Here is a 550127-nt window from a genome sequence, read left to right on the forward strand (position 1 = left end):
ATCAGACATTATGTAAATTTTCTCAACTACATCCCTTCCAAGCTAATATCAATTTTTTTTTTCTTGGAGGATACATGTATCTCACTTTGAGAAGGTCTGTTCTAGATATATCCTTCCTTCCTCAAAATGTCACATGTATGAATCAACTGTATGGTTTGTAGGCGAGGGCAGATAGTTACTTAAAATACCTTTAAAGTGGAGTTGCGTTTAATTCAGTGCACATCACATTCACCCACAGATCGCCTTATGCTTACTTGACACATTTTTGTATTCCAGGATGTCTAGTTATCGATACTTGGAAAAAAAGAAAAAAAAAACAGGATTGCATAAGTAATAGGGTAATTAACTAATGTTTTAAAATAGACGTCACTCGCTAACGATCAACTAGAAATGTCAAATTTTTTTCCACGCCACGAGATTCTACGTGACTTCCTTTAGGCAAATTAACAATCCGGAAACCGAGTTTGTATGCTATCGTATTACTAATAGTGTCAAAATGACTGCAGATGATATATACATGTCACATTTCTTTTAACACATACTACGTCATGTCCTTTACTAGACATTTCTCGTAATGTGGTTACTTTGATTTAAATCAAGACTTTGCCATATTTTATTATTATTTTCTCTACTTCAACATGAACAAATATACTTTATTCGTGGTCGGGAAAGAAAAAAAAAGGTGGCAATGAATTCGAACTGATCTTCGTCTGCACTTAGATTACACAAAATTCGCAGAATAAATATATCCAATAAAAATATCAATACGTTAGGCCTCCTTTGAAATTTAATGTTTGGTTGGTACTAGTTACGGCATGATGATATCTAGCCTTAACACATAACCGGATATTCGTTATCGGGCAAAGAAAAGAAAAGAAAAGCAGAGTATCCCTATTAGGAAACATAAACGCAAAGGAATTTCGACCAGGAGCCAGCTTATACATTAAGATCATACTACGTTTTTCATGCAAATTTATATTTAATAAATTTATTTAAGAATTATTCAGATAGGGCTCGTTTATGTTATGAAATGTAAGAGAAAAAGTTTTTTCTTCTTTTTATTTTTGTTTCGTAAAAAATATTTCTCACATTTATTTCTTCTAAGCAATGAAAACAAGAATAATCTATTCTACAAATTATATATATATATAGTACGTAGCAAATCAGTGCCGTGTGCGGGCAATTTTTTATTTTATTTCTTATAATAAAAGTGCACTATTAGACAAATACTGCTTTACTGCTCATTGATTGGAACTTATTTGAACTCCACCATATTAACTGGAGCGTAATTTATCGTTACATTTCACGTCTACAGATCCTGAAAATTCCTACATCTGTCTGATAGAATAGATATTAAAGCTTGGGTTAAAGATTGGTCAACAGATATTCTATTTCTAGTCTAAAACAATGTACGCAACACCGAACAAAAACTGAAATACGGTAAAGAAAAATCAAAACATGTTTATTTATCAGCTTATATTTACTTTATATTTACTATATTTAGTTACTTATATTTTTCAACTTTTCATTCATTCACTTTTATACTGGCCATAATACAGGGTTTTGTTTTTCCTCTGTCTATATCTGGTATACCGGAGATGGCGGTATAGGTCTTTGTTATTCATGAAATGACAAAGGCGTACACATAGTGTCAGATGGGATCAGTGTCTGTCTATATAGGTTTGGTATGGGAAAGTTTTGATTCTATAATTAGATGAATATGTATGAAGTGGTGTTTGGATATGCACTATCATGCGATATATTGTTCGTCATCAGAATTGTTTATTCTGTTCACAAACAACATATCAATTATTTAGTTATTTTTTATTTTATTTTAACTGTTTTTGTTGGCTACAGAGCGCTCAATGACGTCACTTCCTGTGAAGCAGAGCACAATTTATTACGTAGCTTTGTTGACAACACAATCGCCTGACAGATGCCGACTGTTTACTCGTACCCAACTTTCAAATTTGGAGGAGAGGATTTTCTTACGATGCTTAAATTGACCTGATAATTGAAGCCTACGGAAGTGGGTTGTATGCGATCATTACAGATCGAATAGTTTAGCCACCTGATTTATTATTATTATTTAATGAGTGATATTGTCTAATTTCTTCTAACATATGACATTTAAAAATTATCCATCCACGCGATTAACATTTTTAAAGGCTTACTTTCTAACAAAATACGATAAAATGATATTTAAAATCAAATATAAGAATGATTTTGATAAAACTTCGCAAGAAAGCGGATATAAAATACTAACTGCCCTGCAATACTGGAAATTCCTAGGAAATTCCTAGTTACTGATTTATTTATTTTTCTTAATGCTGTAATGATGGCAAGGTGCACCGAACACCAATTAATATTCAACTCTACCTGAACTTGTCATCATGTAGAGATAAACAGTGCACGCATAAAAAGAAAATAAAACCTGTTTATTTTCTGCGATATGAATCAGGATATAAAATTCTACTGGTGATTTCTTATTTTCTAAAAAACAGATCCTAATGTGAGGGGGGAACACCAATAGGTAGCATATCACTTAATAAACATATCAGGTAAGAAATTTCTGAATTTTCTTACCTGATATGTTTTTAAATAATAAGAAACGAATATTACAATTTCTGGGCGATTTTTCCTGTTTTGTTGAACACAAAACTTTCCGTGCCGCTGCAGAGCAGATGTTTTTGTAGTGTTACGGAAAACTTTTGTGTGCAACAAAAAAGGAAAAATCCTCCAGAAATTATAATATTCGTTCCTTATTATTTAATAAACATATCAGGTAAGATGGGCAGCCTGCTGAGGGGATGGTGCAGAACATCAGTAGAGTGGAAGTGAAGGAGGCCATGAAGAGGATGAAGAATGGAAAATCGGTGGGCCCAGACAGGATTCCAGTGGAGGCATGGAAGGCACTAGGAGAAGAGGAATTCACCTGCTGTGGGACCTGTTCATGAAAGTTTGCCAACAGGAAAATATACCCGAGGAATGGAGGGAAAGTACTCTTGTCCCCATCTACAAGGGTAAAGGCGGACCACAAGACTGTAAGAATTACAGAGGAATAAAGTTGATGTCCCACACAATGAAAATCCTAGAAACGGTTCTTGATGGAAGATTGAGGAAAGAGGTGGAGATTGCAAAGGAACAATTGGGCTTCATGGCTGGTAGATCAACGACAGATGCTATCTTTGGGTTACGGCAGATGATGGAAAAGTTTCGCGAGAAACAACGGGAGCTATATCTGGTGTGTATTGATCTGGAGAAAGCATACGATAGAGTGCCAAGGCAAGAAGTCTGGAGGTGTCTGAGGGAGAAGAAGGTACAAGAAAAATATATCAGGTTGGTGCATACAGAAATGTGAAGACAAGAGTTCGGACCTGTCTGGGACAGACAGAAAGTTTTCAAATAACAGTTGGTTTGCATCATGGGTCAGCATTAAGTCTGTTTCTGTTTAATATTGTGATGGAGGTCGTGACGGAGGAGGTGAGAGAAGACGCGCCTTGGACAATGTTGTATGCAGATGACATCTTGTTGTGTGCAGATTCAAGAGAAGAAGTGGCAGCTAAACTGGAAAGATGGAGGAAAGTACTGGAAGAGAGGGGTATGAGACTGAGCAGAAGTAAGACAGAGTATATGTGTTGCAAAGTGGACGGCGGCCAGGAGACAGATCTGGAGATGGAAAGAAATGTCATCAGGAAGATGAGGGACTTTAGATACTTAGGTTCAACAGTAGAAGAAGGTGGAGGGGCTGAGAAGGAAGTGGGATGCAGGATACAAGCGGGTTGGAGGAACTGGAGAGAAATGGCTGGAGTGTTATGCGATAAGAGGGTGCCGATCAATCTGAAAGGCAAAATCTATAGGACAGTAGTGAGGCCAACTATGCCGTATGCTATGGAAATTGTGGCCCTGAGGAAAAATAACATCAGCAGGATGGAGGTAGCATAGATGAGAATGCTTAGGTGGATGTGCGGTGTGACCAGAAAGGATCGTCTGAGAAATGATTATGTGAGGGGAACAGTGAAAGTTACGAACTTAGGAGCGAAGATACAGGTGGCAAGGTTGAGATGGTTTGGTCACGTGATGAGGAGGGAGGACGAATATGCGGGAAGAAAGGTCATGCAGATGGATGTGCAAGGAAGGAGGAAGCGTGGCGGCCAAAGAAGAGATGGAGGGAGCTGGTAGAAGAGGACTTGAGGATGAAGAACTTGGATGTGGTGACAGCCCAAGACAGGAGGATGTGAAGGAGACTAATCATTAACAGCGACCCCACTTAAGTGGGACAAGTTGCAGAAGAAGAAGATCAGGTAAGATGTTCTCAGGGCTATTACTAGAGGCGGTACGAAAAAGTAATGCCTCCTTTTTTTTTCCCTGGTTGGAGCGGTAGAAGACTTTCACGTCACTCAGTGGGTGGTAGTCTTCAGTTCCACAGTGAGCGGCGTTGCTATCAATCACATGAGAGTAGTACACAATTAGTTCAAAGCAGTCGCTGTTGCACGTATGAACCAGAGACTGGTGAATGAATTCATTACTGAGGAAGATGTAACACCGACAGAAATCCATACTCGTGCGAAATATGTGTACGGACACGATACTGTTGATGTGATCACAGTTGGACGCTGGGTCTGAAACCGAGGTCAAGCTTCGAAGCGGCTGGCCGGCAACGGCAGTGACGATGTACTATATGGAACTTGATGCGCTGATCAAGGGAAATCGTCGCATCATAACTCGCAAATTGTACAACGCAGTCGGTATCAAAATACCAGGGATGATGAACATTAATAAAGACCTCAGCTACAACAGGGTTTGACATGGTGGGTCCCGAAAATGCTGCTCGGGAAAAATAAAATAAAATAAAATGAAAAATAAAATGACTCTCCGTAAAGAAAGTCATCTGTACCGAGCTTCTCCAGCGTCATGATAATGAGAGGAGGACTTTCCTGCCAGGAATATCACAAATGCGCGGTGAACCCCTGATAAAACATGGATTCACTATGTTTTATTCTGCTGACGATCCCGAAATGAAGAGACAGCGGATAGTGGTATCATCTCAATTCACCATGTAAGAAGAAATTGAAAGCACAGCCTTCAATTGGCAACGTCATGGGTGATAGTCTTTGATAGAAACAAAGATAGAAATCTTTGTACCAGATGTCCCAAGACATCTGGGACAAACATGTCTTCGTCTTGTTTATGGTCCTTCTGGAGCGAGCCACTGCAATCAATTCAGAACGGTTCGTGGAGACGATGGAGAAATTGAAAAAAAAAAAAAATCGCATCTGTACAGTGTGGGCCACCAGAAATATGAATAAATGAGATCTTCCTTACCCATGACAACGCTCGACCTAACATTAGTTGACACACAAGGGATGCAAGTGCAATAGTTGGCTGGAATGATCCTGCCCTTTTCATTCACTGCCCGAATCTAGCGTCCTCTGACTGCCACCTGTTTGGGTTTTTGAAGGATGCACTCCAAGGATGCCATTTGTGGAAATAAGCTGGTCGTGAAGAGCTGTGACGTCAGAGTAAAAGACTTATGAGGTCGGTATACGGTGTCCCACTCAGCGATAGCAAAAGCGTATAAAAATGCTAGAGATTTTGTTGAAAACTGACAGATTAACTGAGAAATGTGGAGGATTACTCTATGTAAAAGGCATAAAGCCATTATCAAATAAATTATATTTTCTAAGAATAAAAAAAAAAGGCGGCATTATTTTCATACTGCCTGTAGCAATCTTTTGACCTAGGATATGTGGATAACACAGGCGGTCGTTCATGGAGTATTTGTGCACAGCTAGGAAACAGTATTAGCTATAAATGCTACATAAATCTTAATATGTGATTTTATCTAATAGAAATGCTCATCAGAATTGTAAGGGAATAACAGATCCTCGCAACATCGGTGATCTTATTTGTTCAACAAAACAAATGTTGCTCCTAACAAAAATGTCCAACGATACAAAGTATTATAGTAGAAGGCGAAGAACGCTAACCTAACAGGATTCTAAAACTACAATCAATCGTTTCCAAAAGATTCAACTTCAAAATCGAAGAAGTGAATGACCGGAAAATTCAGTTCAGAATCAGTTTATTAACAGCCGTAGTATGAAAGCAAATCTTGCAAAGAATGAAGTAAGATTAAGAAGTTTTTCGCATCCTAGACGAGATTAAAACCACATGTTTTTGTGATCTCTAAGCTTGCATGATTTTTCTTTAAGCGTTGCAAGTAAAAGTGAGTTAATCTGTCTCATGCTAATATGGCGGGGGAGGGGGGGGGGATAGAGTCTCCCGGAAACTCTGAGGTTATTATTTTTTTCTATTTTCAGCCCGAAATTAGCAAACCTCCAAAAAACAATTAATTAATAGGCAAAGCAAAGGCAATTATATTAATTACAAGTAACAAAAAATACTCCCCCCCCCCCCTCCACCCTTGTCATCCCCAGCTACTTCGCGTGAAAAAAAGATATTAACTCAATTTTTTTTAAGACAATCCCAGCGGTAAGAACCTGTAGCGTAGTAGATATGCCGGCTAAGAGTTCGATGATCCAGGAGCGCTGCTTTCGAGCCAGCACAGAATATTTTTCACTCCACTTCGGGCCTCTGATAGAACAGGGGTCTCACACCGGGCGGCGATATACCATCTAAAAGCGTTAACAAACATTGGTACCTAAATGAGTTAGGGATCGGAAAACGGAGCCAAACAGTTCGTCGGCAACTACATTGTAAACATCTACTGTTATTTTATAAACAGATTATATTATGCTATATCTTAAACTGACATAATACGAATGTAAAGTTATTTCTATATGTAGTAATTTGAATAAACTAGAGATGCATTCTTATATTTATTTGTAGCAAGCACAGTGCAGTATTAAGCAAAATCAACCAGCTTCTCGTTAACAAACTCGACTTATGCGCATCAATGAGGGTGATGACAATTGACAATTGACTTTTATGTCTTTAGGGATGAAGCAAGATGCTTTTCATATTCCCCGCTAACTGTTGCGGCTACATTGAGGGTAAAATTTATGAGCAGTTTGCTCGCCCTGAATGGGCATGGAGATTATGCATCGTTATAGGAGGTTAATATAGCTTTTGGTATTCTTTGAATATCTCCATTGCCTCGTATGCTGCAGCTTGCTGAACCAAATCGTTAAGGTGCATGGACGTCTTTAGGAAGAACTTAGATGCTAAGGATTGTAGGAAAGAGAAAATATAGGGAACATTTGTATCTCTATGAAGTTGATTGTTTCTAACATACCATGGGGCGTTCAGAATCATTCTCAAGCACCTGTTCTATACTCGTATTTTGATAATGTTAGTACTAGAGGTGTGGCTCCAGGCCGGAGAGGCATAGGTGATTATAGGACGAATCGTCATCTGGTATAGCTGCAATTTGATTCTGTTGCTGAGCTTGCTAGTTCTATTAATTAGCGGATAGATCTGTGCGATGGCTTTAGATGCCTTTGCGCACGTAAACTTGATGTGTTGGTTGAAAGATAGCTTTTTGTCGAGAATTATACCCAGGTATTTTGTTTCTGTCTGCCAGGGAATTTTAGTATTGAATAGTAACTCATCTCCTGCAGGAGATACCGGCCTTTTCGAGAAAAGAATGGCTGGCTGAGCTTTTTTGGGGATTGACTTCCAGTCTCCATTTGGAGAACCAACCCTCCAGATTTAGAAGGTTCTTAAAGCTTTCTGGTAATGAAATGGGGTCGGAGAGATCTGGTTAGTATTGCTGTATCGTCCGCATACAGGGCCAAAATGGAAGACATCGGATTATGCGGGATGTCCGACATGTATATAGAAAACAGCAATGGAGCTAGTAGGAAATCCCTACGGCACTCCAGCAAAGATATGGCGCTGGGATGAGGTAGAACCGTTGATTTTGACTTGTATTGATCTATTCTGAAGATATGAATGGATTAGATGAACCATTTTTAGTGAGATACCGGCTAAGATAAGTTTGTGTAGGAGTCCGAAATGCCAGATTTTGTCAAATGCTTTGGATAGGTCTAGGAAAACAGCTCCTGTGCACTGGCGCCAGTTATAGCTGGTGGTGATGTATTCTACAATTCTGTGGATTTGCTGGGTAGTACTATTATGTTGCCGAAATCCAAACTGTTCTTTAGGGAGGATGTTTAGGTCATTTACTGAGGTTTGCAGTCGTGAGAGGATGACATTCTCCGCAACCTTACCCTGATTGGACGATAATTTTGCGGTAGGTGTGGGTCCTTGCCTGCCTTATGTATAGGGATTACATCAGCCAGTTTCCAGGTGGAAGGAAAATTGTGAAGTCGTAAGATTGCATCAATTATAATGGTCAGGTGCACTACAGCTTTTCGAGGCTTGATCACCCTATTCGAAATGCTGTCTGGTCCAGGAGCGTTATTGTTCTTTAGTTTTTTAATAATATCATATAATTCAACAGGTGATGTGGGTGCAGTATGGTCAGCACTGGGATCTGGGAGTTTTAATACGTGTCTGACCTGTCTGTGGAATTTGTATAAGTGATTGAAATCTAAGTTGTTATATGAAGGTTTGCACTGCACCTCTAGATTCTTTACTATGGCTTCTGCCTTATCTACATCTGTGTGAACTAGGCCCTGGTTAGAGATTATGGGGGGCGGGATCTGTTTTTATTTTTGATGTTTCTCAATAAATAACCCCCAGATCTCTAGAGTGATCAATAGGTGAGATAGAGGCTAACTTTTCATCCCAAACTTGGTTTCTATGAGTTTTAAGTGCATCTCTCACTGCCCCGTTTAATCTATTAAGAACTGATTTGTCCCGAGAAGCGCGAGTGTTACGAAATCTCTTCCTAGCTCTGTTCTTCTCTCTGATCAGGCCCATAATATCCTCGGGCAAACTACCAGGCTTGGGAACAGGTTTGTGGAAAGTTGCAACCGTTATAGCGGACTTAATCTGTTGGGTGAGGCTAGTCACTGCGGATTCCAGATCTTCTTCTGTGCATATTCACATATGCACAGAATCATGGATCTGTCCCATGATATGCATGAGTGAGAGGGAGGAGAGAGGTATTCTTGTTCTCCCAGTTGTGGTAGAATTGGGTTGTGATCCAATGACAGCTCGTTTAGTGATTTAAGGCTGTACTGAAGTTTAATGTCATGCAGGATAGCTATCCAGGATGTCAGCAGTGCCAAACGTACTGAGATGAGTTGGTTCGGTAGGTCCAGCCACAACAGCAGCATAGTTTGATCCTATGTAGTTGGAAAGGATGCAGCCATTCTTGTTGGTGGTTCTACTATTTCAGGCAGGGTGCTTGGAGTTTAAATCAGCCATAATGATAGGTACTCTAACTCCTAAAATGGCATTTAGATCAGTGTGCAGCAGAGTTTTTAAGGGTGGATTGTAAGGTGAATAGATTTTCAATCTGCCGGCAGAGCTGGTGAAAACTTCCACGCCTGTAATTTCAAGGTTAGTGGTTGGTGGGTTGTTCACAGAATGGTGCTTAATGTAATTTTTAATGAAGATGGCAGTGCCACCACTTCTGTAGTTGAATCTGTCATTTCTGTACAGAGATAACCCCGTATTTTGGGACTGTCAGAGGGTCTAAGGTGTATTTCACTGATTAGTATAATATCAGGTTGGTATCTGTAAGTGAAATCTTGTAGCCCCAAAATTTTGTCCTTAAGCCGTTCGCATTCCATGCAATGATCTGAAGAGAGGCAGGAATGAGTTTGTTTTTATTCATTTATGATTGCTGTGAGGATGGCCTGTGTTTCCTGTAGGAATCTTTTAGTAGTGGTTGCTGAAGGGTTAGACAGGCTGAAATATTGTAGCATGTTAGCTAAAGAGGCTGTAATAACTGCTGTCAGATTAGTAGGTGCTACTGGCTGATTTTATTCTGATATTGGTTTGTTAGTACGGGCCACATCAGCATAACTTCTTGTTTGCCTTTAGCTTCCACTGTCTTTGAAGGTCACCGACTGTTGCTGCCGAGTCTCAGGCTGTGGAGCAGGGACCTCAGGTTTTCTTTTATTAGAGGAAGAGGGCGGTTTAGCTGTCTCTATCCCTCTGTTTTTTGGGTGCTGAGTACATCCCTTGTAGTTTGCTGGATGAGGGCCACCACAGTTGGCACATTTAGCCGAGGTGGTTTTTGGCTCGGTGCAGGTGTTAGTGGGGCGGTTCTTAGCACATTTCAGGCATTTATACTCTGCTTTGCAGAGTCTTTGAGCATGGCCAAACTTCTGGCATCTATGGCATTGACCAGTAGATGCCCTTTTACGGAGTGGCTCTGGGGTGATCCGGAGTCCACAAACAGATGTTAAATCATAGATGTTCTTATAGGCTTTGTGGATCTCCACCAAGACCAGAGACATAGGGGATTTGTCCGCTCTAGTCATTCTGCTGATCTTAATAGGTGGCAGGTCCTGTGGTGGAGGTCAGCCTCAATTTCATCTGTAGTTATATCCTCCGTGACACCCTGCAGTACTACCTTCAGATTTTTCTCCGAACTAAGAGAAAAGGTGTGGTATTGATATTGCTGGAGTCTAACACTTTGGTCAGGTTCCTGTAATCAGTCACAGTAGCCGACTGAATTTTAATACCATCATCAGTGTTCTTGGCTGAGAGATACTGTATCTGTGAGTTTATCATGGTGAACCTTAATTGTGTCCATCTTTTCTTTACCCGGAGGACTATCGGTGGAACCCTCTCTTTCGTGGCGGTCGAGGGACTGGAACCGGGAGTATCCTCTTCCATATCAAAATCTATGGGAGGTTCTGTGTCAGTGGTTTTGCGCACACGAACTTCTTCAAAGTTTGGGGAAGACTGCAACTGAGTAATGAGCTCCTCACTTGTATCAGTCACAGAAGATAACTCGGACTGCAGAGGGTGAGAATGAGTCAAAAAGCTTAACTTTTCCCGGCCAACTATCACTCAGAAGTTTTCCTAATCTGAGGAATTCATTATATATCTCCTCGAAAATGGTCTCATTCAGAGGTTTTGCCATAGCAAATTCCGTAGACACAATCTGGTGTTTTCCAGCAGTACGATATATAATTTAGTATGCCCTGTGATTAGGCTTAGAAGATGGTTTCCCACTGAACTAAAAATTGAAATTAAAGAATTTACTCACCTGTAACTTACAAAACCCTTTCGTAATCAAAAAGCTTGATCAATACATGAACACAATACTCGACACGAAAGCATAAATCGCTAAAAAACATATCAATCAAATTCGCAATTCACCATCAATAATACATACACGAAAAAACACTAACAAGCGAGCCGCCATCTGAGGGTGATGATTTCGCTATTGGTTGCTCTTAATCACATGCGTATGATGTCATCTCATGTCATCATTTTTAAATATTTCAAATTTCCAAACCGCAGAGCAGTCGATAACAATGACGTTTGGTTGTAAAGAAATAGGTTCGGGTGTCCTTAGTAATACACGATGTTTACAAAGAGAAAACTGCTATTATCCCAGTGGCGCACCCAGGGAGGGGGCCAAGGGGCCCTTCCCCCCATCTCCCCCCCCAAAGTTAAAAAACACTAGAAAATTTTCCAAAATACTTTTCCTAATTAAAATTCATTTTTTATTTATGTTGTGTCATGTCTTCTATTTCAAAAATGCTTATGAATTAGGGGTTACATAAGGTGAGAGAACCCTATAGCATGTTTCTCAACCTATGGTCCGCGACGATGGGACTGGTGGTCCACAGGCTTAAATTAGCCAAATAAATCTATATATTTTAATTATCCAAACAAAATAAATTAAAACTGAATAAGTAAGTAAAAATTATTAAAATAAAATGAATACTTAAAAAACAAAACAACAACAAAAAAAAATGGCGGCAGAACTGCCACTATTTTAATTTGTAGCGGCAGAATGACGAGTAATAAAAGAGGGGTGAAGTGAAAAACAATATGGTTTTATTGCTTCCGCCTTCCCTTGCTGTTTTGTCAGATTTGAAGTGAACATGTGTTATCCACATGACCACATTTCAACCAATTGCTTGGTGTTTATTGATTTTTATTGTTGAAGGTTTTCCTCCTTCAACCAAGGCTCAATATATCTTCAGAAGTGCTAAGTAATACTTAGACAAAATGTGTTGTGAGTTAACTCCAGTATTTATATATTTTTCGGAAATCGCGCGAAAAGCAAGCTGACAATTGAGTTGAAATGCTAACTCTCTTCAACCGAATTCCAATAATATGTGAAACTGCCATAACAGCATTCGCTATATATATATCTTAGTTTTAACACATTTACGAATTTTAACGCTTTCGGTTGAATTTTATTGCTGCCGAGCGAACTCACACAATCTAATTAATAACAATAGTTTTTAGTTAGATACTGTGTTTGCAGGTGCAACATTTTGCTTGAGTCTATATATACAGTGTAGTTTCTGTATGAGGGGACATGTGATTTATTAATTAGTGTCGTTTTTATCCCAGTTGTCTCTAATTGCACTATTTGTTGAGAAATATATTACACAGACTGCTTATACCTTATTCACTGACATAATAAAATTACTTGTTTTTCTTGCCTCTGCAATATAATGGCTATTGTGGGAGGGCGTGTTGTTTACTGCAGGAGCAAGTTACTTTCGTCCTGCTCTGAACGTGTTTCAGCTGTTTTTCATTTGCGAGGTATATGTGAAACTTTTTAATTTCTTTTTTCGAAAAGTAAAATCAGGGGTGAGAGTTATATGCGAGTAAATACGGTATTTCTATTATGGATAAGTACATTGGTACCTTCTTTAAAGGGAAAAATATCTCGGATGACAGTGATAATACAAAACGAGTTTGTAATGACAGTTTGTGTGTAGTTTCTAAAGAGAAAGAGGTCTGTAACGAATCCACAGAAACACAGAATTCCCATCAGTTGCAATGCGATAATATTAATACGCTTAACGAAAGGAAAGATTTGCTGATTTGCTGGACACTCGAAGAGTGGATCGCATTCAAAGGTAAATACAATTGTTTAGTTTGTAGGAACATTTTTATGTTTTGTGACTTTTCTCCCTTTACGGTAATCATGCCTACATTATTGTGTTATTATTCAACAATTGTTTACAGTTTTGAATGTGTATATAAAGTCAATATCAACAGCAGCCTGATTACGAACGCTTGATGAAAGGGACGGGGAGGTTTGGAGCTTCCCCAGATAGTATTCAAAAGGTAAATACAATTGGTTATTTTGTATAGGGCCCGAAACTTATTAGTTTAGAATTTAACCACTGGGAAAGAGTTTGTGTCCACCTCAAAACTCTGAAACAGAATTTGGAAACATTTTCCGAATAACTTTTTATAAGAAATTTCTGTGATTTCACGATTCATTACAGGTTTGCAGTCACGAGAACGACCTTTCGTTATCGAAAAAAGAACAGCTAATTGAGCTTTCAAGTGAAAGTGGGCTTAAAATGCAATTCCGTGATCGTGGTTTGGCTCGATTCTGGATCCTGCCTTTAGTGAGAAGTGAATTTCCCGAATTATTTGAAGAAGTCGAAAATCGTCATGCAGTTTTCTACAACCTATCTTTGCGAGAAACGATTTTCATCGCTTCTTCAAATAAAAACAAAATACAGAATTCGTCTTAGTGTGTGTGTGCCGATCTTCGACTGAAGTTGACCAATATTGAGCCAGATATCCAGGAAATCTGCAAGGTAGAGAAGCGCATCCATCTCATTAGAAGTAAATAGTAACATAATTATATCGTTTTATTTATTTGTTTAATAAAAAATAAAACTGTTTTAATTTTTATCCACAAAATTTAATTTTTTATCTATATATCCGGCCTGGTTGGCCGACTCTCCAGCCAAAAGGCTGTGGTGCGGGATTCGAATACCGCGCCGTGGGCATGGATGTTTGTGATTGTCTGTGAAAATACTAGTGGTAGTGGTAGGCGGCAGACAGCGTTGGTGTAGACTGTAGATGATGATGATGATGATTGTAGTTGTGGTTGGTGAAGACGGAGAGTTGTAGAGTAGGTGTCCTTCTTCGATGTCTTTGGACTACCTGGAGGTGTTATGTAATAATAATATCGACAAGCTTTATATGTTCATTGTGCATCACATAGTTTGAATTTGGCACTTGGAAATGCTATATCTGTGACAAATAAGAAATTGCATTTTCATAATTGAAAAGGTACACGATTTCTTCAATACCCCTAAAAGACAGGACGTCCTTGTTGTTTATAATATTATAATATTAATATCTTTTAAGATTTATAATATCTTTATTTGGCTGGCAAAAAATATTTGCGTGCACCTTACCATTGTCTAACATAATGCAAAAATCTGACAGTGACCTCTTAATCGCCCTAAATTTTGTTGATGATGTTGTGGCTCAATTAAATACCGTTCGTGAAACACCAGATTCTTCATTTAAAGATATTTACGATGAAGCATGTATAAAAGCCAATAATTTTAATATTGACATTAAAAAGCCAAGGACTTCATCAAAACAAACACTAAGTCCAATGTTCCAGCCGATTCTGTAGAAGAGTATTTCAGGAAAACTATTTCATTCCATTTATTGACCAAATATTGACTAAACTTCATGAACGTTTCATTCGGCACCGCAACATTGAAATGAAATATATTTTTTTCTCTTCTACCAAATGGAAACGATGCTCCAACAGCAAGTGCAATGGAAGATTTTCGTCAATTGTGTGAATTTTATGCCGGTGATTTGCCTTATACAAATCCAGCAATGTTGAATACCGAATTCAAGTTGTGGTATAAGAAATTTGAAAAACCGCTTGCAACAGCTCCATGCAAAAATGCCGTTGATGCAGTTTCAAAGTGTGACAAAATGATATACCCTAACATCTATAACTTATTAAAAAGATTTGCAACGCTTCCGGTAACAACGTGCGTCAGTGAAAGGTCATTTTCTAACTTACCTTTTAAAAACCTATTTAAGATCTACCATGACACAATCACGATTGAACGGACTGGTTTTATATACACACAGAGAGAGATTAATGTAACCACGACTGAAATAATTCAAGAGCTTTGTAAAAAGAAAAGAAAACTGGATTTTATTCTTTAAATAAATTTTTATAATCATCTAATGAATTTTATTGAAAGAATGAAATTTAACGAATTTTAATTGAACGGATAAAAATATTTTTAATGCAAATTCATTGTATTAAAAATATATTTATCCGTTCAACTCGCCCCCCCCCCCCACACACACACCCAGATTAAATCCTGGGTGCGCCACTGATTCTTCCCACTCTATTGAGGGAAGAAGGACCACTAACTACCAGCCCGAAGCACTAGTCAAAAAAAATACTGCACGATATGCAACCACACGCACAACGGCAATATCAGGAGATTATATGATTTTACATAGTTATTGTCTCTCCTAATTATATAACAAGCACCTATCACGGAAATTTGCACAGGCCACCAGAACTAAGAATGATTTATATGGGTCATAATGGGTCATCAAAATACATCTGTTTTCAAAAGTGACACTAAAAGCGTCTTTTTTCAGATTTTATACGCATACTTAAAAACAAAGCTCTAATTCCCACAATAAAACGATTCCTTATCCTTAATCAGTTCTGTAAATTAAAATGAAAGACAATTTACGACGATTTCTGGGTGCTATTAAAAGCATCGTTTGAGAATTGACACCTATCGCTAACTTAAAAAAAAAAAGAAAAGAAAGAAAAGAAAAAAATTAAAGAGGTCGGAGTAATTGTAATGTGGGAAACTTCACACTAAGCGAGTAATCCGGTAAAGGAACGAGCGCTTCGCATTTGAACTGTGCTATTTTTCGAAATGAATGCTTCATTATCATTTCAAATAAATAAGCTAACTAACTGACATTTATGGGAAAATTAAACTACTAACATGAAATGATTTCAAACACACTACTACTACTAAAAAAAAAAATACTCTCAAAATTATTCTCTTTCCATGGACAGCATATTACCTTACTGCTACCGCTAAATTTAGGTTTATTTGTGTATAGCATTCTTAAGAGTTATGTTAACTATAAAGCAACAAAAGATTTTAATACAAGTCCATTAAAATTACCTGATGATAATACTGGAAGTTTTGCAGTATTATAAACTACAGTGTTATTACACATTACATTTTCTAGAGCACAAATTCATGTCATATTTACGAAAATCAAGTTTCTACTAAAGAAGGAAATATTTACGTCGCTAGGTGGTAAAATTAAACAACCACCAAAATAATTAATAATGTTTTGGAAACTATGTTACTATCTCCTAAAACGGAATGATATTATTAATTTACCTATTAATCTCAGTATTTCAAGATTATTATTATAACCAAGAAAATTCTTTTGATTTAAATATTACTTACAAAAAAAAAATAATTTGAAAAATAAATTAAAAAAAAACTTATTCAAAATGCTTTGAATAAATGGCGAAGGTTGTATTTACGGTAGTTGTATTTCTTCAGAGCCTGTATGTTTCTTTCTTCTTCTTCTTCGTTTTTTTTTTTTTTTTCATTATATATGTTACATGATGACTAGAAGTATCTTAAGTGGCTAGTAAATCCAATAATCTGATGATAATCTGTCTTCAGTTTAAAGTATTGGTAAAGTTAATTAAATAGGTGTTGCGATATGAGCTATCATCCAATTTAATGTTGAACGGTCATCCTTCCATAGTTATTCCTTCTTTTACTTGCTACATAGCGAAAGAACTTAGGATTTCTTTTGTACTCATCAGCTAATTCCTCTCATAATTAGCTTTGGCCTTCCTTACCATACAGTTCACGCTCCTTGCCTGTACCTTGTACTGCTCATGGGAATGCTAATCAACATTTTCTTTATACTTCCTCCACAACCTTTTCTTTATCTGCATCTCCTGCTTAATAATACTATTCATGCATCTTACTACTACTTGGTTTCTCCTCCTATACAGTTTGATATTGCTTTCCTTAAACACCCTTTGACAATCTCCCACGCACCATCAACATCTCTCCCCTTCAAATTCTCATGCAATAGCACTGCTGAAAGCTGCCTTTTCAGCTTGTCATAATCATGGCCTTATAGTTTTACATATACCCCTTCTTAACAGAAAAATCAGCACTTCTTACAGTCTCTAAGGTCAAGACCATTTGATCGCTTCCCCCAAGTAAGAACAGTGTGACTAAATTGGTTGTTGATATATTCTCCGATGCTATGACCAGATCCAACATTCTCGAACCTCTCCTGCCATGAGATGCCGTCTCGGGTCATTATCTCTTAACAACTGTATAAACTGTTTTTCCCTCCTTTCTTGTGACCATTCCTTCTCCTAATCTATGTCCCCCACAGTTAAAATCCCTAATAATAATTACTCATGCAAATTTGCCAATGCATACCATCTGCTTTTGCCTTCATATTCTATGGATTATAGAAGCAACCTAGTATGCATTTCATCATGTTGATCTCTATCTCACACCAAATTGCCTCAAATGAATTGTCCACTGCATACCTGTCCTCTCGATGCACTTTTGCTCTTTTTGGCGTCAACTCTTCGTCCATCATTAGCAAAACTCCTCACCCATCTCAGGAATAATTTCCATCTGTACAGGGATTGGTGACTTTGGAAGGGTTGCAGGTTATGGAAGACACATAATTAGATACGAAGCAATCTGGAACTATCATGGAATATTGACACAGATATTGTGTCAATATTCCATGATAGTTCATTACACTGCCCTACGTTCACTTTAGCCACCGATCAGATTCTCATTCCTAGGTGAGATTGAGTGTTAAAAAATTCGACACTTAATCTCACCTCAAAATCAGGTCCTCTGGAGACGGGAAAGCATTACCTGTATACTGTCCCAGTCATTCATATTTTGTTATATCACAACAGATATTGTGTCAATATTCCATGATAGTTCATTACACTGCCCTACGTTCACTTTAGTCACCGATCAGATTCTCATTCCTAGGTGAGATTGAGTGTTAAAAAAGTCGACACTCAATCTCACCTCAACATCAGGTCCTCTGGAGACAGGCAAGCATTACCTGTATACCGTCCGAGCCATTCATATTTTGTTATATCACTCAGATCCCAACACACAATATCAAATCAGATGTCTTGAACACCTGTAATGCCTATTATCCATATGGTTCAAGTAATTGTAAGCTAAATAAGCAACAATTAAAAGCCGTTTGGAAGGAGCCAGATACTTGTGAAGTGAAAGAAGAGAAGTCAGCCTAAAGCTTGTGGAAGGAAGACTAGAAGATCCATTCCATTCATTCAATGTTGATGGTACAAATTCTGAAACGTTTGTTGCAGATCTCAAGAGAAATATAAAGACAATCAGACTGTGGGTATGGTGACTGAGTCGAGGATGGTGAATGCTGAGATTAGGAGACCCATGATAAGATTAGCTAATGCAAGAAGATGAAAAGTGGAAGTGAAAGAGTGGAAAGAATGAGAGAGAGAGAGAGAGAGAAAGAAAGAAACGACAATCTTACCAAGAGAGTTAGAGTAAGGGAAAGAGACCTAACATGAAGATGGAAGGAGTATGAAAGATGAGAGAGAGAGAGAGAGAGAGAGAAAGAGAATGAAGCTAAAGGGAAGATAATCATGGAGATGCAATGAAATGATGGCTGATAGAAATAATCTGAAGGGAAGATTAAGCAATAACCTTGTGTGTAGCGAAAGATAAGATATCGGTATTTGAGAATGTACAGCAAAAACGTCGGGGAAGAGTGGTTGTACTACCTCCGTCCGTATGACATTGTAGAGTTGCGGAGAAGCCTGATAATGAATACATGATCAAAAGAATGAGTCGGAAGAGTGGTGTCTGGAATACCGGAAGAACTGTTTGCATTTGATGGCAGAAGAGATATGTGTGTAATTTGAACACGGTAGGGGATTTCTGAAAAATAACTTCTCCCAACGCATGCCTTTGAAGAAGTTATTGTTCTCTGAGCAAGTGGGAGTAATGGAACAGGGAAACGGGAACTGATAGTGTGGAGGGTAGCAAGGATAGCCTTGTGTAAAAGAAAATGGTTAGTAGATGGTACACGTTGAGACCAGAAAAGAAAATAATAGACTTCTGGCCACTAGGAGTGCAGTACCAGAAAGGGAATAATCTTTTGGCATTGATTGACTCCGTCTGTCCTAAGATTATTGGTATTAATGAAACACGGCTGACTGAAGACGATGTCCATACAGAAATAGAAGTGGAAGGGTTAAAATAAGAGGGAGAAATGAGATGGTGAAATGTTACTTATAATAACTGTCATGTTCTGTCCTTTCAGGGCAGACATTCAAGAAGGAAATGACAATGATGATTTGAAAGTAGATGAATTGAGATAAAGGTGGACAGGATCGGATATTCAGTAGGATATTGCTACAGGCCAAGGAACGCAAAAGGTGATGAACAGGAACGTTTAAATCAAATGGTATGTAGAAATCGGATGATAATTATGGGAGATTTCAACTATGATGTACACTGAATAGAGGAAGTAGTATATAATATGATTACTATAATAGCTAGTAGAATTGTACGGGAATTCATATTTGGTATTCCTCAGTTTTGAATTTGGCAATCACGTCCAAGATGCGATTACCATTGTCATGTTTTTCTTGCTTCCAGTGGTGAGAGTAATTATATAATGTCATTTAAGGATTACACAACCGTGCAGAAGTCTTAAAGAGAAAAGAACTGGTGGATTATAAAGCAATTGATTTTAATAGTCTTAAAAAGATTGAGGCAGGCAGTTCTTATTGATTGAGGAATTTAGAGGTACACGAAAGTTAGTTAAGAAAACATTTATTAAAAGTAGTGGCCAAAGTAAAATGTAGGGTAAAATAAATGCAATATGAATAAAATGAAATATAGGGTTAAATGATTAAGAAATCATTTAACCCTATATTTTGAAATTTTGAAAATTTTGTAAAGTGAGAAATGGAATTCCTTGACCAAATCAATTTAAAATTCAAGTTAGGAAGGTGACTAGTATAATAAGGAAAGAAAATTTAGAATATTGACAGAAACTAGTGCACAATCCAGGATTAGACCAATGATTTTTTCCATTATGTGAAAAAAATCATGACCTGGCTCAATGTGACTGGTGGTCGCCTGACCAGTACTGATGACATATCGAGTTATTTAATGAATACTTTATTAGGGCATTTCAGGCAGAGCAGGTTTTATCATAGCTTTACGGGAAGGGTTCATGAAGTGGATGTATTTAGAATACCAAGTACTTTAGCAAGGTGTGGAACTGGGTAAGATTTCGCCATTTGTTTTGAGGGAATTGGCTACGGAACTATGAGTGCCACTGCCACTGACCTGGCTGTTTAATGAAAGCCTTGCAACTAGAAATGTGGAGGGTAAAATACCCTGAAAAGTGGAGGGTAAAATAGTAAAGTTAATATAGAACGACGACATCAAACTAAACACAGATATTAGCGCAATATCTGTGTAGGTCACTGCGCATATGTTAATGTTTTTAAAAAATCCGTTTGCAAAAACATTTGAATGAAATAACGAGATTCAGTTGAAACGTATGCGTTTGGATATCACGTTAGGGAGTGATTGACAATTGGCTGTCTGACAATTATCAAAGTTGTGGGGGGAAAGCGATATCAGGGAGAAGGAAGGATGCTAGCGGTTCAGTATTTGGACCATTACTGTTTAATATTTATATCAATCATAATGTCACGAATGCACAGAGATATTCAGCTGCTTGAAAATAATGTGTGAAGATAGGGAGAATTGATAGTTGTACTAGCTCTTCAGGATGAAAGGCAGGAAAATGAATAAAAATACTACTTAAAGTCACTAACCCTGCTGGTTCTGTGCCTTACTTTGTTTTCCCTTTTGCCTATGATATCACTGGTAGTCTTAGGTAGAGAACCTTTTTATGTGCACGTGCCAAAAGTTTACAAATCAAGTTGCTGACGTGCCAAGGAGTTTTTAGTAGGGAAAAATTTAATAGAAAATTAATTAATTAATTTATAATATTATATAATATTTTATAAATAATTATATTTTTATAAATAATGTTTTATTTTATTTGTATTATTTATATATAAATTTATAATATTATTCAGTGTAAAATTTATTATTATTGTATTATTAAATTGATTTTAATGATGTTGGTTCGAAAAAAAGAAAACAGTAGTGAGAAAAATATTTATGCATTGTAACTCACCATAGAAGTCAGCTGAGCAGGAGAAGCAGCAGAAGGATGTCAACTTGTCGGCGAAATGCTTACCGTATTTACTCGAATATAACATGCCTTCGCGTATAACTCCCACCCCTGATTTTACTTTACGAAAAAAGACATCAAAAAGTTTTCTATATTACCTCGCACACGAAAAATGTTTAAACATGTTCACGTTAAGGTGATAGTAACTCGCTCCCCCATGGTAACAACATGCCCTCCGCAACAGCCATTATACTGTAGATGCAAGAAAAACAAGTGTAGTTTCATCGTATCTCTGAATAAGGTGTACAGAGGCTTTTGCATTCTGTGTAATATATTTCTCAACAAATAGTGTGAGTCATTAGTTAGAGCAATTTTTATTCCAGCTGTCTCTAATTGCACTATTAAAACTATGCTGTATAGACTCAAACAAAACCATATGGTGCACTTAAACACAGTATCTAACTAAAATCTATTATCCAATTTTTCAATTACATGAAATAAGTGTTTGTTTTATTGCATTTGAAATTCTCGATGTCATTATGACAGATCACAAAGGCTAACTTCAAATAAAATTCTACCACGAATTGAAATACGCCATATAATTACGGTGACCATACAGTCTTCAATTAAGAGGACAGTCCTTTATTTCACTGCTCTGTCCATCAGATTTATTTTTATTTTTTTCTAAAATGGCCATTTTGTCCTTTATTCTGTGAATTGAAATAGTAAATTGAATATTGATGCCAACATATTTAAAAATGCAATTCATAAATTTTACAAAACCTGCATTGATTATTTAAATAACTGGGACAGCTGTTTCTTGGAAACTGAAGTATTTGAATGGGTCCTACTACGAGAAATCCCTCTGCGGGCGAAGATCGAGGAAAGTGTTTGTTCACTTCCAGCTACTGGAACTTAAACATAAATGACGACGAAAACTATTTGATGAAATTTCGTCGTCATTTATGTGATCGAAGAATGGTGACAAAATGACGAGTCCTGCCGACGTAGGTGAGTTGAAATTTTTAAATATTTCGCAGATAAACATGTATCTTTTAAACACATTTTAAAAATCGTTGAATTTTGCTTATATCTCCCTGGATCTAATGTCCCCACTGAACGAGTATTTTCATTAGTGAACAATATGTGGACCAGTGGGAAAAAAAAAACAATTAAAAATCGAAACATTGAAAGCATGCATTTATACTAAATGGAACTTTGACATGAATTGTATACAGTTTTATGAATTTTTAAAACACGAACCTGATTTATTAAAAAAAAAGTTCATTCTTGTGAAAAGCATCAAAATTAAAAATTTTTAAGTAATAATATGAAAATATAAGCATATACATAAAATGTTGTGTATATGCTTATATTTTACAATAAACGTTATAAAGCTTTTTAGTTTTAGTGAAATAAATAAACGCAACCTGTTTTTTTTTTTAATTTATTATGAAACAATTTCTGATTTGTCTTTTATTTTCTCCAAAAAAATATGGTCACTATACATATAATGCGTGCGTGAATTCGCCTGCAGCTCAAAAGCAAACAAGCAGGAATGAAATTCAACCAAGGGTTGAAACTTTGTGAATTGAGCCTTCTGGTAATGGGAAGTTCCGTCGGAACGATAAACGACACCCCGTCATGAATGTGTTAAAACTAAGAAATATATAGTGAATGTTGTTATGATAGTTGTATATGTTATGGAATTCGGTTCAAGAGAATTAGCATTTCAACTCAACACTTGTCGGTTGCCTTTGTCTTTGGGTCGCGTGATCTTTTGTTAATACCGCAAATATCATATGCACGTCTTCATAGCTGCTCTCTCGTGTAAAACAAAATTTAACTTCTACGTATTGTAATAATTTAAAAAAAAGTTGAATTTATAAGCGTATAAAAGGATATCACCTGTAAATCGTTGACGTGCCAGCAAAATTCTCGGACGTGCCACCTCTGGCACGCGTGCCATAGGTTCGCCATCTGTCAGTGAAAACTAAGAGTGAAAGTTGGCTGCCCATCAATCTTCAAAAATTTAATTGGGACTAAAACGACCCCGCCTACTACCTTTGGTGAATAAAAAACGTTACAGGATATTTTTCCAGATTGCATGCACAGACATGCACTACCAAATGTGAACGCATTTTTCTTATATGATAGCAAATGCAAGGATGTTAATTATCTTCAGAATATAAATATTCGCAGAAATAATAGATGCAGTATATTAAAGATGAAAATCTGAAGTTTTATTTTAAGCCTATACAGCTAATAAAATCTAGAGTTTCAAGTTAATTAATATTGCTTCAGGCATCCCATAAAAACATTCTAGATGTGCATGTACCACGGGGAAGGGATAGAATCTATTTGATATTGATTGATGAGTCCTCATCTCTTTTCTCATATCTTTATCAGGTTCAAAGACATCTTGTTACGTGAATTTAAATCGAATAACTTAGTTTTTACCCAATATCTAAGGAGCCGTCCACCCTTCTCCAACAATTATTATATTATTTATGAAATGAAGATTTGAACTATTTTGGTAATTTGTCAAACATCGCTGCAAACAGGCCTACGTTAGTATAATATTGAAACATGACAATGTATGAGCTTACATAATCATTAGGATGGAACTGCCATTGTTTTATTGCTTCCGATGAAAGAACTACATCTTCACTCACCAGAACAAAGACGTTTTAACCGACCTGATTACTAATGGGAAAAGCTCAATGAGTTAATAGGGAAATAAATGGTGCATCTAGACGATAAGCCTCGTTACCTGTTTAGCAAAGCACTTATTTTCCTAAATTCATTATGGGTAATTTTCGTTCTCATCTTGGGCAGGTGCATAGCGGAAAAATTCAACCTATCGGTCTCCCTCCAGACTTAGATATACGGTTGAAGAAAATATACGATTTTTATGTTATTCACCAAGTAAACAGAAGTGTATCTGCTTAGTCTTGTGATAACTTCCATAATACTAGATTGGTAGAAGAAAGTTATAGCTTTGATTCTTGTCACTGACTTCTCTCTCTCTCTCTCTCTCTATGAAAAATGTCCATGTTTGGTCTATCCGAAGCATAAAAATTTTCAAGCTACTTCAGGCTAGAATAAATTCGGCCAAACTCACCCACGAGGCGACGAAGTTTATGCGTTATCTAAAGACATTTACATTTCATCCAAGTTACAGTGGGATTCGAATGAAGAACAATGTTGGTGTATAGTCGAAACATAATCCACTACGCCTAACTAACCAGCAATGTCCTTAACCTCTATTATTTATTTGCATTTACTCCTGTGTATTCTGCAGTCGACTTTGTTCAGTTGTGGGATAAAATCTGGAGTTTAATCGAAGAAAAAAAAAATACTGTCGTTCAGTCTTTGGAAATCAGGGATTTCCAATTATTTTCGAGTGTCTTTGAGTATTTTTTTTTTAATCGCTGACCAAAAATATATAATAATTAATTATAACATAATTAAAAGGTCATGATATACAAAGTGGCGATACATATGCTATTATACCTTTATTTGTAACCTAGATTTGTTTACTTTCATGGTATGATAGATATGAAAACTACGCACTTAGTGGTTAGCATATCCATTCTCCAATCTGAAGGCTATGCTTCGAGAAAAAAGAGAAATGACATAATTTCATTCAGTTTGTGGAACTGATCATATGATAATGGTTCTCTAACGGCTTTAAGACGTCATTTCATTTTTTTTGTTGTTTCAAATTATAATGGCGACATAAAGTAATTTTTGAATGAAAAGAAGGCATATAACATTTTATTATTATTATTATTATTATTATTATTATTATTATTATTATTATTATTATTATTATTATTATTATTATTATTATTAGAAGAAGAAGAAGAAGAAGAAGAAGAAGAAGAAGATGTTGTAAATACGTAATATAAAGGCAAAAAAAGTATTATTAAAAATTTTAATTGAAATCCAATGTAGGAATTGCAGCACTTAGTGCTGAACTCTGTAAAATTATAAGATGCAATGTCACACAAGATGTTCATTGTATATATAAATATTTTAGCAATAAAAAAAAATATTATTATTAGAATACAAAAAACGGAAAAATTTGTATGAAATTCACTGTAAAAAATATATATGTAATTCACTGTAAAAAATATATATGTAATTCACTGTAAAAAATATATATGTAATATGTAAATATATGTAAATATGTAAATACTCTGCAAGATGATAAATAAAATTATTATTATTATTTTGACACCTCCAGGGAGTCCAAAGACTCATCGAGGGAGAGTGTGCCGACAGCATCGAACGATTGGTCCCCTTCCAACTACTAACCGCGCTCAAAATTACTTAACGGAGCCATTAGTAGCAGAGGTTCTACCAATCGACCAACCTTCGCCTTTTTTTCAAACATTCATGAATGCTGTGACATTAGCGGAGACGCTATCCTCTCGGCTATTCAGACCAGTTATTAAATATAATGGTCGGCTAATATTAATTGACATAGTGAAGCCTATTTGCATACATCTTACGTACTATTTTTATCGGTTTTCTTTTGTTTTGCTATATGATTATAGCGCCACCTAACTTTTTAGATATAGTTTGAATTTATTTTGGAAGTCTCTTTATTCTAGACATAAGGATATTGTATTTCATTAATAATAATAATAATAATAATAATAATAATAATAATAATAATAATAATAATAATAATAATAATAATAATAATAATAATAATTTATAGGTAAACAAGTTTGTTTTAGAGGCCTTTGCCCTTATTCGTTGTACAGCGCATGCACTTGTCATCTAGGTTGTTTACAAATTCTTGTTCTCTAACTGACATGTTGTTCTGATCGTAGGTAATGTGTAGACAAATAATAAAATGGTGATTTCACTTGATATTAGACATATCTTCAAATATCCTATGGAACTAGTTGTATGGACACATTTGAATGAGAAAGAGAAAAAATATTTTTGCAGTAACAACAGTTGAACAACTTGTAGATAAGAATGGAGGGAAATACTTGAAAAGGATAGCCTGCTGTACAAATATTTTACCTTTTGCTTTGTTGCCTAGACAGTCTTCGACGTACTTTCCTTGTCCGATCCAGAAATTTTAACTTTGCAAAAATATGCATCCATTCTGGAGACGTCAACTTTTATGCCATCAAAGGAAAATCCTAATTGCACCTATTTTGAACAGCATGGATCTGTATCAGTTTTCAGTCTTGGTCATGTTGGATACGTGATAGAAAAATTTGATGAAGGTTTCTTCCGAAGGGGTATAAAAAAGAGCATTCTAATTAGGAAGATTTACTACAAGAAAGAACTATATGTCATGAAGGAAAACAAGGAAGCATTTTGTAAAATTTACTCTATGTGCCTTAAAGAACAGTGAATATGAATGGATGCCACTTGGGTCACATGGCATTTTATCCAGTTTATGTGCCAAATATGACAACATACAAAAACTAATTTCCATAATCTGATTTGAGTCAGCCAGATTATTTTGCCCTATATTTAGCTGGTTACATTCTAACACAATAGCAAAAGTGGTTGAATGAACACAATTTAAAATTTTTAAAAGTATTGAGTAACTTAAAATTTAGATACTGCATAATCTGCTTGATTAACATGCATTATGGTCAGGTGATGATTCAAGTTATCATTAACTGTTGAAACTTCCAAAGTAATTTTTGAACTATTTCATATTTTATCTAGGATAATTAATTCTTTACCATGCAATATGCCTGTTTATGACGATATAAGGATTGTCAAAGAGTTTATTTTTATGTTTTATATTATGATCTTGCCATGGAGTAAAATTTATGATAATATAATGTATATATTTCATTTAATACTATCATTAGATTGTATTAGTTTAGCATTTTAGGATTTATTTTTAGCGTCCTATATACGGTGTCCTGTACTGCAGGACTCTATACAGACTGTTATTGTTGATATTCACTACCGAGCACTTTTACTTCATGTTGATCTCATCATATACATAAATGGAATTAACAAAGTGAATAATGACATCTGTACTCTTTCTGCATGGGACGCATTGTAGAAAAGACAATCTGCAGATCTTATGGACATTAAACAATGTTGATTAAATGAGAAAAAAAAATATTATTAAGAAAAATGATATTTGAAAAGAAAACCGATTGTCCAGACAGCAAAAAAACAATCTCAATTTTCTTTTTGCAATTTCCTACTGTACAATAAGACATTTTTTCATGTGTAGCTATCAATGTAACTAACATCAAATTGCAAGAATCGTATTTAATATAACTGTAGTTATTATTCTAATAATTTTGATTTAGATATAGTGATGCAGTTCTATAAAGATATATTATCAGAACACTCTGCTTGTCATAATCACTTTTAAAAACGGTAGGATTTGCAAATATTTCCACTTTTGTGAATTCAACGAAGTATATGCCATAAGTTTTGCAAGTAGAAATGATAATTCTTTTATGACAACTAAAATATTTTATATACCATATATAGTTCATTAAAAAGATGGCAATTTTCTAGTTGGATTTCTCAATTAGGTTCTTATTTTCTTTGGACTTTTGATTAAAATTCAATCAATCATGTCCTCAGTTTGGAATGTACATTCCCGAAATGAGGTTTGCCTTATATGCCCTTTGAATTGTTTTTCTTGTTGTATGGTAGGTCTGACAATGAAACAAAACATTAAAATCCGTTAAAATACTCACGAAAAACAAGCAAATTACATTATGGGGGGAAAAGGGGAGAAGAAACATCAAAGAACGGTTGTCGCTTTAGCAGGGCGGTAATTTTGATTAAATTACTGAACTCGGAATTGCCAAGGATTAATTTTTCATACAGTTGTTTTCTTTTTATTTATTTTCTGAACGAGTCAGGAAACAGAAAATATTAAGAAATGAGGTTGGATCCGGTTCGAGACCTTTCCATTAATAGAAAATTGACATTTAGAAAAAAAAAAAAAATTAAATGGGCAGGAGTCGACACACATTGTTAGGAGGGTATGAAATAGTTATTTAATGTGTGATTAATATGTAATATTATATAACTTATGTAATATATGACCTTAAATTGGACTTATGGAAGCGTTAAGCGTTAAGAAAAAATATTCAAACTCTTGATATGGAAAGGAACGGTCTGAAGATAAATGGAAGATATTTAAGCCATTTACGCTTTGCAGATGACATAGTTATCTTTACTTCAACTGCGCATGAATAATAATAATAAACTTAGGACAACAGATATCAATGGAACAAAATATCATGGTCGAAATTAAAACACGCGCGATGAATATAAACACACGATGCTTGAGTGGAAAGCATTTGGAAGATTACATTCGATATTCAAAAGCCAACTACCATTATGCCTGAAAAGAAAAGTTTTTAACTAATGTATTCTTCCTATATTGACATATGGCTGTGAAATATGGACACTAAATGCAAAGGAAATTCAAATATTAAGAACACCACAATTTAGTATGGAAAGAAGTATGCTTGGTATCGCAAGACTGGATCATAAAAGGAATACTTGGATAAGAAGTCAAACCAAAGTGTCTGATATCATAGGAAGAGTGAAACATCTGAAGTGGCAATGGGCTGGGCATATTGCTCGAAGACAAGATCAACGATGGACACAAGAAGTACTGGATTGGATTCCACGAGAGGAAAAACGACCACGACGTCGACCTAACTCACAGTGGATTGTTGATATCATCAGATTTGCAGGAGTGGCATGGGAAAGGAGAGCCATGGACAGACATTTTTGGAGTAATCTTGGAAAGGCCTTCATCCAGCAGTTGATCGACAATGGCTGATGATCATTATATAACTGTTGAATAATATGTTGAGACGAAAAAAGTAACACGTGTTTGTTGTTTTATTCATTTCTGCAAAATAACTTTTACAATGGTTGAACACTCACATATTCCTTATTCTATACTTATGTCAAAGAAAAGTATGTGCATATTATCATTATTAAATAAAACCTATATTAAGTCGTTTCATAAATGTTAATGATGAGAAAAAATAGACATGTTTATCTAAGAAAAAAAACGTGTTTTTAGATCTCCTTAGTTCAACTGTCATTGAAAAATGACCAGAGAAATCTTTATCCGGGCATTTTTTTTTCTTTCAAGTTGAACGTGAGTAAACCTGTAGTTTATGTAATACATAGTTGTAATCGATTTCAAATTTGTAGAATAACTATGACTTTATTTTGATGTTCTTCAGAGACATTGATGCTCTGAAGAACATCATGCACCACAGGAAACATAAAGCATTTTCATTTCTAATACATTTTCTTGAGAAAATGGCTACCCTCTTATTTTTGAATATAGGCGCTACAAGGTTTTGACATTAAAATGAAAATATGATTCTGTGCACAAAAACCTCACTAAAATACATCTCCACTCTTCAGTACTTTCACATTCTCCCTTCTTATACAGTCTATTAGAGATGAAAATCTTTTATACTTCCTAAAACGTTCTCTTATCAGTTAATTCATGGTGTCAGAAAACACGTTTCCGGTTAGTGGTTATCTGTAGCAGGAAATTAACTAAGTAACTATAAATCACATTTTGGAAACAGATGGTCAAGGTTGAAGCACTTAGATGTGCACGTGAAATCATTTTAATTTTCATGACTTAAAAACGATGTGTCCAAAAATATGAACTCTATTTAGTCTTAAATTATCATAATCATAAATAATCAATTGGACTTATGGAAATGTCCTTTGTCAAAGTTATTCTGCACTTAAACAGCTAAGTAGATTTAACACAACAATGGCAAGCTGCCTATTTATTAGGTACTGTATATTCACAATATTTAAAGTTCATGCAAATAACTGGTGCGTTACTATGCTCCCAATAATTGGGAGTAAAAGACTTCTCTAAAACTAAGACTTCTCTAAAATCCTAATGTTTATTACAAAAATCATATACTTCATCATCATCATAACGATAATTACGGATATAGACCATATTGGTCTGTTCTGGTTATCCATTATTCATCCAATATTCCTTTTTTTGAGGTCTATCCTGCCTTCTTTTTCCTGGCTTATAGTTTAGTATTTGTTTAGGACAAGGTTTCTCAAACTTTTTTTTTTTCCGTGGTCCGGTTATTTTAATACTTCATCTTCGTGACCCACTAAACATTTCATGGTCAATAGGTAAAATAAAACAGATTTGAGTGTTCATAGAGTTTTCATTGATTATTATTTTAATGAAGAAGCATTTACTCTTACAAAAATATAAAGAAAGTAAACTAAATCCAAGTAATTTATTAATGAGAAGTGTGATGCTGTTGTTTGTTAACTAGAAACTTCAGGTTTGGAGGAGATGATAACTTTATTGTTGAATCCAGTTCGACTTCCAATCGGTTTCTATATTTATTTTTTAGAAAAAAAAAACAGTGTTGAAAGTCTGTTTCACACTTCTAGGTTGTGACAAAAGGCATTGGAAATTATATCGCTTTTTCTGCTAAAACTGGGTACTCCTGGTGGCAAGACAGTCAAAAATCCATCAGTGGTATTGTGTTGACGATGTCTTTGAGTGCCGTATCACGCGACAATTCAATTATAGATTCAATATCTGAATCCGGCAATTCTGTCTCAGATTCTGCGTTCACTGTAAAAGGGTTCCTTATCCATGCTTTGTTGCTGTTGATTGGGGCAAAAATATTCCTTCAGACTTGCCTGAAGTCCTAGCATATGTTCCTTGATAACAGCTGAAATCTCATCCGGCACGAAACTCATATTATACTCTCTTGTCATTAGCACCCTTGATGAAACCGAATTGTATGTAATCCTCAGCATACTGTCGGGTCCAGCACATCTTCTTTTTTGTAAGAGTAGTAGACAACACATCATGCGGCCGTTTGTTAGTGCTGTTCTGAGAACTCTCGCCTGGCTGCACGTCACTCGATTGTTCATTGGTGCTAATCGAAGAGTTTGTAACCGGCACATTGTTTGTTTGTTTGTTGTTTTATTACCCATTTATCCTTCGTTAAATGGGTAATGGCAAGCGAGATGAAGAAAGAATGAAATAAATTATTTAGAAACAATTGTAATAATTACGGTTGTTCAGCCGAACCCACCGGACACGGTACACGTAATCAGTAAATACAAAAAAATACGCTGTCTCTCGAAGCTTAACTCAAACTGAACAAGCAGAGTGAGTACGTGGGGGGACTAGTAAAACAAACGCCAGACCGCCCAAACGATTCGGCTGGTGCGCGATTGCCGCTGCGCAGCCTCGCCATTAGTTGAGTTATTTTACCGCAAACAAAGAGACTGTGAAATGCCGACGTTTTTAATTAAATAAATCATTTATTCATTAGTCCCGATTAAACGCTATTTACTTACATTTTAGAGTTTCGTGAAAAAAAGAAAACCCAAAAACGAAACACGTAGGTTTTTCGAGAGTTTTTTTTAGGCAACCCGGCATTTAGCTTTCGTGACCCACCATTTGGGAAACGTGGTTTAGGATATCGGATGTTGGCCATTCGGTTTACATGTTCTATCCATTTTTGTTTATAATTGTTTAGTTTTTTCTTCTATTGATTTTGTTTTTAGTTCTTTTAAAATGTCTTCTTTTCTTTTTTTGATCTAATAATGTGTATTTTGCAGTTCTTCTCATAAATCTCATTTCACTTGTTTTTATTCTTTGTTTATCTTGTTTGATAAACAAGATAAACAAATATCTTGTTTGATAAACAAGATAAACAAATATCTTGTTTGATAAACAGCACCCACATATAATAATGTGGGTACTGCCAAAGTATTGTATATTTTCAAGCGTGTTTCTTTTTGTGCTATATTTGAATTGGGTGTTCTATTTATCAGGCCTATATTCTGTAAACATTTATTGAAGTTTTTAATTTTATATCTTTTTCTCCTTCATATGATATTTCACATCCAAGATAACTGAAAGTATCTGTTCTATTATTTTATTATTAATAACTATTTTGCTTCTAACTGGAGTTTGTCCATAAAATGCCATTGTTTTAGTTTTATCTATGGAAATTTCTACTATAACGTTTAAATATTGCTCTTTGTAAATTGTCTTCCTTATCTGATATTATTACCTGATCATCTGCAAATAATAGCGTATTTATTTTGTTATTCCGGAAATTTCTATACCTTGATTGTTTAAGGTGTTCCGCTGTATTAATATTTCATTAATGTAAATATTGAAAAGTGTTGGAGACAGAGGGCATCCATGTCTCACTCATTGGTTTATAGATTGTTTTTCAGACATTTTTCATTTATTTTTATTTTTATTTCATTATTTTTGTATATATTCAATATTTCATGTATTAAAATATTAGGTATATTTATTCTTTGTAATATATCAAACCGTATATATCTTTTAACTTTTTTCAAATTATTTTTATATTTTTATATTTTTTATAATTTATAAATAAAAGACGAATTTTTAAACTAAATTCTCTTCTTTTTTCTATAAGTAGTTTAAAACAAAAAGCTGATCCATTGTAGAGCGTCCTCTTCTAAATCTATTTTGACATTCTAGTAATATTTTTTCGCTGTATATTTTCAGTTTTTCATTAAGTAATCTACTATATATTTTGTGGCATGTATTCAATAAACTAATACCTCTGTAATTAACAGGTTTTTGTTTTATCATTTTTTTTAAATATAGGTATTTCCATTCTATTGGTATTTGTCCATTTGTTTACATTTTATTTAAAATTTTTAATAATAATCTTTGATGAAATTTTTTTTCCAGCAAATTTATACAGTTCAGAGTTTATCTCATCTTCTCCTGATGATTTGCCATTTTTTATTTTATTTAGGTTGTCCTGTAATTCTTTAATTGCTATTATATCATTTAAAGTATTTTGTAAACTTCTAGTGTAATCATTTTTAATGCCAGTATTATCGGTCCAAAGATCTGTAAAGTAATCCAGGAATTCAATCTTTTCAACATGAGTCTCTCTCACTGGGTCAAGTTCCAAAAGAGTGAAAAGAGGGTAAAATTTTTCCAATTCATAAGGGAGGTGATAAGAGTAAGGCTTTGAATTATAGACCAGTATGTGTGTGTCTGGAGTTGTGGTTAAGATATTAGAGAAGTTAGTTAGGACTAAGATTCAGAATTGGGTTGACAACAGAAAAATACTCTCTGGCGGTCAGCATGGATTTACTAAAGGAAGATCGTGCTTCAGCAATCTGCTTACTTTTTATAATAAAGTGACAAATGCGTTGGATAAGGGTTGCGTAGCAAGCATAGCAAGCATGAAGAATTCGCCCCTGGAGCGGATGCTGTAGCTATGCAAGAGGACTTGAATACACTGGCTGAAGGTAAATGAGTGGGGATGTCAATTCAATGTTTCAAAGTGTAAGGTTTTGAAATTTGGGAAGCAGAGATAGGATGTAAAGTACACAATCGGTGGAAATATCTTGGAAGAGGTAGAAGAGATGAGAGATCTGGGAGTGATTATAGACAAGGACCTAAAATTTCCGGGACATGTTACTAAAATTGTGAAGACAACAGCGGATAATGGGAATGATGCGGAGGACACTGACTTGTAGAAGTAAGGATGTTATGGTTTCTTTGTATAGGGGTTTGATCAGGCCACATATGGATTATGTGGCTTGATTTTCAAAACACAGAAACTGGCTTTCAAAACCAGGTGAGAGATCTGGTCGCCTGGTTGTCAATAAGATAAAGATGCGTTGGAAAAAGTTCAGAGGCGATTGACTAAGGTGGTTTCTGGTCTCTGGAATGTAGAGTATGAAGACAGATTGACAAAATGCAATCTGAAGAAATAGGTGGATAGAAGGAGGAGGAGGGATATGATCGATACATATAAGCTGTTAAGAGATTATTACCAGATTAATGTCGGGGAGGTTTTGCACAGAATAGGTGAAGATAGGAAGAGAACAAGATGTCATTCATGGAAGCTGTATAAGGAGAATGTGAGTCAGGGGGTGAGCAGCAGGCTTTTTGCATGGAGAGTGGTGAGTGACTGGAATGCATTGACCGAGAGTGTGGTGAGAGCAGAGACAATGAACATATTTAAAGCGCGGTATGATAAACTGTGTGTGTGTGATAGCGGGACCTCCCACTTTGACTCCGTGGAAGTTTTTATAATAATAATAATAATAATAATAAATTAAATAACATTGTTTTTTAAATGATATTAAATAATATAATTTAAACATTTAAATGATATTATAAAGAAAATATTGTTTTATGTAAGACACATATTTTCTAGAATTTGCAATAGCGGAGAATCGGTTCTAATACTGAACTTTTTTTTTGTTTTTATTTCCACATATAGAATGAATATAAATCCAATCTGGAGTAGTACAATCTACATCATTCCAATGTATATATATATTTCTATATCATGTGTTTATGCTTAAGTATTCCACTACTTTTGAAATAGTATATATGTAAGACATGTAATATTCTGGGATGATGGGCACAAAGAAAAATTATCAACGAAGTGTCAAAGTCTTGTTAAGGGATAAACAGACTAGTAGTTATACCACTACTGAGAACACGTGCAATTGAGACACAAACACATCACCGCGTCAGAAGTGCATTTTGTTTTTATGAACGACTTGGCATTAACTTTGAAAGGCTATCATCATCGATCTTGCAGGGAAGTGTTTACATCTTTGTAACTAGCCACCAATAAACATACTCCAATAAAAGATTAAACCAAAAAAAAAAAAAAAAAAATGATGGATTAACAATAATGTGACAACTGCCAAAAAAGAAAAGACGAAATAAGGAATATAAATAGATTATTAAGGAATCTATATAATAAATATAAAACATTTCTAATGATATAACTGTACTGATTATAACTAATTAATCATAATCAGTACAGTCACATCATTAGAAATGACATGACAGATTATAAGAGGAGACTTGGTAAATATTGAAAACTTTTTTTGAATAGTGTGTTTTGATCCATTTGCAAACTGCCACCTGCTAGGTTTGCTCCCATTAATAGGAATAAGAATGGAAATATTGATTCAGGAGGTAATACAGAACATTTGGATGGAAATAACATTTCAATATATTTCTTGTATGGGTTTGTTAAATGAAGACCTTGCTATTTTGACATCGTCATCAAAGAGTTAAATGAAAAATCTCTTAAAGCGCCCTTGTAGGCAGTGGCGTAGCTAGAGCTTTTGCCGCCTGTGGCGGTCCCTGAGTTTGCCGCCCCTCTCAGTACACACCAAAAATACTATAAAAAGTCAAAACGACGTATAAGAAAATAAATTAAAACACTATGTTTATTTTTGAAGTAAAATTTTAATTCCAACATTCTAAAATATTATTTTTCTTTGCTTTTCCGTTAGCAAAATCGTCGAGGACATTGTCGAAGTCTATTTCATCACTCAGTTGCTGTTCTATAGACAGCATGGCAAGATTTCTTAAATGCAAAGTGCCGCCCGGGGCGGACCTTCCCCACGCCCCGCCAGTCACGCTACTGCTTGTAGGTATTTTTAAATATTTGATACAGTGGCCCCAACATTGATAATAAATCAATGTTGGGACCACTAAAATTTAAACCTTGAAGAATACAGGAATATATGTAACTCTGAGTAAAGGTTGAGAGTAATATTGACTGTCGTACCTTAGAATAGCCTAAAATAACGAAGAATGGTTTTTAGGTGTTTAGGACTATTACTCCTTAGTTTTCATTAATATGGTATCCATGTTGATGTTATGTTTGTTATCGACATTTGTAGATGACGTTGAAATTGAAACAAAGTTGTTCTTCGCTCGTGATATATAGAAAATAAGTTGCATATGATTCCACGTGTAAACATTAGTTGATATAACTGAAATTATTAATGTAGAATAGTCAGAGACCAACGTCATCAATAAATCATCGTTCCAAGAGTTCTCCAAAGTCATATTTCGATGATTGTCGAGTAGTTAAATTTGCTGAAAACATAAAAATTTTTCATGACTATAATTTGAAGCCATTTCAGATGAAGCAGTGTTTGCTCTTTTTGTTATTGTTTTAGTGAGAAGCTGCTGTTGCATGGTCTTTTGCGCTTTTCCAAGAGATGGAAAGTGGGTTGATGGAAATGGTTATGCCTCATTAAATACGTAATTATTGGTATAAGATCATTACCCGTTACAAAGAAAAGAGATCCTAGGTGGTTTTCAAGTTCATCATTATCCTGTATGTGCATACCACAGCTATAAGAGGAGCTATTAAAAGCTGACAACAACAACAACAACAACAACAAACAACAGCAAAATGAAACATAGTATTGTAACAAAGGCAGAAGCACAAAGCTGTTCTGTTGTTACAAGGAGATTTAAAGCGTGATGAGACATAGAATCTTTGAAAATTTCCGTTTCCACATTGTTATTAGCAATTTCAGTATGACCATAAAATTTGCTTATTGGTTTCGGTCAATGGAAAGTTCCTGAAGCATGCAAAAAGCTATTCACGATCCATAATACTTCCTTACTTATTAAATACTTCAACAAAACTGAGAGGATATAAAGCCAATAAATGTCTGTGCGACTTTTCAATTCAATAGAATAAAAAACACATCAGATTTTCTCGCCTGATATTGGATAGAAGCCATCTTAATTAAGGATAATTGGCCCATTTCTTTAATTTAGTGAATTACTACTTGTTACAAAAACCAGTGAACGCATTTAACTGCCTTGCACTTGAGAAATCTCCGTTTTAATATGCCTCTGTCATTGATGTTGTTTATAGGTCCTTATGATCCATGTTTCGGTAATCATAATTTTAATAGAACAAGGTAGTTGCTTTTATGCCTAAAAAATTCTTCGCGTATAAAGATTCTTGTTTGATTCGAACCTATGTTTTTATACCAAAGAACGTCATGGATACCTACGGAGGTTCTAGATGGGATTCTCTTTCCTAAGAATTCTAATCTGTGGTCCAGTCTTGGATCGACTGTTTTATTTCTAGACCAATTCTCAGAACTGCGTGTTGAAATTGGTTTGAACCTTTCTTATTTAGAACTAACGTGATGTTTTTCTGATTTCTCTTTCATCCCATATATAAATCTACTTACACTTCTGAGAATATAGTCTCTATCTCCATATAGTTTTAGTTTTGTTCATTTTTTTACATAATTTGCCAAATCAGTTATTTAATTTGATTAAAAGTCCATGAATATCTCATATCATCTGCACAGAGTAAAGAACTAAGCTTAATATCTTCTACTTGAATGTCAAGTCCAATGCCACTTTCCTTAATAAGTATATAGGTCAATCATGAACAGCAGCAGAAATAATGTACAACCTTGCTCTATATATTTCTGTATATCATTTAATTCTTAAGTTGATTTACAACTTAAACATAAGATACATATTGGCCTGCATAGCATAAGGACATCAATACAGATTTTATGTTCTTAGCAACCTCTTTCAATAGTATATGATATGCTTTTTGAGATCAATATAATTTAAATAGAGACCTTTTTATATTCCCGTGATTTTACCGTCAAATAAAAATCTACTCTTAGGAATCCCTCTTCGACTCAAAACTTTGGTAAGTTTGGTCGTCACCAATTTTCCCCTTCAGTGATTTTCTTAGTTTCTTCCCGCAAGTATGATTGCGTAAGTCTTTCCTAAAACAGAAGAATTTTCACCGAGACAATTCAGCCGCAATTATAACATAAAAAAATAGGTTGCATTGACACTTCTTCAGTAATTTGAGATTCTGAATTATGTAGTGCAGGCACTGTAGAACTCCGTCTTTAAGCATTTCAGGTCAAATGACATCCATTTCCTGGTATGAGATGATATTCGATCTTTACCTAAACCACGCGGCATCTTAGAATCGGGATAATAGCTTCCTCTATCGATTTGTACTGCAAAAAGTATCGAAGGAAAGATATGTCAGACAGACTCAAAGGAATCGAAGACGAACTGGAAACGAAAAAGTAAAAAATAAATAAAATAAAAGTTCAAATATTTATATTTGAAGAAACGAAAAAAAAAAAAATAGAAGCAAACTTACTAAACAGATTGAGAATCGTAATGTCATATAGTGGGCAAATAAAGAGCAGTCTAGTAGCGCGTGGTGTTGGTATATTTATCGAAAATGAACATACGCATGATAAATCTAGAACAAAACTATCGTTAAGTTCTAAAATAAAGACGTAAACAGATAAATAATAATTTCACAGTTCTTTGAAAGAGAGAGGGCAAGTTATGTAAAATAGAAAAAAAAAATAATGAATTAGAATAAATTCACAATGGAAGATTTAGAGCTTTGTACATGTAAACGAATTGAGAAATAGAATAACAATCATGAGATGTTAACAGCAAGCCTTAGATTATGACTTTATAAACATAAGAAAACGATCATGGATAAGAAAAGATAAGTTCAAAACTGAAAATATTAAACTAAATTAATACAAACACAAACTAAAAACAGCAGACTAAATGAGAAAGATTAATAAATGATTAATATTAAAGGAAATGTTCAATAGCAAACTGTTGAAACAAGAGCTCGGAAACCTTAAGGAAAATTATTATTGGTAAAAAAAAACTAAAATAAAACGAATTAACATCAGAATAAAATGTAGTGTTGGTTAGTCTAGAATAAATGCTCGTTGCTGTTGACTGAGATAACTTTCCAGGCAACTAATGCTATGAAAGAAATGAGAATATTACTTGTATGTCAGCAAGTGCGTTTGTCTCCTAGGAGATCGGCTGCTTTTGGAGATGAAAACTCCGAATTTCCTGTGGGCGGGAACTTTGGGTTTCATCATCGTATGAGATTGCCTAACTCACCTTTATTTGGATAGTCAAAATGGATAACAGATTAGGGAAAAAAATAGAGGAAAAAAAGGTATGAGTATGGAGAAGAGTTCTAGGAAGACTAAAGAAAAGGCTCTCCACGAGTACACTCTGTATCAAAAGAAGAAGAAGAAGAAGAAGAATCATACTCTACATTGTAGTCCTTTTAGAGTATATTCGCTAGAAGTTTTTCTTTGAAAAAATTTTTGGGAGAACAATTCATTCACCTTCATCAAAGATGACTATTTCGGATTTGAAAAGGCCTAGAAATATTTTGCTCATTCTTCATAGATTTCACTCCGTCTTTCAAGCCAAAGAGCATGGATAGTTCTTAGAACTGTGTCACAGTCTGTCATTGCAATTCAGTTCATTCTTGGTTACAAAGTGAAAAAGTTACCTGGACTTATTTTGACATAAGCAAAAAATACATGCCTTAGGTTACAAATGTTTCCTCTAGTGATTTCTAAAATTGGACAAACTGCATGATTTTTTCTTTTTCAAAAGAAGAAGAAGAACTGAAAGATTATCCATTTAAGTTGAATAATAAAAGATATTATTTGCTATACTGAGGGAATATCTTTCAAACCTTGTCTTCTTTAGCCGTACAAAAGTGGAAAGCGTCCAGTTTTATTTTTTTGGAACGATATTCAGACTAATTTACTGAATTCTGAGGAGAGAGAGAGAGAAAAAAAAAGAATTTTTCTTCACTAACCACCATATTATAAGGATAAATAATAATTCCGTAAAGAAGTTTGTAAATGAACAAAACAGAACGCTTCCAAAATGGGACATTGCCTAATGATAATAAAACATGTTTCCTCAATTAGAAGGCCTCTCAGAAGTCATCCTAGCTGCGTGAAGAGACATAACTCTGTCGACTAACAGCTTTTTATGTCATCATACTATGAATATGGAAGTTTAATTCTACCCTCCAGTGTCCCAGATGATCACGCTAACCGACTATACATAATAATAAAAAAACTTTACACAGTAAAAAGTTCTTCGTTCCATATTTATGTACAAACATATCAAGTACTCTTATACAGGGTATATAAGCAGTTGCATTATTAGCTGACCATTTTAAAGACAACAGCTCCATATCACCCCAATATGGAGATTTTGGAGATTACATTTTGGAGTTACATTTTGGAGATTAGTATGATAAGTATACCTGAGGAGTTCTAGAGTAGTCACGAAGGGAATAAGATAACATGTCCCAACCAACCCATAATGAAGGTTAACGATATGAATCCAGATGTACCTCATCGAGGGGAATTTAAAAATCGAGCAATGCTTCTTCTGATGTAGATTTTGTTGTTATTACGAACCACCCTTGCATCGAGTTGGTGGAAATATTTTTTTTTTTCTCGGAGGGAGTCGGATAAAGTAATACTTAATATTCTATTATTGAGTCCGATATCCCATCTCTGTTTTAAAGAGTAACACTATTACTTCATACGAACAGTCCGAAAGTTAAATTCTTTTATTTCGTTTTGCTGCTATATTTTAAATAAAATGTAGTAGCAAAAAAAACATATTTTCTACTACATTTGAATTCTGAATGATATATTTAAGTATCACCCGGGTTTAATATAGCACTAAAGCAACACTGTATATTGCATGCAAGAAGCAAATTAAAATCTTTTGGGGTTGTAAAACTTCAAAAATTAATGAACAAAAATAAAAATAAACATAAACAAAAATAAAATAAATAAATTCAATATTTACTATTTCTTTGTCTAAATAGCAATAAATAAATGTTTTAATATCATTATACGAATTCTTATTTTAATTAATATTTTATTGTTGTTTTTTTCCTAAATAAGAATTCGATTTGCAGCATCTTTTCATAGTTAAACAGAAAATTGCGATATAACAAAATTAAAATGTATGTATAATTTGCTATTTTTTGTTTATTCGAAAATATTTGAATTGTTTTTCATTTGATTCGTCTGCTTATTGTTTTTATACGTATTTAGATCACGAGAGGGAGCAGCATGCATCAGTTGATACAAGCAAGAAACAGAACAGAGAAGTGCCGTTTATCTCAAATTTCAGTGACGGAAACAGTTAAATTCGTTTATTAATGTGCGTTTACGTGTCATTAAGGTATGCTTTTGATATTTTTGAACTAAATATTACTAGCAATAATAATAATAAACGAGACATTTGAAACGAGTGCATACATTACTGATTTTATTATATGATTAAAATTTCAACCAGACGATATGTTTAGCAGTCAGTACGTGAGCATGCACTTATTTAAAGTCAGACATTTGATTAATAATTTTTAAAATATTAAGGGCGACGGCACAAATTATATTTAATATTAAAATGTGATATTGTACAGTGGTCAAACGCAGGATTTCTGTTGTGCCAGCCCGTCAGCTATTGCAGCGATTTTCAACCGGTGTGCCGCGAGATTTATGAAAACAAATTAATTGAAAGAAATGATGTCGTAATTTGCGCATTTATTTATTATTGTCTGGTCTTCCATCTTCTTGTGTGTGTGTGTGTAAATCAATCAAAATTATGCCCATTTTTTGCCAGATCATCAAAAAAATTAAAAGACTATATTTTTAGTGTGCCGCAGAATTTTAATAATTAAAATTCTAGGTGTGCCGTGTTATGAAAAAGGTTGAAAATCACTGAGCTATTGTGATAATAAAAATATCGTGATTTTCTCTCAATGTTCCGCCAGTCCCTGGCGATGGGATAAGTAAAATGCCACTTGTAATACCGTCAAGTGATATATAAAACACATAGCAGTTGCATTAACAGTGAAGAATGCTTATGAATTTTGTTAGCATGGACAAACTGACTGAAACTTAAATGCAACCTTCAAGGAAAAATTAAGTAGAAGCACAAAGATCATCTAGGTAAGTAAATGTAGCTTCAAAAGTATACTTGTTATACTCCGGAAACTTTTTATTTAAAATAATGTGTTATTTTCAGGAAATAAATTATAAATTTTATCGTTTAAAATAATACTTTTTAAAAACTCATGGAGGCCTATTCTGTTTTTAGCGAAATTCAGTATTTACAATCCATACATTAAAACAATAATAATAATTTGGCTATCTCAGTTTTGTGTTTAATCTGATAATTTATATGGAAAAATTTTGACAAAACAGTTTCGAAACTAAACAAAATAACTGACCGTATGGAAATAGACTAAATTTGGTGCTTAAGATAATTGCTTCTCTCTCTCTCTCTCTCTCTCTCTCTCTCCTACAATCTGACCATTTTTATTTGCAAATTTTAGCAAAACTATTTGAAATTATAGTAATAATTCTGCTCTGGTTGGATGGAATTTAATTTCATTAAATATTAATGAAATCTTGATATTTCACAATTAGATAGGGTAAACGACCCCGCCTACTCCCTATACGGGAACAACATAGGCGTTAGCTGATTTTTTTTTTTTTTTTTTTGATATTTCACATCTCTGGGTCACTGAATATTTGTCGAGTAATTTCGTTTAGATTGTAATCAGATTATTTTTAGTAGCAAAATTAGACGAATTAAAAGTATACCATTACAGTACATAAACGGAAATTCAGTTTCTTGATTCAGTTGTGATAAAGAACGATATCGTTATGTAATAAAAGCTATGACGAAACAAAATTTTTTACGATTATCTCTGATCAGTTTCTTTACTTGTTAAATTGATATTACTATGCTGTGATTTAATTACTATTTAGAAAACTTTTATTACAAATTTTAGCAGTTCATTGTACTCCTCAATTAATGAATATTAAATAATTTTAAAAAAATATTATCTAGTATTATTACGGAGATTCTTGACATATTCTTGATTTACTTAAGGCATTCACACATGCCAAGTCTTAACGGACTGATTGTACGGATAGCTGCTAATACCAACACTCCAGGCGTTACTGGCTTCACAGCATTAGTCAAGCGATGTTACTTAGCAAGAAGGGGAGGCGCTAGGGTTAGCTGCGTGTCATTGGCAGAACAACGAATTCACGTGAGTTCTCAGCTGGAACTTAAAATAATGCAACCTCCAAGGAAAAAGAAAGAGAAAAAAAACAATAACGATGAAACCCGTATTTTTAAACAGAGATGATGTGACGTCATCTTCACCACTTTATAACCGTACGAGTTCAGTGAGGAAGTGCCAGTTTAGGTCAGGGCAGGTAGCGTTGCGCGTTAGCAAACAGAGCAGTGTTTCTATGCTTTGACTTTGCCGCCGTAGAAGCCCGTTAGGAGTATCTACATGTCAGTGACGGAAGGAAGACTTCCAAGTTCTTCCAAGTTTTTCTCGGTTTATGAACGAGCGGATGTTTGGGAATGTTGTGAGATCAAGCAGGTGAGTTTACAGGGAACGATCTTTTTATTTGTTCATTAAGTTTTGCGTTCTCCGTAACTTAATTTCGCCTAAAACTGTTCGTTTTTTTTTTTTTTCTTTTCTCCATTGGTTCTGTAGTAAATTCTAGGAACTGGACATAGTGAGTAGAAAAACGAAACGGAGTGCTTTATCCACTATTTTAAATTGGAGAAACTGTAATAGTTTACCACTCTTATAATAATAATTCTTATTGTTACGTGATTTGGACTCCAAGGACTCATCTCGGTAGGGTATACTCATCACAGCATACTACAATCCATCGTCTACACTACGCTGACAGAAAAGATGCTAGCATATTATGGGTTGTTTCGCAACCACGACTATAGTTAGTTTTGTAATATTCAGTGAAACTAATTACTCATAGTTAATTAAACATCAACATTTTCAACCTATTCTAGCTATTTTTACAAAATCACAGCATATTTTGAAAAGAATTCTGTTTAGAAGAGTGAGGTTACAGTTTTTCTTTTTTTAACGAACAGAATTTTGTAACTATATATAATTGCAATTTCTTTATGATTGTAGATTGAAGTTATGTCAGATGTATTAAGCCGATGAGATCAGAAACGATAGTTTTACAAAACCGTACACAGCCGAAAACGCTTCGGATAGCACCCATAAAGATAGTGAAGCTCAAACCTGGTAATCGAGGAATTGCAGAGGGATAGTGATGAAATAGTTGAGCAAGTATTTGTTTTTCTTATAATGTCTGTTCTTAGAGAGAGAGAGAGAGAGAGAGAGAGAGAGAGAGAGAGAGATGATAATGATGATGATGATGAGATAATTACCTAGATTTCAATGAAAGGAAACCTTACAAAAGAAAACATTGCACACTTTTTTTTTTCCAGTTCACATATATTAATATTAACTGCACTACTATCTCTTAATAAACTGATATGTGTTTGGATTTGGTTCTGATTGTTTATCCGATTCAGTTATTAACACATCTAATTTCCGGGTTTTTCTCCTAAGAACTCAGCTTTAGGTTTTAATCCCATAAAGCAGAAACCAACTGCAGCATATCATCGTTTCATCCAAAGTATCTGATTTGATCGCTTCATGCACTTTAGAGGGCCAAAAACCTCGTGAGAAAATGAAATGAACACTTATCCATAATATAAGTTTTTGATTTACACACGCAATATTTCTGTTTTTACTTTTATTATATATTCATAAATCTTTTTCAGAGTTTGAAAGATTTCATTAATAGTCAGGACGCTCTTTTTTTTTTTTTTTTTTAGAGATTTTCTGTGTTGAATTGTTTGGGAATAGTAACCTTTCGATGCAAGCATAATGATAGCAGCCAAAAAACGCTTTCCGCCCTTTTCATACATGCGCGCTCTCGTGTGTGTGTGTGTGTGTGTGTGTGTGTTGACTTTTTTTAAAGAATGGTTCATTGAGTGTTCAAATGAGTCAGTAGGGCATAAAACAATCCCTCTCTCACTCAATGGAAGGCTCACTTACGAGGATGTTCCCTCGTTTGTCCTTCGGTTGGAGTTGGCAGGGTTTTCATCCATCAAAACAGATGAACTGGCCAGAAGGTCAACGTAATTAATTAGCATGATTGTATGCTGGTCTCACGGCTTTGGTTGCTTTGGCCGTAATTCCAATATTCATCTAATAATAATTGAAGTTGGTAATGTCTTTGTGTGTGTGTGTGTGTGTGTGTGTGTGTGTGTGTGTGTGTGTGTGTGTGTGTGGACAATGCATGATCAGAGTTACTGCTAGCTGTGAAATTGGGGTTTTTAATCCTTCAAAAGAAACCAGCCACACACACACACACACACACACACACACACACACACACACACACACACACACACACACACACACACACACACACAGTTAACAGATATAATACAATAGCCTCTTAACTTCAAATAGCCCACCACTGCTAGCTATTAATTAGTAAAGTTCAAGAACAGTATATAAGGGGCGTGATTATTTTTTCAGTGCACCGAACAGTAAGCAATAAATCTGATACAAATGTCACGTGACCGTAAAAATCATTGCGTTGATTCATTCATTATTTGAGCATATCTATTTAATCCGACTTGCTACTCGTATTTCGTTGGCGATAAAAATCCCCCCCCCCCCCAAAAAAAAGAAAGAAAGAAAAAAGAAATTAACTAATGGATAGCAACGGATTTAAAGGCTAGATATCTGTAGCCATTGTGTGAGAATAAATGCATTATCAGAAGCAGGAAGGAGAGGCAAAACTTCTTACCGAGCTAGGACTACTAACGCCACGTGCGGAGTGCCACATTAATATTTCCATTTCGAAATTATCTCAGTTTGTCTTCGGCAACAGCAAAAAAATAAAACCTTCTTTGATTATCTTTCTGCCGTTGGCTACAGATATCACAACTGCGCCGGAATAAATAAAGAATTTTCATAACACGCTACCATTAAGGTTATTCTTTATTAAGAAAAGTAATCATTTTTACATGAGATAAACTCATTCTAGTACAACGGTAGATTAGATAGTGCCATATGCAGTAACTCGTCACGCATTGCTAATCGCTTAATAATTAATCACATTATAATTTGATTAAGTGAAATACTCTTAGAGACGACATTTGGGAGGAGGAGTGGGGGATGTAGTGAGCAATAAATCTATCATTAGACCTCCCAGACGTGTACCTTTTTACTGACAAGGGCGGATAATTTCAGTTCACAACTTATATTATAATAATAGAATTAGACTGGAATAAAATCTGCCCTGAAAGGAATCCGAGGGGGGAATCTGTAGGATAGGGTAGGGTAAGAAAGTTTTTCATCACTCGCACATCGCTGGTTTTATATACATACAGTATATGTTAGTTTTACGTCACTTTAATAGCCGGAATACGTTTTTTGAATATCAGTCTTTCTCTAATGACAGGGGAAAGCTCTTGGCTCATTAAAATTTAAGTTCGAGGAATATCAGCTACGTGCAAGGTCACTGGGGTAGGTGAAGGAACTGGTTTGATGCAGGCTGCATAGCATAGTACGCTTTGATTCACTTCGAAATTCTAGGTGATTTAGAAAGAGTGATACTATTAAAAAGTATCCGGAAAATTCACAGAAAACAATTCATCGAACGACAGTTAATCGAAAACAGTTTATATGAAGGCAAGTTGTCGAAACCCAATTCATCGAATGAACAGCTCACCGAAAAATGAATTATAAGGCATGTGGAGTGCTGTGTATTTATTAAAAAAAAACAACCTTTTTATCCAACCACAGTACAGCACTGTTAATAATTTTGAGAAAATTATTGACTTATTATTTAATGTCGTTAAAAGATGAGGTGGGGGAAATCTATTGATCTATATATATAAAATTCTTGGAAACATTATTATTATTAGACCACATGGAATCAAAAGACTCATCGCGAGAGGTCCCGCTATCTCACACACACAGTTCATCATACCGTGCCTTAAATATATTCACAATCTCCGCATTCACCACACTCTCAGGCAATGCATTCTAATCACCCACCACTTTCCATCCAAAAAAAATCTGCTCCTCATCCCTTGGGTTACACTCTCCTTATACAGCTTCTGGGGATGACTTTTTGTTTTTCCCCATTTTATGTAAAACCTCATCTCCATTAATCTGGTAATAACCTTAATAACTTGTGTCGATCATATCCCCCACTCTTCCTCCTCCTCCTATCTATCACTCTCTCTGCACTTTGCATTTCATCAATTTTTTTTTCTCCCAAAAGGTTGTGAACCTATTGCATATTAGTACTGTCGGTGGATTAATGGTTAGAGCGTTCGGACACTACTGTAGAGACGAAGCCTGATAACTGATACTCACATGGTCGCAGCCAAGTTTTCCCTAACTGATAATTTCCGACCTGTAAACATGAAAAGAAATTCAAGAGGACTTGGATACCAGTCATCATTATGCCAGTGACCTGCGAAATTTGAATGCAGGTCACTGGTAGTCCGAGAGAACAGGGACTTGACAGGCGGGGAAGGGAATTGTTCAAACCAGGATCTCAGTTTGGAGAATGAGAAAAATATTGGGAATCTGGATTTAGGGTGAAAAATATCGGAATCCTAAACAGCAAGGCGCTGGGGCAGCGAACCTTTAAATGGGGACAACCTCAGGGCTCCACATTAGGACACTTCTCTGTGCATCATCCAACAAACCAAAGTTTACTCTGACCATTTACATTTCACAGCTTTGCTAACTACATTTCATTGGAACAGATTGAAGTAGTGATCGAACTCTTTGAGAAGCCATTTTTACATCAACCCTACACACGAGAAATCATCAAACCTGGAACACAAGAGTATCGTATATGGACAAGTAGACCCACTGACGTGCTTCTTGAACACGTGAAGTTTATGGTCCTTGGTGCGAACGGTGTGGGGAAGATAGTTCCAAAGACCAGAAGTAGGTGGAATGAAAGAGCCAGATAAGTTGGTAAGAAAGTGAGTTATGTATAGATGTTGACCAGCGGCTTGTGTTTTTCTATGCTTAGAAGAAGGACGATTGATAATGTGGTTGCCACTTCGTTGGAATAGCATTCATGGTAATGGCTGTAGAAAGACATATGACAGAAATACAACGTCCATAATAAATTGAGTGAGTCTGACAGAAAAAGATGGAGGAATCGCCTGTTAAACGGTCTGCCCTCTTTGGCCAATTCAGGATTTATGTAGTGCCATAGGCTGTATCTCTGTCATCTTGTTGCGTTTCTAATTCCATAATGCTCGACACTCAGAAGACAGACCTAGGTGGATTCCAGTGGCTGACTGAAGGACCTTTTCTCATGGTCTTCAACTGGTTGTTGAGTTGGCCGAAATTTGGCTTATCCAAGTAGGAATTTCTCTCCCCGAAATCTCTGGTCTTTAATCTCTCAACCTAGAAACCATTTATTGTTTAGGGTCACGAGATAGCAGTTGTGTGCCATATAAAATCCTAAATCGTTGATCCATACCTTTCCCACCCATATCTTGACCTCAAGTTTGGTATATTGCTAAAGGTGAACACCAGCTGTCCACCGATTTCCTAAAGTTTAGGACAAAAGAGTTCTACTTACTCCCTTCGAAAAGTAGAAGGCATTAGATGTAGGATACATTTACTAATTTGATATAGTGTCATGAGAATCGGGAGTACAGCAAAACTATGGATAGGATTTAAAGTTAGTGAGAGAAGGTCTTTGATATCTAGGAGAAGGGGCGTGAACAAAAGTCCTGAAGAATTTCGGCATTAGTGAAAATTATGAAGAGAGAGAGAGAGAGAAAAAAACATCCATTACTACATTTAATTTATTTATTCGTATGGAATTTCCTCCCTTTTTCTCCCCCGTCCCTATTGGGGCGAGTTGATCCCCCTCATGGGGGGTTAAGTATTTATGGCTGTAGATCCGTGTGTGTTCACGGGGCCGGTTTGCCTGCTTGTGGGGTGAAAAACGCTAGATAAACTGGCGGAAAAAACCCTACTTCCCGCACCCAAGACCGGCTAACTTGGCTATGGCTGAAGAAGATCCTCAAATTCTTCACGTCTTCGACGGGAATCGAACTTGGGACGACACTCCTTCCCCAGTCATATGGTTGCACACAGCCACGACACTTAATAAACAACCATAAATGAAATTAGTGACTCAGTTGCAAAGAGTGGAAGATTTGATAAAGTTATTATGAAAAAAAGGTATTTAGCTAATAATATGCTATTTTTTACGTTCGTATTGTGTGTAACGTTAAATGAACTTTTGCCTTCTTAAGAAACGCTAACAATGAATATTAAGTTCTAAAACGGAAACTCATTTCAGGTCTCCCGCAAATCATAGGGTTTTGCCTGTTGGGCTTGATGATATACAGTATATATAATAAAAAAAAAAAAATATATATATATATATTTTTTTTTTTTGTTTATTTCAAGGCCTCTATCGGACTAATGAAGTTTTTCACGGTGCACCGCAGCGAGTTTTTTTTTTAATTTTTTTTTTTTTTTAAACGAATTATCTGCGAAAGATGAGAAAGAACAATTCAATCCTCTGACAATGGTTGGGGAGGAGCGATTGTTCTTGGGTCAATTCAAGAACAAGAATTAAACAGTACTAATCAGTTAACAAAGCCATTATTATTGTTTTTGATTTTGTACTGCAGTCACTTAGTCACGTGATTTAACTATACAGCATTAACCTCTGAAACTATATCCGCATATTAGAAACACCCCGTAACTAAACATATGTTACTGAAGAAAGCATGGATAATAATACGGTTCCAGTTCATTGTGGATGTGCAGGAGGGATAAACGCCTCTAGCGATTAACGATCATTAAAAAAGCGATAGAGAATATAAATGATACAGACTTGAATTACACACACTATGGATAGGAAATGAGGTTAGAGAGAGAGAGAGAGAGAGACTTCATTAATGTCAACTTCGCACTGAACGCCAGGGAATACTTATCAGAAAATTATGATACTGTAGCTTTTATTATGTAGGAATAAGGAACAAGAAAGGAAATGTTGTTCATTATTCCTTATTCAATAAAAAAAGAATGGAGAAACAGTATGAATCACTTTTCGGTGATTCATGTTTTTCTCTGAGTATGTTTCAGCAGTCGTTTATACGGCGTGTAGTATTTTTAACCTTGTTGATAGAGTGGATAGCGTATCCGTCCCTAACAACTGGTTGTTTGCTTTAATCTCGCCCTAGACAAGGATGCCTGTGATTTACGTGTCTCCGAACTATTGTTTTATGGTTACTCTGTAAAGGTAGGTATCTAGATTATCTAGTCTTTAACCAATTAAATATATTACTGGTTTACAACCTTTGTTGGACGGGATTAACAAAAAAAAAAAAAAAAAAAAACCTTGGCTAAGGTGCTTTTTTATTTTGCTACTTGTGCGCGTATCAACTCTTAGAGATTTACAACCTTTCGTGCGGAGATTGACATAATAATCCAATTATATTTGTTTTGTCCGTACATGCGCATATAACAACTCTACTAACGGATTTTTTTAAGATTTGATATTTGCAATCTTTATTAAGATTTGGTATCATTTTGCCACTTAAAAGGGACAGAAGGATTCCAAATGAATGGTGGAAAAATATTGTCATAAACAACAATAAATCAAGCGTAGTCAGTAATGACAATGCCCTTTGGTGGGAAAACCTTGGGTTTGAATCGCTTCTAGGACGCAACTGGCTTTTATTGGTCTTTTCAAGTGAATGGTTTAGGCCAATGGTGGCGAACCTTTTTATGTCTGCGTGCCAAAAGTTTACAAATCGAGTTGCTGACGTGCTGGCGCGTGCTAAAAATTTACAAATCAACTAACTAATACAACACTAATTAATCAATTAAAATTAATTTTGTATTAATTAAATTTAATTAATACAAAATTAATTTACGAATTTTATTGAGACAAGTTTAAAAATTAACATAGAATTTCATAAAAATGAACTCGTAATTTGACATACACATTGTCGTATACAAATCAATATCAACCTATTATCGATTTATTAATTTATCAATATCAATATATCAATTTATTAATGAGATTTTTGCTGTTGTACATTAGATGCCAAATGCTTTATATCAGGTTCATATTTTGTCACTGTTAGTAATACACACGCAGAACTAGATTCATCAGTCATTCTATTTCTTAAACTGTCTTTTATAAAATTCATTTCGAAAAATAATGACTCACAAGCATATGTAGAGGAGAAAATTGATAATATAGCCATCGCTAGTTTTTTAAAACAACAAAAGGTTTCAGGAATGGCATTCCAAGTTCTCAATAAATTTCCTCTTCTGCATTTTTTTAATTGCGCCCAATAATCGAACATTTTCCATTATTTTCAAGTCATTTCTCAAATCGACAAACTTTTCTTTCCATGTAGAACTAGATTGAAAATCGATTAATTGCATTTCTATATCTTCCAACTTCAGCCACTCGAAAATCTCCAAATTGAGTTTATCTGTTGATGTTGTGTCCGGATGCAAAATAAAATTTGATGGCTCTGCAAATTGCCTGAACTGCTAAATCTTGAAGAAAATTCGTTGATTATCGACTGAATAACTGTAGAAAACTTTTTTTTTTGTCAATTTAACTTGATCTGTTTTTTCATGGGATTCTAGATCTGCAAAGAATTTTTTTTTGTATTTGGAAAATATCGGAGGGTATTAGAAATAACGTCACGATTAAAAATTGGTAATTTAGCTTCGAATGCTTTTATTAAATCAAACATGACAATAATTGTCTTGTTAACACCTTGCAGTTTAACATTTAATTCATTTAAATGTAAACACAAATCAGTAAAAGACATTAATTTCGAAAGCCAATTGACGTTCATTAATTGATTGTATTTTTCAATGATTTTCTCATTATGTAAAAAAAGTCTACCCCCCCCCCCCCCCACCCCCCCCCCCCCCCACCCCCCCCCCCCCCCACCCCCCCCCCCCCCCACCCCCCCCCCCCCCCACCCCCCCCCCCCCCCACCCCCCCCCCCCCCCACCCCCCCCCCCCCCCACCCCCCCCCCCCCCCACCCCCCCCCCCCCCCACCCCCCCCCCCCCCCACCCCCCCCCCCCCCCACCCCCCCCCCCCCCCACCCCCCCCCCCCCCCACCCCCCCCCCCCCCCACCCCCCCCCCCCCCCACCCCCCCCCCCCCCCACCCCCCCCCCCCCCCACCCCCCCCCCCCCCCACCCCCCCCCCCCCCCACCCCCCCCCCCCCCCACCCCCCCCCCCCCCCACCCCCCCCCCCCCCCACCCCCCCCCCCCCCCACCCCCCCCCCCCCCCACCCCCCCCCCCCCCCACCCCCCCCCCCCCCCACCCCCCCCCCCCCCCACCCCCCCCCCCCCCCACCCCCCCCCCCCCCCACCCCCCCCCCCCCCCACCAAATCTCTTTGTTGTTCTCTTGAATCATTCCCCTTACTTGATTTATTTTATTTTATTTTATTTTTTATGTAATTTCCGAGGGTAAATCGAACAGGCAGGCTTTTAACAACATTCTTGTTATTACGATATATTAGTGGCGGCCGGTGAAAATTTTAAGTGCGGGTGCTGCATATACAAAATAAGAAAAATAATTCATTTTTTTCCTAATCAGTAACCAATTTATTAATAAGTAAATGTACATATTAAAATTGCTTTATTAAAAATATTTCACCCTCACCACGAACACGCACCAATAATAAAAGTTTCGTATCTCACAGAAATAACGCGCGCAAGCATACAATTTATCTGTAGCGACACTGCTCATTGAGCAATGTCGGATTCACTTGTTACGTGCAATGACAAATGCAAACGAATATCAGCGAGTCTAGCCGTAACTGACCGAACGTGATAATTCCGCATTGCGTTAAGATCGCAGTGCATTTGTTTCGTAATTTGAACCGCTAATCGAACAATTCCAATTATTAACTATTCACTCAACCTTTAACACGTTATATTGCATTTATATAATGTTGTAAGCATTGCTATTATTTATAAACACAAACAAAATTTAATTTTTTCGTTTTCTCTTTGGGGGTGTTGCAGTGGCGTAGTGCTTATGTACAAGCCGCCACTGTAGTATATCAAATAGTAGGTGGGGGATTAATTTTGTCTTCCTGTGCGAGACCAGGAAGACAGAATTAATGGAGGCGATCTCGGAAGCCACTTACTTGAAGTGGCTTGTAAAAGTTGCATGTTTAGTCTCTAGAGCAGGGTTTAAGGACTAGGTAAAATATAAGTAAAAATAGAAAAATTAATAAACTAAAACAAAATCCCTGGCCACCCAGGTAAGAATGTCTATAGGTTCACAAAATAATCTTTGGTGGCGGAATATATATATATATACAGGGTGTTCGGGATAAATTTGACATATTTATAATTAATTATATTTTTCCGTAAGTTACATGTATTAACACACACTTCTCTTCATTTAAAAGTTTGGACCCTTCTTCATTCATATACAAGATGTCAGAAAGGATGGATAGCTGGAACGCACCTGAATCATGGAAGAGAATAACTTGTATCATGATGATTCGTGCCCGCCATCAAATTAAGGATATTACGACTGCTGCCCAATGCTCCCTGAATACAGTAAAAACAATCAGGCATGAACTAGAGACTTGCAATGGTGACTACGAGGATGTAGCAAGAAGAAAGATCCCTAGCAGACGATCTGATTGCGTTCGTACAGCAGAATTCCTCGCAAATCTGCAGGAACAGGTGTTGAAGAACCCTGGCATTGGAATTCGGGCTTTGTTCGTGGAGTTGCTAACTGTAGTCAAGCCCTGGATAACAAGGGTAGCCAATGGTAGGCCGTATGTATGGCAGCAGGATTCGGCCCTTTGCCACACCTCTGGGAAAAGTCAAAAATGGTTGTCTGAAAATTTCTACGACTTCACCAGTCCAAATGTTTGGCCTCCAAACTCCCCAGACCTTAACCCCATGGATTATTTTGTATGGGGCGCAGTTGAAAAAGACACCAATCGCACTTCCAGTAATACAAAAGCCCAGTTAATGGATAAAATTAAAACAGTTTTTGCGGCCCTTCCCAGGGAGACTGTAGCATCAGCTTGTTCGAGGTTCCGAAGCAGAATTGAAGCTGTGATCGATGCTAATGGTGGTTATTTTGAGTAAATCTTGTTGATAGTATTGTAATTAACTCTGCCTGTAATGTTTTTTTGTCTATTCATTAAATTTAATAGATACAAAGAAGATTTTCTTTTTCCTTACGAAACTGTCAAATTTATCCCGAACACCCTGTATATATATATATATTATATTTAGCATTTCTCGTGTTCCTGTCCTGTCTGGAGGAACAACGAAGTATTGTTTAATTGTTTTCCCAGACACACTCAATGATTTTTATCCGCAAACAGCTCCCGTATAAGGAGATCGGACGAATCAATCTTCGAGTCATTTTATTGCAGCAAATACGGACATGCAAATATAAACGTTTTTCTGTGTGTGATAGCACTAAGTTGTAGGCAAGAAATTGTACAAGGATATTCTTTTCATGTCTCAAAAAGCATCATCACCTTGCAATCTCAACCTCGCATACAGAGACTTCCTTCCTCTGACACGGCCATTGACAGCATAAACTGTTTAGAATATCATACGGCCAGTGCAGTAGTGCTGGAAAAATTTAGGAAACACTTTAAGGATAAATCTTTTTTGTTTTGTATACGTTCAAAACGCCACTCTTAGGAAATACTTTATTTTTGCATTAATCTTCGTTTTTTTTTTTATTTATTTTATTTATTTTTTTTTTTTTTATGCTGAACGTTATCAGAACAGTAAAGCGAAGTTTCCGTATACCATTCAATGAGGTTATTATTACACTGCGGAGATTCAATGATGCATTTCGGGAAATGAATGTGTGAATAGCATAACTGTCGGTTTAGCACATAAATGTTTCACGGCAACAAGCTCTCTCTTGATAAAGAGTGTTGGGATGTTCGCAAAACATCTCTAAGTTTCATTACCCTTCATGGTAATGGACTTGGAAACGCCTTGGAAGTGTAAGGGTTTTACCAGCTATTATCAGGTTAGCCTGTAATTATAATGACATCGTTAATTATGAATTCCCTATAATCAGTCTCTGCCCGGTAAAGGTCAGCTAGGTAAAGGGGTCATCGTAATCAGAGTAAGATATTTTTATAACAATTTATAGTTTATGGCATATGGTTTCTGCGTGTTGATTAATTCATATTTTCTTAGGAGGTAAATTTTAGTTGCGGAATGACCTGAATATAGTCAAATTACGGATCTAGATTGAAACTTGTAAAAATAAAATGTTATTATCATAAACGTTCACTTTAATGCTTTATGTAATCTTGTCTTGATCATAATAGCGCTGACGCTTAATTGGCTCTAAATTAAGTCTTCTAATCATTCAGTAATTTTTGGATTTCGCGATTAATCACATTCCCCCCCCCCCATTTTTTTTTGTAATAACATGACTCCCACCCACCCAGTGGCGCACCCAGGGACCCCAAGGGCACTCCCCCCTAAGAGAAAAAGGGAAAAAACACTAGAAATTTTTCCTAATTAAAATTCATTTTTTTATTTATGTTGTGTCCTGTTTTCTATTTCTATACTACTTATGAATTAGCGGTCACATAAGGCTAATAATACCCTATAGCTCTCGGGAATCACGGCCGCTGTGAACGCAAGGCGAACGAAGTAGTGCTCGGGGGGGCCGAGCGCTACTTCGTTTGCCCGAGCCGGGCCAGTAAATAAAAATAAAATAAATTTTATTTTTATTTATTTTTATATAGTGCTAAAACTCTGCTGTGAGGGACAAAAATATGGAACTTTTTTCCAAGCCACTTCACGCATCCAGTAATTGAGTCTGACACTGACCGATGAAATTCATCTCCCACCTAAAGACTTTCACAAACAACGGATCAGAGATGCTAGTTATTTGCCCAACCATCACCTTATCAATATAAGTAGTCATTTGCAGCAATATTTACACCTTATTAATATTTACACCCTTACTAATATATTTGCAAATAGCAAATATAACACCTTTTACCATTCCTTCAATAATTTCCTTAAAAAATCCCTTAAGAGATAAATACGAGATCACACCGATATCATGCAATAATATTGCATGATCTTGAAATTATTATTAAAGTACATGATAAGTTTTACAAATAAATCTTAACAATAACAAGAAAAAAAAAGAACATTGAAAGAAGCAACATATAAATAGCATTCAAATATCACGCTAAAATGCTTTTGGAAGAAATTTTTATAAACAGTATTTTCTTTATAAGATTAGCTAAATTCGATGCTCTTATTATTCAAAATAACCCGGAGAATACAACACGGGATCTTCTTGAAGTAAACATTTTCGTTTCCAGTTAAACCGGAACATAATGTTGTTGGTAGGAGATTATTTAGAAAAATTGATTTATTTACTTTTATTTTTATTTTTTTTTTTGGATTGTGACTTCTATGAATGTATGCATTTAATCTAAAGAAATTTTAGTTGTGTGTGAGTGTGAATAGCGCTCATTCAAACAAATTTACAGTACATATAGTATTTACAGTAGCGTACTCAGGATTTAATCTTGGGGGGGGGGGGGCGAGTTGAGTAGACGATTTGAGAATACCCACTACGCATCGCATACGACCTATGACTGAGCATCTGCAATGATCGCTAAGTCATAACTAGTATAGAAATAGAAGAAACGACACAACATAAATAATAAATAAATTTCAAAAAAAAAAGAATTTTAATTAGGAAAAGATTTTTGGAAATTTTTCTAGTGTTTTTTTTTTCCCTTTTTCTGGGCCCCTTTTGTTTATCTGGGTGCGCCACTGTGCATTTATGTAAACATAAATAGCAGACACGTGATAGATTTGATATTTTAAATGTGCCAGGAGTATAGCATTTGTAACACCAAATATTGATTAGGATGTTGTTGCACATTTATACAATCTTTGTTAGTATGGCATTAAATAGCCTTTATTCACTGCAACATAAAGTTGGTCTACAATAACAAAACTGGCTCGGTTTTGAGATCCCCTCTTCCAAACAAACTGGTCTATCCTGAAAATATTCAGGGGAAGAGCATTGCTTTCTGAAGAGTATCTAATTGAACCTTACTGGTTGATCTATGACCTGTTCCTGGAAGATTCGAAAGAGGAGGAGGGATAGTGCGGATAAAATATTGGGTAAAAGTTGCTCTTATTTTCTTAGACATTTATATTTCTGACAAGACTGGCGGAGTGGTTCTAAGAGGCCATTTAATGAATTGTCATGCTTGAGTGTAGGTTCCAGGTAGAAGATTTAAAATCGCATCTTGAGTTAATTTTGTGGCTAATTTCTATGCGCAGATCTTAACAATTATAAATGAGATTTCGATTCTCGATTGTAACAAATAAAAGCATTCATAATCCATCGGAAAATAAAGGCCAGAGCTTCAAGCTCTTGCCGTTATTTTCTGACATGAAAGTGCAGAGACAATTATAATCAGGGCCCACAAATGAGATTGCACACTTTTTTAACTTAAACACAAACGCAACAACACCACTGATCAGTTTAATGAACTCCTACTGATTATTGAGAGATATTAAAAAAGATGGGGTCTTAGGCGAGTAGTATTTTGAATAAATGTAGAGTCCAGATTATAAGTAAGAAGGGGAAATTATCCTATGAGATTATATAATTTTAAAGAGTTTCCTTGGTAATTTTTAAAATGTTTTGTGCATATGCTGTGTTCTTCAAATGGTTTGTGCGGACTGTCTTTGGACCATTAACAGATATACAATGGGGATATATTCACACATTTCCATAATTCCACACACATAATGAATTTGATATGAAGTATGATAAATATTGAACTCATTCAGCATTGTTGTACTGAATCACCCATTTCTGTGAGTCATTCCACTTAATTATCACTCTGCAATCAAAGAATCTTTCCATCCCTCTGGATCTAACTTCAAGGAATGACCTTTTGTTTTCTCCTATCTATTACCGTGCAAAGTAAGAGTATTTCCAGCAATTCTTTGATGAAGTTCTTTGGCCAACTCATGTCGCAATCCCACTTCCAATCTATTTCATATCCAATTTCACAGTAATGATGTAATTTTAGTAAATTGTCTTTTGTACCATTCGCATATATCCTTGGTGGATTGCGACATAAGTTAGTGAGAGGACCTCATCAGATAGTTGCCGGAAATATTTTAAGGATAAGTAGTAGAAGAAAACTAGTCATTCCTCGAAGTTAAAGTTCAGAGGAGCAAAAAAAAAAAAGTCTTTGCTTGTAGATCGGTGAGTTAGTGGAATGCGTCATAGCAGTGGATAGTCAATACAAACAATTATTGGAGGCTGAAGTGGCTTCACAAAATTCCATGTTTGGTATATCTGGAGCAAGGTTTCCGAATTGTGTAAGAATAAAAAAATAAAAAAAAAATATGCCAATCAATAGAAACAGAGAAAAAATCCTTAACTTACCCACGGTACCAATGTACAATAGGTTTACAAAATAAACCTTTCGTGGGTATATTAAAAAACAAAACAAAACTGTTGAATGAGTTAGGTATGGGGTATGATAAGTATTGCTATAGTCCTTAATATAGCTGATTAAAAGTTCCAGACGTCTTATTAGTGTTTTCATGAATTTATTGTAAACACATTTACCACTTTTCTAACTTAGATTATTGTAGAAGTTTCTGTCGATTTAAATGTATAAAGCTAGGAGTTGCAGAATTTGGCAGCAGCTTCAAATTTATTCCGAGAGTTGCAGTGCCAAAGATAATCAAAATCGGGTTACATGTTAGTATTTTTTTTAGGTCTCTGATACATTTCTCATTTAATTTATCTTTTGAAACTCTGATTATTCCTTTTTAAATTTTTTGTGTATCGGCAGTTTTGACTCTGGTAATACTTCTATCTGCTAGCAATTAATAAAATCATCTAGCAAAAAAAAACACATTAAAATTATCTCCGTTTCATTTTTTCTGTGTATATTTACCATCTTCCAGTTAGCATGTTTTGTTCAGTGGTCTGTCACGTCTAGGTAATGTGACTGCATATAAAGCTAATTAATGTTGTAAGCCAGTTAATCCAGTCTGCATAGTTCTGCTATGTCTGTAGCAGAAAATTCTACCACCGCTATATAAGAATGGAAAGTCATACTTCATATAAGTAATGGAATGGGTGTGGATACGGAGATTCCAGAAATGTTGAGAGCCAGAGATTGTCGAACTTGCTATGTGAAGAGCAAGGTATTTGCAGAGTAAACATTTAGATATAAACGTAGACATAAGAGACGCAAGATTTTTTTTTTTTTTTTTTTTTTTTTTTTTTTGCTTTTTAAAGCAAGGCCGGTGTTTGTGTAATACCTACAGATTCTGTTATGAATACACAAATAGTGTGGTAAGACCAGAACAGTTTTATACTGATTACATTAGGAAATGGATAGGAATAGATCACAATACGAGTATGAGAAGATTTGAGTATTTCAGAATCTGTTCTCCAGTAGTACGCACAAAAGTGAATGGGAAATCACCAGGTAGCAAACTTTTGTCTTAGAGAATTCTAAGAGGGGGGTTTGTGAGTCACATATAAAAAAATCTTAAGTCATGGATAAATTTAACTTGAAATTTTAAATTTAAAAATTCGATAAGTGTGATGTAAATTTGTGTGTGTGTGTTGGAGGAGTATATGTTAATACAGTTGAAAATCATTGGATTACTATTGGAATTCGTTTTAATCAATACTGAAACAAGAAAAAGAAGCTTGGTTAAACTGAGGATTTTCTGACTTTTATGAATACTGAATATCTTTTATCAAATATTTTCTCATCACCATCATTTAGTGATATATATATATATATATAATATAATATATATATATATATATATATATATATATATATATATATATATATATATATATATATATATATATATATATATATATATATATATATATATATATAATATATAAACTAAAATGATGTACAGGATTCGACGATATAATAAATTTTCTACGTCTTTAGCTTCTATTCATCAATATTTTTTCTTCAAAATCAATCTGATTTGGTATTGTCAGATCTTACGTCTTCTGCTGATTGTGTTTTTTTACAGTTTTGTTAATCTTTCATCTCCAATATTACTCTTAGATTAGCTCTACTCTCACATTCTTGAATGATAATAATGACAATTTTCTTTCTAATATTTTCAATCATAACATGAGTCTGTAATTGATGTTATCTGAATCTCCCACTTTCCTTCAGAACTGTCATATTTTTAGCAATCACTTTCATTGAAATAATTATCAAAATCATTAATTTTCGTCATCCGTGTTGAGAACTGGATTGCGTATCTATGCTTGTTTAACTTTCATATCCATAATTACAAGATACTTGATATCAGATCAAAAAACATGAATTGATGTCTTCCTCTATAAAAGTGTAAAGGGGGGGGTAGGGGAATTTTTCCAGGAAAACATTAATTTGGTATTTGGCTATATCTACGTTCCTTATTAGTCAAATCTCTCTTAACAGGAAGAGGTTTCTAAATATGCAAATAAAAAATAAATGAATCAATGATACCATCTCGTGATCCTAAACCCTAATAGGTATGTATTATATATATTAAGTCTGAAATAGTGCGAGTTCTATGGTCGATTCATAGAAAATGATGCGGAACATTGTTTTCTCTTTCTACATATAAGTTTATTACAGAAACAAAATTTAAGTTCTTCATGACAACAAAAGTCATCTCGCATCATTTCTGTGAGATGCTATAATAGACAATTTTGGGCGAATGCAAAATTGAACCGATGTCACTAAGCCTTGCTTTCATCAGTAAAATAATAAACACCGTGCACTATTCATGGGCTTTGGAAAATATTAAACACAAGTAGAAGTTGTAATCGCAACATATTGCTAATGTGATATGTTTGCAAATTTGATTTCACATTTGCGAAATCAAAGCAAAATCCTTTTTTGACTTCATTTCAAATTTCGTTTTACCGAGGTAAGTGTAGAACAGTAAGGAAATCCACACAGAGGACTTACGTCTTTGTTGATGTCTTTTTTTTTTTTTTTTTTTAAATTGAGAAATATGTCAGAGAAACAGGAAGTTCTTATTTCATTGTTATACAGTAAATTTATGAAGCTGTTATCTTTGTCTTGAGAATGTATTACCCTAAAATATAATATCATATGACTAAAATCATAAGTCATCTGTGTGGATTTTGGAAGCATCCTTCCTGTCATAAAAACAGATCAGAATTTACTCATGCACTTCGAAACTGTAGCGTTACATTCAACTCGGTCACGTCGTGTCCCGTGCTAAAATTAGCATCCAAATGGCGAATGTATTTTTCGGGGTTAAATGTAACAATTCTGGTTAATGACGTGTGTTTGCGGAAGATGATGTATTGCTTCTCAAAACGTATTATTCCTTTTTAAAGTTGTTTTCGCTGGTTAGAATTCTGCAAAAGCAGCTGATGACCACTGATGTTTTGTCTTCGTGTGTGTCTAGCGAAAAATTCTCTCATCTCTGTGTGAGACCCACTAACTCAGTCAGTTAAAAAGGTCCTACAACCTTATCCATAAATATAGTGCTTCCAGTTACGCGGCTCATCTCTGAAAGCCAAAATTTCTACATAAGTGCGTGTAATTGTGAAAGCCAGTATTCACACATGCTTACCTTTTTTGCAGAAAGAATAACCTTGTCATCATCACTACTGCTGTATGAGACTGGGTATCGAACTCGGGCGTCACTTCACTGCGTGATCAATATTTAGTTAAATTAGTCATCTTTTGTTAATTTAGAAACTGAGAACGTTAACTCCTTATGACAATATGTATATATTATTATTTTAATTTTCCTCATAAACTTCCAGCTACTTGACAGCCGAACTGTGAACTTATAATGATGAATAGCAGAATAAATGTCATCAAAAATTAGAGCAAAGACACCGTGTGCAGTCAATGCTATAATCTTGTGTGCTGTTAGTGCAGCACGGAATCTAGGATGCAACTATTACATTTGTGTATCACACATACTTGATATTCTATGTTCAGATTAAGTATCTTCAAGTTTTCAGCTGTGGTGACCTTGATTCAGCCATTGAGATATTAGCGTAATTAATAAATAATAAAGTAATATATAAAACAAAAATAGATCTCAATTTTTGTAAGAAATTTAGTTAGAATTCTATAATGTCGAGATTCTTTATATTTAGGAAGGTTAAAAAAAAAGATTATGCTGTTAGTTGCATTTGGGGGATGCGGGGGCTGTTAAAGATGATCTTTCACAAAATAAGACCGAGACCGACCATCATGCATATAACACACACACACACACACACACACACACACACACACACACACACACACACACACACACACACACACACACGCACGCACGCACGCAACTAGACATTCAGCCTGTAAAATTTATATGATAATGACACTATGCATATATTACCGGGTAGTACATTCCTGAAAAAATTCGTACAAACAACAAAACGAGACTGCATTATAGTTAAAACAGAATTTTTCTACAGAATTTTGAAATCGAAGAATAACTGACGTTGGAGATAATAACTAGTGATGTTTAGAAATATATTGAGAAAAGGAAATAACACAATGTCATATTCGTCATGACGATTGAATGCCAACTAGTGCACCGAGTCATGGGAAGCATGGCAAGTTATATCTTTTCCAGATTCCAAACTGACTGACGAACATTAGATATTCCACTTACGTAGATAGGATAATCTTGAAGGTAACCAATTGAATTAACCAAACCAATATTTTTTAACACAGCTCTAGTAAAAACTACTGTGGCATGATGCGTAGCAAAATAAGATTTCGGCACAGTCTGCGCACTGCTTCCCATTGACTGATAAAGTAAAGTTTCAACCTTAATAATAACCTGTTCTTTTCTTTTCTTTAACAAGCACCACCGCCAAAGTGAGAAATTCCGTGGTTCAGCAAGCGTTTATTATGCACGCCTAGCTTTGGAAATGACCTCAAAAAGAGCAAGTTTTAACGCGTATTGGTAGATAATCAGCCATTTGATTTTACACTTCAAAAATGGTTCTGTAGGCTAATATGGGTATGAGGTGGGGATCAGATCACAGTGGAAAAAATCCTTTCGCAATGTTAAGAGCAACGCAGGAATATCATCATAGATATAGTTCTCTCTCTAGATGTGAATATATTTCACTCGCAAAACATTGTTTTGCTTCCTTGAGATAAGGATTAAAACCAAGTATATAATTTCTTGGTATCTTTAACATGTGATAAACCCAAGCTAAAAACTTTCTACATATCTCTCTCTCTCTGTGCGTGCACTCTCCTTCATCTCATCAGATCAATGCAAAACATGCTGTAGTTTCATCTTAAGCCGGTACTACCACAGTTCCTTATAAATAATAGGAAGGTGCTGTTGCTTTATAATCTGTGATGTGACAGATGTTACACCTAAGTTACCCATACCTGCGCTCTCTTAAAATACAGCATTCTAAATACAGGATTATATAATCCTTAGCCTATCCATGGGAGTAATGTAGGATAAGTTCTTAACTTTGGTAAATGAGATGCACATAAAATATGAAAAAAAAAGTTGACAAGAATGACCAAGTTTTTTCTAGGTACGAAAGATAATCTAAATAAATTCCAAACGTATATAAGATATAACATAGAATAATATGCACCCCATAATTACACTCCATTGAAATTTTGTTTTGGAAAATAAAACAATCTTTTTAGCTTTCTAATCTAATCTAATCCTGTGGCCTCCTCTTTAAGAGGGTTGCAGCTGATGAACAGTCCGCGTCTATGCCTTTCTATCTCTTGCTTCTGTAAGATTCTTGCCCGTCCAATCTTTGATGTTGTCTTTCCATTGCAGTCGGAGTCTTCCTCTCATTCCCTCCACCATCCCCTGCAATACAATTCTGGGAAGCTCTCTCCAGAAGAACCCTCCCCCCCCCCTCATCAAATGTCCTGCAAACGCTATTTTTCTTCTTTGGATACTAGCCATATAGTCTCTTTTCATTTGAATCTTTTAAGAACCTCTTCATTGCTCACTCTTTCAGTCCAGCTGATACGATCCATTTTTCTCAAGCACCACGTTTCAAATGCATTCAATTCGTCACTCATCTCCTTATTGATCGTCCAGGACTCACATCCACACGTCCCCACGCTCCAGATCATTGTCTTGAGGATTCTTACTTTTAACTGTTTGTTCAGATTTCTGTTTCCTAATATGTGGTATATTTGGAAAAATGCTGCTTTTGCTTTTTTAATTCTGTGCTTAATTTCATAATTAGATCTACTATCTTCTGTTATCCAACCCTCAAGTTATTCAAATTCTATTCTTTGTCCGTTCAAAGTGATTTCCATCCCATCATTTCCTTTCCTTGAAATCTTCATCACTTTTGTCTTCTGAATGTTTATTTTCATTTTATATCTCTCATTTCCAACCCTGTTCAGTCTGTTCAAAATTCTTTGCACGCCTTCCTCTGTTTCGCTTATAAGTACAATGTCATCTGCATATCTTATATTATTTATCAGGTGTCCGTTTATATTTATTCCATCATTTAGATCTTTCAAGGCCTCCCTCATCATCCATTTGCTGTAGACATTAAAACGGAGTGGGGACATCCCACACCCTTGTCTCACACCCTTTCTTATGGAGGATCCATTCAGTATCCTCTCCTTCAAATCTAACCCTGGCTTCTTGAGTTTTGTATATTCTGAACAAAATTCTCATAATATTTTTATCTATTCCTATTTTATGCAAATATTTTTTGCTTTATCTTGATTAATTTAACGAAATCTTTAATGGCTCGATGCCTACTATATCTGCATTTCATTTGTTTGAATGCTTTCTCTCTCTCTTTCTATTCGACTGCAGTTGAAACACCGAGTAGAACTCATAACAATTTTAATGCGAATTAGACGAAGAGCGATTGATTTAATTGAAAAAAAAATAAACAACTGGAATTTGCATTACCAAAATGATAACACCGAGGTTATGTATTTTGTATATATGTCTTTTTGCATTTCCTTGACTTCAGCTAAAAGTTTATATTATTATTTGTATCACAATTAATCAATTTTATATCTTTTGTGTTATATGACAAAAAGCAAAAAAAAAAGTAAAGAAATTATCTCAAATGAGAAAGTACACTTCACGATATCATTCTTGCCGCGTATATGATGTTATTCATGTTTACAACAGTTGTACCTATTTGTAAGTTCAGTTGTTATGCTCGTTTGGTTTGGCTATTTGGAATTATAGCCAAAACAACTGAGGTTATGAGTTCAATATGTGTGTGTGTGTGTGTGTGTGTGTGTGTGTGTGTGAGAGAGAGAGAGAGAGAGAGAGAGAGAGAGAGAGAGAGAGAGAGAGGGAAAGAGATTAACAACTCGGGTTTCCGGCAGGAGAAACCTTCCACCTCCGATTGAAATCGACTAATTCACGTGATTTCAGTTGAAATGTGAATGATGAAATATAAGCACTGAGTTGTTTGGGGGGAAATGTCAAAATTTAGGGTTTAGTATGCACACAAATATGTCCGTGTGATTTAGGTTAGCTTAGCAATTTCAGAAATTTCCTTCCTCTTAATTTACAATTTAAGAATTAGGTTGTTTCGAAGCTTCGCCAAAACCTTCATATTTGGGCAATTAGGGATTATTCTCTATTATAGATTATTATTATAGAACACTATTCTGCAATAAAGACCTAAACATGGAAGTCAGATGCCGAATGCTGAAATGTTACGTGTGGTCTATTCTGCTCTATGGAGTTGAAACATGGACATTGAAGGCGACAACCATCAAGAAAATCGAAGCCTTTGAGATGTGGCTATGCAGAAGAATGCTAATGATATCATGGACAGAAAAAATTACCAATTAAGAGGTCTTAAAATCCATTGGCAAAGCTAAACATCTTGTACAAATAATCAAGAAACGAAAAACATCATATCTTGGCCACATCATGAGAAACAGCAAATACCAACTTCTACAAACTATTTTGGTAGGAAGAATTGATGGCAAAGAAACTAGAGGAAGAAAAAGCATATCATGGTTTGACAACATCAAGACGTGGACAGGAAAGAGCAGTGCACAACTGCTCAGATTAGCACAAGACCGCAGTTTGTTCGCCAAGATGGTCGCTGACCTTCGATAGAAGATAGCACAATAATAATAAGAAGAAGATTATTCTCCTGGAAAACACGGGTTTTTAATCCCCACTTCTCAAAAACATCGATCGTAGAGCTATTTCAGACAATATACTAGTGTTGGGATTTAGGATCACGAGATGGCAATAGTCGGCCGTACTTTCCTATTCCCCGATGCCTTAATCATCAAATAGACGTGTAAGCTCAGCTATTAAGGAAAGAGACCGGCTGCCCACTATTTTCCAAAAGTTGGTTATGACTAAAAGTCCCGCCTATTCACTTTGAGAAATTAATAAGCTTCGGACTATTTGTATATTAATTTGATTTTATGAATAATTCAGCAATTTCACATCCAAGTCTTTATATAACCGCAATTCTTAACTATACGATGCTTTAATGACGTCGTTCATTTGATATATAAGCAGGACTGATAAGTTTAACTGATTTAAAATCATAATTAAAAACTTTCATTCCGATTCCTCGTTGGAAAACAAAGATATACAGATATCGTCACCTAAAAGGATACCGGAAGCATACGAACGGCGCACGAGTCTGAAGGACGCACGCGACAATAACGTGATGTTGTTCTTCCAGCTTATATCTAGTTCATCCCCAGTCAGATGTCGCCTTGAATTGAAATGTACATTTCAAGATTTCGAAGAGATGTTCCCTTCAAAATTAATTATTTTGTGCATGCACGATTCTTTGTTTTTAGCAGCCTTGAGCCAGGTAATTAAGTAAATGAGTGATGAGTTGTTAAACTTGGTGGAATATAAGTCTCTGTAACCTTTAATTCCTTGAATCTCATGACATGCAATATGCAATGCAATATCGGATAATTGGAAAAGGATACTTTTTTTTAAAATATACATAATGGATTTTTGATAGGTGAAACAGGTGATGATTTACGTGATCCTCCTGGACGCGATCAGCTTAAAATAGATCTCAGAGGTAAAAAAAAAAAAAAAGTCTTCTAAAACACGTCAAATAAATAAACCCGAATTAAGACTGAGAAAGTAGGAGATTGCCTACAATTTAAATATGTCTATTTGGCTAACATCATTTTCGTTTCAAGTACCAGTCTGGTTTGATGAGGGCTCTAGTCCATTTTGGCATTCATGATTGTGAATATCTTTAGGTGAATGGCAGATGATAGAATTTCATCACTCGGTTTGAGATCACTCCATCTTTCTTAAAAGTACCATGTCTGGTTTCTACAATATTCTTATATTATCTAAACATTATGCACTCACAACAGTGAAGTTCTTTGTGAATGAATGGGATTCACTTAAACAATAAATCGCTTCTAAATTGCAGTTAGTCTCCTACTTTTGTTGGAAGTATTACTTATGTTTTTTTTTTTTTTTGTTAGATAAAGTAAGGTAATGATTTATTGAACGATGAGGCCTGTAGAGGTATTTGCGGACTAGAAGAAAATTAAAAATAAAAGGATTCATTCATCGTTTTGTTTTTTAAAATGTACCAAAACATATTTTTTTAAAATGCTCTAGTTTTTAAAAATTTCTGATGATTAATATTCAGTTACAGCAGGTCGAATCTGGACCATAACGATTCTTGTAATAAAAGGAGTCAGTGATTCCTCGTTACACAGCTTGGAGTCACAGCCGTGACCTTGGTGTGGGATTGACATTAAAAAAAAAAAAAGTTTGGATCCGGCAACTGAAGTTCGTAATATCTGAAATATTTGCGTTGTAAGCTCAACATTTTACTAAATAGCTCGGTATTATTGCACTAATAATGATGAAATTTTAATATTAATGGAAGATATCCCGACACTTCTTCACAGAAGTCTCAGCACCTCTTATAAGGATATAAAGGATACCGACGATGCCCTTTAGTTTCTAGCACACAAAAAACTTTATAGGGGCTTTTCAAATCAGAAGGTGATTTTGTCTGTCTCGGAGGTGGCAGTGTTTTTTTCTTTCCGGAAACAGCAAAGCAGAACGCACGCAATTAATAGACATAATATACTGGCCACATAGGTGCTTCGGTCGGTAATCACAAATAACAATAAGGATGTTATGGATGCTAATACTTAGTAATCCCTTCGCTTCTTTTAATGTCCGACAAAATATATTTCTGAATATCCATATGCCTTTTCAAAAACTACTCGCACATTATGATATATTCTTATTGTTATAATAGCGCTTGCCACAGTCCGAAAACAAAAAGCCAAGTTTTAAAAAGAATTAAATATATTCTCACATAAATGCTGTGAAAACGAGAAACGGTTAGAGCACCAAGGACGAATTGAAAACTGAAAGCGGAATGAAATCAAGAAGGATCCATTTTACACTACCTCTGAGTTTATAATTGCAGTGGTTCGACAATTTTTGATAATCAGAACGTATCAAGTTTCATTAACACCCATCTAGCCAGGTTCGGATTTGTTTTATGCGTATGAATCAGAGGGATAGCTTTCAAATTGGTGGATGAACTGATTTTTAAACAGATAAAAACATAGCTACATTTGCGTAGGTTTGTAATTTTCCTTTTCCCAGAAAAGGAATCACTTAAATTTTAAGTTGTGCATTAAATTAAGTTTCTACGTGAAATCAAGATGCTTCTCTGCAATAGATGCTTCTTTTCCTTCGTTCTACCAGTATCTTGCGCTTCCACATATAAATACTCGTTTCTGTTTGCTTTCATTTTTCATTTCGAATGAGTATTTTTGTTTTATTTTGGAGTGGAGTGGACAAATCGAAATCAGAAAAATATTATGAATCATTTATTCAAAGATTAAGCAGTTGATACGATAAATTCACAATTTTTCGTTAATCATCCATATGCTTATGTGTACACTTTTCCATGATTTTCCATATTATTTATATCCTTCTTGTTCACACGAATACAATTTGTATGAATGTTTGGAGAGAGAGAGAGAGAGAGAGAGAGAGAGAGAGAGAGAGAGAGAGAGAGAGAGACTACGTATAAAATATCGATACCCTTTTAAAATTTTCAACCTCTCGGACCATAGAACTGGTTGATCATACATGCTAGGCTAACAAACAGTTAATGAGGGTTTTTTATATATCTTTTTTTTTTCTTTTACGCACATATATACTGCATCCGGGACTCTTTTGAATTGATTTTTTTAAGAATTCAATGAATAAATAAAAAAATACCAGGCAGTCACGTCTACTATTTCGAATATCTTGATTTTATAGCTGCTAGCTATAAAATCAAGATACCCGTGTCATCTTGGTCGACATCCAAAAATTACTCGAAGGCATAAGGCCATAGTGGTCAGGAATACTAATTATTACTAATAATATTAACTTATATAGTTGTTACTAATAATAATGTAATAATAATATTAACTTGTTACTAATATAATGATATCGATATTAATATAATGTCCCGAATATTCTGGTTATTAAAAAGTTGTTACTGCTCATGGACTGAGCAGTAACGATATTTATATCGTTTTACATACATAAAGTATGTGTGATTTTGGTCTTTATTATTTTTTTAAAATTGGAATTAAGATCTAAATTTTACTTCTAAACTGTAAAGTTTAGTTACATTTTTTAAAATTATATTTAGCGCATACGACATATCTTTAAATCACAAAAAAAAAAAAAAAATCGGACAGTTATTTCAAATATGCGTTAATAAATTCTACTTCAACATTGCACTATTAGTGGAATGTTGCGGTGGCCGAAATGTGTGTGTGTGTGTGTGTGTGTGTGTGTGTGTGTGTGTGTGTGTGTGTGTGTGTGTGTGTGTGTGTGTGTGTGTGTGTGTGTGTGTGTGTGTGTGTGTGTGTGTGTGTGTGAGATAGAGAGAGAGGGTAGCTCAAAAATTTGAAAAACATGTGACAGAAAATAGATTGTACAAATGTCTTTGCAATAAATTTGTTACCTTGCTATATTTTGTATATCTCACAACTTTACATTCCATGTAAAGAACAGATCTAGTAACAAATAAAGGAACTGTTGATCCTTTCGGTTGTTTAACAGTCATTCATTGGGTTACCGTATAAATTTGAAGAACGCGGATGTATGTCATATGAATCCTTGCAGCATTGCTCGAGACAGACGACATGTGTCAAGACTACGCTGTTCGTCTGTCTCGGTCAAAGACGCCTTCCGTCTTCCTCATTTACTCCATTTCCTCTGACATTGATGAAGGGGTAAGTGTTTTGAGGAGCAATGCTTGGATGACTATTTCATTTTCGCCTACGGTAGTGCGAAGTTTTAGGAGTGTCACTTTATTTGAACGAAACAATACAGATATTGAACGTCATATAGAAATTCTAAGCTTGAAAAATCGCCTTAAAAAATCTCAGAGAATCTGTGATTCAAAGTAGATTACAAAATTATTGATAACGGTTCCTCCCATCCGCGACGTGAGGAACCGTTATCAAATCTTTTAAATGAAGTGGTGAGTTATCCAGTCTCATAGTTATCCGCGAATTCAGGTTTTACATCCCTCGAAAGGCGAACTGGTTTCGTGAATACAGTTCTACAGGCAGAAATACTTGCCCTTAGGGGATGCAGTAGAGGAGTTGCGTGCCAACTGCATTAATTCGCCGTAACTCCTAATCAAGGGAATCTACTCGTCCTGGGGGACGGATGGGATGGAGAAGGGGCATTGTCTCGGCCCTCAGAAAGACACAAACTGAAATGAACTAACATGAATCACATGATTGATTCTGAATGTGACTCTTGCGCTCTTTGTAGCGATGTTATGTAATTGCTATGTTTTAGCTGAATGGAAGTTAAGACAGCGTGCTAAAATGTATTCAAAAATAATTGATCACTTCTCCGTTGTGTGAATTTGGCTTCTAACAAATCCCTATTCACAACAAAACAAAAAATGTTCCTCAGTCCCTTAAAGGCCCAGCAGATAAATTAGACTGTTTGAAATAAGAACCGTCTACAAGCTAGATATAAAGTTTTCACCTAAGATAGCTGCAAGACCCCAATACATCATTTTATGTCAGTATGAAACCCAGTATTTTGAACAGACGGGACTGATTACTGTGGTTAAAAGGAAAGTACGTAAATATTATATGAGAAGGAGAACCGAATAGTAGGGCGCTTAGTGTGCCCCATAAAGCAGGTTTTTATTTTTGTTTAGGAAAAAAAAAATCTTCCCGGAAGAGACTCAAGTCCAGAAATCCTTTTAATTTACAGCTTGACTCGTTCACATAACGAGTGGGGAAAGGTTTTGTGGTATAATTTATATAATTCTACCATGAGAAGGCGGGTTTATCATTTTTATTGTTTTTAGCATAATAGTGTGGATACTGATTATTTACTAAAGTTTATTATTTATAAGTTAACGGGTTTCTTTAAAAAAGTCAATTATAGTTTTTCTTTTTCAACCCGTCGCTTTCATTTTTTGAAACCGTGTAATTCTGAAATTTTGTCAGCTTGCTACAATGCTTAACTTCATTTTTGGATATCTGGGCTTAGATAAAATATTTTATTTTATCTAAATATTTTAAAGTTTATAAACTTTAAAATATTAAGGACAATTTTTTTTGTCACATTAATTATAATTATAGAACTAAAAGTTCTATAATTATAATATAAAAGTTCTATAATGAAATTTACATATAATTCTCCAACTTGTTCTCTTAAACGTTAAATTCAAAAAAAAAAAAAAAAGCTAGTTAACATGAACAGCTCTTTTTAAAACACACACTCTCTCTCTCTCTCTCTCTCTCTCTCTCTCTCTCTCTCTCTCTCTCTCTCGGAATCCAAGAATCCAATGGGGGTGGGGGTATCAAAAGACGTTCATTTTCATGCAACTCAAATAACGCATACATAATAATCGAACCGTTTTAATTTTCTTTGAAGAGAAAAAAAAAGGAAAGAAACGTTCAAAATTATTCAAAAAAAGCTCAGGCAGAGTTATAAGAATAAGCAGATCTGTGTGAAAAAAAAAAAAATTAATACTCAAAAATTCACCTGTGTATTGTACAGTTATCGCTTAATAACAAATTTTCTGTGCGTAAGAAAAAAGGGAACAAATTTTTTCCCTTGGATGTGATTAAAAATGTAAACTATGTATTTACTTTTTGCATTAAAAAAAAACAGGTAAAACATAACACAATTTAATGGCTGCTAAATTGTGTTTGGGCTGCCTAAAAACAGGTCGCAAAATCGGCATGCCTTTTTAATTTCCAAATAAAGGTTACATATACAACGATACAGTTCTTTCGAATTGAACTACTGTACTTTCACCGGCAAGGGAATAATAACATATTCGCTCACACAATAACTTATAAATCCTAAATTGAAATTTGATATTTGTTAAAATATGTCTATGCACATGCAGTTATATAAACTGGAGACAAAATACGAGATGCTCTTGCCAGGACAAATGTAACACACGGGCTGATTTTCTGCCCGTGTATCAAAAATTCAGTTATTATTCCGGCTCTTGAAGGTCAAAAGCAACTATTCATCCTGCAATAGTTATTAACCTGTAGTTATTCTCAATGAAACGTAAGTGCCACAAATATTCCATGTTTTAAGTCATCCGAGTTGCTTAAAGGTTAAAAGACGCACACGTCAGCTAAGCACTGATTCTAAAATATTTAATGCGAGGAGATTTGAGTATTTATTCCTCTCCGTAACAGGTAATTTTATCGATCACATACCGTAGAAGAAAATCATAAATCTATCTCAAATGCTGTCACGAGAATTTATACTAATTTTATGCTTTTCTGAACAATAAAATTGGTGGTTAAGCGTTTTCTTTATTTTTACTTTATTTTTTTATTTATTTATGACTATTTTTATATGCCATATTGCAATTTTGAATATCTTAAAATGTAGTGAAATTTACTATTTTTAGTTGCAGTTTTTTGTTGAATGTGAAATTTGATACATGTTTTTTTTTTATTTTTATATCTATCTATCTATATTTTTAGGATGAACATTTTTGCGAAATGCAGTTTATAGCTGCAAAAACGATCAAGCATCTATAAAATCGTTTTGGTTCGGTCATTCGTCTGTAAGTATAATATACATAACGTCGACTAGGATTTCATGAAATTTGATATTTGTTAAAAGTTGTCTGTCAGTTTCATTAATGGGTTACGTAATTTAAACAAATCGGGAACTTGTACTTTTTCTACTTTTGAGATAAAAGCGAACTGCTGCGTCATTGTGAAAAAACCGTGGAATGGAAAAAAATTCCACTACCTTCTGGGGAAAAACTGGAGGCTTTCTCTAAAGCAGGCCCATTCATAGCGCAATCAACAGTACAACAGGTGCCCTTTGTTTACAGAGACCCACATTTGAATCGCATCCAGCACTCAGAAAATTTAATTAGGCGGTTTCATATACAGAGAACTGAATCGGATTGGTTGGAATTACGACCGAAGCAATGAAGGCAATGATGCATTTTCCTTCCAGTTTACTTGGTCTGCGGGATGAAAAACTCGTGTTTCCAAGCTATAGGAAGGTGACAGGGATTTTTCTTCCAGAAACTAGTTTCTCACACCGCAAAATCGGCCAACTGTTAGAGAGCACACGCAGTTGACGGACGTTACATTTATTTCATGGTCTTAGCTGTCTCCATAATTCCAAACATCGACCGATAAAATAATTGCATATTATACTTAATATTATATTCTTTATAATATTAAGTATAATATACAATAATTAATAAAGCAATATAAGCAAGGAACCTTTATCGGAGCGTTTCAGCTGAAGATGAGTTATCCTGTCTCATACTGGATAACTCACCTTCAACTTTCGCCTTCAACTAGGATGAAAATCCTGGAAACTCAGGATTTTCATCCTATAACCAGTCTGGAAAACACAATGATAAAGACTATATTCTTATTTTATCCTTTTTGTAAGCAAATAAAGAAATGTTGAGCGTAGACCGTCATCTTTCCAATGAAAGATGATGATCTACGCTTATACATTATTTATTTAAATAATGTATAAGATTTATTTAATTGAGACCTTAAATAAAATTTATTTAAGTCTCAATAAAGGTCAAAAGAGGTCTTTTGACCTTTATTGAGACTTATCGTCAGGTACTTCAGGAAATTCTGTGAATTAATTTTATAGTAGAAGTCATTCTTTCATATAAACCGGAATCACATAACCACCTGTGGTGTTGCTGAGAGATCTAAGGCCCCCCGCAATTAGCATATCGGAATCCCCTACAAATATGTTAAGGCTTCTTCCTCAACCATATGTCACTCTAGACATATGGTTAAGGAAGATATGTTTCTTTTTATAGCTTTAAGTAAATAAAAAATAAGATAATACTTTTATTTATATTTTAAAAAATATCAGTACATTATAATGTATTGTTATTTTTGCACTTACTATCGCTATTTTGAGTATCGTCAGCCGACTTGGGTAGTCGAGTGAATAGTTTACCTGCATCCCAACCAACAGGCTATGGATTCGAAGATGGGAGAATCTAGCCCTGTTTTACGACACCGTAAAATATTTTATTCAAATATCTGAAATACATGTATATAAAAAATGAAAAAATTGCGCCTGAAATCATTGATAGTCTCGAGCCCAGCTATCACGGATAGCTAGGGTTGGAGAATGACTGCCTACCTTCCAAAAGTTAGGGCTAAAAGAGCTCTGGCTTCCGTTTGGTCCTTTTTTTTTTTAAATTTTTAAATTAAAAATAATTAAAAAAGCTTAGCCGCCAATGGTATTAAAGCGGTGTGGGTTCGCAACATTTCGGGTGGAAGTTAGATTAAAATAATCATATTGGTTGTAGCAAGTTTTATTTTCATTTGGGTGGTTGTATATTATGTGAATAAAATTTATGGATTTTATGCAAAATATCGATAAAAAGAAGAATATAATTTTGTATCGAAGTAAAGTGTTACATTTGACAGTGTTACAGTAGGAAATAATTATGGTTTTGTATTTTTAAATGTTATTTCAGATTTCCGAGATATTTATTATGGAAAAAGGGGAGAAAGACGCTGGGAAATGACCGGTTTTTAGAAAATTTATCAGAAACGATATCTTTTTGCAAAGAAGTCAAAGTATTTTTTTAAGAAAACTACTGGACTTAGAAAAATTTCTAATCTTCAGATTAGAAATGCAACATCTTAGCATACCTTGACAGGCATTGAAATTCATTTTAAAAAATTGCCAAAATCATAAGAACAAAATCCAGTTATCGATTTGTTATATAATTTAAAACTATTATGGAAATTCCACTCACAAAATATTTGAAACATGTGTGTGCGCGCGCACACACATATATCAGTATGTGGGTTGGTAAAGTGTAAATAAGCCAAGAACTCGGATAACAAACATGACCTATTTCATCCCACTTCGAGCCTACAGTATGAAAAATGGTCTCACACCAGGCGATCCTTTGCTATCTGAAGCGTTTGTGTTCAGTCCCACAGAAAATCCCACACAATGAAATTTGGCGCACAACCTGTTATTGCAAAATGAAGACGTTATCCTCTCGACCATTCTGTAATATCTGAATATATGTTGACAAAATATTTTACTGTATATTGGTAATAAGGAATTTTATTTCCGCATAATTGGTGCGCCAATTATGAACACGATAGTCAAAAAAAAATTCACGGAAAATATTACCTGTTACTCATTTTAAAACAATGTCGTTTCAATGCGATAATGTTTTTATTTTGAATCGCACTTTATACTCATATTTAAAGACTATAGGCTCATAGTATAGTTGTAAAAAAAAATAACAATAAAATAAAAGATGAGAAAAGCATATCTGTTGAAATCTAAATTCATTATTACATATTTTTTCCCTCTTATTGTGAACTATTTTATGTTCTCCCTGCAAAAAGCCTCAGTTACACATCATGACCGAATATGGTCGTTCCTTGATAGATCAACGCAGTGGTTTTTCTTTCAACTGTCCACAAACGCATACACAATTCATAAAGTAGCTCTCCTCTACTTCTCAGTGATCCAGTTCCTTGGGTTCTTCTCCATGGTACTGCCAACTTTGCTAAATCATTGGACAATAATTTGAGAAACTGTCATTACGGTTTTCTTCTAAATCCTTTCTTCTGATGTTATGTTATCAGAAACTTTTTTTATTATTAATGTTACGAAATTAGGAATTAAGTTATTGGTAAATTTAAGAGTAAAATTTGATGTATTTAGATATTTTCTTTTTACACAGGGAAGGGTAGATAAAAAAAATAATAATAATAAAAAACGAAAAAAAGTATGCCATCGTGATGTTTGTGTATTTATTTGTGATGTTTGCTCATAGTTATGTAAGCAAACACTCACAGGATTAAAAATTGCGTGTTATCTGTCATACTAAGTCTGCGTAAGCCAGTGTTTCCTAACATGGGGCGTACGCCCCCCAGGGGGGCAATTTGAATATTTTGGGGGCAATTAGAAAATGGCGTTGTATTCGTCACCTCATCAATGATATACTCAAAAAACTCACCGTTGTCGGCGATAAATTGTCGATGTTGCAACCCTGACTTTCCGAGAAAAAAAGCTGACATCACTAGTACAGCAGTCAACATAAATACAGTATCAAGAACTCTCAGAAAAGCAAAATGATGAGTCTATTAAAATTTTATTCAACATAAAAGGAACAATGGCTTGGCTTTCTGACTAGACAGAAACAAAATATTGAAATTCAACTACTTTTGCAAAAAAAAAAAAAAAAAAATATGTTGCCATTCCCGTCGTCATATTTAGTTGAATGTGGCTTTAGTGCTGTAAATGACTTGCTACTGAAAAAAAAAAAAAATCATCTGGATATCACAAATCATGGGGATTTGAGATTGAAAATGACTAAATCAGCACCTCAAATAAAAACTCTTTGCAGCAGACATCAAGCTGAAGGATCACATTAACTTGGATTTGATTTTCCCGAGTTCAGTTCGATTTATGTTTTATAATATACAAAGTGTAATATAAAATTTATATTCATCACCTATGTTCCTTTTTTATTTAAAGTACATATTTATATTATAGTTTTTCAGAACTTCGCTGACTATTATGCTGGGGGGGGGACATCAAAATCTTTGAGGCGTTGAGGTGGGGCATGATCCAAAAAACGTTGGGAAACATTGCGTTAGCCTACTGCATGGATTTTTAGGGATTGAGTGATTTTATAATGTTAAGTCGGAATAATAAAGAAGTTACTACCACGGTTTTAGTGCAAAGCACGTTATTAATTTATTACCATTCAGCTTAGATCTTAAACTTCATATTTTTTATTTAAAAAAATCATTTTTATTAAAAATATGAAACTGAATATTGTGTCAACTCTCTCTTCAGTATTACTTTATACTCATCATGTGAAGTAGAGGTGGGATCACCAGAATTTCTGTAATGCAAGAAATATTAATTAAATAAGTAATAAATAATTTACATGAAGCCGTTTTATTAATAATTAATTAAGTAAATAACACTCTTTTAGCCCTAAATTATTGGATCAGTGGATGGCAGGACCTCATCTTTCGCCATCGTCGAAAGATGCAGTCCCTCCACGATTTTTTACTGAGTTAAAAACTGTGTTTGTTCCGGTGAAGGAAAGAGGCTTATTCTCCTCAAAGACTGTCTTAAGTTGGAACAGGCTCCAGTCTAATCGTGTGGCCTCCTCTTTTAAGAGAGTTGCAGCTGATGGACAGTCCTCTTCCATTCCTCTCTATGTCTTGCTTCTGTAAAACTCTTGCCGGTCCAGCCTTTGATGTTGTCTTTCCATTGCAGTCAGGGGTCTTCCTCATTCCCTCCACCATCCCCTGAAATACTATTCTAGGAAGCTCTCCAGAAGAACCCCTCATCAAATGTCCTGCAAACGCTATTTTTCTTCTTTGGATACTAGCCATATAGTTTCTTTTCATTTTGAATCTTTTAAGAGCCTCTTCATGGCTCACTCTTTCAGTCCAGTTGATACGATCCATTTTTCTCAAGCACCACATTTCAAACGCATTCAATCGGTCACTCATCTCCTTATTGATCGTCCAGGACTCTATATGTCACATCCATACGTCCCCACGCTCCAGATCATTGTCTTGAGGATTCTTATTTTTAACTGTTCGTTCAGATTTCTGTTTCCTGATATGTGGTATATTTGGAAAAATGCTGCTTTTACTTTTTTTAATTCTGTTCTTAATTTCATAATTAGATCTATATTCATTTATATTCTCCATTCTTTATCCGTTCAAAGTGATTTCCATCCCATCATTTCCTTTCCTTGAAATCTTCACTTTTGTATTTTGTTTTTCATTTTATATCTCATTTCCAACCCTGTTCAGTCTATTCAAAATTCTTTGCAAACCTTCCTCTGTTTCGCTCATAAGTACAATATCATCTGCATATCTTATATTATTTATCAGATGTCCATTTATCTTTATTCCATCCTTCAGATCTTCCAAGGCCTCCCTCGTCATCCATTCACTATAGACATTAAAAAGAAGTGGGGACATCCCACACCCTTGCCTCACACCCTTTCTTATGGGGGTCCATTCAGTATCCTCTCCTTCAAATCTAACCCTGGCTTCTTGAGTTTTAGCTATTCTGAAGAACAGTCTGATAATTTTTTTTCATCTATTCCTATTTTAGGCAAAATATCAAATAAAACAGACTGATTAACATTATTGAAATCTTTATCGTAATCCACAAAGCATAGATATAAATCTTTATTGCACTCGATCGTTCTTTTTCCCAAATATGCGCAGTGTTGTAATAGTTTCCCTGTTTCTACTGAAACCAAATTGTGCTTCATTTCTCTCTATCATCTGTTCCATTCTTCTATATATTATGTTGACTAGGACTTTTGCAACGTGGCTAATCAAGCTGATAGTTCTGCGTTTATTGCAATCCATCGTTCCTGTAGTCTTGGGAATAGGAATAAATAGATCTTACGAAGTCTTTAGGTATTCTATCCTCCTTCAGACTTCTATTAATGATGATGGATAGAAGTTTTATTCCTTCCTTTCCCAATGCCTTCAGCTCTCCTTGAATATCATCCACTCCCGGAACTTTTCTAACCTTTATTCTTTTAATGGCTGCTTCGGTTTCCCATTCCTTAATTTCTGGGTTTATTATTATAATAATATTATGAGAACCTGTTATGAGATATAAATGTTATAATAATAATATTAATATTATAATACTAGTTATGAAGAGACATTAAGGAATATTATATGCTTAAGTAAAAAATAAAATTGTGCTGTTTCAACTTTTTTATGTTAAAATGAAAAGCCAAATTTTCTTTTTTTTTATTTATGAAAAAAAAAAACATTCAATCAATTTAATTTATTCGTGAGAAAATAATTCAGTAATGTGTGTTCCACAGGCATCACGGTTTCATGTCAACTTTTAAATTTCCACCTAGCCTATATATCAGCATACGTTTTTTTTAAGTATTATCTTAGGCATATGTATAAAAAGTCAAGTTTAACCGTGCATTTCAGCTTGTAGATATCAACTTGTAATGAAATTAATTTTATTGCAATAAGATTTTTTATCTTGTGAAAACTTTTCCTTTTGATCTACTTTAATAACACCTGCTCTGCAGTCGAAATGACAAATTGGTGATGTCGAATGTCTCCAAGTCTGATAAATGAACTCTTTAGCAGATTTGCTTGGATGCTCTCATTAATCTTAACAAGTTCTGAGGAACAGAATGATTTATAATGACTTCTGACAAATGCCGACAACCTTGTTTACAATTTTAAAGTTCAGCAACCATAGCAGGTCAGAAATTTTAACATCACATGACAAATTCTACACACTGATTCATATCCTAATACTTTAGAGACCAAGTAGACCGAGGTTTATTTTTAAGTACCAGGATACAAACCGTGTTTATGTCGTGATATCCAGTAGTTATGTCCTGGTGCCCATGCTGATACTATTAAACGAAGGGGGTGGGGGGTTCGAAGGCATTTCCTTGGCGTATTCTGAAGAAAGCAGGTGCCCTTTGGTGGAAAAGACTTATAAAGTTTTATCATCACTGAGGCGAGAAATATTTTATAAGGCTTTTCACCTGAACTTGAAGTTATCCGGTCAGACGGAAGTGGGTAGGCTTTCCTCTCTCCTTCTATCTTGGCTTTATCTGCGTGAGTTGTACACAACTTAGCTCAGCTACAGATGAAAGAAGACGGAACTCATACGGAGTTTCATTCTCGTTCATTAAAATACTGTCTTTGTTTTTATTAAATCTTTGTTAGTATTTTAGTGAAATACATAAAATAAAATCTTTCATTAAAATAATTGGCAGAATTAAACAGTTAGTGAAATAATTAGTCGGTATTGAATACAGAAAAGGTTCTATGATTCGTGAAAGAATCACGTGAAGATGATTTGCACGCTACAAACTGCTCGAGCCATTCTTGTTATTTCTTTTATTAACAAAGCAGAGCTTAATAAGGGATGATGATACGAGTGTTCCATAGATAGAAAAGGATGGCACCGTCGCTGCAACGCATTAGGGGTTTCTTATAAGTAAAACTGACTTCTTTTCGAGGACATCCGGACATCTTATCACCGAAGTAAATCAGTTATACTGAAAGCTTTAACTTTCTCATTTCTATCCCAAATATTGTTTTTAATTTTTTTTCTTCATCTGTGTTTTTAATTCATTATTATCCCACTCATTTTTTTTTTTAAATTTATGATTATCCAACATGATTAGAAAACATTTCTAAATCGCAAATAGATTCACGGTTCAATATATTATTATTAATACCTTTTGAACTACCATTTCCCAATTAACAGGTATTTATTCCCAATTTGGAAAGTCCGATTATAATTTTAGTTTATTTATAATCAATGATATTAGTATATCACAGAGGTGGGCAAACTGCGGCTCGCGAGCCGCATGCGGCTCCCAAAGCTACTCTGTGCGCTCCCGAGACAATATTAGTTTTCATTGCCATTTTTTCTAAACTTTTATATTAATAATCTATAGTAGTATAGTATGTACCAACATTAGAATATTTTATTTCGTAAATGCTTTAAAGGTAAGTAAAAAATAGATATTTTGAAACTTTACATTTTAGCTTTTAAATGGTATCGGCCAAAAGGGTTCTTAATGTGGAGTTTATTATCGTATTTGGTTAGTAAAACGTGTTTATACATATTATGGCCTGTGTTGCTCCCGCGAAAATTAGTTCCGAAAGTGACTACTATGATCACTGCGTTACCCACCGCCTCTGTTGTCATTCTTCATGCAGTACACGCAAGTTACGCGCTTGTGGTGGTAGCGGAACATAACTAGTGAATTTTAGTGTGTAGATAAGTACTTTTCTGATTAATAATGTGAAGAATTTAGAAAGTTTTTTACCTTGGATATATATTATGTTAAAGATACCAAGCAATTTTATAAGCTAGGTTTTTAATCCTTTTTCCCAAGTAAGCAAACAGACAGGTAAAATTGCTTGGTATCTTTAACATAATATATACCCAAAGTAAAAAACTTTCTACATCTTACTCTCTTCCTGAGATTTTTATTTAATGAGGTCAAAGCACCTTGTGGCAACTTGTTTGGGTAAAATATTTATGAGCTCTGTATTACTTCACCCTTGGCATTTTTTAGGTCTGACTCCCACTGACGAGACCTCAATAAAGGTCGAAACCGGTCTGGGTAGTGACAATTACCTTAATGCATAGCATCGTATATCTCCACAAGGAAATGTGCTTTGCATTAGGGGAAAATTCTAAGGAAAGTGATCAGATCTTACTCTACCTTTACAACGAGTTGCCTAGTGTTGCACTACGTGCAGCCGCAAACTTGACTTGTCTGTTTGCTTACTTGAGAAAAAGGATTAAAAACCTAGCTTATAAAATGGCTTGGTATCTTTAACAATGCGAAGGATTGTTTCGGCAAACTTAGAAACACTTTATAATGATTTTGAGAATAGGTTTGAGAAACTAAAAAAAGTTAAAGCCATGTTTTGAATTTCTTGTGAATCCTTATGTGATTGATGTCATCAACGATGGATGTCCTGTTGTTGCACCTTTTACCGCGGATGTTGCTTCAATAGAGACAGAGCTTATTGAGCTGCAGAAAGATGTGGTTTTGAAGCTAGTACATAAAAGCTCATCTGTAACTGACTTTGGGAAACAAATCCCAGAAGCAAAGTATCTCAATCTTCAAAAAACTGGCTTCCGACTAATCTCTGTTTTTGGAACAACTTACTGCTGTGAATCGCTCTTCTCTGTAATGAAATTTTTCAAGTCAAAACATCGGGCCATCCTCATTAACAGCACCTCACCGAGCTTCTTAGAACAGCTTTGACATCCTACCAGCCAGATTTTAAACTATTAACTGCAGAAATGAAGAATCAATCAAAGCCTTCAACGAATAGAGATTAAACATATTCTTCTTTGGTGAGTAGGACTACTATATAGTTCTATTTTTTATTATTTATAAATACAATTTTAAAATAATATTTTCTGCGAACTCTTGAACATTCAAAAATGTATTATATGCGGCTCTTATTACAAAATCGTTTCATATTACAAATCATATTACAAAAGCATTATGCTAAGTACTATAAATTGATTGAAAGTTGGGAAGAAAGAGGGAAGTTATAATGTAGAATTTCTGCTCTTTATAAAGTAGAGTACGTATAGAATATAACTTCTGAAGAGTGTAATTTTCAGTGAAGAATGTGCGAGAACAAAATACGAAGAAAAATTAGTCCAATGAGTTTTTAATTGAACAGAGGGGGGTCGCATTGAAGAGTTATACGAGATTATTAATTATTCGTTACTGCGAAGTGTAAACTTTTTTTTTTTTTTTTTTTTTTGCTAAGCAAGCGAGAGAAATCCGCTGGGCATATTAGAATTCTTAATAAAGTTCTCTGTAATTAAAATTACAGAGAACTTTTTCTTGCTATTTTAGAAAGAGTTGATATAGTGACAGAACGATCCGATTGGATGGTATGATTTTATTCCCTGCTTTTGCTCCTCTAATCTCGAGTTGCCAAGCATCAGAAAATGCCAAAAAGAATTATTACTAAGCTGTAATCTGTGATGTTAGAGGATATCAGATCAGAGGAGAGTGGTCGGGTTAAGTTGCAGTTATGGTACATAACTTGAACTTAACCCGACTGGCTACAGTCGTTTTTGATGATGCAATTTTCTTGGAAAAATGTGGGTCGATATCAGACTGACTTAGCCAGTCTCATACTGAGGTGGCAAAGTTTTTCCTTCCTGGAAATTCGAGTTTTTCATCCTGCAAATCCACTATTCAGAAGTACATAAGCAGTTAACAGATATGATACACTGATCTCATCGCCATAGTTTCTTCCGTCTTAATAAAAAAAAATGACAAGCACGTAACAATTTATGTTATCTTGTTTAAAATAGTATAAGTAACTTTAACAAAGCCGGTATAATTGGAAGAGAGAAATTGATTGAGAGATTAGGAAATCGTCTAGAAAAATCACTTTGATGGAAGTAATGTTTACGGAAAAGAAATCGAAAAAATGTGGTGATTTGTGAAGCAAGAAAAGAACAACAGCTATTTTTGCACAACGACATGAAATATTTAAGCTATGAAATGAAAAATATCGAAAGAAATGCACTTTGAAAACAACTACCCTATTTGAAACTATGGGTATCGAGAAGTCTATAGTGCCTACTCGGCGTTTTTCGAGCCTTTTAAATTTTAACAAAACGCTAATAAATGAAAACCCCCCAGAAAACAATATATATTATCAAATCAAACAAATCCATGATCCTAAGTTTGGGAAGTGTACAAATGCTCTCCGGAGCAAAATCTCAATCTATTTGGGGATGAGATAGTATAGCGAATGCTTCTGATAGGATTGCGTTGTTTTTGTGGAGCACAATGGTAGAAATAAGTTGGTATATGAATATTTTCATGGCATGGCAATTGAACGTTGGTTTAACTGATGGTACCATAACTGAAGCATCATGTCATGACTTCTCAGATAAAGCAGCATCCTTCAATGATGCAGTTCTGTGGTATGGCAGTAGAAGTCATTTGTGAAGTCAGTTTAGTTATCGAAAGAGTGATAAAGCTCCACTCTTGATCATTTGAGGGAGTTTGAGAATTATGAGAAATCAATACCTTTACAGCTGCATTGAAAATGTTAATCATGTCCTCGTTTCATACTACAGTAGACTAACAATACATCATATCGCCACATTACAAATGCGAATGTTGTCGCGTATTTGAAGTTTTCCTTGTGTCTCTCAATACTTATGGAAAAAACAATGGATATATTGTGTATAACAATTGCTGGCCTCTTCCACACAAACGTAGGTTGGAAAAACCGCAATTTATAATTTAAGGAACCTTTTAATATGAAGGCTTCGCGTTTTAATATGTGCTGATATGAAGTATGACGATGACATTGATCACCTGTTCTTTTCCATATTCAGTCAGAATAGATCACTCTGGCTTGTTAAAAGAGTCAAATATGCTTATACTGTATCTCCAATCAAATGACAATTAATACATACTTAGTTTAGGTATGTATGTATTAATACAAATTACAGGTATCAGCTAGCAGAAATCAACCAACTCGTGAACATGCATTATATTTTATTCTACATCTAGTGGATTGTTCAGAAAAATTATATTTATTCATCGACTTTTTTTTAATTGAAAAGATTTCAATGAATACATTAGCAAGGTCTTTTAATTAGTTTTCCATTATTTTCCTGCCGTTTATCAAAAGCAGGATTTATTATTGAGACGCTGCTTACATTTTGAACAATTGCTTGAGAAGTAGCCTATTTAATTTCCCTCAATTGACAGTTTTGATAGCTTTTGTGAAGCGTCATCGGTATAAGGCAAAGCCATGAGAAGGGTGGAGCTCGTCAGATGTCTTATAGAAGTCTACATACAATGAGGAAGCACATTAATCTTTATTCCTTGTTCACACACACACAAAGAAAAAGCGTTCCAAAAAAACTTTATTCATTGGAAATGGTATGGTGAAGAACATTGTATGTCCCCAAGGTACAGAAATCTCAAATTATTAATGTCATACATCAATGGATATATTAAGCCTACGGGTTTATTTATAAACATAAACCGCAAGAGAAATAGCTTTATATTTCCTTATAAACGTTTTGTGTATACTGTTATTTATTTTTATTTTTTGCCCTAGTTATTTTTGCAACAAATTTCATGGAGTCACAAAATACGTATGGGAAGCTAACTAAGAAAAAATACCACTACTACGTTATTTCTTCCCCTTTACCTTATTGCAAAACAAAACAGGTAAATTACAATTATGACATGCAGTTAATAGACACAATACAACTGGATTCACATCCTTAGTTGTTTCTGTCGTAATCGCAAACGACCGAACTGCACGAGAGTATCACTCATTCCACTACTGATGCTGAACTCATCACATCAAACCTTAAATTCATTCATAGATTTTACATTCTCATGTATATATATTTTTTCCAGGAACAACTACACGTATTTTCTTTTCCGCTGTACTCTCTAGTTAATCACCTAAAATCAATTTAGTGATTAAGTTGGCAAAAGTGCCTTTTTCCAACTGATGTGAATGGAATATGAGATGAGATGAGATTGTATTTGAATGAGCATTAAAAGAAATAGTTATTCATTTGCAGACCAGATTAATTAAATAGTCATTATTCATCAGTTAACAATTCTTGGTGTATTTTCAGTCTGATGGGACACGAACATTGGACTTAGCATAATCAGAACAGATAATCTCATTTTCTTTCTTTTGGCTGCCAAAGGATTAACATCAATTTTCACTGGCAAAAAATGACAAAAGAATTTTAATTAATGTGAAAGACAAAAAGTAGTCGTTGCACTTACTTCATGAATAATGTAATTGATTCAATACCTTGTTTATCATAATCGGCGTAATATTGCTAATGAAGTTTGTATAAAAACAATGAACTCATTTGTTTGAAAAAAAAATCAGCTCTAGATTTGATATCAACATTATTTTTTATTATTTGATGAGTAATTTGTAATTATAGATAACAGGAAAGAACACTCAGCCAAACTAATTATTCAGAAATTATTTATTAAAATACGTTTAATTGAATTGTGTGGTATATGTAATATGCTATATTGGTAAGCACACTATTTTTCTTAACTACATTCCTCCTGCCCTTTATTAAAACCTTTTATTCTTTATTTCCAGTGCCTGCAAGCAATGAAATATACCAAAATACTGATTCTAGCGTTGTTGATATCGGATATTTTAATTATTCATTCGCCTCAAGGTTTTTTTCTCGTCATAGTTCCTCTTAAATTATCTTTCCCTATTGGCGGATTAATTGGCCTTGGGGCATTAAGAACACAAGTGAGTAATACCTCTGTTTCTTATTAATCTCATAATTTTTGATAATTTTAACCATTATTTGTTTATTTATTTTAGAGATTAAGCTTCAGAATTAAGAGTCATTGAATACAAAAACAGCTTCAATTTTTACGACGCTTGAAAAAACAGTTCAGCCATTCGTGGACCTAGTTCAGTCACACAACTGCTGTGATTTCTCCTCCATGAGGATAATTATGTTTTAAAGCACATAGTTTAGCACCACTTAAAAGCACATAAATATACGAATGTCATGCAATTATCACCCGCTTAATTAAAGGCGAACTAGAAATAAAACACTGGAATGCCAAGTGGCATCATTATTATATTTTAGTTGGGTGTTGTCGTAACGCTCCAGGATTCATTGCGAAGATTCGCACTAGCCCACACACTTTTAAAATGCATTCCTTGTGATTTTGTTGCAGCTAACGTTTAACGGAATAATATATGATAAAAGAGGATAAAATTTTATTAAACAGTGATGTAACCTAAAGATGATGTAACAAAGGACTGATGTAAGAAAATTTTAAGAATAATCACGTCAGATCAAGAACACTGCATATATTATACCAGAGTGAAGCGACCTTCTCTTTCTCTCTAAAAAAAAAAAATTACAGCAATCCCTCGATTAATGCGCCTAATGCGTTCTTTAAAACACGCGCATTAATCGAAAACGCACTAATCGAATATAATAACCTACGGAAAAATGTACAATTCGTTCCTGAAATTTCTTTTTTGACCGTTAATTTTTTTTTTTTAAATAAAAGAATTGGGGTATATCTCAGGGCCTAGTTAAAAAAAACCATACAGCTGAAAGACAATAAAACATATTCAGAATATAAATTTATTATTCTACTTCTTAACAAAGATTTGTGTTAATGTAGTTTGGCAGGCATTCTGTTTTTTTTTTTTAATACAAAGGTATGAAAAAAAGGATTACTCATTTTTATTAATTATTAAAAATTAATAAATTAATAAATTAATAATTAAAATTATAATTATATATAATTATTTATATATACAGTAATTATATTTATTTATAATATATTTTATAATTATAATTATATAATTATAATAATTAAAATTAATTAATAATTAACATTTTATCATTTTTATTTTTATTAATAATTATTAATAATGAATAGTAATAATAATAAAGGTATGACCCTATTGCCTCTTCTACTCTTCTGCAAATTTTACTGCTCTCTTCATCAGGGTCAGTCTCTAAGCATTGCTACTTAAAAACTTTGATTGTACAAAAAATATTTTCAAATTGCTTCAGTGAAATCTCTTTGGGTTGTCAGTGATTAAATTTTCTTAATATTCTTCAGGATCTTCCCGCTGTCCATCTAAACTTAGCAGGCCGGAATGTCTCAATTTATCAGAATGGGATTTAATTAACTTAAATTCATTTGAAAAGGCTCTAAAATCATTTGCACAACGTGGAAGAATGCGCTTCCTAAAGGCTCGCATATGCTAGCAGTAATTTCATTCGACTTTGCGACTTTATAACCAGGCTGAGATTTCTCTGATTTGGCTAGAAAAGTCTTGGAAGGCATTGGCTTCCAAAAAAAAAAGGCCGGTTTCATCGACATTAAATATTTTTTGGTCACAATAGCCCCCTTCCTTCCATAATTTTCTTCAAATTTTCTGGATAATTTGCGGCCACCTCCTTATCTGCACTTGCAGCTTCGCCTGTGATTAGAACATTATGTAGGCGATTTCTCTTTTTGATAAACACTCAAAACCATCCAGCACTTGCGTGGAATTCTTTGCCATCATTGACAGCCCTTTCTTTCAAGATTGCAAAGAGACTTAATGCTTTTGATTTAATAAGATCAGTGCTGCTAGCAGGATCCGTTTTTGGTTACAATATTCGATCCATGTAGAAAGAAGTCTCTCTAATTCAATCATTATAGTACTTTGATTTCGAGTGCATGCATGATGAACTTGAAGCAGCCTTACCTTTCTCTTTTATTCAGCAGCTCTGCTTAAAATTGTTCTTATAGTTGATCCACCCATTTTTGCGTTCGTGTCCTATCTTTGCTCTGGACTCGCCTTGTTCATTTTTCTTTATTTCAAGTTATTCTTCCACTGAGATTACTTCACGAATCATTTTCACACTTCCGCTTTTTTGCTCACTAATTCTTTTACTCATGATGAAAGGTTGGGAAAATACTTAAAAATAAAAAAAAAGTAAGGAAAACAATTGCAAGGGAGGCACGAGATATGATCATCAAAATGCTATGTAATTAGCAGACGACAAATTTTGGCGGTAAATTTGGAACATAGTGTACATGGAAATAGTGTAGTATCCATCCATCTTCAAGGCCCACCTTTCCTAATGGGGTTGTGGGGGAAGCAGCTGCAACAGGGACTTCCAATGGCCATGATTTTCCGTCACCAAACTCAGGTGTTCTGGTGGGACTCCCAGACGTGTCCACCCAAGGTTTTGGATATAGTTTATCCAGCGAGTCCTTGGCCTTCTGCGTGGCCTCCCACCCTCTGGCTTGGCAAAGAGGGTGGGAGGCAAAGATTAAATCAGGTGCCCGTACCATCGTAACTGTGATCTCTCAACACGGAGAAGCAGCGGTTGAGTATTGAGGGTTTCCCGAATTGCAGAGCTTCTGACCCAATAGTCTTGTCAGCCCCGCAACCCCTTGAATGAACCTCATTTCAGCCGCTTTGATTGGTATCCGCATTCTTTTGGTCATTACCCAGTCCTCATGACCATAGGTGAGGATGGGGACATAGACTGTGTTTAAGACAACCAGCTTTTCCTTCTGGGTTTACTCCCACTTCAATACTACCGAACGGTCATGCTCCCGCAATATTGCGCTTGCTGATCCAATTCGAGTATCTAGCTTTACGTCCCACTTTCCATCACTCGTGAATATGGACCCAAGGTATTTAAACTTCTCCACCTGCCTCAGTGGCACTCCACTCACATATGGAGTGCATTGGGATGGTTGTCTTGAGACCACATATGTTTCCGTTTTGACCACACTAATCTTCATCCCGGCCTCTGCACAAACAGCTACAAACCTCTCTGGGGTCCCCTGGAGGTCATCTGTGGTAGAGCTAAGCAGAACTAGGTCATCTGCAAAAAGCAGCCGCCCAATGCTACATCTTCCAATTCTGACACACTCACTGCCTCGGCTGTGCCTATCAATCCAGTCCATAAATATTATGAAAAGGAGTGGTGACAGAACACACCCTTGGCGGAGACCAACGGAGACTGTTAAAGGTTCAGATTTTGTGCTGTTACCCTGACACAAAACTCCGGGCATTCATACAGGGACTTGATGGCAGCTAATAGTTGGCCATCCACTCCATACTCCTGTACTACTTTCCAAAGCTTATTCCGAGGAACCCGGTCATATGCCTTCTCCAGGTCCACAAAACATGTGTAGACATTCTTGGCATATTCCTTAAATCGAAACAATTTCTCAAAGACTTGCCTTAAAGTGAAGATTTGGTCAGTTGTGCTTCTACCAGGACGAAACCCACATTGTTCTTCTTGGAACTTTGACTCAACTATGCTCCTGCACCTTCTTTCCAAGCACCTAGCATATACTTTCCCAGGCAGGCTGAGCAGAAAGAGAGAAATGCCAGATAGTTGCTGCAATCTCTCTGGTCTCCTTTCTTTAAGACTGGTATTATTATGCCTGTCTGCTACTGCTTTGGTGCTCGCCCAGATATCCACACAGCCGGACACACTCGAGTCAGCCAGAGAACACCGTTTCGATTTAAGGCTTTTAACATTTCGGGCCGAATTTCATCATCACCAGCAGCCCTGCCCGATTTTAGCGATTTTATTGCTAAATGGATCTCTGCCATTAAAATAATTTTATAAAATGTTTTAAATCGGTAACTAAATTATTTCAATTAGATAGAAAAATTTTAAAATCTATAGTATTTATTTTTAAGATGTATATAGGTGCACTAATCGAATTTGGGTATAGAAAAAAATTGACGCACTGATTGGAGGCGCATTAATCGAGGGATTGCTGTATAGCTTTACGAGAGAGAGAGAGAGAGAGAGAGAGAGAGAGAGAGAGAGAGAGAGAGAGAGAGTCTCTTTATATTTCCAGCATATATACTTTGTGTGTGTGTGTGTGTATGTGCGCGATGAAAGGTTTAAAGTTATCGTACATTGATACTCTGAGTGGGCTAAAATTAGAAAATTTGGAAACTTTGCTTTAGAAACCAAACATGGAATTTTTTCAAGCTTCTCGTTGGCAAGGTAAGTGGTCTCAATACTAGATGATGAAATTCATCTACAGGCTAAAAACATGTACAGACCTCCAGACTCGTGGTGAGATATATTTGATTTGCTCTAATGAATTTAAAATTTTAATTTCATGTTTTAGTCCGTTACGTTATGGTAATAATATTATCGCAACACGTAAGCTTAAAATCTAAATTCAGTGTGATTATACTCACTAGTTACTCTTCCTCTATATGTTCCAAATCACTCACTATTCGCGTGGAGAAAAAAAAAAATCTGCTTCTCTTTCTCCTCTTAAATCTACTGCAACATCTCCCTATGTCTTTTCTATATGATCCAGTATAATTACCAAACTCTGGTGCCAGTGTGGCCCTATGGAAATGGAATTTTCTTCTTATAGCGCTAGACTGCCTAAACCTTATAAAGTCTCTTTGTAGACTTTATTCGAAACGTTTCATGTAGTTCGCTTGACGGAACAAACTTTAAGGCTAATGCAGCGTATTCTGACGTTAATTTCGTGTTTTCCCTGATCGGTTTGCAGATTATGCTGGACAAAAAAAAAAAAAAATGAGATTCTCGGAGAGAGGAAGTCTTCCGCAGTCGTATGAAACTAGTTATCACATCCTCAGTTGAAATGTTCTAATCAGCGTTCCTAGTCGCTATTGGACAAAATGCTTGATTACCACAGGGGCATCGTTGCGATTACATCAACTCATTAACTATTATTGCTAAGACAGCATTAAGGAATTCGTATGCATGCCTTGTCATTTGAACCTTTATTATCACAATAGATTGTTATATTTTAAACATATTTATTATTAAAGCATAGTTTATGCTTTACATGAAAATGCATGTAAATACATAAAAATCCACCATTTTAGAACATTAAAGCATGCAAAAGTAGGATGAAGAGAATCAAACAGTTTTGCTCGAAAAATGCAAAATTTCCTGCTAGTGAATCAGCTACAACCTGGTCAGCCGAGTGGACAGCTGTTAGCTGGCATCCTAGTGTGGGCATTTGTGAATATCTTTAAGGGAAGGATGAGTTCGTGCTTATTGGTTTTAAAATTTAGCATTCAATGTTGTGTAGATCTGGGTTATCTATCCCTTAGTCCAATGGTGGCGAACCTTTTTATGTCCGCGTGCCAAAAGTTTACAAATCGAGTTGCTGACGTGCCGGCACGCGCTAAAAATTTACAAATCAACTAATTAATACAACACTAGTTAATTAATTAACATTAATTAATACAAAATTAATTGCCGAATTTTATTGAGATAAGTTTAAAAATTAACATAGAATTTCATAAAAATGAACTCGTAATTTGACATACACATTGTCGTATACAAATCAATATCAACCTATTATCAATTTATTAATTTATCAATATCAATATATCAATTTATTAATGAGATTTTTGCTGTTGTACATTAGATGCCAAATGCTTTATATCAGGTTCATATTTTGTCACTCTTAGTAATACACACGCGGAACTAGATTCATCAGTCATTCTATTTCTTAAACTGTCTTTTATAAAATTCATTTCGAAAAATAATGACTCACAAGCATATGTAGAGGAGAAAATTGATAATATAGCCATCGCTAGTTTTTTAAAACAACAAAAGGTTTCAGGAATGGCATTCCAAGTTCTCAATAAATTTCCTCTTCTGCATTCTTTTTAATTGCGCCCAATAATCGATCATTTTCCATTATTTTCAAGTCATTTCTCAAATCGACAAACTTTTGTTTCCATGCAGAACTAGATTGAAAATCGATTAATTGCATTTCTATATCTTCCAACTTCAGCCACTCGAAAATCTCCAAATTGAGTTTATCTGTTGATGTTGTGTCCGGATGCAAAATAAAATTTGATGTCTCTGCAAATTGCCTGAACTGCTAAATCTTGAAGAAAATTCGTTGATTATCGATTGAATAACTGTAGAAAACTTTTTTTTTGTCAATTTAACTTGATCTGTTTTTTCATGGGATTCTAGATCTGCAAAGAATTTTTTTTTTTGTATTTGGAAAATATCGGAGGGTATTGGAAATAACGTCACGATTAAAAATTGGTAATTTAGCTTCGAATGCTTTGATTTAATCAAAGCATTCGAAGATTAAATCAAACATGACAATAATTGTCTTGTTAACACCTTGCAGTTTAACATTTAATTCATTTAAATGTAAACACAAATCAGTAAAAAACATTAATTTCGAAAGCCAATTGACGTTCATTAATTGATTGTATTTTTAAATGATTTTCTCATTATGTAAAAAAAGTCTGACTTCAAACTCACTTAATAATTCTATAAATTTTCGTTTATTTAAAGCGCGTGCTGATATAAAATTGACCAATTTTGTTACAATGCGCATAATATTTTCCAGTGGCTTGAAACTAGCCTTTGCGCATAAAACCTGCTGATGTATAATACAATGAAAACCCAGAATTGATTGTCCAATACGTTTGGTAAATAAATTGACGAACTCATTTTCCTCTCCAATCATACTGCGAGCACCATCAGTAGTTACTGATACAATTTTGGAGGTGATCTATATCTCTTACAGCAAGTGCGTTTACAACTGCGTTGCAAATATCTATTCCTTTTTTGTTGTTGTTGTTGCTAATGATGTTAAACTTATCAATTCTTCTTTGATGTTATTCCCAACACCATAACGAATAAAAATTGCTAAACGAGCTGATCCAGTTATGTCAGTACTCTCATCAAGACAAAAAGAAATTAAACCACAAGATTTTATATCTGTTTTTTGCTGATGAGGTATATTTTTAGCCATTTCTATGATTCTATCTTTCACCGTGTTTCTAGCCAAAGGCATAGCTTTTATTCTTTGAATAGTTTTTTCCTTGTTTTCAAAATCTTCAAAAGAGAACTGGTGCGACATTTTAACCATGCTTCTTTTATATATTTCCCATCACTAAAAGGTTTCCCGTGTTTGGCAATTACATTTGAGGCAAAAAAAAAAAAAAAACTAGAAGTAGTTATATTTGAACGACTGCCGATAAATTTCATTAGGGTTATTGACTGGATATTCCTATTTTTAATTGCCCGAGCATTGAATTCTTTCTGTTCGTCCTTGCTTTTCTCAATGAGCGATTTATGGGTTGTCTCATAATGCCGTTTTACGGACGACCTTCTGCACACAACTGTCCCTGAACATAAAATGCATATTACTTTATTGTCTTTATTAATCATGCCATACTCTTCAGTCCACTAGCTTTGGAACTCTCTGCTGCTTGACTTTGATAATTTTCGTTTTCGCCAGCCGTGTTCAGTAGAACTTTAACAAAATAATTCACAACTTAAATCAAATGCATTTTTTATAGTTTCAAAAAAATGAACATTTTATTATATGCCTAAATTAAATTATCTTTATAATTCCCATTTACAGTAGCAAAAACAAAACAGTGCACATACGCAACAATAATGCACTTGCCGCTGCTTATTTCTGCCTACTGGCGGATGCGCGGTGCGAAATGCATAATGAACGCACGTGTGATTAGAAAAGAGAAAAGCCGGGGAATCCTAAGGATCAGTCGTTCTCAATTCTTTTTCTATAAGACTGTATTTTTATTTATTCTTATTGTATTAGAGTGCTCAGTCCCAACAAACTTACTCGTAAATACCGTTCCCATTTTTTTAAAGTTCATACATTAAACTAACATAAGTATTAATATTATATAAATTAAGTGGATATTAAATTCAACATTATTTCAAAGCCGACTACAGTAACTCTAGAATTTTCGTGGGAAATTTGACCAGCGAACGGGAATACACTCGCCCCCATACTACCAGTTGCTCTAGCCCAGGGGTCGGCAACCTTTTTGGATCGAAGAGCCATTTTTAAGATTATATCTGTTAAAAAAAAAATTAGGGAGCCGCACGCAGTGATGAGCAACCAGTGGTCCGCGGGTTGCATGCGGCCTTCGCTGGTTTTTTGTGCGGTCCACGGTGTTCGTTTTGTACGGCAGAATTAGTATATTTCAATTAAAATTCTATTTTATGAATGTTGATTTTTACATCTGAATTTATTTGTGCAGGTTAAAAAAATTAAGATTTAGCTAAATAATGGAAAATAAATTAATACTTTCCTATCAAAGAAAAAGAAAATATTCTTTATGCGGATCGAACCGAGTATTTGATTTACTATTTAATTGCTCATCACTGCTTTAAATTTAGAAACTACATTGAAAAATATTATAATTAAATTATTTATTCAGTTTTTATTTTTTTATTTTTTTTATAGTAACACGTTATCATACTTGTAAAACACAGGGGTGGCATGTTACACGAAATTATATGATATTTTTAAATATTAAATAATAAAACAATGATTTCCTCCTCCTCCTTACAGAAACATGTGTATAAAATCCAATAACATACCTATTTCTTTAATTTTTTTTTTTTTAATTTAAAATATCTTCTTAGTGCGATTTTTACTGTTGAACTTCTTGGGATAGTTTCTCAGTATGCAGCGAATACGCCGTAATTTTCATTTACAAATATTACGAAAGACTCACTTTGTTTAATAGGTTTCTCAGCTTACTTTTAATAAAATTCATATTAGAAAATATTTGCTCACACAAATATATCCATCCGAAAATCGAGAGAAGTCCAAATGCGTATGTTTGAAATCACCGAATGTAAGTGTCCGGTAAACAATTCCACGTGTTAAATACAATCTGATCTTGCTTTTTAAGATCTTCTATTTCAGACAATTTTTTTGTATTGCAAAGATAGATTTTATCTTTTCAACTCCTCCAGGTCAGATTTAAGATTTCTAAATTTTGAATTCCACAAATCCTGGGTTTTTCAGGTCCTCTTAACTGAAGTTGAAATGCAGCCTCATCAATTTCAGCAGAATGTGAAAAATTTAATTCGGTAGGATTAATTTCAAGTGGTCGCAATAAAAATAACATAGTTGTCTTGTTCTTTCTAAACTCCTGAAATCTCCCATTAAATTCAGATTGCATATTTACCACAATTTCTTTGAAAAAGGTTAAATTTATGGAATTATTATCAGCTTGTTCTTGTTGATATTTCTTCAACGTAGGAAAATGTAATAATGTGCCTTTCTCTAAGTCTGTCGCAAACAAATATAATTTTTGTTCAAACGAAATCACTTCTAAAAGCAAAACTGCTGTATTTCCCTTTCGCTGTAGTTTTTTATTTAGTGCATTTAAATGGGAAGTCATATGCACCATAAAGTAGAATTTTTGTAAAATGTAAATAGAATGTAAAGAAGGATTATCGCGTATGATTTCAAAGAGTTCAAACATGGAAGTATTAATTTTTTCAGTATCGCATGTACTATTTTCGATCGTAAAATATCCTTGACTTAATGCAAAATGTCCTTAATTTATTGCAAATGCTAAATTTAGGGTTTTTAGTTTCTAATTTAATAAATAACATTAATTTTGCATTATTCAAAAATAGATTGTTTAATAACGAAAAGAACCGCAATTATTCGTTCAAAAAGCCGCATGCGGCCTTCTGAGCCGCAGGTTGCCGACCCCTGCTCTAGCCGCTAGGGCAACCCGTAGTATGGCTGCGAGTGTATTCCGGTAAGATCTCTGGTCAAATTTCGCAAGAAACGTCTATCGTTTCTGTAGTCGGCTTTGAGATAATGTTGGATTTAATATCCACTTAATTTATATAATTTTGTATCGTCGATGTGAAGCCATTTGGCTATTTATTTTAGTAAATAAGTATTAATAATTAATTATGGCATAATCATAAAGAGTATTATACACTTAATGTATACGGTGTAGCATGTTGACAAATACAAAAGTACGCATTTAAATTGGTTATCAATCATAGGACTAATGCTACAATATTGTAGTTTCCTCAGGCCAACATCATTAAATTAACTTCTGGTAAGTTTCATTAACATATCCCATTCTGATCACCAAAAGTTTATAATATTATTCAGTATAAATTTGATTATTGTATTATTAAATTGATTTCGATGATGTCGGTTTGGGAAAAAAAAAAAAAAAAACGGTAGTGAGAAAAATATTTATGCATTGTAACTCAACCATAGAAGTCAGGGGAGCAGGGGAAGCAGCAGAAGGATGTCGACTTGTCGGCGAACCCTTACCTTCGGATATAACTTGCACCCCTGATTTCACTTTACGAAAAAAGACATTAAAAGGTTTTGCATATATACCTCCCACACAAAATACAGCACGTCCTCCCCAACAGCCATTATATACTGTAAATTCAAGAAAAAAAAAAAAAATTATTGTATCCCTGAATAAGGTACAGAGGCTTTTGCAGTCTGTATAATATATTTCTCAACAAATAGTGCAATTAGAGATAGCTGGAATGAAAACTGCGCTAACTAATTAATCACATGTACCCACTCACAGAAACTACCCTGTATTGGCAAGCGAAACCATATGTTGCACCGTAAACACAGTATTATCTAACTAAAACTATTGTCCAATTTTTCAATTACATGAAATAAGTGTTGGTTTGATTGCATTTGAAATCTCGATGTCATTATAACAAATCACAAAGGCTAACTTCAAATAAAATTCTACCACGAATTGAAACATGTCATATAATGCTTGTGTGAGTTCCCCTTCCAGCTCAAATGCAAACAAGCAGCAATAAAAATCAACCAAGGGTTGAAACTTTGTGTGAGTTGAGTCTGCTGGTAATGAGTTCTGTAGGAACGATCAACGACACCCCGTCGTGAATGTCTTAAAACTAAGAAATATATAGTGAATGTGTTGTTATGACAGTTGTATATGTTATGGAATTCGGTTGAAGAGAATTAGCATTTCAACTCAAAAATTGTCGGTTCCATTTGTCTTTAAAGGGTCGCGTGATCTTTTGTTAATACCGTACCAATCAACTTAATGTCTTCATAGCTTCTCTCTGGTGTAAAACAAAATTTAACTTGTACGTATTGTAACAATTAAAAAAAAAAGGTGGAATAATTTATAAGCGTATTAAAGGATATCATATGTAAATCGTTGACGTGCCAGCAAAATTCTCTGGCGTGCCATAGGTTCGCCACCACTGCTTTAGTCTATCCACGGCAGGTACTAATGTACGCTAGGGTTACGATTATAATCTTACGCGCATGGGATTCACGTTTTAAAAAAATATTACCCGGGTAGAACGAAGACGGTTTCGACTTCCTTCAAGAAGAATGTTTCAGTTGTTGTTGACTTCAGCCTGATTCAAAGAACCATTAAGCATTTATTGAATCAAATTATATATACACAAAACGGACTTAAAATCTGAAAGCTGTATAAAAACTATAGTTTCCCTTGAGTGTTTCTTGAAATTTAAGAAATTTAATGCCTAGAACGTCCTTACAATTTATTTACAATTACATTAAAATTAATTACATTTTTTGCCAATTACATTAAAAGCAATCATTTATTTATGTATTGCCTGTATCAACTGACATACAATTAAATATTGCTGCAATCTGCTTCAGAATTTATCATTTCATAATGATCTGCCACAATGTATGATGAATTGTTCTAATTCATCTAATTTTCGGTTTTTTATTTATTTATTTGCTATGAAGAAACTGCGGCTTTAATCATTTCTAGTGTTACCGATTAAAGAAGAGGAAGGAGGGATAGAGAGAAAGAAAGAAAACGGGTGTTTTAAAGATTAATGAGCAGCAGTCCTCGATGAAAGACACTCAAAGTAAAAAAGAAATAAAGAAGAAGATAAATGATCAGTAAAGGAGATGGCCACTCCTTCATCCCATATGCAGTAATTAATATGAAATTATACATCTAAAGTAGTCCACAAGCTAGAGATCAATAGGCCACACCTGTTATTTCTTTGTCCAGATTTTTTTATGAAATATACTGCAATGTTTATAATCAAGCTGAAAGTCAACAATCTAAATTTACTGTTTTGTTTATTTGTAGTTTGCACTTCATAAAATTTTAATCTCTTTCATATATTGGGGCTGTTCTTGATAATCTCTCATTTTGGATGCAAGAACTTTTTTTTTTTTTTTAAATACTGGAACCTGAAATGTTTAAATAGTATGCATAAGCATGCTTTCATCTTATATGCAACTGGTCTAAGACACTACCTTGCTTATCACAAATCAGTCCTCAGGCATCGGAATCTGCCTGGTTATGAAATGTCATTATTCAGGTTTTATTCGTATGAATCTGAGGTTGTCAACCTCTTCTTTAATATGCCGAAAAAGAAATAACATCGTAGAACACCAGGTGAGCCACTATATGACCGTCAAACTGTACTAATTACACTGGCCAACAAAAAAAAATTTTTTTCTGTTGATTATGATCTGACACTTGTTTTTTTACTAATTTGGGTGCGCTGATTTCAAATATCAAACCCATTTTTCTCTATCACGTCAGGTTTTTCCTCTATGGCATTTTCTTTTTGCTAATTTGTAAGTTTTTGATAGTTTTAAGGAGGCAGTACTATTTAGATGATCAAAAAAATCGATTTTTTAATATTATTTTCTGAAAGTATATACTTTTAAAAATCTGTTGCTAACTTTTTATTAAGAAATTCGAAAAATTCCCGAAGATATAGCCTATTATTCAAAGCGGTGCGCAGATCAGAATCGGAGCGCTCACCGCTCTCGCTTGTTAGTAAACGAATAAACGCGTAAGAACCTGCAACTGTACGTACTGGCGCTTTGAATGCGAGAGAGGCCGATAACCGACCTAATACATTTAGGTGATGAAAAGTAGGCGATGACAACTGCCTAAAACAAATGAATGCTATATGCGTCATAGCGAACAAAGAACGATCGAAATCAGTCAATCGTTAATCGATCGTGAAAGTATGATGATAGGTTTTTTTTGTCTTGTTAATTGCATGTTAGTCGGCAGTGAAGAAAATACATCATGTCTACTACTCGAAATTGTGTCAATAGTGCAGATTCCTTCTGCTAAATTTGTGGCATCTTTACTGTTCCCAGTCAAAGGACAACTATCACTGATTTCGTTAAGAAAGTGTACTTTGCATATTTTGACGTAAAAATTGCAGATCAGGACAAGTCATGGGCTCCAAATAAAGTGTGTAAGTCATGTGTGAACCGTGAACCGAAAAATCATGTAGATGATTGCTATTTTTATTTAGTTCAGACTTCTAGTTATAATAAGAAGAATAAGAAAAAAAATTGTGTATCCAAATCTCGACTCAGCAATTTGGCCAGTTGCTCATTCCAACGAAATCCTTGCCAATTTATAAAGAACTTCCTTTACTTGAGAATGAGCATGATCGGGATATGCCAGATGTTCTTGAGGAGCAAGACCCAGATGTTGATTTAGATAATGAAAATTTAATTTCTAGTTCTGGACCGCAACGTTTTACGCAAGCGGAATTGAATGACTTAGTAAGAGATTTGGGCCTATCAAAGGAATCATCGGAATTTTTAGCTTCAAGATTAAATGAAAAAAACTTAATGGAGCAAGATACGAAGATAACTTTTTATCGTGGCAAGGAAAGTAATCTTGTACAATATTTTAAACACGAGTGTGGGTTTGTTTACTGTAACAATGTATCAGGTTTACTAACTGAAATGAGTGTTGTACAATATCATCCAAATGAGTGGCGTTTATTTATCGATATTTCAATCAGAAGTCTCAAGTGTGTCTTACTACACAATGGGAATGTATATAGCAAATAGGGCTCAATCCCTATTGGCTATTCAGTCCACTTAAAGGAAACATATGAGGACATTAAAAAGGTTCTGAAGTTATTAAAATATACAGACCATAACTGGATCATCTGTGTGGATCTTAAAATGGTGAACTTTTTACTTGGCTTTCAAAATGGATCTACAAAGTTTCCGTGTTTTCTATGCTTCTGGGATAGTCGAGCTAGAAACCAACACTGGAGTCAGAAACATTGGCCTCTTAGAATATCCTTAAATGTTGGAGAACAGAATGTTATAAATCAACCTTTAATCGACAGAGAAAAAATCATTTTTCCACCTCTACACATCAAACTAGGTCTTATGAAGCAGTATGTTAAAGCTTTAGATTTACAAGGTGATTTACTGTTTCCAATACATATGTGAAAAATTTCCACGACTTAGTTATGAAAAAATTAAAGCCGGTGTATTTGATGGACCGCAAATTAGAACTTTAATGAGAGACCCAAATTTCATCAACTCTATGAACGAAATTGAGAAAGAGGCCTGGACTTCATTTACGATGGTTGCAAATAATTTTCTTGGAAACAAAAAAGCGTGCAATTACAAAGATATAGTGGAAACAATGCTTGAAAATTTCCAGGGCCTAGGTTGCAACATGAGCATAAAGCTTCATTTCCTATACAGTCATCTTAATAGATTTCCCGAGAATTTAGGTGCTGTAAGCGATGAACAAGGCGAAAGATTTCATCAAGACTTAAAAACAATGGAAGATCGGTACCAAGAAAGATGGGATTCTCACATGATGGCCGACTACTGTTGGAGTATTCAAAGGGATTGCCAAAACAGAACACACAGCAGAAATTGCTACACACAAAAATTTATTCCCTGAAACTCATGTGTAAGTAAAATTGTTATTTTTTTTATAAATATTCTTGTAATTTTTAATGAATATTGTTAAGTAGTTATGTATCTAATTATCGGTCTCTCTCGCATTCAAAGCGCCAGTATGTACCGTTGCAGGTTTTTACGCATTTATTCGTTTACTAACAAGCGAGAGCGGTGAGCGCTCCGATTCTGATCTGCGCACCGCTTTGAATATTATATATCTTCGGGAATTTTTTGAATTTCTTGATAAAAAGTTAGGAACAGATTTTTAAAAGTACATACTTTCAGAAAATAATATTAAAAAATCGATTTTTTTGATCCTCTAAATAGTACTGCCTCCTTAAAACAATCAAAAACTTACAAATTAGCAAAAAGAAAATGCCATAGAGGAAAAACCTGACGTGATAGAGAAAAATGGGTTTGATATTTGAAATCAGCGCACCCAAATTAGTAAAAAACAAGTCTCATATAAAAGTCAGCAAAAATCGTGTTGGACTGTGTTATTAGTAGGTTTATATTGACAGTCAGTTAATTTAGTTGACTACAATAAAGAATAAAAGTATCGTACAGAAAAAAAAATGGATATTGCAAGCAATACAAACCATAACAAGAAGGAAAAGCTCATTCCATAATGGAATATACATGTTTTCAAAGATGTTCTTTATTGTTGGATTCATGTTAACTTTTAAACTTTTATCAAATTATTTAATCCTAACTTCGAGAAGAACGTAGTTCCTGATAATCTCGTTAGGTTATGCAGTAATTAATGAGACCATTAAAGGCTAAATTATGGATTATATTAGTCATTGATTAAACAGCCAAAAATCTGGTTCCAGAGAATCGAAGTAGCGAAATGAACGAAGAGGAAAGTTCGGAATTCAACTTGAAAATAAGCAATGACACAAAGTGACAGAGAGATGACGCGATTTTTTTTTCCCAGCCTGGGCATTAATCTTGCAAGAAATTAATTAGTAACGGAGGATTATTTGCAAAATAAAATATTAATATATCTAGGGTTACCATATTCTAAAATGCCAAAATGCTGACACCCTATCACCTGTCCAACTCGTTCCGGACACAAGCATCTAACACAAAAATAAATACACGTGTTTGAAATCTTTACCTTTGTAAGCTTTTCATTAATTAGATGTGATGAGTAGAACTAGGTTAGAACACAAAAATATGAGATTTTAAGTGTCATCATAAGTCTTATGAAACAAGAGTAGGCCTACATGAAAAAGAATTAGACTTATCACACTACATACATTACTTTGCAGCCCATGCATATTTTTTCACTAGATCTAATTTTCTTTAGTAGTTCTTTGTTTCGGCACAAATAGTCGAACATATTTTTACATGTAAAATGTCTGTAATTAAATTTAACTATAGCAAGTCCTTTCACAGATTCTATGGTAAGTCTATTTCTTTTCTTGGTCCTCTGAGCTTGTATTAATGAAAAGTGCTCTTCAACACTGGCATTGTGACAACACTGGCAGATATTTTCATTATCAAAATGCAGACATGTCCGCATAAATGCTGACGTATCGTAACCCTAAATATACCGATTCACAAAATAGTTCATTAAAATATGCTTTTTTTAAAGCCATTTGCAAATATTTAATTTAAAAAGCTCTTCTCAGTTTTATTTTGCTCAAATTTCTTACTTCCTGTTCTGGTTAGTTATTACTATTGTAGAATTACGCCACAGCATTTAAGTCAACGGCTCCCGTCTGTTAATTGAGTGGGTTCTTTGGCTACTTTATTTGCTTTTTATGACAAGACTAATCACCTTCCATTGAAAAACCGTCAAATGTTTCTCGTGTGATAAGATGAGATTCGACACAGGTTTGTTTTTTTTTTTTCCAACAAAAACACAGCGATGTGACAAATTTTGCCGTACAGTATATTTTTAAATACTATATATAGGCCTACTCCTACAATTATTATGCTATTCTTAGGCTTAAAATATATACATTTGAATAAATCCAGTATTTACTGCGGTATATTAAGGTACTGTATTTAATATAAAGATAGGAAGATTCGCAATTGAAATATATCTACTCTCCCTATATAAAAAGATAAGCTGAAATTTGAAACGTTTTTATGTCACGTTTTTTGTCTTACTAGCTTATCGGCTTACCAGCCCGGAACTCGGAGGGGGGGGGATATCTCTCTCTCTCTCTCTCTCTCTTTATAATATATATATAAAGATAAGCCGAAATTGAAACATTTTTATGTCACGTTTTTATGTCTAAAGGCTCTTATATATATATATATATATATATATATATGTAAAGTTTTTTACCTTGGGTATAATATATGTTAAAGATACCAAGGCTATTTTAAATATAAACCTGTTTTTTTACTCCATTTCCCCAAGTAAACAAACAACAAGTCAGTCAATGTTTGCGCCTGCAAGTGTTGCAAGTCTAGCTGACCCTGCACGTAGTGCAAGTCAAGCAACTCGTGGTAAAGGAAGTATAAGCTCTGATCACTATTCTTAATATTTACCCTTAATGCAAAGCACATCTCCTGGAGGAGATGTTCTTTGCTTACTTGAGAAATGGAGTAAAAAATCAGGTTTATACTTAAAATAGCTTGGTATCTTTAACATATATTTATATATATATATATATATATATATATATATGAAATCGGATATACCCACTAGCCTGGTTGGCCTAGTGAGTATCCTCTCTCTTCCACGACCAAGCTCTGCGGATTCGAATCCTGACTTGGGCATGAATGTTTGCGATTGCCTTTAGGTGGGGGATGGATTTCATCGCTCGGTTTTATACCAACGCCTTTGTTACTTGAAGCCCCGAAATGGCTTGAAAAAGTTCCATGTTTGGTCTTAGAGCAAGGTTCCCGGATTATATAAAAAATAATAAAAAATCCTTAGCCTATCCATGGTACTAATGAACTATAGGTTTGCATTTTGTGATTGGGAGAACACATAATAATAATAATACAGCTCTGGACTGTATGCGAAATTTAGTGTGTTAATTGGCAGCCGCCAAACGAAGATTTAAATCAGTGTTTTTCAAACTGTGGATCGCGATCCGTTAGTGGATCGTGAAATCAGTTTAATGGGTCAGTTTTTTTTTTTTTTTTTTAAATGAATCTCGCAGATTTCGTAGTTTTAACACGTGAACGCCGGACTTGACGGTATATTATGCTCCTTCCACGTCGAGTGGGTTCATTTTTACAGTTTTAAATACGTACAGCATGCCGGCTTGAATGTTTTAGAGTAAATTTTATTTGTAAAATTAGTATTGGTGAACTGTTTTGATATAGAAAATGTCAAGTCCAATTCTGATGTTAAGTTGGTTTCTGCACCCAACGACTGCATTATGAACAAATGCCACCACGTGTTATCTGCAACTGGAAATTTGAAATAGGTTGTTAATGCATTTATTTAGATACTGTGTTTGCTCTCTAATAAAACTTTGTTTTTATAATGTCTGTAGAAATGGAGTTGCTTTTCATTATAAAAAGTCTTTTTCTTTCCAGTTGGAGACAATTGGGAAAAAAAACGACAATTTAAACGAATTTTCGCTATAATAAAGCTATTTGTTTTGCTTGCATCTGCAGTGTAGTTTGTTTGTTGGGGGGGGGGGGGATGTTGATTCTATTTTCATTCCGGTCTTTCGAAATAAAGCGCAAAAAATCTGTTCATTTTTGTGAATATAAATAAACCTTTCTGTATTTTATGGCAAGCATATCCGTTGCATTAAATAATATATTTCCTATTTCTGTTTTTGTATTGTTTCAGTTTTTTTTTATGTTGTATTTAAATATTAATAAAATCATGTTTGATATTAACTTTTGCTACGTTTTTGTTTTTACTTTATTTGCAGAAAGGACAGGTATTGTTTTTGTGAGCACTTTAGTTTTAATTTCATTAATATGCAAGGAATCAGAAGAGTAATTACTTTAACACCTTCGTAATGTTTTGTCTAAATTTTCCTCTGCCAATTTATAACAACCTGAAATAACTCCACAAATCATTTCAGGTTCGTACAATGCATAAAAAAAGGTTGTTATGCTGCCATAATATGTACACATGAGCAGAAACAAAGCTAGCTGACGTATTTTATTTTTAGAAATGAAGATTTTTTTTGTCTTTCTTTTTCAGATGTAGTTGTGTCCTCTTAGTGTCTTCCTTCCAATACGAAGGGACTCGACCACACCTTCGAAATTACCAAAAAACTAGAAATATCTTAATACTTCTAATGACATTAATTTTCACATCTTGAACATTAAATTCACATTCATTGGAAAGTATATTAATAGTATCAAGATTGGAAAACCTTCGCGCGTAAAAAATAATAAATAAGTGCTTTCTCACTACGAAGACAAATGATACGTTGCAGTTGAGGTTCACGCAATCAACGATTGTGTTAAGTTTAGTTTAACACCGCAAGAACAGTAGCCACTGCCATCACTTCTTTCATATTCTGTTTGCAAATCAAACCTGTCCATTATGCTTGACAAAAACCAGTCTAAGAAAACAGGTTTTTATTTTTGTTTTGTTTTCGTCAAGTTTCTGGACGAAGACCTTGAATGAATGAAGTAATTTATCAGACGGCAAACTTGCTCTTCGCCAATTTGCTGTTGCATAATTTCTTTTAAGTTTCCATAAGTGTATCACTGACCATACCTGACAGTAGTGGATTTATGCTTTCTGATTTATACTTCATTTGCTATTCTCGTGATATGAGCGATGACAGATGATTTATGAATAGACCATGGATATGAATGACTTGTTTCCTTTGTAGTCAAAGTTCCAAATTAAGGATCGCAGAACTCATGTTTAAAATTTAGTGTTAGAAAACAAAATAGGAAACAGCTGTTTTGGAAATCAGGCACTGCATATCCACTGGATTTCTTATAAATTAAGAATGATTAGAACTCTTACTAAATTTCACTTCTATATATTTAAAACAATGTTCCACTTAAAATAGACATAGATCGCTTATTTGAAACTAGTACGAGATGATTCTCGAAAGTTCTGTGAAGAAAATAGATTCTCATATATGGCCATGGTGCAAAATATTCTAGTGGGCTCTTATATATAGTATAAAAATACCAAATGATCAATGGTGTGTGTGTGTGTGTGTGTGTGTGTGTGTGTGTGTGTGTGTGTGTGTGTGTGTGTGTGTGTGTGTGTAGTGACTAATCTTCAGAGAGTTGAAGCTTCCAGAAAAGCATACAACAGGACCACGTGGCGAGGACTGGTGTGGCACATCACCGAGCATCGGAGTGACCATACGGCATCTGTGGATGCCCAGTGAACAGATGGAATGGAATGGAATCATCATTCCAGTTAATTACTTGAGTCTTAATGCGCGAAGTATATTGAAATTATGATTATGGTTCTCCCGAGGTAAAATAGGCTAGGCTAAGTATATCGATAGCAGGATAGTAAAACGTTTAGGTTAAAAAATAAACTAATATGAGGGAAGTCTGGAAAGTTCTAATAAACACAATCAAATGATTTTTTTTCTATTCCATCATCATTAGTACAATTTAGTGAAACATGTTTTTTTTTTAAGATGTATATTTTTTCTTTTATCAGTTGCTTTAATATAATTTTTGTTCTAGGTGTTTATCAGAACTTTCCAATCACCCCCCTCGTATAGTATAATTTATAACTCATTATAAACACCATGATTTCAATACAGTAATTTAGATCATCTGCATAAATTTTTTAATTGAGCTTGGCATCAGGATCCTTATGGTTAGGAGAGTGGGCAGGTGGATCCCCCCCCCCCGCTCTCCTAACAGATGGAGTTATTACATATGGTTGGTATACAAGAAACATGTGCTTTGGCAAATACTTTACCTCATTTTTAAAAATAAATAAATAAACAAAACCTCCGATTTGGGAAGGGAAAGTTAGAGTAGTTTTCCCTTTATAAGATGTGTCGATCAAGTAGAAAAGTCACCTTGCTAGTATCAAGCACATTTTATGTGGAATGATATCCATTTTTATGTATTATTATGATTACCTCGTTTAAGAAGTTTTTCATCTCCGTACTTTTGTCTCGTCGATCTGGCGGACCGAGTTGATAGCGTTTTTTACATTCATTTTTCACAGATTGAGAGTTTGAAATCCGTTGTGTAGTGATATCTTAAATAGCAGACGATTTTCATTGCCCAGTGTGAAACTGTTTCTGCTCATTGGAAATCCTGCATCATTTAACTGTATTTTTATAATGGTATTTCATCTCATCATTCACGATAGGCTTACAACCTTTCGTGGGTGGGATGTACATAAAAATATACAGTTAGAATATTTATAAACTTTCTTTCTAGAATAAATTATATAAATATCGGGTTATTTTTTATTTCAACTGCCATTCCGCCCCCCTCTTTTTTTTTTTTTTTAATTTGAATCCATTTGCAATAGGTGGTAAATGTATATTATTTAGCACCACGGACTTTTTTAAGCTCCAGTAAGCAGGATGATGGTCTGGCACCTGATAATCTACCACCTAAAAACGTCCATGAACATCAATACTCGCTGTGGGATCCGAGCACCAAAGCTTGTTATTTGTTGAAGAGCAGATACGTTGCCATTCTCGAATCACAGCATCAGTCAGGTCGGTGAATGTACCTTTTATTTTTCACCAGGATAATAACTTAATAACGTTTATCAGAATCAAACTCTTACTGGCAGAAGATTTTCATATCAAAGCTTGCGAAGCCAGGTACATTAATATAGCGCATATGTCAGTTATACTCGATAATTTTTCACATATATTGTGAAATGCGCGCGCGCGCGCACACACACACACACACACACACGCACACGCACACACAGAGAGAGAGCAATTCATCTGTAACTGAAACCTTAGCAAATTCCTCGAACGCAGTTTTATAATTTAATTTTTAAATTATGATTTCGACATGTCTGTTTTGCATGTAACCAGAAACAATGATAATATTGCGCATGGTACACCTTTAACCCCTCTGACTATTGAATTAGTTTCATTTTGCAGATCTCTGTTTTACCAGTGTTCAGTTTCAAACCCATTACAATAACTGTAATTCTTGTAAATGGGCATTTTTGATCTTTACGTAGTCAGGCCGTCTTTAAGAATAAGGTCGGTCCAACGTAATTTAGGACTTCCTTGTGCACGACACTACACTACACTAAAAACCTGAAAATATTCTTTGTAGTAATAAATTTTAAAAGATATTTTCAGTTTTTGCATTCGAACCCGATTGGCAACATGGCGAGACTACCGCGTGCGTAATTCAAATTCACTTCATGTCTGTAGCTTATGCAGAGTTAACACAGAGATTTGCTTAAAGTACAGACAACGTTACGTACTGTCTGTATTTTTCACCGTTGCCACTGATTATATCGAAAATTATTGGTCCTTGAGGAAAACGGTGATATAGCATGAAGGTATTGGATCTCAGGATGGTATGATCTTTAGGAAACTTGTGGCATATTTATATTCTTTCTGTTTTCTATCATGAGATTGTAGTTTTCTATAAAGAAACGTGCATAGGCACATCCCAGTTCATCACTGCGGGATTGATTTGAGATGCGGAAGGGTGGCCTACTTTGATGTTATCTTGAAGTTTTTTTTTTTTTTTCATTTCTTTAAAATGCTTAAACAGTCTACATCATACCAGTTCGTGTATAATTGCGGGGTCTTGCGTGATATTTCCGTGTGCTTTCATCATTTTCTAATATTCCACTGGAGAGTTTTCGATTTTAACACTGTTTTCCCGTTGTGTTGACGCTGTTAGAAATTTAAGCAGACCAAGGAAAGAAAGGGGCGAAAATGTTTCTTTCTTGGTGTTTCCTAGATGAAAAAAAAAAAAAAAAGAAAGAAAAGAAAACAGGGGTGGAGAGAGGAAACTAAAGAACAAGAAGGGGAAATTCACGTTCTTTGCAGTCACAGCTTTAAATCATTTCATTAGTAGAGATCGAACAAATACTTCATCGTTCTTCCTTTTCTTCTAAGACTGTAATAACAAGAGCGGCCGTCAGTCAACATCTATTTACTATCCAATTCCAAAATTACCGAACCGACTTCTCTTCCTTCTCTTTCATGGAACTCTGCTCTTTGGAACAGCCCCGCACCAATGTCCTATGGGTATTGTCGCCTTTCGTGTATGAGCCTGGAAAAAAAAAAATGCCGTGACAATGAATAACACTTTACAACACATATGGGCAATCCGCGGGCCGGATCCGGTCCTCTACTTCTTTTGATCCAGCCCTAATCTATTTCAGCGAAGTTTGTCTGATTCATGGTAGGAGAAAACATGGTGTGTTCTACTAACTCACATTAAACTGAAGTCATATAATTTGTGCAAAACACACTATGTTTTCTCCAACCAAGGTCTCTTTCTCACTTTGACTAGCGGCGTGTGTGAACGTGTTACAACGTGTCAGTTCGGTACTTGGGTTGGTGTTGTGCTTTGTTCAGTGCCTGCATTGACGTTCGGTGCCTACGGTGTAGAAGACAGTTTTGTTTGACAGTTCTGAATATCGCTTATAAATTTGGGACAATGTCAAGGATTGCAAAAAAAAGAAAAAAAGAAAAGTAGATGCAGAGAATCGTCAATTTCAAGACAACTGGAAGGAGGATTATTATTTTATTCTGAATAAAGGTTTGCTGTGCAACGAATCCGTATCAGTCAACAAAGAATACCTGAAGAGACACTTTACTTCGAGACATGCGGATCACCCAAAAATTGATAGACAACTACGAAAAGATGAAATACAGAAGTTGAAGAAGAACTTGGATACCCAGCAGCAAATGTTCAACAAGCAAACAACCCAACACCACAGCATTGTCAAAGCCATCTTTGTGGTAAGCGAAAAAATCGCTAAGCATTCTAAATCATTTGGTGAAGGAGAATTTATCAAAGAATGTCAGCTGGATGTTGCAAGTATAATATGTCCTGAAAAGAAAAAAGACTTCGAGAATATTCATTTGTCGAGACGTACTATTGTCCGACGGATAGAAATTATGGCTGATGATATCAAAAAAAGTTTAAAAAAGAGAATATTGCTATATTGGAAGCATTTTCAATTGCTTTGGATGACAGCACCGATGCCTCCGATACAGCACAACTAGCAATATTTATTCGAGGAGTTGATGAGGATTTCAACATCACAGAAGAATTATTGGCGCTTCGGCCGTTAAAAGGAACAACTACCGGTGAAGATATATTTGAAACAGTCAACACAGTCTTCGAGAGATTTGGGCTTAAATGGAGTTCACTATCTGGCATATGCACTGATGGATCCCCTGCAATGGTTGGTGGACAGAAGGGATTTATTGGAATAGTTCATGAAAGAGCAATAGAACTACAGATCCATCCGGAAAATTTAACAAATTTTCACTGCATTATCCACCAACAAAATCTGTGTGCAAAATCGATTACATTCACAAATGTTATGGAAGTTGTAGTAACCAGTATTAACTTTATTAAGTCACGTGCACTTAATCACCGCCAATTTAAGGAGTATTTGGCAGACCTATTTTCGGATTATGAAGATGTGTCTTATTATTGTGAAGTGAGGTGGAGTAAAGGTAAAATGTTAAAACGATTTTATGATCTGAGACAAGACATTGCAGATTTTATGGACATAAAAGGAAACACAATTAACTAAGTAAAAGATGATGAGTGGGTGTGTGATTTAGCATTCTTTGTAGATGTCACCGGATACCTAAACGAACTGAATCTTAAATTGCAAAAACAAGGACAATTGGTTCATGAACTGCATGGACATGTCAAAGCTTTCTGTAATAAACTAAGACTGTTGGAAAGTCAGATAAGAGCTAAAAATTGTTATCATTTTCCTACTCTAGCAACTCATAAAAATATCCCTTATAATTGTTATGGAGATGAACTGAAGGCACTAATAGAGCAATTTGATACAAGGTTTGCCAATTTCAAAAACAAACACTCCACATTCGCTATATTTGCTTGTCCGATGGATGCTGATGTAAATAATGTACCAGAAAACTTACAGATGGAACTTATTGAGTTTCAGGCGGATTTAGTGCTAAAATCACAAATTAACAACATTGCTTTGACGGATTTTTATAAATTTTATTTGGTAGAAGAAAAATATACAAATTTACGCGCCTTTTCAAGAAAAATCATTTGTCTTTTCGGCAGCACATATGTGTGAACAGTTTTTATCGAGGATAAAATACAATAAATCAAAAATTCGGACAAGAACGGACCCTCGAAAATTCTATGCGATTATCCTTAAGTAATATTAACGTCAATATTAATAGTCTCGTAGTTGAAGTACAAGGCCAATCTTCACATTAAAAAATTGTTATGTCGTTCATTATATTATAAAATTTATTTAGAGCTTTATACCAAAGCATTATATTATAAATAATGAAATATGAAGTAGCAACTTGTTTTAATTCATTTAATATTAATTTATTTTATTTAATAATTTGGTCCGGCCCTTTACTCGGAGACAGATTGATAATTTGGTTCCCGAACTAGGAAAGGTTGCCCATGCCTGCTTTACAAGAATGCCATTACGAAATGCATATCCCCCCCCCCCCAATTTCTATGATTATATGCGATCAATTGTTGGCGTATGTACTATAACCATTTCACATTGCTATTAGTAACAAAAAAAAAAAAAAATCAGCTAACGCCTTTTTGTTCCCATATAGGGAGTAGGCGAGGCTTTTTTTAAGCCCTATCTAACTTTTGGAGACTGAGTGGACAGTTCAATTTTCACTGGTAGCCAATTAGAGATAGATGGCCCAAGGTTATCACAAATTAATCGGCACGCAGTGAAGAAGGTAACATAATTTTGCATTTCAAATCGTATCAACCAAAATTGAAATAACTTGTCAAATTTTGGTTGACATCCTTCTCAAAATTAATTACACGGATGGACAAAGCGAACAGTGGTTTATTATCCCCCCCCTTTTTTTTTTTGTAAGAAGCACCTAAAATCGAGCTAGTTCATTTTTTCTCTATACTTTTATTTATATTTTTTTTTTCTCACGGAATGTTGACTGATCATTTGACATATGCTGATGTTTATTGCTATCCTAACCTCTGCCACACGATATAGCTAGGCATTATCGCAACACGATAATAAATGAATACCGTTTTGTTTCTTTCATTTTTTTTTGTTTATTTGTTTTTAATAATTCCTGCAATTGGAGTGAATGCAGTTAAATTTTTCTTACAATTTGAACGGATGAAATTCAAATAATAAAAACACATATTTATCACGGTAATCCACTTCATTAAATGTTTGACATATTAGCAAGTATAGATGATCTTGTTTACGGTAACAAATGGCTGACGTGGATCACTCGGCTGCAGAACTTGAATAAATCATTAAGGTAAGAGAACACTAGTTAAATAGTGCACATTCGGAACATTAAAAAATGAAACTTCATGAGAATGAATTTGTCACTGTAGTTCAAACGCGCTCTTTAATTTCTTGTATTTATATATCGTCCGCAGGGAGAGGTATTACCTCAGTGTAATTATTCTGAACCTGCAATATAAACGCCTTTTCTTACTGGTCCATCTCAAGAAAAATGATGTCACCTTGCACCTGGGATGTCCCTGGAAAATATGCGGGAAAAGATGGAAGCACTTACAAAAACCTTTTCAATAGGCGCTCCACAGATTTTCAGTTAAATAAAAAATAAAACATCTGTATGACACCTAAATCCACTAGTTCTCGAACCAGGACTTTAACCGTGCTTGAAAGAGGTTATATTGTATTCAAGACGTACTCTTCATGACTCCAGGTGAAATATCACAGTGGATAATACACCACTTCGACTTAATTTCCTTGGTTATTGTATTTGGGGGGGATGCTCCTGAATAGTCCTCTTGTTGCCCCTGGCTAGACTTCGGCACTTTACTATTTTATATTTCTATTCACGGCCTTTAATCCAAATTCCTATCCCCCCCCCCCCTCTTTTTCTTCCTAGTTAGGTTTCCGACATTCTTTCCTCTGATTTAAGTCCTGCTTATCCAAATCCTTTCGCAGTGTCGGCAAGAAGTTCTGTGTTATTCCCTTCCGATACTCTGCATGTAGGATCACTTATTAGCTGGCTCATTATACTCCCCAATGTTTGTGTGATTTCATTCTGTCTATTTACGAAATGTTATTCGGGAACTGAAGCTCTGACACTTCCGGATGAGGCTGGATAATGCAGTTTCAGTTGAAAAAATGTGCCGTAAGCGACAAGACTCGAACCAAGGTCTCTTTCAACTAGGAGTTGATGTTTAGTCATCTGACAGAATAATATTCAATGTTTAATGAAAATATAAACAGTATTATGTCCCCTCAAAGAATATGGAAATATGACGTGGTCGTGGGGGGGGGGGGAGGATATGACACGCCATTCATCTTCCTTCTTTACCATCATCACACTCTCATTCAGTGTCAGATAGCGCTAAGTCTTCTGACATTCCACGCGAAACACACGAGCAGTGATAACGGGTACTGACTGACCCCGATTACCTCTGCTTCCTCAAGGACATTCCAATAAAGAATAACCGGCGCCTCGTTTAACTTGTTATTCCGACATTAATCAAAAGGCAATGAAGCACGTCTTTACAGCAATTTAGTAGGTTTACATGGCGGCTATTCAGCCTCTCTTCAAATGGTAATGAGAGCTCTCCTTTCCCTCCATATTTATCAAAGGGAAAAACGAGAGGGGAGACCAGATAATTTTATTGTTTTTCTTCTTCAAAATGCTGATACCAGTGTGACTTTTATGAGTTCATTGCTGCACAGAGGGGAATAAAATAAAAGGAATCTAGTAATAATAGAGTATATTTAACTCATGGATAATTGTGCGTCAACTAAAAAAGTAAATTATTGTTAATTTTTATAACGTCTTATGCTGGAGAATTATGGTAAGATTTACCACCAGACGGTTCCTAGTCGAGGAGAGAAAAAAAAAAAAAAATAGTGGAAGCTTCAGGAAGGGTTACAATTGTTTATAGGGGAAAAAAAGAATGAAAGTGGTCTGCGATAATCGTTTTGATATCCTTGGCGTCATTTAATGGTTGAGTGCATAATCCCTAACACAAAATCATACAAAGAGTCCTCAAAAAAAAAAAAAAGAGTCGACTTTTTTCTCCAACTTAAGCGAAAAAATGCATCTCCCTTTTCTTTCTCTTCCCTCCCCCCGCTCCTCCTTTAGTTGAATGTTTTTGGTAATACGAAAGGAAGGATCACGTGATTTTCAGACGTGATAAAGGTGTTTGGGTGGATCTCACTCCGGTCTATGCAACTGTGTACAGGTAGTTTTCACCATTTTAAACGAGACCAGGTCTCCCGTAGGAGAGCTATGTAGAGCTTGCCGCCACGTGTAGCAAGGATCCCCCCCTTGCTATGCATGTTACATCGGTCAAAGCTGCAACTACAATGTGTTCAAACACATAAGGAGAAAGAGCCGCTGATGAAATCCACGTTCAGCGTACAAATCTGTGCATGAGTGTTTTCGGTTCGTGTAGAACAAAGCCCGCCATCAGAGGAGGTACGGTGAACAGATCAGAATACCAAGTCAAAGCAAGAATGGTAAGCGAAGATTTTCTTATATTAATGTAGGATTAAAGTATCCGTGGAGTAAAGAAACAGAAGTTAAGAACACACGCTATTTACGTGTTGTGCCACAAGAACAGTCTGCAATTTGGACACTTGTGTCTACTGTTAAGAAGAAAACATATTAGGCTCCAGCCGAACAGGAGGCCGAGCTCCGAACTGTTTAAGTGATTTAAGAAAAGTAATGTCATATGATCAGAAAGTAGTTAAGTGTTAACAGATATTTTGGGGGAGAGAATTAAGTAGAAATAAGTACTATTGTCCTAGAGAATTACATGTCAGATTTATTGAATTGTCTAGTGTTTATATGTAATGTTTCATGTATGATATTATCAGGTAACTTAATTGTGAGTCCGAGGATAGGTATATGTACAGAAGTGAGGAATTTATGCCCAGTAAGAGATCATAGTGCAGAAGTTTAAATGTGTTTAAGTAAGGGGAACCCAGACTCTTTTAAGGTTAAGAATTTAAATAACATGTATACTTGTCTTTGTGAAATAAATATGTTTCCTTTTACATAATCAATTGAGTTTGTCACATCTTCTGCGGATTTGAATTACCGGTTGGAAAATTTCGTACCTTGCATTTAAAGGGGAGACCAATAGCGATACGTGAATAGGGACCACGACTGCATACTTCTTGATCCCTACCTTTTCTTTTAGTATTATTGGATAATGTATCAGAATTTAGTTGCCGGCTGGCGCAGCAGTCTTTAATCTATACAAATTTGTCGGCAACCGAATATCTGAGAATAAGAGATACAAAGTTTAATGTTAACTGTAAAGTAAAGTTAAAGACAATCAAAGATTAAAAACAAGAAAACGGGGATATAACAGCTGACTTTCAGTGGTGGTCTGCGTATTTATTTATTTATTCGTCGCTATTGGGGCGAGTTGAGCCCACCCTCATGGGGGGTTAAGTATTTATGACTGTAGTCCATGTATGTTCAAGGGGCTGGTTTGCCTGCTTGTGGGATGAAAACTCCAGATAAACTGGGAGGAAAAACCCTGCTGTCCACGCCCAAGACCGGCTAACTTGGCTATGGGCTGAGGATGATCCTTAAGCTCCTCACGTCGGCGACGGGAATCGAACCCAGGACTGCTTCCCCAGGCATATGGTTGCGAAGCGCAAAGCCACTAGGCTAACCGCGCGGACGCCTGCGTATTGAAGTGTACTGTTCGACCACAGATGAGAGAACTCTCGACACTTCTGCGCGTGGCAGAAGTAGAATCCATTCCGATAATAGTGTAATCAATACGTTTCATGGGATGAGTTTATTATTACACGTCAGAAAATTAGCTTTTCTTTTATGAAAATTCTAGTTTTTCAAGTGGTAACTAATTTTACTTGAATAATAGTTGGAAAATTTTACGTATAGTATTAAAAAAAAATGTAAGCAAGGTATATAAGAAATATTGTAAACGAAGTTTTTTTAAGAAAGTTTTGTATAAAAATATTTTATTAGCAATAGTGACTGCCTGTTGCAAATCGATCTTGGCTTTTAGCGTGCCACCACTAAAATCAAATTCATTCTCAGGCACTGATTTATCAAATGGTTTTAGAGAAAATGTGGAGTATATTAATTACAAAAAGTTCGTGATTTGTTAGATATTCAGGCAAATGTTAATTCTTAACTTCTCTTCCCCAATCTCAAAAATAGAAATGGCATAAGTTTCGATTTCACCAAGTTTTCTATCGGCAGAGTACCCAAAAATAATTCGAAACCGAACCTTCTCTTTGGAATGCTCTCTGAAATTTTAAAATGGACAAGAGGAGGAAGGTATACTTTTATGAGCTGTCTTGTTCTACCTGAACTTCCAAAGCTTTATTGATGAGTTATGCTCAGAGAGGTACTTTTTGCCTGTGAAGAAATGGATATCGGATTTATCCTTTGTTTTCCTAATGAGCCTTTTCAGTAGACAACATTTCATTCTGTCATTTGTGTTTCGCATTATTCCTCCTTGTGTATTGTGTTTCAGCTGAAATGGAAATCAGTTCGTGGATCTCGTCTTCCAATGGCGTTGGTACGCATGCATCCCATCTGTGATAGAATGTCAATATGGCATTGAATTTAGTTTCTGCTTGAATCAAGCAGAAAGATTTGAAACTATGCAAAAGCATAAAAAAAAAAATTTTTTTTTTTTTTAAATGTCCCCTCAAAGAAACTGGAAATGTGACGTGGTTAGGGGAGGATATGCCATGCCATTCAAACTTTCTTATATCTTAATCTTTCTTCCTTCTTTGCCATCATAATATTCTCATTCAATGTAAGATAACGCTGTCTTATGCTTATGCAAAATTATAAATGACAAACCTTATGTGTGTAATACATATTAGGTTTAGTTGCTAACTTGCTGCAATAAATGATGACTACAAGACTCGTATTACAAGAGACTACGATATTTCCCCCCCCCCCTTTTTTTATTTTGGATGCAATGAAACCCGAATGGTTGACGCACTCTGTGATTGATTGTGCGTAGTATACCTACACAGCCAAGAAATAGTTTTAATATGCGTTTCCTCCTGTCACCCCATTCCGTATACAGCATTCATATTTTGATCAGTGTTATCGATCAGTAGCTAATTTTTTCTATTCTTGGTACGTACGTACGTTTCTTTCTTTTTTTTCTCTCTCTCTCCCTCCTTCGGAAAAATAGTGTCCAATAGCTTTAATTTCAGTGCAGTCTTCAATTAAATTAATAAATTCAATTCCTTCCACTCTCCCAAATTTCATGTCTGAGACTTGACAGTATTTGAACTATCCTGTTCGCTCGTAATAATCTTGACCAGAGTCGTCCAATGAATCTGAATAGTTGGGAAAGAGAACTAATATACCTACAGATATAATTAAAAACTAATCTGGAAGCACAAAATTATTTTAAAAAATGTCAGATAAATTTGTTCCCCCCCCCCCCCGGCTTACCCATGCACAAATCTTTATAAGAAAGAGCCTTTCCCATTACAACGGATTTTTGCTGATTTGACATTTCATTTCCTAGTAAGCTTTCGGTTGAAGCAGACCAATCGGTTACGGAACGTTATCATTTTCCCTGGAGTGATTGTAAAAGAATGGGTCGTAAGTTCAGAAAATCAACCGAAACCATTTGAGCTGGAATTTTAAATTGCATTAAATCGGTCTGTTATTACAGGAACTGCATCCGCAAATTTCACGTTCCTTTTCGATGCATTTCAATTGAAGGTTGGTTTATTATTATTATTATTTATTCGAAAGTATTCGTATAATTTAGTCCTACTGTATCCCAAAATTTCGTTATAAATGTTTAATAAGATATACTTTGTATCACTTTGTTCCCAATTTCAACTGTTTTCATATTACGCTATAGAAATGTTATGCCATAAACACTGAACTTTTATTCTAAGTCACGAAACTGAAATAAATTTTCATGTAGTAGTACTATACCTCCGAATCAATAAATTAGAATAATCAAAGAAAATGTGTTGGATGATTTGCAATTTTAATTAAGTGCATAGAAAATTATTACTAAATATGAACTAGCATCATCTAAATCTACGTACTTCGTAGATTATATAACTACGTAAACACAAAAATGTAATATAAATTATAAGAAAACTGTTATTTGAAAACATTCACGAAATTAGAATAATTTTTAACGTGATTCAAAGTATTAGAATAATGTGAAAATAAATGCACAAAAATTACAGTCAAAGGGAAAAACACGGTAATTAGTACTGTACTTTGTTGCATCCCCTTAAACTTTTATGACCGTTCGTAAACATTTGGGCATTTCATTTACTAGCGGTTCCGTTTTTTTTTTTTTTCGTCAAAACATGTCCATATAGTCTGCAGACTAGAAACAAATTCATTTTGGGGGCAACTTCTTGAAGACGTTTCTTCATAATTTCCCACAAATTCTCAATGAGGTTTAAATCTGGTTAGTTTGCCGGCCAAGGAATTACATCGATTTGCTTTTCTTTGAGCCATCTAGTAGTGGTCTTGGAAGTGTGACAAGAAGCCGAATCTTGCTGAAAAAAGGAAATCACCATCACATAAATCTTCCGATGCTGGTAAAGTGCTGAAGAAGGTCTTGGTACACTTTGGAATTGACTCTTTCACAATACACGGCCTGCCTGGACCCTCTGCGATCATGCAAACCCATATGAATACCATGACAAAGGTTGCAAATTTTACGGAACGTTTCATGCATTCTTTATCATATGCTTCTTTCTTAAGATGCTAAACGCGTATCCCTTTGATGGGACACACAAAACATACTTTCATCCCTAAAAAGTACCTTTTTCGAGTCCTCTTGACCCCACAGCAGTTTTTGCATACACCATCGCGCTCTAGCTGCTTTTTGCTTGGAAGTCAGAAGCGGCTTCGTCTTAGGCACACGTGATTTAAAACACAATTTGTAAAGTCATCTCAACGTCGTAGATTTAGACACTTTCATACCTAGTTCTTTCCATCTCCTGTGAAAATACTTTACACTTCGGAAGTGGTTTTTCTTCACGATATTCTTCAATCTCTTGATGTAGTTATTACCTTTCGACCGCTATTGCAGCGATTACTTTGAAAAAAATTCAGTTATTAGAATATTGTCTCAATACTCTCCTCACGCTTTCAATTTCTTAGCTACAAACTGTTTAGTTTGGCCTTCTTTGTGTAGAGACACCATAAGAAACTCCTTAGCCTCAGATATGTCACTCGTTCTACCCATGTTTAGCAAATGATTACATAGATTAAATTATATTATTAAATTAATTATATTAAAGACCTAAAGTAGTTTAAATACGAGGGTGGTCTGAAAAGTTCTCGACCATAGATGGCAACATTATCGGCAAGATTTTTGTTTCTATGTGTTTACATGATTATATAATCTACAAGACGTGAGGAGCTTTAAGGATCTTCTTCAGCCATAGCCAAGTTAGCCGGTCTTGGACGTGGGCAGCAGGTTTTTTTCCCCTAGTTTATCTGGGGGTTTTCATCCCGCAAACCGGTCCCGTTAACACACGAATAACAGTCAAGAATACCGCCCTTACGGGATGCAGCAGAGGAGTGGCGAGCCGGCTGCATTAATACGCCAGTAAACCCCTCATTAGGAAGGGACTCAACCCGTCCTTGGACGGACGAGTAAATGGATGGATAATCTACAAAATACGTAGATTTAGATTATGTGAATTCATATTTGGTAATAATTATTTTCTGTGCAATAAATGAGATTTGCAAATCATTCAACATATTTTCTTTAATTTCTAATTTTTTTTTTAATTCAGAGGTGTATAATTGTATCGTGAATACTCCAAGAAAGTGCGTTATATAACTGATTGAAACAAAAAATTAGAATGAATAATATAAAAACGATACAACCAACTAAGAAAATGATGCCAATCCCAAGCTAGTACTTAGAATACCTATATTTTTAAAAAATACATTAACTCAGTTCATTTCTTTTTAAAAAATAATAAATGGATTCGCCTGCGGTATCGTATAGTTCGCCCACCATTTCTAGATCCCTTCTTGGCTTGGTACCAAGAATAGTCGATTCATGCTGAAGGGTAGAAAGAAATGAAGGATGTACGAATTGGTCGCCAACATGCGAAATCACGTGCTTTCTTGTCTGTCGCTGTACTAGTACTAGCTTGATTTTTGTTGTTCTCTTTTTGCATTATTTTTTTATTAATTTGTATGATGGATCCAGTATAGTCCACAAGTTCTATTGTTACACGTTTCAGTAGCTCTTGCAAAAGAATGTTGAATAATGTGCTGACATTCTGCGAAAAAGAATCGTCAGAAGGCCGTCTTCTTGTTCCCCTTTCTCAAGTCATAAAGCGTGCAAGTGCGGGTGTATCGGGGTCCACTGTTAAAAGAATTCGTAGGGAATCAAAAGGTGAAGGTAAGCCAAAATTTAAATCTCCTTAAAAAAAAAAAAAAAAAAAAAAAAAAAAAAAAAAATCATCGAAACCGTAGCTTTGAATGATTTTGATGTAGACGTTATAAGAACTATTCACGAATTTTATGTGGTCGAGAAAAGAGTACAAACTGTTCCGAAATTGATTACTGTGCTTAAAGAAAAAATTAATTTTCCTCGGAAAAGAGAAACTTTAAGGAAAATACTTCATGAAATCGGATTTTGTTTTAAAAAGTCCCAGAATCAAAGGAAACTTATCATGGAGCGAAGTGACATTGTTTTATGTAGAACGCAGTATTTGCACGTATTAACACTCTACGTACATTTTTCCAACTGTTATACAATCAAAATAGTTACACTTTAAAAACAGCAATGTTCGTAAAAGAAAAGCTAAATTTTCCGACCTGTAATAATAAACAAACTCAGTTTGTTTATTATTACATCCCAGAAGACAGACTGATTACCCTATTATCGGAATGGATTCTCCTTTTTCTGACATGCGCAGAAGTGTCGAGGGACCTCAAATCGGTGGGCGAACTATAGTTTCTCTACGTATTGTATTTGTCCTTTCGATAACTAGTTTGTTGAGCAAAATAAATTTCTTTAAATAAAACAGGAGGTGTTTGTAAAAATAAAAGTTTACCACAAATTACTTGAAATTAATGTCTTAATGAGTAATATGATGTTTTAAACATCACATAACACTCAGAACTGTAATTGTATAAATGTCACAGTAATTATAATAAGAAATATAATTTTTCATTAAAAAGCATTTTTCAAATAAAATAATTGACTTTTTGACCCAAATTCATCGAAGTTAAGTGATTTATAATTGTTTAGTGGTTGATACTGAAAGTGAGTCTTATTAATGCAGCAAGTGCTTGCTGTGCCTTTTTTGTCACGAGTTACTCAGAAATCTGATGGTGACCTGTTTCCTTCAACAGCATTGTTAGCCTTAAAAGCATTCGCAAGAAAGAAACAGGTTGCTGTCTTATACTTACCTTGATTGGTAAGTCTGTCAGACAACAGTTTCTAGAAAACAGTAGCAAAAAGCTAGGATAATGGGGATGAAGGGAAATGATATGTAGCTAAACCAGAGAAGTTGCACCGAGAATGGAATGCTCAGAAGAATTTGAGATTAGCAGAGTTGGATATGCAGTTCAGATGAACACTTTAGAAGTGCCTGAAATGATTCAGCGATTCGAAGGGTCATTCATCACTATTGCTGTTGAATATTCTAGAATTAAGAGGGATGGTGAGGAACCTCCCTAAAAAATGGACCTGGAGGTTGAAGATTTGCAGTTGCTAAATAGTGCGTGGAGAGAAAGTTGTCTTTTTGGATGCCGGGGCAGAAAAGATATTTATGCCACGAGACAGCTTGAAGATTTGGTAGATGGTATTAAAAGTATGATGTACATTTTTTTTGGGGGGGGGGGAGAAAACGAGACGTTAAGATTTGGATTGATTGACAGTGAACAGTTGCCGCTCTCCAACGAAGAGGTTGCGAGCTGGAATCCCATTCGTAAACGTCTTTAGGTACTAGATGATTTTCGTCACCCGCTGTGCTCTTACTATAAGATTAAATTATATTATTAAATTAATTATATTAAAGGGCTAAAGTAGTTTAAATACGAGGGTGGTCTGAAAAGTTCTCGACCATACACGGCAACACTATCGGCAAGATTTTTGTTTCTAAGTCTGTACATGGATGCTTATGACAGATGTACAGACTTAGAAACAAAAATCTTGCCGATAGTGTTGCCATGTATGGTCGAGGCCGAGAACTTTTCAGACCACCCTCGTATTTAAACTACTTTAGGCCTTTAATATAATTAATTTAATAATATAATTAAATTAATTATTAAATAAATAATATAAGCATCCATGTGAAATTGCAAGTCATTCTATCAAGGAGTTTGTTTTATGTATGAAACAAAACTGTTGTCTGTATCCCTTGAAATAGATAAAATTGAGTATCGTGCAGTTATAAAATTCTTTGTAAAAGAAGGTTTAACGCCATAAGAAATTCATTCGAAGTTCATAAAAGTTTATGGGCACTCTTCTCCTTCGTTTTCGACAATTAAGAAATGGGCTGCCAAGTTTAAACGCGGCCGTACCAGCCTTGAAGATTATCCATGTGAAGGACGTCCAAAAAGTGTAACAACACCAGAAATCATTGATCAAGTGCACGATATGGTATTGGATGACCTGCAAGTCAAAGAGCGTGAAATTGCTGAGACTATAGGCATTTCAAAAGGACGTGTAGGGTATATTTTGCATGAAGAATTGCAAACGATAAAGCTTTGCGCATGATGGGTGCCGCGCTTGTCACAGATCAAAAACGCACTTGCATGAAAACTTTGAACAGTGCTTGAAGCGTTTTAACAAGAATAAAAGTAACTGATTTTGTGCGTCGATTTATTACTATGGATTAGACTTGGATTCACCATTATACACCAGAATCCAAACGGCATTCAAAACAGTGGACAGGAGCCGGTTGTTCAGTGCCAAAGAAGACAAAGTCAGTTCCAGCGGCAGGAAAGGTCATGGCATCGGTGTTTTGGGGATGCTAAAGGATTTTGTTAATTATCTTGAAAAGGATAAAACAATAACCTGGGAATATTATTCCGATCTTGCAACCAGACTAGACGAAAAAATTCGTGAGAAAAGACCCGGTTTGCAGAAGAAAAAAATCATCTTTCAGCAGGACAATGCCAAAACACCTGCCCACAAAGGCGTTTTGGCAGTGGGAAAATTAAGGGATCTGCACTATGAATTGTTGAAACATCCACCCTATTCCCCAGATTTGGCTCCCTCTGACTTCTATCTCTTCCCAAAACTAAACCTCTTCCTCGCTGGTCAGCGTTTTTCTTCGAATCAAGAGGTGATTGCAGCTGTAGAGGGGTATTTTGCAGATCTTATTGAGAATCACTACAGGGACGGGATAATGGCGCTGGAGCATCGCTGGAATTAATATTAGTCTTTAGGGAGATAGTTGAAAAATAAAGATAATTTTGAAATTATTAATTCGTTTTTTCACTTTTAGGCCGAGAACCTTTCAGATCACCCCTGTTATATACGTACATCCAGTACTTTCAATTAGGAGTAACTATATAACAATCTTGAAAATCAGGCGCAAATTTTGGCTTGTTGATTTTGCTTATGAACAAACAGAACTAGATGCATAGAAAATAAAATAGTCCACCCGGTGATTATTCAGAGAAATCTGCCCTTCCGTGAATAATGAACTTGAATAGATCAAAAATAATACCATCACAATGTATCAGAGTAATATCTTAATTAGGACTAGGAACACGAGATGGCGGGAGTTGATCTCAATTTTATGTTGCTTTCGTTTATACATGCAAGAAAATTACTTATTTTCTGGTGTTGAAGATGGCAGAGACTAGCCGACAACGAATTTCTTTCCCAAAATGCCAGTGCTGAAGAGTTGCTTACTTAACTTACTCCATTTTAGGAAAGATGGATTTTTTTAATTTAATTTACTAAAATTATATCATATCCTTTAAAAACTGCTAAACTACTAAGCCTAGACATAATTTTTTTATATTTTTCTAGATATTTAAATTGTCTACATATTTAATATCTAGACAATTTTTGAAGGATAAAATTATCCATACGTTATAGCCTAATAATAAACTAATGTTTGCACTACGAAGCTTCAGAAGACGTTTTGAAAATCATTTGATAATAATCCGCAGTGCTTCAGGTTGCTTAAGGTTCACAACGTGTCTAGATTGGCTTTCGTAACCATAATTTTAGGACAAAGCGATTAGTTCTATTCCTAAATATATTTTCTTGTGTGTAAATTGCATGTGGTAACCCTGACGGTCTGCCTGGTTGCAGGATAAGAAAACCAGAGTTTCATCCCCACCCCAGGCAGACTGGCAGTTTCATGGCAAACTCGTTTTTCTATCTGAATAATAGGATACCAATACTTTAATTCTTAGTGATAATTGTTAATCGTTTTGTGAATTAACACAGTTCTACACATAGTTTCTATATAATTTGATTTTTAAAAATAACGAAAACGCTTCTCTGTTAGTGTTGTTGTTTTTAATCAATTGAACTTATTTTTCTTTTAGTTCCGTTTAGCACGATCAGTGTTCAAGTTCATGAGGGCGTTTGCACTGAGACGGTTTGATGAGCACATCTCTGAAGAACCCCAGTTTTTACAAAAGGTGATCGAGAAGGGATTTAAAGCAGTGGCGTCGAGAGATGTTAATCGTTGCCTTTTGAGGCTGGTTTGCGAACTTGAAGCATTAAGTCATACTCGTCATATGAGAACGGCGGAAAAGCTAATTCTAAGCCTTTTTGGGTGAGTACATGAGAAATGTTTTATAGTGAAATCCTTATGATATTTTCTAATTGACTGAATTGATTCTGGTGCACGCTAATGCAGCATTGGGATTTTTTTATTTCATCAAAAGTGAAACTGTTCCAAGGAGGTCAACATCATTATTCTTTCCAGAGTCGGTACGTGCTGCAAACTGTTGTACAGCCGAAATTATATGCGCCATTTTTTTTTAAAGTATTTGTTTCTCAACATGTATGGAAACGAACAAAAAAGCTTCCATTTTTTTCACATTAAAAAAAAAAAACTATATTAAGTTAATGATGAAACCTAAATATAATTTAGAAATTGTTTAATGTACAGGGTGGCCGTAATTGAAGAGATGTTCAGAGCCCAGTAGCGAAAATTGCATTATACGAAATTCAGCCAAACTTGGTATAAATAGACTCTGGAACATGGGGTTTTGATTTACAGAAGATAAAAAAAATAGTACAAAATTCTGCCACCAGACCACATTAGCGCTTGGTTTGAGATTAATTAAACAGTAATAACTAGAACAGAAACAAGAAATCAATTTTCATGCTCATATAGCTTAGATGTGGTTCAATATGTCCTCTTTTCAATTGTTCGAAGAACTGCACAGGGGCGAATGCTGGTCTTGAAATTCACGCTTGCTCTTGTTCAGGGAATGAGCAGTGTGATTGAAGTCTGATTAGCGAATAATGAATTACTGACCATTTAAAACTATGTACAGGTAATCCTCGTATAACGCGGATGTTAGGTTCTGCAGAAATGCCGTGTTATATAAATCGCGTTATGCGGGTCTCAGATCACAAAAAAAAAGTAAGGTTATGTTCCGAAATCGTTTTTTTTTTTTTAAATTATATAAATAGCAATGACATATCCAACAAAAAATATATTTTTATTTAATTCATGTAAGTTAAGAAAAACTATGAAACAAATAGTATAAAAATTACAAATTGTACTTAAACTTCATTGCACATAATGCATAAACGTTTTAGGCAAAATAAAATGGTGCATATTTTAATCTTTCATAGCACGAGGATTTGAAGATTGGTTAATAAACACTGGTTTTGTTATGTAATCACCTGATGAATTGCTACAAAACAGTAGAGTAATTCTGTCTTTAGAAACTTTGAATCCAGGAGCTGATCTTTCATTTTTCGAAATATAGGTGAATTTTTGCATCCCCCCCCCCAGTATGACCCGGAGTCATCCGCATTGAACACCTGGTCTGCACTATAAATGTTTATAAACTTTGAGAGTTTTTTGCTTAATAAGATTTCCATCCAAAGGAATTTTCTTTTGAGGTGCAATCTTCTATCGAAATCATTAGACTTCTCCATTTTTTCCGTTAGAATATCGCGTACACGAGCAACGCGCTTTCCACTTATCGTTGACCCAGCAATAAACACTTTCTCGGATTTTATGTTCATTTTGTTTTGATTGTTCGAATTGTCGATTTATTTAAATTCAAAGTCCATGCAAAAACTCCTCGTTTTTCAACCGATCCAAGATTTCGAATATTTTCTTCGAGAGAAATTAATTTGGTTTTCAATGTTGGTTTTTTCCTTTCGTTCCTTTCTTTGTGGCCATTACTATAAAAATAATTTTTTACACAAAAAAGCAAGCATTACATATTGTATGTAACTCACCAGAAAATAAAGTGCTCAGCTTGAGATGAACACACTTATGATTTTTAATACATTTTCTGGCAGAAACGAGGACAATTTTCAACAATAAACGTTTTATACGGTAAACAATTGAGGTACATGCGTGCTAAAGGGTATTTCCCCTAATATAAATTCGCTACTTATAATTACATGCCGGATACAGGCAGACACAAATTTAACGAAGATAAAATTTGATTTTTAAGTCGCGCGGTGAAAAACATATGAAAAGATAAAGTGTTGCTACAATTTGTAGACTGTGTTTTTATGGGAACCGTGTTGTATAAGTACCGCGTTATATCGAAATCGCGTTGTATAATTACCGACTTATACGAGGGTTACCTGTATTTAGAAATTTATGTACATTTAATCATACAAATATAACATTTATTTTACAAATGATATGCTATCTTTTTCAATTTAGCTACTTGAATACAAATTCTACCCTACAGTTCTTTATGAACTGGTCAATAACATCGTCATAAGAAGTTGGTTTAACTTAATTTTCCCAAGCAACACGCACACCTGTAAAGGCTGACTGAAGCTCACTGGCTAGAGCTACTTTGACTGCGTATGGCCCGTGTTTAAGCAACCGGGTGAAATGACGTGGAGGGAGCGGAAATGGCTATGCGCGCGCATGAAATCAGTGCTGAAGCGAGGACTTAGATGCTCCCACAACGGAGCAAGCCAGACTAGCTTGACTAGCGTCGGCCTTCGATACACAACGCAAAGCTCAATTATTGCCACGCAAGCATAAAACGTCTTCTGTCTAAAAAAAAAATAAAAGGCTAAATGGAATGCTTATAAATGCATGCATTTATTAACAAATAAATATTACTTTCTCAATTAATGAGCTTACATAGCAAGCATGGAGAATTCGCCACTGGAAATGCATTCTGTGAATGACATTTTCTACGGCAGAACGCAACAGATCTGAATTAATTTTCTCACATGCTGCGTTCTGTTTTTCAAGGTTGCTAAATCAGGAACATGTCCTTCATACACCACGTGTTTCCGATGGCTCCCTCAACCAAAAGTCGCAGGGGTTGATATCAGGCGAACAACATGTGGGAAATGCACGACTAATCACTTTGTGTTCTATGAAGTGTTTTCATAACATTCACTGTGCCAGCAATCCAATGTGAGGTGGTGCTCCATCCTGCATGAATACCATAGAGTCAAGGCATCTTCGCTGCTGCAGTTTCATAACAAAGTTTCACAGCATCTCTCGATATCAAACAACAGAGATGGTACAAGTCAATGGTCCTGTTGGGCGAAGTTCTTCGAAAAATTACGGGCCGACAATAAACGATGCCGTGAAACCACACCTCACCGTGACTTTCGATTAGTGTAAAGGGGGGGGGGGGGAGTATTCGAAGCCCAAATGCGCCAATTGTGAGTTCACAGTACTGTTAATAAAAATGTGCCTCGTTTCTCCACAAGGTCTTCCATCATCTAACACCGTTCAAGCTAAGAACATCAGGGCAAACTGCAGTCGAGTTTCCGCATCACCATGAAGCAAAGATTGAGAATGAGGAATCTCGTAGGGGAAAAACTTCAGCATTTGACGCAGGATTTTCCACACAGTTAAGTATGGCATGTCCAGTTGCCTTGATGTTGCCCGAGCACCATTCATTCCGTTCTCCACGACGGCAGTTGCAACTTCGTCAACTTGTTGAGGAATAATCCACTTGCGCCCTCGTTCTGGCCTCACTGCTAAAGATCCGCTATTTTCAAATCGTAAAATCATTTTTCTAAGATTTCTTATTGTCATTGGACCATTTCTCCTATCCTTCAAACGCCAGAATTCTCGAAGCTCGGCATCAGCGTTACCGCGTTGTTTGATAGTAAATCTTGACTAGCAACGCACCTTCCGGTAAGGTGAGATCCATAGCACTTCAGTCTTATCAGAAAGACGCGTTTCGGTCTTCCTTATATCCACCAACTCATCAGTAGAAACAGTGAGATTGTGCAAATATCACACGATTCTAGCGCCAGTTGTCTGCCTGGTGGCAGAATTTTTTCCTTTTTTCTAAAAATAAAAACCCCTTGTTCCAGAGTGTGCTTAAATCAAGTTTGGTTGAATTTCGTGTCCAATACATTTTCACTACAGGACTCTGAACATCTCCCTCTTTAATTATGGCCACCCCGTATTTTACTAAAGAATGTGATATTTAATAAACTTCATTATTAAATTAATAATTGATTTTATTTTAAAATCATTCAGTATTTGTGGGTCATAACAATCGTATCCTTTTTGTGATTGTTCGTAGCATTGATAATAGCGTACTGACAGCCACAGAGGATGGCATGAAGAACGCAAGCTTTGCATCCCTTTTCTAGTCTCTTTCTTACTTGGTGTTCTGCAGATGGCGGATACAATTCAAGTTTAAGGGAGAAAATAATGTTATCTCCGTATGATATCTAATTCACCTTTTAGTTGAAAAGCCGTAACGGCTTTTCAACTAAAAGGTGAATTAGGTTCGGGATCGGATTGAAAAACTAATCTTTTAAGCTATTGAAAAACTAAACTAAAAGGTTAACGCAACATGAGGATCTCATGTTGCGTTAACCTTTTGACTCTATATCACTATGCCTGTGTTACGGATTAGAACCACTAGGAGCTTCATGCCGCAGAATAACTGAATATAGTCATGTAGAATATAATGAATTTAAAAGTCTCCTCCAGACAGATAACAACACGTTTTTTTACCTGCTCTAAACTCGGATTTTCTCTTGTAAAATAAGACGAACCAGTCTGAAAAGTACAGTGGATAAGGTATCATGAAATCACTTCATAATTGCTTTGTTTATATAATTATATAAAACTAGCTGCGCAGTGCAATAAATATTGTCTTAATTTCTAAATAAATAATAAATCCATTAAACCTTTTTTTATTCTTCAAAGAGAAACTCATCGGCTCTAACTGTTTGGCGACCAGCCTGCACCATCCTATTCAGCAAATTAGTTTTGATCTGCATTTGCACGTGATGCAAGAATGAATCGTGACGAATATTTTTACCGTTCGGTTATGGGTGGGTTATGTCACTTTCTTTTAACAGCACAACTTTAGCGAAGCATCTACATCGCATCCGTCCACGCTAAACAAAGAAACTACAGGAAAACCTCGCTTAACGCGAATTCGATATGAGCAATAATCAGTTAGCGCGATTGAGGGAAATGATATATTTCTCACTTTAAGCGAGTGATTAATCAGTTAACGTGTTTTTTTTTACGTTATGCGAAATTTTTTGTCGCCAATCTGCAGCGAGCGGAAAAGTAATGATTGCGCGAGACCTGGGATACAGCGAGTCTACAGTTCGGACTATATTAAATAAGAGCAAAGAATAAGGGAAAAGTTGCTACTGCCTCTTTAAGCAGGCAAATCACATGAAATAGGAGCCATTTAATGATCGAGATGGAGCGTCTTCCATCACTTTGGATTGAGGATTATAACAAAAAATGAATACCTCTTAGTACAGGGAATATTCGGGCAAAAGCGCTCAATACTTTTACCTCATTGAAAGGAACCAAATTCCAAGAGGAATGTGAAAGCTTCAATGCGAGTTTAGGATGTTTTGACCGTTTTAAAAATCGAACAGGACTGCATAACGTAAGAGTAACTGAGGAATCTGCTCGTGCTAATAAAGATTCTGCGGCCAAGTTTCCTGAAGAATTGCAAAGGATAATTCAGAAGGGTGATTATGACGATCGGCAAATATTCAACGTCGACGAAATTGGTCTCTTTTGGAAGCGTATGCCAACAAAATCTTTCCTAGCTAAAACCATCTCAACCAGGATACAAAGTATCCTAAAGGATCGTCTTAAGCTTTTATTAGCAGGCAATGCAGAAGGCGACTTTAAACTCAAGTCTATATTAGTTTAACGTGCGCAATATCCAAGATCTAACATTATTGAAGAAATCAGCACAATTGGAAAAGAACTTGGATTTAATGAACTGGATAATGAAGATGTGAGAAACTTGCTCGAGTCTCATTCAGAACAGCTATGCAAGAATGACCTCCTTCAATTAGATGAAGAGCGTGCATATGAAGAAGATAAGGAGTGCGAACAAGAAGAGAATCTTACGACTAAGAAGATAACTGCAAAAGAACTTGAGCTAGATTTCAATCACATTGGCTATGGTAAGGAAATTTTGTTTGATGCTGATCCTGATATGGAACGAAGCTTCGAAGTCCGCCGAAATCTCGATAAAGCGATCGCCAGCTATCTCAAATTGCATGACAAAATGAAAAAGTCGAGCACTATTCAAACATCTTTATTTAATTTTTTTTTTGTAAAAAATCAAATGTTTAAACAGACATTAAATAAAAATTTAAGCAATTGATTTTTATTAAGTTTGATTTTATCCTCTAATATAGCCTATACTGTAATTTTTTTCCCTGATTTACGCCAACTTATGGAGGAATTATAATTATAATTCCTATTGTTTATTGTATTCGCTTAACGCGACTTCGCTTAGCTCGCATTAATTGATGCATTAATTAATCGCATTAAGCGAGGTTTTTCCTGCATATCATAATATAGATACAAGATAGCGTGCGTACAATTGGCATAAATAGAATTATGTGATTCATCACACTATAATGCTAGCTACTCGTATAAAAAAGCCTGTCAAAAAAAAAAAAAAAAGTTAATGGCAATTACTCTCAAAGCTTTGAGACCGGCATGCAATCTAAGCAATGAAGATTCAGCCGATGTCAATGACAGACTCACCTCCGTTTCTATGTAGTCCTAAAGTTGGACTACATAGAAATGCCTATTAACGTAGTCTTAATGAAAATTTAAAATATTCAATATAATAACAAATCAGGATATTTAAACCGTAAGAAAAATGCTGTCACATCTTTCTCAGACCTTCCTACACAGGACAAACTATAGATATAAAAGTGATTTAAACAAGATGCTGAGACTAATATCTAACTTGAGATTCACGTCCTGACAAAGACTGTATTAAAGTGGAGGCGTGACTGTCGTTTTGACTCTTTCCAGAACAAGGTTTTGATATCTTGGGAATTTATTGGGTACCCGCGGTGCTTTCTTCGATTTACTTAGGATCTTAAATCGCTCCTTATAGAATTTAGCGATAGTAGTCAGGTTTCTTGTTAGAGCTATTTATTGAAATAGTTTCTTGCAAAAATAATTAAGACTGGTTACGTCCGCTATAGGTATTTAAAAAAAAAATCTTGAGTTTCTGAGAAAGAAATAAAGAAAACCATGCCATGAAATTTTTTTTCTGTTCTTTCAACCAGCTTATTTTTAATTTTATTTTTCAACCAGATCTTGATTATTACTAAGATAATCCTCCAGTTTTGGCTGTATCCTTTGGTCGTCTTGTAATGTAAATTTTATGTGTGTTGTCCACCTGTTCATTGGATAATAGTGTCTTTTCAACTTGCTTTCTAATTTTATGCAATTTCTAGGAAATTGTACTAAGTCTAGCTTCTGTATCCTTATTACCCAGCTTAAGTCTTGAACTGTCCGCAACTATTACCAGTTTCATTACAGTTCTATAATAATAAACAATTTTCGAAGGAATATGGCCCAATATGTTTTAATTAATAATTAAAAATGACCATTAACCAATCCAACTACTAGCAATACTTTTATATGTATAGTACTGTATGCGGTTTTGTGATTTATTATTTTGGTTGCAGAAATTTATGATTTGTGCTAAAGTTATGCGTTGCAATTATTCAATTGTCAATCACACAAATCGATACAATTTGATAATTGTAAATCGGCAACTGCATGAAGCTTCAGCTAGTAAATTGCATTCGACTTTGTATGTGCAGAGGGGGGGGGGAAATAGACGAACAAAACTCTGCCTGGGATCCAGTACAATAAACATAGCCTCGTAATTGCGAATTAAAAAAAAACGTCCTGGCTTAAACATTTGCTTTGCGTTTTTCTATGCGATGTATCATATTTAATTATAATAATTTATTTGGTAATTTTAATATTCATTGCCCTACACTTATCGGGAGAAAAAATAAAAGTGGTTTCAACAGAGCCCGACATCTTATTTGTCTGGGAAATTCTGTTTTCTTTAACTTAATCCTAGTCAAATAAGACAGTCTGGTGGATTATACAGGTTAGCGAGCTCTCTACTTAGAAAACATAAGCAGATAATTTCACGCAGTAGAGTATGGTATTTTCCTTACAATCAGTTAACTGGTTATTTTTAATCTACTTTCTGCCCAGGTCATATTACACATTGTAGATCAATTGCTGCAGCCTGTTTAAGTCTAGAAATCTAAGGTCACCCTCGAGCAAAACAGAGGTGTGTCCGGGAATGTTCGAATGCCCCTTGAATGCAACACAACTTAATGATTGTAGCATAGCAGGAACTGTCAGACGAGGAAATTGGCTGGTTATAACTGGATGGATGGGGAGAGAGAGGGGGGGGCACGCGGATTCTAGTTTCATTGTAATTACCTCAGTAGCCTAATGAACGAAAGCAACTCATCTTAAGTTACTGGAATTCGTCGGTCTCAGATTAAGAGGGTTATAATTACGAGAATTTCTCCGGTTTCTCCCTGTAGATTATGAAGAGCTTATAGTTAGTCCAAAAGTAAAAATAAGCTAATTTGACCGATAAAAATATCTAGTTCTTAATTCATCTTATGACATCTTAATTCATTTATCTGTTCTATTTTTTTTTAATTTAATTTTCACCCCATTCACGATGCTAATGTATTATTATGTTCCATTTTTTGTGTATGGAACTTACCATAAAACTGACAAATGAAATGACCGTTATTTAAACGCTGCCACGATACACCGAAAGAAACAAACTAAAAATACAAATTGAGAACTATTAACCGTTACATTCTGAGAGTTCTTCCTGGAAGGTAATATTAATTATTCTAGAAAGATTAATCATTACGAATTTGTTTTATAAAAATATAGTAACCTTTTGCATCGCAGCTTTCATCTCTAGAGCTTCCATGTTCGTGCTTTCCACTGCGTAATTATTTGGCTAGAGAGCCAGTACCTCCAGTCTAGTGTACAGCAGTAAAACGCTTTCAGCAAGCTGGTCGCCAGGACCATACCTATGGTAACTCTTCGGGAGGTTCCCCGCTCAACTGCCGAATAATCCTCTGCTTTCTTTGACAGGCTGTGTCTGGAGGAAGTTCTCGTATAGTAGCTTCCAGGAACAACTTTCCGAGGCCTTACTTTGGAATTTGAGTCTGGGAACTCCCTCTGTGGGAGTGGATGACCACTGAGTCCTTCATCCTCACTGCTCTTTAAATTTTCCTATTATATTACTAGCAACCGTGATATACAAAATAACAAATTTCATATCACTGCGGTTAACAAAACAAATCTACCACAAAGAAATATCGACAATTTCCAAATAAAAAAATATCCCCCAAAATTCAATAAAATATCGATTATATACAATATATACTCGTATATGTAAACATATACAGTGCGACCACAGATGCGAGACCCATCGACACTTCTGCGCATGGCAGAAGGCGAATCTATTCTAATAAGGTAATCGATGTGTTTCGCGAGATGAGTATTTATCATTATACGTCGGAAAATTAGCTTTTTTATGAAAATTCCAGTTTTTAAAGTGGTAGCTATTTTGCTTGTACAACAGTTGGAAATTTTTACATATAATCACGTGATTTCGCGTGTTTTGTAACTAATTCATACATCGCCTTATTTCTTTCTCCCTTTCAACATGAATTGACTCTTCTTGGTATTGTGCCAGCTGAGATTCTCGTATCTGTGGTCGGACAGTGTGTGTGTATATATAATTTTTTTTTTCAGATCGACTTTATTCTAATATCAATGATGCACCTACAGACTTCAAAACTCTGTTATTCATCATTGCACCTCAATTGATATCCGCTTCAATAAATCGCACCTCAAATTTCCTCGTATCTTCCATGATGCACTTCGTAAGAAGGGTGGGACTGGCTTATTTATCAGGTCTGATATTCCATGCCAAAGATTATCGGACCTGGACTCACCTTTATATGATCTGCTCTGGCTTGTTGCCTTCATTTGCTGCTTTTACTTTCTCCTAACCATGATGAGTTCACCGACTTATTTGAATATTTATCACTATTTGAAAGTTGATCACACATAGTCTAATTACCGTTATAGTGATATCATCTTCCTAGATGATTTCAACGTCCACAATCCTTACCTCTTCTCCAACTTTGCAGACCTTTTTGCTATCAGTAATGATTTAACAGAAACTGTTCACCAACATACCAGAATTCCAGATAATCCTCATCATTCTCCCAAATCCAGACCTTTTCTTAACCAACTCTCCAATACACCATAGATAATAACTGTCCTCTGGACAAGTCTACAACCTTGTCCATATCTCCTTTCCTACAGATTGTCCTTCTCCCAGCGATTCTCAACCTAGTGTCCTATGGCACTACAACGACATGGGATCCTTCAAGACTTCTATGCTTTGTTTTCCATGGTCTGATTACTTCTCTGATCTAAAAACAGAAATTATTCTTGCTGGGACGAGTGCTTTTATTCCCCACTCCACTCAAACCCTCTATTCTTATTTAAATCATGTTGTCTAACAATTGCTAAAATAGTCGAAGCCAAAAAATCAGCATGTGCCAAAACCTTTAGGCTCAAGTCAAAAACTCCAGCCTTTTACTTAGCTTGCGCTACAGCTCTTCACAACTACAAAAACAAGCAACAAAAAATCAACAAATCCAAAGCACACCTTGTAAGTGCCAAATGCACAATGCTTGTCTCCTGTCCAAATGGCAGTTGAGCCTTCTAGCCACTTGCCAATACTGTGAGGCACAACTTCTTCTGTTCTTCCATGTTTCCACCTCTCTGACATCCAGATGATACAATGATGATATTTCATAAACATAAGGCCGACCTCTTGGCATCCGAATAAATCTCCTAGCCTTGAGTTTTATTACTCTTTTTTGGGAACAGGCTGGATAAGAAATGCTTCCAAGCAGCTGAATAGATGCCAAATGAGTGACATCTCTCGAATCTATTCAGCAGCTTGAAAACATTTCTTATCCAGCCTGTTCCCAAAAAGAGTAGTAAAACTCAAGCCATTTTACTATCGTCCTATTGCTCTGACCTCGGTATCCTCATAAATAATGGACAAGATTGTCAACAGCGAATTGCTTCACTAATTGGAAACATCAGTTACTTAATGATCACGAATTTGGATTTCTGTCATTCTCGTTCTACAACATATTCCCTAACCAGTCTCACCTATTTGGAAAGAGACTATGGAAAAGTTCGGAGAAACTCAAGTGGTCGCTTGATATTTCCAAGACATTTGATCGAGTCTAGCATCATGGCCTTCTTACAAAGTTTCAATCTTATGATTTTTTTCCTCCTTCCCTCTGTGAATGGATTGCAGCTTGCTCTTTAGTCGCACACTGCGGTCATGGTAGATGGTTCCTTTCATTAGATTTTTCAATCAATGCTGGTGTACCCAAGTACTCTGTACACTTATACTTTTCCCTCCTAATAAGCTCTCTCATCCAATCTTATTCATAGCCTTGCTGATTACAGTACTCTACAGAAAAACCCCGCTTAACACGAATTCAATATGCGCGATTGAGTGAAATGATACCATTTCCCGCTTTAATCGAGTGATTAATCAGTTAACGCCATTTTCAAGTAAGTTGAGGATAACCTGATGACTTTTAAAGCCATCGAAATGCAATGTTTTATTTTCGGGAAGAAAGACCATGCTTCACTCTCACTTTATAACAATATTATGCTGAACAACCAAGGTTAGTTTTCTCTTCTTGGGTTCACTTTCCTCTCTAACCTATCCTGGCATAAGCATATCAGGTCCCTGACTTCTTCAGCCTCCAAAAAAAGCTCATCATCAAATTCCTGACATGTACCCTCAAGGGGTGTACAGGATATGATAGTACTACATGAAAAAAATTACATCATTACTAACTTCCTATCTACAATTTTCCTCCAAATCAGTCTGTTACTTTTCAAGACTCCAACATTATCAGATCTTATATTTCTATCGTCTAAGGCACTTTGAACCGTATCAATCCACCTATATCTTGGTCTTTCTCTGGGTCGTTTTCCTGCCAACCTGGGAGAGAACACTTGTTTTGCTAATCTTTCCTTGCCCATTCTATTTAAGTGACCATACCACATGAGATTAGCTCTGCTAACGCATTCCTGGATGCTGACAATGTAAAGTTCTTTCTTAATATCCTCGTTTTTTAATATGATATTGTCATTGCTGCCATCTGTTCACGCCTCTGATCTTTCTCAGTACTCTCATATCTGCAGTCTCTAGTCTTTGGTCAAGTGTTTTACTTCTGACCCAGCTCTCAGATCCATAAGTTAAAACTGGTTTGAACACTGTCTTGTATACAGCTAATTTAGTGTTCTGACTAATTTCTCTCTTATTCCATATGAATTTATTCAATTGACTTCCCACCATACCAGCTTTGCTGATTCTGTTGTCTATTTCTATATTTAATTTACCATTTTCAGTAAAAATCGTGCCTAATAGTTGAAATGTTTTACTTGTTCCACATGTTCCCTGTTCACAACACAGTTGACATTTTCAACAATTCTATCTATTTTCATTGTCTTTGTCTTTTTAATGCTGACCTTCATACCATACTATTACAACAGTTATTCAATTTAGTCAGGAAATCTTGCAAACTTGTAGAGGATTTATTTAGAAGTATAACATCTTCCGCATAAAGCAAAGAGCTGACATTGACATCTCCAATTCTGATATCATGTTTAATACTACTTTCCTTCATAATATGATCCATATAGATAACGAATAACAGAGGGGATAATATACATCCTTGTCTCACACCAGATTTAACATTAAACCATCTTCCTGTACTTACTTCAATTCTAACTGCTGACTTACAACTCAAATAAAGACTAAGTATTGCTTGATATAATGCCCCATTGACACCATCATAACTGTAGTGGATTGAATAGCTTCTCTCTTGGCACCTTGTCATATGCCTTTTCCAAATCGACAAAACTTAAATACAGATCTCTGTTATATTCCCATGCTTTCTCAACTATTTGTCGTAAAGTAAAGATCTGATCCTGACGGCCTCTATTTGCCCTGAATCCAGTTTGTTCTTCACCAAGCTTTTCTTCCACAATTCTTCTCAACCGTTTCTCAAGTATACTTGCATAGATCTTGCCAGGAACACTCAGTAGGGAAATATCTCTGTAATCTCGCATTCAGTTTTATTTCGCTTTTTATGTATGGGTACTATTAGAGCTCTACTCCAATCATCGGGAATTTGTCCCTCTGTCCAGGCTTTCTGAACTATGCAGTGCAGCCACTGTAAGACTCTTATACCACCATACTTCAGCATTTCTGGTCGAATATCACCTACTCCTGCTGCATTTCCACATTTCAAGCTTTTGATGGCTTTTTCTACTTCAAGCACGGATATGTATTCTTGACTGCATGCCTGGTCAGTGTTTTTTTATCACTGTGCTGTCATCACTGCTTGTTTCATTTAGCAATTTTTCAAAGTAATTACTCCATACTTCAAGGATATCTTTTTTCTCCTGTTTTGATGTCACCTTTATCATCTCTAACTCCTTTCACAGCACTCTTTCCTCCATTTCTAAGCTTCTTCAACAACGTCCAGAATATCTTACCACTTTCTTGATATTTATTTTCTATGTTCTTGCCAAAGTCCTCCCTTGACGTTTGTTTAGCTAGTTTTACAGAGTGTTTCGCTTTCTTACATTTGTCTCTGTATTCTCTAAGAGCAAAAGCTGACTTATTTGCCAGGAACTGTTGGTATGCTTTCTTCTTTTCCTTCACTGCCTCTTTAACTTCCTGTGTCCACCATGGAGTCTTGATTTTTCTATCCTTGCAGACAACCTCACCACATTCCTCTCTGACTGAGTCAATCAGGATTTTCTTCAAGGCTTGCCACTGAATTTCCAAAGTTTGGTTCCTTTTCTCAAACTGTTTCGTTTTTTCTTCAATAAGCTTTTCGTATTTTAGTCTACAGTTCACATCTGAGAGCTGCTCAACTTTTATTCGCTTTAAAACTTTGTTATGTTATTCTTTTCAGTATGAAATTCAATTTTATCCTGCTCAAGACTAAATAGTGATCACTTCCAATTTCAAATCCTCTGTGCACTCTAGTGTCCTGCAGCACAGAGAACACATCACTATCAACAATAACATAGTCAATGAGACTTTTCTTATTCCTTGCCTCTTCTCTCCATGTGAATTTGTGCATATTTTTATGTTGGAACATGGTGTTAGTAATAACCAGTCCATGTCCTGAGCAGAAATCCAACAGGTATTTGCCATTATTATTAGCTTTGTTCTTTTCTCCAAATTTTCCCAAAATATTTTTGTATGTCTGACAATCATTTCCTACTCTGCTATTTAGATCCCCAACAAGGACCAACTTTTCCTTTTTCATTGTCAGTTGCTTTTTCTAAAGCATCAAAAAATTCCTCCGCTTCTACCTTAGTAGAACCTTCTGTGGGACCATAGGCACAAATAAGTCTCATTGTCGAATTCCCCATTGTGATATTAGCCCACATCACTCTACTTGATATTGCCTGCCATTCAAGAAGGTTAGCCTCGTATTTTGTGTTGAATACTATGGCTACTCCTTTTCATTGATTATCATTTCTTGAATATAACATTTTGTATTTATTGCTCAGAAAGATCTCGCCAGTTTGTCTTTTTTTGTTTCAGTGACCTTTATTATGTCGATCTAGTACTTATCTAATTCCTCAGCTAGCTCCATTTCTTGATCATTCAGGCTTTTTATGTTGATAGTACCGATCTTTAACTCTGATGTTGAGTTGGGGTGTGCTTTCAGATTTGTTCCAGTAGCTGACTTTTCGCTGTTCGCCCTGGTTCCCTGGCGAAAACAACGGGGGCCTTGTTTAACCGGGAGACGCTCCAGCCGGCATGAAATGTTGTCATGATGTACCATCATTTTGTATATTGGTTTAAGCCAATAAGAAATACAACTTGGTCGGCTAAATCCCAAATTGCCAGCCCATCCTTGTTCGTTTAGTATCCAGGTAGTGCACCACGAGAAGGTCAGGATTGGACATTAGGTCAAAAGCCCTGGTCGGTTCTCCGCATTCCTTTTAAAGGCTATGTGGAGGTCTCCTAAAGCTTTGCAGTCTTTTTCATTCCAAAGAGTACACTCTCCTGCTCAACTTCTGACACTTTACGAAGCTCAAATCCGTCCGACACCTTAGAATACCGTTCTCACATTTCGAAGTCTTAGTGTACCTAAGGCTTCCCAATGAATGTTTCATTGTATTCATAAGCGATCAGTTCGCTTAATTGATGACTTCCGCCTCGTTGACTCCCTCCAGTCGCTTTTCCATTGACATTCTGTTGCTGTACTATATCTTTGTCATTTTATAGGTATTTTCATGGGTGCTGCTCCACTGAACTGAATTCTATCATCCTTCCACTTTCCTCCAATCATGTACAAAAAGAGCAGCTGCTAGTTAACACCTTTTTTACAGTTCAACTCCGAACTCGTTGACTTAACTTCTCATCCTTCGCTTTCATTTCCTATACTTCTGCTCTTTGGAACAGCTTTCATCATACTGTTTTCGCTCAATTATTATTATTATATACGGTCTCCATGGAGTCCGGAGACCCAAAGTAACTATTATAGATACAAAACCTATCTTACCTCTCCTTAAACTCATTCACTGTTGCTTTTACTATACATTCACTGTCAGGGAACTCGTAACTAATTCTGGCAATCCATCCATTTATTCACCACTCCCCATGCAAAAAATGTGGTCCGCACATTCCTACTAACCACACTCTTACAAAACCTCCACGGATGGCCCCCTAGTTCTGATTACTTTTCATATATAGAAAAAAAAAGTGCATCAATTTTATAAATCCCCTTTAATACCTTAAGTTTTTATCATGGCCCCTCTTTTCTGCCTGTCTTCCTTACTTTGTAACCCATGGAGCTGTCACTAGCTTAGTCACTGGTCTCTGAATCTTCTCTACCGCCTCGTCCGTAAGAAACCCAGGCGACAAATATGTGCACAGTAGTCAAGCTGTACCGAATCATAGCAGCATTTATAGACAAGTATAATAACTCCTTGTTTATAAACTTGTTGGAATGTTTTTCAACACCCAAGTAATCCTTTGAGCCATTTTACCAACTTTTGCACTTTGCTCTCTGAACTTCAATTCTCTGTCGACTATTATTTCCACGTCCTTAGGCTCATAAATTTACTGCAATCCAGTACTATCAATATGATACACCGTATACCAGTGGCGTAGCTAGAGCTTTTGCCGCCCCCTCTCAACACCAAAAATACTACAAAAAGGCAAAACGACGTATAGGGAAATAAATTTAAAAAAAATGTTTATTTTTGAAGTAAAACTTTAACTTCAACATTTTAAAATGTTATTTTTCTTGCTTTTCTGTTAGCAAAATGTCGATGACATTGACGAAGTCTATTTCATAGTAACCTAGGTAATTCTTAATCAATTTTATTTAGAAAAACTCCTCTCACACCTAGCAACACTTACAGCAATTGTGAGGAAAATTCGCAGTAGTATTACAATATTTTGAAATGAGTTCTCGAGACTGTATTTTAGAATTAACTGCAAAAGTTTAAAGTGCCGCCCGGGCGGACTTCCTTCCCTCCGCGCCCCTTAGCTACGCCACTACCGTATACAACCTTTTCGTCCGCGCGGTTAGCCTAGTGGCTGTGCGCTTCGCAATCATATGCCTGGGGAAGGAGTGGCCTAGGTTCGATTCTCGTCGGTGACGTGAGGAGCTCAAGGGTCTTCCTCAGCCATAGTCAAGTTAGCTGGTCTTGGGCGCGGGCAGTAGGGTTTTTCCCCAGTTTAGCTGGGGTTTTTTCATCGCGCAAGCAGGTAAACTGGTGTACACACCGGTGAACAGGCCCAGTGAACACACGCGGACTGCAGTCATGAATATCTCCAATAGGGATGTAGCAGAGGAGTAGCGTGCCGGCTGCATTGTTTTGCCGTGACTCCTCATTAGGAGGAGACCCGACCCGTCTGAATCAGATGGAAGGGAGAGATAGATACAACCTTTTCAATCCGAAGTGCATTTATTATCCTTTGCCCACAATGTCAATTTATTTAAATCATCCTGCAATATATCTATATCGTCTTTATCTACTATTGCCCTCCCTAGTTTTGCATCATTAGCAAACACCTGAATATCCCCTCTTAAACCTTTCCCTATATCATTGATATACAAATTAAAGAATGGCCCTAGTACAGAACCTTGAGGTGCTCCACTGGTCACCCTCGTTCTTCTAGATTCCGCTCCATCATATACTGCTCTTTGGTGTCTGTCAGCCACCCCTATCCGTACTACTAGCTTCATATCCATTCCCATTTGCTCCAGTTTTTGTAATATGTAATAGTCATTTTAATTTTGTAATTGTAATTTTTGCAATTATAATCCACAGTTCTTAAAGAAATGCATTAGCAAATTATTTTCTTCTTTTTAGTCACTTGCCCACCCACGGCACTACCGTGTTTTGGGACCTTGCGTGTGTGAGGATATATATATATATATAAAAACAGAGAAAGAACTGCCTGATTATTATTAACCAGTTTTTTTATTCTATTGTTATTCGAAGTACGTTACTTATTAGGGTATGTTGCTGATCCTCGCGGAGGAAATGCTTCATTATCTGTGCTTATCTACTGGCTGTCAGGAGTGTAAGCGGAAATATCCACAGCGTATTGACCCCATCCATTATCTCCGGAGAGGTCAATATGCTAAATGTTTCACTTGTTCACTATGCTGCCGGCGCTGTGCCAGCGTGTGGCGATATTAATGAAACAGTGAAATACAAGGGTTGCCATTCGGCAAATGAAGCCTTTTTTTTTTTTCCCGGTCCTGAACTTGAGCTGTTAATCAATGATGTGATAAGAAAAATCGTTTAACCTTAGCTAAACTACAGCTGTGTGTAATTTATCGTGTTTATTAAATCAATATCAAATTAAAGGGGACTGAACGTCTTTTATGATAAATTCAACCTTCATTAGTACTCAATAATAATTTCAATCCATGAAACAAAAGAAATTTTGCGATTAACTGTAAATAATATGAAAATAATCTTATTTTCCTGTTTGTAACAGGAACAAATATAAATTGTTTTTTTTATGACTTTTCTTTTTTTTATCTGCACAAAAGGGAGGAAAAATGCAAATATGTTTTATATTGTTAATTGAAGGGTTATATAAAATACGTTTTCGTGATCTTAAGTATTTTATTTATTTAATTTTTTACAGCAGTCTCATATGGGAAAATGCTAAAATTAGAAATGGAGTCAGAGATCGAGGAGAGAGAACAATTAGATGACTGGAGTTTTTAGTTTGCTGTTTCTCGTATTTTTAAGGGTTTAAACAAAAATAATGAGGCACAACTACTATGCCACAGGACACTGTTGCATCATCGTGATGACACTCAAGTAGTTCATTTTCACAAAAACCCACAACCCGATAATCGCCTAGAATGTCAATATAGCGTTCGGTTTTCATCGGACCAGGAGAAGTATCTCTCCGCTGTAACACCTGTAGCAACCCTCCACACTACTAAATAACTCGGAGCTGCTGCCATATTCAATTCAAATATATCCACCTGATCTTAAGTGTGCGTGTGTATGTGTTGCAGTTCGTCATTCCATATTACAACTATTTTCCAGTCTACTGTCCAATCACGGCGTGTCCTGCGCTGCACATCGTTAAACACTACTATTTTTTTTTATTTTTTATATTATTAAAAGTGAAAAGATGTAAAAAAAAAAAATCTATTAGCGGCACATTTCAAAAATGCGTAATTAGAAAAATACAAAATAAATGCCATACGGTAGCGCTCTCTTTGAAATGCTGTTGTGAAAAGTAAATTTTGGAACAATTATTTCATTGGCACTATTTGTTACAAACGTAATGTTACGATTTTCTGGGGGAAAAAAAAGCAACATTACACGCTGGGGGGAAAAAAAATTGATTCTAGGGGGAAAAAACTGACAGGATTTCTTAACGCTGACCTCCAGAGCATATTTTATCAAACCTGATTCTCAGCAGTGTGATGCACTAAGAAAAACGACCTTGGATCTCATCGCGTAGTTCTATCTCTGCAGCGCTCTCATCTGTTAGTAAAAATTTTACGCTTGCAGTAGTTTGAATCCCTACGTTACATTCCAGGAATTGAGGCGAAAGCGAATTAGTTTGGTCAAAATTTCGAAATTTTCATAGCTACTACATATATTTGGCTTTGAAATAATGCTGGGTCTTCAATATCCACTATTTTTATATAATTTACATCACTGAAATGAAGCCTTGAGACTCTATCGATTCATGTCACTTTTTTTTTAACATTAATCCCAGCCATGAAATGCTATAAGGCTATTGTACATTTGGTACTGTGGGCGAGCTAAGGGATAGATAACCCAGTTCCCTGCTCTAGAGACCAAAAAATACTTTTTGTTTTTTTACCTTCAATAAGCAGGCAGGGGACTCATGAAAATTGTTGACCACTGTTAATTTTTGCTCTTCCTTAATATATTTTATTTACCTTATGTATTTAACTTCTCCACTTTAACTACAAGACTTACAAAATTTCCTTGACTCTAACATCTGTGTCACTTCTTACGTGTTCATTCTATAAGGAAAGCAAATTCTATATATCTGGCCGATTCCTAATTTTACTCACGTGCTTACCCTGACTGTTAAAGGTTATTCCTTTCTATAAAAAACGAATCCTCTAATTTCTGTCCGGGGCCGTCTCCTCTTCAGATATTGACAAATTTATTTTTTAATGCTGCGCCAGCCAATATCTTAGAACAGAGGGACTCTTATTCAGGGAGACTTTTCCAGACCTTTGGTGCACATAGGAGAATAAATTTAGTGCTTATACTCATAAATCGAATGCTCTACTATGGCTAAGTAAATTCTGGTTTGCAGTCGTAACCTCTATATAACAACATGTTATACCTTTCTTTCAATTCCCCCCCCCCTATGGTTCAGATTAATGAGTGGTAGTTTTGGTTCATATCACAGGCTTGAGAAAGGGGTGCAAACCCTTTTTATTCTCCCTTCCTCTCCCCCCCCCCCTCTTATTAACTGCGATAGCGCCCTCTTACTACTTTCCGCGATCTTTTCCCGCTCGCTCCTTTCATCGACCACGGCAACTTCGGTACATCGCGAGATCATAGCAGCGTCTTCCGGGAACCGAATGTGCGTCGCTTTCCTAGATTGCCAATGCCTCAGGCCCGCCCGTGACCTTTGGACTATTGTTTACATTTGACTCACCCATTCATCATTGTATACGTGATGCATTTCATATAATACTAATTTATACACGAAGTTCTTTACATGGTATTACAATTCTATTAAAGGAAGGTAATTCTATTTCCATTTACAGTTAGTACTTTATTTCTTCTGCTCGAGTACAAGTTTTTTCTCTCAGCTGATTTTTCTGACTTGTTAAATCCTGAATGAATTGTTTCTTTAATAAAATGCTTCATTCAGGATGTAACACCACGTAAAGATAAGCATGGTGTTATAGGCATGATACAATAAAATTGACATAACTGATGGCCAGTAGTGCATGCTGTGTCAAATCTGGTTAGTTGAATGACCTGATATGTTTTGATAATCTAACGGTGTATGCTGATTACGAGACAGAAATACTTATTTTAGCAGAATAAATTAGCGCCATAACAGCTTCAAGTCACACGCACATGCACTTAATTGTACTCAATAATGGATTAGTTTTCCAGTCGTTTACCAGGGCCCCATTGTTCAATTATCAAGTTGGCTACCTATACTCAGTTTCAAGCAGATCATATTGGAGCTTATCATAACCATCGCGCGCGCGCGGAGGAGGAGGAGGAGGGGGGTGAAAAGATGAACCAGATTCTTTCAAGAATCTGGTTGAACAGACGAAGAGTATACTTTTTTCATTAATGAAAACTTGCATCACGTAAATGCCTTCTATTTTCGGCTTCATAAAAAAAGGCCCTTTCTATGGCATGTTCCATGACAGCTGTTAGTGTTTCTGGCCGCAGTGCCCTAATTTCTACATGAATGTTCTCCTTCAGCTGTTGGATTCTCTGGAGCCTATTCACAGACACCTTTTCCTTCAGATAGTTCCATGGGAAGAAGTCGGGAGCCGTCGGATCTGGAGAACGTGATGGTCAATTAATTACATATCTTTGCAAATATTCTCGGGGGGGGGGGGGGGAAATGCACGATCTTGGTTCGTTGTTGGGTTGTGAACTTTTCCATGATTAATTTCCGAAATGTACCTTAGATACATTAAAAAAAAGTGAAACGAAAAAATTAATAATTCAAAAAGTGACTGACATTTTAAACCCCTTCGTGATCTATGGGCCACCCTGTATTATAAACAAATAAACGATGTTATAAAAATGTAAAGAATTTTTGACTATTAGTAAAAATCGTTTTTTTTTTTTTTTAGAAAACCACGTGATCACTAAATAACGACATATCGTGACGTAAATTTCTGCCTCTATGTATTCTAACATTTCATGCTGGAAAGCCGTTATTTAAATTAGAAATGTACACAACATAGCAGTCATATCCGATATTAAGATATGTTAATCTTAAACATTATTACTTCATAATCAAGACAAGATTAGGGCGAGCATAAGTTCAGAGAATGCGTTTAAATCACCAGTGGTCGAAAGTAATTTCACTGCGTGCATCACTGACAGAGCGAAAACTATTTTGGTCTACATGTCAAGTTGTAGTTATTGTCTGATTAGAAAAAAAATAAATAAACTTGCTCGAGGCTGACGGATGGGAGGACAGACAAGACGAAGTTAATAGGCACAGTTTACTTGCGAAGGTGCTTAAAAACTAAGAATTATCAAAAAAATCTGCAGTAATATTTGGAGCAAACCAAAATACGAGTCGCGCGCGTTAAGACAGGAGTTTAGCGTGGGACACCCCCCCCCCCTAATAAAGAAGCATTAAAAAGCTCAAAACAAAAAAAAAGAACTAAAACTGTTATTACAATCATATAGCTTATCAAAAATGAAGAGAACTTGCTGCTTAAAAATGAAATAAATGATCGATTAAATAATTTGTTTAGCTTTTGAAATATCATTAAGGCGGTTTATTCTGTTTTTAGTTTTGATTGATGAATGAGCTTCAGAGTTTTCTTATAATCTTTCAGCAGAAAATAGTTTTTGTGTAAAGATTGCTAGTGCTTTCTTTCATTAGACTGTATCTGGAAGAAGTAGTACAATAAGTAAGACCAGATTACTCCTAGCCGGGTATTTTATGAAAGTGTGTGTGTGTGTATATATGTGTGTGTGTGTGTCCCAAAAGTTCTTGTACAGTTTTAAACTTTAAGTTACGATACAAGAATCTTATAAACTTGCAGTAAAAATCATGCGAAAGCTTATGCATTAGTTTTGTGACTTCGGACTAAAAAAATCTATTTTATTTTATGGTTGTGCCCTCAGGAAGCCTTGCATTTTCGGAATTTTCTTTTCTGAAGAGTCAACAGAATGGCAAAGAACTACCTTATAGTGCTGCAGACATTCTTCATTCCTGGTTAAATCTTTTAAATAGCCCATCTTTCAGCAAGATGGGGTATGTATTCTGCCATTATGGACACCCTATCACTTTACGTGTAGAGCTGTTTCTGACTGACACTTTCTCAGGCAGGTGGATCGACAGAGAAGGGCTGCTTTCTTGACCAGCTCGGTTCCCCGCCATTGGACCTTTTTTTGTAGGGTTAGGATTGCAAATGTAATCCATTCAGTCACTGTTGTAGCAGTTGATCGTATTCACATATTTCGAAAATCGGCTTCAACAGTATATCACGCGTGATGGCGGTATGTCCAACTTTGAAAATAAACCTACACTGCATTAAAAAAAAAAAACTTCAATAATTAAGCTTTCGAATGGTGTTTACCGTAAGTTTGTAACATCTTAAGGTATTAAAGTTTTTAAAAGTGCCCAAGGAGTTTTGGGATACTCTGTAGTATGCTATGAAATTTATGTTTTTACATTCATACACGTACAACAGCGAATGAATTAATCCGATCAAGCCGAATTTTCATCAAGGTTTTGGTTTAGTTTTGGGTTCAATTTACTATTTTCGGTTTTGGTTCACTATTTTCGTTGTTTTAACTATCTCTATGACGTTTATTAACAGTGTAAATTTGTAGTGGTTTATTCATTTTGTGTAAGCTATAAAACAGATAAATCTCCAAAACATGTACTCTTTCTCAGCACACATTAAAACAAATTGCTAACGATTGTGGTGTCGGTTTGGGTCCTGTTAATGCGATTTTAAAGAGGTTTAGGGAAAAGGGTACTTTTTTTTTCTCCTGACAGAAAAGGAAAATAAATGTGGACAAAAAGGAAAACGACACTTGTTACCCCAGATCGTTTACTAGTTATGAAAAGCAAAAACACCCCGTAGCAGATTTATTTAGAAGTCTAACATCATCTGCATTAAACAAAGAGCTGACATTAACATCTCCAATTTTGATATCAGGTTTAATACCACTTGACTTCAATTTAATGTGATCCATATAGATAATAAATAACCAAGGGGATAAAGTGCATCCTTGTCTGATTTAACATTACACCATCTTCCTGTACTTCAAGATTGTCTGCTGTAGACTTAATCCCACTAGCTGCCAAGTCTCTATTTAATGTTTCTGACATGACAAGTCTCGAAGATTGTTGGAAACAGAGAGGATTGCCCACAAACCCAAAAAAGAAACAACTGTTGACGAAGGCTATACAGAAAAAGAGGCTCCAGTAGGCAAAGATTGGATTGTTGAGAAGTGGAAGGAGGTCATTCTCAGATGAGAGCCATTTCTTTGTCCAAGGAGAGCGAGTACCGTATGTTCGGAAATCGGTAGCTGAGAAGACTTCTCCCTGCCACCTTCAACAAGCTCCTAAACACCCAGCTAAAAAAAAAAAAAAAAAAAAAATGTTCTGGGGCTGTTTTTTACAGATGATGGTCCAGGATCACTTGTACCTGTTGACGGTATGATGAAAAGTGACCAATACATTAAAATATTGGAGAAAAGAGTAGTCTGACGGATCCAGAAAGACAAGCGCATCTTCCAACGGGATCGCGCTCCATGCCACACTTCAAAAATAAAAGTAAGAGTTCCTCAAAAATCACAATATTCAATTGCTTCAGTGGCCAGGTGACTCTCCTAACATTAACCCAATAGAAAATGTGTGGGCCATAGTGAAAAAGAGACTTTGAAAATTAAATTGTGAAACAAAGGATAACTTAATACAACCCAGAATAAAAGTATGGTTTCGAGATGCAGGAATATAAGAAAAGCGTGTTCTACGTTGGTGGAGTCCATGCACTTATTCAAGTTTCTAACAGGTTCATTAATTTGCTTAAGCGAATTAATGAACTCGTTAGAAACAGAGGAGCACACCTAAATTATTAAGTAAAGTTAGAGTTTAATTTTTGTACTCATTTTCTTGTGAAATTAAATTTTTTCTTTAAATTCTGAGTGTTTGGATTAATTTGTGTCACCAAATAAAAATGAGGAGTTAGCTGGCGTGAAGGCGATTAAAACCTCGAAACGCTCCAGCGCTTTTATTTATTTATTTTATAGCGGCATAAGTATCTTGAGCTGACTCGGAAACGATTCTGTAAACAGCATGGTAAAAACAAGGAGACAAGACTGCTGATGGGTCGGAGCAAAAGGAGCGTGTTGGTCGGGTAATTGCTAAGTTTTTTCGCCTCACGTAGTTTGTTTATCAGAAGATATCTGCAGCACGTAATGCGCGATGACCCTGGATAGACCGAGTAATTCCGCTTTGGCAACACAAGTAGCGATGACTTGACTTGTGCTCCTGGCATTTCTTATAGACACAGTGTGGGGGGGGGGGGAGAAAAGGAAAAAAAAAAACTTCATGGTTAAGTCATTTATTTAAAAGATTTATAAAGAAAGCAATGTTAGCTTCAATTCATCAGCCAAAGCTAAATTAGAATAACTGCCTTAAACTATTCTAGTTTTGGAACGAATTCTTTTTAGACACGCCTCCTCAAATGTTTTATATCATAATTATATATGAATAAAACCTCGAAACGTTCCTGCGCGTTTATTTATTTGTTTTAATTAGCATTACACTGCTATTTATAACGGCATAAATACGAGGGTGATTCCATAAGTTTCCGGCCCGATTAACTTTTAGAGGCGATAGAAAGAAAACTGTCACTTTTCAACATGATTTTCCCTTTACTTCAACACACTTTTCACATCTTTGAATTAACATTTCTATACCCTTTGAAAAAAATCTGTACTTTTGTCTGCAAAATGGCCTAAAACTGCATCTTTCATCTCATTGTCATCTGCAAATTTTCTCCCTCGAACATCATTCTTCAGTTTCGAAAAGAGGTGGTAGTAGTCACTGGGTGCTAGATCTGGGCTGTAGGGTGGATGTTCAATCTCCCAGAAGCCATAGTCTTTCCCTGTAGCCTTCGTAACAATAGCTGTATGGACTGGAGCATTGTCGTGAAGGCAAACACTATTACTCGGCATACCTCGTCTTTCTCCTTTATGGCGTTGTGCAGGAGTGAAGCATAATATTCTTCGTTCATGGTATTCCTTTCCTGGAAGTCAACCAAGAGAATTCTCCGGCAATCCCAAAAAATTGTTGCCATGATTTTCTTGGTGGACTGAGTCATCTTGGCTTTTCTTGGCAGTGCTTTGGTTTGCCCAACTCCATAGATTCCCTTTTGGAAAGAGGATCATAATAAAGGACCATGGTTTCATCCCTGGTGACAATGGATTCCAGCAATTCTCTCTGATTCGATTCCATTGGCAAAGTCTAAAAACTTGCGGGAACAGGTCACACGATGCTCCTGAATTGAAGAGAGAAGTTGGGACACCCTCCTTGCGCCGACCTTCGTCATGTGAAGCTTCTCGTGAATAATGCCAAAGATGGTTGTTATAGAAAGCCCCAACCTTGCTGAGATTTTTTATTTTTTGAGCTCTAACCGTCTGTCATTGAGCAGTTCCTCGTCAACAAGTGACATTTTCCTCAGTCATCACTTTCACAGGCAGACCATCGCGAGGATCATTTTCGATGCTCTTTTCTTACCCAAAACTGTTTAGCCCATTCCTTCGCGGTGGAATATGAAGGAGAAGCTTCCCCATAAACAACATCCGATCGCTGTTTGATAGCACTTGGAGAAAGCTCTTCTATCGTGAGGTTTATCACATCGCGGTACTCAATTTTTAACATTACAGCCACGTGTTAGTCAAACGAGTGCCTCCAATTGAAATGACGAGAGTTGAAACTGGTACACTAACCTCCCCATAGATGGTGCTATCTGTCACGCACGGTGTTTTAAAATGACGCGTATGTTGTATATCAGGGCGGAAACTTTTGGAACCTCGTATCTTAATATATATAAGTAAAAGTTTATAAGGTAGAAAACCGGAATAAGATATTAACAATTACTTCAATTAAAACACAGCGTTTCATCCTAATTACATTCAGGTGTGAACACGAAAACTAATAGACAAATTGCAAATACTAACAAAGGTGAAAACCACTATATAGTTATAAGTTGATTTTAAAAAAATTCCTAATCAAGCGTTGCATTGTTGAACACGTTGTGCGTGTGTACGCATTCACGTACACAATACATCCTACCCATAGCTAGGATGTATTCTGACAAGTTGATACCAGAGTTTATACTTAGATGTTTGGATCCAAAGCCATTTCTATAAGGATTCCCACATTTTTCTCTGTTATATTATAGCAACGCTGTAATAGTTCAGATAAGTTTTATTATCCTGCAACACTTGATGTCTCACTGCCGAGGCGTCTTGCGGATCAGACGAAGAGAGTACGTGTGATGACAAAGCTGGGGCCTCCCTTCTTTAGTATTCAATATCTCTGACGTGGTTTTCTTCAGCGTGTTGCTATCTAGATTTCCCCCCTCTGTCCATAATAAGATAACGTGTATTCGCACCATAGTCGGTAAACACCTGGATATTTTAGCGAGCCATGGCAATTTTACGGATCGGAGTAGTGATCTCATCTTAATTTGGGGATGATGAGTACTGTTTTGATATTATGTTCTTTAAATATTTTTGTAAGTATTATGGAAATAGTGCTAATATATGGGAGAGTGATATCCAACATAATACCGATTTTTTCCCTCCCTGTGAAAATGTAATAAAGACGAATGCACAGAGAATTTACAAATAAAAATACGGTCACTGTTCTTAATTTTTTTTTCTTGTGTGTCGTATTTGAAGCCTTGCAATCCCCCCCCCCCTGGCTTCCAAAGTTCTGTGCAAATGTAAAACATGTTTTACATTTGGAGGTGAAGGAATTAATCCCTGCATGTAGCCGCTAGCCAACAAAATGCTAATGGCCTCCCACGTTGCAGTAAAAACTATTAACGATAAAAGCACAACATGATGAATGAAAGAAATGTAACCTTTTTATGGTCATAGTGTGAGAATACTGATATATCTGCGGATTTCACAGCTGTCGAAGAATATGCACTTCCTAGTGGAATTAAGATAACGAGCACTACGTACAACTGTAAACAACTAGAAAAATAAAGTGAGAAGATCATGCGATTGTCTCTGGAACATAAACCACACTAAAGAGCCCAGTAAATGACAGAAGAAAATAAACTTCCGCTATTTCCGAAGCTCTGCTGACAAGAAAGGCCTACCATGCCGAAACCCAGAAATATGGGGAGGGGTAAGTGGCCTGTCGGTATCTGCATACACACATTATGCCATTGACGCTGTTTTCCCGACTGTAATTGAATTATATATTTTTTCTCGATGTTTGTATGAGAAAGGGCTTCCATCGTTGTTCACAGGAAACGGAAACTAATTGCATGTTATCGACGTATGTATTAAGCTGTGCGCTAAATGGCTTACAACGACCAACCCATCTTGGTGGTGTTTGTATAATTATTGTAGTTAATTCATAATGTGTTATTAATTACGTGGTTTATATTAATTATATATATTCTTCATACGTATTTAGTTTTAACTGGACAAAAAGATTCGAAATGCACAAGACTTTTTTTTTTTAAACTTGATTCTTGTAGTAATCTGCTACTGTTATAGATGCTGCTGTAACACAACTCATAGCGAGAAAAAGCAAAACTGTGTATCGTAACTCTTTCTTTTTTAAACATGGAAATTATTATTTTTAACTATTATTATCAATTATTAACCATTCCGTTAATTGCAACGAAATAGTGTTGGCTCATTGCTATAATGACCTCGACTAAAGCCAACTCTTACGCCTGGTATAAACTTAACTAATCCCGGAACTTGTTATTCTAGCATGAAAAAAGATGTTTACGTTGCACGATGTTAACTTCGGACAAAATAAAATCACGCTGTTAGTCTAATACTAGACTCATCTCCGCGTTTTCCAAACTGTTGGAAAACACGGGATGGGGGGGGGGGGGTCCAAGATACGTAAATTACCTGACCTACAATGGATGGCTATGGCTCGGAACACGCGCGCACAGGAGCAAAGTATTATAGACAATTTTGGGTGACTGGAAATCTCTATAAATCAAAAATAGAGAAGAAAAAAAAAGCTTCATATTGATTTCAATTAACGAATTTTTGGGTAAGATAGTTGATCTTATGGCTAACATATGTCCCCTTGTGTATTTGCCGTGATCTGACTGGTTTGTCGTGCGAAATAGCCGTTTCCGAGAGGAAAGCCCTTCCATCTGTTATGTGAGTGGCTACCTCACCTTCAGTTGAAAATCTCTGATAAAGGTTCGTATTCTAGACGGGATTTAAAGATAAGGGATTCGTTGAAACCGACAAATCTACGGATTTTCTGGATGATTGAAATGAACAAATGTTTTGAGGTTAATATTGATAGTCAAGTCCTTTAAAGTGGCAATAAATATACCTGCTTACATTTCCTATAATCGAGATGTCAGTAATTGCTTGTGGGTACCAGAAATGCTTATGAGTATAAAGAATAAAAAGATAGTGCTGATGTAGAGTTTACACAGCAATTTTATGGCGCTCTCAAGGATGTCAAAAACAGGATGTGGGATCGTGTTTGAGATGGCTTTTCATATTACAGATTGTGGTACATACTTTCTTGTTTTTCTGCATTGTTAGAAGTTACCTTATGTTGATTTTACTGGCTGCTGATCAACAATCGACAGCCACCTCGAGGCACAATAGGATGGCATACTAACGATTATTGCTTTTGGAACAATAGATTGCATGTGCAGATTTTGTTGCTCGGTGAGTCATGTTTGAATTTGCTTGAGGGGGGAAGGTCGTAGTGGTGTGCATTTTTTACTGTTAATGTATGTTTCATTGGTTTTTAATGAATTCAGTTTTTGATGCTATTATATTTTTTTATGTATAGTTATTTTATTTTGCCATGTTTGGTACTTTAGGCGTAGTAATAAAGTTATTTTTATAAACCCCCTTGTTATGCTCATGGATTGAAATTTAAATTCCCAAGAAATACCGAGAATAGCGAAGTTTGCCATCGGGAGTTACATCCCAAAGCATGAATTTAAAGAGGGGAAAGAGCAACCTAAATTTGTGTCTATTTACAATTTTTTTTTTTTTTTTAAATCAAATGTGATATTATTTGAATTATCAAACGGTACGAACCCGAAATTAATTAACTAAGCAATTCCGGTTTGCTAGTTTTTTTTTTTTTAAACTTATTTGCGAATTCCTATTATTATAAAGCTCAAGCAAATGATCGAGTTCGCTTTTAAACTGGTTGCACCTCTCCATATTCTTTTCTACTTCAAACACTTCATCAAAAAGTTTTCCGGGTAATACGAAAAGTTTATTTAACTAGCATGTCAAGCGACGTCAATCTTCCAGATCTTTGGTTCTAATTCGACCTTGTTCGCACTACCCTTCTATAGTGAGCTCGTCAGCGTGCGACCCAATGTGTCCTTGAATGTATCGTATTTACTTGAATATAACTCGCACTTTCTTTTTCTCAAAATTAAAGCTAAAAAATCGTGGTGCAAGATTTATGTGGAAATTTTCGGAAACTAAAGTTTTCAGGAAAAAAATGAAAATGGCATAATTTTCTTTCCCATTATTTCAAGTAAAAATTGCCAGTAATTTTCAAGACTCGAGATACGTAATGAACAATCCTTCACGAATGACTAATGAGAAGTGAAAGCAGACAGTAATGTTAGGCCAGTAGAGATAGAACAGCTATGAAGACGTACATATGATTGGTGCAGTATTAACAAAAGATCGCGCGACCCAACGACAAAGGCAAACCGACAATTGTTGAGTTGAAATATTAGTTCTCTTCAACTCAATTCCATAACATTTCAAACTGCATTCACTATATATTTCTTAGTTTTAACAGGTTCACGACGGGATGGTGTTTTGCCCGTTTATCATTCCGATGGAACTTTAACTTCTCATTACCGTTTGTGTACCTCTTCTTCGTCACGCTGGCGGGCTTAATTCACACAAAGTTTCAACCCAAATTTTATTGCTGCTTGTTTGCGTGCTGGTCCAGCTGGCAGGGGGGGGGGGGATCACGCACACGTTATATGGCATGTTTCAATTCGCGATAGAATTTTATTCGAAGTTAGCCTTTGTGATCTGTCTTAATGGCATCGAAAATTTAAAATGCAATAAAACAGACCTGTGTAGCTCAGTGGAAGTGGCGCTTGCGTCCTCTGTGCTTGGTCGCTTGAAATGAGAGACTTAGGTTCAAGTCTAGTCGCCGACTGGAGGAACTTTTTCCTATTTTCGACCGATTCCCGAGTTAGTCGATCTCTGGCACAGGCAAGCAGGTTTTTCCTCCTGGAAACTCGGGTTTTTCTTCCTGTAAGCTCAAGAAAATCGACCGCAGTACCCACATTATTTCAGACAGTAACATATCCTTAGGTACCAAGAGATGGCAGCACTTGTTTGTTTGCCAGCCTCTTCATCGATGGCTGCTTGTGATTAGTGATAGACATGGGCCAGCTATTTCTGATTGGCTACCAGTGGAGATTGAACTGCCCACTCAGTCTCCAAAAAGCTAGATAGGGTATAAAGGCCTCGCCTACTCCCTATAAGGGAATAAAAGGCATTAGCTGATTTTTTTAAAACAAACACTTATTTCATGTAATTGAAAAATTACCAATAGTTTTTACTTAAATACTGTGTTTGCTGGTGCAACATATGGTTTTGTCTGAGTCCATACAGCATAGTTTTGTGGGGTGGAGGACATGTGATTCATTAGTAAGTGCTGTGTTTATCTCAGTTGTCTCTAATTGCAGTATTTGTGGAAAAATATAGTACACAGACTGCAAATGTCTCTGCATCTTATTCAGTGATACAATAAAACTACTTGTTTTTCTTGTGTCTACAGGATAGTGGCTGTCGGGAGGGTGTTAAGGGAAGAACGAGTTACTATCGCCTCGACGTGAACATGTTTCAACTTTTTTTTTTTCGTGTGCGAGGTATATGCGAAACTTTTTAATTTATTTTTTTCATAAAGTAAAATCAGGGGTGTGAGTTGTACGCAAGGGCGAGTTATATTCGAGTAAATACGGTATGCCGTGTCTGTTTTCAAAGTCTTCTCCCCCTATTCTCTTCGCGGTTGTTACCATCCCAGCTACTGTATCATTCATAACTGTTTTTATCACAATTTCTGCCAATACGCGGTAATAGTAAATTGTTTTTCTTATTCAGCCGACTTCCTTATGTTGATAGGAAATTGTCAGTGTTATAGCTGTTCCAACTCTTGCTTACAGTTAATGCAATAGATTAAGAGCAGCAATAATTACACCTTTTGGCTAGCGGTTGTAAAAGTGATGTTGTATTTGATGGAAAGAATAAAATGTTTTTAGATTTTCTATATGTTCAGGGACATTATCAGTTAAAGAAAGAACTTTGAATGGTAAAGATTAAGTAAAGTTTTATTTCATGCATAAAGCAGCTATAGAACCACTCTGTAAAATAGTGAAGCTGTTACCTTTTTTGTTGTAATGATAATAACCGGGAGTTATTTTTATGCGCGTGGATTTGTATACGTCCGTCGATTTGATTTGTGGTTTACTTTACACAGTGAGCTTATCTTTGACAGCCTTAAATAAAGAGCATATTTTTCATTTTTTTTACTTGATAAGTTCTGGCAGGCAAGAAATCTTACAATGAAGATTCATCCACGAGCTTCAATATTATGGAAGTTTAAAACGTTTTTTGATACGTTTCGAATTAGCCTTTTGCTGGTTAAAAAAAAAAAAAAAAACTGTGCCCCCATTGCTTTCATGAGTCGTTGAAGTGAGATTTTCTTTTCTTTGCTTTTTCTCATATGATAAGGAAGTCAGCCGATTTTTTTTACGTCTGTTTTTCGAACCGACATTCAACAACTTTTTTTTTTTTTTTCAATTATGCGTCACTTGTTTACAGAACATGCCGCGAATAAAAATCGGCGAATAGCTAGGGAGTAATATATTATTAATAATGTTGTGTGTGTGTGTGTGTGTTATCATTGTATTAATTGCATTATTTCTTAAATTTGATTAAATTAGGTAGTTTTAAGAAGCTGTATACAATTATTTGAAGCAGATGTATAAATATTCAACAAGAATATTTATACAATACATAGTGCCTATCCTATGCATAGTGTTTTATTATTTTTACTCCTATTTTTGATAGTTTGTTTCCTGACTCTCTCTATTGTTTGTATGGTGTGCAGTTTCATCTTCTGTATTTAAAATCTAGTTTATGATTTAATATTATTTTGGTTTGTTGTCTTTTAAGCCTTTCAACAATCTGAGATCATTGTTGTTCCTACTGAAATCCTCTGTTCGATGATTTTTAGGCAGTTTTGCTCCTTTTTCTTTCTTTCTTTCTCCCCTTCCGTTATTGAATTCGTTGGTTTGACTTTTTGAAGTTATTTTTGTAGACATTTTTTGTAAGATATTAACTTACTTCACTACCGACTTTGAATTGCTTAATATTTTGTCACTAATATTAGCATTGCTTGCTTATTTTTGTGAGCCTTTTTTTTTTTGTGTGTGTGTGTTTCATGTAATTCGCACTGAATTTTTTTTTATTATTTCTGGTTGCTGTTTACAATTGTTTGATGTTTTAAATTTATTTTTGTATTGAATAGTGCTCGAGGACTCCACTTTTAGTGATGTTAATCATGTGATCTGTTATGTAGTCGCTTTGTTTTGTTGCGCTATTAGCGAGAATTAGCTTATCTGCATTGACATCGCGTAAACTTTCTTAGCTTCCCAGACTTTGGAATCGCCCGCTTTCGCTACATCCCAAACTAAGACCATGTTCATGCATGATCTTAGTTTGGAATGAACAATGAACTCCAGAAAAGGTGAGTTTTCTGGAGGAAAAATCCTATCTTCGTACGAGACTGGCTGATTTACCTTAAGTTGAACAGTTCATCCTAGACGGGACTTGAATTCAGGACAACCGAAGGGCATCGGCGATACCGACTGAACCAGAGAGGTTCTGGTAATTCGGAGTCCCCACAAGATATAGGGACGATAGATGCTGTTAATAAATTCAGGAGATAATTGCTCTTTATATTTGAAAAATATCAATACATTATATCAATATTAAAAATATCAATACGTCACATAAGTGTGGAAATTGTTTCACAGCAGATAAAACTTGGGAAAGAGATACAGTGGTTCATTTGATTTTAGTAAAAACAAAGCCACAAATAGGTTAGATAATACTAGTCACAATTCGGGTAAAATAACTGGCTTTAATAAATGGATTATATTTTAATAAGCAGGATCCCTTGCTTGACTGTACGTTGAATACAGATTCCTATATTTTAAGTGCTGGCATCAAGAAAAGACAGGCCATGTAGATTAACGACATGCAACATATAGCTGTTTGCATGATGCAAAGATAGGTAGTTAATCAGGAGTGCGGCTGATATGCAGTATTTGCAGAATGATTTGATAAGCTGGAATATTATGGGCATATGAAAATTGATGTCAGCTCAACGCCAATCACTTTGGTGTGATTAGATATCCAATGTCTTATTATATTATATTGATAGGATTATGCTTGAAGAAACTGATCAGGCTAGGAATCTTGGAGTGTTAGCAGAAAACTGAAGATCAGGGGCCATGTGGCAAAGATTGCAAATACAATTCAAAAGATAATTGCGATGCTGAAACGAACGTTCACATGTAAAGATAAAGATGTCATTTTGCCTCTTTACAAGGCCTTGATAAGACGTCATTGGGACTATTGTGTACACGTCTGCTCTCCGCTGTGATTCTGATATGTTAGAGAGAGCGTACAAAGGAGAGTGTTAAAAATTATATCAGGATTGTGGAGTACTGATTATGAAGAAAGATTGAGAATTTGTAGACTGCAGACACTAGCAAACAGGAGAAATAGGGGCGATATGATTGAGACTTACAAACTTCTGATTTCTAGGAATTCGGTAGATAGGATTTCTCATTTTATGGAGGATGGAGAAAGAACGAGAGGGCATCCTTAGAAGTTGAGAATGAATGCCGACAAGAAGAGAATGAGAAAGCGACGTTTTTCTCTCGTAGAGTGGTGCATTTTTGAAATGATGTTGTGTGTGCAAGTAGTGTGAATAAATTCAAAAACAGGTATGACAGCTAGTGAGGGTAGTATGTGACTTCCCTCGATGAATTCCTAACCTCTCTGGAGGTCTCTCATTATAATAATATTGTATGTAGATTGGAGTAATAAGAATGTTACTTTATTTTTGCCTGGAGTTAATAGGTGATCTGAATAAAGTTGTAGGAAAATAAGAAATTCTGAGGTATTTATTTTATGTTGGTGGAAATAAACGATTTAAACCTGGAGTTACGATGACAGGAGGACTTTTTGACACTTATGTGATCGGTTACATCAAGAGTTAATTTTGTTAATATAATGCCAAGATTTGATAGGCACCCAGGGTCAGAGCAGTGAGGGTTAATTGGATTCTAAGTAGGCTATGCGCTGTAGTTTCAATATTTCAGATCAGTTTGCTAATAATTGGAATAGTTGGGTCAATTGGTACCCATGCACTGAGTAAGGTATAAAAACAGCAATATTTTCAAAAGATGTAGGATAACAGTTAACTAAATATAGGGGGTGAAGACGATTCTGTATATTACTAGAAATTCTTACTTTGAATGGTATCACATCATTGTATACTTGTGGACGAAACTTAAAGAATGAGCTGTTCTTTAAGCTGAGTCTTGGTTTAACTATGATGTTCATGGTATCGAAGTGTATAATGGTAATTATCACGTCGTTGGGAGAGAATGAAGATTTAGACTGTGAAATTGATACGTGAAATTCCTGTTTGGAACGGGAGTTCGAGAGAGGGAATAAAGCACGTTACAGTTGAGGATGGGAACGTGTTAATGTAGTGGAGGAAGTAGTGATGATAATCATGGTCGTGTTACTTAGAGGCAAGGAAATACAAAGCGTAATTAATGGAGGAGAATTTTATATGAAGGATACTGACTGGGAGCATGAAAGAACTAAAAATGCAATGGGTAGTAAATTTTTAGGACAAGTTCGGCATGTTACTTTAGGTAACTATCATGTGCATGAACTTACTCTCCGATGTTATTACCTTTTTGGATTTGGTAATAACATCGGAGAGATTAGTGATAGACTATATTAAATACTCGAAAGTCCTCTGTGGTATATGATAATTTGACTTTGGAAAGGATAATTAAGACTAAAGGGAAAAATAAAGTATCCATGGGTAAATTTTTTTTTTACCCCTGGATTATCCCAAACTAATTTTGAGCTTGGGATAACAGAATTCAGAAGTATTAACTGAGGGCATTATTTAATGTCAGTGACACCAATGCGAATTGTAATACTGAGAGAAGTTTTCTATAATTTCATGTCCATGTAGCATTGAAGAGAAATTTGAATTACAGCCATCGTCGAATGTTAAGATTGATCCAAAAACATTTTAATAATAAATAAATAAATAATAAAAAAAGCAAAGATAATAGAAACGAATTAAGCATAAACCAGCTACTCTGGAACAATTTAAGAGGAGACCAGTTATAAGTGTGCATACTCTTTATGATGAAATTAAGAGGGAAATTGACCAAGGTAATGGCTATGATGTGATTTGGAATTCAGCAATTTTTTTTTTTATAATGACAGGCCTCGAAACACTGTTTAGAGGGCAGTTTTCAGTCTAGTATTTAGAAGCGAGTACTCCAGGATTTGGTGTTAGGGCTCTTGTTTAATACATTCATAAATGATTTAGGTTGATATTTAGAGTAAAATTTCTCTTTTCTGGTGTGAAGCTGATTCGAGAAGTTCATTGTTTGGATGGAGTGAATTCTTCGATCATCTTAAAAGATTGGAAAGTGGACAGTCGAGTGTAAAATTTAATGTGAATAAAGGGAAGCATATGCGTTTGGTAGAAGGTAGTATTAGATGGCTGGAATGGACTTGAGAAAAAGTTAAATACAAGAATTTGGCTTTTTAAGGTGTAGGGAATTTAAGTTTAGAACGCATATCGGTAAAGCACACTAGAAAGTTAATTCAAAGATGGTTCACTTGTCGGAGGTAAATTATGATGCCGTTTCACAAGTCTCACAACTTTACTCACCAAGATTTTCAATGGATGTCAGAAAAATCGAGGGTATTTAGAGTGGTCAATGTTGGAAGGATTGTAATATGATTGGTTGGTTACTTGTAATCATTTGATAAATTTATCTAACCTTAAGGTGACGGCGAGTTAATTTAATTGAAGTTCAGGACATACATAGAAAGAATTGCCTGATCTAGGGATAATAAAAATACAGTGAAGAAAATTAGAACAAATATTTGACATTCATTTTTGTTAATACTAATAGAAAATACGTGGAATGGCCTTCTGCACCGGGTTATAAAAGCCGTGAACTTATGTAACGTTAAGAATTATATAGTTTAGCTGGAAAGTTGGTTATTTTGAATTTGCATAATGTTTATTGTTATGTGTTTTTATGTGTGTTTATATATATATATATATATAATATTTTGTGTGTGTGTAAAATTTCGTATTGAAATTTTATTTTTATTAATATTAACAAAATTAACTCTTGATGTAACCGATCACATAAGTGTCAAAAAGTCCTCCTGTCATCGTAACTCCAGGTTTAAATCGTTTAAATGTATGCATATATATATATATATATTGTGTGTGTGTATATGTGTGTGTGTGTGTGTGTGTATATATATATACACACACACACAAAATAATGAGAACTTAAAACAGGATGTGAGAGGATGAAAGAGAGTAAGGCCATAATCTGTGAGCGGTACATATACAGCCAATCATTCATCATGAGTGATGAATTTCGTTTGAACATAGCGATTAGTCAGCGTATGGTTTTTTTTTCTCCAGCATGTAGCTAGACACTCTTGAAATTTCCTCAAATGCTCCGTACACATAAATATGAATTTTGGGTAATTTCGAGAGATCATGCCGTTGCCACCCTAGATAGACTTAGGCCTCCTGGCGGAAGTTCCGTAGTAATATTTTTTTTGGAATAATGTACAAATAAGTTATCTTTTAATTGCGATTTCATTTATTTTTGAATTTTATATTATATACCAAATTGTATATTTAATACAATTTTTATTTAGATAATTATTATATACCTCTCCCAAACCCCCTGTCCGGCATTCCATTAAACTTGTTCTGCAAACTGTTTCATTGTGTGAGAAAAACTTGCTCTTGCTCCTTTCTTAACTGCGAACAAACTTGACTTCCAGGGATTCTCTACCCACCTTCCGTATAATAATGAAAAAGTTCATCAGACGATATTCTCCAACACCATAAGTTTGCAGACCTCTGTTAGCCAGAATGTGTAGTCCACACACTCGCAATCTGTCCTGATAATTCTATCTTTGTAACTCTTCTCACCTTTACCACAGCTTCTTTATCCTCATGGAACCCGGCAGACCAAATCTGCGTAAGTAATCCAGGTGCGATTTTATCAAGGTCTTGTAAAAGATGCAAAAACATCGCAATTATCCTCGAAGTTCTACTTGCAGTTTCTTGAAATAATCTTATTTCATAATGGATTCGTTTCGTAATATTCTGTTTATATTAATTTTGAGAGCTTTGGAATATTAATTAAAGAAAAATATTCAACGTATAGTTGACCCCCCCCCAAAGTACAAGAAACTTACTTTTTTTCCCGCTTTAATTTTTTTGTTGGAATGCGAAGACGGGAATACAGTAATGGAGAAAAATTTATCAAAGTGCGTATTTGCCAACTATTCCCTTCAGATTTTGATATTCCTCTATTTCGCGCTCTTCCGTCATGCCACTGACTTTAAGATCAATTATTATTATTGCACTGGCACCTCCATGCTATCCTAAGATTTATTGTGGGAGACCTAAACTATCAACACAATATGTATTACTTCTATTTGAAACCATTAACCAAAGCACTCAACTGACTCAGGCAAACCATTCCATTCATTCACCACTCTACCTTTTACGGCAGGGGTTCCCAACCTTTTTGTTTCCTAGAGCACATTCTAAAATATCGATAGGGCGACGGGCACTATCTATTTTTTCAAGCAAATTTTTTGAATTCGGTATCCATATATATATGGATGGATACGATTGGATGTTAGTGCGAGGTCGCTGATGCGCAGGGGAAAGATCCAGGGTGTACTCCAACCTTCCTGAAAAATCTGGAAGAGGAAGCTGAAATACGTTCAAAGGAGCAGGGGGAGACCATAAGATAATAGCTTGAAACCATGATGTAGAAGCGTGTATTTACGGGGTCCGTTTGCCTGTTCTGGGGGACAAAAAACTCGTTTGCAGCTGAGAGAGAAGAAAAAAATACTACTTCCATACGAGACCTTTGAACTCACCTTTCGTCGCAAGAGACCATATATAGGTTCCTCACATGGCTGACGAGAATTGAACCCAGGTCTTTCTGATCAAAGGGCTTAGTCTATAACGACAGGAACTATGGAGGCTCTCATTCACCACTCTCCAAGTGAAAAATCGAGAGGTGTCTGGAGTATGCAAATACTTTCTACCGTTTCTACGGAACTGACCATTGTCTCTTTTAGCAAGACAATGCACCATGAAATAAGGGCTGCTGCAACTGCATGGTTTGTGGACATGAGCGTCACCATTCTTCACTGGCTTCCACAGAGCTCTAATCTCAACCCTATTGGATGAGCATCGGGTTAGGTCAAGGGACGTCTTTCATAAAACAGTTCAGGACCTTGTTACATGCTTACAGGAAGAATGGATCAAAATTCGCATTGATCGCTATTGTACACTTGTGGAAAGTATGTCCTGTAGGGTTACTGAGGCATCACAGCAAAAGCAGGACCTATATCTTATTAAGGTGGGCGCCATGGCTTTTTTTGTTCCTCACACTCGTTGACTTCTTTCCAAACATTGTATGTCCCTATAAGTCAACAGGAGTTTCATAAAGTGAGTAGTGGTGCTGCATCTGTATTCTTAAATTTAAAAAAAAAAATTGTCCAGTCTGCAGTTACTTGTGAGTGAGGATATTTGTCGAGCCCTATATATATATATATAAATAAAAAATAGAGCTGGAGTAGCAGTACACCATCAGCAAAACCATGAATACGAATGATCTTAGTGAAAGAGCATAAGCAGAACAAGAGATCTAGGATACTCCAACCTTCCTGAAAAATCTGGAAGAGGAAGCTGAAATCGGTTCGCAAAGGGCAGGAGGGAGACCATAAGATAATAGCTTGAAACAATGTTGCCAGACTCCTTTTCTTGACTATCTCTAGCGAGATAGTATAGTACGCCCACCGTTTGTAGATATCTGCTTGGCGTTTTGCCAAGAATAGTCCATTCATGCTGAAGGGGAGAAAGAAATGATGTACGAATTGGTGGCCAACATGCGAAATCACGTGCTTGTCTGTCGCTGTACTAGTAGTAGCTTGATTTTTGTTGCTTTTTTGCATTATTTTTTTTATTAATTTGTATGATGGATCCAGTATAGTCCACAAGTTCTATTGTTACACGTTTCAGTAGCTCTTGCAAAAGAATGTTGAATAATGTGCTGACATTCTGCGACAAAGAATTAAAAGGCAGTCTCCTTGTTCTCCTTTCTCAAGTCATAAAACGTACAATGCAATTGCGGGCGTATCGGGGTCTACTGTTAAAAGAATTCGTAGGGAATCAAAAGGTGAAGGTAAGCCAAAATTTAAATCTCCTAAAAAAAAAAAAAAAAAAAGCGCCAGAGAAAGAAAACCATTGAATGATTTTGATGTAGACGTTATAAGAATTATTCACGAATTTTACGTGGTCGAGAAAAGAGTGCCAACTGTTCCGAAATTGATTCCTGTGCTTAAAAGAAAAAATTAATTTTCCTCGGAAAAGAGAAACTTTAAGGAAAATACTTCATGAAATCGGATTTCGTTTTAATGCTATTGAGTATGTCTGGGTAGAAGTGAAAAGTTTCATTCGCCATCGCAACGTAACTGGGGATATTGACATGTCGAAACTTTTTAAGCTTTCAGAACAGGCGAATGAAAGTATTACAGTTCAAAACTGGGGAAAATATTGCTTTCATGTCACCTCATTGGAAAATATGTAGTGGGACAGAGACGGAATTATCGACAAATTATGCCAGCCTTTGGTGATCAGTTTAAGTGAAAGTAATGGCGATTCGGACACCGATTCAGATGAGTATGAAGATTAAAAGGATTTGATAATGGTATTTTTTTCCAACCTTTTTTTTTTTTTGCATGGGTTTGTTAAAAGAGTCACAAGCCATAAATAATTGATCGGTTTAGGACATTAAAGTGTCTCAGTTCTCTCAACTGTAAGTTTAGAATATCTAAGTTCATTTGAAAAATTTTTTTGTTTTTCTGTATAATTATTTTTATTTTATAGAAAACTTTCTTAAAAATAAATTTCGTTAAATTTTTGTTTTATGCTATACCTTTTTTAATTTTGTTAATACTCTACGTACATTTTCTCAACTGTTATGCAAGCAAAATAGTTACACTTTAAAAACTACAATGTTTGTAAAAGAAAAGCTAAATTTTCCGACCTGTAATAATAAACAAACTCATACCAGAAGACGGCTTGATTACCCTATTATCGGAATGGATTCTCCTTTTTGGGACATGCGCAGAAGTGTCTCTAATCTGAATCATTTCTTTACTATAAAGGGTAAAGAAATGGAACTAGGGAAGCGAACTGTTGAGTTTCAACTCAGAATCTTCTGTATGGTTTCGAAGATTGCTTTGGACATGATGTGTTAGAACTGAGAGAACCTAGTTCCATCCATTTCAAAGATTTTTTCTTCTTCTTTCTCTCTCCACCAGAAATCTTTTCTCTTTTTTGGTTTATATATTTTCTCTTTTTTTAATATGTGTATATATATATACACACACATCAACTAGATACAGGAGAGGACACAACTGACAGTCCAGGTCAACTTTTCAAACATTTTTTAGTGTAGTTTTAAAACTAGAAAAAACAAAACAATCAGATTGTTGAAGTTAGAAACTTGTTTCGTTATTTTATCCAAAATAGTAAAAGAACAATACAGTATATACTTTTCTAGAACATTACTGTTGGTATTCTGTGTAGCACTGTGGAAATGGTATTTGCATCCACACCTCTAAAGCCGTCCAAAGAAAGACGTTCTGCATCGAAATTGGATTACTGCCAAAAGGAACTTATTCTAGCTTTGAAATTCTGGTTCGTGAGTTAATCGATCTCTGGCAAGAGGGTATTTTTCTTCCAGAAACCGGATTTTTTGTCCCTTAAATTCAAAAATCAAATGTAGAACTACTCTTTCAGACAATGTTAAGGTGCCATTTTCTGCCTCTCTTCACTGGATGCTGTTTATTAGTGATAGCTTTGGGCGAGCTATCCCTGATTGACCACAGGTGAAGATTGAACTTCCCTCTCAGTGCATAAAAGATGTTAACAGATTTATTTTTATGTTGGTAGTTGCCAATGTACACAGGCTGACCACGTGTATTCTGCACCGACTGGCTAAAGACTGTTACCGATGATGTGATAATGGCCGCTCATGGGAAGAATCGCCGATTGAAGAAACAGCGCTAAACCGGGAAGCACATCACTACAATAGAAACTTTCATGACTGGTCTCATATGGTCAATGCCGCGCTGTGGGTAGGAGGCGCCCTTGTGCAAAACGTTTTTCAGCGCCTCCATAAAATAAGTTTCCATGAAAAATTTTACTTTGTTAAAAGTACAAAAGTTTATATGCAATACATAAAAATGAATGTTATTTAACAGTAGTAGAACATTGTAATCATTGAACTTCATTAATAAGGAATTTTTAATAATCAAAATTTTCAAAAATGTTTATTCCTTGATATATAAATACAACAGAATATATATGTATATATATGTAAAGTATTTTACCTTGGGTATAATAAATGTTAAAGATACCAAGCTATTTTAAACCTGGTTTTACTCCATTTCCCAAGTAAGCAAACATTATTATTCAATCGATATAATTGATAAATCCGTTAGACTCTCTCCAGGCATTGTTGACCGCAACTAATTTTTTATTAGTTTCAGTTTTGAAAAACTTCTTTCCCCTGATGCTACGGATATTGGTAATGTTAAATAAATACGCATCACAATCGCAGTATTCGGAAACGTGTCGGTTAATTTATTTTCGTATATATAATTTAAAACATCCTGAGGAGCCGACTCTTTTTAAACAAAACATTGCAAAGTTTTTAATTCCTCAAATAAAGTCATACCATCAATATCGCGATTGTCGGAATCTTGATTGTCGCTCAGTTTTAAGTGCAAATCTTTTCAATGGTTCATTAAATCTTCATCGCTCCAATCTTTTAATTTGCTAATGTCTCTTATAACTTTAAAGTCATCGCTATGTTGTTTTAAGAGTATGAATCTTTCCGTGACTGAAGTTATTGTCGTGTCTAAAATTGCGAAGAAAAAAATTATTTTAAACTTTTGTTTAGGATCATGCGTTGTTTCATCTGATGCTTCGTAACCAAACGTTTTTGTTCTTTTGCGAATGTCTTGAAAAATAGGATCAATATTAAGATCGTTTGCTACTTCTTTTGCAATTTTAATATTTTCAAAATATTGGTCAGTTCGGCGAATATTTAATTCTTGTATAACATAATCAAGATTTTCTGTAATTTTTCCTATATCAAATGTCGGATTCTGCATTATTTTGCTTGCAACATTTACGAGACTTAAGATTTATCAAACAAATTTATTTAAACGAATAAATCTTTGAAATTAAGTTGTCTGCCTAAACTATAGAATCGATATCTTTACTTTCATCTTCCGTAATATCAAAAAGAGCCTGGTAAATTTCCTTGATATTATTTTTAAGTGATTTATTGCTTCTACTCTACTTTCCCACCTAGTAGTGGGAAAACTTTCCCAACTAGTAGCAGAAAGCGTTGGCCTATATTATATTAAAAAAAAAACATATTCGAATATAGGCCAACGCTTCAGATATTGAAAAATAATTATAATTCCTGTATTATCCCAAAAAAATTTAGTTTCACAGGATACCTTAGCTGCATCATTAACTACCAAATTTAATGCATGAGCAGCACACGGAATAAAAAAAAAAGCCCTTGAATTTATTTCAAGGATTTTTTTCTGCAGTCCATTATGCTTGCCTCACATATTTGAACCGTTATCATAAGTTTGGCCGCGTAAATCCGAAATGTTAATATTCAATAATTTTAAATAATTTTTTATAAATTGAAATAGTCCTTACCCAGTGGTATCTTCTACAGATTGAAAACCCAAAAAATGTTCATGAATTTCTGCTATATTTGTATCTTTTATTTTGATTAACAAATCTAATAACAATAGATAATTGTTGTGTGTGGCTTATATCCGGAGTAGTGTCAAGAATTAATGAATAATATTTCGCCTCTTTAACCATTTCTAAAATGTTTTGTTTTATAGCTTCAGAAATTATACGGATGATTTCATTTTGTATTTAAAAATTTGCTGTTATCATTTTCAAAAAGTTTTTGTGAAGAACCTCTAAAAGCTATACACTGTCTTGATAAATATTGTATTATGTAGATTAACCGTTCTATAACAGATTGCCAATATTTTTTCTCAGTTTCGTATAATCTTTGTGTGCAATCAATAATGCATTTTTTAATCAACGACATTTTAAAAACTGTTCAAAAATACAGCGAACTTAATGTGCGCGGAATTTGTCTGGTGTATTTTTAGTATATGACTCAAATGTTGCCAATAGTTACAACCGTATTCGTTAGTAAGTTGGGAATTTTGACTACCAAATATTTTGCAATAACAACAGAAAACCGAATTTCGCGATTCTGAATAAACTAATTAGCTTCGTAAAAGTTTTCTCCATTTGCTAAAGTTCGATAATAGTATGAATCGGAAAACTTGCAGCCAGATTCATCTTGGAGAAATTATTAACTACTTGACGCGGGCAATGCTCAACTAAACAATCTCTAACTTTGGTAGTTATGATTCGGCCAAGTACCTGGATCATTAACAGTAAAATTTGAAGTTTCGTCGAATCGGAATCCAATATTTCTTCTGCTGCAACTTCTGTAGACAGTCCAGTTTCATTTTCGCATAACATTTGTTTCTTCATAGTTATCTTGTGTCCTCTCTTTTTCTGTAGAGCTAAACGGAGTACTTGCTTCGTCAGAACTTTCTGTTTTTCGTTTTTTATGTGGTCCCGAAGTTAAAAATTTATTCGACAATCCAGCCAATTTATGTTACAGTTGTACTCGTTGCAATTGTCTTTTCCTTTTGTGCACCAGATAACTTCTTTGACTTTTTTTCCGACATCTTTTTGGTTAGACTTTAAAATAATAAGAGCGTTAAAAGTTGTCCACCAAAATAAATACTTTCTGAAATTTTCCCTTAAACTTATTTTTTAACCCCTTAGCCAACTATTATTTTTAAGGTGAATGGCCCAAGACTATTTTTTTTTATTACAGAATTTGATTTTTCAGATGTTTTGCATAATAAATATGCTTATATTTTAGGTATTTTTTAAAAATTAACATGTAGAGATGTTAGCCACTGATTGATTTCTCAGTGATATTCAATATTTTTTTACATTCTGGTAATTGTTTAATAATTAAGAAATTTGTAGAATATTAAAATTATTTATTTTAAAAAAATAGTAAAAGGACCCCAATCCCAATATCTTTCAACCAGAACAAGATATAAATCTCTCACTGAAAATTATTTTCTAGACGTCTACTCAACATAAGATAAAAATCTTATTTTCAAAATAAGATAACTAAAATGAAACAATTTAACTGATTTTCAAACTTAGCAAAAATATAATAGATGTACTTACTTTACGTGAATAATAATCCAAATTCACAAAAAATTTACTAAACAACAATAAATATATTTTAGAAAACAAAAGGCAACTGCACAATAACACTGTTACTGTAACTCACAAAATGAAATTATGCAAAAATACACCAAAAAAAGTATCAGAAAAGGGCCAATTGCAGTATGTGTAAAAGATCTAAAGCGTTTTATAGCTCATAAATAACCTATGTTTATTAATTTAATTCGAGTTGCGTCAGCCTGACGCGACCATAGTCTATCCCGCATATATACGGGATTTTTAGCTATGGTCCCTCAGCTGATTAATGTTTATAATTTATAAACTATTATCTTTAAAATTTTTGTCTATCAAAAATTAGTACACAATTAAAATCAAAGTCAAATTGTCCAAAGTCACTTAAACACAGAATGCACAATATGTATGCTCAATGTTTCATTCAAAATTGAAATGACGCTCAAAAAAAATGTAAGAAGTGCGTATTTGGATAGACGCTATCCAAATTCGAAGCAGAATTTAAGAAAACGAACATCGCAATGTACACTTACGTGTTTCAGACTAAATATTTTTGGATAGATCAGTGTTTCTGAAACTTCAGATATCCGTGTACCCCTTCTTCAGATGTTAAGAAGGGGTGCACTTCGCACATTTTCATTATGACCAAGTACCTTTTCAAAATAATAAATCAAAATATTTCATTGTAAATGTGTTTTATTTGTTAATGTACATTTAAACGGAAAAAAAAATATAAATTTTGTTCTATTAAAAATCAAAGATACTATACATTTTTTTACTTAATATAAATAATTTATCATTGAGAGGAGTGAAATTGTTTACTTCTATATCTGCTATATTGCTCTTTTGTGCGTTTTATAAATCCAGTCTTTAACCAATGATCCATACTTAAGAATTTGAAAGCTAAAAAAATTACCTTATTTACTCGAATATAACTCGCACTTTTTTCCCAAAATTAAAGTTAAAAAATCGTGCTGCGAGATATATGTGGGGATTTTCGGAAACTAAAGTTTTCAGAAAAAAAAAACCGAAAATGGGTATGACTTACAGAAGCTTCTGTTCTCAAGAGCGGTTTCCTTGTGTGCAATCAAAGTTATCTACCCAAATATGTCATCTTCTTTTCCATTATATCAATCAAGTAAAAATTACCAGTAATTTAAGACTTGAGATACGTAATGAACAATCCTAGAAAATTACTAATGAGAAGTGAAAGATGTGCACGATTGTAGGCCAGTATAATAGAGAAAAAGCCACTATTAAGAAGTGCATATGATTGGTGCGGTATTAACAAAAGATCGCGCTACCCAAACAAAACAAGCTGGCAATTGAATTGAAATGCTAATTCTCTTAAACCGATTTCCATAACATCTGAAATGCATTCACTATATATTTCTTAGTTTTAACACGTTCATGATGGGGCAGTGTCAAGCAAAACCATGTTGCACTATATATATATATATATATATATATATATATAGTAGTTTCTGTTGGAGGGAAGATGTGATTCATTAGTTAGTGTTTATATTCCCAGTTGTCTGTAATTGCACTATTTGTGGAGAAATATATTACACAGTCTGCAAATGATGTCTGTGAACCTTATCCAGTGACATAATAAAACTAATTGGTTTTCATGTTTCTGCAGTATAATGGCTGTTGGGGATGTTTACTGCAGGGAGCGAGTTATTGCTCAAATGTGAAATTCGGAGCGACGGACTCGCAATTTGAGTGGGAGAATTCATGCATAATATAATTTAATATATATATATATATAGACTATATAACAGTTTATGAAATTCAAATTGTATACTTTATGGATTGTTTCCTTCAGTATCTAATAAGCAGGTTCTAAAATGTTTAGTTTTAGTATGACTATAATTTTTTAATAAATATAAGCACATATTTAACTGTCAATGGGTTGGCACCTTTTTTATTTGGTAAACTATATGCCGTATTTTTGTAAAATATCTTGTTGCCGTAATATGGCTGAATGAGCGTCCTTGTTAAGCATAGAGGCAGCGCCGTGAGGCAGGCTGCCTCTATGCTACATCGTGTCAACGGTACTGGGCAAAGCACAGCGTAAGAATGAATTCACGGTCTGTCTTAAACTAACAATTTCCACTAAAAATATAATAAACAATCGAGAATATTTATACAATTTTCGTTGAGTCGATGCTAACTCTGAAATAAAATCTGTGGTAATATTGATAAGGTTTCACTCCAAACAATATAATTCAAGAATAAGAAAATTTATATATTTTTTTATTATTTCCCGTGGTGAAATGATGCCCCTATCTTCAGGCATCTTTGTGCGGTGCACAATCGCAGACCTGCATATGGTGGTTGAAGGTTTTATCTCATACTACAGAATAGACAAATGAACTGGATCACAGACAAGCATGTCAGATCAGGATAGAATGGAATATGAAGCGATCTCCTACAATAATATCGAAGAATATGGAAATCCTCGCTAAGCAAGCAACTGCATAATCTTATACTTAATTGATTGCATACATTATGCTAATATTCACATGAAGTACTGGAACATCAGTGTTTTTGTTCTAAAACAAGGCATTTTATAAGGCAAACGAAAATATCATTTAAACAAATTCTCTGAGTGAATTTTCAAAAATTACACTTGACACTCCAAGCAAGCTACAGCAGTTTGAAATCCCCTGTATGACATGATCCTTTATCAGGTGTTTTCCATCAAATCGCCAGTTATCAGGTCTCATAGAAGGTTTCCATTCAGAGACGCTCTACTTGGCGTTTTTTTTTTTTTTTTTTTTGCTTTTTTTTTTTTTGCTCACAACTTATGTACGGATACGGAATTGATTCGCTTCCTCTGTGTAGCTCCATTTATTTATTCTTTAATAAAAGAAAATAAAAAATTGGCAAATCTATTTACACCTTTTATGTGGCACATTACTCTAGTCTGCAATATACTGAAAAGATGCTTTTAACTACACAATGTGTTAAGTTTGCATCCAATTTACTTCATATGCCGACTGTGCTTTTAAAACGAAATAATTGAGATTTTTAGGGTTCTGAGAGCAGCCCTAGTTAAAGATCACTGGCAGGTGTAATTAAGTTTCTGAATAGTTGGTTCACCCCCCCCCCCCCAATCCAATCCAAATAAAAGGAATAGGAACTCTCTCGAAATGTCCCCTATTCTATTAGTCAATTATGCTGATGCTCAAAAGTGGAACAATCCGATTTTAATAGGCACATTGTGTTAATTAAAATTTTCAATTTTAATGTATGTAAATGAAAAGTGACTGACAATATTGAAAACACTTCTCATAAAAGTGAAGTGTTTTGAGTCAGTCGCGTCACATGATGTTAAAGAAATTGACAATTATTTTCCCCTTTTTCAGGATGGAACCACATCTTCCAACACAAGAAACCATTCACCTTCCAAGCCATAGTTTTCAAAAAGCTGCTTTCCTTGGTTTTTCCAGCCGTAGCCCATTCAGATGCAGCCGTACTTTTGCAAGTTGTCCATATAGTGCTCAACAGTTAATGGATGCTTACAGAGGATATAGCAAACTGTCATAAATGCATTAGAGAGGCAAGTAAATCATTGAGACAGACAAGTCCTAACAGTGAACAGATCTAGTGTTGTAGTGTAGTGTGCTGCTGTCTTAAATAATATAACAGCAGTCTAAGTACACTGAGGAAGGTAACAATGAACTGTTGATACAGAAGATTTATGCTTATCATAATCAACTTCCACTGCAATCACTACAGTTATTTATTTTTGTTTTAAATTTTTTTTTTCCTGTACAGACAGCAGTTTTGCTTGAATCATTTTTAGATGTAACATTACATGAACAATATTAAAACATGTAAAATTTAACACTCATTTCTATTCAATGTTTATCAATAAATATTGTTCCAAAAATATAGTGATTATTTTTAGTCTAGACTTCATATTTTTTTGCATTAATAAAAAGGCAAACAAATACTTGTACTTCTGAGATTCGTTTTTTTTTTTTTTTTTTTTACCAGGGATTGTAAGGATCTCTACTGAAATTCTTAAGCTTAACTGTTTGGGTTTTTCTGCTTATTTTTGTTTCAAAACACATAAGTAGATGGAGTGATGAAAGAGGTCAACAAGTTAGTTCGGTATTTTCGAAGCAGGGATGGTGACCAGCAAATGCTCATATGCTAAGACTCGAGGGAAAATGGAGAACAGCAGGCAATTCAAAACCAGGGTCTATGAAAATATCTATTTCTGAGGAAGAGTAGGTCTGGTAGCAAGCTCTCAGATTATGATTTAAATAAATTGCACTGTTTTGAATAACATCAAGGAATATTTTAGAGAATTTTGGTATGGTACCACATATGTGAAAGCTAAGTCCGATGGAATAAGGTGGGTTAATTCTTATTCTATATATTTTGTGTGTTGTTCTGGCCGGTTTGAGGGGAGAAATTTTCCTGGAGAAAAACAGTGTACTTTCATTATGAGACTGGCTGACTTACCATTCATTTGATTAAAAATGGTAGAGATTCGATATTACAGACAGGATTCGAATCAACAACCAAAGGGTTCATCTAAACTGACTGAGCTATTGGACGCTCACAAAAGGATTTTTGAGGATAAAGAATGAAACACAATGTGGAAGTTTCTCCAAGAGAAATGATTTTGTCTGGTCTGAGTATTATAAGTAGTATGGTCTTTGTGCTACATAAAAAGGGACTGTTTTGATAGCATTGAAGTTGCTTACAGAAGATTTTGCACTTCGAGATATTTGATCAACATGGTTTTCAAATGGAATGTACTGTCATTAGCAAAACTATGATTTGAAAGGTCATTCCAAAATGATCTCTCACTAATCTCAAATTTGAAGGAAGCGATCCACAATGGCACCCTTGTCTCATGGTGGATACAATGTTCTTAGGCGGAGATGAATTTCAAGACATTTCAGGTCTGAAATGGCGTTAAAAAAAGTTTTATGTTTTGTATCGTATCCAGAACAGGATTTCTGGATTATATATCCTTCAGCCAACCCTTTGTACTAATATTAATGTACTATAGGGCTTTTTTTTTTTTTTTTTTTTTTTTGGAGTGATGGAATTCACATAAAAAAATGTTCTGCATGTTTTTCAATTCAGCTATTTCAAAATATTAATACTGAAAGTACTAGAATACACTTGTGAGATTGCTACCTGAATTACACTTCTCAATAATCAGTCCTTTGCCCAAGAACACATTTTCCACTCTTCTAATCATTTTTGCCTTTTGTGATGACAAGAGCCAATACCCTTCAAATGGCCATCAGTTTATAATTTTAGATAGTAATCTGCCTCACTCACCTGAAGCTCCAATTCATCACCAAAGTGTTCTATTAACATTACTACTCTATGCATAAGTTTTTTTTTTTTGATTTTCACCCATGAAAGGTTATAAGCCTATAGTGCATTAGTGTTGTGGGTGTGACAATTTTTATTTAATCCAGGAAACACAGCTCTAGAGATCAAGCCTCCAGCAAGTGGGGCAAAGGTTCAGCAGCCAGCATGCAATGAAAGTTACTTCCAGACATAGGCAGCAAGCTGCAGGTTAGAACTGCATGGGCAGGGATTCAAATCTGCAACATGCTGGTTGAAGAGCTGACATTAGCCAACTGCTTAATATAATTATAGATTAATCACTGGGAACACAGCTGATGTTTTTCATATTTATACCTATCGTATTTACTGATTTTCATACCAAATTTAAAACAGCAGTTATTTAGTTCTGGTGGTCCTTAAAACTAATACAGAAGGATAGTGGTACTTTCCTTTAATGAATAATAATACAGTATGCAAGCTTGCTTTATACAAAATTTTCCAGTAAACCATCTTCCTGCATACCCATAATTTCCACTTATTTGTATAAGCTGTGCATCACCTTGTGCAGTATCCTAATTGCATCATGTAGAATTTTGAGCAGCTTCTCAGATGCCTTTTCTAGATCTTTAAAAACTGGTCCTATCTTTGACTATTTAAAGCTAATAACTTCTAGCTTGAACTTCAAATGAACTGGGATCTACTGCATATAACTGCAATATAGTTTGTGTCTATGACAGCAGGAAGAATAATCACACAGGAAGTTTTTGTGGCCAGTTTGTCTTTGAAAGGCATCAAGCTTTTGCAACTTTGTTACAAGTCAGGGTGAATAAATGTGTTATAACTAAAAACAAAACATTATACAAGAGGCCAATCCAAAATTATTTATTGTACATACATATTGTAGAGTACTATCAGCTGTTCATTATGTACATAATTCATATATAATAATCTTTATACAGTGGTAATAATTATGCTAGGCATGACATGTCAGATTATCATTACAAAGCAAGTTATTCATAATAATGTACAAATACTGTTACAAAAACAAAAAAATCAATAGTTCAAATGAGGCAATACCTCTTCCCTACCACATCCATGATCAAGTCCTAATAGTCACCATATAAGCTTAGATTACTATGCTCACACATTGTTAAATGCTAACAATATCTGAATTACTTTCTAAAATCTTCATTTTAAATTATTTCACTTTAGGGATAGGTTCAATCTCCAACACAACTACTTCCTACTCAAATATATATATATTGCACCTTAGCACTGCGATTGGACTAAGGATTTCCTCCCCCCCCCTCGGCTAACACCTTTTATTCCTGGATGGCTGAGTGGTTAGCACATTCACGGTCGCACTAATAGGATACAGGTTCAAATTGCATCGTGGGCATGAACGTTTTGTGATTGTCTTTAGGTGGGAGAAGAATTTCTATGCCTGGTGTGAGATACTCACAACCCACTTATTTGAGACCTGGAGCATCTTAAAAAATTTTCATGTCTCTTGAAAGAAAGAGATGTTTCTGGATTTCACATACATATAAAATAATAAAAACGGAAAAGTCAGCATAGACCTGTGTTTGCCTTCATAGCACTAAGCTGGCTGAAGAAAGGCAGTTTTAAGTTCAATTTGCCAAGCACAGGAACATTTTCTAACTTTTCTTTGACCACTTCCTGAGATTAGCTCTTATTAACAAACTTTCAAAAAGCCAAATATCCTTGCCCACTTCTTTTAGGAAATAAAACGCATTAGCAGATTTATAAAAATAGGAAAAATTTCAATCGACTCATGGTATTATAGGTTGTACAATAGGTTTACAAACTTAAAAATGAGTTGGAGTTAAAAAGGTAATATCTCATCCAGTCCCACAGTTTTAACATCAAGCTTAAATTTCTGAACACTCCACATTCTGTCCTCTGTTCCTCCTGCCCCATTGTATTTAACATTACTCCCAAAATCCCCAGCACAAAATACAATAAGAAAATACTCATTACTATCCACTATATCTTCTACCGATGCAATCAGTTCCATATTCACCTTTTTTGCAGTTGCATTATCTGGGATATTTTCCCCACCCACGAAAGGCCACAAATCTATGGGCATCAAAACTAGTGTAGGAAGGGTATGGAATTTATATTGGTCTTGACAGCAAACTTATTTCATGTGCCCTGTATACTATAGTTCATCATTTGCTATGTATGACCAAAGGACTGCCAGATAAGGGAAAGCATTTGCTCCCCTGAGAATTGGAGAGCTGTCCCCAGCAAGAGAGGAAATCATCACAGGGCCTCTCAGGCCATCATCTAGCCAAATAGAAAATTTAAAGATGGAAATGAGACGACTGAATATTGACATTCTTAGAGTTAGTGAGTTAATGATCTACTCAGATTCACCAAATGACATGGCAGATATTAAATACCTCGTAAATAAGAAATTAGGACATAAGATTAAAAACATTTGGGGATATAATGAAAGAATAATCCTTGTTAAGATTGAAGCAGAACCAAGAGACCTAGCCCTTATACAAGATACCACGATGGAAATGAAAGAAGCATATGAACAGATTGAAGAAGTACTGATGAGAGCTGCATTCCAATCTCCCATCAAGAGCAAGAAAACTTGCTCTTGATGGGAGATTGGAATGCAGCTATTGAAGAGATTATTGGCACATTTGGACTATGCCAACAGAATGGCAGAGGAGAAAGACTCAATGAATTCTGTAAGTCAAAACCTTAAGTTCAAAAGAAGAAGATACACATGGATTGCACCAGGCAACACAGATCAATATCAATTAAACTACATAATATATATATATATAATAATAAAAAAATCATAACCAGGTTACAACTGAAAAAATCATGTATAAAGAAACCATACAAAAAACGAAACAGAGCTAAAATAAAAAATGATATAAATGCCCACCAAGACTTCAAAGAAGAAACAGACATTAATAAATTCCCAGAAGCCACATGGGAATCTCTAATGAGAGAAATAAATAAAGGTGCAGAAAAACACTTTGGAAAAGAAGAAAAATGCAATATAAGCCATGGATCACAGGAGAGATATTAGAACTAACGATACAAAGAAACACACAAGAAAATTTTCAATACACAAGTAGTAACAGGTCACACTCCTCCTGGAAGGGATGTAAGAGTGGGGAATGAGGGGAATAGATTACCAGAGGTAGTTGTGTTATAATAGTGAATCAGTTTAAGGAGAGGTATGATAGGTATTATGTGAATGATGCCGCGCATGATGAGTATTGACTCCGCAGAGATATCCATGTATAATAATAATTAACTGAACAGCACATGTAGATACCTTCAGAGCCATGTAGCACACCACTCATCACTTGCCTTCTTGATTCAACTGTGACACATCAGAGAAGAATCCAGTCACCCTCTTATATTAAGGAGCAAGATATTGAATAATGATCATGTAAATGAAGTAGAATATAAATGAATGTTACATCCCTCATAACACAAGCCGCCTAGGACCATGTTTTTTCAGTTTTCCAGTTGCAAAATTCAAAAATATAATATATGCAATTGGAAAACAGAAAAAAGTAAGACAGCAGTTTTCACATGTACAAATGATTAACTAGCAATAAACATAATATGACAGAGGATATGAAAGAACTGCTAGATGAAATGAGTGCAGATTATTAAGCCTGTAATCAAAATACGATAGCACTGAATGAAGAAGGGAAGAAGAGTGGATAATATACACCATTATTAACTTCCTACGAAGAATTCTTTCCAAATTAATCTATAATCTGCCAGGACTCCAATATCATCATATCTTATATTTATTCATAATGCATCAATCCACCTAGATCTTGGTTTTCCTCTGAGGTCTTTTTCCTGCTATTCTGGCAAAAAAACACTTCTGAGCTTGGCTCTGCTCAAACATCCCCTGAATGTTGTCATGGTCCTTCTTAATATCCACAAAATTTTATTATGATTCTTACAACGATACCAATTCACAGCCGTAATCTTTCTCAGAACCACTCCAATCTTATATCAAGTGTTTTATTTCTTACCCAGCTCTCCGATCCATAAGTTCCAATTGGTTTGAAAAGTCTAGCATACAGATAGTATTTAGTGTTGTTGCCTAAACAGCTAAAGTGTTTTACTTGGTTCAATAGGTTTGCCATCCAGGATGCAGTTGTTTTCAATGTTCCTACCTATTTTTATAGGCGGTCTTTTTATTGTTGATTTCAAACTAAATTCGTCGTTTAAACTAAAGTAGTCATTTAGTTAGTGAATCCTGCAGACAGATTTAGGGTATAACATCTGCATAAAACATTTTGAATAGCTTTTCTTTTGGCACCTTGTTATATGCCTTTTTCAGATCAACAAAACTTATGAAGTTATATTACCATGATTTCTCAACTGTCATAAAGTGGAAATCTAATACAGACAACTTCCACTTGGTCTGAGTGGCATGTTCTCCTCTAAGTTTCCCTTCCATAATAATTCTTAACATCTTACCAAGAATACTCAGTAGGTAAATCTCTCTGTAATTCTCAAATTGTCTTATTTCCCTCTTTATAGATTATGCACTATAAGAGCTATACTCCAGTCATCTGGAATGCCATCTACTTCAGCTACCTTTTCAGATTTTTGATGGCTTTTCTTCCACCTCAAGTATCGATAATTGCTCATTACTCCAGATTTCTCTCGGAAAGTTCACCTCCATGCAGTTGTTGCTTGTTTCACTTAACAATTTTTCAAAGTAATTACTCGAGACATCTAGAATATCTTCAGCTTTTTGCATCACCTTTATATAGTGCATTTGGTTAATGGTGGCCAGCTTTGTCAGGCTACAAATTACCCCCCCCCTCCACTTCTCAAAGGTGGCAATTAATCCTGGACACCACAGGACTCCATTCTTTCACCTAATCTCTTTGTATTTCAAGGATATTCTTCAGCTGACTGGAAACCTACAGTTTGCTGATAAGAGTACATTGTACTCCATATCCTCTTTGTAAATGCACCACCCAAATCATTAAAATTTTAGAATATCTACTTCTACCATCTTACATTCATCAAATTCCTGACATGTACCCTCAAGGGGTGTACAGGATATGATAGTCCTACATGAAAAATTTACATAATTACTAACTTCCTATCTACAATTTTCCTCCAAATCAGTCTGTTACTTGTCAAAACTTCAACATTGTCAGATCTTATATTTCTATCGTCCAAGGCACTTTGTACCGTATCAATCCACCAATATCTTGGTCTTCCTCTGGGTCGTATTCCTCCCAACCTGGCAGAGAACACTTGTTTTGCTAATCTTTCCTCGCCCATTCTGTTTAAGTGACCATACCACCTAAGATTAGCTCTGCTAATGCATTCCTAGATGCTTTCCCAATATCCTCGTTTTTAATATGATATTGCCATCGATGCCATCTGTTCACGACTCTAATCTTTCTCAGGACTCTCATATCTGCAGTCTCTAGTCTTTGGTCAAGTGTTTTACTTCTTACCCAGCTCTCAGATCCATAAGTGAAAACTGGTTTGAACACTGTCTTGTATACAGGTAATTTACTGTTTGGACTAATTTCTCTCTTATTCCATATGAATTTATTCAATTGACTTCCTACCATACCAGCTTTCTTGATTCTGTTGTCTATTTCCATATTTAATTACCATCCTCACTAATCTTACATTCTGATTCCCTAAATCACTTTTTGAAGCTTTAGCCATGTTACCTATAATGCTTGCAAAACTCAATCATGTCATGTTCCTCAATAATCAACTTTCCTTTCTAGTCTTATGAGAAGGCATGTTTTCTGATAATAAAAAAATAAATAAATAAAATAAAAAACCCAAGCTACAATTAAAATTTGAAACATGTTGTGGGTGGTAGTAGCATTAGTAGAAGCAGCAGCTAACGAAGTCACGGAAAATTTAAGTTCCAAGTTATTCACCTTGAAGTGTTCAATTTCAACAAAACTAGTTGCTTCTGAAAACCAAAAGAACATACCTAATGAAAGATGAATAGAAGCTGCTAACACATATCAAAAGATTGTCAAAATTATGTTGTGACCAGATGAAGCACTGATTATGCCATCTTTGAAAGAAGGCAAAGAATTTATCTGCACAATTAGGCTTCCAAAATTTTTATGGTCACAGAGCAAAAACATTAGGAAAGCAGAAAAGTCTTTTGGCTGTCTTGCTCCAAAAATAAGTAGTGCAAACTGACAGAAGAACGTTAATTGTGTGATTTTGTTTTTTAAGCTATATGTAATTCGAGTTGTGAACATTTGGAGAATTTAACTGAAAAAAAAAAAAAAAATTATTCACTTACTGTGAAATTCCCTTGCCACTTTTTTTTTGGTTCCAATTAATAATGGCAGATAGACACTATATATCTGAGAATATTACAATACAGCTTTGTTCTTTTACCATATCATTTTTACTCATCAACTTAAAATGTCTGTTGAACTTGCTTGTACAAATTTTATTTATAACACAGAATTAGTTTTTATGTTATGATGATGTGACAACAGAGCCATCCTTTCAGGTTAAGGTTTCTCAATGGTGGTATTTTGCCAATAAAATAACTTTATTCAGTATGTGTGTGTACAAGCACACATACTCCATGAATGTACCAGACCCACACAATTTTTTTTTGGTCATTTCCATTAAAATGTGTTCAAACATTATTCAATGAAAGTAATATTGAAAATATTAACTGATTTAATTGTCTGAAGTAATTTATAACATAACACACTTAATACAATGCATAATGAATGTAATTATCGATCCAAGGTGTAGTATATAGCTCTGCTATAATAAAATGGAATGATTTCACAACATCCGGGCAAAATCTCTCTACTCTTCATGTGCACTTTTATAATACAAAGATATGGCCCCATTCATACTAGGATGCCAGTGTTTTCCAGTAGTGATATTAGTGGCCTTTTAACTGAATATATGGAGCACAAAATAGGCTATAAAAATAATTAAAAAAAGTGTTTAACAGCAGATAAAAGTGAGCAATAAAATTATCTTGAGCAAAATATTATACACATGGGAATGGATGGTAGTGTTCCCTAATATACAGGGTGTCCACATTGGACCTACCTAGTTTCAATGTGTTACTACTACTTAATTATATGGACAATGGTGTCAAAAATTGTATAAATGGGAAGGAACACTCACCAAGTTTTTGTAAAAAATAAATTAATTAAAAAAAAATTCTGGATGAAACTTTAAAACAACCCAAACCTTACATATTTCCACATTTCAATTTTTTACCGTTCCTTGAAACTAAGGAGGTCCAATGTGGATGGACACCCTGCATATCTGATACCCAAGCTGAGTATGCTCAGATTAACATGCTCTATGCTCTTTCTGTTAAGATACATTGATCCATGCTTAACAGACATGAGCACAGAAATAGCAAGTTAATCCTTCTAATGTCATAGCCAATGTGAAAAAATTCAGGAATAGTTTTGAATAAATAAAATCAGTTCTATAAAACTTAAGATTAACAAAATCTAATACTTTTTTTATAGCTTCTTGAATCAATAATGACAAGAAAATTAAATAAACTGGTAGATATTAAATATTAAGTTACATTCTGATTTTATTCAATAGCATAAACATCTTTCACAAAAGTGTCAACACATAAAATCTTTCGCTCAAATCAACCCACTAAAAATGAATAGTATCCAAGTATTATATATAAATGCTATATAACTGCAATATGAAAAAACATAACAATGATTCAAACTAAGGATAGAAAAGTCACATTAACCACATACCATAAAAAAATCCGATGAAAACCATGAAAGACTATACATTTAATATCACGGATTTCTGGATTTTTTAGTGCTATGGGAGACCAAATGATGCTTTCAAGGCCCTTGGAATAAGCAGGATGATAGTACATTCACTACATTGCAGTACCATTTTACCACAGTGTCTTTACTGTATATTTTTAAAAATTCTAGATTATTGTTAGCAAAATGAATTTTCCTGCATTTTTAATATTCTTTATTTTCTAGAGTTTTTGACACTAAAAAATAGAGAATAACTAGAATGCAACTAAAATGTAACTATAAAATAATCATAATAATCATCAGGTTTCCAGTGGTGAGAGAATCTTTACATTTTCAATTTCAGTTGGAGGTGCAATGCCATCATTGTAACAATTAGGATTTTTTGCATCAATTTTCTGATATGCACAGCATACTATGAAGTACAGTATGGCACAAGAAAAAAGTACTACATTGATATATGTTATGGAGTAAACAAGCGTCGAAGTTCAGTATTTTTTTATTTAATTACTTTTTTGTGCCATACTGAACCACACATTTTATATTTTTACTTCTGTCAACAATTTCCCTCAATATTAGTCTATTACTGGTCAGCATCCAATGTCAAATCTTATATATTTCTTTGTTCTAAGGCACTTCTGACTGCATCAATTCACATAGATCCCAATTTTATTCTCTGTTTTCCTGCCATCTTTGCACCAAATCACTGTTTTGCTAACCTTTCCTCTCTGACTCTGTAACTGACCACACCATCTTAAAAGAATAGCTCTGCTTATACATTCTAGAATTTTAACAAAGTTAGTTTGATGTACCTGATTCTGGTATCAGGGTGATTGCAGCTTTCCTTCACAATGTGATCTACAGATCATGCAAATAGAGAGAGAAAATTCACTTACAAGCCACATACCTTCCTGTACTTCAATTTTAAGTGTTAACTGTAGCAGTCTGAACTGCTTTTCTCTTGGCATGTTGTCATATGCCTTTTCCAATCTACAAAACAAATGCAGATCCTTGTTATCTTCCCAGGATCATCAATTATTTGTCTTAAAGTGAAAAGATGGTCTTTTTCCTAGTTTCTCTTCCACAATTCTTCTTAGCACCTTCTCAAATATGTTCATATGCATCTTACCAGGACTACTCAGCAGACAAATACCACCTTCTTGTTTTTTTTTTAGTACTGTAAATATTCCAGTACTCAGAATACAGAGTTATTAACACTTTGTCTACAATGAAAGTGTTTAAAATTGTTTTTCTATGACACCTATAGTTAAAGATTAATTTAATCATGGACAGTCCTATCCAAAACCTTGGACAAAAATAATATTTAGAACCATCCTCAAGTGCATATGCATTTTTAACATAAGGGATAATCCAAAAACTATTTTCAGATAATCTGATTATCTCTGCAATATATTGAACTGTATATCAATATGTTGAATATCTATTGAAACAGATAATGAAAAGAGCATCTAGTTGAAAACAAAGATTTAAGTACAACGTCCATCATTCAGGAGGTAGTCTCCTAGAGATATTAATGATTACTGTTCAGACAGTGATGAGAATCTAATGAAAAGTTGCCACAAGAACTATCAAAACGCCAAATGTCATTTCAAGGGGCAATCATCAGGTCACAGGCTTTTTTTTTTTTTTTTTTTTAAATATCAGTCACACATGAAGGCTGCAAGCAAAGACCTCTTCACACATAAGCAGCCATGTGCAGAACAATGGTAGATGACACTGTATCACACAATAAAATATGGGAAAGTATGAATAATGTATACAAATGTAAAAATAATTGTTTTTTTCATGATATGCACACAAAAAGTTAGGCAAAAAAATACCCCATTATTTTAAATCTTCCAGAATTGCAAAGCATCTCTCTCTCTCTCTCTTTCCCTCTCACACAGTAGACTAACATGAGCTAAGATATAAACAACTTACTTAAAATACAAAAATTAGTTTTATTTATAAGCTTCTGAAATTTTAAAATAGCAAAGTATTCAAATCTCACCACACTCTTTAAATATAGATGTAAATATTGATATGTAAGCAGCCAACAATGGTAAAATTGTTTAACATTTGTTGGATTTTTCAACTAGATTTCCTAATCATTGTCAGTACACCTTTCTTTACCTCCTAAGCCATCTATCTGGTACAGATATAATAATGATGTTTTTTTGTTATATAGAACTCTTCCTTGTCTAAACTTCATGAATTTCTTGAGAAAATTAATTCAATAAACCCAAGAATTAAATTTACAACTGAAGATTTTGCATCAACCTAATGGCAGTCTACAGTTCTCAATATACAGGATATCAACTCATACTGATAAATATATTACTACAGCTTCACATCAGAAATATGGTGTGATTAAAGCTTTATGTGTACATATGCTATGTTGTACTGATTCTCTTTCAAGTAAGAGTATTTTTCATCCCAGCTAATTTATCTCTCATGGTTATAATACAAAAATAATCAATAAAATTATGATTTTCATCCTAATCCTCCTCAAGAGAAGCTTTTATAACTGCATTTTCATATGTTCAAATGACTGTCAGAGAAAATTATGACACTTCTTTGCCACATTGATCTACAAGTATCATTCTGTCCAACTCAAAAACTAAATTCTTTCCTAACCTTCCCAAAAGACAATATCCTTCTTTCTCTTATCCTGGTGTTTACAGGATCCCTTGGTAATGCACCCTTTGTTATTATGGGCAGATGGATGATTCAGCTAAGATTTGTCCAGAAACACATCAAGAGTATATTTTACTTCAATAGTCAGTCTGCAGACAGACATGCCTTATCCACTATGTATAAAATTCACTGGAAAAAACTGAAGCCCTACACAGAAGTTATTTTCTTCTTGAAAGAGCTTGTATGAGAGCACCTGTAACTTGATCACTAACTTTCTTTTAATTTTTAATTTTAGCATTGTAAAAATAACAGGAATTGTGGAAAATGTGAAATTTACGTTGATGTTTAATGCTTAATATCCAAGTTTTGTCATTTTATTGGTATAATCAGGTCAAAAGAAAAAAAAAAAAAAAAATCAGAAGAGAAATATTTTGACCATGTTGCTGTGTTCAGTCTTGTTTTCTCCATGACTACAACAAAGATGCCAACTTTCTCTATCCTGAACCAAACTCCATTTTTCTCCTAACTAATATCTGACTTTTTTGAAATTGCATTTGGTGATCATGATGATGCACTCATCATCAAATTCCTGACAGGTACCCTCAAGGGATGTACAGGATATGATAGTATTACATGAAACTTACATCATTATTCACTTCCTATCTACAATTTTCATCCAAAACAATCTATTACCTGTCAAGACTCAAAAATTATTAGATCTTATATTTCTATCTTCTAAGGCACTTTTTACTGTATCTTGGTCTCAATCTGAATCTTTTTTCCTGCTAGCCTGGCAGAAAACACTCTTTGCTAATCTTTCCTCTTCCATTCTGTTTAAGTGACCATACCACCTGAGATTGGCTCTGCTAACACATTCCTGGATGCTAATAATGTCAAGTTCTTTCCTACTATCCTCATTTTTAATATGATATTGCCATTGATACCATCTGTTCATGTCCCTAATCTTTCTCGGGACTCATATCTGCAGTCTCTAGTCTTTGGTTGGTCAATTGTTTTATTTCTAACCCAGCTCTCAGATCCATCAGTTAAAATTATGTATACTAGTTTAGTGTTTTGACTAATTTCTCTCTTATTCCATATAAATGTGTTCACTTGACTTCCTACCATACCAGCTTCGTTGATTCTGTCTATTTCCATATTTAATTTACCATCTGCATTAAAAATTGTGCCTAAGTAGCTGAAATGTTTTACTTGTTCTATATGTTTTCCATTCACGATGCAGTTGATATTATCAATGCTTCTGCCTATGTTCATTGTCTTGCTATTGCTGACTTTCATACAATATCATTACAACAGTTATTCAATTTAGTCAGGAAATCTTACAAGCGGATTTATTTGGAAGCATCACATGATCTGCATAAAGCAAAGAGCTGAGATTAACACCTCCAATTTTGATATCAGGTTTAACACCACTTTCCTTCATAATGTGATCCATGTAGATAATGAATAACAGAGGGGAGAATGTATATCCTTGTCTGAAACCAGATTTAACATTAAACCATCTTCCTGCACTTCAATTCCAACTGTTGACTTACAACTTAAAAAAAAAACCAAAAAAAAAACCCAAGTATTGCTTGATATAATGTCCCATTGACACCATACAATTGTAGTGTTTTTGAATAGCTTTTCTATTGGAACCTTGTCATATACCTTTTCCAGATCTATAGAAACTTAAATACAGATTTTTGTTATATTCCCATGATTTCTCAACTATTTGTCGTAAAGTGAAAGTATGATTCTGCCAGTCTCTATTTGGTCTGAATCCAGCTTGTTCTTCATCAAGCTTCTTCCACAATCAGTTTCTCTACTGAGTGTTCCTGGTAAGATTTATGCAAGTATAACCAGGAACACTCAGTAGAGAAATACCTCCGTAATTCTCGCAATCAGTTTTATTTCCAATTTTTATATATGGGTGCTATGAGAGCTCTACTCCAATCATTTGGAATTCGTCCCTCTGTCCAGGCCTTCTGAACTATGCAGCGCAGCCACTATAAAACTTTTACACCTCTATACATGTGCATTTCTGGTGGAATTATCATCTACTCCCACTGGCTTTCCACATTTCAGGCTTTTGATGTTTTTTTCTAATTCAAGTATGGACATGTATTCCTGATTGCATGTCTGTTCAGTGTTTACCACACATCACTGCTTCTATCATTTAGCAATTTTTCAAAGTAATTATTCCATACCCCAAGGATATCTTTTGTCCAGTTTTCATGTCACCTTTATCATCTCTAATTCCTTTTACAGCACCGTTTCCTCCATTTCTGAGCGCTTCTTCAACAACCTCCAGAATATTTTGCCACCTTCTTGATATTTATTTTCTATGTTCTTACCAAAGTCTTCCCATGACTTTTGTTTAGCTAGTTTTACAATGTTTAGCTGTCTTACATTTGTCATTGTATTCTCTAAGCGCATAAGTCGAATTATTTGCCAGGAACTTTTACTATGCTTTCTTCTTTTCCTTCAGTGCCCCTTTAACTTCCTGTATTCACCATGGAGTTCTGATTTTTCTATCCTTGCAGACAACACCACATGCCTCTCTGGCTGAATCAATCAATGTTTTCTTCAGAGTTTGCCACTGAAGCTCCTAGATTTGGTTCCTGTTCTCAAACTCTCATTTTTTCTTGAATAATTTTTGTGTATTTTAGTGTACAGTTCACACCTGAGAGATGCTCAACTCTTATTCGATTTAAGACTTTCTTACATGTTCTTTTCAATATGAAATTCAATTTTATCCTGCTCAAGACTAAATGATGTTCACTTCCAATTTAAAATCCTCTGTACACTCTAGTGTCCTGCATCAGGGAGAAAACATCACTATCAACAGAACAGACTTTTTTTCATTTCTTGGCTCTTCTCTCCATGTGAATTTTTGCACATTTTTATGTTGAAACATTGTATTAGTAAAAACCAGTCCATGTCTTGAAGAAATCCAAGATGTATTTGCCTACACTCTATAGTGCAAATTATTTCATTCAACATTCCTATCAGATTATTGATATCAGCAAAACAGAAATATTTTAAGATTCTATCCATCTATATTTAGATCTCCATCCAGTGTTTTCGAGAGCATTTTCTAGAATTTTATTAAAAAGAATGAACTGGCTTTTGCTGTCTCTATATTAGGATTTGATCTTTTAGTACTGGGAAAACTGCATTGTGTTGTAATGTGTCAAATGCTTTTTAGAAACTGATTTATTTTTGTTTCATATGATGATTCAACAGCCAAAAGTCCCTCTTACAGGGAGGTATACAGCACGATCTCAATCCCCTCTATTTTTATCCGTGCTCGGAACTGGCATAGCTGATGAATCAGACCTATGGCTGGAGAAAACGAGTTAAGTAATCCTAACTGTAATCCGTGTGTTTTCACAAGGTGGTTTGCCTGCTCTGCAGAACGAAAAACATGAGGTGCTGGGTGAAAAAACTCCCTTACCACCATGAGACTGGCTAAGTCACATTTCGTCGAAAGAGACCAGATAAAGGTTCCTCATGTCACGGATGGGAATCTAACCCAGTCTTTCCAACCAAAGGGCTTCGAATATACCAACTGAGCTACAGAGGCTCTTTAGAAATTGATAAACAAAGTGAAAGAAATTCTTTGCATTTTTTCAGTTAGTTCTTTTATTGTATATGATCTGCTGTGAACAATGCTTTCTTAAATCCTGCTTGTTCTTTGCTATTTTCATGGTTTTTGATGTTATTTAGTATAGTTCTTGCAAATATTTTAGAGTGGGGTGGGGATAGGAAACATATTGGTCTATAGTTGTCAATATATTCTTTTCTCTCTCCCTCTTTTTTTAAATGGATGAGGATCACTTTAGATAATTTCCATTCCTTAGTATTCTACCTTCATTTAGGTAGCAAGTGAGCTCTCCTTGTAAGAGCTTTATAAAAAAAAAAATATTTCCTGCTGACAGATTAAATTAGAATAGAAGATGTCATGCTCTATCTTCATCTGACTGTTCTATGACTTCTGGCAGTATTTTTGATATTTCTTTATACTCAGTTAACTTTATTGGAGTGGTGTTTTGTGTAGATGAGTAGAGCTTACTGTAGTAATTTTGGGCAATTTTCCCCTGATTTGCTCTGTTTGTCTAGGAGAGCTGGTTTTGTTTCATCCCTAATTTCATTTTTCTACCCCCCTTTCCCTCACTGCTTCTTGCAGTTTATTCTAAATTTGGTGTAATCTTTATTCACAGTAACTTGTACTCATTATATATTCTTGATGATCATCTTCATATAGCAGTTCAAGGGTTTTAACTGAGATGCCCTCTCTCTCCAGAATTCTTTTCCATCACAAAGTTTTCTTCCTTAAACAATGCTTTGTTGTTCAAATTTTGGTAGCTACTTCTTCCAGGTCCCAATCAATCTGCTTTACTAATTTGTAAAACTATCCCTGTCAATACATTGGTTGTTTATGGTTTGAGTTGCTCATTATTATTTCCTCCTGTCTTATGTGAAGAATGGCTCTAAATGGTCTGCGATCCAAGTAAATGCCAGCCACAGTACACTTTTTTCAACTGCTCCAATATATTTTTTCAATTATTTTGCAATCTGTTATAATGTAGTCAATTTCATTTGAAGACCAAAGTTGAAGGTCAAAGATTTCTGTGGTTGCCTACTAACCTCCTCGAGATTCTTTGCACCCCCCCCACACACACACACTCTAAAAGAACTGCCACTTTGGATTGCTACAAGAGCTGCCCAGGACCTGCACTCAACGCTTCTGAGAAGTCACCATCTGTCAATCACATTTCTGATAAGATATGAAATGTGGAGATGTTGACCAAAAATTGGTTCATCTGCTGCCATATGCTAATATGCATCTAGCTAGCCAGGACCTCTTTCAGCACAGCACTAGAATATCACTCTTAACCAGCCCCCCCCCCCCCCCCCCCCCCCCAATACTCATTTACTTACCAACCCAACTTCCTACTGTTAAATTGTGAATGAAGATATTTGAGAAATATAATACTTCATTCAACATTTAACATAATCTGCCATAACTTAAGCAATATCATTTGATGTTAATCTTTTACTCGTAAATTATTATTCATATAATTACTTTGAGTTTGTTTATTATTGTTTGATTATTTAATCTAGAATTAGTATTGAAATGTATTAGTATTGAAAGGACTCTGTATTAAAATGTCATTCAATTTATTTTATTTATTCCTGTATTAATATTGTAAGAAGCTGTGCATATATATTATAAGAATTTGTATTTATCATATTTAAATGTATTTTATATGAATTACGGATTATTTCTTTATTTGTTATTTCTAAAAGAGAATGTAAATATGTGGAATTCTGCTGATATGATTTTATGTAATTCTTCTGATTGAATTTGATTGGTTAGTAAAGGAGAAACGGAGTTGCTTTTAGTTAGCGCATACTTAGAACGTGAACGGCTATGATATGGAGAGAGAGGCCTGTAGATCTAAGCTGAACTGGCTAGAACCGGATTTTGGCGGGAAGAATAAATGCAGTTAATTGGAAAACGAAAGTAAAGAGGAGGAGAAAGCTTAGGGACAGCGAAGTGACTGGTCATGTGTAACGAAAAGCGGGTGGAGATATGCGGAAAAATCGACAAGGAAAGGACCGGGAATAAATAGGTATTAAAGACTACCTCTTTGGAATTCTGATATTACGATAGATTCCTAATGATTAGAGGGAAGAAAGCTGCAGAGCTGAAGTCAATACATAGTGGAAGATAAGGAATTAGTACATGACGTAAATCTAATGTGTCAAGAGTTATGTAGCTCTGTGTTTAATATTTCAGTTAACACAGTGAAGATTTCTTTGAATTGTGTTTCCTCACGATAATTAGTTAACAGGAATTTTAAAATGTGCCTAAGTGAATTCAATGCGCAGAAGTTGTAACCTGGTAAGACTTATCCTTTTTACATCCAGTGTGAAGCAAATGAAAGTTAATTCCGCCTAATATATCTATACCCTAGCTGAGGTGTTTAACTTTAAATAGTCGAAGGAATGAAGCACTAAAGTATTTCTCCCTTAAATTGATAACTGCCTTGTAATTCAATTAAGTGTTTATAGACTAGAAGTGAATTAGAGAACCGCAACTATAAAAATATTTATTGGAATTCTGGAACTTTGAATTGTGAGAACTATTTTCTATTAATTGGCAGAATATAGAGAACTGAGAGTTGAAAGATTGATACCTAATGCATTGTATCTATTCTAAGCACTAGAACTAAATCGATGTGTAGATGTTATGATTAGTCTCATAGAATAGAGACTAGTTGTGAGAGAAGTACTTATGTCTTGAATAATAAGTTCTAAGATTTGTAACCTTAATCTTAAGACCTAACTGAATAGCTACCTGTATCTCAGAGATATTTTGGATTTGTTCAACTGCATTATCTTGTTTAGAAAGTTACACTAGATGTACATGTTATATAACCCTGCATTAAATGTTTTGTTTTATTGATTTCCTTTCATTGCACCGTTCATAAAAATTTATCGGACCTAGCAGAAGCTTTAGATGATAATATTAACCTCGGCCTGTAGAAAACTGAGATTGTAAACGTTAGTTGATGATTGATTCCTCTATATTATATAGACTAATCTGAATATAAGGTGGCGCAGGATAATATAAATTTCTTTATATTCGGATCAGTATTAATCAACATCTAACAAATAAAAAACAGAATTTAAAGAAGTAAGGATAAGTTCAACTAACCATCATAAATGGATCAGACTGCAAGATAGGACGACACAACACTACTGAGGTCTGAGCCAACCTTTCATTAGCTTAATCAGTTAACAGGGTTAACTGATTCAGCTTGTAAGAATCTATAAGATTACTGAAATTGCTAATCTGCTTACTAGAAGATACTAAACCATAACTTACTCTAACTGAAAACTGGGGAGAGTTACTACCCCCCCCCCCCACCAAACAGTATGGCATAATACTATTATTTTTTATGCACTTTTTAGAATATTGCAATTACTAAGTTGATCATTAAAGCACACATTACCTCTTCAGATGGCAATGCTACAAACTTCTCGTTGAAGCGCGCTGGAATTAATTTTTTTCACCTCAGATACCTGTAAGAAAAAAGGCAGTTACTTCCATGTCTTTTAGAATGCAATCTTTACCCAAGAACAATGATTGGATGTAAATATTACAGTCATGTGACCCATTTGATACTTGCACATTACCTTCAAACAGCATCTTTTGCCTATGCTGAACATTTCCATCCTCCCACCTTTACAAAGAAATCAAAATTACAAACAATTGCTATCATTAAGTTCATATCTTTCAGCCATTTCCAAGTAACTAAATAAATTATTTCTTCCAGCCTGCTTAATTAAAAAAGAAAAACCATCTAGAAATTCCATGGTGAATATATGCATGGAATGTTAAAGTAAACAAGTATGAATTTAGGTAAATTTATGGAGTTCATACATGGCTTTCTTAGGCAAACTTTATAACCCAAAATGCCAAGTCAAATTAACAGATGATTTGCAATATTGCTGTTGCCTACTTAGGAAGACATAAATCTCCTAGCAGAAGGATGATTGTAACAAATATTTTGAAGCATGGTTCTATGTGGAGTTTTTAAAACATCTAAATGCTAGAGCGAACCTATGGCACCCTTGAGAATTTTGCTGGCGCATCAACAATTTATAGGTGATATCCTTTTATATGCTTATAAATTATCCAACTTTTTTTTAAAAATTGTTACAATACGTACAAGTTAAAATTTTTTTTACACGAAAGAGCAGCTATGAAGATGTGCATATGATTGGTACAGTATTAAAAAAAAAGATCATGCGACCCAAAGACAAAGGCAAGTGACAATTGTGGAGTTGAAATGCTAATTCTCTTCAACTGAATTCCATAACATCTGAAACTATCATAACATTCACTATATATTTCTTAGTTTTAACACATTCATGATAGGGTTTCATTTATCGTTCCAACAGAACTTCTCATTACCAGTGGGCTCACTCAAACAAAGTTTCACCCCATGGTTGAAACTTTTGAGTTGAGCCCATCAGTCATGTAATTGAAAAATCGAACAATAGCTTTTAGTTAGATACCATGTTTCCAGTGCGACATATGGTTTTGCTCGAGTCTATACAGCATAGTTTCTGTGAGAGGAGACATGTGATTCATTAGTTAGCACCGTTTTTATTCCAGCTGTCTGTAATTGCACTAATTGTTGAGAAATATATTACACAGACTGCAAAAGGCTCTGTACCTTATTCAGGGATAAGGTTTATTCAGTTTTTCTTGCACCTGCAGTAAAATGGCTGTTGGGGGAGGCCGTGTTGTTAACTGCAGGGAGCAAGTTACTATAGCCTCGATGTGAACATGTTTAAACATTTTTCGTGTGCAAAACTTTTTAATGTCTTTTTTCATAAAATAAAACAGGGGTGCAAGTTATATTCGAGTAAATACGGTAAGCATTTTGCCGACAAGTTGACACCTTTTGCTGCTTCCCCTGCTCAGCTGACTTCTATGGTGAGTTACAATGCATAAATATTTTTCTCACTAACATTTTTTTTTTTTTCAAACCATCATTAAGATCAATTTAATAATACAATAATCAATTTTACACTGAATATTATAAATAAATTAAGTTAGATTAATTTTCTACTATTTCCCCCCCCATATTAAAAACTGCCCAACACACCAACAACTTAGTTGGTAAATTTTTGGCATGTGCACATAAAAAGGTTCACCACCACTGGTCTAAATCATAAATCAGACTCTAAAATGATAAGGTGGTGGGTGTGCAGAACAAAGGAATGGAAAAAAAAAAACAATTCAAACTTTTTTTTTTTTTTTTTTTTTACATTAAACACAATACCAGTTCTTTCCTTTAATATTCTCACAGATTGCTTTACTGATCTGAAGTTAGATCTATGATTTGAGAAATTTTAAAAACTCCACCAGAAAACTTAAGCACAGAAATTTTATTTGCGTCACCCTTCTAGGAGATTTACATCCACCTAGGGTAGCAATGGCATAAACACTGTAAATTACCCACATTTATACTTTTACAGTACAGAAACTCCAAATGTAATGTTACAATAGTGCAACCAAAGGTTACAATATATGACACAGTGAATAATAACCATTCTGCATAGGTTTGGTTTCTGTACATTCGCATTCACAGTTTAACTTCTCCCTCCCTTCTTAAAATTTCTTGTAGAATTTAAAATGAACATTATTTTCTCCTTCAGTATGCCAAAACATTCAGTAAAATCATTAGATTAACTGCTTACTTCACCGTTTCCTAATATGTATCTCTCAAGGTGTATAACTGTACTATGATAGTATTAAATATTGGCAACTCACTTTAATAGTAAACACTATAATAGCTAACCAAACTGTTGAAAATGTTCTGACTAAAACATTATATATAGAATGCTATGCCAAGCTAAAAAAAAATTCGCTATAGTCCTTAAGAGTTTAACAGTGTATTCAACTGTAATTAAGTTTACATTATTACTAACGTATCAACAATTTTCTTCTAAATTCATCTGTTATTGGTTAGGTAACCAATGTCAGACCTTGCATTTTGATCTTCAAAGATCAACTACATGCATCAGCCCACCTATATTGTGGTCTTCCTTCAAGTCTTTTATCTGACATCTGAAACCACTTCTACTAACTTTTCCTCCTGCCTTCATTTTCAATGACCACACACAACTTTAGATTACTTCTGCTCACACATTTTTGACTGCTACTAATGTCAAGTTATATTCTAATTTCATGATTCTGTAATGGCAACTATCACAGCATCATGTACAACTCTCAGAAGTACATAACAGTAATTTGATGATCAATATATTTTACCAATGATTCACTCCAAGAAATTTCTCAGAACATGTGTTTTCCAGTCTTTGATGAATGGCTTTATTAACAGCCAAACATTCAGATCCATATGTTAATATTGGTTTACCCTTTTATGCTAGTCTACTGTTTTGGTTAATGTTTTATTCCATTTAAATTGTACTTAATAGTTTAAATTTTTGGTTGTTCATTAGGTTCTCTAAAACAACCTTTGATATTTTTCATGTTCCTACATCATGTCTCTTTCTTGCTATATTTATTACAGCAGTTATTCAATTAGAGTATTAAAGATTAGTACTGGATTTTTTTAGGAGTATAACATGATCTGCCTAAAGAAAAGAGCTAAGTTTACTGATTCAGATATGAAGTCAAATGTTCTCTTTTTTATACCATGATCCCCAATGATGATGAATAACTGTGAATACAGCATGCACCATTTCTTTACATCTGATAAACAATTTTTCCTGACCCTTTCTCAAGTATTAATTGCATGATTCTTTTTTGAACTCTCCAAGGAGGAATGTCAACAGAACTCTGATATCTGGTTTAATCTGCCATTATATAATTATTTTTAGATATGAAAACTTTACTCCAATCATTTCCAAGTAAATTGTATAGACGACTATACAAACATTATTGAAGAAAATTTGAAGCAGTCTGAAAACAAGAATAAATTAAGATAAAATTAAAATCAAGACACTCTGCCAGAATGAGTCAATGCTACATTTGAACTTTCAACAAACATCTCTGGAAAGGAAACTCTTCTTTGAAGATAGATATTCAAGTTTATGACTTCAGTTGTTATTTTTCTATAATAGCAATTTCTCTAAAAAATATATAAATGTTAACGGTGAAATGTCATTACTGTCAAAAGCCCTTCCCCAGCCTTTTGCTTTTGTGAATCATATGCATGAAAGGCTGAAACTCTATAGTACACTAGTTGCTACCACTTGAAGATGTTAAACATTAATTCACAAACAGTGGGTGCTCTCTCTCACACAGAGAGAGAGAGAAAGAAAGAGAGATTATCCACTTGGACAAAAAGGCTAGCACATTATCTTAAACAGTTGTCTTTTCTGTCCACTCATTGATGCCTCGCAAGGAAGAGACAAATTTCAAAAATAATAATAATATTCCTACCCGAAATCTTAAGCTGATTCCTTGGAAACATGATAAACAAAGTTGATACATCCACAATAAAAGATGTTACATTCTTCAAAAAATAACTTCAAATCCAAAATACTGTCTTCTAAAATGTCATTTTTATCCCAGAATTATATATTCGCACATGGTTAACACACATACCCCAACACAACATCACCAGAGTTCAAGATTGGTAATAGCAACATAAGAAGCCTGAATGGTAGAGAAATGGAGCTAGCTGAAGAATTGGAGAAGTACCAGATTGACATAATAGGGATGACAAACAAAAACAAAAAACAAAAATGTGAGATCTTTCTAAGAAATAAATACAAAATGTTATATTCAGGCAATGACAATCAATGAAAAGAAGGAGCGGCAATTGTATTCAACACTAAATACGAGGCTCATCTTCTTGAATGGCAGGCAATATCAAGTAGAGTGATGTGGGCTAATATCACAATGGGGAATTGGACAATGAGACTTATTTGTGCCGATTGGTCCCACAGAAGGTTCTACTAAGGTAGAAGCGGAGGAATTTTTTGAGGCTTTAGAGAAAGCAGCTGACACAATGAAAAAGGAAAAGTTGGTCCTTGTTGGGGATCTAAATAGCAGAGTAGGAAATGATTGTCAGACATACAAAAATATTTTGAGAAAATAGCAAAGCTAATAATAATGGCAAATACCTGTCGCATTTCTGCTCAGGATATGGACTGGTTATTACTAACACAATGTTCCAACATAAAAATGTGCACAAATTCACATGAAGAGAAGAGGCAAGGAATAAGAAAAGTCTCATTGACTATATTATTGTTGATAGTGATGTTTTCTCCCTGGTGCAGGACACTAGATTGTACAGAGGATTTGAAATTGGAAGTGATTGCCATTTAGCATTGGGCAAGATAAAATTGAATTTCATATTGAAAAGAAGAACATGTAAGAAAGTTTTAAAGTGAATAAAATATATTGGAAGTTTATTTTCCACTTGGTTAGACTATAATACATTTGGTTTAATTCTTTACCCAAGTGTAGACAAACAAAGTTTGCACCTGAAGTAGTTCAGGACTGAGGCAATTCGTAGCAAAGGTGAACCAAACACTCATCACTCCTTCTCTGTATTTCCCATAATGCAAAGCACATCTCCTTGCAGACATGTACAGGGTGTTCGGGATAAATTTGACATTTATAATTAATTATATTTTTCCGTAAGTTACATGTATTAACACACACTTCTCTTCATTTAAAAGTTTGGACCCTTCTTCATTCATATACAAGATGTCAGAAAGGATGGATAGCTGGAACCCACCTGAATCATGGAAGAGAATAACTTGTATCATGATGATTCGTGCCCGCCATCAAAATAAGGATATTACGACTGCTGCCCAATGCTCCCTGAATACAGTAAAAACAATCAGGCATGAACTAGAGACTTGCAATGGTGACTACGAGGATGTAGCAAGAAGAAAGATCCCTAGCAGACGATCTGATTGCGTTCGTACAGCAGAATTCCTCGCAAATCTGCAGGAACAGGTGTTGAAGAACCCTGGCATTGGAATTCGGGCTTTGTTCGTGGAGTTGCTAACTGTAGTCAAGCCCTGGATAACAAGGGTAGCCAATGGTAGGCCGTATGTATGGCAGCAGGATTCGGCCCCTTGCCACACCTCTGGGAAAAGTCAAAAATGGTTGTCTGAAAATTTCTACGACTTCACCAGTCCAAATGTTTGGCCTCCAAACTCCCCAGACCTTAACCCCATGGATTATTTTGTATGGGGCGCAGTTGAAAAAGACACCAATCGCACTTCCAGTAATACAAAAGCCCAGTTAATGGATAAAATTAAAACAGTTTTTGCGGCCCTTCCCAGGGAGACTGTAGCATCAGCTTGTTCGAGGTTCCGAAGCAGAATTGAAGCTGTGATCGATGCTAATGGTGGTTATTTTGAGTAAATCTTGTTGATAGTATTGTAATTAACTCTGCCTGTAATGTTTTTTTGTCAATTCATTAAATTTAATAGATACAAAGAAGATTTTCTTTTTCCTTACGAAACTGTCAAATTTATCCCGAACACCCTGTATAATGCTATGCATTAAGGGAAGGGCCACTATCCAGACTGGTTTCGACCTTGTCAGTGGGAGGCAGACCCAGAAGTGGTGATACTAAGGCAGAAGCAATGGAGAGGTCATATTTACTTATACGAGTTGCCAAAAGGTGTACCACCTTATTAATTTACTCTGGATTTAAAGAAAGATATAGGAAGTTTATTTTCCACTTGGTTAGACTTGGTCCTGGACTACTTCAGGCACAAGCTTTGTTTGCCTACACTTAGGTAAAGGATTAAACCAAATTTATTATAGTCTAACCAAGTGGAAAGCTGTTCACATCCCTAATCTTTCTCAGGACTCTCATATCTGTGGTCTTTAGTCTTTGGTCAAGTGTTTTATTTCTAACCCAGCTCTCAGATCCATAAGTTAAAATTGGTTTGAACACTGTCTAGTACACACCTAATTTAGTGTTTTGACTAATTTCTCTCGTATACCATATAAATATATTCAGTTGACTTTCCACCATACCGGCTTTATTGATTCTGTTGTCTATTATTTCCATATTTAATTTACTGTCTTCGCAAAAAATTGTGCCATCAATGGCGATATATTAAAAATGAGGATATTAGGAAAGAACTTGACATTGTTAGCATCCAGGAATGCATTAGCAGAGCTAATCTCAGGTAGCATGGTCACTTAAACAGAATGGGAGAGGAAAGATTAGCAAAGCAAGTGTTTTCTGCCAGAATGACAGGAAAAAGACCCAGAGGAAGACCAAGATATAGGTGGATTGATATAGTAAAAAGTGCCTTAGAAGACAGGAATATAAGATCTGATAATGTTGGAATTCTGAAGGATAACATTGATTTGGAGGAAAATTATTGATAGGAAGTTAGAAATAATGTAAGTTCTTCATGTAATACTATCATAATATCCTGTACACCCCTTAAGGGTACATGTCAGGAATTTGATGATGTTTTGAGGGAAAAAAACATACATGTAAAAATTTTCATTTTTTTAATGAGTCCCACATCTTTTTTAACGAGTCCCACATTTCAAAACATTCATTTATAAAAGTTAATTCAGTATGCTTCAGCCACATTGCAGAATGAAGAAACACTGAAAAATGTGAACACTTCATCTAACCATTCTGTATTTCATAATAGAATATATAAACTAGGGCCTCCATAACTCAGTCTGTATAGATTAAGCGCTTTGGTTGGAAACACCCGAGTTCGATTCCAATCCAAGAGACATGATTAACCTTTATCTGGTCTCTTTCAACTAAAGATGAATTAGCCAGTTTCAACCAGAAACTCGTTTTTTTTTTTGTCTCCCAGAACAGGCAAACCGGCCCCATGAATAGATATGGATTACATGAATACTTTAGAGCCAACCATATTGAAGTAATGATTTGTCAGCTCTATTTTTTTATTTTTTTTGGGGGGGGGGGGGGGGGATAATGGTGAACTACCCTAAAAATCTCACCAGAAACACTTTGTGACAAGAATACTTGCTTACAAAGTTATCAAGAGTCGGTCAGAAACGATTGACATGTTAAAAAATCATCCTATATAAACTTAAAAGATTCAAACAGCTTATGAGAATACAATCCTTGGTATCAGTTGCCTCGACTTATACTATTTAACATGAGTGCACCTAGGCACTCATATATTCACCTTTCATTAGTGCAATTTTTGCTGGCCTAACAAACTGTTCCAAACTATTGGTTTTCATCAGAGATCAGATCAAAACTTTAAGAGGACAAAAACTTCCAATATCAATGCACTCCCGTGGAGGAATTATCACAAAAGAGCCAAAAATTCCTTTTCTGCACATTGTAAAATAAACAGATCAATCCATATTTCATATCCGAACACCCCCCCCCCCCCCCACAGGGGCGTTGCTCGGTTAAACAAGGCTCATGCTGTTTCCGTCAGGGAATCAGGTTGAACGGTGAAAAGTCAGCTACCGGAACAAGCTCCAACTGAACATCTAGAAGAATAAACCCAACATAAGAAGGGAAGATATGAACCATCAATATAAGGAACATTAATGGAAACAATCGAACTTGTAGAAGAGGATAAGTACCACTTGGATATAATTGGTATTACTGAAAAAAGGAGACAAAAACAGGGGAGATCTTACTAAAATAATAACTAACTATAGGAGATTATTTTCAAGCAATAATGATCAAAGAAAAGAAAGAGTGGTGATAGCATTCAACACCAAACATGGAGATAAAATTCTTGAAGGTAGTTTGAAGTAGTTATGTGGGCAAACTTTAAAATGGGGAGATAGGCACAAATAAGTTTCATTGTCCATCGTTCCACAAGGTTCTAAGGAAGACGTGGAAGCATTTTTTTGAGTCATTAGAACAAGTAGCTAACAATGAAAAATGGAAAACATGGTCCTTGTTGGAATCTAAACAACAGGATAGGAAATGAATCGCAATAGGCATATAGGAAGGCTGTGGGAAAATGTGGTGAAAAGAGCAAAGCTAATAATATGGTAAGCATTTGCTGGATTTCTGCTAGGACAGACTAGTCATTACTAACACTATGTTCTGACATAAAGATGCATACACATTCACGTGGAGAAAAGACACAAGAAATAGAACAGCACCGTCTCACACCAGATTTAACTAAACCATCTTCTTGTACCTCCTTCAATCCTAACTGCTGATTTACAACTGAAATAAAGACTAAGTATTGCTTGATATAATGCCCCATTGATACCATATAAATGCAGCGTACTGAATAGCTTCTCTTGGCACCTTGTCGTATGCCTTTTCCAGATCGACAAAACTTAAATACAGATCTTTGTTATATTCCCATGATTTCTCGACTATTTGTCGTAAAGTTAAGATCTGATCTTGACAGCTTCTATTTGGCTGGAATCCAGCCTGTTCTTCACCAAGCTTTTCCTCCACAACTCTTCTCAGCCGTTTCTCAAGTATACTAGCATAAATCTTACCAGGAACACCAAGTAGGGAAATACTTCTGTAATTCTCACATTCAGTTTTATTTCCCTTTTTATATATAGGTACTATGAGAGCTCTACTCCAATCATCGGGAATTCGTCCCTCTGTCCACGCCTTTTGAACTATGCAGTGCAGCCACTGTAAGACTTTTATACCACCATACTTAAGGATTTCTGGTCGAATATCATCTATTTCTGCTGCCTTTCCACATTTCAAGCCTTTGATGGCTTTTTCTACTTCAAGTATGGATATGTATTCCTGACTGTATGCCTGGTCAGTGTTTTTTTTTTTACCACTGTGCTGTCATTACTGCTTGTTTCATTTAGCAATTTTTTGAAGTAATTACCCCATACTTCAAGGATATCTTTTTCTCCTGTTTTCATGTCACCTTTATCATCTCTAATTCCTTCATGATAAGAACATATCTTCAATAACTAACTTCAGAAAGAACACATGTTCTTCTTGTGGTTATATCAGTTGCTTTAATATCATTTTTGTTCTAGATGATTATCAGAACTGCTCAGTCCTCCTTGTATAAGCATGTACAAAGAATTTGAAATTGGAAGTGACCATTACTTAGTGCTAAGTAGGATAAAAATGGATATCATACCGAGAAGAACAGTGTGTAAGAAAGAATTAAAAAATTAAAGTTGACCAGCTTTACAAGTAAATTGTAGACTCTACTATACAAACATTATTGAAGAAAATTTAAAGCAGTCTGAAAACAAGAATAAAACTACAGAGTCTCAAGTGACAAACTCTGAAGAATACACTGACTGATTCAGCTAGGGAGATGTGATGAAGTTGTCTGTAAGGATAGAAAAATAAGAACCCCCATGGTGGACACAAGAAGTTAAAGAAGGTTTTGGAAAAGAAAGCATACCAAAAGTTCCAAGCAAATAAGTCAGCAGATGCCCTAAAAGAATGCAGAAAGAAATGTAAGAGCTAAATTATGTGTAAAAGTAGCAGGAAGACTTTGGTAAGAAATGTCTGAAGTAATTACTTTAAAAACTGTGAAACAAACCAAGCAGTGGCATACTAGAACATTTTCAAGAGGAACACACAGATACCTGAAGCAGAAATAGGCATCAAAAACTTAAAATGCAGCTGGAGTAGATGATATTTGACCCAAAATGCTTAAGTATGTAAATATAAAAGTTTGTATTGGCTATACTGCATAATTCAGAGAGCTAGGTAAGAAGGTTGAATTCCAGATGATTAGAGTAGAGCTCTAATACTTCCCATCTATATAAAAAAAAGGAAAAAGTTTTGTAGATCTGGAAAAGGTAAATGACAAGGTGCCCAGAGAAAAGCTTTTCAAAACACCACTATATGGGATAAACTGAACATTATATAGAGCATTCTTTTTCAGTATTTTAACATTTTAATACTTCATAATTAAACAACTTTTAAGATTGCATAATATATAAACTGAAATAAAACACCAAAGAAAATACCTATAGTAAAAGCAACAAAGCCCTTGCAGGTAATTGTGGAAGACAAGGGGGAGGCCTTTCCCCAATTTGTTATACCTGTAACAGGAAGTTTTCTGCTTTGGCAAGTTGAGTACTGAATTTTTCTACTAATTCGGCAGAAGCCAAACCAAATATTCGGTGCATCCCTAATGGTCAACAAGTAAATACACAATTTTTATAGACTATTTTATATCAACTAATATTCATAAACCAAAAAAAGACCATGCAGACTGCTAAAGTGATATTTCACTGTGAAATTCTTTATTTTAACTGTATATTTAAACCTTTAATTTATATTAGCAATTTTTTTCATTATTCAAATTAAGTGGATATTGAATCCAACATTATTTCAAAACCGAATAGAGAAACTACAAGAGTTTCGTGCTGAATATAGAGACTATAAAAGTTACGGCGGATCCAAGCGTAAGCAAACCTTTTGTGAGAGGGGCAACTCGCAGTAAAGGTGGAGTAAGCTCTGACCACTATCCTTAGTATTTCCCATAATGTAAAACATCTCCTAGCAGACATGTATTATGTTATACATTATGGGGTGGGGTGGGGGGTCACTACCCTGACTGGTTTCGACCTTTGTTGAGGTCTTGTCAGTGGGAGCCAGATCCAGATGTAAATACTCAGGTTGAAGGAATGCAGAACTTATATACTTTACTATACGAGTTGCCAAAAAAGGTGTCACATCATACCAGTAATTCTTGGTGCATTTTGTGATGCGACACCTTTTTTAGCAACTCGTTTGGTAAAGTATAAATTCTGCATCCCTTCAACCTGAGTATTTATATCTAGGTCTGGCACCCACTAACAAGATATCAACAAAGGTCGAAACCGGTGTGGAGAGGAGGGGGGGGATCTAGGTAGTGACTCCCATAATGTATACCATCATACATGTCTGCTAGGAGATGTGTTTTACATTATGGGAATTAATTAGAAGAAACACACGTATAAACCACAGTGAAAATTATTTAATTGTAAATATTTCATCCTAAGTATCTTAGGACATCATCAGTACAGTATTTAAACAAAAATTAGGAATAACATACAGTTAGGGCGCATGATTACAATAGAATCTCATGAAAACGTGCTCAAGTAGTAAAAAAAAAAAAAAAAAAAAAAAGAAACGTTAATTATTTAACACAGTTTTGTATGATAATTTCCCATACTTTAGGAATAGTAAGAACATCGTTGCGGTTTAGGTTTGGTCTGTGTAGTAGGGCTTCAGAACTTTCTTTGTATAAACGTTCATGTTTAAATAAAGATCTATGTAAAAGTTTAGCCTTTTCCCAATGGATCCTATGGTTTGAATTTTCAATTCCATGTTGAGAGAGGCCAGATTTCTGCGGTTTAAGAAGACGAATGTGGTCTTGATGTTCTGAGATGCGTTTCTGAACAGACCTACCTGTCTGTCCAAAGTAAGATAATTTGAATGAGCATGGAATCTCATAAACACTAGGTAACATCAAGGGTGAGAATTTGTCCTTAGGAGAAGGTAATAAGTTGTAAATTTGGTTGAAAGGTTTGTAAGTAGTGGCAAAATTGTATTTCTTCATAATTTTAGAAAGACGTTCTGAGATGCCTTTAACGTAAGGTATGGGAATCCTATGCACTTCTTCCTGTCTGGTTTGATGTATGCAGAAATGACTGATGATTTTTTGGGTTGTTTTGGGATTATATCCATTTAGGATGGCTGTATTTTTGATAACTTCTAATTCCTGGTTTAAAGATTCTTCAGAGGAGCAGAATTTGTGTGCTCTGGAAACTAGTGATTTAATAATGCCAGATTTCTGAGATGGATGATGAGCAGAAGAATTGTGAATGTAGCGACCTGAGAATGTAGGCTTGCGAAAGACGGAAGTGGCAATGGAACCGTCTTCTTTTCTTTTGATGTGTAAATCCAAAAAAGAGATACCCTGTGGAGATTCTTTTTCTAACGTAAAGTTGATGCGCATTATTAAATCACTAGTTTCCAGAGCACACAAATTCTGCTCCTCTGAAGAATCTTTAAACCAGGAATTAGAAGTTATCAAAAATACAGCCATCCTAAATGGATATAATCCCAAAACAACTCAAAAAATCATCAGTCACTTCTGCATACATCAAACCAGACAGGAAGAAGTGTATAGGATTCCCATACCTTACGTTAAAGGCATCTCAGAACGTCTTTCTAAAATTATGAAGAAATACAATTTTGCCGCTACTTACAAACCTATCAAACAAATTTACAACTTATTACCTTCTCCTAAGGACAAATTCTCACCCTTGATGTTACCTGGTGTTTATGAGATTCCATGCTCATGCAAATTATCTTACTTTGGACAGACAGGTAGGTCTGTTCAGAAACGCATCTCGGAACATCAAGACCATATTCGTCTTCTTAAACCGCAGAAATCTGGCCTCTCTCAACACGGAAATGAAAATCCCAACCATAGGATCCATTGGGAAAAGGCTAAACTTTTACATAGATCTTTATTTAAACATGAATGTTTATACAAAGAAAGTTCTGAAGCCCTACTACACAGACCAAACCTAAACCACAACGACGTTCTTACTATTCCTAAAGTATGGGAAATTATCATACAAAACTGTGTTAAATAATTAACGTTTTTTTCTTTTTTGTACTACTTTAGCACGTTATGCACATTTTCATGAGATTTATTGTAATCATGCGCCCTAACTGTATGTTATTCCTAATTTTTGTTTAAATACTGTAATGATGATGTCCTAAGATACTTAGGATGAAATATTTACAATTAAATAATTTTCACTGTGGTTTATACGTGTGTTTCTTCTAATTATGAACGCACCAAAGGTTTCGTTATTTAAAAAAAAAATTATGGGAATTAGTAAGGATAATAATCAGAGCTTACTCCACCTTTACTACGAGTTTCCCCATCATGAAAGATTTGCTTACGCTTGGATCTGCTGGAACTTTTATAGTTTCTCTATTCAGCTTTGAAATAATGTTGGATTCAATATCCACTTAATTTGAATAATTTTACATCGCTAAAGTGAAGCCTTTTGCCTCTCTTTTTTCAGTAATTCTGTATTTTATTTTAAAAAAAAAATGTAGTGCCATTTTTAAAGAGGCCAGCAAAAATGAATCAAAATTATTAAGTGCAGGCTACTTAAAAAAAAAAAAAACTATTCTGCAGAAATTCACAAGTCACTGAGGCAATGACACTTTGTAACCCAACTCCACAAACCAATTACATGAAAGGGAAAAACCATCCACCACAACATGCAATGAACAATCAGAGAAGCCAGCAATCCACTCATGAAAGTATGAGGAGACCATTAAATGGTAGCTTGGTTCTTAAGATGCCTCCAAAAAAATTCCTCTACACTTTTTTGTAGCCTGTGAAAAAGATAGATAATTAACTTATTAATAGCTAATCCAGGAATGCATTAGCAGAGCTAATTCAGGTGGTATGGCCACTTAAACAGAATGGGCAAAGAAAGATTAGCAAAACAAGTGTTCTCTGCCAGGTTGGCAGCAAAACAACCCGGAGGAAGACCAAGATATAGGTGGATTGATACGGTACAAAGTGCCTTAGACGATAGAAATATAAGATCTGATAATGTTGGAGTCTTGACAAGTAACAGACTGATTTGGAGGAAAATTGTAGATAGGAAGTTATGTAGTGATGTAATTTTTTTCATGTAGTACTATCATATCCTGTACACCTCTTGAGGGTACATGGCAGGAATTTGATGATGATAGCTAATTAACTGATTGGTCTCTAGATAGTGAAGAAGCAGGTTGTTGATGATCATTATTTTTGAGAACTGTGGTAAAGACAATAGTTTGATGGCTGGCTTCTATCTTTTATCAATAGGCTGACATGACTGACAGCCTATAAAGCCAATATAAGATGGTTGATTGATTGATTTGGGGTTTTATGGCACAAGGAGAGGAAATGTCATATGGGTTGTAGCAGTGCACAGGATGTTGATAGGTAAATAAATATATAATTAAATAGCAAACATGATAAATTTGTGAATAATATAAAATATATATACAAGATTTATTTACACACACACACACACACACACACACACACACACACACACACACACACACACACACACACACAGGTATCCCTCAATTAACGTGGTTAATTAATCCCTCAATGTTACCATGTATAACAAAACCGCATTAAGCAAATCTAATAATCAATGGAAAAATTACAATTCGTCCATGATCGATTACTGTATTAATAATTTGTTTTATGTGGTACTCATTTAGGAAAGATAAAAAATGAATGCAAAGTAAATATTTAATAAATGCTTGAACCTAGATTATTTACTGCAATTTTTTTTATCAAAAGAAGTTATCAAGAGTTGTTTGAGCAGTTTTAGTTTTTTTTTTCTTATCGGCATAAATTCTACAATAACAAGAAAATTACTTCATACTTCAGCGAACAAGCAATAAAACAAAGAAAAAAACACTGCATATATAATACATGATGGTACAAATTAAGTGGATATTGAATCCAACAATATTTCAAAGCCGAATAGAGAAACTACTAGAATTTCGTGCCGAATATATAGAAACTAAAAGTTTCGGCAGATGCAAGCATAAATAACCTTATGGGCAACTCGTAGTAAAGGTGGAGTAAGCTCCAGATCACTTTCCTTAGTATTTTCCATAAATGTAAAGCACATCTCCTAGAGGACATGTTATGATAAATAAGTCTTTGGCTCTCTATTATAATGATGATGGTTTATTTATTTTCAGTTACAATCTAGAAATTATTGAACAAAGAATAATAATAATAATTAAAAAAAAAAAAAAAAAAAAAAAAAAAAAAAAAAAAAAAAAAAACTATACTGACATCTGAGGTCGCAGTATCTCTCAGATACAGTTTACTGTAAAATATCACAAACCTTTACATAACGTGTTAAACCAAACTGACAGCAAAAAAACAGTGGGGAATATCACTCGTAACATGTAAATACACAGCTACTCATGACCAAGCCATACAATGAATTGTGTAAGAATATTTATATTAAACATTTTGCTTGTATCTGTCAGATCAGCTGCGAGCTCCTTAGGGTTAAAGATGTGTTAATCAAAACTCTTGCCACGTATATCAAGGGATTGCTGCAATAATCAAATCCGCACTAAGCAAGGGATACCTGTGTGTGTGTGTGTGTGTGTGTGTGTGTGTGTGTGTATACACACACACACACACACATATATATATACACACATATATATTAGTATCTACATATAAACAAAATTTATAATCATATGTCTTTGAATAAATAAATGTTTCGCAAAAATTTTAAAAAAATCATAAAATTTGTGTTGCATTTCTCATATATAGGTGAGTCATCAGCCCTCAGTAAATAAGAATGTGTGAAATGACTGTGACCTATGCAAAGCCTGGCAAGAACAACTTCTCTTCTGTTCCTACATTGACTAGACTGCCAGTGCTTCCTGCCAGGAGTGTTTCTGTCATTGGACAATTGACTCTTGATTTTATAATCTGTTTGTAGTCAAGTATAAGTGACCGTTGAACAGTATGTTGAGAAAGTATGAGCTGATCTAGCAGCCACATCTGTGATATCATTTCCCTTAATTCCAATGTGGCTGGGAATCCAACACAACTGAACATCAAAATTACGAGTCTGTATTTTGTACAGGAGTTGAAGCACTTGAAGCCCTTGGATGTGGATTATACACCAGAGAGGAGAGAGCCTGTAAAGAACTTAAGAGTCTGTATAAATTATACACTTCTGGTAGGAGTTTTCTGATATGCACAAGTGCAAGCTGAATGGCATGCAAGTCTGCTGTAAAGTTACTGCAATCGTGTAGGATCTAGTACAGATTGTAATGCTAGGGAGCACGGCCGACAGGGATCTCTGATCTTGAATCATCAGTATAGATGAGCAAGAAATCATGGTGAGAATGGGCTGCTATGCATGCATTGAATAATTGAAGGTAGACAGATGAGGGGGGTGTATGACTTTTGTAGCTGACAAAGTGAGAGGTTACAGGATGGAATGCAAGCCTATCATGGAAGAATGCTGTTTTGTTTGGTGTAGGTAACATTCATGCCCAACAGCTTCCATAGCCTCTTTAACGTGCATACCAAAAGGATGGATGGCAGTCTGATACGTAATACAGGACTTCCCAATGCAGAGAAGCAGAGAAAAGAGATGTCAATGTAGGATGATCTGGAAGGGAATTTATTTTCAGGGCATAATTAAAAGAAACATTTTCATATAAGTGATAAAGGGGATTCATGTGATTCAACTTAAAGACTTTGAACAGATGATGTGTTAAAAGCATCAGTAGCTAATTGGATACCCTAATGATAAATTGGGTCCAACCATTGGAGTATGCTCTCTCTTGCAGAACTGTAAACCTGGACCCATAATAAAGCTTTGAATGTACAAGTGCACGATAAATGCAGAGCAAGGAACATCAATCAGCACCCTATTCAGTAGAAGAAATTTCAGAGGATGTTCAATGAGGTTTCTATCAAATATGAGACCCAGAAACTTAGCCTCTGGAATATGGGGATACCATCTTGCCCATTCTTAAATCAGGATGGAGAGTGCATTTCTGACAGAAAACCTGAACCCATGACAAGACACGATTGATTGAAGTTGTCTTTCAACAATTCTCATGCAATACAGGATGGATCCTAGCTCTCAAACAAGCTTTTAGGTTTAGGGCCAGGGGGATATATTAGAATCAAAGCTACTTAGTATTATTTTCAATGTCCTCCTTGTGAAACAGTGGAAGTAGTTTGTCTTGGTCATCTAAACAAGATTTGAAGACTGATGCCAAAGAGGTGTCTTCTGTAGATGTTACCACTATACTACTCTTTTAGGTTTGATGATCTTTACTGTGGGGGTTAATGAAAGCCGAGTAAAGAGATGGAATTCTGAACTTGAGCTATGAACATATGCTGCATTTAGCTTGGAATGCTTTGGCACAATTGTTGGAAAACCAAGGCTAGATAATGTTAAGAGGTTATAATTCCATTTAATCATGTTGGAAGTTTTCTCCCACTTGGTTATATTATAAATTAAAGATGCCAAGAAATTACATTTTTGGTTTAATCCTTTATCCAAGTGTAAGCAAACAAAGTTCGCACCTGAAGTATTTTCAAGACTGGACAACTCATATATAGAAGCTAATGACTTCACATCACTTACCTTATAAAGGTCGAAACCGGTCTGGGTAGTGACCCTTCTCATAATGCATTATACATGTCCATAAGGATATGTGCTTTGCATTATGGAATACTAAGGCAAGTGATTGCTTCTATATACGAGTTACCCAGTCCTGAAATTACTTCAGGTGCAAATTTTGTCTGGATAAAGAATTAAATCAAGAATATAATTTCTTGGCATCTCTAATTTCCAGTTAATTATATTTTAGCACTGTTATCAATGTTTAAAGGGATATATATAAAAATAAGTTATCAAAAGCATAATCACTTTGAAAGTACCTTTCTGATGCAACTCCAAGTTAGCTAGCAAAATCATGTCATTTATGCCCATGTGGTGCTGAATTGCTATTTAAAAAGAAAAAAGGAAAAAAAAAAGTCACATATACAGTGCAGATATTTTCTAGAAATGTCAAGTATAAATAAGAAATATTTTGAGAAAATAAACTAAAGCTTATTTCTTCATAGAGCATTAAAATGCTATTTCCTATAAATTCAGAAAACTGAATTTATAGGAAAACTCTGAACATAAACGCATAAAATAAAAATCATAAACTAACAAACTTTTTTTTTTTTTTTTTTTTTTTTTTTAATAAGAAAAAATAAAATCACTGATTTTTTATCTTCATACTGTCTGGAATGAAAGTAAATTTCAAAACCGTTTTTTCTTTTCATAACTAAATTTTGATATTTAAAAAAAAAAAAAAATACTGTAGTAGGTCATGCTCTTATTCTGTTAATGCAATTACTTCACCTCTAAAAGTGAAATCACTATACTGTGGTACAAATGACTGATACTATCATGTCATGACAGCAAACATCACTTGTCTGGTACTTGCTGTCAAAAAAAAAAAAATAATAATAAAATAATAAATAATAAAAACAATTATCATTTATGGAAGAATCTTACATGCCAATGAAACTGGTATTACAGGACTAATTACAATGACAATTTAGCTCATATCCTTCAAGCAAGGCTGACAATTTTAATGCAAATATAACTGAATTATGCATTGAACATTTTATACCTTATTAAACCTGACATGCATGTTTAATTTTTACAATATTTATCTAAAAGCATTATGGGTATTTGGGTAAGGGTAGATCCAGACTTCAATTTTAATACTGTGATTAATATATATTTTAAATATTACTAGTGTTCTCTCAATTACCTGACATTCCAAATAATCCAACACTCGTTTTAACCAATTCAGTTCTTAGAACAGTACTGCGACTATACATTGTACCCTAAGTTATCCAATCATGAAATTTCCAAAAATAAATGGATATTTTAATGATTACTATAATTTACTCAAACTTTTCACTTGTAACATTTATAATTGAATTTTATATATATAGAGGGAAAGACACTCATTGTCAACTTTTGCTAGTTCTCTTCATAAAACATCTTACCTATCACTATTTTCATGGTTTGTCATTTTATTACCAAATTAGTGAGAGTAAGTATATAATTTGTAAACTTCAGATTTCAAAAAATGTCATATGCACAGAATAGAGCAGCTTAATATCACTGTAAATATCAGGTTTAAAACTACTCTCAATGTTCTATACCAGGTTCCCAAACTGTGCGCCATGAAATATCCCAATATTTTCAGTGTGTTCAGAGTGTGCCTCAACACAATGTTGAGAGGATGTGCACTAATTACAATTTATTTATTCAATGATTTGATTGTTCAAAATATGTACTTATTTAAAACTTGTTACATAAATTGTTTTTTTTTTTTTGAAATATGCGTTTCATTTATTTATTTATTTTTAACTTAACCAACCTAACCACACCAACTGCAACTGTTAGGTAAGCCTATGTTCTGACTTAGTGCTGTGAACCAAAAAAGTTTGGGAACCACTGTTCTATACAGATTATAAATAATGGGAGATAGCATAGTCTATTTATCTACGCCTGATTTATCCATTTTCACAAGTTGGTAAGAAGAGATCTAATGCAATCATATGGGATCAGACCTTGTGGTCAACTTTCTGGATTAAGGGCAGCTAGTACAAGATTTTATACCACTATATCTGCATTTTATAATACTGTAGATGGGCTAAAGGTTAGATAAGTCAATAGCATTACTCTAAAGACAAGAAATACTGAAGTAATGCAATTTTTAGAACTTGTTTCATCACTTCAATAAGCAAGATGAATTGACAACGAGTAACAAAAAACTATCAAATATATTCAAAAACATTTATGCCCTGTGAATTTCAAACCCACAGCATATTGCCTGGAGAGCAAAGCCAATCCACTTGGCCAACTAGGCTAGTAATTACGATTCCTTTGTGGTAATCTTTCCTTAATTTTTAAGCTTTTTTTGTAGCCTGAAGAACATTTTTGCCTCCCTCCATAAACATAGTAATAAAGGTGTTCAGCCATTTTTATGCTTTCCATGTTTTCTGTAACAGCACATACTGACTTATTAGACAGGAACTTTGCACCCACCTCTCACACTGCCCCCTTAACAAAATAACTGCATCAAAGTTATTTCTTTTAGTTTGATTCTTGTTTTCAAATTCCTTCACTTTTCCTTCCATAATTTGTATATCTGATCTGTGGTTCACACCTGAGAGTTGCTAAACCTGAATCTTTTCCCAAGTTTAGTAATACCAAGTTCTTTTTTTTTTTCAGTGGATCACCCATCATACTGAATGTCAGATGGAGGTTGCTATATATACAATTCTCTGCATTAAATAATTTATCAGGAATAACAATTTATAACACCCACATGAAAAAAAAAAAAAAATCTCTTGGCTTCATACCTTGCCTCCAATACATGCTCCTGCCACAACCATTCCAGATGTCCAATATGCAAGGTCCCCTATATCCTTTTGCCAGATAGAGATCAGAAAAATATTGTCCAAATTATGGTGGAATTCCTCCAATTGTTTGTGCACCAGAATGGACTCCTATCCTGTATATACTTCCTTACTCCACTAGTATCTATCACACAGCCTGGAAATTGGCCTATATTCAACCTATTCCCAAGAAAGGTGACAAATCACTATAATCAAACTACTGTCCTATCACACTCACCTCAGTCTTGTCTAGAGTAATGGAGAGAACCATTAATTCCAAAGTTCTACACTACCTTGAAGGCATCCAAGCTAATAATGACCACTAGTATGGATTCCATTGATGCCAATTAACAGATCTACTCTCATATATCACCTATCTATGGACAAATGCCAGGGAGAAATTTGGTGAATCTTAAGTTGTTGCACTTGATATCTCCAAAGGTTCTGGCACAAAGAGTTACTAAACACACTTCCATCATTTGGTCTGTCCCAAGACTTCTGCAGTCAGATTGCCAGTTTTCTGTCTAGATGCACGCAATGTGTGATAGTGGATAGTTCCTTGTCTTCTCACCATCCAACTAATGTTGGGGGTTCCACATGGTTCTGTTCTCTCACCAACTCTCTTCCTTCTATATAACAATGACCTCAAACCCAACACATAGTTTTGCAGAATAGAGTACATTGCACTCCTCCCTTTCATTTGATAAACCTTACTCTACACATATCGCCTCAACTTACAGAACATCAACCACCATTGCCCTCAATTCTGATCTCTAAGCTATCCTCTAATGGGCTTCAGATAACCATGTCAATTTCAATGCCAACAAAATCCAGTTCTGCCTTATTTCTCACAAAAAAGAACCATTTTCTCCTGGAATTATCTTTGACAACACTCAAATTTCCAGACAAGATAAGATTCCTCTTCTTGGAATCACTCTGACATTCAAGCCTCTATTAGCATAAACACACCACAACCATTACCTCCTCAGCTTCTAAAAAACTAGAATTTCTCTTTCGCTCAAGACATCACTTCTGAACAGCTGTTAACCTTATACAAATACACCTGCCTACTGAATAGTGCTCTTACATTTTGGGTGAGGCCCCCCCTAAAGAACTCCCTTGAAATGCTCGACTCAATACAGAGGAAGGCAATTAGATTGATTAATAACCCTTAATCTCTTTAATTAATTAATCTCTTACCAACTCACTCTTCCCACTTTTGCACAACTTTTGGTTTCTACAATATGGTAATTCTATAAATATTTCCATGGCAAATGTTCATATGAAATAGCATCAATAATTCCCCCACTCAGCACTAAGTCCATTTGAACACGTGTGGCTACCACCCAATGTTCATAGTACACCTTGAAACCCACAGAACAATTTTCCTCCTCCTCCTCCATCCCTGCTACTGCTCTATTGCAGAACAGTTCTCTCCCCCCTCCCCCATGTGTTTCCCAAGGAATAAAATATACAGGTTTTTAAATCAAATGTAAACGAATTTCTCCTTTTCAAACCCACTTATCCATACATGGTACTAAAGCACTATAGGTTGATTAACCAACCTCTTCTGTATGGGCTCAACATAAAAAATAAAAAATTAAAATTAAATTAAAAAATTCCCTACTGTTTACACCTTCAACAAAAATCAGTTTTATTTTAGCAAAACAGTTGCTCTCTCTCTCTCTCTAATCACACTAGATTCATTGGACCATATGAATAAATAATTTGCCTGTATCACTACTAAAAATTATTGAAGTTGAACGATTTCATCTTCATGTTTACTGTTGAATACTACTTTGCAAATATAATGTAATCAGATGTTGATACAAAACAGACATTTTGCATGGAATATTTCTTTAAATGGGAAAAATCAATCCAAACACCTAACTTTGTATATTTATACAAATATCATGAAATATACAGATAAAAATTATATAATTCTCAAAAGAAACTCAGAATCTGAGTAATTAATAATTGTATGAGGATCACTGTTCATTTTAATTATGGAGACAACTACCATGTTATAATAATAGCTTCAGTTCAATATAAACCAAAATAATCATCCCCTGTCTTGACCTTCACATCATGGTCATCGCACCTGGATATGAAAATCAAGACAGTGGACGATTATTTTGGTTTATATTATTATTATTATTACGTGACACCTACAGGGAGGCCAAAGACTCATCGAGGGAGGGCACCTATTCTACAACTCTTCATCTCCACCACTCAAACCACTAACTCCAACGAACTGCAAGTACCACTAGCATTTTCACATATAATCACAAGCATCCATGCCCATGGCGGGATTCGAACCCGCAACCTTCTGGCTGGAGAGCGGATACGCTAACCACTTGGCCAACCAGGCCGCAATATTAATATTAAATTAAATAAATTTTATTTATTAAAAAATTAAATATATTAAACTGAAGCTATTACTATGACATGGCAATTGTTTTCATAATTAAAGTGAATGCTGATTACTATTAACTATGAAAGAAGAGGATCACATTGTGATTTGGGAAAGGAAAATTTCTTCAAATCAACCAGCAGTTTAGGTTTCGATGAGATAGAGCCCAATATATAGAGATGAAATAATTTGAAATGACAGATAAGCAATCATTTTGAATTCAATTCAATTTGTGAATGATTTCACCTTTATCAAAAATCATAGGAAAAACTTAACAATGGCAATTCAGATGAACTCAAAAGGAATCGAAATTAGGTAGTTGCAAATTATTTGGCCACAGTGCTATTTGAGAAAACTTATACTACTTCTAAGCTCTTTTTTTTTATAACCATTTGTGGTGATAGGTCACCCCACCCCCAATTTGTTTTCATCTTTCTCTGTTGAAGGCTTCTTGATGCAAGCATTCTCTTGCTACCTTCACTAGGTTGTCTGTCCATCTCTCTGGTCGACCCAGAATTTGTCTTCCTTTATATGGATGCCACTGGATGAATGTGTTTTTCCATCTGTGCAATATGACCTGCCCATCTCCACTGTTTTAAAATCTCTTCACCTATATCCAAACATGTTTCTTTTCTTATATCTTCATTCTGTCTTGCAGTCTGATGTTTAGCATGGCTCTGTCCATTCTATGCTCAGTTTTCTTCATTCTATCCAATATTTGTTTAGGTCATAACTGGGATGATACACTGGATGAAAAGTTTGGATCTATTTTCTAGTTTTATTTTACTGGACAAGAATCTTTTCAGTTTGCCAAATGCCACCCCCAACCTTTCTCGATTTCTTCATGAATGCTCCTTTTCCAACTCTATTTTGTTACTGTCTATTATTATTTATCTTATCTGGTTTCCTTTGATATTTGTAATTTATTTATTTTTTAAAAAAGTGGTATCAAATGAATAAATTGCATTATATTATACAACAAACTTTTATGTTCTTAGCTATAAGCTAACAGAACTGAAATATACACGAGACCAACTAAAATAAACCAAGTAGACCTTACAATATGTTAAAGAAAAAAATACGTAACTATAGTTGTTTGACAATTTTTTTGTTAATAATGAAATGCATGCTTGAAATCTACATACAAAAATTTACTTTTTAATCACCTATACTAATTTACCTTCAATTGAAAAGCAGTTATGAAATATTTGAAACCCAGGCCTTTCCAAGTGAAGAACTCAATAGAACTTAAGGATTGTTAGTTACAATATATCTACTGTTAATAATGATGCTAGCAAAGAACCTTTGCTTTCTAATCAACATAACTTTTGCTTTCAGTTAACACAATTATTTGAATGCAGTCAAATAGTTACTATCTGGCAGTACAAGTTTTCACTTCATCCATCACAAAAAAATTTTGCTAAAAAATCTATGCAAGACAATTTCTCAATTATCCGAATATCGAATAACTAAACTCTCGGTTAACTCCTGAATGGGTTAGCATGTCAAATGACTCCAGATACAACAACATGGAACTGTATTCTCGATTATCTAACTAGCAGATTGATTTACAAATGTGCTACATAAACAACAAAAGTTAGAGGGTGATCCTGGCAGTTCATATGTTTTAGAATACAAGTGATATCATCACAGTTTATCTGCATGCATGGATTCTGGATATTTTATTAACTACTGAGCTGTTTCAATTTTAATTTATAAACTGTGTGACCTGCTATAAAATTGTTTTCATTCATTGCCTTGAGTAAATGCTATTTCGGATAGTAACTTGACAGATATTAACACTTCAGATATGTCACAAACCATATTTTTGGGTACAGTGACCAATATGAAGCACATGTTACTGAAAGTCAACGGTAAGGCCTAACTGCTTGGCAAAATTTCCATATACAATGCAACTATTACTGTAGATGAAAGATCGATAATGAAGTCTGAAAAATAACTATGTAAGAGTTCAATACAGTAAGAGCTCAATGGAATGAGGAGTAGCACATAACTTTTTTGTATGAATGTTCAATATAATAACATTAAATACAAGAATTATCTTCAGTCAATAAGAATACTAATTCATAATAAAAAGCACTAATTTTCCAGTTGTGTAAATAAATAATAGTAGTGTAACTGACAGATTATTCAGCAACAATTATCAATAAAACAATGCACCAATTCACACTGGAAATTTCCCTTCAATGAACACCGACAACAACTATTCATGTTCAGTAATTTGTAGCATATTTAACCTCTCACTCATGATCTGCATTTGTTCATCCATATATTTAATGTTCAACATGCATTATAATATATACAACTTCTTCTGAGACCTCATGATGTAAGATGCATGTTAATATGACACGTGTAAGCCAGGATTATCTTTTTTATGCCACCGATCCAATTTCATTAGCTTTTGTATACATGTTTATAAACACACCATGACATAAAAGGCATGTTGTTTTTGGTTAAACTGTACATAAGAGGTATCACAAGAAGGTTTTTTTTAATTTTCTGTTTTGGTATAAAATAAGTTGTGTTATATTTCTTGCAAATTAAAATTAAACTAGTGTCTCTTGAAATGAAACGCTTCAGGAAAATAAACAGAACCTAAGACTAATGCACAAATGTCACAAGATTTGAATATATCTAATTCAAAACTCTCAGTTAAAAAGCATCAACTCCACTGGTTTGGCCATATTGTGCAAATGGAATCAGACCTAAGGGTTCGACCAAAAACTGGCATAAAGCCCTTAGAACTCCAAAGAGCTTTTAAAGCTGTTGGCATATGAAATATTGCTTTGAACAGAGAAGGGTGGAAGGATTTATCCATGAATTCAACCCATCTTGAGAATTGAAGATAAAAAAAAAAAAAAATCTCAGAAAATTTTATATTAAGATATTTGAAACAGCATTTGAGATATCACTTGAAGGCTTCCTTTACTATAGTTATTTAATAAGTTATAACAAGCAATCATTTTAAAACATTTTTTCCTGAACATTGCAAATTGGATAATATAACAGATTACTTACTAATTCTAAATACTATACATGTTTTTTTTTTTTTTTTTTTTTTAATTACGGGATACCTTCAAGGAGTCGAAAGTCTCACCGTGAAAGGGCTTTCTACTCCACTCTACTAATATATAAGATTCATTAAGGAAATACCATGAGTAGACATATTACTAACTATTATAATAACTGAATTAACTCACGTAAATTATTCTTGATTCGTAGAATTTTCACCTGAGTATCACAGGCATCATCAGTACTGGTACAAGGCTAATTAAACAATAACTGTTATATTCACAAAGCACCTAAGTAGCTAAGGTTAAATTTCCTAAATTTATTTAATTATTTTTTCTTAAATTATTTAAATTTAATTATTTACTTAAATATAAATAACTAAATAATTAAATTTAAAAATAAATAAATTTAGGAAATTTAACCTTAGCTACTTAGGTGGTTTGTGAATATAACAGTTATTGTTTAATTAGCCTTGTACCGGTACTGATGATGCCTGTGATACTCAGGTGAAAATTCTACGAATAAAGAATAATTTATGTGAGTTAATTCCGTTATTATAATAGTTAGTAATCTATTAATATACAGCTACCATCAACACAGTATTTTTTGTTTGTAAATTGCATGTGTTCTGACAGCTGGTTTGCTTGTATGCTGGATGAAAAATCCGAGTTCCCAGGAGAAAAGTCCCATATAAAGATGCATCTCGTTACAATGAGAAGCGAACTTAGGCCATTTCAATTGAAGAGCGCTAAGTACAGTCATTCTTACAATTGCACTATGGAGACAAATAAGTATTTCATTGAATATGTAACTGAGTACCATTAATGGCAACATGGCAGAAAAACTTCCCATTTGAGTTTGCTGCATAATTAAATAAGATGGACCACCCAAGCTGCAGTTATAAACACTGCCAAAGTGAAAAGCACTAAAAAGGTGACACAAATTACAAATTATTAATGAAGTTTTCTTTCCATTTTCTGTGTTATGCAGATGTCTCACTGGAACAGCAAATTTAACCTAACTAACCTAATTTCTCACAGAGTGCTTAGGTCACTGATAGCAACAATCTATCTTGCAAGTAATTCCAAAAATTTTGTAAGCAGGATTCATACTTTATTCTTGATGTAACCCATAAGAAAAAAATTATTTCCAATTAAATATGCCAATGATCTATATTGGTATTTTCAGCATGATACACGGCCAACATAAGAATTCATTTTCCATCCCAAAAACTTTATCCCCCCCCCGTCCTCTCTGGGCTCTTCTACTGTTGTATAATTTTTTGCACTTCTAGTTATGTTTGAGATCAGCCCTATATTCCAAGACATAATAATAATCTAACTTAATATTAACAATAAATATTTTAACTTAATCTGTAGTTTATATAAAATAACATTAAGTATCATCATATTACATTATATATATATATATATATATATATATATATATAAAATAAATATGTCTAACACTAGTGAAGAAATTTTTTGTAACAACTCCGATCATGCATAAATATAACAAAATACCAGAGCTCCCATTTCTTATTGAAAACATATTTTCTTCTTTCTGGGTTTAGATGTTTTCAAATTACATCTTGCATGAAACATCAAGACATAACAATTGTGAATGTAGTGGCCAGTTGTCTGCATTCCCAAAAGAATGTGGACAGTATTCACAAGTTGCTGCAGCAAAACACTTTATGCTGAAGCAAGAATCTACACTCTACTTCAGTTGATAAGTCATTGTTTATTTACAGCAAAACAAGTTGCAAGTTCAATTCTTGAACGAGACACTGACATTTATAAAAGCCTTCTTTGGATGAACTTGTATAGCTCCTGGGAATTCAAAAGCTGTCTTAAAAATGCAACACACTCACTTGTATTAATAACTTAACAAGTAACTACTAGTTTTAAATGTAATTATTTGTGATAGCCTCATGAACTACATGCTAGATAGACAATAATCTGAAGTAAACATAGGAGAAAAGGTTATTTAAAATACAAGGATATCTTACTTGCATTGATGTAATCTTAATTGCTACTTCTATTTTGCAATTTTCCAAAAATTTGTGGTATCCTAATGGATATAAGCTTTCTATTTGGTGCCAATTTTCTTTGCAAATAAGTGTCATTTTAAGTGGTTATTAATATCTGCTAGGACTAAATCTTCACACATTGCACAAAATTTTTTTAAAGGATAATATTCTCGTCATCATCACAGATAAAAACATGGATGATAATCTTTTTTGTACAGGACAGGCGGCAAAAAGCAATTCCGTTATAATGAGCAGAAGTTTACTTATTTGTACAATTAACTAATAAGAAACTAGAAAATCGATATTTATTTATCAAGTTAGATTTTTAAGAAAGCTACTTAAGTTCTTTTCCTTTGAAGCTCAAGCCTTTATCCTCTGAAAGTGTGTTTGTAGCTGAGTACACAAAATGTGCAAAAGATGCAGATTGTTTTCCATATGATCCCTTTGTGAAGTTTTGATAAGAAAGTTGTCGAACTAAGAGGACTGACAACATTGATGGTCAGTAAGTTTTTAGAAGATACAATATTTTTATTCACAAACAATAATTCAACTTCACCTTATTCGAATGGCAGGCATGATCACAAATTTCATTTCACACAAATTCAACATGTAAAAGTTATGTAATGTTACAATTCAGTCCCATTATTTAAGCTTAATGTACTGTCACTAGCAGCATATTTCATTAGAAATTACACCTGTACAAAAGCTAATGTGCATAAAATAATCCCTACTTATCTGTAATAAAATAAGCAAGTATTAATAAAATCACTGGGCCTTCAAACTTACCTTGATACTGAAGTAATTTAAAAATTCCAATTCTGTACTTGCAGATCTTCCTCCTGACAATTAAATAATCACTGCTAATTTTAAATGTCTTTTGGCCAAACAGTTGGAAATGCCTCAGTTATTAGTGAATGAAGGATATCTTGAGGAGCAGCATAAGCTCAGTTTGTTACTATACTAACTCCAACAGCTGTTTAAAAACACCTAAGAACTGCATGCAAACTATATACAATTGAACAGGGCTTAATGAGGAAATGCCTATAATCCAATTCATTTAGTTAATATGTACCGTATTTGCTGCCATATAAGACTCGCTTTTTTTCTTGAAAATAGGTCTGAAAAACAGGGTGCGTCTTATATGCCGATACTCAGTTTTTTTATTACTTTCATTTCTGGAAATTTTCTCTGTTCCGAGTTAAGAGATTTCTCTTGCTTCCTTGCGATGTGTGTGAGAGCATCCCAGTTACGTAGAGTTCGGTGGATGCGCATGTTGTCACGGTTGCTGTGAACGGTGATAAATTTCTGCCGTTCAATTTTCTCTAAATTTCTTGGAAAATTATGACTGAAAAACATCGGCATTGCTACAATATTGCATACAAGCTACATGATTATGTATGCTAAAGAACATGGAAACAGGGCTGCAGAGAGGCAATTCGGGCCACCCCCAACTGAAAAAATGATAAGAACTTGGCGGAATCAGGAAGAGGATCTAAAAAAAGCAACTCACAGTAAACATAACCTATGAAGTGGAACTACAAAATGGCCAGAACTTGAGGCAGAACTGAATACTTGGATTTTTGACCACAGAAAATTGGGACTTTGTGTCTACAAAATTGATTATTCATCAAGCGAAAGCCACTAAGAGAGGGATCGCCAACTTTACTGGATCAGCATCATGGTGTTCAAGATTCATGTATGCAGACTGAAACAAAAATATCACAAAAGATGCCAGCTGAATATGAAGAAAAAAATATTGAATTTCATCGATTCATCATTAACGCAAGGAAACAAGAAAATTTTGACTTGTGCAAATAGGAAACATGGACGAGGTGCTGCTGACTTTTGATGTGCCCTCAAATAAAACTGTAGATTCCAAGGGCACAAAAGGTGTTACTGTTAAAACTTTGGGGCACAAAAAAACTCAATACACGGTTGTTTATCCTGCTGTGCTGATTGGACAAAATTGCCACCACTATTGATTTTTAAAAGGAAGACGCTACCCAAAGAAAAACTGCTTAAAGGAGTGTTTGTACATGTTTGTGCAAAAGGCTGGATTGATGGAGGAGGAATGAAGTTATGTAGAGATAAAATTTGGTCTAAGTGCCCTGTTCAAGAAGCCTGCCCTGCTAGTATGGAATCAGTTTCATTCTCACAGAACAGATGTTAAAAATAAACTCAAGGAATTGAAAATTCAGTTAGCTGTAATTCCAGGAGGTCTAACTAGTTAGTTTCAGCCTTTACATGTCTGTATTAATAAATCATTTAAGGGATTTATGAAGGAGAAGTGGAACAGCTGAATGCAGTCTTCAGATTGAGGTTACGCCATCAGGAAGAGGCCTGGCATTTTGCAAGTTTGTGAGTGGGTCAAAGCTTCATGGGATGCTGTGAAACTGAGACAGTGGTTGAATCATTTAAGAAGTGTGGCATTAGTAATGCACTGGATGGTACAGAGGAAAATTTGTTGCACGAGCACTTAGATTCTGATTTAGAAGAGGTTTGAAGTGTCTCTTCATTTAGCTCTGGAGATGAATTTCTGGGTTTTGACGAAGAAGATTAAAAGGTGGGTACTCTTTCCTAGTTAATTAGGTATTTGTTGAAAGTAGACCTACTTATTACCTTATATTTGAAATACTGTAAATTCATTATTATATTCGGCGATAAATTTTCCCTAAAAAATGTGTACAAAAAAGGGGGTGCGTCTTATATGCCGGCAAATACGGTAATTAGCCAAGAGATTACAGTTTTCCTGTGACTGCATATGCTAAGCAAATGAATGAGCTAAATAATAATGTTCCTTTTGTTCCTTTAATGGCATTAGATTTTTAAAATTCTATATAGTTAAAGTAGCTATGTATACGTTCCATTGCAATTGTCACCGATGCCAATAACTTGTTATAAAGAGAAAATCATAAGGAGGAGAGAGAAGGAAAAAAAACACTTATTCGTGCATTTATATGTTTCATCTACAATTTTATAAATATACTGACAAAAAAAGCAGAAACAAACTCAAGTGTTTTCCAGGAAAATAGTAAATAGGTGGCAGCATAACTCAATACACGATGCAATTTAGATACATAACCCTATTTCAAAGACATTTCTAATTGTATCACCAGTATTCTATTCAACTTTTGAATTGCACCTTGCCATGCCATGGTTTGAGTATACATAAAATACAATTCCAAACAAAAAATATTGGCACTGTAATTACAATATTTTGAAATAGGATTATGGGACTAGTTGAATTATGTATGTTATGTTGTAACCTGTTACCTTCCAGGAAGACGAATTTTGTCACTGCTTTTGTTTGAGTGTACTGCTCACATTACAACAACAGCTAGACAGGGAAATCTTCATTAAATTTTAGGTTTGTGTTGAAGCACATTTAAAAAATGAATCAAGAGACTGTCCAAGATAATAAAAAACCATGAAGTCTATACAGAGACTAAATGTGTGGTTTTATTTTTATTTTTTTTAAGTATATAATAGTAATTGCATGGTAGAAATAGCAGCAATTATCCTTTTTTTTTCCCCTTTAAGTGGCTCCCCCATCCACCCACTAAAGGGTTTTGTAAACCTTTAGTATATTTATACTATGGGAGGCTAAGGTGTTTAAAAAAAAAAAAAAAAAAAACTGCCCATATAGGTTTGTATCCTGTAAACTGCTGTAATCCGTTTTTGTTGACAAGGATATTTATGAATGGTAATTTACATGCAAACTCTTCCCATCACCTTCAACAAAGTTTAGGTATTATAGACTTATACTCAAGAATGATCAAATTAAAAACCTATTTGGTCAGTTCCTACAAAATGGATACTCAAAGAAGCTATATTAAAAAACATTTTCCGATAACCCTCCCACATTAATCCAGAAATTAACGACAAAGCCATGGTCATCTTTGGCGACACAGCAAGAAAAATACCCAATTATTAAAAATTATTCAACATCCAAACAGCCTTCAAACCAGTTAACATCTTACAAAGTTTATGTTCCCCTAAAGAGAACATTCCATTCTACAAACATCCTGGAACAGTAGTGCACACGGGATTTAATCTTGGGGGATTGAGTAGCGATTTGAGAATACACACTACGCACGCCCTACGACTGAGCATCTGCAATGATCACCAATCATACCCGTGATCTCTTCTAGCCTGGCATGGGCAAATGAAGTAGCGCTTGGTCTGCCCGATCACTACTTCGTTCACTTTGTGTTCACAGCAGCCGTGATTCCCGAGAGCTATAGGGTATTTCCACCTTATGTGACCACTAATTCATAAGTAGTATAGAAATAGAAGACATGACACAACATAAATAAAAAAATTAATTTTAATTAGGACAAGATTTTTAGAAAATTTTCTGGAGTTTTTCTCTTGTGGGGAGGGGCCCCTTGCCTTCCCTCAGGGATGCCCTGTCCTGGAATATACAAGGTTCTTCTTTGTTCATGTAAAAGTGTGTATCTGTGGGCCAAACTGGACAAAGTTTCGAAATCCATAAAGAACCTGTAGGTGATGTTCAAACAAGAGATAGAGAAAGAAGAAGCATTCATAAAACACATCCTCACAGAATGTTCAATGGAGTCTTCGCTCACACTAAATAGAAACCAAGGACTATACTTCATGACATCAGAAGTCATTAATTATTGTATGTAACATTCGTGACTTTTCTTATTCAAGCAATCACAGAGTTTACACAATAACGTATAGACTGCAAATAATACATGTGATTAAACTATCAATCCAGTATTTTTCAATTAATAGAAATAATGGCTGATGGCAACATTTTGTGTTAAATATCTTCTTGATTATTTTAAGCCAATATGTCTGAGTAATATTCTATTTTAATGAATAAAGTCTACAAGTCGAACCTGGTTAACCATTAAAGATTGATATAAACTACTCATAGTGAACTAGTTAAAATTTATTTATCTTTACTTAAAAAAAAAAAAAAATCAATTTAAAATAAAGCATTTTAAGGATTAAAATATTTTGGATAACCACCTCCCAAATATAAAACAACGACATGGAATCGATCACTTTCAGATTACGTTTGGTGCAGAAAGTCACACCTTCTTGCATAATCTTACACATTTAAAAGTAACTGCCGTGAAGTGCAATTTTTTTGATATGGTAGAATAGTTTGTCCATGAACACAGAATGTCAAGATATGTAATCTGGACATTTTATGTTCTGAGAAGCAAATGCAATCTGCCTTTACTGCATCTTCCTGAAGCAAATAAATGCTAAATAAGACCAGGGATGCACTATCATTAGTAGATTGGAAAAAGAAAGCAATTTTGTGAACAAGAGAGAAGAGTGGGAAAAATATTACTTTTCATAGAATATGAAAGATTATTCCTGAAAAATCTTTGAGACAAGGAGTTATCTTTTATTCTCAAAAGAGAATTGCTTAAGCAAACAGATATTTGGTATCTCATTAATAATGGATATATCATAGTTACATACAGAAAGTGTCAATTGGTAAATGATCACATTCAGCTGTGAAATCATTTAGAGGAAACTGCTCTAACTGACTGATATTATCAATAGAAACACTCTAATAACATCAAATTGATGGCTAGATAGATTGAGCTACATTGATATATTTTCTGGGATTTTGTATAAAAAGATACATCAGGAAGAATAAGAAGCTGCTGTTTTCTATTATTTCAGCAACAAATTTTATATGCTGATTGATACTACTGATCTTGTTAAAGAAATTACGAAGTAAACCAATTCCATGTTGGGAGATAGTTATCCAAAAGATGGACATTTATTATTCTAAACTTACTGTGATTAACCAATTACATACCTACCCAGAAAATATGTGAAAAACATGGCACACATACCAGCCTCTGAATTAGAAACCTTCATGCAGATGTATATAAATGTCACTTATGCAGCATATATGCAAAATTCTTGATTATGTGGGTCACCATATGTTCCAGCAAAATATTTAAGAATGCTGCTGCTGGTCAGTAATCATCAATTGTGTTGATCACAATATGGGAAAAAGAAAGGAATTTTTGGAGTTCAATAAAGGGCAGATTGTGAGTGCCCATCTGGCTGGAGCCACGAATTTGAAAACAACAGAGTTGACTGATGTCACAAAAGTTGAAATATCCTGGGTGTTTAATTAGTGGGAAAATAACCCACTTTCTTGTCTAAGAGATGTAGCTGTGGTCCTACGATTGTCAGGAATGAGATTGCCGTCACCTGAGAAGGCTTATCAAGAAACAGAATTTCCCGTGTGCAGCAATTTGACAGAAGCATTTAATGAAGACTATTCTTGACCCATATCTCACTGAACCATGCACAGAGAATTGAAGAGAATCAGTACTGGCAATCACATGCCATCAATTTTGTCAAAGAACTATAAAGTTCATCTGCAGTGGTATCAGGAGTCATGGTACACTTGTTCTGTACTGATAGTAGACAGTTTGGCGGGAACCCATCATACCTTGAAAACACAACTTAGGTTGAATGGGAATGTTCTACTGGTACAGAATGGACCCTCTGATATCTGGAAGATCAGGTGTCCCCTGAAGGAATATTTGAACTTTGTTGCTGATCAAGTCTATCCTGCAATGTTGATTTTTATCCAGCAGGTGACAGTTGTTTTATGGAGGTCAATGCCATATATTATGCAAGAAGTGTCAGTAGTGGTTCAGAGAGTATGACAGCAACTTCCACCACAAATCCCAGATGTGAACCACATTGAGAATGTATGAGACATGTTAGAAAAACAGATCCAGGAACAAAGTCCTCTTCCGTGAAATCTGAGGCACTTAAAGGACTGTGATGAATGCCTGATATGTTATAGATGTGGATGCAATCCAATACCTTGTGGAATCGATGCCATGCATGTTATAATTAGGGCTAAAGGAGGTCCAACACAGTATCAAATGTGGCCGGTATGTGTACAACCAAATACAAAAATACCACTTTTATCTTCTTTCCACCAAGAAAGCATGGTTAACAGAGATTGCACTATGGCACAAGAACAGGATCATAGTGATAAATTAAAGATGCCAAGAAATTATTATCTTGGTTTAATCCTTTATCCAAGTGTAATCAAATAAAGTTTGCACTTGAGGTATTTTCAGGACAGGGCAACTCGTATATTGAAGCTAATGACTTCACATCACTTGTTTTAGTATCCCATAATGCAAAATACATATCCGTAAGGATATGTCATTAGTTTTATATACACGAGTTGCCCTGTCCTAAAAATCTTTAATTTATAGTATAACCAAGTGGAAAAAAACAACAGGATCATAGTGAGTGGGTCTCAAACGAGAAGAGACAATTCTGATTAACACAACTTGAAGAATATGCAGTATTTAGAATTTTTTAGAAATATTAGACAAATTGGTTTATTACTAACTGCAGAGAAAAGCATATGGCAGTCTTTAAATTAAATCTGAGTGAAGTAACAACTACTAACAGAGAATCTTCATAAGCCAAGATTAGAAAAACTTGAGGTAGTTTTTATTAAAATTATTACTAAGTATGGCTATTTCAGGACCAATAACCATTGCCAAAGAAGAGGTTTTAAAGAAAAAATGGAACTAAATATGAAATATATGTTTATCTGATGGATGGTTCAGTAAATTTAAGAATCATAGAATTAGGAAATGGATATTCCTGGTAAACAAATGTCTGCTGACATGGAGGCTGGAAAGAATGTTCATTTATTAAGGACATCATGTAAATTATGTTAAATTCTTCCATTGTGCTGTTTTAACTCAATTAAAACCTGGAAATGAGCTTCACCCAGAACACTTAAACCTAAATACATGATGGCTCATACTATATATTCCTAAATATTATTTCATCAGGTGAAAGTAGTTTGTGCTTGTTTTAGAGAATTTTTGGGATGGTTCCTAATGACAGTTCCTTTATATGTACACATTCAGCTCTCTTTCTGCCCATTTATAAATGAACCACTGAAAGTAAAGCTAAATCAAAATTTTGAAAGACTAGTTTTTCATATTTTCATCTGGGAGGATCTACACTGTTATCAGTCTTTTAGAACCACCACCTTCTTGTTTTGTTTTTACTGCTACTGCATTGTGTTTCAGACACTCAGATACTTCAATCTGGTATAAATAAGATTATCCTTTTAACTGCTAAGCTAAAGTATATTCTAGCACACTTTTATATTAAAAAAAATTCTGCCCAAACAACTTTTAAACAAGTTTGAATTTCTCAGGCATGTAGAGACATCTATTATGAATAATTCAGTTGAAGCTCTCCTCTGTCATCTCCACCCAGGAGGTTGGCTATTACAGATCTCTACCTAATATCCATCATGTGCAATAGAAAGATAAGGTGATGAGGCTCTAATCTCTTCCATCTCACAGTTGGTATTCTATATCTGTTTATGGGGCTGGTTTGTCCATTTTGAGAAAAGAAAAACCCAAGCTTCTGGTACAACAAAAAAAAGGGACGAAAGTGAAAAAGGCTTAAAGTATCTGGAAATGATGGTTTAGGAAATTTAGGGATATTTAAAGATACTTATCTCAAAAGTAAGAGGTCATCTGTTTACTGCTTGTAATATAAACTTCAGAGGGGAAATTTGTTGAAATGAGAACCATGTCAGCCAAGTAGTTCATTCTAAATTGCACCTAACTTCTTGCTTCCTTAATAATTTGCTTCACTTTTTCTTATAATACAAGAATTTTCATAAGAAATTATTTATATTCTTTGAATGAACATACTTTTATATGCTTCAAAGCAGATGTTAATGATCTACTGGTCTGTACAAATTACGCTACATTGCAAGCACAAGAAACTTTATTCTCTAAGATATAGATGAAGCTGATCTGTAGAGAAGATGAAGGTTGTAAGCTAGACATATGATTTGAAGTATAGTTCGCCCACCGTTTCCAGCTCCCTGCTTCGCGTCTTTCCAAGAATAGTCGATTCATGCTGAAGGGGAGAAAAAAAATGAAGGACGTCCGAATTGGTCGCCAACACGCGAAATCACGTGCTTTATAGGTAAAATTTTCCAACTGTTATACAAGCAACATAGTTAACTACAATAATCATAAAAGAGAAGTTAATTTTCCGACCGGTAATAATAAGCAACTCATCCCACTATACGGACTGATTACCCTATTATCGGAATGGATTCTTCTTTTTCTGAGATGCGCAGAAGTGTCGAGGGACCTCAAATCGGTGGGCGAACTATAGAAGGTAGTTAAGTCTTAAAATTTTAGCTATCTTTTCAGATGCATCCCAGATATAAGAGATGGGACCAAGTTGCTGGCCTGGTTGGCTGAGTGGCTAGCACACCTGCTCTCCAACCAACAAACAGGTTGCGAGTTTGATTTCTGCCAAAAGTATGGATGCTTGTGATTGTCTAGGTGGGAGATGAATCTTCACCTGGTGTGAGACCACCTTCCAGCTTATTGGAAGCCTGAAGTGGTTTGAAAAAGTTCATTTAGACTCTAGAGAAGATTTCCAAACTATGTAAAAAATAATTTTAAAAAATACAAAAAATATATAAAATTGATAAAAATAGAAAAAAATCCTTAGCCTACCCATGGTACAAAATGTACTACAGGTTTGCAAATAACCTTTCTTGAGTGTGAACAACAAAAATGTATTTATTTTATAAAGAGTGTAGCCATTGGTTGTGTCGAGTTCTTGGATCAGAATTTTTATTTTAAATTGTGCACGGTGAAGGCGTTAGGGGCATTTACATGGAATTATGCAGTATGTAAAGATCAGAACTAGCCTTGATGACACGAGAGTGTTATTAGTAGTTTTCTTCAATCACACTGTTTTTTTTTTGTTTTTTTTTATATAACTATAACCTTTTCACTTTTCCAATGTCAAAAAGAAGCAACAGTGCAAAACCAGAAAATGAGCAAAAGAAACAAGGAAAAGCAATTATGTTAGAGAAAAAAATAAGAAATTATTATCAGCAATCAAGCGGGTAGCACTGTTAAAAGCTCTTTCTGAGAAATTTTCTCTTGCTGCTTCTACAGTTTTCACCATTTTAATGGATATAGAAAGATATTTGAAAGAAGTAAAAAATGCACAATCTATGTAGTCTACATGGTTGCATAATAAAGGAACAGGCAGTATAATTCCACATATGGAAAAACTGTTAACTGCTTGGATAAGCGACGAAACTCAACGATTAAACATGCCTATTACCTATGCAATAATTTGTACTAAAGCACTAGCCATTTTTAAAATGCTGCAAGACTAAAAAAGGGGATGACTGCGAAGAGACTTTTGCTGCAAGTAGTGGGTAGTTTGACCACTATAAAAAGCGAACTGGTTGGCATAACATTAAAGTACAAGGTGAAGCTGTAAGCTCTGAGTGCAAAATCTTATCCAGAAGAAATAATTAAAGAAGGAAATTATTCACAATTGCAGATTTTTAACGTCGATGAGAACTTACTGGCAATTGCAAACTAAAATCCTTATTTGTGCATCAATCAGAAAATCCAAGAAGCTTAAAGGGAATTAATAAAGATACTCTCCTAGTAATATGGAAGGCAAATAAGAAGGCTTGGCTCACGGGTTCCCTATTTAAAGACTGGCTTATGCATCACTTTGTTCCTAAAGTGAAGTGAAACTTTACTATGAGAAAACACAAATCCCAATTAAAGTGCTTCCACCCACTACAATGCACCTAGCCATCCCTCATCAGTAACTTACATTTGCCCTAATGTAAAAATAGCCTTTTTACCTCCAAATACAACTTCTCTTTCACAACCAATGGATCAGAGAGTGGTTATAACATTTAAAGCACATTATCTCAAAGAGACTTTTGAAATGTTAATAGAAACAAGTGATAAAGATGGAAAACTTTTCTATCAAAGAGTTTTGCTAAGCCAGTTGCAAATGGAAATTTTGGAAGGTGATGTTAATGAGCTGCTTTAATCTCACACTATGGAACTCACCCAATGATCTCCTTCAATTAGAGGAACAAACAAGATTTTGAATATGAAGATCCAACTTGGTTTTTCACTTTAAAAGGTCTAGAAGAAGCATTTAAACTTCTCAAAAAAAAAAAGCTCACAATCACCGAATCACAAGATTCAACTTACTCCCACTTTACCAATAGTCGCCAGAACCAATTTATTCGTAAAGGGGGGAATTACCTGTATTTCACTTTATAAGGCTTTAATATGATGACATCTCACTTACTGTACACAGATGTAGTCACCTGGATTTCTTGGGGAGGAAGAAGTAGTGGAAAAAGAAGTAATAACCAATATTGCGACAAGTGGAGTGAAGATTGAAGGTTTGTGGATTACAAATTTTAGTTGATAGCTAGCTAGTAATAATACAGAAAAAAGTTAAGGTGGTTTTAGAGAGCAAATGCAAAAGAAATATTCAACAGAATAGGAGAACAAGCTGTCATCACCAAAAGCATAGAAATCAGAGTCCATCCTATTTGACAATTATGCCAAACAATACAAGAGTATGTGAGCAATAAATGATGTGAATTGTTCATAGTACAAACATCAGTACTCAGAAAAATAATGCCAAACTGTATTAATGGAATTATTGGTCAAAGTAAGCAAGCTATGGGATTAGTATATTGTATGTTTTTTTGTGAGAGTAATATCTGAATTTTGGGAGGGAAAAACTTCTGAAGCTCTAGGAGGCCTGCTAATTCATCTTCAATGAAAAAGACGTTTCCTCATAACAAACCTTTCCAACAAAATTGCATTATATTGGTAGCATGAAAACTGTTGCTCATGGTGGTGGCTCCTGTGGTCGAACTGAAAAATTTATAAATTGTAAAATTATTTGTGAAGTGCTATATTATGATTTACTTAGCATTGGACAACTGTTTGTGCAGAAGAGATTTTAGGCTTAGCTCATTTTCATTTAGGTTACTAATTCATTCAATCTGAATGTGAGAAATGTTTTGGCAATTCTTTACATACAGAATCCAGCAACAAATTTGGGATAGCACTCTTTGTTCTGTTATTGGAATTATAAGATAATTATCACATCACGGTTTCAATTACAGAAATTTTCTTCGTAAATCTATCCATGATTGGTGTAAAGCTTAAAGTGAAATCAACATTAAATAGATAAAGGATTGGAATTTTAATTCAGATAGAAGATTAAATTTCATTATCAATAAACAGTATCTACATGTGTTTACACAGTTCTTTGTAGCAACTATAATCTACTACTCATATACAACCAGATAGAATTCAATGGTTAAAGGAGGAAAAAAAAAGACAGGGTTAGTAAGCATTATTTTCATTTTATATTTCTACCGATATCATTTACTATCAGGAATGTCATCACCTGATGCCATGGATAACCCAAAAGACAATGTAAAATATCCTCATTATGTAATGCTTGTAAAACTGCATTTCAATCACCTACCACTTTACAAGCCTGCTCTTCACATTTTCCATATCTAACTTTAAGAGATGGATATCTTATTTGACTACCTTTTTTCCAATTAGAAAATAATTTTTCTACATTAATGTTGTACAAATTCCCTTACCAAATGTCTCAAACATAATCCCCACCTCTTACTATCCACTATGTTCTGTAGATGGAGAACTCTCGATATCCTCATACTCAGGATTCCAGATGTGACCTACATCACTCTTCTCTGGAGTCCATGCTCAATATTCACAGTCAATGATGCAATTTGCAAAAATGCAAGTCATAAATTGTCATTTTGCATTAGCCCTTTCAGCAAGGACATATCCAGTAGTCATGTTTTACGTGTTTCTCGAATGCACCTGCAAACAAAGGGTTGCACAAATTAAGACCAATTATCCAATAGAAATATATTAACATCTGGGGAGATGCATTCTGTAAATATACAAGTACTCAAGAATAGAAATTGTTTAGTTTGTGTGCTTCCTGACTAAGCAATTGTGGTACAATTCTCAATTATTTGTGAAATAAACATTAATTTCTAAGCAGCTTCACGTTTTCTCAACTTTCATTTCAAAATTTAGAACTATTCTTGCTCTCAAAGGAGGATTATTCGCACTACTCGGTCAAACAGAAGTCATATGAAAAACATTTTTCATAGTTTTATAAATAATATAACAATAATTGCTATAATGAAAATTTCAGTCATATTGACAGCTCACAGAACTGAGCACTCATTTTTTATTGGCTAGTGTATTTGGCATTTTTCATTGGGGAAGGAGATCAATGCGATGTTTTGACCTGACTTAGCATTCAATTCCCCACCCACTCTCATGTGTTCATTCTACTTTCACAGGGAAATTAATTTATGCATGTAAGATTAACAATCATTTTCTTAGAAAGACCTATTTCAAAATAATACAAAATATGAATGCACCATATACATCCACAAAGGAGAAAGATTTAGCTGCCCGATGTTATCTGGTGTAGGCTATAGAATCATTCTTTTAAAGTAATCAGTCAAAACCAGACAATTTATTTAAATATTGTCACTTCATTCTACTTTCCACAGTTTTTATTATAAAATTAGAAATATTATTTGGTCTATAAAATGAAATTATTGCATACAAGCTATAAGTAAAAGAAGTTGTTGCAAATTTCACTGATCACATTCTTGAAGCAATCATCTTTATTTCATCATTTTAAGGAAAAACCTGGGAGGTATGAGTAGACTAAGAATCCCCCACCCCAACAAGCAATCCAGTACATACACTTTTTGTGACATAAGTTCAAATAACTCTTGTCCTGTATAAAGCAGTCTGAAAATTGAAAAAAATCTTAAAGTTGCATTCAATTTTTTAAAATATATTTATTAGTATTTTTAATTACCATTTATTAGTAGTTGCACTATTACATTGTTGGCTTATTGCCAAACTAATCACATTCATATATTATATTAATACAAAATGGATGTTTAAAATTCAGAACATCTTGGACGACTAGTTAATGACGAATCATTCTTTAATAATATTGAATTATCTAATCTTAATAGCAAAATTTATTTATCACAAGCAGTTATTAAATGAAGTATGAAAAGAAATGTACATTATGTAACAGCTATGAAAAACAAAATATAGTAATACCTCAAGTTATGGAAGTAAGGCATTCCTTGATAAAGTCATTAACATAATCATCTTTAAACAAAAAAAAATTGATTTCATAAAAGATCTGACTCAAAGATCCTAAAAAGGGATTTTGTCATTTGTATTATATATTATGAAAATTTAATAGCAGAAAGAAAAGAAATCTGACTGATATTCCCCAATTCTTTATCTTTGCTTCAGATTGTTAACTATTCAAAGAATGGCTCAAGTTCTTGTTAATGAAGAAGATATGTCACATTTTTTCTGTGGGGCACAGTATCTCTATAAATTTCATGTTTGGATCCATCATCCTTAAAGTTTTTGTACTACTGTCTTCAATGGAAGACAATGTTTGGTCAGCCAGGCATGAGTTTACGATATACAGTAATCCCTCGACTTACGTCCGGGTTCCATTCCATCCAGCAGGAGGAAAGTCGATACATTAAATCAATAGTGTTATAGGGGTTAGGGAACTTAACCGTAATAAGTATATTATCATTTTAATATTTAAACCTTATTATAAAACTGTGCTGTGTGTTACTACCACTATTCCAATGTGCTTTGTTTATTCCTCTTCTTCTTTTCATCATAAATTTGTTCATAGCAATCGAACGCATCATGTACTTTCGTTTCTGCTTTTTTGAGAACATCGCTAACTGCAAAGAACATTTCTGCAACACCCTTCACTGTAAATTGTTTAATTACTTCTTCCTGTTTCTCTTTTCCCTCTTCTGCTACAGTTGTTCCTCCACTTCAACCAATTCTTCGTTGGTCAGCTCTTCAGGGGAACTTCCTATGAGTTGAATTATGTCGTCATCATTCACTTCGAGATTCAGGTTGTTTGCTAGGCCCACTATTACAAACTTCCAAAATCATGCAAAAACCTTTTTAATGTCTTTTTCTATATGCCACTCATACATTCATGGGTCACTTCATCCCAAGCCATAGTAATATTTTTAATAGCATGATAAATATTAAATGTTTTCAGAATTGCATGAGAGGCTGGTCATTTCCTTCAGTGGCAGAAATGGCTTGTGAAAGTTGTCCGTAGATAATAAGCCTTAAACACTTCAAGAACTCCTTGATCCATCGGTTGGATCAATGAAGTAGTGTTTGCAGGGAGAAACATGACCTTGAACTTGGTGAAGATCCATGCAAGACGGAGGACCTGGAGCATTATCTAGAATTAATAAAATTTTAAATTCTACATTTTATTTCACTGGCATATTGAAATAAAATTTTTGAGTCATCCACTACTACTTATTGCTGCGATAATGAACTGGGAGTATGCTTCCTAATGTTTTTGAAGATTCATGGATTCTCACTGTGCCATATCACAAATGGTTTCAGTTTATATTCAGCCACATTACCCATAACAGAATCATAATATGGGCATTAAAGCTTTGAAACTAGATAAAGATTTTAGTTTTTTGTGGATGACTGTCCACTCTGGCATTTTTTTTTTTTTTTTCTGAAACAAGGACGTCTCATCCATATTAAATATTTGCTGTGGCCAATTTTTCCACAAGCTCCTGGCAGCCTTCTTAGCACTTGCAGATTCCCATACATTTTCACATTATGCAGCGCAAAACGCTGCTTGAATCTCATGAACTAACTGAAAGAGGCGTTGAATTAGTAGTAATAATCGGGTTCTACTTTCTCCTTCAACATGCTGAAGAGACTTAGTGCCTTAACAGTTATAGTCACAGTGCTAAGGGATGTGAGCTTTTGGTTTGTCCTCTATATATATATATATATAGCTGAAAATGTTATTTATTCCCTTATGGGATTACGGACGCATCTTCGAGAGGATATAACTCGAGCGATGAGTGTACATCCGTTTCATTTTAATTAAACACCTGCATAGGTCATAATTTTAGTCATCAGAACAACCTTCAACATGGCTGTGAAAAATTTCTGTGGCAACTTCAGCCACTGATTTTAAATTGCACAAGCCACAATGATCTTTGAATTTCTGGAACCATCTGGCACTAGGCATTAATGAAAGTTTTTAAGATATGTTTTGGACTTTTCTTTGAATTATTTAAGAAAAACAGGAATGCTTTGTGATATTTAATCCATGAAATTAGAATCTTTATTGTGTACTATAATCCAGTTAGTAATTTTATATCATTCATATTTTCTTCTCTCTCATACCTTTTCACAATAGTAAGATTTGCTAAAGGCTTTGATATAATGTATGTATATATTCCAGCCTTTCCTTTCTTTAAAGATTTATTAGAACGCTTATTGCAGGGTAATGAACTCTACAATATGAATTTCATAAATTTTCAGACGGGGATAGGGATAAATTAAAATCTAAAGCAGAGTAAAAACAGTTCAGACCACAGCTGAACTGAAGCTAAATTTAAAATGTAAGGATTTCCACACAAATAAACTTCTGAGTTCACAACTATCACATATCTAAATAGCATTTCATAAACATATCAGTAAGTCAAAATGCATAATTTGAGGTATACTGTAATAATGATCATCAAAAATAATCAAGAGGTGTAGAAATACATATTACCATATCTACAGATGTTTATAATTCTACTGCTTGTCTGTTGGAGGTTATTTGAAAATTTAGATAACATCCATGCATGATATTCATGTATTTTTTTGGCCAACCATGTATGCCAGATGACTCTTTCTACATAAAGCAGATAACTTGAGAAAAGCCTTAGTATTGCAAATTAAATCGTTCAGGATTAGCAACAAATACTGCATATCTTCAAAAACTAGTTCACCTGTTTTCAAAACAACTGTTGTATTGCAGTCCAAAATTCTGTAATATTTTAACCTATACTGCAAAAATACAAAATGGGTGCAACTGGAAATCTGTCTGGCATCAGTTACACATTACCACTCCTTTGGTACTCTTAAAGGTTTTGAACAAAATCTTTCACCATCATTAAATAACCAAAATTAACTCCATTACATCCTCTGGTCACACTGCCATCACCTTTTCAGAATCGTATTTTCCTTTGCTTGTCACAAAAAATGCTCTTGAATTTTCTTTGCCCTGAGTGACAAACTTTCCCCATCTGATATACTGTGCTTTTTCTTCCGTTGCCATGTCTATTATACTCGTCACATATAGTGTAAAAAATTGTTCAAATTGTTTATTCATTTTTATATTTCAATCCAGTAGGCATGCAAATAGAAAATATTTAGTTATTTGCTGATGATGTAGAGATGTTGCAGGAGTTATGCATTTTTTCAGAAAAAGATTACCAGCTGTGTACTTCAAGACATTTTGAAACTAAGGATTTTGGGATGTTGGTATATAGCTCACAGGATTACCTAGTTATTGAAGAACATCCTGTTTTGGAAAAGCCTGTAGCCAGCTTTTCAGATTTATGGGCAACTGGCTAAACACCACTAAGTTTATACTATGATCTAATATGGAAACTGAACACGCAATTTCAAAAGAAAGTTGAAAACTAGATATGAAAATTAACACGAAAAGACAAAGTTAAAAAAATCTTGACTCAATTACCCGACCAATTTTTAAAACATTAAGTGGAATCTGGGAAGGCTACCTATGAAGATTCTTTGATTTTTTTAAAAACTTAATTTAAAGTCAGTTACAGATCAATTATCCAACCTTCAAATAATAAATGCTTCAATGGATTAGAAAAACTAAGTAAAGTACCACATAACTACCTTCAGTAAACTGCATTCGCAATTATCTGACATATTAACAAACAAGTTAGTTTCTGATGAATGGATTGTTGTATTTAACTCAGTGGTTTAATTGTGCTAGTAACTATTAAGTAATCAAAAAAAGTTAATGCAGTTTGTTAAAATTTGTCGCAATGACTTATTTTATTTTTTGTAGTGGTTTGCAGGGTGCAATTTTTATGTGCACCATAAGGCACAGATATGCCTCAGTCAATCGGTGCACTCTAACTTGGTGTGTACTCTTTCTTCCGACTTTGAACCCCTCCCTTTAAAATGTCAGTTGAACCTGGTATAATTTGGGCTTGTTTGCTTTATGAAACTCAGTTTGAAGTCTTCAAAAGCATCCCATAAGATATGTGCAGCATTCGAAAAAGATGCGGTAGGAGAACGTACTGTGCAGAAATGGTTTAAAAAATGTTTCTGGTGATGAATCACTTGAAGATGCACCACGTTCAGGAAGACCCTTCATTACCGATAATAAAGAATGCGCTGCTGTTGAAAATAATTCCACATTAACATGAGTGGTGAAACAGTTTGTTGTTTACACTTGCAGGAACTGGAAAAATCATAGAAGCTAAGCAAACGGGTCCCACATGCATTGTCAGATAACAATACACTTCAAAGGCTATCAATTTGTTCTTCACTTCTTTCATGTCATAAAAACAAGATTTTTTTGATTACTTGCTCACTTGTGATGAAAAATGGATTTTGTACTCAAACAGAAAGTGAACTTATCATTGTCACCAAATGATCCAATACTGCATGTTGCAACGGCATCGCTTTATCCACAGAAGACTATGTTTTGTGTCTGATGAACTGGAGCCAGTATTGTCCACTACGAGTTTCTCACTGCAGGACAAACAATTACGGCTGAGATCTACTCGACGCAACTCTAACATGTGCAGGATGAGTTACATCAGAAACAGCCAGGACTATTTAATCATAAGAATGTGCTATTCTTACAGGACAATGCAAAACTTACCATTATGAAGATTTGTGCTTTAGGATGGGAGACACTCCGTCATCCACCATATTCTTGACCATATGACATTTCTCCAAGTGATTATCACCCTTTTTTTTTTTTTTTTTGGTGTTAGACAATCACAAATGAAATAAACAGTTCACAATAAAAAAAACAGATTGTTAGGTTTATTACTTCTAAAGACAAAACATTTTATAAAATGTGGAATTTACACACTTGTCTCTAATTCAGAAAGAAATGGAGATTGTGAAGGATCTTATTTTAATGAATAAAAATAAGATCCATTATGAAAATTTTTGCAGTTGTTTAATTTTTATTATGAAACACGACATGAACTTTGTTGGTTACCTGATATATTCATATATATATATATTTTTTCAACCTTCACTTGGGATTGTACATTTATGAGCCTTCGGCATGGTGGCTTTTTTCCCACCCTCCAAAGTTCCATATTAGATTGTAATATAAAGTTACCAGTAGTCTTAAAATCTACCCTGCAAGTTAAAAAAATTACAAACTCGAGACTGCAAAGCAAAAGCAGTTCATTGTTTTTTCCACTGCTACCAGACAGGTTAATCCTTCCCAGAGTGGAAATATTAACTTTTAATAACTATGCTGCAAAAATTCAGTATACTAGCAACTGTTTTCAATTAAAGCATTTGGAAGGAATCAAGAAAGAATGAAAACTGTAAACTACATGTTTGCAATATGTTCTGCACATATTCTCACATTTCTTTCTAAAAATAGGCACTTCACATCAAAGAATGAACAATCTTAATCAGTGAAAGATGGTTAAGTTAGCTATGATAAATGTTGTTCAGAGGACAAAAAGGATCTTTGAAGTTCTTTAAGTGCAGAGGAAAAAATGTGTGCCACAGAAATATGTTCATCAGTCTATGAAGTTTTTTTTTTTTTTTTTTTAAATAGATTTTCATTATAAAACATGTCACTATATTTATTCCATAAAAAGAAGAAAAAAAAAAAAAACCTAAAAGAAAAGAGTTTCAGAAATTTAGTGGTGCTGCAAATATTTTCAATATATGAGCAGTATTCCAACAGCTGAAAGTGGTTACTAAGTTTATAAGCTGTAAGTAGCTATATAGCTTCATTTCGGCAAACTTACATAGGAAAAGTGGATATTAAATATCCAACATTATTTCAAAGTCAAATGGTTGTAGAAACTATGAAAGTTTTGTAAATTGCATCAAGATTGCCTTAGCCTGCTCTACTTAAAAGAACATGACTGCTGCCCAAGCATCCATATGTTCACCTTTTATTGGTACATTTTCATAAAGGTTTCACTAGCCTGACAAGTATCAAGTGAAACCTTTATAAAATGCACTAATAAAATGTAAACATACAAATGCTTAGATAGCGATTGTGTTCTTTTAAGTAGTGAAGCTAAGGTAATTCTGATGCTGAGGATTATATTCTCAGAAGCTCCCAGGTCAAATTTATATAACTTTCATAGTTTCTAAAAACATTCTGCTTTGAAATAATGTTGGAAATAATCTTTGTTATCTAATTTTTGTATGTAAGCTAGAAGGATTCCCCCCCACCCCTTAATAAGAAAAGAAAGACCACAAATAACATAATTACCTACCTGATCATTCTCTCAATAATAGTATAACAATGGCCAATATGCAAACTATTAGATTTCAATTACTTGGATTTTCTTTCACTGCCTCTTTTGTAGCCTATTTCTGAATGCAATACCACATATTTTCAAACAAAGAGAAAGAACATTGTTAAAAAAAAAACACTAATTTTTGTTGAAAAACCCCACCCAATGCTCATGAAGAGCTGGTCAATAAGTTGATATTCATTAGTGGAAGCCTTAAAATTAAGTTTCAAGGAAAAGCATGCCTATTTAAATGCTGCAATTAAGGACTTTTTCTATTTAATTCTACAGATAGTGTGCAGGATACAGTGATTAGCAATTTAATTAGAGGATAATATGAAAGTCAATCATATAAAGATAGGACCTCTAGCATTAGCTGATCAAATGAGTAATACTCTGAAATACTGTGTAGATTGTAATGTAAGTAACGTCTTTTTTTGTGTATACTTGAATGAATAATTATGGTATATTATGGTATACACACAGACTCCTGAATGGGTTAGTGTGTCAAATGGCTTCTAGCACAACATCACTTAATTGTACCTTCAGTTATCTAACTGAGACGCTGCTCTCCCACTGTGATTGGTTAACTGAAGGATTACTGTACATGTGTGTGAACTCCCAAATACCCTTCATATCCTTCACCTCCTTTCAGGGATTTCCCATTCAGTATATTCAATTCACTTCTTTCAGGATTCTTCTAATTTGCCTAAAAATAGAGTATTTCTAGTTCTTTAACACAGGATATAGTACTGTCCATAATTCACTTCCACACCGTAGTGTGCCTTGCCACACCTTGATAAACTCTTATTTTGGTATACTTTTAAACACTGTTAGATTCAAAATATTACTATCATCCTTATCTTTAGGAAGTTTGAAATTTTGATAATATTCTTTTGTATACTATACAACAAATCAAAAGGTTATATTTGAAGTAGTTATAGAATTTGTTATATATATATATATATATATATAAGGGAAGAGATAGAAAGTAAGCTTGCTATTGCTTTATATTTATGATGAGATTCAAATGTTGATAATAGACAGTCATTCCAATTTAAGTATAAGCAGAATGGTGGCACCAGCAGCATTCTAAATAACCACTCAAACCTAAAATGGCACCAATGTAAAAATCAAGTATTGGACTAGAGAATACTGCAGTCAGTGCCCACTCCATACTGAGAAAGGCTAAATTCTTGCAAGTTTATTGTTGTTAATATAAAATTGTTGTTCTTGTAGTCATTTTTTGATCAAACATCCTGTTTACCCAAATTATGAGAGGAGACAATCACAGTGAACCTAGTAAATGCTAGGGAGAGAGAGAGATGGAGGATGTTTATCTTTTGTGGATGTAAACAGGAAGAGATTTTGTTCATAGACTAATCCCTACATTCTTGCCTATCTTTATAAATTCTTTGAAGATGCCAAATGCCCACAATGTATGGGATGGGGCCTTGCCATACTGGTTCAGAGCTAGACTTGTGTCCAGGACATGTTTAAATTTCCTCAAGGTGAAGACATTCTATAGTATGTTGCATTCGATGGTACTCAGTTCTTGGTGTTCATCCTTGGTATTGTTGGTGCAGATAATGTTCTTTTGAGCAAAGGTTTGACGATGCCTATTTTTTTTTTTTTTTAGGTGGATGATGGGCTGAATCTTGTTGTGCATAGCTTGCTTATAAAGGTATGTTTACAGTAAACAGAAGTATTCCAGATTGAGTATGGGAAAGGAAAATGTCCAAGAAGGCTAATTTTCCATCTTTTACCACAGCAAAGTTGATTTTGGTTAAGAAAGTAGAGATGCTTCTGAATTTTGCCAGATAGTGAACACATCATCCACATAGCGTAATGCTCACCAGGAGATCACTCAGAACACTACCAATAGCTAAATCAAGGACTGATTTCTCTAGTCAAAGTGATCAGCTGAAATAAAGACCATCAAAAATGCTAAAAACCCATTTTGGAAGAATCCCATCCATTGATAGCCTATCAAAAATCGACAAAGAAGGAGTCCCACTTAGATCCAGTTGACTGTACAGATGCTTCCATTTACCACCTAGCTAAATTCTAGTTTATCTTTTATGCATCCAGAAAAACAGTCTACAGACATCATGGTCTATTCCTTATCACTACACTCAGATTGAAACTCTTCAACTGTAATCATAGGAGTTTCCTTCAGACAGTTAAATGATTCAACTATGTCATGCACTCAAGCCACTTCACTCATCGAAGGAACTGCTATGGGAAGCCCTTCGTCACCTGGCCTTGCCAATTTCTATGATGGCCATGATTAAAGAGGAGGGTTTCATAGTCCTGCAGCAAAAATGGGACAAAATTCAACCAAACTTGGTGTAAGTACACTCTGAAACATGGGGTTTTGATTTATAGAAGATAAAAAAACAGTACAAGATTCTGCCACCAGGGCACATTTGGCACTATAAGTGCATGGTTTGGGATTAAACAGTAATGGCTAGAAGAGACAACAATATCAATTTGTGTTTCTATAACTTACAGGTATGATTCAATATGCCCTCCTTTCAGATGTTCTAAGAAATGCATTCTGTGAATGACATTTTCTACAGTGGAATGCAACAGATCTGCATTGATTTTGGAAGTTTTTTCCCACTTGGTTAGACTATAATAAATTTAGTTTAATCCTTTATCCAAGTGTAAGCAAACAAAGTTTGCACCTGTAGTATCTTCAGGACTGCAGCAACTCGTGATAAAGGTGGACCAAGCTCTCATCACTTCTTTCACTCCGCGTTATTCCCGCTTCCTATGCAGGACCCGCGTGTTACTTAAATGCGACTTCTTGTTAGTACCACTCCGAACCGACCTGTCATCTAGTCTGCTACAGGAGGGGTATATTTTTGGCTGTAGAAGCATATGTTCACGGGGCCGGTTTGCCTGCTTGCGGGATGAAAAATGCCAGATAAACTGGCGGAAAAAACCCTACCGCCCACGCCCAAGACCGGCTAACTCGGCTCTGCCTGAGGAAGATCCTCAAGTTCCTCGTGTGTTCAACAGGAATCGAACCTAGATCACTCCTTCCCCAGGCATAAGGTTGTGAAGCACAAAGCCACTAGGCTAACCGTGTGGACACCAAGCTCTCATCACTACTTGTGTTAATATCTCCCATAATGTAAAGCACATCTTCTTGCAGACATGTATAATGCTATCCATTAAGGGAAGGGCCACTACCCAGAGTGGTTTTGACCTTTATTGTGGTCTCTTCAGTGGGAGCCAGACACAGAGGTGGTGATACTAAGGTGGAAGAGCTTGGTCCAAAAAAAAAAAAAAAAAAAAAAAAAAAAAAAAAAAAAAAAAAAAAAAAAAAAAACGTCGAAACAGGTTGGAAGCTTGGGTGATGAATGGCAATAGCTGCAGCCATGAAATTTTAACTGAGGCTTGGCTGTTGTTGTCACCCAGGTCCTGGTGGTGGTGGTGGTGGTAATGAATGGCAATGGTGTAGCACATGAAGTTAACTGAGGCATGGTTGTTGCTATTACTCCTCAGATGACATGTGCAAATGAGAGGTTCTGCTCAGTGGTGGGGTGAGCATGTTACTGAGGGAAACAATGCTGAGTTTTTGGAGTTTGACCTGTACTTGAACATTCAATAAAGGTCGAAACCAGTCTGGGTAGTGGCCCTTCCCTTAATGCATGTCCGCATTAAGGGAAGGGCCACTACCCAGATTGGTTTCGACATTGTTGCGGACATTATACATGTCCGCAACAAGATGTGCTTTGCATTATGGGAGATACTAAGACAAGTAGAGATGAGAGCTTGGTTCACCTTTACCACGAGTTATCTGCATTGTTTTGACTCACATGCTGCGATACTGTCTTTCAAGTTTACTAAATTTCCTTCATTTCAGATGACCCCACCACTCAAAGTCACAGGAATTGATATCAGGTGAACGAGGCAGCCATGGTGTGTGAAATGAATGACTAATCACATGGTTTTCTGTGAAATGTTTTCATAACATTTGCTGTACTGGCAATTCAATGTGAGGTGATGCATAAGAACATTCAAGTCTACATCTGTTTTTAAACCTGATGAAACTTGCATCTTCATCTAATGAAGATTTTCTTGTGACAGGCGAAATAGTTGATATTCACCTGACACACACACATTATCGATATTTGGATAGAACCATGGGCATCTGCAGAATGACGAAATATAGATTTCTGAAGTAATAGAAAAATTTCTGCTTTCTTGTTTATGTTAATACAAAATGTAAGGTGGCATGCACATTCTCTTTGCAACATTGCAAAAACACAACTACAATAAATAAATAATCCATGAATCTGCATAAATGCTATGTCACCAGACGTTCCTCCCATGGGATGTACTTGTGAGGAAAAAAAAAAGTAATTAAATAAAAATTTATTGATGCATCTGTCTTCAAGAGCGTGCTTACACCAAGTTTGGTTGAATTTCATCCAATCTATTTTTTGCTACAGGGATCTGAACACCTCTTTAATTATGGCAACCGTATACACAAATACAGCACAGTAATAAAGAAGGGCAGAGTGGAAAATAAGTGGTAATGAGCCCATCAACATGCCTTTAAGGTTTATATTAAAAAAAAAAAACTTAATTTATCAACTAAGTGTAGTAACATAAGTTAATGAACTTTTGAACATTAGCTTTAATTATGGGAGAATCCAACTCCACAATTAAAGTTAATGTGATTTAAACAGATTTAATTCAAACTCATTAACAGACCAGAATTATTTAGTTCTAATTTTTCAGTTAACATCTGAAATGGAATGAATTTTTTAATATACAGTGTGAAGCACATCCTAAGCAGGGAATTAATCCTTTTGTTTTTCTCTATGTTGCTGAACTGTATGTAGGGCTACATCTATTATTGACTATGGACTGGTGTATCTATCATCATCCAACAAAATCTACAAAAAGGTGTTTCTTTGCACACAGCAGGTATACACAGCGTAAATACCTGAATATGTTTTTGAAATTTTTGTTCTTACATAATTATCTAAGAACAAAAGAACTTTAGACAATAAAGGCTTTTTGCATTTGTTATTAAACCCTGGAAATGCTTCTTAATGTAGTGATATATTAGAGTAATTATTTTAATCCAAAAGAAGTTAACAGAGCATGGAAATGATCAGGAAGCATGTAATTCCAGTAACACAAATATGCATACCAAAAATTATGAGAATAAATAGAGTAGAAAGAAATAGACGACTTGTGAAATGATTGTAGTCAGATAACATAATATAGGATAAATGACAAGTATGGTAAAGAAAGAAATGCAATACAGAGAAATGATTAAAATCCAAGTTTATTGGATTCTATATTTCATCTCTGGCAGAGAAACATAGTCAAAGATATAATCTTAAAATTGTAAATGCAGACACAAAAATACTCAAAACAATAAGTAGAAAATTAGCACAAAAAGCTTAAAATCCTCTATAATGTTGGCTAACGTAAGCTGCTATGCAGGAGAGCCAAGAATTAAAGTTTAGCCAACTCTTTGGCTAGCTTATGGGGGGGGAGGATCATGGTCACTAGCATATGCTATAGGATAGGACAAAGGGTTATTGGGTTTATGAATTTTAAACAATCTGTATATTGTGTGTGTGGGTGGGAGTTTCCAGTGTCATTGGCACTAGTGATTATGTTATTGTTGTAGCATAATTTACATAGTGCATATTATCGAATCAATTTCTTTTATACAACAATGCTAGAATGAAATTTTGTCTTCCATTGCACTGAATTAAAAAGAATTGTGAAATATTTTGCAGTAAGACAAATTTTTACATTTTGATATGGCATTTTTGGCACAGAATTTTAAGCTTTATTAAGCAGTACTCCAAAGAACACAAGAAATACATCCACAGCCATAAGTCTAGCTAACTATGCTTTCGATACCTTGCAGAGAATATCAAATAGAAAAAATTATGCTTCACTGCAACAAATTCTTTAAGCCACCCTAATCTTAATAATTAAGGTGTTAACCTGGTAGATAGTATAGTAACCATGAAAACAGATGTAGTGAAGTTATTTAATGAGTATTTCATTGGCATACATCATACCAGCATGAAGGATGTAGTGCAACATCTAGAAGGGAGTCGAGTAAGAATTAGACTGGGTATTAGGTGTTAATTAGGGTTGTAGCTTTAATATTAATAAATACTGGAACTATGATTCAGGAAGCAGATGATTCCAGATCTAGGGTGGTCATGGCAGTGGACTGAAATTTTGAAGTGACAATGCACGCACTGAAAACAGCACATTGTACTGCTATTATAAGAAGTACACTGAGAAAAAATGTGATGGATGTCACTGTATAAGGATTGGGCACACACACAGACTATTGTGCTCATATTTGGTGACTTAGTTTTCATTGTGATGTGAAAATACATCAGTACTCTGGAATGATGGTTATGTAGATATTGAATGTCAATTGCAAAGTTTCGAAGATAGCAGGAAGAATTGATATAGGCATTTAAAGTCAGGGGATTTTATTATTTAACACAGAATTATAAAAGAATTAGGGATGAGAAAGGGAGAACGAGAAGTCATTCCTGGAAAGAATGATTTCTCATTCTCCTTTTGTGAGCAGTAAATTTTTTCCATGGATAGTGATGGTGAGTAGGACACTGCCAAGATATCCTTAAAATGTTGAGTGTGTCAATGAGTTCATGGATGAATAGCATACTCATGTTACTGTAATAATACTAAATAAATAAAACTTAACCAATAGCACTTTAAAGAACTTTATGAAATGGTTTTCATGAAAAAAAAAAAACAAAAAAAAAACACACAGATGGCATAGTATTTAATTTTTAAGACAAACACAAACAACTATTGCTCAATGTTTGGCATTAACACAGTGTGTTATTACAATACATTTAGCAATAGCCATACATTTTTATGGCTAACTATTTTAAAAAATCACTCTCCAGAATGAAATAATTTAGTTACCGATTTAAAACATTCTACAAAGTTATTTTTAAGGAGGCCTCTGTAGCTCAGTGGAAGTGGTGCATGCATCCTCTGCGCTTGGTCGCTCGAAGTCAGACTTAAGTTCAAGTCTAGTCGCCGACTGGAGGAACTTTTTTCTAAGCCTTTCTTCGACCAATTCCCCAGTTAGTCGATCTCTGGCACGGGCAAGCGTGCCAGAGATCGACTAACTGGGGAATCGGTACAGAGATGGCAGCACTTGTTTGCCAGCCTCTTCATTGGTGGCTGCTATAATTAGTGATAGACATGGGCCAGCTATCTCTGATTGGCTACTGGTGGAGACTGAACTGCCCACTCAGTCTCCAAAAGCTAGATAGGGTATAAGGGCCTAGCCTACTCTCTATAAGGGAACAAAAGGTGTTAGCTGATTTATTTTATTTTTAATGGCATACTACACTACTTCCATGTACACTATGTACTAAATTTTTACTGCCAAAATTTGTCGTCTGCTATAGTACGCGCACAGATTCGAGACCCTTTGACACTTCTGCCCATGTCACAAAAAGGAGAATCCATTCCAATAATAGGGTAATCAATCAGTCTTCTGGGATGAGTTGTTTATTATTACACGTCGGAAAATTAACTTTGCCTGCCAAACTACCTTAGCTCAATTCTTTGTTAAGCAGAATAATAAAATTAATATTCTGAATATGTTTTGTCTTTCAGCTTCATGGTTTTCCTTTAACTAGGCCCTGAGACATACCTTAATTCTTTTATAAAAAAATTAAGGCTCACAAAAAAAGAAATTTGAGGAACGAATTATACTTTTTCCCATGGGTTATTATATTCGATTAATGAGTCTGTTTTTAAGAAAGCATTAGGCGCACTAATCGAGGGAATGCTGTAGATGGCTATGATTATGAGCGTATAGCTATGGCATGCTTCTTTCAAAGGCAATTGGCAATTTTATTAATTGCCAGTTGCAATTCTGTGCATAAAATTTCTACTGGCTAATGAGTAATATATTTGGCCAGTACAAAAACAAATTTATGCCCATCTGTTAGAAAAACTGGCTGAATTTTTTTTGTGGTTCCCATCAACTAGAAACTTTTTTTGTAAACCTATAGTACATTGATACTGTGGGTGGGCTAAGGATTATTTTTTCCCTTTTTTATTAATTATATATATTTTTGTAATTATTTATTTTTACACAGTTCCAGAAATCTTGCTCTTAGAGACCAAACATGGAACATTTTCATGCCACTGAAGGCCTCTAATAACTAGTGTGGTAGTCAAACACTGGTTGACGAAGTTCATCTCCCACCTAAAGACAATGGCAAACATCGCGTTTCATGGGATTTGAACCCGACACATTGTGGTTGGAGATGGATATGTTAACCATTCAGCCAACAATACCATAATTCTGCACTGACAAGTTAATAACAGTATGTTGATTTCCGTCCCATGTAATGTGATAATTTGTAATTTGTAAGATTCATACCAATATAATTTATATTATTGAGATACAAATGAAAACAGCCTAAGTTTCATTACAAGTCACCTGGGGAAAGGGAATCCAATTTTTTTTGCAAGACATGAAAAAGTTGCTAATGCATGCAGAAAAGAAATGTGGAAAGTAAAACTTATGAGTCTGATCTGATACCACAGTATGAGAGGCGAGCCAAAACAGAGAGCTATGATCGCAAATGAATCAGAGCACGGATTGTGCAGGAGGAATGGTGTTGAGTTTGTGGACTCGTGGAGCAAGATTGATGGAAAGAAGAATTTATATAAGGTGGATGGCTTGTATTTAAATGGATTTGGAGTCGGGCATTTTGAGAAAGTGTTGTTCAGTGAAATTTCAGAATCACAAAGTCAGGGGAATAGAATTGGTGGGAGGAGATACAGATGAACATGGTTCCACCATACAGATTAATAAGTAGGAAAATGATCACATGGTACAAAATGTAATAAACACCCAAGGTGAACTTTAGTCTGCTAAATAACACAAGGTGTAAGGAAGGTTGCGAGATGAGGGGGGGGGGATTGCAGTTTATGTATACTGCAATATATACTGACATAAAGTGGAGATTTTTAGCATTGGTTAGCACAACTTGACCAAAAGTTACAGGCATCACTAAGGATAATATGGTCACAGGAATGGAGGGAAAGGGTTTCATTAATGAAAGCAGAGGAATTTTTGTAAACCTATAGTACATTCATACTGTGGGTGGGCTAAGGATTATTTTTTCCCTTTTTTATTAATTATATATATTTTTGTAATTATTTATTTTTACACAGTTTCAGAAATAATGGATTTCTGGAACTGTGTAGGAGTGCATTACAGGAACAGGGATTCATTTGAAGCTACATTGTGTGAAATAGACTGACAGGACGAAATATGTAATTAGTTGCTGCTATAACCCAGGATGTATAAGGAAGAATGTAGATGACCTGAATTTGGATATCAGCATGCTGAGTAAAGGTCAAGTAATTATTATGGGAGATTTTAACTATCTTGAGCAGGATAAAATTGAATTTCATATTGAAAAGAATAACATGTAAGAAAGTTTTAAAGCAAATAAAAGTTGAGCAGCTCTCAGATGTGAACTGGAGACTAAAATACAGAAAGATTATTGAAAAGAAAATGAGAGTTTGAGAACAGGAATCAAACCTTGGAGATTCAGTGGCAAACTCTGAAGAAAACATTGATTGATTCTGCCAGAGAGGCATGTGGTGAGGTTGTGTGCAAGGATAAAAAAATCAGAACTCCCTGGTGGACACAGGAAGTTAAAAAGGCAGTGAAGGAAAAGAAGAAAGCATATCAAAAGTTTCTGGCAAATAAGTCAGCTTTTACTCTTACAGAATACAGAGACAAATGTAAGAAAGCTAAACAGTGTGTAAAACTAGCTAAACAAAAGTCATGGAAGGACTTTGGCAAGAATATAGAAAATAAATATCAAGAAGGTGGCAAAATATTCTGGAGGTTGTTGAAGAAGCTACGGAATGGAGGAAAGAGTGCTGTAAAAGGAATTAGAGATGATAAAGGTGACATGAAAACAGGAGAAAAAGTTATCCTTGAAGTACGGAGTAATTACTTTGAAAAACTGCTAAATGAAACAAGCAGCGATGACAGCACAGTGATAAAAAACACTGACCAGGCATGCAGTCAGGAATAAATATCCATACTTGAAGTAGAAAAAGCCATCAAAGGCTTGAAATGTGGAAAGGCAGCAGGAGTAGGTGATATTCGACCAGAAATGCTGAAGTATGGTGGTATAAAAGTCTTACAGTGACTGCACTGCATAGTTCAGAAAGCCTGGACAGAGGGGATGAATTCCCGATGATTGGAGTAGAGCTCTCATAGTACCCATATATAAAAAGGGAAATAAAACTGAATGTGAGAATTACAGAGGTATTTCCCTACTGAGTGTTCCTAGCAAGATCTATGCAAGTATGGTTGAGAAGAATTGTGGAAGAAAAGCTTGGTGAAGAACAAGCTGGATTCAGGCCAAAATAGAGGCTGTCAGGATCAGATCTTCACTTTACGACAAATAGTCAAGAAAGCATGGGAATATAACAAAGATCTGTATTTAAGTTTTGTCGATTTGGAAAAGGCATATGACAAAGTGCCAAGAGAGAAGCTATTCAATACGCTGCAGTTATATGGTGTCAATGGGGCATTATATCAAGCAATACTTAGTCTTTATTTGAGTTGTAAGTCAGCAGTTAGAATTGAAGGAAGTACAGGAAGATGGTTTAATGTTAAATCTGGTGTGAGACAAGGATGTACATTATCCCCTCTGTTATTCATTATCTATATGGATCACATTATGAAGGAAAGTGGTATTAAACCTGATATCAAAATTGGAGATGTTAATGTCAGCTCTTCGCTTTATGCGGATGATGTTATACTTCTAAATAAATCCGCTACAAGTCTGCAAGATTCTCTGACTAAATTGAATAGCTGTTGTAATAGATATGGTATGAAGGTCAGCAATAAAAAGACAAAGACAATGAAAATAGGCAGAATCATTGAAAATGTCAACTGTGTTGTGAATGGAGAACCTGTGGAACAAGTAAAACGTTTCAGCTACTTAGGCACAATTTTTACTGAAGATGGTAAATTAAATATAGAAATAGACAACAGAATCAGCAAAGCTGGTATGGTGGGAAGTCAATTGAATAAATTCATATGGAATAAGAAAGAAATTAGTCAGAACACTAAATTAGCTGTATACAAGACAGTGTTCAAACCAGTTTTAACTTATGGATCTGAGAGCTGGGTCAGAAGTAAAACACTTGACCAAAGACTAGAGACCGCAGATATGAGAGTCCTGAGAAAGATTAGAGGCGTGAACAGATGGCATCAATGGCAATATCATATTAAAAATGAGGATATTAGGAAAGAACTTGACGTTGTCAGCATCCAGGAATGCATTAGCAGTGCTAATCTTAGGTGGTATGGTCACTTAAATAGAATGGGAGAGGAAAGATTAGCAAAACAAGTGTTCTCTGCCAGGTTGGCAGCAAAATGACCCAGAGGAAGACCAAGATATAGGTGGATTGATATGGTACAAAGTGCCTTAGACGATAGAAATATAAGATCTGATAATGTTGGAGTCTTGACAAGTAACAGACTGATTTGGAGGAGAATTGTAGATAGGAAGTTAGTAATGATGTAATTTTTTCATGTAGTACTGTCATATCCTGTACACCCCTTGAGGGTACATGGCAGGAATTTGATGATGATGATTTTAACTATGGAGACAGACAGAGGAGGAATGATCACAGGCAGAGAAGGAACCAATGCCTCAGGGGTGATAGTTAAGGTATTTGAGAAATATGTGAAAGACAGAGAAGGCAAGTGACCACTGGTGTACCATAGGTCTCAGTACTTGGTCTGCTGGCATCAAATCATTTTTTATATCGAATGATACAAGAAATGATTTGATAGGAAATATTCAGTTTTACTGACATGGGTAAACTGAAAATAGCAATGGTAAATGAAGGTGATGCAGAGATCCTGCAGGAAGACTTAAACAGGCTAGTAGTATGGGCAAAGGTAAATGGCTGGCAGTGTAATGTGGCGAAGTGTAAGGTGATGCACTTTGGGAAGAGATATCGATGAAACTGAACTACAGGAAATGAGGCAAGGGACTTGGGTGCGATTGCACACAAGGAAATGAAGTTTAGAAGACATATTGCAAAGGTAATCAAAACAGCACAATTAAATTACGTAGATGTTGAATACTCTAACAAGCAGGAATAGAAAGATCATTGTTCTCTTATAATGCCACATCTAGACTCCCAGATTCAAAAAATTAGCTGAGAGGTGAAAAAGAGGGGACATGATAGAAGTGCTGAAGTTAATAAAAGGGTTTTACAGGATTTTCAGCACATGACAAGAAGAGTGAACAAGGGGTAACCAGTGGAAGTTATGCAGGAATGTGGTTAGCAAGGGTGTTAGGACTAGGTTTTTTGTTTGGAGGGTAGTGAATGAGTTTAAGAAGTATGACAGGTGTCACGTGAATGATGAATCTCCCATGACAAGTCTTCTTACTTTCATGGAGATACCTGTATAATAATGAAAGTCCCATAAATGAAGCTAGTACATTGTAAGACGTACCAACAGTACGTTATAGTATTATTATTACGGGCAACTCAGGGAGTCCTTCGACTCATCAAGGGAGGCCCCAAATCATGTTCATCACAACTATCATACCTCGCCTTAAACTCTATCACCGTCACAGCATCCACCACGGACTCTGGCAGCCCATTCCAACTCATTCACCACTCTAAAAGTAAAGAACCCAGCACTAACACCCTTACTAACCACACTTTTGCCGAGTTTCCATGGATGTCCCCTAGTCCTCGCACAACCAGATCCTTTCCTATATCATTTATGAACAAATTAAACAGCAGTGGTCCAAGAACAGATCCTTGTGGTACACCACTAGTCACAGGCCATCTTGTGGACTCTACTCCTGAATAAACCACTCTCTGATATCTCTCCGTCAACCACCCTCCGATCCATCTCACCAACCCTATATCCATCCCCATATGCTGCAATTTAGTGATTAGAATTCCATGTGATATCCTGTCAAAGGCCTTAGCAAGGTCCAGTAGAATCACTGAACCCATTACCCTTATCCAGTTCAGCCGTCACTGTGTTATAATATGTGAGCAAGTTACTGAGGCATGACCTACCCTTCACAAAACCATGCTGTCCCCAATACAGTATCCCATTTTCTTCTATCCAATCTTGTATTTTCCTCTTGACTATTTTCTCCAAGACCTTGATAACGATTTCTGTTATGCTGATTGGCTGGTAATTTTCAACAGCAGCCTTGGAACCACCTTTATGCAGCAGAACTATTTTCCCCTCTTTCCACCCGACTAGGACTGACCCAGACCCGAGGCTCAAATTAAACAAAATGGTCAAGGGCACTGACAATTCTTCAGCTGCTTCACGTACGACACGAGCTGGTATACCATCCAATCCCACAGATATATTGACTATTCTGTAATAGACTATTTATGTCTACTTCATTCATCTCAATTCCAGTATAAGCTGTTGGTTCTTCCATTCCTGCAATGTCACCACCTGGATGATATACTCTTGCAAAGTGCTCGCTCAGTAATTCCACTATATCGATTGATTCGGTTACCTCCCTACCCTCAGCATTTTTTAAAATCATTCTGCCATGAACATTTTCCCTTTTCTTGCAACATATCGAAAAAACTGTTTGGGATTCTCTTTAGCCTGCATGGCCAATTTTCTTTCGCTTTTGCTTTTCTTACCACCCTTGTTACCATCCTGGCCTGAGCTTTATACTGTTCCTGCACTTGCTGGTCACCTTTCTTCTTAAATTCCCTCCACAATTGTTTCTTTTTTTGCAGCTCAAGATTAATAGTGTTATTCATCCATTTAACCCCTACTTGATTTATTATTCGGACTTTTGGTATACAGTCAACCATTGCCTCCCACAAACACTTCGTAACCACCTCCCATGCACTATTAACATCCAGCCCTTGCAGTTTTACATGCCATGGCACTGAACCAATCAAACTCCTAAGCTTGTCAATACTTACCGGCCTGATAATTCCACATGTACCCTGTCTTAATTGTAAATTCCACTCCTTTAGCAACCTCCCAAGTCATGACCTTATGATCACTCTCACCAATTGGCGGCAACATGATCATGTTCGTTACAGCCACATTCTCAGATGCAATTACTAGGTCAAGCACTCTCTGCCCCCTAGTATTTTCCACTACATGCTGTCACAGATAGTTGTCCCTTAATAACCACATAAAATCCAATGTTACCATAAGTGAAATCACCCATAATAATTACCCTCCTTCCACTCATTTCTTCTATTTGCCTATGCATACTATCCCCATCATCTATTCCATGACCTGGTCTATAGCAGCACCTAATTGTATATTTTGTTCTGCTAGACTATCTCACACCAAATAGCCTCAAATGTGCCATTTTCTCTATCCTGCAGTTCAACTTCTACATTCCTTGGCTTGCAACTCATCAGCTATCATCAATAACACTCCTCCCCCTTTTTATTCTCCCTGTCACTCCTGAACACGCTATACCCGTCGCATTCAATCCCACTAGCTTTATCATCTTCCATCAGCCATGTTTCACTAATACCAACAACCTATGGCCTGGAAGTGCCAACCAAGGCCAAAAACTCTTCCTTCTTGTTCCTAATACTCCTAGCATTAGTGTACATGAATTGCAGAAGCCCATTAGTCCCATCCCTACTTTGATGCCTTATACTAACCATCCCATTCTGATCTGTTGTTCTTCGTACTCGCTCGGGCATATTATACCCTTTCATACACTCAACTGCCTCCCTAAAGTCTGCATATCTACTCCCCCCCCCTAATAAATCTAGTTTCTCTGAGTCTGTACATCCACTTCCACTTCATTCATCAACACTTTGTCAAGCCTCCGTACACCAAATCCATTCAAATGTAACCCATCCATCTTATATAAATCCTTTCGCTCATCGAACTCACTCCAAACATCCACAAATTCCACACCACTCTCCATGCATAACCCACGCATAAAGTCATTGGCAATTATGGCCCTCCTTCTAAACACTTCACTGTCATACCGCGGCAAAATACTCACCATCCCAACTCTCTCTCTCCTCTTTTGCTACCTCAACTAATTCCCTCACATCCTCTTTCATTCCCATTTTGTCTTCTTTCAAATCATTTGTTCCTGCCACGATTATCATCTCTTTCACCCTCTGTTTTTGCACTTGAATAGATTCTCTGACATCCTTTATGTTCGCACCTGGCTGGTACGATTTCGTCAAACAACTATCACACCTCTTAATAGCGAATCTCCATACAGCACTCGCTCCTTCATTTTATTTATGTTTACGAACATTCTATTATTTTTCGTAACAGACTTTCGCCGTTTATTAGTCGGTGTGTTCAGCACACATTTTTCCCCATACGTTCCAGTTGCCACTTTGCTCTGTGTATTGCTCCGCTCAACCGAGCGATTTCACTACTTGCATCTATCTCACCATTTTCATTATCAATTAAATCATCCATTTGTTCTATATTTCTACCTTCATTTACACTTTCAACGACACTCTCACACCCATCTGGTACTACCTCGCAATTCCTTATCACATCGCTAATTTCTATATTCTGACTATCTTTAACGATATCACTCTCGCCACCCAAAACACACTTGAGATATGAATAGTATGAATCAGATAAACGATGGAAATCTTCTGGCCAAACTCATTCACTTTTGAATAAAAGAGATTGAAAGGTTTGAAAACTTGTGATCACATCTATGGTTCTCCAGCTATGTCCTCTGATAATCAGTTTCCTTGCAGTCATTTGTTGTCAAGTTGAATGATTTACTCTCTTCAGAAATTTGAAGAGAGGAAATATTAAGTATCCAGGGCTATTTCTTTTATCCACTCTTCTTTCTACACATCAATTACTTTTTAAGACTAACTTCATCACTTGCCTATAGTTTGGTTTTGCCAAAGACCTTTGAGAAATCTGAATGTTTCTTGGCCGATATCTTACTGATCTTGTCATTTCATCAGAAAGCTGAGGATAATTTAGTTAACTTTAATGCTACCAAAGCAGTCCTGATTTATTTCATTGTTAAAAGGATCTTATTTCACCTCCCATTCCAATATTCTGATTTCCAGTTAAAATCATAAACAGTATATATCCTACTGTTAAGTTTTTTCGCTTGGTTATGAATTAAATTAAAAATCTCAAGGAATTATATTCTTGTTGAATCCTTGATCAAAGTGTAAGCAAACAAAGTTTGGTTTGCATGTGAAATATCATCTCAAATAGGTTACTTGTGTATAGAGGCTGACTTCACATTAATTGCCTTAGTATCCCATAATGCAAAGCACACATTCTTTTGGGTGTGTATAATGCTATGCATTATGAGGATGACCACTACCTATATTATACATTTTATATTTACATATACAGATTTAAAATTTGCAAAATGTGAAATATGCAAAACAATATCTGGGTGATAAAAAAAAACAAAAAAAAAAAACACAAGCAAGTAATCAATTTGTAAAACAATGAAACTGAAATATCAAATCACAAAACCTAAAAAGGAATAATCAATTTAGATGACAAATAGGCAAAATCTTTGCATTCGTTTATGAATGACAGCATTGAACAAACCATATGCAACTGTTAGTAATGGATTTCCAAGACTATGTTTAAACTTATTACACGGGACAATTTCTCAGGGAAAAATTTTTGGAACTAACTACCAGTGTATTCATCATAAGAAGTTTTTTAGGAGCTGGAAATATTTATGAAGAAACCAGATAGACTATTCCAAAAAAACACTGAAAAAGTCCTTTATCTATATCATATTTTATCATGAATCTATTTTGATCATTAAATCCATAATTATCCTTTATATTTCATAATTTAAAATAAAAGTTACATTAATATTTTATTTTGTTACTTGAGAAAATTAGGGTAATATAGAGAAAAAGAATGAAGCTTTGGGCTCTTTATTTTATTAAATGCAATATTTTTATTATGCATATTTTAATAAATCATCCATATAAAATAAACAGTTTTATTATATTGAAATTGAGTATTATAGATCCATCTGTATTTTCTAGCCAAATGTAGAAAGAAACTTAGTTTCAGAAAATTGACCATAGAGTTTATGAGAATATAACCTTCAGAATCGAAGCTGCTTTGTATTGTACTATTTAAAACTATATGAACACTACCAAGAAACCAAAATATTCATCTATATTAGTGTACTGACTAAATTTCACATGCCTGGAGCTGTAGGTTCTCAAAGACCAGGCTTTAAATAGCCAAAGTTGAAAGGAATACAAAAACTACAGGGCAAGGATTTCAAGAAAGTTAAATTAATGACAAGTATAAAGAGAAAAGATCATGTGGTTACAGAGGGTACAGATGTTTGTGATTGATAATCTGGTGAGAGTCAATCACAAACATCCATGCCTATCACCGGATTTGTTTCTTGCTGGAGAGCAGATACATTAACGTAAAACCCAGTGAGGTATGGATGCAACCATACAGCATCTACAAACAACAAATGTGAAGTATTATTACACTTTTTTTTTTAATCTTTATTCATTCTGCAATTTGGACGAAGCACCAAATATTTGGTACTTCGTCCAAGCATTCTAAATTCAATTCTTTAAACAATTTAAAAAAATCACACTCATAAAACTTTTTATCACTTTAATGAGTATTTTCTGTCTAAAACGTTTGTTTATAAAGTTCAGTATGCTTCAGCCAAATAATGGTTAGTGCATCGCTACCAACAACCTCCCTTAGAACCTGGTGCTACCTAGGTAAGGACAATATCTGCCATGATGATCAGATGATCCATCACTCAATGATTCCACCCAATCACTTTATTTTCATGGGTATTTTCAAGTTCCCAATTGGTAATTCCCATCCCTTCACTCTCTTCCAAAATGTATAACTATGAGCAGCTGTTAATCAGGATTTGCACACAGTTAGCTTGAAACTATAGAACGAATTTCTCCTCCTTCCTTTTAACTTTGTTTTTTGATGCAGCCTTCTCCAGTGTTGTCAAAGACTGACTTCACCTGTTAAAAACAAAACAGATTCCTTCTTTCTTCCCAAGTATCTGCCTACACCTTTTGTTATAAGTTCATTATTTGGCCTGCAGAGCAGGGTTTTAAGATTATGTAATATCAATCTCTTATATTTACATTACTTTGGAAACCTCATTGAATAGACAAAATGAACTTTTTTTTTTCAGCTCTCCACTAAATAAAATGGTCATCTTATTTAGTGGAGACCTGAAGACATTTAGAAGCATCCACATCCATAGTGGGATTTGGAGCCAGTCAATTAATTAGAAAGCTGTGATGCCATCACTCTCAGAAAATCAAGTTAGTAAGTGCTATAATCTTCTAATACTTAAATTATATCGAATTTGCAGCGTATATCTTACAAAGATTTTTTTTTTTTTAAACAAATAAGAAGAGTGTAACATCTCTTCACCACATTGAGAAGAGATTAAATTAAAGGAAGCGAAAGGTACTGTGATCAATGGCTAGTTATATATCCACATCTAGAAGACACCATACTAAGATGCCAATTTTATTTCTGCTACAAATGAATTCCATCCAGAATTACTTGATTGTAGTATTGCTGGGGTTCCAAGAATGCTGTTTTAAAACCTAAGCACATTTAGGCTTAGGTAATAGTTAACTTATAATTAAATATAATAGACTGAATAGAGCACCAAAAAAATAACTGCAAAATAAAAATAAAGTTTAATGGTTCCTATATATTTCATTTGTCAGAGACATCTGGGATACATTATTAAAACTGCAATAATGGACAAAACAATGCATACTAGAAGTATGCATTGTTTTGTCCATTATTGGTCACTAGTCTGCAAACAATGCAGACTAGAAGCCCAAAGCAGGGTGCATATGGGTGCTGCTGGGCAGGCCTAAGGATAAGTTATAATGAATAATGAACTAAAGACTAGTCAACACGTGGAACAGAGAGGGGAAAGAATTGATCCTTAGGAGAGTGCAGCCAGCTTCAGATGAGATTTGAAAGCAGTTCAGAGTTTCTGGCTATTTTCTGTGCAGGTACCCCCAGATATATTGCTGTAAACTGTGTGTTCAGAGGGATACGAGAAAACTATTTAGCTGTTTTCTTTTTTTTTTTTTTTTAAACCCAATGGACAGGAAGTCTAGGTAGAACAGAGGTTGGAGGCTCTGTTGATAAGGGTTTTAATAACACCGTAGTGTTGGGATAGTTTGTGTATGTGGATGGGTTTTCTTTAAACTGAGAAAGAAAGGGTGCCAATAAGGTGTGATTAGAGTATCTAGAAAAAAGCAGGATATTGTTATTTTCTTTTTCTGCAATGAACTGGATTCTAAGGTGATGGCTATTGAAGTGGAAGACGAAAGCATCATGTGTCCAAATAAAAATGCAATGTATCTTAACCAGACAAGTTTGAGAATGGTAGGATCAAGAGCATGTTTTTCAAAATATTATGTATAGAAATTAGAAATTGGCTAGAAGAGGAGAGGGGAACCATATAACTTTATTTACATATGATGTTCTTCCAAATGAAATAGCCAGTATGGATGGCAAAATTAAAGAGATCATTGGATTAGGGGGAGGGGGGGGGCACTTTTCAGCAAATGTTAAAGTTTAAGAAAGAGGGGAGTAAATAAAGAGGTGACAAAGCTCCCCATGATATTATTTAAAAGTGAATTCTGGATTAATTACAGATCAGAAATGAATGGAATTTTCATCTAAGATGAAATATGTCTAGTAAGTGAAGTTCAGCCAACTTTTTAGCCTGCTTACACAGGTGGGATGGGGGGGGGGGGTCATGGTCACTAGCATCTGCTATGGGACAGAGAGGGTTATTGGGTTTATGAATTTTAAGCAATTTGTGTATTGTGTGTGGGTGGTGGGAGTTCAATGTCATTGAACTCCCACCACCCACACACAATACACAATATCATAATATCATAATCACTGCCCTAGTGATTATGATATTATTGTAGCATAATTTACATAGCACAGATAATTGGACAGATTTGTTTTATGCAACAACTTGAAACACAATGTCAGAATGAAATTGTCTCCCATTGCACTGAATTAACATTAACAAGAATTATGAAATATTTTGCAGTAAGACAAATTTTTACATTCTGATATATGGCATTTTTGGCACACAATTTAAGCTTTATTAAGCAGTACTCCACACTCTAGATCAGAACACTTATATAACAAAGCTACTCCCCTCCCCAAAGTAATTTTATCCAATATTTTTATAATATTGGAATTATAAAAGTGAAGTACTGAATTACCTAAATTAGAAAATTAGGTAGTCTTAACCAGAATTAATTTTGACAAATATCAGTTTACAAAACTATTCATTAATCAATCTAATGATTGAAAATGAAAAAGTTTTGTATACTGAGCTAGTTTTGGAAATGTTCTCTTCTTTCTCAATAGTGTAAAGTAATTTCAGCTTTCTGTCTAGTCCTTGTACAAAAAACATTAGATAGTATTTCTAAAAGCAACAACATTCAAAACATTTTATGACAAATATAAATCATTTTTGTATAGTGAAATTATAACAGGAAATGTTTGTAAAAATTAAAAATTTCATCTGTTCAACAATCCTTAAAAACAACAAACACTTTAATTTACAGTTTGTTGCTGTCCTTCCTTGCTCTAAGATTCTTCTAATTGCTATCTTCTTTTGGTTAGGTGTGAGAAAGTTAGTATGCCAAAAAGATTCTTTTAAACATAAAAAAAAAAAGTATAATTTGGCAATAAAGCGAAAATCATATTCATTGGTCACTAGAGTGTGACTCAGGAACTAATACGATGAGATGGTGCTTTCCTACAGTACATGCAAGGTTAACAAGCCCTCAAATCTAAGATCAAAAAACCTACTGTATATTCTGGCACATAAATCGACTTTTCAGCATTGAAAAAAAGTACTAAATTTTTTAGATCGACTTATACGGCGGGCCAAAAATTGATTGCATTTCCCAAAATAACTAGTATGTATCATACTCTGTTAAATTTATTAGCAATATACAAAAAGAGTAAATAAGTAAAAATATTTCAACTTATATCAAATTTATTTGATATAAGTTTAAATATTTTTCAACTTATTTTTTCAACAGAAAAAATTATTTACGTTATATAATTATTTATTTACAAAAGAATAATAGGTAGGTAACTACATAATTAAAATTTAATTTTCACTGTCTGAATATATGAAAAGTTCATTGTACTCTGGTTCTGTAATTTCTTCCGGTATATATCATCATATAAATTTGATTCGTTTTCTCCATCAGATTTAACATCAATTTCATCATCATTGTAAACAAAATCATCTTCCGAGCCATCTAATTTGTTACATTTTTCAAAAGATTTTGTTACTGTATCTGGTTTTATTTCATCCCATGCTTTCTCTACCCATTCACAGTCACCAAAGATGCATGACGCATTTGTCTCCTCCTTTTGTGCAACTTTTCTCTCCTTCTTGCACGCACGCATTCCACTGTTTTCGTAAACTGTCTTTCAATGGCTTGTTTATACAAACATCCAATGGTTGCACTAGTGAAATTAACCCATTTGGAATCACTGCCATATTGCTATTATTCTCTCTTAATAAAGATTGTGCTCTGCATTAAATGGGATTTGAACATGTCCCACACTAAAAGACTGTTTGGATTTTTTAATGCACCTTGTCATGTATTCCAAATATTTTTTATCCACAGCTTAACTCTTGTTTCGTCCATCCAACCATTCTCGTGAACATGGACAAAAACATTTCTTGGAATTTTGATCTTTGGCATTGTTTTTCTTTTTAAAATTATCACAGGTTTAAATTTAGTACCATCAGCCACACAACAAAGTACAACTATGAAATGGCTTTTTTCATGTCCAGTTGTTTTTAAAGAAATAGTGTTACTTCCTTTCAATTCTACTGTTCTATTCCCGATCATGTCAACATAACTGGAGTTTCATTCACATTTCCGATTTGAGACAAATATTTTTTTGCTTTCTTTTAGAAATTATAAATCTTTGAAAACTTAATAACTTATCATCCAAATCCTTTGGCAGCTTCTTCTGTGCGATTTTCATTTTTAGTCGAAGCACTAAATTTTTCCTTTCCATAAACCGGCTACACCAACTCACTGTAGCTTTGAAGTTTTCGCTGTCCTTTTTTTATTTGCGTTGCCCCACTTCAAAGCAAATAAACGAATCATATTTCTCGTTATAATGAGTCAGTTCTGGGGATTTTCTCGAACTCAATCCGCAACATTATTTTCCAGAATAGGCCACTTACAAATTCTATTTCATAATGCACACTTATTTTTTGGCATTTTCATTATTAAAGTTTCATTTTTTCTCCAATCACGAACTAGTTTTTCATTTACTCCGAACTGACGTGCAGCAACACAGCATTTTCTTTTGCAAATTTAATCACTTTGCACTTAAAACTCTCATCATATTTCATTCTTTTAAAAGGAGCCATTGCACTTTAGTTCACTATTTACCAACTAGTCAATACGAAAAAGAAATTTTTCGAGTCGACTTATACGACGAGTATACTATAAAAACTCAAAAAATTTCAATATCAACTTATACGTCAGAATATACGGTATTTTCGAATGTTTTTGTTAGTATGATATGGATAATGCACAAAAGTAATGTTTCACTGTTAAAACCAATTTATATATTTTGAAAAATTACCAGGAAATATACAGTGCCTCTTAAGACACATATGCAGGCTTGTTAAAACAAACCTGAATAAATGTAGTACAGTGAAATTAAGACTGATGCAATGCTGGGAATCCTGTATGTTTAAATACCTGTTTATATATTATAAATGCAATTTGTTTAATGCCGGTAATCAAAAATACTGTAAGTTATGGCTCCACTGATAGAAAATGGTAACTGCTTTTTTCTTTTTAACAGTGATAAGCAGCTCGTGTGCAGCAAGCCATGCATCTTAAGACATTCTTCTCAGGGAATTAAAGAATAAAATAAAACAGTCACATTAAAATCTAAACAGATGCTGTTATCTCTAAGCTACCCCACATTAATAAAAGACATGGCAAAGATGCATGTCTTTTATTAAAGTTGGTTATTACAGATTGAACTGTATCTACATTAACCAACTTCAGAACTAAGTTGAGAAGAAACTACAGAGACAAGTGGTATGTAGGTCACGGCTTTTTATTGTAAACTTGAGTAATAACTACTGAGCACTATTATTGAAAATAGCAACTTAATAATGATAAACCATAACATCAAATTGTATAACATAAACTGGAGGTTGGGAAGAAGTTGATTGCTGTAGATAAGAAAAAACTGAGTTGACATTTATGATGAAAAAAAAAATCCTATTATATTGCAACATCTCATTATTGTGACTACTGTACAAGACATTACTGGCATAATTTGTGCAAGGTGGAGTTGTGCAATTAAGTACACAAGTAAGTCAAGCTGCAAAAGTTCTTTCTGATACAAACAGATGAACAAACATTCTAATTTCAGAAGGTATATACACAAACAAAATAAAACCCTTAATTCTGCATACAACATAATAAAATCATGTTAATACAGAACCATAACTTATTGTTTCCTTCTCTCTCATACTCCTATCTTCCTACCCAGCCAACTATGTAATTTAAATTACATATTTAAGTGTAGTTTACCAAACCTGTGCAGACATCTATAAGTGAATGTTTCCTAACACACAAAGAACAATAATACATAAAAAAATAAAATACTTACCATGTCCTTAAGCACAGCTTACACATGAACAAATTTGCTGACCATACAAGATTGTTATCAAACAGAACAAAATATCTTAAAGATATTATTCAAAACATACAAATACCCACAAAGCACAAAAAAATAGAGGACCAACCAAACTACAATATAATACTATGATAAAAATGCCTTTGTCAAGGAGCAAGCACTTTTTAAATGAGTGCTTGTTCATACCTGATCAAATTTAAATAGAATCAAAGAGTGCTGTATTCACAAATGGCATAATCTCAATCAATAAAAGAGGAATCAGAATTTACATGCAAATACAGCTACCAAATAAAGATTGGAGGAAGAAGAAAAAAAAGGGAGGAGGGAGAGGGGAGAATAGCCAGGGCAAACTCTACTGTACTTTTTGAAACATCGAAATAATGAAAAATATAACATATCAAATTGTGGCCTATGAAAAACTACATTCACTAAGGATTGCTTTTTATGTAATTACAAAAAACTTCGATTAGTTAACCACAAGTCAATAATACCATAATGAATTCCCCTTAAAAAATTCTCCATTTTAAGAAAAATTAAGTTATTTCATTCCAGCTCTTTTACATAATAAAGCAAATTCTACAGAGAAATAGACAGAAAAGCTCAATCTCCTAGCTAACATCCTATAGTTTGGAAATATCTGAGGGGAAAAAAAAATTTCAGTTTCTTATAAACTTACCATCTGGCTACAATCTGGTAGATGACACTTTGAAGTAAGATTACTCAAAACACAGAACCTTCTAAAAGTACACTGATAGTAAACATCCCAGGAACATTTTTGCTGGAAACAAAAGCTACTTTTCCTTCACTATTCAAATTATCCAAAATACGATGAATGCAATGACAGCCGGTGAAAATTTTAAGTGGGGGGTGCTGCATATATATATATATATATATATATATATATATATATTAAAAAAAATTTAAAAAACTTCCTAATCAGTAACAAATTTATTAATAAATAAATTTACATATTAAAAATATTTCATCCTCACCACGAACAAACACCAATAATAAGTTTCATATCGATAGCTATGACAAGTGCAAACGAATATCGGCATTAGATCGCAGTGCATTTGTTTTGTGTAACGATAATTGAAAAAATATAATTCTTTTCATATTTTCAACAGTGACACTTGTATAATTCAGCCTTGTATTTATAATAAATAACTATATGTTATTTTAACAAAATAAAATAAGATTTACAAAAAAAATAGTTCACCACGAACACGTGCCGATAATAAATGTTTCATATCTCACAGAAATAACGAGCGTAGACATAAGATACACTGCCCAAGCTAAGGCTCTAATAACAGGTATGCTTACAAGTGTCATCTTGGCAGTTAGAGCTTGTATAATTTATCTGTAAAAAGAAGGCTGTATAACGTTCATAAGCATTCATTTTTCGTGGAATTCATAAAGAAAGACTTCCCATGTTCTTTATTTTATTGGTTGTACTGCTTTATATGTATATTTTTTTTTCATTATATAATTAAGTATTAGCAATTTTGATAAAATACATAAGCCATGGTTATACAGTATACTTATATATTGCATATTATTTATCAGTAAAAGAAGTAGCTGTATAATGGTTCATAAGCATTCATTTTTCATGTAATTCGTAAAGGAAAGACTTCCCATGACCTTTATTATTCGTTGTACTTAATATGTATATAATTAAATATTACCGTTCGCTATAAAGTCGAGAAGGAAAAAAAAAAAAAACACAACAGCTCAAACTAATGAGACTCTGAACACAAAATGGCGGCCAGTAAGCGTAACTGTTATTTAGTCTTAGCCGAAGCGGCAGTGTATCTAATGATGTAACGTGCAATGACAGCAAACAAAGATCACAGACAATTTGTTTCGTGTAACGATAATTGAAAAAATATTATTCTTTTCATATTTTCAACAGTGACACTCATCATAATTCAGCTTTGTATCTATAATAAATAAATAATTATGTTATTTTAACAAAATAAAATAAGATTTACAAAAAATAGTTCACCATGCACACACACCAATAATGAACATTTCTTATCTCACATAAATAAGGCGCGTAAAGATACTAAAAATACACTGCCGCATGAGCAGTTACAGTTGGGAATAAGGTAATGTGCAATGACAAGGGCAAACGAATAACGGCATTAGAAATGCATTTGTTTCTTAATCTAAAGCGTAAATTGAACAATTCCATTTATTAACTATTCAATCAATGTCAAAACATAAGCTGTAATCTTTAACACAGGCATGGGCAACCTTTCCTAATTCGGGCGCCAAATTACCATTCTGTCTCCGAGTCAAGGGCTGGACCAAATTATTAAATAAAATAAATGAATATTAAATGAATTAAAACAAGTTGCTACTTCATATTTCATTTATTTATAATATAATGCTTTGGTATAAAGCTCTACATAAATTTTATAATATAATGAACGACATAACAATTTAATGTGAAGATTGGCTTTGTACTTCAACTACGAGACTATCAATATTGACGTTAATATTACTCAAGGATAATCGCATAGAATTTTTGAGGTTTTCGTCCATTATTGTTGTCCGAATTTTTGATTTATTGTATTCCATCCTCGAAAAAAACTGTTCACACATGTGCTGCCAAAAAGACAAATGATTTTCTTGAAAAGGCGCGTAAATTTGTATATTTTGCTTCCACCAAATAAAATTCACAAAAATCCGTCAAAGCAATGTCGTTAACTTGTGATTTTAGCCCTAAATCCACCTGAAACTCAATAAGTTCCATCTGTAAGTTTTCTGGCACATTATTTACATCAGCATCCATCAGAGGAGCAAATATAGCGAATGTGAAGTCTTTGTTTTTGAAGTCGGCAAACCTTGTATCAAATTGCTCTATTAGTGCCCTCAGTTCATCTCCATAACAATTATAAGGATTATTTTTATGAGTTGCTAGAGTAGGAAAATGATAACAATTTTTAGCTCTTATCTGACTTTCCAACGATCTTAGTTTATTACAAAAAGCTTGGACATGTCCATGCAGTTCATGAACCAATTGTACTTGTTTTTGCAATTTAAGATTCAGTTCGTTTAAGTATCCAGTGACATCCACAAGGAATGCTAAATCACACACCTACTCATCTTTTACTTGGTTAATTGTGTTTTCCTTTATGTCCATAAAATCTGCAATGTCTTGTCTCGGATCATAAAATCGTTTTAACATTTTACCTTTACTCAACCATCTCACTTCACAATAATAAGACATTTTCGTATTCTGTAAATAGGTCTGCCAAATACTCCTTAAATTGGCGGTGATTAAGTGCACGAACATGACTTAATAAAGTTAATACTGGCTACTACAACTTCCATAACATTTGTGAATTTAATCGATTTTGCACACAGATTTTGTTGGTGAATAATACAGTGAAAATCTGTTAAATTTTCCAGATGGATGTGTAGTTCTATTGCTCATTCATGAACTATTCCAATAAATCCCTTCTGTGCACCAACCATCAGTGCATATGCCAGATGAACTCCATTTAAGCCCAAATCTCTCGAAGACTGGGTTAACTGTTTCAAATGTATCTTCACCGGTAGTTGTTCCTTTTTAACGGCCGAAGCGCCAATAATTCTTCTGTGATGTTGAAATCCGCATCAACTCCTCGAATAAATATTACTAGTTGTGCTGTATCGGAGGCATCAATACTGTCAGAGCAATTGAAAATGCTTCCAATATAGCAATCTTCTCTTTAAACTTTTTTTGATATCAATCACCCATAATTTCTATCCATCGGACAATAGTACGTCTTGACAAATAAATATTCTCGAAGTCTTTTTTCTTTTCAGGACATATTATACATGCAACATCCAGCAGACATTCTTTGATAAATTCGCCTTCACCAAACGACTTGGAATGCTTAGCGATTTTTTTGCTTACCGCAAAGCTGGCTTTGCGGTAAGCAAAAAATGCTGTGTTCTTTGCTTGTTGAACATTTGCTGCTGGGTATCCAAGTTCTTCTTCAACTTCTGTATTTCATCTTTTCATAGTTGTCCATCAATTTTTGGGTGATCCGCATGTCTCTTCAGGTTGTATTCTTTGTTGACTGATACGGATTCGTTGCACAGCAAACATACAGGCAAACCTTTATTCAGAATAAAATAATAATCCTCCGTCCAGTTATCTTGAAATTGACGATTTTCTGCATCTACTTTTCTTTTTTTTGCAATAACCCCTGACTTTGTCCCAAATTTATAAGCGATATTCAGAATTGTCAAACAAAACTGTTTTCTACACCGCAGGCACTGAACAGAACACAAGATCAACGTAGGCATGAAACAGAACATAACACCAATGCAGGCACTGAACAAAGCACAACACTAATGCAAGTACCGAACTGACACGTTGTTTTGACTAGCGGCATCAAAGTGAGAAAGAGACCTTGGTTGGAGAAAATAGTGTTTTGTGCAAGTCATATGACGTCAGCTTAATGTGAGTTAGTAGAACACACCATGCTTTTTCCCCACCATAAATCAGACAAACTTCGCTGTAATAGATTAGGGCCAGATCTGGCCCACCCATATGTGCTTTAACATGTTGTACTGCATTTAAGTTTGCACAAACAAAATTTACGTTTTTTCCTTGGGGGTGCTACAGTGTCGCAGTGCTTATATACGGGGCCGCCACTGATGAAATGTGAAATACTTTTTCTTCAATAGTCAATTTTATTACCAGTGTGTCTTGCCACAGTCCACTTTACTGTATCAGAACTACATTCAACATGTATTCACACATATCTACATAAAATTGTTAGTGAAAGATTTTGTTAAAGACAAGCCTATTTAATTTTTGCAGTTCATTTCAGTTATTCCATACAGAAAGGCAGATTACAAGAACTATGGCCCCTGTGAGCTTCTCATATGGAGATATGACACCATACAAAAATGAATCATCACAAAAAACAGCTTGCAATGTATTACAAACAAGACTAAGAAAAGCACTCAAATGCTTATATAAGCATTTGACCATGGCAACAGTCAGCTTAGACATTATAGAAAGTAACTGAAACAAAACAAAACATTAAGCTGTTTTTTTTTTTTTAATTCCCCGAAGGAATAGGAGTCTCACCCCTAACATTTGGAACTTGTTAGGCAGTCAGTCTCCATGGTTAGCCATCACCAACAGCCGGCATCTGTCAATTTCATCATTCTGAACACTTATTTTAATGTCCTAAATAGTGGTTCTATACCCCCCCCCCCCACTTTTTTTTTTTTGAGATGGAATAAAAACCAGACCAAAGCAAGGGAAAAATTCAATTTGCTTGGGCCAAACATAGCATAGTTGGGAACCAGCTGAAAAAAAAATTTCTTTAGTCAGCATCTGTAATAAAAAAACTTTAAAACAAAAATACTGTATAAGGGTATACAGAAACTTAAACAATGTTACGGATAATAGTGGCTCAACTGTTTTAACAATACTTATCTCACTGTTGCCTTTAGGAGCAAATCAACATAGTAAACAATATTATGTTGATTTTATCATTATTTTATTTTTGTTGATTTTATAATATTTACAATATTATTATAAACAATAATAGTATAAAAGCATACAAAGCACTAAATTAAAGAAATCTTGGATGCTATTTTATGGGAGCAGGGGGGGAAGGTTTTACAGTCAAAGCTGTTGGGAGGAGACTTCCACGTAGCCTTTTAAGGAATGTGGAAAACCAACTGGGACTTCTGACCTAATGTCCAATCCTCACCTGCTCATGGCTCGCCCAGTTAGGAATCAACCAGATATTGAACAATTGGCTGAGAATTTGGGATTTAGCTGACCAAATTGTATTTTTAATGGCTTAAACTGCTTAAAATGAAATAATAAAACATGACAGAGTGAAAAGTCAGCTACTGAAACAAATCCAGAACATGTCCCAACTCAGAGTTCAAGATTGGTACTATCAACATAAGAAAGAAGCCTCAGTGAAGAAGAAATGGAAATAGCAGAAGGATTAGATAAGTACAAGATTGACTTAAATAGGGGTGACTGAAACACAAAGAAGAAAAACAGGTGAGATCTTTCTAAGTGAACAAATGTTATATTCAGACAATAACAATTAGAGAAAAAAAGGGATTAGCTATACAGCTAATATAGTATTCAATGCTAAATATGAGGATAATTTACTTGAATGGCAGGCAATATCAGAATTGCAAACTGGACAATCGGAAGATTCTACCGAGGAAGAAATGGAATTTTTTGAGTTTAACAGTCAAAGCTGTTGACTGTTAAATCAGAAGGCAGCTGGCACAATGAAAAAGGAGAAGTTGGTCCCTGTTGGGGATCTAAACTGCAAAATAGGAAGCGATTACCAGACACAAATGTTTGGGGAAAATGGCAATGCTAATAATAAGTAAATGCTTGCTTGATTTCTGTTCAGGACATAGGTGAGTTTTCAATAACACCATCTTCCAACATAAAATAAGAAAAGTCCCACTGAGTATGTTATATAGTTGATAGCAATGTTTTCCCACTGGCTCAGGACACAAGAATATATATATACAGAGGATTTGAAATAGGAAATAATCATTACTTATTGAGCAGGATAAAATTAGATTTCATATTGATAAGTAGCAAAAAAGTTTTAATGAAAAAAATTGAAAACAAGAACCAAACCTTGGAGATTCAGTAGCAAACCCTGAAGAAAACATTGGATTCAGCCAGAGAAAAGCATGGTGAGGTTGTCTAAGGATAGAAAAATCAGAACTTCATGTGGACAAGTTAAACAGGCAGTCAAGGAAAAGCAAGCACACTGAAAGTTCCTGACATATAAGTCAGCTTCTGCTTTTAGAGAATAGATGCCTGGAGTAATTACTTTGAAAGACTGCTAAATGAAATAAGCAGTGTCAGCAACATTTGGTAGAAAACTATCAACAAATGCAGTTCAAAATACATATCCATGCCTGGAGTAGAAAAATCCTGAAATGTGGACAGGCACAGCTAGAGTAGAGGAATTTCAGCTAGAAATGCTGTGGCTGCATAGTATAATTTAGAAGGCTCAGAGAGCCAATTTCCAAATGACTGGAACAGAGCGGTCATAGTACCCACCTATAAATAAAAAGGGGAATAAAACTGAATGAGAGAATTACAAAAAGGTATTTTCCTACTGAGTATTTCTGCTAAGACTTATTTAAGCATACTTGAAAAACAGCTAAGAAAAATTGTGGAAGGGGAAAAAAAAGCTGGATTCAGGCCAAATAGAGGCAGTCAGGATCAGATTTTCAGGTCAAGACAAATAACTGAGAAATCTTGGGAATGTCAGTATTCAAAATTTCTTGATCTGAAAAAGCTGTTCATAACAAGTAAAGTTATATATGGTATAAATGGGGCGTTATATGAAGCAATACATAGTCTCTATTTGAGCTGTAAATCAGCAATTTGAATTGAAGTACAGGAAGATAGTTTGATATACAAGCAGGTGTGTGAGAAGGGTGTACATTATCTTCGGTGTTATTCATTATCTATATGCTCAACATTATGAAGGAAAGTGGTATTAAATCTGATATCAAAATTAGCTATATTACTTTTAGCTCTACTTTATGCAATTATACTTCTGAATAAATCCAGTACAAGTGTGCAAGATTCCCTGACTAAATGGAATAACTTTCGTAATAAATTTGGTATAAAAATCAGTAATAAAAAGAAAGAATGAATATTCGAAGAAAAATCAACTGTATCCTGAATGGGTAAACTTATAGAATAAATAAAACATTTCAGCTATTCAATGTGCAATTTTCTGTGAAGATGGTACCATTAAATATGGAAATAAACAACAGAATTAATAAAGCTATTAATTATGGTAGGAAGTCAGCTGAATAAATTTATATGGATATGGAATATGAATTAGTGAAATCATTAAATTAGCTGTATACAAGACAGTGTCCAAACCAATTTTAACTTATGAATCTGAGAGCTGGCTTAGAAATAAAAATAAAACACTTTATCAAAGACTGGAGAATTCTGATATAAGAGATATGAAAAAGATTAGTGAAGTGAACAGATGGCATCAATGGCAGTACCACATTAAAAATGAAGATGTTGGGAAGAACTTGCCACTTAGCATTCAGAAATGCGTTAATAGTAGAGCTAATCTCAGGTGGTATGGTCACTTAAACAGAATGGAAGAGGAGAGCTAAGCAAAAACGATTGTTCTTTGTCAGGTTGGCAGGAAAAAGACCCAGAGGAAGGCCAAGACAGAGGAAAATTAATCAGAAGTTAGTAATATGAATAATAATCAACAACACTAAGAATCTGCTAAACAGCCATTACTTGATGTATTTTCCTTTCATTAAAATAAAAACTTTTGCTTATCAAGCAGAGAGTAACATCCTGATATAAGTAGGCAGAGGAGATTACATCAGTTACATGATTAGGTGGGCTTCCTGGAATAAAATGTCTGAAGTTCCACTGATTTAGATGCATTTTTTCAAAGGATTAATGTCTCTATTGGTACTTCTGTAGGTGGCATCCATTTCAGTGTTTTCACTAAGAAACATCTTTTTACAACTTTAGACCTAGTGAATCTGCTGCTCTTCTATCATATTCAAATTAAATTACATGTATTCTCTGGATCAGTCTTTATCAGGAAGTGTGGAACAGCTTACAACCTTTAGCCAACACATGGTACCAATGAGCTATAGGTTCTTCAACTTCTTGTGTGTGATTTATACATAATCATGTATTTCAAGGATTTAGCTTATTATAAATTAAAGATGCCAAGAAATTATATTCTCAGTTTCATCCTTTATCCAAGTGTAAGCAAATAAAGTTTATGAGTGAAGTCACTCGACGACTAGGCTATTTGTATATAGTAATTAATGACTTCACATCAATTGTCTCAGTATCCCATAATGCAACACATCCTTACAGACATGGATAATACCTTTGCATTATGGGAAGACCGGTTTCGATCTTTGTTGAGGTCTCATCAGTGGGAGCTAGACCCAGAAGTGATAACAAAGTTAAAGGAGTGTATAAGTCATTTTCACATACAAGTAGCCAAAAGGTGTCACATACCTTATTACTAAAATACTCTGGATAAGAGTTAGAAGCTGAAAGCTTTTTCACTTGGTTAGCTAATGGACTCAGAGGCTAGTGGAAATTTCATTGACAAATAACCTGATTACCTTTTCACTGAATGGTTTTTACTGAAATACTTGTTTATAAATAAAAAGATTGCCCATTCATTTTAGCATGTGAGATTCAGTTGTATTTGTTTTCTTAATTGTTGGTTCTTGATTTAATTATTTTACTATTTCTTCATTTTTCATTAAGTATTTTGCTTTTGTTCATAACTTTTATTTCAGCTGCAGTTACTTCCCTGCTTTTTTTCCTCCCTTCAAAGTGGTGTGTTGGCACAGAAATCTATTCTTTGTAATAGGTTCAGTTTAAGTACAGAATTTGCAACACCTATTATTTTTACATATCATGTAATATCTTTGTGTCCTTTTCATCTTGAAACAATGAATCCAAAAATGCAAAATTATTTTTCTGTTAAGATTATAAGTGAAATTTTTGGTCAAATATATTGTTTTGGGATAGAAATAGTTTTCTGAAGTTTATTTTCTGAATTATAATTATCACCTATAGTACAGTTTTAAACATGAATTAAAACATAGAAAGTGCCATGGAAATACTGAATTATCCAATTTATAATATTTAAATATATACTCCACAATGTTGTACATAAGGGTAACATCCCATTGTCACTATGGCTTATTCAGAGTTCAATCATATCTATATTTCATTATACTCATAAGTGTATAATAGATTTGAGAATGTTATTGGTATTTTCTACCTAACAAAATTTAAAATTTTTAAACTTATCAAGCACTTTTTCAAAATCTGTTTCTAGTTTGTACTCACTTAAGACTTACAAACTTTAGACAGAAGGCAGGATTGACAGATGTCTTTTTTATAAACCATTCAGTGCTTTAGAATAAAATCTGAATATTTTGTAACAAAAATTTAGAATGCATACACAAGTCATTTTAGGGGGACCTTTATTACTTTCATTATTATGAATTACTATTCCTTGTTTTCCTTCTATTGGTGGTGTTGCATTAATTATAATTTGTTCAACAACCTCTAATCATAAAATATCAGGAATTTATTAGTCACCGAATTAAGTAAAATACACCTCTTAGTTTCGCCACCTAAAATAGAACTTGTGGCTTCTTCAGGGCAAAAACATCTATAAATATCACAAGGCTAACACATGCTAATAAATAAATGTAAAATGCATGGAATGCATTAGCTGTTAGTGAGAAGTGATTATTTTAGGCAAACTTGAAATTCCTGATGTTAAAAGATCCATGTCACTTAATATCGATCCATGGATTTTATTCAGTGATCTGCAAATGGATGACTAATTGAATTCCAGACTGCCTTTTTGTTCTCAATGGTTATTCCAAGTAGAAAGCAGTTGATAGGATTTTATTTTTGAACCACACTGCTCCCAATACTAGAATATCCAACACAACCATACCATATATTTTAGAAGTTTATCAAATAAATAGCATCTCTTTTCCAAAATCACAACAGAGTAACTTTAAAACCAATTCAAACTGTTCATAGCCTTCTAAAGATAGCATACGTTTCTACAAATACAAAAGAGAATACAGAATTCCATACTCGAGTGGTTTAGCCCACAGAGAACAGATAAGCTATAGATTTGAGATGTTGCCCATAAAAAAAAAAAAGACCTGGTTTGGCCAACTATACAGTTGAACTTTTCAACTATGCCTTAAACAGTAGAGCATTTTTATTCCAGATGTCTGAAGGAATCAGTTAGTGATCAATTGGCATATTTGATTTAATTCAAGAACTCAAATTCCTGATATTTTGAGTGGTAAAACTTTCTTATACATGATCTCTAATTCATATTCTTGCATATTTATATAATTTAATGTTGAAATTATTGTCTTCTGGTGATGGTAAATTTTTTTTTCTTTCAAACTCTTTTCCATTTCTTCCAATGTTATAATTTCAATAATCTGCAGCCAATAACTCACAAAATTTAGAAATTATTTTACACTTATATTTACTGTTTCTCTAATATGTGTACTTCAGTGATTCAATATTACAAATTAACTATTTATGATTTTTTTATTATTATTATTTTTCGTTTAAAAAAATTTTTTTTTGGTCTCTCCTGGACTTTTTTGTTGCTGTATTTAGTACTGCTTTTGCATTTAACTCTATTCCTACATCTCTGCTCTTTTTTTATTATTATTTAATCTATGCACTTTTAAATATACAATACGAAATGAGCAGAAAATTATCATACAATAATCTGTTTTATAAAGGAATGCTTTATACTCCCCCCCCCCCTTTTTTTTATATTGATAGTCTTTAATTTTTTTCAGGAAATGAGAATGAATACTAGAATATTAATTAAAAACTTGAATCAATACTTTCCTATATTTTGGTAATGTTACACTGCCATCTTCAGGGATCACAAAACATTGATATATGCATGCAGGCACTAACATTAAGAAATGAGGCTGAAGAAAGGCAAATGAAGTTGGTCCTAAAGGACTCTACGACTGACTTGGTCCCTTTCTTAATTGCAGCCATTTAATTAATCTATTTTAAGGGTGGTTGATTGGTTTCATTGGTACAAGGACAGCAAAGGTCATACTCCACCTTTGTATCAAAGATTACAGCAGTATATAAGATGTTAATGGTCATAAAGGAATAAATTAGTAAATATGTATGTACAAGAATTAAGTTAAGCAATGCAGTATCAACATATAAATAGAATTTATAATGAAACATGTTTGCATAAATTCTTTGTAAAAAGTTAAAAACATGCCATTTATCCAAGTCTAGTAACATCATCTGTTGGAATGTATATGGCTCAGCCAGATAAGTAAAAATTTCATTCCTCTCTCATGCAAAGTGCTGGCACTCCACCAGAATATGACAAATAGTAAGATGACTGTGAGGAGCCTAGCAAGAACAACTTCCCATCTTCTATTTCTACATTAATCAGATTGCCTAAGCTTAATATCATGCAATTTCTCAGTGCTTCCTACCATGATGACTACCACTGGAAAATTAGCTTTGATCTTATAAAATGACTGTAGTCTGTATATTGAACTGGAAAAAAATTCGAGCTGATCTAGCAGCTGCATCTGTGGTGTCATTTTTCTTAATTGCAATGTGGCTGGGAATCTACTGCAACTGAACATTAAAATTAAGGGTTTTCATTTTGTACAACAGTTGTAACACCACACAAAACATTAGGTGTGGATTATACACAGAGGAGATGCCTGTAAAGAAATCAAACAATGCAGAAATTATGCACTTTTAGTAGTGGTTGTTTTGTACACACAAGTGCAAGCTGAATAACATGCAACTCTCTGCTGTATAATTATTGCACTTGAATGAGATCTGGTTCTAGATAGTAAAATAAAGAAACAGCAGCAGAACCAACAGAGATCTCTGATCTTGAATCATCAGTATAGATGGGCAAGAAATCAGTGCAGGCTGCTTTGTATGCATTAAACAACTGAAGGTAAACAGATGGTGTATGAGACTGTTGGAGTTGACAAAGAGGTGGCAGGATGGACTGCAAAACCTGCCATGGAGCTTAGTGTAGGTAATGTCAACATTCATGCCAATAGCTTCCATAATCTCTTTAACATGCATAGCAGTCTGATGTGTGTGATATTGAGCCTCATAACATAAAGAGTATTTTTACAGCATAATTAAAAAGACAACTGTTTCCATCTAAGTGATAGCTAGTTCAATTGCTTCAACATAAAGGCTTTAAGCAAGCAATGTGAAACGCACTCGTAACTCCGTATACCATGATGGATAGCAGTGGCGCACTCAGGATTTAATCTTGGAGTGGGCCCGAGCACTCAAGATTTAATCTGGGGGGGGGGGGGGCTTTTTGAGTAGACGATTTACGAATATGCTACGAATTGCATACGACCTATGACTCAGCATCTGCAGTGATCGCCAATATATGACAAATAGTATAGAAGACACAACATAAATTTTAAAAAATCAATTTTAATTAGGAAAAGATTTTTGGAAAATTTTCTAGTGTTTATTTCCTTTTCCTTTTTTTTGAGGGGGGGTGGCTTGGCCCCCTCCCTGGGTGTGCCACTGATGGATAGAATCCAACCATTGTAGACAACTCTCCCTCAGTGAACGATAGAGATGAAGCAACGAAGATTGACCAGAACTCCATTATTCAGTAGAGAACAGAGTGTAAAGAAGATCAAAGCACTCTTGCACTTCTATCAGATAGGAGTGTCGGTATCTTGCTCCACCTTTGCAAGGAGTGTCCTGGTGTTGTACCACCTTACCCTAGTCCTGAAGATACTTTCAGGTGCAAACTTTGTTTGCTCACACTTGGATAAAGGATTAAACTAAATTTATTATAGGATATGAGTGAAGAGTGCATTTTCGACAGAAGTGTATACAGACAGTTTTTCTGCTGGAAATCCAAACCCATGAAGATACTCAATTGCTTGCTTGCTGAAGTCGTCTTTCAGTTACCCTCATATCACAAGTGACAATAAAGTGTGAAGTCATCAATATATGTTCCTTGTCTAGAATGGGAGGAAGCTGTTTAGTGATTGAGATAACTTGGATAGCAAGAGCGCTCTGTTCTTGATATGACCAAGATAGCATACTTCCCAGTGACTTAGAAAATTCAGGTGGACAGTTTTTTTAATAAATACAGGAAGGTGTCCTCTGAGACCTAGCTTGTACAGGTCGTTTAATATGCTACATCTGCAGGCTGCCTCATAAGTTTTTTCCTATGTTAAAGAATACTGAAATCTGATATTTTTGGAATATGTCTCTTATATACAAGTTAGTCCAAAGTCTAATGATGCCTACCTACAAAAGCCACATTGTGTATTGGAGGGAAGACTTGCTTTTTAAATAACAGAGAAGTCTGCATTCACCATTTTTTCTGATATCTTACAAAGGTGGTTAGAGCATTAGGTTGATAACTGCTTGTGCAGGATCCTTTCCTGGTTTTGGGATAGTGATGATGACTGACTGCCAATAATCTAGTAGCTCTTCAAAGGAAGAGTATTCTGTTATATATGAGGGTTGTAAATAACGCAGTGGCAACACTGTCAGGACACAGTTGACAACTCAAATGTTACTCTTGACAAACACAGGCAGTAGTTGTATGTACTCTACATGCATGTACGCGATACAGCCCATTCTAACAAGCTTCATTGTGTTGAGAAGTGGTTAAAGTCAATGTCTCAGAGTGCAATGCTCTAAGGTATGTTCACAAGATTAGAAGAATAATCCTGGATCAGGGTCTAGGATGCATGAGGTAAAACTGAGCATATGCTATCATGGCCTAAGGGAAGCCTGTGGCAAAAGTACCTTACCATACCTCTTTCAGTAAATGAATTTGACTTTTTGAGTGCTTGATAAAACAGCCCTTGGCATTATGGCAGAAGCAAGTAAAAAAGCATAAAGATTTATCTTTAAGAAAAGCAAAGAATTTTAGATAATTTGACATTTAAAAATGTCACAACCACTCTTGTGCAAGATCTTCGAAACAGATCAAACATTGAAACTTCAGTTCTTACTGAGAACATGGGTAGGAAGAGAGACTGATCTGGTAAGGATACTATAGTTGAATCAGCATTAAAAATTTGGTTTAGTGATTTTTGTGAGAAGAATCCTTCGATTAATGGGCCTTTGATGTGTCAAAAAGCAGAACACTTGCAAAAACAATGGCAAAGAAAATTTCACTGCAACTGGTGGATGGTCGAAAAAGCAAGAGAATATTGTTGTGTATACAAGGGTGTTCATGGTGAAGAAAAAAGTGCTGATTTTCTTTTATCAGCTAATGTGTGGATCAAGACAGTGGCCAAAAATTATTAACGACTATTTTCATACTATGACTAAGCATATTTATTTGTTTAAAAATGAAAGTACTAAAGGATTTAAATCTTCAAAAAGTGAGTGACAGTTCACTGTTGTGCTAATATGAAAGCTGAGAAATGAGAGCTCCTAGTAAAAAATCCTGTCTTAAAGAGGTCAAAAGTTTGCTTGTTGACTACTGTTCTAGTGCAAATGCTTGGATGATTAATACAATTTTTAACAACTGGTTAGTTAGGTGGAATCTTAAAGCAAAAAATTGTCTTGTTTGTGTGTGCAGTGCAGTTGTCTACTAACAATTTTTCATTGAAGAACAAAGTAATCTTGACTCTGAACACTAAATCGTTAATTCAACCATGTGACCAAGCCATCATATGAGCTTTTAAAGCTTATTATTGCAGGGCAGTTTGTGCGAGAATTATAGCTGAACTTGATTATATAAAATACCAAACTGATGCAAGTGCAAAAAATAAATTCCTTCTTGATGCATTGAGTTTGACAACAATGTCATGGAAGCAAGTCTCAGAGAAGACTATTGAGAACGGCTTCCAAAAAAGTGGATTTTTTTTTAAAACCAAGTCTGAAACTAATTCTTCCAAAGAATTTGAATATCTTATGAATGAATTTTTGATAAAATCCCAGCTGGTATGTCAAAAGAAGAATCTGAAAATTAGCTGGATATTGATTAAAAACAAAGTTGCTACAATGACAATGTCGGAAATATGTCAAGCTGCTTCTGATGAGAATTTTAAACTAGTAGAAGAAAGTGAACCTAATACAAGTATAAAACAAATTTTAGATGCTCCTCCAACTAATGCCCAGATGCAAGCTCTATCAATAATTCATCGCAGTGTGCAACATAGAGCAACTAACTTTGAAAGGCATTATGAGGGTATGAGCAATTTATTTGAGCTACTATATTCAAACACACAGCAGACAACAGTAGATAAGTTCTTAAAATAAATTTTATGTTGTTGCTTATTAAAAAGTTGTTTATAACAATAAATTGAAATAAATGATGCAATTTTTTATATCCTTTGCTTAATGTTATCAGCCGGTTATTGTTATCGAAAAGCAACTGTCACAAAGTGATCATAATAAGCAGCGTCTACTGTATTTATATTGGTATCTCATCTTTTGTTTCTTATTTCTGTTATCAAATAATGTATTTCCAGTATCCGTAGTTGGTTGGGACTTTGAAGCCCTTGAAACATTTGAGGATGAATAGCAGGGTGTTGGATCCCAGTGATAGTTTTCTGGAAGAAAGGATAATAATAGCGGAAAAAAGACAGAAGTAGAGCAAAGAAAAAGACGAAGGATGAAAAGGGCCAATACCATCATTCGGGGGTCCCTGCACCAAAGAACTGGTGTACGGCAGAGAGGGAATTGAGGAAGTGACCTCTGTGTTTTAGTCTACATGTACTCATACCCAAGTTGTTTACCCTTAGAGCATATAACTTCTCTTTTTAATCTGAGTTATATTATTCTATCATTCATTTATATAAAGCAACAATTTTCATTATATGCATTTCATTGTAAAGACTGATGTAATTCATAGACATAAAAAAAGGACTTTTTTTTTTTTTTAAATATCTGATCAACACATGAAAGGCCACACCAATAGCACAAAGTGCCATGTGCAGGCCAAGAGGAATAGCAGAAAGGAGGAGACAGTTCTGTTTGAACAGCTGAGGATTGTAATCTTTGGGGAAGGCAGAGTAGGGGAGAGACTGTTCAAAACTAGGATTACAGATGTATATTACGTAAAGAAAAATAATTTAATATAACACTAATAATTGTGATGAGTATCCAATCACAGACTGAATATACAAAAATCTGACCATTACAAGAAAGGTATCAGAGTTTACAGAGTACTTTTGTCTGTCAGTCTCCATCTAGTTGAGTAACTGAGTATTAGGAACCCTTGAGAAGTTATTAATACAGTTATAAACAAAGATAACGGAAGAGCAAAGCTCATTATAAGATGTAAGAGTACATGGTACAGAGAAGGTATAAAAACAAAATTACTACATTAAAAATAAAATTAAATTAAAATGCAAATCCAGATATTTGCATATAGGACAAAAAAAAATTATTCACATAGAGTGAATTGAAAGGTGGTAAAATATAAATCAACTAAGGACAACATATACATAAATATATACCTAAAAATAAATCAACCAAAAACAGATTATAAATGTACAACAGAGGGAAAAAAACTTAAGCATAGCAGATGCTTATTACAATTGAATGGACGACTTTGGGATGAATGTAATTGTCCAGCAGTGGACATTTAAGAGTGAGACGAGTGAAGAGTCTCTCGAATCTGAAAGGGACTCACATGAAGAATCTTTTGTTTAATAAGATCATGTGAATAGAAGACTCTTCATGTTCTGTAAGACCATATATCAGCTTGAAGACAAATGTCTATATGATTAGTCTGGCCAAAATAGGAGAGATCACAGAACCAAGGACTCTCGTATATCCTCAGGCGAGCCACACGAGGAAGCTTGCCTTTAGTTGAAGGTAGGATCAAAGATATCTTGCTTATTGGCTTGAAGGTTGTCAGGAATGTAAATGTTTAAAAACCTTTGGAGTTGAGTTCAGAAATATGTTGTGCAAGCAGGACTAATCCACTTGGTATAAGACTACTGGTTATTAATAGTTGAATAATTGTCTAAGATGTGTTGTAATTTGGATGGAAAACATCTGTTCAGAAGAACACAAGATGTGCCATTTTGACAAGTTACGACAATTCAAGGTTTTTATTAAGGATAGTACAGAGATAGAACAGGTGAATTCATTTAACTACCTAGGATGTATGATCACATATAAAAATATAGATATAAACCTAAAAATCACTAAATATTTAAAAATAACAGGTGTAATTAACTCTATATTTAAACCAAACCTAGTTCAAAAACAAACCAGACTAGAAGTATACAATACATTAGCCCTACCAGCCTTATTGTATGGAAGTGAAATCTGGACAATAAAAGAAAAAGATAAACAAAGACTAATAACAGCAGAAATGAAGTTTATGAGAAAAACTGCAAAGTATACTCTATTTGATCACAAAAGAAATGAAATTATGAAAGAATTAAACTGAGAATCAGTAATAGAAAAAATTAAAAAATATAAACATAAATGGATGGAACACATTCAAAGAAGGAAAATAGGAAGATTACCAAGACAAGCCATTAGGAAAAAGAAAACCAGGACATTCTCTTAAAAGATTCAACGATGACTTCTAAGGCCAGAACAGGCCACACTAGGCCTATATCCTTGATATACATGATGATGATAGTACAGTCCTGGAGAATGTATCTTCTAATGAACTTGGCTTCTTATAAATGTAAAGCTGAAAGAGCCACCCACTTCCTTCTTTACCAGTAAAATGAAGGGCCCATTTTTTTTTTTTTTTTTTTTTTTTTTTTTTTTTTTTTTTTTTTTTAAAGTAAAGACAACCTTCCTCACTTGGATCGCCCAGAAGCACACCAAAACACAATATGAACCTTGTATATTACATGAAAACTTTCCATCAGGTCTTTTCCAACAAATGCTGAGTTAGCTGATCTCAGATGGAGGTGAAGGGATTTCCCTCCTGGATGACATTCAGGTGTCCCGCCTCAAAACAGGAAAATTGGCATCATAAACATAGATCTACAGTCACACTTGCACACTTGTCCATAAGAGATGTAGCAGGGTAGCAGCATGCTGGCTGCTCTAATCTACAATTAGGTCTCTATCAGGAGACTATCAGCATAAGTGACAGATAAAGTTGGAGTAATTTAAGCATTAATTAAAATTATCAATGTTAGTTAGGGAAGGCACTAGTGTTTGGGCTGTCCTTAAATTACACCGTGATATAACTCCTTATGTATAAAAAAAAATATATATATAAAAAAAATAATAAAAACTATATATAAATAAAAATGGCATGATTCGGCTGGAAATCATAAAAGACTTCCAGCCTTTTATCTTAATTCTATCGCAAGACAGTGCTTGCCTACAAGAGTGATGGGGAGGAAGTGGGATGAATGTAGCTGTCCATACTGCAATTTTAAGCCCTTATTTTTGTTCACATTACAAAAGTTTCCAACATTCAGAAAGACCTGATTGTATTAAATTACAGACTAATAGTGTACATCCTATTAAAACCATATAAAGTTGCAAAAGCAGAACCTCCAGCCTATTGGCTGGAGGTTCTGCTTTTGCAACTTTATGTCCTTATGTCCTAATGCAACTGTTCTCCATGCAGAACCTCCAGCCAATAGGCTGGAGGTTCTGCATGGAGAACAGTTGCATTAACCAATTGGCAACCAGGCTGACAAATGAAGGGTAAGCTTTATTACTGTTGCCAGCCTGGTTGGCTAATTGGTTAATGTAACCATTCTCCATAAATATTAATTCTGCCATGAGCATTATGTGACCATCTTTAGGTGGGAGATGAATTTCATTATCAAGGTGACACAGACACGCATGCACAACAACTACTACTACTACTACTACTATTACTGGAAACCTGAAGTAGCTTGAATTGAAATGAAACATTGTCTTGTTTTGTCCCTGGAGCACAGAAAAATATATGCATTTGAAAATCTTTCACAGAAATGACTAGAACAGTAACCAAATCGTTACTTCTAAAAACATAATGAACAAATCTTAAGTCTCCGAGTATATTCATTTAAATTAGAACTAGTAACACTACAAATCAGGATTCCAGTTCAAGAGCTTAGGTTTCAAGCAATTTAACTTTAAGATCCTAGTCAATGTGTAGATATAAATTATCTTTATAGGTCATAAGAATTATGAAGCAAAATTGAATTGGATTCCAATAGGAAGAAATATAACCAAAAACCACAAGAAAATTCCTGCATTGAACGAAATCATACGACGCAAAAAGATTCTAGTAGATAAGCAGCTCTAACTGAAATTACAACAGTGCAGTGAACTTCGGTGGTGCTATATCATTAGATTAAATTTTTGAGGGATTCAGAAACAATGCTGCTGACAATAGATGTTTTCAAGTGTTGGAGAGAGCATGGGAAATAACATTTCATTTTAAGATTGCATAATGTGCTTGAAAGATGTAAATAATTCTGATGCTTAAAGAGGCCAGCAATGATTCTTCCTCTCCTTTGCATTTTCATTATGCACTTTTATAACAAGTAAAGAATGCAAGTGCAGATTACTTAGCTCCCAGAACAAAGTTTTATTCGAGAATATAAAGCAGCAGTCTGGTATGCTGTATGTTATACTAGTGTGTTACTAATATTTCAAAATATAGTCAGCCAGAATCCTTTATGTGCATTTACACAGGAGAGGCAGCATACCATTTACCTTGAATAGGAGATAAGGATTAAATGATTACAGAACACTATTCTAGAAACCAAAAACTGATTTCAGGAACCCAAAAGAGCAATAGTCTCATACTGGATGATGAAATTCATTTATCTATGGTCTGAACCCACAGCAAACTGTGGAGGAAGTTCACACAATTATTGATTAGTGAGCAGGTAGGATTAGACATATGAGAAGTTTTGCATAGAAGTGATTCCAAGCTTTTGTAAAAGATTTTCCAGAGTAAAAAGTCCACATATACAGCAAAAATATCAGAAAATTTTAAATCAGATTAATGACTTTCTCCTTGTCCAGTCCTAAATATGAACCAGAGGATTAAATGATTACAGAACATGATATGGCACCGAGCAAGAACATAAGTGGGAGAAACTTGTTCACTGCGACAGAAGTGATCTCACAGAAAGAGCACACATCTTAGACAGTAACAAAGGTGAATAATTCTGCTATATACAGCACTCCAGGACTCAGATTTCAAGAGAATGAGTTACCTCCAACAGATAACTCATGCTCTTATAATGCAGGGGTTACATTCTCAAGAATAGCTGCATATATTAAAAATTCACCCATTTTTCATACATACATAAGATATTCGAATAGTAAATAATATATTCAGTGTTTATAAAAACTGTTGAAGTAGTTCTTTATTTTTTATAATTAATACATCTTAATCACATCTTCTATGGTTGTCATGCTGAAGTCAAAACGCTCAATACAAGCTTGAATGCTTCCCCCCCCCCCCAAGAATATCTCAATGGAAACATGACTCAACTTCTGAATGCAAGCTCCTTGCTATCTTTGCTTAGAAGAGATGAAGTGGCAATGTGATCCTACTGCAGCACTGCCAGTCATGTTGAGCTTGTGAAATGCATAGCAACTCCTATAGCAGTCAAACCATCCATAACTCAGCAAAAGATGTTGGTTGCTTCTTTCAATTACAATTTTTTTGTGTTATCTCATGACTGCCCCAGACAAGGCATATTTTGCTGGTTCTGATACTTGATCCACATAACCAACATCCTATCCATTTTTCCCCCAACTACATGAAATCGACATTTCCTTACTCCAGTAACACTGAGATTTGGAGATGATCACATGATCTTATTAACTGTATCAGCATTATCATGAATGGTTCTCACTGTAGAATCGTTCAGTCCATGTCCCTTTGAATGTCAAAGCTATGTTCACCTCTATCAACCTGATTCAGAAGTTACAACTTCACCTCTAAAGAATGGGATTTCTCAGACATTTTCTTTTTCTTTACTTGCTCTTTATTCGCATTGTTTTTTCACTTTTAGTTTCCTTTGCTTTATTCTTGTTAGAAAAGTTATTTACAGATAAAGAATACTGCACAGACCAATGAGACAGTAGGAACACAATATGGACACTAAGTACATGGACAGAGGTAGGAAACAGCAAGTCCTTATTACTGAAACAAGAGTTACCTGTATACTCTGCCAAATTACCCCTAAAACCATTCTAATCATTCACAAGAATGACAGATTCATGGGCTGTATTATGGTTTACTGGCACAAGCACATGCCAATAAACATATTGTCCATTACAAAGGTTATAACAGTATATAAGGTAATAAAGCAGCTAAATAAGTAATGAGTAAATAATTGCTATGTACAATACAAATTTCAAAAATTTAACAATGGAGTACTACATATGAATTGCATTTATGATTAAACTGGTTTATATAATTAATGTTGTAAAAAAAAATGACAATTTGTCTAGTCTGTTAAGAACTGAATGTGTATGGCTCAACTGGATTAGTAAATACCTCATTCCTCTTGAGTCATGTGCTGACACTCTCCACCTGTAACATGGCATATGGTAAGACAAGTGTTACAATGTCCACACACACACACATGCCCTCAATAGATAAGAATGCACAAGATGATGATCTATGTGGAGTCTAGTAAGTACAATCACCTCCTTTCTATTCCTACATAGACTGGCCAATGCTTAATTTCATTCACTTTATTTGTTACTGCTTCCTGGCAGGATGATCACTATTGACTAACTTTCTTGTTAACTGTATGGTTGGCTGATTAACAGCATGTGGAGAGAAAGTATACAATCTGACCTAGCTGATACATCTCCAGTCCCATTTCCAGTGATTCCAATGTAGCTTGGCATCCACCACAAGTGAACATCAAAATTAAGGATCCTCATATGATACAATAAAGACCATAAAGCACTACATGTGAACTATACAGAGGAGAGGAGATGGCTGTAAAGAACTTAATGAGTCTTCATATCATACATACAGGAGAGACTGCACGATTGAATACAAACCTCCTGTGGAGATTACTATTATGCTAAGTGCAGTAATGTTGACATTCAATAGCTTGCATAATCTCCATGCAAATAAACAGGTAAATAACAGCCTGATGTAATATTCGACTTATCAAAGTAAGGGGAAAATGCTATCCCACATAGAATATTTAGGACATAATTAAGAGAAAACTGTTTATCAAAGCAGGTTCCTTTGACAAAGGCTTTGAATGGGCAAATATATAAATTGCAACTAGGCTATCTGTATATAAACAAAAGCCTTATTGTGTGTTGCAGAGAAGATCATTACCTTTAAATCCCAGAAGTCTAGGATTTATCATTTTCTCCAGTATCTTATAAAGCTCATGAAAGTCTGTTTACATGTGTTGATCTTTTCCTGGTATTGGAAATGCAATGCCAGTTCTTGTGCCATGCATCCTTGTTAAGAGAAATTGGGAGATGTTTTTATCATTTCATAATGGGTATCATCACTAGCATGAGAGTAAAATCACTGTTATTAGTTCCTCCTTAACATGACTGATAGTAAGGTTAAACCCAAATGCCAAAAATCTGACCTTATATTTCTCTTGTTCTGTGAATATCAAAAATTCAGGAGGATATAAAACTAATGCTGACACTAGACAAAGCATTCCTTGAAGTATCTGCAGTTGCTTTGGATTCAGCAACTGTATATACATCCATTAAGCTTTAGGAACAAATGGTGGGCAATGTATCTATCCATTCATTTCCATGGAACTATTGTGTTAGTTGCATAATTAATTAAAAATATTCTCGGGCCCATTTTTTTTTTTTTTAACTGACTTCTTATGTAACATATTTTGACACAAGCATGTTTAAAAGCTATAAGATTTGAGAAGATAGGGAATCTCCAAAATATACACCATGCTCTGTCTTGATTTTTATTAGCTGCTTGGCACTCAGGGTTCTTGAGTTTTGACCATGTGAAAATCTAGATATTTTAAAATTGCAGTTCTTGCTGTCTGTGCAATACAAACTGTTACAATACATCAATGTTTCACTGAAAAGTATTCAGATGTTTGTTTTTAACTTCGCCTATGATAACCATAGGCGAAGTTAAATTCTTGTCTAATTCTATATCCAAGCATAAGCAAACAAAGCTTGCGCATCAAGCATCTTCACGCTAGGCTACTTTTATATAGAGGCTTATGACTTCAACATTGTCAGTATCCCACAGTCAAAGCACATCTAATCAAATACAGAATGCTATAGATTGTGGGAAGGCACACTATCCCAAAGAGATACCATTGTTGAAGGAATACAGAAGTCATACTGCCCATATAAAAGTAATGAAAAGGTGCTGGAAATTTTTTCACTTGGTTATACTATAAATTAAAGATACCGAGAAATTATATACTTGGTTTAATCTTTCATCCAAGTATAAGCAAACAAAGTCTTAACTATTTTCAGGACTGGGAAAAATCATATTGAAGATAATGACTTCACATCACTTGCCTTAGTATCCCATAATGCATAGCACATATCCTTACAGATATGTATACCTGTAAGAATATAAGTAACATATCCGTAAGGATGTGCTTTGCATTATGGGATACCAAGGCAAGTCATGTGAAGTCATCAGCTTCAATATAAGAGTTGCCAAGGGCCTGAAAATAGTTCAGGTGCAAATTTGTTTGCTTACATTTGCATAAAGGATTAAACCAAGTATATACTTTCTTGGTATCTTTAATTTATAATGAAAAGGTGTAACACCATTATCAAAATACCATGGATTAGAGTGCTGGTTGTTGTTAGTTTTTTTTTTCTTCCCCATTTGGTTATAAATTAAAGATGCCAAGAAATGATATTGTTTATTCCTTTTTCCAAGTGTAAGGAAACAAATTTTGCATGACATATCTTAACTAGGTTACTTGTACATAGAGGCTAATGACGTCACATTAATAACCTTAGTATCCCATGATGCAAAGCACACATTTCAGGATGTGCACGTAAATGAGGCTTCTGTGTGCTAATGTGAAATCATTAGCCTCTACAAGGGTGGTCAGAAAAGTTCTTGACCTCTGCCGTAGATGGCAACACTATCGGCAAGATTTTTTTTTTCCAAGTTGATACATCTACCATAAGCATCCATGTGAAATTGCAAGTCATTCTATCAAGTAGGTTGTTTTATACAGCTGTCTGATACAAAAGTGTTTTCTGTATCCCTTGAAATGGGATACTGAAATGGGTATCGTGCAGTTATAAAATTCTTGGTAAAAGAAGGTTTAACACTAAAAGAAATTCGTTCGAAGTTCATAAAAGTTCATGGGCACTCTTCTCCTTTGTTTTCGATGATTCGAGTTTAAACATGGCCGTACCAGCCTTGAAGATGATCCACGTGAAGGATGTCCAAAAAGATTAACACCACCAGAAATCAGTGATCAAGTGCAAGATATGATATTGGATGACCAGCAAGTCAAAGTGAGTGAAATTGCCGAGACTATAGGCATTTCAAAAAAACATGTAAGATATATTTTGCATGAAGAATTGCAAATGAAAAAGCTTTGTGCAAGATGGGTGCTGTGCTTTCTCACAACAGTTCAAAAACACACTTGCATGAAAATCTCTGAACAGTGCTTGGAGCATTTTAACAAGAATAAAACTGATTTTGTGCATTGATTTATTACTATGGATGAGACTTGGATTCACCATTACACACCAGAATCCAGTGGATAGAAGCCAGCTATTCAGCGCTAAAGACAAAGTCGATGCCATCAGCAGGAAAGGTCATGGCATCAGTGTTTTGGGATGCTAAAGGCATTTTGTTTATTATCTTGAAAAGGGTTAAACGATAGCTGGGGAATATTATTCCAATCTTTTAACCAGGCTAGACGAAAAAATTCGTGAGAAAAGACCCTGTTTGCAGAAGAAAAAAATCATTTTTCATGAGGACAATGCACCTGCCCACAAAGGTGTTTTGGCGATGGGAAAATTAAGGGATCTGCACTATGAATTGTTGGAACATCAATCCTATTTCCCAGATTTGGCTCCCTCTGACTTCTATCTCTTCCCAGAACTAAAACTCTTCCTCGCTGGTCAGCATTTTAGTTCGAATCAAGAGGCGATTGCAGCTGTAGAGTGGTATTTTGCAGATCTTACTGAGAACCACTACAGGGATGGGATAAATGTATTAGTCGTAAGGGAGATGCTGAGAACTTTTCAGACCACCCTCTTATATACAAGAAGCCTAATCAAGGAGATATTTCATGCAACTTTGTTTGCTTACACTTGGATAGAGGATTAAAGAAGAACATAATTTCTTGGCATCTTTAACTTATTATCAAGTGAAAAACAACTTAGAGATGAAGTTGTCAGTTAATTTAAGATAAAAGACTGCTCAGGCTGCATACTAAATGTCCAATGGATTGTACCTGCCATTCCACCAATGCTGTTCACAGTGTTTTGAATATTCCATCAACTAAGTTTGGATATTCTGTTTGGTCATTGCAGGTGAGACAAGCAAAATGATTTTAAGTTCTGCATACAAATTATCCAAATTTCCCATTCAGAAATAGCTTTTGAATTATGAAAAAAATTCAACAATAAAAGTTAAACCATCATACTAGTTTTATATTCCTTGATATCAAATATTAAATAATTTCTTTTGTAAGATCCTGAATAGCAATATAAACTTAGCAATGTTCACATCTATAATAACATTCAGATTTAGCCAGAATTGAATACAGCAGTGACATTAACTTTTCCAGATTTTTATCCAAATGTGAAATAGGGTGTTGTGTTAAAACAAAGCTACTGAATGTCTTTCCAATACCAAATATCCTTAAATACTTAGCAAATATGAAGAGTTCACCTGAAAATACTGTATACACATAATGCAATTTTTTTATACATAATACAACACAGAAATCTTAGAAAGAGGAATAATTATCATTTTGATCAATTTTAAGTCTGCAATAACAATTACTGATAATATACAGCACTAATATACTATAGGTGTTGATCAGCCAACCTCTTGTTGTATGGGCTCGACATAAAAAAAATAAAGTGTTATTGTTGGTAATTTTTTAACCATCTTATTTCCATATTGATTTGTCTAGTACATCTAAACCTCTCTCTCTCTATATATATATATATTTCAGAATAATACATAATATAAAACCTGTCTTCAGAATTTTTTTTTTTTTTTTGACATACTACTACTATATAGTAATATGAAAAGTCTGGAATATACACATTAGCAGGACTTCAAAAGCTGTACAAGCTCCCCCCCCCCTTTTTTTTGTTAATACCATGTATAATTTTTACTATGAAATTAGCTTTCATAAATTAAGGAACAAAGAAAAACCATAACAACTTGGGGAAGGGGGGGGGGGGGTGGAGATGAAAGTCAAATACATTATATATATGTGGTGCAATCGCAAGTATGTGCAAATGGGCTATGGTATAAGAGTGGATGTTTTGGAGTAGTTTCCACTTCCTGTCTGGAATGAGAAGGCATTCCATGACAGTAAAATTCGTGAATATGGCTGCAAGGCATTTAAATGATGAATTTAAGTGCCATTGTAACACTACATCAAAAGAAGTCAGATAGCTGCATATGAATTGTTCTGTGGTTAAACTGTGGAATCGGTTCCAGTCACAAAGAGACCCATAGGAGAGAACCTTCGAAATGGACAAAGCTCCATGTCAAATGGATCTAAAACACTAATGGGGACAGGGTAATGTTTACTAAGTCCTGTTTTGCTCTACAAAGCAATACCAGGCATCATCTGATCTCAAGAGAATCAGGGACGTTATCATCCATCTAATATGCATGAAAGGAACACTTATGGGGGAAGGTAGTGCAATGTTTTGGGGAGGCATCTCGTTGGGTGGATGCACCTGTATGTGCTTCCTAGCACAATTAATGCCACGGCTTAGAGAAGAGGTTCTGGACCCCTGTGTTCATTCATATGTGGGTGCCATACAGGGGAGACCTTTATCTTACAAGACGATACTGTTACTAGACTGAGTGAAGATCGTGGACCAATGTCTTCAGAAGAGAACTATCACATGTATATATATGGATTGGCCAGCCAGGTGTCAATGTCACTCCCCTAAATCTTGAACTTAAGAGACCATTGTTCCTGTGTACGTTATCAATTCCATGACAGAAATTGATAACGTGATAGGTATTGTGTGAATAATTGTTTATGTGGATCTCCATGGACACCCAGATAACAATCTGCCTTAAAGCACTTGTGAAAAAGTAGTCTTCTGTGCCATCATAATTAAATATTGAAGGTATAAATATATTATGAATCTACTGCACATCAATTTCAGGTTACTGTATCATTATTAGCTTGTTACTTAGTGGTACATCTGATTTCTAAAAATAAAATTATGGCTGCATATGCCTCGTTTTGTTTTCCCTTACAACAAAATAATAGTCATCAAATAACTGACAAATATTCTTATTAATAAGAGAAACTTCCAGGAAGTCAGGAACTCAAGGCAAGCTACATATTGCACGCACCAGCTGTAATACTTGTTCTTGAATTCATTCACACAGCTTGCACATACAACATCCAATGGCAATCCATTCCAATCACACTTTATGATTACGATAATAATCTAATCTCATCCCCTTTTTAGCAGCATTCGTGTTCAACTTTCAAGGATGCCCTCTTCCTTTCCCCATCCTCCATAAAAAGAAAAATTAAATCATTCGAATTTCTCCTATAATAAATTTAGTTTAATCCTTTACCCCAGTGTGAGCAAACAAAGTTTGCGCCTGAAAATATCTTCAGGACTGAATATAGTGTTGTACTATCTGACCTGGTTAAGTAGTGCAACACCAGGGCAACTCGTAGCAAAGGTGGAGCAAGCTACCAACACTCCTATCCCAGTATCTCCCATAATGCAAAACACATCTCCTTGTGGATATGTATACTGTTATGCATTAAGGGATTGGCCATTCAGGTGCAAACTTTGTTTGCTCACACTGGGATAAAGGATTAAACTAAATTTATTATAGTCTAACCTAGTGAAAAATAAACTTTCAACGAATTTCTCCTGTTTGCTAGTGTCAGCAGCCTAAAAAAAATCCTCAATCTGTCTTCATAATCAGTCCACAATCCTGAAATCAATTTTAACACACTCCTTTACACTCTCTCTAGTATATCAGAATCACAATAGAAATCAGACATGTGCACAATAGTCCAAGTGAGGTCTTATAAAGAGGCAAAATGACATCCTTATCTTTGCATGTCAAAGTTCGTTTCAGCATTGCAATTACATTTGAGTCGTATTTGCAATCTTTCCTTCATGCCCCATAAACACCAACTTTCTATCTACTAACACTTCAAGATCCCTAGCCTAATCAGTTTCTAGTAATATAATAGATCATTGGATATCTAATCATCATGCCAAAGTGCATGACATTACATTTACTGACATGCATTTTCCCATGCCCTCAATTCCAGCCTATTCAAATCATTCTGCAATTACTATATATCAGCAGCAGCATTCCTGATTACCCTACCTATTTTTGCATGATCAGCAAATAGCTGTATATCGCTTGTCAAATCCTTCCCAATAATGTACAGAGTGAATAACAGTGGACAAAGAACCGATCCTTGTGATACCACTCGTTACCTTAAATCTTGCAGACTCAATACCCCCCCCACCCCATACCACTTTTTGACATCTGTCAGTCAACTATCCTCTTATCCATACCCATATTCTCCAATTTATACAACTGTAATCTGTATTCTGTACAAAGTCTTAGCAAAATCCAATGTATTATGATGTATCCATTCCCCTTGTCTAGCTCAATGGTAACATTATAGAATGTGAGCAAGCTGCTAAAATATGAACTTCCCTTAGTAAAGCCATGTTTATTCATTGCAAAGTAGAGACATTGTCAACTCATTTCTGAATGTGAACCCTAACCAACATTTTCCGCCACCATTCCTGAGATACTGATTAGTTGATAGTTGGCTCATTGATCTTTGCACCACCCTTGTGCAATGGGATAACTGTACATTCTTTCCACTCCTGTGGAATCTTTCCTGTTCTGAGACTCAACTTATATAGCCTGATTAAAGGAATATCTAGTACAACTGAACACTCATTTAGCACCTGTGCTGATATCCAACCAGTCCCTATTGCTACATTCTTATTCAATTTGTGCAACAGCTCAATACCTCCTCCTCATACACCTGAGTTTCTTCATCCAGTGAAGAGGTAGCAGTGAACTCAAATGTTCGCTGTTACTTCAAGGTTGATAGCTTTTAACAAAATGGACACTCATTAGTTGAACAACCTCTTCTACATCTATTAGCCTCAACAGAATCCTTGTAAATGGTCTTTAGCTTGCAGAACCAGTTTCTTTTTATACTTAGACTTAGCTTTCCAGACAGCAGTTGTGACTTCTATTCTGCTGCTTATAACTTTCATAATAGACATCATCCTTATGTGATATTCCTCTCTGCATCATCCTTTTCTTACGAATCTTTTGTTACACATCCATTTGACTCCTACATTGTTTATTCTTAGAATTCTCAGGACACATTCTGATATTGCATCATTAAGTATTTTTTAAATGCTTCCAATGCACTGTTGACATTCCTCCCATTCATCAACCGATACCATTGCACAGAACATAGTATACCACTCAGTTGGGCATAAATTCCTGCTTTGTAGTTCAGCATGAAACCTTTTTTGAATGGAACATTCATAAATTTACCCCCAAGTGATATCTGCATGATCACTGTCACCAACCAGAGGCAGAATAGTTGTCTTTACTGAAATAGCCCCTCTAAAATCAGATCTAACACTCTATGACAAGGAGTTCTTTCTCTCACATGCAGCCTGAGAACATGGTCTTGCAACAGCTCAATAATTCAGTTTCATTCTTCTCATGAGATTTTACTGGTACTCAATGTTTGGCTAATTCTCCCATTGATTCCACCTCATACCAGATGATTTCAAACTTATTGCCACATGAAAATAGTACCATTTTACTCGAATAAAAGTCGCCCTTGAGTATATCTCGCACCCTTGATTTTAGAGTTTTGTATATACCTTGCACATGAAAAAAGTTTAAAACTTTAAGAAATAGATAGTGAATGTTGTTATAGCAGTTTCAGATGTTTTGGAATTCGGTTGAAAAGCATCAGCATTTCAACTCATCGGCTTTCCTTTGTCAGTGACTCAGGCACCAATCATATGCATAGAGATGGAAGCAACCAGTAGAGGAAATGCCACATACAACAATAACAGAAAATGGTGAAAAAAAGCACAATGAAGCACACAAATGGAAATGAAAAATTGCAATGCACAAACATGCTCTCAGTTACTGCAGATGAAAGTTGCCTCCTTATGTAATATTCAAAAGGAAAACAATCCCACGGGGGAAATTCCCTCAGGAATTCATGTAACAGTCCAAGATTGGACAATAATCCAATCTTGAACCATTGTCCAATGGTTCAAGATTGGATTAGAACAGTTTACAACCACTAATGGAACTGGAAGTAGTGACAACGAATAGGAGATTCATGGCAAGTCATAGCCATTTTCAGTTTTTTAAATCATACTGATCTCATGAGTTTGAAATAATAAAAATACAAGCAATAATGAAACCAGTTTAATTTTATGATGAAAGCATTGTCGCTAAAGATTCAAATATATTGCATGATGAAGGAGAGTGGATAATCACATAAATAATGTTGATAATTAAAATTTAAATACATTAATTTTATAAATAATGTGAGCAATTATAAATTAGGAGGAATACTGAGGATTTAATTATAAATGTCAATTTAGTTTTTTAAACTGAAACAGTTTAGTTTTGAAAATCCTCGCATACTGGCAATAAGACTAACTTAAATTTTGAGAGGGGGGGGGGGTGAGTTAGATTTGGGTAAATGCAGTACAATCGTAGGTCTAAACATTAACTGGATTCAAGTCATCCAATATCATTAGTAGCACATCTCCTTCTCTCCTATCTTATCAAAAAATAATGTACCCTTCACACACTCAATAACAGTGTCTGATTCTGATAGCCAGGTCAGACTGATGCCTACAATCTGAGTTCCCAACCAGGGCAACAAAACTATGCCTTAATCAGATCACACTAAATTATTCTCATTTATGCTGAATGATATTGTCTGTTATTGATGTGGTTTGTGCCCCCCCCCCTTTTTTTTTTTTTTGAAGCATGTTGTTGACTTTGAGATTTCCTATAGATGTCTATTATTTTAGTGAATTATTTTTTGGTTATATCCTACTTTAGACTGTAAAGTTGAGTGTGTGTATTTCCTAAATTTAATATGGATTTTGTTTAGAAAGTGTTTTATCATGACACTGATGAGTGCAAGGAAAATGGCAGCCAAGATACCTTGTTCAAGTTTTGCAAGAGGGATTTTGTATGATGTAGTGTATGTTCTATGTATTCATTGCCAAGAGTGAATTGGGCTATGGTACAAAAGTTTTGTGGAAAGTGGGAAAATGAAATGCTGAATATTAACGATGTAAAGAAATCCAAATTGTGGGAGTAATGAATGCTAGTTCCCAAAATATGAACGAGAGCATGAAATAAGTGGCTGTAAGTAATGGATGACGAGTTCACCGTAAGGAGTGAAATAGTACCTTTACATAGCATCCTTCACAGGACATAATAGAAGATAGTGTGGCTGGAGAAATAATTGTCATGTGACATAGCAGGCAAGAGAATGAAAGAAAAAGTGAATTAAGGAAAGGGTGAAAGTGCAAGAAACTGGAAATAGGGAAAGGCTTTTTTTTTTTTTAGATTCGATAAGACATATGTAATGAGAAAATGATGAAAGTATGTTTCCCAGGTGCACAAGATCAACACCTTCAGTTTGCAGAAAGAAGAAGTGAAACAGCTGATTGTTTTTGTATGAACAAATGATTTCAAAGGGGAGAGTATAATATATATATGAGTTGTTGAAAGAAGTGAAAATGGCAAGTCTGCTGCCTCATTATCATAGGACAGAGTTGAGAAGGGCAATGATTGCTAATGAGAAGATTATGAAGGAGGAATCTAGTGCAGTTTATAGATGTATGGAAGGAATTTGATGAACAAAGGGCTATGATGGAATATGAATGGTTTTGGGAGTTTTTATTGGAGAAAGTATAGTTTGGTGAAAGTTTGGAAGTGCAAAACCAGAAAAAAATGTGACAAAACAATTGGTTTATGACATAAAACAATTAGAACTGGCACTGCATAATAACATTGGTGATTAAACCAAATCTATTTCTCACAAACTACAGATGTTTTTTTTAAGCCCTACATACAAAAGATGAGACATTAATATTTTCCCAAATCATGACATGGTAATATTACACCAGAAGCTATAGTATTCTAACAATTATATGCAAAAGGAACAAGAATAGTGCAATTTTTATACTCAGAAAATTGATAATCATTAGCAAATGGCCCCTGAACTGAAGATCATCAAGAACCTATCACTGCCAGATTAGTTAGCAGGTTTGAGGCAGTTGAGTATTATCATGAAATAATCATACCTAAGCAGGATGCTGTAAATGTGGATTATTATTTATTTTTTGATGACAGTGCAGCATGCAGTTAGACAATCACTTTTGCTTTTTCTAAACATGCATTAGTAATCAAGTGTAATTTGAAGTTCTTAGATGATTCACGGATATATATATTCATAAATTCTGACTGTTTGCCCAACCACATTCCATGTTTGACAAACATTTCTTGCTATATCCAGGAATCATTTACCAAAAAATTATCATTTGATTGGGATTACAAAAACTGCATAAATCTTGGATTCTGATGCTCTGACAGCAGTAACTACACAACAAATGCTGTAACAGTAAATCAATAGCCGGGGGGGGGGGGGGGAGAGAGACTTCATCTTTCATTGATATATGCCAAAATATTCACACTACAATATATAAATTAACAAAGTTCATAAAGACTACTAATTTTATCATATGATACCAGTGGAGACAGTGTCAGTGAAGCATGTACTGATATGACCACATGCTTCACTGACTAATGTGATTAATCACCAATATCTGATTAACTAGTACATTATTATTATTATTACGGGCAACTCCAGGGAGTCATTAGACTCATCGAGGGAGGCCCCAAATCATTTTCATCACAACTATTCGACATTCATACAGTATCTATCATACCTCGCCTTAAACTCATTCACTGTCACAGCATCCACCACAGACTCAGGGAGCGCATTCCACTCATTCACTACTCTAAAAGTAAAGAACCCAGCTCTAACACCTTTACTAACCACACTTTTGCCCAGTTTCCATGGATGTCCCCTAGTCCTCCCACAACCAGCCATGTTCTCAAAAATATCTTCTGAATTAATTTTATAGAAACCCTTCAGTAATTAGAATGTCTCAATCATATCTCCCCTCCTCCGCCTATCAACCAATTTTTGCAACCCACAAATCCTCAACCTGTTCTCATACGGTTCATTCCACAGACCTGCTATCATCTTGGTCACTCGCCTCTGGATCCTCTCCACCTCCTCCCCATCAAGAAGAAACCTAGGTGACCAAATCTGAGCACAGTAGTCGAGATGAAGTCTTATCAAGGCTCGATACAGAGGAACAATAACCTGCTTGTCAACGTATTCTTCAGCAACCAAGTGATTTGATGAGCTGATTTGGCCACTTTTGCAATGTGTCCCCTAAATTTCAATTCCTTATCCACCAACACTCCTAAATCTCGTGCCTCATCAATTTCCTGGAGCACGGTTCCACCAATGCAGTAAACTGCCTCCCATCTTTTCACCCCAAAATGCATAACCTTACATTTTGCCACATTAAATTGACATCCATTCTCCCTAGCCCAGACCTCCAATCTATCCAAATCATCCTGCAAAATTTTGACGTCATCTGCATTCACTATTGCCCTACCCAACTTCGCATCATCCGCAAACAAATGAACTGTTCCTCTCAGATCCTTTCCTATATCATTTATGAACAAATTAAACAGCAGTGGTCCAAGAACAGATCCCTGTGGTACACCACTAGTCACAGGCCGTCTTGTGGACTCTACTCCTGAGTAAACCACTCTCTGATATCTCTCCGTCAACCACCCTCCTATCCATCTCACCAACCCTATGTCCATTCCCATATGCTGCAATTTACTGATTAGAATTCCATGTGGAATCCTGTCAAAGGCCTTGGCAAGGTCCAGTAGAATCATCGTAAACCCATTACCCTTATCCAGTTCAGCCGTCACTGTGTTATAATACGTGAGCAAGTTACTGAGGCATGACCTACCCTTCACAAAACCATGCTGTCCCCGATACAGTATCCCATTTTCTTCTATCCAATCTTGTATTTTCCTCTTGACTATTTTCTCTAAGACCTTGATAATGATTCCTGTTATGCTGATTGGCCGGTAATTTTCAACAGCAGCCTTGGAACCACCTTTGTGCAGTGGAACTATTTTCCCCTCTTTCCACCCCCTTGGGACTGACCCAGTCCTGAGGCTCAAATTAAACATAATGGTCAAGGGCACTGACAATTCTTTGGCCGCTTCACGTACGACACGAGCTGGTATACCATCCAATCCCACAGATGTATTGACATTGAGGTTCTGTAACAGACTAGTTACCTCTACCTCATTCATCACAATTCCAGTATAAGCTGTTGGTTCCTCCATTTCTGCAAAGCCACCACCTGGATGATATACTCTTGCAAAGTGCTCGCTCAGTAATTCCACAACATCGACTGATTCAGTTACCTCCCTACCCTCAGCATTTTTTAAGATCATTCTACCATGAGCATTTTTCCTTTTACTTGCAACATATTGAAAAAACTGTTTGGGATTCTCTTTAGCCTGCATGGCCAATTTCCTTTCGTAATCTGCTTTTGCTTTTCTTACCACCCTTGTTACCATCCTGGCCTGAGCTTTATACTGTTCATGCACCTGATGGTCACCCTTCTCCTTAAATTCCCTCCACAATTGTTTCTTTTTTTGCAGCTCAAGCTTAATAGTGTTATTTATCCATTTAACCCCTACCTGATTTATTATTCGGACTCTTGGTATACAGTCAACCATTGCCTCCTGCAAACAGTTCTTGACCACCTCCCATGCACCATCAACATCCAGCCCTTGCAGTTTTACCTGCCATGGCATTGAGCCAAGCACACACCTAAGCTTGTCATACTTACCAGCCCGATAATTCCACATATACCCTGTCTTAATTGTAAATTCGACTCCTTTAGCCACCTCCCAAGTCATGACCTTATGGTCACTCTCACCAATTGGTGGCAACAAGGTCATGTTCGTTACAGCCACATTCTCAGTTGCAATTACTAGGTCCAGCACTCTCTGCCCCCTGGTATTTTCCAATACATGTTGCCGTAGATAGTTGTCCCTTAATAACTGCATAAAATCCAATTCCTTCCTCCCATGTGCCCTCTCCTCTTTCCAGTCAATATTACCATAATTGAAATCACCCATAATAATTACCCTCTTTCCATTCATTTCTTCTATTTGCTTATGCATACTATTCCCACCATCCACTCCATCACCCGGTCTATAGCAGCACCCAATCGTATATTTTGTTCTGCTAGATTGTATCTCATACCAAACAGCCTCAAATGTGCTTTTTTCCCCATCCTGCAGTTCAACTTCTATACTCCTTGGCTGAAGCTCATCAGCTATCATCAATAACACTCCCCCCCCCTTTTTATTCACCCTGTCACTCCTGAACACGCTATACCCATCGCATTCAATCCCACTAGCTTTATCATCTTCTGTCAGCCATGTTTCACTAATACCGACAACCTGTGGCCTGGAAGTGCCAACCATGGCCAAAAACTCTTCCTTCTTGTTCCTAATACTCCTGGCATTAGTGTACATGAATCGCAGAAGCCCATTTGTCCCATCCCTACTTTGATTCCTTATACTAATTATCCCATTCTGATTTGTTGTCCGTCGTACTCGCCCGGGCATAATATACTCATTCATACACTTAACTGCCCCCCCTAAAGTCTGCATATCTACTCCCCCCCCCTCTTAATAAATCTAGTTTCCCTGAGTCTGTACATCCACTTCCACATCATTCATCAACACTCTTTCAAGTCTCCGTACACCAACTCCATTCAAATGTAACCCATCCATCTTATATAAGTCCTTTCGCCCATCGAACTCATTCCACACATCCACAAATTCCACACCACTCTCCATGCATAACCCACGCATAAAGTCATTGGCAATTATGGCCCTCCTTCTAAACACTTCGCTGTCATACCGCGGTAAGATACTCACCATCCTAACTCTCTCACTCTTCTCTTTTGCTACCTCAAACAACTCCCTCACATCCTCTATCATTTCCATTTTGTCCTCTTTCAAATCATTCGTTCCTGCCACTATTATCATCTCTTTCACCCTCTGTTTTTGCAGTCGAATAGATTCGCTGACGTCCTTTATGTTCGCACCCGGTGGTACGACTTCGTTAAACTCTCAATTATTACGCCTCTTAATAGCGAATCCCCATACAGCACTCGCTCCTTCATTTTATTGACGTTTACGTACATTCTATTGTTTGCCGTCACAGACTTCCGCCGGTTATTTGTCGGTACGTTCAACACACATTTTTGCATACGCTCCAGTTGTCGTTTGGCTCTGTGTATCGCGCCATTTAAACGGGCAATTTCGCTACTCGCATTTATCTCACCATTTTCATTATCGATCAAATCATCCATTCCTTCGGTGTTTCTACCTTCATTTACACTTTCAGCGACGCTCTCACACATATCTGGCACTACCACGCAATTCTCTAGTACACCGCCATTTTCTGCATTCTGACTACCGTTAACGATATCAGTCTCGATACACGAAACACGCTTGAAGTCCTCATTCTCTTTACACTTTCTACACATATTAACTCCACTATCACTTTCTAACCAGACTCCTACCGCTCTTCGCAAGGCATACATCTCACAGACAGCACATTGCATAAATTCTTTTACATCAAAACTCTTAAGCAAGCATGGCGACCTGGCCGCCATTTTTTTCTTTATCGGTGCCATGTGTACGCTATCTTTTCTTAAAAATAATAGTTAAAATAACAGAAAACACGCAAAAATGGCTGGCACCACTGTATACATGTGCATGTATACAGTGGTGCCAGCCATTCACAAATGATAAAATTCTACTTTTTCATTTGTTGAATTGGATTTATTCCTGTATGCTTATGAAGAATTTTTTGACTGAAATTTTAATATTGAACTACCTATTAAAAATTACATGTGTAACTAGGATCTTGTTTAATATGTTAGGAGCATTTAGAAGAGTATAAATATAGCCTCATACCTGGCATTCTTATACTGTAAAGAGCTGATATTTGAATATCTATAGGCAATTATTTCATTTGACTAGCATGTTTAATCGTGTGTTGAATTATATTCCATCCAAATCAGATTTAGAAAATGGAGGTATCAATTAAAAAAAAATTAAGAAATTTTAAATGTTAATTTCGAACCTACTTTTGAAGATTAATATGATGTAAGTGCTGTAATAAATACATAAAAATGAAATGAAATATCGAGCAAATGGAAATCCTGCTCTAAAGACCAATCAAGGAAATTTTCTCAAGCCACTGGGCTCCAATAAGCAGGAGAGTAGTTTCACACCTCACAATGAAATTCACCTCCTACCTAGACGATTACAAACCTACGGCCTCTAGTCAGACTGGGTACATTAGCCAGGCAAGCTAAAATAAATTTTTCTAGTTCCAATTCACATATTATTTTTTTTAAAATGTAAATTGCAACTACATTCTGAAGAATGAAGTTTAAAAGAATAATAAATATACCACGAGGGAGAAAAGTTGCATTAGCAATGGTAGTATTCTGATTTATCACGTAATTATCAAAACAACTGAGAATGTTTATATGCAATTTATCCTAGATCTATAATAAAAATTATCTGGAGTGAAAGGAGATGTTCCTGCAAATGTGATAGTATTATAACTCCAAGAAAAATCTGGCCATCTATGATGCACAATCAGTTCTGCATGCGATGTACTTTTTCACCTTTCCAAAATAAATTCAGTCCTCTATTCCTAATTCTGGACAAATTACTTAAAATTTTATTAAGTTCATAAAAGTATAATAATATATAACAACCATATAATTATATATATAATATTATAATCAGTGACATATGTTCCATGTGTGCACCACACACATGGAAAATTCGTGAAGAAACCATTTTTGAGGAGTTATTTTAAATAGCAATGAACTGTTACAGCTGCAATCGAGTTATGCCTTGACTAGTCAGGTTTAAAGAGAGTAATACAATTCTATGTGCAGAGCCTGCGATGAAGAATCTGCATGGATATTTAACAGCTTAAGGTGAGTAAACAGTAAGCAGTACAATTGCTGGTGCATTCATGCTGACCAAAATTGTGTGGGAATTAAAAGGGCTCTCAAAAGCAGATTCTTAGTTGTACTCGTTTTATCTGCACACAAGGAAGTGCAGTTAGTTATTTACTTTTATCCTTCTTGAAACAATGTGGAAGATATTTAGTGTACATTTTTTTTTAAAACAAGAATACAAGGTAAAGTTAAAGACAGTGAAAAACCATCTGCCTCTTCCAAGCTTATGTATCATTTATATCTCAAAAACTAATGACTAAGTGACATAGGGAAAAAAATCTCTTTTAATAAATCACTTTTTTTTTTTTTTTAAACACAATAATGACTTAAAGTAAATGTTTCCTTATCACAACACACTCACTATATGCCACTGATAATATTCTAAAAGTATTTTATACAATGTAAGCAAGCTGATTACAGAATTACAATAGTTTGGATTGAGGAAGGTCTTGCTGACAAATGAATGAATTTCAAATGGTTTGACATGAAGGCAACAGTTTAACTTGTTAGGTGTCATCCCATTGGTTTGATTTTTTTTCATTTCCAACAAAATTAAAGTACATAAATGTTGAAGTAACAAGTTATCACTTAAAAAGAAAGGAAATTCCATAATCTTTTCTGGAAATTTATGCACAATGATATTTGCAAGTTTAGTAAGCCACGACTGTTACACCGTTAATAGGCTAACAGCAATGTCATAAACATCTTGTGTTGATTTCTTTCAGCTTTTCCTGTGAACTTTGTTTCTCAATATCAAAGATTTCCATAAGTTATTTTTGAAATTCATTTAAGTAACATTAAGTGAATGAATTAACTGAAGATTACCAATGTGAAATCATTTTACTGCTTTAAGCTATAGGAAATTTATTTACATAGCTGTTTTGATGAAATATTTAAAGATTAAAAAAAAAAAAAAAAAAAAAAAAGGCATGGGAAGGAATTTTAAAAATTCCTTTATAAATATGTAAAAATTTATATTTTGTTTGTTACTCTAATGCCATATACAAGCTCAGATCCTCTGCATGATATTAGAGGCTCTCAGACCAGGCTTAACCACTAACATTTTCCAAGCATGTCAAAGGATCTAGTAAAGACTTTTTTTTTTATGAGTGCAGCCTTTGGCATAACTGTTTAATAAACTACAATGTAATGTTGATGTCTGAAAATAAAAAAGGAAGAGTTAAATAAAAATAATTCTTTGTAGATCAAATCTCTCCTAAAACCAAAATATCTCATTTTGGTTTTAGGAGAGATTGTTGCAATAAGATATGAAAATACGTTTTTATCTCTTCTTATTGCGGCAGATTTCTCTGAACGACTAAATCAGACAAAAGGGGAATTGTAGTAGTGAATGGGCTGTGAATGTCTGCTAGTAAAAAAAAACTGTTGGAACTGTTTTAAAATTATTACTGAGACTTTTTACAAGTATCTAAATGTACTAAATGATATAATATGATACATAGGTGCGATGACTCTTAATTGAATGGTTCAATGCATGGATTGTGATTTTCTAGTGGAAAATTAAGGTTTGTGCATTAAAACAACTGATAATTCTGTATGAATGAGACAACTCAAGCCTTAACTGAAAATATTTTTTTAAAAAATACCAATTTCTATGATAGGATTTGGACTGGGAAAACTGTGACAGACACATATGGGTAGACACTTTTTCCCCTTGCAATAAATGTAGCATTAGAATTAGCACTGAATCAGTTATTGTTCTTTAAAAGATACTTGTGTTATATGGTTTCTTCAAGTCACATGATAAGGAAAGAAGTAAATATCTGTTCAAAGGCCATATATATATATGGATATATATTTTGGCCTGAAAATTATAAGCAATCACTAGCAATATTAATTACAAGAGTAGAATGCAAACAATGGATTGATTTGAAACAGTAAAAGCCAAGTGATGTTATACATAAAACAACACAAAGGTATAGCCAAGAAAACGTTAATATTATAACTTATCTACCAGTAAACACAAGGAAAAGAATTATTAAATATACTAATCAATTGCAAACAATTGATTTATTCAAAATAGTACAAGCCGCATGATGCTAAATCGCTAATAGCGTTATGCTTACACTGAAGAAAAGGTTAATCGTGTAAAATAAATCGCATAAGTAATTATATAATTTATATTATCATATAAAAACTTAATTTATATCATACTAAACAGATCATTAGATATTTGTCTGCATGGTTAGCCTAGTGGCTTTGCACGTCGCAACCATATGCCTGGGGAAGGAGTGCCCTGGGTTCGATTCCCGTTGCCGACGTGAAGAGCTTAAGGATCTTCCTCAGCCATAGCCAAGTTAGTCAGTCTTGGGCGTGGGCAGCAGGGTTTTTCATCCAGCAAGCAGGCAAACCAGCCCCGTGAACAGACATGGATCTACAGCCATAAATACTTAAACCCCCCCCGCCCATGAAGGGGCTCAACTCGCCCTAATAGGGATGGGGGAGAAAATTCCATATGAATAAATAAATTAGATAGATGTAGTATCTAGATGGTTTCTTCAGACCTTCTGTCCTTGTAAATATCATTATTGGCCTTAATAAAAAATAAAAAAAAAAATTTGTGCTATTTGGATCAAACTTATGTTTGGACCAATATTTTTGACAAGGACAAGGCAGTCATTCTGATTCAAGTTAGGATGGTGAAGTAAGGCCTTAGCACTTTTTAAATGGGCATTAGAATATATACCTACATCTGGGTAGAAGACGTGTTTTAGAATGAGAGTGTGGTGGTCTGCCTCTATTCCATGTTGCACCAATCCAGGATTTGTTGTGAAGAATATATAAGATTGATGTAATGTTTTATCAGTAAGTAGTTGTAAAGTCTCTTTGAGAGGTACGTTGGTGAATAGGGATTCGAACATTGAAGCTCACCATAAGATCAGTAGGTTGTATGGAGACTTTTAATTTGTCTATGTGGTAAGTAGGTGAATCAATACAGTCTACAATTGGATGGAGAGGAATGTCTTTCTTATGGATCTTAGGTAAACCATAAAACCTAATAGTTCTTGCAAAATGTGTTTTTAACTTTTTGATGGAGTCTGCATCTAAACTTACAACTTCGTCTAGAAGGGAATTTAATTTTTTAAGTTGCCTGATACTGGGGGTTGTGATCCAGTTCTTGGTAGGTTGAACGGTCTTATAGTAAAAAAGAAATTTTTCTTCCATAAAAAATCCATAAGAAAGACATTCCTCTCCAATTGTCGAGTGTATTGATTCACCTACTTACTGTATAGTACAAATATTTAGCAAACCTATTGAAATCACATGTAGGCAAATCTCATTTCTTTTTAAGAAAACTTGTCAATTTCTTTAAAAAATAAAAAAAAATGTCTCCATACAACCTACTGATTTATGTGCCATTATGTTATGTGAGTTTGATGTAGAATCCCTATTCACCAACATAACTCTCAAACAGAATTTACAACTACTTACTGATATTTTATATAGTAAAACGATTCGAATTTGTGACGCATTCCAGATATTTCTCGTGTCAAAACAAATTCTACAACCAAGTAGAAAGAAATGCCATGGGAAGTCCACTCTCTCCTGCTTTAGCCAACTTTTATTTAGAGCATTTAGAAGACATAATTTTTTCATCTATACACCCTCGATCTTCATTTTGGGTTAGATATACAGACAACATTTTTGCTATGTGACCTCACAATATAGATTCCTTTCCTACTTTTTTTTTAGCTTAAATCATGCTTTACATCCTTGTATCAAATGCACTATGGTGGAAATTGAAAGAGACAAATTATCCTTATTAGACATTCTCATCCACTCACCATCAGGTAATTTAACATTGGTTTATAGAAAACCCACTTTTACTAAAGGATACATTCTCCAGCAATCTGCACATCATCTTTCTCAAAAGACAAGAATTATAAAATGTTTAATTCGATGAGCTAGAATTGCTTGTTCAACTCCCCATCATTTAAAGAAAGAGCTCTATTATCAAACAATATATGAAATTAAACAGCTTTTCCAAAAGGACTACACAACAACTGTGACTCCTACAAACCAACCGAAACTACAAAAGAATCAATACGCCGAGTTCCAATTCCCATACATCTCTGGCACTTCAGAGCCTATTTCAAGAATTCTGAAGAAATATGATTTAGTAGCTACTTATGTTCCTATTAAACTATTCATTTATTTCCCATCTTCTAAAGATAAATGCTCAGCTATGCATCTGGTGGACAAACTGGACATTCAATAGAAAAAAAGATTACAAGAACTCTTCACAACAAATCCGATAAGTCTGGATTGGCACAACACAGAATAGAGGCAGGCCACAATATTCTCTGGTCTAAAACATGCTTTCTATACAGATGTCAGTATAAATTCGAACACCCATTTAAAGAGAGTGCTAAGGCCTTACTTCACCGCCCTAACTTGAATCGGAATGACTGCCTATCCTTGTCAAAAATATGGGCAGGTTTAATCTGAACATATTTTTTTTTTTAAAAATTAAGACCAATAATGATATTTCCAAAGACAGAAGGTCCAAAGAAACCATTTGGATACTACATCTATCTAATGATCTGTTTAGTATGATATAAATAAAGATTTTGTATCATAATATTAATTATATAATTATAATTATTTATGCAATTTATTTTACATGAAAACATAATGTTATTAGCGATTTAACATCACGCAGCGCATACTATTTTGAATAAATCAATTGTTTGCATTCTATCTTTTAAAACTGCTGTTTAAGCCACTGACGATAGTTTAGTTTCAAACTGAAATACTTGGCAGTATATTTAATACATAATTATTTTCCTTGTGTTTATGTGTGGATAAGTTATAATACTATGTCACAAGTTTCCCTCAAAACTAGAATTGTTAATAGTAACTGTATTATTAATTTAAAAATTAATGTGTGATTAGAATAAGACTTCCTGTGTCTGTAATACTTATTCCATCTGTTGCTATAAATTTGAATGTTTATTTAGAGAAGGTGCTGAAGCCTTACTTCACTATCCAAGCGTGAATCAGAACAACTGCCTCGCACTATCAAAGATATCAGTCTTATTCTAATAAGTTTTTGTTAAAATTAATAATCATGTTAATTAGTAACTAATAAGCGTTTCCTCAGTTATATCTGTATTGTTTTATGTATAACATCACACGACTCAGTTTCAAATCAATCGATTGTTCGCATTTTACTTTGTAATTAACTAATGTGGCCACTAATGACCTGTAATTTTCAGATTGATATCTGAAGAAATATAATTCACTTCTTTCCTTGTGTTATGTGAAGAAACAGTTAGCTTGCCATATGTATCAGTATCAAATGCCTGTTACTTGCATGTATTCAATATTATGGTGACTTGTCTGATTTGCTGGAGGAAAATAAAGATTTGTGATATTAAATAATCAATTTCATTCAGCTGAATTAACCTTCATTAAAAAAACAAATAAAATGTTGCATATTTGTGATAGGATGCTGACCTAGAAACGGTCTACTGTTGTTTCCTCTAAATGTGAAATATCCAGGATGTATACAAATTCGGCATTTTGTCCTGAGAATTATGATAATGTTTAAAAAGCCAAGATAACATATCTTTATACACTATCTTTAAATAAAAAATAAATAATAAATCTGAAAAATAAAACATACTGTTAACATGCTGTTAAACATTTTCATTCTACTGCAATCCAACATTTTTTTTGTGCCGTAAGTGTTGTTAATGCAACATGAACTAAGAATGATACACATTCAAATAAAGTTGATGAATGCCTCATGGCCAACAGTTTTTCAATTGTTACTGGATAATATTTGCATACTTCCGTTTTACTTGCAGGAATTCTTGGCAAGACTATGTAGATATATAGAAAAGTAAATCTCTACTTTCAACAAACTGCCATTAAAGAAATCACCTAAAATGCATTTTCAGTGTAATTCTTTATTAATGAGCATAAAACTGTTGCATGTAAGTTTATTAAACTCAAATACTTGAAAGATTCTATGTTCTGGATATCATGTTCAATGTTACCATTTGCTAATCCTAAGATAGAATAGTGATATGTGAATAGCTTTAACTGATTGGAAATTAAACATAACCATGTTGAATCTTAGAATTCTGAAGAAGATGCTGAATTTCTAAAACAGATATAACATGGCAATTGGGGTGATTCGTAACTTACGTTTGGTTGCCAAAAACAACCAAGCATGTTGCTTTAACTAATAACACAAATTTTAATGCCCTGATATTTTCACTAACTGTAGTTTTATCATTAAAGTGTATATAAAAATTATAAAAACAAGTATTCAAACATTCACTTATAAAATAAAAAAAAAATTACAAGTTTTTCTATGCCAAACTTGAGATGAAGATGCAGTCTGAAAAAAAAATAGTGAAATAGCAGCCATACTTACAATTAAACAGATGTATAATAGTATTACTTTCAAGTCTCCGTGGAGTCCAAACACTGACATATAAAGCAGTTTAATTCTATCATGGCTGCTGTGCCTAATCAGCATAGATAGAAATTGCAAATGATTAAGTGCAAAGCCTTTACATTAAACAATTTTTTTAAAAAAAAAATGCATCAGGTTCAACTTGCACACATGCCAATTTAAGTAAAATTTGAGATTATTCTAGTATATGTTCATCAATAAGACTGTGTAGTGGCAATTCCTCCAAAACCCAAAATAATTGACTAACAGGTATTTATAGTTATATTAAGTGATTCAAACAACCTGCCAGAGTAATTCTTTTTCAGTTTATACTGGCTGTACTGATTGGACCAACAAAATGTTTAATTATTCCACTCACATTCCAGTAAAGGAAAGATAGAAATCCAATAGGATTAAAAGAATATGCAAGCCATTAACACAAATGCTCTACTAACTATTCACCCAGTGTCTTCTCAATGATCAAGTTGAGGTGGTAAAAACAATTACTAGAGCTTGGATAACGATATTCAATTATGACTGATGCTTGGTTTTTCAAGGTGCAACTTGATGTCCAACTTACCAACCAATGAAAGATACCATCTTGAGAAAACATAGGTGTAAACAAAAATGTGCATGGATTATCAACATTCGTATAATTTGAAAATTATATCAATTCATGTCGCTGGATTCTTTTGCAAGTTGCCACTTGTAGCAATTGAATTTCACTTGCTTTACATAAAATTCTTATGTACACCAGTTCCAATATGGAACTAGTCTTTGAAAACATGTAACATGCATATTTAATTTTATGGAATGTGCACGAAGAAGTGTGCAGTCTGTTCAGGTATAGAAAAACTACCTTGTATTTCTATATCTTTTGTATAAAGAAACTGTTCTTCATAAACCTTGTTTATATAAATAGAAAGTAATTTTTTTTTTTTTTTTAAATGGAATGGAAAGCTTAATGTTAATCCCTGAACAATCACAGATTAGTATGACAGCACAAAGCATTCTTTAATTAAGTGAATGATGACCTAACACAAAAAATGAGCATGTACAGCAGTCAATGTTTTTTTGTTTTTTTGTTTTTTTTGAAAAAAAATTTCTCTGGGTAACTGCCGATAATGCATTTTATTTGCTAATAAATTTAAGGAATCATTCATTTTTCCTAAAAATATTTTTCTTTACGTTTCTACACAGCAAGTACATTCACCCTACATATTCTAGTCAAATACTGAAACCAACAGGTTTTCAGTTTGCTAATTCTTGAAGTATTTCCCACATGATTAGTGTTAAGTAGTGTGTCTCATGCTCCCGAAAGTGAGAGGGTGGGGATGTGGCTTGCTTTGAGGTGAGTGCCCACATGCGGAATGTTGTCTCCAGAGCATCCATAGCTGCGTTAGGTTTTCCCTGTATACCAGACTTGAACTCCCTCCAGCCAGCCATAAACTTTCGAGTAAGTGGCTTGTACTGATTTACTGCTCTACCCTCAAATAGTGGAGTCTGGTCCCTGCAATATTTGGTATGTCCTTAAAGGGTGTCACCCACACTAAATGTGAAAGGGGAGGAGAAAAACTAGAGTTCTTGCACTGAACACCAAACATGGTAGTAAGCAAAGTGGTGTGATGTTTTACCAGATCAACCACCTAGAGGTCTAGTTGCCATTTCCACTAGCTAGGGAAGGCATGCTTTTGCTGCAGTAGCAGAAATACTTACCTAGATATGGTAGAGCCCAATTTGTGGAAACAGACTATATCTTAGAAAGATAGATTGACTTGAGTGTGAGAGAGGATATATGTTGCACATTAACAGCCCTTCAATAGTTCAAATAATATTGTAGGCTAAACTTCTTTAAAACACATGGACCAACCTTTATACCACATTTTCTGCTCCTCTATGTACAAATGAAAGAACAATCCAAATCTGATCTAGTACGTCACCTACCTCAGGACTCAGGTCATAGAAAAGTTTGGTGAAATCCATGTGGTCGTTCTTAATATTCAGGTCTGGCTCAGAGTTCTGCTTAGTAAACTACCCTCCTATGATTAACCTTTAACCTTTTGCAACTGAGTGACCAGATTTCTCTTTAGTCACCCAATACATGTCATGGTACATGGTTTCCTCTTTTTAGATTTCCCTATCAATACAGTAGTTCTCCAGGGATCTGTACTTTTCTTTCTCACCTCATTTGTCTTCCTGTACAGACTTATAGACTTCAAATCTGATACTGATGAGAGTATACTCCACCCTTCTCTGCCATTTGACAAACCTTGCTGTCCAATCATACATTGGACAGCAAGGTTTGTCATTCTCTACAAATGCCTTAAATTCTGATCCTCATCATTATTTCAGTGGGATAAGGATAACCTCTGAACATTTAACACTACTAGTACAATCCTATAATTTCATGCAGAAAAAAGAGCTCATAGCAATGCATTATTTTCAATAACACAAACAAAACATGACCAGATTTCTCTTCTTAGAGTGTTGCCTGTTAAAGGACAATCAGTTAGTCTGAGTGCTCTCTTCCTAATCTTTCATGGTCCATGCTTTGCTGAAGGTCACTATTTACCTTCAAACTAATTTCTCCCTGTACTCCATTTGCCTATGTTCTTTGAACAGTCATCCTCACTATCCTTCCAAAGACCACAACTTCGGACTATCTGAAAAATTAATATCTTCCTATTTATCCACACTCAACACCTACAGCACTAATGTGCCATAGGAGCTTTTGTTTGCGAGTCAGATATAAAAAAATAAAAGTAAAAAATAACATAAAAGTACACAAAAGATCCTCAAGCAATCTGGAACCAAAAGGTATTTTGATTTCAATATTGTACAACTTTGCTATGGTGAAAATGGATGCTAATTTATAGACAGTGTATGTTATTCAATAAAAAGATATTAAATGATTTTTTATGCCATGAATTTATCAATCATTATATAAATGCAAAGTGAAAGATATTCTTACTACCAACATCATATTACATCTTTTGTGCAGTGGTACTCAACTTTTCCATATAAGCCTAGTTAGAAAAGTTCCTTAAAACAATTTCTTTTTTTTCTGGGGAAAAACTTATCCCCCCCCCCCATACACGCCTTGACAATGTTCAGCATAATAGGCAAACCACAGGGGAGCTCTTCAACAGAACTGACACCCATCAGACCCCACAATTTCTGCTAAACTTAGAATAACAAAGCAATAGCTACTCAATATCGTTTGAATTAGACTCACTGAAATTGCTATTCCAATTAATCCTTCAATTCCATCCACCTTATTTTATGGAAAGCATCCTCCATAAAGTATTACCAAAATCTACAAATATCCAGTTCTTTCAAAGAATAATACATTTCTCTTCACCTTACCCATGGCATTAATCAGTTATACAAGACTGTGCAAGAGTGACTTTATATACGAGTAATAATTTAATATAAAATGATTAACAAGGCATATCAAAGTACTTCTTCAGTATGAACTGAATTAGAATACAGAAAGAGGAAAGCCAATAGCTTCTCTCACTGTTTTTATCAAATCTCTTACACAAACTCCTCATCCTATTTGGGTAAACCAGCTATATCTTCAGAAATAACATGTTAACCTCTAAGCACGTGGTTTTAGGGAAAATATTGAACTTTTCTTAAAAAAGATGAGGAATACTATACAGCTGTTCTTGTTTTAAGTTTTTTTTTTTGCATCCGCTAAGTTAACACAATCAGACCATGCTGCCTATGCAATTATATAAACATTTCACGTGAATTAGCATAGTGCTAAATTGTGTTATGTTTACTTGCGCTTTATTCAAATTCAGTTCATACGAAATGGGAGAGCATAATGGCAATTGTGCTCTCCCATTTTGTATTGCAAGTTAACATTTTCCAGTACAAGTGAAATGGATTTGTAATAACGGATCAATGAATTTCTATTCAACTCAGGAGATCATTGTTTGCAATGGTAACAGGAGAAGTTTCATAATTTTATATAATAAAAGTTGAAATATGAAACTGATCAATGTGAAGAAATTTGAATATCAGCAATATCACAGGATGGGTGAGTGAAAAGGGAGAGAATTACTCTAGGAAGATTGTCATGTAGTATCCCCACGTGCCCTCGAGGGTACAGAGGTCTGACATACATCAGATTACAGGCCAAAGTTGACCCTGTGAGAATGGCCAATTCCTCAGCAGTGTCAACAGCATCAAACGATTTGGATCCCTTTAAACTACTAACCGAGCTCAGACTTGCTTAACTTTTTGCGTGGGCCATTAGTAGCAGAAACTCTACCAATCTTTGCTGGCATTACTCTAGGAAGATTATTACTGTTTGGAATCACAAGAGCCTGAGAATGTTATTTGCGTATGTGTTTTTCTGGTAAGTTTGCATGTCTCAAGATAACTTTCACATTCCATGAATATATCTTTTATAGACATATCTAGATGGACCAAATGGTCCAATGTTGATAGCACCAATGTGCATTGCAGAAATGATCCCATGCTTTCTAAATACCACTGAAGTCTGGTAGCAATCAATTTTACCAAGATCTTAGAAAACAGAAGGTCAAAGCAATGGGTTGCTAATTGTTTACTTGTATTGGATTTTTTTTTTCTTGGTTTGAAGAGCATAATGACGATTGACATACCATGAACCAGAAACTCCAATCTTGGTAGGTATTCTGTTGTGTAGTAAGCAGAGAACTAGAGGATGACATGATGCATTATATCTCATAACTGATATCACCTGACACTAGCATAAGCGTAAGTGATCTTTTTAGTTCACCATTCATGAATGGATGATTGTACCAATAGCCCATTTCTAGAAAAGTTACACTGTTGTTCTTCATTCTTTCAATATCAAAAGTTCAGAATGCCAATCTGTTGCTTGCAAAGCTTTCCCTAAAGTGTCTGCAAATGTTTTTTGGGTTTAGCAAATACACATCCTTTATGTTTTAGGATATAAGAATAGTAATATAAGTCTCTTCACTGTTTAGATTTTATTCCATATACCCTTTGCTAAATACATGACTGATGGATATAAACTGGATCTAACATTCTTGACTAACATAACATTCTTTGACCCAAGCATATTTGAAAACTATGACACTGAAGATTCAGCAATGGCTTTGGAGAGTAGAAACCTACATGTTTCTGAAATTATGTCTGCAGCTGTAGACGTATCAGACATGAGCATTAAATTTTGCAAGAGGGTATAATGTATTCAAGTCATCCAGGTCAATTTCCATGTACAAATCTACATATAAGAAAACAGTGACTGATGGGCAAAGCAGTAAAAGGATCACTTCCATCCAATGGATAGTGGAATAATGGAAAGAGAACACATTTTAAGATCTAATGCAAAATATGAGCAGGTATAAAAGGTATATATGTAATGAGATTATTACTGGTAAGTATACATTCAACAATTCAGCCACTCCTATTTGTATTGGCACTACTCCAGAATATTGTGTCAGCCTAATAGATTATGAAGACCAATTTGAAGTTATTCAGAGCATGGTGGTAAATAAATGAAACATGGTCTAATAAGAAATCCACTGAGAAGTGAATGCTATCACATCTAGAACAGTGTTAAGCTGGATGCACTGAAAGGAGTATGGCTACCCACGAGGACAGCAACTCCTCCATGGGGAAGTCCACTGCCACTTCTATCTTATGAGCTCTAGTGGAATGCCTTGATGTCTGGTCCTGACTGCATTTAAAATCTCCAGAAGACACACAGGTGTGCATTTCTGCAGAAGGACCTTGGTATATTTTGGCAGAATCCAAGACAGTTCTCCAAAATATGGATTTCCCTATTCTTTTGTAGAAAACTATCAATTTTAGAAGCGGTTCAGAACTTACCACTGTCTGAATTGTTTGCCAATTGCTGGCTATGGTCCATCTTTCTCTGGAAAAATGTGATGTACTAGGGTTAGTTTTAGTATTCAATTTATATTCAGTGGATACATAAATATTTTTTTTATCCTGAGGTGTCTGGGTTTGCTCTTGCTATGATTTTGACTGAATGAGTAAGTTCTCATTCAGGAGAATCATTTTAGTTGTTTTAAGAGTGAGACTAACAGGCTGGACAATTAATGTGATCTAAAGAAGTACTCGTGAACATTAAGTTCAAGTATACTAAAATTAGATAGTGAAATAGACACATTAATTTGTGTCACTTTTGATATATTTTTTTAAAAACTCCAATTTAATATTTTCTTATCAGTGCAAGAAAATTTCAGGTGGTGTAGAGAAGTGGCAAGCTTCATCGTGGCATCCTAATGTTCTGTCTTTTGTATCTCGTTTTCATCCTTTTGTCTTTCGTATGGAGAGAGAGAGACCAGATTGTCTACTTCACAGCCGAATGATTGTTTCTTTGTAGAGAAAGATTTATTATATTTTCTTTACTACAACTTTCAGCAGAAATGGTTTGAACATACCTATATTTCTGACATTTAAAGCATCTTAATGGATTAGAGATGCAGAGCATAACAGAATAGTTAAGATCCTGCTTTTTACTTGTGTTGGAGGTTTGGGTGTCTCAAAAGTAAGGATATCAGAATGGCCAGTACCGGGTGATATACTATATATCAGGATAGAATGCATACCTGTTAACAGTTATCTATTGATGTTAACAGTAGTTTCTATGTTGCTGACAATGTTTTACAGGAATTTTGTAAAAAAAAAAAAACTGTTTTGGGAGATCATATCAACATTTTCCTTATTTCTCACCTGTTGTATGTATATATTTATCCATGTCAAATGAGTTTTGTTTGTTATCAGATACAAAACTATGGTATTCCTACTTGGCCAGGGCCTCGGGAGAGCCTTAGAAAATTCAAAGATGTCTACGTTTTACACTTAAAAAAAAAAAAAAACAATAAGACCAGATACTTCCCTACCATATGTAAGTGCTGTCACATGTGTTGTAGATTTAATAGAGAGCATAAGATATCAGAACTGTTTCGTTCAGAACTTTTTTGTTAATGTTTCCAATACTTCATCTCTGTTAGAGAAAGTCGAAATGGCTGGATTTAAAGCTAAAATTTCCAGGAGCAAACATTTTCTGTGTCTGTTAACTGGTATTCTCTGTTGGACAGAAAGTAGCAAAGTTTTCTTCTCGGATACTTAATGTTTGCCAACAACTGTGACCCTCATTACAGCAAACACACACTATATTTTTTACTGAAGGTTCCATAAGGCACAATGCTATATTCAAGAAACTTCACTATATAGCAAGTTATTTTTTTTAAGTGCTATGAGTTTGCTATCAAAGTTAACTGTACCACCATAAAATAAACTAGTGGCAGCCGATGAAGTCAAAAGAAAAAAACTTGTTTCATGGTCTTAGAGGAAACTAATTTAATTTAAAATTTAACTATGGCCAAAGCAACTAAAGTTGAAACGAGTATTTAATGTGCATTTACTACATGTTTTACGGACTATTCTGCAGGATAAAAGAAAATGTAGGATTTTAGAAATTTCCTGCTGAGTTATATTAGATTATTACTAGAGTCAATGATCAATCATCTGATGCTTGTGTGCATACTAATTACACTGAGCCTTAACGTCTTTCTGGCATAAGATGTTTAGAGCATTGGCAAGACTGCCTTCTCTGCTGCCATGGTAACAGGAATAAAGTTTCATAATTTTGTATAATAGAAGTTCACATGTGCACTAAAAAGCATGTGAATCAACAGCGATTAAATTTTACTCAATGATTACAAATGGTAAATTCAGAGCATGTCTAACAAGGAACATGTGACAAGATTAAAAATTGCAAAGGGACTAATCTATAGATATCAACCTACATTTGATATGGATATAAACAGGATGGAAAGTCTGTAGCTCTCTAAATGAAAGTCTCTAAAGCATGGAAGCCATTTATAATGAGTTACACAAGCGTTTTTTTTTTAGTTAAGTGTCACATGTACTGTAAAGGATTCATTTTGGTGAATCCTTTAGAATTTTTATGCATATTATAGTATGTTATAGAGATGATCTTTATAAATAAAAATATAAGCTTGTTTCATATTAATGATATAGGTTAAGAGTATTTGTGCCACAATTTTTCATGTTTCACCAACCTCTCTCAATTACTATTTTAAGCAAAGTGCTTAGCAACACAATCAAAATCTTGGCACAGGTTTCAATAGAGATAGCAAATATGAACAACTCCACAGATATTTTTAAAGTTCTAACGATTCCTGTTGGTTATTAAGATGTAAATAAAATGCAACCCAAGATTCCATATATATAGCTTCAAAACAAACAAAAAAATAAATAAAACAAAGAAATTAAACTTATATAATACTTTATTGGGTTTAAATTTTTAAAATATGTATTCCAAAATACTTTCTCACAGATGCAATAGCTTTACTTTTTGCTCATTTAGTGAGAAATCTTAACTCAAAATGATATGCACATACTGAAAGTGCTCCATGAACTGAGATTAACTTACTCTTACAATTACAAGATAATGAAGTGATGCCATTAATAAATGAGAGAGAGGGAAAATAATTCACAGGTGTGTGTGTGTGTGTGTGTTATGTCAAAAATCAGTGACTTATGATATATTACAGAAGAAATGCAACCATCTCAAAGTGGGCCAAGATGCTAATCTTACTTCATTATCCATTTACAGAAGCAATATTACTGCTTCTATAAATGCCTTCTAGAATATGTGGAAACTAAGTATAATCTGGAACTGTATAGCAGTTGTTTCAAAATTACATAAATTTAATACCGCAGAAATTGCAAGAAAAGGAAGAGATCAGCACTACCATTGCTTATGAAATGACCATGCAACATTAACTATATATTAACTTAATATGATAAAGTGTGATAAACATACAAGTACTATATTTGCATGAAATGTAAGACCTTCCAAATAAGGTTAACTAATCAATTTTCATTAAAAAAAAAAACATTACAAAAAGGAGAATGTTCATTACAATAAACATTCTCCTCTTCAACTTCCTATATCCATGAAATGTACACTTTGCAACTGGAACACTTACATAAAATGTTATACCAAAGAATGATATATCAGGCTGTGTTAAGAATATAATACATGAAATATTTTCATTCTGAATATACACCCTTCCCAACAAGATATTTCTGTGGGGGCAGTCTTAATGATATACAATATATTAAAAATGTTATCAAAAATCATGTATAGTGAGTTACATGGCAACATTTCCTTAGCATTGCAATCTTTCATGTGGATCTGACAAAACCAATTTCACTGATATGAACAATTTTCATACAATAGGTCATGTCATCTAACTCACTGTACTGATTTATTAAACTATATCAATCTATCTATATATATAATTGAATGCACTTTCCAGGAAAGTGACAATCACAGGCCTATAATTTGCTTAAAGGCTTTCATAAAATTTTGCCATTTATTCTTTCAAAATGTCTGGCATCTGGGTAATTTTTTTTACAATAATTTGCATAATAATTATTTGACAAAGCATGTTTGCATTTGCATGAAAATATTCTACAAATGACCTAAGCTTAAATAAAGCATGAGCAATGAATGACTAGCTTTACACCATACACTGCGACTAAACATACAGAGAAAAATGATGGTCTAATTAGCACCAATACATCGCTATTCAACTCCAATGCACGAAGCAAGGGGATCATTTGATAATCACACGAAGGTAGGCTGTATAAACTTGCATTTTGGATTTACATAGCATGAGATTACATGAGCAATACAAGAGATTTAAAACTACAAAAATGTTGAGGATGAGACAATCCAAAACATTTATAACACTATAATAAATAAGTAGTTAATTTATATGGATATAATAATGTCCAGCCAAAATGCTGGGTAGGGGATCCAATCCCACCTCAAGACAGATGTTCAAGATTTTTTCCCCCTTCTTTTTTTTAGAGGAGGGTGCAATTTATCGGAGGTTTGAACCTACTTCATTTCTTGCCTATATACTGACTGTACAGTAGGCTTTCCAGATAATCTTTACCAACCGACAGAACTAATGTACTATAGCTTTAACTTTTTGTGTGGGAGCTACAAAGGCATACAATAATAACAGCACTAGATCATGTTCATATATATCTTTCATTATCTACTTTTAGAAATGAACAAGTACTCAGGAAAATAAGTCACAAACAAGTTTTAAACTGCATGTGTCAATCTATAATCAAATTCTAAGGTAAAAGAGAAAGTTAAATTATTCAGATTACTGAATAATTTAACTATTTTGTTACAACATTTGCAAAACCAGCTGATAAATACAGTAAGATTTTCACACGAATCTTTGAGAGCTGTGTTCAAGTTTTTCAAAGAACGGGAATAAGAATCATGCATATTAAAACCAAGGATAGTATCATGGTAAATTGAATATCAATTTAAGAACACACAACAGTAGTATGGTGGTACAGTTTTGAAATAGTAAAAGATTAGTAAAATACACCTGATGCCAAAGTGGTAGAGAACATTCCCAGAGGATGACAAAGATATAAATTAGTGGCGTAGTTAGGATTGCCTGAAAATATAAGAGCTTAATAAACTAAAAACAATAAGAAATAAATTGCAAAAAAATAAATGAATAATGAAATCTGAAATGTCACTATGACAAATAATTGGTTTGCCATCATCAGTATCTGGAAAGGAAATTATGCCATCTCTGAAGAAATTACTACAAAATGTTTAGAATAAACTGAGTCACCAGTGGAACAAAGAACTGCTGTTAGAGGTTAGACAATGAAAATTTAATTTCTAGTTCTGGACCGCAATGTTTTACTCAAGTAGAATTGAATGACTTAGTAAGAGATTTGGGCCTATCAAAGGAATCATCGGAATTGTTAGCTTCAAGATTAAATGAAAAAAATTACTGGAGCAAGATACGAAAGATAACTTTTTATCGTAGCAGGGAAAGTAATCTTGTACAATATTTTAAACACGAGTGTGGGTTTGTTTACTGTAACAATGTGTCAGGTTTACTTACTAAAACGAGTGTTGTACAATATCATCCAAATGAGTGGCGTTTATTTATCGACAGTTCAAGCAGAAGTCTCAAGTGTGTCTTACTACACAATGGGAATGTATATGGCTCAATTCCTATTGGCTATTCAGCCCACTTAAAGGAAACATATGAGGACATTAAAAAGGTTCTGAAGTTATTAAAATATACAGACCATAACTGGATCATCTGTGTGGATCTTAAAATGGTGAACTTTTTACTTGGCTTTCAAAGAGGATATACAAAGTTTCCGTGTTTTCTATGCTTCTGGTATAGTCGAGCTAGAAACCAACACTGGAGTCAGAAACATTGGCCTCTTAGAATATCCTTAAATGTTGGAGAACAGGATGTTATAAATCAACCTTTAATCGACAGAGAAAAAATCATTTTTCCACCTCTATACATCAAACTAGGTCTTATGAAGCAGTATGTTAAAGCTTTAGATTTACAAGGTGACTGTTTCCAAGACATATGTGAAAAATTTCCACGACTTAGTTATGAAAAAATTAAAGCCGGTGTATTTGATGGACCGCAAATTAGAACTTTAATGAGAGACCCAAATTTCATCAACTCTATGAACGAAATTGAGAAAGAGGCCTGGACTTCATTTACGATGGTTACAAATAATTTTTTTGGAAACAAAAAAGCGTGCAATTACAAAGATCTAGTGGAAACGATGCTTGAAAATTTCCAGCGCCTAGGTTACAACATGAGCATAAAGCTTCATTTCCTATACAGTCATCTTGATAGATTTCCCGAGAATTTAGGTGCTGTAAGCGATGAACAAGGCGAAAGATTTCATCAAGACTTAAAAACTATGGAAGATCGGTACCAAGGAAGATGGGATTCTCACATGATGGCCGACTGCTGTTGGAGTATTCAAAGGGATTGCCAAAACAGAACACACAGCAGAAATTGCTACACACAAAAATTTATTCCCTGAAACTCATGTGTAAGAAAATTGTTATTTTTTTTTATAAATATTCTTGTAATTTTTAATGAATATTGTTAAGTAGTTATGTATCTAATTATTGGCCTATCTCGCATTCAAAGCGCCAGTACGTGCCGTTGCAGGTTCTTACGTATTTATTCGTTTACTAACAAGAGAGAGCGGTGAGTGCTCTGATTCTGATCTGCGCACTGCTTTGAATAATAGGCTATATCTTCAGGAATTTTTCGAATTTCTTGATAAAAAGTTAGGGACAGATTTTTAATAGTACACACTTTCAGAAAATAATGTTAAAAAATCTATTTTTTTTTTTTTTTTTTGATCCTCTAAATAGTACTGCCTCCTTAAAACTATCAAAAACTTACAAATTAGCAAAAAGAAAATGCCATAGAGGAAAAACCTGACGTGATAGAGAAAAATGGGTTTGATATTTGAAATCAGCACACCCAAATTAGTAAAAAAACAAGTCTCATAAAAGTCAGCAAAAATTGTGTTGGACTGTGTTATTATTATTATATATATTTTTTTTGCATCTCAGGTGAATAAAGACTCCATTTTGAGTAAAAAGATAAGCTGGCTGACTACATTCCCTCAAGAATGTCTTATATTGATACTTCCAATGATTAATTGCATTAATATTTTATCACTTCCTATTGCTATGTAGAAAAATAGATGCAGACACAAAATATCACATTGATGTGATGGTCTGGTAACAATCCGGATCTTAATGATACTCAGCTCGGCTGGCAATTATACACAATAAGTAAGTAGATACACGTGAATTTAAAGAGAAATGCAGGTAATAAAGAGGCCATTTATCCCAATATATATGGGGATATATTCGAGCCATTCCAAAAAAATGGATTCGTCTAGAGTAGCCCCACCAACTAATTTCACTACACTAGATCCATGATGATAAATTGCCTAGATAGATAAATTCTCACAATAAATCCTCAACCTTCTCTAAATACATGGTACAGAAAAGTCCAGAGAAGCTATGCTGTTGCTCTCAACATTTCCAGAGCATCTGGCATCAAGACCTATTCATTAAGCAAATTTCCACCTTCTGATCTATAACTCAGTTGTTTTTAATTGGGTGGCATTTCTCTCTGGCTTATCACTATGCATCATGGATTGTTTTGAATTATGGCTAAATTGACCAACTGAGAATTATTAGGTTTTCAAGAAGGGAAAATTCTATAACTGAGTTCTAACCTACTGTCAATTGCAAACAAATCCTTGTGATGGTATTTGTGTCTTACATGGGATTCAAATCCAAGTCTTTACAATTAAAAGGCATGATAACTATGAAGAATAGTCACAGAAATAAATAATGAAGGGCAAGGTTCGCAGATTAAAAAAAATGAGACAAACAAACATGTTTTGACCAATGAGTTGGTATTGTAAGCAGCAGAATATACAATAACTTTAATGACCCTTGGGTTTTTATTAAAAAAAAGCAACTGATAACATAATAGTTAATCACACATCATACACAGATTGTCTACTGTTGCATGAAGTCTGTAGGTGATTATTTGTATAAGATCTTTCATGTATCATACAAAACCTAAGACTTCCAGATGTTATGAAACAAAGCCTTAGTTTCTGTTATGCCAATAACAACCTACACAGCAATATACGGATCAAACATGATATACCTAATCACAGGCATGTGACTAGCTATGTTATCAACTGCTTTCTTTTTAAAAAGAAATGGTTGTCAAAGTGTTGTATGTTGTCTTTTCTTCACAATGCTGCCAGTATACTCAGAACAAAACATTAAATCTGTTTAATTTTTTAAATAAATCTAAGCCCTATTAGCCTGCATTATCTTTGGGATTAGAGGCATATTGAAGCCCAAGTGAACTACGAAGGCTCTCAGTGGGGATAACCCACTCTCTTTCTACTTCCCAATGTCTTTGTTAACCTACCTTTTAATTCCTATAGAACTACAGTATCTCACCAACTGACTCTTTCATAGTTTTCTGCAAACTAATTTTCAAATTCTGCCAGCAACCAGTATACTTCATTCTTCCCAATCATCATATCAAGCTTTAATCACAAGATTTTCATGCAATTCATGGCATTGAGAATAATCTAGTCATCTTCAGTCCTAGCAAAACTTTTTACTTGCAAAAAAGAACAATTCATCTTTACCTTTCTTGTGATACACAAATAATCAGACATGACCAAATTTCTTCTTGCACTGATACTGACCTCTAGTGCTGGAACAAACATCAGTTCCTTTAATCTCTGAAAAACTTAGCATTCTGGAGTAAAAAAGGATGCTATTAGCTATTAACTCTGCCTATTCTCTGGAATGGGTTTGTCTCAAAGTGATCATTGATAATAACTGCAAACACCCTTCACACGGCACTAGTGTTTGATAGATTATCAGTGTCTTGAATGTTGCATAATCTACTGTGCCAGTTAATCGATATTCTTGCTCACTTGTCTATTTTGAATGAAAAATTTTTTGAGAAGAAAACCTTACAAAAAGAAACTTATTGATCACAGGTCTTTCCAAAGGGTATTTCTGTTGCCAACTGTTACTACACAGGTAAATTATCTGAATCAATATCGAAATTACAAGATACACACACACATCTGAATGAGGCAAACATCTTGTTTTTCAAATAATTCACTCAAAATTTAATGTATTTCATTCTATTATTTTCAAGACTAATTACACAAGACACATGAATTACCAAGTTTTGTCTCAATATGTGATTGCAACTTGATTCACAAGCCAATTTTTTTAAATATTTACTAATAAATAAGACCTTATCAAAGTATAGCCAATGTTATTTATTAGAAGATCAAATGGAACTATGGTCAATTTGGTTTAAAAGAATTAAAAATACATCACATATGTAAAACAGAGCAACTAAACACATCATGATTTAATATCTATGGTAATACCAATGTTAGAAAACTGTCTCTGTACACTATATGCATCCATCATTCCAAGAATCAAGGTATCCAAATGATGTAAAAGATCAGTCATGCTACTCCCACTGGACATGAGGCAATCACTATTTGCCTTTCTAAACTACTGGCCATTCACATCATTAACAAAATAAAATCCACAGCAAAGAACTGAGGTTGTTATAAAGCCTACTCCACTATTCTATAGCCAGCTTGCATTCTCTTAGTTTTAAGAATGATAGAACAATAGCAATGTTGCAAAAACGTATCCATCTAGACACAAGTAATGTTAACATCTTTGTACACAATAGACTGTGAATATCAAAGAGATAACAGATATGGGCTTGGTTATTCACAGGTTTTTGGCTTAGCATTTTTTTTTTTTTCAATATCAGTAAGTAATCAAAATGCATCCTACAGAAAAACATTAGACTGAAGTGCTCAGATTGGGAAAAATCCTGAAAGTTGATTTATTATTATTATTTTTTTTTTTACCTCTGTCATATGTAGAGAATACTAAAGCCTCTGCTATCTAGAGAAAACCAGAATGAGGGAAGCAAGAAGAGCACAAAAAAAATTAAATTGTATTTAGAATAGTCCAATAAAGGAGTCAATATTAATAGAATTAAATAACCTAACATTTGCTGATAATATTCTTATGATTGTAAACAATATGAATGATTTAAAGGAAATGATAGAAGATCTAACTAAATCACTAGAAATTGGATTAGACATTATGAGAAAACCAAAATGACAAATTGAAAAGGATACGATGAAAGACAACATTAAGGTAAACAAAGAATTGAAATAGTAGACGAGTATGTATACTTGGGAAAATTGTTAACAATGAAGAAACAAGGAGTCATGGAAAAAGTGAAAAGTATAGGAATGGGATGAGCAGCTTTTAGAAAATTGAAGAGTTTTAAACAGCAAAATAAAATCAGAACAGAACAAGACTGTTCACACCAATGTGTATTGCCTGTTATGAAATACAGAACAGAAACCTGGCCAATCAAAAAGGAAATAATAGATTAAAAAAAAAAAAAAAAAACCAGAAAGAATGGAAATAAAAGGTAAAACAAAATTTTTGGATATTGGGGAAAACATACTTCAAAAGAAATGGAAATGGAGGACACATTGCAAGACTCAAGGACAATAGATAGACAAGTTTTACTGGAGAGGCAGCCATATGAAGGTAAAAGATCGGCTGGAAGACCTGAAAGAAGATGGTCAGATGATATAAGAAAAACAATTGGAACTCTTGGGCACCAACAAGCTCAGGATAGAAACAGATGCGAGAGATACCTATAGCTAGAAATGACTGTAAAATGGGTTAAAAGAAGAAGAAACTGCCATAATGAACTTGATATGTATATATGTCCCATGATTACATAGATGTAAGATGTTCATTTGAAGTCGATATAACCTTTGGATATTATATTATAGAAATATGGACACAAATGCTGTGTGTGACTGGTTGGGTGGTTAAAAATGCAATGTTGAAATTACACTTGATTTATAATGCCAAGATTAAAAAAATGGTTTCGAAAAACCATGAAATAAATATATATAACAAATGATGCGTATTTTATGTAATTAGGTAAGAGGCTCAAAGAATCAGTTAAAATCTGTACTATATACTCAAACATGCATGACTTCTTTAAGAACTGAAAATTTTGCCACTCTACAAATTACCAACTTTTTTTTTGTCCTAGTGCTTTATCACATATGCATATTCTCAATTTTCTTCACCTTTTTAATCACTGTGATCCACAAACAGATGCCTCTCGGATCCACTATTAACAGATCATAGACAACTAATAAGTATGGTGTAAAATGTACTGTAATTTTAAGAACAACCACAGGCCACAAATGCATTCAGTTTCAACAACTGTCCATAAAAATGTTGGAAGAACTACAGTTAAGTGGAACTGACTACATTCTTGTCAATGGCTTCTCTTTTTTGTTGTAACAATAAGAAGCAAACCTATTTCACAATTTTACTACATCATCCCAAATTCTAATTGCACTTAAAAAAGAAAATTCGGAGAGCCTGGTGTAAGGTGGGGAAAATTATATACACTGGAAGAAAATGAATAATTATGAGATAGTTATTAAATGAATAAAATTTAATAAAAATGAAGAATGAAGCAGAACAGTAAAATGGGAATAAAATTAGATCACACTATCCAAAGATGATCTACTGGAAGACTGAGAATGTTAGACAAAACTGAAATATGGATAACAGGTGCTTATAAATTAAAGAAATGACTTGAAAGGTTATTTTTTCCTTTCATGCCATCAAAACCATAAAACAACTCAGAGGAAGTCTCAACTGGCCTATTACTTCAAAAGATAATTCATTCTAAATGAGTAATTTTGATGTTGGATTAGAAATCTTGAATACTTATAGTGCAGCATCATGTAGCTTGTATCTTTCCTGATGATGACCTCAATACAGAGGTCAAAACATCAAATGTTACTTTCCTAATGTTAAGTAAAGTAATTATTCTAACACATCTGTTGTGTCTCCATAAATTCTTCACTATGAATGCTGACCACCGTGTAACCTTAAAAGAAAGAAATCTTGCATGCTTAAATATAGAAGTAACACATGACTTAGTTTTTAGTGCACTCACATGTAAGTAATAAACTTTGGCAACCAGGTGTGCATGTTACAATATCTAGTACAATGACTGAGCAAAGTTATGCTTGGCATGACACTACACTAAACAAGACCCTGGTAACAAACAGACCACTTATACTAACTTCTCTGCCACATAGATCAGAAGAACACAGATGATGGACCTGTACACAGGATGGCTTACACGCTTGCTCCTCAGACAATTTTTTTTTTTGAAATTGTTTATATAAAATAATCTGAGTCCTTTTGATGAAGTAAAATGAAGAATTGTACAAGTGAGTGAGTCATTCACACAAATATTACCATTACATATAAAGTTTTGCCATTTGAACATGTTGAGTGACCAATATAGTGAAATCCTGTAAATAAGTTTTTTTTCTTACATAATGCTTTGATTAGGCTGCATATGAATTACTATGAACATCTACAGATTTCATTGCATGGTTTTTGAAAAGGAGCAGGAGATGGTTGAGAGGATTCAGAGACAACTGACTGTTGGTTTCTGGTCTCTGAAATGAGGACAGATTAAGAGAATGCAAATTACAGAGCCTAGTGGATAGAAAGAAGAGGTGGAGACCCTACTGAGATATAAATTGGTAAGGGATAATTACCAGATTAATGTGGATGAGATTTTTCATAGACTACCTGGAGCCTGAGAGGCCATTGCAGGCAGCTGCAAAAGGAGGGTATAATTTTTTGCATGGAAGTGGTGGGTAATTAAATGCATTGCTTGAGAGAGTGGCAAGTGCAAGGATAGTGGATGCATTTAAATTGAGGTATGATGAGCTGTGCTTGTGGGAGTGGGACCTCCCATGATGAGTCTCTTGACTGCATGGAGGTCTGTCTGGTGATAATAAATTTTACTTTTAACATTTTGATATGAAGATCATTTTTATGTCAAGGGGGGTTGGCAATCAGGAAACTTGCTTTACCAAACAACTTATTTAAGCCACCTCAGACATGCAATAAGTAGGGTGGTGGTGTACACCAGGCAACAAAATTCATACTATCGACTTTTCAAACTATAGTACATTTTGTACCATGGGTAGGCTAAGGATATACTTTTTGGTATTTTTAATTTATTTTTTTTACATAGTTCTATAATTTCTACTCATCAAAACATGAAACTTTTCCAAACATGTCTGGCATCCAATAAGTGGGAAGGTCACACTAGGCAATGAAATTCACCTCTCACCTAAAGACAACACAAGCATCCATGCCTAAGTGGGATTCAAACCCACAGCCTGTTAGTTGGAAAACAGGTATGCAACCCATTAGCCAACCAGGATGGCTGATTCTGAAGTGTGCCCACAGTAAGGCATTCACTAAGTGTTAATATGACCATTAACAAGTTGGCTGGCAATGTATTATTAACAAGACATGTCCAAGGAGAACATAAGTTCCTTTATCAATCATTAAAACGGTTTATGAATTATGTAAAAAATAAATATTTAACAAATAAAAACTGAATAATGAAAAATCTTTAGCCCCATACAGCACTGTTATATGATGAGGTTTTCATTCAGCTTTTCATGGGTGGGATTTACATGAAAAAGAAGTTTAAATTTTTTGGAATCACGAACAAGTTTTCTATTTTGCATGTAGTGCTCGTCTGGCTCTAAATTGTCTGCTTGTCAATAAATACAGCATTCAGCCATTTGACACAATTTTGAATGTTTGCATTGGAATATGGCTGGTCTGATTGTTCTTTGGAACTTGATTAATATGATGAAGTTTTTTTTTTTTTTGTTAGATTTAGAAAAGAAAAAAATTCCCTCCCATTTCAAATGTTATTTAAAACTTTCATCCATCATGTGAAATGGATAACTGACTTTGCATCAAGGTGCACTTGGCATTTCACAGTGCAAAACAAGTTGTCTATATATGTGGATATATACAAACATTCATGCAATGACATTATTATTATCAAGAGAGACTTCCAGGGAGTCGATGACTCGTCGAGAGAGGCCACATACTACACACACTACTTATTAATACTTATTCTTGAATTCATTCCCACTGCTTGCTTGCATACACCACATCCAATGGCAATCCATTCCAATCTCTCATCACCCTATGGGAGGAAAAATCTAGCCCTCACCCCTTCTTAGCCTCCAAGGATTCTCTCGTCCTTTCCCCACCCTCCATAAAATGAAAAATTCCATGAACTGAAATCCTGTACCACTCTTTCCGAACTTTCTACATCACTCATATCACCCCTCTTTCTCCTATTTGCTAGTGTCTGCAGTCTAAAAATTCTCAATCTGTTTTCATAATCAATATTCCACAATCCTGATATCATTTTTAACACTCCTTTGCAGTCTATCCGCTGTATCAGAATCAGTGGAAACAAGGAGACCAGACCTGCACACACTAGTCCAAGTGAGGTCTCATTAAGGCCGTGTAAATATATATATAGTTACAAGTCCCCCCCCCCCATACACACACACACACATATGGGGGGGGGGGAGACAAAACACTACAAAAGTTCTCAAATCATCTGAACAAGCAATAAATCAAATTCATGGCAGAGTTAGAAACAGTTCACTTTCTTTCTTCAAACAGGTTTGAAGATTGTTTTTATGTTGTAATCTACAATAACAGATATTTATATGCTCAATCTCATTACAGATGGCAAGAACTACCCTCATTTATGACAAACACACAAACACAAGACTAATTTCTTTTGACCTTCAAGAAGAATGGATGTGACAAAGAACTGTTACCAGATTCAATAAACATGCCACAAAATGAAGAGGAGCAAGATCTTCTTCCCTCCTCGGTACTTCAAGCTCCCAACATAATGAAGATAAGCAAAAATTCTGAAGTATAAGCACATTCACACATGTAATTACAATTTCTTTCATCTAGTAAAATAAACACAGCAGCCCAAGTGATTACTCAGGTATTTACTGCCTTTAGCATAATTGCAATGTCCCATATATTATGGACAAATAGAAAAATTCATAAGACAGCATACAGAAGACCATGTTAAAAGCATGCTATGTATGGGAGATACAGTGCCTCAGCTGTACTGTCATGTATTGAATTATGAAAATCCAAACCACCCACCAATCTACTGGTCACAAAGTCAAGCAAGATGGAGAAGAGATCTAACATTAATGTTTTAACAGAAAGATATAATTCTCAGAAATACTGAACCCTATTTATTTGGACATAAACTGCTATAACTATTCAATTACAATTCAGCTATGGCAAAAACAAGACAAACATAATCAACAACGCCAACAAGTCCAGAATGTTTCAAACCATTGCAATTCTTAGGGTAAGATAAAACTAGTCATATTTTAAAATTGACCCATTTTTTCTTTCCGTGCGACTAGCCCATATAAAACTAATATAGTGAGTCACGTGATCTCTGAAGATCATATTTAAAGGATAAGCTGATGCAACAACCACTATTTATGAGCAGTGCATGAAAATTCTCCATGCAAAACTTATGCTAGAATAAAAAATGGATGTAAATAAAAATATAATTTCCAGTGAAATAAAAATTTTCCAACATAAAAAAAAAAACTTTGCTGATAATATCAAGGTTGATCCTTTTCACTTTCTCTACAGCCACTTCATCCCCTCCCCCCCCTTTTTTTTAAAAGTAATTATGGAAAAATTACTTTAAAAAAAACATTATTCCTGACCATTTTCAATGGAGAAAATGTCAGATTTCTCAATGGTCAATAATATGGGATATTTCTTTAATTTAGACTATATAAATTAATCAGGCTTAGCAATTCATAATTTATCTGAATTCTCACATGCAAAGAATTTATCCACAGTTCTTGACAAACATAGCATCCACATCTGATGATCAAATCTTTTTATTACAGAGTTCCAAATTTGAAACACGTTACAAATAATTATATATCTTAAAACACAAACATAAGAATTACAAATATATTTCCTATAAAATAAGACAGAAAATAAAACAAGTGATCCTAGAATACACTCTCTCTTAAATATGCTATGAAGATTGTAATAAAATAAACTAATGTTTAATATAAGTGTGTTCTCTTTAGCATTTAAAAACCTATAAAAATAATCATAATTAAAATTCTGAATATTTTTATGAATTGTTTATGTTAGTATGTTTATTAGTTTGTTTTCATAACACGCATTGTCGGCACTTACGATGTGCCCGTTATGGAATTGTTTGTCCAAAGTGATATGTAAAGAAGTTAAAAAATTTATGTACTTACCGGATTTGAATAATTGTGTTACTTGAAACAAATTTTATTGTAATTTAAAATTATCAAAAGTTGTGTTTTATGAGGACATTCTCTTATCGCTAATGGAGACAAAGTGTCAGCCATTATACAGTACTTAGTTTCTTGCTTGCTACGGAGTGCGCATGCTCGCCAAGAAGTTTGATGAGTGATTGACAGCTGACAAGAACGCGTCCGGTATCTGAGGAACGGCTGTAAACAAGTGAGTGTTCGGAAGGAATTTTAGAACACAGGCCAGCAGATATTTAGGTTCGGAGGAACTTGAGTTTTTTTATGTGACAGTCAGAGGAAAATTAATAGTATATTCCGAAAAAGGAATCGTGGAACTATTAAGTTTTAATGTGGAATAAGTATGTGGATAAATAAAAGGGAAATATTGCTATAAAGCATTTTAAAAGGAATACTGGAGGAAACACTGATTGAAAGAGAACTGTAAGTTTTTTTTAATTGGAAGAGTAAGACTGTCAATAAGCATTTAGTAAATAAAAGAAGAATTTGCTATTTACGTTCTAAAGAAATTTTCAAGAAAACTCTGATTAGGAAGTTTCATCTGTATTAAGGACGCCAGATCTGACTATTGTTTCTACTGAAGAAAAGAGAAAGAATTAAGTCAGGAAGAATTAATGCGTTACATAAGTGATGAGAAAGGATCCTGTAAAAATGAAGAATAGTCATATCTATTGAAAAGGGCCTTGACAGAGAAAGAAACTGGCTATGAACATTTTGTGATTGTGCAAACAAAGTGTTTAGTCTAGTCTTAAGTGTAAGTTTATTTTTAAAAGGCCTTGGATCCAATTAATTTGTAGTTAGTTATGTAATATTTGTTTACAGGTGTGTGTGTATATATATATATATATATATATTGTTTTTGTTATATTAAATGTGTTTATTTTGTATTTTGGTCTTGAGTCAGTGATTATTTGGATTCTGAAAGAAAGAGTTAAGATCATTGCACCAACTGGAGTGAACCCTTATGCATATAACATATAGGTGCACTCAGAATTAAAAAAATAATTGTTAAAAACAGAGATCATTCTCTATGGTAGGAATTATATTAAGATATAATATCTATGAATACTCTATCTATATAAAAATCCACCAATTATTAACAACACCATGAAATTTTGCTTCATGTTTCTTTTATGCAAATTCAAAGTTTTCAAATACAGCAGCAAACACTAAAAATAGCTGCTGTATTCAAATCCAATGAATTAAACAGTGTGTGTTTAAATCACTGGGGATTGCCAAGTGTTCCATAAATGTGTAGAAAAACAAAAAATAAAGGATAAAAATGCAGTTATCTACAGCTGCTTATAAATGATACTTGATATGAATATTGGGTAAATGACATAAGTGCAATAGAGAAAAAGCATGATTTCAGAGATCTAGTTATGATTCAGTTCAAATTTTCTGGGGCAAACTCCATTTATTCACTTTTTAGCAATATGGAATTTTGAATTTCATGGAAAATTAATCTTGGTATATTTGTCATATCTCAGCAGATAAATGAAGATTTTTCAAATAATAAATATATTCCTCTGACCATTTCTAAATTTTTTGAAGGAAATTCAAGTCCAGCTTGTTTCCACACCAATGCTAATACTAACTGTCAACAAAAGTATCATTCATGACTAAAAATGCAGTTCCATTAGAAATACTCAGAATTTTCTTCCTAAGAATATTCACAAGTATCTGTCCTCGCTGTTATTTTCCTTCCCTTTCTTTCATACTTAAGAAAATAAATAAGACAATAATGATTCCCTACATACATCATATAATCTCCAATCTGAGATCACAATATACAGGCAAAATAACAAGTCGCACTTTAAACTGCTGAAAAAAGATTAATGATATGATCGTATAAAATTGTTCATGCATTATACTATTAACAAGGGCAAAAGACTAGCCATTGGGTTCTGTCCTTATTTCATTCCTTAATGTTGAACAAATCTTAGTGTTGTTCAGTTTCCACTTCCTGTTTCAAGCATTGTTAATAGAGCAACCCCACCTCCCCTTAAAAAAAAATTCTAGGCAATTTAACACCACAAATCCTGGATGTCTCCAAGTAATCTTTCCAGAGCATGAAAGTATGCTGTAATTCCTACATTTTAGACTGAAAGGATGTATTCCACAGTTTGAAAGTGTTCAGGAAACTTTTTTTTTTTTTTGGATAGGAGTCCTCCTATAGCAAATTACATTGGTAAATGGACCTCACTTTTGCCTATTCAGATAAAAATCTCTACTTTTCAGCAATCTTTATAGGCATGCACAGATGAATTTGTGGAATCTGTACTATGCATATTGGAATAGGGTTGGGACTCGGGTATAAAATGTCATGTAAACAAGCCTTCAATTATTAAACTATAACGTTCCTTTATAGTTTAATAATTGATGGTATAAACTGAATTAAAGGAATATGCATACTACTGTTAGTAAAGAGCAAAACATTTTATATTCTTGTGGAAGCTAGGAAGCTGAAATTCTTTGTAGCGTATGCTAAATTCACAGTCAGGTTGGGAAAATCAATATATTTTGTGGAAACCTTAATTTGCCAAAAATCTTGATTTCTGAACAGTACACCCAAATGATTTAATAGGCCAGCAGAATACTGTGCGACTTATTGTGCTTGCAACATGCAAAACAATCACATCACAAAGAAATGGCATTAATCAATAAAACACAGAATCTAAAATCTGCATTCTTTTCAAAACTGGTTGATTAGCAAGACAGCCAGAAGAAATTACAACAAAACTTTTATAAGTATATTAAAAACATGAATTTTATTTATAATTCAATGCACTCTAATGACTGCATCAGTTAAACATACAGTAATACTCAGTTTAGCATAATTAAATAAATCAGTGAAATTTTCACTGTATATGAAATTTGTGAGGATGTTTTTCATTTTCTCAAATGCACAAAAAAGAAAAGAAAGGAAAAGAAAATTATGGAAGAACACCATACAGTGGACAAATTATTTTATCAATAATCATCTGTAGATGCAAGGAAAAGATCAAGTGAGTGATTCATGGTATGAATAGCAGAGGAACAAAACAAGTGTATTAGTTATAAGTTGCTAATATTTTGCTGGATTTCAAACTAATATTTTTCAGAATATGAAAGCAGTAATTTCTGTGTGTACCCTGAGGACAAGCTTTATTCACTTACACACCTTGGATTGTATGAAGCCCACTGCAACTTAGTCTACTTTGGAAAAACTAGTAGATCTGTTAAAATTGCTTTAAAGGCCAAAATATACATTTACCAATGGAAATCTGGACTGGCAGACCATACCAGAATACTATCTCATACAGGTTTAACTGGAACAGAGCTACTGTACTACAAAAGTTATGAGAAGTTTTTAGAATCATAATTAGAAGCTATATATATATATATATATATTAGATGAACCAAATCTTGTTTATCACATTTCTGCAATAACATAGTTGCATTCCCCAAGTTCTGTAATAGTATGTTTATGCTCTGAAGTTGCTGGATCCAACAACTTAATAAAGCACTTATTTTGTTCCTCTGGTAATGTTTATACCATGAAGCATTACCACAAATAACTAACCAGTTCAACTGTACAAAATTTCACCATATCCTTTTAATATATAAAGAATAATTTAGTAAAAATTAAAGAATAGGTTCATTTAAATTAAGAATCTTTCTGATCTAAACTGATTTATGAATTATTTTTGTGATTAAGATGGATTAACTTATATCAAGTATGAATTATTATTTACCAATGTATCATACATTCAGACAATGTTAGTTTAAACTTTGGGGGAAAATGAGAAAAATGAAAAGAAACATGAATACAAAAAATTATACATCTACTACAATATAGGTTAATAAAGCTTAATCGCTAGCCATTGAAATTCAAAGACAAAGCATTATTGGAAGAAAAATTAACAGCTGTTAAAGGTTAAACTTGACAAGAAAATTATTTTCTTTAATCCTTTATCAAAGTGTAAGCAAAGTTTGCATGTGAAGTAACTCCACAACTAGGCTACTTGTGTAGAGGCTAATGACTCCATACAAATTGCTTTATTCTATAATGCAACATGCACACACCCTTTCAGATATGTATAATTGTATGCATTATGGAAATGGACTGCTATTCAGACCACTTTTGATGGAGCCAGAACCAAAAAGATGCCAAAGTTGAATTGCAAAGTCATATTTCCCACATACAAGTAGTGAAAAGATGCATCACCTCTTAACATGAGAAAAGAATTCTGTAAGCTCCTAGATGGGAAAAAAGAAAGAGATTATAGTTTTAAGATTGCAAGAAGTTTATGAACCAGAAGGAAAGTGACTTTAAAGTTCATTGGGAATATAGTGGTGACCTTTTCACAGAACATTTGAGATATAGAAGGGAGAGTGGGAATTTGTCAAATTGTCTTATTAAAAGGTACTTTCATCTCTAGTTACACCTCCTATATCACAGAAATACAACAAATTCCATTACTTTTCAAGAATTTCCAGACTGTGAATTATAACAGTTACATATAAAACTCTCCTACTTTTTAGGTGTATGTTGTAACATGTGCTATAATTTTAAACTCATTCTATTTTAATTTCTCCAACTGTATTTAAGCATCAACAAATGGTCCGAAACAAGACTGAAAATTCTGATGTTATTCAATTGTTTTTAGCCATGTTCATTAATATGAACATATACAATTTCTTTTGCATTCTTCCATCAGGTGTATAAATTCCTTTTCCTGAAGAAGAAGGAAACGGGTGTTCTTTAAATTTTGATAATTTCTGCCTAATATGTCTAGATTTCTGGAGCCAGATATAAGTTCAAGAATCCCATAATCACCTTTCCTGGAATTCATTTATCTCATCAACAGCTGTGATATTAATTTTTGCAGGTATGCCTTCAAGGTGAAGTTTATGCAATCAGAAAGGAGTGGACAAAGTTTTAGAGAGGAACTGCAGATTCTGTTTGTTTATTTTTATTCTATTTTTTCCCTCAATTTTTTTTTAATGAAATCTCTAGAGACGTGCACTCTTGGTCAAGGTTCTGGCAATGCATCTACAACTGAAATGTGAACAAAAAGGATTGGGAATCTGTTTTTCAAGAAAGACAATTTTTGATTTCATTTCCAATGGTGGTTGATTATATTCAGAATTCCATCTAGAAATGCTAGATGTGTTCAGTATATTCACTGAGGAAGATCAAAACTTAGAGTTTAACATGTTCTCTTTGTTCTGCAAGAATTTCACAAGGATAATTCATCTCTCTCTTAGCAAATTATCAGTTCCATGCGAGGAGGAAATACTGTTTCTCTTCCTTATCCACTGTACCAGTCTTGATATAATTTGTTGATATGTGTAGAACACATGGACAATTTGCATGGATGCAAAGCATCTATTTAAGTCAATATAACCTTTGGATATTGTAGAAATAATATAGATACAAAGCACATTTTTTATATATTTTATCCATGTGGCTGGTTACATAGTTAAACAATACAGGTTCGTATTTATAGTACAGTGATTAATAGAAACTGAAGTTAAATACTTTAAAGTTAATCTTTATAAAGGCAGATTATTTATTTAGTATGCATGCCTACAGAAAAATATTAACGAAATCAAATTAAGGAATGAAAGCTTCCTGTGTGTGGAAAAAGCAGAAATTTTGTATTATCCTATGCTGTAACATAGAATTGCATTACTTTGCTAAATTTATTTTGGTAACACGGAAAGGTAAGAACCTAAATAAAAATGGAAATGAAATCAATAACAAAAAGACATTTTAAAAAGGGAAGAAAATAATATCTATACTAAAGAATGGCTTCCATTTATGCTAAACAGGGTACTACTGTACTTACACACACAATCATTAAAGATTAAAAAGTTTTTCTCAAAAATTGCATACTCCAACTTTTCAAGTTACTTCCCAAACATTACAAAATAACAAGTACTAAGGAATATATTGAATGTTCTTTACAAAGAGAATGTATCATTAGTAACCAATAATGAAGTTTTTATCTAATGTTTTCCTTTCTGAGAATATATCTTCTTGAGAATTAGGAAGATAAATACAAACAGCTGCTCTTAAGAAATTCAACTATAATGAAAATTAGAAAGCCTTACATTCATGCAAATTTTGTATGGTATATTTTCTAAACAGACATTCAAGCAACATAACACACAAACAGTGTGTTAGAGAGAGCACGATAGAGAAAGCAATTCCAGATTTCTACTAATTGATTCACACAACTCACATATCACAGCAATGTTTTTTGTGGAAATTTTTTGTGCAACTGGGAGGAGAGGGATAAAATTTAAAAATCAGTCCAACTATGAGACCTATATTTAGATTTAAAAAAAAAAAAAACTTCATGCCCATAAAATGATATAATATGCACACATACATATAGACTACACTTCAAATTAAATCTGAATAAAAATTTATTCATGAAAATTATGTACTTGTCTACAACACTTCTATAATGAAATGAAACTTATAAAAAAACTTATACACTTGACATACATGTTGCTCATTTACAGTAGCCTTAAGCATAAATGCAGCTTAATTTGAGGTTCAAATGTTCCAGATACACTCCATGCTACCACACACTAAAATCTTCTCAAAGTAGCATTTTTTTTATGCTACTCACTATAACAATCATAACTACGCTTAATTTTAAGAATATATATATATATATATAATATATAGATCAGGAAGCTGCAAAGAACATATTTCTTACATCTTTCTAGTGCACAATAAAATCTGTGAACAAAAGTTTATTTCATACAGTAACTATTTAAAAACACAGAAAACATAAAAATTCATTTATTAACCACACCAGGTTACATTTTAACAAATACATAACAAGACAAAAATGATGCAATATACCTCAGGAAGTGCAGATGTAGCTTGTAATAATGACGTAACAATGGCATTTAAGGGATCCAGCTACTCTAAGTGATAAATAACCATGACTGATATTAGCTACATAGATGCTCAAGACATGGTTGCAATGCCACAAATGTCAATGATAGCTTCTTAATATCGTCGTCTTTTAGATTCCACTGCATATTCTTCACGAGGATCTCTGCCTTCCATCATTTCTCGAGGCACACCACGACCTCCAAGTGGTGCACCTCCACGCATATTATTCATGTTACCTGCTGGTACTAATGATCCTGGCCCACCCCCCATGTTACCCATGGGCACTGTACCAGGTGGACCAGCCATGTGATGAGCAGAAGGAGGCTGATCAAAGCGTGACTGTCTTTGCTAAAATGTTGGATAAAATTTATATCCACCCCAAGAAAATTTTAAATACATTTACACAAGTCACATAAATGGTAATTTGTTTTGAGTTCATAAGTAGTTCAGTTCATGGTGTCAAACAATGGCAATGACGAGGCAACATATCCATCCATTACGCGATCATCAGGGAGAGGTCACCATAAAAAGGAAGGAATGAGTTAAATTAGTATTCATGTTAAAACCTCAGCGAATATCATGTTATGAAACTAATGGATGCTACAAATCAAAAATCGCAAATAATGAAATCCTGCTAAATATTGATGAAATCGATTAAGGAAAAACAGAATAATTTCAAGAACACAAGAAAACAGCAGGTACTCTCACATACACACACAGGAAAGAGTTTGGAAAAATATTTCATTTGTCTAAGAAATTGCACATACATTCAAGTTTTACTTCAGTCAAAAAAACTACATCAATATATATATATTATCACATGGATTCTGATCAATCATATTTAATTAATACCACAACTTGTAGATAATGCTGTGCTTGAATAGAAAGCTATTTTTAGTGGTTGGAACACTAGTTCAAAACTGCTGATGAACAAAATGCTTAGAGTGGTAGGATTTGATTACTTATTCAATCCATGGCCAAAATCTATAATTTCCACATATTTCATTGGAAAAAGGGTGATAACCAAAAACTATCGATTTTTTAAGGCATAAGTAATTTCTCAAATACATCCAGATATCACTATGTAAAATATTAGATATTTTAAATAATGTGCAGTTAATAAGGGTTAATATAAAATTTTTCCAAACACAAACAGATGCCTTAACCTCAAAGAAATTCAAATCCTTTGCAAGAATAAAAATTCTACAGCTGAAATGCTTCCAGCTAATTTATAACTGCTTGATATTATTTTGTAATGATTTCAAATTCCTATCAATTTTCCACTTATACTAATAGCTGTAATTTGAAATTTGCTCTTTATAATAGTTAGAGCTCATCCATAAATTACATTATGCTCTTGGAAGAGGGGGTGGATAGCTCTAAAAGTAAATGTTACATAAGTTTTTTTTTTTTACAATTCAGAAAATATTTTGCACAAGCATCTTCACATAAAATTCAAACTCATCATGGAAGGCTTACACTATTATTATTCAAACAATGCTTATATCTTTCCTTAAACATCTCTGGCAAATCCATTTCTTTATTGCTCTCCAATCAAAAAAAAATCAAAAGCTTAAGCGATGATTCTCTCCTAAAATGTTGTCATTTTCTTTATCTTCATGATAAAGAGTATTTGACTAAGATGTAATATGACAGGTTAAGCATCGATTTCAAATTCCTGGGATATACCCTCAAGTAGAGTATCATGATAGCACTACATGAAAGTTTACTAACTTCTTATTAACAATTTACCTCCAAATCAATCTATTATGCCAGGATTCCAGAAGTGTCAGATCTGACATGTCTTGTAAGCCACTTTAAATTGCATCAACCCACCCAAATCATTATCACATCTTGCAGATTTTTTTCCTGGTATCATGGCAATCAAAAACATGTTTTGCTAACCATTCTTTCCACCTAAGATTAGGCTCTACTCATGAATGCTAATAAAGAGTTCCTAATATATTCATTTTTAATGATTCTGCCATTAGCTCCTCTCTACCCCCAAATTTTTCTCAGAATTCACATGTGATCTTTAGTTTTTGATGAACTTTTTTTTCCCTAACCAAATTCTCAGATCCATAAGTTTAAGGTAACATTTATATATTGCTACACTTTCATGTTTTGGCCAATTTCTCTTATTCAATATTAATTTCAACTGGCTACAACATACCAGCTTTGCTTATTTAGTTTATTTCGATATTTAATTTGCCCTCTTCACTAAAAAGCTTTCCTAAAAAGCTGAAATGATCATCTCAATAGCACATGATGTGGCAAATAAAATGGCTGCTAATCCACAGTATACTAAATTACTACAGACTGCTTATCCTCTAATGTAGATAAAAAACATCCATTAGGTTGCAGAGAAACCAATTTAAACCAAGTAAATTACACTGATTTACTACATTATGTATAGTCTTTATAATATATTGGAGCACCTAGTGTTAATTATTTCCCTGTCCCAAACAAATTGTCTGTTGCAATCTTCAGGTTTTATTAGATTAATGAATTAAGTGTTCACTGATTTAAGATTTAATGACTCTTGAAAATCTTTTGGGTGTTATTAAATAATAACTCTTGAAGGATTTTCCTTCAAGCACATCCTTCCTTTCCCATTTGATTTATGTCACCATACCTTCTGAGATTACCTCTAACAATGTTTAGTTCTTTCCTAATATCATTTTTAATATGAATATTGCCACCGATGCCATCTGTTCACATTTCCAATCCTTCTCAGGTCTCTAGTCTTTGGTCAAGTGTTTTACTTCTGACCCAGCTCTCAGATCCATAAGTTAAAATTGGTTTGAACACACTTGTATCCAGCTAATTTAGTGTTTTGACTAATTTCTCTCTTATTTCATATGAATTTATCCAGTTGACTTCCTACCATACCAGTTTTATTGATTCTGTTGTCTATTTCCATATATAATTTACCATTTTCACTAAAAATCGTGTCCGAAATGTTTAACTTGTTCAATAGGTTCTACAGTTGACATTTTCAATGTTCCTGTCTATTTTCATTGCCTTTATCTTGTTACTGCTGATTTTCATACCAAATTTATTATAACAGTTATTCAATTTAGTCAGGGAATCTTGCAGACAGGTACTTGATTTAAAAGTATAATATCATATGCATAAAGTAAAGCAGTGAGATTAACATTTCCAATTTTGATATCAGGCATTAATACTGCTTCCCTTCATAATGTTATCCATATAGATAATGAATAACAGAGGGGATAATGTACATCCTTGTCTGATACCAGATTTAACATTAAATCACCTTCCTGTACTTCCTTCAATTATTCTAACTGCTGACTTATAACTCAGATAAAGACCAAGTATTGCTTAACATAATGCCCCACTGACACCATACAACTGTGGCATTTTGAGTAGCTTCTCTCTTGGCACCTTGTCAATAGGCCTTTTCCAGATCCACAAAACTTAAATGCAGATCTTTTTTATACTCCCATGATTTCTCAACTATGAAAAGTGAAAAGTTGAAATCAATTCTAAATTTTGCTAATTTTATTTTAAAGATTTAATATGGTCCAATGGAGGGAGAAAAAAAATAATAATAAAAGCAATTTCTTTGGAAATGAAAATTGCAATTTTAGATCGCTTAGCAAAAGGAGAGGGATTTATGCAATTGGTAAACATTTTAATTTAGGCTAATCTACTATAAGAGCAATGAAAAAGAATGAAATTGCAATAAGAAAATCTGTCATTTCTTGCGCAAAACTAAGTGCCAAACTATCTTCGTACTCAGGAGATGCTTTATTAGAAAAAACGGAACAAGCCCTCCTAATTTGGATTGAAGAATTAACTCAAAGGAGAATTCCGATTCCCAGGCTGATAAAGAATTTTCGGCTAGCAAAGGATGGCTAACCGGATTTTTAAAAAGGAATGCACTTCATAACGTGAAGATTACAGGTGAAGTTGCAGCAGCAGATGAAGTAGCAGCCAAAAATTTTCAAGAAGTTAGCCAAAATTATTTAAGATGATGGACATTGTCCCGGATCAAGTGTTTAATGCTGACGAAACAGGATTGTTTTGAAAGAAAATGCCTAGTCGAACTTACATTGCAAAGTCTGAGAAAAAAGGTGGGTTTAAAGCAAGCAAAGATCGAGTTACTTTGTATCAATGCATCAGGGGATCGAATGTTGAAACCCCTCCTAGTAAATCGATTTCTAAGACCACATGCTCTAAAATGCAAAGATCTGAAACAGCTGCCGGTACATTGGATGGCTAATACAAAGGCCTGGGTAACAACTGCTGTATTTACTGAATGGTTCAATAATTGCTTTGTATCAAAAGTGGAAACATATATGAAGCAAAAGGCTCTCGATTTTAAAGTTTTATTAATTGTTAACAATACACCAAGTCATCCACATTTAGAACATCCAAATGTGCAGGTAGCGTGTTTTTCACCCAATACAACAAGCATTATTCAGCCATTAGATCAAGGCATAATTGCTACTTTTAAAAAATATTACATTAAGCACACTTTTCAATTTATATTGGATAAACTAGAAATGAATCATTAACAGTATGTAACTGACGTTTCGAAAAACAAATCTATTTTGATTGTTTAAATCATGTTGCATCTGTTATCACTGAAATAAGACCACAAACTTTAAATGCCTGCTTGCTTGGTCTGGATGTGTTGTAAACAGTGCTACCATCTACATTATCAGTTGAAATCATTACATTGGCACATGAAATTGGTGGGAGAAGGTTTTGATACATTTAGCCAGAACTATGTAGCCTAATTGCTTGTGGATAATGCTATTATTCACATGTGATGATGATATTATTGGATATCGTCGAAGATCCAGAAAATGATAGTGAAGTGGAAGAAAAACCTGTCTCCTCACTGCAAATATAATTCAAGAAGGTTGAACTGTGTAATAAATTGGAAAATCATTTTCTTGTTAATGACACAAATGCTGAACGAGCCTTTAAATTCCAACATGAGCTGAAGGTATGTCTGGATATCATGAGCTGTATAAAAAATTAGTAAAATCATCATAGTTTAATCACTGATTACATTGTCAGAAGAAAAAAAATCAGTACAGAAGGAGGGTCAAATTAATTCTGTTTGTGAAGAACCATTGCCTTTACCATACAGATCTCATGCGCTCTCTCTCTTCTGGTGACGAAAGTGATTTCGCACCAGTTCACAAATGTTGCCAAATATAGTCTAATAGTGATGATAATTCTGATGAAAAAATGTAAAAAAAAAAAATTGTTACTTTTCAATAAAATTAAATGAATAAAGCTTTAAAACACACTTAGGCATTCTTATTTTCCTGAATTTTTATAAACTTTTTATGCGATTTTAGGTTCATTTTAATTCATTGCTTCGGTTTTATGGGGGTTCTAGAAATTATGGAGCATATCCCTAATTTTTCAATGTGAGTTATGCCTATTTTGTGCGATTTTTTATATGCGGTTTTCTGTGGAACGTATCTACCACATAAAAAGAGACCCGACTGTATTTTTATAAAACAAGTCAACCTAAAACATTTGGATAAAGAAAATGGAGAGAATAAAACAATGTCTATTAAACCAATGAGCCTTTAAAGCACACAAATTACAAAGAAACAATAGGTTCAAGAGCAATCTAAAGCAAACAAAAGAACTGGCATGGTACAAAACTTATGGACCACGGTGCAGTCCATAAGTTTTAGGACTTGATTTGTTGTGTACAGGTACAGTAATGGATCAATTTATCAGCAAACATGCTAATTAAGTAATACTAAATGTCTACATCCTCAGAGAACAAGATTAGTTTATGCTGAGTCATGAGTTGTGTAATTTTTTTTCCTTCAGTGGTAAGGCTTATACATTGGCTTTTCATAACTTTTTTAAGGAAATTACAATAATAACATATTACCTAAAATAAATTTAAACTTCCAATATTTTGGCAAATTCTAATTGCCATCATCAGGGAACAAAATATAAGGTAAGTGCATGCAGGCACTATACTAAGTAAAGGAGATGAAGTGTGTCAACTGAGAGTAAGCCTAAAGTTCTAAATAGTGTCCCCTAGTGGGACAAATTGGGCAACGTTGGCTTTTGAGTTGAAGTACGGAGGATAATGCTAGGGATGGTGGTGGATTTAGATTTGAAATTCAGAGGACATACTGCAAGATTTGGCAAAATAGTTCAGAGGATTACTTGGATGTTGAAGAGCAACACTGACAAGTAAAGATAGGGAGGTTATTATCCCTTTTCATAAGGCTATGAAGCCACATGTTGACTACTATACACAGGTTGTCACCTGCATTTCTTGGAGATTGGTAGTTGATTGAGAGGATTCAGAGAAGAGTGACCACGCTTGTGACGGGCCTGTGAAATGTTTCTATGAGGATAGATAGAAGGGATGTGGGTTGCAGAATTTAGGTGAAAGGCAGAGGAGAGAGGGACATGATAGAAACTTAAGTTACTAATTACTAAATTACTATAAGACTAACAAGAAATTTTTCAATACATGACTAGGGGGGAAAACAAGGCATTACACTTGGGAGTTGTCTAAGAGTGTGGTTAGTAAGGGGATGCAGAATAGGTTCTTTGCTTGCAGAGTGGTGAATGAGTGGAATGGATTGCTAAGTGATGGTGAGCACCTCAACAGTTTAAGGAGATGTACGTGTTGTGTTAATGAATAGCGTGGGTCTCACACAATGAGTCTTTTAACTCCATTGAGTATCCATATAAATAATAATAAGCTTCTGCCTTATGAAATTACACTAACCTCAATAAATTTGGATCCATGAAACTTACCCAAATTTTTACATTTTTTATATTAGTGTCATCCTTCAGGAAACACTAGAACTTACTAGCAACATAGCAAATCTCATTCAGACCAGTTTGCTAGGCCGTATCGTTTAAATGTAATTGTGTATTTTTTAGAAAACGATCATTTTTGGTGATTAACGTAAGGTTTGTTTGTATCAAAACTTGATAAAGTCATGTTAATGAAATGTGAATGAAGGAAAACAAGCCTAGAAATTCAAGTTAAAACTACAGGGGAACCACAGAATGGAATGAAATAAAAACACCGTAAATGAATAGAACATTTCTCCTTGCTACTTTGTCTATAATATTGAAAAACTGGAAATGGTAACAAGGGCACAGCAATAAATAAATGAAATAAGAAACTCATGTTTCACTTAAAAATTTTTCTGGTCATTAATATTTTTTTAGCAGACATTACACATCTAAGGATTTAGGTATCTTGAATCATGTATTAATTATGAGATTTTCTTTGTGTTAAGATGCTATATACCACTGATACCAGCAAGAACTTACCGTATTTTCCGGTGTATAACTCACTTTTTTATCTTAAAAATGGGGTGCGTCTTATATAATGAAGGTAAAGATTGTTTCCTCTTTTTAAAATCACATGCACTCCCTTTTATGTTCCAAGATCTTTGTAGGCAGTTAATGGTGCAATCAAATTGATGCGTGACCTTCACGTGACTTCTAGCGCGTCATTGGCTAAGAACAGGGAGCCCCTATTCAAGTTTCATAATATCTTATCCGAGTAATCAGTTACCGATGTTTATCAGTATTGAGATATTTTGTGTTCAGTTTGATATTTCCCCGCAGATTTTAGAAATGGATAAAAAACAGGCGACATTCATATACTTCAAGTTACAAATTGCAGGTTGTAAAATATGCGGAAGAACACGGGAATAGGGAAGCTGAAAGACATTTTGGACCTCCGCCTACAGAAAAAATGATTAGAACTTGGCATGGTCAGAAGGAGATTTTGTACAATTTGCGTAATGAAAAACGTGCGAAGTGGTTAGAACTAGAGACGAAAGTTTTGAAATGGGTGCAAGAAAATCGGCAAAATGGCATTGCCATTTCAACAAAAATGATTCGTACACGTGCAGTCAAAGTAGCCTGTGAGCATACCATTGAAGATTTTAAAGGTAGTGCGTCATGGTGTTACCATTTCATGAAACGCAGTGGACTTTATATGCATACAAAAACAAAAATCAGTCAAAAAATGCCAAAAGAATATGAAGACAAAATTATTTCTATATTATAAGAAATTAATGATGATAGAGAAGAATCAGATGACAGTGACATGGGTTTTGCAGGTTTCTGAAAGGTCAGTTTACTATTAAAAATTACATATTATTTTATCAATTTTTTTTTAAAATCATACTTTAAAGTTTAGGTTTTTTTCCAGAAAATTGTATTAAATTTCTTGGGTGAGTCTTATACACAGGAGCATCTTATATACACCGGAAAATATGGTAATGAAATATCACCCATGTTCATATGCACAAATCTCACTCGGGTACTAATTATTAATATTAAAAATAAAGTAATCCATGTTATCCTATGGATGCATCCACTACATACAAAATGAGAAAATCTAATTAATGGATTTCCAAACAATCTGTTCCACAAAGTATGTATGCACATTATTTTAGAATAAATTATATTCCAAAATAAAGGATAATTTTTATAAAAAGATGTGCATACTAAAACAGGAAGATAAACAGGTTAAAATATGAAGTTTATGAAATGGGAGCAGTGTTAATCTGAATACTGTACTTATGGATAACTAAGCCTCACTGCTAACGACTGCTTCTGTTTTCCACTAAATCAATGGCATCTTTCTTAAAAGATTAAATGACTCAATATTGACGTTTTGCTTTCTTTTGAAAGCTCAAAACCTAAAATGAAGAAAGCTTCCTTGCCAGATAGTGTTGCTGAAAATTATAAATACAAGATAAATGCTGAATTATTGTTATGTTAAATATAATCACTGAAAATGAAGTACAAAAAACAGACAGGTCATTTTGAAATGATATGCAATAAAATTTTCAGAAATATAAGTAATTCCAATCTTAGTTTTAATATACTGAATTTTAAATTCCTCACTCATAAAACAAATGAATTAATTCCTTCACAAGAAATATTTATCCACTATTTTTCTAGGGTTGGTGAGTGCCCCCACCCCCAAGGAAGTTGCACAATGAGGACACATTCCAGCAAAATGCACTAATAATTTAAAACAATAAACCAAGTTTCAAGAACCAGAGAGGAGAGAACCTTCTGGATATCCAATAGATGTATATTTTGAAGACTATCAGTTTTCTTATGACCAACGTTTAACAATTCTTATCAATAAAAAATCAAATCCTACCAACCATAAGGATAGCGCACAACAGCATATACCAACAAATATGGAACAATTAATAAAATAATAATAATAAATATGGAACAAGTTATAGACATTAGTGATAATTTTATCTTTTAACCACTTCATAATGCAATGCTCAATTTTAATCGGCCTTTTGCACATTATTCAGATAACTTCTAAACTGATTCAGATCAAATATTTATATATTTAACCCTTTCTTCCATTAAAATTCACATTCGCATTTTACTTGCACTCTGCTTCTGCTTAAAATTATAAACACTGAAGAAAAAATTTAGTCAGTTTAAATATTTGCTGAACCAAAATAAAATACTACCATTTAGAATTTCTTCAACACTAAAAGTTTGAATTTTATTATTCCAAATGTTAAATCCATTGATAAAAGTATGATATATATAAGGAATCCTTATATACTCAGAAGAATAGCTAATAACTAATTAATGTTTTTTTACTATCAGGAAGTCTATAAAAAAAAAGGTAAAACACATTTAAGAAAGTTGTTCAAAGACCAAAAAGCAAAGTAAATGATTTTTTAATCATAAACACTGTTGTTGGTAAATAGCATATTTCTTCACTTTCAGCAGCATAATTTGTGCCAAATTTGCATGCCATTTCAATAATCCTTATTAGAAAGTTGTCACCTGAATCATGCTATGAGTTAGGAGAGAGAGAGAGATGAATTTGTTTATTAGCATGACAAAATATCACTGAAGATAGTGCGTGACTGCAGTTTTTGATCTCGCCCCATTTGCTCTTTCATTTTATCTGCTTTTAGCAGAATATAAAGCAATCAATAAAAGCATTAGGAGGTTCAGTTGTAAGCAACCTAAATTAATTTCCATCTAAACATTACATTACATATAATTTCAGATGTAGTTAGTTAAAAAATAACATTAATCATTTGATATAAAGGTTTCTGTCTTTGACACTACCTTACATGCATGTGATGTGACATTAATAACTAGTTCATGACAGAGAAAGTTATTGAAAGTGTTTTTAATTTGTGTAACTATGTACTTTTTTAAGTGTTTATTTTCTTTCTGAAACTGTTTTAATGTTTCTATACAAAACAGTTCATTGCAAGATCAACCAATTTAGATTGAAATGAATTTCATTTGTCTTTTAAAAAAACAGCAACAAACAGCTAAAAAAATTAAAGAAAACAAAACATTATGAAAGGTAATTGAGAAAGTTTAGGTTATTGGAGAGCCATAAGAAGATCAAATACATGAAGATATGCACATCTGAAGCAATTAAAACCACCTAGATGCCAAGTTATACTTTAAAGATGTTTTGAAAAACAAATACTGCCTTCACCATTAATATTTATTTTTGAAAATATTGATCCCATACACAAGAGGTTGAGGGACCTATAGGTCAGTGCCATGTGTGGAGTGCAGATAAGGACTGAGATAGAAATGTATTGATTTTTTTTTTTTTGAAGAGTTGGAGGTTATAGTTTGAAAATACTTCTTGAGAAAGGCCATTCCAGAGGACAGGGGCAAACAGAATAAAAGAGAATGAACAGAAGCAGGTCTGTGTGTTTGCAGTTGCACAAGAAAAGGATGCTGGGCATCTGCAGCTCATGTATTAGCAGGTGCAACAGAAAGTAGAAGAATGATGGTTGCCAATTCACTGGCACAGTGACCACAAAAGTACCTATAGAACAGAGAGTGCTGAGGCATTGCATCTGTGAGATTGAAGCGAGTCATATTTACTTAACATCCACTACCAGCATGGAAGAAAGCTAGCTCATATTCAGCACTTGAATGTGTGAATATCAAAGCTATCAAACTATTCTCACATCAGTGCAATACTCTTAAAATAATGGAAAAAATAAAACTACCAGCAGACCATGAATATAGATTCCAATAGATATCCAGGATGGATTGTGACAATATCTATTTTTGAGCAAGTCGTGGAATTGTCAGAAGACTGATATTGCACTTAACAAATCCTGGCACTAGATAGGGCTAAAGCTCTGACTTCTACAATGCATTCAGTTCATGACTGTTCAGTTACTAGTTTACAAATCTCAAATCTGTCCAAACACAGAATATAGCTCATAACTTCAATGGTTAAAAAAAGCCAATCAGTGATAATTAACAATTTTGTAAACACCAACATTTGCTTATAGCATACATCTCACAAAAGCTTCTGTGTATGTCATATCAGCAAAGATGGGAGGGGTCATGTTTAGCTGATCAAATAAGCACTATCTTGTTTTCTCACATTACCTATACACACAACTCTAAGCCTTCTCTTACCTGTTGGATATTTGACTATTTTTATAAACCGTATTCTTTAGAAGACCACTCACAAATAAGGCTCACTTCAGTTCAACATAAGTAATAATTTTAGATTACTTTTGCAGCATGAACTAGAAAGGAAGGCAACTGTGTTTTATAGTAGTGCTGCACTGATTTAAAAATGACCACACATACACAGTAAGCCAGTTTCAGTTCACACTATAGATATATTTTTAACCGATTCTTTCAGTGTGGTAGACAACTCAAAAGTGATTTGCACATTTTTGGTGATGATTATCAAGAGAGATTCATTTGGTAGTGAAAGCAACATTCAAAGGTAGGCTCTACTTTCATTTGGCATTTCACTGAAGATTCTAAACTAAATTGGCAATTTCTTCTGACATGTCTAAATGGATCTTGCAACCAAACCCTCTTCAGTCCACATTGCTGAGCTTGATTCTTATATCAGTTTTTCTTGAACTGGTAATGGTAACTGGAAGTGACCGAAAGGCAGAATTGAGAATACTTTGAAGTTGCGGTCCAAACCACTACTTCAGTGACAAATGTAAAATAAATGTCAGTAAATCATGTATTCATTCACTAGAATGGTGATTTAACTATTCTAAAAAGCAATAGACCTAATTTTGGGACAAAATTCCAGACAACACATTTCTGAGGAACACTCTTCTCTTGTCAACTATATACTGGAAAACAACTAAGTGGAAAAATGGCTTGAAGTTTAAGGTTCATGAATCTGATAAACCAGATAAATATGGATTTAAATCATACATAGGTAAGCCTGTAAAATAGCTGCTAGACAATGGACACAAAACCTACATGGTTTTGAAAAAGAATATGAAAAAGTTTCCCTTCTGAAAGAATATATTTGCAAAACTTTTCATGCATGCAAGGATATATCTAAACAGATGAAGCCAGTTGAAAAAAAGGAGAAATTAAATGCTTGAGAAAAGGCAAATTTGCTTTTGCTGATGTGATGAGAAAGAAGAGAAGTGTTCTTCACCTTTGCCTCTGTGGATAAAAAGAGCTAACAGATTCCTGCTTGTATTCAAGAACGTGTGAACAGAGCTAATTACGGTCACTTATATAGAATGGGAGGAAAGGAACAAAACAGGTATTTGATGTCTAGATAACAAGACCAATTCTTTTAGATTGATTTAGAAGAATGAAATGTTATTTATGACAATTTAGTGTTGACAAGTAATAGACTGATTTGGAGGAACTGTTAATAAGATATTAATAATGTAAACTTATTCATGTAGTGCTGTCATAGTAGCCTGAACACCCCTTGAGGGTACACATGAGGAAATTGTGTGCGTGTCCCCACATACATGCATTCAAGTGTGATACGTGCCTTTCAATCAATTACAAGTGCAACACTCAGTGCTCTGAAATCCATGAAAAATTCCTAACATGAAAATCTTGTAAATTTTTAATTTATTACCATAATTTACTACAAAGGAAGGAGAGAAGTACAAAGTACATTCAACTATCACTACAGCAAACTCTTAGGAGACCACCAAAACAGTTACTGAATAGTTCGCTATAGTGAATTACTTTTGGTATTGGGACTTTGAGTAACGCTTTTCAGTATATTAGTGAGAGGTTTATAGCAATGTCAAATATAGCAAGTCAATATTCTTATGAAAACTACTAAATTAAATTGCAATCAGTTTTTTTAGATATGAAATTGTAACCATTACACATTCTATGAAGTAAATGATTAACAAATACAGTAAATCCATGACCTATGTGGTTAAATGATTTTGAAGGTTTCCATGCAAATCGAATGATGCTTAATAAATACAATGCATTTTTGACAAATATGGTTGTTTCAAAGGATAAAGCAAAAATAATACTGTATGTATTACAGTCTATAAAACTGTCCCCCCCCCCCCACACACACACACAACCCTAAAAACTCTTATAATAAATTTAGTTTAATCCTTTATCCAAGTGTGAGCAAACAAAGTTTGCACCTGAAAATATCTTCAGGACAGGAGTAAGGTTGTAACAACACCAGGCAACTCATACCAAAGGTGGACCAAGCTAACATCACTCCTATCTCAGTATCTCCCATAATGCAAAACACATCTCCTTGCGGATATGTATAATGTTATGCATTAAAGGGAAGGGCCACTACCCAGACTAATTTTGACCTTTATTGAGGTCTCTTCAGTAGGAGCCAAGCCCACAAGTGGAGATACCAGGCAGAAGCCATGGCGAGGTCATCTTTACTTATAGGAGTTGCCAAACGGTGTGACACCATTTTATTGAATTACTCTTGTTTATAGCATACAACAGCATCATGGGTTTTCTCTTGTACAGGCCTAAGACTTATCGGTATTCATTGTTGTGTCTTCAATCCAAATTGCCAATAATAATTCCATTTGTTCTATTAAATGTGCCTCTTTTCTTGCAACTAATTGTGAATTGCATTGGCATCCTTTTTGTGAACTGCATAACATGAATTTTATTTTTTTATAATATAGTTCAACTGTCAATTCATTAATTTCTTATGCTTATGCAATATCTATGAGCTTATTCCAATTCCCTTTTCACGCTATGTCTAATAACACCTACTTTAGCATCATAATTATAATGCTCTTACCACTCTGAATATAATTCTCATCACTTTTGCATTTCTCAAACATTTAAGGTTTATATATGTTGTTTTCAATAAGTATGTAATTTCACTATCAAGACAAGGTGTACTGAAGGTAGAAACAAAATGGCACTTATTGGATGTTGTTGCCAGTTTAAGTCAAAATACCACAACTGCATATGTACAAATCCACATAAACTGAATCTGTGAAAGTCAAGGACTTACTGTATTTGAATTTACTATTACCATCCACAATAATAAACACCCACTGTTAATGCACAAACAGGTACAGAATGAAGCTTAGTTTAGATTCCCATGCTGTTTTAAAACTGTTTAAAAAACTAATCAAAGAATTTCCTCTGTAAAAATACACACTTTTCGACTGTCACATTAAGTGAGAATAATTATTCTAAAACTAACTAAACTAATTAAAATGAAAATTAAGCTTCATACCTGATCAATTTTGGAGAAAGTTATCTCAAAACTATACTGGTACAATTAAATCATTTATTCTCAAAAATTAGAATAAATGTTCATATCTGAAAATATACTACATTAATATTAATGTAGTATATTTCGAAAGCCAGCATAACAATAGTCTAGAAACTATCAGCAAAAGCTAATATGCCATAATATATTTCAAAAAACAATATTTATCCAAACTGTCAATATTGTAGTGAAAGGGTAGCTTCAGTGCGGGGGCGGGATGCCACCACCACCAAACTATGCTCAAATTGTCATACTTCCTATCCCTATGACTCAATAATTCAAACTGTTTACAATGCAGAAATATCCTGCAATAATATCCATGAGAATTTATACATACTCACTTTGTTATCAAACCAATCTTCTACTCAAATCTCACTCTAAAGTCACACAAAGTTATAAAAAACCTTAGAGACAAAGCATATAACCACACAAGTTTTTCTTTATATAATAATGCTGATTATCTGTTTTGATTTTGTTTAAAATTATTGCTTAGTATAAAAAGATTATCACATAAAAAGTCTGAAAAAGAATATACATACAAAATAGACATACACACCAATTTATCCTTGCTTTTCAGAATCCTTAAGTAACATGCACATTTTCTGTAACAAAGCTACTCTTTGTTATATCAAAAATATTGACAAAAATTTTTAAAAAAAATTAAGTTATTGTTGTGACAGGCTTCAAAAAAGTTAGTAGAGAAGTCTGTTGTGGAAGCTGCAACATCAAGGATAATTCTTAATATGTTCATTGAGAAGGTAGCGAGAAAAAAAAAATTTTTAAAATAAGGGAAAAGAATCCTTTCCAGGACTATAAAGATTTAGAATATATGACAATCTTCAGATGACTTGAGAAGCATCTATGGCACATGTGAAATACAAATTCAATGAGAACTTTTTGCCAGAGATTCTGGCAGCTAGCAAATTTTGTTTACACATACACACAAATTAGTATCGAACCCCGAGTTTATGACATTGCCTCCACTAATAAATATCTTGAAACAGAAAGATTACATTTTGCACATATAGCTTTATGAACAATGTAAAAGGAAATGTCATCATCATCATCAAATTCCTGCCGTGTACCCTCAAGGGGTGTACAGGTAAAGGAAATGTATGCATTAATAAATTATTTCAGTGCTGGAATATTTCTTCTATGAATATTAAATTATCATAGGTGAAAAATTAAATTTTGAAGCAATGCTTCAAAAGTGGTGAATAATCCCCTTGTAACACTTCACCATAATAATTTGCTATACAAATTAAGTCCCTTTATATCCCTTTACAAGTACAGACTCAAGACAATGGCCAGTGAAGAAATTTCTTATATAAAACAGATGCATCTAATAAGAAAATTTCAAATTAGTTTCAAAATAACTGACTATTGCTTATTTTTTTTTTTTGAAATTATCACAGGAATTTCTGTAGATAAAAAAATTCAATCAACGCTATACGCAAGAAGAATGCTACATTTGCTAGAGAAGATGTTCAGACAAATGACTAGTAAGTATCTAAGTAGGGTCACAGTTATGCCATAACTAAGATGAAATATAAAAGTAAATGATTATAATACCATGTTGCAGAAGTGATTAAAGCAACTGCTATGGGAAAAATATTGTCTCACACTCAACAAAATAAGGTAACATAAGCTGATCAATGATATAACTTTGAATTAGCAAAAAGCGTGTTCTGTATTTTTAATGATTAGTGAATACTGGAGTTCAAATATTAACTCTTATGATGTTCAGTCAACTCTCACAATTATACATTGTAAAATGCTCATTACTGAAAAGTCCCAGATAAACACAATAAAACAAAGCTATAATAAAGAAAATTAAAAATTTACTAGCAAAATATATATTATGATAAATCAATTGACTATCTCACAGGGCTGGTTGCTATAGTGAATTTCTTTTAAAAAGCATTATACCAATAGAAACTTGGAAGAGAATTTTGCAGTTTGTTATAGTGAATGATTTTGTTAGTGGTGTTACCTATAGTGACTGAAAAAATTTTTATCTGATTTCAATGCTAGAGCTTATTTGAACTCTCAAGAGTAAACATTCACGTGTCTAAAAACAGAAAGTATACTTAATTAACAATGTCTATAGCTTAACAGAAATGTGACAAACAGTTCACTATAACAAACACCATTAAAACAAACTCATTACTAAAAGAAAAAAAATCCAAAGGCCACATTGATGAAGTATAATAAAAGCAATCCATTATGGAAACTATTATAATAAATTATTGCTACAGTCCCTATTATGTTTGCTATAGTAAGAGTTGACTTCAGAAAACTTAATCTGATGGAACAATTTGAACAATGAATGATAAAATTCAATCTCTAAAAGAGAATCCTATGATGAATATAAGAGTGAGGTCAGTAATACAAAGATGAAGGAATTTTGGCTACAAGGATCTAGTTAAGGATCCTCTAAAGCTGAAAGGCATTTTATCCCCTTTTTTATTGCATTTCTCATTTCAGGAATTACAACAATTTTAAAATTTGGTTGCAGACTATGGTTTTCTTTTCCAATCAGTTGTAACCAGATAAATGCTTTGGATCAAGACGTTATGAAATTAAACATTAAATAGTGCATGAAAAGGCAACAAACACCCTTTATAACAAGAGCAATCACTTAATCATTTTAATAAAAAGTATACATTATATTACAACAGTGAATGCTATTATGACATACCAGCAGCAGAAGTCATTCAAAACTTGAGCAAATTTGTTTTATAGAAAACAAATTTAATCTCCAAATGATATTAACCAGGCAGGTGTTTCTGCTAGTTCACATTTAATTATCTCTTGCCTAAAATCAAAATTTCAGTAAAGGTTCAACATGCCTACACAGTAACTCCTAAGAAGTAAGTTTTGCAACCTTTAGCAATTTGGTTTTTGCTACATACCAAAGTACACACACACACACACACACACACACACACACACACACACACACACACAATGAAAAAATTATTCATTGTTATTAATTCTACTGGCAAAGCCTTATTTACAGTTTTTTTTTATACCTTCTTCAAGTCGTCAGGAATCCTGTGTAACTGAAAACAAAAAAAGTGAAGACTAATAATAAACCCTTCCGAACTATCTTATTCCGATTAATTCCACTCCCTCTTAATTCTTTCAACTATTATAATTAGAAATTTTTGATGGGAACTTCCATATATATATGTATGTGTGCGTGTTGTGGAAGTGCTGCATATTTTATACAATGCTATAGCTGGACTGTTACTTTTTTCTAAATGTATTTTAATATTGTGAACACAGACTATCCTTATTTCCAAGGAAAATAATTCAGTTCCATATCCACAAAATTTCCCACCACACCCTCCTGAATATGTACAAAAAATCAGGATTCTTATTACACACATGAATGCATACAAAATAGGTTAATATATTCCATGAGTCTCAAACACAACAGAGCAAAACATATTAACAATACACCTACCACCTGATCATACCTAAAAAAAAAATCCAAGCTTAAATCAATTACATCTTTACGACAGAAATTCTGAGTGTCGTGCAATCGACCAACAGGAAATGTTAGTTATACAATAGAATCTTATATAATGCATTTTTGAATATGCAATTTCAGTTCAGTTATAAAGTTCCTTTTCAAAATAATTATTGTTCTGTTTTTCTAAGCCAGCTCAAACAACTAATCAACAAGTGCAATTGAATAGCACACCATGCAAAATAAATTTCAACATTTTCTAAGTTTCACCACTTCGATTACAATAAATGGTACTGTGAATGCCAATCCAGTTGTCTCCTAAAATTTATGCACACATTTAGCTGTTTTGGGAGCTTTATCATCACTTGGATGGTGAAACCACCAGGAAATGTCAATTCAATGACAAGAATACTTGATAACTTAGCCTTGCCTGAAAAAGGAAACCAGTTTTGGATTTTTCTCTCCATGAAAAACAAGTTCACTGGATAGAAATGTTTTAATAGATAACAGGCCTACAAGAGTTAAGATGAAACAGTCAGGTGGGTTAATAACGAAGAATGGACAAAAATATTTGTCCATTGAGCATATAACATGCTCTGTCTTGAACTTAATTGCAGAAAGATGATTTATAGTGAAGTGAATGAAACCACAAGAGGAAGGATTTGGGTCCCCCCCTTCCCCAATTTTTAAAAAATACCAATTTCCTTAATTACACCACTCATATAGCCTTTTATGAATGTTTGAAATGCATAACACTGGTTAGCAATTGTTGCTATTTCAAATTTTCCACAATTACTAACTGTAGACTTCAGACAAGTTACTTATATAATAAATTATGTTGTTTTATTTTAATACCGCCAATCATGAATACTAAATTTCTCAGTTTTACAAACAAAATACTGTGGCTGACTACAGAAAAACAATCCAGGTGATGAAATTTCTAAAACTGATAATCATCTATCAGATCTATCTCACTATACAAGCAACTATATTCTATCCTGTTTATGGACTTGATATCTATCACTTAGCAAACCAACCCATAAGTATGTAATGAGCCTTGTTTCATAATGGCATACAACCATTTTGATTAGCCTAGTATAGGGCAGTACATGACAAGCACCTGAAGTACTACTTCAAACTGAGATTTCAAATTGTCAGTATTAACCTATTAATATATTCATGCAACTGCTAAAACATAAGATCTGCAGAATGCAAATCAATCTACACACTTCATAAAGAACATACTTTAAATGAAGATTAACTTAAGCTATGAAAAAGATTGGAATTATTCATTTAATATTGCTGCTATCTAACAATTTGACCCTGGCTGAGGCCAGGTAGCCCTCAAAAGAGGATAGTAGATGGATAACGAGACCGGAACAGATCAATATGGTCTATATCTGTAATTAGCATTATGATGCTGATTTATAACAACCTTTTATTTCACAATACCATCACACAATGCTTTATTTGCATGCATCCCTTAGATAATACTCTTGAAAGCCTGTTACTTAATGCCCATGCATACACACACACACACATAGGGTACTGTTTTATTTTCTATGGATTTAAAATAACTGTTCCTTGGATTTTAAAGCTGATTTTAATACTTCAGCACATTTGAAAGATTCAGTCTCATCTAATCAATTATATTATTTATCACTCCACTTTCAATTTGTACTCAGAAATGAATACAACCAGATTATGAAAATATATTTCTTTTGAAACTATTCAAGTGATGTAATCTGCACCAACCGGCCCATTCAATACAATCAATGAATGATTTTGATCAATGTTCCAGTAACATAACAAAATATTGAAATGCCTTCACACTTAAATATTGCAAAAAAAAAAAAAAATGTTGCCTACTGTCATGCCGTAAATGACAAGTTTGCAAATACACAGAAAAATTTTTGAAAACAAAATATAAGACACAACAGAAAACTAATAAAAATATTTGTATGTAGTAAAAAAAAAATTGTTTCCATTTTAATGTTCCAATATGCAGTCAACCTTTGACTACACCGAACTTCATGGACTAAAGTGGAAGACCGTACTACAAATTTATGAAACTTCATATGCTGGTATACTGTGAATTTAATATAATTAAGTTTTCTAAGATAGTGAGAGCTACCCATATTCATACAGGTAAATAATTATCTTAGTAAAAGATGAAAAGTGCTTCGGCAGACATAAAAAAAGGAACTAATGCTCAGAAGGGATAATCTGGATTAAGTACCAAGTTTTATTTTCCACTTGCACACTTACCAAGTTAACCAAAATACACTTTTAAAGATATGCGAGTTGACTCTCGCTATAGCAAACTTTTAGGGACCACAGGAATACTTGGTATCATTTGATAATCGGGTTTAATGAATTTGAAGGCTTTTAAGAACAGTATTTCATCTACGAAACTTCAGTTAGGGTGTCAGTCGTCTGATAGCAAGTTTAATTACAGCATTTGCTATAGTGAGAGCTGACAAGCGCTATATTATAAACTTATTTTGGGGCTCAGACTAAATACTTCACTGTAAAACATTTATAAGCTTTCTTCATCTACTTACAAGAAATCTAAATATAAAAAAGTATTTAATAAAAAAGGTGTGATGAAAAAAATCGAAGTTGTGATGACACATTTGTTTTAACAGATGCTATCCTATAAATTTTATAACCTCATACACTTAAAATATAAAGCAATGCAAGAGATAAATAATAAATTTCTTAATGTCTGAAAAGCAAAGTATGAATTAAGTATTATGTAAAAAAATTCTGAACCTACTGAATTACAAAGAAAGTGTGGTCATTTTCAAATGCAACCTAAATCTCTCAAGCCACAGCTCATTCAAAATTCAATAAAAGATGAAGAAACTTATTTTGTATTATATAGCTGAATAAGCCATTGTACATAATTCTATTCTATCATGAAGTCAGCTTGCATTTTGAAGTGAACATTCTAAGCAAGAGAACTTCAGTCTTCAAATATTTAATAATAAAATAATGACATTTACATCCACAAAAAGAATGAAAGTAATTTGGATTTTGCAGACAAGACTTTATAAAATAACAATTTGCAATATCAGCCTTGCTTATTTGAAAGATTTGTTTTAATGCAGCTTTTCTGGAATTCATTAAAAAGCAATGGGCTTATAATTAACTCCTAAACACAATTATATGAATTATGGAATTACCATATTTAACCAACAAGATAAATTCACAATGAAGATTATACGATATCAGAATAACTAAAAAAGTACATTACCGGTGGCATGCCCATTCCACCAGGTCCTTGCATCATTCCATTTGGTCCTGCTATTCCTGGAGCTGATGGGACACCTGGACCATACCCTTAGCAAAAAAAAGTTATTTTAAACTGTGAAAAGTCTTGTGGAAAGCAATTAAAATCTTTTTATCAGAGTGTGGTAATAAGTATAGCATTGTTCAATATCCAAAATGATGTACACCTAGTTAACTAATAATAATTTGAATTTCTCCTGAAAATAATTTTCCACACAATACGGACAATTTTCATTGTCTGGGTAAATAAGAAATTAGGTATAATACATATAAAAATGACTTTTAAGACAAATTTGCTTAACAGATTATTAAATAAAATTTGGTTGGTGATAGTAAGGAACAAGCTGGAATTATTTTCAGATACGCACCAGATATGTTCAAATTTATTAGTCCTCCATGTTATGCATATCATATATTTCAGTCAGCTAAGGCATTACTAACTGCATCAATCAACTAAGATTTCCCCCTCAATGTCTATTCCTGTAGCTATATTAAAACATCCCATTTTGTTGACCTTTCCTTTAATGCCTTTTAAGGAATGTGGAGAACTGAGCAGAGCTTCCAACCTAATGTCCAATCCTCACTTTCTCATATTGAATCCTGTTAGCAATTTTGGAATTAGCCAACTAACTGTATTCATATCACCTTAAACCATCAAAATAAGAAACAATAAATGAAATACAAGAATTAGATTCCCTCCTTCCCACACAACACCAGATTGAAATCATGAGTCCAGTTATACAGAAATTCTTAGAAATCATCAGTTTATTTAAGGTTGAAACTACAGATTTTTTTTGTTCCTTTCTCATATTCAAGCCTGCAAGTACACTATTTTATGGTGGCAGCAGCACTGATTTAGATATGCCACAAATTTGTAAAGTTATTACAATTTGATAAGTTTTTATAAATATTAGAGCAACACCATTAGACCAAACTTTTGTATATTATGAATGTGCAAAAGATATGAATAAAAATTAAAATAGAAAGAACCTTCCTTTCCTTGATTTTGGTGTCTGTAATGATCTAATCTTGTGATTAAAATATTGCCATTGCACAAAAGGGATCTTTTTCTGATGACAGTAATGAAAAAACCAACGAGTTTCATATCTCCATATTCTATTTTCAACATCTTTCAATTTTATGTTCAGCATCTCTACTTTTTGAAATTTGCAATATTTTTTTATTTATTCTCAATTTCTGCTTGGTATTTCACTATTTAATTAAAATTTTGCAAGCTATCAAAGTACAGTATTATAATCATCAAGATGGATCATTAAGTCCAAATGAAGAAAAGGGAATTTAAGCATTTATCCAATGACTATAACTTTGCTACTTCATGAGGCTGAAAGTATTTGTTAATAACAATGTCAGGTTCTTCTGTATCAAATGATTAGTATTTATCTCCATCAGATAGTTAAAACTGGCCTTTAAGAGAGTTCACATGCAAATGAAACAAAGAAGCTGAGAGTGGCTAGAAGATTTAGAACTAATTCATACAGTTGGCTGTATGACTGTTCCTGTGCAAAAAATGCACAATGCAGATTTGTAAAGCTCCACTATGTTAAGTGTTCATAATAATTTCTAAACATTCCTCTACTGGAATGTGTGTAACAAGTGACAATATGATGGGCTAGCATTAGACAGAGTTTACCTGGGTGTTGTTTTCTATTAAGCACGTTAATCGCCAGATCGAGGGGAAAAAAATCCTACCACCTGCTCAACCCTCAGCAATCTTTATTCCAGTCAGCAAAATAATACATTCATTGAAAAAAATTGATAAATTCATATTTGTTTAACAATCTAAGACAATAGCCTATTATGGATTTTTTTTTTTTTTTTAATAAAGATAATTTTTCCCAGAACAGAGAATTGGTCTCATTTACTTCATTTATCAATTAAGTTCTTACGTCTTCTTGCATCCAAAGACTAGAGAATGGCCAAGTCTTTTCAGCTAAAGGGCACATGTTGTGAATGTGCCTGGGAGTCACTCTACTCTACTCTACAAAGCACGTAGGTTTTTTTCTAATATGGTATTTTCCAAAATTTAAAAAAGAACCACTGGATGAAATACACTTTAAAAATGTTACATTTAACCATTCCATAAGATGGTCAACCCACATTTTCTTATGTGACTTCCAAGTAATTACTAATTATTTGGAAGCGCAAACAGAAGTAGACTATTTACAATTTTCCATGTCTGTCCTGAATTCCATCCCACTTCTGGTGAAGGTATTTATGATCTCACCAATCACTTAAACAGGAAGCAAGAAATTATATAATATTTTAAATTATAAAATATTTAATCCTTGGACACAAAAACAGTTTAATGCAGATAATTAGTGACAGATAAGTAACATGTACTCAGGTGTGATGTGCACAAATGTTACCATGCTAGCAGTCTCTGACCAGTTTGTTTGCAAAAGAAAAAACTGCCACCTCTAACAATCCAAAATAAGGTTAAAAAAAAAAAAAAAAAAAAAAAAAAAAAAATTACAAAACAAAAGGATCCTTCGATGAAAGAGGATTTCAAAGTTACCAATAAGATAGCATAAGCATATGTCCTGTGAAAAGAGATTGTGCAACAGTAGCACATAAACCCAACAGTAACACAATACCCTTTTCTGATTAGAACAGAATGCATGAGTCTAGCATATACTCAAAGAACACCTTACAAAGCAGATATGCATCACTTATGAATAATAACTTTCTTTTTTGATCAATGACTTTCTGCATAATAGCCAGACTAGTCAGGTTATCTAATAGCATATGTTCTGATGGGCATGTTGAAGGCAGAACAGTAAAAAATGATTTATTATCAGAACCTGATGGAGTATGACTAGAAAAGGCATGGATGTGAAGTTTCTCTGAAACTCCTATCCCACTGCATATTTATTATTACAATCACGCAAATCTAGCAGTGCTTGTAATGCTATAATTTTATAATAGGACTAAGGTTAATACATAACACAGCTGAAGCCAAGACAGTATCTTCTTACCTGCACTACTAACAGCACTTGTCCCTGAAAGATCCGTCATTCCTGAAGATGGCAAATTAGATGCTCCTTGCATCTGTCGCAGTGCAGCTTCTTGCTATAATTGAAATTTATATTACTTACTTCAAATGCAAGTTCATGTTTTTCTGAAATGTGTATATTTTATAAAAATCTCAATATAAATTTCCAAACATACACAAACTACAATGATTTTAAACAGTTATATTTCCAAATCTCACTAACACAAACATCTAAAAACATTGTGCATGATAATGCATTGCCTAGACCAGTGATGGCAAACCTTTTTACCCAGGTGTGTCAAACAACTTTTTTTTTTTTTTAAATATTGACGTTGTTGATGTCTCCCTTGCATTATAAATTTAACTACATAATCATAGATGGTGACTTATACATATCATATTAGGCTATTTATTTAATAGGACATTGATATAAAATCAATGAATTCATATTATACAATTAATTTAATAAAGTGAAATTACAAACTTACATTACATTTAATGACTTTTCTGTTACTGAGTACTGGAAGAAAGTTGCTTTATAGAAGGGCTATAGTGTGTACATTTTAATGCTACACAGGCAGTGCTCAAATCATTGCTCAATCTATTTCTCCCTTTCGATTTGATATTATTTAAGGCAGAAAATAGTTTCGCAAGAGTATGTAGAAGTGAAAATTGTTAGAAGAGCTTTTGCAAAAGTTTTAAGAGCATGAAAGTTTTCGGGAAGGCTATTCCACATGCTTAGAATTTCACAGTCTGAATTTTTACATGCAGTATCATGCAGACGTTCCCTCTCAAGTTCTTCTAATTAATCTCTTAAGAGCAATAAACTTTCTTTTCCAGATAGGATTACACTGGAAGTCGGCTAGGTGCATTTCTAGATCTTTTAAATCCAACCAATCAAAGCCATCTAATTTAAGATCCATGAATTCTGTTTCATCAGGATACTTTATGAATTGGATTGTTTGTTCCAACATTCGAAATTGCTCAAATTTAGAAGAAAGCTGCTCAGTTACTGACTTTAGAACTTCGATAGATTGGTTGATATGTTGTTCATGATTTTTGGGGCTGGTTTCGTTAAAAAAAATTTTTCACTCTTGGGAAATACTTAAAAGTGTTACTTTCTAAATCACGTTGAAATCTTTTCAGTTTATTCTCAAAGCTCTTGATCGTGCCAAACATAACATCGACAGATTTTCTGAAACTTTGCAATTGTATATTAAGTTCATTCAAGTGCAATGAAAAATCTGTGAAAAACATCAGCTTACTGAGCCAAGCAGAATCTTTCAACTGAAAAAAATTCGTGCTCCATGCCCTTCGTATTTAAATACAATTTAATTTCATTTAAACATTCAACAGACCGTTCAAGTACATGGCCACGACTCAACCATCAAATATCATTGTACATTGATTCAACTTCGCTTAAAAGTGAATTAAATTTTCGTTTGTTTAAAGCCCTGGCAGCAATAAAATTAATTACCTTTGTCACAATTCTCATCACATCATCCAAATCCTTTAAGCCTGATTTCGCACACAGTGTCTCCTGATGTATAATACAATGGAAACAAACCAGGGGATGACCAACATATTCTGTAAATTGTTTGATAAAATTGACATTACGGCCAACCATATTAGGCGCGCCATCAGTTGTAATCAAAAATATTTTCGATAAATCTGTTTCTCACAGAACACTAACAACACAGTCGCATATATCTTTACCTGTCGTGTTTTGAGGTAAATTTTCTAACTGTGATTGTATGCATAGAATCACCATGAACATACCTTGCAATAATAGCCAATCGAGCTGGTGACGTAATATCTGTAGTTTCATCAAGACAAATGAAAAAACAGTGGCATGAGTTCAAGTCTTGTTGTATTTGATTTTCTATACTAGCATTCATTGATATAACTCTGTCTTTAATAGTATTCCTACTTAATGGCAACTTTCATGCACTTTACAATAGCTTCCTTATTATGAAAGTCCTCAAATAAAAAATGTTGCACTTTACGAAAGCTTCTTTAATATAATCACCATCACTAAGTGGTTTCCCATGTTCAACAATAGTATGTGAAATACTGTAACTTACGGCTACTAAATTTGAAGGTCCTGAAACAAATTTAATTGAAGTCCCTGATTGTGATTCCGCCAGTTTTAGATGTTGTGATATGTATTTTTTGCATTCTTCAAAAGTTTTTTCTAGGAGCCATTTGTGCTTAGTTTCAAAATGTCTTCTTACATTCCAAGTTCTATTCACAGATAGCTCACCACACAATTTACAGAGAACTTTATCGCCTCTATCAAATAAAACCACACTGTTCAGTCCAGGCATCTTGGAAATTTCTTCCACTTCCTTTCTGTGATAATTTTAGTTTTTTTATTAGTGCTAGCTGCCATTGTAAAAGGGTTCACAAATTAAAAAAGAGCAAAATTATATACAACGGTAATTAAGCAGTAATAATTAATAACTAACAATTACCGTGCTATCTCGCTAATCCGAAACTAATAAAAACCATGCTTGTTCGGATTAACGAATTTTACCCCATGAGACAACAATAACTAGCGTGTAAGAAAAAAAAAATCAGATTCTAATGGTACATAAATTTAATTCTGTAAATAAATTAACTGATAGAACTACTGTACTGTAATGTAAAACAAAACCAAACACACAAAAAACAGTACACAAGTTTTTTTTTGTAAAAAATTTAATTTGCATGTACCCATATTGTTGAGGATTCTGATTTAATAAAATTGCATAGTTCAGTATGTAACTTAATTTGCGTAAAAAATATCACTTTCTCGTACACAATACACACACTAAAAAAAGTTTCACAAAACAACACACACAAAAAGTTTTTTCATTTCTTTATAAAAAAGTCACTGATTTTCTTTTGCTTCTTGGAAGCTAAACTTTTTTTGAATGCTTCTTCTCAGAGCTGGATTAGCAACAAAATTTTGTGGAATGCCGTATCATTCCGCTTAGCACATTCTATACACATATTAAAACTGTCAGCTGCCTCTTAATGTTTTACTTTTTTTTCTTGGAGTTCTTCATGGTCATCGTTGTCTTCTAATTCATTCTGTAGTGTCATATTTATAATTTCAGCATCTGATTTGATTTCGAATTCACTTTCGATTCTACCTATAATACATTCAGTAACATCTGTTTGTGAAATATCAACATCTGGATTTATATTTTTAACCAAATTATGCGTGTTCTGAATTTCTTCTTTTTGTGTATATTTGTGATTCATGCCGACAACATAGTATGTACGTGCTGTAGAGTATAAAAATGCAAACGTGAACACACAATAAATCAAAATAGGCCTCCAGTATAACCATGCGATTGACAGTATGAAAAAAATACTGTACTGTAATAATAAAATAAATAATAGTTAAAATAATAATTATTAAATAAAACTAATAGTACACAAAATAATACGTAATAAATAAAACTTTTTTTTTTTTTTTTCAAACCGCAGTTCGGATTACTGGAGTGTTAGGACTAAAGACGTTCAAATTAGCGAGATACCACTGTACTGGAAACGAATTATACACCAGTAACTCAAATTACTTAAGGCAGACCATGCAAGACTACCACTACTTCTTTCATTGGGGTTGCCAGATTTATTACCGGTACGTTCATAGCAACTTTGTTACATTTTACTCTCTATCATGCTATTTAGTAGGTTTTTTTGCGATTTGCATTATTTAACAAAATTTAACAATATTAACAAAATTTAAGGGGTGCTTAAAGGTCAAAGCTATATAACTGAGAGGAGACATCCACATATCCTTTAAAGGAATACGGAGAACCGACCAGGGCTTCTGACCTAATGTCCAATCCTCACCTTCTCGTGGTGCACCCTGTTGGGTATCAACTTTGATACTGAATGAACGAGGATGGGCTGCCAATTTGGGATTTAGCCGACCAAATTGTATTCTTATTGGTTAAACCAAAATAAAAAATGATGGTACAACATGACAAAATTTCATGCTGGCTGGGGCGTCGCCCGGTTAAACAAGGCCCCTGCTGTTTTCGCCAGGGAACCAGGGTGAACAGCGAAAAGTCAGCTACTGGAACAAATCTGAAAACAAACCCCAACTCAACATCACCAGAGTTAAAGATCGGTACTATCAACATAAGAAGCCTGAATGGCAAAGAAATGGAGCTAGCTGAGGAATTAGATAAGTACCAGACCGACATAATAGGGGTGACTGAAACAAAAAAGACCAAAACTGGTGAAATCTTTCTGAGCAATAAATACAAAATGTTATATTCAGGCAATGACAATCAAGGAAAAGAAGGAGTAGCCATAGTATTCAACACAAAATACGAGGCTAATCTTCTTGAATGGCAGTCAGTCTCAAGTAGAGTAATGTGGGCAAATATGAGAATGGGGAACTGGACAAAGAGACTTATTTGTGCCTATGGTCCCACAGAAGGTTCTACTAAGGTAGAAGTGGAGGAATTTTTTGAGGCTTTAGAAAAAGCAACTGACACAATGAAAAAGGAAAAGTTGGTCCTTGTTGGGATCTAAATAGCAGAGTAGGAAATGATTGTGAGACATACAAAAATATTTTGGAAAAATTTGGAGAAAAGAGCAAAGCTAATAATAATGGCAAATATCTGTTGGATTTCTGCTCAGGATATGGACTAGTTATTACTAACACCATGTTCCAACATAAAAATGTGCACAAATTCACATGGAGAGAAGAGGCAAGGAATAAGAAAAGTCTCATTGACTATGTTATTGTTGATAGTGATGTTTTCTCCCTGGTGCTGGACACCAGGGTGTATAGAGGATTTGAAATTGGAAGTGATCACTATTTAGTCTTGAGCAGGATAAAATTGAATTTCATATTGAAAAGAATAACATGTAAGAAAGTTTTAAAGCGAATAAAAGTTGAGCAGCTCTCAGATGTGAACTGGAGACTAAAATACAGAAAGATTATTGAAAAGAAAATGAAAGAGTTTGAGAACAGGAATCAAACCTTGGAGATTCAGTGGCAAACTCTGAAGAAAACATTGATTGATTCTGCCAGAGAGGCATGTGGTGAGATTGTGAGCAAGGATAAAAAAATCAGAACTCCCCGGTGAACACAGGAAGTTAAAGAGGCAGTGAAGGAAAAGAAGAAAGCATATCAAAAGTTCCTGGCAAATAAGTCAGCTTTTACTCTTACAGAATACAGAGACAAATGTAAGAAAGCTAAACAGTGTGTAAAACTAGCTAAACAAAAGTCATGGGAGGACTTTGGCAAGAATATAGAAAATAAATATCAAGAAGGTGGCAAAATATTCTGGAGGTTGTTGAAGAAGCTTAGGAATGGAGGAAAGAGTGCTGTAAAAGGAGTTAGAGATGATAAAGGTGAAATGAAAACAGGAGAAAAAGATATCCTTGAAGTATGGAGTAATTACTTTGAAAAACTGCTAAATGAAACAAGCAGTGATGACAGCACAGTGATAAAAAACACTGACCAGGCATGCAGTCAGGAATACATATCCATACTTGAAGTAGAAAAAACCATCATCAAAGGCTTGAAATGTGGAAAGGCAGCAGGAGTAGATGATATTCGACCAGAAATGCTGAAGTATGGTGGTATAAAAGTCTTACAGTGGCTGCACTGCATAGTTCAGAAAGCCTGGACAGAGGGACGAATTCCCAATGATTGGAGTAGAGCTCTCATAGTACCCATATATAAAAAGGGAAATAAAACTGAATGTGAGAATTACAGAGGTATTTCCCTACTGAGTGTTCCTGGAAAGATCTATGCAAGTATACTTGAGAAACGATTGAGAAGAATTGTGGAAGAAAAGCTTAGTGAAGAACAGCTGGATTCAGGCCAAAAAGAGGCTGTCAGGATCAGATCTTCGCTTTACAACAAATAGTCGAGAAAGCATGGGAATATAACAAAGATCTGTATTTAAGTTTTGTCGATTTGGAAAAGGCATATGACAAGGTGCCAAGAGAGAAGCTATTCAATTCGCTGCAGTTATATGGTGTCAATGGGGCATTATATCAAGCGATACTTAGTCTTTATTTGAGTTGTAAGTCAGCAGTTAGAATTGAAGGAAGTACAGGAAGATGGTTTAATGTTAAATCTGGTGCGAGACAAGGATGTACATTATCCCCTCTGTTATTCATTATCTATATGGATCACATTATGAAGGAAAGTGGTATTAAACCTGATATCAAAATTGGAGATGTTAATGTCAGCTCTTCGCTTTATGCGGATGATGTTATACTTCTAAATAAATCCGCTACAAGTCTGCAAGATTCTCTGACTAAATTGAATAGCTGTTGTAATAGATATGGTATGAAGGTCAGCAATAAAAAGACAAAGACAATGAAAATAGGCAGAATCATTGAAAATGTCAACTGTGTTGTGAATGGAGAACCTGTGGAACAAGTAAAACGTTTCAGCTACTTAGGCACAATTTTTACTGAAGATGGTAAATTAAATATAGAAATAGACAACAGAATCAGCAAAGCTGGTATGGTGGGAAGTCAATTGAATAAATTCATATGGAATAAGAGAGAAATTAGTCAGAACACTAAATTAGCTATATACAAGACAGTGTTGAAACCAGTTTTAACTTATGGATCTGAGAGCTGGATCAGAAGTAAAACACTTGACCAAAGACTAGAGACTGCAGATATGAGAGTCCTGAGAAAGATTAGAGGCGTGAACAGATGGCATCAATGGCAATATCATATTAAAAATGAGGATATTAGGAAAGAACTTGACGTTGTCAGCATCCAGGAATGCATTAGCAGTGCTAATCTTAGGTGGTATGGTCACTTAAATAGAATGGGAGAGGAAAGATTAGCAAAACAAGTGTTCTTTGCCAGGTTGGCAGGAAAGCGACCCAGAGGAAGACCAAGATATAGGTGGATTGATATGGTACAAAGTGCCTTAGACGATAGAAATATAAGATCTGATAATGTTGGAGTCTTGACAAGTAACAGACTGATTTGGAGGAAAATTGTAGATAGGAAGTTAGTAATGAAGTAATTTTTTCATGTAGTACTGTCATATCCTGTACACCCCTTGAGGGTACATGGCAGGAATTTGATGATGATAGCCAATTGATATTATCCGCAATCACAACAAGCGGATTCTACTGTGTGTGTTTGTTTGTTTGTTTATTTATTTATTTGTTTGTGTATATATATATATATATATATATATATATAGAGAGATAGAGAGAGAGAGAGAGAGAGAGAGAGAGAGAGATCTGCAAAGAGTCTTGGAAGGTATCCCATGCAGATAATGGGGGGGAGGGGGCCCACTGTAGTCTATCAGCTTTTTTTTTTTTTTTTTTTTAATGCTTGCATTAATACCAAGCAGTCAACAATTATTGCTGAATCTTCTTCTGAGGATATTTACAATGCAGACGAAATGACATCAGCTATTCAAGGTGGTACTTTTTAGAATTCTGTTATTGTTTAATTGCCATTCTGTGATCCTGTACTGACGATGCCTATGATACTTTGGCAAATATTTTACAGCTAATAAATTTATTTCACATAAATCTAAATTTCTATCTTTAATTTCTCCACTGTATATTTCATTTTTGCATCTTGTAAACTTTCTCTTAATAAAAATCAATAATAACGAGGAAAAATCCTTTAGTGCAATATTTAAATTAATAGCCTTAAGTATGGTCACAGCATAGAGTCTCTGGGCTCTATTCCCATTCATTATGTGAGGAACCTTTAAGTGGTATCTTTTGCACCTAAAGGTGAGCCAGCGCTCTCATAGAGATAGGTTTTTTTCACCTAGAAAGTTGGGTTTTTCATCTCTCAGAACAGGTAAACTGGCCCCATGAATACAGTTGACCCTTGAAGAACGTTGGGTCCACTTATACATGGATTGTTTTGAATATATTGGAAACTTTTTTTTAGAGATTTGTGACAATTTGAAAAAACTCTCAGACAAATCGAGTAGCTTAGAAATATCAAAAAAAGTTAGGTGTGTCACGAATGTATAAAATATACATAGATATTACTCTACTTTACGATTTACTACCATAAAGTATACACAAATCTATTAATTTAAAATTTATAGCATATGCACACAAATACTTACAGATAGTACGTCGCCATTCGCAGTCAAGAGTAACATAAACAAACGTAAAGATGCAGTATTAAATCATAACTGCAGTTTAATTAATTAACATAAGAAATAAAATTTATGATTCATTCATTAGAGTATAGACTAGGCTACTATAAAAAAATCATATTGCTGCTTCATTATCAATGCATGAATCGTTATACCTGTTAATATGAATGCTTTATATGAACAAGTGAATAATTATCCATAATATTATGAATCATTTCTTTTTCACATTATCTTTTCGTTTCTGATGTCTTGTTAATACAGCAATCCCTCGATTAATGCGTCATTTTTTTTTTATACCCAAATTCGACTAGTGTGCCTATATACATCTTAAAAATAAATGTTACAGATTTTAAAAATTTCCATCTATACATTTTTTACGGTTAACTATCTTAAAAAAAAATCACTCACCAGGATGAAATAAATTAGTTACCGATTTGAAACATTTTACAAAGTTAATTTTTAATGGCATACTACACTATTTCCATATACACTATGTTCCAAATTTACCGCCAGCATTTATGTCGTCTGCATTACATAGCATTTTGCTAATCATATCTCGTGCAATTGTTTTCCTTACTTTATTTTAAATTATTTTCCTAACCTTTAATCATGAGTAAAAGAATTAGTGAGCTAAAAATAGAAGTGTGAAAATGATTCGAAAAGTAATGATTGGAAGAAAAACTTGAAATAATAAAGAAAAATGAACAAGGCAAGTCCAGAGCAAAGATAGGACAAGAACACAAAAATGGGTGAATCAACTGCTAAATACAAAGAGAAAGATAAGGCTGCTTCAAGTTCATCATGCATGCACTTGAAATCAAAGTATTATAATGAATGAATTAGACAGATGTCTTTTTACATGGATCAAAGATTGTAACCAAAAACTGATCCCGCTAAACACTGGCCTTATGAAATCAAAAGCATTGTCTCTTTGTAACCTGGAAACAAAGGGCTATCAATGATGGAAAAGAAAAATTCCACGTTAGTGCTGGGCGATTTGAGTGTTTCAAAAACAGAAATAGCCCACATAATGTTCTAATCACAGGCTAAGCTGCAATTGCAGATAAGGAGATATCCAGAGATTTTGAAGAAAATTGTGCAAGAAGACTAGTGATCAACAAATATTTAATGTCGATGAAACCGGCTTTTTTTTTGAAAGCGAATGCCTTCCAAGACTTTTCTAACCAAATGAGAGAAATCTCAGCCAGGTTATAAAGCCGCAAAGGCAAATGAAATTACTGCTAGCAATATGCGAGCCATCTGGAAGCACATTCTTCCACATTGTGCAAACGATTTTAGAGGCTTTTCAAATGAATCTAAGTTAAATAAATCCCATTCTGAGAAGCTGAGTGATTCCGACTCAACTTCTCAGAATCTGAGAAGTTGAGATGCACAGCGGGAAGATCCTGAAGAACATGAAGAAAATTTTATCACTGACAAGCCCAAAGAGGTTTCACAGAAACAATTTGAAAATATTTTTCGTACAATCAAAGTTTTTAAGCAGCAATGCTTAGAGACTGATCGTGGTGAAGAGACAACCAGTAAAATTGCAGAAGAGGCAATAAGGCCATACAGTCAGTTGTATGAAAAAAGAAATAGAATGCCTGCCAATCTACATTAGCTCAATTCTTTAAGAAGCAGAATAATAAATTTATATTCTGAATACGTTTTATTCAGGGTATACTCACGGTATCAATAAATGCAGAATTGTAAATGCATTTTCTTTTCTCTAGCTTATTTCATTGTAAGAATACAGTATATAATACATATAGCATACAAAATATAGTATGTGTTAATCTAATGTTTATATTATCAAGTAAGGTCAACGGTAGACTGTTAGTAGTTAACAGCTTGTTTTTTGGGGAGTGAAACCCCGTGTTGTTTAAGGGTCAACAAGCCTCTCTCTTCCATATCGACTTGCAGCAATGTGGAAGAGAGGGGTCTTCACCACATTATCCTTATGCCTGCAGTCAACATCCTGGATGGAGAAGACATGGTGGTGGTGGTCAGCATATGCAGATCTCCGTCCCTCCCTCCCTGACAACTTCACACACACTGGGCTTTAAAAACCTATAACACCTAAGTACTGTGTGCTGATAAAGGTTATACTAAATTTTAATGTAAAGGAAAAACAAGGAAATTTCATATGAAGAAATAGATATAAAAATCTTACAACATTAAAACATACCTGCATCATAAGGCTATCTTCTTGCCTACGCCGTAATTCATTTTCAGCACTGCGTCGCCGCAGAACCTCCTCTTGTTGTTGGCGTAGCATTAATTCTTCTTGCCTTCGCTGTTCTTCACGTCGTCTTTCTTCTTCCCGTCTGTAAATAACCATTTTTAGGTGAGCATTTTACATTTTAATAGTAGCTATTACATAAATTGCCTAAATAATATAAAACAAAGCTCATCTTCCTATAAAATCAGGGATTTTATAGAAAATAAAATCTTAAATCCATTAGTCACCAAAAAATTTTACTCACCCATACTATGAATTCTGGTAAGTTTATGTGTATATACACTGCTTAGAAAGAAATCCATGGACCCCCCCCCCAATGTGCATCATGCCATGAAACGAATCACGTGCTTGTAGCAAGCTAAATTGGAGAAATGTGACGCTGCCAAGGCAGTGAAACATTGTCCAGTTGAAATGGTTGCAAGAAGGGAACTAAAGGAGTTTGAAAGAGGCATTTTGATAGGATGCCATGTTGTAGGCCTGTCTGTTCATCAAATTATTGAAAAATTGGGGTGTCCCAGGTCAGCAATCGGTGATATCATACTGAAATTGAAGCAGTGGGAGCCCACTGCAAGTTCTACCTGCAGTGGACGAACCACCACATTCACTGAATATGACCATAGGGTGCTACAAAGGATAACATATAAAAACTACCATTCTGCTAACATGTTGAATGTTGAGTTCTGGTCATTGACTGGGACATTAATCTACACAAAAACATTCAGAAATGAGGCTCATAACATGGTAGGACTGCAATATGTAAGTCCACATTATCCAAAACAACATATAGTCGTCTTCAGTGGTGCAAAGAACATGTACAGTAGGATCTGGAAGCTTGAAAAGCTGTTATGGAGTGACAAATCATGCTGTGCCCTCTACCAAGCAGATGGATGGGCGTGGGTATGGCAGATCCTCAGCATATATAAGACGATCTACAAACCATAGTAACCCTTTATCTTTTCATAAATTTTTCACCGTGCGACTTAAAAATTTTAAGTTCATTAAATTTGTGTCTACCCATATCGTGCATGTAGTTATAAGTAGCGAATTTATATTAGGGGAAATACCTTTTAGCACACGTGTACGTCAATTGTTCACCGTTTGCCACATAAAGCATTTATTGTTAAAAATTGTCTTCGTTTTCTGCCAGGAAAGTGCATTAAAAATCATAAGTATGTTAATCGCAATCTAAGTACTTTATTTTTTGGTGAGTTACATACAATATTTAATGCTTTTTTTTTATGTAAAAATAAAATTATTTTTATAGTAATGGCCACTTAGAGAGCTTTTGCGATATGGTTGAAAACGAAATTAGTGAATTATTTGATGGGGAAGTAGATTTAAATGAGGAGGAACTGGTACAATTAATAGATGCCGGGTAAAGTTCTACCAAAGATTTTAATTGTGATGAATCTGTTAAAGAATTTTGTTTAAAGAAATTAGCCAAAGAATTGAACTTGGCAAGAAAGTTATTTTATGGATAATGTTCTCTCAATGGAGCGCTCCAGAAAATTCATGAGACAATTGGATATTTGTTTAGCTCCATATTATGAACTTAATAAAAAATTGTAGCGTAGTGGTAAGCAAGGTCTTATTACTGACTTGTTGATAAGTCAGTAATAATTATTGTTGATAAGTCAGGAATAATATTTCAGTTGGTTTAGTTACTAACTAAACCAGCTGAAATATGCAAGGAGAATTATACTAACGATGTCCAAGAGATTTCAAGTGAGGATGATGTCTGGCCACTTGTAAATAAAGAACATCTACAAAATGTTAGTTTTGAAGAGAGTGATGACGATTAAAATATACACTTTATTTTGCCTAAAACACTTATGTATTATGTGCAAAGAAGTTTATGTACAATTTATAATTTTTTTTTATAATTTTATACTATGTATTTGTTTCATAGTTTGTTTTCTTAACTTACATGAAAAAAAGAATGATTTCGGAACCTAAGCCTACCTTTTCTATGTGATCTGAGTCTCGCATAACACCATTTATATAACGCGGCATGGCATTTCTATGGAACCTAACATCCGCATTATGCGAGGGTTACCTGTACACAAAACATTAGCATAATGAAGATAAAGATGAACAGTGATAACCTTATCTGAGAAAAATTTAAGACAGCAAAATAATCCTGATGTTTTTGCATATCTCAAGCCAGAGACAACTTTAGCAGGTAGAAATTTAGAAGGAAATCCAAATGCATGGAATGAGTTAAGACTATAGCAGAAAAAATATTGTTTGTGACGTGCTGGTATATGATTTTGTTGCAAATACACTCCACTGAGAGCTTTATTAAGCTGTTCAGCAGGAAATCATACAAACCAACAAGGACACTGATATAGTCTTTGCTGCAGGCTGACTTAAGTTCTCAGGAAAATTGGAAGTGTACAGCTTTTACTGATGGCAAAGCATATTAAAAATAGAGATATCCGATGATACAAGATTCAAGAATGTGCATCATTTCAACATAATGGATGAAGAAAAATTTTGCAAAACATACCTAAAGCAATAATGGCAAGAAAGAAAATCCAGGAGCAAGTGAGCTTTACAATGTTGAAATGTCTGGGGCATTTTAGAAACCAGTTATTAAATCTTTTTGCACTGTTGTGTATGAAGTGAATACACAACCAGAAATTTTAAAAACTTATTAAAAAACTAAAAAATTTTAATATCTATAAATAAAGAATGTCTAATACAAGCTCACTAAATTCTATATTTAAAGTTAGAAATTTACCTTATTTCTCGTTCTCTTTGTATAAGTGTGCTCTGTTCTTCCATATGTCTTAATCCTGGAACAAAAACAAATGTTTAACAAGAAATAAGTCATGAATCCCTAATACAAAATGAATATGTAAGCTTCACATTTTCAATAATTATACCAGGCCTATGAAACAAAGTTCACAAATGCTTTATCTAATCCGACTGTAAAATATGAAAATACAGAGAACTAAAATTTGAGTTGGAAAGTTTTCACCTTATATATTGAACAGTTTTATTAGGGCTACCACCTCTGACATAGTTATTGGTTAGTAATTGCTAATGAACACACTGGATATCCTCTTAATGGATGGCAGTCTTAAATGCAATACACAGGTTCTGCTAGTCACCACTCAGTTTTTGAGATGAGGTTTGTTCACAGGATTCTGGAATTCTCAGTGAGTATTCCTGCTGTCAAAAGATACCTTCCTAGCTGGAGGATATGAAATCTACCACTCAAATGCACTAGGTGATGGATGACCATTATTCAACAAAAAATATGCTAACTGGAGGCCTGAAGCAGATGATGCCCTAAAGCAGTTTCTGTATTCTCCACCCATTCTTTCAACATGCATGTGAATGACAGTGAGTGAGTAAGTGAGGAAATAAAGAGTTAACCAGCCTTTTGTATGCTGATGATCACGTTATCTTTGCTGAAAATGAAGACCAATTACAGAAAAATCTACACGTATTGAACAAAACAATAGAACAGCATGACATGAAAATCTCAATAAGTAAAATGAAATCAACAGCATTTCAAGATGCAAACTAGTCATCCACAACAAAGTAATAGAACAAGTAAACAAATTTAAATATATAGGAAATTACATAAGCCCCAATGGAGAAATTTATATTGCATATAAAAAGCAAAAATTTCTAGTCATTGGAGCTTTGAACAGACACTTCAAGTAAACAGATGTCTAGAACCAAAAATAAAACTATATAAAACAATAGCCAAACCAATTCTATAATATGGTAGTGAAACATGGACCTGTGGAGAACGAGATAAAAGACAAGTGGAAGCTGCATAAATGAAGTTCCTAAGACTGCTCACAGGACATAAAAGAATAGACAAGATAAGAAATGAAGAAATAAGAAAACAATTATCCATAATTAACAAAGACATCAAACTATAGAAAGAAGTGGTAATAACCATTATACGAATGAATGAGGACAGATGGCCAAATATTGCCTGGAAATATAAACCAAAGGCACACCGATCAAGAGGAAGACCCAGGAGGAGATGAGCAGAAGACTTTAAACCCTTGAAAACATAACAGGCAAACAATCGACTAATATGGAAATCCAAGAAGAAGTGAGTGATAGTAATCCAGAATCCCCATCATTTCAAGATAAAGCAGTTTATTGGCAAGCAGGCAGCTAGAGAGTGAATGGGAGTAAACCTGTCAGCAATGAACTGGGAATGCTTCTAGTTAGATCATGCATAAAGCTGCTGCCATCTACATTGCCATTTCAGGAGAGCAACACAATAATAGTGTGAAGGTATGTGGAACTTATGTTGCATGAGTCTGGATGCTTTCTGTATAGGCAAAACATGTCCATGAGAACATACAGAAAGCATCCAGTCTCATATGTCTACCAACCAGAATACCAGGCAATCCTCTTCGCTCAATGCAATACCACCATTTTCTTAGTCAGCTCTTCAATACAATGGTGAGGTTACCTCTCTTCTTAATAAGACAGATCATAATCTCTTAAATTTCATCTCTAGTAGAATGCCCTTCCCTCAGTCATTCTCAACCTTGTGTCCTTTGCCAATCACCACCAAGTGAGTAGCTCTTCATGGTCAGACTACTGGCCCTGCTATTCAGATATTTGGTGTCATTTTACAGAAATCCATGTTGGAATGGGAGTCTTCATTCATCACTTCATTCAAATTTCCTACCCAAGGTGTGTTTTCCAGGAAGTATGACAAGGCAGTCATGGTTATTGGTGAATACCAAGTATTTACAAAGAACATTTATAGTTTGGAGAAGAGGTTGAGGATCTGGCTGATGGGTTTGAAGGTGGCAATGAGATGATATTTCTTCAAAATCTTTGCTTTTTGAAGAGAACTTAAATAGTTTCGAACCATGGCTTTATTCTTAGCCTATAACATTTGAAACACTCAATAAGAAAATCCAATCTCAAAAGAAATGTAGAACATGAAAAAAAGTGCATAATTTCTGGTCCCCTGTCAAGACGTTGGCCACAATAAGCAGGATGATACTAGTGTTCTAAAATGCATCTGACATCTTCCCATTCCACCAAAATAAGATAAGTTGCAAGAACATAATTCTTGGTTAATACCAAGTATTTACAACAAAGAGCATTTATATTTTGGAGAAGAGGTTGGGGATCTGGTTGATGGGCTTGAAGGTGGCAATGAGATGATATTTCTTGAAAATCTTTATTTTTTTCAGAAACACCTTTACCACTTTCATATCAAGCCAGAAGAATCCTCTCAGACAGACCTGTGACTTTACAGGTAAACATGCCAAGTATCCTAATATGTTCTTTGATTATAATTAAATCTGCTTATGCAAAGCACTGTGTGTTTCAGGATATATTAAAAACAATAAGGAGAATCCTAAATTTTGTTGGTATATTCAAACTGTTAAAAGCTGTAAACGTGAACCAACAAAATGACTCGCAAATATAAGAGGAAAAAAAAGTGTGAATTGATATACTTTCATTAGAAACTAATGAATTACTAATAATGTACAGTTGTGGTATTGTGTGCACTCTAAGTTCCTGGAGTGGAGCAAATTACATGCGATCCTGTAACTTCTAGACAAGCATGTCCATGATCAGCATAATTAACATAAAATATGACGAGAGGGAAAGAATTGTGAAATACAAATACTAACCAATGATAAACAGTGGCCGTTTTATTTATATTTCACTGTTTTCTAAGAATTCTTAACTTTTGCTACGTGGCATGACAGAATTGTAGCTCTTAATAATATAAATAACTTGCATCCTGAAATAAAATTTACTTTAGGGAAAAAAATCATCAGGAAGAATACCTTTTCTATTTCGTGGGTACACACACTTTTCTCAAGTGTTTTAAATAAGCTACAATGACTAATTGCAGGCAATGTACTAATCTAAGTTTCAGTAAGGAAATACCGTGAGTAGACATATTACTAACTATTATAATAACGGAATTAACTCATGTAAATTATTCTTTATTCGGAATTTTCACCGAAGTATCACAGGCATCATCAGTACAGGTACAAGGCTAATTAAACAATAACTGTTATATTCACAAAGCGCCACCTAAGTAGCTAAGGTTAAATTTCCTAAATTTATTTAATTATTATTTATTTATTTTTAATTATTCAGTTATTTAATTATTAAATATTTATTTAATTATTCAATTATAAAAATTATAATTGAATAATTATTATTTAATAATTAAATTAAATAATTAAAAATAAATAAATAAATTTAGGAAATTTAACCTTAGCTACTTAGGTGGCACTTTGTGAATATAACAGTTATTGTTTAATTAGCCTTGTACCTGTACTGATGTTGCCTGTGATACTCAGGGTGAAAATTCTACGAATAAAGAATAATTTACGTGAGTTAATTCCGTTATCATAATAGTAATGTATACTAATCATAGGATACATTGTGTGCAATAACAATTCAGCCAACCAGACCAGCATTGAGAAGAGGACAAAAAGAACTTATTAGGGTTTTTTCTCCTGGAAAAACAGGCAAACCTGGCAGAAATAGAAGACAATACAGATAGGATTAAATGTCATGTTAATGGAATATTTACAGCACTAGGAAAGGATTAAAAACAAATTTTAATGCTTCCAACATTTCGTCTATCATAGACATTTTCAGGAATTACAAATAACTTATAACACACACACAACACCAAATGAAACACATGGGTGACTAAAATCCTATTAAGTGGTGCGCCCTCTATGGGCATTTGTAGATGACCTTGGATGTAAAGTGGGACCTCTGACAATTATTGTTTCCCAAATTTTGGGTAGTTTTATGCATCCATATTTATTTAAATTCAGTTAGACAGTTTTTGAGCAAAAACAAAGTTTGTATGTTGGATCACTCACCATATTCACCTGATTTAGCACCCTTTGACTGCTTTCTCTTTTCCTCGACTTCATTTGCCGATGAAGTGATACGACATAATTGAAAACGTTTAAGCGACAGTAACCACAACCCTCAACAATATCCCAAAAACCGATATAAAAACCTCATTTAACGAATTAATTGACCATGCCAAACACTGTATCGAAGCTGAGGGAGAGTATATTGATTGAAATAAATGATTTGAATAATTATAATCGGCCTGTTTTATTATTTTATTTTATTTTATTTTTTTATCAAAAGAACGGTTTCTTGTTGGACAGAGGGTGTAGTTTTCTAACAAGTAACTTTGACATTACAAGCAATTGGGCCTAACCACAAAAGGTAACGTGGGAATGGGGTGAGGTAAGACATAGGAGATGGTTTACCCATATACGTTACTAATGTACTATAGGTTGATCAACCAACCTTTCGTACATGGGCCCAACATATAAAAATAAATAAATAAAATTTAATTTAAAAAAAAGGATGACAGAATTGGCAGGAACTCTTACAATAACCGAACAAAGGATAGGCAAGAACCATATGTAAACAAAATGATAACTATAAATGCAAATAATAATGGGAAACTTAAGTATAAAATAATAAAAATGAAAATAGAGTTAGTTTAGAATTGTTGCATTTGTTTATTGTTATTAATTTGAAATAAACCAAATCTATAAGTATGTACCATCAAAGGGAAAAAAAAAAATACTTAACACTTACTTTCTCTCAGTACATTTGCTTCATGTTCATATATAGAATATTCCATCTGGTCCTCAAGCTGCTGGCGTCCTTCTTGAATTTCTTTATCCCAATTTTCCCGCTTCTGCTGTTCTAATTCATACATTTTCTTCCAACGCATTGCAAATTCATACTCAAATGATCCTACCTCAGCAAGACGAGGTCCAACTTCTCGCTCTTTCAGGTACTGTTTATTTGTTTTCTGAAAATTTTTCTCTGGCAATCCATCATCTTCATCTCGCTGCTCCAGTGGTTCAACAGTAACAGGTCTCGGAGAGCTAAAAACCAATAATTCATGTCATACTAAATGTTTATGTAAAGCTTTCATGTAGGTTGATACTGCAGTAATCCACCATTTATCCAAACATCAAGAAGGCAATTTGCCATTCTGATAATTCAAGTGTTGGATAATTGAAGTACAATTATGTAGTGCTGTAGCAGAAGTCGGTTGATGTGTAAGGGTTGGTTAATTGAAATACAGATAAACGGTGAATTACTATAGTTAAATGGAATTAAATTACTTAAATAAAAAGCCAATAGGCTTCATTTCGGCAATGTAACATTATTTAAATTAAGGGATAAAATCCCACATTGTGCTTTCAAGATTTGCACAAATCTGAAAGCACACCCCAACTCAACAGCACCAGAGTTAAAGATCAGTACCATCAACATGAGAAGTCTGAATGACAAAGAAATGGAGCTAGCTGAGGAATTAGATAAGTATCAGATCGACAAAATAGGGATGACTGAAACAAAAAAGAAAAACTGGCGAGATTTTTCTGAGCAATAAATGCAAAATGTTATATTCAAGAAATGACAATCAAGGAAAAGGAGTAGCCATAGTATTCAACACAAAATATGAGGCTAATCGTCTTGAATGGCAGTCAGTCTCAAGTAGAGTGATGTGGGCAAATATCAGAATGGGGAATTGGATAATGAGACTTATTTGTGCCTATGGTCCCACAGAAGGTTCTACTAAGGTAGAAGTGGAAGAATTTTTTGGGCTTTAGAAAAAGCAACTGACACAATGAAAAAGGAAAAGTTGGTCCTTGTAGGGGATCTAAACAGCAGAGTGGGAAATGATTGTCAGACATACAAAAATATTTTGGGAAAATTTGGAAAAAAAGAGCAAAGCTAATAATAATGACAAATACCTGTTGGATTTCTGCTCAGGAAATGGACTGGTTATTACTAACACCATGTTCCAACATAAAAATGTGCACAAATTCACATGGAGAGAAGAGGCAAGGAATAAGGAAAGTCTCATTGAATATGTTATTGCTGATAGTGATGTTTTCTCCCTGGTGCAGGACACCAGACAACAGAGGATTTGAAATTGGAAGTGATCACTATTTAGTCTTGAGCAGGATAAAATTGAATTTCATATTGAAAAGAATAACATGTAAGAAAGTTTTAAAGCGAATAAAAGTTGAGCAGCTCTCGGACGTGAACTGTAGACTAACATACACAACGATCATTGAAGAAAAAATGAAAGAGTTTGAGAACAGGAACCAAACCTTGGAGATTCAGTGGCAAGCCATGAAGAAAACCCTAATTGATTCAGCCAGAGGCATGTGGTGAGGTTGTGTGCAAGGATTGAAAAATCAGAACTCCATGGTAGACACAGGAAGTTAAAGACGCAGTGAAGGAAAATAAGAAATCATATCAAATGTTCCTGGCAAATAAGTCAGCTTTTGCTCTTAGAGAATACAGAGACAAATGTAAGAAAGCGAAAGATTGTGTAAAAACTAGTTAAACAAAAGTCACGGAAGAACTTTGGCAAGAACATAGAAAATAAATATCAAGAAGGTGGTATGATATTCTGCAGGTTGTTGAAGAAGCTTAGAAATGGAGGAAAGAGTGCTGTAAAAGGCGTTAGAGATGATAAAGGTGACATGAAAACAGGAGAAAAAGATATCCTTGAAGTATGGAGTAATTACTTCAAAAAATTGATAAATGAAACAAGCAGTGATAGCACAGTGGTAAAAAACATTCAACAGGCATACAGTCAAGAATACATATCCATACTTGAAGTAGAAAAAAGCCATCAAAGACTTGAAATGTGGAAAGACAGCAGGTGTGGATGATATTCGACCAGAAATACTCAAGTATTTCTGGTCGAATATCATCATCGAATATCATCTTTCTGAATCTTTGCAGTGGCTGCACTGCATAGATTCAGAAAGCCTGCACAGAGGGACGAATTCCTGATGATCAGAGTAGAGCTCTAATAGTACCCATATATAAAAAGGGAAATAAAACTGAATGTGAGAATTACTTGGAATGTGAGTGTTCATGGTAAGATCTATGCAAGTATACTTGAGAAACGGTTGAGAAGAATTGTGGAAAAAAAGCTTGGTGAAGAACAACTTGGATTCAGGCCAAATAGAAGCTGTCAGGATCAGTTCTTCACTTTACGACAAATAGTTGAGAAAGCATGGGAATATAATAAAGATCTGTATTTAAGTTTGATTTTTTTTACGATACTTGTGACATAATGATTAGAAATATATACACGTTTGCACAAGAATGATGTTTAATTTGCCAAATATTTCAGTCTGAATTGGCTACATAGGAATAGTGAATAGTTTTAAAAAACAAAGTGGAATACGAACAATTGATAATTCACACATAGAACGAGCCGCGTGATGTCATATCATAAGTATTAGAAGAGTAAACATTTTTAAAGTCATAATTAAAGATATTAATTCAGAAATTCGTATAATAATCTTAAATAACATTAGACTAATATAGGAAATTTACAAAAGTGTTATCCTGATTAAACTTTCCCAAATTTTTGATATATAGTCATTACGATTCAAGTTAGGATGTTGAAGCAAGGCCTCCACACTTTCTTTAAATAAAAGTTCAAATTTGTAGCAACATCTCTGTAGGAAGAGAGAGTCGTGGACCAAAGTTTGTTATGGCTTGTTTCTAATCTATGCTGAGCTAATCCAGATTTCTCAGGTTTGTTGTGTTGAATTGATGACTGATGCTCTTGAATTCTTTTTTTCTATAGAACATCCAGTTTGCCCAATGTAGGAAAGATTACAATTACAAGGAACTTGATACATGCCAAGTAGAGACAAGGTTGAGCGTTTATCTTTAGATGAAGGAAAATGGGTGGATAATTTGTTAATAGTGTATAAGTGGCTGTTAATTCATATTTCGTAAGAATTCTTGAAATTGGTTCTGAAATCCCAGAAATGTCAAGAATTGGAAAATTGAAATATTTGGCAAATTAAACTTTATTCTTGTGCAAACGTGTATATATTTCTAATCTGTATTTAAGTTTTGTCGATCTGGAAAAGGCATGACAAGGTGCCAAGAGAGAAGCTATTCAATACGCTACAGTTAAATGGTGTTGATGGGACATTATATCAAGCAATACTTAGTCTTTATTTGAGTTGTAAGTCAGCAGTTAGAATTGAAGGAAGTTTAATGTTAAATCTGGTGTGAGACAAGGATGTACATTATCCCCTCTGTTATTCATTATCTATATGGATCACATTATGAAGGAAAGTGGAATTAAACATGATATGATATCAGAATTGGAGATGTTAATGTCAGCTCTTTGCTTTATGCAGACGATGTTATACTTTTAAATGTCTGCAAGATTCCCTGACTAAATTGAATAACTGTTGTAATAGATATGATATGAAGATCAGCATTAAAAAGACAAAGACATTGAAAATAGGTAGAATCGTTGAAAATGTCAACTGCATTGTGAATGGGGAACCTGTGGAACAAGTAAAACATTTCAGCTACTTAGGCACGATTTTTACTGAAGATGGTAAGTTAAATATGGAAATAGAGAACGGAATCAACAAGCTGGTATGGTAGGAAGTCAATTGAATAAATTCATATGGAATAAGAGAGAAATTAGTCGAAACACTAAATTAGCTGTATACAAGACAGTGTTCAAAACTAGCCCATATTCTGGACAGAGATCAAGCAGATAGTTACCATTATTATTAGCTTTGCACTTTTCTCCAAATCTTCCCAAAATATTTCCGTCTAGTACTAACTTATCTTTTGTCAGCTACCTTCTCTAATGACTCAAAAAATTCCTCCATTTTTTCCTTAGAAGAATCATCTGCAAGCACAGGAGCAAATAAACCACACCACAAAACTATTAATACTGGCAATTATTTGCATTTCTCTTCCTATCATCCATAACACACAAAAAGATCTTCATAGTAATGCAATTTATGAATGCCTACAAATACTGTTCAACCATTGCCTTAAACCAAGAAATCATACTTGTGTGTCATTTTTTCTGTCTCTTGCAATATCCACAATAGGTAATGGACTATGCTATTTAATAATGGCTAAAAGTCCTTTTACCCTCCCTTCCAAAAAAATCTTAAAACACTATAAGGGAGTTTATTTTTCACTTGGTTAGACTATAATAAGTTTAGTTTAATCCTTTATCCAAGTGTGAGCAAACAAAGTTTGCACCTGAAAGTATCTTCAGGACTGGTGTATGGTAGTGCAACACCAGGCAACTCGTTGCAAAGGTGGAGAAAGCTCTCGTCACTCCTATCTCAGTATCTCCCATAATGCAAAGCATATCTCCTTGCGGATATGTGTAATGCTATGCATTAAGGCAAGGGCCACTACCCATACTGGTTTCGCCCAGTAGTGGAGATACAAAGGCAGAAGCAATGAGAGGACATCCTAACCTATAGGAGTTGCCAAAGGGTGTGCAACCTTATTATTAAATTACTCCAGATTCAGAGAAAGATGTTGAGAGTTTATTTTTCACTTGGTTAGACTATAATAAGTTTAGTTTAATCCTTTATCCAAGTGTGAGCAAACAAAGTTTGCACCTGAAGATACTTTCAGGTGCAAACTTTGTTTGCTCACACTTGGATAAAGGATTAAACTAAACTTATTATAAAACACTATAAGGCTTTTAAAATCCATATATATATATTGCACACATGAATATTAAGTTCGATTCGCGTCGTTAGGAGAGGAATCTTTAATATGGGATTTTTCATTTGAAGATGAGATAGCCAATCTCATACGGAGATAGCAGGATTTTTCTCCAGGAAGGATTTTTCGTTCTGCATACAGGCAAATCAGTCTTCAGAACATGCAATTTACAGACAAAACTTTGGTGGTGTTGATGGTAGTTGTGTGTTGTAAAGAGAATTAAGTAGTAGAAGGTGTATTACGTAATAATGATTATTATGAAATAGAGAAATATCCCACATCTTAAATACAAAATTTATCTAATTACAAAACTGTCTTCACTACAAGTAATAAACTATTAAACTTAAATTACTAAAATAGCATCCACCTTACTAGTATGGCATGTAAGGTTGCCACCTTTTGTTAAGTCTAAAGAGGGACACACTTATCGAATATGAAAGTCTTTCCCTCCCCACCCCAACCTACTTTTTTTTTTTTTTTTTTTTTTAGATCTCTGGTAACTTTGGAGACTGATTCAGGGAGCATTAAATTGCAGACAAGCATTTCAGCCTTTGTCCTACCACATTGAACCTTCAAAGCAATTTCAGAATCATTAAATATAACAGGACACATTTTATTGGCACAATCCATACTTGAATATGATAAATTATGCTTCACTGTGTGATAAACCAAACCTAATTCTGCAGCTGTTACTGATTTTCTTTCCGTTTCGGACGATATGAAAAAACTTTCTAATTTCACTCCCTGTTTGCTACTGTTCTCTTTCTTTATGTGGATATCACTGTTTGAATGTTTTTTAACATCATTTTCTCTGCCATGTGCAATACTGAATTCACGGAAGCAAATATTACAGAAGGCTTTAAAAGAGTTTGGTTCCACACGGCTTCAACTATGGATATTTCCTTCCCAAACACTTCTGTACACACATAAATGGTTCATTTTTTTGCTTTTCTTCTCTTTTTCACTGTCACTTGAGGAACTAGACATCGTGAAATTAATATTGTGCAATAATCCAGTTCACTACTGGCAACTAATGTTGCGCGGAAAGCAATTCTGAAAAAAAAAAAATTAAAAACAATAGCAGTATCTTACAAAACTTAACACTCTACCTCTCAATCATCGATCATAATAAAAACTTACCTCTTCCTCTGAAAAAAATGCCACAACTTCTCCTTTAAACAATGAAAATTCAAGTCAAACTCGACATAAAAAACAACCAACTCGTAGCGTTCATTCGTTGATGTTGAGCAAAGTCATATGAATCATATGTATCTAGATGCTAGAAGGCTATGATAATGTATAACATCAGTGGCAGTGATTCCAATGCTGCCAACGTAACAATAATTATGGTGATAAATCACATAAACACATTAACGTAGGCCATGAATGAGTCTATTTCATATAACAAATAAAGATTAAAAGTTAATCGAATCACAGCGAGCATTACAATCTACAGGAATCTATGTCATCTGAGCAGAATTTGACTAATGAGACTCCCAAAACACAGATATTTTTGCATAGTATGCATTATGGATACAAATGTTGCTAACGCTCACTAAGAATTTCTTTCGCATATTTTGTAAGTTTTGGGGATAATTTGCGGGACAACTTATATGGCGTGTCGCCATATAAGTTGTCCCGCTCAAGTGTAATTCGGGACAGGTGGTCACCCTAATGGCATGACGAGGATTATGAATTTAATAGTTGTTACAACCATTTCATTTTTTTAAAATCACAATAAAGTGATTATCACAGCTAACATCCTTAATCACTATCTACTTTCTACTACTACAAAAATCCAAATGAAACATCACTGCAAGCAATACAAATAAAACATATCCCCAAGATAAAGTCATCACTAATGATTTCCAAAAAAGCAAAAGCAAACTGTTTTACTCAATGTTGTACAAAAGGCAATTAAATAAGAAATTATTCCCACTTACTCTCAAAACTAACCATCACTCACACTTAACTATTGTGAACCATGTGGCTAACCTACTCATCCATGAGAATTTCTCAAACAACTAGCACACCATTCCTACTACTGGCTTGTCATGGCAAAACATTCTGCATTACATTCTAATTTCTCTGTTTCAGATTAAATTTATGACATGTCTCAAGTTATATTTCCAGGGACTCAAGACAAGAATGATTTGGAAATTTCTCTAGGACAGAAGCCTTACCTATGATTTTATCAAATATAAAAAGAATGAGAATAACAATTACAATAAATATCAATAAGTTATTGACTGATTAAATCAGAAATAAGATTTCCATATTCTCAATCACTCTCATAATGAATAAACATCCCTAAGAAATTGATGAAAAAATAAAATGAGTTGCATTGATTCAGCCATAAGAATTTCAAAATTAGAATTTAACAGCTTAGTATTGCACTCATGTTTTAACATATTTCAATTCTTCAAACTTCTAGACAAATTGTTCTTGTTACTGTTCGATCCTTCTTATGAATAAAAATTCTTAGCTAAATTAGTGAAGAAAAAGTTTATTCTCAGTCAAACATAACTTGCATATACTTAATAGTTAGTTAAGATAGCTCTTATCTCCAAATGATGAAACAGGAACACATGAAATACATTTGCTTTCCTTGCAAAACAGAAAGTTGTTCTATATACAGAATATCATTAACAAATGGATACACATTTAGAATGATTTTGAATATTCTAGCAGTTTACTTCCTTAACCTTCAAATTACATTATCATTTCCATGTATTCTAGAGAAGTGTGGGATGACCCCAATTAGCAAATTCTATGGAATAAAGCAATGTTTTCAACTTATCTACCAGTGGCCTACAATAAAATAAAAAGTACATTTCACATTAGGATCCCACACTAAACTGAAACAAGTTTTACAAAACAATACATGCCCATACTACATATAAAGTAAAAATAAAAACCCAACAAAGTTAATATCAAGCATGATTTTATTATACATCTAAATACAACATATAAGGGAAAAGAAACTCAAACAATGAAGAAAACAGAAATCAGGAAATACTTTTATTTAATGCCACTGGTGTGCATGCCATAAAGGTTGGTTGATTGGTAGAGCCTCTGCTACTAGCTCACGCAAAAAGTTACGCAGTTTGAGCGCAGTTAGTAGTTGGAAGGGGTTAATCATTTGATGCTGTTGGCACACTCTCCCTCAATGAGTCTTTGGACTCCCTGGAGGTGTCAAATAATAATAAATAAACCATAGAAGGATTCATTTTTTATTCTTAGGATATGTATATTTTTTTGGAAGGCAAATGAAAATGTCCCTATGTATATTAGTGATAAATACAAATTATACTGCAAATGCATGAAAAACAAATAGCTTAACTGTACCACTAATACAGTATGGATACTATTAGTGTATATGTACTATATGTAGCAACAATTAGTGTAAATTAAAAACATCTGGAATGAAAATGACCAAACTGCATAATTATAAACAATTCCCCTTCCACACACACTATACATTATCATTGCAGTAGTACTAATTTTACAATTAAAATTTAACAAAAACATTCAAACTAGCATGCCATATACATAAGGCTGCTAAAATGTGCCTGCTCAACTTGGAAGAAGCATAACAGTGCCCAGCATGAATGTGTTAATGCTACAAATTCTGACATACACTGATGTTTGCTATCATATTTCATTTTAAAAAAAATTTGGTTGTGACCCAATAAAACTGATTTCAAGACCCACTAAATGGGTTGCAACCTGAAGTTGAAACCACTGGAAAAAAGGGTTTTAGTTGAGTTAGTGAATGGCTATCTTTCCACTTAAAAAAAAACCTGCAAACAAGGCATATCAGAAAAGACAATTCTCTCCCAATTATTGTATTACATGAGCAAATGCTAATTAAAATTCACCTCCCCCAAATAAAAAAATTTATTTCTTTGCATTCCCTATTTTGAACCTCTTCTCTCCTCTCATAATGTTTTCATTTGTGTCATAGTAACCTTCTAGTATAACATCCTATAGCACTGATGAATCAGATTGCTGGCCATGCAAAACAAGTTTTCAATTAAAAAAAAATAAGGCATCTATTGTTATTGAGCAAGTATAAAATCTTCACTGGTAAACAATACCATTCATGATTTCTAAATTTGCCAATGGAGAAATTACAATATAACACACACAGATTAATTGAACTACTTTAATACATTTTAAGGATAACATACAAAAAATCTTGTATAAGTATCTGAATTAGATAATTTCATAACAATAAACATAATTGAGGTAATAACCAGAAAAATTCATTTTTATTATCATCTTGATTTCTTATTCTCCAAACTAAATGTGCAGTAGAGAAATGAAATAGTACTCATCCCCTGATCCCAAAAAATTGCTTTATACAATTATATCTGATCTCAGAAGGCATTTCAGATTCTGGAAACATACCCAGTCAGGAAAAACAATGCCAGACATGCAATGTTAAGTTTATTTTTGTGAAATAACATGCCATATTGTCATTGTAGTATTATACCTGTGCGTGCTTTATTTCATAATTTGCTGTAATTGTAATATCTCTCTATATTTAATTAATCTTCTCTCTCTCTACTCTTACTTTATTTAGTTTATCTCTACTACCCTTTTTTACTCTTTATCCTTTAATTATTTAACTTCCTATTCTTTATTAAATTTACTCTACTTTCAGTATTTTCCCTATACCAGGAGAACCTGGAAATTTATTTAGATTAGTCGACTGCACCACCAGTGCTCTCCTTGTAGTATAAGATATAATAATACTTCCAGTAGAGTTCACTCAGAATTTATCCTAAAGCCCTTCTTAACATTAAACAGTCATAGCTAGCATCGAACTCCTTCGGTTCGTGTTTATTTCGAAACAGTGCATTGTGTAAAGATCAGGTGGCACACTTTGTAAACAAAACAAACATTTATTTACACTAAACTGTAATTATGCAAAATCATAACATTAGGGAAAGTTACTCTTTTAACTCCACCTTAAGCTTAATCTTCAGCAATTTAACATTAAAAAAATTGCACGGAGTCATGCAACATATTATCAACTTAAAAAAAAAAAACTATCTGCCATTACAATTCAAGGAATATCATGCTCTGTTACTTGTAACTAGTAATTCTAACTGTAACTGTAAACAAACTATTCTTAGTTATATCAACACTTATTACACCTTCTCAGGCAGTTTCACATATAAGTAAAACACAATGAAATTAACTCTCATATCTTCTTTAACTCTATTCTGCACTCGTTCTTAGTTCCTTGGCTTCTCATCCACTTCAGGTTTTGGCTTCCTCAGAGATTCCACCGGCAACATAGTCTCATCTGGAATGACTCGTGGGGCCTAGAGCACTTTTTTCCCCCAATGTCTATGAATCGTCTGACGATCAAGACCTTTGCAGATTATCTTATTGGCAATGCATGCTGGTCCTGCTTTTCTTCTCCCTTGGTAATTTTAATGGCTCATGTGGCTGTCCCTTGCGAATTCAAACGGACAAGACGAACATGACAAATCTACTCCTGAAGTTCTCTCTTCTCTTCGGTCCTTCCCTCTTTTTTCTGGTGTCGACCACCTTTCTTCATTCCTAGATAACTTTTATACAATTTTCTCGCGTCTCTGGACGAAGGGTCGAGGCTCCCGAACATTCCCGTGCAAACTGTCTTGACCTTCACGTTAAAGCTCACTTTTAGTTCTCACCAAATGTGCACACTTAATCCTATTTTCAAAAAGGCAGAACTACTTCAGAAGTATACCACCTTATTACCACTGACCTTGAAAGTGGTATCAGGCCGACTTTGAGCACATTAAAATTTACAATATATACAAATTCCGACATCAATACAATGCCGATTTCTAAGGCGTTACCCTTGAACGTGACATTTTCTGTTTTGTACATTCTAGCATGTTAATTACTTGGGGTTAAACACATAGGCTTTTAAATATTTACATTGTTAATACAAAATTAAATTAGTCTTGCCCTCTGTAAAAGTCAATGCAAGAAAAAGGAAAATTTCGACTGCATCGAATTTTACATCATAACTGATATATTAAATAAACAAACTATAAAAATGACCTTGCTTCCTAATTCTATTTTTCATTAAATGTTATAAGATAACCCAAATGTTTTGCTTTAGAAATTAATGAAGTAATCAGTGCGTTTTAGTCCCAATCAGTATTATTACAATTAAAAAGAAATGAAAGTTGAGAATTTCATTTAGACAACAGGACTCAATTTTGTATATTAGCATTTTCTTACACTACATTAATATATATATATATATATACAATACAAATATATATATATATATAAAAATGACCTTGCTTCCTAATTCTATTTTTCATTAAATGTTATAAGATAACCCAAATGTTTTGCTTTAGAAATTAATGAAGTAATCAGTGCGTTTTAGTCCCAATCAGTATTATTACAATTAAAAAGAAATGAAAGTTGAGAATTTCATTTAGACACAGGACTCAATTTTGTATATTAGCATTTTCTTACACTACATTAATATATATATACAATACAAATATATATATATATATATATATATATATATATATATAAAATGGATGTTTTTTGTTATTAGTACTTGCAAATTTCAAGAATGAAAGTTACTGTAATGTGCTATTCCAGCAAAGCATAAAAAATTAGAATCAAATTATTTGTCACAATCTTGTCCAGAGGTATTAGATATTTAAGATACTACTTCTGAATAATTTACTATATAAAAACAGTATCCTTTTCAAACAGCTGTCAACAGTGAAGACCATATAAATTTTGAATGCTCTTATGAATTTAACAATCCTTTACTATTATAAATTACTTACCTTGTCAGAAGAAAACAACCTTCAGTACATCTCTTTAGTGCTGCTTGAGCAGCTTGCTTCCGTGCATATTCAACAATCCCTTCTCCAACTGGCCGACCACGGTCATCTACAATAACAACTGCACGTTCTACTTCACCAAAGATAGAGAAGGCAGCTTCAAGAAGTTCGTTGGAAACCCATGGGGTAAGATTCTTTACTTTTAATGCAGCACCATGCGTTGCAAATCTCACACGCAAATACTTTCCATCCCGAAGTGAGAAATCAAGAGCAGCTTTGGCAGCTTCTGCATTATGTCTTGTATCCTAACAGATAAATTAAAACACTATATATAGTGTGGTGTTTGTGCTGACAAGAAAATTTTTAACATCTAAATCATGGATGAAACATTTCAAACTGAAACCACGTCACTAGAACATTAAAAACACATTGTAATAACTTTAAAATGCATTTGTATAGGTCAGATCCTTCTGGTAATATAGAGCAAGAGCATGGCCAGTGATAGTTATATATACATGTGCTATCAGTGATAGTGCATGAGAAAAACACCGATTTCTTTTTAAACATACTGTAGCCCAGAATTGTGGATGCAGCTTTTTTTTCCAACAGCAACTTATGGATGCGAGACCCAGAATCTAAAGAATCCAATAAGAAAATGATAGCTGCTTTTGAGATGTCGTGTTACAGAAGGCTGTTGAGAACATATACTGAAAGGCAGACAAACGTGTGCTAGAAAGGATCGGCAGAACTGTAAGGCTCCTTAAGAATACTAACAGAAGAAAGTTGAAATACTTTGGACACATTGAAAGGATGGAAGGAAGACTTCTCAAAACAATAATAGAAGGTAAAGTTCCTGGGAAAAGAGGAAGGGGTAGACTGTCAATGACATGGATGATATGTATGGAGTGGCTGATCTTCAGAGTTGAATTTTTCAGAAAAGTAAACAAGATCACATCAAGCATCTGAGTAGTGCCCATATAACAATGTTGATGTCCAATGAATTCATTGGGGAGGGGGAATCCAACAACGAATATTAGATCAATACAGAATAAGAACAATTTGAAAATAATGCAGTTAAATTAATGGGAAATTCTTTAAAATATCAAAGAAGCAAGCATATGAAGTGTAAAGAAAGAGAAACGAAACTAACAAAGTTGAACTATTTGGGCACCAAAGGAAGAGAAAAAAAAAAAGCCTTAAGTACATCTGCAAGAAAACTAAAATAAACAGAACCTGGGCAATAAAACGAATTCTGGGATAATTATTCAAACACAACACAAACATTTTTATGAAAAAATTCGAATGCAAATTAATTAGAAAAAAAACAGTAAACCAAATCACGTAAATATATATATACGCTAATAATACATGCATATATAATATACGTACATACACTAATATATACAAATAAGTGAAAGTACAAACTTTGCCTGAAAACTCTAAATATAAATATTTTGAAATATCATAAAAACTCCATGTAGCTTAAAAATACCAAAGCGCTTTACATCGATTTTTTAGAGAGGTCAAGTCCCATGAGAATATTGTAAAAATAACCTTGTTTGTCTCTGTATATTTTATGCTAGATATTATTGTAATTAACCCTTTGGAAATTAACTGTATACTCCTGTAACAAGATATTTTAGTGTTAAAAACAGAGGCAATGTTTTGCCACTGGAACGCTCCCTATGACGGCATAAAAAAGGTTATTTAAGAATTTTGTGTATGAGAAAATGCTTACAAGCTCTGTGCATAAACACCTCCAAAGTCAGTGCCTGAGAGACCAGAAAGGTTCAAACAACTTTCTACTAGCCGGCAACTACGATCAAAAGGGTGCACGGACAAGAACAAAGAGCGGGTTGAACTTAAAAGAAAATGAAAGTCATGCAAAATTCTTAGGCGGTTACAACCCTTCATGCAGGGTCTCAGAGAAGGCATAATAAAAAGGGACAGAGCTGAGCAGAGAGGGCTTCCAGTTGTCGAGAGAGAGAGAGGGGAACCCGGTTGGCAGTCAAGAGAGGGGCTTCCAGTCATCAGCAGAGAGTTATCAGAAGTCGGAACCTGAGAGGAAGCGGCAGACCATAAGCGAAGTCCGAACCAGAGCAGTGGCAGCAGATAAAAGAGGTAAGGCAAGACCCCAGTTACGAAAGAGGAGAGCCGAGATCCAGGTGTCAAGAGAGCAAAGGCGAAGCGCTGTTACCGAAAAGAGCCAGAGCCAGTCGGCGGCAGTTACAGTCATCGGCAATTAGTAGCAGAAGTGGCGGCAATTAGAAGCAGAAGTTCCCAAAGTAAGGATCCAGAGGAGAATTTGGCTGCATGCTGAAACCTATTGTATATGTGCTATTCGAGTACCGCAGATTGCAGTCAAAAAGCCCACTGATATCCTGAAGTGATACCTGAAGGAAGCCTAAAACTCGAGATGAAAGAAAAGCCATAAAGACGTTAGTAAAAGACTCTTGACTGAATGCACGATAGAGCCTCTGTAAGATACTTCCCTTTGTATATTTTCTCTTATAATCTGGGAGATATGTTGTATATGGACTGTTAAGAATTAGTTTAATAGTAATAAGAAGTGTCCATAAGAGAGTCAAATTGGCATGTCAGAAGTTGACATCTAATTTGTAAAAACTAACCTCTTTGCAAGTAAACTAGAAGTTTAATAAGTTGAATTTGAGGAGAGAGTAAATAAGTTTTAGAGTTAAAGAGATTATTTAGTGTTGAAGTAAAAGGGTTCTAATTTATGCTAAAGTCTAAAGGACAGGTAGAGAGAGTAAACTCCCTGTCACTTAATTTATGTACTTTATATTTATTGTAAATAAACGTGTTTTATTTAGATACCAATAGAGTGCTGCTTGATCCTTTAATTTAAAACTGCACTGTTCCTAAATAAATCAGACTTCTGAGCGGGAAACAACTAAGGTAATAAAAGCACAGTTTTATTACTTAAGAACCACGACAGTTTATGTAAACTTTGTTGAAGGAAGTTACGCTAGTAAGAGAGAGATCTACTGGAAGTTTTATTGAGTCTTATGCCGAATATTTGATATACTGATGGTGCAGTCTGACAAATAAAATTTTCAGTGTTCATAGGCATATGACTAATAAATACAGAAGGTGGATAAACATAATACGCAGTAGAGTAAGTGAGAATCACGAGGAAAAGCGCGCACTGCTAATTATAAAGATAAAGAATAGAGATATAAGAGAATAAAGATATTACAATACAAGTATAGGAAAACAAATCCAATCTGTTACAATATCAACAAATAACCTAACAAAAGAAAAATGGCCAGAATAGACAAATTTGGAATAAGGTGATAAAGCATGGAGGAAAAGGAATGCTTCAGTTAAATATTAGTTTTCTAAAAATAAGTACTAAATGGAGGAAGTTTTTTTTTTTTTTAAGATAAACAGATTCAATTAATTAGTTATTAACTACATTAAGTCTGGTGGTAAGACTTGTTATATTCATAAATATTTTTAAGGAAATTACAACAGACTAAATATTAATTACAACAAATAATATTTCAAAGTTAAACTGCTGCCAGGGTACAGAGTATAATATGTGCACAGGCATGTATGCACTACAGTAAATATGTGCTGAAGCCCCCTTCTCCCTATTACGTATTAGGACTTACTGGCCTGTTACAGAGCTGACAAACTCATCTAAGTCATACCCATCCCGAGGATAAGGTGACTAAACCCCATGCCTTCCGGTATATCCTATGGCTGTATCTCATGTGTTCACAGGATATTCTTTTAGTCAAATAGTATTCCCAATTGACTAAAAGAGTCCTAGAGTTAGCTAAAATGGGTGTTCTTGGTTGTTGGGCTAGTTTGCAGGATGAGTGCTTCCCAAATTTGGGATAGTTTTATGCAACCAAATTTGATTAAGTTTAGGTAGTTTCTTAAGGTTGAGGCAGATTTTAAGAATTCTGTGGGAAGTTTTCAGTATTGAGATCACATTATGATGTAAATAAAGTTTAATAAAAATAAGCAGTTAAAACCTAACTAGTTTCGTAAGTCATAAGACATCATCAGGGGTACTGGCACAGAAACCTTTTACACAACAAAAGCCTATTAACAATTACATATATTACATGTTTTGATAACTACAAGACTGTTACATATAATTGATAAACTAGAATACATTACATCATAACATGGTCTCAATACTGAATACTTCCCACAGAACTGCAAAACCAGACACATTAGATTCTAGGAATATTTAATATTTGCTGCAGTGGAGTAGAGTGGCATCTTCTGGATTGTGAAGTGGATGTCCAAAGCATGGTCAATAAGAGCTAAGTGGCCAAGGTGGAACTGGATACAATTCTTGAGTTATGAGATTCTGATGCTGTCCTTCAGTATGTCCTTCATTTCTTTCTCCCCTTCAATGATAACGTCCAAGAGTTAATTAAATCTCATTCTGTCATTCTGAAGAATTGAGCGATTCCGACCTGCTAAATTTAGATGCACAGCAGGAAGATCTCACAGAATATGAAGAAAATTTAACCACTGATAGTCAACCAAAAGAGATTTCACAGAAACAATTTGAAAATATATTTCGTACAATCAAAGTTTTTAAGCAGCAATGCTTAGAGGCTGACCCTGTTGAAGAGAGAAGCAGTAAAATTTGCAGAAGAGAAGAGGCAATAGGGCCATACCATCGATTGTATGGAAAAAAAAAACAATGCCTGCCAAACTGTCAGCTCAATTCTTTAAGTAGAATAATAAAATTTATATTCTGAATATGTTTTATTGTCTTTCAGCTTCATGATTTTCCTTTAACTAGGCCCTGAGACATACCTTAATTCTTTTATAAAAAAAATTAAGGTTCAAAAAAGAAATTTGAGGAACGAATCACTTTTTCCCATAGGTTATATTCGATTAATGCACCCATTTTAAAGAACACACTAATCGAGGGATTGCTGTATATAGCAATTCTGAATCTATTTATATAAATACTTTTTTGTGAATAGGTTGTGAAGTGTCATTAAACTAAACTTATAAAAATTTGATTTATAAAATTTATTTTACTACTGTCAGAACAAAGCCGTTTAAAGCTTTTTATTTTTGTAATTTATGAATGGAACTATTGAGAGTTCACTTATGACAAATTAACTTTCTAACATTATATGATGGTTAGAGGATTTTTGCTTAGGTTCTACTGAGAACAAAAGTTCAAAACAGCCATCAGGACCAGTGAAATCTAACGTACTAATGGGCTAAGTTCAAGGAAATTTTAACCGGACTATAGAATTCAAATGGATATAGAATCCTTTATAGAATTTTAATTAGTTATTGCAGTTTTAAATGGCAATATGAAATAAAATTAACTTCTCTTGATCTGCAAAAGGCTTTTTGAGGAGAGGGTGAAGAAAGTCATAACTGCCCATTATAAGTAGTTACTTTGCAGATAACTGGAATAATGAGCAGTTATGACTACCTTCCAAATGTTGCAAGCTCACAATATAAATGGACTATACCCCCCCCCAACATACACACAGATGCATTGCTGAATAGTCCTAGCCTTTCCATGTTCAATATCAGTCTGGTGTTATTTGGATAATGCTTGCAGAATCACTGTCACCAAATGTCACATTCTTACCTGAAACACCATGATCAAATAAATATTTGTTCTCCATCTGTATGAGATTTCTTTTCTATCCAATTAATGTTTGGATAATTTAAGTCACCTGATAACAGATAATTATTATTCCCTGCCAGATTACCCTGATGGGTAATCTGGCAATGCATTTCATTGTTCCTAGAAGCTGAACTACCAAGTCTATAGCAAATCCCTACCATATATTTCTCCTTTTAGCCTCTACTTCACACCAGATGGCCTCAAACTATTATATGGGACATTACTATTATTGTTTTCACACTTTTCTACCCTAAACAGACAGTAACTATCTGATACCCTTTACGTTCAATTTGTTACTTCTGACCGATAGCGGTTTCATTAATGCCAATAAATCTTAAGCAAAAACATTCACCAGGACAAACTCTACCCTTTGTTTTCCTGGTGCTCCTAACATTTGTGTACATAAGTCAGTCACCTCCTGACTTTTTCATATATTTACTTCTCAAATCTGCTTTGCCCTGTTGGAAAAAGTCAGGACTTACTGTCATATCTTTTTTGTCAATCAGATACTCAAAAGTCTGAACCAAAAGCATACATTTTCGTCCCTTCACTAGATTCATATCCAATGACATTCAATATCATTGTCATGTTTGCATACCCATGCTGAATTTACACATTCACCATTCCTCCTTAATGATCAAGTGCAGGCTGTCCCTCTTATACAAGAATTTTTTGCCATCAAACTCACTCCACATATCCAAAAACTCACATCCATTTCTTCTATAGTTTGTGTACTGAATCACTTGCTAGCCCTCCTTGACTTACTGTCATATCTTAGTAATAAGATAACAATTTTCACTCACTTTTCTTGATTCTTCCAACAATCCTTTCATATCCTCTCATACCATATCACTATTTAAATCATTAGTTCCAGCAAACACTACCATCTCTTACTTTTCTATTCTGTTTCTTGATTTACATTTGCCACATCTTTAATTTTGCTCTCAGGAAGCTTGAAGTAGTAATTATCAGCAAGTACAAATTTCATGATTGAGTCACTATCATATTTTTTTGTTATATTCTAATTGACTTACTTTATTGTTATTTTACCTACTCGAGTTTTCCTGCTTCTTGATCTGTTCATTTTTCTTATTCTGAGTTTCTTTATCTGTATCTCAAATTTTTCTAACTCATCAATCATCTAATAATTTCTTTTAATCAAGATATTTGAAATGCCAAGTTATTCTCATGAACTATTTAATATATCTAAAATTACATTACTAAATGCACTAAAAACTTCAGTGATGTTAAAAATGCACCTATTAATTTAAGAAAACCTAATATCAGGAAAAAAACGACCATTTATACAAGAGCTTCATAACATGACTACACTCAAAACAGTTGTCCCAAACTAGAAAAGGCAAGAGGGGATTTTATCAATGCTGTCAGAATCCACAACAATTCCATTATAAAAAAAGATTTCATTATTTTTGGTAGAGCCATGCAGCTGCCAATGTTGTGAGGTCTTCATTTCATTGGTTTCAGTTGTTTTTTTTTCCCCTCTACTGGGGAATTGTGTGCAGCTAGTGTCCATATCCTGCGTCCTCCATCCAGGTCAGTAGGTATATTTCATGTTGCTTTTTTTTTTTTTTTTTTGTGGGAACAGAGATATCAATCGCATCTATTACTGGGTCTGGAGGCATGTCAATCCCTTGAGGTGCACTTCCCCTCTACCAGTGGATTACTGTGTAGTAGCACCATTTTTGGTATATCAAGAGTAAGCCAATATTGATTTTTCTTTTTGATTCACTCTGGAAACAAAGAAAGCATATATTACTTCAGAAGGTTAAGGTCCTTACTGACGTTTTCTACACTGATGCCAAGAAGACAACTGTGAAAGCAATTTTTTAGTGAAAAAACATCAATGCAAGTTCCATCTTTCCTAAATCTAGCTGATCGACTTATAACCATGTAGGGATCAAAAACAGTGTCAGTGAATTTCAATCAATTTTCATATTTTTTTGTACACGTTGGCAACAGAATTACTGTTGGTGAGGACTTAATTGAAGTAAACTAGTTACATTGTCCAGACATGAAAACAGATCTAAGATGATGCCTTTCAGTCAAAATCTGCAATTTGTTAATGATAATGAATTCAATGTAAAAGAAAGCAGTACTATCATTATACTTTTGGAGGGAGTAAATTTATCACATCTTGGGAAAGCCACATTCATAACTGGCAAAACATCCAATTTTTGAGCTTAAAATGATTTGGTAATGTAAAGTACTTGAATACAACTACTTAATATTTAGTATTCTAGTCATACAATATTTAATATTTAGGTATTCTAGTCATGTATGACTAGAATACCTACTCAAACTTCTCTTCACTGACAGTGAATTCACAACTTTCTGGCAATCTATTCCATTCAATCACTGCCTACCAAAAAATGTCTCACTACTTGCTATTCATACTTATACAACTTCTAAGGTAGTGTTCTTGTTCTTTCCACTTGTCATTACTTTGAACATTTCCCTGCATCATATCTCCTCTCTTCCAAATGTTGAATGTTTTTTTTTTTTTTACCCAGAAATCTTCAATCTAGCCTTATATGAATTTTTCCACATGCTTGAATCCATATTAGAAACTTACATAATCCAATAAACCCAGAAAACTAAAATATCAACAGGTCTCGTGAAATTTTAGTTGTCTGGCATTGCCTGGCATGTGGAACTTCAGAAGATACAACTGAAAGTGCATGGTTCTCAGTTTCAAAAAGAAAGTTAGTAAGGGATCTTACTGTATCCATACAAACAAAATTTTTGCAGCTCACAAATCTTCAGTTTATCCTTATATGAATTATTCCACATTGAAACCATACTAGAAACTTGCCTCATCTCCAATGACAACGAAAATATCAACAGGTAACCGAGAAGGCAAGTAGTCCTTAATGTTTCAGAAACAGGGGAAAAAAAAAAAAAACACACATATATATACATATATATATACATATACATATATACATACATATAAAAACATACAAGCTAGTAAAGGGATCTTCATACAAGCAAAGTTTTGCAGCTCATGGAAGCTAGCTGGGAGAACTTGATCATCCCTGGAAGCTAAGGGATTATTGTATGAGGTTAGAAAGCATGCAAGGTCCCATGGAAGAGTGAATAGAAAAAAGCCCAGATGACATCTTCGGTTTTCATAGTGGAATGTACACCTACAGTCTGAAACACAAGCCACTGACAAAACATACATTTCATTTTACTTAACATTCTCTAAAGCTACTAATAAGTAATGTAATAAAGAACAAAAAGAGAGGTTCACATCATTAACAATTACATAAATAATATAAGAATTATTATAAAGTTACACGTATAAATGCACTATGCAAACAAGGCTCAAATCTTAAATGAGTGTCACAATGCTTAGAAATAGCAGTCTTACATGAAGAAATCCAACAGAAAAAAAAAAAATTTCGAACATTTACTTCGGTAATTAAGTAAACACAGGTAACCTGACAAGTTTTCCGATGTGGATATACAGCCGCCATTTTGTCTTTGTTAAGACCAACACAACAAGAAATGACGATAGTGGATAACTCAAGAACATTCATAAACATAAAACTCGCACATCAATTCATAACCGATACAAAAATTAGTTAAGTTTTAAATATGAATACTACAATTTAAAATATACATATACACGCAGTAAGGCATCAAATACTAAAGTTTAAAACGGCATACTTACTAATTTCACGAAACCGAAGCCTTTCATTTTATGCAGAAACACTTCCGCAACTTCCCCGTACGGCTCAAACATCTTCTTAAACTCGTCATCATTTATGGAATTTGGCAAATTACCTACAAATAAACGGCATCTGCCTGTAAACTTTTTTGTGGCGGTTCCTTCTCTTGATTGCAAATTAGTAGTAGGGCCACTCATACTTTCTAATCGTTCTTTGACGAAATCCTTCCTCCTGTATTGTCCTTGATTTCCTCTTTCTCTATCTCTATCCTGTTGTCTATTTCTATTGTCGCGATTATCTCTCTTATTAGACATATTAGACATACGCATATCTGGTTTAGGATTTCCTTCATGGTATTCATCTGGAATTTGTTCTGGTCCCTCCATTTTCACTTGTTCACCGTTCATATTCGATACTCACTACGAACACTAACAACAAATCTAACGCAAAGCGCTAAAAGAGGAACCAGTCCAAACCGGTTAATATTTATATGGCCTGATCACGTGATAAGCGATACTTCTTTTATTACTTACGAGAAACGGTAGGTGGCGTTTGGATATGTGCAATTTAGATCTAAACAACGATAGACAGAATCACATTTATCTCATCTTTATCCCATTTATTTGTCGTTATTTATAAATTTATCCCATTTATAAAACTAAAATATAAACCATAATCATTTAAAAAAAGTCTTCAGCTAAAATGTAAATATTAGAGCCATATAAATATAAATAATAACGTAACTTTGTTATCTCAAGCCCAGAATTAGATGGATGGACAAAATAAAAGTGGACGTAAAAACTAAATCACAACAAGCAACACCAAACCTGACAAAATTGTTCGCACTCTCCAGGGCAGACAGAAGTGGAAAGAGTTCATTCGGCCTCATCATCATCATCCACATAGATGATGGAAGAGAGAAGAAGAAGAATTATCTCAAGCATAAAATCTTCTATCATAAGTAAAAATTCATTTTTCTAAGTTGAAAGTTAAATTTTTAATATCTATAAAGTTTATTTTCAAATTGCACAGTGAAAAATTTTCAAATAGTTATACGTTTCAAAAATTGAAATTATAAACGTCTGTTGTGTAAAGTCTATAAGGCTGAGTAAAAAAGCAGCTAATTAAATAAAAATACTAAAAAATAATAATTCAATTTGAAAGCATTCATTCTCAACTTCCAAAGATTTTCTCAATTCATTCTCAAATTTCGCCACCATCCAGAAAATGAAAAATTCCATCTACTGAAATTCTGCACAAACCTTTCAGAAGTTTACAAGTCTAAATCATGTCACTCATCTTTCTCCTGTTTGCAGTCTACAAATTCTCAATCTCTCTTCATAATCAGTATTCCACAATCCTGATATCATTTTTGAAACTCATCTTTGCACGTTCTCCATTGTATCAGAATCACCAAGGAGACCAGAGCTGCACGCAAGAGTCTCAGTAAAGTCTTAACGAGGCCTTGTAAAGAGGCAAAATGACTTCTTTATCTTTACATGTCAAGGTTCGTTATTCTCTGAGTATTATTTACAATTTTTGTTATTATGACCCTTGAACTTCAACTTCCTGTCTTCTAAAACCCCAAGATCCCTAGCCTCATATAAATCTTGATATTAATAAGTCTGTGGGAGTGGATGATTATTCACCACTTATACTACATAAGCGTGCATAACAGCTGGGATTGCTCTTAACTTAGTTGATCAAAAGGAGTATGAAAAAGGAACGATCTCAGAAGAGTGGAAACAACAAAAATAGTACCAATGCATAAGGAGAATCGAAGTCAGTGGTGACCACCTACAGGCGAGTGTAGATATAAGATTTAGTGATAAAAGTATTAGAGGCTGGTTAGAGTGACAGAATAAACACTTCTATTGATAAGAAAGGAAATCTTTTGAAACTGCAACATCAGCATAGATTTATTGGGGGAAGACCTTGAGTTAGTAACCTGATATTATTTTATAACAGGAAGACTAGTATTCTGGATAGAGAATATGCCTACAGTGATTTATCTGGATTTTCCTAAAGCAATTAATAGAGAACTACATGATAACATACTGTTTAAAAAAAGTTTAAAACAGGATGAAGATATGTATTCAGTTGGTAATTCAAGGTTTGAGAGGAGATATATTAGGCCTAGCGTGGCCTGTTCCGGTCTTAGAAGTCATCGTTTAAGAGGGCGTATTAGTTTCCTTTTTCCTAATGACTTGTACTTTAAGACTTGTTTTGGTAAACTTTCTGTTTTCATTCCAGTGGCGACCCGTACATAAGCACTGCGACATTACAGCACCCCCAAGGAAAAAATGAAAAAATTTAATTTTGTTCATGTTTATAAATAATAACAATGCTTGCAACATTATATAATGCAATACATGTTAAAGGTTACAGCTTATATTTTGACATTGATTGAATAGTTAATAATTGGAATTATTATATTAACGCTTTAGATTACGATCTAAACTCCGATATTCGTTTGCGCTTGTCATTGCACGTTACGTCATTCCGACACTGCCCAAACGGCATGTATCTTAGTATGTTTACGTGCGTTATTTCTGTGAGATATGAAACGTTTATTATTTTCGTGCATTTGCATGGTGAACTTTTTTTTGTGAATCTTCTTTTATTTTGTTAAAATAACATATAATTATTTATTTATTAGAGATACAAGGCTGAATTATGACGAGTGTCACCGTTGAAAATATGAAAGAATTATATTTTTTCAATTATCGTGACACGAAACAAATGCGCTACGATCTAACGCCGATATTCGTTTGGGCTTGTCATTGGTATTGACACGAAACTTTTATTATTGGTGTTTGTTCCTGGTGAGTATTATTAAAAATTTATTAATACATATTAAAAATTAAAAGTATGAAATACTTTTAATTTTTAATATGTAAATTTATTTATTAATAAATTCGTTACTGGTTAGGAAAAAAAAGTTTTTATTATAATTACGGCTATTTAGCCTGCTTCAAAAAAAAAAGGTTTTTTTTTTTTTTTTTTTTTTTTGTATATACAGCAGTCCCACTTAAAATTATCACCGGCCGCCACTGTTTCATTCTTTGAACGTGTTCCATCCATTTATGCTTATATTTTAAAAAATTTTTTCTATTACTGATTCTTGGTTTAATTCTTTCATAATTTCTTCGTTTCTTTTGTGATCAAATAGAGTATACGTTGCAGTTTTTCTCATAAACTTCATTTTTGCTGTTATTAATCTTTGTTTATCTTTTGCTTTTATTGTCTGTTGTTTGCTAATGATTCTGCTAAATTAGGAAGAACAATGCTGGGAAGTTTTGATATGATATTGTTGCAAGACTACTGGAAAGGTTGGTGACTGAATGGAAAAATGGGGTGTGATTTCAACGTTGTTAAGGATAAAGCAGCGCACATCAGCCAATAAAAATAGAATGAAGTTAATCATATTGAAGGCACTTTGCTTAAGAAGGTAGAGGAGGCAAGAGGTCTCGGGATTTTGCTGGATAGGCAACTGAAGTTCAGAAGACACATAGCAAAAGTAGAAAGATTACACAAAAATTGCTGCTATACTTCGTAGAACCCTTACGAATATGGATAAGAAGGTGAGAATTCCACTGTAAAAGACATTAATCTGGCCACATATAGTTTATGTATAGATTTAGTCACCTGGTTATATTTGTGACAAGGAAGCGTTAGAGCGAATGCACAGGCGAAATTATATTATATAATATATATAAATATAATATATATATATATATATATATATTATAATATATTATATTATAAAAATATTATTATAATAATAATAATATCATAAAAAAATATTATAATAGGACCCTGGAATAGCAGTGAGGACAGATCGATGAAATGTGGTTTCGAGAGCTGAAGAAATAGGAGGAGGAGTGTCAAATGATTCAGTGATATAAATTGGTGAAAGGCCTATCAGACAGATAAAAAGAAATTGTTGTAAATATAACATATGATGGGAGAACCAGATGTCATCGCTGGAAACGGTAAAAAAATCATACGCATAAGAAGGTGAAACTGAGATGCTTTAATTAACCAGCGGAGAATGGTGAAATCCGTTACCAAGTATGTTATGAGAGCTCTCCACTGCTCTGCCACTGGAAGGTACAAAGGTCACAAGAAACAACCCATTGAAGTCTAATTCCATGGAAGAATCACTTCTACTACCAAACCACAGATACGAGAATCTTAGTTGGCTCGGTTCCAAGAAGAGTCAGTTCATGTTTGAAGGGTAGAAAGGAATAAGCCGATGTACGAATTGGTCACCAACATGCGAAATCACGTGCTTTATACGTAAAATTTTCGATCTGTTATAAAAGCAAAATAGTTACCACTTTATAAACTACAATATTCATAAAGGAGAAGTTAATTTTCTGACGTGTAATAATAAAGAACTCATCCCACAATATGGATTGATTACCCTATTATCGTTATGAATTCTCCTTCTTCTGACATGCGCAGAAGTGTCAAAGGGTCTCGCATCTGCGGGCGTACAGTACCATAGTAAACTTAGCAGTTCAACAGGAACTTATAATACTATAACATCGAGTAACATTAAAATGGCGACAAAGAAAGCATTAGACTTCGAAAAAGCCCTCGATTTGCTGAGTAACGTTGCCAAAGTAAGCGGTAATCTAAGAAATGATTTAAAACAGGAAATACTGAAGTCAGCGAACTAACGAAGGTATTCAGTACAATGAAAAAAAACGAAACTAAAGTATCAGTAGAACAACAGACTACTACAAATACCCAGGAAACAGGTTAACTTAGGTCAGCCTACTCAGCTATACTCGCAAGTTGTTAAAAACAAAGACGAATCTGAAAACAATCCTTGCTACTAATTAATAATAAAGCCGATAGCTTAACTAAACAGCGAAGAGACCAAAAATATCATAAAAGAAAAAAATAGATCCAAGAAAAATTAAAATCGGAATCACAAATATTAAAAGCATTAATAAGGGAGGAGTCTTAATTGAAGCCAAAGAAAAGAGAGAAGTAACAAATATCTTCCAAGACTAATTATATATGATATTCCCAGTGAAATTGATACGAACAACGCAATTGACTCAATCCGCATATAAAACGAAAAGCTCTTCAGTAGCGATACAAAATGACACAGAAATTCATAATGACAAATAAAAAAAACGAACAAGAGAAACTTGATTATAGAGGTTGATTCAATGGTGAGGACCAAATTGCTGAAAACCGGTTAAAATGCTGTGGAGAATTTGCCATTGTGCAGAGTTCTGAGGTGCTTAACAGCAGTAAATTCCACCATCATACACGAGACTGTACGGAAAAAATCACACGCCCATCTGCTCTAAAGAACAATAAGTTCAGTGCGTGCCCACGAAATAAGTCTGAAATGAACTGCATAAATTGACAAAATCACAACAAGCATACCAAAACCAAAAATGACTGCAAACGAATTGCACCACTAAGCAAAGACGGCCCGACATACAGTACAACTACTAGAGCCAACTCATAATTCAAAATATAGATTATGGAAAGCAATAATGAAGCTAGCAGAAACAGCACTACTTCCCTGGCATACTTTCAAATAAATCTTCAAAGCTGTAAATAACTTAATAGAACTCATAATAAATAAATAAATAAATATATATATATATATATATATATATATATATATATATATATATATATATATATATATATATATATATATATATATATATATATATATATATATATATATATATATATATATATATATATATATATATATATATATATATATATATATGATGTTTAATAGGTCTGATATTCACTACTGCCGTAGTTTGAGAAACATACTCACACCCCACACACACACACACAGTAATTTGGAATGTCATGATGCGTCACTGAACTGGAAAGCCTGAACTAATATATTGTATTTCATTCAGTTTGTATATGTCCTTAAGCCTCTTTTCAGGCTATTGCAGCTTGTAATGTTCCTGTATTCAAAAGGTAGTTTATTTAGCAAATCTGGGATGTAGAAGCTTCCAGTGGCCTTTCCGTAGTAAATTTTCCGTGTATTTCTGGCTGTCCTGTATTTGGCATCGAAGTAATATTTTAGCATAGCTGCATAGTGACATAAGTGTTTTGCTGTTAGTATTTTGTGTTCTGACATTGCAGTGCATATAAATCCGGTATTGTTTCTTTGTTCCCGGAAAATCAGTTTTATCATTTTGTACTGTGATGATATTAATCTATTTAGTTTCTAGTGTGCACAGAATGCATACCTTGTTAAAGCTTATCTTAGTATATTAGAGTTTTTTAGGCGTGTGAGGACTATGTCTTAACCTGTAGAGTTTGCCAGTTATTGTTCGGAGTTTGTTTTGTAGATGGTTGATGTGGTTATTCCAGTTCATATCTGCATCGAAATAAATTCCAAGGTATCGTATTGTTTCAGCCTGATCAATGGTAGTGGTTTTACTGTTATGTGTGTTTCTTATGTTGGAGAGTGGATATTGGGTGGTTATATATATATATATATATATATATATAACCACCCAATATCTGGGATGTAGAAGCTTCCAGTGGCCTTTCCGTAGTAAATTTCCGTAGTATATATATATTAGGTGGTTATATATATCTATCCCAATGGCTTTAACAGGCCTTTAAGGCCCACAACCTTCCAAGCATGCTTGGATTTCTTAACCGAAATACGAGGATAGAATGGTCACTCCTATGCCTCAAGGTATTCTTGGCTGTATCCTGTGTGTTCACGGGGCCGGTTTGCCTGCTTGCGGGATGAAAAACACCAGATAAACTGGCGGAAAAAACCCTACTGCCCGCGCCCAAGACCCGCTAACTTGGCTATGACTGAGGAAGATCCTTCAGCTCCTCACGTCTCCGACGGGAATCGAACCTAGGACACTCCTTCCCCAGGCATATGGTTGCGAAGCGCAAAGCCACTAGGCTAACCGCGCGGACCGGTTATATATATAACCACCCAATATATGTATATATATATATATATATATATTATCAACTGGTTGAGTCACTGGATTTCTGAATATAATTAATTTTTTCTTGTCAGAATTTAGGTGTATGGAGTTTTTGGTGAGCCAGTTAGGGAGAAAATTTATGTCATGCTGCATATTTGTTTGGGCTATGCTTGGGTTATTATAGATGGATATTATAACTGTATTTTCTGCGAATTGGAAGATCTTGCCTTTGAGAAGTAGCTGGTTAATATCGTGCATATAGATGTTGGGGAGAGAACAGATACCTGTTGAACTCCACAATGGTAGCTCTCTACTGTGGTTTGACCAGATACGTGATGTATTTCTATTTTGAAAGTAGTTTCTAAACCACCTGTGCAGAGGCCCATCTATTCAACATGGCATATCCTTATTAATTATGTGTGATGTATAAGTATGTTAAATGCTTTAGTCAAATCGATAAAGACTACCATGACAATTTTGTTTTTATCTAAGGTGGTATTATTGCGTCCGTAAAATCATCCAAGAGAAATGTTGTTCCCTCAATTTTTTGAAACCGTATTGTGCTTGGTGTATAATATGAAAGCTCTCTGTATATGTTGCGAGCTTCCTTACTACGATCCGCTCCATAATTTGACTGATAATTGTTAGTGTTGCTATGGGTCTGTAATTATCGGTTAAATTTCTTTTTCCATGTTTGTATATGGGTGTGATTATGGGAGTCTTTAACATACTTGGTATTTTTCCGGTTTTAAATATTAATTAATTTTAGTAGGATAGGGCCTAGGCTAGTTCCTGTCGCTTGATATCCCTAGGTCTTATACCATCGATTCCTGGGAGTTTCTTCGATTTGATTTATTGCATTACAAAGAGGAGTTCTACTTCTTTTATGGTTGGGAACCATAAAGTCTGTTTTGCTTGTGGTCCAAGTGGAAGATCACATTTAGTGATTGGAGGGATATTTCTCTGCAGTTCTTGGATGCAGTCCGTAAAGTATTGGTTAAAGTCATTTGCTAGTTGTTGAGAGATTTAGGGTCTTTCATGAATCTGTGTTTTATGGTTTCAAAGGCGATCGTATTGGGAATACAATCTAGCATCTCGTTGATCAGATGCCAGGTTTGTTTCATGTTATTTTCTGCGGAGGTTAATTTGTGTCTGTAGTATTTGTTTCTTTTAATTTGTTTCTGTTTGCATTTCTCATTTACATTGTAAGACGATTCCTTGTTATCTTATATTCAGTTTTTAAAGCTGCGTTATTTGAATATTGCTTTAATTTTTTCCATAGAATGTCCCTTCTGTGTATATGTAGGATTATGTTTTGCGTTATCCAAGGATTTTGACTTGCTTTTGAACGAATTCTGATTTTCTTTGCAGCTGTCTTGTATATTTCCTCCAGTGTGAGTTTTTGTTGTATAATAATAATTACATTGGCAGGCAAGTTATTGGGCTGTAATGAACTGCTCCTTTTCTTTGTTTTTCAAAATCAGAAGTGTCCTTCAGGTTGTTTTCCACTCTTCAATTGAGCCTGTTTGCAATAGGTTGTAAAAATATCCAAACAATCGAGTATGAGTACTAGCATCTGTGCTAAAATAAATGCAGTTCGTCTTTGCCTGGTACACTTCAGTTTTTCATTGTCTTTGCTTGCCTTTGGATCATTTCTGTTGTTATGGCAAGGTCTTCCATATGACTGTTGTACAAATGTTTTTTAACATCTTCCATCCACTGGACATTTTATTATGTTATGAAAGGAAGAAAAAAGTAGAAGTTAATGAAATTTATTCCAACATGTATCAAACTTGGGCTGGAGTCCCACAAGTTTCTGTTTTAAGCCCACTCCTATTTCTCATCTATATGAACAATATCCATCCTCACATAATAAATGACACAAAAATAGCATGCTATGCAGATGATATAGAAATCTGGCACACAAGCAGTAATCCTCAGCAACCTGAAAAAGTCCAAAATAAATAAATAAAAGGCTTAGAAAAATGGGCAAACGAACTTAAAAGACTACAGATAAACCCTCAAAAAACAAAACCGAGCATTTTCTCCACTGATAGAAAAAATAGACACAATTACAATCCCCAAATCTAAATATATATTACCAGAATAGAAAAAAACAGTCTCCAAAATACTTAGACATACATCTTGATACTGAACTCAGATTTACAACTGATATTACAAATATAGAAAAAGAAAGAGAAATATAGAAAACGAGAGCCTGCGTAGTACAGTGGATGTGGCGTTTGCATACCACGGCGCTTGGCCGCACGAAGGAAGACTTGATTTCGTGTCTAGTCGGCGACTAGAGGAAATTTTTCTAAGCCTTTTTTCGACCGATTCCCGAGTCAGTCGATCTCTGGCACAGGCAAGCGGGTTTTTCTCCCAGAAACTCGGGTTTTTCGTCCCGTAAACTCAAGAAAATCGACCGTAGAACCCACATTATTTCAGACATTAAATACGAGTGTTAGGGTTAGGGACCACGAGATGGCGGCACTTGTTGAGCCGTCACTCTTCACTGCATGCCGCTTAATTATGGATAGCCTTGGGCAAGCTATCTCTGATTGGGTACCAGTGGAGATTGAACTGCCTACTCAGTCTCCGAAAGTTAGAAGTTAGATAGGGCTAAAAACTTCCTCGCCTACTCCCTATATATACGGGAATAAAAAGGCGTTAGCTGATTTTTTTTTTAATTACAAATATATCTAATAAAGTTCTTAAAAAAATTTAATATCATGAAAAGGCTTTTTGGAACAAAGTGGGGTGCAAAACCGAAGACACTCATAACTACATATACGGCACTCATAGGACCCACTATGGAATATGTCTCATCCCAGCTAGTAGAAGCTGGGATACAGCTTCTACTAGCTGGGATGAGACAAAAACTTGACAGTGTAGAATCAAGAGCAGCAAAATTTAGCATAGATGCAGTCTCATCCACAAATATTTTAAAAGCTCAACAAGTGCGTGGACTTCATATACTAGAAGACAGAAGAAACTCTCCAGAGTTAAATTCACTAACAGAACCAGGAGGCACCGACAGGATGACTTCTCACTCAGGAATTTCGATGCCTGGAGAAGAAAATGTATACTAAAGTGATGATCTCCGTTACAGTATGATCATGAAATTAGAAAACGGATTGATTTAGAGCGCCTATCCATTAAAACAAGCAAACAGCCTTCTTTTCCATTATTCTACCAAAAAACACAATGATAAAATTAAATCTCCTCGAACCTTGTTCAAAAACGAATTCACAGCAAGAAAATAAAAGAAAAGGACTTAACACTATACATCATTTTAACAATCCAAACCATGTCATTGCCTACACTGATGGATCATCTGATGAAGCACTCAACCAAGGATGTTCAGTGATTTTTATAACTCTACCTGGAGGCGAGAAAATGCAAATGCAAATTAAATCCATAGCTTGCAAAACAGCTTCAAACTGCACTTGTGAATTAACAACCATACAAACAGCTCTCAATTTCTGTCTCTCAAATCCCGTAATAAGCATAAAAGAAGGAATAACCGTCTATCTACAGTGACTCAAAATCTGCACTTGAGGCACTGAAAAATGGAAAAACAAAACTCACACAGGAAATTTATGAACTACTAACAACCTTAAATTTCAAAATTAAGAACTGCACACTGCAATGGATACTCGCCCATGTATATATTGAATGCAATGAAAGAGCAGACAGAATAACCAAAGAAGCAACATGTTTACCTCAAAAATTACACCCATTATCACTAAACACTGTCGCCAAAATAAGATTAGTAAAACATACATTCAAGAAGAAAATGAAATCAGTGAAATTAATGCGATTTGTGTATATGGTTGTAAAACTGAAGATATAAAAGCTGAATTGGTATAGAAGAGGCAAGAGGTAAATGAACTGAGAGGTAAGTAGAATTAACTGAGGAGAATTACGGATTTGCATGGGAATGTGAGGAAGAATGGGATGAAAGATTTGAATGAAAGATCGAATGATTTGAGAGTATTCGATGATAAGAAATGTGGTGTGTGGAAAGGTGCACAAGGTCTGTTTTCCGAGAGGTAGAACAAGCAGAGTCATCGAAGGAGTGTATAAGAGAAGTGCGCGAACAAAAGAGTTGGTAGTGGTAATTGGCGCGAATGAATTGACTGGTAACAAAAAGAACGTAACAAGAGATGTCATGAGACTGTTAAGGAGAGTGAAAGATAACAAAGTTGTAGGTAAGGAAGTCAGGGTGTTGCCCAGGTATGATAATGATGAGTTGAGAAGGGAAGTGAAGATCATGAATGGTTTGCTATCAGAGTTGTGCGAGGAGAAAGGAGTTAATTTTGTGAATGTGTGGGATGAATTCGAGGAGAGGATAGAGCTATATAAAAGAAATGGGCCACATTTGAATGGATTTGGTGTGAGTTAGTTGGAGAAATTGGTGCTGCAAAAGAGAATAACAGAAATGAAGGTAAGACCTGAGGAGTAAGAGATGTTAACAGTGCAAGAGCATAAGAGTAAGATAGGCAAGTTTGTGAATGTAGCGATGATTGGCACGAGTGAAAGAATAAGAAAGGAGGACCGCAGAGTGGACAGGGAAACGGGGAGGTCCGCGTGAGAGGGGGACACTGCATAAAAAGTGTAGATGATGGCTTCAGGAGTAAATATGTGAGAGCGCAACAAACGATTAAGATATTTAAGGATATAGGGATGACATTTCGGTCTGGAGAAGGGTGTAACATCAGTGATGATAACAGGAATGGAAGAGAGACGTGTAGAGGATTTATATTCAAGAAGTTAGATTAGTTTAACTTGTTACAGAAACAGAAATGCGTTAGCTTTCTTGATTATTTGTATATTTACTAATGCTAGAAGTATTCGAAATAAAGGGAATGAAGTTGTAGGTTTGATAGAGTTTATTAACCCCAAAATTATTGGTAGAAGTGAGACATGGTTGAACGAGGATGACATTCTGAGAGAAGGGAGTGTGTGGAAATGTCCGTTTAATGTGGCAACGCGTAAGGTATTAAATTTAGGAAGCAGTTATTCCCCCTGATCCTGTGCTATGATAGGATTGGTGGGAATATTTTAGAGGATGTTGAGGAGATGAAAGAACTTGGGGATGATGGTGGGTAGCTACTTGGAATTTCGTGAACATTTTCCGAAGATTGTGAAGACAACACAGCGGATTATGGGAATGACGCAAAGAATACTGACATGAAGTAAGGATGTTTTGAATCCATTGTAGAAGCCTTTGATCAGGCCGCATTTAGATTACAGTGCACAGTTTTGGTCGCCAGGTTTTAAAAGGATGATATGTTGGAGAGGCTTCAGTTACTTTTGGCTAAGTAGGTTTCTAATCTTGGAATGTGGACAGATTGAGAAAATGCAAATTACAGATCCTAGTTGATAGAAGGAGGAGGGGAAAACATGATCGCGACCTGTAAGTTGGTAAAGGACAATTACCAAATTAATGTGGATGACATTTTTCATAGAATATCTGGAGATAGGGGAGGTCATCCTTGGAAGAAGGGAGAAAGGAGTATATTTTTTGCATGGAGTGAGTGATTGAAATGAATTGCCTGAAATTGTGGTGAGTGCAGGGACAATGAATTTAAATCGAGTTATGAGCTATGCATGTGAGAGAACAGGACCTCCCACGATGAGTCTCTTGGCACCATGGTGGTCTGCTGATATTAATAAAATAATAATAGTAATATTCCCCATTTTAAATGGGGTTATGTTCTGATATGAAACTATTATGATTATTACAAAGAGTCCAAGGATTCATTTTTATACTTAAATATAAAGGGCCAATAGGCTTCATTTCGGCGATATCAACATTATTTAAATTAAGGGGATATTAAATCCCACATTGTTTTAAAACCGAATAAGAAACTCAAAGTTTGGAATCATAGAGTTTCATGCCGAATATAGTATAATAAACTATAAAAGTATCGGCGACTACTAGCGTGAGCTAATGCAAGTAGTCCAAGTACGTAGTACAAACTCGGGCAACTCGCAGCAAAGGTGGTAAAGTTCTAATCGCTATTCTTGGTATTTTCCATAATGTAAAACACATCGCCGATACTTTTATAGTTTATGATACTATATTCGGCATGAAACTGTCTGATTCCAGTCTTTGAGTTTCTTATTCGGTTTTAAAACAATGTGGGATTTAATATCCCCTTAATAAATAATTAATATTTATATAATGTTTAAATAATGTTTGTATCACCGAAATGAAGCCTACTGGCTCTTTATATTTAAGTAACTTAATGGGTGCACCTTTTTGACAACTCGTATAGCAGAGTATATAAGTTCTTTTCGCTATACCCTTTGGTATTAATTTGGTCTAGCTGCTCGCTGATGAAGCCTCAATAAAGGCTGAAACCGGTCTGGGTAGTGACTTCCCACCATAACATAATGTAATAACAGCATACATGTCCTAGGAAATGTGTTTTACATTATGGAAAATACCAAGAATAGCGATCAGAACTTTACCACCTTTGCTGCGAGTTTGTACTACGTACTTGGACTACTTGCATTAGTTCACGCTAGTAGTCGCCAATACTTTTATAGTTTATTATACTATATTCGGCATGAAACTCTCTGATTCCAATCTTTGAGTTTCTTATTCGGTTTTAAAACAATGTGGAATTTAACATGCCTTTAATTTAAATAAAATTCATTTTTATATTTTGCTTATCCAATTCTTCAATTAATTCTTCTTGTTTTTGATTTAAGAAAGGAATGTTCCAACTTTCGATTGTTAATGTGTTCCCTTTCCAGTGTTTTTTCCGTTGTTCTTTCTTAGTCAGATCCGTATGTACAATCAATCTGCATCTTGTGTGATTTCTATGACCGTTTAATGTTTACATCATACAACTGGGTTGTTTGCCTTACTTGTTGATGCCCCGTGTTTTAGCATGTTGATGTGGCTTTCATATCTAGTGTAGCCGCCGTACTGGTGGTTTACACTACGGGTATACATCGCCCATTCACTCTTTCACCACGTTGATGTAGCCGTACTGGTGGTTTACACTACGGGTATACATCGCCCATTCACTCTTTTACCACGTTGATGTAGCAGGTAGGATTGAGACAGAGGTAAAATAATAAGTGGAATTATTGCTCCTAAAACAATTGACAATAAAAAAGGGTTCCATTACGACGAAATTGTAACCATCGTTGATCTCCTCCGATTTTATAATAAATCCGTTACTTTCTGTACACTATATTAATTTGATTATTTCAGACATTTGTTGTCCCTAATATGAGAATGAATTCAAGTCAGACTTTCTATTTGATCAAATAGAAATTACATAATGCTAATTATCAAAAAATGCACAGTTATAGTAACAAGTACCGCTCTCTCCAAAATTCTTGCCCTATTTATTTATTTATTTTGTCAGTTAAAAACCAGAAAGTGTAAATAATTAAAATAAATAAAGAAAATACGGATAGCCTGTGTGGCGTTTGCACATCATCGAGCTTAACCGCACGAAGGAAGACTTCTTGGTTTCGAATCTAGTCGGAGACTGGAGGATTTTTTTCTAAGCCTTTTTTCGATCGCTTCCCGAATTAGTCGATCTCTGGCACGGGCGAGTGGGGTTTTTCGTCCCATAAACTCAAGTCAATCGACCTTAGAACCCATACTATTTCAGACATTAAATATATTGCGTTATGGATCACGAGATGGCGGCACTTCTTCAGCCGTCTCTCTTCATTGCATGCCGTTTAATTGGTGATAGCCTTGGGCCAGCTATCTATGATTGGGTACCAGTGGAGATTGAACGGCCCACTGTCTCCAAAAGTTAGACATGGCTAGAAAACGGCCTCGCCTACTTCCTATACGGGAATAAAAGGCGTTAGCTGATTTTTTTTTTTTTTTTGAAGAAAATACGGTAATTTCCGTACCTTAACCCCTTAACATACAAAGACATTTGTGACACGTCTTTTGTTTATTGCACCAAAATTGCTTTTGAATTTTGTTTTCACATATAAATACAACCGAATATAGACGCTAGACAATCTTTACTCTACAAGACAGTGATCCGTCCCACAATTGCATATGCCTCCCTAGCTTGGAGCCATACTTCCAAGATAAATATCCTCAAGCTACAAAGACTACAAAACAAGTGCCTAGGGATGATCCTGGATGTCCCATAGTTTGTCAGGAACAACCAGATCCACCGAGACATAAATATCCCCCACATCTCTTCACTACTACGCTCCCTAGGAGAAAAATACTTCACGACGGTGTCCACTCATTCAAACCAATTAATCCAGCAAACTATGATGGTAATGACCACTGGAAACACAAGAGAACTAAAGCCATCCTAACACCCAACGATGACACTTAACCACCTCTTCCCCTCAGGGCGAGCTAAAATAGCTCACAAACTTCTCCCATCACTGCTTCCGAAACAGACAACAGGGAATACAAAAAGCGTAAAGCTTCACCCTCTGCGCCATAAATGTCCTGCGAGACAATCTTGTGCCCATTTCCTTTCAGCCGAGAAAAGTTGCCAACGGCGTGTATCGGCTATTTCGTTTGCGTTTGCACAAATTCAAATAATGATGAATTTGATCCAGCAAATCACCCTCAACCAAAAAATTGGCAGAAAAACGACCGCTTTCTGATTTTTAATTGGTACGTTAAGGGGTTAAAAGAATGCACTCTTTTAGTGTTAATTTGCGCCATTAAATCGTGCCAAAGGAGTGTGGAGGTATAATTTGTTGTTTGGCTTCGTGGAAAATCAGGAGCAAGCTACAAGTTCCGTATTTTTAAAAGCACATTACCTCTAAATTCCTACCCATATCCCCTTGAAAAAAAAAATAGAAACTAATTGCACACGCTTTCTATTTGCATTTACCTCTAAATGCCTCTCGTTTTACTCTTGTAAAAAATACTGAAATAATTGCATGCTTTCTACTTGTGTGCCTACCTTTATCCCTTGTAAAAATTGCGTGCTATTGTAATAACACGCAATAGTTAATAACATAAATAACAATAGTTAATAATAGTTAATAATTTAATATGTTATTAGTTAATAATAAAAGAAGTAAATGTAATAACATTTACTTCTCTACATTTTCCTTGAAGCCAGTTTCAACCTCCGCGTTGTGCGATTTCTAGAGACGTGGTTGTAATTATTTACCGTTATGTTATATGTTATATTTAAAAGAATACTGTTCATGCTAGCTCTTCACTCCGAAGTGAAGGGATAACAATCCCTCCCGCAACCACCCTCATTTTGTATTGTTTAACCTTACAATGATGCTGAATGTGATGATTTCTATTATATCTGTTCTTTTTTCATGTTTTAATTACAGTTTCAACCTCAGACCAAAATGATATTTTGACACAACTGAAATGATTCACTGTTCTGCAAAAAAAATTCCCACATACAGTACATACTGTCGAACCAGGTCTCGACAGTATGTACACAAGACTTGGTTCAACATAAAATGGTGCCAAGCGAGTTTAAGGGGGAAAATTCAACCAAATACCCTCCAACTCAGAGAGAAAGAGCCAGATGCCGAAAATTTTCTCCATCACAAAAGGAAATCATGCCATCTTGCTCTTTATAAATGTCACTTGGAGAACATTTGTTCTTCCATGTTTGTAGGTCTCTCGTCCAGATAATTTCACTACAACATTATTTACAAATAAAAATCAAATTCACTGCTCTAGCTTTATTCCCCTTAATAGATCAGTGCATGGATGATGAAGCAATTGAGCCACTAAGTTAAAAACACAATGTACATCCTGCATTATTTCTTGAGAAAGACAAAAAATTGTAGGCATTGAATGACAGCAAGTCTTCTGATCCTTTCACAGTATTAATGATAATCTGATATTCTCTCTGTCATTTTTGTTCTCATTTTCATGTATCCCACTATTATTAAGATAGGTCAGCTATCTTGATATTTCTGTCACCATATTTCTAATTAATGGAAGAAGTCATGAAAGAATCAACTTCTTCAACATCTGGAGGCATGCCAGTTAAAAAAGTGAACAATATGGGTTACAGAACTTTTGAACAATTAGCATTCTTAGCTGATATTACTGGCCTTGGGATTTAAGCCATCATAAACAATGAAAACATTTGGAAAATATTTATGGTTATTGACAATTTAAATGCATCTGATGGGATATAAAATACAGACCTATTTAGCAAACTTCCACAGATGATTAGATTCATTAAGCAGAAGTTGCACACAAAGAAAATATTGTGGAAGGATTATAAATCTAGATGGCAACATCTAGATTTGCCTTCCATCTTTTTAAACGATTTTCCTTTCAGGTCTTGCTCTGTGGCATGGTGGATGATTTCTTTTGATCAGATTTCTTTGTTACTTCAGAAATCATATCCACAGTTCTGCTGATGGCAATATACTCCAGTTTTCTTTTCTTCATTTGGTTGTGCTCAAGATTGCATCGAAATTGAACTGTCATTTGTATATTGTTCAGTGAGAGTTTGGAAGTAGAAAGTCAGGGAAACTAGAATGTTTATGGGGGGGATGCAAGTAACCATGGATCCAGACAATCTAGAGATTAGTAAGTGGGAGAGTGATCACATGATGCAAAATATAGTGTCCCAGGTTAACTTTAGTTGGCTAAGTAACACAAGATATAAGGGGGGGTTGTGGGATGAAAGGGTATAGCAGTTTATGTATACTAACCCCAGAAGTATTGAAAATAAGATTGAGGAGTTTGTGGCATTGGTTACTATAACTTGGCCAAAAGTTATAGGCATTAATGAGATGTGTTGACTGAGGATGATATGCTCATAGGAAGAGAATGCAAGGGATGTAGTGTCTTCAGAGAAGACAAAAGGAACAGGACGGGGGGGGGGGTTGCTAATGATAGCAGAGGAAATAAAGCCAAAAAGAGGAGAAGTATATCAGGGGGACAGGGATTTGCTTACTTTTTAATAATAAAGTGACAGTTAAGTAGGATAAGAGAAATGGCTACTCAGTGATTTTCTAGACTTTGCAAAAGCATTTGACAAGACTCCAAATAGAACTCTATTGCATAAATTAGCATGGATATGAATCTGGTGATTCGAATTAGAGGGTGGCTGATGGACAGATATCAAAGAGTGGTTTATGGAGAAGAGTTAGTTCAGGAGAAGACAAGTGACCAGTGGTGTACCATAGGGCTCAGTACTTGGTCTGCTGTTGTTTATTTGTATATCAATGATACAGGAAATGATTTGACAATGTACACTTAATGTTACCAAGTGTACATTGATGTATTTTGGGAAGAGAACAGAATCTGTGTTCTATATTGATGGAAAGGAACTGCAGGAAACTGATGAGGCCAGGGACTTGTGTGAGACTGTAGACAGGGAGTTCAAATTTAGGAGGCATATTGTGAAGGTAAAAAACAAAACACACACACACAAAAAAACAACAAAAAAAAACGGCACATCAGATTATGTAGTTGTTGAAGAACACACTAATGAGCAAGGATAGAGAGGTTATTGTTCTCCCATATAAGGCTTTAATCTACTCTCATAGGGAATGCTCCCTATGAGAGTAGATTGACAGTCTGTAGGCTTCACAAATTAGCTCATAGGCAAAAGAGAGGAGACATGATAGAAATATTTAAGTTATTAAAGGAGTTTTATAGGATTGACAATGAAGACTTTTTTCAGTACATGGCAAGAAGGGCAATAAACAAGAGGTCCAGTAGAAGTTGTATAAGAGTATGGTTAGCAAGGGTGTTAGGACTAGGTTTTTTGCTTGGGAGGTAGTGAACAGATGGGATGGGTTGCTAGAGGTGGTTGTGGTGCTTCATCAGTGAAGTTTAAAGAGAAGTATGATAGGTATTGTGTGAATGATGGGTAGCGCATGTGAATAAATGGATCTCCCACGATGAGTGTTCTTACTCCATGGAGATATCTGTATAATGATAATATATTGGTGGTTCTGCTAGTACATAAAGATGGATGCAATGTGTGATGCAAGCTGTTAAAAAAAACAAGTATTTGTAGTAAGGAAAGATATTTCTGTCTTTATTTCGTGACAATATTGGTTTCTCAGTTTGTACTATTCAAATTAACAATTTTTTGTATGATTGTGTGGTATTTTGTTAGGATTTTACTGTCTCAATATTGTCTCCACATGTATCGATTGTGTTCAACATGGTGGCTGCCCAGTTTTAGCACCACACCTAGCCCTCCCACCATTTAAAGACTATGTTGTTCATACCATATTTGATGATTTTGCGATTTATATATATATATATATATATATATTGATTTACCCTTGGGCAGTTTAACAGACAAAGAATTTGTCTAATGGCCATGATTATGTGGGCGAATATAAATTGTGGAAAGCATGTGTGGAAAGAGAAACAGAATTGTTGAGAAAGGAGATGGAAGGAATGAAGACTGAGTTGAGGAGGGTGAATCAAGATCTTGGAAAGATAGAGAGGGTGGCTAGCAGAAACTGAGAAATATCTGAAGTGGTTGATTCTGCTAGTTAACATAGGGGAAAAAAAGCTGTATAAAAATGACAAAAATTATGAAACAGAGAAATTAATAAGACCATGAAAGTTAGAATTGTTAAAGCAATGGTAATTCTCATGGTGGGATATGGATGTGAAAGTTGGATCACTAAGAATAAAAACAGAAAGTGAATTGATTCCTTTGAATTATGGAGGTGGAGGAGACTATTAAGATATAAAGAAGGATAGAAAGGACAAGAAGGGAGGAGGAGTGCTGCTGATGATAGCAAGGGAATTATATCTACATAAGGTAGACATGAAAGAAGGAAATAGTGGCAATGGTTTTGTGGCAGTAAGGTGGAGGTTGACAGGAAGAGATATTTCATTTGATGTTGCTATAGGGCAGGTAATGTGTAGCGTAGTAATGAAGAAATGTATAAACAACTTCAGTTAGGGAACAAGGAAATGGGGATTTTAATTATGGCAGTATAGATTGGAATGAAGAGATAGCATTTGAGAATAAGGAAAATGAATTTCTTGAGTTCTTCAGAGACAACTCTCTCTCAGGCAGTATGTAAAGGGGAGTATGCAAAGATCGAGAGTTTTGGATCTGATCATTTCACCAGAGGATTTAATTGTGAGTGGGGTTCACACTTCCTTCCAGTTGGTGAGAGTGATCATGAAGTGATCACCAGCATTGTGGCTAACCATATGAAGACATCTATGAGGAAAGAATATACACATAAGTACAAGGCTGGTGATTGTGACAAGCTTAGAAGACAGCTTGGAGCTATAGCATGGAATGAGGAGACAAGAGTAAGGAAAGAAATGCTGTTTGGAAACTGACAAAAAATACATACAGCATCAGTGTGTGATTAAATTCTCAAGGTAAAAATTAAATCTAAATAAGGTATTTGGAAGAAATCTGGAAGAAGGCACTTTAGAGGTAATACCAGACAAAAAATGGTAATAACCAGTTACCTGAAGAGTATAAAGAGCAGGCCAAGAGAGTGACACAAGTTGGTAAGGACAACAAAAGTGCAGTATAAGCAAAAATTAGCAAATCAGGCCAAGAAAAATCCTAAGGCAACAAATTTAAACCAATCTGTACATCTGGAGTTATAGTTAAGGTATTAGAGATGTTGATGAGATATAGGATACAAATGTGGGTTGATAACATTGGTATTTTTTGTGTTTGTCAGCATGGGTTTATTAAAGGGAGGTTGTATTTTACAAACTTGGTTATGTACTATAACAAGTTGACGAATGTACTGGATAAGGAAGATGCATATAGAGTGGTGCACTTAGATTTTGCAAAGGCTTTTGGTAGATTGCCACACCATAAGTTGATCTCTAAACTGAAGCAGATAGGACTGGATGATAGACTAGTGAGTTAGATAGGTGACTGCCTATCAGATGGGTATCAAGCAAGATGTGTATGGGGGGAGGGCACTATTTTGAAAGATGAAAGTCACTAGTGGTGTGTCGCAAGGATTAGTTTTGGGACCATTGTTATTTAATTTGTATATTAATGATATTGGGATAGATTTAACTGGTGATATACAACTGTTTGCAGATTATGCAAAACTAGAGAATGATGAGGAATCAAGCAGGCATTGTGAACTTACTGGAGGACTTGAATAGATTGTATGAGTGGGATGCTTTGTTCTCACTTGGTGGAGTTCTACTGGAAGAAGTGGAGGAAACAAGGAATCTTTAGATGATTGTGGATAGAGATTTTAAGTTCCGAGAACATATTGCAATGGTTCTGAAGACATCTCAGAGAATTGCGTCAATGTTGAGGAGAACATTGATCACAAGAGATAAAAGTGTGCTGGTCCCATTGTATAAAGCTTTGATAAGACCATATCTGGATCTCTGCTCAGATCTGGTCACCAGGATTTGAAGGGGATGAAGTAACATTGGATCTGGTCACTGGGATTTGAAGGGGATGAAGTAATCTTTTTTCATTTTTCATGACAAATCTGATACAGTGAGTTGGATGCATAGATATATATATATACATCTATGGTATGGCACAAAAAAAAAAAAAAATAGTACTGAACTTCTATACCTCCATCAGTACACTTGCTACGAGATATGTCTTTCAACTGCATTCACATTAACAGAAGAACACATATAGAGTCTATGCCATTACATTTAGAGGTAGTAATGGTCTTGATGTTGGAAAAGATGTTTATAGTTGAGCATTATTTTCATTCATACAGAGTTGGTAGAACAAATGGTCCAAGTCTACGACATGTTTGTGAGCAGTTTGTTCATCATTTCTGTAAGTGTGCCCCAAGCAATAGTGTCATCATTGCATTAATCAAGAGGTTCCAACATATCAGGAATGTTCTGCTGCAATGCAAAAGGCATTTGAGGAGAACATGAACTGTTAACGCAAATGAGAATCATGGGTGTGTGCTGGAGCAAGTTCCTTGTTACAGTCTCCAAAATGCAGTGAATGCTGAACAGTGGTAAAACTTGGGATACTGAGGCAGTGGTAAAACTTGGGATACCAATGTTTATGAAGATCCATCGTTCCTCCATAATGTCTGGTTATCGGATGAAATGCATTTCCATCTAAGTTAAGTGGTCATATAAACAGATGAACCTACAGGTTTCTTGAGACCTGAATTTGTTCAAGAGAAACTTCTACACAGTTGAGAAGATCACCACATGGTGTGTGGTTTCTTGTCATGGCATAATTGGACCCTACTTCATGAAAGAGGGTGCTGTAACCGTGACCTTGAATAGCGAACGCTACATCGAGAATGTGTTAGTTCCGTTCACCCAGGATTGGCATAGGATGTGTCATGTCAAAAAAACATTCCATTTTGTGCACAGGTATTCCAACAGGACAGAACAACCTGTCATACATCACATGGTTCTAGGGCCTATTTGTCAGAATACTTCCCCGGGAGACTCATTTCGAGGTTCACAGAATTCCCATACTCTTCACATTCTCCTCATCTGACATCACTTGATGCCTTCGTTTGGGATATGTTGAAGGAATGGGTATTCCATCATGACCCACTTTCAAACCTTGATGAACTACAGGATAAAATTACACAATATGTCCAGCAGATATCCCAACCCTTGTTCTCCAAGATGACAGAGAACCTTTGCATGTGCTACAAAACCTGTCTTGAAAGACAAAGTGACCACTTCAAGCACATACTCTACCATCATTAATGCTTTATTCAATCAAGATTCCACCCATAGTTATGGATGTACTTATCATCATGTGTAAACACATTTCTTTGTTAATAAACCCATTTACTCCATAACATATGTCGTTGTAGTTATTCAGTACTGTTTTTTTTTTGTGTGCCATACTGTATATACACTAAGGATATTTTATTATTATTATTATCCTTAGTGCATATACATATTTGCACTAAGCCACGATGAGTCACTCATCTCGGAAGATCCAATAATCATACACACAAATCCTGTCATACCTCTCCTTGAATCCATTCACTGTTAGGGAACTCGCAACCAATTCTGGCAATCCATTCCACTCACTCACCACTCTCCATGCAAAAAATATGGTCCACACACCTCTACTAACCACACTCTTACACAACTTCCACGGATGGCCCCGAGTTCTCTATTTGTCATATATTAAAAATTTCGCTTCCATCAATTTTATAAAACCCCTTTAATATCTTAAAAGTTTCTATCGTGTCCGTCCCCCCCTTTTTCCACCTATCAACTAAACTTTGTAATCCACAAACCTTCAACCTATCCTTGTAGAGAGTATTCCACAGACCTGTCACCATCTTTGTCATTCGTCTCTAAATCTTTTCGACCACCTTCTGGTCCCCAAGAAACCAAGGTGACTGAATCTGTGCCCAAGATATGGCCAAATCGTAGCCTTATAAAGAGGGATAATAACTACCTTATCTTTATCCTTTCCTTCATGCTTACATGGTGATCAGAATACATCTTCAAAAATTATGGAAACAACTACCGTGTTAGAGTAGAACTTCAGTTTAATATAAACCAAAATAATCACTCAACGTTTGACCTTCAAGTTAAAGTCATCATCTGGAGTATACACATATATACAAAGAAACAAGCTGCACTACAATCTACATGGTGTGCTGAAGTTACATTGATTTAGTCAACTGATAAAACTATTGACCCGACCTCTGATGAAAGAGTGATTATTTTGGTTAACTGAAGTTTTAATCTAACATGGTAGTTGTTTCCATAATTTTTGAACATGTATCCCTTACCTATTTTACCAAATTTTGCAATATGCCCTATGAACTTGAACCCTTTGATCACCATTAATCCCAAGTCCCTAGCCTCCTCAATTTCCTGCAAACCAATACCAGCAATATGATACACTATATGCAACCTTTTCAACCCAAAGCATAACCTTACATTTTGCAACATTAAATTGACAATCATTATCCTTTGCCAACAATGCCCATTTATTTAAATCATCCTGCAGGATATCTACATCACCTTTATCAACTATTGCTCTTCCCAGCTTTGCATCATCAGCAAATAATTGAATATCCCCTCTTAAATTTTTCCCTATGTCATTGATATACAAATTAAAGAGTAGTGGCCCTGGTCCTAGTACCGAACCCTGTGGTACTTCACTAGTCACCATCATTCTCCTAGACTCCACCCCACCATATACTACTTTCTGTGTCTGTCCATCAGCCATCCACCTATCCATGCTAGTAGCCTCATATCCATTCCCATCCTCTCAAGTGTTTGTAATAGGTTTCCATGTGGCATTCTGTCAAATGCCTTGGCAAAGTTGAGGAGTATCATGGTGTAGCCATTACCTTTGTAATCCACAGGTATGCAATTCTGTTGTCACTTTATTATAAAATGTGAATAAATTACTAAGACAGGACCTACCCTTTACAAAACCATGCTACCCATCCCATTATGGAGTATTGCATACCTATCCACATACTGTTGTATTTTACCTTTCACCAACTTTTCCAATACTTTACCAACCACTCCTGATATATTAATTGGTCTGTAGTTTTCTACCTCTGTCTTGAAGACACCTTTATGCAATGGTACTATCTTACCCTCTTTCCACCTCACTTGGAACCCTGCCAGTTCCAAGGGAGTGGAAAGAGGAAATGCTAATTCTCTTGCACATTCACGTAGTACATGGACTGATATGCCAGCCAGTCCCACTGCTGTGTTCACATTCATATTTTTTAATATGCTGATCACCTCCTGTTCATCTACCTCAGTTTTGATTTGTGTCTCTGTAACATCAGCAACTGTAAAATTTCCACCTGGATGATACACTTTTGCAAAATGATAACTCAGCAACTCAACTAGGCGGAACCAAAAAATTTCATTTTGCCAGCCTGGTTGGCTGAGTGGTTAGCATATCCACTCTCCAGCCAAAAGGCTGTGGGTTCTAATCCTGCTGTGGGCATGGATGTTTGTGGTTGTCTGTGAAAATACTAGTGGGCGGTAGATGACGTTGGTGTAGTTGCAGTTCATTGTAGTTGGTGGATTGAGTGGGGAGACAGAGAGTTGTAGAGTAGGTGCCCTCCCTCGATGAGTCTTTGGACTCCCTGGAGGTGTCACATAATAATAATAATAATTTCTTTTGGTTCAGTCACCTTCCTACCTTGAGCATTGTTTAAAGTCATTCTATCATAGTCATTTTTCCTCTTACTTGCTACATAACTAAAAAACTCTTTTGGGTTTACTTTGACCTGTTTGGCTAATTCTCTCTGATAGTCTGATTTGGCCTTCCTTACCATACTAGTCATCCTTCTTGCTTGCATTTTGTATTGCTCATGAGCATGCTGATCACTATTTTCTTTATATTTCTTCCACAATGTTTTCTTTTTTTGCAGCTCTTGCTTTATAGGCCTACTCATCCACTTAATTCCAACTTGGTTTATCCTCCTGACCATAGGTATACAGTCTGATACTGCTACTCTCATGCAATCTCTGATCTCTTGCCATTCTTTTCTTATAGCTTCTCAAGCCATGGCACTGTTCCAAGATGACTCCTGAGTCTCTCATAATCACCAGCCTTATAGTTGAACATAAACCCCTTCTTGACAGAGAACTCCAAGTAATTGACAACTTCCCAGAATAAGACAGCATGGTCCCCCCCCCCCAATTGGAGTGTCTATCTTGGTTATGGATACATCTTCTGATGCTAATATCAGATCCAACACCCTCAAACTCCTTGTCCACTCTATAACACATTGTTTCATATAATTATGAAACAATGTGTTATAGAGTGGACAACCAACTCCTCTTCCATCTTGCTATGTTCCCTTTCCTCTGTCAAAGTGATGTCCTCATAGTTAAAGTCTCCCATAATAATTGTTTGGCCTACACTCATTGTGCTAATCTGCCAATATGTAGCATCTACATCTTCCTGTGGAACCCCTAGTCTGTAGCAGCACCGAACAACATATTTTGTCCTATATGCCTCTATCTCACACCAGACAGCCTCAAATGAATCATCTCCCACAGACCTAATATCCTCTTTAATTTCTAATTTTGTTGGTTGTAATTCTGTAGTTATCATCAGCAAAACCCCCTCCTCTTCTGTTCCTTTTATTCTCCATGAAAATACAATACCTTTACATTCTATCACTCTAACTATATCATTTTCAGTCAACCAGGTCTCACAGATGCCTATAATTTTTGGCCAAGTCGATCTTTATTTCTGATACGTCTTGCATTCGTGTACATGCATTTCAACATCCCTTTATATTCATAGTTAGACTCGTGTAATGTCATTACCAACCCATTTAAATTGGAGACCTGTGAAATCCCATTCGGCATTCTATAACCATTATTGTACCCATTCGCATTTATCACAGGCATGGCCAGGCACTTGCTTGATTTCATCCTCCCTAATATCTAGTTTCCCTGGTTTTGCACTGCCACATTCTCACTAAAGAACACTTTCTCCAAACATCTATTTCCAAAACCATTAAAATGCAGTCGGTCAGGCATATACAAGTTCTTTCGTCCATCAAACTTACTCCATACATCAATAAACTGCATACCATTCCTCCTGCACAATCTTCTCATTGACTCATTGGTAATCATGGCCCTTCTTCTCAGTTTTGTCCTATCATACCGAGGCAACAGACTGACACTCTTTACTTTCTTGCTCTTCATTTTCACTTCCAATAAAAACTCTTTCATATCTTCTCTCATTGCATATTTCTCTTCAATTTGTTCAATCCATTCTTCTGCATACTTACATCATCACTAACATCCTTTATCTTCGCATTTGGAAAACATACTTTCATCACTTTTTCTATCTGCGCGGTTAGCCTAGTGGCTTTACACTTTGCAACCATATGCCTGGGGAAGGAGTGTCCTGGGTTCGATTCCCGTCGCCAATGTGAGGAGCTTAAGGATCTTCTTCAGCCATAGCCAAGTTAGCCGGTCTTAGGCGTGGACAGCAGGGTTTTTCATCCCGCAAGCAGGCAAACTGGCCCTGTGAACACACACGGATCTACAGCCATAAATACTTAATACTTTCTCCCCCATCCCTATTAGGGCGAGTTGAGCCCCAATAGGGATGGGGGAGAAAAGGGAGGAAACTCCATACGAATAAATAAAATAAAATCACTTTTTGTAATTATACCTCTTATCATTGGATCCTCATACAATACTATCTCTTTTTTTTTAGTTTCTCGCACTTTTATGCTTTTCCCTTTCACTCTTTCTTTCATGCTCCATCTTTCCATATCACTCGCCATTCATTTCTCCAGTCGCTCCAGCTCACATTTTGTCCTGTGAAGGAGTCCAAGTAAGCGTGCAATTTCTTTCCTTGCTAGCATCTCATCATCCACACTACTTTCAACCACTTCATTCACACTCCCATCCATGTTTTGTCCACTATCACTCATGCTTCCACTACTGCATTCTATACGACAAGTTGACAATCCTGCCTTATATCCTTATTATCAGTCATTTCATTCTTTTGTGACTCGCATTTCTTATATTCATTTATAAAACATTTACAACAAACATTCTCTCCATTCATACCCTTTTATCACAAACCATTCGCTCTCGGCAATGAATACATCAAACACACAATATATTGAACTAAATCATGCATGTTGATATCGGCCAACATCGATGTCTACATTACCATTCTTCCTGTGTGTGTCAGTGCCATAATAAAAACGATTTTGAAAAGAATGTTACTTAATAATAGATAACTAAAACAACACAGTTAAAAATAAACAAATACCAACAGTATATATACTCATCATCATCAAATTCCTGCGATGTACCCTCAAAGGGTGTACAGGATATGATACAACATGAAAAAAATTACATCATTACTAACTTCCTATCTACAATTTTCCTCCGAATCAGTTTGTTACTTGTCAAGACTCCAACATTATCAGATCTTATATTTCTATCATTTAAGGCACTTTGTACCGTATCAATCCACCTATATCTTGGTCTTCCTCTGGGTCATTTTGCTGCCAACTTGGCAGAGAACACTTGTTTAGCTAATCTTTCTTTGCCAATTCTTTTTAAGTGACCATACCACCTGAGATTAGCTCTGCTAACGCATTCCTGGATGCTGACAATGTCAAGTTCTTTCCTAATATCCTCGTTTTTAATATGATATTGCCATTGATGCAATCTGTTCATGTCTATAATGTTTCTCAGGACTCTCATATCTGCGGCCTCTAGTCTTTGGTCAAGTGTTTAACTTCTTACACAGCTCTCAAATCCATAAGTTAAAACTGGTTTGAACACTGTCTTGTATACAGATAATTTAGTGTTCCGACTAATTTCTCTCTTATTCCATATGAATTTATTCAATTGACTTCCTACCATACCAGCTTTGTTGAGTTGTCTATTTCTGTATTTAATTTATCATCTTCAGTAAAAATCGTGCCTAAGTAGCTGAAATGTTTCACTTGTTCCACAGGTTCTCCATTCACAACACAGTTGACATTTTCAATGATTCTGCCTATTTTCATTGTCTTTGTCTTTTTATTGCTGACCTTCATACCATATCTATTACAACAGCTATTCAATTTAGTCAGAGAATCATACAGACTTGTAGCGGATTTATTTAGAAGTATAACATCAATCGCATAAAGCAAAGAGCTGACATTAACATCTCCAATTTTGATATCATGTTTAATACCACTTTCCTTCATAATGTGATCCATATAGATAATGAATAACAGAATAACAGAGGGGATAATGTACATCCTTGTCTCACACCAGATTTAACATTAAACCATCTTCCTGTACTGCCTTCAATTCCAACTGCTGACTTACAACTCAAATAAAGACTAAGTACTGCTTGATATAATGCCCGATTGACACCGTATATCTCTATCGTATTGAATAGCTTCTCTCTTGGCACCTTGTCATATGCCTTTTCCAAATCGACAAAACTTAAATACAGATCTTTGTTATATTCCCATGCTTTCTCGACTATTTGTCGTAAAGTGAAGATCTGATCCTGACAGCCTCTGTTTGGCCTGAATCCAGCTTGTTCTTCACCAAGCTTTTCTTCCACAATTCTTCTCGACCGTTTTTCAAGTATACTCGCATAGATCTTGCCAGGAACACTCAGCAGGGAAATATTATGAGAGCTCTACTCCAATCATCGGGAATTCGTCCCTCTGTCCAGGCTTTCTGAACTATGCAGTGCAGCCACTGTAAGACTCTTATACCACCATATTTCAGCATTTCTGGTCGAATATCATCTACTCCTGCTGCCTTTCCACATTTCAAGCCTTTGATGGCTTTTTCTACTTCAAGTATGGATATGTATTCCTGACTGCATGCCTGGTCAGTGTTTTTTTACCACTGTGCTGTCATCACTGCTTGTTTCATTTAGCAGTTTTTCAAAGTAATTACTCCATACTTCAAGGATATCTTTTTCTCCTGTTTTCATGTATTCAGAAAATAAATATAAAGAAGGTGGCAAAATATTCTGGAGGTGCTTAGGAATGGAGGAAAGAATGCTGTAAAAGGAGTTAGAGCATTCTTTCCTCCATTCCTAAGCTTCTTCAACAACCTCCAGAATATTTTGCCACCTTCTTGATATTTATTTTCTATATTCTTGCCAAAGCCCTCCCATGACTTTTGTTTAGCTAGTTCTACACAGTGTTTAGCATTCTTGCATTTGCCTCTGTATTCTCTAAGAGCACAAGCTGACTTATTTGACAGGAACTTTTGATATGCTTTCTTCTTTTCCTTCACTGCCTCTTTAACTTCCTGTGACCACTAGGGAGTTCTGATTTTTTTATCCTTGCAGACAACCTCACCACATGCCTCTCAGGCAGAATCAATCAATGTTTTCTTCAGAGTTTGCCACTGAATCTCCAAGGTTTGGTTCCTGTTCTCAAACTCTTTCATTTTTTCTTCAATAATCTTTGTGTATTTTAGTCTACAGTTCACATCTGAGAGCTGCTCAACTTTTATTCGCTTTAAAACTTTCTTACATGTTATTCTTTTCAATATGAAATTCAATTTTTTCCTGCTCAAGACTAAATAGTGATCACTTCCAATTTCAAATCCTCTATACACTCTGGTGTCCAGCACCAGGGAGAAAACATCACTATCAACAATAACATAGTCAATGAGACTTTTCTTATTCCTTGCCTCTTCTCTCCATGTGAATTTGTGCACATTTTTATGTTGGAACATGGTGTTAGTAATAACCAGTCCATGATGTCCTGAGCAGAAATCCAACAGATATTTGCCATTATTATTAACTTTGCTCTTTTCTCCAAATTTTCCCAAAATATTTTTGTATGTCTCACAATCATTTCCTACTCTGCTATTTAGATCCCCAACAAGGACCAACTTTTCCTTTTTCATTGTGTCAGTTGCTTTTTCTAAAGCCTCAAAAAATTCCTCCACTTCTACCTTAGTAGAACCTTCTGTGGGACTAGGCACAAATAAGTCTCATTGTCCAGTTCCCCATTCTCATATTTGCCCACATTACTCTACTTGAGACTGACTGCCATTCAAGATTAGCCTCGTATTTTGTGTTGAATACTATGGCTACTCCTTCTTTTCTTTGATTGTCATTGCCTGAATATAACATTTTGTATTTATCGCTCAGAAAGATCTCACCAGTTTTTGTCTTTTTTGTTTCAGTAACCCCTATAATGTCGATCTGATACTTATCTAATTCCTCAGCTAGCTCCATTTCTTTGCCATTGAGGCTTCTTATGTTGATAGTACCGATCTTTAACTCTGGTGATGTTGAGTTGGGGTTTGTTTTCAGATTTCAGCTAATTTAACTAATATCTACTATAAATAATAACCTAGCTGAGCAACACATTTACTGCTTCTGCTAGTGAAGATGATGATATACGCATAAGGATATATACACTAGCGAATTAGATATGTCAATGGCTATCAGATAGGTATCAGCAAGTTGTGTATGGGAGGGCACTATCTCTCAACAGAGGAAAGTCACTAGTGGTCTGCCACAAGGATTATTTAATTTGTAAATTAATAATATTGGGTTAAGTTTAACTGGTGATATACAACTGTTTTTAGATGATGCAAAACTGGGGAGAGTGATGAGGAATCAAACAGATGTTGTGGCCTTACAGGAGGACTTGAATAGATTGTATGAGTGGGTAACAGTATTTTTATTATTACGTGACACGTCTAGGCAGTCCAAAGACTCATCGAGAGAGGGCATCTACTCTACAACTCTGTCTCTACCCAATTCTCCAGCTACAACGAACTGCAACTACAATCATCATCTACACCAATGGCATCTACCACCCACCACCACCACCACTACTAGTATTTTCACAACAATCACAAACATCTGTGCCCATGTCAGGATTTGAACCCACAGCCTTTTGACTGGAGAGCAGATACACTAGCCGCTCGGCAAAGGAACTGTGAATTCAGTGTTGCCAAGTGTAAGGGTCTCAAATTTGGTAGGCAACAACAGGATACAAAGTATAAACTTGGGAGGGAAATTTTGGAGGAAGTTGAGAAGATAAGAGACCTTGGAGTGGAGGCAGACAAGGATACTAAGTTCAGAAGTTACATCAGATTATTGCAATGATGTGGAGGACCTTAATTTGTAGAAATAAAGATGTTCCATTGTATAAGATCTTGATCAGGCCTCATATGGATTATTATGCACAGATTTGATCCCCTGGTTTTCATGGTGGTGAGGATATGTTGGAAAGGATTCAGAGAAGACTGACTAAGGTTAATTGGTCTTTGGGATGTGGGATATGAAGACAGATGGAGGGAATGCAGTTTGCAAAATCTGGTGAAAAGGAGAAAGACATAGGGAATATTATTATTATACCAGTGTCTCCATGGAGTCAGACGACTTATCGTGGGAGACCCTACATTGATACACTAACTATTATTCACACAATGCCTATCATACTTCTCCTTAAATTCATTAACAGATGAAGCGTTCACAATCACCTCTGGCAATGCATTCCACACATTCACCACCCTCCAAGCAAAAAATCTAGTTCTAAATTCTTGCACATCTCCAGGGATGACCACTCGTTCTCTCCCTTTCTGCACTGTTCAGAAAAAAGTCATCAGTATAAATCCTATAAAAGCTATTATCATATCTCCTCTCATACATCTATCAGCTAGTTTTTGAAGCCTAACAGACCTTCAATCTTTCCTCATAGGAAACATCCCACAGACTTGCAACAATCTTTGTAACTTGCCTTTGGATCCTGTCAACCATTCCTTCATCACCAGGAAATCCAGTTGACCAGACCTGTGTGCAACAGTCCAGATGTGGTCTTATTAATGTCTTATAAAGTGGAACAATAACTTCCCTATCCCTGCTTGTCAGTGTCAGTGTGTTCTTCAACAATCATGTAATTTGATGTAATGTTTGGCAATCTTCTCAATATACTATCTAAACTTAAGTTCACATGAAAGAAAGGACTAAACCTAAGTTCTCTTTTCACAATAATCCCCAAGTCCCTAGCCCTGTCAACTTCTTGCAGTTCAGTTCCATTAATATAGTACACAGCACGTGATCTCATCCACCTGAAGTGCATCACCTTACACTTAGCCATGTTAAACTGACAGCCATTTACCTTAGCCCATACCTCCAGCCTGTTTAAGTCATCCTGCAAGATAACTACATCATTTGAATCGGCTTTCGCTCTTCCCAGTTTTGCATCATCAGCAAACGAGTGGATATTTCCTTTCAAATTATTTCCAATATCATTAATATACAAATTAAATAACAGAGGACCAAGTACCAAGCCCTGAGGTACACCACTAGTCACCTGCTTTCTACTGGACTTAGCTCTTCTATAAACCACTCATTTCTATCTGTCCATCAGCCACCCTTTAATCCCAATCACCAGCTTCGGATCCATACCCATTTGCTCCAATTTATGCAACAGAGTTCCCTGTGGAATCCTGTCAAATGCCTTTGCAAAGTCCAGCAGTATCACCTAGTAAGGATTTCCTTTATCCCAACTGTACTGTTACTTTATTATAGAAAGTAAGTTACTAAGACAAGACCTATCCTTCACAAAACCATGCTGTCCCTTATAAAGTATCATATTTCTGTCCATCCAGTCCTGAATTCTAATTTTTATCAATTTATCCAAAACCTTAACTACCATTCCTGATATACTGATTGGTCTATAATTTGCCACTTCTGTCTTTCTACTGGACTTAGCTCTTCCATAAACCACTCATTTCTATCTGTCCATCAGCCACCCTTTAATCCCAATCACCAGTCTCCCTTATGCAGTGAAATTATTTTCCCCTCCTTCCATTCTGTTGGAACTTGACCAGAACTGACCAGCTTTGTCAGAGGTTGCACATTCTCATAACACATGGGCTGATATGTCATCTAACCCTATGGCAATATTAGCATTAAGGTTCTGTAATATACTAAGCACCTCTATTTCTTCAATCTCTAGACTTTCATCAGTAAATGACACATTCGACACGGCAATATTAAAACCAAGCTGGAACAATTTTGCAAAATGATCACTAAGTAACTCAATTATTTGATTTGTTTCTGTTACTTCTCTACCATCAACATTTTTTAAAGTCATCCTTCCATAATTATTCCTCCTTTTACTTGCAACACAGAAAAAAACATAGTGAAAGATTTCTTTCACTATGTGTTTTTCTCCTTTTGATTTCTTTTGGCCTCATCAGCTAGCTTCCTCTCATAATTAGCTTTGGCTTTTCTTACCATACAGGTCATCCTCTTTGCCCGCATCTTGTACTGCTCATGGGTATGCTGATAATCTTTTTCTTTATACTTCCACCACAACCTTTTCTTTATCTGCAACTCTTGCTTAATAATACTATTCATCCATCTTACCCCTACTTGATTTCTCCTCCTGACTCTGGAATATCGCCTGATACTGTTTTCCTTAAACACTCTTTGAAAATCTTCTACGCACCATCAACATCTCTCCCCTTCTGATTCTCATGTCATGGCACTGCTGAAAGCTGACTTCTCAGCTTGTCATAATCACCAGCCTTGTAATTCCGCATATACCCCTTCTTAGCAGAATATTCAGCACTTCTTACAATCTCCCAGGTCAAGACACCACATGATCGCTTTCTCCAAGTGAAGACAGTGTGGCTAAATTGGTTATTGATATGTTCTCTGATGCTATGACCAGATCCAACACTCTTGAACCTCTTGTCTCTTCCATTACATGCTCTCACAGGTAATTATCTCTTAACAACTGTATAAACTCCATTTCCTTCCTTCCTTCCTTGTGACTATTCCTCCCGATCTGTCTCCATAGTTAAAATCCCCTATAATAATTACTTGACCTTCACTCATCATGCTAATTTGCCAATGCATACCATCTACATCCTCCCTTATTTACCTTGGATTATAGCAGCAACCAATTACATATTTTATCCTGTTAATCTCTATCTCACACCAAATAGTCTCGAATCAACTGACATCTGCATACATGTCATCTAGAGACACTTCTACCCTTTTTGACTTCAACACTTTATCTATCATTAGCAAAACTCCTCCCCCCATTCTGTCCTGCCTGAAAACACTGTATCCTTTACTTTCTATCCCTATAACAATATCATTCTTAGTTAACCAAGTCTCACTAATTCCTATAATTTTTGGCCATGTCGTACTAAGTAATGCCAAAAATTCTTCACACTTATTCCGAATACTTCTCACATTAGTATACATAAACTGTAATACTCCCTTCCTTCTGTAATCACTATATGATTGCAACATTTAAGGTGGTAAAGGGTTGTTACCAGGTTAATGTGGAAGAAATGTTTTGCAGAATCGGGGAGGAGGAGAGTAGAACAAGGAAATATACCTGGAAGTTGTATAAGGAGGGTGTGAGCAGGGGTGTAAAGAGTAGATTCTTTGCATGGAGAGTGGTCGGGCAAAGCATTCCATTATGGTGAATGCATTGAATGAGTTTAAAGCACAGTTTGATGCTTTGTGTGTAATAGTTTGGCTCCTCCAGAGCCTTTAGTCTCTATAGAGGTCTGGTGTTATTAATAATAATAATAATATGAGTATATATACTCATAATAATGCTAAGAATCCCCTGGACTGCAAGAATGACTATTAAGAAAGTTTTAGAGTATATAAAGACAGAATGCTCCTTGTAGGCAATGATTGCTAAACAGTAGTTAATGCACTTTCAGCATATTTTTTGGGCATATCTGCACTTTTGTGCAGATGAGTCACTGGAAAATGCAGTTATGTCAAGGAAGCTTGAGGGAATTAGAAGGAGAGGAAGACAACAAAAGATTTCAATGGACAACATAAAGGAACTTCCAACATGAATTTACAATTGCCGAAAGAAAAGACGAGATTGTGTGCATTGGAAAGCATTTGTTCACAAGATCACAAAAGTTGGAAATGGCTGGATGGCACATAATAACAACAACATACATTGCTGGATTAATGAGTACAGAGAGGTGATGTCCCTAGTATACATATAATATACTGCAGTTTCATTCTTAGATATGTTTTCTTCCTATAAATTGTTATTATTATATCACATCTCCATGTAGTCAGAGAGCTCACTCTTTGTGTGAGCACATTATATGTCATATCCATCTAACTATCTCTGACAATCCATTCCACACATTCACCACTCTCCAAGAAAAAAATGTGTACATACACATTTTTTAGTGTACATATCCTTATTAACCACACTCATAAACAACTTAGTATTATATCTACTAATTGCATATATTTGATGTAGACATGGCATAGAGGGAGTGAATAAAGTGGCATTGAATATGTGTATGAAGATGGAGTATATTGCAATGTGGGTGGAGAAGTGGAGACTGAGGAGGTATATGTGGTAAGCAGTGATAAAGGTGATTTGGCAGGTGTAGTGGAGAAATCACAACCAACATATGGCTTGGATAGGACTGGCTATAGACCTAAAAATGAACTGTTGTGTTTGTTTACAAATGCCAGAAGTGTCAGAAATAAAGGGGATGAAATGGTTTCCGTGATTGAGTTTATTAGCCCCAAAATCATTGGAATAAGTGAAACATGGTTGAATGAAGATGATATCATAATGGGAATAGAAATGGAAGGGTATAGTATTTTTCGTGAGGATAGAAAGGGCAGGAAGGGAGGGGGAGTACTGCTGATGATACTAGAGGAGGTAAGTCCACATAAGGTAGACATGAAAGGGGAAAATTGTGGCAATGTTATGAAGCAGTGTGGTGTAACGTGGAGGTTGAGAGGAAGACATATTTAGTTGGATGTTGCTATAGGCCTGGGAATGTGGAAGGTGGTGATGAAGAAATGTATAAACAACTTGGATTAGTGAACAAAGGAAGGGTAATTATTATGGGTGATTTTAATTATGGCGGTATAGATTGGAATGAAGAGATAGCATTTGAGAATAAGGAAAGTGAATTTCTTGAGCGCTAACTATCTCAGGCAGAACGTAAAGAAAGGCACGCGAGGATCAAGAGTTCTAGATCTCATAATTTCATCAGAGGATGTAATTGTTAGAGGGGTTTCACATTTTCCTCCAGTTGGTGAAAGTGATCATGAAGTAATCACCTGTGTTGTGGCTAGTCATATGCAGGCTTTTGCAAGGAAAGGATATAAGTGGAATTATAATGCTGGTGGTTATGACAAGTTTAGGAGACAACATCAAGCTATAACATGGAACGAGGAGTTGAGCGGTAAGGAAATAAATGCTGCATGGGAACTTACAAAGAAATACATAACAGCATCAACGCACAAATGTATTCCAAAGGCCAAAAGGTTGAATAAGATTGGTGTGTAAAATGAATGAATGTGGAGCTTAAGCATGAAATCTGGAAAAAGAAAGTACTTTGGAGGAAGTACAAGATGAATAATGGTGATCGGTCACATGAAGAATATAAAGAACAAGCCAGAAGAGTGACTCAGTTAGTAAGGAAAACAAAAGTAGAGTATGAGCAGAAATTGGCAAATCAGGCTAAGAAAAACCCTGGAGAGTTTTTTAGATATGTGGCATGTAGAAGGAAGAATGATCATGGAAAGATGAAGTTAAGGGATGAAAGTGGTAGAATGGTAACTGCTGCAGAAGACATTGTTGGGGTATTCAGTGATCAATTTATAAGTGTGTTTCATCCTGATCAGGGCGGAATCATGAGGAACTTAAATGTAGAGGACATAGGAGAGGATAGCTTAATTGTGAGTGAGCAGGAGGTATTTGAGGAAATAAATAATCTTGATATTAATAATGCGATAGGATTTGATGAAACATCACCACGAATCTTAAGAGAATGTTCCAGGGAACTGGCAGTAGCATTGGCATGCCTGTTTAACAAGAGTTTTGCAACAGCACAAGTTCCAAGGGAGTGGAAGGAGGACATAAAGGCAGTGATAAGGCTGTAGCTTCAAATTATAGACTGGTCTGCATATCTTGAGTTGTGGTGAAGGTCCTGGAGAGATTGGTGAGAAGTAGGATACAGAAATTAGAAGAAACACACGTATAAACCACAGTGAAAATTATTTAATTGTAAATATTTCATCCTAAGTATCTTAGGACATCATCAGTACAGTATTTAAACAAAATTAGGAATAACATACAGTTAGGGCGCATGATTACAATAGAATCTCATGAAAACGTGCATAACGTGGGAAGTAGTACAAAAAAAAAAAAAAAACCACGTTAATTATTTAACACAATTTTGTATGATAATTTCCCATACTTTAGGAATTGTAAGAACGTCGTTGCGGTTTAGGTTTGGTCTGTGTAGTAGGGCTTCAGAACTTTCTTTGTATAAACGTTCATGTTTAAATAAAGATCTATGTAAAAGTTTAGCCTTTTCCCAATGGATCCTATGGTTTGGATTTTCAATTCCGTGTTGAGAGAGGCCAGATTTCTGCGGTTTAAGAAGATGAATGTAGTCTTGATGTTCCGAGATGCATTTCTGAACAGACCTACCTGTCTGTCCAAAGTAAGATAATTTGCATGAGCATGGAATATCATAAACACCAGGTAACATCAAGGGTGAGAATTTGTCCTTAGGAGAAGGTAATAAGTTGTAAATTTGGTTGATAGGTTTGTAAGTAGTGGCAAAATTGTATTTCTTCATAATTTTAGAAAGATGTTCTGAGATGCCTTTAACATCTCAGAACATCTTTCTAAATCTGATGTGTGGTTATCAGCATGGGTTTGTTAAGGGGGAAGATCATGGTTCACTAACTTACTTATGTACTATAACAAGGCGACAAATACCTTGGATAGAGGAGATGCATATACAGTGGTGTACTTGGATTTTGCAACATCTTTTGATAGACTGCCATATGACAAGCTCTTAAATAAATTGAAACAGATGGGATTGGATAACAGACCTCTGTGTTGGATCAGTGACTGGCTGTCAGATAGGTATCAGAAAGTTGTATATGGGGGTGCAGTATCTTGAAAGAGAAAGGTCACCAGTGGTGTGCCACAGGGGTCAGTTTTGAGGCCATTGTTGTTCAATTTGTATGTTAATGATATTGGGTTGGGTTTATCTAGTGATATCCAGCTGTTTGCAGATGATGCAAAACTGGGGAGAGCAATGCACAGTCAGGCTGATGTTAATGGCCCGGCTGGTTAGCATGTCATCCGCTCTCCAGTCAAGTGGCTGTGGGTTCGAATCCCATCGTGGGCATGGATGTTTGTGATTGTCTGTGGAAAATACTAGTGGTGGTGATTGGCGGTGTTGGTGGATTGTGAGTGGTGGATGCCCTCCCTCGATGAGTCTTTGGACTCTCTGGAGGTGACAAATAAGAAATAATAATAATGCCTTACAAGAAGACTTGAATAGATTGTATGGATGAGCAGGTAAGTGGAATTGTCAGTTCAATGTTGCCAAGTGTAAGGTTTTGAGATTTGGTAAGCAACAATGGGATGCAAAGTATACACTTGGTGGGGAAACTTTAACAGAAGTAGAGGAGATGAGAGATCTAGGAGTGATGGTGGACAGGACCTGAAATTCAGGGGCCACATTGCACAAGTTGTGAAGACATCACATCGAATAATGGCAATGATGTGGAGAACCCTGATATGCAGAAATAGAGGTTATGATTCCACTGTATAAGGCCTTGATCAGGCCTCATATGGATTATTGTGCACAGATTTGGTCGCCGGGTTTTTATGGTGACGAGGATATGCTGGAAAGGGTACAGAAGGGTACACAAAGGTAGTCAGTGGTCTTTGGAATGTGGAGTACGAGGACAGATTGAGAGAATGTAAGTTGCAGAGCCTCGCGAATAGGAGGAAGAGGTGGGGATATGATTGAGACATATGAACTGGTCAGGAGTTGTTATCAGGTAGACATGGAGGAGATTTTTCATAGAATGGGAGAGGGGAGTAGAACAAGAGGCCATTGCTGGAAACTGTATAAGGAGAGTGTGAGCAAAGGAGTGAGAAGTAGGTTCTTTGCATGGAGGGTGGTTGGTGAGTGGAATGCATTGCCTGAGTGTGTTGTTGATATGGACACATTGAATCAGTTTAAGATGTGGTTGGATGAGCATTGTATGCAATAATGAGTACCTCCCACGATGAGTCTTTGACTCCATAGAGGTCGGGTGTTGTTAATAATAATAATAATTGCATATGTTCTACCAATGATATGGATGTTTGTGATTGTCTGTGAAAATACTAGTGGTGGTGGACAGTAGATGGTGTTAGTGCAGATGATGATGATGATGGTAGCTGCAGTTTGCTGGTGGATTGAGTGATGGAGATGGAGAGCTGCAGAATAGGTGCCCTCCCCTCAATGAGTTTTTGGACTCCTTGGAGATGTCATGTAATAGTAATATGTTCTTCTGGCTAGTTTGTTTTGCAAAATGAAAAATCCAGAGTTTCTGGTAGGCAATTAAATTATTGCCTTTATCATGCTTGTTAGAAAAAAGCTGTAGACCTTTGATGTAGCCTATATTATAAATATTATTGCCTTATTTTCTTCTTCTTGTTATTTTTTTTTATCAACCGTGGATTCTCTACTGTGAATTTATGTGCTTATCAAACTGGGTTAATTAGCTGTATTTCAGATTATAATTAGTTAAAAGACAAGTACTGTATTCTGCAATTTGTTATTGTATTTAAATATATTTTTAAAGTAAATGCAGGAGCAGACAATACATATGCTATTCAGTGAGGTCTATAAACTTCCAATCAGACACCATATAATATTACAAAAGTTGCAAATACAATAAAGGATAACAAAAGTAATTGCTTTCATTAAGGAAAAGAATTTATTCTGGACGTTTCCATATAACAATTTCTTTTTCCAGTGCATTACAAAATCAGACAAATAATAATTACAAATATTTTTCTTAAAAATTGAATATTATACAATTGATAAGATAGATTTTGAAAGTATGCAAGAAGGAATAGCAATTTATTTTAATAACAAAGAAGTACAGTTTATGTTAAAAAGCAGCAGTTGAAATATTTGCAATTATTTTATAAATATTACTCCACAAATTTAACAAATAGAAAGCACTTAAACTGAAACTGAAATTCTCGGTTCAGTATAAGATGCTGTGCATTAATAAGCAAATTAATAAGAAAATAAAGATTATTAAATAGCAGAAATGCTTAAAAATATGAAAAAGTGAGGGTAGCATAGAAATATCTTTATGCTGAAAAAATGCAATCATATGGCAGTATTAATTAGTAAATATGAAGAATTATGTGAAGAAAATGGACAGATTTATTTAGGCTTTGAAAAGGCAAGAAAATGGGAGGTTAAAACAGTCAAGCTAATATCAGTAAAATCAACAAAGTCACAGAGGAAATTTAACTTTATATAAAACCACTCTGATATTTTTAAGACTGTCTGGAAACAGATTAGAGCCTAAAAGTAACTTAAAATGCAGTAATTAAACTTGCTAGCCATCATGTAGTTTTTTCATGATGCTGTTAACTTCAACACTTTTTTTAATGACATGACCACTAAAAGAATGGTAAAGGCATTGGAATCCTGTGAATGAAGGCAAAATACTTTTATGAAAAAGCTTATCTTCCTAGTACATTTCCCAGAAAGATGGCTGTGTGTATCAACTCTGGAATAGTTACTATTCAGGACTTCCATGGAGTCACAAGACTTATCTCAGGGAGGTTGGTTTGTTGTTTTCGATTTGCAACTTAAAATATATGGCCAGTGTATCGTCTGTTAATTACATATGTCCTTATGGCCTGTTCGTCTGTTTTGTGGGATGAAAAACCCTACCACCTCAATATGGAACTGGCTAGTTCATTTTCAGCTGATTGCGAGAGGCTAGTAAAACAACACAAAATCTATCTTACCACTCCATAAACCTGTTCACTATCTGCACATTCACCACCCTGTCAGTAAATGCATTCGAAGGTTCTACCTTCAATGCAAAAATCATTTATCACTACCTCCTTTTGCAACTTCCAGAGATAATCCTTATCTTTGTTCCTTCTTCCATGCACTACTGTAGAAAAATGTCCCCAATGCCAATCCTGTAAACAACATTCAATAGTTTATGTCTCAATCACATTACAACCTTTGTCTTCTATTCACCAAAATCTATTAGTGAATAGATTTTGATGGACATTGTACAATGGCCAGCCTGGTTGGTCAAGTTGTTAGAGTATCTGCTCTCCAGCCAAAAGGCTGTGGATTCGAATCCTGCTATGGGAATGGCTGTTTGTGATTGTCTGTGAAAATATTACTGGTGGTGGTGGGCAGTAGATGGCGTTCGTGTAGATTATGACGGTAGTTGCGATTCGTTGTGGTTGGTGGATTGAGCGGTGGAGACAGAGAGTTGTGGTGTTGGTGCCCTCCCTTGATGAGTCTTTGGACTCCCTGGAGGTGTCATGTAATAATAATAATAATAATAATAATAATAATAATAATAATAATAATAAAATATAAGCAGGAATCTAAAACATTAATTCCCAAATTATAAGTGTGTATAAATTTATAAATTAAGTGCCAAAAATTGTAAGTTATAAACATATTAAATACTCGTAATGTAATTTATTATAGTAAAATTAGTGCAAATCACTATTTCATAAATTTTAGTCATTCCCACCTAGATAAGTAAAATTTAATATTATACTGAAAACATTAAATTTTTTTTGTAACAATTGCTATTCTAGTTATGGACATTAATTCCAACACTATATTAATCAGTAAGCTAAGAATTTTGCCATTCCAGAAACTTTCCATTTAAAAGCCAAATATTAATGTATTTTAAAAATGATGTAAATGACAAATGTGATTAGTCTTATTATCTGTAATATGTCATATTTTAATATAGTAGCATATTTTACATAAATAAAATCCTTATTACACTAATTTGAACTCTCTTCTTAACACTTAGGCTCAATGGCCTGCTGTGCAAAGCAGCTTGGCTTTATATAAACCTATTAATGCTCTGATAGGGTGATTAATCCTATCTACATATTTTATCATGTCAACTGTATGTATTCTGAGGCCAGTTGTCTGTTTTTGGTGGGATGAAAATTGCAACTTTCTAGGAAGAAAAAAACTCTACCTTGAAATCTCCATATAAGTCTTTTTATAAAGGCTTTTAAACATTCTTGTACCCTAGACAGTATTTAAATCCAGACTGTTCAACCAAAGGGAATCTTCATTGCTGAATTAGCTCAGACCTCTAATAGATCAGTCAGTAATGCTAATTATTTTGGGAAAAAGAAAGAGGGGGACCTAATTAAATTGTTTATAAGATTGAGAAATGCAATGAAAATTTTCCAAAGGTAAGGGGACACTCCCTACATAAAATTTGGAAATCACAGGTTTAAACAAAGGATTTCTTTTCTTTCTGTACTTCACTAAATATACTAGTGAAATATAAAAAGAAATTATTAGCTAGGCGATAACATATAAAAACTAAAATAATTATAATTTTTGATTTTTTATCATATTTCACCATACATAGATGAGTCTTTGGACTCCCTGGAGGTGTGATTTAATAATAATAATAGATACCATATTAGAATCTTCACAGGGTACAACATACAAGTAAAGATCAGGCCACAAACACTTCATGAGCAAGTGAGAATGAAGCAAGTTACGAAAAGCAAAGCAAAGCCGAAAGGGCATGGTCTGTATTTTGCATATTATTGTCGAATTATCATAGTGATGGTAATCAGACAGTAATATGCAAAATTAGCTGATACCAGGAAGATCTTGACTGTAGCTAATATAGAAGAAGATGTCAATTTCTCATATAGTCTAAAAGTTAAGAAATTGAAAAATGTGGCAAAAATCCTACAAAAATTTAAGTTACACAAACATGGAACAGTTATTTTCTTAGGCATCTACGTAGAGTGATGGAATCATCGCAAGAGGCTCACATTAACCATTCATTTACAAAGCACTCGCAACCTCTGGCTACCCATTTCACTTTGCCACCACCCAAGCAAAAAATCTAGTCATAAACACCCTTACTAATCCATTACACTTCACACCCAAGCAATAAATCTAGTCATAAACACCCTTACTAATCCATTACACTTCACATCCAAGCAATAAATCTAGTCCTAACACCCTTGCTAACAACACTCTCACCAAATTCTAGGGAGTGACCCATTGTTTTCTTCCTTCCTGTCATGTATTGAAAACAAGTCTTCAGTGTCTATCCTATAAAATCTTCTTAATAACTTATAAGAGGAGACATTATTGGCTATAATGTTTCTTCTTATTTGAATATCAACTAGTTTCTGAAGAACACAGACGTTCAATCTATTCTCATAAAAAAGTCCTACCACAATCTTGGTCACTCGCCTCTGGACCTTCTCCACCTTCATCCCTATAGAATCCAGAAGACAAAAACTGCATGTAATAGTCCAGTGTGACTTTGTGATCTAATGTGTTTTGGCCACTTTTGCAACGTCCTCCAAAATTCAACTCCCTTAAAAACCACCTCCAAATTCAATTTCCTGCACTTCATTGTCATGAATACAGTACATAGCTTTTGATCTTTGTACTAAAGTGCATGACTTTAAACTTGGCTATGTTTAAACGCTAATCATCGGCTAATCATCTCTTAGCAACTGTATAAATTGGAGGTGTCAAATAATAATAATAATAATAATAATAATAATGTTAAATTAACAGCCTACCTTTACCCATAAAAGAGAGAATTCAGGACTGATACCTTGTAGGGGCATCATAGTTTTTTTGATGGGTAAATCCTGTCTTACTGATTAGCTTACTTTTTATAATAGAGTGACAATCGAGTTGGATAAAGGAAATGGCTACGCGGTGTTACTGCTGAACAAACTTGAAGTTATCCTACAAGATTTCACATGGGACTATTACATAAATTGGAGCAAACGAGGATGGATATGAAACTGGTGATTTGGATAAGAAGGTGGCTCATGGACAGATATCAAAGAATGGTGTATTACAGGACTCATCAGTGCTTTGTTGTTTAATTTGTAATAAATTATATACGAAATTATCTGAGGGGAAATATTCAGTTGTTTTGCTGATGATGCAAAGCTGGGAAGAGTGATTAATGGAGATATGTAGAGATCCTGCCTTTTGTTATTATTATGTGACACCTCCAGGGAGTCCAAAGACTCATCGAGGGAGGGCACCTACTCTACAGTTCATTCTAATCACAACTACACCAATGGCATCTACCACCCACCACAAATAGTATTTCCGCAGATAATCACAAACATCCATGCCCACAGCGGGATTCGAACCCGCAGCCTTTTGGCTGGAGAGCAGATATGCTAACCACTCGGCTAATCATCTCTTAGCAACTGTATAAATTAATTTTCTTCTTTCCCTGTGATCATTCTTCCTTCCTATAATAATTACTTGACTGGTACTTATTGTGGTAATTTGCCAATACGTCATTCACATTCTGCCTTATAACCCTGGCCTATACTGCCAATCTGTATCTCACACCATATAGCCTCAAATAAAATAACGATTACAGCATGCCTCTGCATTCCTGTCCTCCTCACATACATGTACTTCTTTTTGGGTTCAATTCTTCTGTTATCATTTGCAAAACCCTTCCCCCCATTCTATTTCCTCTGTTCTCTCTGAAAATACTATATCCTTTGCATTCCATCTCTATGACTTCACCTCCATTCTCTGTCAATCAAGTCTCACTAATGCCTACAACTTTTGGCTAAATTGAACTAGCCAATTTCCACTCTTTTATTCTGAATACTTCTGGCATTAGTATACATAAATTGCAATGCACAATGCTGATATAACCACACAAACTTTAACATGAGTATTACATGTAGAAGTCTTTAATTTAATGATATAGATAAAAATGTACCATCATTTTTTTTATTAGATAAGTACCAGATCGACATAATAGGGGTGACTGAAACAAAAAAGACCAAAACTGGTGAGATCTTTCTGAGCAATAAATACAAAATGTTATATTCAGGCAATAACAATCAAGGAAAAGAAGGAGTAGCCATAGTATTCAACACAAAATACGAGGCTAATCTTCTTGAATGGCAGTCAGTCTCAAGTAGAGTAATGTGGGCAAATATGAGAATGGGGAACTGGACAATGAGACTTATTTGTGCCTATGGTCCCACAGAAGGATCTACTAAGGTAGAAGTGGAGGAATTTTTTGAGGCTTTAGAAAAAGCAACTGACACAATGAAAAAGGAAAAGTTGGTCCTTGTTGGGGATCTAAATAGTAGAGTAGGAAATGATTGTGAGACATACAAAAATATTTTGGGAAAATTTGGAGAAAAGAGCAAAGCTAATAGTAATGGCAAATATCTGTTGGATTTCTGCTCAGGACATGGACTGGTTATTACTAACACCATGTTCCAACATAAAAATGTGCACAAATTCACATGAAGAGAAGAGGCTAGGAATAAGAAAAGTCTCATTGACTATGTTATTGTTGATAGTGATGTTTTCTCCCTGGTGCAGGACACCAGAGTGTACAGAGGATTTGAAATTGGAAGTGATCACTATTTAGTCTTGAGCAGGATAAAATTGAATTTCATATTGAAAAGAATAACATGTAAGAAAGTTTTAAAGCGAATAAAAGTTGAGCAGCTCTCAGATGTAAACTGTAGACTAAAATACAGAAATATTATTGAAAAGAAAATGAAAGAGTTTGAGAACAGGAATCAAACCTTGGAGATTCAGTGGCAAACTCTGAAGGAAACATTGATTGATTCTGCCAGAGAGGCATGTGGTGAGGTTGTGTGCAAAGATAAAAAAATCAGAACTCCCTGGTGGTCACAGGAAGTTAAAGAGGCAGTGAAGGAAAAGAAGAAAGCATATCAAAAGTTCCTGGCAAATAAGTCAGCTTTTACTCTTACAGAATACAGAGACAAATGTAAGAAAGCTAAACAGTGTGTAAAACTAGCTAAACAAAAGTCATTGGAGGACTTTGGCAAGAATATAGAAAATAAATATCAAGAAGGTGGCAAAATATTCTGGAGGTTGTTGAAGAAGCTTAGGAATGGAGGAAAGAGTGCTGTAAAAGGAATTAGAGATGATAAAGGTGAAATGAAAACAGGAGAAAAAGATATCCTTGAAGTATGGAGTAATTACTTTGAAAAACTGCTAAATGAAACAAGCAGTGATGACAGCACAGTGATAAAAAATACTGACCAGGCATGCAGTCAGGAATACATATCCATACTTGAAGTAGAAAAAGCCATCAAAGGCTTGAAATGTGGAAAGGCAGCAGGAGTAGATGATATTCGACCAGAAATGCTGAAGTATGGTGGTATAAGAGTCTTACAGTGGCTGCACTGCATAGTTCAGAAAGCCTGGACAGAGGGACGAATTCCCGATGATTGGAGTAGAGCTCTCATAGTACCCATATATAAAAAGGGAAATAAAACTGAATGTGAGAATTACAGAGGTATTTCCTTACTGAGTGTTCCTGGCAAGATCTATGCAAGTATACTTGAGAAACGGTTGAGAAGAATTGTGGAAGAAAAGCTTGATGAAGAACAAGCTGGATTCAGGCCAAATAGAGGCTGTCAGGATCAGATCTTCACTTTTACGACAAATAGTCGAGAAGGCATGGGAATATAACAAAGATCTGTATTTAAGTTTTGTCGATTTGGAAAAGGCATATGACAAGGTGCCAAGAGAGAAGCTATTCAATACGCTGCAGTTATATGGTGTCAATGGGGCATTATATCAAGCAATACTTAGTCTTTATTTGAGTTGTGAGTCAGCAGTTAGAATTGAAGGAAGTACAGGAAGATGGTTTAATGTTAAATCTGGTGTGAGACAAGGATGTACATTATCCCCTCTGTTATTCATTATCTATATGGATCACATTATGAAGGAAAGTGGTATTAAACCTGATATCAAAATTGGAGATGTTAATAATCAGCTCTTTGCTTTATGCGGATGATGTTATACTTCTAAATAAATCCGCTACAAGTCTGCAAGATTCTCTGACTAAATTGAATAGCTGTTGTAATAGATATGGTATGAAGGTCAGCAATAAAAAGACAAAGACAATGAAAATAGGCAGAATCATTGAAAATGTCAACTGTGTTGTGAATGGAGAACCTGTGGAACAAGTAAAACATTTCAGCTACTTAGGCACAATGTTTACTGAAGATGGTAAACTAAATATAGAAATAGACAACAGAATTAGCAAAGCTGGTATCGTGGGAAGTCAATTGAATAAATTCATATGGAATCAGAAAGAAATTAGTCAGAACACTAAATTAGCTGTATACAAGACTGTGTTCAAACCAATTTTAACTTATGGATCTGAGAGCTGGGTCAGAAGTAAAACACTTGACCAAAGACTAGAGACCGCAGATATGAGAGTCCTGAGAAAGATTAGAGGTGTGAACAGATGGCATCAATGGCAATATCATATTAAAAATGAGGATATTAGGAAAGAACTTGACATTGTCAGCATCCAGGAATGCGTTAGCAGAGCTAATCTCAGATGGTATGGTCACTTAAATAGAATGGGAGAGGAAAGATTAGCAAAACAAGTGTTCTCTGCCAGGTTGGCAGGAAAACGACCCAGAGGAAGACCAAGATATAGGTGGATTGATACGGTACAAAGTGCCTTAGATGATAGAAATATAAGATCTGATAATGTTGGAGTCTTGACAAGTAACAGACTGATTTGGAGGAAAATTGTAGATAGGAAGTTAGTAATGATGTAATTTTTTCATGTAGTACTGTCATATCCTGTACACCCCTTGAGGGTACATGGCAGGAATTTGATGATGATGATAAAAATGTGTTAAACTGGTTATTTTGTATTTAAAATATACCATTTGTATTAAATAATATATATATATATATATATAAAACTATGAGAATTTATGTTTTTATAGTCATTACCTCGTGCAAGAATTACTAAAAGTAATTCTTGCACGAGGTTGCATTTAGATCGAGGAAAATTCTACTTTTAATGAACACAATGCTCTCTGTGTATGTGTAGTGCTTTTGCTCTAAGCACTGATATATTTGTTCTAGATCTAGCGTTTGTGGGAAAGCAGAATAATCTACATTTGTCCTGGTTGGCTGAGTGGATAGTGTATCTGCTCTTCAACTAACAGGCTGTGGGTTTGAATCCTACTATGGGCATGGATGTTTGTGATTGTCTTTAGGTGGGAAATGAATTTCATTGTCTGCTGTGAGACCACTATGCTGCTTATTGGAGCCCTGATGTGGCTTGAAAAAGTTCCATATTTAGTCTCTAGAACAGAGTTTCTATACTATGTTAAATATATATATATATATATATATATATATATATATTCAGTTGTTTGCAGATGATGCAGAGTTGGGACAAACCATGAAGTGTAGTGAAGATGTTGTGGCCTTACAGGAAGACTTGAATAGATTGAGTGATTGGGCATGGAAATGGGGATGTGAGTTCAATGTTGCAAAATGTAAGGTTTTAAAATTTGGAAAACAAAGATGGGATGTAATTTTTTAACTTGGGGATATTGTATATTAGGATAACCAAGTAATTTTATAAACTTGGTTATTTTAACTCCTAATCCCAAGTATGCAAACAATTAAGTTTGCACCTGAAATGCCAAGTTTATAAAATTACTTGGTTATCCTAATATTATTATTATTATTATTATTAATAATAATATTAGGATAACCAAGTAATATATACAATATCCCCAATAAGATATACAATATCCCCAAGTTAAAAAATTTATTACATCTATATCTCCTCCAGAGATTTTTATTAAAAATAAAAACACCTTGTTGCAACTTCTATAGGTAAAGGTGATAAGGCTCCGTATTACTAAAACCTTGGTATTTAGGGTCTAGCTACTCACTGAGGAGACCTCAAAAAAGGTTGAAACTGGTCTGGGTAGTGACCCCACCCATAATGCATTGCAGTATACATCTTCTAGTGAGATGTGCTTTACATTATGGGAAAATACTAAGAATAGTGATCAGAGCTTTACCCACCTTTACAATGAGTTGCCCTGGTGTTGTAACATCTTTAGACTTGAAATTTGTTTCAGGCGCAAACTTAATTGTTTGCATACTTGGGATTAGGAGTTAAAATAACCAAGTTTATAAAATTACTTGGTTATCCTAATAAATAAATATATATATATATATAATGCTGGAGAAGTTTTACAGAGAATAGTGAGAGATCAGGGGAGAACCAGAGGTCATCCCTGGAAACTGTATAAAGAGGGTGTGAGTAGGGGAGTGAGAGGCAGGTTTTTTTCATGTAGAATTGTGAATGATTGAAATGCCTTGCCTGAGAATGTGGTGTCTGCAAAGAGTTTGAATGTGTTTAAAACATGGTATGATGAGCTGTGTGTGTGATAAAAGGACCTCCCAGATGAGTCTTTGACTCCATGAGGTCTTGGGGTGGTAATAATAATAATAATAATATATATAAATTAAAAACAAAAAATGAAAAAAAAAAAAATCCTAAGCCCACTGTATGAATATACTATAGGTTTATAAGAAGCCTTTCGTGGGTGGGAGTCACATTAAAAAAGAAATGTGAATTGCTATTGAAAAATGAATACGAAGTTCATTATTAAATAATGCTGCAGTATATAAGAAGAGAAGATTAAAACTTTTTTTTTACGCAGGAGACAATAAAAGGAAGGATTTAGTTTGCAGAAGGGACTATAATAGCCCAGTGAGCTGAACGTGACCAAAACTACAATTAGATGCATAAACTAGGAGATTAACATTGAAATAGAAACATGATAGTTGATGAGCAGTTATATTTGAGTTTTCAGGGGTTGCTTATGGAATTTTTGCATATCCAATTCTTGTCTCTAAAGCAGTAGATTGGGATAGATACTTAAACCAACATCTCACTAGCTGTGTGAGATGTTGGTTTAAGTCTCAGTGGTACATAACAAAATTACTCATGTTTCTAACTGGTACAAGGTAATATCAAAATTTAAGAGTGGAACACTGTGCAGTTAGAGACTAAAAGAAGAGTGAATGTTTGAAGTATCAAACTCTTTTTGTATCTTGTTTCAGAAAAGGTAGCTTAGTTTTCTTTCTCTCTCTCTCTCTCTCTCTCTCTATATATATAGAAATGCTTAGGTATTAGTGGTTATTCATAACAGTGCTTCAGGGTATAAAGAGCACCGGAAGAAAAAAATAATAATTTATTTAACTTCCTAATATTTTGCTGATTTTCTAACATCATCACAGCACAAATTACAGCTGTGGTGATACAGCATTCAATTAGAATGTTATGGAAATGATTCGAATTGTTTGGTTGGCTGAGTGGTTAGCATATCTGCTCTCCAGCCAAAAGGCTGTGGGTTCGAATCCCACCGTGGACATGGATGTTTGCGATTGTCTGTGAAAATACTAGTGGCACTGGTCAGCGGTAAATGGCATTGGTGTATTTGTGGTTTGTTGTAGCTGGTGGATTGAGTGGTGGAGACAGAATTGTAGAGCAGGTGCCCTCCCTTGATGAGTCTTTGGACTCCCTGGAGGTGTCACATAATAATAATATAACTGAAAAGGAACCAATGTCAAAACATTGTTAAAATTCTCCACAAATATATCTATACTACCTTCCAACTACACAGTCAACTATCTACTTTCATCCATTCTCCCCAGGATCCGTGACATCTGTGTGGCAAGTCAGAACCAGCAGACTATGCTGTAGATGTTTCTTCACACAGGATTAAATGGAAGATGACAACTGTGCTACACAGAAGTTAATACAGATTTGAGAGGCTATTTTTAGAATTGGCATTAGCTATGAAGCATCTTTTTCCCTAACCTCAATAAGTTTGGCTGTATTAATTTGACAAAAATCTGGGAGTTGATCATTCTAAGACCACCTTAGAATGATTATTAACTTCAAATTAACTTTGCTGTCAACTGGATAGTATTTATTTAGGATATTAGTTTCTTTTTTGGTTACAATTTGAATTGTTTCCAAAACATTCTAGTTGAGTGCTGTATGTCATCATAGTTGAAATTTGTGTTCTGATGCCATTTAGAAAACTATGGCACAGAGAGTGGGGACCAGGAAATGTTTAGACAGTTGAGTTTGGCAAGTGCAAGAAGAATGATTGTTATAGGAGATTTTAACTACAGTAGTATAAATTGGGGAGAGGAAGATGCATGAAGCAATAAGGGAATGGAATTTCTAGAATTCTTGAGGGACAAATGTCTTAGGCAGCATGTAATAGAGGGAACAAGAGGTTCAAGAGTTTTGGATTTGGTTATGGTATCAGAAGAGTTGATAATAACTGAGATGACATCTCTTCAACCAGTTGGAGAGAGTGACCATATGGTTTTGACTTGGAAAATGAATAGACATGCAGGAGTATCAAAGAGATGGGAACATATGTGGAATTATAAGGCAGGTGATTATAATAGTCTAAGACGTCAACTTGGGGAAGTTTCATGGAGGGAGGAATTGGAAGGCCGGGATATCATTAGTGCGTGGGAAATTATGAAAGAATATTTGTTAGCAGCAATGGTAAGTTGTATACCACGAGTGAAGAAGAGGACACAATTTGGAGTAAAGTGGATGACAAACAATATTAAACAGGAATTGCATGCGAAAAAGAGGCTATGGAAGAGATATAAGGAGACAGGTGAAGAGAAGATGCACGAAGAGTATAAGACACAGGCCAGAAGAGTGACTAGTATGGTAAGGAAGACAGAACTGGAATATGAGAGGAGATTGGCCCTAAGATCCAAAGAAAATCCTAGGGAATTTTTTAGATATGTGGCCAGTAGGAGGAGAAATGACTGTGGAAGAATGATATTGTGGGATAAAAATGGGAATAGAGTGACTGATGAGAGGACATTGCGGAATTGTTCAATGAACACTTTATTCGAGTATTTCATCCTGGAGGAGTCAGTTTTAATGCTAGAGGGATTGGGCAGGTTCGAGGTTTAGAGGCACAGGAGGAGAGTGTGTTTCAAATACTGAGTACTCTGGATATCAGTAAAGCTATGGCACTGGATGGTATTTCACCACAGGTTTTGAGAGAATGTGCTAGGGAACTGACAGTGCCTTTGACCTGGCTTTTTAATGAAAGTCTGGCTGCTGAAAAGGTGCCCATGGAATGGAAAGAAGGTAAGATAGTGCCATTGCATAAGGGCGGTAGCAGACTGGAAGTGTCTAATTATAGGCCAATTTGTGTGTCATCAGTAGTTAGTAAGATCTTGGAGAAAGTAGTGAAGGACCGTATACAGCATTGGGCAGATGAGGGTAATGTTATCTGTGAGAGTCAACATGGATTTGTGAAGGGGCACTCTTGTTTTAGCAATATGCTAGCCTTTTATGATAAAGTTACAAGAGCATTAGATGAGGGAAAGGCATATACTGCCATTTTCTTAGACTTAGCAAAGGCATTTGACAGGGATGCCACATGATAAGCTGATATTTAAGTTGCAGCACATGGGTCTGGATGTCAGATTGGTCAACTGGATTCAGGATTGGCTGTCGGATAGGTATCAGAGAGTTGTGTATGGTGGGGCAGTTTCAAGGAAGCAGAGGGTTACAAGTGGGGTCCTCAGGGCTCAGTACTGGGACCTATATTGTTTAATCTTTATATCAATGACATTGTTAGTGGATTGCAAGGGGATATTCAGTTGTTTGCGGATGATGCGAAGTTGGGAAAGATTATTAGTAATAGTGCAGATGCAGCAGCCCTGCAAGAGGATTTGAATAAGCTAGATAGATGGGCAAATGAATGGGGATATCGGTTTAATGCAGTGAAATGTAAGGTCATGAGGTTTGGGAAACATCGATGGGACACTGCATTATGTAACGTTTTTGTCAAGTTATTTGAAACGTTTTGAAACTCAGGGGCTACCCTGAGTGTCAAGTCTTCAAAATTCAAGGAGAACTGGCCTACCAGTCTGGAACATGGGGGGGGGGGAACACCGTAGGTGCCAGGGGGAGGGCGGAGCCCCCCTTTTGAAGACTCGACACTTAGGGTATACCCTGAGTGTCGAGTCATCAGAATTCAAGAACTGGCATACCAGTCCGGAACACCGGGGGTTGGGCACCGTAGGCGTCAGGGGGCAGAGCTCCCTAGTATAAATATATAGAAAAAAGGTGCACTACAGTCCACATGGTATGCTAAAGTTGATTTGGTCAACCATTAAAACTACTGGCCTGACCTCTGGTGAAGAAAGAAAAAAAAACCTTACTACATCAGTGCTTGGTGGCCAATAAAAGCTGAAATAATTGCTTAGAGTTCTAAAGTGATGAAGGAAAGGATTAAAGATATTAGTAAGATCAATAGATGAATTGTTTCTTGTTCTGGTGTTATTTATATTGTGAAGGGTTGCTATGAAACAGTTTTCATTCTCAGTATTTTGTGCCTTAAATAGAGATGGTCTGTTCAACATAACTCATTTTAAAATCCAATCAAATTGGATTGTTGCATGAAAAGGAATCTATCATGAGGAAAATAATCAAACCATGAAGCACAGGTTATTGAAAAAGGAACAACAACAACAAAAAAAATCTGCATGGCTCGTAATTGTAGTAATATTTTATTTTATTGTACTTTGGACAGTGGTGTGTTGATATATACTGTGTGCATTGATTTTATTAGTAACATTGAGCAATAAACACTTTTTTTTTTATTTAAAGAAAAAGTATGAAGTTTGATTTGCTGAATTTGAATAAGAGCTTAACATTGCCCTCAATCTACAGATTTTTAGGAATCATACTTATGTCAACATACTAATTGTATTTCACATGAATTCATAAAAAAAAAAAAAATGGTACACACAATTAAATTGCAGCAATATTCCAGGTAGCACAGTGCAGTATGAACAACTGTTAGCTAATGAGGCCAAAAGGAATCCTAGAGAGCTTTTTTAATACATGGAGAGCAGAAGAAAGAATCATTATGGAAGATGATACTGGTTGGAGAGAGATAACAGTAGAATGCTAACCACTGAGGATGATATAATAGAAATGTTAAATGAACAGTTCATAAAGATATTTCATCCTTGTGAACATGCAGAACTCGAGAGTAGTGGGAAGGAAGGAGCCACTGACGGCGAGTGAGCAAGAGGTATTCAAGAACTGAGTAAACTTGAAGTTAATAAAGCTGTAGGACTTAATGGTATATCACATGTCTTAAAGCAGTGTTCCAGGGAGTAAACAACAGCTTTAATTTAACTCTTTAACATGAATTTTAGATTTGTCCAAATTCCAAAGGAGTAGAAAGAGGGCAAAATTGTTCTAATTCATAAAGGAGTGATAAGGCTAATGCTTTGAATTACAGGCCAATCTGTTTGTCTGGAGTTGTGGTAAAGGTGTTAGAAAGCATAGTGAGGATCAGGATTCAGAATTGGGTTGATGACAACAACCTTTTGTTTGATAGACAGCATTGGTTTGCTAAAGGAAGATTGTATTTTAGCAGTCTACTTACTATAACAAGATGACAGGTGCATTATAGAAGGGGGAAGCATATATGATGGTATATTTAGATTTTGCTTAAGCCTTTGATAAATTGTCACACAACAAGCTTGTAATTAAACTGAACAGATGGGGATGGATAGTAAATTGGTGTGCTGGATTGGAGATTGGCTGTCTGACAGGTATCAACAAGTTATGGGGAAGTGATATCCTAGAAGAGAAAAGTCACTAGTGGTGCAGTGGTGTGCCCCAAGGGTCTGTTTTGAGTCCATTGTTGTTTAATTTATATGTAAATGATATTGGGAAGGGCTTGAATGGTGATATACAGCTGTTTGTAGATGTTGCAAAGTTGTGATGGGAGGAGTACAATGGATGTTGTAGCCTTGCAAGTGGACTTGAATAGACTTTCTGAATTGGGTTACCAGTTCAACATATCGAACGCAAGGTTTTCAAGTTTGGGAAGATAGGATGCAGACAGTGGCATAGCTAGAGCTGTTGCCGCCTGGGACGGTCCCTGAGTTTGCCGCCCCTCTCAATACACACCAAAAATACTACAAAAAATCAAAACTACATATAGGGAAATAAATTAAAACACTATGTTTAGTTTTGAAGTAAAACTTTAATTTCAACATTCTAAAATGTTATTTTTCTCGCTTTTCTGTTAGCAAAATCGTCGATGACATTGATGAAGTCTATTTCATAGTAATGTAGGTAATTCTTAATCAAATTTTATTTAGAAAAACTCCTCTCACAACTAGCAATACTTACAGCAATTGTGAGGAAAACTCGCAGTAGTATTACAATATTTGGAACTGAGTTCTCGAGACTGTATTTTAGAATTAATTGCAAAAGTTCAAAAAGGTTCAAAGTGCCGCCCGGGGCGGACCACCACCCTCCACACTCCCCTAGCTACGCCACTGGATGCAGAGTATAAGATTGGCAGGGATATCGTAAAGGAGAGGAGATGATGGACCTGGAGGTGTTAGTGGATAAAGACCAGAAATTTTGGGGACATTTTGCTAAAATTGTGAGGATAACAAAGCAGATTATGGCAATGATTAGTAGAACACTGATGCAGAAGTAAGGATGTTATTTCATTGTACAAGGCTTTGATCAGACTGCACATGGATTACTTGCACAGATTTGGCCACTGGATTTCAAAAGGATGATGAGTTGTTGGAGAGGATTCAGAGATGATTAAGTCTGTTTCTGGAATGCAGAGTATGAAAACAGATTGAAAGAATGCAATTTACAGTCTAATGGATTGGACAAGGGGAATTGAGACATATAAGTTGGTAAAGGGTTATTACTGGACTAATTTGGATCACATTTTTCACAGAATGGGTGGAGACATGGAGAGAACAAGAGGCCATCCCTGTAAGCAAAGGAATGGTTAGAATGCATTTCTTGGAAGTGTAATGAGTATAGAGATAGTGAATGTATTCAAGTCACAGTATGATGAGCTATGTGTGTGTGATGGAGGACCTCCTGCAATGGGTCATTGACTTCATGGGGGTCTAATATTAAATAATAAATGCTCCACTTATTAACATGAGTAGTTTCCTTTGCTTCTTCTTCTCTTCTTTAGTATTCTGCAATTGAGCAGGTTCTTCTCTTAGTAGCAGAAACTTTCCTTCCACTCTCTTCTTTTCTGAGCCTTCTCTTTCAAGGTTGTGTACCTGTCTTCATTCAGCATGTCATCTAGCATTGTTTTTCTTACTCTTCCTCTGGGTCTTTTTCCGTTTATTTTTCCTTCGATGGCATCTTTGATGATTCCATTTCCTCTCAGAATATGTCCAATCCAGTTTCCCTTGCTTCTTTTATCCTCCTTAATAGATTTCTTTCTTCTTCTACTCTTTTTAAGACCTCTTCATTAGTTATTTTATCTGTCCATTTGATTTTTCCCATCCCTCTCCAAATCCATATCTCAAAGCTTTCCAAAATCTTAATTTCTTCTTTCTTCAATGTCAAAGTTTCTTTGCTTAAGAACTAGCAAAAATCAACAATGAAATTGAAGCTCTACTTGCTTGAGCACGACTATTCTATACAAGTACCATCTTGATTAAAATTGTCCCACACCCCATTTTATTTATCACTAACATGCAGAAGAAAAGAAAATGTAAATGCAGAATGAATCTTTGTAGGTGCATTGTATCCCTTCTGTAATTCTGTTACTCTTAACTGACCTTACAAAATTCATAACATCTTTGAAAGTTGTCAATGCATTTTAGTATTATATAACATGTCATGAAAAGAATCATCAATTATAAGTTCCTCTAGGAAACTTGGGTTTAGTTTATCATCCCAAGTGCCTTGTTGACTTAGTTGCTTCAGATATATAATTCCAACCAATTCAATCCAATAAGCTCTCCATAAGTGTACAAATTTGTAGGCAAATAGAAATATATTTAATACTTATTCTTGGAAACCACCATTCTTAGTCAAAACCTAATTTCAAAAAAAGAAAGTTTTCAAACTTTAAATGTAAAGCAGCAGGAAGAAAGCTTTTCCAGGCTTGAAAAAGGGAGGATGGGAAATATTTTTATTTTTTACCCTATGCACTAAACTGAAATGGATCTGTTTCTTTTTTTTTTTTAACCTCAATAATGAGATAAAAAGTATCATCACTTTGAGATCACTGCAAATGTTTTATTAGTATTCATTGCACTTAACATATTTGTATTTACTGGTATAATGATGTATTTGGTAATATAGTAATCAAAATAAATATAAAAACGGAGGAACACTCATGTAAAAAATTTACTTAGTATAAAATTTTCACCTAAGTCATTGGCATCTTCAATACAAGGATCATAGAATGGCAAATAAACAATTTTTTTTTAGAATTGTTTGTTATTCTTTATTTGCTGTTCTATGATCCTGTACTAAAGATGCTTATGACATTTAAGCAAAAAGTTTACATTAATTAAGTTTTGATGCGAGTTTTGCTCTGTTTTTATGTTTATTTTGATTATGCCAACTCACAGTATTCCATTATTGAAACAAACTGATATAGTAACCAAGTCCTTTAACTCCTTTTGACCCACGAGTGGCACCTGTGCATATGTCTGCTCTGACATACCTTGCCAGAGAGCACCCAACTTAGAATTGCCCAACTTTGACCTTTCTTGGTTGAAAATTTCCCTTTCCACACTGAGACAAATTCATTTGTTGTCTATTGCTCCCATAATTTTCATTTTATTTTTTTATTTTATTATTGTTCCGGGAAACTCCAAGGAGTCGACAGACTCATCGAGGGAGGCCCTAACATCATGTCTGGAACAACTATTCAACATTCACACAGTATCTATCATATCTTGCCTTGAACTCATTCACGGTCGTAGCACCCACAACAGACTCTGGAAGCTTATTCCACTCATTCACCACTCTCCAAGTAAAAAACCTAGCTCTAACACTCTTGTCAACCACGCTCTTGCCCAGCTTCCACGCATGGCCCCTAGTCCTCCCACCACCAGTCATATTTTCAAAGATATCTTCTGGATCAATCATATAAAAACCCTTCAGTAATTTGAATGTCTCAATCATATCACCCCTCCTTCGCCTATCGTCCAATTTCTGCAACCCACAAATCCTCAACCTATTCTCATAAGGTTCATTCCACAGACCTGCTATCATCTTGGTCACTCGTCTCTGGACCCCTCTCCACTTCCTCCCCATCACGAAGAAACCCTGGTGCCCATAACTGGGCACAGAAGTCCAGATGGGGTCTTATCAAGGCTCGATACAGAGGAACAACAACTTGTTTGTCTCTGCATGTTAAAGTATTTTTCATAAGCCAAGTGATTTGGTGAGCTGTTTTAGTCCTTTTGCAATGTGCCCCCTAAACTTCCATTCCCTATCCACCAACACTCCCAAATCCCTGGCCTCATCAATCTCCTGGAGTACGGTTCCACCAATGCGATATTCTGCTGCTATTCTTTTCACCCCAAAGTGCATAACCTTACACTTTGCCACATTAAACTGACATCCATTTTTCCTAGCCCAGTTCTCCAAACCATCCTGTAATATTTTGACATCCTGTGCACTCACAATTGCTCTACCCAACTTTGCATCATCAGCAAACAAGTGAACACTTCCTCTCAAATCCTTTCCAATATCATTGATGAACAAATTGAAAAGCAGTGGTCCAAGAACAGAGCCCTGCGGCACTCCACTAGTCACAAGACGTCTTTTTGACTCCACTCCTGAATAAACCACTCTCTGGTATCTCTCCTTCAACCTCCCTCCTATCCATCTTACCAACCCTATATCTATCTCCATCTGCTCCAGTTTACTGATTAGGGTTCCATGTGGTATCCTGTCAAAGGCCTTGGCTAGGTCCAGTAGTATCACTGTAAACCCATTACCCCTATCCAGTTCAGCCGTCACTGTGTTATAAAACGTGAGCAAGTTACTGAGGCATGATCTACCCTTCACAAAACCATGTTGTCCCCCATACAATATCCCATTTTCATCTATCCAATCCTGTATTCTTTTCTTGACTAATTTCTCTAAGACCTTGACAATGATTCCTGATATGCTAATCAGTTGGTAATTTACAACAGCAGTCTTGGAACCACCTTTATGCAGTGTAACTATTTTCCCCTCCTTCCACCCGCTCGGGACTAACCCAGACCCGAGACTCAAATTAAACAAAATGGTCAAGGATACTGACAATTCTTTAGCTGCTTCTCGTACTACACGAGCTGGTATACCATCCAATCCCACAGATGTATTGACATTGAGGTTATGCAATAGACTAGTCACCTCCACTTCATTCACCACAATTCTCGTATAATCTACTGGTTTATTCGTTTCTGCAATGTCACCACCTGGATGATATATTCTTGCAAAGTGCTCACTCAGTAACTCAGCTATCTCAACTGATTCAGTTACCTCCCTACCATCGGCATTCTTTAAAATCATTCTGCCATGTACATTTTTCCTTTTACTTGCTACATATCTAAAAAACTGTTTGGGATTCTCTTTAGCCTGCATGGCCAATGTTCTTTCGTACTCATTTTTTGCTTTTCTTACCACACTCGTCACCCTTCTGGCCTGCGCTTTATACCCTTCATGTGCCTGCCGGTCACCTTTCTCCTTAAATTCCCTCCATAGTTGTTTCTTTTTTTGCAGCTCAAGCTTAATGGTGTTATTCATCCATTTAACCCCTACTTGATTTATTATTCGGACTCTAGGTATACAGTCAGCCATTGCTTCATGCAAGCACTTCTTAACTACCTCCCATGCACTATCAACTTCTAGTCCTTGCAGTTGTACATGCCATGGCACTGAACCAATCAAACTCCTAAGCTTGTCATACTTTCCAGCCCGATAATTCCACATGTACCCTGTCTTAATTGAAAATTCTACACCTTTAGCCACCTCCCAAGTCAAGACCCTATGATCACTCTCACCGATTGGTGGCAATGTGGTCATATTTGTTACAGCCAAATCCTCAGATGTAATTACTAGGTCAAGCACTCTCTCACCCCTAGTATTTTCCATTACATGCTGTCGCAGATAGTTATCCCTTAATAACCGCATAAAATCCAATTCCTTCCTCCCGTGTGTCCTCTCCTCACTCCAATCAATGCGACCATAGTTGAAATCTCCCATAATAATCACCCTCCTTCCACTCATTTCTTCTAGTTGCTTGTGCATACTGTCACCACCATCTTTTCCATCACCTGGTCTATAGCAGCACCCAATTGTATATTTAGTTCTGCCAGCCACAATCTCACACCAAATGGCCTCAAATGTGCTCTTTTCTCTATCCTGCAATTCAACTTCTATTCTCCTTGGCTGGAGCTCATCAGCTATCATCAACAATACTCCTCCCCCCATTTTATTCTCTGTCATTCCTGAACAAACTATACCCATCACATTCAATCCCACTAGCTATATCATCTACAGTCAGCCATGTTTCACTAATACCAATAACCTGTGGTCTGGAAGTGCCAACCATGGCCAAAAACTCTTCCTTCTTGTTCCTAATACTCCTAGTATTAGTGTACATGAATTTAAGACCCCCATTTGCCCCAGCCCTACCTTGATGCCTTGTATTAACTATCCCACTCTGGTTTGTTGTCCTTATTTGCTCTAGCATATTATATTCATTCATACATTCAACTGCCTCCCTAAGGACTGTATATCTACTCCCCCCCCTTAACAAATCTAGTTTCCCTGAATTTGCACATCCACTACATTCAGCAACATTTTCTCAAGTCTTCTTACACCATAACCATTCAAATGCAAGCCATCCATCTTATATAGATCCTTTCGCTCATCAAACTCACTCCACACGTCCACAAATTCCACATCACTCGTCATACATAACCCATGCATAAAGTCATTCGCAATTATGGCCCTCCTTTTAAGCATTTCACTGTCATACCGTGGCAAAAGACTAATCATTCTAACTCTCTCACTCTTTTCTTTTGCTACCTCAAACAATTCATTCAGGTCTTCTATCATTTCCATTTTATCTCCTTTCAAATCATTCGTACCTGCCACAACAATCATTTCTTTCACCCTTTCCTTTTGCTCTCTAATAGATTCAGTTACATCCTTTATGGTTGCACCAGGTTGGTACGATTTTGTCAAATCCTCTACTAATGCCACCAACCAGTCTGCGCTCTTTAATTTCCTCTCCTTAAACATTGATTTCCTCCAGTCCCACTTCCCTAACAGTAAAATCAACCTCCTAGGATGATTTTAATGCCCACACCACCAGCTGGCTTTACTCCTCCAGTCATACAGGTCTAGCAGGCAGAAATGCTGAAACATTTGCCATTTTAAAAAGGTAATGTAGCTTAATAATGAAATAAGAAAGCCTTCCATCAATTTTTACAGAAGTCAAGTCCTGTAAGGATGCTATAAAAATAACCTGTATGTCTTTATATATTTAAAACAGTTTGCTAATGTAAATAATCCCTATGGGAATTGTCTGTACTTGCTGCACTAAAACGGAAAATTCAAAAATGTATTGAACAAAAGCAATACCTTGCCACCAGAAAACGTTGTATGTTAGCTCCTTATAAGGAATATGTGAAAGTTGTTTGGGAATTCCACCTGTAAACACTCAAGGTCAGTGTCAGATGGACCAACAAACTTCAGACGCATTTTCGCTGCCTGAAACAAATAGGATTAAAGGAGTATAAAGGGTCAGTGTCAAGGAAAGAACAAGGGATTGCACCGAAATATTCGGGATCCCATGTCTTCGTGCAGGGATCTGAAAGAAGGTGAATAAAAGGTGTTGGCCGGAAGGTCGAGTTTTGGTTATCCATAGGTCATCATCGGTTACCTGTAGGTCATTACCAGTACCCCAGCGGTTGTCCACTGGATGTAAGTCATCGATGACACGACTTCAGGAGAAGTCATGCCAGTGGTCTGAAAGAAAGATGACAGAAGCCAGTCCGCAGGCAAAGCATTTGATCTGATGACAAACCTTCACCGGGAGCTATTGTCTGAACAGAGGAATCTTCGAGTGGGAAAGAATTGCTCCGTTAGTTTAACGCACACGCAAGCACTCCTCATGCCGAAAATCTTCGTCCGTGTGATGGGAGGACAGCATCCCAACAGTAGCTGTCAGTAAATCTATGGCCGGCATAAAAAGGGAGGGAGAAAACCTGATACGGGAGGAAAAGGTCAGGACTCCAACCCGAAGCCAGGGAATGAGAATACGCAGTGGTAGCAGCCCTAAAGTGAGTTTGATTTTTTCTTTCCAATTTTGTGAATTATAGGAAAACTCTAATAGTGGACTGATAAGATTAGACTACTGAAATTGAATAGAGTTAATGGTTGGATTTAAATGTTTAATAAGTAAAAGAAGATTATGTGTGTAAAAATTTGCTAATTGTGCATTTGCCTACAGCAGGGGTCGGCGAACCGGGGTAAATTACCCCAAGTGGGGTAAAAATGAAATTTTTGGGGGTAATGAGGACTCAATAGACATAAATAAGATTATATAAAAAGTGCGTTCCTTGTTACAACAGAAATTTTTCTTCTGGCAACACTGCATCTGGCCAATGTAATATATGTGGTTAGGAGACGTCACGCAATGTTGAACTCCAAACAAGTTGATTGCTAAGGTGAGAGCAAACAAAGTTTGCGCCTGAAAATATCTTCAGGACTGAATATAGTGTTGTATAGTGTTGTACTATCTTACCTGGGTAAGTAGTACAACACCAGGCAACTCGTAGCAAAGGTGGAGCAAGCTACCAACTCTCCTATCCCAGTATCTCCCATAATGCAAAACACATCTCCTTGTGGATATGTATACTGTTATGCATTAAGGGATTGGTCACTACTCAGACTAGTTTCGACCTTTATTGAGGTCTCTTCAGTGTGAGCCAGGCCCAGAGTTGGAGATACCAGGCAGAAGCAGTAGCAAGGTCATCTTTACTTATAGGAGTTGCCAAAAGGTTTGCTACCTTTTTTTATTAAATTACTCTGGATTTAGAGAAAGATGTTGAAAGTTTATTTTTCACTAGGTTAGACTATAATAAATTTAGTTTAATCCTTTATCCCAGTGAGAGCAAACAAAGTTTGCACCTGAAAATATCTTCAAGACTGAATATATTGTTGTACTATCTTACCTGGGTAAGATAGTACAACACCAGACAACTCGTAGCAAAGGTGGAGTAAGCTATCAACACTCCTATCCCAGTATCTCCCATAATGCAAAACACATCTCCTTGTGGATATGTATACTGTTATGCATTAAGGGATTGGCCACTACCCAGACTAGTTTCGACCTTTATTGAGGTCTTTTGCATTATGGGAGATACTGGGATAGGAGTGTTGGTAGCTTGCTCCATCTTTGCTACGAGTTGCCTGGTGTTGTACTACTTACCCAGGTAAGATAGTACAACACTATATTCAGTCCTGAAGATATTTTCAGGCACAAACTTTGTTTGCTCTCACTGGGATAAAGGATTAAACTAAATTTATTATAGTCTAACCTAGTGAAAAATAAACTTTCAACATGATTGCTAAGGTGTTGTCAAGTGGCTAAAGAGATATTATTTGTCAGTTGTCTATTACCTGCCTTAACCTTATTTTTTGACACGTGTTTTTGCTTTGTTCAAGTTGATTTAAGTTCTATTTTAAGTGTAAGATTTTCATTTATTAACCATATTTTAGTTTTATGTTAGTTCGATAATTTGATTAATATATTTTCTCCTTGCTCGATTAATTTTCGATGGTCAATAAAATAATTAAATATTGCCTTCATCTTGAGGACATGTCTTAGTGCCACGTTTACCAATTAAATTATTGTAAATTTAAATGAACTTTAAAAAACTTAAATTCAATCACTGTCTCTTTTACCCTTCAGATGACACCAACTAGAAAAAGAATATACCAGGAAGAGTTCCTCAATTATAGGTTTACACAAATAGAAGACAAAGGAATAATGAAACTACGGTGTGTTGTCTGTTTGAAAGTACTGACTGCCAAATCTTTCAAAAAGAGTCAATTGAAGAAACACTTGGATAATTTGCACCCATATTTGTCTTCCAAACCACAGGAATACTTTGGAAATTTGGAAATGTCTGTCAAAAGACAAAGACTGGACAGCAACTTGAGAGGTACATTCGATCAACGTTCGGCATCAAAGGCTAGCTTTGAAGTGGCCTGGTTGATTGCCCAAAACAAGAAACCATATACTGTTGGTGAGGAATTGGTTAAACCAGCAGCTTTGAAAATGGCAGAGATTATGTGTGGTCAGAAACTAAATTCAGTGCCCTTGTCTGCAAAAGTTGTGAAAGAAAGAATTTCTATTTTAGCAGAAAATGTGAGGGAAGAAGTTATTTCTTCAATAAAAGAGAGTAAATGCTTTGCTATTCAGCTCGATGAGACTACAGATGTCAGTAGTAATTCGTAGCTGATGGTGTATGTTCGCTACAAAGGTTTACATACAATTGAAGAGGAATTGTTTTGTTCTCCTCTCGAGTTGCAAGTTCGTGGAATTGATGTCTTCAATAAAGTTAATGAATACTTTAATAACGTTAATTTAAAGTGGGAAGACTGCATTGCTGTGTCTGTTGATGGAGCTCCAGCTATGTTGGGTCATGTAAGAGGCTTTTCAACTTTGGCGAGAGAGAATAATCCAAAAATTGAAGTTAACCACTGTATGATCCATCACCAGGCACTGCTTGTGAAACATTTGGAACCTGCACTGGAAGCCATCATGCATGATGTTATCAAGGTTGTCAAAGGACATGCACTAAACACGCGACTATTTTGTGAATTATGTAAAGATGGTGAGGCTGAATATACAGACCTACTTTATCATACAGAAGTGAGGTGGCTCTCACATGGAAATGTTCTGAACTGAGTGTGGGCTAGCAAAACTGAACTTGAAATTTTTACGGTTGATCAAAAGCATGTTCTCGCAGATAAGTTTACAAACTCCTCGTGGGTTGCACATCTCGCATATTTAGTTGATATTTTTGAATATGTGAATGCATTGAACAAAGAATTGCAAGGAAAAAACATCAACATAATTTCAGCCTGAGAAAATATTTCAGCGTTTGGATCAAAGCTTTTATATTGGAGACAGAAAGCAGAACAAAACAAGATAGCTGCCTTTTCAAAGTTAGCTTTGTTTTTGGAAGACTGCGAAAATATTATTTTTGACGACATCAAGGATACAGTTATAAGGCATCTTACCAAACTCAAAGAGCGGTTCTCTGATTACTTTCCAGATCTTGATTCACATACTGTCAGTTGGGTTGTAGATCCCTTTAAATGTGAAATTGCTGATGTGCCAGAAGAGCCTCAAGGGTTGGCAGAGGCACTTCTTGAAGTTCGATCCAATAGTGAAGCACGTATTGAATTTGAAAACAGATCTGTCATATTTTTGGATGTCAATAGCTGCAAAGGCTTTCAAAATTGCACATGAGGAGGCAGTCAAAAAGTTGCTGCCTTTTGCAACAACCTACCTTTGCGAACAAGGATTTTCCACTCTAATGAACATGAAAACAAAGCAGAGAAATCGATTGGACCCCGGAGACAGTATTCAAATTGCTATGACATAAAAATGCCCCAATTTTGATGTTATTGTATCAAAAATGAAACAACATAATTTCTCCAAAACCTGAAGTGAAAAAGTTTTCAAAGAAATCCTTGTTTCATAATGAGGATATTAATTTATTTTATCGCATTTATTTTATACTTTTTATATTTATAATTGTATTCTCTGTATAAATAGATTCAATAAACCTTTTGAATTTAAATAATCTATGATTTTCTCCCTTTCAAATCAAGGGGGTAACGTCGGAGTAAATAAATATATTTTGGGGTAATAGGTAAAAAAGTTCCCCGACCCCTGGCCTAGAGTATTATCTCAGTATCTGAAGGATCGAACTTTTATATGTAATGATATTCTTGTAATGATTATAACAGTAAAGAACTGTTTGTTAATGGTACTATTACTTAGGATAGTAATTCGATATTGGAGGAGAGCGGTTATTTATGTGACATGATTTTCATGAATTGAAAGGGCATTTTAACATAATTGTTTTATGTAAAGTTAAACTAAGCAAATTTTTCTTTAATGGAATAATAGTGTAAATTGTTTTATGGTAAATAAATGTGTGTTGTTTAAATGTTAACAGTGTTGCCTGATATTTAATTCTTTGATGCACTGTTCCAAAAAAATATTAGAGCCTATTAGCAGGAACCCAGGAGAAAAGATAGTAAAGGATAGATAGTAGATCACGACTGCAGATATTAATTACTGGACGCACTTAACACTTCTTGTACTAAAAAATGGACATCAGTGGCGCAGCTTATCAAATAAATTTTCTGGTGTTCAAGAAATAAGAAGGCAAGTGCAGAAGGTAGTATAGCTTAAAGAGATAAACATATATAAAAGGAGATACCTCCCCCTGTTTACAATGCCGCAGCAGCTGATAGGATCAAATCCACAGTAATTAAATTAGATAAAAGTGGATTGGAACAGTTTCATAAATTAAGATCAGGCAACTAAACAGAAAAGAGTATTCATATAGTGTAAAAGAAAATTTTTTTAACCATGAACGTGAACAATGTTGATTCAGGAGTCACTAGTACTGATAAAATGGGGGATAGAGAATTTTTCAGAATGGTGAATCCTCACCTCTTAATCCCTCAATTCTCTGGACAGGACCACGACGATGTGTTGTCCTTCAAGTCTGTAGAGGAGCTAAGGAATGTTGGAAACTGGTCGGACTTCCAGCTTCTGACAATATTAAGGAACAAACTGATTGGCAGGGCCAAAAACTTTTTGTATTCCTCTCCTATACTGAGAGACACTTTGGAGTACAATAAGTTTAAAAATACCCTAATGTCTCAGTTTTCCAAGACTAAAAGCGTAGGTCCGAATCTGTGGAGGCTACAGAAATGCAAGCAGGAAAGTAAAGAGACTATCACATACTTTTACAATAGGCTGCTCACCTTAGCAAATAGCTTGAGTGTGCCGGATAAGGAAAAGAGCCATTATGATTGGGCAGTCCTTAACCAATTCAGGCTAGGAGTGAGAGAGGAATATAAAGAAACAGCATATAATAGGAAGATAAATAATTTAGAAGACTGTTATCAGGCAATAAAGGAAAGGGAAGAAAGGTTAGGCGATCTACATCCAGCATCTAGTGCCAGTCAAATACACAACATTTCAGAGGTGTTGGAATCAAAAAGTGAGAGTAAGAAAGAGAAAAATCTAGCTAATCCTAAAGAAAAGAGAATAAACAAACAGAAGGTAGAAAAAGAGGAAGATAAGGTTAAAGAAATGTATGAAATAGACCACAACATACAGACAATCTCTGATTCTTTTAACAGAGAACTACAAGCCTTTATTAAAAGAGAGGTAGAAAAGCTACAGCAGCCCTTGATGGAGAAGCTTAACTCCATTCTCGATCAATTAGGGGAGACCAAAGCAAAATCCTCATTGGAGAACTTAGACTCTGAGCAAATGCATAGTGAAAAAGAAAATAACAGAGAAGCACCCCAGTGCTACAGATGCGGAAAATTTGGGCACATTGTCAGATACTGCTCTCACAGCAGAGGGAATTATGACAGAAATAGAAGATATGAGGCCAATATGGTAATGACTCACCACCATCCCACACGGAGGACTAAGAGATGGCCAAGAAGCGTTAGAAGTCAGCAGGAAAGCACTTTGTTAATGTAAATAATCCCTATGGGAATTATCTGTACTTGCTGCCCTAAAACGGAAAATTCTAGAATGTATTGAACAAAAGCAATACTTTGCCACCAGAAAACACTGTATGTTAAACATACAGTGTTTTCTGTGAAAGTTAAACAACTTTCACATATCTCCTTATAAGGAAATATGTGAAAGTTGTTTGAGAAATCCACCTGTAAACACTCAAGGTCAATGTCAGACAGACCAACAAACTTCAGATGCATTTTCTGCTGCCCAAAACAAATAGGATTAAAGGAGTGTAGTGGAAGATCAAAGAAAGGGTCAGTGTCAAGGAAAGAACAAGGGATGGCACCAAAACATTCGGGGTCCATGTCTTTGTGCAGGGATCCGAAAGAAAGTGGATAAAAGGTGTTGGCCGGAAGGTCGAGTTTCGGTTATCCATAGGTCATCACCAGTACCCCAGCGGTTGTCCATCGGATGTAAGTCATCGAGGACGCGACTTCAGGAGAAGTCATGCCAGTGGTCTGAAAGAAAGATGACAGAAGCCTGTCCACCAGGCAAAGCATTTGATCTGATGACAAACATTCGCCAGGAGTTATCGTCCGAACAGAGGAATCTTCGAGTGGGAGTCGTCCTGGTGTTGCACTACCTTACCCCAGTCCTGAAGATACTTTCAGGTGCAAACTTTGTTTGCTCACACTTGGATAAAGGATTAAACTAAATTTATTATATTCTAACCGAGTTGAGTAGATGATTTGAGAATACACACTACATTGCATACGACTTATGACTGAGCATTTGCAATGGTTGCTTATTCATAAGTACAGTAGTATAGAAATAGAACACATGACATAACATAAATAAAAAAAAAGAATTTTAATTAGGAAAAGCTTTTTGGAAAATCTTCTGTTTTTTTTTTCTTTTTCTTTTGGGGGGAGCTAATAAATGACCACCACTGTGCCCACATGGCTCTATTGTACCATTACCCACAGAAGAAGCCAATCTCCTGGTTTCACATTTTGCCTCCAATGCATGCATAACTGACCATGGTAAATTTCCCCCCAACCTTCCAGATGCCCAATACGCAATGTCCCTTATATCCTTTAACCAGAAAAATATTGTCCAAATTAGACACAAAAGTCTTCTGGTCCTGATGGCATTCTTAAAATTGTCCTGAATATTATTATTCATGACACCTCCAAGGAGTCCGAAGACTCATTGCAGGAGGACACCTACTATACAACTGTCTCCACCACTACACCGAACCTCTACTACCAATCATCTCCATCAATGCCATCTACCGCCCACCATCACCACAACTAGTATTTTTTGTCTGTAAATTGAGTGAGTTCTGAAGGGCCGATTTGTCTGTATGTGGAATGAAAAATCCGAGTTTCCAGGAGAAAAAACCCTGCTACCTCCACATGAGATCAGCTAACTCACTTTTGATTGAAAAAGTCAACATAAAGATTCCTCGTGTTACGACAAGAATCGAACTTAGGCCTATTCTGATTGAAGGGTGCAATGCCCGTTGTTCTTCCAATTGCACTACGGAGGAGAGAGAATATATACTCTCTTACTCCACTGGTGTCTATACCACAGCCTGAAAATTGGCCTATATTCAACCCATTCCAAGAAGGGTGACAAATCACTTCCATCAAACTACTGTCCTATCTCACTCACTCCAGTCCTGTCTAAAGTAATGGAAGAACCATCAATTCCCAACTCATATACTACCTTGAAGGCACCCAGCTAATAAATGACCACCAGTTTGGATTCCTTTGCTGCCGATCAACAGGAGATCTAGTCTCATATCACCCATCTCTGGACAAATGCCATATAGAAGTAAGGTTTACTAAACAAACTCCCATCATTTGGTCTGTCCCAGGACTTCTGCAGTTGAATTGCCAGCTTGCTGTATGGAAGTAAATGGATGGTTCTTTATCCTCTCACCATTCAACTAATTCCATGGTTCTACAAGGTTCTGTTTTCTCACCAACCCTCTTCCTTCTATATTAATGACCTACTTCAGTTAACTCCAACAATAGGTTTGCAGATGACAGAACATTGCACTCCTCCCTTTCATTTGATAAACCTTACTCTACACAAATCTACAGAACATCAACCACCACTTCAATTCTGATCTCCAAGTCATCCTCCAATGGGTTTCAGATAACCTCATCAATTTCAGTGCTAACAAAACCCAGTTCCGTCTTATTTCTCACAAAAAAAAAGAACCATTGTCTCCCAGTATTCCCTTTGACAACATTCAAATTTCCAAACAAGATGATATTTCTCTTCTTGGAATCACCCTGACATTAAGCCTCTCCAGGCATAAACACTTCACAACCACTGTCTCCTCAGTTTCTAAAAAACTAGGATTTCACTTTCGCTTAAGATGCTACTTCACCTCTGAATAGCTGTTAACCTTACACAAATCAAAATTCCGCCCAGCTATTGAATACTGCTCTTACATTTGGAGTGGGGCCACTAAGAGCTAGCTCAAAATGCTTGACTCAATACAGAGGAAGGCAATTAGATTGATCAATAACCCATCTCTTACCAACTTCTCCCACTTTCACATAGACGTTTGGTTTCTGCAATATGTGTATTCTATAAATATTTCCATGGCAAATGTTCATATAAAATAGCATCAATAATTCCCCCACTCAGTACTAAATCCGTTGAAACATGCATGGTTGCTGCCCAACATCCCTTCACAGTACACCTTGAAACTCACAGAACAAGTTTCTTTTCCCTCCTCCTTCATCCCTGCTACTGTTGTATTGTGGAACAGTCTTTCCTCTATGTGTTTCCCAAGGAATACAGTATAGACTTTTAAATCAAACATAAACAAGTTTCTCATTTCCCAACCCACCATCCACCCACGGTACTAACATACTCTAGGTTGATTAACCAGGCTTTCATGTATGGGCTCAACATTATTAAAAAAAAAAAAAAAGTGGATGGCATATCTATCTACTCTTCCAGCCAAGGGCTGCAAATTCAAATTCCACAGAAGTAGGATACTTATGAATACAGTATAGTTTGGCAGCTACCACTATCTCCTTACCTGCTAAATGGAGGTCTGAAGTAGCTTGGATGTAATTCCGACGCCAAAAAAAAAAAAAAGAAAGAAAGAAAAAAAGGGTTTCTAGATCAGATGCATGGATTATTCAACCTTCATTCCATTTACAGTACTAACATGCAGGTTTACAACTTTTCATGGATGGGACTCCCAAAAAAAAAAAATTACAAATCAAAACCCCCATATGGATATGACATTTCAATAGAGAAATATTCATTTCCAGTGTAGAAGCACAACCTTCAAACTAAGCATTGTGTATCAACAATGAAATGTGTTTCATGTTTTCTCTTTTATATTTCCATTAATGTTGTGTGATTAGCATATGGAATGGACAACCATCAGATGGCATGAGTACATGTTTGGTGAATGTTCTCAGGGAGAGAGAGAGAGACAAGTATTTAGAAATCAGTGACTCAAGCGCCTTTTCTTGATGAGTATTTGACTTCCCAGAAGGAGCCTTCATAATATTAATTTCAATTAATATTGTTGCAAAACATATAGTCACTACTTGGAGGGAAAAAAAAAATTCTCAGTTTTACTAAAACTTTCAAAAATGACATGATCATATCCTTCTTGAGGAAATTCCAATCTCGGAAATCTATATGCTAAGAATTCAGTTTTTATGACAAGAATCATATTTCTTACAAGGTAATTCAGCACTGTTTCATCAAGTGAGGCATGCTTGCAGAAATGGTAATGGCCAATCTGAATCCAGTTCACAAGAACATGATGCTGAATCAGTATACTTATCTTCATCCACAACCCATGTTTTGGATGGGTTAGGAACTGCCAATGTATTCTCATAGGGGACTGGTCTCGTGGATGATACCAAGTTTGGATATTTTATTACATCTTGTAGAAAGGCCAGCATTGTTTGCTAAACATGAGCAGCAATCACTTGCTTAGTCCTCTAAAATTTCTCTGTACTATTAGACAATTAATAACATTAAAAATAGATATCCTCTTAAATGTTGTGCACACTTGCTGGCAACGTAACCCCAGGTTGAGTCCTGATTTTCCACTTGATATCTAAAGTACAATTCATATCATACACTTTCTTGATCAGAGGAGGGAATTTTTTGGTGCATAGATTTTAGTGTCATTTCACCACACACAAATAGCAAATTAAGTCTATACAGTTTGTATACAGGCAGTCTCTGACTTACAAATTTTCATGAAAGGACTAGAAAACTGGTGAATTAGCCATCTAGTAACAGTCCTCTGCAGGCATATGGACAATGTAATGAAACTTTCCTCACTCTCACTTTCAACATGGACCTGCTATAATTTTAATTTTTAAATTCTGGTAGATAGTTTTATACATTGGTTACTCAAAACTATTATTTTTCAGGAAATAGCAATGTATACTAAAATATTAATTATAACTTGAATTAATACTCTCCTATATTGCCATCATCAGGGATCACAAAAACAATATGAGCACACAGGCACTAATACTGGGCAAATGAGACTGAAGAAAGGCAACCAAAGTTGGGCTTAGAGTCACCCCCCCTAGAGTGGTCTTGGCCATTTGGCTGAAGATCTGAGGATGAGTGCTTCCCAAATTTGGAGCAGTCAAATCAATTTGTTGAAGTTTGGAAATTATTATTTTTTTTTTTTTTGGCTGAGGCAGATTCCTCGAATCTGCCTCAGCCAAAAAAAAGTATATGTTATTTTAGTATATGTTATTTCCTGAAAAATAACAGTTATGCTATATATTTGTAGTATTTGCATGGATCGTAATGTCTCATGGCTCTTAAAAGTCCAAAGACAAATAGATGCTGATGTGTTAGCCTGTTATCGAGAAATTTATGAAGAGAAGAAACAAACAGCTTTCACTCATCTCTTCATAATTTCATAAGGAAGGTCAAACAGCCAAATTAAACATTAAAAAAAAATTATTTTCTCATTCTGTTTATACTGTTTCATGTTTCTTTGCAATAATAATTACACACCGAAATCCAATTTGTGTCTAAATTCTGTAAATGAAACTAACAAATAACCTTTAAACCATGTTAATGCACTATTGTATATACATACTGTATAGGCAATAGGGTGTGATTAACGGGAGAAAGGGATTAAATCCAACTTAGGTAAAATTTGAGTTACATAAAGTTTGCAGAACGTATCTCTTATGTAAGTCAGGAACTGCTTTTATAAGACACTGTGCAACAACACATGAGCAACTAAAACAATACAAAAAATACAAAAGTACATTGTCACTGTAAAATGCATAACACTAGTCAGGAGAAAGTAAATGCTAAAGCAATCACATAAGTGCAAAACTAGATAATGGTAGCCAATACATACACCCACCATTGCTCTTCATGGAAGCATGATCAAGGAGTATGAATGTCTCACTGAATGGTGTGAGAAACATATATATCACATGATATATAGGGTGCTTGTGAGTCAAGTGCAGTGACATGTATAAGAAGGACTCCTGATCGGGATAAGTTTTCTAGGAAAATAATTAAATATATATGAGTAATTGTTTGAGTAAGAGAGGCTGTAAATGTTGTGCGCTACCGGTTTTATTAGTGTGGGGGATTTTTTTTGCCAAAACTTAATTACGAAATCGTTATTATTAGACATAGTAACCTGCAAAAAATGGCAGCGCCATTGTCATTCCATGACTTTAATTTAGATTTCAGTCATTTCGTTAAGTGCGAGGTCTGTTATATGTATTCTTTCGATTACATAAATGATTTGTGGATATTTGGTGAGGATGGAAGGAGGGTGTGTGCGAAGTGTGACCTGAACGAGAAATTTATGAATGCAAATATGAAATTGATGACAGAAAGTGTTAGTAGCGAAATTGTCGCAGGGAAAATGAGTGCACGCTTGAAAGAAAAGAATGGTAAGAAAGAGAGGCAAAAAAATGTTAAAAAATCAGTAAAAAAGAAAAAGAGCGATTTGAAAACCGTAATGGATGTTAAAAGGGACGAAAGTGAGGTGAGATTGGTGGAAGGAAACGAAATTGAGAGAACGAATGAAACTAGAAATGGCGTGACGCAGAAATCGAAAGTAAAAAAAAATCAAAAGAATGAATGATAGCAAAAAAAGAATGAATGATAGCGAAAGTTCTACGCATGTTGGACTGAAAGTACAGAAACAAAGAAAGATGAATGAGTGTGAAAATGGGAAGAATGATAGCGAAAGTTGGACTGAAAGTACGGAAACAAAGGACGAATGAGAGTGAAAGTGAGAAGAGGGGGGGGGTCGAGAGTTAGAAAGATTGAATGATAGAGAGAATGTGTCACGAGATTCGGAAGTTGAAATGGATTGGATAAGGCATGAAATGGATGCGGGATGAAATTAAGAAAATTTGGGAAAAAACTATTAAAATAAATAATGATGGCATGAAAGAGTTAACAAAAGATGAGCGAGTGGCGTTGTATGGCGACTCCATTATTAAAGGTATGTTGGATGAGAGGATGCACAAGGTATGTTTTCCAGGCAGTAAAATGAGTAGAGTGATTGAGGCATTGGATATGAGGCAGGAGCGAGCAAAAGAGTTAATAGTATTAATAGGTACGAATGATTTGAGAGAGGACAAAGAGTGTGTCAGAATGGATATCAGGAGGCTGCTTCAAAGTATAAAAGAGAATAGTGTGACAGGAAGGGTAGTTAGCATGTTGCCTAGGTATGACTGTGGTGAAATGAGGCGGAGAGCAAGGATTATGAATGATATGCTGGCTGAAATGTGTGAGGAGACAGGAGTACAGTTTGTTAATGTATGGAATGAGTTTGAGGGATGAAGTGAGCTATATGGGAGTGGACTGCATTTGAGCGGTTATGGTGTGAGTCGCTTGGAGAGACTGCTGCTGGAAGGTAGAGAAGTGAATAGAGAGAATAAATCAGATCGAGTGGGAAGTGATGTGGAAGAGTGGGAGAGTAAGACAGGAGAGATTAAAGAGGTGGTTATGAATGGAGAAGTGAGTGGTATGAGTATAGAATATGTGTTAGAATAGAATATCTACACATGCTCACCTCCAAGAGGAGGTGAGCATGTGTAGGCAGGAAAGGAATGGGATGACCAGGGATCAAGAGGAAACAGTTGGAATTGAAAAGAGTTTTAAAATGAAGAAGCAGAAAGGGAAATGGCCCCAGTTGAGCATGGAGAGATCACATTGAGTGAGTGGTATCAGTGGAACTGGCTATAGATCCAGAAATGAGCTGTTTTGTTTGTATACAAATGCTAGAAGTATAAGAAACAAGGCAGATGAAATGGTTGCACTAATTGTGTCTGTTCACCCAAAAATTGTCAGAATAAGTGAGACATGGTTGGAAGAGGATGACATCCTGACAGGAATAGAGATGGAAGGGTATGATGTGTTTCGTGAGGACAGAAGGGGTAAAAATGGAGGGGGAGTACTATTGATGATAGAGAAAGAGTTATGTCCATATAAAGTAGAGATGCAAGACGGAAATAGTGCCAGTGGTTTTGAGATAGAGGTGAATGGAATCAAATACTTGGTGGGATGTTGTTATAGACCAGGTAATGTGGATGGTGGTGATAATGAAATGTACAATCAAATTAGCCAAGTAAATAAGAAAAGGGTGATCATTATGGCAATATAGACTGGAATGATGAGATAGCAACTGGAAGTAAAGAAAATGAGTTTTTGAGGGATAACTACCTCAGGCAGTATGTAACAGAGGGGCACACAAGGATTGAGGGTCTTGGATTTGGTCATCTCATCAGAGGATGTAATTATAAATGAGGTGTCAAATCATCCACCAACTGGTGAGAGTGACCATGAGGTGATTACCTGGGTGGTTGCCAGCAGTGTGAGGATCCCCTGTGAGAAAAGGGTATATGTGGAACTACAAGGGGGGGGGGGTAATTATGAAGAGCTCAGGAGACGGCTTGCAGGTGTAGCGTGGAATGAGGAGTTAGCTGGAAAAGAGATCAATGCAGCTTGGGGGATTTTCAAAAACTGTTTAGTAGATGCAATGTCTAAATGTATTCCAAGGGTGAGAAGGTTAAATAAGGTAGGTGTGAGATGGATGAATAAAGAGATTAAGCATGCGATACAGAGAAAAAGGGCATTGTGGAGGCAGCATAAGAGAAGTGGAAATAATCAATTCCATGAGGTCTACAAAGACCAAGCAAGGAGGTTGACTTGGTTGGTGAGGGTAGCTAAAGAGAAGTATGAACAGCAGTTGGCTAATGAAGCCAAAAAGAATCCTAAGGAATTCTTTCGATATGTAGCCAGCAAAAGAAAAAATAATTATGGAAGGATGACATTGATTGGAGAAAATGGTATAAAGACAGCTGATGCAGAATGTGTGGTGGAGATACTTAATGAACAGTTCATAAAGATCTTTCAATCTTGTGAATGTGACTTCATGGAGGGATTGAAAGCAGTTGATGATGGGGAGGAGAAACTGACTGTAGGTGAGCAAGAGGTGTATGGGGAGTTGAGTAAACTAGATGTTAATAAGGCTGTGGGACTTGATAATATATCACCACATATTCTGAAAGAATGTGCCAGGGAGTTGACACCTGCCTTGACATATTTTTTTAATATGAGTCTTGCACTCGGTCAAGTTCCTAAGGAGTGGAAGGAGGACAAGATTGTGCCACTTCATAAAGGAGGTGATTGAACTCAAGCATCAAACTATAAGCCTATCTGTGTGTCAGGTGTTGTGGTTAAGTTGTTGGAGAAGCTTGTGAGAACTAGGATCCAGAGTTGGGTTGATAACAATGGTATTATGTTTGATGGACAGCATGGATTTGCTAAAGGGAGGTCATGTTTTAGTAATCTATTAAAACATTTCCTCTATCCAAGGAAGCAGTCACAATAAAGTGACTGCTTCCTTGGACAGAGGAAAAGGATACACAGTAGTATACTTGGATTTTTCAAAGGCTTTTGATAGAGTACCTCATGATAGGTTGACAGTCAAACTAGAGCAGATGGGGTTGGATATTAGATTGGTGCATTGGATTGGAGACTGACTATCTGATAGGTATCAACAAGTTGTGTATGGGGGATCGATATCCAGGAAAAGGAAAGTCACTAGTGGAGTGCCTCAGGGATCTGTTTTAGGTTGATTACTGTTTAACTTGTATATTAATGATAATAGGTGAAGATTTGGATGGAGATATTCAGTTGTTTGCAGATGATGCAAAGTTGGGACGAACCATGAAGTGTAGTGAAGATGTTGTGGCCTTACAGGAAGACTTCAATAGACTGAGTGATTGGGCACGAAAATGGGGATGTGAATGCAATGTTGCAAAATGTAAGGTTTTAAAATTTGGAAAACAAAGATGGGATGCAGAATTTATGCTTGGTGAGAATATATTGTTGGAGGTAGAGGAAATAAGAGATCTGGGGTTGATAGTGGAATGGGATCTAAAATTTAGGGGACACAGTGCCAAAATTGTGAAGACAACACAAAGGCTTCTGGGAATGATGCGGAGGACACTGACGTGTAGAAGTAGGGAGATTCTTGTTCCGTTGTATAAGGCTTTGAATAGGCCACACATGGACTATTGTGCCCAGATTTGGTCACTAGGTTTTCAGAAGGATGAAGAGATGTTGGAAAGGGTCCAAAGGAGACTGACTAAGGTAGTTTCTGACCTCTGGAATGTCGAGTATGAGGAAAGATTGAGAAGATGTAATTTGCAGAGTCTGGTGGACAGGAGGAAGAGGGGAGATATGATAGAGACCTACAAGTTGGTAAGGGGTTGTTATAGGATCAATGCTGGAGAAGTTTTACAGAGAATAGTAGGAGAACCAGAGGTCATCCCTGGAAACTGTATAAAGAGGGTGTGAGTAGGGGAGTGAGAGGCAGGTTTTTTTTTGTGCAGAGTTGTGAATGATTGGAATGCCTTGCCTGAGAATGTGGTGTCTGCAAAGAGTTTGAATGTGTTTAAAACATGGTATGATGAGCTGTGTGTGTGATAAAAGCACCTCCCAGATGAGTCTTTGACTCCAGTAGGTCTTGGGGTGGTAATAATAATAATGATGCAGAGATGTAATCCTTGGACACCTACATGCAGTGGAAAGTGTTAAATGTAAAGCGACTTGCACTACTGAACAAAAGTTGTTTTCTTCAAGCAAAATGTGGATGAAGGAATAATAATACAGATATTATTTTGCATAAGTGTAAAGAGTTATGTTAAAATCACCTACTTTTGATAAAAGGCAATTTGTAGTTACATGGAGCATAACTGGTTTGACCACTTTCAAAGAGGATCATAAAGATTTGTGATTTTATAATAATTCTAATACTACTGGGTCATTTATTGAACTATAGAAATGAAGTAGTGGTTATTAGCATGTTAAAAATTTCTACAAGTGTCCAAGCTAAAATCATGTCTTTTTAGCAGAAGAGTTAACTTTTAATTTCAGGAAATATTCAGTTAAATAATTACAAGGAAATGAAAAGGATATTCAAAATTTATCAGGAATTTCAACACGACATTATTATTAACACCAGACTTCCCCATAGAGTCTAAAGACTTATCGTGGAAGGCAAACACTATTGAACAAAATACTCATCAAACCATGCTTTAAACTCATTCAATGAGTCTACAGTCACCACAATACCAGATACAGCATTCCACTGACAAACCACTTTCCATGCAAAGAACCTACTCCTTATGCCACTACTCACACTCTCCTTACACAACTTCCAGCTGGGTTGTTACCACATTAACCTGATAACAACCCATTACCAACTTAAATGTCTCAATCATATCCCCTCTCTTCCTGCTATAATTATACTATACTAATAATGTTAGTAGAAATATGCTATAATAATTCATAGGAGACCTGATCAAGGTCTTATACAATGGAACCAGACCCTCTTTTATTTCTACAAGTTAAGGTAATCTGCATCATTGCCATAATCTGATGTGATACCTTCATAGTTTGTGCAAAGTGATTTGCACAAACTATGAAGGTATTAATTGTCCACTGCCACCATTCCAAGATCTCTCTTATCTCATCAATTTCCTCCAAAATTTCCCTGCAAAGTGTATACTTTGCATCCTGTTGTTGCCGACCAAATTTCAGAACCTTACTCTTGGCAACTATGAATTCACAGATCCACACATTGCTCACCCATACAATCCATTCAAGTCCTCCTGTAAAGCCTCAACTTCTACTTGATTCTTTATCACTCTCCCCAGTTTTACACCATCTGCAAACAGCTGTATATCACCAGTTAAACCTATCCCGGTATCATTAATACACAAATTAAATAACAGTGGTCCCAAAACTGACTCTTGTGACAAACCACTAGTGACTTTCTCTTTTGAGACAGTATTCTCCCCCCCCCACACACACACAACATGATGATACCTATTCCCCCCATCCAACTCACTAGTCTATTTCCAATTCCATCTGCTTCAGTTTAGTTACCAACTTGTGGTGTGCACTCTATCAAAAGCCTTTGCAAATTCTAAGTATACCGCTGTATATGAATCTCCCTTGTCCAATACATATGTCACCTTGTTATAATACATAAGCAAGTTTGTAAAACAAGACCTCGTCTTATGAATTTTGCATAAGAATTTTCCGTGCTGACAAGCATAAAGATTAACACTGTTATCAACCCACTTTTGTATGCTATATCTCAGTAACACCTTAACTACAATTCCGGATATACAGATTGGCCTATAATGTGTTGCCTTAACTTTATCACCACCTTTGTGAAGTGGAAAAATTTTGCCTTCCTTCCACTTCTTTGGGATCTGTGTTGTTGCAAGACTTTTGTTAAACAGATACACCAAGGCTGATGCTAATACAGAAATTAAATATTGGAACATTCTCTCAAGACACATGGTTATATGTCATCAAGTCCTATTGCCTTATTAACATCTAGCTTACTTAACTCATTATCTTTTGCTTGCTCATGATTAAGTCTTCTCTCATTTCGTTCTCTATGCTTGAGCTTTTGATTTCATACTGAGGATGAAACGCCCACTGAACACCTCGACTATGTGCTCTGCAGCAGTCATCAATCTCCCACTTTTCCATTTTAACAGCATCTTACTATAAGCATTCTTCCTTCCATATATCACATACCAAAAAAAATTGTAATGATTTATTTATTTTTTTTTTTTGGGCCTGATTTGCTAATTTCTGCTCGTACTGCACTTTTGTTGTCCTTACCATCTGAGTCGCTCTTCTGGTCTGCTCCTTATACTCTTCATGAATCTAATTATTACCAATATTCATCTTGTGCTGCCTTCTTCCAGATTTTGTGCTTAATCCCCTCATTCATCCATTTTACACCTACCTTATTCATCTTTTTACTTTCAGAATACGTTCACACATTGATGCTGTTTTGGGAACTGACAAAAAAAATCACGTATTTTTTGTCAGTTCCCAAGCAGCATTTATTTCCTTACCGCTCAACTTCTCATTCCATGCTATAGCTACAAGCTGTTTCCTAAACGTGTCATAATCACCAGTCTTGTACTTTCACATATATCCTTTCCTCACAAGTCTACATATGGCTAGCCAAATCGCTCTTCCAAACCATCCATATTTTTTTTCAAAATCTCTGAAAAAAAATGTTATTTCAAAAACATTAAAAGCAATATTTATTGCTTTTAATATTTTTTTAGCAATAAAAGGATATTTATTGGGGTGTTACTATAAACTAGGGAGCACAGAGGGTGGGGACCAGGAGATGTTTAGGCAGTTGAGCTTGGCAAGTACAAGAAGAATGATTGTTATGGGAGATTTTTAACTACAGCAGTATAAGCTAGGAAGAGGAAAATGCAGGTAGTAAGAAGGGGATAGAATTTCTGGAATTCTCGAGGGACAAATGTCTTCGGCAGCATGTGATGGAGGGAACAAGAGGTTCAAGAGTTTTGGATTTGGTCATAGCATCAGAAGAGCTGATAATAAGTGAGATGACATCTCTCCCACCAGATGGAGAGAGTGACCATGTGATTTTGACTTGGAAGATGAACAGACATGCAGGTGTATCAAAGTAAAGGGAACGTATGTGGAATTATAAGGCGGGTGATTATAGTAGTCTTAGGTATCAACTAGGGGCAGTTCCATGGAGGCCAGAATTGGAAGGTCAAGATACCATTAGTGCTTGGGAAATTGTGAAAGAATATTTGTTAGCAGCAATAGTAAGCTGTATTCCACAAGTGAAGTGGACACAATCTGGTGTAAAGTGGATGACAAATGATATCAAACAGGAACTGCAGTTGAAAAAGAGATTATGGAAGATATACAAGGAGAAGGGTGGAGGACAGATACATGAATAATATAAGATGCAGGCCAGGAGAGAGTGACCAGAATGGTGAGGAAGGCAAAACTGGAATATGAGAAGAGATTGGCAATAAGATCCAAAGAAAATCCTAGGGTATTTTTTAGCTAAGTGGCCAGTAAGCAGAGAAATGATTGTGGAAGAATGCCATTGCGGGATGAAAATGGGAATAGAGTGACTGATGCAGAGGACAGTGGAGTTGTTCAATGAGCACTTTATTGGAGTATTTCATCCTGGAGGAGGTTTTAATACTAGAGGGATAGGGCAGGATCAGGGTTTAGATGTGCAAGAGGAGAGTGTGTTCCAAATACTGAGTACTCTGGATACCAATAAAGCTGTTGGACTGGATTTATTTCACCACAGGTTTTGAGAGAATGTGCTAAAGAACTGACTGCTCCATTGCCCTGGCTTTTCAATCAAAGTCTAGCCGAAGGAAAGGTACCTAGGGAATGGAAGGAAGGTAAGATAGTGCTGCTGCACAAGGACAGTAGTAGACTGGAAGTGTCTAATTATAGACCTGTTTGTGTGTCATCAGTAGTTGTTAAGGTCATGGAGAAATTAGTGAGGGACTATATACAGCGTTGGGTAGATGAGGGTAATGTTATCTGTGAGAATCAACATGGATTTGTTAAGGGGCGTTGCTTTAGTAATATGATTGTCTTTTATAATAAAGTGACAAGAGCGGTTGATGAGGGAAAGGCATATACTGCCATTTTTTTGGATTTTGCAAAGGCGTTTGACAGGGTGCCACATGATAAGCTGATATTTAAGTTGCAGCACATGGGTTTAAATGTCAGGTTAGTCAAATGGATTCAGGATTGGCTGACTGATAGGTATCAGAGAGTTGTGCATGATGGGGCAATATCAAGGAAGCAGAAGGTTACAAGTGGGGTTCCACAGGGCTTAGTAGTGGGACCTGTATTGTTCAATCTTTATATCAATGATATTGTCAATGGATTGCAAGGGGACATTCAGTTGTTTGCAGATGATGTGAAGTTGGGAAGGGTTATCAGTAACAGTGCAGATGTGGCAGCCCTGCAAGAGGATTTGAATAAACTAGACAGATGGGCAAATAAATGGGGTTGTCAGTTCAAAGCAAAATGTAAAGTCTTGAGGTTTGGGATCCATTGATGGGAGGATGTGTACTCAATTGGAGGAGCTGTACTGGAGGAGGTAGGGGAGACAAGAGATCTGTGACTGATGATTGATAGAAAACTGAAATTCAGGGAGCATATTGCAAAGGTGGTGAGGGTAACTCAGAGGATTGCTGCAATACTGAGAAGGACACTGACCTGTGCAAAGATAAAAGAGTTATCATTGTATAAGGCCCTGATCAGACCACACTTAGACTATTGTTCTCAGATTTGGTCCCCAGGATTTGAATGGGATAAATTGACTGTTGAAAGGGTACAGAGGCAGATAACAAAGATGGTTTCAGGATTGTACAATATGAGTTATGAGGATCGACTGAGGGAATGTGGACTGCAGAGTTTGGTGGATAGAAGAAGGAGAGGGGATATGATCAAGACTTTTAAACTGTTGAGAGGCAGTTACAGGGTAGACATTGGAGAGTTCTTTCACATGGTGGAATGGCTGGAAGGAGCAACGAGAAGGGGGTCATCCCTGGAAGTTATAAAAGGAGGCTGTGCGCAAGAGGGTGAGGAGTGGTTTCTTTGCATGGAGGGTGGTTGAACCTTGGAATGCACTGCCTGAGAGAGTGGTTGGAGTGGGGACGGTTAATGGGTTCAAGGAGTGGTATGATAGACTGTATTTCCTAAAAACGACCTCCCACGATTAGTCTTTGGACTCCATGGAGGCCTGGATAATAATATTAATAATAATATATAATTATTATTAATAATAGTAATAATAATTATTAATTATTAATTAATAATTATTAATTATTAATAATAATATAATTAATAATAATTATAATAATATAATTTGCAAATTTATTAATGAGATAGCATTCTACTTCTGGGACCTTCAATTGGGACTTTTCATTAGCCTGTTATAGTGGTATTTGCTGTAGTGTATTAGTTCTTACATTTTGGTCTTCTATGGGAGTGCCAACTGCATCAATCCACCTATATCTTGGTCTTCCTCTGGGTCTTTTTCCTTTCCCACATTGTTAAGGTGATAATATGGTGCCAAATTATAATATATTATATCGATAAGATGACAAATGATTTAAGTGGGCATCCTTCTTATGCCCACTTAAGGACCAATATCAGGAGGCTATTGAGAAGAGTGAAAGATAACAGTGTAGTTGGAAAGGTTTTCAGTGTGTTGCCGAGGTATGACAATGATGAGTTGCGACGGAGAGCTAAAACCATGAATGGTATGTTAGCAGAGCTGTGTGAGGAGAAGGGAATGCAGTTTGTGAATGTATGGCATGTGTTTGAGGGAAGAATGAAATTACATAGGCATGATGGGTTGCATTTAAATGGTTTTAAAGTAAGTGTGCTGGAGAAAGTGTTTCTGGAAGTACAGTGATGCGTGCAAGAGATCAGGAGAAAGAGATGAAGGGGAAAAATCAAGAGTGGTATTGAAGATACAGAAGTGCTTGGCAGTGGAAACAGTGATAGTGTGAGAGATGAAGAGAGAACGGAAATGGAAGAGGAACAGGGAAATGGGGGGGGAGCTCAGGTGGACAGAGATAGACATGGCATAGGGAGAATGGATGTTGAAAGTGGCAGTGAATATGTGTGTGAAGATGGATTATATTGCAATGTAGGTGGGGGAGTTGAGACTGAGCAGATATGATTGGACAGGTGTGGTGGGGAAATAGCAACCAACATGTGGCTTGGATAGGACTGGTTATAGACCTAAATATGATCTACTGTTTGTTTACAAATGCCAGAAGTATCAGAAATAAAGGGGATGAGGTTGTTTCAGTGATTGAGTTTATTCACCCCAAAATCATTGGAATAAGTGAAACATAGTTGAATGAAGATGATATTGCAATGGGAATGGAAATGGAAGGATACATTCTTTTATGCAAGGATAGAAAAGGCAAGAAGGAAGGGGGAGTGCTGCTGATGATAGCAGAGGAATTAAGTCCACATAAGGTAGACATGAAAGGGGGGAAATAGTGGCAATGGTTATGAGGCAGTGTGGTGTAGCATGGAGGTTGAGAGGAAGACGTATTTAGTTGGATGTTGCTAGATGGCTGGGAATGTGAGGATGGTGGTGAAGACATGTATTAACAACTTAGATTAGAAAACAAAGGAAGGGTAATTATTATGGGTGATTTTAATTATGGCAGTCTAGTTTGGAATGAAGAAATAGCATTTGGGAATAAGGAAAATGAATTTCTCGAGTTCTTGAGAGATAACTATCCCAGGCAGCAAGTAAAGGAGGGCATGTGAGGACAGAGTTCTAGATGTGATCATTTCATCAGAGGATGTAATTGTGATACTCATCTGACTGACTGTCAGATAAGTATCAGAAAGTTGTATATGGGAGTGTGGTGTCCCAAAAGAGAAAGGTCACTAGTAGTGTGCCACAGGGGTCAGTTTTGCACCATTGTTGTTCAATTTGCATGTTAATGATATTGGGATGGGTTTAACTAGTGATATGTAGCAGTTTGCAGATGATGCAAAACTGGAGAGAGCAGTGCAAAGTCAAGTGGATGTTATGGCCTTACAAGAGGACTTGAATAGATTGCATGAATGGGCATATGAGTGCAACTTCAGTTCAATGTTGCAAAGTACGAAATTTTGAGATTTGGTAAGCAACAATGGGATGCAAAGTAAACTCTTGGTGGAGAAACTTTAACGAAAGTAGAGGAGATGAGCGATTCAGGATCGATGGTGTGAGAGGAGATCTCCACATAGCCTTTAAAGGAATGCAGAGAACCGACCAGGGCTTTTGACCTAATGTGCAATCCTCACCTTCTCGTGGTGCACCCTGTTGGGTACTGAACCTACTTGGATACTGAACGAACGAGGATGGGCTGGCAATTTGGGATTTAGCAGACCAAATTGTATTCTTATTGGTTAAACCAAAATAAAAAAAAATGATGGTACAACATGACAAAATTTCATGCCGGCTCGAGCATCGTCCGGTTAAACAAGGCCCCCCCCGTTGTTTTCGCCAGGGAACCAGGGCAAACATCGAAAAGTCAGCTACTGGCACAAATCTGAAAACACACCCCAACTCAACATCACCAGAGTTAAGGATCGGTATTATCAACATAAGAAGCCTGAATGGCAAAGAAATGGAGCTAGCTGAGGAATTAGATAAGTACCAGATCGACATAATAGGAGTGACTGAAATAAAAAAGACAAAAACTGGTGAGATCTTTCTGAGCAATAAATACAAAATGTTATACTCAGGCATTGACAATCAAGGAAAAGAAGGAGTAGCCATAGTATTCAACAAAAAATACGAGGCTAAGCTTCTTGAATGGCAGTCAGCCTCAAGTAGAGTAATGTGGGCAAATATCAGAATGGGGAACTGGACAATGAGACTTATTTGTGCCTATGGTCCCACAGAAGGTTCTACTAAGGTAGAAGTAGAGGAATTTTTTGAGGCTTTAGAAAAAGCAACTGACACAATGAAAAAGGAAAAGTTGGTCCTTGTTGGGGATCTAAATAGCAGAGTAGGAAATGAGTGTGAGACATACAAAAATATTTTGGTAAAATTTGGAGAAAAGAGCAAAGCTAATAATAATGGCAAATATTTGTTGGATTTCTGCTCAGGACATGGACTGGTTATTACTAACACCATGTTCCAACATAAAAATGTGCACAAATTCACATGGAGAGAAGAGGCAAGGAATAAGAAAAGTCTCATTGACTATGTTATTGTTGATAGTGATGTTTTCTCCATGGTGCAGGACACCAGTGTACAGAGGATTTGAAATTGGAAGTGATCACTATTTAGTCTTGAGCAGGATAAAATTGAATTTCATATTGAAAAGAATAACATGTAAGAAAGTTTTAAAGCGAATAAAAGTTGAGCAGCTCTCAGATGTTAACTGTAGACTGAAATACACAAAGATTATTGAAGAAAAAATGAAAGAGTTTGAGAACAGAAACCAAACCTTGGAGATTCAGTGGCAAGCCTTGAAGAAATCCCTGAATGATTCAGCTAGAGAGGCATGTGGTGAAGTTGTCTGCAATGATGGAAAAATTAGAACTCCATGGTGGACACAGGAAGTTAAAGAGGCAGTGAAGGAAAAGAAGAAAGCATATCAAAAGTTCCTGGCAAATAAGTCAGCTTGTGCTCAGAGAATACAGAGACAAATGTAAGAAAGCTAAATACTGTGTAAAACTAGCTAAACAAAAGTCATGGGAGGACTTTGGCAAGAATATAGAAAATAAATATCAAGAAGGTGGCAAAATATTCTGGAGGTTGTTGAAGAAGCTTAAGAATGGATGAAAGAGTGCTGTAAAAGGAGTTAGAGATGATAAGGGTGACAGTATGGTGGTATAAGAGTCTTACAGTGGCTGCACTGCATAGTTCAGAAAGCCTGGACAGAGGGACGAATTCCTGATGATTGGAGTAGAGCTCTCATAGTACCCATATATAAAAAAGGGAAATAAAACTGAATGTAAGAATTACAGAGGTATTTCCCTACTGAGTGTTCCTGGCAAGATCTATGCAAGTATACTTGAAAAACGGTCGAGAAGAATTGTGGATGAAAAGCTTGGTGAAGAACAAGCTGGATTCAGGCCAAATAGAGGCTGTCAGGATCAGATCTTCACTTTACGACAAATAGTCGAGAAAGCATGGGAATATAACAAAGATCTGTATTTAAGTTTTGTCGATTTGGAAAAGGCATATGACAAGGTGCCAAGAGAGAAGCTATTCAATACGCTGCAGTTATATGGTGTCAATGGGGCATTATATCAAGCAATACTTAGTCTTTATTTGAGTTGTAAGTCAGCAGTTAGAATTGAAGGAAGTACAGGAAGATGGTTTAATGTTAAATTTGGTGTGAGACAAGGATGTACATTATCCCCTCTATTATTCATTATCTATATGGATAACATTATAAAGAAAAGTGATATTAAACATGATATCAAATTTGGAGATGTTAATGTGAGCTCTTTGCTTTATGCAGATGATGTTATACTTCTAAATAAATCCGCTACAAGTCTGCAAGATTCTCTGACTAAATTGAATAACTGTTGTAATAGGTATGGTATGAAGGTCAGCATTAAAAAGACAAAGACAATGAAAATAGGCAGAATCATTGAAAATGTCAACTGTGTTGTGAATGGAGAACCTGTGGAACAAGTAAAACATCTCAGCTACTTAGGCACGATTTTTAGTGAAGATGGTAAATTAAATATAGAAATAGACAACAGAATCAGCAAAGCTGGTATAGTAGGAAGTCAATTGAATAAATTCATATGGAATAAGAGAGAAATTAGTCAGAACACTAAATTAGCTGAATACAAGACAGTGTTCAAACCAGTTTTAACTTATGGATCTGAGAGCTCGGTCAGAAGTAAAACACTCGACCAAAGACTAGAGACCGCAGTTATGAGAGTCCTGAGAAAGATTATAGGCATGAACAGATGGCATTAATGGCAATGTCATATTAAAAACGAGGATATTAGGAAATAACTTGACATTGTCAGCATCCAGGAATGCGTTAGCAGAGCTAATCTCAGGTGGTATGTGGTCACTTAAACAGAATGGGCGAAGAAAGATTAGCAAAACAAGTGTTCTCTACCAGGTTGGCAGCAAAACGACCCAGAGGAAGACCAAGATATAGGTGGATTGATATGGTACAAAGTGCCTTAGACGATAGAAATATAAGATCTGATAATGTTGGAGTCTTGACAAGTAACAGATTGATTTGGAGAAAAATTGTAGATAGGAAGTTAGTAATGATGTAATTTTTTTCATGTAGTACTATCATATCCTGTACACCCCTTGAGGGTACATATCAGGAATTTGATGATGATGATGACATCACACAAGTTGTGAAGATGTCACATTGGATAATGGCAATGATGCGAAGGACCCTGACATGCAGAAATAGAGAGGCTATGATGCTATTGTATAAGGCCTTGATCAGACCGCATATGGATTATTGTGCTAAGATTTGGTTGCCGGATTTTCATGGTTACTAGGATATGTTTGAAAGAGTCCAGAGAAGATTCATAGAGGTGATCAGTGATGTTTGGAATGTGGAGTATGAGAACAGATTGAGAGAATGTAATTTGCAGAGCCTCCTGATTGAGACAAAAAAGCTAATCAGCAGTTATCAGGTTGACTTGGAAGAGATTTTTCGTATAATGGGAGAGGGATAGAACAAGATGCTATCACTGGAAACTGTATAAGGAGGGTGTGAGCAGAGGAGTGAGGAGAAGGTTCTTTGCACAGAGAGTGGTTAGTGAGTGGAATGCAATGTCTGAGCATGTTGTGAATGTAGACACATTGGATCAGTTTAAAACATGGTTGGATGAGCATTGTGTGCAATGGTGTGTACCTCCGATGATGAGTCTCCGACTCCATGGAGATCAGATGTTAATCATAATAATATCACCTTAGATAAGTTTTGCTCACACATTCTAATAATGCAAAATTCTTTTCTAATACCTTCATTTGTATTGGTTCTGCCATATGCTGTCTGTTCCCTCCTCTAATTTCCTCAGAATTCTCATATTTGTGAATGGAATAATTTTTTGGAAGAAAATCCAGTTGCTCATACTGTTGTTTGGAATTATGGCTGAAGGATATGATGCCTGTGTATTGTATCTGTAGCTGGTTTGCCTGTTTTGTGAGATGAAAAATAAGTGTAAAAGAGGTACATGAAGACTGAGTTTCTTGGATTTGATCATCTCATCAGAGGATGTTATTATAAATGAGGTGTCAAATCTCCTTCCAGTTGGTGAGAGTGACCGTAAAGTGATTACCTAAGCGGGTGGTTGTCAGCTATGTGAGGAAAGGGTATATGTGGAACTACAAGGCTGGTGATTATGAGAAACTCAGGAGGCAGCTGTAGCATGGAATGAGAAGTTGGGTGATATCCAAGAACTATCTAGTAGAAGCAATGTCTAAATGTATTCCAAAGGTCAGAAGGTTAAATAAGGTAGGTGTGAAATGGATGAATGAAGAGATTAAGTATGCAATACAGAGAAAAAGGGCATTATGGAGGCAACATAAGAGGAATGGTAATAATCAATTCCATGAGGAATATAAAGAACAGACAAGGAGGGTGACTCAGTTGGTAAGTGTAGCAAAAGTTCAGCATGAGCAGGAATTTGTTAATGAAGTCAAAAAAAAAAAAATCCTAAGGAGTTCTTTTGATAGGTAACTAGAAAAGAAAAAAAAAATGATTATGGTAGGATGGCATTAATTGGAGAAAATCGTAAATTACAACTATTGGAGATGATATAGTTGAGGTATTTAATGAGCAGCTCATAAAGGTTTTCCATCCTTGTGAATGTGACATCATGGAGTTTTTTTGAGAGCAGTGGATGAAGACAAGAGACTGACTGTGAGTGAGAAAGAGGTATATGGGAATTAAGCAAACTTGATGTTAATAAGGCTGTAGAATTAGACATATCACCATGTATTTTGAAGGAATGAGCCAGGAAGATGACATCTGCCTTGACATATTTGTTTACTATGAGTCTTATATTGGGTGAAGTTCCAAAGGAGTAGAAGGAAGGCAAGATTGTACCACTTCTTAAAGGAGGTGACAGAATTCAAACATCAAATTATAGGCAAATCTGTGTGTCATGTGTTATGGTCAAAGTGTTGGAAAGGCTAGTGCAAATCAGGATCCAGAATTGGGTTGACAACAATGGTATTATCTTTGATGGACAGCACAAATTTATTTAATATTAGACTCAACTATGGAGGTATAAAAGTTTTAGTAGTTACATTGCATAATTCAGAAGGCTTAGTCAAAAGGGTAAATTCCAGATGACTGGTGCTCTTGTGGTTCCCATTCTTAAAAAAGGGAAATGAAACAATGCAGGAATTACAAAGAAATTTTTCTACAAAAATTCCAGAGTAAGATTTATGCAAACATAATTAAGAGGGTCAGAAAAACAGCAGAAGAGAAACTTGGAGAAGAATAAGCTGGTTTCAGGCCAGATAGAGGTTGTTTTCAAGATCATATTTTCATTTTATGGCAGAGTTCAAATACTGTGAAAATATAACAAGGATCTGCACTTAAAGTTTGTACATTTGGAAAAACCCACACGTATGACAAGATTCCAAGAGAAAAGATGTTCAGAATGCTATAATTACCTGATGTAAATGAAATATTCAGAGCAATACATAGTCTATATTTAAGTTATAAGTTAGCAGTTAGAAGTGAAGGAATTACTAGGTTTGATGGAAAAATCAAGTACAGGACAATGGTACACTCTTTCTCCACTGTTATTCATCATGTCTATGGATTACATTATGAAAGAAAGTGGCACTTAACCTGATATTAGAAATGAAGATATAAAACTTAGTTCTTTGCTTTATGCAGATAGTATTATACTCCTAAACAAATCCAGAAAATCGCAAGGACTGACTAAAATGAATAACAGCTGTAACAAATCTGGCATGAAAAACAACAATAAAAAGACCAAAACTGTGAAAACAGGCAGGAATATAGAAAACCTCAACTGCATTCTCAATGGAGAACCCATACAACAAGTAAAATATTGTTAGTATTCAAGAATATGTATGAATATGTATGTATGAATGAAGTAGTCATCATTGCTCATGAGCAATGATGGAAAATAAGAAAGTTTTAAAAAGAATTAAAGTTGAGTAGCTTTTACAGGTAAACCATAGAATCAATTATGCAACCATTATTGAAGAAAAAATGAAACAGTTTGAAAACAAGAACCAAACCTTGTCTCAATGGCAAGCTTTTAAGAAAACACGGATTGATTCAGCTAAAGAAACATGTGGTGAAGTTTCTATCCTTTCTGCAAGGATAGAAAAAAATGAATACCATGGTGGACATATGAAGTTAAAGAAGCAGCTGTGGAAAAAAAGAAAACACATGAAAGTTCCTAGCAAATAACAACAGATGTTCTAAAAGCATAAACTATGTATAAAAAGTATCTAAACAATAATCATGGGAGAACTTCGGTAAGAATATAGAAGATAAATATCAGGAAAGTGGCAAAATGTTTTAGAGGCTATTGAAAAAGATTAGAAATGTGGAAAGAGTATTGTAAACGAAATCAAAGATGATACAAGTGATATGAAAAACTGAAGATAAGGATAATCTACATGTCGGGAGTAATTACTTTGAAAGACTATTAAACGAAACAATCAATGACTGAGCAGTAGTAGAAAATTTCAACAGGAATGCAAGTAGGAGAACATATCAATACTTGAGATAGAAAAGGCCATCAAAAGCTTGAAATGTGGAAAGGTAGCTACAGTAGATGATATTCGACCAGAAATGCTTAAGTATGGAGGTATAAAATTTTTTGCAGTGGCTACACTGCATAATTCAGAGGGCTGAATTCCAGAAGACTGGAGTAGAGCTCTTATAGTTCCCATTTATAAAAAGGGGAAAGACCAAAACTGTGAAAACAGGCAGGAATATAGAAAACCTCAACTGCATTCTCAATGGAGAACCCACAGAATAAGTAAAAAACTGAATATGAGAATTATAGAGGAATTCCTCTGAGTGTTCCAGGTAAGATATATGTAAGCATACTTGAGAAGAGGCTGAGAAAAATTGTGGAAAAGAACAAGCTATGTTCAGACCAAATAGACGTTGTCAAGATCAGATTTTCACTTTACGACACAGTTGAGAAATCATGGGAATATGAGAACAATCTGTACTTATGTTTTGTAGATCTGGAATATGCATCCAGAGAAAAGCTTTTTAAACACTACAAGTATATGGAATATATGGAACATTATACATCTTTGATATTTAAGTGTAAGTACGCAATTAGAATTGAATGGAAAATACAGAAGATAGTTGATGAAAAATTAGGGTTAAGACAAGGTTGCACATTACCTTCACTCTTATTCATCATAGCCAGCCTGGTTAGCTGAGTAGTCAGCATATCCGCTCTCCAGCCAAAAGGCCGCAGGTTCGAATCCTGCTGTGGGCATGGATGTTTGTGATTGTCTGTGAAAATACTAGTGGTGGTGGACAGTAGATGGCGTTGGTGTAGATGATGCAGTTCGCTGTAGTTGGTGGAGACTGAAAGCTGTAGAGTAGGTGCCCTCTCTCACTGAGTCTTTGGACTCCCTTGGAGGTCTCACATAATAATAATCTATATGAATCGCATTATGAAAGAAAGTGGTATTAAACTTGATATTAGAATTTGAGATGTCACACTTAGCTCTTTGCTTTATGCAGATGATATTGTACTCCTAAACACACTCATTACAAACGTCCAGGATTCTCTAACTAAATGAATTGCAGCAGTAACAAATTTGTTACAGCTGCAATTCAGTGTTAAATGTGTTACATGAAAGTCAGCAATAAAAAGATGAAACTATGAAAATAGGCAAAGTTTAATTCTTTGGTCACATTCTCAGTGGAGAACTTATAAAACAAGTAAAATATTTCAATTATTTAGGCACAGTTTTTAGTGAAGATGGCAAAATTAAATATGGATATAGCCAACAGAGTAAGCAAAAATAGGGTATGGTGGGGAGCCAGTTGAATAAATTTATATGTAATAAGAGCAAAATTAGCCAAAACACTAAAGTAACTGTATACAAGACAGTGGTCAAACCAGTTTTAAGTTATGGATCTGAGGATTGGGTTAGGAATAAAGCACTTGATCAAAGATTAGAACCCACAGATATGAGAGTTCCGAGAAAAATTAAGTGCTTGAACAGATGGTATCAATGGCAGAATCATATTAAAAATGAAGACATTAGGAAGGAACTTGATCTTGTATGCACTGAAGAATGAGTATGCAAAGCTATCTAAGGTGGTATGGTCACTTAAACAGAAAGGTTAGCAAAACAGGTGTTTAATGCCATGATTGCAAAAAAAGACCCAGAGGAAGACCAAGGTCTAGGTCAGTGGCAGCTGTTAGGAATAAAGCACTTGATCAAAGATTAGAACCCACAGATATGAGAGTTCTGAGAAAAATTAAGTGCTTGAACAGATGGTATCAATGGCAGAATCATATTAAAAATGAAGACATTAGGAAGGAACTTGATCTTGTATGCACTGAAGAATGAGTATGCAAAGCTATCTAAGGTGGTATGGTCACTTAAACAGAAAGGTTAGCAAAACAGGTGTTTAATGCCATGATTGCAAAAAAAGACCCAGAGGAAGACCAAGGTCTAGGTCAGTGGCAGCCTGTACATAATTACTGCAATACTGCAGCACCCCAAGGAAAAAATTAAATTTTGTTTGTGTTTATAAATAATAACAATGCTTACAACATTATATAAATGCAATACAACATGTTAAAGGTTACAGCTTATATTTTGACATTGATTGAATAGTTAATAATTGGAATTGTTCGATTAACGCTTTAGATTACGAAACAAATGCACTGTGATCTAATGCCGATATTCGTTTGAGCTTGTCATTGCTATTGATACGAAACTTTTATTATTGGTGTTTGTTTGTGGTGAGGACGAAATATTTTTAATAAAGCAATTTTTAATATGTAAATTTATTTATTAATAAATTCATTACTGATTAAGAAAAAAAAGTTTTTTTGTTTTTTTTGTATATGCAGCACCCTTACTTAAAATTTTTACCGGCCACCACTGGTCTAGGTGGATTAATTCAGTTAGAAGTGCTTGAGAAGAATGATATGCTAGATATAATATTGGAGTGCTAACAAGTAATAGACTAATTTGGAGGAAAACTGTTGATAGGAAATTAATAATAATGTAAACTTAATCATGGAGTGCTATCATACTAGCCTGAATACTCTTTGAGAGTACATATCAGGAAATTGATGATTTACAGGTCATCAGGATTGCAATGATTTTTCTGTTTGACAAAGGAGGAGGAAAGAAACCTGAAATTTTGGAAAGCCAATCTTATATGGATACAGTAGTTTTTTTAACTCCAGAAAACCTTCACCAATGCAATAGCTTCACTAAGACATTAAAGTTATGAAACCTATGATAGATCAAGTCTAAAATCATAATTAAGAATCTGTTATAACTAATAAGATTTATTTTCTTTAAGTTATCATATTTAGGAGAATTAGATATGCAGCAAATTCATAAATGAAAAAGTACTACGAAAAGAAGCAGATTTTAAAACTTTACAAGGGTAAGCTTTTGCCAACATCTACACAGAACATGTGGATCATTATAAAAGCCTTAGTCTTTCTTTCTTTGATAATATAGAATAGTTATTCCAATGAGAGTTTATAACTCTCATTGGAATAACTATTCTAATTAAAATTTCTATTCCTTTGAAATGGTCATAAAATCAGTGTGATACTGTTAGAAACTAAAATGAAATGCAAAGTTCTTCTGAAAGCAAGAACAAAGAGTATCCTCTCCTTTAGGAGAGTAATTATAGCACAACTATAATCACTAACCTATAAAGTAAAACCAGATCCTACTTACTATATTTAATAGATAAGTCTTGTTATGCATATTCAGTTTTCAGACTGTCATATCTCTGATTGTATAAGGATATCATAATGATAATACTACCTGACCAACTAATATTTACTTATACTTGGATCATTTCAGATCACAGCAGAACCATCCTGATGATGCCGAAGATGCTTATATAAACTCATTAAGGTCTTATAAATATGGAGATCATGTAGATCATGATCTCTACATTTATAGGATAAATGTAGATCATATAGAGATGTTTAAAAATGGAAAAATCAAAAATTAGCATTTTGGGACATTTACTATTTTCTTCATATATTCAGATCAACTGGCCTATGGAATTTGCTATAAAATTCAAAATCCTTAGAATATGACTTTATCTCTGCCTCCTGATGTATTTAAACAAGCATCATTTCTTTTCTAATAATTAAATGAAAAAATGTATTCACTTATGCAAAAGAGCATTGAAAAATCACCAATTATTGCTTCTTCAATAATATGTGTAGTTCCTCCCCCTTTTCCATTTAACTATGCCTCATCTCTATATTCCAAAACAAAGAATTTTTCTTACCTCATGTTAGAGGTTTAATGGAGTATTAACAGCACTGGAAAAAGATTAAAAACTATTTTAATTCTTTCAATATTTTCTCTCAGTCACTGAAACGTCCTCAGGGAGTACAAACTAACACTTGACACACATTACAATACAAATGTGCATGTGGATATAACACTTAAGTCTTATCTAGGTGGGCCCTCTATGGGCATTTGTAGGAGGTCTAGGTTGTAAATTGAGATTTCTGAGGATTAATATTTCCCAAATTTTGGGAAGTTTCTTACATTGGTATTTATTTAAATTCAGCTGATTTTTGAGGATTCCTAAAATATTATTTTCTAATTTTAAGGAACTGGCTTTTTTCCCCCCCTTCTGGATGTACCAGATGTAGAGGAATAGTGATGGCATTCCTAAAATCTTTCTGAAGAGATGGTCATGGATTGGGAAAGAGGATTGATTATTTATTTTTTTTTAAATTCTGTAGCAATCGGGAAGGTGATGGAAGTTTTTTCACTTGGCTATGCTACTAATTATATATTTGATAAATTTCGTTTAATCCTTTATCCAAGTGTGAGCAAACAAAGTTTGCGCCTGAAAGTATCTTCAGGACTGGGGTAAGGTAGTGCAACACTAGGATGACTCCTTGCAAAGGTGGAGCAAGCTACTAACACTCCTATCTCAGTATCTCCCATAATGCAAAACACATCTCCTTGCGGATATGTCTAATGTTATGCATTAAGGGAAGGGCCACTACCCAGACTAGTTTCAACCTTTATTGAGGTCTCTTCAGTGGGAGCTAGGCCCAAGTGGAGATTCCAGCCAGAAGTATTAGCAAAGTCATCTCTGCCTATAGGAGTTGCCAAATGGTGTGTCACCTTTTTAATAAATTACTCTGGATTTAGAGAAAGATGTTGAAAGTTTATTTTTCACTTGGTTAGAATATAATAAATTTAGTTTAATCCTTTATCCAAGTGTGAGCAAACAAAGTTTGCGCCTTAATGCACAACATTAGACATATCCGCAAGGAGATGTGTTTTGCATTATGGGAGATACTGAGATAGGATTGTTAGTAGCTTGCTCCACCTTTGCAAGGAGTCGTCCTGATGTTGCACTACCTTACCGCAGTCCTGAAGATACTTTCAGGCGCAAACTTTGTTTGCTCACCCTTGGATAAAGGATTAAACTAAATTTATTATATTCTAACCAAGTGAAAAATAAACTTTCAATTATATATTTGGTTTAATCCTTTATCCAAGTGTAATCAAACAAAGTTTGCACCTGAAGTATTTTCATTTTGGGTTTGGGCACAGGACTGGGGCAACTCATGGTAAAGGTGGAGTAAGTTCTGATCACTTGCCTTAGTATCTCCCATAATGCAAAGCACATCTCCTTGCAGACATGTATAAATGTATAATACTATACAATATGGGAAGTGCCACTACCCAGACCAGTTTCGATCTTTATTGAGGTGCTGTTTAAGTAAAGACCTCTCTAAAAATTAGGTGGTCCCCCAGACCACTCCTACGAATGACTGTCCAACTCAGCGTTGTTCCATTCAGTGACAGGCTCACCCCGTCACCGAGAGGAACTTCTCAGTGTTGGCTCTACCCAGTGGCAGGCTAACCTCACCACCAAACAGAGCCATAATCTCAGCAGGGGCGCCACTCAGAGACAGGCAAAAACCTACCCCAAGTAGAGCCTCTCATACCTCAAGGAAAGGGACCACTTCTGTGCAAGAGCACATCAGTGGGAGCCAGATCCTGAGGTGGTGATACTAAGGTGGAAGTAATGCAGAAGTCATAAAACCATATATCAGTTACCAAAAGGTGTCAACACCTTATTATTAAAATTCTCTGGATTAGAGATAGCCGATGGAAGTTTTTTCACTTGGCTATGCTACCAATTATATATTTGTTTAATCCTTTATCCAAGTGTAAGCAAACAAAGTTTGTGCAAGTGATCAGAACCGACTCCACCTTTAACACGAGTTGCCCCAGTCCTGAAAATACTTCAGGCACAAACTTTGTTTGCTTACACTTGGATAAAGGATTAAATCAAATATATAATTGTAGCATAGCCAAGTGAAAAAACTTCCATCAACTATCTCTAATCCAGAGAATTTTAATAATAAGGTGTTGACACCTTTTGGCAACTGGTATATAGTGATACGACTTCTGCATTACTTCCATCTTAGTATCACCATCTCTGGGTCTGGCTTTATTGAGACCTCAATAAAGGTCGAAACTCATCTGGGTAGTGGCCCTTCCAATAATGCATAACATTATACATGTCCACAAGGAAATGTGCTTTGCATTATGGGAGATACTTATACAAGTAATCAGAACTTACTCCACCTTTACCACGAGTTGCCCCCAGTCCTGAAAATACTTCAGGGGAAAACTTTGTTTGCTTACACTTGGATAAAGGATTAAACCAAATATATAATTGGATAGGAAGGTGTTGTGTCTATAGTTGAGAGGTTCTACTGGAACAAAAATTGTAGGCGCAGTTCACAAATTACTCCCCACCTCAACAATATGGCATCATTAAAACTAAGCGATAGACCTTCTTATCCAATAGCTACAGTTCTTACAGAATTTAAAAAAAATAATCAATCCTCCCCTTAATTCACCATCTCATTGGGAGGATTTTAGCAATGACATAACTATTCCCTACATCTGGAAAAAAAAAAAAAAAAAAAAAAAAAAAGGCAGTTCCTTAAAACTCTGCACAGCTTTTAAACCCCACCTGAAACTTGCTACTCTTATTTGTTCCGCTAAAAATCAGCTCTCCTCTCTTAATACCTGGAGTATATAAAGTTCTTTGTTCTTGCAAGTTGGCATAAAATCACTCAAATGAATTTAGGTGCAAAGCACAAGTAAATGCTCATAAATCTGCGATATGCAGATTTTTGAATCATATGACATACAACTTGGCAGAAATAATTTTTCCAATTTTTTTCTTCTTGTCTTGTCAGATACCATATCCTTCCAGGAGGTTGACTACCATGAGCTTCCACCATGTACGGTTTTGTGCTTCTCTTTTACATTCTTCATAGGACAAAAAGGTCCAGTCCTTAATATTTCCCATCTAATCTGTTCTTTGCCTTCCTCTTCTTCTTTTTCCTTGTATTATTCTGGTCGAGTGGTAGAGCCTCTGCTACTAATGGCTCACAAAAAGTTAAGCTAGTTTGAGCGCGGTTAGTAGTTGGAAGGGACCAATTGTTTAATGCTGTTGGCACACTCTCCCTAGATGAGTCTTTGGACTCCCTGGAGGTGTCAAATAATAATAATAATTCTTTCTAGAAGTGTTTTATGTAGGGATTCATGCCTTAATATGTGACCAAGGTAGGTGGTTTTCCTTTTTTTTAATGGTTTTCAACAGAGTCCTATCTTCTCCAGTCATCTCTAATATTTCTAAATTAGTTTTTTTGGCAGTCCATGGAACTCTAAGATTTTTTTTTTTATCTATATATAAATCATTGAAGTTGTATAATTCAAAAATCTGAAAAAAGCTGGAATTTTATATACTCATACTTGCATATAAAGCCAAAATTTTCATTTTTTTTTTTTTTGGTGTCTTTAGCTGAAGTACTTTATTGTACAAAGTCTTTCTTTAGAATTTAACTCCAGTAAAATATGTGTAGAACAAAACAACATAAACGGAGACAAATATAACAGCATAAATCATTTGGGCAAAAAGTAAGTGGCTCCACATGCAAAGAACAGTGGCAATAGTGTGAATAGTTTCTTGGTATTTATGACCTATGTGAATAACTGACATAACTGTGTTGAAGAACTGAGGATCTCAGAAACAGCTGTACTACTCATTATATTATATTTGGGAAGCACTGATTTGGATAATTTACTTAATGGACTTCTAATGAATTTTTACTGCTGCTTAAAGTGGATCAGACAGTTAGAGTAGACCTAGAAGTGCTGGAGAGCTTTAGTAATAACTATAGATTATGTCCCAGAAGAGTATAAAATAAAACAACAATGTAGCTAGATCAAAACTATTTCCTACGAAAGAAAACAAAATACTGTATGCCCATAGATGAAAGACCCTTCAACACTTCTGCGCATGCCAAAAGAAGGAGAATCCATTCTAATAATAGGGTAATCAATCCGTATTGTGGGATGAGTTGTTTATTATTACACATAGGAAAATTAACTTCTCTTTTATGATCATTGTGGTTCTTAAAGTGGTAACTATTTTGCTTGTATAACAGTTGGAAAATTTTACATATAAAGCACATGATTTCGCATGTTGGTGACCAATTTGTACATCGTCTTATTTCTTTCTCCCTTTCGACATGAATTGACTCTTCTTGGCAGTCTGCCAACAATGGCTCTCGCTTCTGTGGTCAGACAGTATTAGATACTACCTTGATGCGTAAGAGGTGCCACTTCTCTCTCTCTCTCTCTCCCATCTCCATTTTTCAGTCAAGCTCCAGCCTAAGATAAATATCAAAAAAAAAGTATAGCTGCCTCTTTTCTACGTAAGATTTTCAATCCTAAGCTACTGAGTATTAATTCCCCCCTCCCCTCCTACTCCTTTATTTTATGCTAACATTAACACAACTGACATTCAATGGGGAGCATATAGCTGATCAAAAGTTTATCTCTATTCTCCTATGATACCCTTCTCATATATAATATAGAACCAGTGAAGAGCTTCCATATCAGTGAAGGTAATTAAAATCTTTATTTTTTTAAAAATTCTAATGAGATCCTTCATTATCTAGGACCTAATGATCTTATAATAAACACTAATAGTAATACAACAGCCTAATTGTAGTAAAAATTTAAGAACATATATAAAATACTATATTATATTACATTTAATTTTATCATAGTATATAACTTGTGAACCATTTGTTCACACGTGGCACTGATGTGCAATTGCATGTGGTATGTGTGTAGGCAAGTGTGTTTTGTGGGTTATAAAAATACACACATCCTTCCATAATGAAAAAATAGAAATCACTACCTTGCTCTTTCGGTTGCATTTCGTTTTTATTTCAGAAACATTCATGCACAATGTATGTGTGTCCCACCATACCAGAAATTAGACATAATTAAACTTTCTTAAGCAACATTTGCTAGTTATCTGCCAAAAACAACCAAGTTTCTTGGTTATGTTAAATGTTTTTTTTTCCCTTTGTAACACTCAGTCTATAAGAACTGTAAGAATAATTTATTAAGAATTCAGTTTTAATAAAGATTTATATCAGAAAAATATGAATAAAGACAAAATTTGTGTAGCTCTAAACTTTTCTAACAATTTCTTCATGCGAGGGAATAAAAATTAAGTTGTTTAGTATAAAATTAAAATGAATAAAAGTTGGTGATCTTTAATCTCATGTTAAGATTATCATCCAAATATATCTCCAGCTCAAAATCTGATTTATACTGACTGATACTAACTTACCATGATATATATATATATATATATATATATATATATATATATATATATATATATATATATATATATATATATATTTGTCTGGAACTAAACAGCATTCAGTGTACTGCAATTAGATAAGCGACAATGGTATCTGCAGTGATATAACTATCTGCTACAAATGGATATATATGATATACCACAGAAAAAATAAAAAAATTAAATAAATAAAAAATAAAATAAACAAAATATTTTATTAGTATAACAGATAGAAAAGAAAAAGAAATCAAGGTGGTTACTGGAAACTAGTAAATAAACAAGCAAAACATTCATTCACAAAAATTAACTATACAACTCTGATTTTTCACTATTTCTGTACTATGTAACAAATTGCTTTTCTACGATCTTATGCAGAAAGTATACATCACAGTTTTTCAAATTCTGATATCTATATATATATATATATAAATATATATTAACTAACAGAACCTCCGTAAATTAAACACAACTATAAAATGCTGAGATCTGGTTTGTACAAAAAAAAAAAAAAATAATAATAATAATAATAATAATAAATAAAATAAAAAGACAAGAAAATTGTTTCTCTTCTATTTATCAAATTCTTATAAAAATGAAAAGTGAAGCCAATTTACAGGTATCTAACTAGTATGGTTTTCTAATATGTATACAGTAATTCCCTTTCTCTTCAGATTTTATTTCAGAAAAAATGATGTTCTGAATATAAGTAACTTAATCACATTTTCTGATAAAGCTACCAATACTTTATTTAGTGCATCTTGTTTTTCTTTCTGGATTTCCAAATCCATTGCTTGCTACTTTAAATCTGATGTGTTTCTAATTTTACAAGTATACACATTTTCTTCTTCATTAAAACAATCAGTCCTTTCTACTAATTAATTTCATCTTTGCAGGATTAACAGTTGTACTGTAGATTTTATTACAAATTTTACTATTTACAAATATCGTTGTTTATTTTTTAAACCTCTTCTTTACAGCACCATAAAACCCTTCTACATTCATGATTCCTACAACATGAAAGGCATTGATGTATTTAAGCTGGAATCTTGCAGATATATTCTCACTGAGCAAACAGCAAACCTCAAAAAGGTTATACAATTTTCCTTTCTGTCTTATTAGTACAGACACTTCATTTTACTATTTAAATATGCACCAGAGTTGTAAAAGTATGTAAAATTTATAACTTTAGCCTCACTGAGACTGAACACATTTGGAAATGAAATTCATAAAGAAAACCATTCAGAACATTACATATGTTGAGAAACAAATTTCTTAGCACAACATATTGCATCACTTATATAAAATGGACCCTCATGCACAAGGAGTGGTGTGCATTGGTAGATGGCTTGGTTATAGATATTCATAACAGGTAAAAACTTAACAAAAACAAATGCACATTTCTAGAACAAAAAAAAAAAAAAAGATTAAAAAAAAGTGAGATGAGTGGCAATGAGTGCATTTCTCTCATTTCTATGACCGTTTCATTTATTTCCTGGGCACTGAAAGGTTAGACATCTGAACTCTTCAACACACATAGATACAACATATAACTTCACTTATAAACACAAACACACATACAGATTGGAAAAATATATTGCTGAAGAGCAGGAGTGTAAAAGAATTTTTTTTTTCCTTTTTTTTTTCAAATCAACATGAAAAATATACATCATAGAAGTAAGCGTTAATGAATGCATCTTGAAAAGTTCATAAAAATTGTTCTGTGATTTTATTTTTAATAGAAATTTCATCCAAAATCTTTTAAAAATTAATCTAGTGATAAATATTTCCATAACAAATATAATCTTTTTTCTTTCATTTTTTTTAGCATCTGTGATTAAGCTTTTAACAGCATTCTTTTAGTAAAAATAAGTTCAGCCATGTTCTTGAGCAAATATTTAGCTGCTATGCTCAGATAATATGGCACGGGTTTTGCTTTGATTGCTTCTCCAACTTCTCTGTGTCAATCAAGAGAACCTGCATTACATTTTTAGCAATTAAATACCAACAAATATAATATCATCTATAAGGAATACTAATAAATTCTATCAATACAAAACACTTCACAAAACATAATAAAACTATGCTTTAAGTACCTAAAGCAATACATAATGAAAAGTGACTTAAATTCACTAATGAGATTCTGGCTCATGACTTAGATAGTAAAAATTGATTACATTTACAACATAATTACTCCATAATACATATGATAGCTTAATGAGGAGCTAACATGAATTTTAACCACTTATTAACATCTGCTTGAATCTTATTTACTTCCACAAACAAAAATTAAAAGATTAGGGATCATGCTTTTGGCATAACGACAATCTCTGAGACCATGCAAAGTTTTAGTTTGAAGTTAAGATTTCTGCAACAGTATCATACAGGCATCAATAAAATAAGCATTTTAAATCTGTCATTACTTGAATTATATAACAGAGTACCATAAACAGCATTTTATACTGTAGTTTCAGCATCATGGGGATCTTCAGAAATTCTTCCAAGATTCCACACATTGCAGGATGGATCTGAAATTAGTTAATATGTAATTAATAAAAATGCAACCAATTTAATAAATAAAAAAAAAAACTAATTCATATTAGAAAATGCTATAGTAGTTCAAAAGTACAGCACTACTCTTGATTCATTCATTAAGCCATTCTCATAACATTCAAAATTTTACATTTTTCATGTACAGTATATATCTCTCTCTCGATTTGTAGTTGGAAATCAATTTATTGGTTGGAAAACTGAAGAGTTGGTTAACATACTACAACCATTTGAGGAGTGGTTAAATGAAGGTTTAGTTATATCAAGATCAGATGATTAACAGACTACCATACTCTCTCTCACACACAGATTTAAAACAGGTTGCACTATCTAGGCTCTGCCAGACAACTGAGCTGCAAAAAGCTTTTGGGATATATCTGAACATCACTTATAACGAAGGTAAGTCTGACACTATATGCTTACATTTTAATATTGAAATATAATTTCATTAAAGAATTCCAGTGCACATGAGTTTAGTAGCATTTGTTAGATTAAGGTAATGTGTACTGGAATTCAATGCCACAGTTTCAAGGAGTGAGCAAGTCAATTACTGATGCAATAAGATTAATTAAATATTAAAAAAAAAGATTATTGAATATAAAGGACTAGCATACATCCATGTAAATCTTAATACCTGCTTCTTTAATAAATTAAGCAGGTATTAAGTAAATGAGAAATTAATTAGTGCCATTTGGTTGGAAGAGGATGACTTCCTGACAGGAATAGAGATGGAAGGGTATGATGTGTTTCGTGAGGATAGAAGGGGTAAAAATGGAGGGGGAGTGCTATTGATGATAGAGAAAGAGTTATGTCCATACAAAGTAGAGATACAAGACGGAAATAGTGCCAGTGGTTTTGAGGCAGTATGGTGTGAGATAGAGGTGAATGGAATCAAATACTTGGTGCGATGTTGTTATAGACCAGGTAATGTGGATGGTGGTGATAGTGAAATGTATAGTCAAATTAGCCAAGCAAATAAGAAAAGGGTGATCATTATGGGTGATTTTAATTATGGCAATATAGACTGGAATGATGAGATAGCAACTGGAAGTAAAGAAAATGAGTTTCTTGAGTTTTTGAGGGATAACTACCTCAGACAGTATGTAACAGAGGGCACACGAGGATTAAGGGTCTTGGATTTGGTCATCTCATCAGAGGATGTAATTATAAATGAGGTGTCAAATCATCCACCAATTGGTGAGAGTGACCATGAGGTGATTACCTGGGTGGTTGCCAGCAGTGCGAGGATCCCCTGTGAGAAAAGGGTATATGTGGAACTACAAGGGGGATGATTATGAAGAGCTCAGGAGACAGCTTGCGGGTGTAGCATGGAATGAGGAGTTAGCTGGAAAAGAGATCAATGCAGTTGGGGGATTATCAAAAACTATCTAGCAGATGCAATGTTTAAATGTATTCCAAGGGTGAGAAGGTTAAATAAGGTAGGTGTGAGATGGATGAATAAAGAGATCAAGCATGCGATACAGAGAAAAAGGGCATTGTGGAGGCAGCATAAGACCAGGCAAGGAGGGTGACTTGGTTGGTGAGAGTAGCTAAAGAGAGGTATGAACAGCAGTTAGCTAATGAAGCCAAAAAGAATCCTAGGGAGGTCTTTTGATATGTAGCCAGCAAAAGAAAGAATGATTATGGAAGGATGACATTGATTGGAGAAAATGGTATAAAGACAGCTGTTGCAGAAGGTGTGGTGGAGATACTTAATGAGCAGTTCATAAAGATCTTTCAATCTTGTGAATGTGACTTCATGGAGAGATTGAGAACAGTTAATGATGGGGAGGAGAGACTGACTGTAAATGAGCAAGAGGTGTTTGGGGAGTTGAGTAAACTAGATGTAAATAAGGCTGTGGGACTTGATAATATATCACTGCATATTCTGAAGGAAAGTGCCAGAGAGTTGACACCTGCCTTGACATATTTTTTTAATATGAGTCTTGCACTTGGTCAAGTTCCTAAGGAGTGGAAGGAGGGCAAGATTGTGCCACTTCATAAAGGAGGTGATCGAACTCAAGCATCAATGTGTCAGGTGTTGTGGTTAAGTTGTTGGAGAAGCTTGTGAGAACTGGGATCCAGAGTTGGGTAGACAACAATGGTATAATCTTTGATGGACAGCATGGATTTGCTAAAGGGAGGTCATGTTTTAGTAATCTACTTACTTATTACAATAAAGTGACTGCTTCCTTGGACAGAGGAGAAGGATACACAGTAATATACTTGGATTTCGCAAAAGCTTTTGATAGAGTACCTCATGATAAGTTGACAGTGAAACTAGAGCAGATGGGGTTGGATATTAGATTAGTGCATTGGATTGGAGACTGGCTATCTGATAGGTATCAACAAGTTGTGTATGAGGGAGCGATATCCAGGAAAAGGAAAGTCACTAGTGGAGTGCCTCAGGGGTCTATTTTAGGGCCATTACTATTTAACTTGTATATTAATGATATTGGCGAAGATTTGGATGGAGATATTCAGTTATTTGCAGATGATACAAAGTTGGGACGAACCATAAAGAGTAAGTAGTGAAGATGTTGTGGCCTTGCAAGAAGACTTGAATAAATTGAGTGATTGGGCACGGAAATGGGGATGTGAATTCAATGGCGCAAAATGTAAGGTTTTAAAATTTGGAAAACAAAGATGGGATGTAGAATTTATGCTTGGTGAGAATATATTGTTGGAGGTAGAGGAAATAAGAGATCTGGGGGGGGATAGTGGATAAGGATCTAAAATTTAGGGGACACATCGCCAAAATTGTGAAGACAACACAAAGGCTTCTGGGAATGATGCGGAGGACATTGATGTGTAGAAGTAGGGAGATTCTTGTTCCGTTGTATAAGGCTTTGATTAGGCCACACATGGACTATTGTGCCCAGATTTGGTCACCAGGTTTTCAGAAGGATGAAGAGATGTTGGAAAGGGTCCAAAGGTGACTGACTAAGGTAGTTTCTGACCTCTGGAATGTTGAGTATGAGGAAAGATTGAGAAGATGTAATTTGCAGAGTCTGGTGAAGAGGAAGAGATATGATAGAGACCTACAAGTTTGTAAGGGTTTGTTATAAGATTAATGGTGGAGAAGTTCTACAGAGAAAATAGTGGGAGATCAGGGGAGAACTAGAGGTCATTCCTGGAAACTGTATAAAGAGGGTGTGAGTAAGGGAGTGAGAGGGAGGTTTTTTTCGTGGAGAGTTGTGAATGATTGGAATGCCTTGCCTGAGAGTGCAGTGTCTGCAAGGAGTTTGAGTATGTTTAAGGCTCAGTATGATGAGATGTGTGTGTGATAAAATGATCTCCCAGATGAGTCTTTGACTCCGTGAGGTCTTGGGGTAATAATAATAATTTTGCAAAGCCATTAACTTAAACCAATCCTAAGCACAATATTACATCACATCTTATTCATTGAATATGGATACAAGTTCAAATGAAAGCAAATGCACAGATATTGTTCCTGTGAATTTGTAAAAAAATCATCCCAGTGCAATAAAGCACACATGCCTTCAAAAATGAGCACCATATTTATGGGAAATGGCAATGTTAATTTTTGCCCAACCTAGGAATGCTGAACTTATATTTAGGGTGGTGCATCTAAGTCTTCTCTAAAAATTCTTGATATAGTCCAGAACAGATTGATTCAGTTGACTGATGAAGTAGGTATTAATGGTAGGCATAACCTTCCTTGGATACAAGAAATGACCTTTAAAGGGCAAGAAGCACTTTTTTAAAATTCTGATTATTTTTTTTCTTTTACTATTTTTGTGGCCATATTGTTGCAGATAAGTGTATATCTATCCTACAGTTATTTCGGTAACTAAAATAATGCAAAGAAATTTTAAACAAAATCTCTCTTGGCATGTATCAACTGACATTTGTTAGGGACCACATGGTTGACAACACGATCAAGTACCAACTGCGTGATTGTAACTGTTTGCATTAAAAGTTGCAATTCAAATAGTTTGAACCATGAAGTCAGAACTATCTGCTAAAATTCATTCATTTCATTAAACTTTTTTCTTTTAATAATTATTGAAATTTTAAACTTCATATTTTTCCTGTTGTGTGTATGAGTATATTGGATTATAATAAAAATGAATTTAATAATTTTAAAATATTGTTTCACGTCTGTAATTTATTCTAATGTAAAATTTTATAATTATTTGGGGTTTGAATGGAATATTATAACTTCGCCTTAAAATTTTAAAGTGGGTATGCAGGCACTGAAAGTTTCCCCACTGTATCTCTTCTACAAATTTCCATTGTGACTGTTTAGCAGAGCTAGTATCCATTAAGTCCCCCATTTCTACTAAACCTACAACACGAGGCAGATGCTGGGCAACATCCTTTTACAGTTGAACTGCAAACTATTCAAGAAGATCATCAGATTACTTTGCTGTTGATCCCGGCCCACAAAGAGCATTTATTTACTTATAGGCTTTGTGGCTTCTTCTTTAATTTACATTAACTTGGTAATAACCCTTAGCAAATTACATTTTCAAATCCATATTCTTCCCATTATTCCTCCTATCCAATATTCTGCAAATTGCATTCCTTCAATCTGTTTTCATACTCCACATTCCAGAGACCAAAAACCTCCTCCTTTCACAAATCTAGGACAGGTGGCTTGTTTCAGTCTTAGTCCAACATTTCATCAGTCTGCCTCTGTTTCTTCAACCTTTTGGTTTGTGGTTCATCTTCCTGGGTATTCTATCTTACACCATTTGTTCTAGATGCTTTTTCCATTTGGTTCTGTATTTTTCTATGGTTTGTTAGTGATGCTTGTTTTAGTTCTTTCAGAATGTCTTCCCATTTCTCTTTTTATCTAGTCTTATACAACCTGCTGTTCTTCTCATAATTTCATATCTGATGCAATGATTCTTTTCTTATTTCTCTTATTGTCCATGTTTCACTGCCATATAATAAAAGTATATTTTTCACTTGGTTAGACTATAATAAATTTAGTTTAATCCTTTATCCAAGTGAGAGCAAACAAAGTTTGCGCCTGAAAATATCTTCAGGACTGAATATGGTGTTGTACTATCTTACCTGGGTAAGTAGTACAACACCAGGCAACTCATAGCAAAGGTGGAGCAAGCTACCTTTAACTACCAAAAGGTGGCAAACCTTTTGGCAACTCCTATAGGTAAAGATGACCTTGCTATTCTGCCTGGTATCTCCAACTCTGGGCCTGGCTCCCACTGAAGAGACCTCAATAAAGGTCGAAACTAATCCCTTAATGCATAACATTATACATATCCACAAGGAGATGTGTTTTGCATTATGGGAGATACTGGGTTAGGAGTGTTGGTAGCTTGCTCCACCTTTGCTACAAGTTGCCTGGAGTTGTACTACTTACCCAGGTAAGATAGTACAACACCATATTCAGTCCTGAAGATATTTTCAGGTGCAAACTTTGTTTGCTCTCACTTGGATAAAGGATTAAACTAAATTTATTATAGCCATATAATAAAGCTGGTTTTGATAAAATATTATACATTCTTAGTTTACTTTTTTTTTTTTTTTGGAAACTATTGCTGGCCTTAGCATTTTGTTTATAATTACATTTACTTTGGAAAATTCATTAATTTTGTTAGAAATGTCCAAATCTTCATTGTAAGTTCATTTATAGCAGAAATAATTAAAAGTCTTGATTTGTTTGATTATTTTATTATCTGTTACTATTTTAGTTCAGATGGACATTTTTCCTCTGAATACCATAGTTTACTTTTTTTCTTGAGAGATTGACATATTATATATAAATTGTCTTGTATAACCTGCTGTTCTTCTCTTAATTGTAGAAGACATAGTAGAGGATGGCTTAATTGTGAGTGAGCAGGAGGTATTTGACATACAATAAGACAATAGGATTTGATGACATATCATCATGCATCTTAAGAGATTGTTCCCAGGGAGTGGAAGGATGTTAAAATTGTTCCACTGCATAAAGCTGGTGATAAGGCTGTAGCTTCAAATTATAGACCAATCTGTATATCTGGAGTTGTAGTGAAGGTACTAGAGAAATTGGTAAGAAGTAGGATACAGATATGGGTTGATAACAACAGTATTCTCTGTGGTTATCAGCATGGGTGTGTTAAAGGGAGATCATGTTTTACTAACTTATATACTATGCCAGGGGAGATGCATATACAGTGGTGTACTTGAATTTTGCAACATCTTTTGATAGACTGCCACATGACAAGCTCTTAAATAAATTGAAAGAGATGGGATCGAATAACAGACTTCTGAGTTGGATCAGTGACTGGCTGTCAGATAGGTATCAGAAAGTTGTATATAGGGGTGCAGTATCCCAAAAGAGGAAGTTCACTAGTAATGTGCCGCAGGGATCAATTTTAGGATGATTATTGTTCAATTTGTATATTAAAGATATTGGGAAGGGTTTAGCTGGTGATATTCAGCTGTTTACAGATGATGCAAAACTGGGGAGAGCAATGCAAAGTCAAGTGAATGTTATGGTCTTACAGGAGGACCTGAATAGATTGCATGAATGGGCAGGTAAGTGGAATTGTCAATTCAGTGTTGCAAAGTATACACTTGGTGGGGAAATTTTAAAGGAAGTAGAGGAGATCAGGGATCCAGGAGTGATGATGGACAAGGAACTGAAATTCAGGGGCCACAGTGCACAAGTTGTGAAGACATCACATCGGATAATAGCAATGATGTGGAGGACCCTGACATGCAGAAATAGAGAGATCAACAGCAGTATTTGATCAGACCTCATAAGGATTATTGTGCACAGATTTGGTCGCCAGGTTTTCATGGTGATGAGGATATGTTGGAAAAGGTCCAGAAAAGATTCACAACGATGGCCAGTGGTTTTTGGAATGTGGAGTAAGAGGACAGATTGAGAGAATGTAAGTTGCAAAGCCTTGTGAATAGGATGAAGATGGGGGAAATAATTGAGTCATATACTAGTCAGGAATTGTTATCAGTTGACATAGAAGAAATTTTTCATAGAATGGGAGGGGGGGAGGGGAAATTAAGAGGCCATCACTGGAAACTCTATAAGGAGGGTGTAAGCAGAGGAGTGAGGAGAAGGTTCTTTGCATGGAGAGTGGTTGGTGTGTGTAGAATGCATTGCCTGAGCATTGTGGGCAATAGTGTGCACCTCCCACAATGAGTCTCTGACTCCATGGAGTTCAGATGATGATAATAATAATAACATTGTTTCATTATTAAATTCAGTTTATATACATACAGCTTTTTGTAATTGTTCTCAGTTGTTCCAAATGTTACCTGGTCATCTACAAAAACATAAGGTATCTAAAGATAAAATTATTTTCTCTTTGAATTCCTTTGTTGATTAACTTTCATTCATTCATATATATATATATGTATATATTCCAAATAACATGGGAGAAAGGCATCCTTTTCTAAGACCTCCTACTACTACTTCAAATGTTTTAATTCTGTTATTATCATTACTGTTTTCTCATATATGCCGGTAATAACTTATAACAGGCAAGTGGCTTTTTAAGTAAATCAAAACGTTTATATTTGTCTATCATGTCAAAAGCTTTTTTTTATTACTATTAATCTATGAATGCTATGTGTTTTTATATTGAATTCCCTTCTTTTTTTCAATTAGCAGTTTTAGCCTAAATATAGAATCTATGCTGGGGGTTTCTTTTCTAAAACCATTCTGTTTTTCACTTATAATTTTCTTCTAGTATTTTGCCATATATCTTATAGCCTGTGTTTCATAATCTTATTCATCTATAGTTGTTACAGTTTTTTTTTACTTTCTTTTTTGAAAGATGGGAATCACAATTGCTTGATTCCAATCACTGAGTATTCTGGATATACAACATATAGTCACTGGATAAATAGCACTGGATGAAGAATTCCAGTGTTATATATTTTATTTATTTATTTATTTATTGGCTTTCTTTTTTGCTATTGCTCTTTTCCTTTTATATTCTATTTCATCTTCCAGTTTTTTTGAGATAAGGCAGTTATATCCCTCTATATAAGACTGATATGATCACATCTGGGGATTACTACTGTGTACAGATGTAATTGGCTGAGGTTTTTTTTTTTTTTTTTTTTGAGGAGGGGGGGAGATGAGAAAGTGGCTTAGAAGATCTAAAGGTAAGTAACAAAGATAATTACAGTAGTGGAATGCTCTCTATGAAGATAGACTGAAGGCTTATGAATTACAAAATTTAGTTAATAGGTGGAATAGAGGGAAATGACAGAAACATAAGATACTAAAGGGATTTTAATGAGCAAATGCTAGACATTTTTCAATACATAACTGGGGAGAGAACAGATCCACTTCTGAAAATTGTTAGCAAAGTTATGATAACTAGATTTTTTTATTTGGAAAGTGCTCGATGAAAGGAATGGATTGCCAGAAGACAGACCATTTTGTGAGTGAATAAGTTTAAGAAGAAGTGTTTGATAATGGTAGATGTTCCACAATGAGTCTTTGAAATCAGTGACTTTAAGGCAATGAGAGTTATCTTGGTTGGAATGAAGTGTTTACACAAATTATGAGGGTGGTTCCATAAGTTTCCAGCCTGACTAACTTTTAGAGCTGACAGAAAGAAAACAACTCTGCCACTTTTCAACAAAATCTCCCTTTACTTCAACACCAGTGGTGGCTTGTACATTAGCCTGCGACACTGTAGCACCCCCAAGAAAAAAACAGAAAAAATTAAATTTTGTTTGTGTTTATAAATAGGGGTGGAAGGGGTGGTGAAGCGCAATACATAGCCTCTCCCACTCAAATGTCAACCTCACCTTCCCGTGGTCCATCCTGTTCTAAAAGTACAAACGAGGCACTGGCGACCGAGTATGGGCGGTATAACCTTAACACCCTAACAGAGTAAATGCTGTTAGATCTGCCTGTCCAGAGGCGTTAGGTAGCAGCCCTACCACTGGACTTACCCAGCGACAGGTTAGTAACCTGCCCTGGGGAAATTCAAAATACTTTCAAGTTTCATGCAAAGAAAAGCCGGACGGACTGTCAGGGAAAAGACCACAACCCAGGAAACGGTAAACGAAATTGGAAAAAGGAACACACAATGAAGATTGCAACATGGAATGTGAGAAGCATTGCACACAAAGAAGAAGAACTTGATAAACAACTAAACCAAGCTAACATAAAAATATGTATAGTAACAGAAACAAAGAAAAAACAAAAAGGTACAAAAGAAACAAACAACTATATACAAATCTACAGTAGGGTAAAAAAAGAAGAAAGAGCAAAAGCAGGTATAATGATTATGGTACATAAATCCCTAAAGAACAATATTGTATATTACAACTATTTGAATGAAAGACTAATAGAAATTAGGCTCAAGACATTAAGAGGCCACATAACAATAATTGGTGCATATGCACCAGAAGAGGGAAAAGAAGAAGACAGTAATATATTTTATAAAGAATTACAGAATGCCATAGATAAAACAAACAAAACTGACTATTTACTGCTAGCAGGAGATTTAAATGCCAGAATAGGAAACAAAAAATACAAAACAAACATAGGTAAATTTGGCGAAGATACATGTAATCAAAATGGTCGCAGATTGCACGATTTTGTCATTTATAATAATATGAGAATAATGAATTCAATGTTTAAACACAAGGAAATACATAAATATACTTGGTCAGCCAGAGGATACAAATCAGTAATCGACTACGTTATCACAAATTTTAAATTAGCGGAGTTAATTTTAGACGTAAGAGCATATCGAGGCTTTGAATTAAACTCTGATCATTATATGGTATCAGCAAAAATTCGTTTTAAACCAAAGTGGCTAAAAACACATAGAATTGAAAATTCTTACCAGCCAAGCTACAAAATTTCTTCATTACAGGATCCTCAAGTTAGACTACAATATCAAAAATGCACAAACTTAAAAACAGAAACCACACATGAATCAAGGGACATAGAGGATGAATGGGAAAATTTGAAACAAATTCTCACAAAAGCAGCAACAGAAACCTTAGGAATAAAGCACAAATGGATTAGAAAAAGAGGACTACGAGACTGGAACAAAGAAATAGAAAATATAATAAAAACCAAAAAGGACAGTTACCAGAAATGGCTAAATTCCAAAACAATAGAAGCAGAAATAGAGTATAAAAGAAATAGTGCAATTGCAAAACGAGAAGTAAGGAAAAAACATAGAGAAAGATGGAACAATTTCGTAACAGAACTAGAAAAGGATTTATTTAAGCCACAACCCAAAACTTATAAAGTAATAAAATACATGAATAAAGAAATAAAAGAAAAGATAAAAATACAAACAATAGATTTAGAAAAATGGGTGACCTATTTCCAAAATCTCTGGACAGATGAGAACAATGAATTAAAATTTTATAAGACAAAGAATGACCTAATAGAAAATATCACAGTTAGAACTGAAAAATATAATAAAGAAGATGAAAAATAGGAAAACGCCAGGAGAAGACAATATAAATATAGAACTATACAAAAATGCAGGTGAAAAATTTAATGAAAGACTTTTGAAATTTTTTAATATGGTTTGGATGTCCGGAAAAACCCCTAACTCTTGGAAAAAAGCACTGGTCATCCCAATCTATAAAAAAGGAAATAAAGACAATTGCAATAATTATAGGGGAATTAGCCTGCTGAATACAGGATATAAAATTTATGCAGGAATATTAAAAGAGAAACTAAGCAGGTTGGTTAGAAAACAAATTACTAGAAGAACAAAATGGCTTCCGAAAAGGCCGATCCTGCATAGACCCAATTTTTACTTTAAAATTATTAATAGAAAGGAGAAGAGAATTTCAAAAAGAAACACAGGTGGCGTTTATTGATTATGAAAAAGCGTTTGACAAAATTAATCGACAAAAATTGTTTAAAATATTAACCGATTTAAACATACCAAACCAACTTTTACAATCTATTCAAGAAATATATACAGGAAATAAAATAGCAGTTAAATTAGAACACACCTCAGAATGGAAAGATACAGGGTGTTCGGGATAAATTTGACATATTTATAATTAATTATATTTTTCCGTAAGTTACATGTATTAACACACACTTCTCTTCATTTAAAAGGTTGGACCCTTCTTCATTCATATACAAGATGTCAGAAAGGATGGATAGCTGGAACTCACCTGAATCATGGAAGAGAATAACTTGTATCATGATGATTCGTGCCGGCCATCAAAATAAGGATATTTCGACTGCTGCCCAATGCTCCCTGAATACAGTAAAAACAATCAGGCATGAACTAGAGACTTGCAATGGTGACTACGAGGATGTAGCAAGAAGAAAGATCCCTAGCAGACGATCTGATTGCGTTCGTACAGCAGAATTCCTCACAAATCTGCAGGAACAGGTGTTGAAGATCCCTGGCATTGGAATTCGGGCTTTGTCACGTGAAATGAATGTTGCAGCCTCTACTATGAAGCTTGCACTCAATGAAGACCTCCGCTACTACTCATACAAGCGCCGCAAAGGTCAGCTGCTTACAGAAAAGGCCCGTGAAAAACGTTTGATAAACGCGAAGAAACTTCTAAGCAAAGTGAAACATCCTGCGGAACCACAAACAATCTGGTTCTTTTCCGATGAGAAAAACTTTTGCCAGGATCAAAAACACAACACGCAGAATAACAGATGGCTTGCATACAGTACAAAGGACATTCCTCGTGTAATGCAGACTAAATTTCCCCAAACTGTGATGGTTTTCAGATGTGTATCCTCTGAAGGCAATGTGATGCCTCCGCATTTTTTCCAAGAGGGCCTCAGGTTGACTTCAGATGGCTACGTGGAGTTGCTAAACACTGTAGTCAAGCCCTGGATAACAAGGGTAGCCAATGGTAGGCCGTATGTATGGCAGCAGGATTCGGCCCCTTGCCACACCTCTGGGAAAAGTCAAAAATGGTTGTCTGAAAATTTCTACGACTTCACCAGTCCAAATGTTTGGCCTCCAAACTCCCCAGACCTTAACCCCATGGATTATTTTGTATGGGGCGCAGTTGAAAAAGACACCAATCGCACTTCCAGTAATACAAAAGCCCAGTTAATGGATAAAATTAAAACAGTTTTTGCGGCCCTTCCCAGGGAGACTGTAGCATCAGCTTGTTCGAGGTTCCGAAGCAGGATTGAAGCTGTGATCGATGCTAATGGTGGTTATTTTGAGTAAATCTTGTTGATAGTATTGTAATTAACTCTGCCTGTAATGTTTTTTGTCAATTCATTAAATTTAATAGATACAAAGAAGATTTTCTTTTTCCTTACGAAACTGTCAAATTTATCCCGAACACCCTGTATATCAAGAGGAGTATGACAAGGATGTACCCTCTCACCTCTGCTTTTCAATATATATATAAATGAAATATTAACAATCTGGAAACAGCATAACCCATTTGGTATACAAATGACCCTGCAAATGAAGATAGATACACTACTATTTGCAGATGATCAAATAGTATTAGCTACATCAGAAGATGACTTACAAAGATCATTAAAATCATTAAATGATATCTCAAAGCAATATAATATGACAATATCCAAAGAAAAAACAAAAATAATGGCATTCAAAGGAGAAAACCCAATAAGAAGTAAAATAGTGATAGACAATAAAATACTAGAACAAGTAAACACTTTCAGATACTTGGGATGTGATCTATCATACGAAGAAGAAAAAGACATAGACACTAAAATATCAAACTTTGTCAAAGTAAATGGCATAATAAATAGTATATTTAAGCCATCCCTGGTACAAAAACACACTAGAATCAGACTATATAATGTCTTGTCAAAACCAACTCTACTATACGGAAGCGAAACATGGACCATGAAAAGGAAAGATGAAAAACGAATTCAAACAGCAGAAATGAAGTTCCTCAGAAAAACAGCGGGATATACCAAGTGGGACCACAAAACAAATGAAGAAATCTTACAATCCCTAAAAATCAAACCAATTAATTACTACATAAGACAGTATAAACAAAAATGGCTAGAACATTTAAATCGAATGGACAACAGCAGACTACCAAAAATATTATACAGATACAAAATAAATGGAAAAAGAAGAATCGGAAGACCAAGAAAGAGATGGCATGAGACCGGAACAGGCCACATGGCCTATATTCCATGATAGGAAGAAGAAGAAGAAGAAGAGTTTATAAATAATAACAATGCTTACAACATTATATAAATGCAATACAACACATTAAAGGTTACAGCTTATGTTTCGACACTGATTGAATAGTTAATAATTGGAATTGTTCGATTAACGCTTTAGATTACAAAACAAATGCTCTGTGATCTAACATACAGTGTCGGAATTATCACATTCGGTCAGTTCTGGCTAGACTCGCTGACATTCATTTGCACTTGTCACTGCACGTAACAAGTGAATCCAATTTATTTTTAATAAAGCAATTTTTTTAATATGTAAATTTACTTATTAATAAATTGGTTACTGAGTGTTGCTACAAATAAACTGTATGCTTGCATGCATTATTTCTGTGAGATACGAAATTTTTATTATTGGTGTGTGTTCGTGGTGAGAGTAAATCTTATTTTATTCTGTTAAGATAATATATAATTATTTATTTACTATAAATACAGCTGACTTATAACAAGTGTCACTGTTGAAAATATGAAAAGTATTATATTTTCTCAATTATCGTTACATGAAAAATTATCATTACACAAGACAAATGCACTGCGATCTAATGCAGTGTTGTAATGCTGAAATCAATACTGCTCGCTGAGCAGTGTGCTACAGATAAATTGTATTCTTGCGTGTGTTATTTATGTGTATGAAACTTTTATTATTGGTGTGTGTTCATGGTAAGGGTGAAATATTTTTAATAAAGCAATTTTTTTAATATGTAAATTTACTTATTAATAAATTGGTTACTGATTAGGAAAAAATTAATTTTTTTTTCTTATTTTGTATATGCAGCACCCACTTAAAATTTTCTCAGGGCACTACTGTTCAACACACTTTTCACATCTTTGAATTAACATTTCTATGTCCTTGAAAAATAGTCTGTACTGTTGTCTGCAAAATAGCTTAAAACTAGATCTTTCATCGCATTGTCATCAGGAAATTTTCTTCCTTAGAGGTCTTTCTTCAGTTTTGAGAAAAGGTAGTAGTCACTGGGTGCTAGATCTGGGGCGTAGGGTGGGTTGGAAGCCACAGTCCTTCACTGCAGGCGTCGCAACAAGTGGTATTCCTTTCCTTGAAGTCAATAGAGAGAATTCCCTGGCAATCCCAAAAGATTGTTGCTACGATCTTCTTGGTGGGCTGAGTGACCTTGGCTTTTCTCAGCCATGCTTTGTGCCACTTCATTGATTCCCTTTAGGAAAGAGGATCATAATAAAGGACCATGGTTTCATCCCCATGACAATCAATTCCAGCACTTCTCTCTGATTATTCCCTTGGCAAAGCTCTAAAAACTTGCAGGAATAGTTCACACTATGTTCCTTCTGAATTGATCAGGGCACCCACCTTGCACTGACCTTCGTCAAGTGAAGCTTCTCGTGAATGATGCAAAAGATGCTTGTTATAGAAAGCCCCAACTTTGCTGAGATTTCTTTGAGATTCATCTGTCTGTGATTGAGCAGTTACTCCTCAATAAGAGAGACATTTTCCTTAGTCATCACAAGGATCATCCTCAATGTTCTCTATTCCTAGGTGAAACTGTTTAGTCCATTCCTTCATGGTGAAATATAAAGAAGAAGCTTCCCCATAAACATCATCCAATTGCTGTTTGATAGTACTTGGAGAAAGCCCTTCTTTGACAAAAAAAATTATCACAGCACAGTACTCAATTTTTAACATTACAGTAGGGAGGATGGAAAGGATTAAAAATTATATCAGGATTGTGGAATACTGATTAGGAAGACAGACTGAGAATTTATAGACTGCAGACTAGTAAACAGAAAAAAAGAGGAATGATATGATTGAGACTTACAAATTTCTGTAAGGTTATATACAGGATAGTAAACTAATACATGGAATTTTTCATTTTATGGTATGGGGAAAGGACATGAGGGCATCCTTGGAAGTTGAGAACAAATGCCATCGAGAAGGGGATGAGAGCTAGATATTTCTTTTATAGAGTGGTGCATCACACGAATGGGTACTATTCATACACTTGGTGAAATTGAGTCTCAAGGCTGTGTTGCTGCATTATGGAAACTAGCTTCCATCCATTCCAATTGAACATGTTGTATATTGAACATGAAAGGAACCTACGACAACCTAAAATAGCTGATGGACTGTTTTAATATAGCAAGTACGGCTAACATATCTGTGGTGACTCAAAAGTAGTGTCTGGGTTGATGGGTCCACAGCTGAGATATATACAAAGTACCTCTGTTTTTTGAATGGGACAGCCGAGCAAGGACTTTGAACTATGTAAAGAGAGAGAGAGAGAGAGAGAGAGAGATTGGACTGTGGAGAAATCTCTGAAGGTCTGAGAGAAGAATGCGCAACACCCAGCACTGGCAGAAATGCACAAAATTCTGCCATGCCCCTACACATCAAACTAGGTCTGGTAAAGAACCTTCATAAACGCCATGGACCACACTGGATCAGCTTTCAAGTACCTGCTTACAAATTCCCTCAACTCAGCAAAGCAAATATTAAAGAGGAAGTTTTTGTGGGTCCTCAGATCTGAGGGCTCTTCATTGACAAGAAGTTCAATAACCTGCTATAGGGCAATGAGAAAAAAGCTTGGGGTGTGTTTAATCTGGTGTCAACTAACTATCAGAAATGTCAGGGCAGAAAACTATGAGGAATTGGTTGAGGATTTGTTGTCTCTCTATCACAAACTTGGCTGCAATATGTCCTTAAAAATACACTTGCTCCATTCCCACTTGGATTTCTTCCCCAAAAACTGCAGCATGGCTAGTGATGAGCATGACTATCATTCCCATCAGGAAATTGCAATTTCCTGATGGAGAAATGAATTCAGGGAAAGTGGTCACTGTGTGAACAATCGTAAAAAAATTAATTAGAGCTAAAATTCCTAACTAATTCTTCACTGATAGAGCCAACTGCAATGAATAAAGGCTTTTCAGGGAGGAAGGGAGAAAAAAATGGTACACTTGCCACCATCTTATGGCTCTAAAGTAACATTGTGTGTGTGTGTGTGTGTGTAACAGTACAAGTTATTCAATCAATTTTTGAAATGCAGGGTTAAAAGCTCAAGTTTGAGAGGGGAAACCCAATCAGCAAACCCATGCCAGAAATATATTAACTTTGGAACTAACTGAAGAAAGGGCTCATGAAAAATGCTTAAAAGCCCTGACTAGAATCAAACTTATAATGGTTTTTCCTAGAGTAACCTATCAGCATGGAAGTACATACCATTTCCCCAATGCATAAACAATAATTCATTATTCACACTGACACTAAATTGGCAGAAAATTCCACAAGAAAAAAAAAATTAAATTATGCCTATAACTTTCTATCTTAATATTAATATCCTATCCTATCTTAATTTACACTCACATGCAGACCTACACCTTTTACCATGTAGGTATTCAGAACCGAAATTCTACAGAATAGGTTGGTTATTCCTTATTCTTCCAGGAATTAGGAGTAACCAGCTGTGTCTTTAGAGGCACATGTTCATGGGGATGGTTTGCCTGTTCTGGGGAACAAAAAACCCGAGTTTCTGGGTGAAAAAACCTCTACCTCCATATGAGACTGGCTAACTCACCTATAACTTACATATCAAAATACAGTAAAATTCCTAAATCATAATCTGCATTATGCAGGATGGTTCAAAATTCCACATACAAACTTTGAGGGGAAGTAGAGAACATCAAAATCAACCACATTCACAAAGGAAAGCATGACCGGAAATGCCACCCGAAGGTGATAGGTCACCTGGAGCACTGGCAAACAGCGCTCCAGGTGAGCAATTAGGGCTTCCTCATTCAAGCTTTCGACGTTGTACGAAGAACATGCATCGTTTTACGAATGCTGAGATGGCAGACATGGACCTCATTTACCATATTATGTATCCAACTACTATTGAACTGTTCAGTTATGCCTAATAAAGATTTTACACTACTTACTGCCTTGTGTTATTTCTGTATCTTTGTGTCCCTGTTAGTACCTTCTGGTGGAGTTTCCAGTCATGCTTTCCTATGCGAATATGGTTGATTTTGATGTTCTCTACCTCCCCTCAAAGTTTGTATGTGGAATTTTGAACCATCCTGTATATATTGATCCCACACACAAGGGAGTTGCAAAACCTATACTACAATGATACCATGTGGCTGAGTGGTTAAGGAGAAAGAAGAAATGTATTTATAAGTTTCTTAAAAAAGATGGAAGTTGAATTCATGAATTTGTTGAGAAAAACAGTGTGGATAAGGCTGCTTCAAAGAACAGAAGTAGACAGGATAAAGGAAGAAGATTAAAAGTTGTCTGATACATCTGAAATTGAACTGTGTATGAATTATGACCAGCGGTGGCTCTTGTTCTTACAAACTCAGAGGGAAAACAGAGGAATAGTGATGGCCAGTTTAGTGGAGCAACCCAGGAAAGTATCTATAAAAAAAAAAAGGCATAATGTAGAAATACAGGCTATGAGAAAGTGACTGGAGGGATCTGCATACCCAAATGTAAGAACAATATCTAAGGTTGGTCAGCTTTGGAATGTATAGTGTCACAAGTTGAAGAAGAGAAGTAGTAATTTGAACAAAGAATAATGGCAGTTTTTTTTGAGGTTAAAGAGACTATACAAATGATATGTTTATGCCAGAATAAACTAGATGCAAAAGTTAGCCCAAGAAGAGAAAGCTGATCTTGACTGAAAATCTGAACACTATCAAAATGTTAGAGGAACTAAAGTAGGGTTTTTTCCCCAGCAATAAGACAGAATTGTGTTTTGATAGCACTAAAATTCATCAGATTATCTTCACTGCCACTTGAGATTGATGAAAGGATTAAGAACTCACTGATTATGGAAGAGATCTTAAAGCTTGAATCATTTGGATGGTACAACATTTCTCAAATGAAGAAGAGGAATGGAGAATACTGTTATCAATAAAACTATGAATAGGATCTGAAGTTAGAAAGAGATGATTATTTATGTACAGGTGGGAAAGTATGGGCAAGAATGCAGGCCCCTAGGGTATTATACCAGCATTCATAAAGAAATTTTGTGAGGAAGCCATCCAACAAGAACAACATATAATGAACAACCCTAAGAGGAAACTGGCAATCCAACCAAAGAAGGCAGGAAGGAGAACATAAGATGGTAGTTTGATAGAAGAAGACCTTGATGCCAAACACAATCAAATGTCTTGGAAATGGCAAGAGTGACTACATGAGTTTTTTGAAATCTTTCCATAGCATGTATCCAAATGTGGACAAAGTTAGTGAGGAGGTCTTCTGTAGAATGAGAATGTTGGAATTGATATTGGTAATCACTCATTAACTGATGAGTCTCAAAGTAAAGAAAAAGCAGGTTGATGATGACCTTCATTTTCAAGAGGATTAAGGAGAAGGCAATGGAATAACATTTGGATAGTTGATCTCCCTTTTTTATGGACAAGTTGGATACTGGCATGAATTTGTGTTATTGTATGTATGCCAAATTAATATGATAGCTTATTTCTGGAGCACAAACTTTTAGTACAACTGAAGAATTAGTACAATCTGGACTTTTTTTTTTAATGTCACTCCTAACCATGAAAGGTTAGTAAACTAATAGCACATTAGATTACCATGGGCAGTGTCGTAACGAGGGCACGGTGAAAGAGGTGCCTGCCACGGGTGCAACTAGATTTGGGGCACAAAACGTAAAAAATAAAAATAAATAAATAGATATAAAATCCACTATTTTATATTGTATTTTTAAATTTCACTTTAGACACACAAACGAACACGCTGCAACTCATTGTGATGGGATTAATAGTAAGTATTTAACATATTGCATTTAGTAAAATTTAACTTGTTACATTTAAATTTTTCAAACTTTGTCATTTTTGGGTTAGGGGACGCAAGTTAGACACTTGCCACAGGTGTTTCATATCCTCGTTACTGTACTGACCATGGGTAGGCTAAAGCTTTTATTTTTATATTTTATATAATCCAGAAACCCTGCTCTAAACACCCTCATTCCAGTAAGTTATTTCAATTACTTGGTCAGAGAAGATGTTTGGATGAGGAAAGCAGAAACAGTAATAAGACCATGGAAAAGAGGCATAAAAATTTGAGATCATTCCAGTTGGCACTACTGTGACGACACAGGATACATGGCTGAGACTGGTTGGAAGAAGACTGATCTATAAAAAAAGAAACATGGATAAAGTCATGGCCAGAATTGTCAAGAAGAAAGCAAACATCTACAGTGTGTCTGGGGAGAGAGAGAGAAGAAGAAGAAGAAGATGGTTAAGAAAAGATCCACAGAGTGGAAGAATGATGAGGATTATTTGGTATTCTGGATGGCAGATTAACAATATGCATTATATCAAGAGTGACAGCAAATGATTTAGCATCCCTACCGGCTTGCTCTGTGAAATTAGAGAAGGGGAATCAGTTTGCATTATGAACAGTACAGTCTCCTAAGAAGGTAATCTCTTTTGGGTAATCAGATAGTATAAAATCAACTTATAGAGATAAATATTCTCTAAAAGCAGCAAATTACAGTTATGCAGTGAGGCAAAGAAATCTAAAGCTAGAGCAGACTGTGGGGAGTACAGGCTTAATAGTAGGGATTCCTGCTTTGATTTTTTTTTATTTTTAAATATCTGGTCTACACACAAAAGGCCACAAGACCTACAACACACTAGTGCTGTGTGTGTGGGCAAGAGGAATAGAAGAAAGGAGGAGTCTATTCACATTTTGCTTGAACAGTTGAGGGTTGTAATCTTTTGGGAAGGCAGAATGGAAGAGACTGTTCCAAAGGACAGAAGTAGATGGAATAAAAGAGGAAGCAGTAAAGTTGGTTCAGTGAGTTTTAAGATGGACTGTAAAAGGGTTTTGGTTAGCCATGGCTCTTGTTTTAATGATTTTGGAGGAGACTGGAGGAATAATAGTGGACAATTCATTAGAGCACTGTCCATGAAAGTATCTGTAGAGTACAAGGCAGAAACTGAATGTCTATGAGAGAGGGATCATTAATTAGGCAGACTGCCCTCTTCTGGATAGAGTCAAGCAATCTTATTATTCCTACACCCTCCATGGAGTCTACAGACTCATGGTGAGAGGTTCATTCAACTGACAACATGTCTATTATAGTGAATTTTAAATTCTTAACACGCTCTGCATTAACATATTCCGATAATGCATGATTCCAGTCACTGACAATTCTTCATGTAAAAATTTTATTCCTTACACCCTTTTCACACACTCTTATCATAACCTCTAGAGATGGCCTCTAGTTCTTCCCCTCTTGCCTTCGAATCTTTTCATAATCCTCAGGATTAATCCAATAAAATCCCCTCACTAACTTAAATGTCTCCATCATGTCACTGCTTTTTTTTTTTTTTCTATCCATCAAACTCAGCAATCCACATTTCTCCAATCTCTGTTCATAGCTAATATCCCATAGTCCTGATATCACCTTAATCACTCTTCTCTGGATCATCTCCAATGTTTCCACATCACATTGAAAACCAGGTAACCAAATCTGAGCACAATAGTTGAAGTGTGGTCTGACCAGTGCTTTACTCAGTAGCACAACTACATCCTTACATGTCAGAGTACTTCTTATTATAGTGGCATTATGATGTGCAGTCTTTGCGACACATTCAATGTGCCTCTAAACTTCAGTCTACAGTCAACCATCACTCCTAAATATCAAATCTCATCCACTTCTTACACTACAGCACTGTTAATATAGTACACAGCCTTATATTTCTTCACTTCAAAATGTAATACCTTCCACTTACTAATATTAAAACTACAATCCACTCCTTTGTCCATGTGAAAAGTCTATTCAAACCTTCCTGAAGGAAATTAACACTAGCAATCTGACTTATAATTGTCCCCAATATTGCATCATAAGGAATCAAACAAAGCTCCCGTCAGTCTCCATGATATACCATTTACGAACAAGTTAAACAGCAGAGGCCCAATAACATAACTCTGGTGAACATAATTGGTTATTCTCCTTTTTTTGAGACACTGATCCATCATACACAACTTGCTGGTATCATTCAGAGAGAGGGCCAATCTCCAACCTACATAACCAATATACTATATATTCCCATCCACTGCAGCTTGTGCAGCAACATAATATTATTATTATATTGGTAATCACCATGGAGTCAACAGACTCATCATGGGAGGCCCACTCAATCAGCAAGATATCTATCATAATGATCTAATAATGAATCAAGTTATTTATATTTATACTACCTGCATTCACAATGCACTCTGGCAATGCATTCCACTCACTGACAACTCTCCATGAAAAAATCTACTCATCACACCCTTCTTCACCACATCATTATACAACTTCCAGGAATGGCCTGTCATTCTTCTCATCCTAACATCCACTCTTTTTATAAGTCCTTCTGTATAATCTGATTGAATCCCTTAACTAACTTGAAGGTCTCTATCATATCTTCTCTTTTCCTCCTATCCACAACCTCTGTATACCACATTCACTCTCTCAAATGCTCTTCGTAACAACACTCCAGAGTCCTGATAGCCCATTGGTTATTTGTCTTTGGGAACTGTTTAGTGATTCCACATAACAATGAAAACTATATATGAGCACATATGGACTGTTGTGCTCATATATATATATAGTGCTAATTTCATTTCATTTCTACCACCTCCTTATATCTACATGTCAATGCACTTTTTATCTTATCAGCAATAGGATGTGCAGTCTTTTCAACACTTGCAATGTGCCCTCAGATAATATCACTATATATGATTCTCCCTTATCTAACATCCTCCTCATCTTATCATAAAATGCAAGCAGATTACTAAAACAAGACCTACCCTTCACATATCCATGATGACCATCATAAAGAATACTATGACCATCAACCCAATCTTGTATTCTCTTCCTAATCAATCTCTCCAACACCCTGACCACAACAGCAGCCACACAGGCTGGCCTACAATTGGAGGCTTCTGTTGTAGAACCATACTTGTATGGAGTGGTACCATTCTGTCCCCTCTCCACAACTCAGGAACCTTACCCACTGCAAGATGTTCATTAAATAACCAGGTCAAGGACATAGCCAACTGTTGTTCACACTCCTCAAGAATATGTGGTGATATGTCATCCACTCTCATAGCTTCACCAGCATCCAACCCAATCAAAATCCGATTCCCCAACCTTCACTCTTCCAACACCCGCCTCCCCTGTACATATTACACAGCATTGTATACACCAGTATGACATATGGTGATAAAGAGCTTCCAATAATTCCACTATATCCCCTGCAACAGCCACCCTGCTGCCACAACCATCCACCAGTGTCAATCTGCCATATATCCTCTTTTGCTTGACCCTTAGTAAAAGAATTCCCATGGATTTAACAGCCAATCTCCTCTCATAGTGCACCCGCTCCTTCTCTACCACACTTACTGCACGGTAAAGAAAGGTTAGAGAGATTGTATGCTTCATGGATCAGATCTCCATCAACTCTCCTGTACTCTCTCCACAGCATCCTCCCCCCCCCTCCCCCCAACACAGCTTGCTTGATTCCGCCATTCATCCGTCCCACCCCTGCTCCATCCACTTGCCCAACCCTGGGTATGCAGTCGCACATCACATGTGTCAGACACTGCCCCCATGAATTTCAAAGCACTGCCAACATCCCCTCTACAGAGCTCATCCACCGAATGTACTAATCCCAGCTGACCACACATCTTTCTACAATCACCCACCTTATACGTCCACATATATCCAATTTTGGCAACCTTTACTTTTATCTTAGAGAGGATTTTGGGGCATCACCTCAAATATGAGAGCAATATTCCATGGTGGGGCAGATTTGGGCTTTGTATAGAGTTAGCAGCTTTGATTGGCCATGTGGTTGGCATATCCCCTCTCAAACCAACAGACTGTGGGTTTAAAACTATACTGGGCAATGGAAGTTTACCATTATCTAAGTAAGACCACTACTCTATTTATTGGAAGCCTGGAGTGGCTTGAAAAGTTTAATGTTCTCTAATAGCAGGGTTCCATATTAAGTAAAAAAATAAAAATACAAGAAAGCTATAAGATCAATAAAAAAAGGGGGAAAAAAATCCTTAATCTACCGAAACCATAGGTTTCAATCTTTCATGGATGGAAGTAACATAAAAAATAACTTCTAGCAAGGAATATCTGATTTGACAAAAGTGCACATTTCTCCCATTCTACAGAAGATATTATGCATGGAGTTGGGAGATGAGGTGAACTGTGGTCATAGATGACATCACTTGGGATTTGGTTAGAAAAAGATAACTGATTTTTAATACCTGTAAATGATGGTGTACATTAATGGTATATAACAGTTAGTAATATGTCTACTCACGGTATTTCGGTAAGGAAATACCGTGAGTAGACATATTACTAACTATTATAATAACGGAATTAACTCACGTCAATTATTCTTTATTCGTAGAATTTTCACCTGAGAATTATCACAGGCAACATCAGTACAGGTACAAGACTAATTAAACAATAACTGTTATATTCACAAAGCCCCACCCAAATAGCTAAGGTTAAATTTCCTAAATTTATTTAATTATTATTATTATTTATTATGTTATTTTAATCATTTAATTATAATAATTAATTTTTTTTTTTAATATATATATGTGTATACAATTATATGTCAGGAAAGATTTGCTGCTTTATAAAGTACTATCTCCCACAAGGAGGAAAGACGTAGACCATCGGATCTGTTTATGTTAGGGGAGTGAAGTAATGTTTCACATGTTTCTTTGTATAGCCATTCTATTAGGAACCGACTTTTGTGAATGACTTTTGTCTTGTTCCACTTAACTCTATGTCTGGTGTTAATGGCATGTTCTGCAATTCCAGACTGTTCGGGTTCAAGGTACTGGATGTACGACTGGTGTTCTTCTAACCGAACCTGAGCAGATCTTCCTGTTTGTCCAAAATATCCCTGCTCGTGTGGATTATCATATTTTGGACAAGCAGGAAGATCTGCTCAGGTTCGGTTAGAAGAACATCAGTCGTACATCCAGTACCTTGAACCCGAACAGTCTGGAATTGCAGAACATGCCATTAACACCAGACATAGAGTTAAGTGGAACAAGACAAAAGTCATTCACAAAAGTCGGTTCCTAATAGAATGGCTATACAAAGAAACATGTGAAACATTACTTCACTCCCCTAACATAAACAGATCCAATGGTCTACATCTTTCCCCCTTGTGGGAGATTTTTTTTTAAATATATATATATATATATATATATATATATATATATGTGTATACAATTATATCTTAGGAAAGATTTGCTGCTTTATAAAGTACTAACATATAATTGTATACACATATATATTTAAAAAAAATTAAATTATTATAATTGAATAATTAATATTTAATAATTAAATAACTAAATAATAATAATAATTAAATAAATTTAGGAAATTTAACCTTAGCTACTTAGGTGACGTTTTGTAAATGTAACAGTTATTGTTTAATTAGCCATGTACCTGTACTGATGATGCCTGTGATACTCAGGTGAAAATTCTACAAATAAAGAATAATTGACGTGAGTTAATTCCGTTATTATAATAGTTAGTAAAGCTGTTCAAGGTATATTGGTGAAATGGGTGTAAAGTGCTTTTTTTATAAAATTTTGTTTTTATTCTGGCTTTACTGAGGGTACATTTTTGTTCTTATTTGACTTTTTTGTTGTTTTTTTCATGATTTTGTGTTTTTTGCAGATGATGTTTTTATAACCACAGTGACCTGGTAGAGTAAGCAGCAGCAAGAATATTAACTGACTGATGAGTTAAGTTAACTTAGCCTCTGGCTGGAGATATGGTGCTCCATTTCCTAATAAGTTTTGCTATTTTTTGTTATCATTGTTATTTTACATTTCAACGTTTATTAATGTATTGTTTTTGAGGAAACAATTCCTAAATAAAAAATTGGAGTTATTTAACTAGAGAGGTACATCATTGGTACCCTACATGACCACAATTTGGAAGAAGGCTCATATACAGTAAAGCGTTTTACTGGAACGCACACACGCAAAGACTTCACTGCTGCACATGCTACAATGTTTTTTTTTTTGCTTTATCTACATTCATTTCGTTACTCTTATATTAAATAACATATATTGTTTGTCAAACATGATTTCGAAGTATATAAGTGAAATTAAATTTGTTTTCGCGCTTGCACCATTTTCATCATTATCTTCGAAATTATTTCCCCATGCAAGTACTTTGCTTTTCGACTAAAAGATGGCGATATCATCGTTTAACAGATCAAAAATCGAGTATAATATTACGGTGCTATACTACTGGTATAAGATGCAATTAAATAGCTGGAATTAAAGCTCTTTTGGTGAAATATTTATAAAGAAAAATAATGCAAAGATGGACAATATATGCAGAAAAATATAGCAAAAATATATGCATTTGTAATTTATTTGCGTTTTTTTCATTTTTCCTCCACACATTCTATGTTTAAAGTTCTTCAATAATTTATTTCCTTAACTCTGCAAAATATTTAATAAAATATACGGTATATTTTGTAATATTACAGTACAGATTTTGCTTTCAACTTCAGAAATCATGGTCCGTCAAATCGAACTTCACTAACCGTAAAATCTGCTATACATGTAATGCGAAAATATTTTATTACTTGAACTTATTTTTAAATTATATGAACAGTAGTAACAAATGGTGATTAAAGCTAAGAGTTATCTTCCACTATGGAAGAACACAGGCTAAAGACGTTTCGCCGCTTGAAGTACAGTAACATATGCAGTATATTGTTAACTTTAAGAAGACATATGCGTAGTTAGAAGCACTAGTTTTATACGATGATCAGTGGCGGATCATGAATTTTTGTTTTTTTTTTGGAGAAATAAAACTCACAATATTAGGTGTGTTGGAGGTGGGGGGATTATCAGGGGCGTGCCGGCCATATGTGCAATATGTGCCAAAGAGGAGGAAATACTTAAGAAAAACGTTTCTTTAAAGTGATTTTTTTATTGGAGGGGGGGGGAATAGGGGCGCCAACTAAAGTTTTGAACACAGGCGCTAGACACTACTGGCGCGCCCCTGGGGATTATTATTATCAGTAGACCTCCATAGAGTATAAAGAGTCATCGCGGGAGGTCCCACTCCCACAGATCATCGTACATTCACTGTCTCTGCACTCTCAGGCAATGCATTCCAATCATCCACCACCCATGCAAAAAATCTACTCGCTCATACTCACCTTATACACCTTCCAGGGATGGTTTCATGTTCTCCCCGTCTCCAAATATTCTATGAAAAATCTCACCCACATTAATCTGGTTACCCCTTGCCAAGTCTCCCCTCTATCCACTAGGCTCCGTAATTTGCATTCTCTCAATCTGTCCTTGCATTTCTCTGAATCCCTTCCAACAACTCATCTTTTTGAAATCCAGGTGACCAAATCCATGCACAGTAATCGATATGCGGCATGGTCAAAGCATTGTACAATTCGTAATACTGTATCTATTTGGTTTCTCAACGTTTTCATTCATAATAAATTTGTATTATAATTCAAAATTCTATATGACTGAAAGTTCCCAATATTTTTTGCTTTCATTTATTTACCAAATGACATTTTCAAATAATAAAAGAGATTTATTAACTATAGCACAGGTTAATTTTTTTTATCCGTAATCCTTTTACATAAGATAAAATTATTAGCGTCCCCTGGTAGTACTAATGGTTAAGTGAAGTTTGGTGTTTTCTACTATAATGTCCGTATATGGTTCAAGATAAGGAAGGGGGGGTAATAATATGACTAAATACATAGTTGTATCTGGGAATTGTTCTGGTTTTCCTATTAATATTATTAATTTCTTTTTATAATTTACAACTTTACATATGCAAAAAAAAAAAAAAATGAAATTTAGAAATGTCAGAATGGAAGGTTGTAGTGTGAAATTAAATATTATTAAATAAAAATTTAATTTACTCGCATTTATCAATATTTGCTGCGACTCAAGGAAAGTTCCAGACCCACAGTTTAAGAATCGCTGAACTAGAGTATACTATAACGCTAAAATAAGAAAAATAATAACATTAATATTCATTGGTGCTTACAAATCCATACGGTCCACAAACTATAATAAATTTAGTTTAATCCTTTATCCAAGTGTGTGCAAACAAAGTTTGCGCCTGAAAGTATCTTCAGGACTGGGGTAAAGTGGTACAACACCGGGCAACTCCTTGCAAAGGTGGAGCAAGATACCTATCTCAGTATCTCCCATAATGCAAAACACATCTCCTTGCGGATATGTATAATGTTATGCATTAAGGAAAGGGCCAATACCCAGACTAGTTTCGACCTTTATTGAGGTCTCTTCAGTGGGAGCTAGGCCCAAGTGGAGATACCAGGCAGAAGCATTAGGAAGGTCATCTCCTCCTATAGGAGCTGCCAAACGGTGTGCCACCTTTGGGAGATACTGAGATAGGAGTGTTGGTAGCTTTCTCCACCTTTGCAAGGAGTTGCCCGGTGTTGTACCACTTTACCCCAGTCCTGAAGATACTTTCAGGCGCAAACTTTGTTTGCACACATAGTTGTATCTGGGAATTATACGTGTTCTGATTTTCCTATTTGCAAGATAAAAATACCCCGGTTCCTACCTGAACCATCAATCATTTGAAAAGCTCTGAAATTGTTTTTGCGTTCCGGACGGTATTCGAATCTGCGTTCAACCAAAGTTCGTTAGAGAACCCGACTAAGCTACGGAAGCTCAAACTAAAAAATAAAAAGAAAAAAATCAGCTAACGCCTTTTTATTCCCGTATATATAGGGAGTAGACGAGGCCGTTTTTAGCCCCATCTAACTTTTGGAGACTGAGCGGACAGTTCAATCTCCACTGGTACCCAATCACAGATAGCTGGCCTAAGGCTATCACTAATTAAGTGGCACAAAGTGAAGAGTGACGGCTCAACAAGTGCCGCCATCTCGTGGTCTCTGACCCTAACATTCGTGTTTAATGTCTGAAATAATGTGGGTTCTACGGTCGATTTTCTTGAGTTTCCGGGAGAAAAAACCCGCTTGCCCGTGCCAGAGATCGACTAACTCAGGAACCAGTCGAAAAAAAGGCTTAGAAAAATTTCCAGTAGTCGTCAACTAGACTCGAAATCAAGTCTTTCTTCGTGGTGCCAAGCGCCGTGGTGTGCAAACCCCACAGAAATAATCTTATATGAATATATTTAATTTATTTTTATATTCTAATCAGAAAAGTTAATGTTATTGTTAATTTAAATTATTAGTAAGCTAATAAATTTCCGAAACCATTTCATTATTTCTATGCAATTCCTTTAAATAAATTAGATTAAAGAACTAAGTACTAGTAACAGCATTTCATGTGGCAGTGAATTCGAAGCCATCTGGTGTGGGGTGGAATCTAACAAGATCAATTGCATAGTGGGGTGTTGTTACAGACCTGGTGGATCGGTTGCTAATGGTGAAGAAACGCATCACCAAATAGAAAAGACGTGCACGAAAAGAGTAATCATAAACAGGAGACTTTAATTATCCAAATATTGATTGGGTAGCAGTAGAATCTCATGAGAACGAAAGTGAATTTATTGAGCTGTTGTGAGACAATTTCCTCCACCAGCATGTGACAGAAGGAACTCGAGGTCAAAGAATGTTAGATTTGATTATAGTGTCAGAACATGTTTCAGTTAAAGATGTAACTATTCAGCCTCCGGTTGGTGACAGTGATCATGTGGTACTCACTTTGGAAGTGACTAAGTTTATGAATGTTCCACTCAGAATAGGTTACATGCTGAACTATAAAGCAGGAAATTATGACCAACTGAGGAGTATACTGAGTTTAGTGGAATGGGATGGGTTGATTGATGGGAAGAATATCGACAGTGCATGGGAAGCATTTAAACAATACTTAAATGATGCGATATCAGAATGTGTCCCGAGAGTTCGAAAGATAAATAGGGTAGGAGTCAAATGGACGTGTAATCTTAAGCAAGAGATTCGCAAGAAAGGATGGTGTGGAAAGAATACCATGTGCACAAGGATGATCCGTTATGAAAATACTACGTAGCAAGCCAGAAGAGTCAACTGTTGTACGAAAAGTTAATTCTGAAGAAAACTGGCTCTGCAAGCAAAAGAAAACTCACAAGAATTCTATCGATATGCAGAAAGTAAAAGAAAGAAAGCATGAATATGAAAAATAACTCTTCTGAATGCGAAAGGTGTGAGGGTGACAGACGCAGAAGAGGTTGTTCAACTAATGAGTGCCCATTTTGCTAAAAGCTATCAATCCTGGTGTATTCAACATTGAGCTCACTGCTACCTCTACACTGGAAGAAGAAATTCAGGTGTATGAGTAGGAACTATTACAGCTGTTGCACAAACTGAATAAGAATTCAGCAATAGGGACTGATGGGATATCAGCGTGGGTGCTAAAAGAGTGTTCAGCTGAACTGGCTATTCCTTTGACCAGGCTATACAATTGAGTCTCAGAACAGGGAAGATTCCGCAGGAATGGAAAGAATGTATGGTTATCCCATTGCATAAGGGTGGCGCTATCCAACTATCAACCAATCAGTATTTCTGGGATGCTGGTGAAGATTTTGGAAAAATTGGTTAGGGCTTGCATTCAGAAATGAATTGACAGAGAATCTCTACTTTGCAATGAACAACATGGGCTTACTAAGGGAAGGTCATGTTTTAGCAACTTTCTCACATTCTATAACAATGTTACCATTGAACTAGACAAGGGGAATGGATACACCATGATACTTTTGGATTTTGCTAAGGCTTTTGACAATACAGTATGGAAGACAGTTGCATAAATTGGAGAATATGGGTTTGGATTATAAAATATTAGCGTGGTTAAGAGGATGGATGACAGATATCAAAAAGTGGTATGGGGAGGATGCGAGTCTGCAAGATTTAAGGTAACAAGTGGTGTACCACAAGGATCCTTGGTCCACTATTATTCAATCCGTACATTAATGTTATTGGGAAGGATCTGACAAGCGACATACAACTATTTGATGATGATGCAAAGATAGGTAGGGTAATCAAGAATGTTGCTGATATGCAGTGCTTGCAGAATGATTTGAATAGGCTGGAATTGTGGGCATGGGAAAATAGATGTCAGTTCAATGTCAGTAAATGTAGTCATGCACTTTGGCGTGATTAGATATCCAATGTCGTATTATACTGATAGGATTATGCTGAAAGAAACTGACTAGGCTAGGGATCTTGGAGTGTTAGTAGATAGGAAGTTGAAGTTCAGAGGTCATGTAATTGCAACGCTGAAACGAACTTTCACATGTAAAGATAAGGATGTCATTTTGCCTTTTAACAAGGCCTCGAAGAAGACCTCTTCTGTGCAGGTCTGGTCTCCATTGTCATTCTAATACAGTGGATAGAGTGCAAAGGAGAATGTTAATGATATCAAGATTGTGGAATATTGATTATGAAAACAGATTAAGAATTTTTAGACTGCAGACACCTGGCAAGCAGGAGAAAGAAGTTATGTTAGCGAAGAAATATGCAAATAAATGCGTTTCATATCTGCAGAGCATATCTACTGGACTATGTCACTGAACCAAAATAAACAAAAAAAAAAGGGGGGGGGGACTTTCGCAATAGTTTATATGAATAGCGACTCCGCCAATTGAATCTAGAACAACTGTTACTGGTTTCGTGATGTCAGCCGCTACCTTGATGCCTGGTGCCACATTATTGGATGAGGAGAAATGGACCCATTACTTGGCTACTAAAATGGCCTAACCGTACCAAGCTTTTTTTTTTTTTTTTTGAACCAAAGCACTCCACAATTGTTCAGGAGTTTATTCAGCTGGACAAATGCCTCACATCAGCAGGAGTCTTTATATCCCAATATGTTAGTTTGTGTGCATGGATATTCGCTGCCATTTTGACTCACGATTGGTGAACACAGTGACTATCGGCAATGAGGCATCATATTACATACCCTGATATACTTCGATTTTATGTTTTTCGCGCTTCATATGAAACTTGAGCATACTGGCTATGATCTCTACAAGTTCCTTTTTTTTATTGAATAATGCAAAAAAAAAAAAAAAAAGTTTCAAGGATTTTAATTGCTATGCAGTCATTCTGCATTAGCTTTGCAAATATTAGCTTGCGTACACGTGTTATCAACATATAAGCAAGTTAATGTTTGTGCTTAGGAACGAAAAGTATAAAAGCAGTCAGTTGAATAGCATACCAACATGACCTACAGCTGTCTAGAAATGGCCAGGGAATTGCACGAATTAGGCAATCTTAAAGGATGGCATTTTAACCTTGTAATTATTAGGTAAATCGTAGCTGTTTATTTACTTTAAAAAGTGAATGACGCATTGAAAAAATTAATAAATAAAGCCCTGGATATAATTGTTTAAAAACAAAGCAAAGAGACTATTAAATACTTGACAACTGCTGTATTTATTATTTAATGAAGGTTTACATGCCTCTATGCGTTTTTTTCATAATTTATCTTTGATGACAGCAGAGCACCCATACTATCAATGTTACTATCAAGGTAATGATGCCCTGCTATCTGAGCAAAATATTTCATTAATATTTTTTGTGTAAATCCTAAGCCTGAAAGATTGTTTATCTAATCCATCATACCTTTGCACTGTATATGTATCTGTATGCACTGCTTAGAAATAGCCGAATTAAAGCACACACTGAAGAATGAGACGATAGCAACAAGTTTAATATAGTGCCGTGTAACCAATTGCCTACTCAAGAGGAAGAGTTATCAGCAGTGGGAAAGGGGGGGTGAGTTGGGGAGATACAGTGGAGGAGTTATCTTGAGAAATGATAAATTTAGTTGGTAATTAGGTAGAATATAAGCGTGCCAATAATGAAAACAACAAATGAATACGATGTAGGGAAGAATTTTAGGATGCAGAATCACTTGCTTGATTGTATGTTAGATTCCAGCTTGCAGTGCTGGAATTAAAATCTCGTGATTCTATAGTAAAGAGAAGTTGGAAATATTTTATGCAGGTTAGATTAGAATGTTGGTAGATCGTTTGCCTGGAGCTGAAGCGATTGGAATCAAGTAATGTGTAAGGAAAATGACAAATTTTTAGGTATTTATGGTAATGAAAACACTAAAACTTGCGTTATTTAAAAGACTGCAGAAGAATCTTTGTAAGTTATATTCAATGCAATAATTTTTATTAATATTGCCAAGATTTGAAAGCGAGGAATCCATGGTCAGAGCATTAGCACCTAATTGTATTTCAAAGCAAATGATTTTATTAAATTTATGGGGTTTTTTTTTTGTTAATAATTGGAAATGATGTCATGTGGATGGAATCAATCTAAATACTGTTATCCTTAAAGATGAAACCCATAACTACTTAAATGATTTAGAAATAATACCAAGGCAACTGAAAATTTATTGAACTCAGTTGTGAACAGTACCAACGAATAACAAGAAGGGTGTGTTCGTATTAATGGTAGGGAAAAGTCAACAATCAAGAGTAGTTTGAATAGCACCACATTCTTATAATTTTAAAAAGCTCATGGGGGTTTAAAGTATTAAAGAAAGGAAACCGCACATTATGGGGATTTCAGCGTTTTGGCTTAACGATGACGTGTATGATATCGAAATGCGTATTAGTGATTATAATGTTGTCAAAAAACAGAATGTGGGGAGGACCATGAAGGGCGGCATTACTTATTGGGAAAGATTTAGACTATCAGATTGATGATACATTGAATTCCTTTTTAGGGACAAAAGATCCAGGAAGTGCAGCGCTTGAAAGACTATAAACTGTACGGTGGTTAAGACAAGTATTTTGCTGTAGTGGAGGAATTAGTGATAACTCTTAAGGGCTAGTTACTGAAAGATATACAAAAACATAATATCATTAACGCGATGTAGATTGAGATAATGAAACATAATATAACAAGGAGTAAATTTCTGAAGCAACATCTTGCGAGTTTTCTGAAACAACACGTTCAAGAACCGACTAAACGGTATCCGGTAAAGAGAGGCAGACGAGTGTCGCCATCTCGTGTTCCTAAAGCAGTATATTATTATCTGAAACAACGTGGGTCAATTTTCTTGAGCTTACAGAACCAAAAAATCCATAACAAAATCATAACATAATAGAGAAGCAAATTGCTTACATCTTCAACAAATTTCTCAAAGGGCTTTCTTTCCTTTGGTGGTAAAGAGATGTATACCAGGGTTAGTCATTTCATTTTTGATCATATTCAATGAACCACTAAGATGGGGAAGTTCCTTCTGATTGATTTCCAATTCTTAATGGCGTATTTTAGTAATGTTTTTGCCATACAAACCATAGGTGAACCTCCTGATTTAAAATTCTGCAAATAGGATTCATGATCATTAGTGAGATTAACAAACTGGTTGATACACAACAGCAAGTGGGGTTTCGAGAATCTTCTAGGAACCATGTTGTTAAGGGAGCGACACTCGGGGATTCGATGTTAGCGTCATTGTTACTTTATATAAAGCAAATATTCAAATACATATACATAATTCTTATATTCATAACTGATTCCGATTTAAATAACAAGGCTAAATTTTATCTGTGCATAGTTTGTGGAATGGTAGGAGGAGGTATGCTCTGTATGAAAGTTAAATTGAATCCAAGAAGTCTGCCTTGTCTCTGGGAAACACTACCACTGTACCATCAGGTTGAGAGATTTCGAAACAGGAGGAAACATGTTTTATCACAAATATCCTCGAACTTGTACAATGTGTTTTCTCATCTTTACCACTGCTCAAAAATCTAATATTTTTTTATGATTTTATTTAGCATATATAAAAGAGTGCACGATATTTTGTGAGAAATGCGTTCTTCGTGGAACCAATTGTTGCATTTTCGTATTCGAAAGATTTGAATTTTTAAACCATTACTATACCCCCCCCCCCCACTCTCAACGATGTAATTGTAAAAGGAGTTGCTTGGCTAAATAGATAATGTATTTGTAGGTCATTGTTCGAATACCACAGTTTATTTTCCCTAAAGTGAATACATTTGCGATAATTATTACAGCGTATATTGTTGCCATGAATTGTTCTGCCTAACAAGAGCTAAACTATTCATTCCAACACATGAGATCGGCTTGAAAGGCTGTTGAACAGCCGAATTGCTACTTCTCATATAATAAAAAAATCCAAATAATAGAAACAGCGAAAATGTCTATCTGCCCTGGTTGCGAAAAGTTAGTCTATTTCGGTAAGTTCGTTTAATCATTACTATTGAGCAGTTTACTTCTGCCAATGGATGGCAACTAAAGCAAAGTATGACAGATACTGCGCACATGTTGGATCGTGCTTGGTATGATGTTTTTAGGATGCGTCTAAAGACTCCAAAGAGTAGGCCATTATAATAATATATTTTTTAAATATCTTCCTTAGTTTTAGCGTATTTTAATAATTTCATATATTAATGAAGAATGTGAACAATTTTTAATTTGATTACGAAATTAATTAGTTTTTCAGCTGGGTCATTTTAGAGACTAATTTATAGTCAGCATCCATATTTAATTTAGTTTTTAATTTCGAAGTGCTGGAAATTAAATTATATTGGATAATATTGGAAAGAGTGGTAATATATTACCACTCCTTCTCGCTACATTATGGTCTAAGAGTTGAGTTTCTTTTTCCACTCAAGATTTTCCATATCAAAGTAGCGTTTTGTGTTTGTTTTTAGTATTCCAACCAAGGCCATAATAATAGCCCCCCCCCCCGCATAAAGGTCAGTATATTATATCTGTTAATTGTTGTATGTTTTTAGCTAATACTGTGCCACTGAAGCATTTTAAAATAGCAAACAGTAATTTATGTAAACAATATCATAGATTTTATGCAATAATTTTAAACTGAGCGTAGCACACAAACAATATTTCGAACTTTAAAGTTTAACAAAAATTAAAAGTCCTGTTAAAATTAAAATGATAATGAAATGTATTAAGCAATTACTACTTTAAGATAATACTTGTATATTAAAATTCAGTTTTATTTCCTTCACAGCTGAGAACGTCTCATTTAATGGCAAGGAATGGCATCCCAGGTGTCTGCGTTGTGTGAAGTGCAACAAAGTCTTGAATCCGTGCACTGCTTATACGGTAAGGATATGCTTTTGTAATGTTTTTGTAGGCTAACTGATATACAGACTTGCATCTATTCCTTTTACTAGTACAGTAACCGAACAATATAAGTTAAAAAAAAAAAGGTGGGGGAGGAATTAGTCCATTTTTATGTTAATCCATTTCATAATAGCAACATTATCTCAATAGCGAATGGATAGCTAACATAACACATACTTATACATTATTAAAGAAGACGTCTGTTTTATTTATTATTATTATCTTTTTTTTATTTATTTATTTTTTTTTTGCTTTACAGCACAAAGGAAATCCTTATTGTCCTATTCCGTGCTATAACTCCCTCTTTGGAACCAAAGGTAAACTATCAGTAAATATTGTGTGTGCGTGCTTGCAAAATAGGAAATTTCAAAATTTCAAATGCAATAAGGCCAACTGGAAACGCATAGTGTAGTTAGTGCTGTTTTTTTTAAGTATTATTTAATTATAACTTTAAGTTACATTTATCATTAGGTTGATTTATTTCTTTTTTCTGTAAACAATAATATACAAAGGAAGAAATTGTTTTAATTTGCTTTATTTAAATTATCACGTTACTTTGTACTATAACCCCTTGTAGGTATATTCCCCTTCTCCTGTCCCCTTATTTAATACAACATTACTATATATAAGAGCTGTGATTTTTCTATTAAGGTATTATTATTATTAAGATACCTCCATGGAGTCAAAGACTCATCGTGGGAGGTCCCGCTATCACACACACACAGTTTATCATACCGCGCTTTAAATATGTTCATTGTCTCTGCGCTCACCACACTCTCGGTCAATGCATTCCAGTCACTCGCCACTCTCCATGCAAAAAAACCTGCTGCTCACCCCCTGACTCACACTCTCCTTATACAGCTTCCATGAATGACCTCTTGTTCTCTTCCTATCTTCACCCATTCTGTGCAAAACCTCCCCAACATTAATCTGGTAATAACCTCTTAACAACTGATATGTCTCGATCATATCCCTCTCCTCCTTCTATCCCCAGTTTCTGCAAATTGCATTTTCTCAATCTGTCTTCATTCTCAACATTCCAGAGACCGGAAACCACCTTAGACAATCGTCTGTGGACATTTTCAAATACATCATCTTTTTGAAAACCAAATGATCACTGTGCACAGTAATCCATACGTGGCCTGATCACAGTCTTGTATGATCTTATCCACAAATCACTCCCAGATCTCTCATCTCCTTCCTCTTCCAAGATATTTCCACCGATAGTGTACTTTACCTCCCATCTCTGCTTTCCAAATTTCAAAGCCTTACAATTTGCAACATTGAATTGCACATCCACTCATTTACTCATTCAGCCAGTGTATTCAAGTCCTCCTGCAAAGCCACAGCATCCACTCTACTCTTGATAGTTCTTCTCAACTTTGCATAATCTGCAAACAACTGCATATCACCATCCAGACCTCTCCCAATATCATTTACATACTAATTAAACAGCAATTGACCCAAAACAAATCCTTGGGATACACCAGTAGTAACTTTCCTCTTCTATCTATAGTATCTATAATATACTATCATATACATATCTATCATATACATTCACTGATACCTATCAGATAGCCAATCTCCAATCCAGCAAACGAATCTACTGTTCAGCCCCATCCGTTCCAATTTAACTACTAGCTTGCCATGTGGCAATTTATTAATGACTTTTGCAAATTCTGAATCGAAATATAAATCTAAATAAATTCTATATAAAAAATAAATAAATCTAAATAAAAACTAAATATAAATATACTGTGTATGCAACATTGATATCCAATGCATTTGTCACTTTATTATAAAAATCAAGCAGATTGCTAAAACACGATCTTCCTTTAACAAATCCATGCTGGCCATCAAAGAGTATTTTTCTATCCTCAACCCAATTATGAACATTATGGATACATGTTTCGTGTTTGTTTGTTTCAGGATTCTTACGAGTTTATAAGTAGTCTTGAGAAGAAAACTGAAGTAGCAAGAGAAAACAAAATTGCTTACTTTAAACCCCATGGAACATACTGAGGGGAAAAAAATGTGTTTTTATGATAACCTTGGTTTTGTTTGCTCGTCATGCTAATATTATGATGCTAAATAATTATTTCTTGGCATTAATAAAGATATCGGCTCAATGTATTGTTTCAGTTTATTTAAATATAATACAATACAGTATTTATTAAATGATTGACTGCGCAAATCTTTAAGAGATGGTAGCATTATACACCATCTTCAAAGTTAATATAATTAGTTATTACAATATTATTACAAGTAACTACAATGTGCTTAATCACATGTGTTAATATCACGCCGCGAAAGTCCTATTAAAAGTTCGAGAGCATAGCAAGATTATTATTATTATATTTCTAAATCGCATTAACTGGATTATTAAGAGACTTATAAACGTATGCGGTTCATCACCAACAGCCCATTAAAAATAAAAATAAATTTAACAAGAATATTGTTTAGTAAATCTTTAAAAATATATAAAAATCGTAGAGGTAAATTTTACGAAAATTCTTAAACCCTAAGAATTATTGTAATTTCTTGTTCCACAAAAAATTCCCAATTCAAATCCCTCATGGGCCCGTTTGAATTTTACTCTTAATACTTGCGTAACGCAGTTTGAAAAATAACGCAACTTTCGATTGGAAAAGATCAGAGTTCGATTCTTAATATATATATATATATATATATATATATACGAAATTTAGTAGACAAAGGTTTTCATCTCGCATAACAGACAAATTAGCCAGAGAACACAAGCAATTAACAGAAAAAAAATACTCGGGAGTGATATTATTATGAAGGAGGTATCATGTAATATTGAGAAAGAAAAGTACGACCAGTTATCGAGCAACAACGAGGTATGTTACAAAGAATCGTATACAGTATAAAGCTAAATCTTGAGATAATGACATTTCTGAAAATGTCTACGAAGAATCAGTAAATGAGTTAACCACTTTTCTACCCAGACAATCCCTACCACGTCTCTCTCTCTCTCTTTTCCTCTCCCGAGAATCTAAGACTATTCAATAACTATTTTATTACTGCTAAAAACAATTCTTGGAGTCAAGTCTCATCGAGGGAAGCAATAGCAAGATGCAATCTAACAGAGACAATATCTATCATACCTCATCTGTAACTGTTAAATGTTTGTGCACTCACTTTATGCACCACATTTTCATACAGTTTCCAAGAATGACTTCTTTCTCGTTCCATCTTTCAATCCTGTGAAAAATATCCTGGGTATTTATCTGTTAAGCTCCTCTTAACAATTTATGTCTCAATCATATCACTCCTCCTCTAGCTATTTACCAGTCTGCAAATTATATTTTCTCAGCTTGTCATCACAGGTTTCCATAAACCCTATGCTGCTTTTTTTTTTATCTGCCTCTGAACCTTTTCGAGAGCTTGCTTCTCTCTCTCCTAGAAATCTAGACGACCAAATCTGTGCCCAGTAGTCCAGATGTGTATTCTAGCCTTGTTACAGCGGAATGACCACATCCTTATCTCTACTTGTCAATGTTCTTCTAGTATATCGATATTTATTTGTGCATTTTTTTTCTTTCTTGTAATATGTCTATTGAACTTCAATTCTTTATCAACTAATATACTAAGCTCCGCACTTCCTCCACCTTTCTTAATGTGTATTCCCATTGGAGGCGTTGTATACTAATTAAACACTTCCTAAGTCCTAAGTGCAAACCTTACATTTATTGGTGTTGAAAGGGTATTCCTATTTGTCTACACCCGCAGTTGGTCTAGTCCAGTGATGGCGAACCTTTTTACCCAGGTGTGTCAAACATTTTTTTTTTTTTAATATTGATGTTGTTGATGTGCCACTTGCATACATGCATTATAAATTTAACTACATAATCATAGATGGTGACCTATACATATCATATTTATTTATTTATTTATTTAATAGGACATTGATATAAAATCTATGAATTCATATTATACAATTAATTTAATTAAGTGAAATTACAAACTTACATTGCATTTAATGACTTTTCTGTTGCTGAGTGCTGGTAGAAAGTTGCTTTATAGAAGGGAGGGCTATAGTGTGTACATTTTAATGCTACACAGGCAGTGCTCAAATCATTGCTCAATCTATTTCTCCCTTTCGATTTGATATTATTTAAGGCAGAAAATAGTTTCACAAGAGTATGTAGAAGAGAAAATTGTTAGAAGAGCTTTAGCAAAGATTTTAAGAGCATGAAAGTTTTCGGGAAGGCTATTCCACACGCTTAGAATTTCACAGTCTGAATTTTTACACGAGGTATCACGCAGACATTCCCGTTCAACTTCTAATTCATTTCTAAGAGCAATAAACTTTCTTTTCCAGATAGGATTACATTGAAAGTCAGCTAGATTGCATTTCTAGATCTTTTAAATCCAACCACTCAAAGCCATCTAATTTAAGATCCATGGATTCTGTTTCATCAGGATACTTTATGAATTGGATTGTTTGTTCCAACATTCGAAATTTCTCAAATATATAAGAAAACTGCTCAGTTACTGACTTTAGAACTTCGATAGATTGGTTGATATGTTGTTCAGGATTTTTGGGGCTGGATTCGTTAAAAAAAATTTCACTCTTGGGAAATACTTAAAATTGTTACTTTCTAAATCACGTTGAAATATTTTGAGTTTATTCTCAAAGCTCTTGATCGTGCCAAACATAACATCGACAGATTTTCCGAAACCTTGCAATTGTATATTAAGTTCATTCAGGTGCAATGACAAATCTGTGAAAAACATCAGCTTATTGAGCCAAGCAGAATCGTTCAACTGAGAAAAAAAATTCGTGCTCCATGCCCTTCGTATTTAAATATAATTTAATTTCATTTAAACATTCAACAAACCGTTCAAGTACTCGGCCACGACTCAACCATCGAATATTATTGTACATTAATAAATCATTCTCATTTGTTTAAAGCCCTGGCAGCAATAAAATTAGTTACCTTTGTCACAATTCTCATCACATCATCCAAATCCTTTAAGCCTGATTTCGCACACAGTGTCTCCTCATGTATAATACAATGGAAACAAACCAGGGGATGACCAACATATTCTGTAAATTGTTTGATAAAACAGACATTACGGCCAACCATATTAGGCGCGCCATCAGTTGTAATCGAAAATATTTTCGATAAATCTATCTGTTTCTCACGGAACACTTTAACAACACAGTCGCATGTTTTGAGGTAAATTTTCTAACTTTATCAATTCCTCGTGCATAGAATCACCGTGAACATACCTTGCAATAATAGCCAATCGAGCTGATGACGTAATATCTGTAGTTTCGTCGAGACAAATGGAAAAACAATGGCATGAGTTCAAGTCTTGTTGTATTTGATTTTCTATACTAGCATTCATTGATATAACTCTGTCCTTAATAGTATTCCTACTTAATGGTAGGAATATGCTTTCATATGCTTTACAATAGCTTCCTTATTATGAAAGTCCTCAAATAAAAATGGTGCACACTTTACGAAAGCTTCTTTAATATAATAGGAAAGCAAACTAGATATTAAAATCAGATTGCTCCTTTACCAGTTGATGATTCATCCCATTAAATCGCCTCCGTAGCGCAATTGGAAGAACGACGGTACATTACGCACTTCGATTGGAGTAGGCTTAAGTTCGATTCTCGTCGCGGCAGGAGGAATCTTTATCTGGACAATTTTCAATCGAAGGTGAGTTAGCCGATCTCATACGGCGGTAGCAGGTTTTTTCTCCCGGAAACACGGGTTTTTCATCCCGCATACAGACAAATCGGCCCTTCAGAACACACACACACACACACACAATTTACAGACATAGAATACTAGTTGTAGTGGTGGTGGAGGTGGGCGGTAGATGGCGTTGATGGAGATGATTCGTAGGTGTCCGTGTTTCCCGCGATGAGTCTTGGGACTCCTTGGAGGTGTCAGGAATAATAATAATAATATAATCACCATCACTAAGTGGTTTCCCATGTTGAACAATAGTATGTGAAATACTGTAACTTGCGGCTACTAAATTTAAAGGTCATGAAACAAATTTAATTAAAGTCCCTGATTGTGATTCTGCCAGTTTTAGATTGCGATATGTATTCTTTGCGTTCTTCAAAAGTTTTTTCTAGGAGCCATTTGTGCTTAGTTTCCAAATGTCTTCTTACATTCCAAGTTCTACTCACATATAGCTCACCACACAATTTACAGAGAACTTTATCGCCTCTATCAACAACACGACTACCACTACTTCTTTCAGCAGGGTTGCCAGATTTATTACCAGTACGTTCGTAGCAACCTTGTTACGTTTTACTCTGTATCATGCTACTAAATAGCAGCTATTTAGTAGCATGATTAAGCTATTTAGCAAAACCTGTTCAGTCCAGGCATCTTGGAAATTTCTTCCACTTCCTTTCTGCGATAATTTTAGTTTTTTATTAGTGCTAGCTGCCATTGTAAAAGGGTTCACAAATTAAAAAAAGAGCGCAGTTATATACAGCGGTAATTAAGCAGTAATAATTAATAAGAACTAACAATTACTGGAAATGAACTATACAACAGCGACTCAAATTACTTAAGTGGCAGACATGCAAGTCTACCACTACTTCTTTCAGCAGGGTTGCCAGATTTATTACCGGTACGTTCGTACCAACCTTGTTACGTTTTATTCTGTATCATGCTATTAAATAGCAGCTATTTAGTAGCATGATTAAGCTATTTAGCAAAACCTACTAAATAGCAGCTATTTAGTAGGTTTTGTTGCGACGTCATCGTAAGTTGCTATTATTTAACAAAATTTACTGAATTTATTGCAACTATAAAAATGTTTTCATTATTTACTCAGATAAATTCAATATTTAATGCTGCGAATTATATTTTCTGTTAAAATGGTTTTCTTCTTATTATTGTGCTATCTTCTATCGAAGGTCAGCGACCATCTTGGCGAACAAACTGCGCTCTTGTGCTAATCTGAGCAGTTGTCCACGTCTTGATGTTGTCAAACCATGATATTCTTTTTCTTCCTCTAGTTCCTTTGCCATCAATTCTTCCTACCAAAATAGTTTGTAGAAGTTGGTATTTGCCGTTTCTCATGATGTGTCCAAGATATGATGTTTTTCGTTTCTTGATTATTTGTACAAGATGTTTAGCTTTGCCAATGGATTTTAAGACATCTTCATTGGTAATTTTTTCTGTCCATGATATCTTTAGCATTCTTCTGTATAGACACATCTCAAAGGCTTCGATTTTTTTTTATGGTTGTCGCCTTCAATGTCCATGTTTCAACTCCATAGAGCAGAATAGACCACACGTAGCATTTCAGCATTCGGCATCTGACTTCCATGTTTAGGTCTTTATTGCAGAATAGTGTTCTCATTTTCATGAAGGACTGCCGTGCAACTTCAATCCTTGTCTTTGTATCTATTTCTGGATCCCACCGTTCATTAAGCCAGCAACCAAGATATTTATATCTTGACACTTGATCAATATTTTTCCCATTGAGTGTCAGTTTCATTGATGAGGCTGGATGTTTGCTGATGATCATGTATTTTGTCTTGTTGATGTTTATATTTATTCCCATTCTTTGGCTTTCTATGTATACTCTGTCAACAAGTTTTTGGAGATCCATAATGTTATCTGCAATTAGCACGGTGTCATCTGCATATCGTAGGTTGTTAACAATCTTTCCATTTATTGCGATTCCCTCTGGACATTCTTCCAATGCTTTTTTAAAGATTATCTCTGCATATATGTTGAACAGGAGTGGTGAGAGCACACATCCTTGTCTCACTCCTCTTTTGATGTTAATATCACTGGTGGTAATGTTGTCTAATTGAACGGTAGCTGACTGATTCCAATACAGATTTGTTATTAGTCTTATGTCTTGTTCGTCTAGCCTTATTTGTTGAAGGATTTCTATTAAGTTGGTGTGTCTGACTTTGTCGAATGCTTTTTCAAAATCTATGAAACACATAAAGACAGATTTCTGTTTTTCTATGCATTTTTGTATCAATGTTTGGGTACAGAAAAGGGCCTCTCTAGTACCAAAACCATTCCGAAAGCCGAATTGTGTTTCACCTAGAGTTTCTTCACTTTTTCTATAAATGCGATTCTGAATTACTTTCAAAAATATTTTTAATGTTTGGCTCATTAGACTAATAAGTCTGAAGTCACCACAGGAATTCGCTTTGGGTTTCTTTGGGATAGTGATAAATGTAGATTTGAGCCAATCTGATGGAAATTCATCACTTTCATTTCACAAACATAAAAATTCTGTTTGCACACCATCTGGTCCACTGGCTTTTCCTGTTTTACTTGTTTGTATAGCATTCTCTATTTCGCATTTCATGATTGCTGGTCCTTGAATGTTATCTTTTATATTTATAGGCTTCTGTCTAGGATCATTGAAAAGTTCTGTTACATATTTTATCCAAATCTGTGCTTTATTCTCTTCTTCTAGAACTATTTTTCCATTTTCGTCTCTTAGAGACACTATTTGCTTTTTCCTCAGTTTTCCGGAAATTTCGTTGATTTTCTTATACAGATTGAAATTATCATGTTGTTTCTGAAGCAGTTCAATTTCAGTACATAAATTTTTTATCCAATTTTCCTTGGCTTCTTTTATTTTTTTCTTGATGATGTTATGTGTTTCTGTATACCTGGCTAGGTCTTTGTTTTTATACATTCTTCTTGTAAATGGTTTTAAATATGTTTAAAACTTGTATTACTCAGTCGAGAGACTTGGAATGCATGCATGAACGAATTCCACACAGAAGTCAATGAAAACTTTAAATTTATAATATATAAAGCACGTATTTATAAGTTTGTATCATATAACATTGATAATAATTTGTATAAGTTTTTATAATATCATATGACTATGCCGAAACTATAATGATTAAGAAAGAAAACGTAAACTTCAAACGCTCGTTGTTTATAGGCTAGTTACAAAATAAAATAGAAATAAGCTAATTACAAAATAAAATAGAAATAGAAAATATAATTCTTTCAATGAACCGAAACCTATCTTCTCCTTAACTGAGAGCGATCTTACACGATTTATCGCAGTTTTTTCATCAGAATACCAATATTTTTCAACATCCAAGGTGTGTCACCCGAAACCCTCAAATGTGTCAGTGCTGACACGCGTGTCATGGGTTCGCCATCACTGGTCTAGTCTATTCAAATCACTCTGAAGCAAGCATCATTACATCAGCGTCATTCCTAATAGTTTTGCCTACATCTGCAAACAACTAAATGTCAGCTCGCAAACCACTCGCTATCATTAACAAACGGATTAAACAGCAGTGCTTCCAAGAGAGAACACCGAATATCTCCACTAATAACTATCCTCATGCACAGCCCTCTGATGTCTATTAGAGCGAATTTGCAATCCAATCAAACAATCGATTACCCAAACCCATTTCCGCAG

The 550127-nt window shown here is 35.0% G+C and overlaps 5 protein-coding genes across 13 annotated transcripts in view; 3 read left to right on the forward strand and 2 right to left on the reverse strand.

Annotated features, from left to right (window-relative positions):
* The first annotated feature begins 40935 nt into the window (after positions 1 to 40935).
* Positions 40936 to 173795, forward strand: LOC150095973 (uncharacterized). 6 transcript variants are annotated; one of them, XM_090409423.1, is made up of 6 exons: positions 40942 to 41020; positions 43809 to 43966; positions 72812 to 72894; positions 86015 to 86176; positions 124530 to 124762; positions 173186 to 173795. In XM_090409423.1, the coding sequence occupies exons 4-6, from the start codon at positions 86027 to 86029 to the stop codon at positions 173364 to 173366; spliced, it is 564 nt and encodes a 187-aa protein (XP_090265549.1). In that variant the 5' UTR covers positions 40942 to 41020; positions 43809 to 43966; positions 72812 to 72894; positions 86015 to 86026; the 3' UTR covers positions 173367 to 173795. The 6 variants fall into 6 exon arrangements, with proteins under 6 accessions (XP_090265550.1, XP_090265549.1, XP_090265552.1 ...); XM_090409426.1 differs by having other exon boundaries at positions 43809 to 43961; XM_090409424.1 differs by lacking the exon at positions 43809 to 43966 and having other exon boundaries at positions 40936 to 41020.
* Positions 173796 to 176008: 2213 nt separating this feature from the next.
* On the reverse strand, positions 176009 to 402598 carry LOC150095974 (splicing factor, proline- and glutamine-rich-like). Of its 4 annotated transcripts, none has more exons than XR_016549959.1 (10): positions 402156 to 402598; positions 392815 to 393116; positions 381035 to 381330; positions 376179 to 376233; positions 373382 to 373520; positions 363055 to 363148; positions 360024 to 360109; positions 210560 to 210625; positions 192610 to 192679; positions 176009 to 182113 (listed from the first exon to the last, which is right to left on the reverse strand). XR_016549959.1 is itself a non-coding variant. In XM_090409421.1 (9 exons), exons 1-8 carry the CDS (start codon positions 402558 to 402560, stop codon positions 210602 to 210604), a joined length of 1401 nt encoding a protein of 466 aa, XP_090265547.1. In that variant the 5' UTR covers positions 402561 to 402598; the 3' UTR covers positions 176009 to 182113; positions 210560 to 210601. The 4 variants fall into 4 exon arrangements, 2 of the variants coding, with proteins under 2 accessions (XP_090265547.1, XP_090265546.1); XR_016549960.1 differs by having other exon boundaries at positions 210549 to 210625; XM_090409421.1 differs by lacking the exon at positions 192610 to 192679.
* Positions 402599 to 411928: 9330 nt separating this feature from the next.
* Positions 411929 to 466772, forward strand: LOC150095975 (zinc finger BED domain-containing protein 5-like). The gene is made up of 2 exons (XM_090409576.1): positions 411929 to 412198; positions 466224 to 466772. Exons 1-2 carry the CDS (start codon positions 411929 to 411931, stop codon positions 466770 to 466772), a joined length of 819 nt encoding a protein of 272 aa, XP_090265702.1.
* A 3-nt stretch (positions 466773 to 466775) lies between these two features.
* On the forward strand, positions 466776 to 467792 carry LOC150095976 (protein ZBED8L-like). Its single transcript, XM_090409577.1, has 2 exons — positions 466776 to 467151; positions 467419 to 467792. Exons 1-2 carry the CDS (start codon positions 466776 to 466778, stop codon positions 467790 to 467792), a joined length of 750 nt encoding a protein of 249 aa, XP_090265703.1.
* A 35696-nt stretch (positions 467793 to 503488) lies between these two features.
* Positions 503489 to 550127, reverse strand: part of LOC150095977 (popeye domain-containing protein 3-like) — a 191170-nt gene continuing 144531 nt past the window's right edge. The window contains exon 4 of the mRNA XM_090409381.1: positions 503489 to 505398. Coding sequence (XP_090265507.1) covers positions 505328 to 505398 — 71 coding nt within the window. The 3' untranslated portion in view covers positions 503489 to 505327. The remainder of the gene's footprint in view (positions 505399 to 550127) is intronic.

This window comes from Typopeltis vanoorti, chromosome 19 (genome assembly GCF_054136105.1).
Source record: "Typopeltis vanoorti isolate ZY-2024b chromosome 19, IOZ_Tvanoo_1.0, whole genome shotgun sequence".
In the NCBI taxonomy this organism is placed as follows: domain Eukaryota; kingdom Metazoa; phylum Arthropoda; class Arachnida; order Uropygi; family Thelyphonidae; genus Typopeltis; species Typopeltis vanoorti.

Bases quoted from the DNA above. Each gene is read 5' to 3' on its own strand.
- LOC150095973 (XM_090409424.1), top strand. From the start codon at position 86,027: ATGAAATATACCAAAATACTGATTCTAGCGTTGTTGATATCGGATATT. The intron at 86,177-124,529 runs GTGAGTAATACC...TTTTTCTTTTAG, and splicing joins TTGGGGCATTAAGAACACAA to TTCCGTTTAGCACGATCAGT. The intron at 124,763-173,185 runs GTGAGTACATGA...CCCCTTTTTCAG, and splicing joins CTAATTCTAAGCCTTTTTGG to GATGGAACCACATCTTCCAA.
- LOC150095974 (XM_090409420.1), bottom strand. From the start codon at position 402,560: ATGAACGGTGAACAAGTGAAAATGGAGGGACCAGAACAAATTCCAGAT. The intron at 393,117-402,155 runs GTAAGTATGCCG...TTTATCTGTTAG, and splicing joins GCTTCGGTTTCGTGAAATTA to GATACAAGACATAATGCAGA. The intron at 381,331-392,814 runs GTAAGTAATTTA...ATTGGTTTTTAG, and splicing joins GGTTGTTTTCTTCTGACAAG to CTCTCCGAGACCTGTTACTG.
- LOC150095975 (XM_090409576.1), top strand. From the start codon at position 411,929: ATGGAATATGTCTCATCCCAGCTAGTAGAAGCTGGGATACAGCTTCTA. The intron at 412,199-466,223 runs GTATACTAAAGT...TTTACCCTTCAG, and splicing joins CGATGCCTGGAGAAGAAAAT to ATGACACCAACTAGAAAAAG.
- LOC150095976 (XM_090409577.1), top strand. From the start codon at position 466,776: ATGGTGTATGTTCGCTACAAAGGTTTACATACAATTGAAGAGGAATTG. The intron at 467,152-467,418 runs GTGAGGCTGAAT...AAAATATTTCAG, and splicing joins TTGTGAATTATGTAAAGATG to CGTTTGGATCAAAGCTTTTA.